The sequence below is a fragment of the Scyliorhinus torazame genome, chromosome 17 (genome assembly GCF_047496885.1).
Source record: "Scyliorhinus torazame isolate Kashiwa2021f chromosome 17, sScyTor2.1, whole genome shotgun sequence".
Lineage (NCBI taxonomy): Eukaryota > Metazoa > Chordata > Chondrichthyes > Carcharhiniformes > Scyliorhinidae > Scyliorhinus > Scyliorhinus torazame.
The window spans coordinates 73,642,274-74,129,860 of record NC_092723.1 but is presented as its reverse complement, the minus strand read 5'-3'; the positions used below and the strand labels follow the sequence as shown (position 1 = coordinate 74,129,860).

At 50.6% G+C, this 487,587-nt stretch overlaps 1 protein-coding gene and 1 long non-coding RNA gene across 4 annotated transcripts; both read right to left on the bottom strand.

Moving 5' to 3' along the window:
• Positions 1–6,679: 6,679 nt before the first annotated feature.
• LOC140393950 (bile acid receptor-like) lies at positions 6,680–327,888 on the bottom strand. Of its 3 annotated transcripts, none has more exons than XM_072480640.1 (12): positions 327,476–327,888; positions 277,982–278,158; positions 171,858–172,002; positions 126,104–126,466; positions 121,944–122,084; positions 101,677–101,816; positions 89,127–89,231; positions 57,200–57,299; positions 52,805–52,933; positions 24,214–24,342; positions 15,684–15,797; positions 6,680–8,032 (listed from the first exon to the last, which is right to left on the bottom strand). In XM_072480640.1, exons 3-12 carry the CDS (start codon positions 171,952–171,954, stop codon positions 7,794–7,796), a joined length of 1,557 nt encoding a protein of 518 aa, XP_072336741.1. In that variant the 5' UTR covers positions 171,955–172,002; positions 277,982–278,158; positions 327,476–327,888; the 3' UTR covers positions 6,680–7,793. The 3 variants fall into 3 exon arrangements, with proteins under 3 accessions (XP_072336741.1, XP_072336740.1, XP_072336739.1); XM_072480639.1 differs by lacking the exon at positions 277,982–278,158 and adding an exon at positions 172,116–172,278; XM_072480638.1 differs by lacking the exon at positions 277,982–278,158 and having other exon boundaries at positions 327,476–327,887.
• Positions 327,889–390,417: 62,529 nt separating this feature from the next.
• On the bottom strand, positions 390,418–438,675 carry LOC140393541 (uncharacterized). The gene is made up of 2 exons (XR_011935654.1): positions 438,413–438,675; positions 390,418–392,250 (listed from the first exon to the last, which is right to left on the bottom strand). It is a non-coding gene; the product is annotated as an uncharacterized lncRNA (long non-coding RNA).
• Positions 438,676–487,587: the final 48,912 nt, after the last annotated feature.

Sequence of the window (487,587 nt, the reverse complement as noted above, 5' to 3'; positions counted from 1 at the left end):
GTCATGGGAAGGCAGCTGTTGCTTAGAGTCTCAACGATGCAGGAGGATGATGACACCTTGCAGTGGGGAGTGCATAGATCCTCAAAGAACTCCTGAGAATGACTGGCTGATGGTAGCTGACTTATTCTCAGCGTCTTATCATGGCGGTGTCACGAGGAGAGTTTCAACACTCTAATCTAAGGTCATCCTTAGTGATCTGTGTCCTTGATGCTCAGTATCATTGGAGGCTAAGGTTACTTCCCAAATATTTTTACATTGTGACCCCACTTAGAAGGGTAGTTGCCTTGACCCCAGAGTGAAGTGAGCACAGCCGGAGTGGGGGCTGTGGCGGGGGACCAGTGATGCAGTGGTATATTTGTAATGTGGGGAGATAAAGCTGTGAGAATGAGGAGAGGAGATTTTTGTGTGTGTGTGTGTGGGGGGGGGGGGGGGGGGCAGGGTGGATTTGAGAGCAGAAGGATTAATCTGTGAGAGTGGGGCATGGGGGAAAATTGAGACAGGGATTGGGGAGAGCTGTGAGCCCACTGGGAGAGTTGGAGAACTGGCGGCAATATATTTCTTCATCTATCATTTTGCAGGTTCTGCTGCTGGCACCGATCAGACCTCAAAGCATACGTCATGTCCGTCAAAACAAGGCAAGAAAAGAATTGTCAAGTGGCCTCAGAACCAATGTCAGGATGGTCCCATCTGAATCTCTGCTCCACTGTTATCACTCCTGCTGTGGAGGAGAGAGGGTGCTCGTGAACCCAATTGCTCATCTTGAGGTCATCGACCCAGAGTTTGAGAATATCTGTCTTAAAGGTATCAATACGTTAGATGTGGGAGCTCAGGGACACGTCCACTGTCCCTGGCTCCTTCACGTGCAAGAAGTGTGTCCAGTTGCAGCTCCTGTTAGACCACTTGACAGCTCTGGAGCTGTGGATGGACTCACTTTGGAGCATCCGCGATGCTGAGGACGTCGTGGATAGCACGTTTAGCGAGTTGGTCACACCGCAGGTGAAAGTTACTGAGGGAGATAGAAAATGGGTGACCAAAAGACAGAGCAAAAGTAGGAAGGCAGTGCAGGTGTCCCCTGCGGTCATCTCCCTGCAAAACAGATATACCGCTTTGGATACTGTAGAGGGAGATGGCTCACCAGGGGAAGGCAGCAGCAGCCAGGTTCATGGCACCGTGGCTGGCTCTGCTGCGCAGCTGGACAGGAAGAAGAATGGCAGGGCTATAGTGATAGAGGACTCAATTGTAAGGGGAATAGACAGGTGGTTCCGCGGACGCAATCGGGACTCCAGGATGGTATGTTGCCTCCCTTGTGCAAGGGTCAAGGATGTCTCGGAGCGGCTGCAGGACATTCGGGGGGGGGGGGGGAAGGGGGGGGGTGAACAGCCAGCTGTCGTGGTGCATATAGGCACCAACAATATAGGTTAAAAAACGGGACGAGGTCCTACAAGCTGAATTCAGAGAGTTAGAAGTTAAACTAAGAAGTAGGACCTCAAAGGTAGTAATCTCAGGATTGCTACCAGTGCCATGGGCTAGTCAGAGTAGGAATGTCAGGATAGATAGGATTAATGCGTGGCTCGAGAGATGGTGCAAGAGGGAGGGATTCAAATTCCTGGGACATTGGAACCGGTTCTGGGGGAGGTGGGACAAGTACAAACCGTACGATCTGCACCTGTGTAAGTGTAAGGCAGAGAAGCCATAGTCAAAAATCAAAAAGGGCGACAGTACAAGGGACAGTGACTGAGGGGAGCTCAGTGAATAGGCCCAGTAATACTGAAAGGAATAAAACGGGAAGTAAAAAACATTAATGGTAAGCGACACAGCAGGTTGTTACATGAAGATATGGGTTCAACGACAAGGAAAATTAGGAGAAAAGTTAAGAGGAAATATAACTTAGGAGAGGTTACTGATCGAGGTATTAAAATTCAAAACAGAGGTAAAAAAGCCAACATTAATGTACTTTACCTGAATGCTCATAGTATTTGGAATAAGGTAAATGAGTTGATGGCGCAAATCATCGTGAATGACTATGATTCAGTGGCCATTACTGAAACATGGTTAAAGGATGGTTAACGACTGGGAGTTAAATATCCAAGGGTATCAAACTATTCAGAAGGACAGAGTGGATGGTAAGGGAGGTGGTGTAGCTCTGTTATGTAAGGATGACATCCGGGCAAAAATAAGGGATGACATCGGTGCTATGGAGGATAAGGTTGAATCCATTAGGGTGGAAATCAGGAATAGTATGCAAAAAAGTCATTGATAGGAATAGTCTATAGGCCACCAAATAGTAACATTATGGTGGGGCAGGCAATAAACAAAGAAATAACGGATGCATGTAGGAATGGTACAGCAGTTATCATGGGGGATTTGATTGATTCATGATCTCATAGTTAGGGATCCTCTCGGAAGGAGCGATCACAATATGGTGGAATTTAAAATACATATGGAGGGTGAGAAGGTAAAATCAAACACTAGTGTTTTGTGCTTAAACAAAGGAGATTACAATGGGATGAGAGAAGAACTAGCTAAGGTAGACTGGGAGCAAAGACGTTATGGTGAAACAGTTGAGGAACAGTGGAGAACCTTCCAAGCAATTTTTCACAATGCTCAGCAAAGGTTTATACCAACAAAAAGGAAGGACGGTAGAAAGATGGAAAATTGACCATGGATATCTAAGGAAATAAGGGAGAGTATCAAATTGAAGGAAAAAGCATACGAAGTGGCAAAGATTAGTGGGAGACCAGAGGAGGGGGCAACAGAAAGCTACTAAAAAAGCTATAAAGAAAAGTAAGATAGATTATGAGAGTAAACTTGCTCAGAATATAAAAACAGACAGTAAAAGTTTCTACAAATATATAAAACAAAAAAGAGTGGCTAAGGTAAATATTGGTCCTTTAGAGGATGAGAAGGGAGATTTAATAATGGGAGATGAGGAAATGGCTGAGGAACTGAACAGGTTTTTTGGGTCGGTCTTCACAGTGAAAGACACAAATAACATGCCAGTGACTGATGGAAATGAGGTTATGACAGGTGAGGACCTTGAGAGGATTGTTATCACTAAGGAGGTAGTGATGGGCAAGCTAATGGGGCTAAAGGTAGACAAGTCTCCTGGCCCTGATGGAATGCACCCAGAGTGCCAAAAGAGATGGCTAGGGAAATTGCAAATGCACTAGTGATAATTTACCAAAGTTCACTAGATTCTGGGGTGGTCCCGGTAGATTAGAAATTAGCAAACGTGACACCACTGTTTAAAAAAGGAGGTAGGCAGAAAATGAGTAATTATAGGCCAGTGAGCTTAACTTCAATAGTAGGGAAGATGCTGGAATCTATCATCGAGGAAGAAATAGCGAGGCATCTGGATGGAAATTGTCCCATTGGGCAGGCGCAGCATGGGTTCATAAAGGGCAGGTCGTGCCTAACTAATTTAGTGGATTTTTTTGAGGCCATTACCAGTGCGGTAGATAATGGGGAGCCAATGGATGTGGTGTATCTGGATTTCCAGAAAGCCTTTGACAAGGTGCAACACAAAAGGTTGCTGCATAAGATAAAGATGCATGGCATTAAGGGGAAAGTAGTAGCATGGATAGAGGATTGGTTAATTAAGAGAAGGCAAAGAGTGGGGATTAATGGATGTTTCTCTGGTTGGCAATCGGTAGCTCGTGGTGTCCCTCAGGGATCAGTGTTAGGCCTACAATTGTTCACAATTTACATAGATGATTTGGAGTTGGGGACCAAGGGCAATGTGTCCAAGTTTGCAGATGACACTAAGATGAGTGGTAAAGCAAAAAGTGCAGAGGATACTGGTAGTCTGCAGAGGGATTTGGATAGACTAAGTGAATGGGCTCGGGTCTGGCAGATGGAATACAATGTTGACAAATGTGAGGTTATCCATTTTGGTAGGAATAACAGCAAAAGGGATTATTATTTAAATGATAAAATATTAAAACATGCTGCTGTGCAGAGTGACCTGGGTGTGCTGGTGCATGAGTCGCAAAAAGTTGGTTTACAGGTGCAACAGGTGATTAAGAAGGCAAATGGAATTTTGTTCTTCATTGCTAGAGGGATGGAATTTAAGACTAGGAAGGTTATGCTGCAATTGTATAAGGTGTTAGTGAGGCTACACCTGGAGTATTGTGTTCAGTTTTGGTCTCCTTACTTGAGAAAGGTCATAATGGCACTGGAGGGTGTGCAGAGGAGATTCACTAGGTTAATCCCAGAGCTGAAGGGGTTGGATTACGAGGAGAGGTTGAGTAGACTGGGACTGTACTCGTTGAAATTTAGAAGAATGAGGGGGGATCTTATAGAAACAAATAAAAGTATGAAGGTAATAGATAGGATTGATGCGGGCAGGTTGTTTGCACTGGCGGGTGAAAGCAGAACTAGGGGACATAGCCTCCAAATAAGGGGAAGTAGATTTAGGACTGAGTTTAGGAGGAACTTCTTCACCCAAAGGGTTGTGAATCTATGGAAGTCCTTGCCCAGTGAAGCAGTAGAGGCTCCTTCATTAAATGTTTTTAAGATAAAGATAGTTTTTTGAAGAATAAAGGGATTAAGTGTTATGGTGTTCAAGCTTGAAAGTGGAGCTGAGTCCACAAAAGATCAGCCATGATCTCATTGAATGGCGGAGCAGGCTCGAGGGACCAGATGGCCTACTCCTGCTCCTAGTTCTTATGTTCTTATGACATAAAAAATGATGGACAAGTAAAGGCCCTTTGGTCCATCAAGCCTGTTTTCACACCATCGTGATATGTTGTGTTTCACTCCACTCCACTCCACAATGCAATTTTCTGGAGAAGTGAAAAATCAGATAATCCAGGTCAATTTTGGGAGAATAAATCTGGGAAATTCTTCTCCACCCATGTAGATAATCAAAACTGATCCAGGAAATCCCTCTGGCCCTGAATTCTCTGTGGGACCAACCTAATAGATGATCTCTGCTCCAGCCAGAAACACCCAGCATTTAATGAAAGGAAGTGCCATCCACCTCACAAGTGGCAGCCATTTCCAGATGTCTGCTATCCTTTGGAAAAAGAGTCACCTCCTGACATCGAACCTAGATCTGGCCTTATCCAACTTGCTCATTTACGATCTCCAAAGATTAGCACCACCAATCTTTTCAATTTTTCCGATTCGGTATACATACTCAATTGATTGCAGCACAGGATCTATGACATAATACTTTCTTACTAAACTGAGAAACAACCATGTTTCTTTCTCAGGATAAATGTTCAAACAGTTGGCATTATGGTTGAATTCTCCCTTCATTGTTCTTCATTAAAGTTATAAAATTGGTGCTGTAAAAAGTCAAAGGAGTTACTGATAATAATGTTGTCTTATAAATAAAGGGGATGGGGTGCACAGTGGTTAGCACCTGACAGTGCCAGGGACCCGGGTTTGTTTCCAACCTTGGGTGACTGTGTGGAATTTGTACGTTCTCCCCGGTCTGCATGGGTTTCCTCCGGGTGCTCCGGTTTCCTCCCACAGTCCAAAGATGTGCAGGGTAGGTTGGGTTACAGAGAGAGGGTGGGGGAATGGGCCCAGATAGGGTGCTCTTTCATAGGGTTGGTGCAGATGGGCTGAATGGTCTCCTCCAACTCTGCAGGGATTCTATGGATATATTATTCACAAAACTCAGTTCCTGTGTAGCAAATAGGAAACACACAGACAAACTAATATCTGATGAGTGCCTCTAATACTCTCTTCCTTTGCTTCAGATGGTGAGGAATTGTAGTATTTTGCTTTTTCTTTCACTTCCCCAATGTGTTCCTTCTTGTGTAACTAATCGTTTACACATGTAACAGTTGATTAATTTGAGTTGACTATTTAATTATACTCTGTAATATATTTGCCAATTTCTCAAAGAGTATTAAATATTAGGAATAATCATCAAGCAGGATATAAACAGTCGGGTAATTTTAACAAAAACACAAAATACTGGACAATCTCAGCAGGTCTGACTGCATCTGTGGAGAGAAAAGGTAGCTAACGTTTTGAATCTAGATGACTCTTTATCAGTCATCCAGACTCGAAACATTAGCTCCCCTTTCTCTCCACAGATGCTGTCAGACCTGAGATTGTCCAGTACTTTTTGTTTCAAATTCCATCATCTGCAGTAATTTGCTTTGACCTTCATGGGTAATTTTTATGCAGCCGGATATGAGTTTGAGAAGCAGGATATGGGGTGGATTCAAAAAGGTTGAGCTTTGATGTGCTGTTTAATCTTTCCCATTTCTTTCTTTCATTTTTATTTGATATTCCTCGCTGTTATACTCCAATACCTGATAAGGAATTTGCTTCCATACCTTCTTAGTGTTGCTGTTTAGTCAGCTGCCTCAAGTTACATGAAAAGAACTTGGTTTGACTACCTCACTCACTTGACTTTCTGTAGGGAACCAATACCACTTTACTTAGCAATTGTGCCATATTATGGTTGACAGGAGAAGTTGGTAAAACGGTGCGCCCTAACACATTGCAAAGCCACAACAGTATTCTAAATACATGAGGCAACATGGAATTGTTTCTGAACTTTTCAGCCATTCATTTTCAATAATCAATTTAGTAGTCCAGTGCTTTGTGCAAATGCTAGTTTGTACATTTGCTTTCCCCATCTAGAGAGTTCCTATTATCAGTTTTTTATTAAACAGAGGTGATGACTTTTAGTCAGAATATTCAGCGATATACATGTATTATATAATGGCTCATTTTATTCAGTGAATACACATAACACCACCAAATATTGTTCTAACATGATGATGTGAGAGTTTTAAGCTGTCAGGTAATCACAGGCATATACATAAGATCATTGTCTATCAGACACTTGTGATTTTGTGTATTTAACTAATATTTACAAATTGAGTTTTGACATTACATATAACATGGGTTACCCATGAAGAGTGTCACAATACAGTTCTGAAATACAGATTTAAACTTATCAGAAAGCATTAGAAACTATTGACAATTAAATGACCTTGTGGTGTCATGCCCAGCTATTCATTTAGTTTGTCTTACAGCATATTGTTATCATTTTAATATTTTCCTATTGAAAAATTTGCTCCAGGTGGAAGTCCCTAAAGCTCCTCACTCATAATAAATTCTACAAATGCCAATTAAAATTCACAAACAATGTATGGCATAATAGCTTCTTGAATATTCTTAATTTATTGCAGTTGAAGGTATGTTGCATTTTCATCTGTAAAACACTCGCATACAAATTTGCGAAAACAGATTGAAATGAATCTTTGGTGATTCTGTCATTTCATATATTTACTCTAATATTTTGTAGTATTTTATGTAAATTCATGTCCGTATTAAAAACAGATTATTTGGGAATTTAGGCGCATTTGGGGATGTGACTATCTAAAAAAAAAATGCTTTTGAGCTGGTGCTCAGCCTAAGCTTTCCCAGCAAACGCCTGGTCTTGTGTCAAGAATGTGAATTACAAACTGTCCTAATTACTGGCAGGCCAGTCTTACTCTGATTGAGAAAAAATGCTTTACAAAGTAAAAATATAATGGCAAAGCAATTGGTGACAAACCAAATAAGCGCTGTTGGTCAAAAAAGTAAACAAAAGTTACATATAAAAGCAAAAGCCTCAATTACTGTAATAACTAGACTCGTTATATTCAATAACTAGATGTACCTTCCATGTAATCTGACATAGTAGCTGCTAACTGATGAAAATGAAAGTGAAATCTTACATCAATAAGTTTTTGTGGTTTTGCACTACAAAAAATAAGCTTGGTTTGCAAGTTGAACTGACCAGTCCAAAAACACCTATCAAATTCTGTGATAATCCTTTACTGTACATCCCAAATTTCACAGAGCAAGGGTGTAAGTTTCTGATCCTTCATCTTCCATGACATCAACACTTCTGAATGGTTGTGGCTAAGGGTTCTAAGTTGAGTAAGGCGACCCAACAGCCGAGCAAAGCGTTGTGGACTCTCTGGATGATAGATCTTGGAGTACTTGTATAAAATCTCCAAAAGAGGCTCCTGTAGATTTTCTACATGGACTTTATTCTTTATATAGGGTCTATCTACAGAACAACAAAAATAACCATGAGATGTGAGCAAGCAAACCTGGCATACTGTAATTTGACTACAAATGTGAAAGAACATGGGGTTGTTTTTCATCTTTCAGCCAAGGTGTAATAGATTGCCTGGGTACAGCATGGAAAATAAAACCTAGTGGAATCACAGAATCACACAGTGTTGAAGAGGTCCTTTGGCCCTTAGAGTCTGCACTGACACATGAAAAACACCTGACCTACCTACCTAATCGCATTTGCCAGCACTTGGTCCATAACCTTGAATGTTATGATGTACCAAGTGCTCATCCAGGTACTTTTTAAAGGATGTGAGGCAAGCCGCTTCTACCATCCTCCCATGCAGTGCATTCCAGACCGTCACCACCCTCTGGGTAAAAAGATATTTTCTCAAATCTCCCCGAAACCTCCTGCCCTCAGCTTGAACTTGTGCCCCTCGTGACTGACCCTTCAACTAAGGGGAAGAGCTGCTCACTATCCACCCTGTCCAGGTGGATCTTATGATCCTTATGATCTTGTACACCTTAATCAGGTCACCTCTTAGTCTTCTCTGATCAATGAAAACAACCCAAGACTATTCAACCTCTCTTCATAACTTACATGTTCCATCCCAGGCAACATCCTAGTGAATCTCCTCTGCACCTCCTCCAGCACGATCACATCCCTCTTATAATATGGTGATCAGAATTGCACACAGTACTCCAGCTGTGGCCTCACCAGAGTTCTAGACAACTCCAACATGATCTCCTTGCCTCGATTGATAAAGGAAAGTGACCCTTATGCCTTTTTCACCATCCTATTAACCTGCCCTTCTGCCTTCAGAGAACTATGGACAAACACATCAAGGTCCCTTTGTGCCTCAGAACTTCCGAGTGTCAGGCCGTTCATTGATTACCCCCTTGTCAAATTACTCCTTTCAAAGTGCTTCACCTCACAATATTTGGGGTTAAATTCCATCTGCCATTTATCTGCCCGTTTGACCATCCCATCTATATCTTCCTGTAACCCAAGACACTCAACTTCACTGTTAACCACCTGGCCAATTTTTGTGTCATCCGCAATCTTACTGATCCTACCTCCCACAGTCACCCATGTAATATGCATGGAAGGTTTGCACATCCCGATTATTACCTACTATATTTTTCTTCCATTGAAGTGAATGGGAAAGAAGTCTAACTAATCCTATCAGTGTTGTATGAATCTTCTTTCTGTGCTCTGACTAGAAAATGCTGACTAACCAATAAAGTCAAACCTACTTTTTTGACCAAAATTTAATCAACTGACATAATATCCCCTTAGGTGGCTCGCTGTCATACTTTATCCTCTAATGCTTCTGTGGAGTACCTTGTGATGTTTCATTATGTTTAAGGCACTATATAAATAAAAGTTGTTGTTGGATAAGCTGAACTAAACTAAATACAATGTATAACTTTTCTATTAAAATTTTACAAGCAGAGCAATATCATGACAGACTATTTATGCAGATTCTGCCTATCACATATACAGATCCACTTAAACGGAAAGAACATAATTTCCCAGCTGAGAGATGTTGGGCGCGATTTAATGGCCGTGTTGCGCTTAAATGATAACGTGATGAGGTTGTTAAATTGTGGGAGAGGCCAAAATCGAGAACCACACCAGGCACCAATTGTTTGCGATCTAACTGACCCGCTCCTGTTGACGAAGTCCGGATCCCGCCGAAGCGTGGCAAGAAACCAATAAACACCAAGAAGGCATACAGCATGCTTGCCTTCATCGGACGGGGTATTGAGTACAGGAGTCGGCAGGTCATGTTACAGTTGTATAGGACTTTGGTTAGGCCACATTTGGAATACTGCGTGCAGTTCTGGTCGCCACATTACCAGAAGGATGTGGATGCTTTAAAGAGGGTGCAGAGGAGGTTCACCAGGAATGGAGGGTGCTAGCTATGAAGAAAGGTTGAGTAGATTAGGATTGTTTTCGTTGGAAAGATGGAGGTTGAGCGGGGTCCTGATTGAGGTCTACAAAATTATGAGAAGTCTGGACAGGGTGGATAGCAACAAGCTTTTTCCAAGAGTGGGGGTGTCAATTACAAGGGGTCACGATTTCAAGGTGAGAGGGGGAAAGTTTAAGGGAGAGGTGCGTGGAAAGTTTTTTACACAGAGGGTGGTGGGTGCCTGCAACACTTTGCCAGCAGAGGTGGTAGAGGTGGGCACGATAGCATCATTTAAGATGCATCTAGACAGATATATGAACGGGCGGGGAACAGAGGGAAGTAGATCCTTGGAAAATAGGTGACAGGTTTAGATAAAGGATCTGGATTGGCGCAGGCTGGGAGGGCCGAAGGGCCTGTTCCTGTGCTGTAATTTTCTTTGTTCTTTGTTCACCACTTAAGCACAATCTCCATGCAATTAATGGGTGTGATCCCTATCTACCCCTCCCCCTGCCACCTCCGCTGTGATCTAATGCAGGGCGCCATGGTAGCACAGTGTTAGCACTGTTGCTTCACAGCGCCAGGGTCCAAGGTTCGAGTCCCGGCTTGGGTCACTGTCTGCGGAGTCTGCGCGTTCATCCTGTGTCTGCGTAGGTTTCCTCCGGGTGCTCCGGTTTCCTCCCACTAGTCCCGAAAGACGTGCTGTTAGGTCATTTGGACATTCTGAATTCTCACTCTGTGTACTCGAACATGCGCCGGAATGTGGTGACTGGGGGCTTTTTACAGTAACCTCATTGTAGTGTTAATGTAAGCCTACTTATAACAATAAAGATAATTAAGAGAAAAGTTAAAATTTATTAATGGCCTCCCCAGCAAGTGGTCATGCAGGCACTAATTAGTACTCCTTTTTAAAAATGTGAAGCTGTCGGAAGGGCCGCTGCGGAGACCTGAAGAGGTGACTAGCCATTTTCGCTCAAAGACAAAGAGCCTGGGGCATTGGGGTTGCTGCCCCGATGCGCGGAGGTCGATGGGAGAGCCATGAGGGGGTGGGGGGGCAGCCACGGTCGGGGTTGGGCACCATCAGTGGGGGATGGGGGGGGGGGGTGTTTGCGGGGTGGGAGGGAGGGGTGGCCGCCCATTGCTTGGGCTGGGCTGGAGGGGGGTGGATGATGGGTGTTTCAGCGCCCACGGGATCGCCATGCCAACTCCTGGACCATGTGGCCCCATTCCGTCAGCAATCCCAGCCCCAGCCCGCCAGCCCCACAGACCACCCATAACCTCCACTGACCACGGAGGTCTCTGGCCACAACGGTTGCAGGCTATTGTTAATATGGAATTGGCATTCATAGTTAAACGAGCAGTTCACACATCCCAAGTGTATCCCCGTGGGTAGACGGCCATGTAACCTGTGGGGGTTATTAGCCAGCATCCTAAAAGGCGGTGATGCCTGGACAATGTGCCTGAACACTACGGGGTGCAACACCAAGGACGCAGCGCCCAACAATCCGAGCAACCAAAGCTAGGCCCCAGCACTGGGGACATTTTCACGACCAGGGGATGTGTGTGTGCACCGGGGAGGGGACCAGCGCCCGGTCCAGGTAACGTTACTTGTAGATGTCTGGGGTACATGTTCTGGGGTTCGGTGAGCAGGGGCCCCTGCTGTGGCCAGGGGCGCAAGGGCAGGGCATGCTAGGTGGGGGGTGGGAGGAGTAATGCGGAACTGGAGGGTCACGGGGTGGAAGACACCGCTGGTTGTCAGTCTCACACCCTCTCCCAATTCCTTACAGATATTAAACAGTGTGGACCCCGCAATAGCTGCCCTGGCAGTGCTGCTAACGGGCTCAGCGGCCAGATGGCAGTGAAGTTGGCAGCAGCACCATTGACAGAGGCTCGATGCAGCGGCCCATGTGCAGGGCCCTGCCTCACATCCTGCGGATCTGGCTGCCCAACAGGCCAGGGAGGAACCCAGATGGGGAGGCCCGTGATGGCTCAAGGTATACAGGCTTCGCTGGTCTTTTGAATAAATGATGGATAGTGTGTGCCACAGGAGGCTCTGCCGCAACAAGGGGACGGTGCAGCACCTGAGCCATGTGCTCGTGGGCTTGTCAGCACGTGGAGGAGGAGGAGACCCACTCCCAGTAGCCATCAAGATCACCGCAGCCCTGAATGTTTACTCCTCAGGATCATTCCAGGGCTCGAGCAGAGACTTGTGTGGCATCTCACAAGCTACATCCCACAAGTGCACCCGTAAAATCAGGGATGTCTTGTTTGCCCGGGCACAGTCTATATAAATTTTGACTCGGACCAAGCCCAACAAGATGCCCGGGCAGCAGGATTCTCCGCAATCAACGGGGTGCTCCAGGTCCAGTGGCTAATGGATGGCATGCATGTCGCCTCGTAATCACCAGGCCATATGAGAGTGCCCTACAATAACAGGAAGGGATTCCACTCCCTGAACATACAGCTCCTGTTCGACCATCACATGAAGATCATGCACCTAAGTGCATGCTTCCCAGGGAGTGTGCATGACAGCTACGTCCTGTGACAGTCGGACATCCCCACCCTCTTTGAGGACCACCCCAGGATGGCTGGTTGGCTCTTGGGGGGTAAAGGGTACCCACTGAGAACCTGGCTATTGAAGGCAGTATGGAGGCCTGTGTCCAAAGCGGAGACCTGATACAACAAGGCCCATGCGGCCATGCGGGCTGTTATTGAGTGGTACGTCGGACTCCTCAAAATATGGTTCCAATGCTGCGACTGCCTTGGTGGTGCACTGCAATACACCCCCCAGAGGATTGCCCACTTTGTGGTGGTCTGCTGTGTCCTCCACAACCTGGCACAGTAGGGCAACGTGCTGGAGGTGGAGGGGGAGGAATAAGTGGCCATGTCCGAGGAGAAGGGCGAGGATGAGGAAGCGCTGGACCAGGAGGGGCTGGAGGATGCACCCAGGGGGGATCCAAAGGACCAGCTAGATGCTGGAGGACAGGCGACAAGCTTGTCGGGCCAGGAAGGCCCTCATCGTGGCCCGCTTCACATAAGGCATGGCCTCGTCCATCATTTCCCCTCTCCCCAACTCCCCCCACCCCCATCCCTTAGCCTTCCCCCTCCCCCCACCATTCCCCAGCCCCCCCCCCCGTTCACCTTTCCCACCATTTCCCATCCTCCCAGGGGATGTGTAACATCATTCCAGGGTGATAGGTCTGTGTTAGCACTGTCAGCGAGTGAAGATAACCTGCTGAGAGCTGAGCGCTGGTGCTCCTCATTCAATGCCATAGTTTGACCCCTGCCTGCCTGATGAGTCCTTGCTCACACCCATCACCTACACGTGGTGTGCCAGGGTGGTGGGGAGGTGGTGAAGAGGCATCCAAGACCTTCATGTCCAGGGACTTCGGCATGGGATTGGTGCTCGGCCCACATTGCGAAAGAAGGTACCGGAGGCATCATATCGAGGTCAACAATTTTTAATAATTTACACGTGTCCCCAACTACCCCAATCCCTCGATGGTGCGGCCCCACTCTCCCGACCCCTCCCAGATCCTGCCCCCACCATTCCCTCCACAATGCAGCCAACCACCCCCCCCCCCCTTACCCCCCACCCCTAAAGCCCTCTCAATGATCCTTGACCTGCTTAGCCTCTCATGGTCTACCGCTGTGTTGAGATGTGTCCCCAGGATGCACATCAGAGATGGAGGCAGCCTGCCGCGCCTTTGATGCATCTGGCAGGTGTCTTCCGGGCGCGCTGGGGTTGGAGGGCTCCGAAGCCCTTGCCAACGGCACATGCCCCACTGTGCCACCCTGTTCCGGGTGTTGACTCTGAGATGCGCCGTTGTCATTGGGGTGGAGCTCAGGGAGCAGGTACGTCCTGTTGCCACTCCGTTGGGTGGCTCTGAGTTGGCACCCACCGCCCCTTCCTCCTGGTCAGTGCCCACAGGGCTCTGGGGTTCACCTTGGGATGAAGGTGCAGCTGGATCGAGCTCCGGCTGCCCCTGCGCCATCTGGCTCTATCAGCTCTGGTGGCTCCCCAATGTCTGCAGCACAGTGTCGACACCCTCAGCAATGCTCCTCAGTGACTTGGGCATTCTCTGGAGTGCGCCGGCAATAGCCAGCTGCCATTGGAACACTCTGCAGTGCCTTGGCTATGCCCACCTGAGACTGGGACTTGACCCGCAGCGCCTCATCAAGGTCCACCTGCTGCTGGGTCACGTCCTCTAGAGACTGGGACAAAGTTGAGGTGCTCAGCCATGGCCATCACCGGCTGAGCCACGACTTGGGTCAGCTCCACTCATGCTGCTCACTTTGTGCGTCAGGCTTTCCACTGCGGTCGCCACCCGAGCAGTGATGGCCTCGGTGCCACACATTGCTAGTGCCATCTCCCTTGCCTGTAGCCTCTGGAACTCTTCCAATCGGCTATGGATCTGCTGGAGTGTCGCTGGCGTCCCCCTCTGAACATCACGACTGCACCCTAGCGTCTGCATCAGCTCCAGGTAAACCTGCTCCAGAGGCTCAGCATCTGGCAGGGACCCAGCTGGGTCCTGGGATCCAGAAGACCTCCGACTGCTGTCTCGCCTGGGTGTTCAGCAACTGTGTGGTGCCACCAGAATGTGCCTCAGAAGCCTGTCCACTACCGTTATCCACCGAGGAGCGTGTCTCTGTGCTGGTGGAAGGTAGGGATGACAGCTGTGATGCATCAACAATGGCATCCTCAGAGCACTCTGGATGGGCCGTCGCCATCGGATGAGGATCCTGCGGGAGAGTAGACATGTGGTCAGTGGGAGGGATGGGTTATTGTGTATGGCATTAACAACTCATGTGTGACAGTTCATCTTGGTGGGGGCCATTCGATCCTCACCTCCGTGCCATACGTTGACCTCTACATTGGTGACAGATCTGTCCTCAGACACCCCCGCGACTGCTAGGACCCATTCATCATAGGGGGTGAGGACTTTGATATCCGGGACCCCGTCTGGGCCCTCTCTCATCTGTTGTGGGCCAACTTCTCCTGCGGGGCACAGAGGGGGCTGGACATGGGTGAGTTGGGGCATGGAATGGTGCTGGGTGGTGGTGGAGCTAGGTGCATTCTCGTAGGGTGGGATGTTGGGGGTCTGGTGCCAAGCCACCTGTTACGGCCCAGTGGAGGTCGTTGATCTTCTTATGGCACTGGGTGCCAGTCCTCCTGGCCACGCTCCCCGAGCTGACAGCCGATGCCACTCCCTCCCAGGCGGCATGGCTACCCTGTGGCTGACCCTCCAAGATCCTCTGGGGAACAGGGCATTCCGTCTGGCCTCGACCTCATCCAATTATCTGCCTAGGTCGGCACCCCCGAATCGTGGGTCTGGTCTTCTCAGAGGCATGTCTGTGAGCTGTGTGGGGTTGGCTGTTCAGGAATGGTTTGAGCCCTGCTCTCCCTTGTTAGCGGGGGGTTGGTGAGCGTGGTCCCAACAAATAAGCCAGCTGGGACCATCATTCGTGGCGAGAAGCCTGTGGGGCTTCATTAAGTGAATCAATTAATGTTTTATAGTGGTGACGGCCTCACTGGGCCGAGCATCGGGAAGCTCCCGGCCGTCACTGCTCGCTACTACACTTTGAAACTTTTTGGTTAAATCACACCCGTTAGTTCTGTACCATTTCAGCTTTATTTCATTGGAGCCAATCTCAAATAAAATGGGTGCTTGGTTGCATCAGATTCAGAATCATCGCTAATGTAACTTAATTAGTGATTTTTGTTTTTACCTGAAAAAAGAATTGTGGTTGCAGAAAGTAAGGCATATTCAGTGTCTGTCACATTCAGTTCCCCCATACTTCTGTAGAAATCGAACATTGGTGCTGTAAATTCTTCAGCTGTACCTGGTTATACAGAGAAACAATACTAAGCTCTCCAAATTCACTTTGCAATAAAACATATGTTGCATGATATCTGAATTGTGTTGGATACGTGTAAAAGTTTAGGAGATAGGATAAAAATACATTACATGAGCACTAAAAGGTGAAGCTATAGTGACACTTGATGAGTTCATTTACTTGCATAAATTGAAATGTCACTCCCTTCTCATGAAATAGTAGCCCAGTGTTGGAAAAATCAGGACGTGTGTAGTCTCATCTGGAATTTGCCGCATTTAACATAGCGAGATTTGGCGGGCATTTTCTGCTCTCGCTAGCAGCAGGAATCATGGCCGGGCGGGGGGGGGGGACAGGATTTGGCACGAGGCCACATCATTTTCCTGACATTGGGAAATTAGTTTGGAATCTTGTTCTCCTGACCATGTCATGGTGCCTTAAAGGAGAGTCCAGTGTCCCATGGAGATATGTCGCGAACCCCATTTATATCTCAGGAATTTTGTTCTCCCTCCAATTTAAGTACCACATCAGTGGAAATTTAGAACGTTCTGGTTCATGACTATACATAAGTGGCAAGGAAGCCTTTCCTGGGCTTTTAAGTTAGTTGACGTTGGTTTTGCCTTTTTTTGGACTGTTCTCGGGCCGGCTGCCGACCGAAGCCCAGCCCGTGGCACCTGACGGGATCTGGTTCACATGTTTCTGATTCCACCATTGGTGTGCCAATACCCAAACCTGCACTAAAGCTGCAAACATAATGCAGGCGAAGGAGAGTAGCAGGAGAGTCCCTCAACAGGGTTTGTGCCCTTCCCCGGAGACTCTATCCCTCTTTCAGCCTTCGCCAGCCTACTCTGCACTACCTCCACTCCACCCTTCCACCCCACCTTCTGGCTTCGAATGGGTTGAGCACATTTGAATGAGTTTAAAGACGCATTTAAATATGCAAGTCTGGTTCACGCCCAGCGGGGGTACTGCTACAATGTGGGCTTCATCATAAACTGAGGATAACAACTGAGCATTATTCTCATAGAGTTTCCTCACGATTATTAGAGTATCCCTTTATTCATCAATTGTGCTGACCTTAGACTCCACCCACCAGAAAAGACTCTCCACCCACTTTGATATGACTGCTGCTGGTGCACATATCCTTCCAAACATGCTCCACCACCGTCTATCCTCCCTCTATCACCTACTATCTTCTCCTCAATGCACTGACCTACCCAATGTAACCTTTACTCTGTCCTCTGTCACACTTGAACATCCACCTGTTACCCTGGACACCATCATCACCCACCTCCACATACATTTCCACTTGAGCCAACAAGACCCATTACCACCCATGCCCACCCTGACCCCTCCCATTTTCCATGGCACCCATTTTGTTCCCCTCCATGAATCACCTGATGTCACCTACACCTGCCAAACACAGACATTAAACCTCCCAGCCCACCACATCCCACTTCACCTTCTGACTGTCATTGTTCCCAGTACCCTGGGTTATCCCCCTGGACTCCACTATCGACACCACAGACCCTGCCCTCCAACACATTCATCCTCCTTTAATACTCTGTCCCCTTCCCTGGAGACTCTACCCCCTTTTCCAGCCTTCGCCAGCCTGCCCTGCACAGTTCCACTCCACCCTTCTACCCCACCTTTGCCTGCATATCGTTTCCAGCCTTGGTGAAGGTTTGTGTACTTGACTTCCTACACTATTTCAAAGAAGCTCAATGTACGTTTGAGGAGCAGCACCTCATATTACAATTAGGTGCATTACAGCCTCCCACACGTCAGAAGATAACCTCTGCCCATATTTTTTTCTGGTAGCAGTTGTAGGTAATGATTTTGCTTTTCCTCATTTTCACCTCCTCCAGACCTATCTTTTTTTATCATCACTTGTCCCATTACCATCTCCTGTGGTCTTACACCTTCATTCCTTTCGTCATTTTCTACAGCTTCCATCCCATTAAAGACCAACATTTCACTGCTTCAGTACTTGCCTAAAACCTATTAAACTTTGTCTGGTTCTGATGAAATATCAATGGCCTGAAATTTGGGTGGGTTTCTCCATCCAGCGACTCCAGAATCGTGAAACGCGAAACGCGTGAAGCGAAAATCATGGTCGGCACCTGGCGCCCATCAGAATGCCATGCTCCGGTGCCTTGATTGCGGCGTCAATGCATTCTATTCCGCACGTGCAGTAAACACCTTTGGCAATTCATTAGTAGGCCTGACCCGGTATTTTCTGGGGTTTCCGCAATGCTCCGCTTCTGCCAGGACGAATTACTTACAGCGAGTTTCACTTGTGGTTTTAAAAATCAGGAAACAGGCGCCGTGGCTGCTGAGGGACATGTTCCCAGAGGTGTGACCTTGGGCTTCCCGTCCTGTCGCTGGAAGTGGGGGGGTGAAGGGGGTTACCAGGGGATGGGCTGTGGGGTCAGGCTGACCACCCCCAGAACTGGGGTATCCAGGCATGGGCTGCTCACCAGGGACCGTGATTGTGCAGAGTGATGCCGGCCTTATGGGTGCTCCCACCCCATCACCCCCACACTCCACTTGCCCCGCCTTACGAACACCCCCCACCAACCATGCGCCGCCCACTGGCGGGCCATCACGTGGCCCACCCTAGGGCAACGTTCACAGGAAGCCCTACAGGAGGGCACCAGACGAGGCATTTGAGTGTATCGCTGGCATGGGTAGGGCCAGCCACCGGTACTCCTGCCGGTAGGGACGAGTGCCTGTCAGCAGAGACGGTTGCCAGGGCCAGATGCCCCTCGGGTGCGGGGCAGAGTGCTAGGGATAAAGGCTGGTAGTGGGCGTGGGAATGGGGGAGGGGCTGCAGTGCAGGCCAGGGCCACTGGGTAGCTGGTTGGACCTGGTTGGGCATGGGGGTACACACTATGCTAACATATCTGCCTTTCACCCCCTGCAAACAATGGCGATTGGAATCTAACCAGGAATGGAGGCCTTCATCCTAGCCGCCGCGGCCCTGGGGGATGCACTAAGGCTGTACAAGTAGGAGTTGCTCGGGGAGGACCCGAAAGCGGGTGGACCCTACAGCGGCGAAGCCTTTCCGAGAGGAACAGGAGCCAGATGGAGAGCTGGCTGCCTAACAGCTCGAGGAGAAAGAGGTGGGAAGGAGGTGGGAAGGAAGCTCCGCATGAGACCTCGTGTGTAGCGGCAGCGCCTGTCATTCGAGGACCTGCTGGACTGGGCATGCCATCGAAGACTCCGGCTCAGCAGGCACCATATGGCATTTACGTCGGATAATGGCACACCTGGAACTGCGGGGGTATGGGGGGGGGACACACCCACTCCCTGTGGCCGTCAATGTGACGGTTGCTCTGAACTCTGCGCCTCGGGGTCCTTCCAGGCGGCGAGTGTGGACTTGTCCGAGATTTCGCAGACTTCGGTGCACAAGTGCATCCAGGCCATCACTGAGGCCCTGTGTGCCCTTTCGGCACAATATATCAAATTAAATGTGGACCGAGCCCACCAGGATGCCCGGGCAGCCCGATTCGCCGTCATCATCGATTTGCCCTGGACCAAGGGGTGCTCGACGGGATGCATGTTGCCCTACGAGCACCGGCCCATGACAGGCCGCTTTTTACAAACCAAAAGGGGTTCCACTCAATGAACATGCAGCTGGTTGTGACCATGAATTGCACCTCATCCCCAGGCGGTACATCAGGAGTGGAGATGGCATGCTGTGATTACCACCCTTTGGCATGGCGGCCGTCCTCTGGAGCAACCGGGCCTGAATGGGCCTGGCGGTCACTCGGGTGTCCTAGGTGGCATGGTGCCAACCTGTTAACCTGTTCTGCCCACTGCCCATCAGATGCACCTGTGACAAGAGGGAGGTGACCGAGGCGCTGTGGTGTTCCGGCATCACGAGTCACCAACATGGGCCCCATCACCTCATCCTCCCTCAGGGTACCCGATGACCCGTGGGCTACTCCTTGTGAGGGGGGCTAACCCCTGGGGTTCCCCTGTCACCTGGCGCTGCCAGTCCAATGGTCCACTCCTGTCTTGACCAGGGTTTCAATGCTCATGACCATGGAGCACAGGCAGTGGGCCAACTTCCTCTGGGATGAGCAACATCACCCAGTGACTATGTTCCATCCCTCTGGGATTGGGCCACCTCCCTCTTGGACTGTGCCACATTCAGTGACTGTGCCTCCTCCCTCTGTGATCCTCTCATGTCGCCCAGTGCCCAGGCAATGTCGCCGATGCCCTCAGCCATGATCCATTGTGACTGGGCCAAGTTCTGGAACGCCGCTGCAATGTCCAGGTGGCTCTGGTACATAGCTGTCTGTGACAGGGCAACCCTGTCCTGTGACTTGGCTCCTGCCCAGACAGAGTGCCTCATGCCATAGACATCCTGACCCATGGCTGAAGGTTTTGCCCCCAAGGCCTCCACCGCTGACGCCACCCTTATGGTGTTGCTTTGCCAGCACTGCCTCGTGCCCCTGAAAGTGGTTGGACTCCTCCAAATGTACCTGCAGGCGTTGGATGGTTGCTGACAGCCCCTCATGTAGTCCCTGGCTCTGATTCTGCATCTCCACTATCAATGGGACCGCCCTTTCCAGAGGACCAAGACCCCTCTGGATGGCAGCTAGCCCCTGGGGTCAGGCTGTCCTCCGACCTGTTGTACCGCTGCACATATATTGTGTGCACCAGATAATGCCCCAGGAGCAACCCAACCTAGGTGAGTGTCTCTGGCTGCGGGTCGAGGGCTCCTGTTGCTGTCTGCGTCCTCTTCCTCGCCGCTCTCCACTTGGGGTTGTGGTTGTGCACAGGGGGCACCAGAAGGGCCTGCCTCATCACCAGCAGATCCTGTAAGACACAAGACATGATGCACAATTGGATCACAGCTTGGGGTGGTGGGAGGTAGTGCGGAGTGTGCGGTATGAGGGTGGCAGTGGTGGAGATGGGCTATCAGGGTGGTGGTGGTCAGGGTTTGGGTGTGGTGGTCAGGTGGTGGTGATGGAGTGGGGGTGTGAGGTAGTGGATGGGGTTGTGGTGGTGAAGAAGGGCTAGGGGTGGTGTGGGGGTGGTGTGCGGGGGGATGGTGGAGGGAGTGGTGTAGTGGGGTGTGTGGGTGATGGGGGTGATGTGAGGGTTGTGGTGCAGGGAGTGGTGTGAGGGTGGTGGTGGGGGGGTGGTGGGGTGGTGTGGGGGTTGTGGTGCAGGGAGTGGTGTGAGGGTAGTGGTGGAGGGGGTGTGTGGGGGTGGTGGGGGTGGTGTGGGGGTTGTGGTGCAGGGAGTAGTGTGAGGGTGGTGGTGGAGGGGGTGTGTGGGGTTGGTGGGGGCGGTGTGGGGGTTATGGTGCAGGGAGTACTGTGAGGGTGGTGGTGGAGGGGGGCTGTGGGGGTGATGTTAGGTGGTGGTGGTCCCCAGGGACTAGCTGCCGTCCAGACGGGTTTTAGGCTTCTGGTAAGGGCAGCCCCATCAATTGTGGAGATCAGTCGCAGAGCGAGGGACTACATGAGGGGGTGTCAGCAACCATCCAGCACCTGCAGATGCAGTTGGTGGAGTCTAACTTGCTGCAGGAGCAGGAGGAGGTACCGAATATGTGCGCCACCCAGGCCTGGGCAGCATCTGCAGTGGAGGCATTATGTGGCGAAGTTTTCTGGGGCACCCTGTGCGGGCGGTGGCCGAGGTCCAGGACAGGGCTGCGCTGTCACAGGCAGCCATGAACCAGGGCCACTTGGATATTTCAGCAGCTCTCCAGAGCATGGCCTAGTCACGGCGGCATTGCCCTGGTGCTGACTGATGTGGCACAGGCCCAGAGGGAGATGACGCAGTCACGAGCTGATGTAGAAGAGATCCAGAAGGTTGTGGCTGAGTCACAGCATGATGTGGCGCAGTCCCAGAGGGAGGTGGTCCACTCCCTGTGCACCATACTGCGTGTATCGGGACCATGGTCTGGGCGGGAGCAGGCCTCCAGGACTGGCAGCGCCAGGTGGCGGGGAGCCTCAGGAGTTTGTTCCGTTCACACCCCCATCCTATGGAGTAGGCGGGGGCCATCGGGCATCCTGAGGGAGGGGGAGGTGATGGGACCCATGTCGGTGACTCTCACCGGGGAGATGCTGGAACACCAGAGCACCTCAGACTTCCTCTTTCCTGCCCCTGGTGCATCTGATGAGCAGAGGGCAGAACAGGGTGGCTCCAAGCCACCTGCCACACCTGAGCAGCAGCCAGGCCCATCCAGCTGCGGTCACCCCAGAAGACGGCTGCCAAAGCAGATCCAGGTCATTGGGCGGGAATTGCAGCAGGCCGCCTCCACTCCAGATGTACCGCCTGGGAATTCGCCTCGATGTGAATAGGGCCCGTAAGGCCAGAAAGTTAGAACCAGTTAAGTTAGCACGGGTGCAGCACATAGGATAGCGATAGGGGTGGGGCACAAATATATGTTCACAGTTGCACAATAAACATCTGTTCACAACATTTCAACCTGCCTCAGTGCTCTATCAGAAGGGTGTGAGGGAAGGGCTGGGCAGGGCTGGCTACAGGGGGGGGACTGAGGGTGGGGGGAGAGATGGGCGGAGGTTGGGAGTGGGCGTGAGCCAGGGACCCCAGTTCAGCTATCGTCATCGCTCTGGTGCCCCACCCCCAAACCTCCCTCCCCCACCGCCACACCACCCGCCTCCTTCCCACCGCCACACCCCAAGGGTTCAGTGGGTCTGTGTGATGGAATGGCCAGTTCACATGCAGGGATCACCCAGGTGGACGGTGGAAAGTGCGACCGTGGGCAGGAGTCCAACATTGTCAAATGGTGCGGAGCACCAGAGCTCATCCCAGAGCAAGTCGTCATCATTCTCCAAACCATGGACCAGACCTGCTGTTACTGCCAACCGAGGGCCCGTGAGGCAGTTAGGAATCACGGAGGGGGCTGCAAGGGTGTGGGGGCGTGGGTGGTGCAGGGGGCTGTTCATGGGAGGGAGTGGGCCGAGAAGGTAGTGTGTGGGTGTGCCTCGAAGATGTCAGGAACTGCCGAGTGTGCCAGGATGTAGGCATCTGCACACTGCCTAGGTATCGGGTGCAGGCAAGCATGATGTGCATCTCATGGTCACACACCAGCTGCACGTCCATCGAGTGGAAGTACTTTTGAACTGTCATGTACCGGTGAAGACCGACCTGTTATGCGTCGGTGCTTATAGGGTGACATGCATCCTGTTGCTCACTCCCTGGACCTGGGGCATCTTATAATATAATAATATTTATTGTCACAAGTAGGCTTACATTAACACTGCAATGAAGTTACTGTGAAAAGCCCCTAGTCGCCACATTCCGGTGCCTGCTCGGTTCCACAGAGGGAAAATTCAGAATGTCCAAATTACCTAACAGCACGTCTTTTGGGACTTGTGGGAGAAAACCAGAGCACCCGGAGGAAACCCACGCAGACACGGAGAGAACGTGCAGAACTTGGCATTGACGGTGAACCCCGCTGCCCGGGCATCCTGGTGGATCGGTCCACATTGAATTTGATGTATCGTGCCAAGTGAGTATGTAGGGCCTTCGTGATGACAGGTATGCACCCCCGGCCATTCCTCCAGGCACTCCGACCTCCGCACCGTTGGCCCCCTCGGTGCCTGGCACCGTGGGGTTCTCTGGCCCTGGTGCCTGTCCCTGCTGCCTGTCCGTGTCTGGACACCCCGACCCCACGGCCCATCCCTTGGTCACTCTCCGACAACCCCCACTACCCCTCCCGGCCCCCTATCTCTCCCAGCAGGACCGGTTGTGTCTCCTCTCCCTCATCGGCCATGGCACCTGTTACCCGATTTTTGAAACCACAAGTGAAACTTGCCGTCAGTAACTCCCCCGACGGAGGTGGAGCATCGCGGAGGCCCCGGAGAATACCGGGTCAGGCCCGCTAATGATATGCAAACAGCATTTACTGTACGTGTGGAGTAGAACGCATTGATGCTGCTGTGTGCACCACATCATGGCATTTGGGCGCCCACCATGATTTTGGCTTCACGACCGATTCTCCGCCCAACGCCTTTCCCGATTTTGGTGTCAGCTGACGAGAATCCTGCCCTTAGTCATGAAATGGAGAAACACGCCCGTTATCTCTGTTCCTCTCTGCGTTGATGCTGTCAGATCTGCTGATTAATCCGCATCTTTATTGTTTTTATTCCAGCATCTCCAGTATTTTGCTTTTTAAAATTGATCGGGTGTGTCGTAATTAGGATTTCATTGCTGCGAATTCACATAATTCCTACCCTTTCATACTTGGAAACGTGTTATCTCTAATGCATTGAGAAAATTAAACTTATTTTCTTAAACTTATTGGTATTTTTCGCTCCCCAGTTAATATCCTAGGCCGACATAATTTGCCCTTTTAAAAATAAAAATAAAATCAGGTGTGTTGTAATTGCCTTGATCACAATTATTGCAACACAGTAATTGTATAGGAAGATGGTACCTAATGTATAGTTTGGAACTATAATCGAGACTTCATCCAGATGGGACTGCTCCATCATAACAGCTGGAATATGCTCTTCAAAACACTGGTTATGACAGCACCCAGAGAGTGTGGAATAATGATCAGCGTCTGTAAAACAAAGGAAAGAGTGAGTTCCAATCAGGTATAGCCTGATACCACAGACTGCAATCCATGGCGTGATTAAAGAACTTTCTGATTTACGTTTTGTATATCAATGAATATTTAAACATCTACAAAAGCAAAGCAATTCAGAAGAGGGGAAATTGAGTTATTTGATGTAAAATATTGATTGAACAAGACAACATAAAATATTGGTTACTTATTAATGTTGGGTGTGATTCTCCAGAAAGCTTTCTCAGTGTGTTAGTGAGGGGGAACTGCTGTGGTGATATGCATCGCTGTAAGTACACACGGGGTTAATGTAAATACATGTAGACTAGCTAGACACTAGAGGGAGCACCAGAGACATGACAGACAGACATTCAACCAATAGGTCAGTAAGGTAGGACATGACCAATGGACATTCACGATACACACAGAGGTGACACTACCACAGGAGGGCATTACACCAACCCATATAAAAGGACACAGCACACATGATCTTCCTCTTTCCAGTGGAGACACTCAGTGAGTACAGACACAGGGTTGATTGAACATCACACCCACCACGTGGATTGTAGCAGACTGGTTCATCAATCTGAGTAGCTATAGAAGGATTAACAGTACAGTTGAATCTAAGTAGGAGAATTGTGAATAGTTTAATAAACGTGTTAAAGCTATCTCGAAGTCTGAGCCTTCCTTTGTCAGAGTGCACATCAAGGAAGCAGCTTATGCTACATCAAGAGCATAACAAAACATGGTTCCAGTGAGTAACTGTTTAAATCTATATAGTTACAACTCAGCAAACAGTGATAACCAGCAACAACACCCAGGCAAGATGATCGCGATTCCGGTTCCACAGCGGCTCAGGTGCCACAGCAATCTCAGTGCAAACTGGCGTGCATTCAAGCAAAGGTTTGAGATCTTCCTGGTAGCAGCCGACCTACAAGATGTGGTCTTTGCTGAAAATACAGAGCTTCTGCTCCCCATCGCGGGTGCCAGAGCAGAAGAAATCTTCAAAACATTCAAGTTCTCCAAAGGGCAAAACAGGAGCGACTTCCAGGCAATCCTGGACAAATTCGAACAATACTGCGAGGAAAGCACAAACAAACCAATGGAAAACGGTAAGAGAGGCGCCAATACGCACCACGAGGCCGAGGTAACAAAGCAATGAATGACAATTTTGATCGGTGGCCATCTTGGAAAAGGTACCGCACATGTGCAGTTGAGAGAAATGCGCAAAGTAAAGGAACATCGATCTGCGCATGCGCAATCCATTCCTACGCTCTACGTCACAAGCGTCATGATGTCAGAGGTCCCGGACCACGTCCACTTAAAGGGGAAATGTCCCAAAACAAGAAAAAAAATGTTAAAGCCTCAAAACTAGATTCTTTCACCTGGAATGACAGCACCATGCCTGAACTTCGACCAGTAGCTGAAAGTAACCTCAGCAGAACCCTGCAACATGCAGTTAGCACCGCCCAAAGAGATGATACAGTCCTTGAAGACTATGACTCAGACCTTGAATTCTTCTTTGGACATCGTGAGCCCAATGCCAGCTCCGACACAAAATGTGATGATATGGTCCTAGAAGACTACGACTCAGAGGATGATTTTATCATTGGAGATGGCGACCCCAGTACCAAATCCGAACCGCAACAAGATGTGTTCTACAGTGAAGAATCCGACACAGACGCGGATGTGTTCTTCGGATTTGAGGATCTTCAGCCCAGCATATGTGACATCCCGACTCGTGAGTGCAGGATTATGCTGCGGCCTGACACCAAGAGACAGAGAGCGGTACAAGCCCACAGAGAGCGGGCTGCTGCCACACAGAGAGTGGTCCACGCACCGCGAAGGGTCCCCGACTCCACACTGAGAGTGGTCCACGCACCACAAAGGGCCTCAGCCTCTACACAAGAAGTGATGACAGTCTCCACAGCGAGACCAATGCACGATTCCACACAAGGAACGCTGCAAGACTCCACAGAGGGAGTGACACAAGCCTCCACAGCGAGCTCGTGGACAGCCTCTGCGATAGATGCAACGCAAGACTCCAGAGCGCAGTCTTGCATGAACAAGACCATGAGGGTCTAGCAACCTCCTCTGAGCAACCAGCAGCAGACGATGCAAGTCTGCCATGCTCAAGTGAACAACAGAAAGACTATGAGAGTCTGGCACGCTCAAGTGTACAGCAAGCAGACTATGACAGTCTACCAAACTCCAGTGAACAAGAAGAAAACTCTGACAGTCTACCCAGCTCAAGTGAACAACAAGAACACACTGAGGCTCTACCCACTGTATGTGCGACAAGTGACGACGGCATCCCACTTCCCATATAAGATGTGCAACGTGCCAGACCTCAGCTAGTGTGTACAGAGGCACTTGACAATCACAGTGAGACTACTCGTGACTCCGGTGACACTACATTACTTCAAACCTCATTCGCTCGAGCCTCTCCACAAGCAAATGCATTCCTGACTGTTTTGACTCCGGACTGGGAGCATCAAGAAACCTCAGAAGATGCAAGTGAACCTGAAATGATTCCGGATGGGGAGCATCAAGAAACCAAAACTGACTCAGGTGAAACAGACCAGACTCCAAATGGGGAGCATCGACAAGCCAAAACTGACTTAGGTGAAACAGACCAGACTCCAGACGGGGAGCATCGACGAGCCAAAGCTGATTCAGGTAAGCCGGACATGACTCCAGATGGGGAGCGCCGCGAACTCAGTGATGGCACGCTCAAGAAAACAGATGCCACAAAGCACGCTAACACGAGTAACTGTGTGAAGGACTCATATCATTCACAGAGTGTGGTCCTTGAGCGCAGCAAACTTGGCAACAAAATCAACCACAACAACATCAAAGACAATAGCAAGAAGTGTACCAAAGGTAACAGCGTTGACAACAAGCACGACAAAAACAACACCAATGGAACTACGACTGGTAAGACATGGTACAACTCTGCCCATGAGGGACACTGTTACTGCTCAGCTCAGTACAATGACATACCATGGCAGGACGATGCATCTTACCAATTCACGTTTGCTACACTACCAATAGGCAACATGGCTTTCAGGACAGATGCCAACAAGAATTGCTACCATAAGCATCGAAAAAAAAAGCAACTGACTCCAAATCAGTCAATGAAGTGATTTGAACACTTGAACACCTCCTGATGACCAACCAGCAGGACACTGATGGCGTTCACAAGGGAATGACAACATCACCATTGACACTTCCATACTAGACCATATAAATTCATGAACTATTGGACTCATAACTTTTATTTTGTATTGTCTTATCCTCAAAGTCATCACAACTATTATTTGGTCTTGTATACTATTGTATAGTCGTCACAGTCATCATAACCTGTACACAGTATCACTTATCTACCTGTTTTTGTTCAATTTTCTTTAACACTGTACAGAAAATATGTAACACGAAAAAAAGGGGGATGTGGTGATATGCATCGCTGTAAGTACACACGGGGTTAATGTAAATACATGTAGACTAGCTAGACACTAGAGGGAGCACCAGAGACATGACACACAGACATTCAACCAATAGGTCAGTAAGGTAGGACATGACCAATGGACATTCACGATACACACAGAGGTGACACTACCACAGGAGGGCATTACACCAACCCATATAAAAGGACACAGCACACATGATCTTCCTCTTTCCAGTGGAGACACTCAGTGAATACAGACACAGGGTTGATTGAACATCACACCCACAACGTGGATTGTAGCAGACTGGTTCGTCAATCTGAGTAGCTATAGAAGGATTAACAGTAGAGTTGAATCCAAGTAGGAGAATTGTTGATAGTTTAATAAACGTGTTAAAGCTATCTCCAAGTCTGAGCCTTCCTTTGTCAGAGTGCACATCAAGGAAGCAGCTTATGCTACGTCAAGAGCATAACAAAACAACTGCCACGAGCTTCCCAGTGCTAGATCCAATGAGGCCGGGAATGCTATTCAGTGTTAATTGGTCCACTTAACGAGGCCTCCCAGGCATCTCACCACAAATGAAAGCTCACTAGCTGATTGGCCAGCACCGCGCTCGCCAGCCCCCACTAACAAGGGAGCGCAGCACTTGCTCAATCAACCCCAACCAGCTTGCAACAATGGTGCCCAGGAGACCGGCCCCACGATTTGGGGATGCAGATCTGGGGAGCTCCTAGACTCAGTGCAGGCCATGTCAGGAGGGACGTCCTGTTCCCCCGAGGGTCCTGGAAGGTCAGTCACAGGACAGCCAGTGCTGCCTGGGGTGAGGTAGCGATGGCTGTGAGCGCCGCGAGTGTTACCAGGAGGACTGGCCTCCAGTGCCGGAAAGGGTCAATGACCTACACCAGGCAGCACGAGTGAATCAACACCAATCCCCCCCCCACCCCCTCTCTGAGATCTTTATGCCCCCACTCGCGCATCCAGCCCCCCCAACTCTCCATGCAACCTCCAACCCTTCCTCCTCCCCCTCTCCCTTCAACCTCCAACCCTCCCTCTGCCCCCCTCTCCCTTCAACTCTCCCAACCCTTCCTTCACATGCCCCCCTCCCACCACTGTGAACCACGTGTATGGCTAACGATGCCCTCTCTATGTCTCCTCAGGAATGTCACCCCATCGCCAGGAGAGGGCCCAGACTGGTGGTGAGGTGCCAGAGTTAAGAATCCTCACCTCCTTCGAGGAGCGAGCCCTGGAGGTGACTGGGGTGGCCGAGGACAGAGCGGTCACCAAAACAGAGGCCGACGGATGACGCATAGGTGAGGAACCACCAGGCTCCATCCGGAGGACCTGTCACACGTGAGTTGTCATTGCCTTACTGACTGACCCATCCCTCCCACTGACCACATGTCCATTCTCCAGCTGGGCCTCCAGCTGTTGGTGTCGGCCCTCCCGGGTGGTACCCTCTCCAGCCTCCCAGGAGATCACCTTGGAGGAGAGCTCCGAGAATGCTACTGTTATACTCGCGTCACAGCTGTCGCCCCCACTCTCCACCAGCACAGATACACACACCTCGGTGGGAAATGTTAGTGGTCAGGCTTCTGAGGCACAATCTGGTGAGCACCACACAGCTGCTGATGTACATCAGGTGGAGGCAGGAACCCCCAAGTGAGAGAGCAGTCGGAGGTCTGCTGGATTCCAGGACCCAGCTGGATCCCAGCCTGATACTGAGCCAATGGAAGAGGTATTCCCAGAGCTGATGGAGATGATAGGGAATGGTCAGGACATTCAGAGGGAGATGTCAGCGACAATCCAGCAGATCCATGGCCGATTAGAGGTGTCCCATGGGCGACGAGCGCAGGAGATGTCGTCGGCAATGCGTGGCATCGAGGCCATCAGTGCTAGGGAGGCGACCGCAGTGGAGTGCCTGGTGCATGGCGTCAGCACCATGAGTAAAGGTGCCCAAGGCATCGTGCAGTAGGCAATGGTCACAGCTGAGGGCCTCAACAGAATGTCCGCCTCGCTGGAGAATGTCACCCAGTACCAGGCTGACCTTGATGAAGTTTTGAGGGACATTACCACTCTCAGATGGAAATGGCCGAGGCACTACGGAGCTTGTCCCAGTCGCATGGTGTGCATTGCTGAGGCATTGCCGGGCATGTCCCAGTCACTGAGGAGCATCGCCGAGGGCGTCGGCACAATAGTGCAGACCATGGGGAGCTGCCAGGGTTGGCAGAGCCAGATGATGCAGGGGCAGCTGGGGCTCGAACCAGCTGCCCCTCCATCTCAAGGTGAATCCCAGGGCCCTATGGGTACTGACCGGGAGGAGGGGGCGCTGATCACCAACCCGGACCAAAGCCATGCAGTGGTGACCGCAGGTTCCACCACTCTGATGAGGCCGCATCTCACACTCAGCACCTGGAGCGGCTGTGCATGCCCCAGAGGACGTCCTCCAGGGGCATCAAAGGCCACGGGATGTGGTAAGCAGCTGGCTGGCTCCACCTCAGATGTGCATTTTGGGGACACACCTCGACGTAGCGGTAGAGCTATGAAGGCTAGGCTCACCGAGGATCTCTGAGGGCACATGGAGAGGGGTGAGGGTTGGGGGCGTCACCATCGGGAGAGTGGGGAATTTTTAAACACAACAAACATCCTTGTGCACAACCAGTATGATGCCTCTGTCACGTTCTTCCGCAATGTGTACCGACCTCCGAACCCTTGGCTCATCTCTTCAGGCATTCTCCCCATCCCCGGGCACACCACGTGCAGGTGAGCGAGCACTCAGCAGGCAGGCGGGAGTCAGACTATTGCATAGATTGAGAAGCACTGGTGCTCCGCTTTCTGCGGGTTATTATCACCCCGCTGCTTCGACACTGACCTGCTAACAGTGCCGACACAGTCCCAGCACCCTGGAGTGTTGCAACACAGATATTGGGAGGGTGGGAGATGGGGGTGATGGGTGGGTAAGGCAGGGATGATGGACCAAGCTATGCCCTAAGTAAATTGGGGGAGTATGAGGGCCTCGCTGGCCCTTGGGACTTGTCAGAACCTCGCTGTTGCTGCCTGTCCTGCAGCCTCCTGCTGGTCCGATGCTATCTCATCATCCTCCTCCTCCTGCTCGGTGGCCATATGTTCCTCATCACCAACCTACAGATCATCGCCCTGCTGCTGTGCGACCCCCCGGCGGTGTACTGGAGTGTACTGGAGCAGTCGAGGCATCGGAACTTTGAGGAGTCCGATGCACCGCTCAATGACAGTACGGGTGGCCACAAGGGTCTCGTTGTATCGGGTCTCCGCTTCGGACGCCGGCCCATTATTAGCTAGGTCCTCAGCAGGTACCCCTTATCCCCCACGTGCCAGTCGCCCATTCTGGGGTGGTCCTCGAAGTATGTAGCTGATGTTATGGGTCAGAGTTTAGAGAACCCCAAAGTGTAGCATGGAGTTCAACTGACCCACAACTTTTAATAGATTGTGGTGTGGGGAGCACACGGCGCACTCTACAGGTGTGATACAGCAGAAATGGACAAGTGTTTTTGAAAACAAAACAATGTTTATTCTGTCAACTCAAGTTAACCTTTTTAAAACAACCATTGAATATCTTAACACCCATTAATTCAAAGATAACCCGCAAAGATCACCCCCAAAAATCGTTTCAGCTGTCCTTTTAACATCAAAAAGACTTAACCAACCTTCAAACGTGAGCACATTAGGTTACATTCAATATATATACTGAGAAAGGGTTCAACCGTGCTGCTACTTTTGGTTACTTCAGCTACAGCCCCTTTGTTTTCTTCATGCAGCTCACTGGAAACACACAGACACACCCAAGCTGCTCTCTCAAACTGAAACTCAAAAAGCAGAAGTGAACTCAGCTCCCCCCACCCTCTGACATCACTTCAGTAATATGATCAGCTCCATTTCTTAAAGGTACATTGCTTAAACATCCATTCCTTAAAGGTACTCTCACATGACACTGTCATGGACACTCCCGGAGAATCGTGCACACACGTGCATGATCTTCATATGGTGGTCGCACATGAGCTGTATGTTCAGGGAGTGGAACCCCTTTCTGTAAACGTAGGGCACTTCCAGATGGCTCAGTGAGTACAGGGTAACATGCGTGCCATCCATTACCCCTGGGCCTGGGCTTCCTGGCGATGATGGAAATACCTGCTACCATGGCATTTTACTGAGCTTGGTCCATGTCAAAGTTAAAGTAGTGACCTGTCAGATACACCTGTGGGCTGTGGCCTACGAGATGCCACACATGTCTCCGCTGGAGCCCTGGAATGCTCCCGAGGCATAAACGTTCAGAGCTGCAGTTACCTTGACGGCCACCGGTTGCAGGTGTCCGCCTCCTCCATGTAGAGCCAAGTCCGCGAGGACGTGGCACAGGTGCAGCACCGTCTCCTTGTTGAGGTCGAGCCTCCTGTGGCACATTCTGTCCGTTGTCTGTTATAACAACCAGCAAAGCCTGTACACCCTCGACCGTCGCAGGACTCCATCTCTGGTTCCCCCCTGGCCTAATGGGGCGGCCGCTTCCCCATTGTGTGGGGCAGGGTCCGGCACATGGGCCGCCGCCTTGAGCATCTGCAGACACCGCTGCTGATGTCTCCAGTGTATGGCCGCCCGGCCTAGCAGCAGCACCACTGGGGCAAGTTCTGCTTGGTCCAAAATCCTTGCATAGTGTTCGATATCTGTAAGGCAATAGACTGACAAACAGTGTTGGCTCCCATCCCAGGACCCTTCATTCCCCATTGAAGCCCCACCCACCACCTGGAATGCTCCACGCACACCTGGCCACAGCGAGCTCCCCTCACTGGACTCTAGACCCGGTACCTTGGACACCCGCTTATAACGTCACCTGGACCAGGTGCTGGGCCCCTCCCTGTGGCACTCACCCACCCTCCAGCCGTGGACATGTCCCGGAGCTGTATCCCATTGCCTGTGTGTTCAGATGTTGGCTACTGCGTGTGTGGTGTTGCCTCCCACCGTGTCCAGGCAGTGTCCAGTCATCAAGGTGTGATTGGAAAGCTAAGCAATTACGCCCACATGCTACATGGCCCGCCCATCCCTGGGAATCCACTTGGGTTGTGTGAAGCGCTCACTTAACCACGATTGCCAATTTCCTATTAGCAATAGCCTTCAGCTGAACAGCCAGAGGCCTCAGCAGTCAGTGGGGCTTATGGGTGCTCAGTGGGGCAGACGGGCAGGGACATGATTTGCCCCAGGAATGGGTACACAGGATCCAGGGGTTGGCTTGGTGGTGTCGTGCACAGTTTCCCCCAGTTGTCCCCACCAGCGCCTCCCCCCACACTCCCATGGAGGCCCACCCCTGCAGAGTGTTCTGAACCCCCACTGATGTCCCCTCACTCCCCGCCGAGCACGAGGGAGGCAAGCCCATCTTTGCCTGTGAGCAAAGATGGCTACTCACCTCTTCGGTTCCCCACAGAAGCCCGTCCGTCAGGTTCACGTTTTTAAAAAAGAGTACGAATCGGCACTAGCGTGAGCACTTGCTGGGGAGGCCGATGAATGACGGGAGGCAGATGGATATGGGGTCACTCCCATTACTTGAATGGAAATAGGGCTTAAGTGGTGATAATTGGTACCTCGCCACACTACGGTGAGATCCCGATTTCATCTATGGGAGCAAACTGGTGCTTCACGCGGTTCTCGTTTTTGGCTCTCCCACTATTCACCGGCCTCACTTTGCTCGCCTCGAGCGAGAGTGCAACAAACCGGAGAATCGTGCCACCTATATATCAGTGAGTAGTCTGGTCAGGTGGCTTGGACTGAAAAGTAAGCAACATGTCATGAAGCAGAGGTCACTCCTGAGAAGGATGCAAAACAGTATGGGGCACACACTGTGGTTACATGACATGAGCAGTTGTGTTTTCCAGAGCTTTGGCTCTGCTCATCTTTTAATTCATCTTTTTAACCTTCTGCACAATTCTTATTTGTCTTTTCTTGAATTACATGTTTACTCTTTCCCAAGAATTTAGTCGGTGTTCCTGCACGATAGAGTCAAGTTAGAATGTTTAAATCTTAGCTTACTCGTGGCGGTTGGAAGAAGTTTGGGTGAGGCCCTACGTTTAGTGGCGGAGTTGCTTTTGGGCAGCTCCCACCCTGATGGTGTGGTGTGCATCATCATAGAATTTACAGTGCAGAAGGAGGCCATTCGGCCCATCGAGTCTGCACCGGCTCTTGGAAAGAGCACCCTACCCAAGGCCAACATCTCCACCCCATCCCCATAACCCAGTAACCCCACTCAATACTAAGGGCAATTTTGGACACTAAGGGCAATTTAGCATGGCCAATTCACCTAACCTGCACATCTTTGGACTGTGGGAGGAAACCGGAGCACCCGGAGGCAACCCACGCACACACGTGGAGGATGTGCAGACTCCGCACAGACAGTGACCCAAGCCGGAATCGAACCTGGGACCCTGGAGCTGTGAAGCAATTGTGCTGTCCACAATGCTACCATGCTGCATCGATGAATGATGGCTGCTAATGAAGATGTTGTTCTGGTTGAAGATCTCGCCTCTGAGGTACAGATTGTCAAGGCCCAATTCCTAAAGTTATGGGGTGATAGGGTTTGTTTGTCATTGCTGTGATCGAGGAAGGTCCCCCAGTTAGAGATAATCAGCCTCTTTCTTATATTTTTCTTTTAATTTGGATCAGAGCATCCATGCTTTTCTCTCTTCAGTAGCCCTACCCTTTTTTCCTGAGTGGTCCTGGTTGGCGGAGTGGGTTACCTGGTGTTGCGGCCCTTCGGGGGGTACCCTCTTCTCTAGGTTACCCTCTTTCAGTTGAGATCTAATGATATCTTTCTTAAGCTCGGGCCTTTTGTGTTCTGGGTCTTAGATTAATTTTCCCTCGGCTCTGGGTTCTCGGGTTTTTTATTCCTGTTATTTTTCTTTGAGGTATGGACAGGATTTGCCGCTTGCCGACGCTGAAAGCGTGAAACGCGATTGGGCAGAGAATAGCTTCCGACGGCAAAATCAGGGTGGCACCGGTTTGACGCCAAACCGGGATGCTCTGGCACCTCAAAAATGGCGTAAATGCATCGCTCGTCGCGTGGGGTGAAAGTACATTAGGCATGTTATTAGCGGGCCTGACACCCTATGCTCCGGGGCCTCCGCGATTCACCGCCTAGAATGGGCCGAGTTCCCGACGGCATCGTTCACTTGTGGGTTTAAATATCGTGAACCTGGCATTCTGGCTGTTGAGTGAGAGAGAGGAGATAGGGAATGGTGTGTAGTGACTGCGGGCTGCCGGCCAGGACACCGGCCGTGCTGGTTGCGGCGGGGGCGGGGGTGAGCCTGCCAGGGCCGGGGAGGGAGAGCGAGGGAGGGCAGGCCGAGCAGCCGGGGTGCCCCAATGGGACATGGGATTGGGGGTGGTGGGGGGGGGAAGAGTGCCCAGGCACTGACCGCCATTACGGCAGCCATCTTGCTGAGCACACATTGACCACCCACCCCAGCCCCTGGTTCAACACAGTGGCACCGGCCGTATTATGCACCCACCCCCGCATCTTCCGCCACCACCCCCCGGCCCCGAGCACCTCGCCCAACTGGCAGCCACCCACCAGGGACCACCCAGGGCCACACCCAAGGCAGCCCCCAGTAAAAGCATTGCTGGCCAACGTAACCCCTGGCAGCAGGGACGGGCGCCAAAACCGGGGGCTCCGACTGGGCTGGATACCGACGGGGCATGGGGTAGGGGACATCCGTGGGTGCAGCCCGCAGTGCCAACCGGGGCCACCGTGTAGCCCATGGAACTTGGCTGGGCATAGGAGTATATGCCATGTTAACATGTTACCTTTCCACCCCCTGCAGACATTGCTGGCTGTTGTGTTGCTGGCCGCAGCCCTGTGAGATATCCTGTGGCCATGTGAGCGAGGGCTGCCCAGACAGCAGGAGGACACTGCAGTAGCGGAGTGGGCAGCAGAGGAGCAGGTGGCGGTCGCACAGGCTGGAGGGACGGCCGCCCAACAGGCCGAGAGGGCGGAGGTCGATGGGGGCGCCGCATGAAGCCCCGCGTGTACCGGTGCGCATGTCATTCGAGGACCTGCCAGACTGGGCATGCTGTCGGAGACTGTGGTTGAGCAGAGGGTCAGTGCGACACAACTGCCAGATGATGGCATACCTGGCACCACAGGGGTTTGGGGACAACACCCGCTCCTGGTAACCATCAAGGTGACGGTCGTCCTGAACATTTATGCGACGGGGTCCTTCCAGGTGCAGAGTGGGGACCTGTCTTTGATCTCACAGACCTCGGTGCACAGGTGCATCCGCACCATCACGGGCGTCCTATGCGCCCAGGCGGATTAGTACATCCAGTTCCATATGGACGGAATCCACCAGGATGCCCGGGCAGTGGGGTTCGCTGCCATTGCTGGGATGCGCCGTGTCCAGGGGGTGATCGACAGAATGCATGTTACCCTACGGGCTCCGGCGGATAACAGGCCGCTCTACACCAACCAAAAGGGGTGTCACTCGATGAACATCCAGTTGGTCTGTGATCACCAGCTGCGCATCATGCACATCTGCGCCCGATAGCCGGGAAGTGTACATGACTCCTTCATCCTGACACACTCGGTGATCCCCGACATGTTTGACACTTAAAATAGCACAACACTATTTTATTAAGCTAGAAACTGTTGAACATACTTTAATTGTGGGTTAACACAATGTCAGAATAAACTAAAGACCTGTGCCTGGCCTAACCAGTCTATGCACTTAGCACACGGTGAAGATCTGTGCTGTAAGCTGTAAGCTCTGCCCTTCTGAGAGGCTGCATCCCGAATGAGCGGGAAAACTGATGCCCCATGTCTTTATAGTGAGTGTGCTCTAAGTGGTGATTGGCTGCGGTGTTGTGTGTGTTGATTGGTCTTGCTGTGTGTCCATCAGTGTGTGTGTCTGCACCATGATATACTGGTGTATATTAAGACATCCCCCTTTTATAAAAAAAATGTATGTTTGTGGCAATAAATAATGTGTGGTGATAATGTTCTTAACTCTGTGTGGGGTGCGAAGACTATATTTACAGGACTATGTACATGAGAACTAAGCTATTTACATGGGAAGGTGCCTGGTGCAGAGAAGGAGTATGCAACAAGAGTAACAAGATCAACACTATATACAAACCAGGGAAACGATCAAACAAAGCAACAAAACAATTCAGAGAGTCCATAAATTTGCAAAGTTCATAAATTTAGTCTCTGAGGTGGGCGACGAATTCTGGTTGACCGCCTCAAGGGTGGGTCGAGAGCCACCGGTTCAGGAGCGGGCTGGACTGTGTCAAAGTCAGGGGGAGGCAGAGTGACAGGGAGCTCTGCATAGTCCGTGGCAGGGTCAGCAGGAGGGCGAGGTGACACTGGAGGATCACGCGGCGAGCGTGGAACGCGGCGAAGGGCGCGTCGATTGCGGCGCTGAATAGAGCCATCTGGTAGACGAACCAGGAACGAGCGGGGGGCCACCTGCCGAAGGACAACAGCGGTTGCAGATCAGCCACCATCCGGAAAATGAACGGATGTTGTCATCTGCAGCCAGAGCAGGGAGATCAGCCGCACGGGAGTCATGAGCCGCCTTGTACTGTGCACGAGACAGCTGCATCCGGCAAAGCACCAGAACGTGGTTGAGGTCTGGGACATTGATGGACAGCACTGTCATCCTCAGGGTGCGACTCATGAGTAATTGGGCTGGCGACAGGCCAGTGGACAGTGGGGCGGAGCGATAGGCCAGCAAGGCAAGATAGACCCAGCATCGGCAGCCTTGCATAGGAGCCGTTTGACGATATGTACTCCCTTCTCTGCTTTGCCATTGGATTGGGGGTACAGGGGACTGGATGTCACATGGGCAAAATTGTACCGCCTGGCAAAGTTGGACCATTCTTGGCTGGCGAAGCAGGGCCCATTGTCCGACATGACCGTGAGCGGGATGCCGTGTCGAGCAAAGGTTTCTTTACATGCACGAATGACTGCAGATGAGGTGAGGTCGTGCAATCGTATCACCTCCGGGTAATTCGAAAAGTAGTCCATGATCAGGACATAGTCTCTACCCAGCGCGTGGAACAGGCCGATGCCCACTTTGGTCCATGGTGACGTGACCATCTCATGGGGCTGCAGGGTCTCGCGTGGTTGGGCCGGCTGGAAGCGCTGACAAGTGGGGCAGTTGAGCACTGTGTTGGCTATGTCCTCATTAATGCCGGGCCAGTACACTGCCTCTCGGGCCCGTTGGCGGCACTTTTCCACGCCAAGGTGACCCTCGTGTAGTTGTTCCAGGACAAGCTGGCGCATGCTATGCGGGATGACAATGCAGTCCAGTTTTAGAAGAACCCCGTCTACTACCGCCAGATCATCTCTGACGTTATAGAATTGAGGGCATTGGCCCTTGAGCCATCCATCCGTTAGGTGGCGCATGACACGCTGTAGCAAGCGGCTACATTTGGACGAGGCGTTCATCCGAGGCAGGTAGATTGGAGGCCGCGAATGCCACATGGGCGTCAACTTGGCAAACAATTCCCGCTGGGTCACATGGAGTGTTGACTGCCCTGGAGACAGCGTCAGCAATGATGAGGTCCTTGCTTGGGGTGTATACCTGCTCGAAGTCGTATTGCCGGAGCTTGAGAAGAATACGCTGGAGGCGAGGCGTCATGTCGTTCAAGTCTTTCTGTATTATATTGACCAGCGGGCGATGGTCGGTCTTGATGGTGAATTGAGGAAGTCCGTAGACATAATCGTGAAACTTAACAACACCGGTCAGAAGGCCCAGGCACTCCATTTCTATCTGCGCGTAGCACTGCTCCGTGGGAGTCATCGCACGTGACGCATATGCAATGGGTGCCCATGATGAGGGCTCATCACGTTGAAGGAGCACTGCCCCAATGCCGGATTGACTGGCATCGGTTGAAATTTTGGTCTCCTTTGCTGGATCAAAGAAAGCCAAGACTGGGCCATGGTCAGTTTTGCCTTGAGTTCCCTCCATTCGCGCTCGTGGGCAGGGAGCCATTGGAAGTCTGTCGTCTTCCTGACCAGGTTCCTGAGAGCCGTGGTATGAGAGGCGAGGTTAGGGATGAATTTCCCTAAAAAATTGACCATGCCCAGAAATCGGAGGACCTCTGGTGTTTTCATAGCTGTGATGGCATTACCTTGTCCACATCGGGCTGCACAGCCAATTGGGAGATGTAGTCCCCGAGGAACTTAAGTTCAGTCTGACCAAAAGAGCATTTGGCCCTGTTGCGGTGGAGGCATGCTCATGTATACGTCTGAATGCATTGGAGGCGACTAACATGCTCCTGCGGGGTGGTGGACCAAATGATTATGTCATCGACATAGATGAGAACACCTTCAATACCTTCCATCATTTGTTCCATAATCCTATGGAACACTTCTGATGCAGATATGATCCCAAATGGCATCCTGTTGTAACAATATCTTCCAAAGTGGGTGTTAAATGTGCAGAGTTTCCTGCTGGATTTATCGAGCTGGATTTGCTAGAATCCTTTCGAGGCGTCGAGTTTGGTAAAGAGCTTGGCGCGAGCCATCTCACATGTGAGCTCTTCGCGCTTGGGAATTGGATAGCGCTCTCTCATAATATTGCGATTTTGATCCTTGGGATCAATGCAAATTCTCAATTCGCCGGAAGGCTTTTTTACACATGCCATGGAACTGGCCCAGTCGGTCGGTTCTGTGACTTTGGAAATCACTCCTTGGTTCTGGAGGTCCTGCAGCTGCTGCTTGAGGCGGTCCTTAAGGGGTACTGGGACCCTGCGAGGTGCGTGCACCACAGACGTGGCATTCGGTTTTAATAAAATCTTGTAGGTGTACGGGAGCGAGCCCATGCCCTCGAAGATGTCGTGGTACTGGTTGATTATGACGTTGAGCTGCGCCCTGAAGTCAGTGTCCTGAAAGGCAGACACGTCAGCAGGAGAGAGAGAGTGAACTCTCTGAACTAGGTTCAACAGCTTGCATGCCTGTGCGCCAAGCAGGGAGGCTTTCGAGGAGCCCATGATTTCAAAGGGAAGGATGGCTTTGCGTGACCTGTGCGTCACTTCAAGTTGGCATGAGCCGCTGGCAGCAATGCCCTTGCCATTATAATCTAATAGCTGGCAGGCTGATGGCAGGATGGCTGGTTTGACACGAAGGCTTTGGAGGTCAGACCGCGCAATGAGATTGGCGGAGGCACCGGTGTCCAGGCGGAATCGTATTTGGGACCGGTTGACCGTAAGGGTGGCACACCACTCATCGTCCGGATCGATGCTGTATACCGATAGAGGCTAGATTCTTTGCTTCAGAGACATCCTGTTTTTTGTACTGATACCGACTCGAAAAGGCGCTTTCGGGTCCTTGGTGTCAATATCGGGTAGCAGGTCCGAATTGGGCTCGGTGACCATGGGTTGAATGGCCCGGACATTCCTGCGAGGCTGGCCAGAGCGATACGAATTGGCAGGCTGAGCTGATCTACATAAAGCGGCATAGTGGCCAAGTTTGCCACATCGCAGGCATCGTCGGGATTTGGCAGGACATTGCTGCTTTAAATGGGCGGAGCCACAGTTTCCACACATTGTAGCGTCAGTACGCACGCTGCGCCACCGCGCATGCGTGGCACGGCCGTACGTGGTGCACGCCTGCATAGTACGTTCGTCGACATCGTCGTCCCCTCGTTCGGTGCACACAAGCGCGCGGGTCCACGAAAAACATGCAAAATGGCCCCCTCATCCAGGCTGAGGCCCTGGAGTTGCTCGATTGCTTGGACCCGTTCTGCCTCGTGGGGACCTTGCTGCGCCATTTCAGTCGCTTGGATGTGGGAATACCGACCTGTGGCGTGTTCATGTAGCACGCAGGTCTCAATGGCAATCTCTAGGGTGAGCTGCTTTACCTTGAGGAGCTGCTGGCGTAGGGGGTCCGACTGAACACCGAAAACGATCTGGTCGCGTATCATGGAGTCGGAGGTGGGCCCGTAGCTACGGGACTGCGCAAGGATGCGGAGGTGGGTGAGAAAGGACTGGAAAGGTTCATCCTTACCCTGCAAACGCTGTTGGAATACATAGCGCTCGAAACTTTCATTCACCTCGATGTCGCAGTGACTGTCAAACTTATGGAGGACCATCTTGAATTTTGATTTACCTTCACCATCAGCAAAGATGAGAGAATTGAAAATGTGGATGGCATGGTCCCTGGCCGTGGCTAGGAAGAGAGCGATCTTCCTGGTGTCTGAGGCAGCTTCCCGGTCTGTGGCTTCAAGGTAGAGCTGGAAACGTTGTTTGAATATCTTCCAGTTGGTCCCTAGGTTACCAGTGATGTGGAGCGGCGGCGGTGGGCGGACGCTATCCATTCTGCAGGACGGCTGTATGCTGGTTGAAGGCAGATCACTTGCAAGTAGGTCTAAAAAGTTCTAACATCCCTCAACTACTGGTACCATGATGTGTTGGGTGCTCTGGATCCGTGGAACACATACAGGCTACCAACACTTAAAATAGTACAACACTATTTTATTAAGCTAGAAACTGTTCAACATACTTTCACTGTGGGTTAACACGATGTTAGATTAAACTAAAGACCTATGCCTGTCCTAACCAGTCTATGCACTCAGCACATGGTGAAGATCTGTGCTGTAAGCTGTAAGCTCTGTCCTCCTGAGAGGCTGCATCCCGAATGAGCGGGAAAACTGATATCCCCTGTCTTTATAGTGAGTGCACTCTAACTGGTGATTGGCTGCGGTGTTGTGTGTGTTGATTGATCTTGCTGTGTCCATCAGTGTGTGTGTCTGCACCATGATATACTGGTGTATATTATGACAGCACAGCAGAGGGGCAATGTGCTGGAGGAGGAGGATGAGGAGGAAGCGCAGGCCTCATCTGATGAGGAGGATGCGGGGGAGGGTGACGATGAGCAGGACATGGGGCCCAGGCAGGCACTGGAGGCCACACGACACCATCGCCAGGGCCAGCGTGCATGGGACGCTCTGATCGCAACACGGTTCACCAACTAGGAGGGGGGGGGGTGGGCGGTTGCTGGCCAGGGGCATGGATGCCACATCCCACACCCACACCAACTCACCTCCCACACCACCAAACAGCTCGCATGCACACCCTTCCTTTATACATATCTGCAGAGCTGGGAGCCCTGTGTTTGCAGTAACAGTGGGTCTGGTCCATGGGATGGAGGATGATGACAACCCGCTCTGTGATGAGCTCTGGTGCTCCACATCACATGACAATGTTGGACCCCTGCCCACAGTAGCACCTTCCACATGGGTGATCTCGGCTTGCGAGCTGGCCAGTCCATCGCACAGTCCCGTTGCATCTGTGATGGGTGTGCTGGGGACGATCAGGTCAGGTGTGGGTGAGGGAGGGTGGGAGGGATGGACCACCCATGGGGCCTGCACTGCCCCCCCCCCAGCCCCCCTCCTCCCCCCCCCTCCCCCCCCCACCCCCCAGCCCAGCCCAGCCCACCCACACACACAGCAGACAGAGCACTGGGGCAGGTTATAACAGTGGTTACAGATGTTTATTGTGCGGAAATATATACACAGTCTGTGCCCTAGCCCCATAACTCAGCTGTGCCCTGCATCCGTGCCAACTTAATTTAATTGATGTCTAACTTTCTGGCCTTATGGGCCCTAACACAATGGGATGAGAGAAGAACTAGCTAAGGTAAACTGGGAGCAAAGACTTTATGGTGAAACAGTTGAGGAACAGTGGAGAACCTTCCAAGTGATTTATCGCAGTGCTCAGCAAAGGTTTATACCAACAAAAAGGAAGGACGGTAGAAAGAGGGAACATCGACCGTGGATATCTAAGGAAATAAGGGAGAGTATCAAATTGAAGGAAAAAGCATACAAAGTAGCAAAGATTAGTGGGAGACTAGAGGACAGGGAAATCTTTAGGGGGCAACGAAAGCTACTAAAAAAGCTATAAAGAAGAGTAAGATAGATTATGAGAGTAAACTTGCTCTGAATATAAAAACAGATAGTAAAAGTTTCTACAAATATATAAAACAAAAAAGAGTGGCTAATGTAAATATTGGTCCTTTAGAGGATGAGAAGTGAGATTTAATAATGGGAGATGAGGAAATGGTTGAGGAACTAAACAGGTTTTTTGGGTCGGTAACAGTGGAAGACACGGATAACATGCCAGTGACTGTTTGAAATGAGGCTATGACAGGTGAGGACCTTGAGAGGATTGTTATCACTAAGGAGGTAGTGATGGGCAAGCTAATGGGGCTAAAGGTAGACAAGTCTCCTGACCCTGATGGAATGCATCCCAGAGTGCTAAAAGAGATGGCTAGGGAAATTGCAAGTGAACTAGTGATAATTTACTAAAATTCACTCGACTCTGGGGTGGTCCTGGCAGATTGGAAATTAACAAACGTGACACCACTGTTTAAAAAAGGAGGTAGGCAGAAAGTGGGTAATTATAGGCCAGTGAGCTTAACTTCGGTAGTAGGGAAGATGCTGGAATCTATCATCAAAGAAGAAATAGCGAGGCATCTGGATGGAAAGTGTCCCATTAGGCAGACGCAGCATGGGTTCATAAAGGGCAGGTCGTGCCTAACTAATTTAGTGGAATTTTTTGAGGATATTTCCAGTGTGGTAGATAACGGGGAGCCAATGGATGTGGTATATCTGGATTTCCAAAAAGCCTTTGACAAGGTGCCACACAGAAGATTGCTGCATAAGATAAAGATGCATGGCATTAAGGGGAAAGTAGTAGCATGGATAGAGGACTGGTTAATTAAGAGAAAGCAAAGAGTGGGGATTAATGGGTGTTTCTCTGGTTGGCAATCAGTAGCTAGTGGTGTCCCTCAGGGATCAGTGTTGGGCCCACAATTGTTCACAATTTACAAAGATGATTTGGAGTTGGGGACCAAGGGCAATGTGTCCAAGTTTGCAGACGACACTAAGATGAGTGGTAAAGCAAAAAGTGCAGAGGATACTGGAAGTCTGCAGAAGGATTTGGATAGGCTAAGTGAATGGGCTAGGGTCTGGCAGATGGAATACAATGTTGACAAATGTGAGGTTATCCATTTTGGTAGGAATAACAGCAAAAGGGATTAATATTTAAATGATAAAATATTAAAACATGCTGCTGTGCAGAGAGACCTGGGTGTGCTAGTGCATGAGTCGCAAAAAGTTGGTTTACAGGTGCAACAGGTGATTAAGAAGGAAAATGGAATTTTGTCCTTCATTGCTAGAGGGATGGAGTTTAAGACTAGGGAGTTTATGCTGCAATTGTATAAGGTGATAGTGAGGCTACACCTGGAGTATTGTGCTCAGTTTTGGTCTCCTTACTTGAGAAAGGACGTACTGGCACTGGTGGGTGTGCAGAGGAGATTCACTAGGTTAATCCCAGAGCTGAAGGGGTTGGATTATGAGGAGAGGTTAAGTAGACTGGGACTGTACTCGTTGGAATTTAGAAGGATGAGGGGGGATCTTATAGAAACATATAAAATTATGAAGGGAATAGATTGGATAGATGCGGGCAGGTTGTTTCCACTGGCGGGTGAAAGCAGAACTAGGGGGCATAGCCTCAAAATAAGGGGAAGTAGATTTAGGACTGAGTTTAGGAGGAACTTCTTCACCCAAAGGGTTGTGAATCTATGGAATTCCTTGACCAGTGAAGCAGTAGAGGCTCCTTCATTAAATGTTTTTAAGATAAAGATAGATAGTTTTTAGAAGAATAAAGGGATTAAGGGTTATGGTGTTCGGGCCGGAAAGTGGAGTTTTGTCCACAAAAGATCAGCCATGATCTCATTGGATTTGGATTTGGATTTGGATTTGTTTATTGTCACGTGTACCAAGGTACAGTGAAAAATATTTTTATGCGAGCAGCTCAACAGATCATTAAATACATGGGAAGAAAAGGGAATAAAAGAAAATACATAATAGGGCAACACAACATATACAATGTAACTACAAAAGCACTGGCATCGGATGAAGCATACAGGGTGTAGTGTTAATGTGGTCAGTCCATAAGAGGGTCATTTAGGAGTCTGGTGACAGTGGGGAAGAAGCTGTTTTCGAATCTGTTCATGCGTGTTCTCAGACTTCTGTATCTCCCGCCCAATGGAAGAAGTTGGAAGAGTGAGTAAGCCGGGTGGGAGGGATCTTTGATTATGCAGGCAGCGGGAGGTGTAGATGGAGGGACAGGCTCGAGGGGCCAGATGGCCTACTCCTGCTCCTAGTTCTTATGTTCTTATGTAACACTATGCCTAGGTGGTTCCCCAGATAGTACAGCAGGAGTGGAGGCGGCCTGCTGTGACTCCTGCCCTCCGACAAGGGTCCCTGTGGTCACACGTCTCCTGGGGCGACCCGGCCTGGATGGGCCCGGTCGCTGCTCGGGTGTCTATGGGTGGCGTGGTGCTGCCCTGTTCTGCCCGCTGCCAATCAGATGCACCAGACAGGAGTGGGGGAGGGAGGGTGGGGGTTGTCCGAGGTGCTGTGGTATTAAGGCACCTCCCCTGTGGGAGTCCTCGCCACGGGCCCCATCACCTCCTCCTCCCTCGGGGTGCCCGATGGCCCCCGGGCTACTTCATTGGGTGGGGGTGCACGCGGAGCTATCCCCTGAGACCCTCCCCGCCACCTGGCACTGCCAGTCCTTGAGGCTTGCTTTGGACTCGACCAGAGTCTGCACGTTCACGGCCGTGGAGCACAGGGAGTGGACCATTTCCATCTGGGACTGCACCAGATCATGCTGCAACTGTGCCACCATCCTGAGGGTTTGTGCCATATCAGCCAGTGGCTGGGCCACCTCCCTCTGTGTCTGTGCAAAGCTGGCCAGCACCTGGGCAAAGCCCGCTGACATTCTCAGCCATGAACTGCTGTGACTGGAGCATTCTGAGGAGCGCTGCTGCAATTTCCAGGTGGCTCTGGCACATGGCTGCCTGAGAACGGGCAGACCTGTCCTGGACCTCGGCCCCTGCCTACACAGAATGCCCCAGGCCCTGGACACTCTGACCCATAGCCGACACCTTTGCCCCCATTGCCTCCACTGTGATGCACTCATGATCGGTACCACACCCTGCTCCTGCACTCGCATGGACTCCTCCACCTCCGCCTGCAGATGCTTGATGCCCGCCGTCATTCCCTCTTGTAGTTCCTGGATCTCTGACTGCACCTGCACTGTGGCTGGGACAGGATGTTCCAGAAGCCCAGGACCTGTCTGGACGGCAGCTGGTTCCTGGGACCGGCCTTCCCTCCGACTGTCCGGCCCCTTGGCTGCTCCTATCCCCACCTGCTGTACCGGATGCGAGTGTGGAGCGCACCAGATAGTCTCCCTAGTTCCTCTTCATTAATGTGCCCAACCAAGTCTCTGGGATGCTGGAGGATGTTCGAGACAGCAGTGATGGAAAGTCGGTGTCCTCCTCCGACCCGAGCTCCGAGGTGTCCTGAGTCTCGGGCGGCGGGCTGGTGTTCAGGTTGCTTTCCCTGTCAGTGCTCGGCTGTCTGGGGGTTGAGGCACGATCAATTTGGCCGGAGACGAAGTTGAATTCAATCTGAGGCTTTATTAGTGTCTGAAGTGTGGCCTCCTACAGCAGCTGACGAAATGGCTGTGAGCTGGAGGCCACGCATATTTATAACCCATCTCCTGGGTGGAGCTAGCATGCAGGGGCCAGGTGAACCTGTCGTGCATGTTCTACCGTACAACCCTTAATATAGGAACACAGTGGTTTACCACATTCACCCCCTGTTAAAATTGAGTCCAAGCGGATGTGGTGGATAACTATATACAATTCGCAATCTTTAATATTTGCAGAACAGTGAAAAAGAAAATGTCTCTGGTCATCCGGTGGGCCGGTCAGAGGTTCAGCCGGTCCGGCGCCTTGATCGTCCTCTGGGATCGACAAAGTGGAGCCGGCGATGTTGGTGCTGTCGTGGTGGAAGTTGACTCCGGGAGCGTGCCAAAATTCTCTTCACCAACGGCGATGGGCAGGGGGAGGACGGACAGTCCTGGGGGGTGATGGGGGTGGCGGGGGAAGGGAGGGTGGCGCCGGGGGCGACGGGGGTGGTGTGGGGGCGGAACCTGCTGGTGCCAGGTCCCTGAGGGAGACGGTATCCTGGCGACCGTCGGAGAATGCCATGTAGGCGTACTGTGGATTTGCGTGGAGCAGGTGCACGCTTTCCACCAACGGGTCCCCCTTGTGGAGCCGCATGTGTTTACGGAGAAGCACGGTTCACGGAGCTGTGAGCCAGGTTGGGAGTGATACCCCGGATGTGGATTTGCTGGGGAAGGTAAAAAGACGTTCATGCGGTGTACTGTTAGTAGCAGTGCAAAGTAATGAGCGAATGGAATGTAGTGCATCAGGGAGGACCTCTTGCCAGTGGGAGGCCGGGAGATTTCTGGACCGTATGGCCAGCTGGACGGCCCTCCATACCATCCCATTCTCCCTTTCTACCTGTCCGTTTCCCCGGGGGTTGTAGCTCGTCGTTCTGCTAGAGGCGATACCCCTGCTGAGCAGGAACTGGCGTAGCTCATCACTCATGAATGAGGATCCCCTGTCACTGTGGATGTAGGCGGGGATGTAAGCCGAACAGAGTGAAGATAGAATTAAGGGCTTTAATGACGGTGACAGACGTCATGTCGGGGCATGGGATGGCGAAGGGAAAACGGGAGTATTCATCGATCACAGTGAGGAAATACGTGTGTCGGTCGGAGGAGGAGAGGGGGCCTTTGAAATCCACGCTGAGGCGTTCAAAGGGGCGGGAGGCCTTCACCAGGTGCGCGCGGTCCGGCCGGTAGAAGTGCAGTTTGCACTCCGCACAGACCTGGCAGTCCTTGGTGATCGTCCTTACTTCCTCGACGGAGTAGGGCAAATTTTGTGCCTTAATGAAGTGGTACAACCGAGTGACCCCTGGGTGACAAAGGCTGTCGTGCAGGGTCCGGAGTCGGTCTATCTGTGTGCTGGCACATGTACCTCGGGATAGGGCGTCTGGGGGCTCGTTGAGTTTGCCGGGGCGATACATAATCTCGTAGTTATAGGAGGAGAGCTCGATTCTCCACCGCAGGATTTTGTCATTTTTGATCTTGCCCCGCTGTGTGTTGTTGAACATGAAGGCTACCGACCGTTGGTCAGTGAGGAGAGTGAATCTCCTGCCGGCCAGGTAATGCCTCCAATGTCGCACAGCCTCAACGATAGCCTGGGCCTCCTTTTTGATGGATGAGTGCCGAATTTCGGAGGCATGGAGGGTGCGGGAAAAGAATGCCACGGGCCTGCCTGCCTGGTTGAGGGTGGCGGCAAGGGCGACGTCCGATGCGTCACTTTCTATTTGGAAAGGAAGTGTTTTGTCTACAGTGTGCATTCCAGCTTTGGCAATATCAGCTCTGATCCGGGCGAAGGCCTGTTGGGCCTCTGCCGTCAGGGGGAAATGAGTGGACTGTATGAATGGGCGGGCCATGCCCGCATAGTTTGGGACCCACTGAGCGTAATACGAGAAGAACCCCAGGCAGCGTTTGAGGGCCTTGGGGCAGTGGGGGAGGGGAAGCTCCATGAGGGGGCGCATGCGGTCGGGATCGGACCCCAGAACTCCATTCTGGACCACGTAGCCGAGGATGGCTAAGCGGTTTGTACGGAACACACACGACGCCTTGTTATACGTGAGGTTGAGGAGAGTGGCGGTGCGGAGAAATTTAGCGAGGTTGGCGTCGTGGTCCTGCTGATCATGGCCGCTGGTGGTCACATTGTCTAGGTACGGAAAAGTGGCCCGCAAGTCGTACCGGTCGACCATTTGGTCCATCTCCCTTTGGAAGACCGAAACCCCATTGCTGACGCCGAAAGGGATCCTAAGGAAGTGATATAGCCAGCTGTCTGCCTCGAAGGCGGTGAATGGCCAGTCCGATTTACGGATGGGGAGCTGGTGGTAAGCGGATTTCAGGTCCACTGTTGAGAAGACCCGGTACTGTGCAATCTGGTTAACCATGTCAGATATGCGTGGGAGGGAGTACGCGTCGAGCTGCGTGTACCTGTTGATGGTCTGGCTGTAGTTCACGACCATACGAGTTTTCTCCCCAGACTTAACCACTACCACTTGAGCTCTCCAGGGGCTGTTGCTGGCCTCGATGACTCCCTCCCGAAGCAACCGCTGGACCTCGGACCTGATGAAGGCCTTATCCTGGGTGCTGTACCGTCTGCTCCTGGTGGCGACGGGTTTGCAATCTGGAGTTAGATTGGCAAAGAGGGAAGGAGGATCGACCTTTAGAGTCACGAGGCCGCACACAATGGGGGGTGGTAAGGGTCCGCCGAATTTAAGGGTCAGGCTCTGGAGGTTGCACTGAAAATCCAGGCCAAGGATAAGTGCAGTGCAGAGGTTAGGGAGGACGTAGAGGTGAAAACCGCGAACTCTACGCCTTGGACTGTGAGCGTGACCGTGCAGTACCCCTGATCGCTACGCGATGGGATCTGGAGGCCAGGGCGATACTTTGATTGGTAGGGTGTACCATAAGGGAGCAGCGCCTTACCGTATTTGGTGGTACAAAGCTCTCGGTGCTCCCGGAGTCCAGTAGGCAGGAGGTCACGTGGCCGTTGACTTTCACGCTGGTGGATGCGTTGGTCAGATATGTGGTCTGGACTGGTCGATTACCAGAGATGCGAGTCGTGGTTGATCGTCGGGCAGTGAGGCGGCTGCCGCGTCGGGGTCCTGAAACGCCGTTGGTCTCCGTGTGCTGTGGGGTGAACAAGATGGCGGCGCCCGGATGTCCTGGGGGGTCACAAAATGGCGGCGCCCATGGAACGCACGTTGCGGGGTTGGAGCAAGATGGCGGCGCCCATTGCTCGCACATGGCCTTGGGAGGAGGGGAGGATAGCGGTGCCCATTGTCCGTGACCGGCGGTGGGTGGGGGCGACCGCTGCCGCTGAGCGGGCCTGGCACACCGCTGAGTAGTGGCCCTTCTTCCCGCAGGCCTTACAAAGGGCAGCGCGGGCCAGGCAGCGTTGGCAGAGGTGTCTTTGTTGGCCGCAAAAATAGCATCAGAGCCCCCCGGAGATCACTGGCTGGCGCGTAGCGCAGGCGTACTGGGTGGGTAGCGCCCCCGCTGGGGCGGCTGCCTGTGGGGCCCATGAAGCGTAGGAGGAGTGGGCCGCACGGTTGGGGGCGTAGGACTGTACATTGCGCAGGGTGACCGTCATGGAAAGCGCTTGTGTTTTAGTCTCGCGAGGACGCGCATGGCCCCTTCTAGGAGCCGCTGGCTGATAACATTGGACCCAATCCAAGTTGCAAAAGCGTCCCTCATAAGGAGATCTGAGTGCTCCTTAGCTGTAATGTCCTGGCAGTCACAGTCCCGAACTAGTGGGATCAGGGCCCTCCAGAAGACCTGGATTGACTCATCAGTTAGTTGAGTACGCGTTGCGAGCGCGTGTCTGGCGAAGAGCGTGTTCGTCTTCTGCTCATAACTCTCTTTGAGTCGAGTCATAGCGTCAGCGTAATTGGATGCATCCTGGATCAGCGGGAAGATTTTAGAGTTGAGTCTGGAGTACAAGATTTGAATCATCTGAGCCTCTGGAACAGGGGTCGGCGCCGCATTGATATACGCTTCAAAACAAGCTAGCCAGTGCTGAAAGGCCTTTCTGGCGTCGCTTGCGTGTGGATCTGTAGCCACCTGGGTTGGCCACTTCCCGACTTAAAATGGAGGTCCGCAAAGAATGCAGGGAAATTCAGCCAAGCCAGGAAAAACTAGCAAGTGCAAAGTCTCCTGTGTATTAGAACTTGCAGAAGCCCAGACAGCACTGAAACCAACAGCCATCTGCATACTAATGAGCGATCCCCGGGTACAATTGAAACATGCAAGGTGAATAAGGCCAAGCCAGACTCCTCGGCGCCAGCAGGAGCCAAGACAAAGGAAGGCCAATGGACACTCAGGGACCGCCCAACGATCAGGGAACAACTCCAGTATTGGAGAAATCGATCCAAGTGATTGGAATGTAGTCCACACATTTGTCATGGGGATCCGCAACTGAGCAGGGTCTCACTTGCTTGTCAGCCGCCGACCTCTACTTCGGCAACCCCCCTTTCCTCTAGGCCGCTGACCCCGTCCAGTGCTCTCTACTTGGGCATGGAAAGGGGCCGCAGGTCTGGTGGACCCCTCCGGTTTTCTCCTGCTCCCGGCGGTTGTGTGCAACCTTCTCCTGGGGGGGGGGGGGAAGGGGGGGGGCAAATCGCGAACACTATTAGACGTTCTACCGCATGCAGTAAAGGGCGATGAAGGCATCAGTGGCCAGGACACCCGGCCATTTTGGCTGACATGGGTGTTGGCATGTGGGGCTGGATGGGTGTTCGGCAGTTCCCCTGGGGGGGAGGGACCGGGTTTTCGGTGTGGGGGGTGGGGGTTAATACCAGGGGCGAACGGCCGGAGGATCCATTTTTACGCCAAAATCGGAGGCAGCACCCCCTCAAAAATGGCGTACTCGAGGAATACGCCGCATACAGTTCAGATGGCCTCAGGACGATGGGCCAACCTCACGACAGTGTGGCACACGTGTCCTTTCACTTTTCGTAAACCTGCCATGGCGGCTGTGGACTGTGTCCAGTGCCGCCACAGTCGGGGGGGAGGGAGCCATTCTGCTGGCATGAGGGGCTTCGGTGGGGGCTGGGGTGACTGGTGGGGGGTGGGGGGGGGGGGGGGGCGGGGGGGGGTGGTATGGGGGTGGCGAGGGATTTACAGGGGGGCAGGTTTTGGCAGGCCGGGTCCGCGCGGCCAGTGCCATGTTGTACATGCCCGGCCACGGATCCGGCCATTCTCCATCCGTATCTGCAGATAAAGCTGGTGGCTTTACGTGGTGCGGCTGCTAGCCCACCGGGCTTTTTGGTCGTAAGACCAGACGCTTCCTCCGGACATAGCCAGAAATTCGGAGAATCCAACCCTAAGTGTGAAGTTCATGAATTATGCACAGATGAGTGCAGTCTGGCATCTGATTTGTCAGGCCCCCATCAGCTAGTGGGTTCACAGGTCCAGGTGTCAACAGTAAACACCAGTCCGACACATTCATACATTTCTCTACATCCCACCTGTCCTCACAAGAGTTTCTAGTCCCACAGCACAGTGCTGTCCATAAAGATCAGCTCGGCACAGAGCTGAGGGCACGAGCCAGCCTGTCCCAGAGTGGAGTTCAGCGCAACAGGAGCGGTGCAGCGCTATGGCTGGTTGACTATGTTGCACTCGCCTCAAAGTCTCAAGCAAACTGAGGTTCGCTGTGCGCATGTCACTCTTTTCCAAACAGGTTTGACGCTGATGTGCTTTCCTGCTGGTGTGACACAAGATTGAAAGCCTGATGAGATTTCAGTAATAAGCTGTCTTAATGAGAATTCATGTGAGGGAAATGAATGCAAATAATAATAATATAATATAATAATCTTTATTATTGTCACAAGTAGGCTTACATTAACGCTGCAATGAAGTTCCTGTGAAAAGCCCCGAGTCGCCACAATCCGGCGCCTCTTCGGGTGCACAGAGGGAGGATTCAGACTGCCCAATTCACTTAACAAGCACGTCTTTCAGGACATTCACGGCACCAGGCAGTGGAACAACGGAACTGCCATAAACCTGTCATTGGGAGAATTGTAAACTTTTTACGCAGGCAGGCTACCGTTGAATTCTCCACCCCACCTCCTCCCCCTCCCCCTCCCCCCACCCCCGCCACCAAACCCGCTGAGGGCGGGATGGGAGAATTCCAGACAATGTGTATAATATCACAAAGCTTTGGATTGTCATTTGGAGAAGAAATCTCCTGAAAAAAGTGATTTGTTGATTAGGCAAGTACTTCTCTTCCCAAACTGTTTTCACGGATAGATTATTAACATGCAGTGGGTAGCAATCTCATCTGGGTTAGAAGGTTGTGGTTTCATGCCCTGTTCCAGGTACCAGAGCACAAAATCTATGCTGACTCCAACTAAACGTGAGTATCATTCTGCCAGGTGTACGTAAAATATCCCACGGCATTATTCAAAGAACAGCAGGGAGTTCTGTAGTCCCTAACCAATATCAGTAAAATAGATCATCTAATCATTGAATCTCCTGTTACTCACCCTGGGTAAATTGGTGGCTAATCTGTGTGAAGCGTTGGTTGTACAGCTGTGCAGACCTGAGGAACATTACTTCAACAGTGGAACCTTTTAGCAACGCAATCTGGTCTTCGTGGTCTAATGTCTGGAATCCTTAAACAATATGCAGACTACTGAATTTCCAGAGTATCATATTAAACCTCTTATTATAAATATGCATAAGAAATAGAAAGCAAATCATGAACAACAATGCCATAAATAACTGATTTGAAAAGTATTTGTGTTATCCAATGTTTAATATGTATTCAAATCTTTTTGCAATTATTTCTATATTTAAAGCGAAATAATATATTTTCTGTTCTCCACATATACAGAATACAAACCAAATTGGGGAGATGGTGGCATACTGTAACGTAAGTGGACTAGTAATCCCGAGACCCAGAGAAATGCTCTGTGGATATGAGTTCAAATTCCATCAAGTCAGCTGGCGGAATTTGAATTGGATTCATAAAATCTGGAATTGAAAGCTAGTCTCAGTAATGGTGACCAAGAAACTATCGTCAATTGTTGTAAAGACCCACCTGGTTCACTAAAGCTCTTTAGAAGTTATTCTGTCATCCTTACCTGGTCTGGTCCACTTACGACTCCAGATCCCCAGGCCCACAGCAATGTAGTGGACTCTTAACTGCCCTGTGAAATGCCCCAGCAAGCCATCTAGTTAGAGGACAATTAGGATGGGCAACAAATGCTGGACTTGACAATGATGCCCACCAAAAAATAATAACTAAAAAGAAAGGTTGTCTTATCCTATAAAACTGAGGAACATTCAGTTCTCCTCTTTTCATCCTCCCTTCTTTCATGTGACATGAAATCCCCAAATCCTTTACATTGTCAAGGAATTTGTTGGCAAGTTCCCTGAAGGCACAAACAGGGAGCTTATATGTAAATGAAGCAGCAGGCCTCAATAAGACATTCTAATTATTGTCCTTTACTTTCACAAGGTGTCATGTGAGAGTACCTTTAAGAAATGGGTGTTTATAAATGTGTGTGTATATAAGTATCTGGAGTGAGAGTACCTTTAAGAAATGGGTGTTTATTACTGCAGTGATGTCAGAGAGTGGGTGGAGTGGGCTGTCTGTCAGCTTTTTACTTTTGTTTTAGGCTGTTTGCTGCAGGGTGTGTTTTAATTTCGTTTTCAGAGCTGGATAGCTGCAGTCACAGCCAGAAGGTGTATGAATCTCTCTTTGTAATCTAAAGACTGTAAATCGATCCTGGTGATTTCAAACTAATAACAGTAGTGACTTTAACCTGATGTGCTTCTGGTAAAAGGTGTTTTAAGTCATATGGATGTTAAAAGGAAAGTTTAAAGGATTACTTAGTGTTGTAGTCTTTGGGGATGTATTTGAATTAATGTTTGCTAAGATGTTCACTGAATGTTTTAAAAGGTTAATTTGAGTTCATAGAATAAACAGTGTTTTGTTTTAAAAAAATACTTTTCCATTTCTGCTGTACCACACCTGCTGTACCACACTATTAAAAGTTGTGGGTCAGGTGAACTCCATGATACACTTTGGGGTTCTCTAAACCCTGGCCCATAACAAAGGTAGGTGACAAAATGCAGAGGAACCTAGGATAATTATATGATAGCCCTTGACCTGCCCTTTCTCCACTCAGAGGAACTGAGAAGGAGAAATAGCAAGATCAGGGAGGCCTAGAAAGATCCTCAATGGCGTTCCACTGAGGAAAAAAATATTTCTGATTTGCAATGATGGTTTTAGAATTGAAGTCTTATAATTAACCATCTTTTTTCTCATTTTTGAATTTTGTCGCTCCACTAGGCTCTCTCTGATGTAAGAATTAAACACAATTAGTGGCATTGTTGTTTCTGGTGTTGTTAGGGCAGCACGGTAGCATTGTGGATAGCACAATTGCTTCACAGTTCCAGGGTCCAGGTTCGATTCCGGCTTGGGTCACTGTCTGTGCGGAGTCTGCACGTTCTGCCCGTGTGTGCGTGGGTTTCCTCCGGGTGCTCCGGTTTCCTCCCACAGTCCAAAGATGTGCAGGTTAGGTGGATTGGCCATGATAAATTGCCCTTAATGTCCAAAATTGCCCTTAGTGTTGGGTGGGGTTACTGGGTTATGGGGATACGGTGGAGGTGTTGACCTTGGGTAGGGTGCTCTTTCCAAGAGCTGGTGCAGACTCGACGGGCCAAATGGTCTCCTTCTGCACTGTAAATTCTATGATCTATGTTCTATGATCTATGATCGATGGTGGGAAATACTGAGGGGAGCTCATCAGCTGCCTTGCTGGATTTTCTTGCCGTATTTTCAAACACTTTGATAAAAAAAGTTAAGAGGCAGGTCCCATTATGTCATGTTGGTGGAGCATGCATCCTGGGCTGTTTGAAAGGGCGCCAAAATCTAAAAAGTATAAATTTAAAAGGAGCGCCCCATGGACACAGATCCCCCCCCCCCCCCCCACACCTGCACAGACACTGAACCCCTCCCAGGGAACCCCCCCCCCCCAATGGAGGCCCCCACCTCCCCAGCACTGCCCCTTGGTACTTCTCCCTGGCAGTGCCCAGGCTGTGCTAGGGGGCAATGCTCAAGCACTGTCAGGGTGCTGCCAGGGGTAAAACCCTGTACCCCTCGGGGCCGTAATTATCTGTCCATCCCAGCACATTCTGTTTAGCTACTCCCCCGTTTTACAAAACCTGTTGTCAACCCTGCTAACACGACATCACGACGGCAGGGGGAAATTCACAACGTCGGGGTTGATACACTGGAGAGGTTTAATCGGGGGCTGGATTCTCTGAGCCTCCGCTCTGAATTCGCGAACCGCGTGGTGGCCGCTGCAGGCCGCTGCCATGCGCATGCGCAGACTTCCGACCGGAGGTGCAGGGCCCTGTATCCGCAGCCAGAGCTGTGGGAGGCACTCCGGGACCCTGCCCGCCCCTTGCAGGTAAGAGAATCACTCAGGACTTTCTTAAGGAAAGTCCAGAGTGACTCCCCAGCGTTTTAATGCTGGCATGGAGACATAACCCCATTATTGGAGAATCCCATCTGTCATGGCAGGAGCCCCATTACATCATTGTCGGGGCGGGGACAAGTCAACAGGAAAGCCCGCCGACATCAAAGCCGTTTTGGGACTCATGCTGGATTCTCTGCCCCCGTGCCATTCAGGCCTGCCGAAAATGGGGGTGGAAAATCCTCCTCCCAATGGGTGCAATTTTCCATTCTCTACACAGATTGTTGGCTGAAGAAAGAAAACTGGGCCGGCATTCTCTGAGCCTCTGCGCTGCAATGGCGTTCGGCGCGGGGCGGAGAATGGTCGTCGTCTGACCCGCGATCGGGTCCGACATCTGCCCGCTATTCTCCAGGGACTCAGTCCCCAGCTGCCCTTGTGAGGGGCAGGGGATCCATCACCGGGGTGGGCCTCCAAGACTGCCAGGCTCGCGATCGGGGGCCACCAATTGGCGGGTGCACACGATCTGGGGGGGGTGCTATATTGTCAGGGCCAGCCCTGCGGTATGGATCCGCCATGTTGCATGGGACTGCCACCGCAGGCAGCCGCCAAGTGCATGTGTGGACCCACGGCCAGAGGTGCAGGCACCCGTATTGGCAGCCGGAGCTCTCTGGGGCCCTGCTAGCCCCCTGCAAAACGGAGAATCACTCTGGCGTTTCTCCAGGAAAGTCCACAGTGATTCGTGACCGTTTTCCCACGGGCGTGGGGACATATCCACATTATCAGAGAATTCCGTCCCAGGTGTGCAGCTCGCAGGCTGCAAAGTCCACTTTTCCCGCCAGATAGCCCAGCACTCTGTGCAGAGAAAACCTGCAGGCATGGCCCCCACCATCAGGCTAGCGGGGTGGGGCTGGAAAACGCTGTGAGCTGGGAATCCCGAGATTGGTACAGCCAAGGGGTAGTGCCAGGGAGCTATGCCAGGGCACTGCCTGGGCCTGTCCCTCTCTCCCCGGGGGGGGCTATACTTACCAGTGTGCCCCTGGCACGTTCCCTTTGCCTGGCTCCTGTTTTGAAAAGCAGTTATAAATCTTGCCTACGTGATTGTGGGAGGCGGCAGGGAAGCTCACCGATTGTATTTAAAAGTATTGAAATGCGGTTCTAGCCCTTCTTGGGTGGGAACCTGTTTAATCAACAGGGGAGCGAGGAGAATTGGAAAGGAGATCTCTCTGGTGAGATTCTCATTTTCTAATTTTGTGATATTTTGCACCTGTGTTGCCGCTTGCGCTCACGGTAAATAATTAAAATGTGATTTTTTTTTTCTGTAAAATACATCAAGTGATATGTTTTTGACTGATCACTGCATTGCAATTTTATTGTTGAATTGATGAATTGTTGAAAGGTTATTTGCAGGTTGTGTTTCTGTAGTGTAATACAGAAAACTTGAACCCTTCTCACCTGGCAATCTTTTGGTAAACTCGACTAATACTTCAACGTGCAGTGTAGCATTTTCTGTGAGCCGGAGAAAATCCTCCATCGGGCTTGCAAGTTCCAGCAGCTGAGTGATAAAGATATAATGGTATCAGAAACTGCACACATTTCCTTTCAAAATATGTTGATTCTTCATTCCAGTCCCAGAAGATAAATGGAAATGTTTTTTCCCACAAACGTCACAATAACCAGTGCGAACTATATTAAATGCAGTACCAGCCTCGGAGACCTCGGGCGAGCGCCGTTCAGTACTGGTCCCCACAAATGGCACTCGTGGGATCACCCAGGGGATTGGAGGCCCCCAGCTACATGCCCTTTGGGCAGGGTGGTGTCCTGGCACTGCTGATGCCAACTGGGCACCCTGGCAGAAACTCTGAACTCTACTAAATTCCATGCTTTTACAAGCAAACCCTACACAGCATGCAGCCATGCCACCAAGGAGACTAGCTCCATGATTCAGAGATGCAGACCTGGGTAGACTTTTGGAAGCGGTGGAGTCAAGGGGCTCAGCGGGTTAGCCATAGAGTAGCCAATGCCATCTGGGAGGAAGTGGTAGCAGCCATCATCATGTGGAATGTCACAAGGAGGCACGCCGCACAGTGCTGCAAAAAGCTAAACAACATCCACCAGGCTGCATGGGTGAGTTGGCATCAGCCTCCGACATTGGTCCTGCCTGTCACCACTGTCCCCTTTCGTCCCTGATGACCATGTGCCTGGCGCTGCCCCCGCCCAGCACCATGTCGCGTCGCACCCCACCCATGCCCCATGCCCAGCAGTGGTGTCCATGCTTACCCCCTGTGGCTATCTAAAATGGCCACCCACAAAGGATAATGGGAATTGTGGTCAGGCTGGGACACAGACAAGACACAGCTCATGTATATTTTGCAAAAGCAAACCAGACCTATACAGAAACTTGCACCTGCTAGAGGTCAATCACAGATCTCCCCAGGACAAAGGGACTCAGATTGAAACATAACAGTATTCACAGACTTGGGAGCACCTATTCACCTTATTTGGGAGTGCATACGTGCCTTGAACAATAACAACCAGGACTCGCCCAGTTATCAAGGTATCTGCCCCTAATTGGCCAGAATCGATTAGGGTGATCGAAATCCTATCGATCCATTGGATCCCGAGTTGGGACCACCCAAAAGAGTGCGAAAGATTGGAAGATAAGAGGAACTGCGCAACCAATGCTCTGTCTCTTTTGGGATCGGCCTCTGCCCCACCAACTGCAACATATCGACCAGCCAAGTTCAAGGACCCACGATCGCTACCAGAAGGACGAAACTCAGCCCAGACGTACCTTTTTCTAAATAAATTTAGGGCACCCAATTAGTTTTTCAAATTAAGGGGCAATTTTGTGTGGTCAATCCACCTAACCTGCATATCTTTTGGGTTGTGGGGGTGAAACCCACACAGACACGGGGAGAACGTACAAACTCCACACGGGCAGTGACCCAGGGCCGGGATTCAAACCCAAGTCCTCAGCGCCATAGGCAGCAATGCTAACCAGTGTGCCACTGTGTTGCCCTTTGCCCAGACGTACCTGACAACTTCTACCCACCACACGTGGGGAACCAGATAAAGGCCTTACCTAAACTGTACAGAGCCGGTCACTTGAAAGTTAAGTAAAGGTCATTTAAGCTTTTAGATATAGTCTAATGTGTAGTCGCGTGTAAGGACATGGGGCAGCACGTTAGCACAAGTAGATAGCACTGTGGCTTCACAGGGCCAGGGTCCCAGCTTCGATTCCCCGCTGGGTCACTGTCTGTGCGGAGTTTGCACGTTCTCCTCGTGTCTGTGTGGGTTTCCTCTGGGTGCTCTGGTTTCCTCCCACAGTCCAAAGACAGGCAGGTTAGGTGGATTGGCCATGATAAATTGCCCTTTGTAAGCAAAAGAAAAAGGTTAGGCGAGGATATTGGGTTACGGGAATAGGGTGGAAGTGAGGGCTTAAATGGGTCGGTGCAGACTCGATGGGCCAAATGGCCTCCTTCTGCACTGTATGTTCTATGTTCTAGAACCAATCCAGGGGGAACACGGTGACACAGTGAGTAGCACTGCTGCCTCACAGCACCGAGGTCCCAGGTTCGATCTGGCTCTGGGTCACTGTCCGTATAGAGTTTGCACATTCTCCCCGTGTTTGCGTGGGTTTCACTCCCACAGCCCAAAGATGTGGAGGCTAGGTGGATTGACCACCTTAATTGGAAAAGATGAATTGGGTACTCTAAGTTTTTTTTTAAAGTATAGAACCAATCCTATGTTTGATAATAAACTATAATTGAACTAATACACTGGTTGTGTGGTCATTTGTCCAATACACGGAACGTACACGCATCTTGTGGTTAATATTAATAAAGATAGACGTCAGAGAGCAATACCCCGTGCCCCTTTCCGCCCCCATGCTGCCCCCCCCCCCCCCACTACACACACCCACACACACCCAGTGCATGAAGCTTTTGGGTCACAATGCCCTCTCAGTCCCTGCAGGAGAAGCTGGCCAATAACAGATGTGAGACAGGGCAGCACTGTGGCGCAGTGATTAGCACTGCTGCCTCATGGCACCAAGGTCCCAGGTTCGATCCCGGCTCTGGGTCACTGTCCGTGTGGAGTTTGGACATTCTCTCCGTGTTTGCTTTGGTTTCACCCTCACAGCCCAAAGATGTGCAGGCTAGGTGGATTGGCCACACTAAAAAAAAAAATTGCCCCTTAATTGGAAAATTAAATTGGGTACTCGAAATTTAAAACAAAAACAGATAGGAGAGGGCCCAGACAAGCAGCAGGGTGCTGGTCATCAAAGGAATGAGCTCTCGAGGTTGTGGAGGAGCCCAAGGTCAGATTGGTCGGGTGGAGATTGGCCTGCGCAACAGAGGTGAATAACCACCAGCCCCCACCCAGATGAACGGGCACATGTGAGTTGTTCATGCCAATATGTTGATCCTTCCCCCACTGACCACCTGTTCATTCTCCAACAGGATCTCCATTTGATGGTGCTGGCTCATCCGGGCTGTGGGACCCCCTCCCCATTGCCTCCCAAGAGAACACCTCAGAAGACAGCTCCGAGGATGCCACCACAATAGTCATGTCATGGCAGTCATCCCTACCTTCCATCAGTGCAGAATCACACACATCAGTGGGCAAAAACAGTGTTCAGGCTTCTGGGGCACATTCAGGTGAGCACCACACAGCTGCAGATGCACATCAAGTGCAGGTAGAAGGGCGCATGAGACAGCACCCGCAATGCGTGGCACTGAGGCCAACTGAAAGGGTGGCGACTGTACTGGAATGCCTGGTGCACAATGTCAGCGCCATGAGTGATGGTGTCCAAGGCATGGCTCAGTCAATGACAGCCATGACTGAACACCTCAGCAGCATGTCCCTGACACAGGTGAACCTTTCCGAGGAGCTGCCGAGCATGTCCCAGTCTCAGCTGGTCATTGCTGAGGCTCTGCGGAGCATTCCCAGATGCTGGGGGATGATTCCCAGTCTCAGGTGGACTTTGCCGGCGGTGCAGAGCATGTCCCAGTCTCACGTAGGCATTGCTGTGGTGCTCCAGAGCATGTCCCGGTTGTTGAAGGCCGTGTTCCAGAGGCAGGTGGACATCAGCGAGGTACTGCAGAGCATGGCCCGCTCAGAGGGGTATCGCTGAGGGCGTCAACACTATGTGCCGCCCAGGGCTGGCAGAGCCAGACAACGTAGGGGCATCCAGAGCTCAGTCCAGCTGCCCCTCCTTCCCGAGGTGACCCCCCAGAGTCCTACGAGCACTGACCGGGATGAGGAGGCACTGGCAGCCACCAGCACTTCCGAGTCCCCCTGCCCCCGACAACTGCGTGTCTCGGTGTCAGCATCCGGAACATGGTAGCAGCGCAGGGCATGTTCCGCCGACCAGTGGGCAGGGGCCCTCCATTCCAGGGCCCCCACTGGATGCCTGCCAGAGGCATAAAAGGCTAAGGGTCACGGTAAGCAGCAGGCTGCCTCCGCCTCTGATATGCGTCCTGGGGACACATGTAGTGGCAGAGCATGGAAGGCTAAACACATAGAGGATCACTGAGAGTGCACTAGGGTGGAGAAGGGGACTGGGGAAGGTGGGTGACTTCATGGATGCACTTATGGGCTGTTGGTTGGTATATGCCACACACATCCCCGCTCCACATCTGGAATGAACCCAAAGCATAAACGTTCAGGGCTGCTGTGAGCTTGTTGGCCACCGGGAGTGGGTATCCTCCTCCTCCTCAATGTGGTGCCAAGTCCACAAGGACATGACACAGATGCCGCACAGTCCCCTTGTTAAAGTAGAGCCTCCTGCAGAACATGTTGTCCGTCATCTGCTCGAAAGGCCAGCGATGCCTGTTCACCTTGGGCCGCAGCCGGCCTTCCCCTCTGGGTCCCTCGCTGGCCTGATGGGCGGCCGGGTACGCAGGGTGTGGGGCGGGGTGCTGTTCATGGGACTCAAGCTTCTGTTAATACTGTTGCTGTTGCTTTGTCCAACATTTGGCCACCTGGTCTACCACCAGCACCACGAGGGCAACTTCCGCAGGGTCCAAGATATCATCCATCTCATACAATATCTGTAAGGAATTGGAGAAGGTGAGAGACTAACAACCAGTGATGGTTATCACCCCGGGATTCTCCAGTCCTTCATGGCTCCCCCCTCCCTCCTTCCATCCTTCAGGGTAACATCCAACCCGCCCAGCCAACGTACCCCGGCTGCAGGGGGGGCCCCTAGGCACTGGTGCCCAGACCCTTTACCCTGGACATCTGCAGGTAACGTTACCTGGACTGGGCGCTGGTTTCCTGCCTGGTGCACACACCCACCTCTGGCCGTTCCCCAGTGCTGAGGCCCAGCCCCTTTGGACCATCCTCTGTGTGCGTGGATTTTGGCTGCTGCATGTGTGGTGTTGAGGACTTCCGTGTCAAGGCCAGTGTCCAGGCTTCACTGTCTGATTGGGATGCTAGAGAATAACTCCCACCTGCGACATGGCACGCCAACCCACAGGGATCCACTTGGGACCTGTAAAGTGCTCACTTTACCACGATTGCCAATTTCCTATTTGCAATAGCCTTCAGCTGCATGGCCAGAGGCTGCCACGGTCAGTGAAAGGTATGTGTGGTCGGTGGGACAGACAGGCAGGAGTTGGAATTGCCCCCGTTATGGTTACACATGATCCAGGGGATGGCACGGCGGACCAGCGGGCGCTGCAACATCCATCACCTCCCCAGCCCAGGGTGGAACCCCACCCTCCACCGATGGTGACCCACTCACCTCCTGACTGAGGCCGCCCTGATCTCGTCACCGAGAGAGGGTTGGTTTGATTGCAAACCGATTGATGCCCAGCGCGGTTCCCGATTTTGGCCTGCCCTGCTCATGCACAACGTGGCCGGAAAATTGCACCCATTGATTTGTTCTTTAGAATGATGGGGTGAAAACTCTTGTTATTGACCATTGTGCTAGGGATAGGTTGCGACTATTATTTAATATTTGTGATGAAGCCATCACAAAGGGCAGCACAGTAGCATGGTGGCTAGCACTGTTGCTTCACAGCACCAGGAACCCGGGTTCGATTCATGGTTGGGTCACTGTCTGTGCAGAGTCTGTACGTTCTCCCCATGTCTGCATGGATTTCCTCCTGGTGCCCCAGTTTCATCCCGAAATACGTGCTTGTTAGGTTAATTGGACATTCTAAATTCTCCCTCAGTGTATCCGAACAGGCGTCATGGTGTGGCGACTAGGGAATTTTCACAGTAACTTGATTGGATCATCAATTGGTTAATGTAAGTCTACTTGAGACACGAATAAAGATTATTATTACAAGCTAGGTGGATGGAATCTTCTTTCCTTTAGCTATTTATCTGGTGTGTTATCGTTCCGGTATTTCTCTGGAACCAAATCATCAACTTCTTCAGTTTCTTCTTCATCATTGTCTTTGTGCTCTTGTATCTCTTGTTGTTATACCATTGACTGTCTAGGTTGCAATTCTTGGGTGTCTGAAAATGGAAAGGTGCAAGGGAGGGTTGTGGCAAGGGGAGATGGGGGAAAGCAAGAAGTACATGCTCACACTCATACAAGAGCAATGTATAATGTATGCTGGAGATCTGACCTGAAATGTTAATTCTGTTTCCTTCTTCACAGATGCTGCCTGATCTGCTGAGGATCGCCAGCATTTTGTTTTTAGTGCACATTTATGCCCTCCACAGCTTGTAAATCAAAACAGATTATGGGATGGGAGATAAGTTGGATGCGAGAGGGATAATTAGGTATGAGGATAAAGTTATTTTAATGGTTTCAACCCCACTGCTAGTAACAGTTTCCAGAACGACCACCTCAATGGGGTAAGGGCATGCAGCTATGCCTGTCCCATACCATTGAGCTGCTGCTCTCTCTGGTTATGTGCCAGCTTGTCCTGCACGAGAGAGGTGCAGTGAGTGTGATGCAATGCACTTAGGTGATGTTGTTGTCTTGGTTGAATAGATGGCAGTGTGTAAGCTGTGAAATGTGGATGTGAGACTTGCAACAATTCTAAGAGTGTGAGGGTGAGGTGAAGCTCTGAATGTTAGATATGAGTCATAATACAGATTTTTGGGAGATGATGATGCGGATGTGGTGAATTGAGCAGTTTGTGAGACTAGTGATGAAATTGCTGGGATATGACGTTGAACATATATTCATTGACTATGACCACACATGTGAGATCATTGAATCTTTTACAATACTGAATCAAGTCCTCAGGGCTCGACATCAAGCATTGACTGCCACAGCTATCTGGTTCAACAGGAGGCCTTGGTGCAGGATCTGGAAAGAGAGTAATGTGATTTGTCCACAGGGGCCAGGAGGCCCTCCTGTCAAACTTTGTGATGGTCCCATTGTCTTTGCAAACTTTGAAGGGCGCCCTAGAAAGGACGTTTGATGAGGACTCGTCTACTGAGGTAGTATGGGCTGAGGTTAGAAACAGGAAAGGAGAGGTCACCCTGTTAGGAGTTTTCTATAGGCCTCCGAAAAGTTCCAGAGATGTAGAGGAAAGGATTGCAAAGATAATTCTGGACAGGAGTGAAAGCAACAGGGTAGTTGTTATGGGGGACTTTAACTTTCCAAATATTGACTGGAAACGCCGTAGTTCGAGTACTTTAGATGGGTCCGTTTTTGTCTAATGTGTGCAGGAGGGTTTCCTGACACAGTATGTAGATAGGCCAATGAGAGGCGATGCCATATTGGATTTGGTACTGGGTAATGAACCAGGACAGGTGTTAGATTTGGAGGTAGGTGAGCACTTTGGTGACACTGACCACAATTTGATTACGTTTACTTTAGCGATGGAAAGGGATAGGTATATACCGCAGGGCAAGAGTTATATCTGGGGGAAAGGCAATTATGATGCAATGAGGCAAGACTTAGGATGCATCGGATGGAGAGGAAAACTGCAGGGGATGGGCACAATGGAAATGTGGAGCTTGTTCAAGGAACAGCTACTGCGTGTCCTTGATAAGTATGTACCTGTCAGGCAGGGAGGAAGTGGTCAAGCAAGGGAACCGTGGTTTACTAAAGCAGTCAAAACACTTGTGAAGAGGAAGAAGGAGGCTTATGTAAAGATGAGACATGAAGGTTCAGTTAGGGCGCTCGAGAGTTACAAGTTAGCTAGAAAGGACCTAAAGAGAGAGCTAAGAAGAGCCAGGAGGGGACATGAGAAGTCTTTGGCAGGTAGGATCAAGGATAACCTTAAGGCTTTCTATAGATATGTCAGGGATAAAAGAGTGACTAGGGTAAGAGTAGGGCCAGTCAAGGACAGTAGTGGGAAGTTGTGCGTGGAGTCCGAGGAGATAGGAAAGGTGCTAAATGAACATTTTCTGTCAGTATTCACACAGGAAAAAGACAATATTGTCGAGGAGAATACTGAGATTCAGGCTACTAGACTAGTAGGGCTTGAGGTTCATAAGGAGGAGGTGTTAGCAATTCTGGAAAGTGTGAAAATAGATAAGTCCCCTGGGCTGGGTGGGATTTATCCTAGGATTCTCTGGGAAGCTAGGGAGGGGATTGCTGAGCCTTTGGCTTTGATCTTTAAGTCATCTTTGTCTACAGGAATAGTACCAGAAGACGGGAGGATAGCAAAATGTTGTCCCCTTGTTCAAAAAGGGGAGTAGAGACAACCCCGGTAACTATAGACCAGTGAGCCTTACTTCTGTTGTGGGCAAAATCTTGGAAAGGTTTATAAGAGATAGGATGTATAATCATCTGGAAAGGAATAATTTGATTAGAGATAGTTAACACGGTTTTGTGAAGGATAGGTTGTGCCTCACAAACCTTATTGAGTTCTTTGAGAAGGTGACCAAACAGGTGGATGAGGGTAAAGCAGTTGATGTGGTGTATATAGATTTCAGCAAAGCGTTTGATAAGGTTCCCCACGGTAGGCTACTGCAGAAAATACGGAGGCATGGGATTCAGGGTGATTTAGCAGTTTGGATCAGAAATTGGCTAGCCGGAACAAGACAAAGGATGGTGGTTGATGGGAAATGTTCAGCCTGGAGACCAGTTACTAGTGGTGTACCACAAGGATCTGTTTTGGGGCCACTGTTGTTTGTTATTTTTATAAATGACCTGGTGGAGGGCGTAGAAGGATGGGTGAGCAACTTTGCAGATGACACTAAAGGCGGTGGAGTTGTGGACAGTGCGGAAGGATGTTACAAGTTACAGAGGGACATAGATAAGCTGTAGCGCTGGGCTGAGAGATGGCAAATGGAGTTTAATGCAGAAAAGTGTGAGGTGATTCATTTGGAAGGAATAACAGGAAGACAGAGTACTGGGCTAATGGTAAGATTCTTGGCAGTGTGGATGAGCAGAGAGATCTCGGTGTCCATGTACATAGATCCGTGAAAGTTGCCACCCAGGTTGAAAGGGTTGTTAAGAAGGCGCATGGTGTGTTAGCTTTTATTGGTAGAGGGATTGTGTTTCAGAGCCATGAGGTCATGTTGCAGCTGTACATAACTCTGGTGCGGCCGCATTTGGAGTATTGTGTGCAATTCTGGTCGCCGCATTATAGGAAGGATGTGGAAGCATTGGAAAGGGTGCAGAGGAGATTTACCAGAATGTTGCCTGGTATGGAGGGAAGATCTTATGAGGAAAGGCTGAGGGACTTGAGGCTGTTTTCGTTAGAGAGAAGAAGGTTGAGAGGTGACTTAATTGAGGCATACAAGATGATCAGAGGATTGGATAGGGTGGACAGTGAGAGCCTTTTACCTCAGATGGTGATGTCTAGCATGAGGGGACATAGCTTTAAATTGAGGGGAGATAGATATAGGACAGATGTCAGAGGTAGTTTCTTTAGTCAGAGAGTAGTAAGGGCGTGGAATGCCTTGCCTGCAACAGTAGTGGACTCGCCAACACTAAGGGCATTCAAATGGTCATTGGATAGATATATGGACGATAAGGGAATAGTGTAGAAATGTTCTATGTTCTAGTCCCCTGTGGATAGGTGCCACCAATCCCCCGTTCCATTTCCTGCAGGATGGCCTCATGCAACATTGAAAAATCTGTGAGTTTGTGTCTGCCATGTTGTCCCATTCTTGTGAATTCTCCAGATCAAATCTGTAGACCGAGGTGTCAGATGGGAATGTGATGATGTAGCTTAAAAAAAGAGTGATGTGGCAGGAGTTCAGGAGTTACTCCCGCATGCACAGACAGAACACAAACGCTGGAGCAGCTGCTAAGCTTGTGAATAAACTATTTGTTGAAAATCCTTGCTGTCAGTGATAGAGGAACCCAACACATTTACATGGTGTCAGGAGTTCACAGTCAACTTTGCTGCATTGACTCACTTGTCTTTGATGAAAGCATTACAGATATTTGGGAAAAATTTGAGATGGAGTGGCATATTTACTGCAGTGCTACATTTTCTGACAAGTCAATAAAGGCATTTGCTTCTACTCTATTAAACCTGGCGGGCCCCAAGGCCATCAAAAAATTTGAGTTGTTTCTTTTCCAGATAGAGAAAAAAGAGGACCATGAAATAATCCTAACAAAATTCCAGAATATCTGCCTCCTGACAAAAAAACATAATTCTCGATAAACATGAGTTCAATTCAACAAACCAAAGAGCAGCTGAATCAATACAATCTTACACAGCCACCAAAGAAATGTGTGTTTGAAATGCTCACTAATGAACGAATTAGGGATCGAATAGTTTGTGGAGCTTCTGGGTGCGATCTTCCGGCCATGCTACGCCGGAAAAGCATCATGCTGCGGCGCAACGTGACCGGTGAAAGCCTGGAAACCCTGCTCCCGGGATCCATCTGGCCTGCAACGCCTCACGAGATTCAATACAATCTTGAGAGACATTGCAAGGAGAATCCCGTCCACAATGGGCGGGATCGCTTTTTGGTAAATCTGCATATTAGAGCGAGACAGTAAGCCTTACTCTAATGTGCAGATTTCCAAGGTACCTGAGGCTTTGGGATGCAATACCTTCGCCTTGGGGACCGGTTTAACACTGGTCCCCACTGGCATGTGAGAGTACCTTTAAGAAATGGGTGTTTATAAATGGGTGTGTATATAAATATCTGCAGTGAGTGTACCTTTAAGAAATGGGTGTTTATTACTGCATTGATGTCAGAGAGTGGGTGGAGCTGGGCTGTCTGTCAGCTTTTTATTCTCGCTTTAGGCTTTTTGCTGCAGGGTAGGTTTGGTTTCAATTTATTTTTGGAGAAGTTGCAATCACAGCAGGTTGTGTGTGAATCTCTGCAAGCTAATGAATGCCCATTTGTTGATTTCAACATGGTAACTGTTCTCAGTAGTGACGTTAGACCTGAGGTGTTTCTGTTAAAGGTTTTGTTATAAGTCTTATGGATGTTAAAAGGAAAGCTCAAGGATTACTTAGTGTTGTGTTCTTTGGGGGTTGTATTTAAATTGATGGTTGCTAAGATGTTCACTGTATGTTTTGAAAAAGGTTAATTTGAGTTCATAGAATAAACATTGTTTTGTTTTTAAAATACTTTTTCATTTCTGCTATACCAGACCTGTAGAGTGGGCCGTGTGCTGCCCATACCACAATCTATTAAAAGTTGTGGGTCAGGTGAACTCCATGATACACTTTGGGGTTCTCTAAACCCTGGCCCATAACAAATTGGGGGCTCGAGGGGGATAAATGTCTATCTAATGGATTAGCTTAGTGAACTTAAAGACAGTAAGGGGTGAGCATATTGTGGTTGATTTTCAGGTGCGGTATTATAGTTTAAGTAGGGAGTGTGTTGTGAATAATGGCTCTTTCAGAGGCTCTGAAGTTTTTGGGGGTGGAGACGGTCACACGCAGTACCTTACGGACAGAGACTAAAAGCAGACTGTCAGATTTGGCAAAAACGTGGGAGTTAACATTACCTGACAAAATGCTAAAAGTTGAGGTAATTATGGTGGTGGCTAAGCATTTAAAGTTGCCTGAGATACAGTCTGACTCATTAGAAATGGCAAAGATCCAGTTGCAGATTAAGCAACTTGAACATGAAAAAGAATTAAAGCAGATTGAATATGCAATGAGAGAAAAAGAAAAGGAGAGAGAGGAAAGAAACAAAGAAAGAGATAGAGAAGAAAAGGAAAGAGATAGAAAGGAAAGGGAAAAAGAGAGAGAGTTTGAACTTCAGAAAATGGCTATGAAACATAACAGTCAGTTAAAATTGGCAGACTTAAAGGGAAACGTACAGTTGGAGGATAGTGATGAGGAGAGTGAGAAAGAGCGTCATAGTCGAAGGCTTGGTGGGGATCTATTTAAATATATCCAAGCATTGCCAAGGTTTGACGAGAAGGAGGTGGAAGCCTTTTTCATTTCATTTGAGAAGGTAGCTAAACAAATGAAATGGCCACAGGACATATGGGTATTACTGATTCAAACAAAGCTGGTGGGTAGGGCTAGTGAAGTGTTTGCATCACTACCGGAGGAGGTATCTGGGACGTATGAGGAGGTGAAGGAATCCATCTTAAGTGCACATCAGCTAGTGCCTGAAGCTTACAGACAACGGTTTATAAATTTAAGGAAAGAATTTGGTCAAACATACATGGAGTTTGAAAGGCTCAAACAGAGTAATTTTGATAGGTGGATAAGCGCTTTGAAAATAGACCAAAAGTATGAACTTCTCAGAGACATTGGGCGCGATTCTCCAATCGATGGACAGAGTGTCTGCGCTGTCGTGAAAAATGGGCGGGGCAGTAGCGATTCTGGCCCACATAGGGGGCCAGCACGGCACTGGAGCGGTTCACACTGCTCCAGCTTTACTTCCTGGTGCGCACTGGGGTCAGCGCCAACCCACGCATGCACAGTGGCGACGCGCCAACCCGCGCATGCGCAGTGGCCTTACTGAACACTCCGGCCCCGACGCAACATGGTGAGGGGGTTCTGAGGCCGGACGTGCAACAAAGTAGGCCCGGGGGGGTGAGGCCGGCCCGCCAATCGGTGGGCCCGATCGCGGGCCAGACCCCATCGGAGGCACCCCCCCATGGACGAAGCCCCACTCCCCCTCACACAGGCCACCCTCGACTCTTCATGCAGAGTTCCCGCCAGCAGCGACCAGGTGTGGACGGCACCGGCAGGACTCTGCTTTTCCGCGCGCCCGATCGGTTCGTCCGGGCTGCAGAATCGGCGGCCCGGCCGCGTACAGTGGCCTGCGACCGGCGCCGCACCGGCGCAAATGGCGCCGAATCTCCGCACCTTAGGGAATCGCCACGCCGGCGTCGGGGCTGGGAGAATCGCGCCCATTATATTTTAGAGGAGTTTAAAAATTCAATTCTTGATGTAATGAGAACCCATGTGGAAGAACAGAGGGTTAAAACTGTGAGATTAGCAGCACAAATGGCAGATGATTATGAATTAGTTCATAAATCGAAGCTTGGTTTCCAACATCAGTTTCAGCCTGTGAGGGATAGAAACTGGGGACATGAGAAATACTCAAGTGGTAAAGGTAAAGGTGATCTGATGGGAGATAATAAGGAGAGTGTACCTCAGATTAAAAAAGAAATCCAGGAGGGTGGAAGAGTAATTAAAAGTTTAAAATGTTTTCATTGTAATGAACGAGGCCATGTAAAGTCACAGTGTTGGTGGTTGAAGAAAAGCACTGGGAAGGCTGATGTGGTAAAACAGGATAAGACAGTGGGGTATGTTAAAGTGGTAAAGGAAAGCCCAAGTAAAGCGAAGGAGGTGCAAAAGATTGTACAGCCTGCTCAAGAGGCGATTGATAAGAAGGTGCCAGATCTCTTTAAAGTATTTACTTGTGTGGTTAAAGTTTACTCATGTGTATCAGGAGGAGCAGGTAAAGAAATCACAATTTTATGTAGTTTGGGAAGAATATTGCCAGAAAAGGTGGTAATATGTGGAATTTATGGTGAGAGGAGTAGTGTTCCATTATATCAGGTAAGATTGGAAAGTCCAGTGAAGTGGTGAAGATATAATGGAACACTACTCCTAGAACTAGTTCTAGTTCTAGTTCTAGGAGTAGTGTTCCATTATATCAGGTAAGGTTGGAAAGTCCAGTGAAGAGTGGTGAAGTGGTAGTAGGAGTAATAGAGAAACTATCTTGTCCAGGAATACAGTTTATCTTGGATAATGATATAGCTGGATCACAGGTGGGAGTGATGCCTGCTGTGGTGGATAAGCCAGTGGAATACCAGACAACTGAAGTGTTGAAGGACGAATATCCTGGGATTTTTCCGGATTGTGTAGTAACAAGTTCGCAAAGAAACAGGTTAAGACAAGAGGAGAAATCAAAGAGTGAAGATTAAGTGGAAGTTCAATTGTCAGAAACGATTTGTGATCGGATGGTTAAAAAAGAACAAAAACAGTTGGAGGATGAGGCGGATATTTTTAGTTCAGGAAAATTGGCGGAGTTACAACAAAAAGATATAGAAATAAAATGGATGTATCAGAAAGCAGACACGGAAGATGAGTCTGAGTGTATTCCAGTGTTATTCCCGTAAAAGTGATGTCTTGATGAGAAAATGGAGACCTTTACATATGCAGGCGGATGACAAGTGGGCAGAAGTTCATCAAGTAGCAGTGCCGGTAGGGTATAGAAATGAGGTGTTGCGAGTTGCACATGAGGTACCAGTGGGAGGTCATTTGGGAATAAGGAAAACTCAAGCTAAAGTCCAAAAACATTGTTATTGGCCTGGACTACATCAAGATGTAGTTAAATTTTGTCAATCATGTCACACATGTCAAGTGATAGGGAAACCTCAAGCAGTGATAAAACCAGCACCCTTAATACCCATTCCAGCATTTGAGGAACCTTTTACAAGGGGTCTAATTGATTGCGTAGGACCGCTTCCTAAAACGAAAAGTGGGAATCAATATCTTTTGATTATAATGGATGTGTCTACAAGGTTTCCAGAGGCCATTCCAGTACATAAAATATTACAGCTAAAAAGATTGTGGAGGAGTTACTTAAATTCTTTACTAGATATGGACTACCCACAGAAATACAAACAAATCAAGGATCATATTTTACCTCAAGGTTATTCAAAGAAGTTATGGATAGCTTAGGAGTAAAACAATTTAAATCAACTGTGTACCATCCAGAATCGCAGGGAGCATTAGAAAGGTGGCATCAGACATTAAAGACAATGTTGAGGGCTTATTGTCACGATTATCCAGAGGATTGGTATAAACATTCATATTGTTTGCAATTAGGGATGCACCAAATGAGTCAACCAAATTCAGCCCTATTGAATTAATTTTCGGTCATGAGGTCAGAGGACCACTTAAATATTGAAGGAAAAATTGGTGAGTGAGAAATCGGAAATTACATTATTGGATTACGTGTCAAATTTTAGGGAACGATTAAATAGCGCAGGTGAATTGGCTAGACAACATTTAAAAGTTGCACAAAATGTGATGAAATGGGTAGCGGGCAAGAAATCCAAAGTTCGTAGTTTTGCCAGTTGAGATAAAGTTTTAGTATTGTTACCAGTGGTAGGTGAGCCTTTAAAAGCTAGGTTTTGTGGACCTTATCAGATTGAAAGGCAATTAAGTGAGGTGAATTATTTGACAAAAACACCAGATAGAAGGAAGACTCACCGGGTGTGTCATGTGAATATGCTTAAAAGGTACATTGAAAGGGAAGGAGAGAAAAAGTAGAAGGTTTTAATGATTCTAACTCAAAGTGACGAACCAAATCCAGATGACTGTGAATTTGACATACCTCAAATTAAATTGGAAAATGAAGATGTTCATGAACATTGGGATAAATTGTTGATTACCTTCCAGACGAAAAACGAACTGACCTGAAAGAGTTATTGATATCACATGGGCAAGTAGAGATAAATTGGGAAGTATTAAAATGGCTATACATGATGTAGATGTGGCAAATGCTGTTCCATTCAAACAACATCCATACAGACTTAACCCTTTAAAATTGGCACAGGTTAACAAAGAGATTGGGAGTATGCTTAAAAATGGCATAATTGAAGTGGGTTGCAGCCAATGGAGCTCACCCATAGTGATGGTACCAAAACTGGACTGTACCCAACGGTTATGTGTGGACTATAGAAAGGTTAATGCACTTACAAGAATGGGTTCTTATCCTATCCCGTGCTCGGAGGATTGCATTGAGAAGATGGGACAATCCGCTTTTATTTCCAAACTGGATTTACTTAAAGGTTACCGGCAGGTACCTTTATCCGAAAGGGCGAAGGAGATTTCTGCTTTGTGACTCCAGATGGTATATACCAATTCAAAGTTATGCCATTTGGCATTAAAAACACCCCAGCCACATTTCAACGGTTAACTAACAAAGTCGTTTCAGGATTACCCAATTGTGCGCAGACAATCTGATAATTTTCAACCAGACATGGAAAGAACATTTAAAACATCTGATGGAGTAATTCCATCGACTTCAGGAGGCGGGTTTGGTGATAAACCTAGCCAAAAGTGAATCTGGAAAAGCCCAAGTCACTTTCCTTGGCCATACAATCGGGCAGGGTCGAAAGGTCCCACGGGATGTGAAAACAAAAGCTATTGGGGAGTTTCCGATACTCTCGACACGACGGGAAAAATACGATTTCTTGGAATGAGTGGATTTTACCGGAAATAGCTGCTGCGAGAGAAAGATCTCTAAGTTACAAATAGCCAGTAGTATCTGTATGTTAAATGATCAGAAAAAAGTAGCAGAGATTTTAGGTGGGAAACAGAAGTATTCACAGTACAGAGGGCACACTGCTCCCATTGCAGTGCCCAGCACCCTCCAAACAGAACAGCTTGTTTTGCATATGGTAAAAGATGTAACAAATGTGGGAAATGGAATCACGTTGATAGGTGCTGCAGGTTGAAACCACAGCAGCTCCCCTCTGCCATCAGCAACATGGCAATGGATTGGTCCTCCATGAGTAGGAACGTCAGTAAAGTGAATAAATTGACGCTCAGCCAAAGCAGCGAAACTACAGAACCTCCAAAACTCTATTGCGAGAGCGTTGATACCATCACAGAAAAGGGTGCGATCTTCACCACCCTCAACATAATTTACCGTATTGCAGACTGAAGGTAAAGATTGATACTGGAGGAAAATGCAACACCTGTTGTGTTGGGTGCTCTGGATCCGTGGAACACATACAGGTCACCAACACTTGAAATAGTGCAACACTATTTTATTGAATCATTAACTGTTTCACATACTCTCACTGTGGGTTAACACGATACTAGCTTTAACTAAAGACCTTTGCCTTGTCCTAACCAGTCGATGCACTCAGCACATGGTGAATGTCTGTGCTGCAGGCTGTGAGCTCTGTCCTACTAGCTGGCTGCAGTTCGAATGAGCGGGAACTCTGATGCCCCCTGTCTTTATAGTGCGTGTGCTCTAACTGGTGATTGGCTGCGGTGTTGCGTGTGTTGATTGGTCGCACTGTGTGTCCATCACTGTGTGCCTGCACCATGATATACTGGTGTATATTATGACATCCCCTCCCTTTTATAAAAGAATATACATGTGTGGCAATAAATAGTGTATGGTGAGACTGTCCCTGACTACGTGTGTGCGAAAGACATATTTACAGGACTATGTACATGAGAACTAAGCTATTTACATGGGAAGGTGCCTGGTGCAGAAAAACAGTATGCAACAAGAATAACGAGATGAACATTATATACAAACCGTGTAAACGATCAAATGGAAGAACAGAACAATTCAGAAAGTCTATAAGTCGACAAAGTTCACAAATTAAGTCTCTGAGGTGGGCGACGAATTCTGGTTGACCGCCTCAAGGGTGGGTCGGGAACCGCCGGCTGAGGAGCGGGCTGGACTGCGTCAGAGTGAGGAGGATGCAGAGTGACCGGGATCTCTGCGTAGTCCATGGCAGGGTCAGCAAGAGAGCGAGGCGACAGTGGAGGATCACGTAGCGAGCGTGGAACGAGACGAAGGGCGCGTCGATTGCGGCGTAGAATGGAGCCATCCGGTAGACGAACCAGGAACGAGCGGGGGGGCCACCTGCTGAAGGACCACAGTGGTTGCAGACCAGCCACCATCCGGAAGATGGATGCGGACGTTGTCATCTGGAGTCAGAGCAGGGAGATCAGCTGCAAGGGAGTCATGAGCCGCCTTGTGCTGTGCATGAGACAGCTGCATCCGGCGAAGGACCGGAACGTGGGCGAGGTCTGGGACATGAATGGACATCCTCAGGGTGCGACCCATGAGCAACTGGGCTGGCGACAGGCCAGTGGACAGTGGGGCAGAGCAATAGGCCAACAAGGCGAGGTAGAAATCGGACCCAGCATCAGCAGCCTTGCAGAGGAGCTGTTTGACTATGTGGACGCCCTTCTCCGCATTGCCGTTGGATTGGGGGTACAGGGGACTGGATGTCACATGTGCAAAATTGTACAGCCTGGCAAAGTTGGACCATTCCTGGCTTGCGAAGCAGGGGCCATTGTCCGACATAACCGTGAGTGGGTTGCCGTGTCGAGCAAAGGTGTCCTTACAGGCACGAATGACTGCAGACGATGTGATATCGTGCAACCGTATCACCTCTGGGTAATTTGAAAAGTGGTCCACGATCAGGACATAGTCTCTACCCAGCGCGTGGAACAGGTTGATGCCCACCTTGGTCCAAGGTGACGTGACCAACTCATGGGGCTGCAGGGTCTCACATGGTTGGGCCGGCTGGAAGCGCTGACAAGTGGGGCAGTTGAGCACTGTGTTGGCTATGTCTTCATTAATGCCGGGCCAGTACACTACCCCACCGGTCAGAATGCCCAGGCACTCCTTTTCTACCTGCGTGTAGCGCTGTTCCATGGGGGTCATGGCGCGTGACGCATATGCAACGGGGGCGCATGATGAGGCCTCATCGCGTTGCAGGAGCACTGTCCCAATGCCGGATTGGCTGGCAGCGGTCGAAATTTTGGTCTCTTTTGCTGGATCAAAGAAAGCTAAGACCGGGGCCGTGGTAAGTTTGGTTTTGAGTTCTCTCCATTCGCGCTCGTGGGCAGGGAGCCATTGGAAGTCTATCGTCTTCCTGACCAGGTTCCTGAGAGCCGTGGTATGAGAGGCGAGGTTAGGGATGAACTTCCCTAAAAAGTTGACCACGCCCAGAAATCGGAGGACCGCCTTCTTGTCCTCTGGCGTTTTCATGGCTGTGATAGCAGCCACCTTGTCCGCATCCGGCCGCACACCCAACTGGGAGATGTGGTCCCCGAGGAACTTGAGTCTGATCAAAAGAGCATTTGGCCCTGTTGAGGCGTAGGCCCTGCTCACGTATGCGTTTGAATATGCGCTGGAGGCGACTGACATGCTCCTGCGGGGTGATGGACCAGATGATTATGTCGTCGACATAGACGCGAACACCTTCAATGCCTTCCATCATTTGTTCCATAATCCTATGGAACACTTCTGAAGCAGATATGATCCGAAACGGCATCCTGTTGTAACAATATCTGCCAAAGGGGGTATTGAATGTACAGTTTCCTGCTGGATTTGTCGAGCTGGATTTGCCAGAATCCTTTTGAGGCGTCGAGTTTGGTGAAGAGCTTGGCGCAAGCCATCTCGCATGTGATCTCTTCACGCTTGGGAATTGGATATTGCTTCCTCATGATATTGCGATTTAGATCCTTGGGATCAATGCAAATTCTCAATTCTCCGGAAGGCTTTTTTACACATACCATGGAACTGACCCAGTCGGTTGGTTCCGTGACTCTGGAAATCACTCCTTGGTCCTGGAGGTCCTGTAGCTGCTGCTTGAGGCGGTCCTTAAGGGATGCTGGGACCCTACGAGATGCGTGAACCACAGGCGTGGCATTCTGTTTCAATAAGATCTTGTAGGTATATGGGACGTGCCCATGCCTTCGAAGACGTCGTGGTGCTGGTTGATGATGGCATTGAGTTGCGCCCTGAAGTCAGTGCCCTGAAAGGCAGACGTGTTATCAGGAGAGAGAGAGTGAACTCTCTGAATTAGGTTCAACAGCTTGCATGCCTGCGTGCCAAGCAAGGAGGCTTTCGAGGAGCCCACGATTTCAAAAGGAAGGATGGCTTTGCGTGACCTGTGCGTCACTTCAAGTTTACACGAGCCGCTGGCAGCAATGGCATTGCATTGTAATCCAATAGCTGGCAGGCTCATGGAAGGATGGCTGGATTGACACAAAGCTTTGGAAGTCAGACCACGCAATGAGATTGGCGGAGGCACCAGTGGCTAGGCGGAATCGTATTTGGGACCGGTTGACTGTCAGGGTGGCACACCACTCATCGTCTGTATCGATGCTGTATACCGACCCCGACTCGAAAAGGCGCCTTCGGGTCCTCGGTGTCACTGCTGTGTGGGAGGTCCGCATCGGACTCGGTGACCGTGGGTTGAATTGCCCGGACATTCCTGCGAGGCTGGCTGAAGCGATATGAATTGGCAGGCTGAGCTGCTCGGCAGAAGGCAGCATAATGGCCAAGTTTGCCACATCTTAGGCATTATCGAGATTTGGCAGGGCATTGCCGTTTTAAATGGGCGGAGCCACAGTTGCCGCACGTCATAACGTCAGCTTGTTCGCTGCGCCACCGCGCATGTGCGTTGCGGTCGTTTGTGGTGCGCGCCTGCGCATTACGTTCTTCGACATCGCCGTCCCCTCGTTTGGTGCGCACAAACGCGGGAGTCCATGAAAAGCGCGCAAAATGGCCGCCCTCATCCAGGCTGAGGCCCTGGAGTTGCTCAATTGCTTAGACCCGTTCTGCCTCATGGGGACCTTGCTGCGCCATTTCAGCCGCTTGGATGTGGGAATACCGACTCGTAGCGTTTTCGTGTAAGACACAGGTCTCAATGGCAGTCGCTAAGGTGAGCTGCGTTACTTTGAGGAGCTGCTGTCGTAGGGGGTCCGACTGAACACCGTAAATGATCTGGTCGCGTATCATGGAGTCGGTGGTGGGCCCGTAGCTGCAAGACTGCGCAAGGATGCGGAGGTGCGTGAGAAAGTATTGGAAAGGTTCATCTTTATCCTGCAAATGCTGTTGGAACACGTAGCGCTCAAAACTTTCATTCACCTCTACGCTGCAGTGAGTGTCAAACTTGAGGAGGACGTCTTGAACTTTGTTTTATCTTCATCATCCGCAAAGGTGAGAGAATTGAAAATGTGGATGGCGTGGTCCCCGGCCGTGGAGAGGACGAGAGCAATCTTCCTGGTATCCGAGGCCTCAAGAAAGAGCTGGAAGCGCATTCTGAATATCTTCCAGTTGGCCCCTAGGTTGCCGGCGATGCTGAGCGGCGGCGGGCAGATGTTGTCCATGTTGCAGGATGACGGAATGCTGGCAGAAGGCAGATCACTTGCAGGTAGGTCTAAGGAGTGCTAATCTCCCTCAACTCCTGGTATCATGTTGTGTTGGGCGCTCTGGATCCGTGGAACACATACAGGTCACCAATACTTGAAATAGTGCAACACTATTTTATTGAATCATTAACTGTTTAACATACTTTCACTGTGGGTTAACACAATACTATAAGACCATAAGACATCGAGTCCACTCCACCATTCAATCATGGCTGATTTCAACTCCATTTACCCGCTCTCTCTCCATAGCCCTTAATTCCTCGAGAAATCAAGAATTTATCAACTTCTGTCTTAAAGACACTCAACGTCCCAACCTCCACTGCCCTCTGTGGCAATGAATTCCACAGACCCACCACTCTCTGGCTGAAGAAATTTCTCCTCATCTCTGTTCTAAAGTGACTCCCTTTTATTCTAAGGCTGTGCCCCCGGGTCCTAGTCTCCCCTGCTAATGGAAACAACTTCCCTACGTCCACCCTATCTTAGCCATTCATTATCTTGTAAATTTCTATTAGATCTCCCCTCAACCTCCAAAACTCCAATGAATATAATCCCAGGATCCTCAGACGTTCATCGTATGTTAGGCCTACCATTCCTGGGATCATCCGTGTGAATCTCCGCTGGACCCGCTCCAGTGCCAGTATGTCCTTCCTGAGGTGTGGGGCCCAAAATTGCCCACAGTATTCTAAATGGGGCCTAACTAGTGCTTTATAAAGCTTCAGAAGTACATCCCTGCTTTTATATTCCAAGCCTCTTGAGATAAATGACAACATTGCATTTGCTTTCTTAATTACGGACTCAACCTGCAAGTTTACCTTTAGAGAATCCTGGACTAGGACTCCCAAGTTCCCTTGCACTTCAGCATTATGAATTTTTTCACCGTTTAGAAAATAGTCCATGCCGCTATTCTTTTTTCCAAAGTGCAAGACCTCGCACTTGCCCACGTTGAATTTCATCAGCCATTTCTTGGACCACTCTCCTAAACTGTCTAAATCTTTCTGCAGCCTCCCAACCTCCTCCATACTACCTGCCCCATCACCGATCTTTGTATCATCGGCAAACTTAGCCAGAATGCCCCCAGTCCCGTCATCTAGATCGTTAATATATAAAGAGAATAGCTGTGGCCCCAACACTGAACCCTGCGGGACACCACTCGTCACCGGTTGCCTTTCCGAAAAAGAACCTTTTATCCCAACTCTCTGCCTTCTGCCTGACAGCCAATCGTCAATCCATGTTAGTACCTTGTCTCGAATACCATGGGCCCTTATTTTACTCAGCAGTCTCCCGTGAGGCACCTTATCAAAGGCCTTTTGGAAGTCAAGATAGATAACATCCATTGGCGCTCCTTGGTTTAACCTATTTGTTATCTCTTCAAAGAACTCTAACAGGTTTGTCAGGCACGACCTCCCCTTATTAATCCACGCTGACTTGTCCTAATCTGACCCTGCACTTCCAAGAATTTAGAAATCTCATCCTTAACCATGGATTCTAGAATCTTGCCAACAACCGAGGTTAGGCTAATTGGCCTATAATTTTCCATCTTTTTTCTTGTTCCCTTCTTGAACAGGGGGGTTTCAACAGCGATTTTCCAATCCTCTGGGACTTTCCCTGACTCCAGTGACTTTTGAAAGATCATAACTAACGCCTCCACTATTTCTTCAGCTATCTCCTTTAGAACTCTTGGATGTAGCCCATCTGAGCCCGGAGATTTATCAATTTTTAGACCTCTTAGTTTCTCTAGCACTTTCTCCTTTGTGATGGCTACCATATTCAACTCTGCCCCCTGACTCTCCTGAATTGTTGGGATATTACTCATGTCTTCTACTGTGAAGACTGACGCAAAGTACTTATTTAGTTCCTCAGCTATTTCCTTGTCTCCCATCACTAGATTACCAGCGTCATTTTGGAGCGGCCCAATGTCTACTTTTGCCTCCCGTTTGTTTTTAATGTATTTAAAGAAACTTTTACTATCATTCCTAATGTTACTGGCGAGCCTACCTTCATATTTGATCCTCTCTTTCCTTATTTCTCTCTTTGTTATCCTCTGTTTGTTTTTGTAGCCTTCCCAATCTTCTGACTTCCCACTACTCTTTGACACATTATAGGCTTTCTCCTTTGCTTTGATGAATTCCCTGACTTCCTTTGCCAGCCATGGCTGCCTAATCCCCCCTCTGATAACCTTTCTTTTCTTTGGGATGGACCTCTGTACTGTGTCCTCAATTACTCCCAGAAACTCCTGCCATTGTTGTTCTACTGTCTTTCCCACTAGGCTCTGCTCCCAGTCGATTTTCGTCAGTTCCTCCCTCATGCCCCTGTAGTTACCTTTATTTAACTGTAACACCTTTACATCTGATTCTACCTTCTTTCTTTCAAATTGCAGACTGAATTCTACCATATTATGATCACTGCCTCCTAAGTGTTCCCTTACTTTAAGATCTTTTATCAAGTCTGGCTCATTACATAACACTAAGTCCAGAATGGCCTGTTCCCTCGTGGGCTCCATCACAAGCTGTTCCAAAAAGCCCTCCTGTAAACATTCAATGAATTCCCTTTCTTTGGGCCCACTGGCAACATAATTTACCCAGTCCACCTGCATATTGAAGTCCCCCATGATCACTGTGACCTTGCCTTTCTGACATGCCCTTTCTATTTTGTGGTGCATTTTGTGCCCCTGGTCCTGGCCACTGTTAGGAGGCCTGTACATAACTCCCATTATGGTTTTGTGCCTTTGTGGTTCCTCAACTCTACCCACACAGACTCCACATCATCTGACCCTATGACGTTTAGTGCTATTGATTTAACTAAAGACCTTTGCCTTGTTAGGACAAAAAAAATTAAGGATAGGTTGGCACCCCTGATGGTGGGGATGTTGAGGAGGCGATAGGGAAGGGGGTGTTGCCGCAAACATTGGGGCAGGCATCGATTTCCCTGTTACTAAAAAAAGATAAGGATCCAACGGAGTGTGGGTCGTATCGGCCCATATCACTTCTGAATGTGGACGTAAAAGTGTTCGCGAAGGTGGATCAGACTGGGTTCGTGAAAGGGAGGCAGCTGTTTTCGAACATTAGGAGAGTTTTGAACGTTGTTATGGCACCGGCGGAAAGAAAGGAAACAGAGGTAGTTGTGGCATTGGACGCCGAGAAGGCGTTTGATCGGGTAGAATGGGGGTACCTGATGGCAGTGCTGGAGCGGTTTTGCATTGGACCAAGGTTTGTGAACTGGGTAAAGCTATTATATAAGGAACCGAAGGCGAGTGTCCGCACAAATAATATCAGTTTGAGATATTTCTCTCTCCACCGTGGGACGAGACAGGGATGTCCTATGTCCCCCCTGCTGTTTGCACTTGCGATTGAGCTGCTGGCCATCGCATTGAGAAGTTCGGGAGCATGGAAAGGAATATTGCGGGGGGGGATAGAGCATAGGGTGTCCTTATATGCCGACGACTTGCTGCTGTATGTGTCGGAGCCGAGTGCGTCGATAGGAGGAATATTGGAGCTACTGCGGGTATTTGGGTCTTTCTCGGGGTACAAGTTGAACCTGGACAAGAGTGAGTACTTTGTGGTGTCTCGGCCGGGGGTGGGGGCAGGGGTGGGGGGGCTGCCATTCCGTAGAGCAGGGACTCATTTTAGGTATCTGGGGGTGCAGGTTGCCTGGGAGTGGGGGAGGCTTCGCAGCTATAACATCACTAGTTTGGTGGGGAGAGTGAAAGCCGATCTGGCAAGGTGGGATGGCCTTCCTCTGTCACTGGCAGGTCGGGTACAGGCGGTTAAGATGAATGTGTTGCCACGATTCCTGTTTAGTTTTCAATGCCTACCGATTTTCCTGCCAAAGTCTTTTTTCAGGGAGATTGAGGGAAGGATTACCTCATTCATATGGGGAGGGAAGGTGGCCAGAGTGAGAAAGGTGCTGCTACAGAGGCAGGCAGGGGGTTTGGGTTTCCCGAACTTGTTGTACTACTACTGGGCGGCGAATGTGGAGAAAGTGCGGAGCTGGGTCAGAGGGGTGGATTCTCAGTGGGTCAGGATGGAGGAGAGTTTGTGCAGGGGGTCGGGGCTGAAGGCACTTGCAACAGCGCCGCTCCCGATAGCTCCGGGGAAATATTCAGGGAGTCCGGTAATAATAGCTTCATTGAAAATCTGGAGGCAGTTTCGCCAACACTTCGGGTTGAGTTTAGGGTCAAGGGAAATGCCGATTCGGGGGAACCAGAGATTTGAGCCAGGGAGGTGGGATGGAAATTTTCGGAAATGGGAAGAGAAAGGGATTAAGACGCTAAAAGATTTTTTTCTTCGGGGTCGGTTTGCAGGATTGAGGGAGCTGGAAACCAAGTATGGGCTAGAGCAGGGAGACGTGTTTAGGTACATGCAGGTTCGGGATTTTGCCAGGAAGGAGATACAGAGCTTCCCAGAGGAACCGGCCTCCACATTGCTGGAGGAGATGTTGACGACAAGGGGACTGGAGAAGGGGGCAGTGTCAGCGGTGTACGGAGCTATTCTGGAAGAGGATAAGGCACCACTGGAAGGGATCAAAGCAAAATGGGAGGAAGAGCTGGGAGAGGTTATAGAGGAGGGGGTCTGGTGTGAGGTGCTCCGGAGAGTGAATGCCTCCACCTCATGTGCGAGGTTGGGGCTGATACAGCTGAAGGTGGTTTCTAGAGTGCACCTCACGAGGGCGAGGATGAGCCGATTTTTTGAAGGAGTAGAGGATGTGTGTGAGCGTTGCGGTGGGGGGGGCCCGCGAATCACGTTCATATGTTTTGGTCCTGTCCAAAGCTAGGGGAGTACTGGAAGGAGATGTTTAGGGTAATTTCCAAGGTGGTGCGTGTGAAACTGGACCTGGGTCCCCAGGAAGCCATATTCGGGGTGTCGGACCAGCCAGGGTTGGAAACGGGAGTGGAGGCAGATATCATAGCCTTCGCCTCGTTGATCACCCAAAGGCGGATCCTGCTGGGATGGAGAGCAGCCTCTCCACCCAGTGCCCTGGCGTGGCGGGGGGACCTGTTAGAATACTTGAACCTTGAGAAGGTTAAGTTCGAACTGAGGGGAAGCTCGGAGGGGTTCTACAAGTCATGGGCACTATTTATTGTGCACTTTCAAGAACTGGATAACATCGAACATTAGTTGGGGGGGGTGGGTGGTGGGGGGGGAGGGGGGCTGTGTAGATTAAGGGTGACTACGGGTAATCCCTGATTCCTTTTTGTCATTTGTTTATGTAAACATGTAGGCTGAGGTTTGGGGATTGGTGGGCGGATGGGATTGTTGTTATTATGGGGATTGACATATCTTGCTGATTAATGTTTATTGTTGATGGGCGTAAATGTGGGAGAAAATGTGAAAAAGGAGGAGAATTAACAAAATAAAAAAATAATAAATAAAAAAAACGGGAGGCAAAAGTAGACATTGGGCCACTCCAAAATGATGCTGGTAATCTAGTGATGGGAGACAAGGAAATAGCTGAGGAACTAAATAAGTACTTTGCGTCAGTCTTCACAGTAGAAGACATGAGTAATATCCCAACAATTCAGGAGAGTCAGGGGGCAGAGTTGAATATGGTAGCCATCACAAAGGAGAAAGTGCTAGAGAAACTAAGAGGTCTAAAAATTGATAAATCTCCGGGCCCAGATGGGCTACATCCTAGAGTTCTAAAGGAGATAGCTGAAGAAATAGTGGAGGCGTTAGTTATGATCTTTCAAAAGTCACTGGAGTCAGAGAAAGTCCCAGAGGATTGGAAAATCGCTGTTGTAACCCCCCTGTTCAAGAAGGGAACAAGGAAAAAGATGGAAAATTATAGGCCAATTAGCCTAACCTCGGTTGTTGGCAAAATTCTAGAATCCATTGTCAAGGATGAGATTTCTAAATTCTTGGAAGTGCAGGGTTGGATTAGGACAAGTCAGCATGGATTTAGTAAGGGGAGGTTGTGCCTGACAAACCTGTTAGAGTTCTTTGAAGAGATAACTAATAGGTTATACCAAGGAGAGCCAATGGATGTTATCTATCTTGACTTCCAAAAGGCCTTTGATAAGGTGCCTCACGGGAGACTGCTGAGTAAAATAAGGGCCCATGGTATTCGAGGCAAGGTACTAACATGGATTGACAATTGGCTGTCAGGCAGAAGGCAGAGAGTTGGGATAAAAGGTTCTTTTTCGGAAAGGCAACCGGTGACGAGTGGTGTCCCGCAGGGTTCAGTGTTGGGGCCACAGCTGTTCTCTTTATATATTAACGATCTAGATGACGGGACTGGGGGCATTTTGGCTAAGTTTGCCGATGATACAAAGATAGGTGGAGGGGCAGGTAGTATGGAGGAGGTGGGGAGGCTGCAGAAAGATTTAGACAGTTTAGGAGAGTGGTCCAAGAAATGGCTGATGAAATTCAACGTGGGCAAGTGCGAGGTCTTGCACTTTGGAAAAAAGAATAGAGGCATGGACTATTTTCTAAACGGTGACAAAATTCATAATGCTGAAGTGCAAATGGACTTGGGAGTCCTCGTCCAGGATTCTCTAAAGGTAAACTTGCAGGTTGAGTCCGTAATTAAGAAAGCAAATGCAATGTTGTCATTTATCTCAAGAGGCTTGGAATATAAATGCAGGGATGTACTTCTGAAGCTTTATAAAGTATTAGTTAGGCCCCATTTAGAATACTGTGAGCAATTTTGGGCCCCATACCTCAGGAAGGACATACTGGCACTGGAGCGGGTCCAGCGGAGATTCACACGGATGATCCCAGGAATGGTAGGCCTAACATACGATGAACGTCTGAGGATCCTGGGATTATATTCATTGGAGTTTAGGAAGTTGAGGGGAGATCTAATAGAAACTTACAAGATAATGAATGGCTTAGATAGGGTGGACGTAGGGAAGTTGTTTCCATTAGCAGGGGAGACTAGGACCCGGGGGCACAGCCTTAGAATAAAAGGGAGTCACTTTAGAACAGAGATGAGGAGAAATTTCTTCAGCCAGAGAGTGGTGGGTCTGTGGAATTCATTGCCACAGAGGGCGGTGGAGGCCGGGACGTTGAGTGTCTTTAAGACAGAAGTTGATAAATTCTTGATTTCTCGAGGAATTAAGGTCTATGGAGAGAGAGCGGGTAAATGGAGTTGAAATCAGCCATGATTGAATGGTGGCGTGGACTCGATGGGCCGAATGGCCTTACTTCCACTCATGTCTTATGGTCTTATGCCATACAGGAGGAAATCACATGCAGACAATTGCATAACATCATCATGAGGGGATGGCCTGATTCCCCATGAGCTGCGTACATTCTTCACCATCAGAAATAAACTAACTATCCAGGATGCACTGATATTGTGTGGCCAGCAATTTGTCATCCTTACTGCTCTTCAGAGGTAATACGCCAAACAACTTCATCCTAATTTGGAAGCAACCAGAAACAGGGCCAAGGAATTATGTACTGACCCTCCATGTACACAGACATAGAAAGGGAAATTCCAGATCTAACACCATGCAATGTACTCAAGCCACATCAAGTAAAAGAATCGTTGCATTTATATGAGGTCCTGGACCTACCATGGTCATTCACAGCAGCTGACATCTTTAACTGGGATGGCAAACAACACCTTTATTCTCCAGTATCGGCACGCTGTCCGCCAACCGGCGCCAAAAACGGCGCAAATTAGTCCGGCATCGCGCCGCTCCAAAGGTGCAGAATCCTCCGCATCTTGGGGGGTCGAGCCCCAACCTTGAGGGGCTAGTCCCGCGCCGGACTGATTTCCGCCCCGCCAGCTGGTGGAAAAGGCCTTTGGTGCCCCGCCAGCTGACGCGGAAATGACATTGCCGGGTGGCGCATGCGCGGGAGCGTTAGCAGCCGCTCACGGCATCCCCGCGCATGCGCTGTGGAGGGAGTCTCTTCCGCCTCCGCCATGGTGGAGACCATGGTGAAGGCGGAAGGAAAAGAGTGCCCCCACGGCACAGGCCCGCCCACGGATCGGTGGGCACCGATCGCGGGCCAGGCCACCGTGGGGGCACCCCCCAGGGCCAGATCGCCCCGCGCCCCCCCCAGGACCCCGGAGCTTGTGCTGGGGGGTCGGAGAATCTCGCCCCTAGTCTTAATTAATTTGTATTCTGTGTGGTTTGAACTCGACTATCTGTCAAACATGAAGAGTAACACAGTCATCACCAAGTTCAAGAGATCACAGAACCACAGAATCCCAACAGTGCAGGAGGAGGCCATTTGGCCCATCGCGTCTGCATCAACCCTCCGAAAGAGCACCCTACCTAGATCCCTGCCCTATCCCCATTACCCTGTAACCCCAGGACACTAAGGGACAATTTAGGATGGCCAATCCATCTAACTTGCACATCTTTCCACTATGGGAGGAAACTGGAGCATCCGGAGGAAAACCACTCGACATGGAGAAAAAGTGCAAACTCCACACTGACGTTCACTCAAGGTCGGAATTGAACCCGGGTCTCTGGCACTCTGAAGTAGCAGTGCTAACCATTGTGCCATCTTGCCGCCCTGAAGCAACACATGATATCCACTAAATTTTGCAACTTTGCACGCACATCCGACTTTGAATATATCACAAACAGCTTTTCCAGACATACCAGGACAATGATTCCTATTGCTAAGGCTTTGCTGCAGTCAAACTTGAAACTAATATGAAGTTTCATGCAACACAGATTGGGAAGCAAAATGCACTATGATCGAGATGACCACAGACTCAACCTTCTAAAACCTGGTCAAATGGTCATCCAGATCGCATGTGGCCATGACTAATTGGCGGTGGTACAAGGTCATATCCCGCAATTGAACACTCGCGTGGTAGCGGCAGACAGCGGCCACTAGATATACATCCACCATCACCTCCTACAGGTATTAGAACCAGCACCAACAGATGACACAGCACTTCAGTCATCTGGCCTATGGCACAGACCACCGATACCAATGGACATGCAAACTAAACAAGGCCAATGCAATGAACCCTGCACCCACAGAACACGCTGACAAAATGTTCCAGATCGTCCATGTTCAGGACACCGGCCAAGAAAGACTAAACCACCAACTAGTGTAACCATAAGCTCAGGGCACCTGAGCAAACGAAACACAAGATTCCAAGACTTTATTATCACCTCACCTAGAACTGGCTTTCGATATTCAGCTTTCTAAAACAAAAAGGTGGGGGGACGGCGGGTGGCGGGCGGTGGAGGTGGTGAAGGAGCCACAGCGGGATATGTACCAGCTGCAACAACTTAATCCATGTCTCACTGTATACGTAAATAGTTATGTATTGTTAGCTTGTTTAACTTGTATGTTACACAAGGGTCTGTACATAGCTTCCTATTACGCACTGTTACATCTCATGACACTGGGTGTTCCAACTAAATAGCGAAGATATAGACTGAGTGGTCATGTGAGAATGTGATGACAAAGGAGGTCACGTGGTTGGAGCCAACCCCAGGAGTGCGTCAGAGCACAAGTGTTGAAGTAATTGCTAAGCTAGTGAACAAACTATTCTTTGTTCAAAGTCCTGCTGTCAGTGATTTGGGAACCCATCACATTTGCATGGTATCAGGAGTTGGCAGTGTGGCACAAGGACTTTGCTGCATCGACCCACTCGTCTTTGATGAAAACACTGCAGATAGCTGGGAAATATTTGAGAAGGAGTGGCGTATTTATTGTGGTGCTGCATTGTCTGACAAGGTGAAAAAGGTCCAGGTCTCTTAAACCTAGCAGGCTCAGAGGTCATCACAAAATTTGAGTCGTTTGAAGAAAAAGTACCCTGAAATTGATTCAGGAACTCAACACATTCACAAAATCACTTTTAGAATGACTCTAACACCTGCTCCTGCCACAATCTACCTCCTCTTTAAGTAGTCCAGGCTAGCTTTGACCCATGCTAGCCTTTCACAATTTTGCAACCCTCCTCAGGCATGCAGCCATTCATCAGTGCCTTACATTGGCTGCATAGTGCAATCAGTAAAATTAATTGGCAGCACGGGTTTGCCTGCTGCCTGCATCGGAAGCAATGGGTGTGACAATCCCGTATTGTGATCCCTCTGCTTACTTTCAGGTGCTGTCCAGACAAAAGCAAAATATAGTCAGACATAAGACTTCATTACATTTGGAAGTGTACATGTAAAAATGAAGACAAAAATGTATTTCACATTTAGATGGGACCGATTCAGCGAACTTAAAACTGTATCCGCTGTTGGACACATTTGGCGGGGTGTTTCTTGGCAGCTGCAGCACTGAGAATCATCCCATTATGCAATGGCACTTCACTGTTTTCTTTTGGCCTTGGGGAGTTTGTCTCTTAGGGTGATTTACTGTTGGCGAGTTGATGTTGCCATCAGAAGTGGTTGTCCGCAGATCAGGGCACCATTTTGATCGGCAGTCCGATCTCACAGCCCCTGCCTTCTCAGACACCCCTCTGCTTTCTGATCCCCCCTCAATGATGAAGCCCCTGGAGACCTATCTCACCCCCTATCCAATTGGCAAGCCCCACCCTGGTCCAACCCATGGCAATGCCAACCTTGGCACAGTGGCAGTGCCAGCCTGGCACGGTGACAGTGTCCATCACACCCTGGCAATGCCACCGGGCACCCTGTCAATACCAGGCTTCCACTGCCAGGTTGGCAGCGCCAGAGTGCCTGGGTGCCGAGGGAGTACCAAGGTGCCACCCTGCCCTGTCCCAGACCACCCGGAGAGTCACCAAATGCCTGCGAGACCCTCTGAGGTGCCGTTATGCTTCGTCCACATTTATGTGCATCAGTACTAAACAGCAATCTGCCATGGCCTCCCAGGCGCAGCCATTGAGTCACAGGCTCCGGGTGAATCCGGCGTCTGGGTATTTAAATGAGTCATTAGGCTCACTTAAAAATGCAGACCTGGATCTTGCCCAGCGACGGTGAGATCCAGATTGTGGCGGGTGGAGTGAGTCGAATGACTCACGATCGGCCTGGCGTCTGTACAGAGCCCGATTTGGGGCTCTCATGCGATTCATTTGTTGCACCCGGCTCCATGGTCTTTACACAGCCAAAGGCATGGCATAAAGGACTGCTGCTGGTCTAAGAGAAGAATCAGAGATAAATCTGAACCAAATTACTTTTGGTTCTTTTGAGACAAAGTTATGTATCTGTAACATTTAAATTGCAAAAAAATATTTGTTTTTCATGCATTTTCAATACATACAAATGTTCTTGCTGCTTCTTGGGGTATTCGGTACTTCTGATGAGCTTCCACAATGTAATCAAGGAGCTGTTGTTGTTCGGGAGTGAACTCTACTCTCTCCTGAATCTATACAAAAAAATAGAAAAATATTCAGATTGCTCCAGTTCAGTTTTGTCAGCCCTTATCTGAACTGGATATAATGCGGAGAAACATGAAGTTATGTTTGCTGTGCACATTTATGTGGTTTACCAGTACACTCTGCCAGGGTGGAACGGTAGCACAGTGGTTAGCAAAGTTGCTTCACAGTGCTAGGAACCCGGGTTCGACTCCCGGTTTGGGTCACTGTCTGTGAGGAGTCTGCACGTTCTCCCCGTGTCTGCGTGGGGTTCCTCCGGGCGCTCCGGGTTTCTCCCACAAGTCCTGAAAGATGTGCTTGTTAGGTGAATTGGACATTCTGAATTTTCCCTCTGTGTACACGAACAGGCGCCGGAATGTGGCGACTCGGGGATTTTCACAGTAACTTCATTGCAGTGTTAATGTATGCCTACTTGTGATACGAATAAATATTATTATTATTATGCCTTGAAGCACTGGTTTACTTATTCTGAGGGTTAGAATTCTTGTGTAGGCGACAGGAGATAAACACAAATCACAGTGATGCACAAGCAAAGAGATTCTCCTTTGAGAAGTCAAAGGAACCTCACCAGCTTTCTGGTGTCATTAGTCACATGATCATATGCATTTTTAAAGATTTGCCCTTTTAACATATACCAACAGATTTTCACTATATTGTTGATTATGGTGAGGCAATGTTTACGTAGAAATTATTTTAAGCTACTTGTTTTTATGTGTTGCAGTTGATGCAAGCCACATGGACCTCATTCTGTTTCAGAATGTCAATTTAGCAAAAGAGTACATGATCACAGTGACATACTCTAGCTGCGTAACCAGACAATTGATATGGAAAAACACCATGAAAAACACAAGTAAGAGGTGGACCAGGCAAAGGAAGAGCCAGTTGTGGTGAATGTATTCACCAGAATAAGTTGCCTGTAGAGTACTGTAATATGATCCCTTTTCCATGTAGTGTACCGGAACCCTGGTGGGCTCCGCCTCTGGCTCCGCCCCCCTCGGACGGTATATAGACCGGCCGCCTGGGGCGGCGCTCAGTTGTTACAGCGATCTCAGGCAGGCAAGTTCTTGTGTAATAAAGCCTATGTTCTCTCGCTCTCAGTGTCTAGCAGTGGATTAATGGCACATCAATTTATCTATGGAAGCCGCCCTGAAGCCTGATAAATTGAAACTCGACGCACGAGCAGCAGAAGCTAAGGAAATCTTCTCCCACTGGCTCTGCTGTTTTGAGGCCTACCTTGACTCCTCTGCAATGCCTCCCTCCGACGCCCTCAAGCTGCACCTCCTCCACCGCCCGGGTGAGCCACCGAATCCCGGGTACGATTCAGGACGCAGCCACGTATGACGCGGTGGTTGCGATTCTAAAGAGACAGTTCGTGAAGCCCGTGAACGAAGTGTTCGCGCGACAACTCCTCACTACCCGCCGACAACGTGCCGGGGAATCGCTGGATGAGTATCTGGAGAGCCTGCCCCTACTCGCCCGCAACTGCAACTACAAGGATGCGAAGGCCGACGAGCATATGAAGCTGATGATCCGGGACAGCTACGTGGCTGGGGTCCGGTCTAACTATATCCAGCAGCGGCTGCTAGAAAACGGGGCCACTAACCTACAGGACAGGGTAAAGCTAACCTCCTCGTTAGAGGTGGTCTACCAGAGCCTCAGCGCGTTCCCGGCAGCCACAGCTAACCCCTCATGGTCACCACAGACACAGCCTTCACCAGACCCGACTACGTCCCAGGCCTGTGCCACGCGACTGCCCCTTCAGCCCGGGGGACCGTCTTGCTACTTCTGTGGTCAGGGCCAACACCCCCGGCAACGTTGACCAGCCCGCCCCGCGACATGCAGCGACTGTGGCAAAAAAGGACATTTCGCCAGAGTCTATCTGGCCCGATCCAAAGCCCCGAAGTCGAAAGCGTACCAGGCCCAACCCACGGACTCACAGGCCCGCAGACCCCACAATGTGGCTGCGTGCCTGGCGGTACCGCCTCCTTCAGACACGTCATCCAACTCGTGCAGCTCATGGGGGGCGCCATCTTTAACTCAGCCTGACACGTGCGACCCGTGGGGACAGCCATATTGGCCGCCAACTTCAGCACCAACCGACACGTGCGACTGATGGGGGCGGCCATCTTGGTTGCCATGTCCGACCCAGCCCGACACATGCAACCCGAGGGAGCCGCCATCTTACGACCCCGAGACCTTCGACCACGCAGACTACCTGCAGCTCGGTGCAGTCACCCTTGACCAGTCGCGGCCAAAACATCTGAAGAACTCGATGAGGGCCGTCCGGGTCAATGGGCACGAGACCCCCTGTCTTTTAGACTCCAGGAGCACAGAGAACTTCGTCCACCCCGACACGGTAAGGAGCTGCTCCCTCCACATCTACCTCGCGTCCCAGACAATCTCCCTTGCTTCCGGATCACATTCAGTGCAGATCCGGGGGTACTGTGTTGTGAACCTCATGATACAGGGCGCTGAGTACGCCTGTTTTAAACTGTATGTCCGACGTCCAATGCAGTCACCGAAGCCTGACCCTAAAATTCGACGGACCCCTAGCCCCCTCACTGTATGTAGCCTCGCGACCCTTAAGATCACCCCCCCCCCCTTCCCTCTTCATGAACCTCACCCCCGACTGTAAGCCCGTCGCCACCAGGAGCAGGCGGTACAGTGCACAAGACATGATTTTTATCAAGTCGGAGGTCCAGCGACTCTTGAGGGAGGGGGTCATGGAGGCCAGCAACAGCCCCTGGAGAGCACACGTGGTGGTTGTCAGGACCGGGGAGAAGAATCGGATGGTAGTGGACTATAGCCAGACCATTAATCGGTTCACGCAACTTGATGCGTACCCCCTCCCCCGCATAGCGGAGATGGTAAACCAGATTGCACAGTACCGGGTGTTCTCCACAGTAGATCTGAAGTCTGCCTACCACCAGCTCCCGATCTGCCTGGAAGAGAACCACTACACTGCTTTTGAGGCAGCCGGCCAACTCTTCCACTTCCTCAGCGTCCCGTTCGACGTCACTAATGGGGTCTCGGTTTTCCAGAGAACGATGGACTGAATCGTGGACCAGTACGGGTTGCGGGCTACATACCTGTATGTGGACAATGTTACCATCTGCGGCCATGATCAGCAGGACCACGACGCCAACCTCCAGAGGTTCCTCCAGGCTGCCCAATCCCTCAACCTCACATATACCAAAGAGAAGTGCGTTTTCCGCACAACCCGGCTAGCCATCCTTGGCTATGTCGTGCAAAATGGGGTCCTAGGTCCCGACCCCGACTGCATACGCCCTCTCATAGAACTTCCCTTTCCCCACAGCCTCAAGGCCCTCAAATGCTGTCTGGAGCTCTTTTCCTACTACGCCCTGTTTTTGAAAACTCACCACTATTCTTAGAATTCCCCCTATACCAAAAAGGGCCGACATTCTAAATGATGATCATGGATTCTCACTCCCCGACTCCGATAAAGGCTTCAGTGGGTGCTATTCAGGTCAAACTATGTGTTCAAGCGATCCCCCGGTATTACCCATACATACACCGAAGATTTCATCTACTTACCACTTAGTAGCATCGATCCTGGGTCCCGCATTGCTAAGTAAGTAAAGTAGACTTTGGAATAACCACTATTTCAGGTTAAATTAAGTTTTTTTATTATTATATTATTTATTTTAAAAGCTGCAAATACTTTCTTTACAGAAAGGAAAAAGATCTTGCTTCTGGATCCTTCTGGTTGGTTGAAGGGACCTTCAGGCCCAACTTGACAATCAATTTTCTTTTTAAAATCTGGTGGTTGGTTGAAGGGACCTTCAGGCCCAACTTGACAATCAATTTTCTTTTGAAAATTTGGTCTTCTTTCGATGTATTCGCTGATGAGCTCGGTTGCTGTGTCCTATCTTTCCCATGTACAGAACTATGAGAGCTGATTCTGATGGCTGTCTCTGAGCTGACTCTGCCTATTCTTTAAATTCTAGTCTTCCTTAGATGTATTAGCTATTTTAGCTCGGCTGCTTTGCCCTGTCTCTTTCCCATGGCCGAGCTGATTGTAATCTGACTATGCTTCTCCCCTCTCTCCCTCTGAGTTCTGGTTCTGGTTCTGGCTGCTGTTCCCTTTCTTCGGGTTTATATATTGTTCTTCTTTTTTTTTTTTAAATAATTTTTATTAAGGTTTTCACAGAATATCAATAACAAAATGAAAAAGGAACCCAACAGGGTTAAATACAAAACACAGTCAAAAAACAACCCTCCATACCCCCCTCCCCCCGTACATAAATAATAAATTAACATCCCGACTTAACACAAAGCCAACATAGCAAATAGACCCCCCCCCCGCCCCCCGAGTTGCTGCTGCCATTGACCAATATCTACCGTTCTGCCAGGAAGTCTAAGAACGGTTGCAACCGCCTGAAGAACCCTTGTACCGACCATCTCAAGGCGGATTTCACCCTCTCCAACTTAATAAACCCCGCCATATTGTTGATCCAGGATTCCACACTTGGGGGCCTCGCGTCCTGCCACTGAAGAAGAATCCTCCGTCGGGCTACCAGGGACGCAAAGGCCAGAATACCAGCCTCTTTCGCCTCCTGCACTCCATGCTCCTCTGCCTCCCCAAATATTGCGAGCCCCCAGCCCGGTTTGACCCTGGATCCTACCACCTTCGACACCGTCCTCGCTATGCCTTTCCAAAATTCCTCCAGCGCTGTGCATGCCCAGAACATATGGGTGTGGTTTTCTGGGCTCCCTGAGCACCTAACACACCTGTCCTCACCCCCAAACAAATGGCTCATCCTTGTCCCGGTCATGTGTGCCCTGTGCAGCATCTTAAACTGTATGAGGCTGAGCCTCGCGCACGAAGATGAAGAGTTCACCCTCCCTAAGGCATCTGCCCACGTCCCGTCCTCGATCTCCACTCCCAACTCCTACTCCCATTTACCTTTCACCTCCACCACCGAGGCCTCCTCCTCCTCCTGCATCACCTGGTAAGTTTCCGAGATCTTCCCCACTCCCGCCCACACCCCCGAGAGCACCCTGTCGTGTACTGTGCGTGGCAGCAGCCGCGGGAATTCCACCACCTGCCGCCTGGCAAACGCCCTTACCTGTAGGTACCTGAAGGTGTTCCCCGGGGGGAGCCCATACTTCTCCTCCAGCTCACCCAAGCTCGCGAATTTCCCGTCCACAAACAGGTCTCCCAACCTTCATATCTCTGCCTTGTGTCACCCCGAAAACCCTTCATTAGACAAACCGGTGGCTCCCCCGTATTGGGGTCCACACCGAGGCCCCAACTTCCCCCCTGTGCCGCCTCCACTGCCCCCAGATTTGGAGGGCAGTCGCCACTACCGGGCTCGTGGTATACCTCCTTGGAGGGAGCGGCAGCGGCGCCGATGCCAGCGGCCCCAGACTCGTACCCACAAAGGACGCCGTCTCCAGCCTCTTCCATGCAGCCCCCTCCCACTCCATCACCCACTTGCGCACCATCGTTGCATTGGCGGCCCAGTAGTACCCACAGAAGTTGGGCAGCACCAGGCCCCCCCTATCTCTACTCCGCTCCAGGAACACCCTTCTCACCCTCGGAGTCCCTCGCGCCCACACAAACCCCATTATGCTCCTGTTGACCCGCCTAAAAAAGGCCTTCGGGATAAACACGGGGAGGCACTGGAACAGGAACAAAAACCTTGGGAGCACCGTCATTTTGACTGACTGCACCCTACCCGCCAAGGACAGCGGCAACACGTTCCACCTCTTGAACTCCTCCTCCATTTGCTCCACCAGCCTTGTGAAATTAAGCATATGTAGGGCCCCCCAGCTCCTGGCCACCTGGACCCCCAAATACCTGAAGCTCCTCTCCGCCCGTTTTAGTGGGAGCTTGCCAATCCCCCTCTCCTGGTCCCCTGGGTGAACCACGAACAGCTCGCTCTTCCCCATGTTGAGCTTGTACCCCGAGAAATCCCCGAATTCCCTGAGGATCCTCATTGCCTCCAGCATTCCCCCCACTGGGTCCGCCACATATAACAGCAAGTCGTCCGCCTAGAGCGAGACCCTATGCTCCTCCCCACCCCGCACCAACCCTCTCCAGTTCCTCAACTCCCTCAGTGCCATAGCCAGGGGTTCAATCGCCAGTGCGAAGAGCAGGGGGGACAGGGGAAACCCCTGCCTCGTCCCTCGGTGCAACCAAAAGTACTCAGACCTCCTCCTGTTCGTGGCCACACTCGCCATCGGGACCTCATACAACAGCCTGACCCACCTGCCAAACCCCTCCCCAAACCCAAACCTCTTCAGCATCTCCCACAGGTACCCCCACTCCACCCTATCGAAGGCTTTCTCAGCGTCCATCGCCACCACTATCTCCGCCTCCCCCTCCCCCGCCGGCATCATAATAACGTTCAGAAGCCTCCGCACATTCGCGTTCAACTGCCTCCCCTTCAGGAACCCCGTCTGGTCTTCGTGGATGACCTGCGGCACGCAATCCTCAATCCTCGTGGCTAAGACTTTCGCCAGCACCTTGGCATCTACATTTGGCAATGAAATCGGCCTGTAAGACCCACACTGCAGGGGATCCTTGTCCTGCTTCAGGATCAAGAAGATCCGTGCCCGGGATATCGTCGGGGGCAATGCCACCCCCCCCCCTCCTTTGCCTCATTAAAGGTCCTAACTAGCAACAGGCCCAACAGGTCCATATATTTTTTATAGAATTCGACCGGGAAACCGTCGGGCCCCGGTGCCTTCCCCGCCTGCATGCTCCCTATCCCTTTGGTCAGCTCCTCCAGCCCAATTGAGGCCCCCAATCCCTCCACCAGTCCCTCCTCCACCTTCGGAAACCTCAATTGGTCCAGAAAGCGGCCCATCGCTCCCTCCTCCGATAGGGGCTCGGACCAATACAATTCCTCATAAAAGTCCCTGAAGACCCCATTGATGCCAACCCCACTCCGCACCACACTCCCTCCCCTGTCCTTAACTTCCCCGATCTCCGTAGCTGCGTCCCGCTTCCGAAGCTGATGCGCCAGCATCCGGCTTGCCTTTTCCCAATACTCATAAATCGCCCCTGGGCCTTCCTCCACTGCACCTCCGCCTTCCTGGTGGTCACCAGGTCGAATTCGGCCTGGAGGCTGCGCCTCGTCCTCAACAGTCCTTCCTCAGGTACCTCCGCATACCTCCTGTCTACCCTGACCATCTCCCCAACCAGCCTCTCCCTCTCCCTCTGCTCCCTCCTCTCCTTGTGGGCCCTAATGGAGATCAGCTCTCCCCTAACCACCGCCTTCAGCGCCTCCTATACTATCCCCACTCGGACCTCCCCGTTATCGTTGGCCTCCAGGTACCTCTCTATGCTTCCTCGGATGCGCTCACTCACCTCCTCGTCCGCCAACAGCCCCACCTCCAAACGCCACAACGGGCGCTGGTCCCTCTCCTCCCCCAGCTCTAAGTCCACCCAATGCGGGGCGTGATCCGAAATGGCTATCGCCGAGTACTCAGTATCCTCTACTCTCGATATCAGCGCCCTGCTCAAAATAAAAAAGTCAATCCGGGAATAAGCCTTATGGACATGTGAGAAGAATGAAAATTCCCCAGCCCCCGGCCTTGCAAATCTCCAAGGGTCCACCCCTCCCACCTGGTCCATAAACCCCCTCAGCACCTTATCCGCCGCCGGCTTCCTACCCGTCCTAGACCTGGAGCGATCCAGTGCCGGATCCAACACCGTGTTAAAGTCTCCCCCCATTATCAGGCCCCCCACTTCCAAGTCTGGGATCTGACCTAACATGCTCCGCATAAAACCATCATCGTCCCAGTTCGGGGCATACACATTGACCAGTACCACCCTCTCTCCCTGCAACTTACCACTAACCATTACGTACCTACCGCCATTGTCTGCCACAATGCTCGATGCCTCGAACGATACCTTCTTTCCCACCAAGATCGCCACCCCTCGATTTTTGGCATCCAGCCCCGAATGGAACACCTGACCTACCCACCCTTTCCTCAATCTTATCTGGTCTGCCACCTTCAGGTGTGTCTCCTGGAGCATGACGACATCCGCCTTCAGCCCCTTCCGGTGCGCGAACACGTGGGCCCGCTTGACCGGCCCATTCAGTCCCCTTACATTCCAGGTTATCAGCCGGATCAGGGGGCTACCCGCCCCCCTCCCCCACCGACTAGCCATAACCCCTCCTCGGCCAGCCACGCGCCCGCACCCCACGCCCGGCCTGTTCCCCACGGCGGCAGATCCCCGTCTCGACCCCCCCCACTCGCTCCAGCTCCCCCTTGACCATAGCAGCAGCAACTCGATTCCCAAACCAGAAAGAAAAAAACAAGAGCAAAGGACCCTCCCTCAAAAGGTAACATATCAACCGCAATCCCCAAACACCCATCCCAACCCTCAAACTGTGTCCAACTTCTCGGCCTGAACAAAGGCCCACACCTCGTCCGGAGACTCAAAATAATGGTGCAGGTCCTTGTAGGTGACCCACAGTCACGCAGGCTGCAACATGCCAAACTTCACCCCCTTCCTGTGCAGCACCGCCTTCGCTCGATTGTACCCGGCCCTCCTCTTCGTCACTTCCGCACTCCAGTCCTGGTATATTCGAACCTCTGCGTTCTCCCACCTGCTGCTCCTCTCCTTCTTGGCCCACCTGAGCACACACTCCCGATCAGCGAACCGATGAAACCACACCAGCACCGCCCGCGGAGGCTCGTTAGCCTTGGGCCTCCTCGCCAGCACACTATGGGCCCCTTCCAGCTCCAGGGGCCCCTGGAAGGACCCCGCTCCCATCAGCGAGTTCAACATGGTGACCACATAGGCCCCACGTGCGGCCCCTCCAGCCCCTCCGGGAGGCCCGGAATCCGCAAGTTCTTCCGCCTCGACCGATTATCCATCTCCTCGAATCGCTCCTGCCATTTCTTGTGGAGCACCTTGTGCACCTCCACCTTTACCGCCAGGCCTAAGATCTCGCCCTCGTTGTCGGAGATCTTTTGTCGGGCCACCCCCTGGGCCGTCTATGTCTCCAGCAGCTTATCAATAGAAGCCTTCATCGGCTCAAGCAGGGCCGCTTTAATCTCTCGAAAGCAGCGGTGAATAACCTCCTGTTTCTCCTGCGTCCACTGCATCCACACTGCCTGGTCCCCGCCCACCGCCATTTTGTTCTTCTTCCCTCGCACCTTCTTCGGGTCCACCACCACTTTCTTAGTCGCCCCGCTCCTGGTAAAAGCCATATACTGTCGGGGAACTATTGTACTCTCCTTCCCACAACGGGAAACGTCGAAAAAATGCCATTGGGGGCCCTGAAAAGAGCCCCAAAGTCCGTTTTTTGCAGGAGCTGCCGAATCTGCGACTTAGCTCCACATAGCCGCAACCGGAAATCGTTTATATATTTTTCTAACAGTTATCTAGTTTTTATGACTTTATTGTAAAGTAACTCTTGATTTTCTTTGATTGTAAAAAGTATCTTTGATCTAAACATTCTAATACAACATAGATCTGATTACATTGTTTCCTTTGTGATGTTCAAAATGCTTTGACTTCAAGAGGTGTTACTTTTAATTCCTGTCATTTCTGTAGTTTTATTTTCCAATTGTGTCCTCAGCTCATAATTTTGATTTTGATTTTGGCTTTGAATTATGTTTCTCGTATACTGATAGTCTCCAGTTTTCTTTAATTTACCTGGTATTAGCAAAATTTCACACCTAGAACCTCATCCTTTCTTTTCCGGATCCTTACTAAGATAGTTACTTTCAATGAAGGTGTGAGCCATTGTTTTTGGTTTCATTCAAAATCCTGGTTGTCTTGTTTGCTAAGCCTGCTTGACCAAGGTTATCTGCATTTTACAATCCTGCTCTTTGCAGCTGCTGTTAACCCTTTGTGGGATCTTTCCCTGTATTCTCTCATGTTTCCCTCAGACCAGATATTGCCAGACTTCCATGTTTCAAATGACACATCTTTCCATATCTTCAATAACAGCCCAGTGGGTCCCCAACTATGCGAACAAAGCCTGCCCACTTATCAAAGCCACTATATTCCCCCTGACGGCTGAGGCCCGCGCGGCCTTCAGCCGCATCAAGGCAGATATTGCCAAAGCCGCGATGCACGCAGTGGATGAGTCCATCCCTTTCCAGGTAGAGAGCGATGCGTCAGACGTCGCCCTGGCCGCCACCCTCAACCAGGCGGGCAGGCCGGTAGCCTTCTTTTCTAGAACCCTCCACCCCTCCGAGATTCGCCACTCCTCTATTGAGAAGGAAGCGCAAGCCATTGTGGAAGCTGTGCCGCATTGGAGGCACCACCTAGCCGGTAGGAGGTTCACCCTCGTCACCGACCAACGGTTGGTTGCCTATATTTTTGACAAGCACAAGGGGGCAAAATAAAAAACGACAAAATCTTGAGGTGGAGAATCAAGCTCTCCACCTATACTTACGATATTAAGTATCGTCCTGGGGAGCTCAACGAGCCCCCAGATGCCCTGTCCCGTGGCACATGCGTCAGCGCGCAAGACGACCAAATTCGGGCTATCCACAATGACCTCTGTCACCCGGGGGTCACTCGGCTTATCCACTTTATTAAAGCCCGCAACTTGCCCTACTTCACGGCCATGACCAGGGATTGTCAAGTCTGCGCGGAGTGTAAGCCGCACTTCTACCGGCCAGACAAGACCCACCTGGTAAAGGCCTCCCGGCCCTTTGAGCGCCTCAGCATCGACTTCAAAGGGCCACTCCCTTCCACCAACCGTAATATATACTTCCTAATCATCGTTGACGAACACTTCCGCTTCCCCTTCGCTATCCCATGTCCCGACATGACCTTGGCCACTGTTATAAAGGCACTGCACAGCATCTTCACCCTGCTCGGTTTCCCTGCATACATCCACAGTGACCGGGGCACCTCATTCATGAACGATGAGCTGCGTCAGTACCTGCTCAGTAAGGGCATCGCCTCGAGCAGTGCTACGAGTTACAACCCGCAGGGAAACAGGCAGATGGAGAGGGAGAACGCGACGGTATGGAAGGCCGTCCTTCTTGCCCTCTGGTCTAGAAGTCTCCCGATTCCCCGCTGGCAGGAGGTCCTCCCTGACACGCTCCACTCCATTAGATCGCTCCTCTGCATAGCCACGAACGAGACTCCTCACAACCGTTTGTTTGTCTTCCCTAGGAAGTCCATCTCCCGGGTCTCGCTTCCATCCTGGCTGACAACTCCGGGACCTGTCCTTCTCCGGAAGCATACAAGGAGCCATAAGACTGGTCGAGAGGGTCCAGCTGCTGCACGCCAACCCCCAATACGCCTACGTCGTGCACCAAGACGGACGGCAAGATACGTCTCCCTCCGGGACCTGGCCCCTGCTGGATCCCATGCCAACGCGCCCACCCCCCTGCCTACCGCCACCCCCCCAACTCTTTACGCCTCCCGAGGCTCCTGTACTGTCCCGAGCCTACGCTGCCCCCATCCACCTCCCCCTTACCGCTATCCACCACCCCCTGCCGCCATCCACCTCCCCCCTGCCTACCCCACTCCTCAACCGTCGCCGACACGCCGGACCGAAGCTCCACTCAACACGCTCCCAGAGTCAACGACTACATTGGCAGTACCCGCCACACCGCCAGGGCTGAGGAGGTTGAATAGAACAGCCCGGCTCCAGACAGACTGAACATTTGATGACCCCACTTCACCCCTGCTGGACTTCATTTTTGTAACAGGGGGTGAATGTGGTGAATGTATTCACCAGAATAAGTTGTCTGTAGCGTACTGTAATATGATCCCTTTTCCATGTAGTGTACTGGAACCCTGGTGGGCTCCACCTCTGGCTCCGCCCCCCCCGGATGATATATAGACCTGCCGCCTGGGGGTGGCGCTCAGTTGTTACAGCGATCTCAGGCAGGCAAGTTCTTGTGTAATAAAGCCTATGTTCTCTCGCTCTCATCGTCTAGCAGTGGATTAATGGTACATCACCAGTGATACAGCGCATGAACAAAACAAGACTTCAAACAGATCACAGGGCAGTCAGGCTGCTCCTGGTTGTTGGAGAAACCTCATCCTGGAAACAACAATAGCAACACATAAGCAGCAACAATCTACATTTATAAAGCATGTTACAGTAGAAAAATGGTGCTAAGCACTTCATTAAGTTATAATTTAAAAATCCATTGTAAAGATGGAGGCCAAACTTACGATTCATTTAAGAATATATGCAAAAGGGTAATGGATCTGTACAATGTTTGAATTATGTCTTTCAAAGAGTCTCAGCGTACACTTTTGAGTTTTACACAACAGTATCGGACCCATGAGAAATGTGTGCAAATGTGATGAATGTACTCATGGATGGACAAAATAATGTGTAACTCCTCTAGTTCCTCTTGCTCAACAGAAAAAATATCTTACCAAGAAGCAATGTCCTTTCAAAATAGGGAATATCATGACAAGCAAGATATACACAGTGAGTTTTTCTCATACTAAACCCAAATCATTACCTTCCCAGCCTTGGTTGTAGATGAAACCTGTTTGCTGTCAACCCCATCTTCCTCCACTTTTATGCTACAGAAAAGGTCCATGACTTGCTTGGTGTTTTTCCGCAAACGTTTAGATTTACACTGGATTTCTGTCAGCAAACCTGGAAGAATATATTAGGTATTATAACATGCACTAATATAAAAATAAAAGATTTTGTAATGAAGACTAATCACTTTCTGTTTTCATTCTCTTATGGACAGCCAGCCTTCATTCGCTCAAGTCAGCATGATGCATGTGCCACATTAGCGGGTTCCTGGTATATCTTTCACCTGCTAGAGACTGGTAAGAACAAGGTAATTCTGAACTATGTGTTGCTTCAGAATTCTTATATGGTCCAATAAGAAGCAACAGGTCCCATCTCCAAGCACTGGCAGTGAGTAAACATGAGGCACTCTGTAACCTGCCTTCTTTTCTCCCTTACTCATCAACATGTACTGAGTTTGCTGAAGGGATGCAAATATCCTGTGGTCTGTCTGAAGTTATGTCTTGCTCATCCATGGTCACGTAGAAAAAAGATGCAGGAGGAGGCCAATCAGCCCTTTGAGCCTGCTCCGCCATTCATTATGAACATGGCTGATCAACAAGTTCAATTCCCTGATCCCACCTTCCCCCATGTCGCTTGATCCGTTTAGCCCCAAGATCCATATCTAATTCCTTTCTGAAATTACATAAAGATTTGGCCTCAGCTATTTTCTGAGGTTGCGAATTCCACAGATTCACCACTCTCTGGGTGAAGAAATTTATCCTCACCTCAGTCCTAAAGGTTCACCCCTTATGCTCAAACTATGGCCCCTACTTCTGGACTCCCCCACCATCAGGAACATTCTTTCTGAATCTACTGTGTCCAATCCTACTAGAATTTTATTATTTTCTATGAGATCCCCTCTCACTCTTCTAAACTCAAATGAATGTAATCGTAACCGACTTAGTCTCTCCTCATATGACAGTCCCGCTATCCAAGGGATCAGCCTGGTAAACCTTCGCCTCCATAGCAAAAACATCCTTCTCCAGATAGGGAGACCAAAACTATGTACAATACTCCAGATGTGGCCTCACCCAATGCCCTATACAATTTCAGTAAAACATCTCTATTTCTATACTCAAATCCACTCTCGATGAAGGCCAACATTCCATTGACCTGCTTTACTGCCTGCTGTACCTGCACGCTCACTTTCAGCGACTTGATGCACAAGGACACCAAGGTCTCGCTGAGTAGCCACCTCTCTCAATTTATACCCAATCAAATAATAATCTGCCTTCCTATTTTTGCTACCAAGGCGGATAATCTCACATTTATTCCACATTAAACTGCATCTGCCACGCATGTGCCCACTCACTCAGCTTGTCCAAATCCCACTGAAGCATCTCTGCATCCTCCTCACAGCTCCCCTCCCGCCCAACTTTGTATTGTTATGGGCCAGGGTTTAGAGAACCCCAAAGTGTATTATGGAGTTCACCTGACCCACAACTTTCAATAGATTGTGGTAGGGGGAGCACAAGGCCCACTCTACAGGTGTGGTATGGCAGAAATGGAAAAGTATTTTTTAAAGCCAAACAATGTTTATTCTATGAACTCAAGTTAACCTTTTTAAAACATACAGTGAACATCTTAGCAACCATAAATTCAAATACAACCCCCAAAAACTTCAGAGCCTCTGAAAGAGCCATTGTCCACAACACACTCCCCACTTAAACTAGAATACCACACCTGATAAGCAACCACAATGTGCTCACCCCTCACTGTCTTTACGTTCACAAAGCCAACCAATAGATAGACTTTTAACCTGGACGAGCCCCCAGTTTGTTATGGGCCAGGGTTTAGAGAACCCCAAAGTGTATCATGGAGTTCACCTGACCCACAACTTTTAATAGATTGTGGTATGGGGAGCACACGCCCCACTCTACAGGTGTAGTAGAGCAGAAATGGAAAAGTATTTTTTAAAGCAAAACAATTTATCCTATGAACTCAAGTTAACCTTTTTAAAACATACAGTGAACATCTTAGCAACCATCAATTCAAATACAACTCCCAAAGAATACAACACTAACTAATCCTTTACGCTTTCCTTTTAATATCCATAAGACTTAAAACACCTTTTAACAGAAGCACATCAGGTTAAAGTCACTACTGTTATTCGTTTGAAATCACCAGGATCGATTTACAGTCTTTAGATCACAGAGAGAGACTCTAATACACCTTCTGGCTGTGACTGCAGCTATCCAGCTCCGAAAACTAAAAACTAAAACACACCCTGCAGCAAACAGCCTAAAACGAAAGTAAAAAGATGACAGACAGCCCAGCTCCACCTACTCTCTGACATCACTGCAGTAATAAACACCCAATTCTTAAAGGTACTCTGACTACAGATACTTATATACACACCCATTTATAAACACACATTTCTCAAAGGTACTCTCACATGACACCTCCCCCCAAGAAAAAAAATAAACCATCAACTTCAAGATGGTTTTATTTTTCACCTTTTCACTATCCTTTAAGAAACGCACGCAGTAAATAGACGTTTTGTTTCAAAAAAAACAACACACGCAAACAGGTATAATAATATAGTCCATTTTTTTTGTTTTTCTTCCTCCAATTGAAATCCTTCTCGATTGACAGTCTCGTTGAACAAGAAGGTCTCTGCACGATCCGTCCATTTCGGCATTTCTCTTTAAAGTGAGATACTTTAGTTCAATCTGATCACAAAGTCCCTTGTAATTCTCCAACACAGGAGCTTTGGTTATCACAGCTTTCAGGCAGTCAACTGCCTGTTGCCACTCCGCTGTCCACTGGAATTTGTTACGCTTCTTCAGCAAGTCCATCAGTGGAGCAATCACGCGACAAAACCTTTGCACAAATGTTCGATCAAATCCATTCATGCCAAGAACTCTCATTATTTCCCTTCATCTTGAGGGTATCAGAAACTCCTCAATAACTATTGGTTTCACATCCCGTGTGACCATTCGACCCTGTCCGATTGTATGGTCAAGGGAAGTGACTTGGGCTTTTCCAAATTCACTTTTGGCTAGGTTTATCACCAAACCCGCCTCCTGAAGTCGATCGGAAAGCTCCATCAGATGTTTTAAATGTTCTTTCCATGTCTGGCTGAAAATTACCAGATCGTCGATGTGTACCGCACAATTGGATAATCCTGAGACGACTTTGTTAGTTAACCATTGAAATGTGGCTGGGGCGTTTTTCATGCCAAATGGCACAACTTTGAATTGGTTTATACCATCTGGAGTCACAAAAGCTGAAATCTCCTTCGCCAGTAACCTTAAATAAATCCAATTTAGAAATAAAAGCTGATTGTCCCACTTTCTTAATGCAATCCTCCAAACGTGGGACAGGATAAGAGTCCGTTCTTGTAAGTGCATTAACCTTTCTATAGTCCACAGACAACCGTTGGGTACCATCCGGTTTTGGTATCATCACTATGGGTGAGCTCCATTGGCTGCAACCCACTTCAATTATGCCATTTTTAAGCATTCTCTTAATCTCTTTGTTAACCTGTGCCAATTTTAAAGGGTTAAGTCTGTATGGATGTTGTTTGATTGGAACAGCATTTCCCACATCTACATCATGTGTAGCCATTTTAGTACTTCCCAATTTATCTCTACAAACTTGCCCATGTGATATCAATAACTCTTTCAGGTCAGTTTGTTTTTCCTCTGGAGGGTAACTCAACAATGTATCCCAATTATTAAGAACATCCTCGTTTTCCAATTTACAGTCATCTGGATTTGGTTCGTCACTTTGAGTTAGAATCATTAAAACATACTCCTTTTTCTTTCCACCCCTTTCAAAGGACCTTTTAAGCATATTCACATGACACACTCAGTGAGTTTTCCTTCTATCTGGTGTTTTTACCACATAATTCACCTCAATTAATTTCCTTCCAATCTGATAAGGTCCACAAAACCTTGCTTTTAAAGGTTCATCTGCCACTGGCAACAACACTAAAACTTTATCTCCACTGGCAAAACTACGAACTTTGGATTTCTTGTCCGCTACCCGTTTCATCACATTCTGTGCAACTTTAAAATGTTGTCTCGCCAATTCACCTGCTCTATTTGATCATTTCCTAAAATGTGACACGTAATCCAATTATGTAATTTCCGATTTCTCACTCACCAATTTTTCCTTAATCAATTTAAGTGGTCATCTTACTTCATGACTGAATTTGTTTGATTCATTAGATGCATCCCTAATTGCAAACAGTACGAATGGAATTCCTTTATCCCAATCCTCTGGATAATCTTGACAATACACCCTCAACATTGTCTTTAATGTCTGATGCCACCTTTCTAAAGCTCCCTGCGATTCTGGATGGTACGCAGTTAATTTAAATTGTTTTATTCCTAAGCTATCCATAACTTCTTTGAATAACCTTGAGGTAAAATTCGATCTTTGATCCAATTGCATTTCTGTGGTAGTCCATATCTAGTAAAGAATTTAAGTAACTCCTCCACAATCTTTTTAGCTGTAATATTACGTACTGGAACGGCCTCTGGGAACCTAGTAGACACATCCATTATAGTCAAAAGATATTGATTCCCACTTTTCGTTTCAGGAAGCGGTCCTACGCAATCAATTAGGACCCTTGTAAAAGGTTCCTCAAATGCTGGAATGGGTATTAAGGGTGCTGGTTTTATCACTGCTTGAGGTTTCCCTATCACTTGACATGTGTGACATGATTGACAAAATTTAACTACATCTTTATGTAGTCCAGGCCAATAAAAATGTTTCTGGATTTTAGCTTGAGTTTTTCTTATTCCCAAATGACCTCCCACTGGCACCTCATGTGCAACTCACAACATCTCCTTTCTAAACCCTACCGGCAATACTACTTGATGAACTTCTGCCCACTTTTCATCCGCCTGCATATGTAAAGGTCTCCATTTTCTCATCAAGACATCACTTTTACGGTAATAACACTCTGGTATACACTGAAATCCCTCTTCTGTGTATACTTTCTGATATATCCGTTTATTTCTATATCTTTTTGTTGTAACTCCGCCAATTTTCCTGAACTAAAAATATCCGCCTCATCCTCCACCTGTTCTTGGTTTTTTTCAAACACCTGATCAAAAATCGTTTCTGATAATTGCACTTCAACTTCATCTTCACTCTTTGATTTCTCCTCTTGTCTTAACCTGTGACTTGGCGACCTTGTTCCTACACAATCCGGAAAAATCCCAGGATATTCGTCCTTCAACACTTCAGTTGTCTGATTTTCCACTGGCTTATCAACCACAGTAGGCATCACTCCCACCTGCGATCCAGCGATATCATTCCCCAAGATAAACTGTATTCCTGGACAAGATAGTTTCTCTATTACTCCTCCTACCACATCACCACTCTTCACGGGACTTTCCAACCTTACCTTATATAATGGAACACTATTCCTCTCACCCTGAATTCCACATATTACCACTTTTTCTGGTAGCATTCTTCCCAAACTACATAAATCCTCATCTCTTACTGTTAAAGATTGACTAGCTCACGTATCTCTTAAAATTGTAACATCTTTACCTGCTCCTGCTGATACACATGAGTAAACTTTACCCACACAAGTAAATTATTTAAAGAGATCTGGCACCTTCTTACCAATCACCTCTTGATCAGGCTGCACAATCTTTTGCACCTCCTTTACTTGGGCTTTCCTTTACCACTTTAATAAACCCCACTGTGTTATCCTGTTTTACCACATCAGCCTTCCCAGTGCTTTTCTTCAATCACCAACACTGTGACTTTACATGGCCTAGTTTATTACAGTGAAAACATTTGAAACTTTTCATTTCTTTTCCACCCTCCTGGATTTCTTTTTAAATCTGAGGTACACTCTCCTTATTATCTCCCATCAGATCACCTTTACCTTTACCACTTGAGTAGTTCTCATGTCCCCAGTTTCTATCCCTCACAGGCTGAAACTGATGTCGGAAACCAAGCTTTGATTTATGAACTAATTCATAATCATCTGCCATTTCTAATCTCACAGTTTTAACCCTCTGTTCTTCCACATGAGTTCTCACTACATCAGGAATTGAATTTTTAAACTCCTCCAAAAGTATAATTTCTCTGAGAGCTTCATACGTTTGGTCTATTTTCAAAGCCCTTATCCACCTATCAAAATTACTCTGTTTGAGCCTTTCAAACTCCATGTATGTTTGACCAAATTCTTTCGTTAAATTTCTAAACCTTTGTCTGTAGGCTTCAGGCACTAGTTCATATGCATCTAAGATGGATTTTTTTCACCTCCTCATACGTCCCAGATACCTCCTCCGGTAGTTATGCAAACACTTCACAAGCCCTACCTACCAGCTTTGTTTGAATCAGTAATACCCACACGTCCTGTGGATATTTCATTTGTTTAGCTACCTTCTCAAATGAAATAAGAAGGCTTCTACCTCCTTCTCGTCAAACCTTGGCAATGTTTGGACATATTTAAATAGATTCCCACCAAGTCTTCGACTATGAAGCTCTTTTTCTCTATCCTCATCACTATCCACCAACTGTACGTTTCCCTTTACGTCTGCCAATTTTAACTGACTGTCATGTTTCATGGCCATTTTCTGAAGTTCAAACTCTCACTCTTTATCATTTTCCCTGATCTGTATCTCTCTTTCTCTTTCTTTTCGTTCTGCTTGGGCTATTCTTTCTGTTTTCCTTTCTTCTCTCTCTTTTTCCTCGCTCTCTCTTTTTCTTTCTTTTTCCTCTCTCTCTCTTTCGTATTCAAGCTGCTTTAATTCCTTTTCATGTTCCATTTGTTTAATTTGTAACTGAATTTTTCCCATTTCCAATGAGTCAAACTGTATCTCAGGCAACTTTAAATGCTTAGCCACCGCCATAATGACCTCATCTTTTCGCATTTTGTCAGGTAATGTTAACTGCAATGTTTTTGCCAAATCTAACAGTCTGCTTTTAGTCTCTGTCCTAGAGGTACTGCGTGTGACCGTCTCCACCCCCAAAAACTTCAGAGCCTCTGAAAGAGCCATTGTCCACAACACACTCCCCACTTAAATTAGAATACCACACCTGAAAAGCAACCACAATATGCTCACCGTCTTTACGTTCACAAAGCCAACCAATAGATAGACTTTTAACCTGGACGAGCCCCCAATTTGTTATGGGCCAGGGTCTAGAGAACCCTAAAGTGTATCATGGATACACTTGACCCAAGACTTTTGATAGATTGTGGTATGGGGAGCACACACCTCACTCTACAGGTGCGGTAGAGCAGAAATGGAAAAGTATTTTTTAAAGCAAAACAATTTATCCTATGAACTCAAGTTAACCTTTTTAAAACATACAGTGAACATCTTAGCAACCATCAATTCAAATACAACCCCCAAAGAATACAACACTAAGTAATCCTTTAAGTTTTCCTTTTAACATCCATAAGACTTAAAACACCTTTTACCAGAAGCATATCAGGTTAAAGTTACTACTGTTAATAGTTTTAAATCACCAGGATCGATTTACAATCTTTAGATTACAGAGAGAGACTCTATTACACGTTCTATCTGCGACTGCAGCTATCCAGCTCTGAAAACGAAACTAAAACACACCCTGCAGCAAACAGCCAAAAATGAAAGTAAAAAGCTGACAGATAGCCCAGCTCCACTCTCTGACATCACTGCAGTAATAAACACCCATTTCTTAAAGGTACTCTCACATGACAGTATCATCTGCAAATTTGGAGATAATATGTTTAGTTTCCTCGTCCAAATCATTGATATATAATGTGAACAGTTGGGGTCCTAACACAGATCCCTGCAGTACGCCACTAGACACTGCCTGCCAATCAGAAAAAGACCCATTCATTCCAACTTTGTGCTTCCTATCTGCTTGTGGTGATATGCATCACTGTAAATACACAAGGGGTTAATGCAAATACACTACAACTAAGTAAACACTAGAGGGAGCACCGGAGACGTCATGACATGCAGACATACAGCTAATGAACACATAGAATAGGACACGACCCATGGGCAGTCAAGACACCCAGAGGTGACACGACCACAAGGGGGCATTACACAACCCATATATAAGGACATAGCAAACATGCTCTGTCTCTTTCCACAGGCGACACTTAGAGAGTAAGACAGGGGCAGATCAGAAGCATCACACCCACCACGTGGCTTAGAGCAGACAGGTTAGTTAGACTGAGTTACTATAGCAAGATTAGCAGGAGAGTCAACCTCATAGAGAACTGTGCTAATGGTTCAATAAATTACATTGAACTTCCTTCAAAGTCTGGACTATCTTTTATTCAAAGCTGCATCGAGTTGCAGCCTGTGTTATCCCAGAGTACATAACACAACACTGCTAACCAGCTTTCTATCCATCTCAAGGCACCACCCAGAATCCAATGCACTTTAACTTTACATGTCAATCTGCCATGTGAGACATTGTCAAAAGCCTTCTGAAACCCTATCCACCAGTTCTCCCTGATCAAATCTACGAGTTACATCTTCAAAGAATTCTATTAGATTTTTCTCATTTTCATTTTCATTTAGATTAGTCATAAATCCATGCTGACTTTGTCTGATTACATCACTGCTTTCCAAATGCTATGCTATGAAATCCTTGATAATGGACTCGAGCAACTTCCCTACTACTGCCATTAGGCTCACTGGTCTATAGTTCCCTGTTTTCTCTTCTTCTCCTTTTTAAATAGCGGGGTTACATTCCAATCTGTAGGAACCATTCCAGAGCCCAAAGAATTTGGGAAATGACCACCAATGGATCTACTATTTCCAGGGCCACTTTCTTAAGTACTCTGGGATGAAGATTATCAGGCCCTGGAGATTTGTCCGCCTTCAATCCCATTATTTTCCCCAAACTATTTCTTTACTAATACTAATTTCCTTCAGCTCCTCACTAAAACTTGTGTTTCTTAGAACTTACGGTACATTATTCATGCCTTCCTTTGTGAAGGCAGAAGCAAAGTACGAATTTATTTCCTCAGCCATTTCTTTGGTCCTTGTTATGAATTCCCCTGTTTCTGACTATAAGGGGCCTACATTAGTTTTTAATCAATCTTTATGCAGTTTAAAGTCACCCATAATCACAGATGTTCCTCTGATTTCCTGTCCAATGCTATTCCCAACATTACCACTGTAGTTTGGTGGTCTGTATACCACCCCTATGAATGTTTTTTGCTCCTTGAAGTTTCTTAACTCGACCCAGACAGATTACACTTCATCTGTACTAATATCTTTCCTCAATGTTGGCTCAATATCTTCTTTAATCAACAATGCAACTCCACCAGCTTTTCCTTTCTGTCTGTCCTTCCTGAAAACTGAATAGCCCTCAATGTTTAGTTCGCATCGTTGGTCACTTTGGAGCCATGTCTCTGTAATTCTAACTACATCATAGCCCTTTACATCTATCTGTGCAGCTAATTCATCCATTTTATTTCAAATGGTCCACGCATTCAGGTACAAAACTTTAAGGCTAGTCCTTATAACATTCCTTGTCCAGTCCCTACTATTTTTTACAGTCACCATGCAGACCACTGGATAGAGGGTAACCAGGAGTGTCTCACATGGAAATTGTGTTTTAATGTTCACTTGCTGGCACTCACTTATCTATCCATGCCGTAAAGCATCATGAAACACTCAAAGGGCGGGATCCTCCGTTTCTGAGACGAGTGTTGATGCCGGTGCAGAATTTGTGGAGTTCCACGACAGCAAAACGGTCGCTGCACCTGGACCGATTCCGCTACTGTTAAGGGGCTTGCAACGACACCGCGTGGAACACAATCGATTCCAATGAGAAACGGTGAGATTTGTAGGTTTTGCGTTTGACACTCAGGAGGCAGACAAGATGGCAGCAAAACGCACGGCCCCAAGATTCACCGACGCTGAGCTGGAGACCTTCATGGTCGCGGTGGAGGAGAAGCAGATGACCCTGTACCCGGGCCCGGGAAGGAGACTGCCAGCCGCCGCCATCCGCTGTATCTGAGCGCATGTGGCAGAGGACAGACTGACCCCAGGGACTAGCTGCCATTCAGATAGGTTTCAGGCTTCTGGAACGGACAGTTCCATCTATAGTGGAGAAGCAATCGCAGAGCCAGGGACTACGTGATGGGTTGTCGGTGAGCATCCAGTACCTGCAGGTGCAGTTGGAGGGGTCCAACTGTATGCAGCAGCAGGAGGTGGTGCCGACCATGCGTGCCACCCAGGCCAACACCACAAGGGTGGTGTCCATGGTGGAGGCATTGGGGGCAACGGTTTTGGCTATGGATCAGCATGTCCAAGGCCTGGGACATTCTGTGCCATGTACAACCAGGACAGGGTTGCCGCCTCACAGGCAACCATGTGCTGGAGCCACCTGGAAATCGCAGCGGCACTCCTAGCATGGCCCAGTCACAACAGGCCATGGCTGGGAACATCGGCAACATTGCCCAGGCTCTGACCGATGTGGTGCAGACACAGAAGGGAGGAGGCCCAGTCACAGAGTGATATGGCAAAGTCCTAGACAGAGATGTCCACTCCCTGTGCGCCATGGCCGCGAACATGCAGATCCTGGTCGAGACCAGAGCGGGCCTCCAGGACTGGCAGCGCTAAGTGGTGGGAGAGCCTCAGGAGATATCGGGCACCCCCGAACCATGGAGTAGCCCAAGGGCCATCGGGCAGCCTGAGGGAGGAGGAGGTGATGGGGCCCCAACCGGTGACCCCCACAGGGGAGGTGCCGGAACACTGCAGCACCTCAGACTTCCACCAACCCCCCACCTCCTGTCCGTGGAGGGGGGGCTGAGGGGTGGGATCTGGTGTCCCTGCCACTGGCCAGAACCGCCCCCGCCCCCGCCCTCCGCACCCCCCAGTTGGTGAACCTGGAGGCGATCGGGGCTTCACATGCATGTTGGCCCTGGCGCACATATCGTGCGGCCTGCCTTGCCAGCCTGGGCCCCATGTCCTGCCCAACCTTGCCCTCCTCGCATCCTCCTCATCGGTCGAGACTTGGTGTTCCTCCTACTCGTCCAGTACGTCGCCCTTCTGCTGCCCCTTTGCTGCCGATGTTATGGAGTACACAGCAGGTAGCCACGATGTGGAGACTCTCTCAGCTTTAAGCTGGAGGCCCCCTCCAGAGGGGCTTCAGAAGACCAAAGCACCGCATGATCAGGGACCTGGTTTCTGTATGGGCATCGTTGCAGCGGAACTCTGCATCGGTTTAGCCTCCGGATTGGTTTCATCAGCCATGACCACAGCGGGTAACCCCTATCAGCCAGGAGCCAACCCCCCAGCCGCATGGGCAACTTGAACGTGTCAGGAATCGTCGAATGTGCCAGGATGAAGGCGTTGAGCACACTGCCCGGGTATTGGTTGCAGACGTGCATGATGCGCAGCTGATGGTCATATATCAGCTGCACACTCATCGAGTGGAACCCCTTTTGGTTTGTGTAGAGTGGCCTGCCATCTGCAGGTGCTTGTAGAGGGACATGCTTGATCACCTCCTGGTGTCGTGTGAGAGTACCTTTAAGAAATGGGTGTTTTTTATAGAATAACTGTAGTGGGTGTACCTTTAAGAAATGGGTGTTTATTACTGCAGTGGTGTCAGAGTGTGGGTGGAGCTGGGCTGTCTTCTTTTTAGTTCCACTTTGAGAAAAGCTTGGGTGTGTCTGTGTTTTCTTGGTTTTGTTTCAGTGTTGGAGCTGCAGTCAGCCACAGAATGTGTAATGTTGGTCTCTCTGCCATGTAAAGACTACCTCTTGATCATTTGGTGAATTCAGAGTTATAACTGTTTTCAGTAGTGAATTGAAACCTGGTGTGCTTCTGTTAAAAGTTTTTTAAAAGTCTTATGGATGTTAAAAGGAAAGTAAGGATTACTTAGTGTTGTATTCTTTGGGGGTTGTATTTGAATTAATGGTTGCTAAGATGTTCACTGTATGTTTTAAAAAAGTTAACTTGAGTTCATAGAATAAACATTGTTTTGCTTTAAAAAATACTTTTCCATTTCTGCTGTACCACACCTGTAGAGTGGGCCGTGTGCTCCCCATACCACAATCTAGTAAAATTTGTGGGTCAGGTGAACTCCATGATACACTTTGGCGTTCTCTAAACCCTGGCCCATAACACTGGACCTGGGGCATCCCGGCGATGGTGGCGAACCTCACTGCCCGGGCATCCTGGTTGGCTCGATCCACATTGAGGTGCATGTATTGGGCCACCTGGTCATATAGGGCTTCCCTGATGGTGCGTATGCACCTGTGCACCGAAGTCTGTGAAATCCCATACAGGCCCCCACTTGGCGCCTGGAAGGAGCCTGTCGCCTAAAGGTTCAGGGCGATCGTCACCTTAACGGCAACCGGGAGCTGGTGTCCTCCCTCATACACCCACGGTGCTAGGTGTGCCATGATCTGGCAGATATGTCACATTGTCTCTCTGCTCAGCTGGAGGCTTCGACAGCATGCCCATCCTGGCAGGTCCTTGAATGACAGGCGCTACTGGTACTCAAGAGCCCTCATTTTGCGCTCCATTGGCACCTCCTCCTCCTCGGCCTGTTGGGCAGCTAGCTCTCCATCTTGGGTGGCTGTCACCCGTCTCTCTGCAGCACACTCCACTGCTGCAACTTCCTCCTCCTCGAGCAGCTCCAACTCGTACAGCCGCAGGGCAACCCCCAGGGCTGCGGCATCTAGCAGGAAACCCACCATTGCTGGTTGAATTCCAATATCCATTGTCTGCATGGGGCAAAAGTCCGACATGTTAGCATGGTACGCATCCTCGTGCCCAACCAGGTCCACCAGGCTACTGGTGTCCCTGGTTGGCACTGCGGACTCTGCCCCCGCAAGTTCCCGCCCCACCCTCACCCCCTCACCCTGGCCCCATCGATGCTTGGCATGGGGGCCTCTGGCCCTGGCACCTGTCCCTGCTGCCAGAGGTACTGTCGACTGGCACTACCCTTCACATCTCCGTGGCCCCGCCAGGCACCCCTGTAGGGGCTACTGTGGGCGTTGCCCTGGGTGGGCATACCTGATGCGCCGGCAGGTGGCGGCCAGGTGGGGGGGTTATGACAGAGGGTAAGATGCGGTGGGGGGGGGGGGCACCACTATGGTAGCTGTCACTCTTCAGAACCAGGGGTCAAGGTGCGTGGTCAGTGGGGTGCGCAACAAGATGGCTGTCGTGCAAACCGCAGTCCAGGCAATGGCAGTCCGTGACTGGACACTATCCCAGTCCTATGGGGGGTCGTCCCAGCCACTCGACCTGTTCCCCCATCACCCCCCACTCCCCCAGCCCTTGTGTTATAATCTGCCTGCTTACCATTGGCTGGGGACTAATGACAATCCCACAATCCTGTGGGAGTATGAGCTTCCCCAATGAGGGGGGAGGAAAAAATCATTAGCAGACTCCCTGTATAAATAAAGCTGGCCAGTTTGGAACCAGCCAGGGAGGAGTGAGTAGCAAGCGAAGTTGCTGCTGTTATATATATATGTTATTGTAAATAAATGTTATTTCTTTGTATCCTTAAAACTCGTCCTGGATTCTTCGTGGCCCTCACAAAACTGGCGATGACGGTTAAAGTGAATAGCTGTCTACACTGCTGAAGCCACCTCCCTGGATATTTGTTGGATACAGGTTGGAAGTTGTTTTCTATTACACCATGCCTCTGTACGGATGTTTTTGATGCTGCTCTGGAAAACTGGAACCAGTACGCACAACGGATGCGTTACTATTTCCGGGCAAACAATATCACTGAAAACGAGCGCCAGGTGGTCATATTGCTCACCGCCTGCGGCCCGCATACGTTTGGGGTGATTAGGAGCCTTACGTACCCAGCTGCGCCGGACACCAAAACGTTTGATGAACTTGTGAACTTAGTGGGGCAACATTTTAACCCACCCCGTCCACGATAGTCCAACGTTACCGGTTTAATATCACTGAGAGGACCCCAGGAGAATCCCTTGCCTATTTTCTATCCAGGCTACGCAGGATTGCGGAGTACTGTGACTATGGTGAGACCTTGTCAGAAATGTTACGCGACCGTTTGGTTTGCGGTATTAACAATGCGGCCACCTAGAGAAAGTTGTTAGCTGAGCCAACATTGACTTTTCAACAGGCCATTCAAATAGTATTGTCCCAAGAGAGTGCAGAACGAGGAGTGCAGGAGCTACAGGGAATGGAGGTGCATGCCTTGGGGCGCAACCCCTTCCATCCGAAAACGTCCCCCCGCACTCCTGCGGTACCTTGGGCGAGTCGACGTCTGGATCGATGCCAGTGGCCGTCGGACATTCCTCCCCGAAGGGATCCTTCTCCAGAACCAATGGATGAGGAGTCATGTCCGTGTTAGACTTGTAGGCGCCGACCCCGTCGCGGACGCCGGTCCTGGGGGCACCAGAGGCGCCGTCGATCCGACCGAAACTGGGGCCAGCCCAGGGGCCATACCTTCCATGTGGATGAACCTGCGGCGACTACTCCTGAGGACTTGGAGACGGAGGACGACTGCCTGCAGCTACATTGTGTGGCAGCTCCCCGTGTGGCCCCCATTAAGGTGACGGTATTGTTCAATGGTCACCCGCTTGAGATGGAGTCGGACACTGGCGCAGCGGTCTCCGTGATCGCCCAGAGGACATTCGACCGCATCAAGCAGGGTATACAGACCCTTACATTAACCGACACACAGGCCAGGTTGGCCAACTACACAGGGGAACCATTGGACATTGCAGGAACTACGATGACCCCTGTTGTTTATGGACGCCAGGAGGGGCGTTTCCCACTTATCGTGGTGCGCGGCCATGGGCCCAGCCTGTTGGGTTGGGACTGGTTGCGCCATTTGCGGTTGCAGTGGCAGCTCATCCTCCAAACAGTTTCTGGAGGGTTGACTGAGGTGCTAGGATGATACCCAGATGTATTCCAGCCTGGTTTGGGGAAAATAAAAGGGGCGGTAGCCCGTATCCAAGTCGAACCAGGAGCCATGCCGCGCTATTTCCGGGCACGCCCGGTGCCTTACGCCTTGCTCGAGAAGGTAGAAGGGGAGCTCACTCATTTGGAGACTTTGGGTATTATCAGGCCCGTCCATTTTGCTGACTGGGCAGAACCAATTGTACCTGTAATGAAGCCAGATGCCACAGTTCACCTGTGCGGCGACTATAAACTTACAGTGAATACGGCTTCCCGACTTGACATATATCCAATGCCTCGCATAGAGGATCTCTACGCGAAGCTTGCAGGCGGACTCTCGTTCACAAAATTAGATATGAGTCACGCCTACCTGCAGTTGGAGCTGGACCCTGCCTCCCGACCATATGTAACGATTAATACACACTGGGGCCTATATGAATATACACGTTTGCCCTTTGGAGCATTCTCTGCCTGTGCTATTTTTACGGAAGGCATTTTGAGAGGTTTACCGCGTGTCGCTGTCTACTTAGATGACGTTTTGATCACAGGGACATCGGAGCAGGAACATTTGGAAAATTTGGAGGCTGTCCTTAGACGCTTTTCAGAGGCTGGAGTCCGTTTACGTCGCAGAAAGTGTGTCTTTCAGGCGAAGGAAGTAGTCTATCTATCTGGGTTATCGGGTGGAAAGCGAAGGTTTGCACCCCGTCGCAGAGAAGGTGCGCGCAATTCAACAGGCCCCCGCCCCGACTGACACTTCGCATCTTCGTTCTTTTCTCGGCCTCGTAAACTAATACGGGAAGTTCCACCCCAATCTGGCAACTACGCTGGCCACGTTGCACCTTCTGCTAAAGAAACATCACACCTGGGTTTGGGGTCAGCCGCAAGAAACCGCTTTCCGGCAGGTAAAACAATTGTCGTTGACGGGGTTACTAACCCACGATGATCCTGGAAAGCCTTTGCTCATCACATGTGATGCATCCCCGTATGGTACTGGGGCCGTCCTGTCCCACAAGATTGAAAACGGGGCCAAGCGGCCGATAGCTTTTGCCTCCCGCACATTAACTGCAGCGGAAAAAAAGTATGCGCAGATCGAGAAGGAGGGCCTGGCAGTGGTCTTTGCGGTGAAACGTTTCCACCAGTACGTGTATGGCCGCCACTTCACCATCGTGACTGATCAGAAGCTTCTGCTGGGACTTTTCAGAGAGGATAAGCCAATACCGCCCATTGCTTCTGCACGGATCCAGCGCTGGGCTTTGTTGCTCGCTGCATACGAGTATTCTCTGGAGCACAAACCAGGAACGCAGATAGCGAATGCCGACGCACTGAGCCTATTGCCTTTATCGAGCGGCCCCATGTCGACCCCCACGACCGGTGAGGTGGTTGCAACCCTAAATTGTATGGACACCTTGCCTGTCACGGCATCACAGATCCGTGAGTGGACCAAGGCGGAGCCAGTCCTGTCAAAGGTTCGGCACATAGTCCTGTATGGTGGGCAGCATAGACAGCTCCCAGGCGAGTTACGGCCATTTTCCTTCAAGCTGTCAGAATTTAGCGTGGAAGACTGCATCGTCTTGTGGGGGACGCGTGTGATTGTCCCGGAAAAAGGACAGCAGCTGATACTAAGAGACTTGCAGAATGGGCATCCAGGTGTGACCAAAATGAAAATGTTGGCCCGGAGTTATATCTGGTGGCCAGGCCTCGACACCGACATTGAGAAGGTGGCCAAAAACTGCTCCATTTGCCAGGAGCATCAGAAGCTTTCGCCGGCCGCGCCCCTACATCACTGGGAATGGCCAGGGCGGCCTTGGGCGCGCTTGCATGCAGATTTCACCGGCCCTTTTCAAGGATCCATGTTCCTTCTATTAATCGATGCCCAGTCTAAATGGCTAAAGGTGCATAAGATGGTAGGCACAACGTACTGCGCAACAATTGAGAAGATACGTTTGTCCTTCAGTACGCATGGCCTCCCCGAGGTGCTGGTCACGGATAACGGCACTTCATTCACAAGTGAGGAGTTTGCGAGGTTCATGATGATGAACGGCATACACCATATCCGCACTGCCCCTTACCACCCGACTTCAAATGGGTTGGCGGAGCGCGCAGTGCAGACATTCAAACAAGGCCTAATGAAGCAGTCTTCGGGGTCAATGGACACGAGACTGGCTTGCTTTTTGTTTTCGTACAGGACCATCCTCCATGCGGTGACTGGGGTAGCTCCCGCAGAACTCCTAATGGGCCGGAGTCTTCGCACCCGCCTTAGCATGGTTTTCCCGGACATTGGTGCAAAAGTACGCCGCACACAAGAACGGCAGGGGCAGGGTTTTTCTCGGCATCGGCCGATTCGGCAGTTTGTGCCCGGTGACCCAGTGTTCGTTCGGAATTTTGCTGGTTGTGTCAGTGGGTCCCTGGCGTAATCTTTCGCCAAACGGGCCCTATCTCTTACCAGGTGCAAGCCCAGCATCATCTCCAGCACAAACATGTAGACCACGTTCAGTCCAGAAGACTATCCCTTCCAAAGATTCCCTGCCCCCGGAGCTCATTTCTACAGCCACAGAGACCAGACACAATGGAAAGTAGTCCTCACAATCTTCCACTGGTGCCTCACTCAAAGCCTGCGCAGTTTGTTACAGGACCGCGTGGAGATAGAGACGCCGAGATGACAAAGGCAGCAGACTCTGACCCCGAGATGGAGACACAGGACGCATCAGAGGGGGAATCCTCGGTCCCACGGGCCGTGGATGTACAACCGTTATGCCGTTCATCACGGAAGCGCCGGTCTCCGTCTCGTTACACGCTGCCCGATCCAGCGCCTCGTGCAAATGGTGTCCAGCCTGCGGAAAAACAAGTCCAACACCCTCCTTCGCCAGGGTCTTCGGTAGATTCCTTGGACTTTGGGGGGGAGGAGGGATGTTATAACCTGCCTGCTTACCATTGGCTGGGGACTAATGACAATCCCACAATCCTGTGGGAATATGAGCTTCCCCAATGAGGGGGGCGGAGAAATCATTAGCAGACTCCCTGTATAAATAAAGCTGGCCAGTTTGGAACCAGCCAGGGAGGAGTGAGCAGCAGGCGTAGTTGCTGCTTCTGTTGTATATATATGTTATTGTAAATAAATGTTATTTCTTAGTATCCTTAGTATCCTTCTTCGTGGCCCTCACAAAACCTTGCAGGGCCCCCCCTACCCCAGCCAGCCCGGCCAGTGTCTGGCTCATCAGCCACGACTCCGGTTTCACGACGTTTGAAAGCACAAGTGAACTGCGCCGTCGGGATCTTGGCCCATCGGAGGCGAAGAATTGCGGAGGCCCTGGAGAATATTGGGTCGGGCCTGCTAATGACATGCAAATGGGTTTACTGAACGTGCGTTCCGGACCGTATTGACGGCGCTGTCGAGGTGACGAAGTATTGCGTCAGATTTGGCGTCAGATCGGCACCCGGGGTGATTTTGGTGTCAGAATCGATTCTCCGGCCAATCGTGGTTTGCGATTTTGGCGTCAGCCCATGGAGTATCCTGCCCACAGTATTTTTTTAAAATGCCTTCTTTTTCCTTCCAGAGAATTATTTTCCCCCTTTAACATCTCCCTTTTCTCCCAGGCCCTTGTTTCATTCTTTCCTCAAGTTCTCCTTCCCCCTCTCTACATTTTCTTCTGTGTTGTGTCTTTATTTTCTCTCCTGCTTAACTTATGATTTTTTCTACTTCTCTTTTCCCCCATCCTGAAATGATAGAATCATAGAATTCCGAAAGTGCAGAAGGAGCCATTCAGCCCTTCAAGTCTGCACCGACCCGCCGAAAGAACATCCGACCTAGGCCAATGCCCCATCCTGTCGTCTTGGGTGTTCTGCTGCACAAATGATCCAACACGGCTGTAGATGGTACAACTCTGTTTTATTGTCTAAACAACGGTTACAACTAACTGCTGGCTTGGGTACGTGCTTCACCAGCTAACCTGTGGACCCAGCCCTATCACTATCTTAGTGAGGCACTCAGCACATGGTCTATGTCTGAGTGGCATGCTGTGAGCTCTGTGCTCTGAGCTGTCTCCTGGTTGAATGAGCGGGAACTGTGGTGTTCCCTGTTTTATAGTGCGTGTGCTCTCACTGGTGATTGGCTGCGATGTTATCTGTGTGCTGGTTGATCCAACTGCCTACCCATCAGTGTGTGTGTGATTGCACCATGATATGCTGATGTGGATATCATGACACATCCCATCCCCGTAACCCAGCAACCCCACCTAACCTTTTGGACTCTAAGGGGCAATTTAACGTGGCCAATCCACCTAACCTGCACATCTTTGGACTGTGGGAGGAAACTAGAGTACTTGTCTTTATTAGGCAACATTCCCCCTCACCTTGACCCTCACCAAGGCTTCACCTTGTATTCCACGCCTTGTAAAACCTCAGACCCTTGTTGAGCTGGCAGCATGAGTCCTGCAGCTCAGTCCTTTCTAGATAAACACTGGTGTGTGGCACCAGGGGCAAGGAGACCCTTGTACTTCCCAGCCCCAGGTGCAGTACCGATCTGACTCAGTCACACAGGAGGGTCCATGGGTCCAGCAGCAAGATGCTGTCCATGAAGGCCAGCTCGGAATGGAGATGAAAGCAGGAACTCTGCCCAGCAGAGTGGTGAACAGGACAATGGCAGAAAGGTTGTTGCACTCAACCTGATGTGGTGCATGTCGGGTGAGTGGCAATATGGGGGTACGCAAGGAGTGAGGGGTGGAGGGGGGCAGAAGAATGAGGGTTAGGGGCCTTTACACTCATCTACAGAATTGTTGTTCCAGGTGTTCCAGTGAACAGAGACGTAAATTCTAACCGTTCACCTCTGAGTCCACCTTCAACCTACTTCTGCAGATGCGGCCCAACTGCCGCCCATCCTTGCCACTCCATGAGAGAGTACGTCCGGTCAAGTACTAGGATCGTAATGTTGGGAAATATCCTGACACGCGATTCTCTCCATGGAGATGAAAATGTGGCCCCACATGCCTGTCTTTGCCTCATATCACTGAATACACCTGGATAAAAAATATCTATCAATCTCAGATTTAAAAGTCACAATTATCTTAGCATCAACTGTCACTTCCACAAGAGAGTTTCAGATTCCTATCATACGTTATTTTAAAAGTGTACACTTCCGAAGGACCAGGCTCTTGTGTTTAAGACTGGAACACCTGGAACAACACTGTTTAAGATATGGCTCTCGTCCTGGACTCCCAACAGCAGAAATAGATTCTTTTAATTTTCCCTTGATGTCTTGAAAACTTTGATCAAATAATCCTTAATAATATCTAATGGGTGCCAGTGGAGTGTCAGGAAAATCAGCCATAATAGTTTAGTGAGGATTATCGACCTTGTTTTTCTGTCGTGATTAGTAATTACTTACATTCTGCCAGCATTCCCACTGCCTTGCATTTCTTCAGTCGACATTCCTGACATTTCCTCCTCATGTACATATCCATTTCACAATTCCCACCAGTCTTACATTTATACACAGCATTCTTGGTAATACTGCGGCGGAAGAATCCTGTTTGGAAAATGAGACAATTTCATATAAATTGTTAATTTCTTGTATAAGTCGACAAATCATTCTTTTTTTGAAAATGATGTGTAGTATTTCTTGTTTATTTCTGTTCTTGCATTCCTGATATCCTGAGGAAAATCAGTGAACAGAGTTGCAAGTTTCTATAAAGTTATTGCAAATAACAATGCAGGAGATTTTGATCTTAACTATGCCTTGTGAAAAGGCACAACATTTAGCCGCAATCTGTAAATAATAACAGCTTATTGTCACAACTAGGCTTCAATGAAAAGCCTCTAGTCACCACATTCCGGCGCCTGTTCGGGGAGGCCAGTACGGGAATTGAACCGTCACTGATGCCTTGTTCTGCATTACAAGCCAGCTGTTTAAGCCCACTGTACTAAACCAGCCCTTACGTAGGATCATATTAAAAGTGGATGGGCGAAATAATGTTGTTCCGTTGGCTACTTTATGCTGTTTTGACTTATGGGAGAGACTAGAACTGGGGACAATATAGGGGGTGGGATTCCCGCAGCCCACGCCGGGCCGGAGAATCGCCGGACCGGGCACAAATCACGTGACGACACCCCGACGCTGGTCTGCCGATTCTCCGGAGAGCGGAGAATCAGCGGCATTGGCGTCGGTGCGGGTCGAGCGCGCCGCCCCGCCGATTCTCCGCCCTGGATGGGCTGAGCGGCCGCAAAAAAAATCCAAGTCCCGCCGGTACCGTCCACCTGTGGTCTTACCCGTAGGGACCTCAGCGTGCATTCATCCGGGGGCGGCCTGGTGGGGGGGGGGGGGAGGGGGTCCGACCCCGGGGGGGGGGGCATCCGCTGTGGCCTGGCCCGCGATCGGGGCCTACTAATCGACAGGCCAACCTCTCGGACTGGGGGCCTCTTTTGCTCCGCGCCGACCCTTGTAACCCTACGCCATGTTGCGTTGCGGCTGGCGCGGAGAAGGGAGCCACTGCGCATGCGCGCATTGGTGCCGGTCGCAGTGTGCATGCGTAGACCCGCGGCGCCCATTTGACGCAACGGCGTTTACGACGGCTTCAACACTTAGCCTCAGGATCAGAGAATCCCGCCCAGGGTTTCCCATATAAGGTGGAGAGAGAGAAGAAATATTTTTTCTGCGAGCCGTGAGTCATTGGAAATCTCTTCTCCAGAGAACGATAGAGACAGAGTCATTGACTATTTTTAAGGCAGAGATAGATAGATTATTGACTAACAAGGGTCTTAAAGTTTTACGGGGGGGTGTGGAGTTGATGCCACAATCAGATCAACCATGGCCGGGATTCTCCCTTCTGGGGACTAAGCCCCCACGCCGGCGGGAAAACCAGCGCCAACGACTCCGGCGTCAACAGCCCCCCAAGGTGAGGAATTCTCACCTTTCTGGTGGGGCGAGGTGGACACCGGGGTGGTTGGTGCTGCTCCAGCCGGTGACGAAGGGCCGGAGCAAGTTTGCGCATGCGCGGAACGGCCTGCGTGATCTCGCGCATGCGTGGACCGGCCGGCGTATTTCCACGCATGCTCGGGTATTCTCTTCTCCCACCGGCCCCCAGGCAATATGGCGGAGCCCTACAGGCTCCAATCGCGGACCCTCCCATTTGCGTTTTTGCTGGGGGGGACTGGGACGCCATTTAAAAATGGCGTCCTGATCTCTTGTTACAATGGGGAGTCCTGCCGAGCGGAACTCTCCATTGTAAAAAAAGGGCCATGTGCAGCCTTGGCCGTGCATTCCTCGTTCAGGTGCCTTATTTAAAGCGAGTCACGTTGAATAGCCAAGTGTTTCGCGACACTGTGAGTATCGGTGAGGAATTGAACAAACGGATGTGATATAAAATAGTTAGTTCAAATATTAGTTACAGTAATGTAGATGTGGGCCAGTCTAATAGTAGTGAGTTCACAAAGCACAAAGGACAAAGGAATTCAGAAAGCATGGCAAGGAGGATGGGGAAAAGGAGGATGGGTAACAAGAGGCCCAGGGTTAAGGAATGCGAAGTGAGCCAATCAGGATGTATGGCCATGTCAGGAGGGGTATAGGATGACCTATAGGAATCTTGTATGTGAAACTTGATGCCATTTGAATGTATTTGCAGAGATCTCGTTGTCTCCGACCTCACTCAGTTCGGGAGACCCCAGGAGACAGCTTGTGTTCTGGATCTCGGTGAAGCGAGTCAGACTTGCAAGTTGGTTAAAATAAATAATACTATACCTACAAATCCATCTCGAGTTTTATTGAGGCCAGACTGACGGGTATAGAATTCAATATTGTCATCGGGACATACACGGCTATTTGCGCTCGCTAGGAGACTTTGTTCCCTTTTGGGAAAATCGCATCCTGGGTTTATTTCGATGTACAAAACCTCCACTCCCGGAAGGGTCTCCCTCCTTGACCTGCACCCAAGTCGGGGGTTTATACACTGCTGAGGTTTCACCTTGTTGAGGGAGAAACCCCGCCCCCCGTTACTGGGGAAGTTCATAGTCTGTGGCGCTCACGGGGAAATCTGATAGTCTTTGCACTGTGACCTCCACGGCAATTATAACAGCAAGCCTTTCTTTTATCTTATGAAGATAGAAAAGGAAGATAAACAGAAGGATGCCAGCTGCTCAGGCTGTTCTATACACACCAATGATTATCTCACCCACACTCAGAACAGAGGTACACATTCTTACTGTATCAGCGTGTTGGCAATTACGGATGTCACAATTTGTGAATATTGTAAAGCACATAAAGGATTAATGTAATGTTACTACTCTAGTCACTAGATGCTGCTATAGAGCAACCATATAAATATCACATGTCTCCTTGACTTCTGGGAGACAGATGAAGATAGATGGAGAGAGTGGAAGAGAGCAAGATAGAGTAGTTGTGAGATAGTTGAACTAATAGTGCAGATGTGTAGTGTAATCTTTACTTAACAAATTCCTTAGTAATATGTTTGAATCTAATTCAGTGTCGTGGAATAAATTAGCTTTGTGTATTGAACATAGCTTGCTGTTCTTTGTTAGCATTGCAACCTTCACCATCCTGAAAGAACTAAAACAAAGAACACAACAGTGGAGACTCCAGTTCTCCTGGGAACCTGTGTTGTCTGTAACCAATGAACAAAGCAGATGGCACTGGCTGCAGGCGGCAATTGTGTTAAACAGCAAACAGCACAATAATGTGTAACAAATGGGCGAACCTTAATCTCTCGGCCCATTTAATAAGGTTATTAAATTTAACTGTGTTTGGGTGCTGTTTCCTTTAATAGTTGTTACAGTTATAAAGCATCAATAAACATTTTATAGAGTGCAATTAAACTGTAAAACATAATTTTTATTATGTATGACTTTGTATATTTTTATATCTGAAAATCTTCAAACCTTATTGCTTTCAGCCTTTTCGGTCTAATTTGTACATACAATTGGACACACTTACAGTGATGAATACAAACATACTTTCTGGACCTGTAGTTATTGGAGTTTAGAAGAATGAGAGGTGACCTTATTGAGACATATAGGATTCTCAGGGGGCTTGACAAAGTAGTTGCCAAGAGGTTGTTTCCCCTTGTGGAAGGGTCTCGGAGCAGAGGATGAGAAAAATATCAGCCACGATAGAATGGCGGAACAGACTCGATAGAAGAGTGACCTAATTCTGCTCCTATGTCTTATGGTCTTATGGCATAATCAACGAGTAAGGAGTTGTCCATTTAAGACATAGGTGAAAAGGAATTTCTTCTCTCAGAGGGTAGTGAATCTGTGAAATTCTTTACTGTAGAGGCTGGGTTGTTAACTATGTTCAAGGCTGAGATCGGCAGAACTTTTAATCATTAGGGAATCAAGGGTTGTGGGGATAAGGCAGGAATGTGGAATTAAGGATATCTTATTGGATCAGTCATGATCTCATTGAATAATGGAGCAGACTCGATGGACCAAATAGCCTACTTCTGCTCCTATGTCTTATGGTCTTATGATCTCATGAATGATGAGTGAAGCAGTATGAAGATAAAGCATTGCGATGTAATAAAATGACACTCTTACCTTTGCATCCTTCACAGGTTAGTGCATTATAGTGATATCCTGAGGCTTTGTCCCCACACACCACACACAGCTCCTCCTCACCCTTTATTCGCAAAGATGAATGGTTGAGTCTAGATCTTTTCATCACAGGTATTCCTGCGTCAACATCACTGGGGCCCAGGTACTGTGGTTTGTTGAGCTCATATGAGTTAGGTGAATAATGTCCTTCTGGTGAATACTGTGGGTAATAACTGTGGGTAGAGTAGTGTGCTTGTGGCTGGGGTGTCGCCACTGTAGAGAATTGCATGCTGGGATACTGGCTGTATGGAGTCATCTGCAGATCCGGATCTTGAAGAGGATAGCTGATCTGATCTGTCAGAACCTCTGGATTTAAAAAAAACTAGAAATTATTGTTTAGCAATAAATCTGACCATAAACCTTTTAACATTTCCAATGAAATTATTCAACTACCTTAATTTTAAGGAATAAACGATTGATTAACTTGAAATGTTGCAGCAATGTAACGTTTTGACACTGTTTACTTTTAGAGACAACAGTCGACTGAGGGCATAATTCTCCCGTTTTGAGATTAAGTGCAGTGACAGGAGGCTCCAGCAGCGCCTTTGCCATTGTCCAAAGTGGTGGGATCCAGAGCCAGGTTTTGCACTTGAAACCTCATTAATTATATACAGGCAAGTTGCCCTCTGGGTCACCTGGCATCTGAAAGCTGATTCATCTGCCTGCAGTCAGCTGGCGGGTTCAAAGTTCCCAGCACTGTATTCAAATACCAGTCCTGCGTACACACATCATGCTGTCCAGCCCACCTGTCTTCACCAGACTGCACAGGATGTCAACAAGCCAGAGGGAGAATTCTAGCAGCCTCAAGAAGAGTTCTGTTCCTTGATTCAACCACCTTCACCCAGAGCCCATCACCTATGAGGTACTCATGCCTCACTGTATCTTAAAGTCTTTTTGCACCTACCTCCAATAAATGATGTGGTACTCCTTGGACCCCCTTGCAGGTATAGCGGGGTCCAGCTTCCCTCTCCTCAGACTTCGCTCTGCCTTTCATTGTTTGTCTTCTTCATCCATCTCCTTGCCCCTCTGCCTGACATTGGAACTTTTCGCCCCCTCCCACTTTTCACAGCCCTCCTTCCCCATTGCCCCCCATTGTCATTGTGAGGCTATGCCGCCCTATCCCGGCTAGACCTCGCACCTCACACCAGGTGGAACTTCTGACCTTTGTTGTGATGGCTGCATGAGTCCCACAGCACATTTCTGTCCAGATAGATACGTACGTGGAACCAGGTTGCAGGAAACCACTATATTCCCCAACCCCAGGCACAATACTGATCTAACTCAGTGACACAGGAGGGTACGATGCTGTCCATGAAGATCAGCTCGGCTTAGAGATGGAGGGCAGGAGCAAACCTGTCCCAGCAGAGTGGTGAACAGTGCATCAGGAGCAGCACAGCATTATGGCAGAATGGTTGCTGCACTCATCTCGAAGACTGTTGTGAACTGAGGACTGCCTTGTACATGCGACTCTTTAGTAATTGGGTTTTAGACTGGCGTATTTCCACACTGGCCTGATGCAAGATTGAAAGGCCGAACGGGCAGCTTTTAATGAGCATTCCTGAGATGCAAATGACATCCATACCACCAGCCAGGGGGAAGATTGACACCTGATTAACCCGCCATTGGGAGAATTGTAATGTGATTTAACGCCACCAGATTTGAGGCCTTCTGGCTCCCACTAGATTCTCCACTCCCACCCACCACTGAACATGCTGGCGGTGGGATGGGAGAATTCCACCCTTACCATCTACCATCCGCCAGTCTGAAAAACAACCATCCACCATGTCTCGCTATTTTCAGCCCTTCAGCCATTTGTTATCCAATTGACTCTGACTCTCCTATTCCAGGCACCTCAATTGTATTAATCAGCCTTTATTGTGAGACCTTGTTGAACACTTTTGTGCACATCCACCAAGTTCCCTTCATCAACATTCTCTCTTGTTACATCAAATAATGGTTTATGTTGGCACGAGGAGCAGTGCCCAGAAGCAATTTCCCCTCTCATGTCATGCAAATTTATGCATGGCAGGGAGCACAAGGGATTCCGTTCCGAATCCCGCAATTGGTCTGCCATTCTGAGCAGGCAGCCCGATAGCGAGGTCTGGTGGCTCCCCCACACAATGCAAATCCTGCCTCCCCCACTGCTGACAAGTAACGACATCCTCCCCCCCTCCCCCTCACCCCCCACCATGCGGAATGCTAGGTCACCCACCCCTCACTGCCTGCACGCATGAGGGTGAACCGTCGCCCCCCCACACATCATAGGACTACATGCATGTCAAACAGTGGAAGCAGTATGCTATAGTTGGAGATAAGTGATCCCACAATCAATGCAGTCCTGTAACATCCAGTTGTGAATAGTCTGGATAATTAAACAACTGCTGAGAGGAGGAGGCTGACAAACATCCCTATCTTCAATGATGGCAAAATCTAGAATGTTAGTGTAAGAGACAAGGCTGAAGCATTTGCAACCATGTCAGCCAGGATTGCAGAGTGGATGATTCATCTCAGCCTCCTCCTGAAGTCCCCACCATCACATATGCCAGTCGCAAGCCACTTTGATACATTCCACATAATATCGAGAATCAGCTGAAGGCACTGGATACTGCAGAGGCTCTGGGCTCTGACAACACCCCACATGTAGTGCTGAAGACGTGTGCTCCAGAATTAGCCTCACCCCTTGCCAAGTTGTTCCAGTACAGCTACAACGTTGACATGTACCCAGCAATTTGGAAAACTGCCGAGCTATGCCCTGTCCATAAAAAACGGGACGGTATTCTCCATAAGCGGGAACTCCTCTTCGCCGGCAGTGCACCCAATCCCGCAGATTTCCCAACGACATGGGATGGCCACAATGGGAAACCCCATTGGCCGGCTGTTGGGACGGAGGATTCTGCTGCCGGTGGGGGCGTGCCGCTCCAGGAAACAAGTCTGACGGAACGGAGAAGCACGCCCAGGGACCTCTCGCAGTTCCGTCGCATCTGTTCCAATGATGCTACTTTCCAAAACAATGCTGCTGACATGTCTTCATTCTTCCTTAATCGTGGTTTCCCACCCACTGTGGTCGACCGGGCTTTCAACTGTTTCCGACCCATCTCCTACACCTCTCTCACCCCTTCCCCTCAGTCCCAGAACCAGGATAGGGTCCCTCTTGTCCTCATTTTCCACCCCATCAGCCTCCGAATTTAAAGGATCATCCTCTGCCAATTCCACCAACTCCAGCACCACTGTCAGCATTTCATGGGGACCACTCCCTCTGGGATACCCTGGTCCACTCCTCCACCACCCCCAACAGCTCACGCTCTTCCCATGGCACCTTCCCATGCGACCTCAGAAGGCGGAACACATGCCCATTTACCTCCTCCGTGCTCACCATCCCTAAACACTCTTTTCAAGTAAGGCAACGCTTCACGTGCATCTCCTTCAATCTGGTCTATTACAATGTTTTACACTGGAGAGACTAAACGCAAACTGGGTGACCACTTTGCAAAACACCTTTGATCCATCCACAAGAAGGACCCAGAAATTCCTGTAACTTGCCATTTCAACCCACTGTCCTGCTCTAACGTCCGTCCTTGGCCTGCTACAATGTTCGATTGAAGGTCAGCGCAAACTGGAGTAACAGCATCTCATCTTCCGATTAGGCACGTTATAACCTTCCAGACTTAACATTGAGTTCAACAACTTCAGACTGTGAACTCTTTCCTCCACCTTCACCCAATTTTTATTTCTATCAATTTATTTTCATTTCTTCCATTGATCTGTTTTCCCCTTATTATTCTCCCCCCTCCCCCATCCAACTTGGGTCATCTGTTCCCTGTTCTTAGGTGCCATTTGACACATCGCTCACCTTTGTTCTGCCATTAACACATTCTAATCTTGGCGGCACGTGGCGCAGTGGTTAGCACTGGGACTACGGCGCTGAGGACCCGGGTTCGAATTCCAGCCATGGTCACTGTCCATGTGGAGTTTGCACATTCTCCACATGTCTGCATGGGTTTCACTCCCACAACCCAAAGATGTGCAGGTTAGGTGGATTGGCCATGGTAAATTGCCCCTTAATTGGAAACAAAATAATTGGGTACTCTAAATTTATATTAAAAGAAACACATTCTAATCTCTTTATGTGCCACTATCTGCACCCTTCTTAGCTTTAATCACCTCCTTTTGTCTCTCTGTCCACGACATCTTTGTCAATCTTACCTTTCATTGAGTCCCGTATCCAACCCCACTGCTCCATGCATGCCCACAATAGTATAAATCTGACCCTATTTCATAATAATAATCTTTATTGCCACAAGTAGGCTTACATTAACACTGCAATGAAGGTACTGTGAAAACCCCTAGTCACCACATTCTGCCGCTTGTTCGGTACACAGAGGGAGAATTCAGAATGTCCAAATTACCTAACAGCGGGACCGGGATTCTCCGACCCCGGGCCAGGTTGGAGAATCGGCGGGGCGGGGGGGGGGGGGCGCGAGAATCACGCGACGCTGCTCCGACGCTGGCCCACCGATTTCCCCCGGCGATTCTCCGGGCCTCGACGGCCCGTGTGCCCACCGGGTTCGGCCGAGTCCCGCCGGCGTAGGTTACGTATCGTCCTACCCGGCGGGACCTCGGAGTTCTGCCTGCGGAGGCCGTCCTGCTGGGGGGGGGGGTGGGAGGATCCGACCCCGGGGGGGGCCTACCGATCGGCGGGCGGGCTATTTCCATGGGGGGGCCTATGTTCCTCCGCGCCGGGCCCCTGTAGGGCTCCGCCATATTGCCCGGGGGCCGGCGCGGAGACAGGTACCCATGCGCATGCGCAAACTGCCGCCGCCCGTGGCGCGCCGGCTTTCGGGCGCCGGAGCTGCGGACACCACCCTAGGAAGGGGTAAATACCTGGACTTGGAGGCCACTTGACACTGGAGTGGCTCGTGCCGCTTTTCACACTGGCGTCTGAACTTGGCCACGGGATTGGAGAATCCCGGCCCACGTCTTTCAAGACTTGTGGGAGGAAACGGGAGCACCCGGAGGAAACCCACAGACACAGGGAGAATGTGCAGATTCTGCACAGGCAGTGACCCAAGCCAGGAGTCGAACCTGGGACCCTGGCGCTGTGAAGCAACAGTGTTAATCACTGTGCTACCGTGCCGCCCAGTTCTCTCCAGCTTTAATAGAGTCATCCAGACTCGAAACGTTCACTCCCTTCTCTCTCCACAGACCAGCTGAGATTGTCCAGTATTTTCTGCTATTATTTCTGCCAAAGTACTACTGGATTTAAAAGAACATGGCACGTGGAAGGATGATACACTGAAATGATTTCAAGGAAATTTATCTGAAACTGTTCTCTCTTAGCACTAACACTTTTTATATATAATGGATTACAAATTATGTTATGCAGCATAACCTAATTAAATTAGAACTGTCTTTTGCAACAATTTACGATTTTGTGGAAAGGTTCCAATGTTGCAGTATTTCCAGACATTTTAATGTTGCATTTAATTTTTATATTGAAATGTACAGAAATTTATCAATGAAATGCCAAAAGAAACAATTCTTTGTTAAAATATGAAAAGTATTCTTCTTGACCACACACACACAAAATACAATATTCTCCAGGGGAAAGTTGATAATTCACATTGAAACATGCTGTCAAGTAAACTAAATCAACTTTCCTCACTTTTGCCTTAGGCAATGGCCTTACTTGAGTGCAGAGCCCAGGGAGAAAAAAATGGAAGTTCTTATGAGGTCACAGATCTGAAACATTTGGCTGGATTCTCCGTTCCTGAGACTAAGTGTTGAAGGCGGGGCAGGATTCGTGGACAGCAAAACCGGCGCTGCACCTGGACCGGTTCAGCGACTGTCAAGGGGCTAGCACCGGCGCCACGTGGAACAAAATCGATTCCAATGAGAAAAGGTGTGGAGTTCGCCGGGTTCGCGATTGACACTCAAGAGGCTGACAAGCTGCAGCCGCAACACACTGCACTCTCCACACACACCACCCCAGCCAACAAGATGGCAGCAAGAGGTGCGGCCCCACGCTTTACGAACACCAAATTTAGACCCTCCTGGACGCCGTGGCGGAGAGGCGGGCCACCCTGTACCCCGGCCTGGGAAGGAGACTGCCAGTCGTCACTGTTCGCCGTGCCTAGGCGCAGGTGGCAGAGGCGGTAAGCTCTGTTGTGTTATGCTGCTTCGGATAACACAGGCTGCTACTTGATGCAGTCTTAACTAAAGGATGCTCCAGACACTGAAATTAATTCAACGTGTTTTATTGAACTATTAGCACAGTTTTCAATGAGTTTGACTCTCTGCTAATCTAACTGTAGCAACTCAGTCTAACTGTACCAGCTTGCTCTAAGCCACGTGCTGGGGTGTGATGCTGCTGATCAACCCTGTCTAACTCTCTAGATGTCTGTCTGTGGAAAGAGGCAGGGTATGAGTGCCTCATCCCTTTTATAGTGTTTATGTCATGCCCCTTTGTGATGATGCCACCTCTGAATGTCCTGTCTGCCCATTGGTTGTGTCCTATTCTGAGTGTTCATTGGTTGCATGTTTGCATACCGTGACATCTCCCCTTTTTCTTTTAAGATGTATATACATGTGAATGTGCTGTCTAATGTGACTGACTGAGGAATACAGAACAGAACGAACAAAACAAATGCTCATATGTCCAGTCTCTGAGGCTTGCGTCTGATCCTCGTCGACCATCGGAGAGGTGGTGGAGGGGATGACAGTGTCTTGACAGGCAAGTGGGAGGCACGACTGGTGGCCTCCTGGTTCGAGGTGTCTGGAGGTGGCAATTCGACATGTGGAAATGGAGGGGAAAGTGGTTGTGAGCAAGCAACTTTTCTCAGTGCCCTTCGATTCCTTCGCACAATGGAGCCATCAGCCATACGTATGACATAAGGGGCGAAATTCTCCCCCAACGGCGGGATGTCCGCCGACTGGCGCCAAAGACGGCGCCAATCAGACGGGCATCGCGCCGGCCCAAAGGTGCGGAATGCTCCGCATCTATGGCAGCCTAGACCCAACATTGAGGGACTAGGCCGACGCCGGAGGGATTTCCGCCCCGCCAGCTGGCGGAAATGGCATTTGTTGCCCCGCCAGCTGGCGCGGAAATGCGGCGCATGCACAGGAGCGTCAGCGGCCGCCGACAGTTTCCCGCGCATGCGCAGTGGGGAGAGTCTCTTCCGCCTCCGCCATGGTGGAGGCCGTGGCGGAGGCGGAAGGGAAAGAATGCCCCCACGGCACAGGCCCGCCCGCAGATCGGTGGGCCCCGATCGCGGGCCAGGCCACCGTGGGGGCACCCCCCCAGGGTCAGATCGCCCCGCACCCCCCCCCAGGACCCCGGAGCCCGCCCACGCCGCCTGGTCCCGCCGGTAAATACCAGGTTTGATTTACGCCGGCAGGACAGGCAATTTCTGGGCGGGACTTTGGCCCATCCGGGCCGGAGAATCCAGCGGGGGGTCCCGCCAACCGGCGCGGCCCGATTCCCGCCCCCGCCCAATCTCCGGTACCGGAGACTTCGGCGGGGGCGGGGGCGGGATTCACGGCGGCCAACGGCCATTCTCCGACCCGGCGGGGGGCCGGAGAATGACGCCCATGATCTGGGCGTTGTCTGTCGAACAACGACAGCTGGAGCGGACCACCGACCATCCGGTATCTTTATCCTGACTGTGTCTGCCGGAGATAGCACGTCCAGATAAGCAGCATGTGTGTCATAGCCCTGCTTCTGGCTGCTGCAAAGCTGCTGCACCTTCTGCAGCACCGGGAGGTGATCAAGGTTGGGCCGGTGTATGTCTGGTGCATCGTCCGCAGGTCCCTGGTCATCAGCAGTTGAGTTGGCGACATGCCAGTGGACAAGAGAGTCGCCCGGTACACAAGTAGTGCAAGGTGTACGTGGGAAGCGGAGTCCGAGGCTTTGCGGATGAGCTGCTTAACGATGTGCACACATTTTTTGACTTTGCCATTGGACTGCGGATAGTGCGGACTGGAGGTGACATGCCTGAAATTGTAGCTCTTGCCAAACGTGGACCATTCTCCGTGGACGCACGGGCCATTGTCGCTCATGACGGTGTTCGGGATGCCGTGCTGTGAGAATGTCTCTTTACTCGCTTTGATGACGGTCCGTGAGGTGAGGTCTGGCAGCTTCAGCACCTCAGGAAAGTTCGAAAAGTAATCGATGATTAAGATACAGTCGCGACCATTCGCGTGGAATAGGTCAATGCCAACCTTGGACCACGGAGAGGTCTCTAGGTCATGTGGTTGGAGCTTCTCCTTGCTCTGCGCTGATTGGAACCTCTGACAGGTTTCGCAGTTCAGGACCATGTCCGTGATGTCCTGGTTGACGCCGGGCCAGTAGACAGCTTGCCGGGCCCTGCTTCTGCACTTTTCTACGCCCAGGTGTCCCTCATGAATCTGCCGCAGCACCATGCTCTGGAGACGTAGTGGGATGACTATCCTGTCCAGCTTGAGCAGGATGCCGTCGATTAGTGTCAGGTCGTCCTGTAGAATTGAGGGCATTGCCCTTTCTGCCAGCCATTGCTGAGGTTGTGGATGACTCGCTGCAACAGGGGGTCTTTGGCCGTCCCTTCTCGGATGAGAACGATCTTCTCATCTGTTGCCGGGAAAGTGCTTGCACACAGTTGTACCTGCAATTCAATGTGCTGGATGATCGGCAGTGGTTCACTGGGTGAGTTGACGGAGTGGGACAATGCATCGGTGATGATGAGCTCTTTGCCAGGTATGTACACCAAATTGAAAACTTGGACGTCATTCTCCGACCCCCCGCCGGGTCGGAGAATGGCCGTTGGCCGCCGTGAATCCCGCCCCCGCCCCCGCCGAAGTCTCCGGTACCGGAGATTTCGGCGGGGGCGGGAATCGGGCTGCGCCGGTTGGCGGGACCCCCCCGCTCAATTCTCCGGCCCGTATGGGCCGAAGTCCCGCCCAGAAATTGCCTGTCCCGCCGGCGTAAATCAAAGCTGGTATTTACCGGCGGGACCAGGCGGCGTGGGTGGGCTCTGGGGTCCTGGGGGGGGGCGCGGGGCAATCTGACCCCGGGGGGTTCCCCCACGGTGGCCTGGCCCGCGATCGGGGCCCACCGATCCGCTGGCGGGCCTGTGCCATGGGGGCACTCTTTCCCTTCCGCCTCCGCCACGGCCTCCACCATGGCGGAGGCGGAAGAGACTCTCCCCACTGCGCATGCGCGGGAAACTGTCGGCGGCCACTGACGCTCCCGCGCATGTGCCGCATTTCCGCACCAGCTGGCGGGGCAACAAATGCCATTTCTGCCAGCTGGCGGGGCAACAGACGCCATTTCCGCCAGCTGGCGGGGCGGAAATCCCAGCTGGCAGAAATGGCGTTTGTTGCCATCCGGGCCGGAGAATTGAGCGGGGGGTCCCGCCAACCGGCGCAGCCCGATTCCCGCCCGCGCCCAATGTCCGGTACCGGAGACTTCGGCGGGTGCGGGGGTGGGGATTCTCGGCGGCCAACGGCCATTCTCCGACCCGGCGGGGGGTCGGAGAATGACGCCCCTGGTCTCAGTGGGTGTCATTGCCCGTGACGCGTATGCTACTGGTACCCAGGATGATGTGTCATCTCTTTGAAGCAACACTGCCCCAATGCCATCCTGACTCGCATCTGTGGATATCTTGGTCTCTCGGTCTGGGTCAAAGAATGCAAGGACGGGTGCACTGGTGAGCTTGGCTTTCAGCTCCAGTCACTCTGTTCGGTGCTCCGCCTTCCACTCAAAGGCGGTTGATTTTTTCACCAGGTTGCGTAGGGCCATGGTGTGTGTGGCCAAATTCGGGATGAACTTGCCAAGGAAATTGCCCATTCCCAGGAAGTGCAGTACTACCTTCTTGTCCTCGGGGGCTTTCATTGCCTCGATGGCTTTAATTTTGTCTGTGTCCGGGCGAACACCGTGTCGCGAAATCTGATCGCCCAGGAACTTCAGCGTGGATGTCCCAAAACAGCACTTGGACCTGTTTAGCTTGAGGCCATGCTCATATATGCGTCAGAATACTTTCTTGAGTTGCGACACATGTTCCTCTGGGGTTGTGGACCAGATTATGATATCATCAACGTAGAAACAAACCCCTTTTATTCACTTCATCGTCTGTTCCATGATGCGCTGGAAAATCTCTGATGCCGAGATGATGCCAAATGGCATTCGGTTGTAGCAGAATCTGCCAAAAGGCGTGTTGAAGGTGCAGAGCCTTCTGCTGGATTCTTCAAGTTGGATTTGCCAAAATCCTTAGGATTTCTTCCCTCTTGCGGATGGGGTAATGTTCCCGCATAATGGGCGAAATTCTCCGTTATCGGCGGAAACTCCGCCGATCGGCGCAAAAAACGGCGCAAATCCCACTTGCGTCACGTCATAAAAATGGGCCGATAGTCTGCGGCCCGAAATGGGCTAGCAGCGACGTAACGGGATCCGCGCTTACGCAGTGGTTCACGCCGTGCAGCGTCATAAGCGCTGCACGGCGTGACGGCTCATAAGGCTGATGAGAGGCCACTGACCGTACACGAGGAAAGGGCCCTGGAACTGGCTGGCGGACCTGAGGACCGGGAGGTTGCTGATGCAGAGGTCGGGGCCCCACGAGCAAGTGAGCCACCAACAGCTCCCCCCCACCCGACCGGAACACCCGACCGCAACACCCGACTTGATGGCTGGCCGTCGCTCAGCCCCGGGGTTCGAGTCACGCGATGTGGAGGCGCTCCTGGACGCGGTGGAGCAGAGGAGGGACGCCCTGTATCCCGGGCACGGCCGCAGAGTTGCCCCACGCCACAGCCGGCGTCTGTGGAGGGAGGTGGCAGAGGCCGTCACCGCTGTGGCCCTAACACCACGGACAGGCACCCAGTGCCACAAGAAGGTGAACGACCTCGTCAGAGCAGGCAGGGTGAGCCTCCCCCATATCCCCCATATCCCCCCTCCCCATATCCCCCATATCCCCCCTCCCCATATCCCCCATATCCCCCCTCCCCCATATCCCCCCTCCCCCATATCCCCCCTCCCCCATATCCCCCATATCCCCCCTCCCCCATATCCCCCCTCCCCCATATCCCCCATATCCCCCCTCCCCCATATCCCCCCTCCCCATATCCCCCATATTCCCCCCTCCCCATATCCCCCCTCCCCCATATCCCCCATATCCCCCCTCCCCCATATCCCCCCTCCCCCATATCCCCCCTCCCCCATATCCCCCCTCCCCCATATCCCCCATATCCCCCCTCCCCCATATCCCCCCCTCCCCCATATCCCCCCTCCCCCATATCCCCCCCTCCCCATATCTCCCTCCCCCATATCCCCCCTCCCCATATCCCCCCTCCCCCATATCCCCCCCTCCCCCATATCCCCCCCTCCCCCATATCCCCCATCCCCCATATCCCCAAGTGAATCCAGCCCTAACCTTAACCTCTGCAATGCACGCGCAACTGATGGCGTGCATTCATATACCTGCCTAACACTGTTGCCTTTTACCCCTGCCACCACCCCCCCCCCCCCACAGGAGAAGCGCGCACACAACAATAGGGAGCATGTGAGGACTGGAGGAGGGCCCGCTGATGAGAGGCCACTGACCGTACACGAGGAAAGGGCCCTGGAACTGGCTGGCGGACCTGAGGACCGGGAGGTTGCTGATGCAGAGGTCGGGGCCCCACGAGCAAGTGAGCCACCAACAGCCCGTCCCCATATCCCCCCTCCCCTATATCCCCCTCCCCCGTATCACCTGATCACTGCCTGATGTCTAACCATGCATGCTTCATTGTGTATCGCAGGACCAAACGTCCAGGCACCCATCCCCGCAGATGCAGACCGCCCGCAGGATGCCCCTTGGAGACCACAGGAGACGGAGAGACCCGCATCCTCCAGCATGCGATGCCCACAGGATGCCCCTCGGAGACCACGGGAGACGGAGAGACCCGCACCCTCCAGCATGCGACGCCCGTAGGATGCCCCTCGGAGACCACAGGAGACGGAGAGACCCGCACCCTCCAGCATGCGACGCCCGCAGGATGCCCCTCGGAGACCACGGGAGACGGAGAGACCTGCACCCTCCAGCATGCGACGCCCGCAGGATGCCCCTCGCACACCACGGGAGACGGAGAGACCTGGAGCAACAGGGAGACGACACCCCCGTCACGTGCGGGAGCGACCACCCAGCGATGAGGGGGGCAGCCACAGGCCCCCGTCACATCCGAGCCAGGACACCACTACCCAGGACACCACTATCCAGGACACCCCTACCCGGGACACCACTACCCAGGACACCCCTACCCGGGACAGCACTACCCGGGACAGCACTACCCGGGACAGCACTACCCAGGACACCCCTACCCGGGAAGACGAAATACCGGACAGTGACTCAGAGTGGATGGGTGGAGACGAACCCCCACCCCAAAGTGCCATGGACTCAGAGTGGGACGAAGAGCACGACACAACGCCACTGCTGTCACCAACACCCTCCACCATCGCAGAAACACTCACCAAGGTTGGGCACTTTAGTGATGAGGTGTCTGGTACACTCACTGGTGCGCACAACACAGCCGTCCCGGTACAGCAGGTGGAGGTAGGAGCAGCAGAGGGACCGGGCGGTCGGAGGTCAGCCCAGGCCAAGCGAACATCTGCCACCCAGATGGATCCCGGGTTCCTGCAGTTACCACACCCACACATAGATCCGATGCAACCACCGACACGGAGACGAGCGAATAGGGTGACGGGTGGCTTGCGGCGGCTGCGGTCGCAGGTGGAGGAGTCCACCCGCGTCCAGGAGCTGGGAGTGGTCCCGGTCATGCGTGCCACCCAGGCTGACACCGCACGGGTGGCGTCCGCGGTGGAGGCAATGGGTGCGACGGTGTCAGACATGGGGAACGGTTTGCGAGGCCTGGGGCCTTCCGTGCAGGCGGCGTCTGTGGCCCAGGAAATGGCTGCCCTCTCACAGGAGGCCATGAGCCAGTGCCAGCGCCAGATGGCAGAGGCGCTCAACGCCATAGCCCAGTCTCAGCAGGCCATGGCCCAGTCTCAGCAGGCCATGGCCCAGTCTCAGCAGGCCATAGCCCAGTCTCTGCAGGCCATGGCCCAGTCTCTGCAGGCCATGGCCCAGTCTCAGCAGGCCATCGCTGAGGGCATCGGCGCCAGTGGCCATGTGCGAGCTGGCGTCGCACTGTCGCAGACAGGGTTCGACAACCCCCTGGGCTCCATGGCTGCAAACCTGCAGACCCCTGTCGATACCAGCACGGGCCTCCAGGACTGGCAGCGCCAGATGTCGGGGGCGCGTCGGATGGCCAGTCCGTTCGCATCCCCCACCCATGTAGAGGCCTGGGGGCCATCGGGCACCCCGAGGGAGGAGGAGGTGGTGTGGTCCGTCCCGGCTCACTCTGTAGGGGAGGTCCCGGTACACCGCGACACCTCGGACTCCCCCCCTTCCGTCCCAGGTGCATTGGGTGGGCAACGGGCAGGACAGGCTGGCAGCTCGCCATCCCAGTCGCCCGGGCCGCAGCCTGGCCCATCTAGGCCAGGACGCCTCAGGAAACGGCCGCCAAAGGGATCCGGTGTCAGAGGGCAGGAATCACAGGAGTCCACCTCCAGTTCTGCTGTACCGTCTGGGGAACCACGTAGACGTAGTCAAAGGGCCCGTAAGGCCAAACAATTAGACACTGAGTAAGTTGGCACGGGTGCAGGGCACAGATGAGTTTTAGGGGCTAGGGCACGTGCATGAACTCCTTTGGTTATTAAAGTCAATGTTACACCTACCGAAGCTGCCTTTGTGCTCTGTCCAAAGTGTGCGGGCGTGTCATGTACGTTGAGCGCAAGTGTGTGTGTGACGGGTGGTCTTACCTCAGCCCCAGGTGAGTCTGCCCCCTTCCCCCTGGGCCGCCATCAACATCCCCCGGGCAGAGGACGGGACCGTGCGCTGCAGTGTCACAGCCGCATGCAGGGATGGTCCGGGTGGATGGTGGTACTGTGGCCATGGGTCAGACATAGTCCAACGATGTAGAGCCAGGAGCTCATCGGAGGCGGGTTGTCATCATCCTCCATGGCCTGCGATAGACACGCGTCCACCCGCAACTGGGTGAGCCCGGCCCGTTGTGCCGCCGGTGGATCGGCAATTGGGGGTGGGGGGGTGGTGTGCATGCGGGTGGGGTTGGGGAGGGGGGTGAGGGTGCTGGGTGGGTGGATGGGTGGGGGGTGTGGGTGGTCGGCTGTTGTCATGGTGTGCGGTCTGTGGCCATACTACCCGATTCCCACGCCCATCTAGTCAGTGAAGCGGGCGTCTATCAGTCTGTCCCGTGCCCGCTGGGCCAGCCGGTAACGGTGGACAGCCACCCGCCTGTGTCTACCCCGTCTGCCCTGACCATTGCCCCCATCCCCCTCATCTGGGGAGGACTGGGCCTCTTCCTGCTGCTCCTCCACTCCGCCCTCCTCTGCCTGCGGCACATCGCCCCTCTGCTGGGCTATGTTGTGCAGGACGCAGCACACCACAATGATGCGGCCGACCCTATCTGACCGATACTGGAGGGCGCCCCCAGAGAGGTCCAGGCACCTAAAACGCATCTTCAGCACGCCAAAGCACCTCTCGATCACTCCCCTTGTCGCTACATGGGCATCATTGTAGCGGTTCTCCGCCTCATTGCGTGGCCTCCGTATAGGCGTCATCAGCCACGATCGCAATGGGTAGCCCCTGTCGCCCAGCAACCAGCCCCTCAGCCGGGGATAGCGTCCCTCGTACATGCCGGGGATGGATGACCGCGACAACACGAATGAGTCGTGTACACTGCCTGGGTGACGGGCGCAGACGTGCAGGATCATCATGCGATGGTCGCAGACCACCTGTACGTTCATTGAATAGGTCCCCTTCCTATTAGTGAACATGGCCCTGTTCTCTGCAGGTGGCCGCACGGCGACGTGCATCCCATCAATCGCGCCCTGGACCATGGGGAACCCGGCAACGGCAGAGAAGCCCACGGCCCGGGCATCTTGGCTGGCCCGGTCCACGGGGAAGCGGATGTAGCGGTGCGCCATGGCATAAAGGGCCGTGTCACTGCCCGGATGCACCGATGTCTGCGATATGCCGGACAGGTCCCCACTCGGTGCCTGGAATGACCCCGTTGCATAAAAGTTCAGGGCCACCGTAACCTTGACGGACATGGGGAGAGGGTGTCCCCCGCCAGTGCCACGCAGTGACAGGTGTGCCAGCAGGTGGCAGATGTGTGCCACGGTTTCCCGGCTCATCCGGAGTCTCCTCCTGCATTCCCGGTCCGTGAGGTCCTGGTATGACTGCCGGGGCCGGTACACACGGGGCGCCCTCGGGTGCCTCCGTTGCCGTGGGGCCACGACGTCCTCCTCCCCCTCCTCGTCCTGTCGGTCAGGTGTCCCTCCAGCCTGAGCGGCTGCCGCCTGCCCCTCTGCGGCAGCCTGCGCCGCCTCTCTGGCACGCTCCTCCTCCTCCTCCTCCTCATCCAGGGCAACATAGACATGAGCGGCTGCCACCACGGCGGCCAACATCGCTGGATGGTCTGAAAACATGACGGCCTGGTGGGGGGGGAGGGGAACGACGACATGTCATCATTGCCCATATCCCCTCCTCCCCCCAGCCAGGTGGCATGGACCGCATGGGTCCAACTGTTGGAGGCTGGCACCTGGCCAGGTGGACCAACTCATTTGCCCTCCCATCACCCACCCCGGCACGGACCCCCTCCCCAACCCCCAACCTCCACCCCAGCACGGACCCCCCCCCCAACCTCCACCCCAGCACGGACCCCCTCCCCAACCTCCACCCCAGCACGGACCCCCCCCCCCAACCTCCACCCCGGCACGGACCCCCTCCCCAACCCCCAACCTCCACCCCAGCACGGACCCCCCCCCAACCTCCACCCCGGCACGGACCCCCTCCCCAACCTCCACCCCAGCACGGACCCCCCCCAACCTCCACCCCGGCACGGACCCCTTCCCCAACCCCCAACCTCCACCCCAGCACGGACCCCCCCCCCAACCTCCACCCCGGCACGGACCCCCTCCCCAACCTCCACCCCGGCACGGACCATCTCCCCAACCTCCACCCCAGCACGGACCCCCCCCCACCTCCACCCCGGCACGGACCCCCTCCCCAACCTCCACCCCAGCACGGACCCCCCCCAACCCCCAACCTCCACCCCAGCACGGACCCCCCCCAACCCCCAACCTCCACCCCGGCACGGACCCCCTCCCGGCACTCCCCCGGAGCCCAGCCTACTCTAACCACCCCCCCCCCCCCGCCGCACACACACACAAGCCGAGACACACCTCTCCTCACGCAATCAGTCTGCGGCCACGCCATTTCCTGCCCAGAGCCAACCCCCCAGGCCGTCACTCACCTCCTCGCTGGTCGGCGTGAGCCTGGAGCACCGGGTCACGCCGATGAAAAGGAGGTTTGATTGACGTCGACGTGAACGGTCATCACGTCGACGGGACTTCGGCCCATCCGGAAGGGAGAATATCGGCAGGCCGAAAATCGGCTGCCTTGCGCAGACCCGTGACATTCTCCGCGGCAGCGGCGCCATTAACGCCCCGCCGACTTTTCTCCCTTCGGAGACTTCGGCGGGGGCGGGGCTGCTTTCAATTCTGTGAAGCAGCGCTTGAGAAACTCCTACTGCTCTTGCGCCCACTGCATCAACGCTGCCTGGTCTCCACCCGCCGCCATCTTGGCTTTCCTCCCTCGCACTTTTCGCTGCACCAGAATTACTTTTTTGACCGCTGCACTCCTTGTCCAATCCATACAGTGCCGGGGAAATCGTACTGTCACCTTCCCACACTGGAAACCATCGAACAAATGCCGCTGGGGACCCTCAAAAGAGCCCAAAAGTCCGTTTCTGGCGGGAGCTGCCGAACGTGCGACTTAGCTCAGCATAGCCTTAAGCGGAAGTCCCTGATTAATTTCTAACCGCATGCTAACTTTTTTTGTTCACACACTCTTACGATCCTGGTTGATGTTATGACTGGACGGGAAGATGCCAGATGGAACCCTGGCTTAAAGGACCAAAAGGAGAGGTGGTGGTGTATTGTCATTGGATCAGAGACCTAGGGTATATCCATGGGGACCCTGGCTCGAATCCTGCCACAGAAGATAGTGAAATTTGCATTCAGTTAAAGTCTAGAAGTAAAGTTTAATGGTGATCATGAAACCATTGTCAATTGTTGTAAAAACCCATCTGGTTCACTAATGTCCTTTAGGAACGGAATCTACTGTCCTCACTGGATTTTACCTACATGTGACTCCAGACCCACAGTGATGGACAACAAATTCTGACCCAGCCAATGACCTCCACATCCCATGAATGAATTTTAAATAAACATTTTTTTAAATAAAACATGGAGGAACAGAGTCACAGGACTGAGAATTAGTTTTAATAACAAGAAATAAAAATTATTAAACATGAAAACATTGGATTATGATACAATATTCCTGAACTCCTGTTGCGTATTCATAGTATTTTGAGTTTTTCCTCACTTGCAGCCTTATAGCTGAACAGGGCCACTTTAAGAAAAGGATTATGTGATGTCATTGGCCCAACAAATTTAGAGCTGGGGGTGTTGCAGAACACAAAGGAAAACAGGTTCATCGCAGGTTGTGCCTTGCTTTGACGAGAAAGGAAGCAAGATAGTGCTAAAATTCCATGGCACGTTGTGCACACGCAGCTCCTTCCATGGAGAAAAATAGAACAAAGAACAAAGAAAAGTACAGCACAGGAACAGGCCCTTCGGCCCTCCAAGCCTGTGCCGACCATGCTGCCCGTCTAAACTAAAATCTTCTACACTTCCTGGGTCCGTATCCCTCTATTCCCATTCTATTCATGTGTTTGTCAAGATGCCCCTGAAATGTCACTATCGTCCCTGCTTCCACCACCTCCTCTGGTAGCGAGTTCCAGGCACCCACTACCCTCTGTGTAAAAAACTTGCCTTGTACATCTCCTCTAAACCTTGCCCCTCGCACCTTAAACCTATGCCCCCTAGTAATTGACCCCTCTACCCTGAGAAAAAGCCTCTGACTATCCACTCTCACTATGCCCCTCATAACTTTGTAGACCTCCGCTGTTCCAGTGAGAAAAAAACAAGTTTGTTCAACCGCTCCTCATAGCTAATGCCCGCCATACCAGGCAACATCCTGGTAAATCTCTTCTTCACCCTCTCTAAAGCCTCCACATCCTTCTGGTAGTGTGGCGACCAGAATTGAACACTATACTCCAAGTATGGCCTAACTCAGGTTCTACACAGCTGCAACATGACTTGCCAATTCTTATACTCAATGCCCCGGCCAATGAAGGCAAGCATGCCGTATGCCTTTTTGACAACCTTCTCCACCTGCGTTGCCCTTTTCAGGGACCTGTACACCTAGATCTCTCTGACTGTCAATACTCTTGAGGGTTCTACCATTCACTGTATATTCCCTACCTGCATTAGACCTTCCAAAATGCATTACCTCACATTTGTCCGGATTAAACTCCATCTGCCATCTCTCCGCCCAAGTCTCCAAACTATCTAAATCCGGCTGTATCCTCTGACAGTCCTCATCGCTATCGCAATTCCACCAACCTTTGTGTCGTCTGCAAACTTACTAATCAGACCAGTTACATTTTCCTCTAAATCATTTATATATACTACGAACAGCAAAGGTCCCAGCAATGACCCCTGCGGAACACCACTAGTCACAGCCCTCCAATCAGAAAAGCACCCTTCCACTGCTACTCGCTGCCTTCTATGACCTAGCCAGTTCTGTATCCATCTTGCCAGCTCACCCCTGATTCCGTGTGACTTCACCTTTTGTCCCAGTCTACCATGAGGGACCTTGTCAAAGGCCTTACTGAAGTCCATATAGACAACATCCACTGCCCTACCTGCATCAATCATCTTTGTGATCTCTTCGAAAAATTCTATCAAGTTAGTGAGACACAACCTCCCCTTCACAAAACCATGCTGTCTCTTGCTAATACGTCCATTTGCTTCCAAATGGGAGTAGATCCTGTCTCGAAGAATTCTCTCCAGTAATTTCCCTACCACTGACGTAAGGCTCACCGGCCTGTAGTTCCCTGGATTATCCTTGCTACCCTTCTTAAACAGAGGAACAACATTGGCTATTCTCCAGTCTTCCGGGGCATCACCTGAAGACAGTGAGGATCCAAAGATTTCTGTCAAGGCCTCAGCAATTTCTTCTCTAGCCTCCTTCAGTATTCTGGGGTAGATCTCACCAGGCCCTGGGGACTTATCTACCTTAATATTTTTCAAGACACCCAACACCTCGTCTGTGTGGATCTCAATGTGACCCAGGCTATCTACACACCGTTCTCCAGACTCAATATCCACCAATTCCTTCTTTTTGGTGAATACTGATGCAAAGTATTAATTTAGTATCTCGCCCATTTCCTCTGGCTCCACACATCGATTCCCTTGCCTGTCCTTCAGTGGGCCAACCCTTTCCCTGGCTACCCTCTTGCTTTTTATGTACGTGTAAAAAGCCTTGGGATTTTCCTTAACCCTATTTGCCAATGACTTTTCGTGACCCCTTTTAAGTTCCTTCCTACTTTCCTTATATTCCACACAGGCTTCATCTGTTCCCAGCATTCTAGCCCTGACAAATGCTTCCTTTTTCTTTTTGATGAGGCCTACAATATCTCTCGTTATCCAAGGTTCCCGAAATTTGCCGTATTTATCCTTCTTCCGCACAGGAACATGCCGGTCCTGAATTCCTTTCAACTGACATTTGAAAGCCTCCCACATGACAGATGTTGATTTACCCTCAAACATCCGCCCCCAATCTAGATTATTCAGTTCCCGCCTAATGTTGTTAAAATTAGCCTTCCCCCAATTTAGCACATTCACCCTAGGACCACTCTTATCCTTGTCCACCAGCACTTTAAAACTTACTGAATTGTAGTCACTGTTCCCGAAATGCTCCCCTACTGAAACTTCTACCACCTGGCCGGGCTCAATCCCCAATACCAGGTCCAGTACAGTCCCTTCCCTAGTTGGACTGTCTACATATTGTTTTAAGAAGCCCTCCTGGATGCTCCTTACAAATTCTGCCCTGTCCAAGCCCCTCGCACTAAGTGAGTCCCAGTCAATATTGGGGATGTTGAAGTCTCCCATCACAACAATCCTGTTGCTTTTACTCCTTTCCAAAATCTGTCTACCTATCAGCTCCTCTATCTCCCGTTGGCTGTTGGGAGGCCTGTAGTAAACCCCCAACATTGTGACTGCACCCTTCTTATTCCTGATCTCTACCCATATAGCCTCGCTGCCCTCTGAGGTGTCCTCCCGTAGTACAGATGTAATATTCCCCCTAACCAGTAGCGCAACTCCGCCACCCCTTTTACATCTCCCTCTATCCCGCCTGAAACACCTAAATCCTGGAACGTTTAGATGCCAATGGTGGGGGTCTTTGGCACCGTGGGACTGTTTGATGAGAATACAGAGAGATGGCGCACATATACCGAATTATTCAACTATGTTGTTCAAGCGAACAAGATAGCAGCAGATGTGAAATGTTTCAACAATCCTAAGCATGATGGGGGGCGGGGGGAGCAGAAAACATTTAGCCTCCTTAGGAGTCTGGTGCAGCTGGAAAATCCAGACACAAAAACATACAAAGAAAGTGGAAATGTAAAAATAGTCCACTGTATGTAAATAATTTTTTTCCAAAGGAAAGGGGAAGTGATGATATGCATAACGCAGTGATGTACATAATGTTATGCACTACCTCCAACCACTAGGTGGCATTGTAAACCCACCACGGGACCATGTGGCAGGGGAGTAGGTTGTGCTGAAGGATAGATGTATGTTGCAGTAGCACTACAATAGTTCATTAGTGTTTGTAGTTTATTGTTTTATTTATTCCAGTTGTCTTTGAGACAGTTGGTTAATAATAAATTATTTAAACGACATATTCTGTAGTTCATTATTTATTTCGGCCAGTCTACAGAACATGACATGGTATCAAGACTGATGATTTACTGAGAATTTGAAGATTCTGACCCCATGGTCAGCCGGTGAAGACAGAGATGGGCACTGAGGCAGCTGTCTCGCTGGTGCCAGAGACTGTTCATCAAGAAAAACTCTGATATCCTGCTCTGTAACCCTCGAGGTTATGTTAAAACCTACACTGGAGAAGTGGTTCTGTTGAGGGGCCGTATTGATGTAATAGTGCAATTAAATGGACAGACAGCAGATTTGTCCCTTGCACATAGTCAAAGGAATTATGCCCCACTTACAGGAAGAACTTGGTTGGAAAAGTTCATATTAAATTGGGCTGAGGTAAATCTCATGACAGATTCCGAATCAATCCTATCCAAAATTTTGAAGAAACATGCCATTGTCTTCAATGGTGAGCTTGAAAGCATGAAGGATGTCTCATTAAAGCTGAAGATGGGTGGCACAATGGTGCAACAGTTAGCACTGCTGCCTCACGGTAGCAAGGACCCAAGTTCGATCCTGGCCCCAGATCACTGTCCGTGTGGAGTTTGCACATTCTCCCCATGTCTGCATAGGTCTCATCCCCACAACATATAGATGTACAGGATAGGTAGATTGGCCGTGCTAAATTGCCCCTTAATTGGAAAAAAATAATTGACAGATTTTACTAATATTTAAAGGGCAGGGAATTTACAGCAAGACTAGTCAGCCTAATAGGTCTTTTGACAGTTCTTTTCACAATTCTCTTGATAATTCTTCTGACTGTTTCAATTAGTTTATGCACTTTTTATGCACATTCATGTCTTCTTTTAATATACCCAAATGACACTTTCCTTTGCCAAAAGTCATTTGATTGCTTTCAAAGATGCCCAAGGATCATATCCAAGATCATACAGAACCTCTCCAAAATGCTACTCTATCTCTTCAAAGAACTCCAACAGCTTCAGATCGTCTCCTATTAGATCTAAAGTGCAGATATCCAACGAGCCAAAATCAGATCAGACTGAATCCCACCTCCTTGAAGTAGTGTGAATCCCCTTGTTTAGTTCCTTCTGATGGTACTTGTAATAGTATGTCCGCTGTCATTGTTTTGCACATACTGTGATGGAATTATATCTGATCATTCTTAGTCCGGACCATCAGATTCTTATGGGGGGAGGGGGGGGTCATTATAATTTTTTCATATTCAGAAGGATTACTAGTGGGTTATGGTCTGTTTTGAAACATAATCTAATAACAAAGTCTCTTATTTTCACACGTCCACGTTATTACTGTCATGGGAATGTCCCTTTAGAAATGTTTTTGCCTTATCACATGGCTTCAGTGATGTCATTGTGTGTGTGGGTGGAGCTGGGCTGTGGCTCTGTGGGTTTTACATTCGTTTTGAGTTTGGACTGGTTTTGAACTGCACAATAGGAGAAAGTGTTTTCTCTATCTTCATTTTAAAAGCTGTTTCCAGACTACTTGGTAACTTAAAAGAGATACTTGCTTTCTGGAAGGAATTCAAACCTGCTGTTTGGAAAAGGGAACAAGAGTATCAATGACAAGTCTTGTAACAGTAAGAATGCCATGTGCTGGGCCACACCTTTGAAAGGGGTTTCTGGTATTACTTGGATTTTGTTATTGAATTGGAACAGTTAAGGGAAATTCATTAAGGGTTATAAATAGATTACTGTAGCTGTGTGGGGTCTTTATGTTTGCAGTTGATAACAATTCTTACTGTGTGTGTTTATACAAATGTTAACTAAATTCTTAGAATAAAGCTTGTTTTTTTGATTTAAAAAGAAAAATCTGCACAGACTGTATAGTTGATTGTTGGGAAGTATGTTTCCCTGGGTGTTCATTTGCTGTAACCTTTTTTGTACATGTTTGTGATAAAATATATTTTTTTTAAAAAGAATGGCTGGTCAGAATGGGAGTCCTTGAACCTGTTAAGGTGAGTAATTGGGCTACACCCATCATCCCATGATGAAAAAGACAGACCGGTATGAATTTGTAGTGATTTTAAAGTCACTATTAATCCTATACTGTATGTAGAGCAGTACCCTCTGCCCTTAATTGATGACTTATTCACTGGGTTGGCTGGAGACCACCACTTCAGTAAAATTTACCTCAGCCGAACACACCTTCAGGATTCACAAAGTTATTGATGATTGTGACAATTGAAAGGGTTATTTCAATACAAAAGATTACCATTTGGACTCACTTCACCCGAGCATTGTTCCAATGAGCTATGAACCAAATCTTAAACAGATTAAACAGACACCAGTGTACCTGGATGACAGCATGATTATTGGGGAGAATAAGGTGCGGTAGCACAATGGTTAGCTCTGTTGCTTCACAGCGCCAGAGTCCTGGGTTCAATTCCTGGCTTGGGTCACGGCCTGTTCTGCATGTTCTCCCCGTGTCTGCGTGGGTTCCTCCGGGTGCTCCGGTATCCTCCCACAGTCCAAAGATGTGCGGGTTAGGTTGATTGGTCATGCTAAATTGCCCCTTAGTGTCCAAAAGTTAGGTTCGGTTGTGGGGATGGGGTGGAGGTATGGGCTTAGATAGTGTGCTCTTTCAGGGGCCGGTGCAGACTCGATAGGCCAAATGGCCTCCTTCTGTACTGTAAATTCTATGACTCTATGTGGAAGAACATATCCACAACCTAAATGACACACTCCAGAGATTAGAAGATTATGCATTAAGAGTCTGAAAACACGAGACTTCCGGTGACAGCATGTGAAAGCAGGTTGCACAAAAGGTGGCTCCTGCAAATGTCCCGGGGCGGCACGGTAGCATAGTGTATAGCACTGTGGCTTCACAGCGCCAGGGTCCCAGGTTCCTTTTCCCGGTTTGGGTCACTGTCTGTGCCGAGTCTGCACGCTCTTCCCGTGTCTGCGTGGGTTTCTTCCGGGTGCTCCGGTTTCCTACCACAAGTCCCGAAAGACGTACTGTTAGGTAATTTGGACATTCTGAATTCTCACTCTGTGTACCCGAACAGGCTCCAGAATGTGGCGACTAGGGGATTTTCACAGGAACTTCGTTGCAGTGTTAATGTAAGCCTACTTGCGACAATAAAGATTATTATGATTATTATTATTATGATCCTTTGGGGAGATTTGGGGTTTTAATCCTGTAGATTGTTGTGATGTTTGGATAGGTTTACCGAGGAATGTCAAAATCCTTGTCGAAGAAGGCCCTGGAAAAAATCTGGGGGAGAAAATATGGCGGAGGTGGTCGCATCCATCATGCTCTAAACATTGGTTGGGGTGATGGCCCAGGAGTTGGAGAAGTTTGGCAGGCAGATGGATGGCCAATTCGAATCACAAGTGAAGGAGATTAAAGAGTCGTTTAAAGCCACCATCAAGGAGGTGTTCAGTCCGAAATAGTAGCAGCCGGATAAGACTGCCAAAGCTGTAAAGGAGCAAGGGTAGATTCTGGAGGATGTGGAGGAGGCTTTGTCGAGGCACGAAGGCCAGCCTGCCTTGTTGGAAGCTGAGATGCTGCTCATGTCGGATAGGAATAAGGACCTGAAGGCCAAACTGGAGGATCTGGAGAATAGGTCGAGGTGCATGAACCTAGAGTGATGGGCTTGCCTGAGGGGTCAGAGGGTGCAAGGCACTCTGGAATTAGACCGGGCGCATTGGGCCTTGCGGCAGAAGTCACGGCTGAACGAGCCACTACGGGCGGTGGTTGTCCAATTTTGCAGTTTCCAGAGGAAGGAGCGGGTCCTGCAGTGGGCCAAGAAGAGTCGTAACATTTCTTGGGATGGGCACTCGGTGAGCATCTACCAGGACATTGGCACCGACGTGCCGAAGTGGCGAAGCTGCTGGCGGCCTTTAATAAGGCGATGGCGATGCTGTAAAGAAGTGTGTGAGGTTCGGGGTGGTGCATCCAACGAGGCTGAAAGTCATGTTGGACTCAAGGGATCATTATTTTGACACACCGGAACAGGCTGAGGACTTCATCAAGGACAAAGGACCGGGACTGGTTTGAGGAGGGTTGGTGGTCTGTTTTTCCTGGTTGTGTAAGTTGGGTGGTGTGACTGTAAATATTGCAATATAGTGTGTTAGGTTTCTGCTCTACTTTTTTTTTTAGAGGATAGTGGGGGGATTTATTTCCTGGAGACTTGGGTAATGAGGGATGGTAGTGTAGGGGGATTGATACGGTGATTAGAGGGAAAGAGAAACATGGTGGGTATGCTGGGATTGGGACACAGGAGTAGGGAGTATGGGCCTGGGGGATTGGGTTGTAGGCCTTTGTGCTGGTTGTTTTTTGAGCAGGACCTTGGCGGGTGCAGGGGAGACACCTTGCTAGCACTAAAAGGTAGGCTAGTTATTGAGAGAGGTGTGGGGAGAGCTGAGACTTGTTGGGCTAGTTTGACGAGGATTGATGAATCTAAAAGGTTGTTTGGGGAGGGAGGGGGATAGCTGACGTGGCAGGCAGTCTGCGGCTTGGGAAGGAGGTGTGGGGGGGTGGATGCGGCAGGCAACTAGCAGTGACCAGGATTTTTTCGTTGTCTCAACTGTTGGGTGGGGCAGGCGGCCATCGTAGGTGGGATCTGGGGCCTTGTAAATGGTGGTAAAGGTGTGATGCATCACGGGGGTAATGGCTGATTTGAGGGTGAGATGCACCTGGAATGTGCATGGCCTGGGGGGACCTGTAAAGAGGGCGAGCGTTTTAGTTCATTTAAAGAGCTTGGGAGCTGATGTGGTGTTTTTACAAGAGACACACATGCAGGAACGGGATCAGACTAGGTTCTGGAAAGCCTGGGTGAGCCAGGTGTTTCCCTCGGGCTTTGGTAGTAGGGCCCGGCGGCTGGTGATTCTAATTAATAAGAGGGTTCAATTCTGGCCAGAGAGGGTCACAGCAAATCCGGTGGACGATATGTGATGGTGGTCGGGGCATTAGAGGGGAAGCAGTTGGTTCTAGTGATCCCAGAATTCGGACGATGTATCGTTTATGAAATGGCTGTTGGCTACGATGTTGGATTTGGACACCCACCAACTGATTTTGAGGGGTGATATGAACCGTATGTCGGACCTGAAGATCGATTGCTCCAAGCCAAAATCGTTGGTTCTGGCTGGGATGGTGAAGGTAATGTCTGTGTTTCTGGAGGAGATGGGAGGAATGGATCCATGGCAGTTTGCGCACCCTGGCAGGAAAGAGTTCTCGTTATTTTCTTCGGTACACAAAATGTATTCGAGGATTATTTTATTATGAGTCAGACTCTTCTTGCTGGAGTGAGGAAGGCTGAGCATTCGGCGGTGGGCATTTCAGACCGTGCCCCACATTGCGTGGACTTGTTGATGGAGGTCAGTCGGGAGTGCTGTAGGGGGTAGTGGTTAGAGATAGGGTTGCTATCGGACTTGGGGTTTGCGTGAACATTTTGAGGGTCATAAGGGAATATGTGGAAAAGAAAAGTTTTATTTGCTGGAGGATGAACGACGGAAGGCAGAGTTTCATAACTCTGGGGTCTGGAGGGTCTGGAGTTGTTGATGCAAACAACAGGGGAGACATCGGACATCACCCGATATAACCAAAATATCCCAAGCTCATTGTCTTAGTACAAATACTAGAGAACAGATTGCCATACAGCAACTGCACCCATGATACAAATCCAGGACCAAACCCAGCTTTTCAACACCAGAAAAATGTAAACCCACTCCACCTAGTCAAATGCTTCTCCGCGTCTGATGATGCAGTAACCTCTTGAATCGGCCCGGGGTCTGGAGTTTCCCCAAAGTGGAGGAAGAGTTATGAGAGGAGCTGGAGGTGCCATTGTACCTGGAGGAGTTTCAGGCAGCGTTGAAGCAGAAGCAGGCAAAGAAGGCACCTGGGCCGGATGGGTTCCTGGTGGATATCTATAAGAAGTTTTCGGATCAGTTGGATCCATTGTTGTTGGGCATGTTCAAGGGCTCCTTTGCACCAGGCATTCTTCCAGGGACACTGGGGCAGACGCCCATCTCACTGCTCCTGAAAAAGGTCAAGGACCCGACAGAGTGTGGGTTGTATCATCTGATCTCCCTGTTAAACATGGATGCCAACTTATTGGCCAAGGTATTGGCATTAAGCTTGGAGCCTTGCCTCCCGGTGTGATGTTGTATGAATTAAGTAAGGCATGATGGGAAAACTGGTCAACTATTCGGTACAATGTAAGAAAAGCTGACCTAAAGCATGTATAAGATCAGAGAACGTCAAGCTATTCCAAAATGCCTGACCTCTGTAAATTCTGATAAGGCTAACTCGTCATAACCCAGGGCGGTATGAATAAGATAAGATAAGGAATGGATGAGTCTCCTCCGACCTTTTCATGTTCTAGATAATGGTATGAGGGATGAGACAAATAGTCCGAGAAGATCAACTGCTCATGCTTGGTTTATGACATTGCTTCCGTTTCTACTTCCGATTGAATTCCTGACTAAGCTGTAGTCATGCAATCTTGATAATGATAATATATAAATACTGAACTGATTTTCTGTAAAAGCGCAGACTTGGGAAGGAATCAGCAGTGGTACTAACTGCTCTCTGACCTCAAGTTTCAGCCATTACTGCATGCAGTCGTTTTGTAAATAAAGCCTTGTTATTTTGCCATAACGAGCATTGTTGAATCTTTCTACTACCGTCCAGAAGCAGGAAAATATTGACTTCAACATTTGGCGCAAGCGAGCAGCTACCAATACCCTGAGTGAATTCCATGGGGGACTGAAGAAGTGATCGAGCCACGACCCGGAGGGAAGAGACGGATGCCGGCACAAGGTAAGATTCACCTTGGTCTCTCTCTCTCTCTCTCTCGGATCGTTGCTACGACCCTTCATCCCTGACAAGGGAAACTAACAGGTGACAGTACTCAAATCTAAATTGGACTGTGAGTAGAGTACTTAGGGTCAGGGACCCGATTGTGATTAGCCTTAGGTCAGGGACCTCTTGTTATGCAGGCTTAAGTTTGGGTCAGGGACCCTGTGATTTGCTTTGGTACCAGGGATTTTTTGTTGCCAGGGGTACAGTATACTGACGTTATGGGACAGAGTTTAGACAAGTCAGGGGGGCAATTACCCTCTATTTTTTATGTGTTCTGAGACCCCTTCTCAACAACGTACTTTCCGGAGATTATCTGCTGCGCCGAACAATAAATTGGGTAATGATATTTGGCTGCTGGGTGGCACTTAGAACTTTGATAATTGCATTGCTGCAGAGAAAGCTATTTGGGAAAGAAATGCCGGCTTCAAATGGAAATCTTTAATTTCAGAGTGGAAAAAACAGTCCACTAAACGCCACGAACAATCACTATTAATGAGTTGGAGAGATAACACCCGCAGAAGAGGGATTGATGAATGTGTGGACGGTAAATCAAAAAATTGGGAGACTTTAAAATTGGAATGTGAGCTTTGGGATAGGAAGCATCATGACACTAAACAACAAAGTGTCAATAAGAAATCTCCAACCAATAGGCAGGTAGGGCTAGCCCATCAGGTTAAACAAAAGGAGGATCCTCCCAGTTGCTCTGGCATGCCGCTGTTTCCCTTCTCAGGCGATACAGAAGAGGAGGAGGAGTTGACCCCGAGACCCCACCTTTATCCTGCACTCCCCGATCCTACAATTCCACCATCCCAAGTCCAGCCTCCCCTTATGGTCCCGCTGCCAATGAAATTCCTGCTGTCACTTCCCCCGTAGCAACACGCACTCGGTCACATACGCAAGCTGTGAATATGGAACAACCCTTCACCTCTGTCAATGGGGCTCTTCTTGATTTATCACTCCAACCTAAGGAGGAGGAAACTTTTCCGCCACCCCCCCCCGGCAAATGATCCCATTAGGAGTGTTATAAACCCCAACGCTGGTGATAATGGCAACCCATTCATTGAGGTGTGGCAGGCATTTAAACCTCAGGAACTATGTTTGATCATGGCCCAATGTCCCTCCTACAAAGAGGACCCAGAAGGGTTCACTGAGTTTTTGAGGAGAACTGCGACCATGTACGGTGCTACCGCACGTGATCAATATTCACTGATTTGTTCATTCCTTCCCCCAGAATTAGGGGAAAGATGTAAAAATGCATTAGGACTTCATGGGGACACGTGGACGGCCTTCAGCGCCGCACACCAAACGGAGGACGATCAGCATACTTTAATGTTCCCGACACTGAAACGGGCTCTCCGTAAACCCGTTGACATCGCCAACTCCTTGAATGTACCCCCACTTCTAAGGAAGATGGTCCAGAATTTTTTGACCGCTTTTGTGGCGTGTACACTCTTTACTCCGGGGACATTGCTTTCAATGCAGGAACACAGTCTCCCCAATTTAATGCACTATTAATGCAGGTTTTACCTGACCGTGCCTCATCCAGTATTAAAATTAAAAACATGGACTGGTCTGACAATTCTAAATCTCAAATAAACGAGCTGTTTCTTATTATTGGAGCAATGGCCGCAACCGTGAGACCTGTTACAAAGACACTTCGCCCAAAATTAAATCCAAATTCATCCAACGTCCCTCTCAAAGAAAACCTCCTAAAGGTCAGAACTCTCAGACAGATTCACGTTACTATCGCCCAGATTGCACGGACCCTCCTGAATTTGGTTACTGCTCACAGGCTCCTTACCCCTTCACTCCACGCACAGAGGATTTCGACAGCGCTCCTCCGCGTCGTCCTCCTGCCAAATATAATGTCACTTGCTTCAACTGTCAACGTACAGGCCACTATGCTAGGGATTGTCCAGCACCCGACGACAAGGTAGATTTCAACCCCGTCGGCAGACACCCTTCACTGCCTCTAACCCCTACTGACTAGCCCGATCGAACTTTCCGGTCCTCTCAAGAGACCACTCTGACGAGCCCACCGCTACGATTTACATAGAAGGCGTTCCCTTCCTGATTGACACCAGCGCGACTCATTCTACGCTAGACTGGACAATAATTCAGAAACATAGATTTCCCCTTTCTGATAAGCATGTGGAACTTGCTGGTTACATGGGGGAAGGTGCTGTTTATCCACTTACGAAGCCGCTTTCTGTTCAATTTGAGGGCCGGGAATGTTGCATCCCTTTCACGGTTACCCGCGTCCTCGGTGTCAACCTGGCCGGACGTGATTTGCTGTGTCCCCTGCAGGTGGAAATTGTTTGCCTTGATAATGGCATTACTATATCAGCTATCCCGCAAGCCCAGCTTCAAAATGTTCCCCTTTTCACTGCTCCACAGTGGTGGTCGGTTGATTTTGATCCCTCCCACTTTTCACCTCCCTTAGATATTCCCGATCCACATGTGACTCTTTGCTACGATCATACGGGATGCTCAACTGAATTGGAGAGCATTTACCAAGAGGCCCTTGTTCTTTACAATCCATTTCCTTTGTTGGCCTCGCTGAGGGAAAAGAAGGTTCTGTCTTTCTTGTTGCAGTACCCCACGGCCTCTGGCAACAGTCGGGACTCGGAGCTCCCCATGTTACTCTTAACGTCAATGAGGGCTTCAGTGCCAAATCCTTGGGATTTTTGGTAGCTTCGCCATGAGGACAAGCTGATCCTTTCTTTACTGGACGACAAACCTTTCCCGAAGGCACTTTAGAATTTTTTCCCCAACCATTTTGTCTCGCTGGTACATTGCACCACCATCGATCAGTCCAGACTCCGATTTCGGGAGTCCCCGCTGATTTATGGGCCGCTTCCAAACATGAAATTGGTCTCACTAATGTACCTCCCGTCGTTATTAAAGTCAAACCTGATATGCTCTTGCCCTCCATTTCACAGTACCCTTTACGCCTCGAGGCTGAAGAAGCCTCAGTCATGATTCAATCTTTCCTTCAACAGGGAATTTTGATACCATGTCAATCGCCCTGTAACACCCCAATTCTTCCAGTCCCTAAGATAGGAAAACCATCCGAATGGCGTTTGGTCCAAGACATCCGACGTATTAATCAGATAGTGGAACCCGGCTACAATCCTTAGTAATGTTCCATATGAAGCGACTGTTTTTACCCTTGTTGATTTACAACATGCCTTTTTTGCGATACCCCTCGCCCCTGAATCACAGTATTTGTTTGCCTTTATATTTAAGGGCAACCAGTACACTTGGACTAGGCTCCCACAGGGCTTCATTCATTCTCCGACCCTTTTCTGACAGGCACTGCACTCCCAGTTAGCTACATTATCACCCCCTGGTGGGTCCACCATTATCCAATATGTTGATGATTTACTCCTTGCCAGCCCTGACTTTGTCACTAACCAGCGTGACACCGTTTACCTGCTCATCCGTCTCCATTAGCCCCGTAACAGCCTCCCCGAACAGGCGCCGGAATGTGGCGACTAGGGGCTTATCACAATAACTTCATTTGAAGCCTACTCGTGACAATAAGCGATTTTCATTTTCATTTCATTTCATTTTATTCGTGGGGATATGTGATCCCACCCGCTAAAGTTCATAATGGCCAACGACAGGTCAAATTTTTGGGTGTCCTAATAAGTGCTACTGATCGCTCCCTTACTCAGGAACGTATTAATCCTATATTGCAGACCCCATTTCCTACATCGCCCAAGCAGGTGCGAGCCTTTTTAGGATTGGTGAACTTTTGCAGACAATGGATTCTGAATGTTACTGTCCATACTAAAGATTTAACTCCGTACTCCTCTCAAAATGCTCCTCTTAAGTTTGAACTTCCTGATTCAGCAAAACAATCTTTTGTTACTCTCAAAACGCCCTGGCTACCGCCCCAGCACTAGGATGACCTATGTATGACAGACCCTTTCAGTTGTACGTTAATGTTCTTGATGAATGTGCTGATGTGTTGGGTACTCTGCTACACAGATGAACCAACATGGTTGCGAATGGTACAACTCAGTTTTATTACTAACATTTATTTACAGTGGTAAACTGATTACTGAGGTTCGATCATAACCCTAGAATCTGTGGACCTATTCCTAATACTATCTTGGAGTGGCGCTCAGCACATGGTGGATGTCTGAGTGGCTTGCTGAGAGCTCTGTGCCCTGAGCTGTCTCCTGCTGGAATGCCCGGGAAGTGTCGTGTTCCCTGTTTTGTAGTGTGAATGCTCTTGCCTGTGATTGGCTGTGGTGTTGTGTGTGTGTTGATTGGTCCGTTGATCTGTCCATCAGTATGTATGTATGTTTGTATCATGATGTTTACCTGAATATCATGACATCCCCCCTTTTTTACAAGAACATGTGCCTATGTGGTTATAAATAGAGATGTGTACTGAGTGCAGCTGGATGTGTGTGGGTGCAATATCTACAACATGTACATGGGGCTAAACTATATACAAGGGGTGATGTCGGGTGCGACATAGCAACAAGGTTGTACCATAAACAAAGAAAGGGGAAATGTTGAACGACAAAACAAACTCCTGTAACGACAAGGAAGAACAGAAACATATTAACACAGTGGTATTATGAGTTCAAACAGGCTCATAAGTCCAGTCTAGTAGGTGGGTGATGAATTCGGGTTGACCGCCTCAAGGGTGGGTCTGGATCCACCGGCTGAGGAATGAACCTGGCCACGGGCGGCGACGGAAGAGGCATGGTGGCAGGAAGCTCCACAAAGTCGATATCAGGAACAACAGGAGGGCGTGGTGCCGGTGTAAGTTCCCGTAGCGAGCGTGGAAGTAGGCGAAGAGTCCAGCGATTGCGCCTACGAATGGATCCATCAGGCATGCGAACCAGGAACGAGCGGGGAGCCACGCGTCGGAGAACTTCGGCAGGTGCTGACCAGCCACCTTCTGGTAGGTGGATGCGGACGTTGTCTCCAGGCGCCAGGGCGGGAAGATCAATTGCCCGTGTGTCATATGGCATCTTCTGGCGAACGCGCTGCTGTTGCATTCTGTGTAGTACCGGAGCATGGTTGGTTGTGGGTACCAGAATGGATGGCACAGTGGTCCTGAGGGTGCGACCCATCAACAGCTGGGCTGGTGAGAGGCCAGTGGCTAGTGGGGCCGAGCGATAGGCCAGCAGGGCCAGGCAGAAATCCGATCCGGCAGCAGCAGCCTTGCAGAGGAGCCGCTTGACGATGTGAACGCCCTTCTCCGCCTTTCCATTGGACTGGGGGTGCAGAGGGCTGGACGTCACGTGTGTGAAGCCATACGAAACAGCAAAGGACGACCATTCCTGGCTGGCAAAACAGGGCCCATTGTCCGACATGACAGTAATCGGAATGCCGTGGCGAGTGAAGGTGTCTTTGCAGGCCCTTGTGACAGCGGACAATGTCAAATCGTGCAGGCGTATGACCTCTGGATAGTTTGAAAAGTAATCAATGACGATTACATAGTCCCTGCCGAGCGCGTGAAAAAGGTCCACACCCACCTTCGCCCAGGGGGACGTCACCAGCTCATGAGGCTGAAGCGTCTCAGGAGGTTGCGCCGGTTGTAACCTTTGGCAGGTGGGGCAGTTGAGCACCATATTGGCAATGTCATCACTGATGCCCGGCCAGTATACCGCCTCTCGGACCCTCCGTCTGCACTTCTCGACCCCCAGATGGCCTTCGTGTAGTTGGTCGAGGACCAGCTTATGCATGCTGTGCGGAATCACAATCCGGTCCAGCTTTAGGAGGACACCATCAATGACGGCCAAGTCGTCACGGACATTGTAGAACTGCGGGCATTGTCCTTTGAGCCACCCTCCCATCGTGTGGCGCATCACCCGTTGTAGAAGGGGGTCAGCCGCAGTCTCCCGGCGAATACGGGCCAGACTGGAGTCGTCAGCTGGCAGATTTGCCGATGTGAAGGCCACCTGCACTTCGACCTGACAGACGAACCCCGCCGAATCGGGCGGTGTGCTCACTGCTCTAGATAGGGCATCCGCAATGATAAGGTCCTTACCCGGGGTGTAGACCAGTTGGAAGTCATACCTCCTGAGTTTAAGTAGGATGCGCTGGAGGCGAGGGGTCATCTCGTTCAGGTCCTTATGTATGATGCTGACCAGGGGGCAATGGTCAGTCTCAACGGTAAACTGGGGGAGACCATACACGTAGTCTATTCCGGTCAGCAAACCCAGGCACTCCTTTTCGATCTGCGCGTAGCGCTGTTCTGTGGGGGTCATGGCCCGCGAGGTATAGGCGACCGGGGCCCATGAAGCAGTGTCATCCCGCTGTAGGAGTACCGCCACAATGCCGGACTGGCTGGCATCAGTCAAAATTTTAGTGTCACGAGATGTGCCGAAAAACGCCAATACTGGGGATGTGGTGAGCTTAACTTTGAGCTCCTCCCATTCCTTCTGGTGTGTGGGCAGCCACTGGAACTCCGTGGACTTCTTGACTAGGTGGCGCAGAGCCGTCGTGTGGGAGGCAAGGTTGGGAATGAACTTCCCCAGGAAGTTGACCATGCCTAGGAGAGGAGGATGGCGATCTTTCTGGTGTCCAAAGCGCTCTCCTTTTCGTTGGCTTCCAGGAAGAGCTGGAAGCGCTGTTTGAACAGCTTCCAATTGACACCGAGGTTTCCAGCGACTTGTATCGGCTGTGGCGTGCTGACGGTGTCCATGGCGCAGGATGGCAGATTCCGGAGGATTCGTAGGTAGGTCCCACAGTTATGCCTGGTACTATGATGTGTTGGGTACTCTGCTACACAGGCGAACCAACACGGTTGCGAATGGTACAACTCAGTTTTATTACTAACATTTATTTACAGTGGTAAACTGGTTACTGAGGTTCGATCATAACCCTAGAATCTGTGGATCTATTCCTAATAATATCTTGGAGTGGTACTCAGCACATGGTGGATGTCTGAGTGGCTTGCTGTGGGCTCTGTGCCCTGAGCTGTCTCCTGCTGGACTGCACGGGAATTGTCGTGTTCCCTGTTTTGTAGTGTGTATGCTCTTGCCTGTGATTGGCTGTGGTGTTGTGTGTGTGTTGATTGGTCCGTTGATCTGTCCATCAGTATGTATGTATGTTTGTATCATGATGTTTACCTGAATATCATGACATGTGCCACTGGTGTTCTTACACAAGAACACGGCGACTGGCGTTGCCCGGTCGCCTACTATTCTACAAAACTGGATCCTGTAGCTTGCGGTCTACCTCCCTGCACCCAAATTCTTACGGCTGTCCATTTGTTAGCACAGGCAGCCTCTAATCTGACCCTTCACCAGCCAGTACAAGTGCATACCTCGCACTGTATTGTGGCTCTCCTAACGCCTCAGCAAACCTAGCATCTGACTCAAGCCCGCTTGAGCCGCTATGAGGTTTCACTATTGCAAAACCCCTACCTCTCCTTTCATTACTGTTCTACCTTAAATCCTGCTGTGTTCCTCGAACAGCCCTCCGATAACCTTGCGGACCCGCCGTGCGATTGTTTGCTTCGCAATCACTTCCTTACCGCGCCTCGCCAGGATTTAACGGATCGGCTTATTGACAATCCAGGTCTATTTTTTTATGTTGATGGCAGTTCCTCCATTTCTCTCACTGGTATCTCACAGTCGGGATATGCCATTGTAACAGACACTGACGTTCGGGAAGCAACAGCCTTCCAGACCCCTGTCTCTGCACAAAAAGCCGAGCTATTCGCCCTTACTCGAGCATGTATTTTGGCCGCTGATAAAAGCGCAAACGTTTACACCGATTCTAGGTATGCCTTTGGCGTGACCCACGATTTTGGCCGCCTCTGGCAACAACGAGGCTTTCTCACCTCTACGGGAGCTCCCATTCAAAACGCTCTTTGGGTTAAAAATCTCCTCGATGCTATTCAGCTTCCTCATCAATTGGCAATTATTAAATGTGCTGGGCACACAAAGGGGGACACTCCTGTTCAATTAGGGAGTGCCCATGCTGATTCAGCTGCTACTGCAGTGGCTACATCAGCCTCTTTGATTGTTCCCAGTGGGGCTAATCAGGCTCTAAATCAGGTACCTGCATTAGGAACAAAGGGCATGCCAGAGATAACTGAGGTTCAAAATTTACAGAGGGATGCCTCTGATTCTGAGCGCGCACTGGGAAGTCAATGGGGTGTTCGCACTCCTTGACACGGGACCTCTGGCTTACGCCAGTTGGTCAAGTTTGTATTCCGAATACTTTATTGCCGGTACTTATTGATTGTTTGCATTCTTGTACCCATCTTGGCAAGGAGGGAATGGTACAGCTACTCCTGAAAACTTGGTGGCACCCAGATTTGAATATAGTAGCGCAAACGCGGCTGGATCGATGCGTCATTTGCATGAAACATAATAAGGGTAAAGGCATTAAATGCCCTCCAGGAACCAATCCCTTGCCAGATGGTCCTTTTGCCTGTATACAGCTTGATTTTATTGAATTACCAAAAGTACAGTGCTACAAATACTGTTTAGTAATAATCAATGTGTTTAGTAAATGGATTGAAGCCTTCCCCATCACGAATTGTACTGCACATACGGTGGTGAAGTTGTCGTTAACAGAAGTTATTCCTCGTTTCGGGGTAACCAAAATGGTGAGCTCAGACAATGGACCACATTTTGTAGCTCGGATCAATACTGAATTGTGCGAAGCACTCGTAATTAAACAGCAACTGCACTGCGCGTATCACCCACAGGCAGCAGGAATTGTGGAAAGAGCCAACGGGACATTAAAAGAAAAATTATCTAAATTAACTGAAGAAACTAGGTTAAATTGGTTAATTTAACTTGGCACTGTTTCACATGTGGGTGACTCCACATTCGCGGACCGGACTGTCAGCTGCAGAGATAGTCTATGGTCGGCCAATGAGGACTCCCTGGGATGCCCATGAAAAACCCCTGCAGGGAGTTGATCTCCATGTGATGGGAGAACAAATGCAAAACTATTTAAAGCAATTAACACTTTCTCTGAAGTTTCTCCACTCACAGGTGAAACAGGCACATGTCCCAGTGACGGCAGGGACAGCCATCCCTCGATATCCAGTGATCAAACCTGGAGACCATGTGCTGGTGAAAAACTGGGACAGAAAGAAACTAGGACAACGCTGGAGCGGACCTTTCCTCGTACTGCTGACGACACCGATTTCTGTCACAGGATGAAGATCTTCATTATAATTTTTGGACTCTCTGGACTATTTAGCCTTAATGGCCACTCGGTAGTAAAAAAACGAACTACACGAGAACTGCATTGCAATACCTATTTATATATGTCATATCTTTATGCTGAAAAATTGAATGTAAGCAAGTGTTGGGTTTGTACCCACATCCCCGTCCATTCGAGGGAAGGAATACCTCTCCAATCCCTCCCCTTTCATATCGCAGAGAGAGTTGAATGGATTTTACGACAAAATCAAACAGGGATCAGGGGAGATATGGAAATATGGAGATCTGCTGGCTATGACATGACTAAATTTTCAGCGTCGTATCAACCTGCTTATAATCATGCCTTGACTCCACCCTCCCTGACTGTCCACTCGTATAATGTTCAAGGTTCCATGTGTTTTAATAAATCAGGGAAAGGAAAGTTGATGGGGCAAAGTAGGTGCAACCTTACAGTTGACTGGCAAGGACCGGTACCAGGCAGATCCAACAAGGGCATGTTTAACTGTGATTGGTCCAGGGTATGGAATATAACCTCTAATAGTTGATGGGGACAGACATCCCCAATCCCCTGCATGACATTAGCTGATGATTTTACGGCCTATAATGGAACATATTTCATATGCGGCACTAAAGCATATCCGTGGCTCCCTATTGATTGGACGGGATCCTGTTACCTGGGATATGTTGTACCCCAAATGCGTCACCTACCCACCCTTAAGCACTCACCCTCACGAGCCAAAAGGACTATTTCTAAAACAGAACAGTTCTTTATGATGGCCTTTCCATTGTATGGAACGGGCAAGGCAGCCAATGAACTGATCCACATGGCCTCAGCATTGGAACAACTGGTGAACTTAACGGCAGCAGAAGCCAGAGAAACTGGACAGGCACAGGCTGAGGTATCAGCTGAGCTGGTGGCTGTCCGGACCGTGGAATTACAAAACCGACTGGCTTTGGATTATCTGTTAGCCTCGCAGGGAGGAACGTGCGCTATCATAGGTCAAGAGTGCTGTACTTATATTCCAGATGGCTCTGAAAATATCACTAACCTGGCCGACCATATTAAAAGACAGGCTGATCAAATTTAAGAGATTGGCAGTGATTTTCATGACTATAACCCGCCGGGTTGGCTGGGATGGTTGGGTCACGGATTATTTGATTGGATCTTTAAGGCCTTCATTCTACTACTACTAATGTTACTAGGGGTAGGATTGCTTAGTTGGTTGTGTAAATGCATTTTCAATCGAGTCATGGATATCCCTATTTAACTAGTTGTCATGATATGACAAAAGAAGGGAATGTGATGTTGTATGAATTAAGTAATGGCATGATGGGAAAACTGGTCAACTATTCGGTTCAATGTAAGAAAAACTGACTGTAGCGCACAAAGACTCCGTGAGACGAATAGAGTGAAGTCGATGAGGCTTTATTAAGCGTGTCTGTTCCCCCGCAGCTCGATAGTAAACTGGCCTGCGGGGGAAGACTCCGGCTTCTTATACTCCGCCTTCAGGGCGGAGCTAGAGGTCAACGGCCAACCAGGACCCGGGATCTGTCAGCCAATGACATTAGGGCTTCCAGTCCCACATGACCCCCAATACATACTACCACACTGACCTAAAGCATGAATAAGATCAGAGACGGTCAAGCTATTCCAAAATGCCTGACCTCTGTAAATTCTGATAAGGCTAACTCGTCATAACCCAGGGCGGTATGAATAAGACAAGATAAGGAATGGATGAGTCTCCTCCGACCTTTTAATGTTCTATCAAAGAACAAGATAGTGGTATGAGGGATGAGACAAATAGTCTGAGAAGATCAACAGCTCATGCTTGGTTTATGACATTGCTTCCGTTTCTACTTCCGATTGAATTCCTGACTAAGCTGTAGTCATGCAATCTTGATAATAATAATGTATAAATACTGAACTGATTTTCTGTAAAAGCGCGGACTTGGGAAGGAATCAGCAGTGGTACTAACTGCTCTCTGACCCCAAGTTTCAGCCATTACTGCATGCAGTCATTTTGTAAATAAAGCCTTGTTATTTTGCCATAACGAGCGTTGTTGAATCTTTCTATTACAGTCCAGAAGCAGGAAAATATTGACTTCAACACCGGAGGTAGTAGCGGAGAGTCAGACAGGGTTTGTGAGATGGCGGAGGCTGTTGTTGAATATGCGGCAGCTGCTGAATGTGGTTCTTAACCCTGCGGCCGGGCCGGTACAGGAGATCATTGCATCATCGGATGCGGAGAAAGCATTTGACCGGGTGGAGTGGGGGTACCTTTTTGTGGTGTTGGAGAAGTTTGGGTTTGTCCTGGGTTTGTGTCACGGGTGTGGTTGCTCTGTTTGCTACTGTTTGTACTGAGACCATGTGCTTGGGGTCTTTTGGTTGTATTGGGGTACAAGGCAGGGGTGTCCAATGTCACCCCTTTTGTTTGTAAGGGCTGGTTTAGCACACATGGCTAAATAGTTGGCTTTTAAAGCAGACCAAGGCAGGCCAGCAGCATGGTTCAATTCCCGTAACAGCCTCTCCGAACAGGCGCCAGAGTGTGGCGACTAGGGGCTTTTCACAGTAACTTCATTGAAGCCTACTTGTGACCATAAGCGATTTTCATTTCATCGGCAATCGAGCTGTTGGCCGTTTCATTGAGGGCCTCAAATGTGCAGAGTGGGATTGTTAGAGGTGGGGTGAAACATAGGGTGTTGTTATACATTGATGATTTGCTGCTGCATGTTAGGGACCTTGGGTCATGCATGGGAACATTTTGGGTATTTTGCAATGCTTTGGGCCTTCTCCAGTTACAAGTTGAACATAGAAAACAGTGAATATTTTGAGGTTGGTGCATCAGGGTGGGGAGCCAGATTTGTAGGGGGGGGGCCATTTCGGCTGGCGGGATCTAGATTTCAATCCCATGGATTCACGTGGCGAGGGACTGGGGGCAGCCTCAGAGGTTTAACTGTACAAGCCTGATGGGTAGAGTTAAGGCTGACTTGCAGAGGTGGAATATTCTCCCGTTACTGTTGGAAGGCCGGGTCCAATCGGTTAAGGTGAACAATTTTGCCGAGATTTCTATTTTTATTTCAGTGTCTGCTGGTGTTCCTGCCCAAGTCGTTTTTCCAAAAGTTTGAGCGGCTTATTTCCAGTTTTATTTGGGCGGGTAAGGCCCCAAGGATTCGGAGGGGGGTGCGTTGGAGGGAGAGCCAGGCAAGTGGTTTAGCGTTGCCAAATTTGCTGTATTATTGTTGGCCGGTTAACGTGGCGAAGGTGCTGGGTGGTGTGGGGACCCAGGGGTTCTCTGGGTTCAGTTGGAGTCGGTGTCATGTAGGGGGACAAGTTTGGGGGAATTGGTAAGAACGCCACTTATGTTGGTGCCGGCAAAGTACTCAACAAATCCAGTGGTGAAGGCCACGCTGAAAACTACCAGCATTTTAATGTGGTGGCAGCTTCAAGGCTGGCTCCCATTTGTGCTAACCACTTTTTTGAGCCGGCAAGGTTGGATGCCACATTTTGTGCATGGAGGCTGAAAGGGCTGGAGAAAGTGGGGGATTTATTTTAAGAGGGGAGGTTTGCCAGCTGGGAGGACCTGAAGGAGAAATTTGCGCCGTTGGGCTCGGGCATGTTTAGGTACCTCCACGTTCGGAGTTCCGTTAAGACGTTTATTTCGGTTTTGTCGGTGGTGCAGCCATCTTCCTTATTGGAGCAGAAATGGGTGGAGGAATTGGAGCCAATACTGGAGGAGGGGATGTGGAGTGAAGCGCTGCAGAAGGTGAATGATACATCGTAGTGTGCGAGACTGAACTTTATTCAGTTATTGCACATCACTAAGGCAAGTATGAGCCGTTTTTTTGAGGGACAGGAGGATTGGTGCGAGCACATCACACACACATGTTCGGGTCCTGTTCTTAGCTGGTGCGTTTCTGGAAGTGCTATTTTGATACCATGTTAGCGATCATAAATATTGAGCTAGAACCTTGACCCCTGGCGGTTATTTTTGGGGTTTCCGATTTCCAGAGCTGCAGATGGGTGTGGGGTCAGGTGCCTTCATCTTCACCTCGTTGGTGGCATTGAGGTGGATTCTCTTGGGCTGGAGGTTGGCAACACCGCCAAGTGCTTTGGCGTAGCCAGGGGATTTGATGGAGTTTTTGCACATCGAGAAGGTCAAATACACTGTGAGGGGGTCGATTGAAGGGTCATTCGGAGATGGTTATGTTCATGTTGTATTTCAGAGAATTGGTCACTGTCAGTTGTTGGGTGGGAGTTATTTGTATGTGGTTGGTCTATTATTAGAGGTATATTTTATAATTTTGTATAAAATGTTAAAAACTTAACAAAAACATTTTTTTTTAAAAGAGTCTGAAAAGACAATTGTGAATTTTTCAAATCTTGAATATCTGCATCATGACAGCAATGGCAAGGGACTGCATAAGTCACCTTCAAAAGGCACCTGCACCTAAAAATGTCAACCAACTTCTCAGGATTAATCAGTTACTATGGAAGGCTTTTCCCTAATCTGACGACTATTCAAAAACCCTTGCTCAATCTACTGCATCAAAATAAGAAGTGGAAATGAGAGGCGGGGTGGTGGTTAATGTGAAAGAGCATTTGTACAAGCCAAAGATGCTCTACTCCAGTCAGAAGTCCTGGGGCTGGATTCTCTACCCCGCCGCGCCACATTTCTGTTAAACCCCACCGGCGGGATGCTCCGTTATGCCACCTCGTCAATGGGGTTTCCCATTGTGGGGCAGCCCCACGCCGCCGGGAAATCCCCGGGCTGCCAGCAAAACGGAGCATCACGTCGGCGGAGAATCCAGCCCTGATTTACCCAAAACAAAGACCATGGGCAGAATTCTCCACTGGCGGAATTCTCCGTTACGCCAGAAGTGAACCCACGCCAGTGGGTTTCCTGGTGGTATAGATTGGCCGCAATGGGAAATCCCATTGGCAGTGGACGGAAATGGAGAATTCCGCTGCCGGTAAGGGCGCGCCATCGAGGAACATGTGGCTGGCGGACCGGAAAATCCCACCCCTTGACTTTAGCAGTATTATCAGAATCTCTAATATTATTTGGATCGGTTTGATCAACTGTATCAGTATTTCACAGTGAGTTTTTATTCACAGGAACAACTTTTGAACTGCGACATTCCATGCCATGTACCTTATTCTCAATTTCCTCCATTTTGCTTTGAGTTCACAAATCTCATGATGAAGTTCTCACAGTTCATTAGTTTTGCTTTTTAATTCTGCATTCTGATTTGGCAGAATCTCCTTTTCTTGTTCAAGGCAATTTCCACAATACTTTGTCAATACATCTAATGCTTGAAGTTTGCCAAATTTTAACTGAAGATTAATTTTTGCCAAGATTATCATTTAGGCGGTTCAAATCTGCAGTCAAATGTTTCACTTTTCCTGATTGATTTTCAGTTGTTCTCATCAAGTCTCTTTTTTTTCATTTTCAAGCTCCTCTTTTATATGGGCGAGTTGATTTTCTGAGTTAATCAGGTTTCCTTCAGTTGCTTGTTATCTGCAATAAATACCTCGGGTGGGATTCTCCACTCCCACGCCGAAGTGGCCGCGCCGTCGTGAACGCCGTTGAGGTTCACGACGGCGCAGAACGGCCCCGGTCCCGACCGATTCAGGCCCTGACAATGGGCCAGTATCAGGGCCGTGTCATCTACACGCGCCAGGCCTTGTCGCCCGCGTAAAAGCGGCGCCGCATAGATGACGCGGCCGGCGCCGCATAACCGACGTCATCCGCACATGCGCGGGTTGGCCGGCGCCAACCCGCGCATGCGTGGTTGCCGTCCTCTCTAAGTCCGCCCTGCAAGACGATAGGGGACTGATCTTGCGGGGCTGCGGAAGGAAGGAGGTCCTCCTTCAGAGAGGACGGCCCGACGATCGGTGGGCACCGATCGCAGGCCACCCCACATTCCAGGTGAAGCCCGGTGCAGGATCCCCCCTCGCCCCCCCCACAGGCCGCCCCCCCAGTGTTCACGCACCGCCCACGACTGCAGCGACCAGGTATGGACGCCGCCGGGGGGAACCCGCCGTTTTGGCCTGGCCACTCGGCCCATCCGGGCCTCAGAAAAGCGGGGGTGTCGGAGAATCGCCATTTTGGGTGTCTCCGGCGATTCTCCGGCCTGCGGCCCGCGAAACTCGACCAGGCCGTTCCCGCCGCTTGGGAGAATCGCGGGAGGGAGTCGGACCGGCGTCCCCGGAAATTTTGACAGCCCAGGCGATTCTCCCAACCGACGTGGGAGTGGAGAATCGCGCCCCTCATTTTTCTCCATAGTTGTTTTCAAAAGTTTGTTCAGATCATCCTGATTAACTTTCTGTTGCAATACAGGTGTCATCATGTTACTTTCTTGACAAGCCAAACCATTATTTAGGATGAAATCTATCCCTCCAATAGGTAATTTATGAATAATTTCCACTGTAACAATTGCATTTACAAAAGTACTTCTTAAATTGACTTTACACAAAGATAGGTTTATCCGTTCCATAAATATCCCTTATTAATACTTTTTCCTTCATAAAACCTCCTGGAATACAAATTGTATCATTGGTCACCATCAATGTCTGATCTGTTCCTGTATCTCTCAAAATTTTAGTTTGTTGACATTTTGTTCGACATAATGAGACATTAGGCTCATTTAAATATTCAGATATGGACCTTGCCCAGCGCCGGGCACGAGGTTGCTGAATTGTGCCCATGTGTTTCAATATTTCTGCCTGTACTCCTCAGGAACCAACTCAAACGCATTAAGGATAATTTTCTTGACGAAATCATAATCTCCAGATGCCTCTTCTACCAATGATGCATACACTTCACTAGCTCTACCTATCAGTTTACTTTCTAAAAGTAATGTCTACATTTCTTTTGGCCAATTCATTTGTTAGCTACCTTTTCAAAATCAATAAAAAATGATTCCACATCCTTTTGCTCAAATTTTGTAAGTCCTTGTATAATTTTAAACATTTCCCCGCTAGGTTCATGTCGAGAACTACTTCCTTCCTCCACCTGCTCTCTGTTTTAACTGCCAACATTTTAAGCTGAAACTCTCTCTTTCTACTTTTCTCTTTCTCCTCGTGCTAATCTTTGCACTTCCATTTTAAAATTGTCTGATTTAAAAGTTTCCTTTTGCAAAGTTCTCTCTTTTCCCTGCATTTCTAATTGTTTTTAGCTCATTCAATTTCCTCACTTTGCAAAATACTTGGTCCATCTGATAACCCTTGCAATTTTAAATAATCTGCTATGTTTTCCATAATGTCACCTTTCCTTACCCCTGCAGGTAAACCCAATTCCAATTTATCTGCCAATTCAGTTAGTCTATAAAGCATTTAGACAGTTATATGGGAAAGGTGGGTTTAGCGGGATATGGGCCAAATACAGGCAATTGGGAATAGCTTAGTGGTAAAAACTGGGTGGCATGGACAAGTCGGGCCGAAGGGCTTATTTTCATGCTGTAAACCTCTATGATTCTAACTGACCCTTGGTTACCTTCAATAAACCTGTCAAAGTTGCATCTTCCATTTTTAGAAAGTCTTTGCAATTTCCAATGCCATTTTGGATTCTAACTTGTACAATATACCTCCTCACAGTGGGCGTCATTCTCCAACCCCCCGCCGGGTCGGAGAATGGCCGTTGGCTGCCGTGAATCCCGCCCCCGCCCCCGCCGAAGTCTCCGGTACCGGAGATTGGGCGGGGGCGGGAATCGGGCCGCGCCGGTTGGCGGGACCCCCTGCTGGATTCTCCGGCCCGGATGGGCCGAAGTCCCGGCCAGGAATTGCCTGTCCCGCCGACGTAAATCAAACCTGGTATTTACCGGCGGGACCAGGCGGCGTGGGCGGGCTCCGGGGTCCTGGGGGGGGCACGGGGCGATCTGACCCCGGGGGGTGCCCCCACTGTGGCCTGGCCCACGCTCGGGGCCCACCGATCCGCGGGCGGGCCTGTGCCGTGGGGGCACTCTTTCCCTTCCGCCTCCGCTACGGCCTCCACCATGGCGGAGGCGGAAGAGACTCTCCTCACTGCGCATGCGCGGGAAACTGACAGCGGCCGCTGACGCTCCCGCGCATGCGCCGAGAAACTGACAGCGGCCGCTGACGCTCCCGCGCATGCGCCGCATTTCCGCGCCAGCTGGCGGGGCAACAAACGCCATTTCCGCCAGCTGGCGGGGCGGAAATCCCTCCGGCGTCGGCCTAGCCCCTCAATGTTGGGGCTCGGCCGCCAAAGATGCGGAGCATTCCGCACCTTTGGGCCGGCGCGATGCCCGTCTGATTGGCGCCGTCTTTGGCGCCAGTCGGCGGACATCCCGCCGTTGGGGAGAATTTCGCCCAGTATCTCCAATTCTTTTGATACTTCAGTATCCTGCTCATTCTTTTTAAGGATTTATAGATCCCACCATTTCACATTAAATGCCAAAACAAATGTTCAGCATCCAGTTGCTTGCTTCCCATGTTTCAAAATATCCCAACGAATTACTCTTAATCAGCTTCCAATAACCCTTTATTTGTCAGGCATCAAACTTTCTCCCGACTCTTTTAGGAATTTAGTGCTGGATTTTCCAGCCCTCCCATCGCTGGGATCTTCAGGTCCCACCAATACTCAATGGATTTTTGGTTGGCCTGTTGCATCCTTCATGGCAGGTCCTGCCACAGCAGGGCTGGAAACTCCTGGCCTAGTGTCTGCACAGTACCCAGCGAATTCTCACGCTAGAGCTTTGCCCAAAATGTTCATTAGAATTGCATTATAACAGAGATCCTATTACTGGACCTATTTGACATTTTTACCTTCCAATTGCAGCAAGACTGTGAAAGATCTATACATACCATAAAGCTGGGGTGGCTCTGCAAGGCAGTATCCATCTGAGAGAGCTAAGTGACTGTGAGCAGCCATGTTGGCCTCTGACCCTGTCCAGTGTTTCATTCATGGACTGTTTATTGTTCAGGATTTCAAAAAATTCCTTGATAGACCCTGTAAAAAGAGGAAAGCCAGTCATAACAAATTTAAATTATTCAAGATTGAAATGATACAACAATAAAAATGTGACTACTATTATGTACAATAGTATGTACATTGCATGATACCTATCAGGAGGTCTTGTGGCGCAGTAGGTAGTGTCCCTGCCTCTGAACCAGAAGCTTCCGATCCAAGACCCACCCCACGATTTGATGGCCAAGGATGGTGCTTTCATAAGGTGGCCAAACAAGTTGAGTGTCAATCTGCAAATCCTTCCAAACACGCCAGTGGCTGGTGGAAAGAATGGGAGAGACTCCTGGTCAGACACGCTTGATGAGGAGTGGCGCTCCTCAATCTATAAGCCCCGGTGACAGGTTAGCGAGCTGCTCCAGGAATTACTAACTATGGAAACAGACAAATGTCTGCCTTAGTACACCACTAGGTGCAGGAAGAGAATTGTAATTGGGAATAATACCTATCTTTAAAAAATCTATAGTATCCTCTTATTCTCTAGAATCTACAAATTAAAAAGTGACTTATAATAAGGCATACATTTCATTTGCACAAATTTCATGTATACTGTTATGGGCTAGGGTTTAGAGAACCCCAAAGTGTATCATGGAGTTCACCTGACCCACGACTTTTACTAGATTGTGGTATGGGGAGCACACGGACCACTCTACAGGTGTGGTACAGCAGAAATCGAAAAGTATTTTTTTAAGCAAAACAATGTTTATTTTATGAACTCAAGTTAACCTTTTTAAAACATACAGTGAACATCTTAGCAACCATTAATTCAAATACAACCCACAGAGAATACTACACTAAGGAATCCTTAAGCTTTCCTTTTAACATCCATAAGACTTAAAAAAAACTTTTAAGCACATCAGGTTGAAATTCATTACTGAGAACAGTTATCACTCTGAATTCACCAAATGGTCAAGAGATAGTCTTTACATGGCAGAGAGAACAACAGTACACCTGCTTTGGCTGGCTTCAGCTCCAACACTGAAACGAAACCAAAAAAACACAGACACACCCAAGCATTTTCTCAAAGTGAAACTAAAAGCTGACAGACAGCCCAGCTCCACCCACATTCTGACATCACTGCAGTAATAAACACCCATTTCTTAAAGGTACACCCACTACAGTTATTCTATAAAAAACACCCATTTCTTAAAGGTACTCTCACACGACACCTCCCCCCAAGAAAAAAAATAAACCATCAACTTCAAGATGGTTTCATTTTTCACCTTTTCACTACCCGTTAACAAATACACACAGTAAATATACATTTTTGTTTCAAAAATCCAACACACGCAAACAGGTATAATAATATAGTCCATTTTTGTTCTTCCTCCAACTGGAATCCTTCTCGATTGACAGTCTCTTTGGACACAAAGGTCTCTGCACGATCCATCCATTTCTCTACGCCTCGGCAAGTCTCTTTAAAGTCAGATACTTTAGTTCAATCTGATCACTGAGGCCCTTGTAATTCTCCAACACAGGAGTATTGGTTATCACAGCTTTCAGGCAGTCAAATGCCTGTTGAAACTCCGCTGTCTACTGAAATTTTCGACGTTTCTTCAGCAAGCCCATCAGTGGAGCAATCACGCTACAAAGCATTTGCACAAATGTTCGATCAAATCCACTCATGCCAAGAAATCGCATTATTTCCCTTCGTCTTGAGGGTATCCTCAAGGAAAGTGACTTGGGCTTTTCCAAATTCACTTTTGGCTAGGTTTAGCACCAAACCCGCCTTCTTAAGTTGATCAAATTACTCCATCAGATGTTTTAAATGTTCTTTCCATGTCTGGCTGAAAAGTACCAGATCGTTGATGTATACTGCGCAATTGAGTCATCCTGAAACAACTTTGTTCGTTAACTATTGAAATGTGGCTGGGGCGTTTTTCATGCCAAATGGCATAACTTTGAATTGGCATATATCATCTGGAGTCACAAAAGCTGAAATCTCCTTCGCCCTTTCCGATAAAGGTACCTGCCAGTATCTTTAATTAAATCCAATTTGCAAATAAAAACTGATTGTCCCACTTTCTCAATGCTATCCTCCAAACGTGGGATAGGATAAGAGTCCGTTCTTGTAACTGCATTAACCTTTCTATAGTCCACACACAACCATTGGGTACCATCTGGTTTAGGTACCATCACTATGGGTGAGCTCCATTGGCTGCAACCCACTTCAATTATGCGATTTTTAAGCATACTCTCAATCCCTTTGTTAACCTGTGCCAATTTTAAAGGGTTAAGTCTATATGGATGTTGTTGATTGGAACTGCATTTCCCACATCTACATCATGTATAGCCATTTTAGTACTTCCCAATTTATCTCTACAAACTTGCCCACGTGATATCAATAACTCTTTCAGGTCAGTTTGTTTTTCCTCTGGAAAGTAACTCAACAATTTATCCCAATTTTTAAGAACATCCTCGTTTTCCAATTTAATTTGAGGTATGTCAAATTCACAGTCATCTGGATTTGGTTCGTCACTTTGAGTTAGAATCATTAAAACCTCCTCCTTTTTCTCTTCTTCCCTTTCAAAGTATCTTACAAGCATATTCACATGACATATTCAGTGAGTTTTCCTTCTATCTGGTGTTTTTACCACATAATTCACTTCACTTAATTTTCTTTCAATCTGGTAAGGTCCACAAAACCTTGCTTTTAAAGGTTCACCTACCACTGGTAACAACACTAAAACTCTATCCCCACTGGCAAAACTACGAACTTTGGATTTCTTGTCCGCTACCCGCTTCATTACATTTTGTGCAACTTTCAAATGTTGTCTAGCCAATTCACCTGATCTATTTAAACATTCCCTGAAATTTGACACATAATTCAATAATGTAATTTCCGATTTCTCACTCACCAATTTTTCCTTAATCAATTTAAGTGGTCCTCTTGACCAAAAATTAGTTCAAAAGGACTAAATTTGGTTGACTCATTAGGTGCATCCCTAATTGCAAACAGTACAAATGGAATTCCTTTATCCCAATCCTCTGGATAATCTTGACAAAAAGCCCTTGTCATTGAAATTGTCTTTAATGTCTGATGCCACCTTTCTAACGCGCCCTGCGATTCTGGATTGTACACAGTTGATTTAAATTGTTTTATTCCTAAGTTATCCATAACTTCTTGGAATAACCGTGAGGTAAAATTCGATCCTTGATCCGATTGTATTTCTGTGGGTAGTCCATATCTGGTAAAGAATTTAAGTAACTCCTCCACAATCTTTTTGGCTGTCATATTACGCGCTGGAATGAAATGAAATGAAAATCGCTTATTGTCACGAGTAGGCTTCAAATGAAGTTACTGTGAAAAGCCCTTAGTCGCCACATTCCGGCGCCTGTTACGGGAATTGAACCGTGCTGCTGGCCTGCCTTGGTCTGCTTTCAAAGCCAGCAATTTAAGCCTGTGCTAAACAGCCCCTGTTTTTGTATTTTAGCTTGAGTTTTCCTTATTCCCAAATGACCTCCCACTGGTACCTCATGTGCTACTCGCAACACCTCCTTTCTTTACCCTACCGGCAATACTGCTTGATGAACTTCTGCCCACTTTTCACCCGCCTGCATATGCAAAGGTCTCCATTGTCTCATCAAGACATCACTTTTACGGCCATTACACTCTGGTATACACTCAGATTCCTCTTCCGTGTATGCTTTCTGATACATCCGTTTTATTTCTACATCTTTCTGTTGTAACTCCGCCAATTTTCCTGAACTAAAAATATCCACCTCATCCTCCATCTGTTCTTGAACTTTTTCAACCATCTGATCAAAATTTGTTTCTGATAATGGCACTTCAACTTCATCTTCACGCTTTGATTTCTCCTCTTGTCTTAACCTATGACTTTGCGACCTTGTTACTGCACAACCCGGAAAAATCCCAGGATATTCGTCCTTCAACACATCAGTTGTCTGAGTTTCCACTGGCTTCTCAACCACAGTAGGCATCACTCCCACCTGCAATCCAGCTTTATCATTAGATAAACTGTATTCTTGGACAAGATAGTTTCTCTATTACTCCTACTACCAATTCACCACTTTCACTGAACTTTCCAACCTTGCCTTATATAATGGATCACTGCTCCTCTCACACTGCATTCCACATATTCACACCTTTTCTGGCAATATTCTTCCCAAACTACATAACTCCTCAGCTCTTACCATTAAAGATTGACTAGTTCCCGTATCTCTTAAAATTGTGACTTCTTTACCTGCTCCTCCTGATACACATGAGTAAACTTTACCCACACAAGTAAATTCTTTAAAGACATCTGGCACCTTCTCATCAATCACCTCTTGATCAGGCTGTCTTTTGCACCACCTTCGCTTCACTTGGGCTTTCCTTTACCACTTTAACAAACCCCACTGTCTTATCCTGCTTTACCACATCAGCCTTCCCAGTGCTTTTCTTCAACTACCAACACTGTGACTTTACATGGCCTAGTTTATCACAGTGAAAACATTTGAAACTTTTCATTTCTTTTCCACCCTCCTGGATTTCTTTTTTAATCTGCGATACACTCTCCTTATTATCTCCCATCAGATCACCTTTGCCTCTACCACTTGAGTATTTCTCATGTCCCCAGTCTCTATCCCTCACAGGCTGAAACTGATGTTGGAAACCAAACTTTGATTGATGAACTAATTCATAATCACCTGCCATTTCTACTGCTAATCTCGCAGTTTTAACCCTCTGCTCTTCCACATGAGTTCTCACTACATCAGGAATTTAATTTTTAATGTCCTTCAAAAGTATCATTTCTCTGAGAGCTTCATACGTTTGGTCTATTTTCAAAACCCTTAACCACCTATCAAAATTACTCTGTTTGATCCTTTCAAACTCCATGTATGTTTGACCAAATTCTTTCCTTAAATTTCTAAACTTTTGTCTGTAAGCTTCAGGCACTAGTTCATATGCATCTAAGATGGATTTTTTCACCTCTCATACGTCTCAGATACCCCCTCCAGTAGTGATGCAAACACGTCACCAGCCCTACCTACCAACTTTGTTTGAATAAGTAATACCCACATGTCCTGTGGCCATTTCATTTGTTTAGCTACCTTCTCAAATGAAATGAAAAGGCTTCTACCGCCTTCTCGTCAAACCTCGGCAATGCTTGGACATATTTAAATTGATCCCCACAATGCCATCGACTTTGACGCTCTTTCTCACCCTCCTCATCACTATCCTCAAACTGTACATTTCCCTTTAAATCTGCTAATTTTAACTGACTGTCCTGTTTCATGGCCATTTTCCAAAGTTCAAACTCTCTCTCTCTTTCTTTTTCCTCTCTCTCTTTCTCTCTCTCTTTCTTTTTCCTCTCTCTCTCTTTCTTTTTCGTCTCTATCTATTTCGTATTCAAGTTTGCGGCGAGTGCAACAAAACCTTTCTGTTGCAGTGCCGCTCTTGATGCGCTGTACAGCACAACGCCAGGACAGACCAGTCCCTGCCCGCCATCCCAAATCTGAGCTAGCCTTAGATAAAAACAAATTACTGCGGATGCTGGAATCTGGGGCGTCATTCTCCGACCCCCCGCCGGGTCGAAGAATGGCCGTTGGTCGCCGTGAATCCCGCCCCCGCCGAAGTCTCCGGTACCGGAGATTGGGCGGGGGCGGGAATCGGGCTGCGCCGGTTGGCGGGACCCCCCGCTCAATTCTCCGGCCCGGATGGGCTGAAGTCCCGCCCAGAAATTGCCTGTCCCGCTGGCGTAAATCAAAGCTGGTCTTTACCGGTGGGACCAGGTGGCGTGGGCGGGCTCCGGGGTCCTGGGGGGGGCGCAGGGCGATCTGGCCCCGGGGGGTGCCCCCACGGTGGCCTGGCCCGCGATCGGGGCCCACCGATCCGTGGGCGGGCCTGTGCCTTGGGGGCACTCTTTCCCTTCCGCCTCCGCCACGGCCTCCACCATGGCGGAGGCGGAAGTGACTCTCCCCACTGCGCATGCACGGGAAACTGTCGGCGGCCGCTGACGCTCCCGCACATGCGCCGCATTTCCGCGCCAGCTGGCGGGGCGACAAACGCCATTTCCGCCAGCTGGCGGGGCGGAAATCCCTCCGGCGCCGGCCTAGCCCCTCAATGTCGGGGCTCGGCCCCCAAAGGTGCGGAGCATTCCGCACCTTTGGGACGGCGCGATGCCCGTCTGATTGGCGCTGTTTTGGTGCCAGTCGGCAGACATCGCGCCGTTGGAGAATTTCGCCCCTGAAACAAAAAGAAAATGCTGTAAAATCTCAGCAGATCTGGCAGCATCTGTAGGGAGAGAAAAGAGCTAACGTTTCTAGTTCGATTACTTTGTCAAAGCTAGCAGACAGAGAAAGTGGGAAATATTTATATTGTGGAGTGAGAATGAAAGATGAGTTATTGCCACAGAAACCCAGGGAAACTGGGTGCTAATGGCCACAGAAATGCAAGGGGAAAGAGTGCTAATGGCAGTCCCCAGAGAGAACAAAAGATTTGAGGTTTCACAGCTCCAGGGTCCCAGGTTCGATTCACGGCTTGGGTCACTGTCTGTGCGGAGTCTGTACGTTCTCCCTGTGTTTGCATGGGTTTCCTCCGGGTGCACCGGTTTCCTCGCACAGTCCAAAGATGTGTAGGTTAGATGAATTGGCTATGCTAAATTGCCCTTCGTGTCCAAAAAAGGTTAGTTAGGGTTATGGGGATAGGGTGGAGGTGTAGAGATAGGGTGGAGGTATGGGCTTAGGTAGGGTGCTCTTTCCAAGGGCCAGTGCAGACTCAATGGGCTGAATGGCCTCCTTCTGCACTGTAAATTCTATGATTCTATAATTCCACACGGACAATGTCCCAGAGCTGGGATCAAACCTGAGTCCTCAGCGCCACCATGCCGCCCAGAGTACTGTCAGCTATACCTGCTATGCACTGCGCCGCAGCTGTTATTGTGGACAAATGGAGGCTGGAGGCACAGGGCCAGCTCAAGGAGAACCCTGCAAGAGGAGCCTGCCCCAGAAGAGCATGGATCAGCTGATGAGGCTCAAGTGTCAGCTGTTCAACAGGCCAAGGAGGAGATGTGAAGAAGGTGCTGCATCAGGGCACGTGTATACCATTGGCACCAGTCCTTTGAAGAGCTGTGGGGCCGCTTGTGCTGCCAAAGACTTCAGCTCACCAGAGAGACCGTGTGTCACTTGTGCCAGGTAGTGGTGCGCTGGGTTTGGAGGAGGACATCCACTTCGGGTAGCCGTCAAAGTGACGGTCGCCCTGAACTCTGGATCCTGCTGCTGCGTACCCCTACCTAGCTTACTGATGAAGGGGGGAGTCGGTAGCTGTTGCATGTTTGTGCAAGGCACCTGGCCAAAGAGGACATGTGTTGGGGTTTGGTGAAGGGTGGAATGTAGAGGAAGATGCAGGCAGGTGAGGTTTGGTTGGCCTCTTGGGGAGTGCGGGGTGATGTAAGGAGTGACAGACAGGAGTGAAGCCAGAGGCACAGGTGGTGACTCAACCGAGCTGCCACAAGGAGGTCAGCCATCATTTTTCTTTTTTTGTTAAATATTTTTATTTAGGCATTTTGTATATACATTGAACATTGCCAAAACCAGAAATGAGAATAAACAGGAAACCTCATAACAAATAAATAAATAACACCCAATCGCCCCCACCCCCTCCCGCCACCCCGTTCCCTCAGTCATCATTTTTCTGCACTGGATTTCAGTCCTCCTGGTCAGCCTGGCAGCACTGGCCGACTCTGCCACATCCTCCCAGGCGCTGTTGATGACATCCAGCCTGGCAACACTAACCACCTCTGGCACCTCTTACCAGGCGCTGTTGACGACATCCAGCCTGGCAGCACTGACCGCCGCTGCCACTTTCCCCCAGCTTTAGTTTGCGGCCCACCCTGGGAAAGTTGGTGCCCCCCCCCTTCCTCCATAGTGTCCAGCATACTCTCCAGTTCACTCTCCATGAATCCCAGGGCAGGTCTTCATGGAGCCAACATCTTGGCTGGAGTGTTAGGGGATTGGCGTACTTATAAGAGCCCTTGGGACCTTCTACAGCCTACCCCACATGGGCAGGGCACCACCGGGCCCAAGCCCCAGTATGGTTAAAAATGCCAGCACGGTATCTTGGCACTGCCAGCCTGGCTCCCTTGTAGTGCCCCTGCCTGATTGGCAATGCCACCTGGACACCTTGGCAGGACCAGTTTGGCACTCAGGTTGCACTGCCAAGATGCAAGGCTGGCAGTGCCAGCTTGGCAGTGCCAAGATGTCCATGTGGCATCAGCAATGCTCGGGCACCATCCTGCCCAGTGGGCAACCACTTGGGGGCCTCTGATCCTCTGGGAGATCTCCCCCAAAGTATTGGGGATCAGCACTGAACGTCACTCATCCAAAGTGTCCGAGGCAAAGGGGTCAGAGCCCAGGGCCTCGGTAGCTGTCTCACTGTAATATGCAGATTTGCAAATACTGATCCCACCCACAATGGACTGGATTTAGTTTGGGAAGTCTTGCGAGATCCCATTAGACCTCATGAGACGAGCTGGTATATCCTGGAAGAGGGATCTCCCGGCATCCACCGGCCATGCTACACCCCTGTTCACCCGAATGTGGCATGGCTGGTAGATCGCACCCTTAGTCTCCCAATGGAGAATTCCGGCCCTGAGATACATTTTCAGTAACAGGGTAACATTTTAAGGGATACACAGCAGCATTCTTCAGAATTCCAGTGTAGTTTATATTGATCATGGGCATGATCCTCCGACCATGCTGCCCCAGAAATCATCTCGCTGCGACGTGACGTGGCTGATGAAAGCGGGAAACCCCACTCCCGGGATCAACCCGGCTCACAATGAGATTACGTTGAATCTCGCGAGACGTTGCAAGGGCAATCCCATCCACAATGGGCAGGATCACCTGTTAGTAAATCTGTATATTAGGGTGAGGCAGTGAGCCTCACTCTAATGTGCAGATTCCCAAGACACCTGAGACTCTGGGAATCAATTCCTTTGTCTTGGGGACCTCGGACGAGTGTTGTTTGGTACTGGTCCCCACAAACAGGGACCAGATGGAAAGGACTCATGGGGGTCTCCAAGAGGATCGGAAGCCTCCAGCTACATGTCCTTGGGCAGGGTGGTGGCTTGGCATAGCTGATTCCACCTGGGTATTCTGGGTGCCAACCCGGCACCGGAGATTCGGCGGGGGCGGGGATCGCGTCGCGCCGGTCAGCGCCCCCCCCCCCCCTCCTCCCCTGGCGATTCCCCGGCCTGCGATGGGCCGAAGTCCCGCTGCTGCTATGCCGGTCCTGCCGGCGTGAATTGAACGAGGTCCCTTACCGGCGGGGCCTGGTGGCGCGAGCGGACTCCGGGGTCCTGGGGGGTGATCTGGCCCCGGGGGGTGCCCCCATGGTGGACTGGCCCGCAATCAGTGCCCACCGATCCGCAGGCAGGCCTGTGCCGTGGGGGCACTCTTTTACTATGCGTCGGCTGTGTCGGTCTCCGCGATGGCCGACGCATAGATGACCCCCCCTGCGTATGCGCGGGGATGACGTCAACAGCCGCTGACGTTCCCGCGCCTGCGCGGACTCCCGCCAGCCGGCGGAGTCCCTGCGGCCCCGGCTGGTGTGGCGCCAAAGGCCTTCCACACCAGCCGGCGGGGCGCCAACCACTCCGGGGCGGGCCTACCCCCTAAAGGAGCGGGCTTGGCCCCGAAAGATGCAGAGGGATCCGCACCTTTGGGGCGTCCCGACGCCGAAGTGGTGCACGCCACTCCATCCCGCCGGGTGGGGGAGAATCCCGCCCCTGATATCTCCCAACAACGAGCGGAGCTCCCCATTGTAAAAAAAAGGGCTGTGTGCGGCCTCGGCATGTTTCCTGTTTAGGCCCCTTATTCAAAGCGAGTCATGTTGAATGGCCATGTGTTTCTTGGCACTACGAGTGCCAGGAAACACGCGGCTAAACGCGCTCGCTCCGGGACTCTGTTCCCTTTTGGGAAGCTCGTGCCCTATGTCTCTGGATTACCTTTTTCAGCACAAACATTGCTCCCTGCTCCCCTTGAACTGGCTAAGCCTGCACTTTCCAAGTTCACCCCCTTGGTCTATGGTTCATCAATTACATTTGCTGAACCATATGAGGCACCGGCTGTTCTTATCCTCACCCTGACACCTATACAGGTATAATTTCAACTTGTATGTGCAGAAATGACCAATCACCCACCAGTCATGGTACTTGGGAAAAAGCACTAGACAACATTAATTAATTCCTCAAGGATATAAAGAGCGTTCTCTCTGGGCTCTGCGTTCTTACTTCAGTGGCTCTGTTTATACTGCACAATCTCAGAGCGATAAACTTCCACTGTTCCAGTTCCGTGTGCTCAAACTGCTCTGTTGCTTTCTAAAGATACATTTTTTTGTTCTCATTATAGTGATAGATAGCTTTTCTGGGAATTGGTACAAACAAATCTATTTAGTTTCTCACCCACTATCTACATTCTCGGGTCAGGTATACAACAGGCCTTTCATTGTCCAACTTGAGAACACATATGTCCTATTGCAAAATTTATATTCCCCACACTAGCCATCTTTATTTTCTTTCTGTTTGAGAGCCAGTTTACTAGTTTTAAAATATATATATTTTATTACCAACATGTATCGAAACAGGTGACACCTAATAAACACCCTGGGAAACATACTTCCCAACAATCAACGATACAGTCTGTACAAATGTTTCCTCTTTTTCATCCTCCCCCTCCCCCCCACGTGCCGACCAGCCCCTCAAACACGGTCACAAACATCCCCCACCTTTTCTCAAATCCCCCCTCCAACCCCAGGAAGTTGTACAGGTCACCCAACCAAGCCGCTCCCCCAGTGGCGATGCCGACTGCCACTCCAGTAAAATTCGCCGCCGTGCTACCAGAGAGGCGAAGGCCACGACATCGGCCTTCCTCCTCTCCATGAGCTCCGGATTCTCTGAAACCCCAAATATTGCCACCTAAGGGTCCGGATCCTCCTCCTCCTCCACTATCCTGGCTAAGACTGCGAACACTCCCGCCCAGAAAATTCCCGATTTTTCACAACCCCAAAACATGTGTGTGTGATTCGCTGGCCCCGCCCACACCTCTCACACTCATCAGCTACCCTCTGAAAGAACCCACTCATTCTCGCCCGAGTCATATGCACCCTGTGCACCACCTTAAACTGTATCGGGCTCATCCTTGCACAAGAGAACGTCCTGTTTACCCTACGCAGTGCCTCACTCCATACTCCCCAATTGATCTCCCCTCCCAACTCCGCTTCCCATTTCTCCTTGATCTTCACCACCCGCTCACCTCCCTGCTCCCCCAGCCACTTGTATATATCCCCAATTCTTCCCTTCCCTTCCACATCCGAAAACAGCAGTGGTTCCAGCAGGGTGTATCCCGGCAACCTAGGGAATGCCCTCCAGACTTTTCACGCAAAGTCCCTGACCTGCAGATATCTGAACTCACTCCCCCTCGGCAGCTCCACCCTCTCCCTTAGCTCCGCCAGACTGGCAAACCCTTCCTCCAAATACAGATCCCTCACTTTATCAGCCCCACTTCCTTCCACCTCCTGTATACGCTATCCATCCCCCTCAGCTCAAATCCATGATTCTCGCACAGCGCCATTAGCACCGACATCCCTCCCACCCTAAAATGCCTCCTCAACTAATTCCATATCTTCCCAGTGGACTGTGCCACCGGGTTCACTGAATACCTATTCGGAGCCATTGGCAACGATGACATCACCATAGCCCTCAAACTAGATCCCTTACAAGATTCCTCCTTGATCCTAGCCCACTCTCCCCTTCTCCTTCCCTCCACCGCCGCACCTTGTCCACATTCACCGCCCAATAATAATGAAGCAAGTTCGGCAACGCCAACCCCCACTGCTGACTCTGTCTTTGTAGAAGGGTCCTCCCCACCCTCAGCACCTTCCCCGCCTATATGAAGTCTGAAATGATCGTGTCCACTTTCCGAACAAAGGCCTTTGGTATAAAGATCGGGAGAGCCTGAAAGATAAACAAGAACCTCGGCAGAATATTCATTTTCACCACTTGGACCCTCCCAGCAAGGTTAAGGGCAGTGTATCCCACCTCTTAAGATCCTCTCTGGCCTCCTCCACCAGTTTCATTAAGTTCCACTTATGGAGCCCTGTCCATTCCCTTGCTACCTGAACCCCCAAATACCAAAACCTATCTCTTGCTACCATAAATGGCATCCCCCCTAAATTAGCCCGCTGTCCCAGCTCATTCACCCAGAATATCTTGTTTTTCCCTACATTAGCTTGTGCCCCAAGAACCCTCCAAACCTCCCCAGGAGGCCCATAATCCTTCCCATACTCTCCAATGGATCCGAAACATACAGCAAGAGGTCATTGGTATAGAGCGACACCCGATGCTCCCTCTGTCCCCTCATAATCCCCCACCACTCTGCCGACCCCCTGAGACCATTGCCAACAGCTCTATGGCCAGGGCAAACGGCAATGGTGACAGCAGGCACCCCTGCCTCGTACCCCTGAGTAAGTCAAAGCTTTGTGAGCTCATATCATTCATCCTCACCCTCACCCTTGGTGCACATCCAACAACTTCACCCATGCCACAAATCTCGGCCCAAACCCAAACCTTCCCAAAACCTCGAATAAATACCGCCACTTCCACCCGATCAAATGCCTTCTCCGTGTCCATGGATATCACCACCTCTGGTACCAGAGCCCCCAACGGATTCATTACCATATTCAACAGCCGTTTTATATTATTCGCGAGCTGCCTGCCCTTCACGAAGCTTGTTTGATCTTCTGCAACCACCTCTGGGACACAATCCTCCCCGCCAACAATACTTTCACATCCATGTTCAATCGTGATATGGGCCTATATGACCCACATTCCACCGGGTCCTTACCCTTTTTTGGGATTAGTGTGATTACTGCTTGCGTCATCATCTCCGACAACTCCCCCTTCTCCAGTGTTTCATTAAACGCCCCCAACAGATGTGGTGCCAGGTCCAATGCAAATTCCTTATAAAATTCCACCGGGTACCCATTCGGCCCAGAGGCCTTCCCCGGCTTCATACCCCTGATACTATCCAGCACCTCCCTCAGCCCCAGGGGCTCCTCCAATGCCTGGCTCTTTGCTCCTCCACCTGGGGAAATTTCAGCTCGCCCAGAAACGACCCATGTCCCCCTCCTCTCCCCCCGGGTCCGCCTCGTACAGTCCCTCGTAGTACTTCCTAAACGCCTTGTTTATCTTCCCTGGCTCTGACACCACATCCCCAGACCCAGTCCGTATCTTCACTATTTCCCTGGACGCAGCCTGCCTCCGCAGCTGGTGCGCCAGCATGCGGCTCGCCTTCTCCCCATATTCATATTGCACCCCTCTTGCCCTACGCAGTTGCCCTACCGCCCTTCCCATTGTCAGCCTGTCAAACTGCCATTGCAACTTTTTCCTCCTCGCCAATCCCTCCACTGTGGGCACCCTCAAATTTTCCCTGTCCACCTCCACTATCTCAAACAAAGAACAAAGAACAAAGAAATGTACAGCACAGGAACAGGCCCTTCGGCCCTCCAAGCCCGTGCCGACCATGCTGCCCGACTAAACTACAATCTTCTACACTTCCTGGGTCCGTATCCTTCTATTCCCATCCTATACATATATTTGTCAAGATGCCCCTTAAATGTCCCTATCGTCCCTGCTTCCACTACCTCCTCCGGTAGCGAGTTCCAGGCACCCACTACCCTCTGCGTAAAAAACTTGCCTCGTACATCTACTCTAAACCTTGCCCCTCTCACCTTAAACCTATGCCCCCTAGTAATTGACCCCTCTACCCTGGGGAAAAGCCTCTGACTATCCACTCTGTCTATGCCCCTCATAATTTTGTATACCTCTATCAGGTCTCCCCTCAACCTCCTTCGTTCCAGTGAGAACAAACCGAGTTTATTCAATCGCTCCTCATAGCTAATGCCCTCCATACCAGGCAACATTCTGGTAAATCTCTTCTGCACCCTCTCTAAAGCCTCCACATCCTTCTGGTAGTGTGGCGACCAGAATTGAACACTATACTCCAAGTGTGGCCTAACTAAGGTTCTATACAGCTGCAACATGACTTGCCAATTCTTATTCTTATATTCTCGCTCATGAAATGGTCATGTTTCTCCCTCCTTTCCCTATCCGCACGAACCTTAAACAAAATAAATTCCCCCCGGATAACTGCCTTCAGTGCTTCCCAAAAAATGGCCGCCGACACCATCCCATTCTGATTCAACTCCACATACTCCATAATCGCCGCCTGCACCTTATCACAAAAACCCCCAACCGCCAACAGCACCGATTCAAACCTCCACGCTGACTGCTGCTCTCGTCCCGCTATAACATGAATCTCCAGCCAGTGGGGCGCATGGTCTGAGATAACTATCCCCGCATACTCTGCCCCCTCCACCCCACCAAAATCTCCTGACTCACTACAAAGTAATCAATCCTCAAATGCACCTCATAGATGTGTGAAAAGAAGGAATACTCCCTTCCCCCTGGGTTCTGAAAACGCCATGGATCCACCATACCCATCCTCTCCATAAGCCACCCCAGCTCCCTCGTCATTCGTACCCTACCCATCGACCTGGGGCTCGACCTATCACCCTCGGATCTAGGACACAGTTAAAATCTTCTCGCATGATCAACTGGTGTGTGGCCAAGTCGGGGATTGCTGCCAGCAACCCCTTCTTAAAACCCACATCATCCCAATTTGGGGCATACACATTTAGTTTAGCAGTTTTTGAGAGTAAGTGTGGTGATGGCAGGATCCTGACCGGGGGGCAGTGACGAAGAAATCACAATTCCCATACAGGATGTGCAGGATCACAGCGAGACTGACGTATCTCAGCTCGTCTGCACAGAAGCACTCAATAATCAGAGGACGGCCACCCATGAGTCCAGAGAGACCACGTCAATTGAAATCCTGAAGATTTTGACTCCAGAAAAAGAGCACCACGACCCACAACAAAATGAAATCATGAAGATTTTGACTCCAGAAAAGGAGCACAAAGAGATCACAGATGATTCAAATGAACCTGAAATGACTCCAAAAGAGGAGCACCAAGAACTCAATAATAATTCAAGTGAACCTGAAATGACTCTAGAAGAGGAGTACCAAGTAAGCAAAGAAGAGGAATCGAATCCACTACAAATGACTGATGTCACCAACATCAATGTAACATCAGATCATTCTCACAATTCTCAAGAAGAAAAGCTCAATGTAGCAGATACCACAAAGGACACTGACACCAATAACTGTGACAATGACTCAAATAATCCACATGGCACACTCATTGAGCACAACAAGAACAACAAAAACCACAAGAAGCACAGCAGAAACAAGAACGACAACAAAAACAACATGCAGCGCAACAAGAACGACAAAAACAACAAGAAGCATTCCAGAAATAACAAGCACGACAAGGAAAAGAACAAGAATAAAAGCGAAAACAACGAAAACAGAATCAACAAGCGTGACAAAAAGAACAACAAGAATGACAACAACAAGAACGCCAACGAAAACAACAAAGACAGAAACGACAGAAACAACAACAATGAAACAACGACCTGTACAACATGGTACAACTCTGCACGTGAAGGACAATGCCACAGCACACTGCGAAACAATGACAAGACTACAAACATGCCATGGCATGATAAAGAATCTCACAAATTCACATGTGCTCCAGAACAAACAAGCAAAACAGCTTTCACGAACGATGACATACAGAATCAATACCACAAACACAGGAAAAAGTCGAGGTCAGACAACAGTACGACACAGAATCGTTACCCGCAATCAAATGGACCAGGGGAAAAAGGTGTCCACATCATTAAACGACACATCAGCAAAGCAGCCGAGTCACGTTCCGACATCATCTTGCTCTGTTATCGTACCGAGCAACCTCATTGAGCTCAGGACTGTCGCCAGCGCAAATGCTCTTCAGCAGAGACATCCGGACAACCCTGCCGGCAAAGCAATTCCGAGACCCTGGCAACGCACCGGTTCTCGATGACATGTGGGCACTATGCTCCAAACAAAAACTATACTACGATCAACATGCGATCCCACTCAAGCCACTGACAATAGGTGACCGCGTCAGAATCAGAGACCCAGAATGCGGATTGTCTGAGTCAGCCACAGTGATCAGGCAGGAGGCACCGCGGTCCTACATTGTCAAATCGTCTGCGGGAGTACTTTTTTGCCGTAACCGCCGGAATCTATTAGAGATTTGACCTACAACGCCAGTATTTCCCACATTGGACTTGACCGAGTCCATTTGTCCACAGGACGTTCTTCACCACACAACGCCAGACAGTATTCTTGATAACATCAAGCCATCATCCCTATTACCACCGTTAAGACGCTCCAGCAGAAGCTATAAGGCACCCGACCGCTAGATTTGTGACAACATTTCAACACACGCACAAGACGAATATGGACATTTCTCACGATGGACTCACAACACAGTCATTTGTTTCTGTATTACTTTTATCATTTTCACAGTGTGCAAATTTGCATATTCTCACCACTTGTTATGTACAGTTTTCTTGAGGCCAGTCTAGAAAACATGTCCAATAAAAGGGGGGGGCAGGATGTAGTGATTTGTACATCTGTACATACATCTGCACATACACCAGGGACTGCAGACAGCTACAGCATCACTAGAGGGCATCAGAGAGGGGTATAAAGGGTCCAGCCCAAGGTAGGATCCGCCTCTTTCAGAACCACAGGGCTACTGAGCAGCAGCACACAGAGACAGCTCAGCATAGGCAGCTTACCTTAACTTCACTGGTCATACCTCTTGACTGTATTATATCTAGTTAAGCTCTGGAAACAGAACAAACCTACTGAATAAAGTATTTGTGTTAACTGGAAGTCTACAATCTTTATTCAGACTTAGAAAATAACATAATGTGTTGTTTTTTCTTTGCTATGTTGTGTGTTTAAAATGTTAAAATATCATAAAACTGAATTAAAATATTTTCAAAAGAAAAGAATGGCAAATCCCACGGCGGATTCTGTGCTTGGTATCTCATTAATTATACACAATGAGTTCCCTCCAAACCACCTCTCTGGTCGGCAGCTGTTTAGTCTGCCGCCCTCAGCTGATGGGTTCAAATGTCCTGACGCCATTTTTATAAATACACACTCATATCACTCTTTCCAGCCCACCTGTCTTCATCAGACCATGCAGGATGTTAGAAACCAATTGGAGCTCTACCCACTGCACCTGGAGTCTTTGTACATCTCCTTCCAGTAAACAATGTGGTATCTTTTTGGCCCCCTTGTCTGTGAACTTTTTATGCAGCCTTGTCAGGGTCTGGCTTCCCTCCCCTTGGTCCTCCCTTTGCCTTCTTTGTTTTCCTTTTTCATCCACCTCCTGGCCCATCTGCCAGCCATCGTGAGCCTTGACCCTCCCTCCTCCTTGCACAGTCCTCCTTTCACATTACTTCCTTTGTCTTTATCAGGCCATTCCCACCCCCAGTCTCACCTTGCGTTCCACGTCCATTCGCACTTTGGACCTATGTTGCGGTGGCCACATTAGTCCCACAGCAGAGTCCCACAGCACAGTCCTGTCCAGATAAACACTGGTATGTGGAACCAGGGGAGGAGACCCCTGTACTCCCCAACCCAGGTTCAGTACTGATCCGAGAAAGTGACACAGGAGGGTTCACATGTCCAGCATCAAGATGCTGTCCAGTAAGGATAGCTCAGTAAGAAAATGCTGGAAAATCTCAGGAGGTCTGGCAGCATCTGTAGGGAGAGAAAAGAGCCCACGTTTCGGGTCCAGGTGACCCTTTGTCAAAGCTGCCAGACCTCCTGAGATTTTCCAGCAATTTCTTTTTGGTTTCAGATTCCAGCATCCGCAGTAATTTGCTTTTATCTAAGGCTAGCTCAGTATTGGGATGGCGAGCAGGGACTGGTCTGTCACGGCAGTGTGATGTACAGCGCATCAAGAGCAGCACTGCGAGTGAAAGGTTTTGTTGCACTCACCGCAAAGTCTCTTGCAAACTGAGGACTGCCTTGTTCATATGACAGTTGAGTTTCAGTCCGATAATTCCCCGCTGGCATGACACAAGGGGCGGGATTCTCCGACCTCCCGCTGGGACGAAGAAACGCCGGGGGGCGGCGTACATCCCGCCCCGCCACCAGCTGCCGAATTCTCTGCCACCGTTTTTTGGGTGGGGGCGGGGATCACGGGGCGCCGGTCGGGGGCCGTTGGCAGTGGCGATTCTCCGGGCGAGCGCCCGCCCGTTTTCGGCCAGTCCTGCCGGCGTGGATTAGACATGGTCCATACCGGCAGGACCTGGCTCTGAGGGCGGCCTGCGGAGTCCTCGGGGAGGGGGGCGGGGGGATCCGGCCCCGAGGGTGGGGGGGGGGGGGCCCATGGTGGCCTGGCCCGCGATCAGGGCCCACCAATCTACGGGCAGGCATGTGCCGTGGGGGCACTCTTTCCCTCCGCTCCAGCCTCTGTAAAGCTCCGCCATGGCAGGCGCGGAGAAGAAACCCCCTGCACATGCGCAGGGACCACGCCAGCGGTTCTGCGCATGCGCCAGAACAGGCCTTGCATTGTCCAACTTGGGAACACAGACGTGCAAGTGTTTATTCGGTAATCTTAATCGTGATCTTTGTTTGAATACAAGAGGATGTGCATGTGTGAAAATACTCTACAAACCTCCGAAGGAATGTCCAGCTGAGAGACAGAGGGAGCAAAATTGGACAGAGCCCAAAAGTCATTGTGACAATTGCAGCCTGGAATGAACCCATGCTCATTGTTTCTGATGCAAGCAGCACACAGACCACATGCTGGCTGCTAATTGGATTGCTGAATGCTGGTTTAGCACAGTGGGCTAAACAACTGGCTTGTAATGCAGAACAAGGCAGCAGCGCGGATTCAATTCCCATACCGGCCTCCCTGAACAGCTGCCGGAATGTGGCGACTAGGGGCTTTTCACGGTAACTTCATTGAAGCCTACTTGTGACAATAAGCAATTATTATTATTATAATTGAAATGATAGCAATTTGTATCCAGTGATAGAGGCTGCATTCCTGAGCAGGGGTGCAAAGGTTCAGAGGGGTTAACAGGAATTAAACATGCACAACCTAAAGCCAGCCAGCACCTCCTGGAGGGGAAATGCATTGCAGCTAAAGCAGGTGCTGGAAGTTATGGGGTGGAATTCTCCCAAAAAGTGTAAAGGTAGCCTCCAGCAGGAAACACTGTGTGATTCCCATCGGGTAGTTGGGCCCGATTCAGATCGTGATCCACCTACACTTAGAATTTTTTTTGTGAGGGAGGGAGCTTTGCAACGGCAGAGAGGCAGGACCTAGATATGCAGGCGTCCCAATCACAAGATGCACCCTCACCCCCAGCCCCCCATCAGCATCGGGACTTCAGTGCCCCTTCCATCCACAACGCAGCGCCCTACCCCAAGAAGTGTGAGGTCATGCATTTTGACAGGGAGAATATGGAGACACAAGATAAACTAATGGGTACAATCCCTCAGGGGTTGCAGGAGCAGAGGGATCTGGGTATATCTGTAGATCACTGTAGGTGGCAGGACAGGTGGAAAGAGCAGTTAAAAAGCATATAGTATTCTGGGCTTTATTAATAGGGGGAGAGTACAAGAGCAAGGAGGTTGTGTTGAACTTGTACAAGACACTGGTTAGGCCTGAGCTGGAATATTGTGCACAGTTATGGGCGTCACAATATAGGAAGGATGTGAACACATCGGAGAGAGTGCAGAAGAGGTTTACAAGAATGGTTACAGGGATGGAAAACTTCAGTTATGAGGATAGATTGGAGAGGTTGGGACTGTTCTCCCTGGAGACAAGAAGCCTAAGAGCAGATCTAATAGATGTTCAAAATATTGAAGGGGCTGGACAGAATAGATATGGAGTCACTGTTCCCACTCGTAAAAGGATCAATGACGAAAGCCACAGATTTAAAGTGATTTGCAAAAGAAGCAAATGTGAAGTGAGAAAAAACTTTTCACACCAGGGGCGAAATTCTCCGTTATCGGCGCAAAGTCCGCCGATCGGCGCCAAAAACGGCGCAAATCTGACTTTCATCACGCCGCCCAAAACGTCTCAAAGTCTCCGGCCCGGAATGGGCTAGCAGCGACGTGACGGGATCCGCGCTTGCTCACGTGCTTCACGCCATACACGCCGCACGGCGTGATGGCTCATCAGGACGCGCTGCTCCCCCCCACCCGACCGGAAAACCCGACCGGATGGCCGCCCGCCACTCAGCCCCGAGATTCCAGTCACGGGATGTGGAGGCGCTCCTGGATGCAGTGGAGCAGAGGAGGGAGGCCCTGTATCCCGGACACGGCCGCAGAGTTGCCCCACGCCACAGCTGGCGTCTGTGGAGGGAGGTGGCAGAGGCCGTCACCGCTGTGGCCCTGACACCACGGACAGGCACCCAGTGCCACAAGAAGGTGAACAACCTCGTCAGAGCAGCCAGGGTGAGCCTCACCCCCCTGCCCGATATCCATATCCCCCATATCCCCCCTCCCCCATATCCCCCATATCCCCCCTCCCCATATCCCCCATATCCCCCCTCCCCCATATCCCCCATATCCCCCCTCCCCCATATCCCCCCTCCCCCATATCCCCCATATCCCACCCTCCCCCATATCCCCCATATCCCCCCTCCCCCATATTCCCCATATCCCCCCTCCCCATATCCCCCCTCCCCTATATCCCCCCTCCCCATATCCCCCATATCCCCCCTCCCCCATATCCCCCATATCCCCTCCCCCATATTCCCCCTCCCCCATATCCCCCATATCCCCCATATCCCCCTCCCCCATATCCCCCATATCCTCCCTCCCCCATATCCCCCCATATCCCCCATATCTCCCCTCCCCCATATCCCCCCTCCCCCATATCCCCCATATCCCACCCTCCCCCATATCCCCCATATCCCCCCTCCCCCATATCCGCCTTCCCCCATTTCCCCAAGTGAATCCAGCCCTAACCTTAACCTCTGCAATACACGCGCAACCGATGGCGTGCATTCATATACCTGTCTAACACTGTTGCCTTTTACCCCTTCCACCACCGCCCCCCCCCACCACAGGAGAAATGTGCACACAACACCAGAGAGCATGTGAGGACTGGAGGAGGCCCCGCTGATGAGAGGCCACTGACCAAACACGAGGAAAGGGCCCTGGAACTGGCTGGCGGACCTGAGGACCGGGAGGTTGCTGATGCAGAGGTCGGGGGCGTACTAGCAAGTGAGCCACCGACAGCCCGTCCCCATATCCCCCCTCCCCTATATCCCCCTCCCCCATATCACCTGATCACTGCCTGCGTGTCTAACCATGCATGCTTCATTGTGTATCGCAGGAGCAAACGTCGAGGCACCCATCCCCGCAGATGCAGACCGCCCGGATGATGCCCCTCGGAGACCACGAAAGACGGAGAGACCCGGACCCTCCGGCATGCGACGCACTACCCAGGACACCACTACCCAGGACACCCCTACCCGGGACAGCACTACCCAGGAAAACGAAATACCGGACAGTGACACAGAGTGGATGGGTGGAGACGAACCCCCACCCCAAAGTGCCATGGACTCAGAGTGGGACGAAGAGAATGACACAACGCCACTGCTGCCACCAACACCCTCCACCATCGCAGAAACACTCACCTCGGTTGGGCACTTTAGTGATGAGGCGTCTGCTACACTCACTGGTGTGCACAACACAGCCGTCCCGGTACAGCAGGTGGAGGTAGGAGCAGCAGAGGGGCCGGGCGGTCGGAGGGCAGCCCAGCCCAAGCGAACATCTGCCGCCCAGATGGATCCCGGGTTCCTGGAGTTACCACACCCACCCATAAATCCGATGCAACCACCGACCCGGAGACGAGCGAAGAGGGTGACGGCCGGGTTGCGGCGGCTGCAGTCGCAGGTGGAGGAGTCCACCCGCGGTCCAGGAGCTGGGAGTGGTGCCGGTCATGCATGCCACACAGGCCGACACCGCACGGGTGGCGTCCGCGGTGGAGGCAATGGGTGCGACGGTGTCAGACATGGGGAACGGTTTGCGAGGCCTGGGGCTTTCCGTGCAGGCGGCGTCTGTGGCCCAGGAAATGGCTGCCCTCTCACAGGAGGCCATGAGCCAGTGCCAGCGCCAGATGGCAGAGGCGCTCAACGCCATGGCCCAGTCCCAGCAGTCCATAGCCCAGTCTCTGCAGGCCATGGCCCAGTCTCAGCAGGCCATGGCTCAGTCTCAGCAGGCCATCGCTGAGGGCATCGGCGCCATTGGCCATGCGCGAGCCGGCGTCGCACAGACACAGACAGGGTTTGCCAATCCCCTGAGCTCCATGGCTGCAAACCTGCAGACCCCTGTCGATAGGGCAGCACGGTAGCATAGTGGATAGCACAATTGCTTCACAGCTCCAGGGTCCCAGGTTCGATTCCGGCTTGGGTCACTGTCTGTGCGGAGTCTGCACATCCTCCCCGTGTGTGCGTGGGTTTCCTCCGGGTGCTCCGGTTTCCTCCCACAGTCCAAAGATGTGCAGGTTAGGTGGATTGGCCATGATAAATTGCCCTTAGTGTCCAAAATTACCCTTAGTGTTGGGTGGGGTTACTGGGTTATGGGGATAGGGTGGAGGTGTTGACCTTGGGTAGGGTGCTCTTTCCAAGAGCCGGTGCAGACTCGATGGGCCGAATGGCCTCCTTCTGCACTGTAAATTCTATGATAATCTATGATGATAATCTATGATACCAGCACGGGCCTCCAGGACTGACAGCGCCAGATGTTGGGGGGGCGTCGGATGGCCAGTCCGTTCGCATCCCCCACCCATGTAGAGGCTTGGGGGCCATCGGGCACCCCGAGGGAGGAGGAGGTGCTGTGGTCCGTCCCGGCTCCCCCTGTAGGGGAGGTCCCGGAACACCGCGACACCTCGGACTCCCCCCCCTTCTGTCCCAGGTGCATCGGGTGGGCAACGGGCAGGACAGGCTGGCAGCTCGCCATCCCAGTCGCCTGGGCCGCAGCCTGGCCCATCTAGGCCAGGACGCCCCAGGAAACGGCCGCCAAAGGGATCCCGTGTCAGAGGGCAGGAATCACAGGAGTCACCTCCAGTTCTGCTGTACCGTCTGGGGAACCACGTAGACGTAGTCAAAGGGCCCGTAAGGCCAAACAATTAGACACTGAGTAAGTTGGCATGGGTGCAGGGCACAGATGAGTTTTAGGGGTTAGGGCACGTGCATGAACTCCTTTGGTTATTAAAGTCAATGTTACACCTACAGAAGCTGCCTTTGTGCTCTGTCCAAAGCGTGCGGGGGTGTCATGTATGTTGAGCGCAAGTGTGTGTGTGTGAGGGGTGGTCTTACCTCAGCCCCAGGTGAGTCTGCCCCCTTCCCCCTGGGCCGCCATCAACATCCCCCCGGGCAGAGGACCGAACCGTGCATTGCAGTGTCACAGCCGCATGCAGGGATGGTTCGGGTGGATGGTGGTACTGTGGCCATGGGTCAGACATAGTCCAACGATGTGGAGCCAGGAGCTCATCGCAGGGCGGGTTGTCATCATCCCCCATGGCTTGCGATAGACATGCATCCATCGGTAACTGTGTGAGCCCGGCCGTTGTGCCGCAGGTGGATCGGCAATGGGGGGGTGGTGTGCATGCGGGTGGGGTGGGTGGGGTTGGGGAGGGGGGTGAGGGTGCTGGGTGGGTGGATGGGTGGGGGGTGTGGGTGGTCGGCTGTTGCCATGGTGTACAGTCTGTGGCCATACTACCCGATTCCCACGCCCATCTAGTCAGTGAAGCGGGCGGCTATCAGCCTGTCCCGTACCCGCTGGCCCAGCCCGTCTGCCCTGACCATTGCCCCCATCCCCCTCATCTGGGGAGGACTGCGCCTCTTCCTGCTGCTCCTCCACTCCGCCCTCCTCTGCCTGCGGCACATCGCCCCTCTGCTGGGCTATATTGTGCAGGACGCAGCACACCACAATGATGCGGCCGACCCTATCTGACCGATCCTGGAGGGCGCCCCCAGAGCGGTCCAGGCACCTGAAACGCATCTTCAGCATGCCAAAGCACCTCTCTATCACTCCCCTTGTCACTACATGGGCATCATTGTAGCGGTTCTCCGCCTCATTACGTGGCCTCCGTACAGGCGTCATCAGCCACGAACGCAATGGGTAGCCCTGTCGCCCAGCAACCAGCCCCTCAGCCGGGGATGGCGTCCCTCGTACATGCCGGTGATGGATGACCGTGACAACATGTATGAGTCGTGTACACTGCCCGGGTAACGGGCGCAGACGTGAAGGATCATCATGCGGTGGTCGCAGAACACCTGTATGTTCATCGAATAGGTCCCCTTCCTATTGGTGAACACGGCCCTGTTATCTGCAGGTGGCCGCACGGCGACGTGCATCCCATCAATCGTGCCCTGGACCATGGGGAACCCGGCCACGGCAGAGAAGTCCACAGCCCGGGCATCTTGGCTGGCCCGGTCCACAGGGTAGCGGATGTAGCGGTGCGCCATGGCATATAGGGCGTCTGTCACTGCCCGGATGCACCGGTGCACCGATGTCTGCGATATGCCGGACAGGTCCCCACTCGGTGCCTGGAATGACCGTGGAATAAAAGTTCAGGGCCACCGTAACCTTGACGGACACGTGGAGAGGGTGTCCCCCGCCAGTGCCACGCGGTGACAGGTGTGCCAGCAGGTGGCAGATGTGTGCCACGGTTTCCCGCCTCATCCGGAGTCTCCTCCTGCATTCCCGGTCCGTGAGGTCCTTGTATGACTGCCGGGGCCGGTGCACACGGGGCGCCCTCGGGTGCCTCCGTTGCCGTGGGGCCGCGACGTCCTCCTCCCCCTCCTCGTCCTGTCGGTCAGGTGTCCCTCCAGCCTGGTCGGCTGCCGCCTGCCCCTTCTGCGGCAGCCTGCGCCGCCTCTCTGGCACGCTCCTCCTCCTCCTCCTCCTCATCCAGGGCAACATAGACATTAGCGGCTGCCGCCACGGCGGCCAACATCGCTGGCTGATCGGAAAACATGACGGCCTGGTTGGGGTGGGGGGGGGGTGGGGAACGACGACATGTCATCATTGCCCATACCCCCTCCTCCCCCCAGCCAGGTGGCATGGACCGCATGTGTCCAACTGTTGGAGGCTGGCACCTGGCCAGGTGGACCAACTCACTTGCCCTGGCACCCCCCCTCACTGGCACGGACCCCCCTCCCCCTCCCCGGCACGGACTCCCCCATCCCCCTCCCCGGCACGGAACCCCCCATCCCCCTCCCCGGCACGGACCCCCCCATCCCACTCCCCGGCACGGACCCCCCCAACCTCCTCCCCGGCACGGACCCCATCCTCCCCGGCACGGACCCCGTCCCCCCATCCCCCTCCCCGGCACGGACCCCCCCATCCTCCTCCCCGGCACGGACCCCATCCTCCTCCCCGGTATGGACCCCCCCATCCCCCCTCCCCGGCACGGACCACCCCATCCCCCCTCCCCGGCACTCATCCTCCCGTCCCCGGCACTCAACCCCCCTCCCGGCACTCCCCCGGAGCCCAGCCCACTCTAACCACCCCCCCCCCCCCCCCCCCCGCCGCACACACACACAAAACCCTAGACACACCTCTCCCCCACACATTCAGACTGCGGCCATGCCATTGCCTGCCCAGCGGCCAACCCCCCAGGCCGTCACCCACCTCCACGCTGGTCGGCGTAAACCTTGAGCACAGGTTGACGCCGATTAAAAGGAGGTTTGATTTACGCCGACGTGACCCGTCATCATGTCGACGGGACTTCGGCCCATCCGGACGGGAGAATATCGGCAGGCCCAAAATCGATTGCCTTGCGCCCACCCGTGCCATTCTCCGAGGCCTGCGGCGCCATTGACGCCCCACCGACTTTTCTCCCTTCGGAGACTTCAGCGGGCGGCGGGGGCGGAATTCACGGCGGCCAACGGCCATTCTCCGACCCGCTGGGGGGTCGAAGAATGACCCCCAAAGAGTGTTTCAGGTCTGAAATTCACTGCCTGGAAGTAACATAAAAACTGGGAGTTGAAGGGAGCCATTCAGCCCTTTGAGCCTACTCCACCATTCATGGCTGATCATCCAACCCAATAGCCTAATCCTGCTTTCCACCATATCCTTTGAACCCGTTCGCCCTAACTGCTTCGTGAAAACATGTGTTTTGGCCTCAACGACCTCCTGTGGTGACGAATTCCACAGGCTGATCACTGTCTGGGTGAAGACATTTCTCCTCACCTCTGTTCTAAATGGTCCACTCTGTATCCTCAGACTGTGATCCCTGGTTCTGGACACACCCACCATTGGGAACATCTGCCCTGCATCTACCCTGTCTAGTCCTGTTAGAATATTATAGATTTCTATGAGATCCCTCTCACTCTTCCAAACTCCAATGAATACAATCCTAACCGATTCAATCTATCCTCATATGGTCAGTCCCACCATCCCAGAAGTCAGTCTGGTAAACCTTCGCAGCACTCCCTCTATAGCAAGAACATACTTCCTCAGATAAGGAGACCATAACTGCACACAATATTCCAGGTATGGCCTCACCAAGGATGTGTATATTGCAAGACATTCCTGCTCCTGTACTCGAATCCTCTCACTATGAAGGCCAACATACCATTTGCCTTCTTTACCGCCTGCTGTACCTGCATGCTTACTATCAGTGGCTGGTGTACAAGGACAACCAGGTCATATTGCATGTTTCCCTCTCCTAATTTATGGCCATTCAGATAATAGTCTGCCTTCTTGTTTTCTCTTTCGAAGTGCATTTCTCCAAATTATACTGCATCTGCCTTTCATTTGGCCATTCACTCAACTTGTCCAAATCATATTGAAGGAACCCTGCATCCTCCTTACAGTTCACTCTCCCACCTCCTTACAGTTCACCCTCCCACCCAACTTGGTGTCAAGTGTGGTGGAGGGTGGCTCAAATGAGGCATTTAAGTGGGCATTAGATGATTATTTGAATAGGAACAAAGCGCAAGGATTTGGGGAAAAGGCAGATGAATGGTACTAAGTAATAATGCTCATTTGAAGAGCTGGTGCTGACACGATTCTGTGATTCTATTTTTAATTTTTTATCAAGTTTTATTTGTTCTCAAGATGTCCTGCACCTTTGCATTTTTCATGACAAGGTTAAGTTCCAGCACATCAAAATTTGATTCTAGTCTAGTTTGTGTGCATAACCAATTGAGCTGTCTGACAAGACTCCTCAAATGGTCCACATATTCCATGGTAGCAGCCACATCTTTCTGTCCAGAACTGGTACATCTAAATTATGATGGAGCTGACATTATCCAAGTAAGATTGTTTTTGTAAAATTACACCTGACTCACCTTGCTAAATTGCCCAACTCACACATTTAAAGGCCCAGAAGCCTGACTGCCAATTTTTAATTCCTTCCTAATTTGATTAATGACATTTTCTTTAGTCATTTGTGTCCTGAGTCAATCAGCTCATTAGTTTTAAAAACAAGAAAGAAAACATTTATTAAACATGAAAAGTTGTATTATTATACAATACTCCTTTACCACTTTTGTGAGGGCCACGAAGAATCCAGCACGAGTTTCAAGGATACAAAGAAATAACATTTATTTACAATAACATATATACACAACCGCAGCAGCAACTTCACTTGCTGCTTACTCCTTCCTGCTGGTTCCAAACTGGCCAGCTTTATTTATACAGGGAGTCTGCTAATGATTTCTCCATCCCCCTCATTGGGGAAGCTCATACTCCCACAGGATTGTGGGATTGTCATTAGTCCCCAGCCAATGGTAAGCAGGCAGGTTATAACAATCACCCCCCCCCCCCCGCAACCTTAGCTGAACAGTTGCACACAGATTTAAAGATTAACATGAATTACAAAGTACATCTTATGCTATAATGGTTTGATTAACACAAAATCCCTATTAAGCACACAAGATAAATATGGTCAAACACACGCTCCACTTTGAACACAAGTTAGTGTCTACGGATTCCTCTTCAGAATCTCCTCAGTTGATGATCATATGAGAGTTTCCAGACTCCACTCCCCAAATCCTCACTCATAATAATGCTTTCCCTTAGTTGTTTGCATTCTGAAATCTAGTCCCGGTTTAACAAATGAAACTTTCAAACAAAGTTACTGCTCCACTTTTAACAGCGTATACAGTCCAGGATTTCACACCATCCCCTTTAGGATTTCTTTGCTTGGACTGCTATTTAAACTGCTCATAATTGCTTCAAATCTCAATTCCCAGGCGATATTAAATGACATCACATGTTTCATCTACCTCTGAAGTCTGCTGTTCCACTTTAAATCTAGTTATTGTGATTGTCTCTTCAACTCAGAACACTTTGTATACTCTTCCTTTAATTTTTTTTAATACCTTGGTCTTAGTTCACTTAACTTCAGACTTCTTAGATATTCATTTTGTCCCAATTCCCTGGTTATCTCAACTGTATCCTGTTCCTTAGAAAGCCTGCATCTTTGCAACTCCCTTGTCCTGTCCAGCTTCTTAAGGCAGAGTGAGAGCTACTCACTTCTCAGTGACCTGTCCACAACTTCCTTGGTTTCCAGTTAAAACTAGAAACAAAGAAGTGGGGCGAAATTCTCCGTAATCGGTGCGATGTCCGCCGACCAGCGCCAAAAACGGCGCAAATCAGTCCGGCATCGCGCCGCCCCAAAGGTGCGGAATCCTCCGCATCTTGGGGGGCCGATCCCTAACCTTGAGGGGCTAGGCCCGCGCCGGACTGATTTCCGTCCCGCCAGCTGGCGGGAAAGTCCTTTGGTGCCCCGCCAGCTGGTGCGGAAATTACATTGCCGGGCGGCGCATGCGCGGGAGCGTTAGCGGCTGCTCACGGCATCCCCGCGCATGCGCAGTGGAGGGGTCTCTTCTGCCTCCGCCATGGTGGAGGCCATGGCGAAGGTGGAAGGAAAAGAGTGCCCCCACGGCACAGGCCCGCCCGCGGATCGGTGGGCCCCGATTGAGGGCCAGGCCACCGTGGGGGCACTCCTCGGGGCCAGATCGCCCCGCGCTCCCCCCAGGACCCCGGAGCCCGCCCGCGCCGCCTTGTCCCGCCGGTAAGAGAGGCGGTTTAATCCACGCCGGCGGGACAGGCATTCCAGCAGCGGGACTTCGGCCGATCCGGGCCGGAGAATCGCTGGGGGGGGGGGGCCGCCAACCGGTACGCCGCAATTCCTGCCCCCGCTGAATCTCCGGTGCCGGAGAATTCGGCAACTGGTGGGGGCGGGATTCACGCCCCTGGTGCTAAGTAATGCCCCTGCTACTACTATTTATTCTTCACATTGTAGCTCTATCTAAGCACAATAGAAACACAATTGGAACTTAATCAACCCCAACACATACAAACACCTGTGTCCAGCATGAATCGAACTATATGTTTTACTCCTCTAACTATAAGTTTTACTCCTCCAGGCACAGAAGTATTAAATTAAATCCACTTAAAACTATACCTTATTTCCAATATTTACCACTACAAGTATAAATCCCTTAAAACTACCTATGTTTTCATAACACTCTGAAATCTGTACTTGAAAAGCTATGTTTTCTTACTCTCCACTCTTGTAGTCCCTGCTGCCAATTTGTCGCCATCATCTGTCCCTCATCTTGGGCATTTAGCTAATTTTTTATTTGCCCCGAGATGTCCTTGCTTGTTCCACTATCATGACCTCCCTCCAATTGTCTAATCCTTCTGGCCAGTACAGCACCCAAGAACCTACTTTTGATTACCAATCCCTGCATGAGATTCCTTTCCGTGTTCTTCATGATCAGTACGTGTATCAGTATTTATTTCTTCAGCTCAGATCCAGCCTGATCAGCTCTAAGTTGTAGAATGCATGGGTATGCAAAGTACAGGGCACCTCTTTCTCATCACCTTCACCCATGTTCTCAGAGTTTGACTCATCCCACTAATCGAAGAATGTGCATTTATTGTCTGATTGCATGTTGTATTATGAGAGGTTTCCCGTCACTCTAATAACTTTTCCCGGACTTCTCCATTCCCTGCGCCCTTCTCTCTTATAATAAACCAGGTCACCAGAACAACAATCTCTTAAAGATGATCTTATACGATATCTTAAAGCTCGTCTAATTTTTTCCTAATGCTCCAGCTTTAATAAATGCTTATCTGCCAGCATGTAGTACGTTTAAATGAGTGACAAAACTAGAGCTACTTGTCATTGCTTGCCATGGCTTGACGATCATCATAAAGTACTGAAGACAATTTTGGATTCTAGCCGAATGCTAATTGGTATGGGCTGTGGCCCTCAATCATCTCTGAGGAACGTTTTGCATGTACTGCCTATGCCAGTGCCATTTCTAAATTGCAGCTTGGCTGAATTACTTTGGCACAAGCCATTGCTGACCTTTCTGCAGCGGTGTGCATCACGATAATATTTAAATTCTCACACATGTCCCTAAACACTTCATTCGCAAAGTCACCTCTGTTATCTGTTAGAAATTTTGTTGGTAACTCAAGACCTGGTTGACCCACTTTTCCATGTCTTTATACACTATTACCTGTCTGTCCTTGTTGTTTATTACTGCAGAGATGCTGAACCTGGCAGCCATATCTACAAAATGAACAGACAGATATTTCAATCCTTATCTCAAATCTTCAGGTCCATGGCTACCATTTGGTTAAATTCCCAGGCTAATGGGACACTTGAAATCGGTGATGTCTTTCAATATTTAGTACATTTATGGCATTGAGATTCTACAAGGAATTCATATCCACACCTCTGGCATCCTTTAGAAGTAGCTTTGACTTTTGTGACGAAAGATGGACAAATTGTTTATTCAGTTTCCACTTAGTCCTCTTCTTGTTAGCCAGAATCTTATCTCCAGAGGTCAATAATACTTCTTGAACTTCTTGAAGAGAAACTCCCTCTTGTTTCCTCAATAGAATACAATAATGCTCGGATCCAATGAACTGCTTTACTAAAAATAAATGCTTTGTTATTTTCCTTGTCCATCTTTTCATTGGGGACTTACTGACCAATAACAGTATGTCACTCTGAACCACATCAGTGCTGATGAGATGGGGCATCCCTGCAATTTCACATGGGAGGACTACTCTCTTTTAAGATTTCTCAGATTAAGGTTCCTGAATCAAAATCAGGTAATGTTTTCGTATTGATTCTCTTTTTATCTGCTTTGTCAAGGATTTCCAAACAACAGTTTTGACAATCAGTCCCACACACTGTTCAGGTACAGCCACTATCCAGTACAGCACAATTTAATGAATCAGCAACTAAACTACTGAGAGGCTGACTTGCGTTTTCTGTCACTAATACAATACTTTCTTGCTGTTCACCCTTGTCATCTTCATCAGAACCATCTGTTTCATGAGTTGCTTAAAATATTTGACTCCAAACTTTTGGACAATTCCTTACAGAGTGATACATAAGTCACACTGGAAACACCTAGGGCGGGTTTCTCCATGAATAGGCGCGATGGCCCGAACCCGGCGGCAAAAATGGCGCGAATGACTCCGGCGTCGGACCCCCCGGAACGTCGTGAATTCTCCTGATGGGAATGGGCTAGCAGCGGCGTGACGTCATTCGTGACGGCGTCACCCATCATGGACGTGCGCGCCGTTGCACCACAAAAAACAGCCCCCTCCCCCAGAGACCCGGCAAAATGGCCTCCCGCCGCGCAGCACCGAGGTTCCAGGAGCGGGACATCGAGGCGCTCCTGGACCCAGTGGAGCAGAGGAGGGAGACCCTGTACCCCGGACACGGCCGCAGGGTCGCACCACGCCTCAGCCGGCGCCTGTGGAGGGAGGTGACAGAGGCCGTCAGCGCCGTGGCTGTAACACCAAGGACAGGCATCCAGTGTCACAAGAAGGTCAATGACCTTGTCAGGGCAGCCAGGGTGAGTACCCCCCTACCCCCACCCCCGATGGGCGGCACAGCCCTAGGTGCAACCGACATGGCTGCACCCACCCATGCAGGCTGCAGTGGCAGGATGGGTTGTCTCTGCCAACATACACACAACCACTGGTCCACATGTATATGGCTGCCTAACACTGTTGCCCTTTATCCCTGCCACACTCCCGCCCCCCACAGGAGAAGCGCGCTCACAACAACCGGAAACGTGAGAGGACTGGAAGGGGTCCACCCGAACTACGACCACTCACCATTCATGAGGAGAGGGCCTTGAACCTTGCAGACAGACCCGAGGACTGAGAGGTTGCAGATGCAGAGGTCGGGGGTACACCACCAAGTGAGACCCCCACTGCCTGCCCCCATTTCCCTCTTCCCCCATATCCCCGCTCTCCCCTTGCCCATATCCCCTTTCCCCCATATCCCCCCTTCCCCCATATACCCCCTTCCCCTATCCCCCTTCCCCCTTCCCCCATATCCCCCCTTTCCCCATATCCCCCCTTCCCCCATATCCCCCTTCCCCCATATACCCCTTCCCCCATATCCCCCCTTCCCCCATAGCCCCCTCCTCCATATCCCCCTTCCCCATATCCCCCTTCCACCCTATCCCCCCTTCCCCCATATCCCCCTTCCACCCTCCCCCATTTCCCCCCTTCCCCCATATCCCCCCTTCCCCCATATCCCCCTCCTCCATATCCCCCCTTCCCCCATATCCCCCTGCCACCCTATTCCCCCTTCCCCCATATTCCCTTTCCCCATCTCCCCTTCCCCCATATCCCCCTCCCCTATCCCCCTTCCCCCCTACCCCCATATCCCCCCTTCCCCCATATCCCCCTTCCCCCATATCCACCCTTCCCCCATATCCCCGCTTCCCCATATCCCCCCTTCCCCCATATCCCCCCTTCCATATTCCCCCTTCCCCCATATCCCCTTTCCCCCATCCCTCCTTCCCCACCCCCCCTTCCAATGGGCGGATTCTCCGAAATGGAGGCAGAGTGTTCGCGCCGTCGTGAATGCCGTCAAGGTTCGCGCCTGCGCAAAACAGCCCCTATCCCGACCGATTCAGGGCCTGATAATAGGCTAGGAGCGGCGCCGTGTCATTTACACACGCCAGGCCTTGGCGCCGCATAAAGGTGGCGCCGCATACATGACGCGACCGGTGCCGCATAACTGGCGTCACCCGCGCATGCGTGGTTGTCGTCCTCTCCGAGTCCGCCCAGCAAGAAGATGTCAGACGGATCTTGCGGGGCTGCGGAAGAAAGGTGGTCCTCCTGCAGAGAGGGCGGCACGATGATCGGTGGGCACCGATCGCGGGCCGGACCCCATTTGAGGGCCCCCCCCCGGTGCAGGTTCCCCCCCCCCGCAGGCCGCCCCCCCCCCCAGCGTTCCCGCGCTGTTCCCACCGGCAGCGACAAGGTGTGGACGGCACCGGGGGGGAACCCGCCGTTTTGGCCTGGCCGCTCGGCCCATCCGGGCCTGAGAATAGCAAGGGAGCCGGAGAATCGCCATTTTGGGTGTCTCGGGCGATTCTCCGGCCTGTGTCGCGCGGAACTTGAATGGGCCGTTCTCGCCACTTAGGAGAATCACGGGAGGGCGTCGGATCGGCGTCATGGGAAAATTCGGCAACCCAGGCGATTCTCCCAACTGGCGCGGGAGCGGAGAATTCCGCCCCCTATATCTCCCCTTTCCCCATATCCCCCCTTCCCCCATATCCCCCCTTTCCCATATCTCCCTTCCCCCATATCCCCCCTTTCCCCATATCCCCCCTTTACCCATATCCCCCCTTTCCCCATATCCCCCCTTCCCCCATATCCCCCTGCCCCCATATCCCCCCTTCCCCCATATCCCCCCTCCCCTATATCCCCCCTTCCTCCTATCCCCATCTGCTTGTCTAACCATGCATGCTGTATTGTGTATTGCAGGATCAAATGTCGACCCACCCGACCCCAGGATGCCGACCGTCCCCAGGGCGGCCACGAGCCAGGGACAGACCCGACCCATCTTGCATACAACGCCCCCAGGACGTTCCAGGATGGCAAGAGCCATGGACAGACCCGGCCCATCAGGCATACGACGCCCCCAGGACGTTCCTGGACGGCCATGAGCCTGTTGCAGACCCGACCCATCAGGCATACGACGGCGCCCCCATCTAGTGCGAGTGCGGCGACGCCGGCGGGCCACACCCAGAGCCGAGGAGGGCAGCCACAGCAACAGGTCCCTGTCTCAGCCGACTCAAGACACTGACGCACGGGACACAAGCACCCAGGAGACCCACATACAGGACAAACCCACCCAGGACACATCCACCCAGGGCACCGACACCCAGGACATTGGCGCCCAGGACACTGACGCCCAGGACACTGACGCTCAGGACACCGACACCCAGGACACCGGCGCCCAGGACACCGACGCCCAGGAAACCGACGCCCAGGACACTGACGCCCGGGACACTGACGCCCAGGACACCGACGCCCAGGACACCGACGCCCAGGGCACTGACGCTCAGGACACTGACGCACAGGACACTGACACCCAGGACACCGACGCCCAGGGCACTGACGCTCAGGACACTGACGCACAGGACACTGACGCCCAGGACACTGACGCCCAGGACACTGACGCTCAGGACACTGACGCACAGGACACTGACGCCCAGGACACTGACGCCCAGGATACTGACGCTCAGGGCACTGACGCCCAGGACACCGATGCACAGGGCACTGACGCTCAGGACACTGATGCCCAGGACACCGACGCCCAGGACACTGACGCTCAGGACACTGATGCCCAGGACACTGACGCCCAGGACACTGACGCCCAGGACACCGACGCCCAGGACACTGACGCCCAGGACACTGACGCCCGGGACACTGACGCTCAGGACACTGACGCCGAGGACACCGATGCACAGGGCATATGCCGCCCAGGACACTGACGCTCAGGACACTGACGCACAGGGCACTGACGCCCAGGACACTGGCGCTCAGGACACTGATGCCCAGGACACCGATGCACAGGACACTGACGCCCAGGACACCGATGCACAGGGCACTGATGCCCAGGACACTGATGCCCAGGACACTGACGCCCAGGACACTGATGCCCAGGACACTGACGCCCAGGACACCGATGCACAGGGCACTGATGCCCAGGACACTGATGCCCAGGACACTGATGCCCAGGACACCGACGCCCAGGACACTGATGCTCAGGACACTGACGCACAAGGCACTGACGCCCAGGACACTGATGCCCAGGACACCGATGCACAGGGCACTGGCGCCCAGGACACTGACGCACACGACACCCACACATAGGGGATGGATGGACAAGATTCACCACTCCAGGGGACCCCGGACCTGGTCGGATGAGGAGCACGACATTACGCCACTGCTAGCTCCTACACCCTCCACCATCGCAGAGATACTCACCTCGGTTGGGCACTTTCGCGATGAGACATCTGGGACACTAACTGGTGGGCACAACACAGCCGTCCCGGTACAGCAGGTGGAGGTAGGAGCAGCCGAGGGGCCGGGCGGTCGGAGGGCAGCCCGGCGCAGGCAACCTTCTGCCGCCTAGATGGGTTCCTGGAGTTACCACACCCACCCATAGACCCGGTGCAGTCACGGACCAAGGGACGATCAAAGGGGGTGACGGCCGGCTTGCAGCAGCTGCAGACGAAGGTGGAGGAGTCCACCCGCACGCAGGTACAGGGAGTGGTGCCGGTCATACGTGCCACCCAGGCCGAAACCGCAAGGGTGGCGTCCGCAGTGGAGGCAATGGGTGCGACAGTGTCAGACATGGGTCGCAGTATGCAAGGCCTGGGGCTTTCCGTGCAGGCGGCCTTCGTGGCCCAGGACATGGCTGCCCTCTCACAGGCAGCCATGACCCAGAGCCAGCAGCAGATCACAGAGGCGCTCAACGGCGTGGCCCTGTCCCAGCAGGCAATGGGCCAGTCTCTGCAGGCCATCGCTGAGGGCATCAACGCCATTGCCCAGGTGCTGGCCAGCGTCGTCCAGACACAGACAGGGAGGGCCAACTCCCTGAGCTTTATGTCTGCAAACTTGCAGACCCTTGTTGATACCAGGGCGGGCCTCCAGGACTGACAGCGGCAGGTGTTGGGGGGGTGTCGGGTGCTCGGTTCGTTCGCATCCCCGACCCATGTAGGGGCCCGGGGGCCATCGGGCACCCCGAGGGAGGAGGAGGTGCTTGGGCCCGTTCTGTGTCCCCCTGTAGGGGAGGTCCTGGAACACCGCAACACCTCGGACTCCCCCCCTTCTGTCCCAGCCGCATCTGGTGGGCAACGGGCAGGACAGGCTGGCAGCTCGCCATCCCATGTCGCCCGAGCCGCATCTAGGCCCATCTAGGCCGGACCCCCCCCCCCCCAGGAAACGGCCACCAAAGGGGTCCCTAGTCACAGGGCAGGAATCACAGGAGTCCACCTCCAGTTCTGCTGTACCGTCTGAGGAACCACCTAGACATAGTCATAGGGCCCATAAGGCCAAAAAATTAGACATTGAGTAAGTTGACATGGGTGCAGGACACAGATCAGTTATAGGGGCTAGGGCACGTGTATGAACTGTTTGTTGTTAAAATCACTTTCACACCGACAGAAGCTGCCTTTGTGCTGTGTCCGATGCGTGCGGGGATGTGGTGTGAGGTGAGCGCCAGTGTGTGTGTGAGGGGTGATAGAACGTTGTCCTCAGGTGAGTGTGCCGCCCCCTCCCCCCGAGTCGCCCTCGCCATCCCCCCCGGGCAGACAACGGGACCGTGCGCTGCGGTGTCACGGCCGCATGCAGGGACGGTCCGGGTGGAGGGTGGTACTGTGGCCATGGGTCAGATATTGTCCAACGATGTAGAGCCCAGAGCTCATCACAGAGCGGCTTGTCATCATCCTCCATGGTCTGCAATAGACACGCTTCCACCGGCGACCTTGTGAGCCCGGCCCGTTGTGCCGCAGGTGGATGTGCAATGGAGGGGTGGTGTGCATGCGGGTGAGGTGAGGGTGGTTGGTGTTGGGTGGGTGGGGTGAGGGTCATTGGTGTTGGGTGGGCGGGGTGAGGGTGGTTGGTGTTGGGTGGGCGGGGTGAGGGTGGTTGGTGTTGGGTGGGTGGGGTGAGGGTGGTTGGTGTTGGGTGGGTGGGGTGAGGGTGGTTGGTGTTGGGTGGGCGGGGTGAGGGTGGTTGGTGTTGGGTGGGCGGGGTGAGGGTGATTGGTGTTGGGTGGGTGGGGTGAGGGTGGTTGGTGTTGGGTGGGTGGGGTGAGGGTGATTGGTGTTGGGTGGGTGGGGTGAGGTTGGTTGGTGTTGGGTGGGCAGGGTGAGGGTGGTTGGTGTTGGGTGGGTGGGGTGAGGGTGATTGGTGTTGGGTGGGCGGGGTGAGGGTGGTTGGTGGGTGGGTGGGGTGAGGGTGGTTGGTGTTGGGTGGGTGGGGTGAGGGTGATTGGTGTTGGGTGGGTGGGGTGAGGTTGGTTGGTGTTGGGTGGGCAGGGTGAGGGTGGTTGGTGTTGGGTGGGTGGGGTGTGGGTGATTGGTGTTGGGTGGGCGGGGTGAGGGTGGTTGGTGGGTGGGTGGGGTGAGGGTGATTGGTGTTGGGTGGGCGGGGTGAGGGTGGTTGGTGTTGGGTGGGTGGGGTGAGGGCGGTAGGCTGGTGCCGTAGTGTGCAGTCTGTGCCCATACTCGGCGATTCCCACACCCCCTAGTCCGTGAACCGGGCGGCTATCAGCCTGTCCCGTGCCCGCTGGCCCAGCCGGTAACGGTGTGCAGCCTCCCGTCCACGTCCACCCCTTCTGTCCTGACCATTGCCCACATCCTCCTCATCTGGGGAGGCCTGCGCCTCGTCTTGCTGTTCCTCCCCTTCCCCCTCCTCTGCCTGCAGCACATCGCCCCTCTGCTGGGCGATGTTGTGCAGGACGCAGCAGAACACAACGATGCGGCCGACCCTATCTGACGGGTACTGGAGGGCCCCTCCAGAGCAGTCCAGGCACCTGAAGCGCATCTTCTGCAGCCCAAAGCACCTCTCTATCACACCCCTGGTCGCTGCATGGACATCGTTGTAGCGGCTCGCCGCGTCAGTCTGTGGCCTCCGTATAGGCATCATCAGCCACGACCGCAACGGGTGTGGTGGTATGTATTAGGGGTAATACGGTACACCATGAATGCCGAGGAGCTATTGGAGGACAGATGCTGGGTCCCGATTGGATCTGCCGCCTACTGGGCTCCACCCAGATAGGCAGGGTATAAGAACCCGGTTTACTCCCCGCAGCTGCATTCTGTGACTGAGCTGCTGGGGAACAAGTCTGAACAAGTCTGCTCAATAAAGCCTCGATTGAAGTTCTCTACGTCTCACCTCGTGTGTGATCGATGGTGCTTCAACGGGTAACCCCTGTCGCCCAGCAACCAGCCCCTCAGCCGAGGGGGGGGCGTCCCTCGAACATGGTGGGGATGAAAGATTGCGTCAATACGAATGAGTCATGTACACTGCCCAGGTGCCAGCGCAGACGTGCAGGATCCTCATGCAGTGGGCACAGACCACCTGCACATTCATGGAATAGGTCCCCTTCCTATTCGTGAACACGGCCCTGTTATCCGCAGGTGGCCGCACGGCGACGTGCATCCCATCGATCGCCCCCTGGACCATGGGCATCCTGTCCACGGCAGCGAAGCCCGCTGCCCGGGCATCCTGGCTGGCCCAGTGCACAGGGAACTGGATGTAGTGGTCCGCAATGGCAATAGGGCATCTGTCACTGCCCGGTTGCACTGGTGCACCGATGCCTGCGAGATGCCGGACAAGTCCCCACTCGGCGCCTGGAATGACCCCGTGGCATAGAGGTTCAGGGCCACCGTACCCTTGACGGCCACGGAGAGAGGGTGTCCTTCCCCAGTGCCATGCGGTGCCAGGTATGCCATCAGGTGGCAGATGTGTGCCACGGTTTCCCGGGTCATCCGGAGTCTCCTCCTGCATGCCCGACCGTGAGGTCCTGGTACGACGAGTGGGGCCCGTACACACGGGGCCTCATGGGCACACCACCACCACCTCCTCTTCCTCTTCCTCCTCCTCCTCGTCCTGTCGGACGGGCGGCCCTCCAGCCTTGGTGGCTGCCACCTGCCTCCCTGCAGCACGCTCCTCTGCGGCAGCCTCCGCTGCCTCCCTGGCACGTTCCTGCTCCAGCTCCCAGGGCAACATGTAGAAGTGCGGCTCCCGCCACGGCGGCCAACATCGCTGGGTGATGACCAAACATAACGGTCTGCAGGGGGTGGGGATGGGGGTGGAGGGGATAGACGACATGTCACCATTGCCCATACCCCCCCCCCCCGCAGCCAGGTGCCATGGGCTGCGTGGTGGCGACTGTTGCCGGCTGGCACATGGCCAGGCGGACACCGCCCCCCTCCCCGACATGCACCATCCCCAAACCCTCCACTCTCCTCCCCGTCACGAATCCTCCCCAACCCCCCCCCCCTCTCCACCCCGGCACGCACCCTCCCCAACCCCCCCCCGCCCCGGCACGCCCCTTCATTCTATCCGGTCCCTGCTGTGCACCACCACGAACCAAACGCCTCACGAGTGCCTCCTTGTCTTCCCTAGGAAATCCGCTTCTGGAACGTCACTTCCGACCTGGCTGGCAGCCCCGGGACCCATCCTGCTCCGGAAGCATGTGCGGGCGCACAAATCAGACCAACTGGTGGAAAAGGTACATCTACTCCACGCCAACCCGCAGTACGCCTACGTGGCGTTCCCAGGCGGCCGACAGGACACGGTCTCTCTGCGGGAACTGGCACCCGCCGGAGCTCCCCACACCCCCCCAACACCAATCATCACCCCCCTCACTCCCGCCGGTGCACCCCACAGCCACCCCCTTCCCGGGGGGATCGGTATTCCTCCCAGGCCCGCCCAGGAGTAAGGAAACAGAGAGGGACAGTGCGATGCTCCCAGAGTCGACCGGACCCGAGCCAGCGCCACCACCAGGAAGCACAATCTAATAATTTGAACACAAGTACAGACTCCAGAATTTCTAGATCGAATGTCTTTCGTCTTTTATATAACCTCTCAAAATCCATGCCATATTCTTCTTATATTTGACAAATATTGACAATCGCTCATCGGCTTCCAACAAGGCATCTTTGTTTTATATTCTGTCCATAAATTGTAGTAGAATCAACAATTCCCCTTCGGTATCTCAGTCAGTTCCAACAATACTTTATTTCTAATTGTACTTTTTCCTTGTAAAGACAAGGCCAACCTGAGATCTTGCTTCCTCTTTTAAAAAAATATTTTTATTCAGTTTTTAATATTTTAACATGTAATATTTTAACATTTAATATTTTAAGTTTTTAATACTTTCATCCATAAAACAAAACAACACCAAGCAGAAAGAACAACAGAAACCCCCTCCCCCACCCTACCAACCAATACATATATGATTCAAAAAATAACCCCCCCCCCGCTTTATCAGCTGATGGTGACCAGGGGCGAAATTCTCCCCCAACGGCGCGATATCCGCCGACTGGCGCCAAAAACGGTGCCAATCAGACGGGCATCGCGCCGGCCCAAAGGTGCGGAATGCTCCGCATCTTTGGGGGCCGAGCCCCAACATTGAGGGGCTAGGCCGACGCCGGAGGGATTTCCGCCCCGCCAGCTGGCGGAAATGGCGTTTGTTGCCCCGCCAGCTGGCGGAAATGGCGTTTGTTGCCCCGCCAGCTGGCACGGAAATGCGGCGCATGCGCGTGAGCGTCAGCGGCCGCCGACAGTTTCCCGCGCATGCGCAGTGGAGGGAGTCTCTTCCACCTCCGCCATGGTGGAGACCGTGGCGAAGGCGGAAGGGAAAGAGTGCCACCACGGCACAGGCCCGCCCGCGGATCGGTGGGCCCCGATCGTGGGCCAGGCCACCGTGGGGGCACCCCCCGGGGTGAGATCGCCCTGCGCCCCCCCCAGGACCCCGGAGCCCGCCCACGCCGCCTAGTCCCGCCGGTAAATACCAGCTTTGATTTACGCCGGCGGGACAGGCAATTTCTGGGCGGGACTTCGCATCCGGGCCGGAGAATTGAGCGGGGGGTCCCGCCAACCGACGCGGCCCGATTCCCGCCCCCGCCCAATCTCCGGTACCGGAGACTTCGGCGGGGGCGGGGGCGGGATTCACGGCGGCCAACGGCCATTCTCCGACCCGGCGGCCAACGGCCATTCTCCGACAACAGCTACTGTGCTGTTAAAGAGGCAGGGTCACTATCACAGACTACGTTAAAGGGTCAGTGTCACTATCAAAGACTCCTGTTAAAGAGGCAGTGTCACTATCACAGACTACGTTAAAGGGTCAGTGTCACTATCAAAGACTCCTGTTAAAGGGGTAGTGTCACTATCACAGACTACATTAAAGGGTCAGTGTCACTATCAAAGACTCCTGTTAAAGGGGTAGTGTCACTATCACAGACTCAGTTAAAGGGTCAGTGTCACTATCTGAGACTCCTGTTAAAGGGGCAATGTCCCTATCACAGACTCCTGTTAAAGGGGCAGTCTCACTATCACAGGCTTTTCTTAAAGGGGCAGCGTCACTATCACAGGCTCATGTTAAAGGGACAGAAACTCTATCACAATTCCGAAAAGATTGGTGAGTCATCGTTGTTTTTGATCCTGCAGCATGACTCAGTTATTTCACCTTACAAGTCAGCAGGAGTTTTACTTTTCTAGAAATAGGAATTGCTTTCTGTTTTCTTTACCTGCCCACCTAAAAAGATCAAGGTCAATCCTTTGCTACCCTGTTTTATAGGTAAGTAACCATTTACCAAACTAGGCAGCAGAAGACAACCTCTTGATTCACGTCTATTTTATTGTGATATTACAGTGCTATATAATACTGGTTTCCACTCTTCCTTTTGAATTCTCTACCTGCCCACAAGCGTCCCCAACAGGAGGAAACCCCAACTCTTAAGTACACGATTCAATGAACATCACCTGCTCTCAACTTACACTGAAACACATCCTGGTTCAGTCTTAAAACACGGTAGCACAAGTGGATAGCACCGTGGTTTCACAGTGCCAGGGTCCCAGGTTCGATTCCCCGCTGGGTCACTGTCTGTGCGAAGTCTGCACGTTCTCCCCGTGTCTGCGTGGGTTTCCTCTGGGTGCTCCGGTTTCCTCCCACAGTCCAAAGACGTGCAGGTTAGGTGGATTGGCCATGATAAATTGCCCTTAGTGACCAAAAAGGTTAGGAGGGTTATTGGGTTATGGGGATAGGGTGGAAGTGAGGGTTTAAGTGGGTTGGTGCAGACTCAATGGGCTGAATGGCCTCTTTCTGCATTGTATGTTCTATGTTCTATATAAAGGGACCTGAATTTCTAACATTGTCATTATCTACCAATTTTCCCCAATGTTACCCCTTTGCATTCATCAGTTTTTACTCCTGTCCAGTTACTGCTCATTGTTTATTATCTGGCTGCCTCCCTGCTACCAATTACCCCTATGTTCATCTGTTTTTTGTTTGTTTCCACAACTTTGACTATTATCTGCCAGAAATCAATAAACATTGATTCCCCTTTAAAAATTACACAGCTGATGGGATATGGGCCTTGACTAATGGAAAGAGGTGTCAATGGTCAGGAATTACTGGGCAGATTGGAGGCAGTGGGAGTTCCCTGGCAAGTCCATGGTTACCAGTGGTCAGATATATTTTATTATTAAGAAAAAGAGCAAATTTCATAACATAGAACACTCTCAAAGTTAAAGGAGATAAATCAAGAAGCAAAGACAACAATTCAGGTTTCTATAACTTCATTCATATTAACTGGACCTCAAAGTGTGTTCACAGTCAAATATTAACTTGTCACATAAGGTCCCTATTGTTCTGTAGCAAAGCCCAGCAGCTAATAGATTTAAAATAAGATGCCAGCAATAAGATAAACAACCACATTTTTGTGTTTTTGTTGAGGCAAAGTTTAAAGCAGTCACAGCGAGATCTTCCTGCTCTTCTCAAAATTCTACTGTAGTTCCATTCACATCTTAGCGAAAAGATAGCACCGTCAACAACGCAGCAGCCTCTCAGCGCTGTACTGAAACATCATGGGCAGGTTTTATATTCAAAAACTGGAATGAGGTTTAAGTTCTCAGCCTTCTAGCCTTGTAAAGGAGAATGTCACCAACGAGTCAAACTGATAGACTATTATGTCAAGAGGTAAATCAGTTCTGGGTGAAACCAACCCCAGATTTGGATCTGATACTATTACATGATTTGAATATCAATGCTATTTATACTCATCAAAGTTGGGATTCGAATATTATTTCAACCTTCATTGTGTCTTAATGAAAGGGGTTTATTCAGTGAATCACTGTTCCTAACATTACTCACGGGAAGTAATGGAGTTAATTTACTGAAAGTCACTGACATTTTTTTTCATATTCCAGGTTCTGAGGAATAAATGTCTGAGCTTTTATTTTTTGATCTTTAGTGCACTGCAGGAATGAAGCAATCTGTTCAAAGGCACATTTCAGATTCTGTTTCTTTTTACTAAATATATAACAAGCATTGCCAAATGTTTGAGGCTTGAAAACTCTGTTTTATAACAGTCCAGAGCAACTCAACGTCTTGCCAAATCTTGGGAACAATTTTGGAAAACAACATCCCATGCCCAAAGGGACACTCGGTATACATTCAACCCAATATTCTGTGAGTTTTTTTTTAAGCGATTCCTAATAGCTACCTAAAACAGTCAGTATGTCCCTTAAATTGTCTGTTTCTGCTAAACTGTATATCGTAGCTAATCTGGCTCTGCTCAGGATTCTTAAGTGGTCAGTGCGACCGAAGCTAAAAAAATATGCTGCTTTAGAGCTAGAGAGAGCAGGATTCGATAATTATCCCTGACTCGATAGTAACAGTAAACCGATTAACCCCCATTGCCATTCCACACCCCTTTCCCACGACTTACCTGCAGGCTGTTGCCATTTAGGCAGTCAGCTTGATATTTGTTTTATTTCTTTTCCTCAAAAAGATATGCTGCCTGTGGAGATTTTATGGCCTCACTCAAATAATGATAATGAGGCCCGACACCCGATCCAGGGGCCTCCCACATGGACCATTCAGTGCAGTCCATGTGTAGCACCCATTTCCCACATGAATCAATCCTAAAGGAATATCTAACTATAATTGTAAAATAAAGGGTAAACATCAGGAGCACCTTATACTGACATAACTGTAATGCAATGTCACATGATTCGGTAACTGAGATCTAGGGCGAAAATCTCCGGTATCGGCGCGATGTCCGCCGACTGGCACCCAAAACGGCACAAATCAGTCGGGCATCGCGCCGCCCCAAAGGTGCGGAATGCTCCGCATCTTGGGGGGCCGAGCCCCAACCTTAAGGAGCTAGGCCCGCGCCGGACGAATTTCCGCCCCGCCAGCTGGCGGAAAAGGCCTTTGGTGCCCCGCCAGCTGGCGCGGAAATGACATCTCCGGGCGGCGCATGCGTGGGAGCGTTAGTGGCCGCTGACGGCATTCCCGCGCATGCGCAGTGGAGGGAGTCTCTTCCGTCTCCGCCATGGTGGAGACCGTGGCGAAGGCAGAAGGGAAAGAGTGCCCCCATGGCACAGGCCCGCCCACGGAGCGGTGGGCCCCGATCGCGGGCCAGGCCACCATGGGGGCACCCCCCGGGGCCAGATCGCTCCGCGCCTCCCCCCAGGACCCCAGAGCCCGCCCGCGCCGCCTTGTCCCGCCGGTAAGGTAGGTGGTTTAATCTCCGCCAGCGGGACAGGCATTTTAGCAGCGGGACTTCGGCCCATCCGGCCCAGAGAATCGCGGGGGGGGGCCCGCCAACCGGCGCGGCGTGATTCCCGCCCCCGCCGAATATCCGGTGCCGGAGAATTCGGCAACCGGCGGGGGCGGGATTCACGCCAGCCCCCGGCAATTCTCCGACCCGGCGGGGGGTCGGAGAATCTTGCACCTAGTGTGTAACAAACTATATAACCTTGCAGAGAGTTACTGAGATGTGTATAGATCTGTAAAGAAAAGGAATGATTTTTATGAATAACAGACTATGGTCGTATTTTTAGGAAACCAGGCAAACCCGAAAGAAACCTCATCTAAATCCTGAATCCAAGACAGTGTTATGATATCCCTTGGAAAAGAATAAAAAAGGGTGTCAGCAGACTGTAGACCTGAAAGACCTACACATCCTTGGAAAAAATAAAAATAAGAAGAATGATTGAAGATTCACCTGGAATGGTGCAGTGTGGGTGCAACAGGTGCAAGATGGCACACAGACCAGGAGTTCAGACTGCAGTGAGCACAGATCACAATCTATAAGCTGAACTATTAAAGCATAAACAGATCTCAAGCTTCAGGAAAGCATGGAGCCTACACTGGCACTCCTAAAACCCTTCTGAAGTGCTGAAGGTCCGCAACAGGTTCAACACTGGGACAATTGGAGAAAGAGATTTTCCAGGCACAGAACAACTTCAGGGGCAAAATTCTCCCCAAACGGCGCGATGTCCGCTGACTGGCACCCAAAACGGCGCCAATCAGACGGGCATCGCGCCGCCCCAAAGGTGCGGATGCTCCGCATCTTTGGGGGCCGAGCCCCAACATTGAGGGGCTAGGCCGGCGCCGGAGGGATTTCCGCCCCGCCAGCTGGCGGAAACGGCCTTTGGTGCCCCGCCAGCTGGTGCGGAAATGACATGTCGGGGCGGCGCATGCGCGGGAGCGTCAGCGGCCGCTGACAGTTTCCCGCGCATGCGCAGTGGGGAGAGTCTCTTCGGCGGGACTTCGGCCCATCCGGGCCGGAGAATCCAGCGGGGGGGCCCGCCAACCGGCGCGGCCCGATTCCCACCCCCACCGAATATCCGGTACCGGAGACTTCGGCAACCGGTGGGGGCGGGATTCACGGCGGCCAATGGCCATTCTCCGACCCGCTGGGGGGTCGGAGAATGACGCCCCAGGTTTGTATAAGAAGAAACAAAAGGATCAGGGGCGAGATTCTCCAACCCCCCGCCGGGTCGGAGAATCGCCGGGGGCTGGCGTGAATCCCGCCACCGCTGGTTGCCGAAGTCTCCGGCACCGGATATTCGGCGGGGGCGGGAATCGCGCCACGCCGGTTGGCGGGCCCCCCCGTGCGATTCTCTGGCCCAGATGGGCCGAAGTCCCGCCGCTAAAATGCCTGTCCCGCCGGCGTAAATTAAACCACCTACCTTACCGGCGGGACAAGGCGGCGCGGGCGGGCTCCGGGTTCCTGGGGGGGGGGTGCGGGGCGATCTGGCCCCGGGAGGTGCCCCCACGGTGGCCTGGCCCGCGATCGGGGCCCACCGATCCGCGGGCGGGCCTGTGCCGTGGGGGCACTCTTTTCCTTCCGCCTTCGCCACGGTCTCCACCATGGCGGAGGCGGAAGAGACTCCCTCCACTGCGCATGCGCGGGGATGCCGTCAGCGGCCGCTGACGCTCCCGTGCATGCGCCGCCCGGAGATGTCATTTCCGCGCCAGCTGGCGGGGCACCAAAGGCCTTTTCCGCCAGCTGGCGGGGCGGAAATTCGTCTGCCGCCGACCTAGCCCCTCAAGGTTGGGGCTCGGCCCCCAAAGATGCGGAGCATTCCGCACCTTTGGGGCGGCGCGATGCCCGTCTTATTTGCGCTGTTTTGGGCGCCAGTCGGCGGACATTGCGCCGTTTCCGGAGAATTTCGCCCCAGGTCAGTGCTTTACTCTACGCAGTAGGAGCTATTGCAGGTGACTTAATAGTGAGACAGGTGAGGCTTCAAACTTATACAATACAGTCCTCCAGGCATTCAGGGTGGGGGTTTCTCAGCCCTGGGCCGGGCCAGAGAATCCCCGCGACCGGGCCACACCGCCCCGACGCCGGCATGCGATTCTCCACAGAGCGGAGAATCGGCGCTGGCATGGTTGGCGCAGCGTCGGTCGCTCTACGTGGCCGGCCCGCCGATTCTCGGCCCGGGATGGGCCGAGCGGCCGTCGTGGAAACGTTGAGTCCCACTGCCGCCGTCCACACCTGCTCTCAGCCGGCAGGAACTCAGAGTGGAAGGGTCGGGTGGCGGCCTGTGGAGGGGGAGGGGTGCTCCAACCCCGGGGGGATGCTCCGACCCCGGGGGGGGCGGCCTCCGATGTGGCCTGGCCCGCGATCGGGGCCCACCGATTGGCGGGCCGGCCTCTGTGGCTGGGGGACTCATTTCCAATGCGCCGGCCCCTGTAGTCCTGCGCCATGTTGCGTCGGGGCCGGCGCGTTGAAGGAAGCCACTGCGCATGTGCCCGTTGGCGCCGGCGCCACTGCGCATGCACGGATTTAGCGGCACCCAGTTCACACCAGGATCGGCAGCTGGAGCGGCATGAACCGCTCCAGCGCCATGCTGGCCCCCTGTCGGGGCCAGAATTAGTCCTGGGAGTGGCACATTCACACCGTCGTAAAATGCGAAGGCGTTTACGCCGGTGTGGACACTCTGCTGCGGGATGAGAGAACCCCACCCTCAGTTCCTACTTCGGTGTTCAAAATAATTTAATCATCAAATGAACAAAAATATTAGGAAACAAAACCGGGTGAATGCGTGAATCCATTTATAAATGGCCTGTAAAGACAAGCAGAAAATTGTAACTACAGGATTCTCAGAGATTAATTAAAACATGATTGCATCACAGTTGGGGTCGCAGATGAAATTCTATCAGATCTCTTGCAAATGAAGGAAGATTTAACTCTCATAAAGGCAGTAAAGATCGTGCCGTGCCACAGACCGAGCTTAGGAAGCTAAACAAAGTTGATGTTCATGGAGAAAATGATATCCCTTGGAAAAGAATAAATGAGACCATTTAAATGTCAGAGAAAAAAGAGAAAGCACATTGAAGCAAAAACCCACAAACTGGGGGAAAGAGCACCGAACATAATCTTGAAACGCTCCATGTGGGGGGAAAGCTCTACACAAATTGGAAGAATATCCAGCAGGGGGAGCTGAGTGCCACAACTGTGGAAAGTTAAAATGTCCTAAAACAGAAAGAAAGAGAAAATAACAAGGCCAGGTCAAATCCAAGAAATGGAAGAGCTGCTGAGAAAATAAATAACCTTCCTAGGAGAAGTTAACAAAATAGAAAATAATTAGTGGAGCATTAAATTAGAAGTTGTTGGTCATTCATTCTAGATATTGGGGCAGGTATTTTAGTCTTAACCAATGAGGTAAAGTAGCTTAAAATATCACGATACAGCTATTTTCCGTTCAGTTACCATGGGCGGGATTCTCCAATAATGGGGCTATGTCCCCACTCCAGCCTCAAAACGCAGGTGTTTCAGTCTGGACTTTTTAACGAAGTTCAGAGTGATTCTCCTACCTGCAGGGGGCTAGCAGGGCCCCGGAGTGCTGCTCGCAGCTCTGGCTGCGGATACGGGGCCCTGCACTTCCGGTCGGGAGTCTGCACACAGCAGCGGCCTGCGGTCGCCGCCCCGTGCAACATGGCGGACTCGCACCGCGGACAATGATGAACGAAATAGGATCCCACCCATCGATCGCGCTCGCCCACGGATCAGTGCCACCCGACCGCTTGCCTGGCCGCCTGTGAGGCCCCCTCCGATGAAGGATCCCCCCCGCCCCGCCCCCCATCAGGGCAGCCGCGGATTGAATCCGTAGCCGCCACTGGCCGTTCCCGACAGGCAAAACGTGGTTAGAACCGCACCGTCGAGAACCCGGCCAGTTTTCCTGGGAGAATCGCCGCGGGGGCCTCTGTCAATGGCCCCCTACCCGCACTGTGTAGACCGCACGCACGCGATTCTCGGTGATTCTCCGGGGACCGGAAATTGGATGGAGCAGCGTCGGACTGGATTTTGTCGTTGACGTCCATTCTCCGTCCCCGCACCGATCGCGATTTCGGCACAGAGGCTCAGAAAATCAAACCCACTGTTCTGGTGGGACTACATTGAAAGTAAAGTAAAGCACTTTAAGATACAAGGGTAAAGAAATGATTAAAATCCCTTTTTAAAATTTCTTCTTTGTCTCTTTAAAATTTCGAGTATCCAATTATTTTTTTCCAATTAAGGGGCAATTTAGCATGGCCAATTCATCTATCCTGCACATCTTTGGGTTTGTGGGCGTGAGACCTACGCAGACCTGGGGAGAATGTGCAAACTCCACTTGGACAGTGACCCGGGGCCGGGAATTGGACCCGGGTCCGCAGCACCGTGAGGCAGCAGTGCTAACCATGCCGGCCCCCTTATTGAAATCCTGCAAGTTATACAGAACCAGGATTTGTATTATTAAGCAGGAAAGCATGCCTGAAGTTGAGGCTGATTAACGAGATTGATGAAATTCCTGACGATCAGTCCATTAATGTATTCAGAAAGGAATCTACATTCCTATTTTCAGGCTTAGGAAAGCTGAAAATAGAATATCATGCAACCCAGATGACAAGCCTATACATTTCTTTACAGTGAGGAAGGTCCCTCCCCCACCCTTAGAATAAGTCAAGAGCATATTGAGCACATGTTGCAAAAATGCATCATCTCTCTAGCAACCATCCTGACAAAATCGTGTTCTGGAATGGTTACAGTACCAAAACCTAATGGTTTGATTAAAATCTGTCTGGATTTGATTCAATTAAACAACTCAGTAGAGTGTCTGATCCACCTGATGGTATCAGTGGATTAAAGTCTCGCTAAATTAGCAAAAGCTTCCTCTTCACAGCGCTGGATGTAAATGGTGGCTTTTTGCAGTTCCCGCTGGACAAAGAATCCAGATTGTTAATATATTTTACCACCACATTTGGTCATTATTGCTTTAACAGGTTGTCATTCGGAACTGCATTTGCACCTGAGATATTCCAAAGAATGATGTTGTAGACCCTCGAAAACATGGGAGGAGTAACATGTCACATGGTCAACATTCTCGCACAAGGTTCATCAAGGGGCGAACATAACTGTTGAGCACAGTCTTCAAAGTTCAACAAGAAGCAGGTTTACATCAAACAGCATGTGAATTTGCAAAGTCTATGATATCATTCTCAGGGCACATTGTGCAAGGTTCAGGAATTACTGCTGATATGTAGAAAAGCAAGGTGATTAGCGAGTTCCCACAATTCTGAACCATCTCAGAATTACAAACATTCCATGGGATGGTAAATTAAGCAAAAAACTTCCTGTCAAACTATCAATGAGCCATTAGGACAGCTTTTAAAAAAAATAATTCATGGGATTATTGCTCACTAGGCCAGCATTTATTGCCCATCATAATTGCCCTTGAGTAGGTGATGGTGAGCTGCCTTCTTGAACTGTTGCAGTCCTTGTGGTGTTAGGGAGGGAGTTCCAGGATTTTGACCCAGCAACAATAAAGGAAAGGAACGGCGATATATTTCCAAGTTAGGACAGCAAATGGCTTGAAGGGAAACTTCCAGGTTGTGGTATCCCATGTGTCTGCTGCCCATGTCCTTCTAGATGGCAGTGGTTGTGGATTTGGAAGGCATTGTCAAAGGAGTTTTGATGAGTTCTTGCAGTACATCTTGCAGGTGGCACACATGGCTACCAGCGTGCGTCGCTGTTTGTGGAAGGGGTACCAATCAAGTGGGCTTACTTTGTCCTAGGTAGTATCAATTTTATTGGGTGTTGTTGAGGCTCTATTCTCCCAGTTTACCCTCCACCCAGTTTACCCTCTGCCTAGTTTACCCTCCGTCCAGTTTATCCAGCACCCAGTTTATCCTCCACCCTATGCCCATTATACACCCTGCCCAGTTTACCCTCTGTGGAGTTTACGCTCCACCCAGTTTAAACTGCCCGCTATACACTCTGCATGGTCAACACTCTGCCTGGTTTGTATAATATCCTATTCAAACTCTGCCTGGCAGTATCAGAGGGGCACATGAGCAATGGGCTAACCCCTTTGACCCACCTTGGGGTCTGCTGTGCCAGGACTGCGCTTGTCAATACTTGCACCAAAGTTCACACAGTGGCTGTGGGGGCCGGAATATGACAGGGAGTTGGTGGCGGGGTGGGGGTGGGGGGGGTGGGGGGGGGTGGGGTGGGGGGGTGGTGCGGGGGGGATTCTGGTTTCCAGCCTGTTAATCGCATTCTAATGAATGCATATCAGCTCTTTGCATGTTGCTGGAGGGAGCTCGCTATGGCTGGCATGGCAGGACCGGGGATGGGGGTGGGTCTGCCGCCTCACGTCGATCCCGTTTTTGGGTTGACACAGGATTCTCTACTCAATCGGGATTCCCGATCTTGCAGCGGGGAACGGAGAATCCTAGCCATAATTATCCAAAAACAATGAGAATTATATCATATGAAATATCTATCTGCTGGAGTTCCTCTTCCCCCATTATATAATTCATCAAATTGAATCAAATCTGATTTTGGAAGTAATTATCACACTAGTTTAACCACCTTCTGGGCTGGATTTTCCGTTTCTGAGTCTAAGTTCTGTTGCCAACGGAGGATCCGTGGAGTTCCACATCAGAAAAATCGGGCCACATCCGCACCGATTCTGCTACCAGTGAGGGGCTAGCACCGGCGCCATGTGCAACACCCACAGAATACACGGAAAATGGTGCGGGATTCACCCGTGATGGTACGCCGTGCGTACACTATTCACCCTCCCCCCCACACACCAATCGCGCCGAAAACATTGCACCGGTTGTACTGGACCACGTTCCTGTCTACCCCGACCCCATAGCCCACCTCCTGGCTGCTCCCCCCAACCCTGGCAGAAGCCCCCCGACCAGTGGCACGACAGTCGGTGAAGTATGGCGGTGCTGGGCACTGTTCGTACGCCGTCTCTCTCCGCAGCCACCACGCGGGTTCACGACTGTTGAGAGCACCCATTGGGAACTTGGCCCATTGGAGACGGAGCATCGCGGATGGTGGTCCCGCGAATGAGATGTGACGTGGTTGCAACTACGTGCGGCGTGCGTCGCAATGACGCTGTTTTCGAGGGGGCACAACATCACAATTTGGCGTCAAACCGGAGCCTGCCGGAGAATCCCGCCCTCTGTTTTTCAGTTCCCCTCTATTTCTGGCAGGAGTTTTGAAGGTGTTGGGGATGGGAGGTGACTGTTCTTTTTGAACAATGGGTAATGCTGCCATCATCAGGAGCATTTTAGTCCACACAGTGTAAACTGTACTGTTTCCCAGTTAATGACTCTTTCCATTAGTAATAACTCAACCGCCTCACTCTGTCAGTTTCTGTAACAACTCTCATCCAAATTCATCCTGTAAGTTACATTTCGAAAATTGACAGAAAGAAAATTAATCAATGTGAAAAACTAATCACCAGAAACAGAAAAAAGTTCCTTATTAAAGACTGAAATTTAAGGAATTGTTGATTGTCACGCCTCTTTTTAAAAAATATTTTCTAATTATCGGTTGTCCTCATCGGAAGGATTCCTAATGGCTGTCCTCTCAATAAATGGGGGCCTTTGGATATGCATGTTGCTTACAAGGCTGTCCTTGCTTTTGTAGCCATCTGGATGGCCACTTACAAGGGGAAACATGGCCACTTGCTAAGAATCACGGGAAATATGGCCAATGCAGGATCCAGACAAACTCAGAGCTTAAGTGTATATTTGCCACTAGATAACCAGACACAATCGAAACCCCCAGCCGATTTGTATTCTAATGGCCCATTTCCCCAGCACAAAAGACTTGTACTAAGGTATCAGATACAGATCCCGACTCATCGGCGCCACTCCCTTCACCCAGGAAGCCCAAACAGCCAAGGTCAATGACCGCTCAGGACACGCCCAGCCATCAAGGTACCCACCCCTTTATTGGCTACAATCAAAGGCAGTAATCGAAGCCTGCCGAATTATTGGGTCCAAAGCTAAGGACCGCCCAAAAGAGCGCGAAACTCCCGAAGGATAAAAAGAGACACTGCCATGTGTTCAGTCTCTTTTGGCCCCAGCGCACCAGCACTCTCTTGGCCCCAGCCTGTGCCCAAAACCAATGGCAGCACCACGACCAGAAGCAAGTTCAAGACAACGGTCGCTACCAGACGGATGAGCCCAGCAGAAACAAAGTCATTTCTACAGACCCAGCCACGCAAGATCCGAACAAAGGCCTTGTTCCTCTGCCAAAGCCGGGTGCCTGAAGTTAAGTACAGGTTGTTGTAGTGTTAGGTGTAATTTAGCTTGTAGTGTTTTATGTTGCTTGTCAAAGTAATTCTTGTGTAAATAAACTATCTTTGAACTTGAACTTACTAACTGGTTCTTGGGTCTTTGATCGATATCCAGCTAAACCTTGTGGTGGTATCATCTGATACCTGGTGACTCTGAAAACAATACCATCATTACTAACTGTCATATTAGTATCCAGTTAAAAAGAGCAACATTATTGGTGTTTCCGGTGCAAATTGGCAACACTTTCCTTGAGAAAGTGGTGATGGGTCTTCCGATTTGAAAGGGCCTGAGCTTGAGAGTCCTCTCTAAAAAAAGATCCTAATTCTAAATTCTATTCTATAATTATATTTTGCTTGTATATTGGCTCTTTAAAAGGGATTTTGATGGCAATGCTCTCTCTTCAAATTCAGTTCAGAATTGAAGATGATGCAATGCACACAATCTCAATTCAGAGAAATGATGAGAATACATGGACCTTAACCACAGAGCCTTTGATCGTCATGGTAACTCATCAGATTCCAGAACTCAGGAAGCTAAAGTTGTTTTTTCCATCTTTCCGAACTCCAGAACTCGGTGACAAAATGTATTTCTATCAAAACTGAAATTCTCAAGATGCAAGATTTTGAGGCTGGTGAGCAATCGACGCTCAGAATCCTGAGAGTCAGTGCGTAATGCATTACTGCAAACATTCAATGGCAATACCATCGTGGATTCTCCCGCTATCAATATTCTGGGAGATACCGTTGACTAGGAACTGAACTGGATTTGTAAATACTGTGGCTACAAGAACAGGCCGGAGTCTGGGAATTCTGTGGAGAGTGACTCACCTCCTGACTCCCCAAAGCCTGTCCACAATCAGCAAGGTATATTCCTTGATGGAATACTCTTTACTTGCCTGGATGAGCGCAGCTCCAAAAACATTCAAGAAGCTCAACACCATCCAGGACAAAACAGCCTACTTGATTGGTACCCCATCCATCACTTTCAACACCCACTCCCTCCACCAGTGAAGCACAATTAGAGCAGTGTGTACCGATGCACTGAAGCAATTCACCAAGGCTCCTTCGACAGCACCTTCCTAACTCACAACTCTTTTTCCCAGAAAGACAAGGGCAGCATATGCATGTGATCACTACCCTCCAAGCCATACACCATCCTGACTTGGAAATATATCACCGTTCCTTCACTGTTGCTGGGGCAAAGTCCTGGAACTCCCTTCCTAACAACACTGTGGGTGTATCTAAATCACATGGATTTCAGCGGTTCAAGAAGGTGTCTGACCACCACCTTCTCAAGGGCAATTAGGGATGGGAAGTAAATAGAACATAGAACATACAGTGCAGAAGGAGGCCATTCGGCCCATCGAGTCTGCACCGACCCACTTAAGCTCTCACTTCCACCCTATCCCCATAACCCAATAACCCCTCCTAACCTTTTTGGACACTAAGGGCAATTTAACATGGCCAATCCATCTAACCTGCACGTCTTTGGACTGTGGGAGGAAACCGGAGCACCTGGAGGAAACCCACACAGACACGGGGAGAACGTGCAGACTCCGCACAGATAGTGACCCAGCGGGGAATTGAACCTGGGACCCTGGTGCTGTGAATCCACGGTGCTAACCACTGTGCTCCCGTGCTGCCCTAGCTGCTGGTCTTGCCAGCGATACACATCCTGGGCGAAATTCTCCCCCAACGGCGCGATGTCCGCCGACTGGCGCCCAAAACGGCGCCAATCAGACGGGCATCGCGCCGCATCTTTGGGGGCCGAGCCCCAACATTGAGGGGCTAGGCCGGCGCCGGAGGGATTTCCGCCCCGCCAGCTGGCGGAAATGGCGTTTGTTGCCCCGCCAGCTGGCGGAAATGGCGTTTGTTGCCCCGCCAGCTGGCGCGGAAATGCGGCGCATGCGCGGGAGCGTCAGCGGCCGCTGACAGTTTCCCACGCATGCGCAGTGGGGAGAGTCTCTTCCGCCTCCGCCATGGTGGAGGCCGTGGCGGAGGCGGAAGGGAAAGGGTACCCCCATGGCATAGGCCCGCCCGCGGATCGGTGGGCCCCGATCGTGGGCCAGGCCACCGTGGGGGCACCCCCCGGGGTCAGATCACCCCGCGCCCCCGCCCAGGACCCCGGAGCCCACCCACGTCGCCTGGTCCCGCCGGTCAATACCGGGATTGACAGCGGCCAACGGCCATTCTCCGACCCGGCGGGGGGTCGGAGAATGACACCCCCTGTGAGAGAATAATATAAAAATGGAATGTGTAGCACAATAATTAACATCCAAACTAGCATAGACTGGATAGTGGGGCAGAATTGGAGAGGGTGGAATCATGGTCAGAAACTACAGTAGCAGGAAAGCCATGTTGGAGAGCTAGAGGGCACGATCTAATGGTCGCGTTGTGCCCAACGTGGGGCGAGAAGCAGCTGGTCAATCTTGCGCAAAGCGTCTCGATCTGGATTCTGCACACAATGAGCTATCCAGATTAGGCAAATTTGTATATTAAAGTGTGCAGTAAGCGTCACTTTAATATGCACTCGCTGGAGTTACCCAAGGCACGGGATCTAATCCCAGTGACCCCGAGCGAGTGTCGGTTAGTATCAGCGTTCACCGTGGACAAATACGGCGATGTGGGCGGAAAGTACCATAAGACCATGGAAATGCCCCTGATTCCCTCCATCCCTTGCTAGTGATGTAAGAAAAGTAGGAACCTCATATAAATTTATTTTAATCAATTAACATAAGCCTAAAGGGCTTCAACACCATATGCACCCCCAGATATGGATTTCCCCTGTTTACAAATGGTATTAAAAATGTGAAGTAGTCAAGGGGAACCTGCCAGGGGCACAAATTAGTATAGCCCCTGGGGGGGGAGGGGGAGGGGGAGGAGGAGGGACAAGCCCCGGCACTGCCCCTCTCACCCTGGCAGTGCCAACTGGATAGGGCCCAGACAGTACCCATGCACTGCCAGGGTGGCACAGCCAGGGTGGTGCTGCCGGGATCTTTCGGGAGCTCCGTGGGTGGGGGATGTTCCCCTTATGTCTGTGTATGTGTGTGTGTGTGTGTGTGTTGGGGGGGGGGGGGGGGTATGTCCTAGCGTTCGGGAGAGGGGGTTTCATTTTCTGTATCTGTGATGGGGGGGGGGGGGAGATTTGTTTTAATCCTTTAAAAATGCACCCCAATCTCTGTGGAGGCTCTGGTGCCGGCCCTATCAGGCCCCGCCCTGCCAACGTGACGATGAGAACCAGGCCCCCAGATTTTCAGTCCGCAGAGTGCCAGGGAATCTGGAGATAAAACTGGGCTGTGTAGCTGGAGAGGCTTTCCCGCCCCAGCCAGCACTCTGTGCACCAAGTGCCCAATTTCACTCAATTAAGTCACTCGCTGCAAATTTGGAAGGTGAGTTTGCCCACTTTTTAAAAATTCCTTCCTCTGATTATTGGCTTTACTCTGATCAGCTGCATCTCTCAACAGTCTGGTTAAGATCTAGATGTTGCCATTTGAACTCCTAGAGCAAATACTCGTCTGACCTATTTATCATTTCCTGCATGTGTACGAATCACACATTGTAAGAAAACTATTCAGTCTCCATTTTTTAAAGTTACCTTACACTAGAGGGGGTGCATATCGTGGGGAAGCCCTTTAGGCTTATGTTAATCGATTAAAATAAATTTAAATGAGGTTCCTGCTTTTCTTACATCATGAGCAAGGGATGGAGAGAATCAGAAGCATTTCCATGGTCTTAAGGTACTTTCCGCCCACTTCAAAGACAGATTCCATGGGAGCAACTCTCAGGCCTCCCCATGGCATATTTCCCCTGAAAATGAAATGAAAATCACTTATTGTCACAAGTAGGCTTCAATGAAGTTACTGTGAAAAGCCCCTAGTCGCCACATTCCGGCGCCTGTTCGGGGAGGCTGGTACGGGAATTGAACCGTGCTGCTGGCCTGCTTTAAAAGCCAGCGATTTAGCCCAGTATGCTAAACCAGCTAAAACTGGCTGTAGGCGGCACGCCACAGTCTCTGGGATTACTGTTTGGGCGCGATTGATTCTTCAGAAAGAGTTTGAAGTGTGGTAGCGAGCGGGGAATGCAGCGAGCTTCCCGGTGCTCAGCCTGGTGAGGCCGGCAACACTATTCAATGTTAATTGGTCCACTTAATGAGACCCCACGGGCTTCACCGTAAATGAAGGCCTGCAATCCGATTTGTCAGGACCGCGTCCACCAGCCCCCCCTCCCCCGCTAACAAGGTCGGCCAGCATTTAAAGAGCAGTTGCATAGCCATCCCCACTCAGCTCGCAGCCATGGCACCAAGATGACCGGCCCCAAGATTCAGGGATGTAGACTTGGCGAGGCCGCTCGATGCGGTGGAGGCAGGAGGGATATCCTGTTCCCCCGAGGGTCCTGGAGGGTGAGCCACAGTGCAGCCAGTGCCGACTGGGATGAGGTGGTGGTGGCCGTGAGCTTGGGGGATGTGACCTGGAGGATTGACCTCCAGTGTCGTAAGTAGGTAGGGCAACGACCTACACCGGGTGAGTTGACACCAATGCCCCCAAACCCCCCAGAAACCTTCCCGCTCCCACGCTAACATCCACCCCCAACCCTCCATGCAGCTCTCAACACTCCCTTTACCCCCCTCACCCTTTAACCCCCTCAACCCTTCCTTCACACACACACCCTCCCCCCCATCACTGTGAACCACACATGCAGCTAACAATGCCCTCTGTGTGTCTCCGCAGGAGAAGCTGTCATTGGTGGAGGGGTGCCGGACATACGAATCCTCACCACCTTTGGGGAACGGGCCCTGCAGGTGACTGGGGTGGCCGAGTGCAGAGCGGTCACCAATTCGAAGGTTGCAGGTAGTCGCAGAGGTGAGGAACCACCAGGAGGACCTGTCACACGTCAGAGTTATTATCGCCTTACTGACTGACCCATCCCTTCCACTGACCACAAGTCCATTCTCCCACAGGTCCTCCATTCGATGACACCGGCCCATCCCGGGTGTCCCCCTCTTCAGCCTCCCAGGAGAACACCTTGGAGGAGAGCTCCGAGGATGCCACGATCAACACATCACAGCTGTCATCCCCACCCTCCACCAGTGCAGATACACACACCTCGGTGGGAAACATTGGTCAGGCTTCTGGGGCACAACCTCTTGAGCACCACATAGCTTTTTTAAAAATAAATTTAGAGTACCCAATTAATTTTTTCCAATTAAGGGGCAATTTAGCGTGGCCAATCCACCTACTCTGCACACATTTGGGTTGTGGGGGCGAAACCCACGCATACACGGGGAGAATGTGCAAACTCCACACGGACAGTGACCCAGAGCCAGGATTGAACCTGGGACCTCGGCGCCGTGAGGCAGCAGGGCTAACCCACTGCACCACCGTGCTGCCCGAGCACCACATAGCTACGGATCCCAGGCCCAACTGGGTCCCAGCCAGATGCTGAGCCTCTGTAACATGGTTACCCAGAGCTGATGGAGATGTTAGGGTGCATCCGGGATATTCAGCGACACTCCAACAGGTGATTAGCCGATTGGAAGAGTCCCAGAGGCTATGGGTGCAGGAGATGTCTCCGGCAATGTGCGGCACCGAGGCCAACACTGCTAGAGTGGCGACCGCAGTAGAGAGCCTGGCACACAATGTAGCACCATCTATGGTGTCCATGGCATGGCAAAGTTGGTGATGGCCATGGCTGAGGGTCTCGGCAGAATTTCCGACTCGCTGGGAGATGTCACCCAGTACCAGGCTGACCTCGATGAGGTGCTGTGGGATATGTCCCGCTCTCGGCCGAGACGCTGCGGAGCTTGTCCCAGTCACAGGTGGGCATTGCCAAGGTGCTGCAGAGCATGTGCCAGTCACTGAGGAACATCTCCGAGGGCTTTGGCACAATGATGCAGACATCGGGGAGATGATGCATGGGCAGCCGGGGCTCGAACCAGCTGCCCCTCCATCCCGAGGTGAACCCCAAGGCCCTATGGGCACCAATCGGGAGGCGAGGGTCGTTATGTTACAATGTTGTAATATATATATTCCTCTTTTTGTCTAGCCGATATGTTGAAATATAGCTGTAGTCCTCCAGTGATGATGAAGTAATTTAATGAGTAATATAAAATAACCTCGTGAGTTCTTTTTACTTAATACTAAACTAGTAAACAAACAAATAACTGAAGACTATTAAATAAGATAAAGATAATTACTGATATCCATTAACTTCTTCTCTCTAGCTCTGTACTCTCTGCACTCCAGGCACACACTCCTCTAGGAAAGAGCGGGAAAACATTTATCTAGGTCCTGATAGTGTGGCCATCTAGTGTTCAGTTGCCTGTACTAGCTTAACATAGTCTGATCATAGAACATACAGTGCAGAAGGAGGCCATTCAGCCCATCGAATCTGCATCGACCCACTTAAGCCCTCACTTCCACCCTATCCCCGTAACCCAATAACCCCTCCTCACCTTTTTTTTTGGACACTCAGGGCAATTTAGCATGGCCAATCCACCTAACCTGCATATCTTTGGACTGTGGTAGGAGACCGGAGCATCCAGAACAAACCCACACAGACACGGGGAGAACGTGCAGACTCCACACAGCCAGCGACCCAAGCCGGGAATCGAACCTGGGACCCTGGCGCTGTGAAGCAACTGTGCTAACCACTGTGCTACCGTGCTGCCCAGTAATATCATGTATTACTACATACAGAGATGACTACAGCCTCCTTTTAAAAAATGTTTTCTTGTGTATACATAAGAAAATTTACTTGAGAAATAGTGGTTTGCACAGTAAGCAAACACTAGAATTTTTTTTTTTTTTAAATATTTTATTGAAAGTTTTTGGCCAACCATCACAGTACATTGTGTATCCTTTACACAGTAATATCACAATATAAATAACAATGGCCAGTTTTATAAACAAGAAATAAATAATATATAAACAAAAACAAAAACAAAACTAAATGGCAACTGCCTTGTCCCAGATAAATATTCTCCAAAAATATGTTTTAACAGTCCAATATACAATTATCTATAACAACAACCTATACATATTATACTTATATACTTATATCTTAACATCCCTGAGAATCTCTCTAGTTCCTCGCCCCCCCCTCCCCCCCTCCCCCCACCCTCCCCCCCCCCCCCCCCCCCCCACCCCTGGGTTGCTGCTGCTGTCTTCTTCTTTTCCATTCCCTCTATCTTTCTGTGAGGTAGTCGACGAACGGTTGCCACCGCCTGGTGAACCCTTGAGCCGATCCCCTTAGGACAAACTTAATCCGTTCCAGCTTTATAAACCCTGCCATATCATTTATCCAGGTCTCCACACCCGGGGGCTTGGCTTCCTTCCACATCAACAATATCCTGCGCCGGGCTACTAGGGACGCAAAGGCCAAAACATCAGCCTCTTTCGCCTCCTGCACTCCCGGCTCTTCTGCAACCCCGAATATAGCCAACCCCCAGCTTGGTTCGACCTGGACCCCCACCACCTTCGAAAGCACCTTTGTCACCCCCACCCAAAACCCCTGTAGTGCCGGACATGACCAGAACATGTGGGTGTGATTCGCTGGGCTTCTCGAGCATCTCGCACACCTATCCTCTACTCCAAAAAATTTACTGAGCCGTGCTCCAGTCATATGCGCCCTGTGTAACACCTTAAATTGTATCAGGCTTAGCCTGGCACACGAGGACGATGAGTTTACCCTACTTAGGACGTCAGCCCACAGCCCATCCTCAATCTCCTCCCCAGCTCTTCTTCCCATTTCCCTTTCAGCTCATCTACCATAATCTCCCCCTCGTCCCTCATTTCCCTATATATGTCTGATACCTTACCGTCCCCCACCCATGTCTTTGAGATCACTCTGTCCTGCACCTCCTGCGTCGGGAGCTGCGGGAATTCCCTCACCTGTTGCCTCGCAAAAGCCCTCAGTTGCATATACCGGAATGCATTCCCTTGGGGCAACCCATATTTTTCGGTCAGTGCTCCCAGACTTGCAAACGTCCCATCTACAAACAGATCTCTCAATTGTGTTACTCCTGCTCTTTGCCATGTTCCAAATCCCCCATCCATTCTCCCCGGAGCAAACCTATGGTTATTTCTTATCGGGGACCACACCGAGGCTCCTGTCTTTCCCCTATGCCGTCTCCATTGCCCCCAAATTTTCAGAGTAGCCACCACCACCGGGCTTGTGGTGTATTTCTTCGGTGAGAACGGCAACGGCGCCGTCACCATGGCTTGTAGGCAAGTCCCCCTACAGGACGCCTTCTCCAATCTCTTCCACGCCACTCCCTCCTCTTCTCCCATCCACTTACATACCATTGAGATGTTGGCGGCCCAGGAGTACTCACTCAGGCTCGGTAGCGCCAGCCCCCCTCTATCCCTACTACGCTGCAAAAATCCCTTCCTCACTCTCGGGGTCTTCCCGGCCCACACAAAACTCATGATACTCTTCTCAATCCTTTTGAAAAAAGCCTTCGTGATCACCACCGGGAGGCACTGAAACACAAAGAGGAATCTCGGGAGGACCACCATTTTAACCGCTTGTACCCTCCCTGCCAGTGACAGGGATACCATGTCCCATCTCTTGAAGTCTTCCTCCATCTGTTCCACCAACCGCGTTAAATTTAACCTATGCAATGTACCCCAACTCCTGGCTATCTGGATCCCCAAGTAGCGAAAGTCCCTTGTTACCTTCCTCAGCGGTAAGTCCTCTATTTCTCTGCTCTGCTTTTCTGGAGGCACCACAAACAGCTCACTTTTCCCCATGTTCAGCTTATATCCTGAAAATTCTCCAAACTCCCCAAGTATCCGCATTATCTCTGTCATCCCCTCCACCGGGTCCGCCATATACACCAATAAATCGTCCGCGTAAAGAGATACCCGGTGTTCCTCTCCTCCCCTGAGTACTCCCCTCCACTTCCTGGAACCCCTCAATGCTATTGCCAGGGGCTCAATCGCCAGTGCAAACAGTAACGGGGACAGAGGACATCCCTGCCTCGTCCCTCTATGGAGCCGAAAATACGCAGACCCCCGTCCATTCGTGACCACGCTCGCCATCGGGGCCCTATACAGCAGCTGTACCCATCTAATATACTCATCTCCAAAGCCAAATCTCCTCAACACCTCCAACAAATAATCCCACTCCACTATATCAAATGCTTTCTCGGCATCCATCGCCACCACTATCTCCGCTTCCCCCTCTGGTGGGGGCATCATCATTACCCCTAGCAGCCTCCGTATATTCGTATTCAGCTGTCTCCCCTTCACAAACCCAGTTTGGTCTTCATGGACTACCCCCGGGACACAATCCTCTATCCTCATTACCATTACCTTGGCCAGAATCTTAGCGTCTACATTTAGGAGGGAAATAGGTCTATAGGACCCGCATTGCAGCGGGTCTTTTTCCTTCTTTAGGAGAAACGATATCGTTGCCTCCGACATAGTCGGGGGCAGCTGTCCCCTTTCCTTCGCCTCATTAAAGGTTCTCATCAGTATCGGGGCAAGCAAGTCCACATATTTCCTATAAAATTCGACTGGAAATCCATCCGGTCCCGGTGCCTTCCCCGCCTGCATACTCCTAATTCCTTTCACTACTTCCTCTACCTCGATCTGTGCTCCCAGTCCCACCCTCTCCTGCTCCTCCACCTTAGGAAATTCCAGCCGGTCCAGGAAGCACATCATTCTCTCCTTCCCATCCGGGGGCCGAGCTTCGTATAATCTTTTATAGAATGCCTTGAACACTCCATTCACTCTCTCCACTCCCCGCTCTATCTCTCCTCCCTCATCCCTCACTCCCCCTATTTCCCTCGCTGCTCCCCTTTTCCTCAATTGATGGGCCAGCAACCTGCTCGCCTTCTCCCCATATTCGTACTGTACACCCTGTGCCTTCCTCCACTGTGCTTCTGCAGTACCCGTTGTCAGCAAGTCAAATTCTATGTGTAGCCTTTGCCTTTCCCTGTACAGTCCCTCCTCCGGTGCCTCCGCATATTGCCTGTCCACCCTCAGAAGTTCTTGCAGCAACCGCTCCCGTTCCCTACTCTCCTGCTTTCCTTTATGTGCCCTTATTGATATCAGCTCCCCTCTAACCACTGCCTTCAGCGCCTCCCAGACCACTCCCACCTGGACCTCCCCGTTATCATTGAGTTCCAAGTATTTTTCAATGCACCCCCTCACCCTTAGACACACCCCTTCATCTGCCATTAGTCCCATGTCCATTCTCCAGGGTGGACGCCCTTCTGTTTCCTCCCCTATCTCCAAGTCTACCCAATGTGGAGCGTGATCCGAAATGGCTATAGCCGTATACTCCGTCCCCCTCACCTTCGGGATCAACGCCCTTCCCAAAACAAAAAAGTCAATTCGCGAATAAACTTTGTGGACATAGGAGAAAAACGAAAACTCCTTACTCCTAGGTCTGCTAAATCTCCACGGGTCTACTCCTCCCATCTGCTCCATAAAATCTTTAAGCACCTTGGCTGCAGCCGGCCTCCTTCCAGTCCTGGATCTCGACCTGTCCAGCCCTGGCTCCAGCACCGTATTAAAATCTCCCCCCATTACCAACTTTCCCACCTCTAGGTCCGGGATTCGTCCTAGCATGCGCCTCATAAAATTGGCATCATCCCAGTTCGGGGCATATACATTTACCAAGACCACCGCCTCCCCCTGTAATTTGCCACTCACCATCACGTATCTGCCCCCGCTATCCGCCACTATGGTCTTTGCCTCAAACATAACCCGCTTCCCCACTAATATAGCCACCCCCCTGTTTTTCGCATCTAGCCCCGAATGAAACACCTGCCCCACCCATCCTTTGCGTAGTCTAACCTGGTCTATAAGTTTCAAGTGCGTCTCTTGTAACATAACCACGTCTGCCTTAAGTTTCTTAAGGTGTGCGAGTACTCGTGCCCTCTTTATCAGCCCGTTCAGCCCTCTCACATTCCACGTGATCAACCGGGTTGGGGGGCTTTTTACCCCCCCCCCCCCCCCCCCCCCCCCCCCGTGTCGATTAGCCATCCCCTTTTTCCAGCTCCTCACCCGGTTCCCACGCAGCTGTGTCCCCCCCCAGGCGGCACCCCCCCGCCCACCCCACCCCATTCCGGCTCCCCCCTCTCCCCAGCAGCAGCAACCCAGTAACGCCCCCCTCCCACCCCGCCCGCTAGATTCCCCACTAGCGTAGTTACACCCCCCATGTTGCTCCCAGAAGTCAGCAAACTCTGGCCGACCTCGGCTTCCCCCCGTGACCTCGGCTCGCACCGTGCGACGCCCCCTCCTTCCTGCTTCCCTATTCCCGCCATGATTATCATAGCACGGGAGCAAAGCCCGCGCTTCCCTTTTGGCCCCGCCCCCCATGGCCAACGCCCCATCTCCTCCACCTCCCTTCCTCCCTCCACCACCACCTGTGGAAGAGAGAAAAGTTACCGCATCGCAGGATTAATAACTTAAAACTCATCTTTCCCCCCCTTTTTCCCCCCTCTTCGCCCCCCATACTCGCCCCACCACTTTGTTTCAAACGTTCTTTTTTAGTAACCCGCTTATTCCAGTTTTTCTTCCACAATAAAAGTCCACGCCTCATCCGCCGTCTCAAAGTAGTGGTGCCTCCCTTGATATGTGACCCACAGTCTTGCCGGTTGCAGCATTCCAAATTTTATCTTCTTTTTGTGAAGCACCGCCTTGGCCCGATTAAAGCTCGCCCTCCTTCTCGCCACCTCCGCACTCCAGTCTTGATAAACGCGGATCACCGCGTTCTCCCATTTACTGCTCCGAGTTTTCTTTGCCCATCTAAGGACCATCTCTTTGTCCTTAAAACGGAGAAATCTCACCACTATGGCTCTAGGAATTTCTCCTGCTCTCGGTCCTCGCGCCATCACTCGGTATGCTCCCTCCACCTCCAGCGGACCCGCCGAGGCCTCCGCTCCCATTAACGAGTGCAGCATCGTGCTCACATATACCCCGACGTCTGTTCCTTCTGCACCTTCAGGAAGACCAAGAATCCTTAAATTATTCCTCCTCGCGTTATTCTCCAGCACCTCCAATCTTTCCACACATCGTTTATGGTGTGCCTCGTGCATCTCCGTCTTCACCACCAGGCCCTGTATATCGTCCTCCTTCTCGGCAGCCTTTGCCTTCACGACCCGAAGCTCCCGCTCCTTGGTCTTTTGCTCATCCTTTAGCCCTTCGATCGCCTGTAATATCGGGGCCAACAGCCCCTTCTTCATCTCCTTTTTAAGCTCTTTCACGCAGCGTTTCAAAAACTCGTGTTGTTCAGGGCCCCATATTAAACTGCCACCTTCTGACGCCATCTTGGTTTTTGCTTGCCTTCTTTGCCGCTGCTCTAAAGGATCCACCGCAATCCGGCCACTTTCCTCTCCTTTTTCCATCCGTATCCAGGGGGGCTTCCCTTCTGGTTTACCGCACAGTGCTTTTAGCCGTTAAAATTGCCGTTGGGGCTCTTATTAAGAGCCCAAAAGTCCGTTCCACCGGGAGCTGCCGAAATGTGCGGCTTAGCTGGTCATCGCCGCACCCGGAAGTCGCAAACACTAGAATTGTGTTAAAGTTCATAGATTAAGTCGATTTTGCTTTCTTCTCCTTCTTGTAGATCTTCTTAATTTCAATGGCGAGGAAGAAGTTTTAATGTTCTTGATCAGTGATGAAGTATAATGTTGTTGTTATTCAACATTTCTTAAAACAGATTGATGTAAATCAAGATCAGGAAAAACTGTGTGTGAACCTTTACTTGAAGAAGATCACGACGATTTCTTCTGATTAACACATCATCTGATGTTTTTACCAGATATGATCTCGGTGAAACCTGTCTAAGAACTAGAGCAGTGTCCAACCAACCTCCTTCAGGAAGTCTGATGCAAACATTATCATCTACTTCAAGAGATTTCAGATTCTTGGCATGTTGATCACAGTACTGTTTCTGTTTCTGACATTGATGATGCAGTCTTTTCACAACATTATGTTGATCAGGATCAGGAATATGTCGCTGAGGTAGTGTTGGTCTGATGTTCCTGTTAAACAACACCTGCGCTGGAGATAATCCTGTGGTCAGAGGTGATGACCTGTAAGTTAACAAGGCTAAGTAGAAGTCAGATTGTGAGTCTCTGGCTTTACTTAATAACCGCTTAATTATATGAACGCCTTTCTCAATCTTCCTGTTAGATTGGGGAAAATGAGGGCTTGAGGTGATATGTCTAAAATTGTACATTGTGGCAAATTCAGTCTATTCCCAACTGTTAAAACACAGGCCATTATCAGACATTATGGATTGAGGTATACCATGTCTAGCAAAGATGTCTTTTGCATGCCTTAATAACAATTGTGGATGTGACATCATTCAGTTTCATGACTTCTGGAAAATTTGAATAATAGGCCATGACAAAAATGTAATCTCGGCCATATGAATGAAAGAGGTCGATACCTACTTTCACCCATGGTGATAATGTAATATCATGTTGCTGCAATTTTTCCTTGCACTGTTGACTTTGGTGTTTCTGGCAGGTGGAACTGGAAGTAATCATGTTTGTAATGTCTTGATTAATACCTGGCCAATAAATCGATTGCCTGGCTCTGTGTTTACATTTTTCTATGCCGAGATGACCTTTGTGAAGTCTAGTTAACGTTTCTGGCTTCATACTGTAGCCATCTGGGATGGCCACTTCCCGATTACAAAATGGACACTTTGCAAAGGTTGCAGGGAAAATGGACAATACTGAGAAAACAAGCAGGTTCAGGGTTTGTCTGCATATTGGAGCCGCAGCTCCCAGACAAGACTAAAACTGCAAACCCATTAGCATACTAATGGCCCATCTCCAGGAACAAAAGAGTAACATTTGAGTAACCGAGTAAGGCAGACACCCCAGCGCCAGAGGAGACCGAAAACAAAGCAGGCCAACGGCCACCTAGGACACACCCAGCCATCAGGGCACCCACCCCTTTATTGGATGAGATCAATATGAATGATCAAGAAACGGCCCAATTGATTGGGGCCAAGTTCAAGGCCCGCCCAAAAGAGCACGAAGCCCCTTTGGGTATAAGAAGGAGCCCCCAAAAGAGAATCATTCTCTTGGCTCCGGCTCTCACCGAGGAGAGACCTGCCCAACAGCTGCACCAGAACAAGTAAGTCCAAGGTCAACACTACCAGACAGACGACCTTAGCTGTTCCCCTTCACCACTTCGACCCCAGCAGCCTCAGAACCGAACAACGGCCATTGTTCCTCTGACTGAGTGGGTGCCCGAAGCTAAGTATAGGCTTTAGCAGTAGTGATAGTTTAGTCTGTAATATTTGTGCATGAGTATATTTAACTGTGTGTGTAAATAAATAAGAATTTGACTTTGAACTAACTAACTGGTGTATCGAGTCTTTGATCAGTATTCGGTTTGAACCTTGTGACGGTATTGAAAGATACCTGGCGACTCTAGTGCAAAACATAATTATAATTAAGGAAGTCGACCATATTGTCCGCCATATTCAGAGCCAAACAAAGAGAGAAACAAACAGCAACATTTACTGGCGACTCTGGTGGGACTCGACCTAGAAGTGGCACAGTCACTCCGAGAGAACCCAAATTTGAATTGGAATCCAATTGGAAACAGAAAAACCACAAGTGTAAGAACGATACTGATCAAACCTCTGAGATACAGAAGTGTGTTAATGCATGCGTACTAACAGGGATATAAGGTAAACCTGAGAGATTTTGTTGCGTAAAACTGTCGGGAGTTTTGTAGGCTGGAAAATAGCGTAAGCCATACCCGTGTTTACAACATCACTTTATCACCCCCTGTTCCAAATTCAGTAGAGAACCCATAGATAGAGAGAAAATGGAAATGAAGGCAATGGAACACCTTATGAACCCCCAAGAATTTGAGGTCGCAGCGACCAGTAGAGTAGGACAGTGTCCCGTATATGAAGAAGAGATCAGAAAATATCTCTGAGGGAAAGGATGGCCCCTTTGGAGTGAATTCTGCGCCTATGACAAAACAGGTCCCGGGAGTATAGGACATACTTGGTGGAAGGACCTGTCAGAGATTCATAAGAAGAGCTTGGGGAAAGCTCGCAAGCCGATGGCAATCGTGTCCTGCTTGGTACAATTGCGAGGCACAGAGGAGGTCGTTAGGACGCTCCGTTGAGAGATTGAGGAGAGAGACAGAAATAGTGAGGGAGATGTGAGCGAATTTGAGAAGGAGAATAAGGATTTAAGAGAACAGTTAGCAGCGAGGGACAGAGAGGTGGATGATGCCAAGGGGGCACACCAGTCTTGTCTCGCCCATTTGAGCAGTTTTCAGACCCAGTACGAGAAGGCCTACCAGGACATGCAACGTGTGGTCTTGGTAAGATAAGAAACCGAGCAACAGGTAGAGCAATTGCAGAAACAGGGCAATGATTTAAAAGCAGCCCTACGAGCGCTCCACACTTCCACGACGGAACAAAGGCAGAGCTCCGTAGATCACGCAAAGTGCCGGAAGCAAATTGCAGAATTGCAATCTCTGCTTTCTGTCCAGAATGGGTTTCAAAGTACGTTTGGACCCCAGTTAGACCAGGAAAATGGCCCCGATTGGCAGGAGTTAAATGAAACTGCCCACAGATACGTACATGGGACATGTACGCAAGGAAAGTCACAAAAAAGGAAATCACCCCAACCCTCGACTGAACAGGCAAAACACACCCCCATGAACCCTGTAACCACACACCGCAGGGCCGCAGCAGAAGGAAACGCAGATTTCCTATACACTACCCCAATTACGGGATGCGTGTGGAAACATTACACCGTTCCTTCCCACATCAGACCCCACCTGTTTTTCGCTAGAGTTAAACAGCAGGCTACCATGTACAGCCTGGACGAAAAGGAGCAAGTGAAGCTCACAGTTTTAAGCCTTGACCCTTCAATCGTGGCAGCCCTTCCCGACCCACAGAATGTAGGAGGAGGCACACTCCAAGAAATGCATACAGCGATCCTGGATACGATCAGCAACAACAGAGGAGACCCCGTAGAAGGACTAAACAAGTGTAGGCTAAAGAAAACAGAGCACCCCACAGCGTTTGCTGGACGCTTGTGGATACATTTCACAGCAGTTTTCGGAGAATTAGCCCGCGCCCATTTGTCCGCGGATCACATGGCCAAATGGACTCGAATCCTAGTCTCTCATGCGACAGAGGCAGGACAGAGAGCTTGCGCAACTTACGACCCCTCAGACGAGGCCCACAACGAGAAATGGGTTTTGAAGAGATTGTCCCGCACTTGGGAACAATCCGTCCAAAACTGCATTTGCAAAACCAGAGGAAGAGCAGGCAGACATGAATCCAGTTGGAACGCACCAGAACCCCGCATGGGTAAATGAGGGCAGGAACAGCCCACCACAACCAAAATCCCAGGAATGCTACAACTGTGGACAATTAGGACACTATGCACGAGAGTGTCAAGCCCCCCAGAAGCAGCAGAGAAACCAACAGGCACCCTAAATAAGAATAGGGCAAAGCCAATCCATAGCGTTAGCGCCCATTCAGAAAATGCAGACATGAACGGCACCGACTGACGGTGTTCGGGCTCCCCAACTTGGATCTGCGACACCCTTTGGGACAAGTCCGGTAGACCGGTCGTAGCAGGCAAAGTCCGGGGACACCGCGTAGAATTTCTTTGGGACACAGGAGGGTCCAGCACCACACTCAATTCCTCCATGATGTTTCAGCGAGACACTTGGCCCACAACAGACACCATCACACTCAGCGGCTTTACAGGTCATTTACAACAAGGACACTTCACAGCCCCTGTAGCGATACAAATAAGGAACATAACGACTAAACACCCCATAGTTTTGATCGATCTACCCCAGGCAGCTGAACACATCCTCGGAATCGATTTTATGAGCTCCCACAACCTCTCTTTTGATCTGGTTAATAAATGTGTATGGAGAATGGCAAAGGCAGCACGAGCCCCTGCCACGCTCACAGTTGGAACCTATGAAAACAGAATTAGCTCAGTAGGAGACTTCTGGTTCGACCCTTGAGCCATTAGTCAGAATAAAGAAGTTAGGGAAGTTCTGCAGCAACACAAAGCAGCATTTGCATAGCACAAGCACGACTGTGGCAAAATAGCTGGCTTGGTGAACATTACAGGTCCCGACCCCAGACCCCAAAAGCAGTACGGTTTTCCCCAAGAAGCAGAGGGTGAAATCTCAAAGGTAACAGAGAGTCTGCTTGATCAAGGCGTACCCAGATCAGTAGCCTCCATGAACAACGCATCGATTTGGCCCATCAGGAAACCCGATGGATCATGGTGACTGACCATTGATTACCGGGAACTGAACAAAGTAACCCCAGTAGCAGCCCCAACTGTAGCCATGAGTCCCAAGACCATGCTCAAACAGGGACTCCAGTCAGAATTCCTTTCGGTTTTGGACATTAGCAACGGCTTTTGGTCCATTCCATTGGATAAAGCGTGCCAATACAAATTCGCATTCACATTACAGGGACAACAATATACGTCGACATGCCTTCCACAAGGCTTCCACAACTCCCCCTCCATTTTCCACTGACAGTTAGCAAAATTTTCCCGCCCCGATTGTCTGGTCCAGTATGTAGATGACTTGCTACTACAGACAGACACAAAGGGAGAGCACATTTCGCTTCTCGCTGAATTCCTAGAACTCCTAAAACAGATTGGATGTAAAATCAACCCCAAGAAGGCCCAGATTTCGCAGGAAAAAGTGATTTACTTGGGTACAGTAATCACTCATGGTAAACGCGAGATCGAGCAAAAGAGAATTGATTCGATCGTCAAATTGCCCCTTCTCCATAATGTCTCAGCTCTCCGGTTATTTCTAGGACTGGTTGGTTACTGCAGAAATCATATTGACGGTTTTGCCACAAAAGCAGCGCCCCTATCCGACCTTCTCAAGAAACAGGCACCTGGGAATGGCTTCCACAGCACACGGATGCCGTGGATGCTTTAAAAAGAGCCCTCAGCACAGCCCCCGCATTACAGGTCCCAGATCCACTTTCCCCATACGCAATCTAAGTTGCAAGCACCGACCGAACCCTTTCGGCCGTACTCCTCCAGGAACGCCATGACCAATGACGCCCCGTGGCATACGCCTCACGCGTGTTAGATCCTGTCAAGCAAGGATTTTCTGTCTGCGAAAGGCACCTGCTTGCAGTTTTTTGGGCAGTACAGTACTTCGCCTACATTACATGACTCAACCCCATCACCATTCTCACAGAACACACACCGACACAGCTATTATTAGACGGTCGACTTAAAGATGGCACAGTCAGCCAAATCCGCGCAGCCCGTTGGACCCTTCTTTTACAGGGCCGGGACATTACAGTTAAAAGAACCAAGACCCACACTTTCCTAGCCGATAATTTGCAGTATGCAGGCACCCCACATGAGTGTGAGATCATCACCACAAAACACAACACAGGCCCATTTATACCTAAGTCAGCTCCCAGGAAAGCAGGAAATACACCCCAGAGACCCCAGCCCACAGACACGTGCGCACTCCTGAAAATTTATGTGGATGGCTCCTCCACAGTTTTGAATGGAAAGAGAATCACCGGTTGCGGCATTTATGCAGAGGACGCGCAGGGACGCGCCCTTGACGAGATTTCATTAAAGTTGCCAGGACATCTCGGCTCGCAGGCAGCAGAACTGTCAGCCATAGCTTACATTGTAGACCACACCGACTCATTTCCGACCCCAGCAGTCATATATTCGGACAGTTTATATGTCTGTAATAATTTAACGGAATTCCTACTCCTGTGGGAAACTAGAGGATTCATTTCCGCAGACGGAAAGTCCCTACCCTCAGCCCCATTACTCCGTCATATCCTAGAGACAGCTAAAAATAGGAAATATGGTATAATTAAGGTTCGCAGTCATCACCATTCTGTTCCAAGCATGGTTACTTTTGGAACCCCCCGAGAGCACCCCAGTACACGCAGTTCAGGTCTCACAGACCAACATTCAGGATCTAGCAAAGGCCCAGAAGGAAGATGAAAAACTCAGGGAAGTTTTAAAAGGAACCTTCCCAGCCCCGTATGACAAGTTTAAGAACACAATCACCAGACATGACGGTGTGATTTTGAAAGAAGGCATTTATGTAGTTCCCAGCCAGGACAGGAACCAGATTATTTGTCAGTTCCATGACAATCATGGACACCAAGGCATTGAACCCATCCTAACCCACCTCAGACTGCTCTGCTGGTGGCCTGATTTAAAAACAGATGTTACTCACTACATTGAAAATTGCTTGATCTGTGCCTAGAACAATCCGGACAGATATGCAAGAAAGGCTCAGCTTAGTCACACCCGCCCTGTTAATGGCCCCTGGACGAATTTGCAGATAGATAGGACCCCTACCCCCCTGCAGAAATGGTTATAAATATGTGTTGGTGGTCATCGACACCTTCACAAAATGGGTGGAAGCCTTTCCATCCAGAACGAATACGGCCAAGACAACAGCTAAAATTCTAACACAGCACATCTTTACAAGATGGGTCTCCCACGCAGTATAGAGTTCGATCAAGGCTCCCAGTCTACAGGACGAGTGATGAAGAACGTCCTCACAATTTTCGGAATTAGGCAGAAGTTCCACATGGCCTACAACCCCCAGTCAAGCGGCATTGTAGAGAGGATGAACAGAACTCTAAAAGCCACTCTCAGGAAAATGGTGCAACAGAACAACAGCACCTGGGACTCAGTTCTCCCATTTGCTTTGATGTTCTTACGCAACATGGTATCCACGTCCACAGGATACACCTCCCACACCCTCATGACCGGACGCCCCATGAAAGGAACAGAGTATTTATTAGGACTGGATTTGGCCAGCCCCGCAGTCACCACCCTCATGCATGAAAATGCTGTACAGCAGCTTATTGAGAACATAAAGGCAGCCCAACTCGCAGCAGCTGTGAGACTTGGGACCAGGAGGAAACAAAGCAAAGCTTGTTTCGATCAAATGGTACACGCCACCGAGTTTGTAGTAGGGCAGCAAGTGACGCTTTCCCTATACAACCCCAGTTCATTCCTTTCCCCCAAATTTTCCAGACCGTACTCCATTTCGGAAAAAGTCAGCCCCTCTGTATACAAGATCACCTATCCCAATGGCAAGTCTGCGTGGTTTCACATAAACCAGCCTAAGGCTTATGGCTCACAGAACAACCATGCACACCACATCTCGCTCGCAGCAGCAGACGAGCACGCCCCTCCCACAGATGACGCATTCCTACCCTCCCCCAGTCAGTCCAGTCCGTCCTCAGACACAACTTCAACTCCACCCCCAGAGGCACGACACCGCCTCTCCCTTCCTTCAACCAGCAGCGACAGCGACAGTGATAGCAATAGCAATGACGACAGCCACAGCACACCACGTTATGATTATACCCCTGCACCAAGCCCCACTCCCAGCGAATCCGAGCATAATTCCAGTGACCCCTTCAAAATTACGTACATCAAAGCCCATGACCCAGACCCACCGCCCGACGATTACGGATTAAAACCCAGTAGCTCCAACCTCGACACACGATTCTGGCACCGAGACAATTCGTTTAGGCTCATCCGGAATGATGAGATGGACCCCAATTCGCCCCAAGCAGCTTTAGCCAAACTACTCCAGTCAAGAGTATGGCAGCCGGGAGAAGATGATGGCATAGAGTCTGACTCCCACCAAACGAATCCCTTTGCGACCCTGTTCGCTACTGAACAATGAGGTGTCCAGATGATGGCAAAAAGGAACCGATGGTGAGATATGGTGTCCTTTCTGATGGAACCTGCAGCATGTTTGTTGTATGTTTGTTCATTTAATGTACATGTTAAATGTTGTTTGTGAATTTACAAGTTTCCATGGACCCACGCCACCACCCTTTTGATGCCCAATGGCTGTTAATGGAACAAGTTTGTCACCAGACAACTGTTCAGAGGAATAGTTTGTCGACAGACACCACTCATAGCTACTCTTCTGATTCAATCACAAGAGGCAGCCCCCACGACGACCACATTCTTACCCGTTCTTGCCGGTCGCTCAGGCAGTGGAGAAACGGCACTGGTCCCCGCCGTGCCTGAGGACCCCCCTCTGGTCAGCTACGCTCGGGTAGAGCACAAACGGCACTGATCACTGTCCTACCCGGAGATTCCACCCATTTCTTGCCCGCGGCCCATACGCATTCCATTTTGGCACTTTCAGTTCAAAATTCTTTTGTTTGTTTCTGGCGATCCTTAGGTTGCTTCCGTATGCTATTTACATCCTCAAACACTAGGATGGTAGATCGCACAGGCTGCGAGACGGCTCGCACTGTGTCAGTATTTTTCTCGGATGTCTTGTCCAAATATTCGGTTTAATTTTTTTTAAATGAGGGCGTCACAGATGGTGACCAATCATAATGGGTAATTGGCAACAAAGGACAGACAGACAGACATAGGAGATCTTAAGCAAGATAATAACAGATATTATGCTTGTGTCCACAGAACTCCAGAACCTCAGGAACCCCAGAGGAAGAAAAAGAAGAAGACAGAAAGACGGAAAGATGAAGACAACCTTCACGGTTTTCACCTGGATCACAGTGGGATCCCTTCAGTTGTGCGCGGACGCTACCCCCCTGACCCCTACCACACAGGCCGTGAATGATTCCGACTCCTGCCTTACACTGTACCCCAAGATAGTTACCCTGAGATAGTTACCCCCGAGACAGTTACCGACACCCCGACCTGGTGTGACAAGTTTATCACCTGGTATTCACTATCTTACATAGTCGAATCACTCTTAATACTGGCAATACTCTGCAGTGTTGTGCATACACTTAGACTCAGGAAATGGTGAAGGAGAGCCTCCTGCTCTCGCACCCCTATACTCGTTTAGGTCCCCGATTTTCGGACTCCAACAAACCCGCCAACCTCTTTAAGTGAATTAAAGTGCATCCGTTTTTTTTTCTTTATGTGTGTGTTGTTCGTTCAATAAAGAAATGTAAACCTCTGTGCTTGACTGCCAAGCCAGAAACCTGTGTTGCTGTTATTTGTACAGTTTAAAGTGTTGTAGATTATTTTTGATTGTTTGAGTGAGGATAGTTTATTGAGGATAGTTAGAGGGTCCAGTTTTTTTATTTTGTAATGCATGCCTGAATGTCATAGCGCCCCGTAGAGTTTTGTAATGATGTATGTATGTAAAATGATTTTAGGTAAAAAAATTGCGATTCATAGGATAGGGCAGTGTAGAGCCCGTGAAGTGCTTATGGGTGCCCCGCTTGGTCAGAGAATGAAGACGACGCGGTGATATGATCCTTCACGCTTCGCATTGAGGATCACAAGGAGGGAGTGTAGCCATCTGGGATGGCCACTTCCCGATTACAAAATGGACACTTTGCAAAGATTGCAGGGAAAATGGACAATACTGAGAAAACAAGCAGGTTCAGGGTTTGTCTGCATATTGGAGCCGCAGCTCCCAGACAAGACCAAAACTGCAGGCCCATTAGCATACTAATGGCCCATCTCCGGGAACAAAAGAGTAACATTTGAGTAATCGATACCAAGGCAGACACCCCGACGCCAGAGGAGACCGAAAACAAAGCAGGCCAACGGCCACCTAGGACACGCCCAGCCATCAGTGCACCCACCCCTTTATTGGATGAGATCAATATGAATGATCAAGAAATGGCCCAATTGATTGGGGCCAAGTTCAAGGCCCGCCCAAAAGAGCGCGAAGCCCCTTTGGGTATAAGAAGGAGCCCCCAAGAGTGAATCGTTCTCTTCGCTCCGGCTCTCGCCGAGGAGAGACCTGCCCAACAACTGCACCAGAACAAGTAAGTCCAAGGTCAACGCTACCAGACAGACGACCTTAGCTGTTCCCCTTCATCACTTCGACCCCAGCAGCCTCAGAACCGAACAACGGCCATTGTTCCTCTGACTGATTGGGCGCCGGTAGCTAAGTATAGGCTTTAGCAGTAGTGATAGTTTTGTCTGTAGTATTTGTGCATGAGTATATTTAACTGTGTGTGTAAATAAATAAGCATTTGACTTTGAACTAACTAACTGGTATATTGAGTCTTTGATCAGTATTCGGTTTGAACCTTGTGGCGGTATCGAGAGATACCTGGCGACTCTAGAGCAAAACGTAATTAGAATTAAGGAAGTCGACCATATTGACCGCCATATTCAGAGCCAAATAAAGAGAGAAACAAATAGCAACAATACTCTCTGGAATGACAATTTTGACATGTCGCCGTAGAATACCATCTAATATCGTCAGTTCAGAGTGTATACTCTGGTACTGTGGACAGTGACTTTTGGTCATCCATTCTGCAAGTGATGGATTATTCTGGTCAAAGTGGCATTCTTCTGTGTCTCCTCATGTATTTGTTGAAATTTGTGATCGGACGCAGGAAGTAATCCTTTTTACAATTGTAGATGAGCATCAATGTCATTTATTGATTCTGGTGGTGTGATCTCTGTGTCAACTGACCTGGACAGAGTGTCAGCTATGATCGACTCTTTACTTGGAGTATAGATCAGCTTAAAATCATGGGCGGGATTCTCCCGTACACGGTGGGGCGTGGGGTCCCGGCGGGACGGAGTGGCGTGAACCACTCCAGCGTCGGGCCGCCCCAAAGGTGCGGAGTCCTCCACACCTTCAGGGGCTAGGCCCGCCCCGGATTGGTTTGCGTCCCGCCGGCCAGCATGGAAGGCCTTTGGCACCATGCCAGCCGAGGGCGAAGGGACTCTGCCGTCCGGCGCAGGTCCACACATGCGCGGGAGCGCCAGCGGCTGCTGACGTCATCCCCGCGCATGCGCAGGGGGGGTTCATCTTCGCGCCGGCCATCACGGAGGCTTACACAGCCGGCGCGTAGGAATACAGTGCCCCCACGGCACAGGCCCACCACAATCATGGGCCAGACCACCGTGGGGGCACCCCCCGGGGCCAGATCACCTCGCGTCCCCCCCAGGGACCCTGGAGCCCGTCCGCGCCACCAGGTCCCGCCGGTAAGGGACCAACTCCAATTTACGCTGGCGGGACCTGCATAGAACGGGCGGGACTTCGGCCCGTCGCGGGCTGGAGAATCGCCGGGGGGGAGCACGCCGACCGGCGCGGCGTGATTCCCGCCCCGCCAAATCTCCGGCGCCAGAGAATTCGGCAGCCGGCGGGGGCGGGATTCATGCCGTCCCCTGGCGATTCTCCGACCCAGCAGAGAATCATATCTCCGCAGTTTCATCATAAGTCGTTGCAGTCTGGGTGTCATGTCATTAAGATTCTTATCAATAATTTTGACAAGGGGATGATGGTCTGTGTCCACAGTAAACTTTGGTAAGCCGTACACAGAATCATGAAATTTGGTTATTCCAGTAACAAGTCCAAGACAGTCTTTCTCGATCTGAGCGTACCTACACTCAGTTGAGGTCATTGATCTTGAGGCACAGGCTATGGGAACCCAGTTATTGTGGTGGACGTCCTGTTGTAGCAAAACAGCACCAATGCTATTCTGACTGGCATCAGTCGACGTTTTAGAGGGTTTAGTTGGATCAAAAAATGTCAAGCTTGGAGCCTGGATCAGCTGGAGTTTCAAATCTAACCATTCTTCATTGTGACGCTGAGTCCATTCAAAATCAGTCTTTTTCTTGATTAACCGACGTAATGCAGTAGTTCTAGTAGAAAGATATAATCTGAATTTCCCCAGGAAGTTCACAAATCCTAGAAAACTCAAAACAGTCTTCTTATCTTTTGGTTGTTGCATTGTTTTGATGGCTTCAATTTTGTCATCGTCAGGTGTGATACCATGAGCTGATATGTTGTCACCAAGAGTTTTTCGAGATGAGGTGGCAAACATGCACTTCAATTGGTTGAGTTTTAAACCATACTAATTTATCCTTTTGAAGACTTTTCTGAGTCGAATCATGTGCTCTTCTGCTGTCGTAGACCAGATGATTATGTCATCAACATAAACACAAACACCTTCAATGTTCTCTGTCATTTGCTCCATTATACGATGAAATATTTCTGATACAGAAATAATACCGAAGGGCATTCTATTGAAACAATACCTCCCAAAAGGTGTATTGAACGTGCAGAGGAGCTTGCTGTAACCACCAAGCTGCACCTGCCAAAATCCTTGAGATGCATCTAATTTAGTGAATATTTTGGCATTGGCCATTTCTGAGGTGATTTCTTCTCTTTCAGGTATCGGGTAATGCTCTCGCCGAATATTTCTGTTGAGATCTTTAGGATCCATGCATATCCTTATGTCACCAAATCTTTTTTTAACACAGACCAGGGAACAACCCAATCTGTTGGTTGCGTCAACTTTGATATAATCCCTTTAGCTTGTAGTCTTGAGAGTTCAGCTTTCAGTTGTTCGCTGAGAGATGCTGGTACTCGTCTCGGAGGATGTATTACTGGTTTGACATTTTGTTTCAGAAGAATTGTATATTGATATGGCAGTGTGCCCATGCCATGAAAAACATCAGGGTATTCTTTTAATAATTGCTGGATGTCATCTTGTATTGTAGATGTCTCAGAAGTATCCAGGAAGATTCTCTGAATTAGCTGTAAATCTTTACATGCCTGAGCATCCAATAGCGAAGACCGGTGATCATCCACTATTTCAAACCTTAACCTTTTGTGAATGTCCCTGTTGCTGGCATTGAGATAACACGAGCCATGCAAAATAATTTGATTGCCATTGTAATCTTTCAATGAGCATTCTGCAAGAACTATGTCATAGTCACCTGTGATAGTAGACAAGTCTTTGGAATTGAGAAGATTTGCTGAAGAGCATGTATCTAATTTGAAAGTTATCGGACAATTATTGATACATACTGTAGTCATCCACTCATTGCTAACGATGTTGACTTGTTGATTTATTGTTGCTTGAAGAGTTTTCTTCGTTGTGTGAAGAGCTTTCTTTGGTGCTTGAAGGTCTGTCTTTTTTGCTTGAAGATCTGTCTTCACTGATGCTTCAATCACTCCAACAAAGAAGGTATTTTCCAAGGAGAAAATGTCATCATCTTGGGAAAAATCTTCTGGTGAATTGACTCTTTCATCTGTTTCAACTGCTCTCATGTTGTAATTCTTCTTGTGTGTAGGAGGGAGATACTTTGCTGCAGACTGGCATTGAGAAGCATAATGATTCATCTTGGAAATTTCAAACAGCGTTTTCCAAAAGCTGGGCAGTTTCCCTTTATATGGACGTTGCCACATCTATGACACGTCATCACACTGTCGCCGTGACGCATCATTGACGTTCGCGCATGGGCAGACCTCTTTTGCGGCGTCTCCCATTTCTGTGCGAGGTGGGCATGTCTTGAGTTGGAAAATGTATGCGCAAGACAGCTGCCATCTCGAACGTGCTTCTCTGCTGCCTGGGACACCATTTTTATTTTCTCAGCCTCGTGGTGGACTTTTGCACATTTTTCTTTTGGATAAAACTCAAAGTATTGACTTTTACTTTGTTCACTGGAGATGCATTTTACAATAGCAATTTTCAACGTAAGATCATTTTGACGTAATAAGGCTTCTCTTAAAGATTCATCTGTTATACCATAGATGATTTGATCTCTCACTAGAGAGTCATGCAGATCATCATAATTACAGGTCTGAGCTAGGTGTTTTAGATCAGTTATGAAGTTGTTAACAGATTCTCCAACTTTTTGCACTCGCTTATGAAATCGGAATCGCTCTAAAATTTTGGTAGTTTACATTCTGCAGTGATCATCGAATTTGGCGCTTATATGTTCAAATTTGGTTTTATCTTCGCCCGCAGCAAAAATAAATGAGTTATAGATTTCAATTGCCTGCTGTCCTGCAAGGGTCAGAAGCAAAGCGATTTGTCCAGCCTCTGAAGCAGTATTCAGATCACTAGCTTCCAGACAAAGTTGGAATTATTGCTTAAACAGTCTCCAATTAAGATTAAGGCGACCAGTTGTCTTCAGATGGCTGGGAGCATGCACTTGATCCATCGAAAATCCATCCATCGTTGAGGATTCAGTTTCTGCGGTGACTTCACCGATCGAATAATCGGCATCGGAACTTTATCTTCTTTGTTTGAATTTACTTACTAGTCTTTCTTAAAGCTTTTTAAACCTGATACCATGTTATATTACGATGTTGTAATATATATATTACTCTTTTTGTCTAGCCGATTTGTTGAAATATAACCATAGTCTTCCAGTGATGATAAAAGTAATTTAATGAGTAATATAAAATAATCTTGTGAGTTCTTTTTACCTAATACTAAACTACGAAACAAACAAATAACTGAAGCTCAAACTGTTCAATAAGATAAAGATAATTACTGATATCTATTAACTTCTTCTCTCTCGCCCTGTACTCTCTGCACTCCAGACACACACTCCTCAAGGAAAGAGCGGGAAAACATTTATATAGCTCCTGATAGTGTGGCCATCTAGTGTTCAGTTGCCTGTACTAGCTTAACATAGTCTGATCATGTATTATTACATACAGAGATCACTACAAGGGTGCTGGGTGCCAACCCAGACTGTCCCATGGAATGGGGATGGTGGCCAGCAGCTCCCCTGATGAGGCTGCGTCTCATAGCCAGCACCCGAGACAGGGTGGCACGGCTGTGCATCTACTGCCGACAAGTGCGCTGGGGCCCTCCGCACGAAGAGCTACAAGGGCCGGCGCGGAGTAAAAGGGGCCCCCACCAGGAGAGGCCAGCCTACCGATTGGTAGGCCCCGATCGCGGGCCAGGCCGCGGTGGAGGCCCCCCCGGGGGTCAGACCCCCCCCCCCCCCCCCCACCAGGCCGCCCCCGACAGGATGGACGTCGAGGTCCCGCCGGGTAAGACCACATGTGAACGGCGCCGGCGGGACTCGGGCTTTCTTGGCAGCCACTCGGCCCATCCGGGCGGAGAATCGCCGGGGTGGGGCCGCGAAGAGCGGCCTCCGACCGGCACCGCAACGACCACGCCGGCGCCAATGGCTTGTTGAATAGCGCTGCAGGCTAAGCGTGCCGTTCAACAAACTTAACTTGAAGCCTCTTAATCGCGCCCTAGAAAACAAATGAGAAAAGTCTGCCCCTAAACGAAGATTATTGATTGTGAGTACAACCCCCATTGTTCTTCTACACACTTCTGGAAGTTTCTGACCCTTCCTTGTGCACAGCTCGATGGACACTAGCCACCTTCTTGATCTCAAACAATTGATCACCGATGAGCCTCAACAATGGATATGGCTTTCAATCACAAGGGAAATCACAGCCGAGGCTGGTCTTATCCATATCTGACTGTCACATGTGCTCTCTCCAGCAGAAGTTACTGAGAAGTGATTTTCTCGCTCTCACTCTTTGATTTTGAATAGTACTGGAAGATGGAATCTCAAGCATTCTTGGGTAAATGATCAATTTCTGAGCATACCTGCCAGATTCTTAGCGTTTGGTACTAATCAAGATTAAGATCTCAACAGGATTATCATAATCATTGCAGTTAGTTCTTGAGATTTCTGTGGCATCCTGGAATAGTTCAGCTGATTGACCTCTGTTTGTTGCGCAATTGGATTGTGTGGTGTTGGGCAGTAATGTTGCTGTGATCTGCCTGGATCCAGATACTGTGGAAAATGGCTCAGTCACCACAATAATGAGTTTGTTTGGAACCATCTTTGCTCAGTGGTAAAACTCAGCGGGGGGGGGGGGGGGGGGGGGGGGGGGGGTTTCCAGTCCCTATCTAACCATCCCTCTCCCGGGAGCAGGTTCCGGAATCTGCCCAAACGTGGCGAGAAGATCATTGACACCAATTAAGAGCGATCTCCAGCTCATTATGAAGTCCAATGTAGCGGTCTCCCAACCCTAACTGGCTCCCCAGCGAGAAGTTTTGCGGGTGCCGTTTAGTGCTCCTTTTTAAAAACGTGAAGCTGGTGTAATGGTGGCTGTGGGGAACTGTGGAGGTGAGTATCCATTTCCATTCCCCGGCATGCAGCCCAGAGGCATTGGAGCTGCTGCCACAGTGCTTGTGATGGGGGGTGGGGGTCAGGGTAGCGGGCCATCAGGGGAGGGATGGGCCTGATTGGGGACTGGGCGTCATTGGTCAGGGGTCACCCCTGGGCTGGAGGGAGTGAGGGGCGTTGCGTCTGCAGAGCCTACAAGCCATTCTCCAATATATTTTTTTAATAAATGGTTTTTATTGGGTTTTTGAATAAAGTATATTTACCGTTATGTACACAGGATAAGAGACATATATATACACGTATATAGAAGATATATATAAACACACCCAAACATACCAAAGAAAAGAAAATAGTAAATACTTTTTAAAAAATACAATAAAAATTAAAATAGGATAACTGGTAGGGTATTGTGCACCAGCTCAACAGCAGCACCTGGCAAAATTATTTACCTTCTGGCTCTCATTTCCCTGCCTCCCCCCCCCCCCCCCCCACCCCCTTCCCCCTCCCCCCACCTCCCTGGTTCTCTTCTCTTGTTCCATGTCTCTTCCCCCTCCCCCCCACCTTCCCCCCCTCCTGTGATTCGCCTTTCTTCCCTCGTAGGTTTAGCTGCACCACCTCCCCCCCCCCCCCCCCCCCCCCCGGTCTCTCTCTCCCTCTCATGCTTTGGCGACTTTCCCCTGATTCTTGGCTACCTGGCTATTCTTCCTCTTGTTCGTTGGCCACAAACAGGTCCCGGAACAATTGGGTGAATAGCTCCCACGTTCTGTGGAAGCCGTCGTCTGACCCTCGGATGGTGAATTTGATTTTCTCCATTTGGAGAGATTCTGAGACGTCGGACAGCCAGTCTGCAGCTTTGGGTGGTGCTGCTGACTGCCAGCCGAACAGGATTCTACGGCGGGCGATCAGGGAGGCAAAGGCATCTGCCCTCCTCCCCAGGAATAGATCTGGCTGGTCCGAAACCCAACATGGCATCTCCAGGAGCAGGGAATGAGGAGAATAAAAACGAAAGACAGGAGGAACGGCAGAAACGGAGGTGAACGCGAGACGGCAGCGAGATCCGTCCAGGAGAAGCAAGCGACAACACCAAACCCATTTGAGTATTGCCCACTGTAATTGTTTCTCCGGCACCCAAATGTATATCTACCTCCCCAGTCTCCACCCCCCTCTCCCCCCCACCAACAGTCGCCATTCTCCAATATTGTGGATACCCTATCAGAGGCAACTACAATTGCTGTCTGTCTGTTCTACCAAACACTTCCAGGACAGATGTTACTGGATATATGCTGAAGGTCACTTTAACTCCCTTTGACTGTGAGCAGCCTCTGGCTGACAGCTGAAGGCTTTTGCTAATAAGGAATTGGCCTTGTTAGTTGTGAGAGCACGTCACAGCAGCAGGTTGTGTTTGCTGCTTGCTCCTTGATGCACAATCAATTACACAAAGATGAGAGAAGGATGTAATCGATGCTTTATTACACTGAGATGTGTGGCCTCCTACAGCAGTTGACAAAATGGCTGCTGTACTGGGAGACATGGAGGATGCGGGAAAAGAATGCCACGGGCCTGCCTGCCTGGTTGAGGGTGGCAGCCAGAGCGACATCTGATGCATCGCTCTCGACTTGGAAGGGGAGCGTCTCGTCGACTGCGTGCATCGCGGCCTCGGCGATGTCGGCCTTGATACGGTTAAAGGCCTGGTGAGCCTCGGCCATCAGAGGAAAGACAGTGGATTGAATGAGTGGGTGGGCCTTGTCCGCATAGTTTGGGACCCACTGGGCGTAATACGAAAAGAACCCCAGGCAACATTTGAGGGCCTTGGGGCAGTGGGGGAGGGGGAGTTCCATGAGGGGGTGCATGCGATCGGGGTCAGGCCCCAGAACTCCGTTCTGGACCACATAGCCGAGGATGGCTGAGCGGTTCGTGCTTTACATGCACTTGTCCTTGTTATACGTGAGGTTGAGGAGAGTAGAGAAATTTGGCAAGGTTGGTGTCATGGTCCTGCTGATCGTGGCTGCAGATGGTGACGTTGTCCAGGTACGGGAAAGTGGCCCGCAGCCCGTACCGGTCAACTATACGATTCATCTCCCGTTGGAAGACCGAGACCCCGTTTGTGACGCCGAAGGGAACTCTAAGAAAGTGGTAAAGGCCGTCTGCCTCGAACGCAATGTATGGGCAGTCCGCCTTACGGATGGGGAGCTGGTGGTAGGCAGATTTCAGGTCTACTGTTGAGAAGACCCGGTACTGTGCAATCTGATTGACCATATCAGATATGCGTGGGAGGGGGTACGCGTCGAGCTGCGTGTACCGATTGATGGTCTGACTGTAGTCAACGACCATCCTGTTTTTCTCACCAGTTTTGACCACTTCCACTTGGGTTCTCCAGAGGCTGTTGCTGGCCTCGATGATGCCTTCCCGAAGCAGCCGGTGGACTTTAGACCTGATGAAGGTTCTGTTCTGGGCGCTGTACCGTCTGCTCCTGGCGGCGACGGGTTTGCAATCCGGGGTTAGGTTTGCAAAAAGGGAAGGTGGGTCGACCTTAAGGGTCGCGAGGCCACATACAGTCAGGGGTGGTAGGGGCCCGTTGAATTTCAGGGTTAGGCTCTGGAGGTTGCACTGGAAGTCCAGGCCGAGTAGCAGGGCAGCGTAGAGGTTGGGGAGGACATAGAGGTGGAACCGCTGAACTCCACGCCCTGGACAGTGAGAGTGGTGATGCAGTACCCCCGGATTGCCACGGAGTGGAACCCGGAGGCCAGGGAGATTCTCTGGTTAGTGGGGTGTACCGCGAGGGAGCACCGCCTTAGCGTATCGGGGTGAATGAAGCTCTCAGTGCTCCCAGAGTCCAGCAAGCAGGAGGTCTTGTGCCTGTTGACCTTCACTTTAGTTGAAGCAGTCGCAAGGTTGGGTGGTCGAGACTGGTCATAGATTATCATAGAATTTACAGTGCAGAAGGAGGCCATTCGGCCCATTGTGTCTGCACCGGCTCTTGGAAAGAGCACCCTACCCAAGGTCAACACCTCCACCCTATCCCCATAACCCACTAACCCCACCCAGCACTAAGGGCAATTTTGGACACTAAGGGCAATTTATCACGGCCAATCCACCTAACCTGCACATCTTTGGACTGGGGGAGGAAACCGGAGCACCCGGAGGAAACCCACGCACACACGGGGAGGATGCATAGACTCTGCACAGACAGTGACCCAAGCTGGAATCGAACCTGGGACCCTGGAGCTGTGAAGCAATTGTGCTATCCACAATGCTACCGTGCTGCCCATCAATCGTGACCGAGGCGAGACGCGGCTGGTCGTTGGCGGTTGCAGGCGATGAGCGGCCGGATGAGGTGGTCGACGGGCATGGGTCCTGAGTCGGGTAAGATGGCGGCGCCCACGGGCCGCACATGTCATGGGGAAAGCAAGATGGCGGCGTTCATTGGTCCTGGGAGGAACAAGATGGCGGCGCCCACGGTCCGCACGTGCTGTGAGTCGAGCAAGATGGCGGCGTCCACTGGCCGCACGTGGTCCTAGGAGGGGAAGATGATGGCGCCCACTGGCCGCACGTGGGGGGTGCCGGGACAATAGCGCCGATTGAGCGGGCCTGGCACACTGCAGCGAAATGTCCCTTTTTGCCAAAGGCCTTGCAGAGGGCGCTCCACGCCGGGCAGCGCTGTTGGGGGGGTTTTGACTGCCCTCAGAAGTAGCATTTGGGCCCCCCGGGGTTGGTTGGCTGCCGCGCGGCACAGACGTGGGATTGGCTGAGGGCGGTCGCTGATGGGGTCCACAATGGGGCGGCCGTCTGCGGAGTCCCCGATGCACGGGGGGGTGGGCCGCGTGGTTGGGGGCATAGGCCTGAATGTTGCGTGATGCGACCGTAAGTGAAAACGCAAGTTTTTTGGTCAGCGCGAGGTCAAGCGTGGCCCCCTCTAAGAGGTGCTGGCGGATGTAGTCAGACCCTATGCCCGTAACAAATGCGTCTCTCATTCGCAAATTCGAGTGTTCCGTGGCCGAAATGGCCTGACAGTCACAGTCTCTAACTAGGGGGAGCAGGGCGCGCCAGAAACCTTCCACCGACTCACCGGGAAGTTGACGCCGCTTGGAGAGGAGGCGCCTGGCGTAGAGTGTGTAAGTCCACTGAGCGTAGTTTTCCTTCAGTAGTGCCATGGCCTCTGTGGTAAACCACTGTGTTCTTATATTGAGGGTTGTATGGGAGAACCTGCACTATAGGTTCACCTGGGCCCCTGCATGCTAGCTCCGCCCAGGAGCCGGGTTATAAATATGCGTGGCCTCCAGCTCGCAGCCATTTCGTCAGCTGCTGTGGGAGGCCACACATCTGATACTAATAAAGCCTCAGTTTGGATTCAACTTCGTCTCCAGTCAAATTGATCGTGCCTCAGCCTCTGCGTAGGTCGGCGCGTCCTGGACAAGTGGAAAGACGTTGGAGCTCAGCCGCGTGTAAAGGATCTGGAGCTTCTGTGCTGCTGGAATTTCGTCTGGTGCAGACCCGATGTACGCTTCAAAACAGGCTAGCCAATGTTCAAAGTCCTTTTTGGCGTTGTCTGCTTGCGGATGCAGCTGCAGGCGATCCGGCTTGATGCGGAGGTCCATCTTCTGAAAAAACTCAGTGTAATAAATTGATGCACGATCAATTACACTAGGCTGAGAGAAGGATGTAATCGAGGCTTTATTACACTGAGATGTATGGCCTCCTACAGCAGCTGACGAAACGGCTGCTGTACTGGGAGCACACATATTTATACTCCGCCTACTGGGCGGTGCCAGCAGGCAGGGATCTACCCCCCGTACCTGTAATACAGGGGCCTTACTGTAAAGCACCCATATCAACATCCTATATACATCAGTGGTGACTACCACACTCCTGCTGGTGGCTGCAATACCTGGAGGCTGCTGTTGCTGTTTCCTCCCTTTTCTGTAGCCGGAAATAAGGACAATTTTTTCTAAGATGCCGTGGTGCTAGGACACCGAGCTCGGGAGACGTATGAGTCCAGGTGGCAATCCGGTTTGAAGCAAGAAGTCACGACGGGACCTGGTGCACGACATTTATCCAAATGGGCCACCTGATGACATTGTTGAAGAAATGCTTTTGCAGATTGCTGCTGCTTTTGCTGATGCTGTGGTGTGTGCTGCATGTAACTGGCACATCACCGCAGGTTAATGGAAGCCAAGGATGTCCAACTGCACCTTGAGCACCAGTGAAATATGTGGATGTCAGGATTTGGTTCTGGTGAGGTTGGGCCGAGTGGGACGGCCTGCACAGCTGCGGCTCCTGGACGGAGAATGGCACTGATACGTGGAACAAGTAACACACTGATGGAAAGATTATTTCTATGATAAAGTTATGGACATGATAACATATTCTCAGGCTTATCCACCGTTTCTGTTGATAAACCTGTGAGGAGTGACGCCGTGTGTTTGATTTTTTTTTAATGAGCTGATATCGCTTTGTATTGGTACCAAAATGGAATGGTGATGTTTCCTTGCTGTTTAATGGTTCGTGCGATATGCGGAATGTTACATAGTTGATTTTCAAATCTTTGTTACTGTTGGCCGTTTAATAAACAAAATATTCCCAAGTGCATTCTTGTGGGTACGCGTGCCATGTCTCAGACGAGTGTTATTGCCTATCAGTCCAACCAAACGGTGAGGCCTCAACATTTTTCCTGAACCCTGGAGACGTCAGCACCACAGGGGCAGCCCCAGCAATCAAATACCCAAGAGCAGGGCTTCAGTACTGGGGATAGCCCCACGGCCAAAGTATGAATGTGTGGATTGGTGGAGGGTTCCTGAGCTCGGTTTCCCTAATATTCCCGGCAGTGGTCTGTGGTCTCAGGGCTCCTGCTGTGGCTGCAGGTGAGTGCATAGATTGAGGTTCTCCAACACAACTGGTTCGGTGGATGACAGTCTGAGAGAAGGCGGGACATGTAAGGGCGGGGAGGCTTGGGGGATGTGTAGGTCACGGGGTGAAAGCCCTAACTGACTGTCAGTCTCTCTCCTTCTCCAATTCCTTACAGATACCACGATGGATGCTGTTGTTGACCCCGCAGTAGCAGCCCAGCGGCCAGACACCGGAGAATGCCATGGCAGCGTCGACACGGGCTGGAGGCGGCACCCCATGTGCAGGGGGTCACCGCACAACCTGCAGGCAGGCCGCCCATCATGCTGAGGAGGGTTCCAAACGGGGACGTAGGGGACGGCCTAAGCTGTACAGGCATTGTTGGTCTTTCGAGGAGGCGATGCAGGAGGCTCCATCTCAACAAGGAGACAGTGCGACAGCTGTGCCATGTCCTACGGCCTTGCCACCCCGTGGAGGAGGAGGCTGCCTGCTCCCGTGAAGGTCACCACAGCCCTGAGCTTTTACGCTACCAGATTATTCAAGGGTTTGAGCGGAGACAGGGGGTAATTGAGGAACGCATATCACCTTGCGTGCATCAGGGCAACAGGGAGTGCCCTTCAGTAACAGGAAGGGGTTCCACTCCCTGAATGTTGCACGCTTTCCAGGGAGCGTGCATGACAGCTATATCCTGGGGCAGTCAGAGATAGCCAGCATCTTTGAGGACCACCGAACAATGGTGGGTTGGATTTTGGGGGATAAGGGGTACATGCTGAGGTCCTGGCTGATGACGCCAGTGTGGAGACCGGAGACTGATGCGGAGACCCGATATAACGAGGCCCCTTTTGCCACCCAGGCCATCATTGAGCAGTGCATTGGACTGCTGAAAGTGCGGATCCAATGCCTGGACCACTCTGGTGGTGTCTTGTAGCACACTCCCCCAGAAGGTCTCCTGCTTTGTGGTGGTCTGCTGTGCGATCCACTACCTGGCACAGTAGCTGGGCAACATGCTGGAGGAGGAGGAGAAGGGACAAGTGCCATTATCTGAGGAGGATGAAGAGGGGCCAGACCAGGAGGGGCTGGAGGATGACCCTGGGGATGACCTGCAAGCGGAGATGGAGGTTGGAGGACAGGCTGTGGCAAAGGTCCAGCATGCCCAGAGAGCCAGGGAGATCCTCATCCTTGCCCGCTTTTCATGGGTCGAGGTCTTGTCCATCATCTCATTCCCTTCCCCCCTCCCCTCCCCCCAACTCCCCCTATTCACCTCCTCCAAATGACAATCCCCACTCCCATCCTTCCCATCCATTCCCTGATCCTCCCACACAGACCCCCTCCCCGACTACCCTGTACCACCCTCCCAGGGTCTGTGTAACATCACCCCCGGGTGACAGGGCTTTGTCGGCACTGTCAGTGGGTCAATACTGTCAGTAGGTCATATACAAGGCAGGAGAATGATGATAACCCGCTGTGAGCTAAGCTCTGGTTCCCCTCAGTTTATGCCATTGTCTGACCCCCGTCTTTCTGCTGGCAGAATGCTCACACACGTCACCTGAACGGGGTCCGCACCGCGGCTCTTGATCTTGGACCACTGTACCTGGAGGAGGGGGGCGGGCAGGGGATGGGGGTAGTGGAGGGCAACAGGGGGTGGGGTGCAGGTAGGCCCACTGTGCAGATTAATGTGACAGAGGCTTCACATGTACTAGGTGTTAGATGTTTAATGGTGAACATTTGAAACTTCCATTGTCCCTCGCTACAGGTAGTGCCCCCAGGCCTAGTGTCCCCCAGTGCCCACTCAGTGCTCCTCACTCTGCATAATCTTCTGTGCTCTGCCCCCATGTCTAGCAGTGTCCCCAGGATGCACCTCAGAGGTGGAGGCAGCCTGCTGCTTTCTACGCCTTGTGGCCTTTGATGCCCTCGGCGGTTGTCCTCTGGAGGGCCACACTTCCCGGTGCCACTGGCATCGCTTTGCCATCCTGTTCAGCCCTTTGACCTTGAGATGTACCGGTGTCAGGAAGGGGTGATTCGGGTGAGTGGAGAATGCCGTCGTCTCCCGGATGGAAGGCACCGGGTCGGCCTCCAGTGCTCCTTGCTAGCGGGGAGCTGCCGTGTGCGAGTCTGGCCGGAGAACCAGTATCTGTGTGAAGCTTGAGGGGGTTCATTTTCAGGACTAAGGTGCCATTAAATACAGGCCATGATTTCGCTGGCACGGTCACTGGGGCACACCCAGGACGTTGCACCCGAAATGACGCTTAGAGTTTTCCCCATTAAATTGCACTCCATGAGTTTCAGCCCCACTATAACAAGTTGCCTAATCTGGTTATTTGTTAGCTATCACTCTCAAATGTTGGTGTCTGCCCTAAATATGATTTAATTCTTTATAATTCCACAATATGTGTGTTTGACACTTAACACACTTCAGGTTCGCTTTGCAATCCATTCAGTTGAAAAATATCAGTCAAGGGTGGTACGATGGCCAGAGGTTAGCACTGTTGTCTCACAGTGCTAAGCACCCGGGCTCAATTGCGACCTTGGGTGACTGTGGAGTGTGGTGAATGTATTATGGCAACCATTCACCACTGTATTACATTACATTACATTGTACTATGTTGATGCCCTTGTGGGCTCCACCTATGGACCATTGTATTACATTACATTACATTGTATCATGTTGGTGCCCTTGCGGGCTCTGCCTCTGGCTCCGCCCCCTCGGGCGAGGTATATAGATCTGCAGCCTGTAGGCGGCACTCAGTACCGAGCAGTCGCAGGCCGGCACAGTTCTAGCTGATTAAAACAACTGTTCACTTCAACTCTCCGTCTCGTGTGAATTGATGGTCGCATCATGGAGTTTGCACATTTTCCCCGTGTCAGCGTGGGTTTCTTCTGGGTGCTCCGGTTTCCTCCCACAGTCTTAAAATGTGAAGTTGGGTTGGCCATTCTAAAATTGTCCCTTAGTGTGCAGAGATGTGCAGGTTAAGTGGAGTTATGGCACCTTGAGAGGGTTGATTGAGGGATTCTATTGAAGGTGGCGACCGTTTATAGTGTACTTCAAAGAACTGGTCACTGCTAGAGATTAAGGGGGAAGGGGGATTTATCTATTTACAGGGAGTAGTTCAGGTGGGATAGGCGGGGCGGGGGGGGGGGAAGCAAGGGGGTGAGAGCCTTTGTAAAAAGTGGTTGTTTATGTAATCTTGTTAAAAAATGTTGTTATGGTTCACGTCTTTTATATTCTTTTGTATGAAATGTCAAAAATGTAATAAAAATAATTTCCAAAAAACAATATTGCCATTCCTCACTGTGAACAGATTCAATCCCAGAAATGCCAACAACATTGTGGAACACCGTCAACAGGAGAACTGCAGTGGCTCAAAGAGAAGGTCCACATTCACCCTCTAAAGACAATGAAGGACAATAAATGTAGCCCTCCCTCCAGCCCACAAATCCTGAGAATCAATGGAAAGAGAAATTACATCTTGTCTACCTTTGAAGTGGATATCAAAATCTCATTTCTTTGAAGGCCAGTGAATTCTTTTGGTTAGTATTTAACTTTCAACATTACTGAAACAGGTAATCTATCCATTCACTTCATTGCTTTTTATAGGACCTTGCTATGCACACACTAGCTACCACTTGTGCCTACAAAACAAAATGACTACATTGCAAAAGTAATCCATTGTATCTTAAGAACTTGGAATGTTCTGAATGTGTGAATGATGGTTTATAAATGTCTTGATCATACCTATCTCTTCCATTAATACTGTTTGGGATGCTAAACAACAACAACTTGCATTAATATAGCACCTCTAATTATGTAAAATGTCCGAAGGTGTTTCACAGCAGAGATTATTAGCCTCCAATCATTGTCACCAATGCTCCAACCTCCCCCCAACCACTGTTTATCACTGCCTGGCACTTCCACTCTGATGACTGCTGACAACTCCAACATCTGCCCAATCACCATCCCCTTCTCCCAGCTACCATTACCTCCCCCCACCCAAATCACTGCTGCCTCCCAAACTGATACCAAACAGAAACTGCTGGAAAATCTCAGCAGGTCTGGCAGCATCTGTCGGGAGAGAAAAGAGCTGACGTTTTGAGTCCAGGTGACCCTTTGTCAAACTGATTCCTTCCCCCCGGATCCGCGTCACTTTTTTTTCTCACTCACTTGAACACCAGCCGTGCCTTGATTCCCCATTATGTTTCACCAACGAACTGTCTGTTGCTTTAATAGCTCACTGGCTCCATGGAAATGAGGCCCAAAGTCTAAGTCACGGGAACCTTCTGCCTCACCATTCAGATGCAGGGATTGCACCCTACTTGCCCAAAAATGGGCAAATCCAAATTTCCCACCCAATGACAATTACTGGAATACTTTTCACAAAGACTAACATGAAATAATTACTTTTCATACGTAACTCCAGAGAGTGAACATTGGCAGTTTAACCACAGGGCTTGATTCTGACCTCGCTTCCTATTCATACTCACACTGTGCAGCAAGAATGAGAAGAAGTCTGCCGGATTTTTCCTTGTATAACACTGGGTCAGAGGGGTAAACTGCAAGACTGTCAAACTAATTTAAATAAGGAAATGCAATGATTGGATTTGAACTTTATGACTGTTTTCATTGTGGTGTCCTCCAGGGATAAAATGTCCAGTAAAGCCAAAATCTTTTCAATGGCAAATCACAGTTAAAGACCCCACTCCCAACTGAAGCTTGACCAGAGAAATAATGATATTTCCCACACTCTGTTTCTCAAGTATGTTGGGCTGAGATAACCGGGATTTGACTTGTTTCTTCGGAGAAGATTCCCTCGGGATTTTCTGGTTTGCAATTCAGAACATTTTGTTTACAAAGTGGTCATATTGGATTATCAAAGATGGCAATGGAAATGAGGGCCTGTTAGATGTTTAAAATAAATATGTTTTGGAATAGTTTGTGATGAATGAAGGAAATTTTTATTTGTATTGTATAATGTGCCTGTTGCAGTAATGTTATTAAAATAACTTAGGTTAAGGTGTCAGATTATGTGTTGCTAAAGCTGTGTTTAAGGGGTTAACAACAAGGCAGGCTGTGATGCCACTCTTGGGTGGGGCTGGGTCTGTCTTTGGTTTTACTTTTAGAGTTCTGCTCTGGATTCTGAGGTAGTGTTGTGTTTCTCAGTCTGACTTCTGAAAGCTTCTCTCCAAAGAGTTTGTGAATAAACCCCCGTCCCAGTTAAGGGATCATGCCAAAATCACACCAAATCCAATTGACAGTAAGACCATGACATATTATCTATTGGTCTCATTAGTACAAAACCAGCAAGTGGCAAGTGTTTGTCACAGGCCCAGAGGTAGCATTCCAGTGATAGTGGAGTATCAAAATCAGCTGGCAGGGATACCAGAAAAGACTGTAAGGTGAGTTTAAGGAGTGGAGAAGAAGGGACAGTTCTAATCGCAGCAATCTGGAGTTTTAATGCAGATCTGCGAGGAGCACTCCCTCGCCTCCTGGTTCCATATTCAGTTAAATATTTTCTAATGTTGACCATTTGGTTGTGGCTGCGTTTCAATCAGGTAATGCTCAATGTAGCAGGTCCAAGGTTTGTTGTGTTCAGGATGAACCAATTTCAGGTTTAGATCATAAAGAAGGTATTAGGCCTCTCTAATAATCTTCACAGGACCCACGGGGATGGCCCAATTGATCTCCCCATGGGGCTCATGGATGTGAGCTTCCCCACTGATGGGCAGAAACCTATCAGTTGGGGCTCACTGAATCAACCCCTAAAAGCCGGCTTGCATTGGGACTGGCATGATCGGTAGTTCTGGTTAGGACCTATGTGCTGTACGCAGCATTGCAGCCTTTCCTTTTGATTGTAAATAAACCTCCCTTTGAATCACCTCGGATCTACTGAGCTTTAGTTTTTTTTAAAATATATTTTATTAAAGTTTTCAAACACAATTTTTTCCCTTACAAATCAAAAAAAAAAGGTAACATGATAACTGCAAAATAACATTGTCTAACTAACATGGTAAACTAACCAAATAACACAAAGTAATACTCCCCCCCCCCCCCCCCCCGCCCCCTCTCCCCCTCCAGAAAACCCAAACAATTTAAACTAACCAAATAACACAAAGTAACACTCCCCTCCAATACCCCTCCAGTGCCGGACACAACCAAAACATATGTGTGTGGTTCGCCGGGCTTCCCCCGCACCTCCCACACTTGTCCTCCACTCCGAAGAACCTGCTCAACCTTGCTCCCGTTATGTGTGCTCTATGCAGCACCTTAAATTGGATCAGGCTAAGCCTGGCACACGAGGAAGAGGAATTTACCCTGCTTAGGGCATCAGCCCACAAACCCTCCTCAATCTCCTCCCCGAGCTCTTCTTCCCATTTTCCCTTCAGTTCGTCCACCAGCTCCTCCCCCTCTTCTCTCATCTCCCGGTATATCTCTGACACTTTGACCTCCCCGACCCACACCCCCGAAAGCACCCTGTCCTTGATCCCTTGTGTCGGGAGCAGCGGAAATTCCCTCACCAGTTGTTTCGTGAACGCTCTCACCTGCATATATCTAAAGAAATTTCCCCGGGGCAGCTCATACTTTTCCTCAAGCGCTCCCAAGCTCGCAAACGTCCCGTCTATAAATAAATCTCCCACTCTCCTGATTCCTACCCGGTGCCAGCTCTGGAATCCTCCGTCCAGCCTTCCTGGGGCAAACCTATGGTTGTTCCTGATCGGGGACCACACCGAGGCTCCCATCACACCCCTCTGTCGCCTCCATTGCCCCCAGATACTTAATGTTGCTGCCACCACTGGGTTTGTGGTAAATTCTTTTGGGGAGAGCGGTAGTGGCGCCGTCACCAGCGCTTTTAAACTCGTCCCTTTGCAGGACTTCATCTCTAACCTTTTCCTCGCCACTCCCTCTCCCTCGATCATCCATTTACGAATCATTGCCACGTTGGTGGCCCAGTAGTAGTCGCCCAAATTCGGCAACGCCAGTCCCCCTCTGTCTCTGCTATGTTGTAGAAACCCCCTCCTTACCCTCGGGGCCTTCCCTGCCCACACGAAGCTCGTGATGCTCCTATCTATTTTTTTAAAGAAAGCCTTAGTGATCAGTATAGGGAGACATTGGAACACAAATAGGAACCTCGGGAGGACCATCATCTTAATTGCCTGCACTCTGCCCGCCAGTGACATCGGCTGCATGTCCCACCTTTTGAAATCCTCTTCCATTTGTTCCACCAACTGTGGAATTGAGTCTGTGTAAGGTTCCCCAGCTCCTGGCTATCTGAATCCCCAGGTATCGGAAGTTTTGTTCCACTCTCCTTAGCGGTAGGCCATCTATCCCTCTACTCTGGTCCCCAGGGTGTATTACGAAAAGCTCACTCTTTCCCATGTTAAGCCTATATCCCGAGAAATCTCCAAACTCCCTCAATATCTGCATGACCCCTGTCATCCCCCCCACTGGGTCCGTCACATACAGCAGTAGGTCATCCGCGTAGAGTGACACTCGGTGTTCCTCTCCCCCTCTAACCACCCTCTCCATTTTCTGGAGTCTCTCAGCGCTATGGCCAGTGGTTCAATTGCCAGCGCGAACAGTAATGGGGACAGCGGACATCCCTGTCTTGTTCTCCTGTGTAGTCGAAAATACTCCGACCTTTGCCGGCCTGTGACCACACTTGCCGTTGGGGCCCCATAGAGGAGTTTAACCCAGCTGACAAACCCGTCTCCGAACCCGAACCTCCTCAGCACCTCCCATAGATACTCCCACTCCACCCTATCAAATGCCTTCTCTGCATCCATTGCCACCACTATCTCTGCCTCCCCCTCTGCTGGGGGCATCATTATCACCCCTAATAGCCGTCACACGTTGACATTTAGTTGTCTCCCCTTTACGAACCCTGTCTGTTCTTCGTGCACCACCCCCGGGACACAATCCTCTATCCTCGTTGCCAGCACCTTTGCTAGTAACTTGACGTCCACATTTAGCAGTGAGATAGGCCTATAGGACCCGCACTGCAGCGGATCTTTATCCCGCTTCAAGATTAGCGATATCGTCGCCTCCGACATTGTCGGGGGTCGGGTCCCCCCTTCTCTGGCCTCGTTAAAGGTCCTTACCAGCAGCGGGGCCAACAAGTCCACATATTTTCTATAAAATTCCACCGGGAACCCATCTGGTCCTGGGCCCTTCCCTGCCTGCATGTTCCCCAGCCCCTTGGTAACCTCGTCCACCCTAATCGGCGCCCCCAGGCCTTCCACCTCCTGCTCCTCCACCCTCGGGAACCTTAATTGGTCCAAAAACTGCCGCATCCCCTCTTTTCCCTCCGGGGGTTGGGACCTATATAGTCTCTCGTAGAAGGTCTTAAACACCTCGTTTATCGTCCCTGCTCTCCGCACCGTGGCTCCCATTTCATCCCTAATTCCCCCTATCTCCCTCGCCGCTGTCCTTTTTCGCAGCTGATGGGCCAACAGGCGACTCGCCTTTTCCCCATATTCATATCTCATCCCCTGTGCCTTCCTCCACTGTGCCTCCGCCCTCCTTGTGGTCAACAGGTCGAACTCTGTCTGGAGTCGTCGCCTCTCCCTGTATAGTCCTTCATCCGAGGCCTCCGCATATTTTTTATCTACCCTCAGAATCTCCCCCAGTAGTCTTTCCCTTTCCTTGGGATCCACGGATCCACTCCCCCCATTTGGTCCATAAACCCCCTAAGCACCTTGGCCGCTGCCGGCCTTCTTCCGGTCCTAGATCTAGATCTATCTAACCCTGGGTCCAACACGGTGTTGAAGTCCCCCCCCATTATCAGGTTTCCTACCTCCAGGTCCGGGATACGTCCCAGCATCCGCTTCATAAATCCCGCATCATCCCAATTCGGGGCATATACGTTAACCAACACGACCTCCATTCCCTGCAGTCTGCCACTCACCATCACATATCTGCCTCCGCTGTCTGCTACAATGTTCCTAGCCTCGAATGACACCCGTTTCCCCACCAGTATGGCCACCCCTCTGTTCTTTGCATCCAGCCCTGAGTGCAACACCTGTCCCACCCATCCTTTCCTTAACCTAACTTGGTCCGCCACCTTCAGGTGCGTCTCCTGAAGCATGGCCACGTCTGCCCTCAGTCCTTTCAGGTGCGCGAACACTCGGGCCCTCTTAATCGGCCCATTTAGGCCTCTCACGTTTCACGTGATCAGCCGAACTGGGGGGCTGCCTGCCCCCCTCCCCTGTCGACTAGCCATCACCCTCTCTGGGCCAGTCCCACGTCCCGGTTCCGCGCACCCACCCGTTTCCCCAGGCGGCGCATTCCCGTCCCGACCACCTTTTCTTTTACCAATTCCTCTTCGATCTCTGCAGCAGCAACCCAGTTATCCCCCCCCCCTCCTCCGCTAGATCTCCATCTAGCATGGTTACTCCCCCCATATTGCTTCCGAAAGTCAGCTGACTTCAACTGACCCCGGCTTCTCCCGCCCTCTCCTTGACCCCCCCCGTGTGGGGAACTTCCATCTACCTTGCGCCTATCTTCCCGCCATCATCTTTCTGGCGCGGGAACAAGAACAATAAGCCCCGTGTTCTCTAGAGCCGTCCCGCCCCTCTATGGCGCAGCTCCCTCTGTCGCCCCACTCCCATTCCCCCTCCCCGCCTATGTCTCTTCTTCCCCCCCACCGGCGCCCACATTTCTCAGTGTCCCCCCCCCCCCTCCCCAATTTACACCTCTATACATCAGCATTGTCGTTTCCCCTCCAACATCAGTCCCTCAGTTCTGATCCAGTTTCTCGTTTTTAATGAAGGTCCATGCTTCTTCCGCCTTTTCGAAGTAGTGATGCCTCTCCTGGTGCGTGACCCACAGTCGCGCCGGCTGCAACATCCCGAACTTCACCTTCTTCTTGTGTAGCACCTCCTTGGCTCGATTAAAACTCGCCCTCCTTCTCGCCACCTCCGCACTCCAATCCTGGTACACCCGTACCACCGCATTCTCCCATCTACTACTCCGTACCTTCTTGGCCCATCTCAGAACCACCTCTCTGTCATTGAAGCGATGAAATCGCACGATCGTCGCCCTAGGTGGTTCTCCCGCCTTTGGTCTCCTCGCAGGAACCCGGTGGGCCCCTTCCACTTCCAAGGGGCCCGAGGGGGCCTCAGCTCCCATTAGCGAGCGTAGCATCGTGCTCACGTAAGCCCCGCCGTCCGCTCCTTCCACTCCCTCGGGGAGACCCAGGATCCGAAGGTTCTTTCTCCGTGATCTGTTTTCTAGGACTTCAATCCTTTCAATGCACTTTTTGTGGAGCGCCTCGTGCGTCTGCATTTTGACCTCCAGGCCCAGGATCTCGTCCTCGTTGTCCGTCACCTTCTGCTCCACCACGCGTAGCTCCGTCTCCTGGGTCCTTTGTGTCTCCTTAAGCCCCTCAATTGCTTGAAGCATCGGGGCCAGCACCTCCTTCTTAAGCAGCTCCACACACCGTCTCAAAAATTCATCTTGGTCCGGCCCCCATGTTGCCTGGGCTTTCTCTGCCGCCATCTTGCTCCTTTTTCCATCTTCCCCTGTCCTCGAGGATTCTTCACGATCTGGCCGCCGCCGCCGATATTCTTCTTTTTCGTTGGGGAGGGGGGGGACTCCCTGTTGTCTCACCCCACGCCGGGTTTCGTCCCGAAAAAATTCCCCGTTGGGGCTCTTAAAAGAGCCCGAAGGTCCGTTCGAGCTGGAGCCGCCGAAACGTGCGGCTTAGCTGGTCATTGCCGCAACCGGAAGTCTACTGAGCTTTTGTAACCACTTATTAGTGTGCTCAAGAGGGGCAATGCATGATTTAAGCAGCTGTGAGGAAGTCTTTGCAGAACTCGAAGCAATATAACACTGGACCTGTTGTGACACTAATCCTTCTGTTCAGAGGTTGGCCCCATTTTTGCAGATCTTAAGCTAAGACACAGTAAGAAGTCTTACAACACCAGGTGAAAGTCCAACAGGTTTGTTTTCCAATCACGAGCTTTCGGAGCACAGTTCCTTCTTCAGGTGAATGAAGAGGTGGGTTCTAGAAACACATATATAAACAAAGCCAATGATGCAAGATGATACTTTGAATGCGAGTGTTTGCATGTTAAGACAGCATGGCAAGGAACCATGCAAGGAGTCACCTTCAACATGAGGCATGTTGCATTGTTGATGCTGAATGTTAGCACCTGCTGAGAAGGTTTACTTGAAACATTTGAAATATGTGGTGTTCAATCTTCAGGCACTCAATCCGAGAAAAATAGGAAAAATTTGCAGACGACACAAAAATAGGTGGGACAGTAAGTTGCAATGAGGAAATAAGAACCTTACAAATGGATATAGATGGGTTCGGAGAGTGGGCCAAAATGTGGCAGATGGCGTTTAATGTGGATAAGTGTGAGGTCATGCATTTTGGTTGAAAAAATGGAAAGGCAACTTATTATCTGAATGGGACGAGACTTTGGGGTGCTCTGATGCAGAGGGATCTGGGTATCCTCGTGCATAGGTCACAGAAAAGCAGGTGCAGCTGAAAATAAGGAAAGCAAATGGAATGTTGGCATTCATAGCAAAAGGAATTGAGTATAAAGGTAAGGAAGTGTTGTTGCAACTATACAAGGCATTGGTAAGACCGCACCTGGAGTATTGTGCACAGTTTTGGTCCCCTTATTTGAGGAAAGACTTGGTGGCATTGGAGGAAGTTTCAAAGAGGTTCACTGGATTGATTCCAGAGATGAGGGGCTTGATTCTCCGATTCAGCCAACGCCGGTGTGGGAACTGTGGTGTTTTATGGTGCCAAAATCGGCGCCGAACCCCCACCTATTCCGGGATCGGTGAGGGGCCAGCAGCTGTGCCGGAGAATGGCCGGTTCCGTGGCCGCGCATGTACACGGTAATGACCGGCAGTAGTCGAGCCGTACAACATGGCGCCAGCCAAGCGTGGACACGACCTGCCTGATAGTGCCCCTCCGGACCCCCCTTCACCACCCCTGGACCACCCTCCACCAGTCCCCCAGCCGTCGCTGAAGCCCCCTTTTGTGAGGGCCACGAAGAATCCAGCATGAGTTTTAAGGATACAAAGTAATAACATTTATTTACTATAACATATATACATAACAGTAGCAGTAACTTCCCCTGCTACATACTCCTTCCTGCTGGTTCCTGAACTGGCCAGCTTTATTTATACTAGGAGTTTACTAGTGGTTTCTCCGCCCCCCTCATTGGGGAAGCTCATACTCCCACAGGGTTGTGGGATAGTCATTAGTCCCCAGCCAATGGTAAGTAGGCAGGTTATAACACCCCCCCCCCCCCCCCCCCGGCCAGCGGCACGGCTCCCCCCCCCCCCCCGACTGTGGCGGTGCTGGACACAGTCTGCAGCCGCCACGCGAGGTCCCCGAAAACTGAGAGCACATGTGTCCCGCGCCGTCGGAAACCCGGAGCATCGGGGGAGGGCCTTCAGATAACATCCCTGTGGTGAATGGGCGCGATTCTCCACTCCCACGCCGGTTGGGAGAATCGCCTGGGCTGCCGAAATTTCCGGGGACGCCGGTCCGACGCCCTCCCGCGATTCTCCCGAGCGGCGGGAACGGGCCAGTCGCGTTTCATGGGCCGCAGGCCAGAGAATCGCCGGAGATACCCAAAATGGCGATTCTCTGGCACCCCCGCGAATCTGAGGCCCGGATGGGCCGAGCGGCCAGGCCAAAATGGCGGGTTCCCCCCAGCGCCGTCCACACCTGGTCGCTACAGTCGTGGGCGGTGCGTGAACGCTGGGGGGGGCGGCCTGTGGGGGGCGAGGGGGGATCCTGCACCGGGGGGTACCTTAAATGTGGGGTGGCCCGCGATCGGTGCCCACCGATCGTCGGGCCGTCCTCTCTGAAGGAGGACCTCCTTCCTTCCGCCGCCCCGCAAGATCCGTCCCCCATCTTCTTGCGGGGCGGATATGGACAGGACGGCAACCACGCATGCGCAGGTTGGCGCCGGCCAACCCGCGCATGCGCGGATGCCGTCGGTTATGCGGCGCCGGCCGCGTCATCTATTCGGCGCCGCTTTTACGCGGGCGACAAGGCCTCGCGCGGGTAGATGGCGCGGCCCCGATACTGGCCCATTGTCAGGGCCTGAATCGGTCGCGACCGGGGCCGTTCCGCGCCGTCGTGAACCTCGACGGAGTTCACGATGGCGCGGCCACTTCGGCGTGGGGGTGGAGAATCGCGCCTAATGTATTTCTGCTACCATTCACCATTGTATTACAGTACATTACATTGTATTATGTTGGTGCCCTTGTGGGCTCCGCCTATGGCTCCGCCCCCTCGGGGGAGGTATATAGATCTGCAGCCTGTAGGTGGCACTCAGTACAGAGCAGTCGCGGGCAGACATAGTTCTAGCTGATTAAAACCACTGTTCACTTCAACTCTCCGTCTCATGTGAATTGATGGTCGCATCAATCCCCGTTTTGGAGGGGCCGGAGCATCTGAAAACAGCCGTCCCCGGTTCAATTGTAAAAAGGGATTCTACGCCCGATTGCCGATTACAAAATCTGCATCGGCAAGTGGAGAATCCCGCCTGAGGAGTTGTCGTATGAGGAGAGATTGAACAGTTTAGGCCTATACTCTCTAGAGTTTCGAAGAATGAGCGGAGTTCTAATTGAGATATATAAGATGATAAAAGGTTTGAATAAATTAGATGTGGAGCTGATGTTTCCTCTTGTGGGCATTCTAAAACAAGAGTTCATAATCTTAGAATAAGAGGTAGCAAATTTAAAACAGATTTGAGGAGAAACTATTTCTCCCAAAGGGTTGTGAATCTGTGGAATTTGCAACCCCGGAGTGCGGTGAATGCAGGGACAGTGAGTAAATTTAAGGAGGAGTTGGACAGATTTTTAATTGGTAATGGGTTGAAGGGTTATGGAGAACGGGCAGGACGGTGGAATTGAGGCCAGGATGGGATTGAAGGTGTTGAGGCTCGGGAGGCTAAATTGCCTATTCCTGCTCCTAAGTTATGTGTTCTTGGGAGGAGATGCAGATTTTGCAATCCAGCCAATGGTGTGTGGCATTGTAGGTCGGTAGCAGATGAGGAACATATCAGCCATAATAAAATGGCGGAGCTGACTTGAAGGACCGAAAGGCCTAATTATGCTCCTATATCTTATGAACTTATCAGGTCCCATCAGACATCAATGACCTCACTGCTAAAATGTAGATCATATTTTGCTGTCTTCTTCGGTATTAGAGCAAAGCGACAACTCCTTTGCACCATTTTCCAGATGGAAAATTGGTGCAGTGAGGCACGTTTCACTCCTCCTTCTGGATTCAAGTCTATTAAAATAGCACGCACCACTTTACACATGCAAATGAACATAAGATAAATTACTTTATTTGAAATTAATCATTTTTGGTCTGTTAAATTCATTTACTTCAGGCATGGGGATTGGTTTTCATCGGCTGTACAATGAGATGGTGCCTCACACATGGTTTGTTTCACATAAACTGAAAAAGGGAATTTTGGAGCATTGATAAGAAGTCTTCATTGTTTACCTTTCCCCATATCCTGTCTACGTTGTGTGCTTAACCTTCAGCAACTATTTCGCAATATAACTATAGTTATAGTTTTAGAATCCTCTCCTACCATTCAGTTGCCTGTTAATCTTTAAACAATCTCCGGATGTACTTTTCCCCTCTTCTGGGTAAGGGGCATTAACACTACAACTGGAACTTTTCCTTGTTGCCTATTGTCAGGTCGCAGCACTCCCAAATCAAGTTTAGTACTTGGTATGCACAGAGTAAAGCTCCCATTTTCTCCCTGATTAATGTTCTAACCTCAGAATAGCAGTCAGTACAGAAGAAGTGACATTTTCCATTTCCCGCACCAGTTATTCTTCCCATCTCCCTGAATGAGATGATCAATTTAGCCACAACCTGCGCAAGATTATAACAGGTGTGTAAAGTGGGAAAATCAAAAGAACTAAATTGAGGCTGTCAAAAGCTCACCAGGGGCCTTTGCATGAATCAGACAGATTCTGCTATATTGGTCTGAAGCCATGTCCCATCGTGAACAAGCTATGCTGTCCTGCTATTTATTTGTCTGATTTATATCTCCTCCTATTTGTCCTAGTTTTTATCAGCATTTCATTAACAGAATTGGACACAAAGTTGAATTGCCTGTTATTGCAAAATACAAAGGAATAACATGGTGTTGAGTGATTATGGATATCTTGAGGTAGTTTTGCGCTGTGTCAGGGGGAAAGGGTCAGCTACACAGAGATTTTGGAATGGTTCCAAACAGTTTCTGAAAGTAGAGCTGTTTGTTTACAAAAATGTTTTTTCCTATATGTTTTAAGAAATAACACCGGAGTCCCATTAACTTTATCTTGTGTTACGGATGCCTGGTTAGCACCAAACACTGGTTAAGAGACTGGACCAGAGCCAGAACTTTTTTAAGTTTTAAGATGGTGCTGAAAGATCGATTAATTCCAGGAGTGATAATATGAGAAATAGAGCTTGGTTATTTTCTAAACAAACTGTATTAAAACAAAAGAAAGGAAAACAATATCTAAACTTTTAAACTTCAATCCTAACAATAGCAGATGACATGTGGGGCATGATTTAATGGAAACACTTCTATGTGTCATTTGTGGCTGGTTTTGCTGGGAGTTTCCCACTGGCTCTGCCAACGAGTTCCCCGCCGCAATCTAACAACACTATGGGCGCGATTCAATGGCCTCATTGTGCTTGAAAAAGAGCTAGGAGAGGGGGTCTCTGCTGGGGGCGTGGACCCGCACGTGGCCCTGTCATGCCAACCCCTGGATCGTGTGTACCCATTCCGGGCGAACGCTGGTGCCCACCTGTCTACCCACCGACAACCCATAACTGCCACTGACCACGGAGGCCTCTGGCCATGCGGCTGCAGGCTGTTGCTAATAGGGAATTGGCAATCGTGGTTAAGTGAGCACCTCACACATCCTAAGTGATTTCCCGTGGGTGGGCATACCAGTTTGGCGGGGGGAGGATAAAAGGGGGAATGGAATGTCCTGGGGTGGAAGATATTACTGTTTGTCAGTTTCGCACCCTCTCCCAATTCCTTACAGATATTGAACAGCATGGACGATATTTTGGACCACACTGAACTTGAACTGTTGGCAGGCTGGGCACCGAAGACTGGCAGCAGCAGCAGCAGTGTCAGCCCATGTGCAGGGCCCCTCCCCACACCCTGAGAATCCTGCTGCCCATCAGGCCAATGTGACACCCAGATGTGGGAGGCCCACGACGACCCAGAGTGTACAAGCGTTGCTGGTCTTTCGCGTAAATGATAGACAGCGCGTGCTGCAGAGGCTCCGCCTCAACAAGCAGCTGGTGTGGCACCTGTGCCATGACCTCACGGACTTGGCACCACCTGGAGGAGGAGGACAGCTGCTCTTGGTGGCTGTCAAGGTCACCGCAGCCCTGAACGTTTACGGCTCAAGATCACTCCAGGATTCGAACGAGGACCTGTGTGGCATCTCGCAGGCTACAGCCCACAGGTGCATCTGGCAGGACATGGAGGTCCTGTTTGCCTGGGCAGAAATTTATATGAACATTGACAGGGACCAAGCCCAACAAGATGCCCGGACTGCAGGTTTCTTCGCTATCTTTGGGATGTCCCAGACCCAGAGGTTAATAGACTGCACGCATGTCACCTTGTGCTCACTGGGCCATCTGGGACTGTCCTACGTCAACAGACGAGGGTTCCAGTCCCTGAACATCCAGCTCGTGCGCGACCACCACCTTAGGATCATGTACGTATGTGCACGCTTCCCAGGGAGTGTGCATGACAGCTACATCCTGGGGCAGTCAGACATCCCCGGCCTCTTCAAGGACCATCCCAGGATGGCTGGCTGGTTCTTGGGGGATAAGGGCTTAGTACCGCTTAGGAGTTGGCTAATGATGCCAGTACGGAGGCCGGTGACCGATGTGGAGACCCGGCTCAACGAGGTCCTTGGGGCCACCTGGTCTGTCAATGAACAGTGCACCAGTCTGTTCAAAATGCAGTTCCGATGCCTCGACAGCTCTGGTGGTGCCCTGCAGTACACCGCCCAGTTTGTGGTGGTCTGCTGTGTCCTCCACAACCTGGCACAGCAGCGGGGTGACGCTCTGGAGGTGGAGGAGGAGGAACATATGGCCACCTCTGAGGAGGAGATCGAGAACGATGAGGAGGTGCCAGACCAACAAGGGCTGGAGGATGATGCCGGGGAGGAACCGGAGGACCAGCCGAAGGTTGGAGGACAGGTGGCCCACATTGATGGCCCACATTGGCCCACAAGACTGCCCACATTGCAGGAGAAAGTGCAAGAAAGTCTTGAGATCCTTATGAATCGACAATGAAAACCATTACAGACTGAAAGCAAAGACCTCACCCAACTGAAGGCTAAAACTAAAAACAAACTGGAAGATGTCCATCTGAAAGAGAGGGCCGAATTCTCCGTTCTAGCAACTAAGTGCTGGCGCCAACGGAGAATCCGCAGGTGGTTCACGACAGGAAAATCGGTGTGAACGCCTCAACGATTCCAGTACCGGTGAGAGGCTAGCAACAGCGCGCATAAACCACCGCGGTTCGCGCAGAAAATGGCTGGAGAATGGCCGGGTCCCGGGCCACGCGTGTGCAGGGCTGGCGGCCTGCTCCGGACGCACCAGAAATGGTGGCGCCATCCATGTCTGAACCCGAACCCGCCCACCCCGACCCCACAGCCCACACCCTATCCACCCCCCACCACTTCCCCCAGCCCTAGCAGAAGCCCCCGGCCAGTGGCATGGATCCCAGATGAGTGTGGCGGCGCTGGACACCGGCTGAGACCAGACGTGGCACATGCCATCGGGAACTCGGCCCATCGGGAGCGGGGCCTCGAGGGTGGACCGACCGATGACGCACCATTGGCCTTGCAACTGCACGCGGCATGTGTCTCCCTGACGCCAGTAGCCAGCGGCAGGATCTTCTGGACTCGCCATTGTCAATGGGGTTTCTTGTTGAACGCACCCCTCGCCACCCCAAAACCTGCAGCAGAGGTGCACCGTCAGCGGGACCATAAGTTCCCACCAGCGTAAACGGCCAGAAAATCCCACCAGCCTTCTCATTACTAAAGGTATTTCTGCTGCTGTGATCATCACTATGATGTTCATATTTTTTCACATACTTTTAAATTCATCATTGGTAAATTCCCCCCACTTTTGTAAGTTAGGAATTTAGCCAGTGCTCCCAGTGCAGTTCCTATCTATTTTCCATTAACCTGTCCTAATTATATTTTGGTCTTTACTATATCTTATATATATTACATGGATTACTATATATTAGTGTTGACAGAGTGCATCTAGTTACCACGTCCACAAAATGTAAGAGAAAAATGTATTTGTCCTTATCCCATACCTTCTAATCCATGGCTACAGTCTCATTAAAGTCTCTTGCTCACGGGAGACTCACGATCGGATGTGATTGTGTCTTCTTATTTTTTTTACACACATATCGCATTTCTCACTGATCTCTTCTATAAGTTTAGCATATTCATCAGCCATTACCACGGCATCCTTTAGGAGAATTTTCAACCTATGACAAAATGGATGGGAAACTGCCAATGAAGTTTTAAAACTATTTTCTTTTTTTCCTTTAAACTCTTACGCCTGATGTGATAAACGCTAACATTGTGCTTTAAAATGTTAGATCTTGTTAAGGACGGATAATGATGTCTCGATTGTGTAAACTCATTTACTCATTTCCTAAAAACAATTGCCTTATCAAGTTCCGTATCTAATTTCATTTGATGATTACTCAATAATAAGGGTACTTCACTGGACATTGATAAAATGATTTACTCGGAATCACCACTCTCTAGTGATTTTGATGTGTCATCGTCCCCGGGCGTGAAGTTAGTAAAATTTTTATATCCCTTAACTTTACTTCCATCTTCACTATTTAGAGAATGTGGTAAACCACTGTCGCACCTATATTAGGTGATGTAAGGTAGGACCTGTACTATAGGTTTGCCGGTAGTCCCTGCCTGATGGCTCCACCCAGTAGGTGGAGTATAAATATGTGTGTCCTCCATTCAGCAGCCATTTCGCCAGCTGCTGTGGGAGGCCACACTTCTTAGAGCAATAAAGCCTCAGTTGTATCCAACACTAGTCTTTGTTCAATTGATTGTGCATCAATTTATTGCTCTAAGATTTTCGAAAAGATGGACCTCTGTATCAAGCCAGATCGCCTGCAGCTGGATCCGTAATCAAGCGACGCCAAAAAGGACTTTAATCACTGGCTAGCTTGCTTCGAGGCGTACATCAACTCAGCGACCACCCCTGTACCGGAGGCTCAGAAGATACAGATCCTGTACTCAAGGTTGAGCTCCAACGTGTTTCCGCTGATCCAGGACGCCCCGAACTACATCGACGCCCAGGGCGCTTCTCAAAGAAAACAACGCACAGAAAACGAACACGCTCTTCGCCAGGCACGTATTCGCCACTCGCTCTCAACTCCCTGGTGAGTCCATAGAAGAATTCTGGCGGGCCCTAATCCCACTCGTCTGGAACTGTGACTGTCAGGCTGTTACCGCCACTGAACATTCCAACCTCCTTATGCGGGACACGTTCGTTACGGGGATTGGGTCGGACCTCATATGCCAAAGACTGTTAGAAGGGGCCACGCTCGATCTAGCTGTGACAAAGAAGCTATCGCTCGCTATGATGGTCGCCTCGCGCAACAGTCAGGCCTACCCCCCCAGCCACGCAGCCCACCCCTCCTACGCATCGTGGACCCCACAGACGGCCGCCCCAGCGGGGACCTTACCCAGCCAGTACGCCTGCGCCACACGCCAGCCCGCGCACCCCGGGGGTCCCCGATGTTACCTCTGTGGCCAGGTCCGCGCAGTCGCCGCTATCTACATCATCACTCCCCTAGTCTACACACAATGGGCGCCTCCATCTTCATCTCCCCGGACCACGCATGGCCTGTGGCCGCCGCCATCTTCCCCCCTCAGTCCACGTGCGGCCCATGGGCGCCGCCATCTTGTCCAACCCCCGCAACGTGCGGCCCATGGGCGCCGCCCTGGCCTCCGGATCCCATTCCGTCGCGATCCGGGGGTACTGTACGGTCACCCTCATGGTAAAGGGCGCAGAATTTAGCGGCTTCCGCCTCTACGTCCTCCCTAACCTCTGCGCTGCTCTACTACAAGGCCTGGACAAAGAACAAAGAACAAAGAAATGTACAGCACAGGAACAGGCCCTTCGGCCCTCCAAGCCCGTGCCGACCATGCTGCCCGACTAAACTACAATCTTCTACACTTCCTGGGTCCGTATCCTTCTATTCCCATCCTATTAATATATTTGTCAAGATGCCCCTTAAATGTCCCTATCGTCCCTGCTTCCACTACCTCCTCCGGTAGCGAGTTCCAGGCACCCACTACCCTCTGCGTAAAAAACTTGCCTCGTACATCTACTCTAAACCTTGCCCCTCTCACCTTAAACCTATGCCCCCTAGTAATTGACCCCTCTACCCTGGGGAAAAGCCTCTGACTAGCCACTCTGTCTATGCCCCTCATAATTTTGTATACCTCTATCAGGTCTCCCCTCAACCTCCTTCGTTCCAGTGAGAACAAACCGAGTTTATTCAATCGCTCCTCATAGCTAATGCCCTCCATACCAGGCAACATTCTGGTAAATCTCTTCTGCACCCTCTCTAAAGCCTCCACATCCTTCTGGTAGTGTGGCGACCAGAATTGAACACTATACTCCAAGTGTGGCCTAACTAAGGTTCTATACAGCTGCAACATGACTTGCCAATTCTTATACTCAATGCCCCGGCCAATGAAGGCAAGCATGCCGTATGCCTTCTTGACTACCTTCTCCACCTGTGTTGCCCCTTTCAATGACCTGTGGACCTGTACTCCTAGATCTCTTTGACTTTCAATACTCTTGAGGGTTCTACCATTCACTGTATATTCCCTACCTGCATTAGACCTTCCAAAATGCATTACCTCACATTTGTCCGGATTAAACTCCATCTGCCATCTCTCCGCCCAAGTCTCCAGACAATCTAAATCCTGCTGTATCCTCCGACAGTCCTCATCGCTATCCGCAATTCCACCAACCTTTGTGTCGTCTGCAAACTTACTAATCAGACCAGTTACATTTTCCTCCAAATCATTTATATATACTACAAAGAGCAAAGGTCCCAGCACTGATCCCTGTGGAACACCACTGGTCACAGCCCTCCAATTAGAAAAGCATCCCTCCATTGCTACTCTCTGCCTTCTATGGCCTAGCCAGTTCTGTATCCACCTTGCCAGCTCACCCCTGATCCCGTGTGACTTCACCTTTTGTACTAGTCTACCATGAGGGACCTTGTCAAAGGCCTTACTGAAGTCCATATAGACAACATCTACTGCCCTACCTGCATCAATCATCTTAGTGACCTCCTCGAAAAACTCTATCAAGTTAGTGAGACACGACCTCCCCTTCACAAAACCGTGCTGCCTCTCACTAATACGTCCATTTGCTTCCAAATGGGAGTAGATCCTGTCTCGAAGAATGCTCTCCAGTAATTTCCCTACCACTGAAGTAAGGCTCACCGGCCTGTAGTTCCCGGGATTATCCTTGCTACCCTTCTTAAACAGAGGAACAACATTGGCTATTCTCCAGTCCTCCGGGACATCCCCTGAAGACAGCGAGGATCCAAAGATTTCTGTCAAGGCCTCAGCAATTTCCTCTCCAGCCTCCTTCAGTATTCTGGGGTAGATCCCATCAGGCCCTGGGGACTTATCTACCTTAATATTTTTTAAGACACCCAACACCTCGTCTTTTTGGATCACAATGTGACCCAGGCTACCTACACCCCCTTCTCCAGACTCAACATCTACCAATTCCTTCTCTTTGGTGAATACTGATGCAAAGTATTCATTTAGTACCTCGCCCATTTACTCTGGCTCCACACATAGATTCCCTTGCCGATCCTTCAGTGGGCCAACCCTTTCCCTGGCTACCCTCTTGCTTTTTATGTACGTGTAAAAAGCCTTGGGATTTTCCTTAACCCTATTTGCCAATGACTTTTTGTGACCCCTTCTAGCCCTCCTGACTCCTTGCTTAAGTTCCTTCCTACTTTCCTTATATTCCACGCAGGCTTCGTCTGTTCCCAGCCTTTTAGCCCTGACAAATGCCTCCTTTTTCTTTTTGACGAGGCCTACAATATCACTCGTCATCCAAGGTTCCCGAAAATTGCCGTATTTATCTTTCTTCCTCACAGGAACATGCCAGTCCTGTATTCCTTTCAACTGCCACTTGAAAGCCTCCCACATGTCAGATGTTGATTTGCCCTCAAACATCCGCCCCCAATCTATGTTCTTCAGTTCCCGCCTAATATTGTTATAATTAGCCTTCCCCCAATTTAGCACATTCATCCTCGGACCACTCTTATCCTTGTCCACCAGTACTTTAAAACTTACTGAATTGTGGTCACTGTTACCGAAATGCTCCCCTACTGAAACATCTACCACCTGGCCGGGCTCATTCCCCAATACCAGGTCCAGTACCGCCCCTTCCCTAGTTGGACTGTCTACATATTGTTTTAAGAAGCCCTCCTGGATGCTCCTTACAAACTCCGCCCCGTCTAAGCCCCTGGCACTAAGTGAGTCCCAGTCAATATTGGGGAAGTTGAAGTCTCCCATCACCACAACCCTGTTGTTTTTACTCTTTTCCAAAATCTGTCTACCTATCTGCTCCTCTATCTCCCGCTGGCTGTTGGGAGGCCTGTAGTATACCCCCAACATTGTGACTGCACCCTTCTTATTCCTGATCTCTACCCATATAGCCTCACTGCCCTCTGAGGTGTCCTCTCGCAGTACAGCTGTGATATTCTCCCGAACAAGTAGCGCAACTCCGCCTCCCCTTTTACATCCCCCTCTATCCCGCCTGAAACATCTAAATCCTGGAACGTTTAGCTGCCAATCCTGCCCTTCCCTCAACCAGGTCTCTGTAATGGCAACAACATCATAGTTCCAAGTACTAATCCAAGCTCTAAGTTCATCTGCCTTACCCGTAATGCTCCTTGCATTAAAACATATGCACTTCAGGCCACCAGACCCGCTGTGTTCAGCAACTTCTCCCCGTCTGCTCTGCCTCAGAGCCACACTGTCCCTATTCCCTAGTTCTCCCTCAATGCTCTCACCTTCTGACCTATTGCTCCCGTGCCCACCCCCCTGCCATACTAGTTTAAACCCTCCCGTGTGACACTAGCAAACCTCGCGGCCAGGATATTTATGCCTCTCCGGTTTAGATGCAACTCGTCCTTCTTATACAGGTCACACCTGCCCCGGAAGAGCTCCCAGTGGTCCAGATAATGGAAACCCTCCCTCCTACACCAGCTGTTTAGCCACGTGTTTATCTGGGGACTTCCCATGCAATCTCCAGAGCCTAACCCTCAAATTCGGCGGGCCCCTACCACCCCTCACTGTGTGCGGCCTCGTGACCCTAAAGGTCGATCCGCCTTCTCTCTTCGCAAATCTAACCCCCGATTGCAAACCCATCACCACCAGGAGCAGACGGTACAGCACCCAGGACAGGACCTTCATCAGGCCCGAGGTCCAGCGGCTGCTTCGGGAAGGCATCATCGGGGCCAGCAACAGTCCCTGGAGAGCCCAAGTGGTAGTCGTTAAAACTGGGGAGAAACACCGAATGGTTATGGACTACAGCCAGACCATCAATCGGTACACGCAGCACGACGTGTACCCCCTCCCACGCATATCTGATATGGTCAATCAGATTGCACAGTACCGGGTCTTCTCAACAGTAGACCTCAAATCCGCCTACCACCAGCTCCCCATTCGTAAATCGGACCGTCCATACACTGCTTTCGAGGCGGACGGTCATCTCTATCACTTCCTCAGGGTTCCCTTTGGCGTCACTAACGGGGTCTCGGTCTTCCAAAGGGTGATGGACCGAATGGTCGACCGGTAATGTTTGCAGGCCACCTTCCCGTACCTAGACAACGTCACCATCTGCGGCCATGACCAGCAGGACCACGATGCCAATCTTGCCAAATTTCTCCACACCGCCACTCTCCTCAACCTCACCTACAACAAGGAGAAGTGCGTGTTTAGCACGACCCGCTTGGCTATGTGGTCCAGAACGGAGTTCTGGGGCCGGATCCCGACCGCATGCGCCCCCTCATGGTGCTCCTCCTTCCCCACTGCCCCCAGGGCCCTCAAACGCTGTCTGGGGTTCTTCTCATACTTCACCCAGTGGGTCCCAGACTATGCGGATAAGGCCCGCCCACTCATACAGTCGACACACTTTCCCCTGGCGGCCGAGGCACAGCAGGCCTTCGCCCGTATCAGAGCCGATATCGCCAAGGCCGGGCTGCACGCAGTAGACGAGACACTGCCCTTTCAAGTAGAGAGCGACGCGTCGGACGTCGCCCTAGCCGCCACCCTCAACCAGGCAGGCAGACCCGTGGCATTCTTCTCCCGCACACTTCATGCCTCAGAAATTCGGCACTGATCCGTCGAAAAAGAGGCCCAAGCTATTGTTGAAGCTGTGCGGCATTGGAGGCATTACCTGGCTGGCAGGAGATTCACCCTCCTCACTGACCAATGGTCGGTAGGCTTCATGTTCAATAACACACAGCGGTGCAAGATCAAAAACGATAAAATCTTGAGGTGGAGGGTTGAGCTCTCCACCTATAATTACGAGATTCTGTATCGCCCCGGCAAACTCAACGAGCCCCCAGATACCCTATCCCGAGGTACATGTGCCAGCGTACAAGTAGACTGACTCCGCCGGAGGCCCTGCATGACAGCCTTTGTCAGCCGGGAGTCACACGGTTGTACCATTTTGTCAAGGCTCGCAATCTACCCTACTCCGTCGAGGAAGTACGGACAATCACCAGGGACTACCAGGTCTGTGCAGAGTGCAAGCCGCACTTCTACCGGCCGGACCGTGCGCGCCTGCTGAAGGCCTCCCGCCCCTTTGAACGCCTCAGCGTGGATTTCAAAGGGCCCCTCCCCTCCACCGACTGAAACACGTATATTCTCAGTGTGGTCGATGAGTACTCCAGAGTCCCCTTCGCCATTCCATGCCCCGATATGACGTCTGCCACTGTCATCAAAGCCCTAAACACTATCTTCGCTCTGTTCGGTTTCCCCGCCTACATCCACAGTGACAGGGGATCCTCATTCATGAGTGATGAGCTGCGTCAGTTCCTGCTCAGCAGGGGTATCACCTCCAGCAGGACGACCAGCTATAACCCCCGGGGAAACAGGCAGGTAGAGAGGGAGAACGGAACGGTGTGGAGGGCCGTCCAACTGGCCCTACGGTCCAGGAACCTCCCAGCCTCTCGCTGGCAGGAGGTCCTTCCTGATGCAGTCCACTCCATTCGGTCACTGCTGTGCACCGCCACTAACAACGCACCCCATGAACGTCTCTTTGCCTTCCCCAGGAAGTCCACATCCGGGGTGTCGCTCCCGACTTGACTCGCGGCTCCAGGACCAGTCCTGCTCCGTAGGCACGTCCGACTCCACAAGGCGGACCCATTGGTGGAGAGTGTGCAATTGCTCCATGCAAACTCCCAGTATGCCTATAGGGCATACCCCGACGGCCGCCAGGATACTGCCTCCCTCAGGGACCTGGCACCAGCAGGTTCCACACACACAAACCCCTCCGGCCCGGCGCCACCCTCCCCTCCCCCGGCGCTCCCAGCATTAACCCCACCAGTACCATCCGTCCTTCCCCTGCCCACGCCCGAGGATGAAGAGGATTTCGGCACGCTCCCGGAGTCACCGAACATCAGGCCAGCATCGACATCGCCGCCACCACTACGTCGCTCCCAGCGGAACATCGAGGCACCGGACCGGTTAAACCTCTAACTGGTCCGCCGGACTTCAAAATACATTTTTTTTCTGCTCAAATACTGTAAATATAGATTCATTGCTGTATATAGTTCTCCACCACCTCCGCCGGGCTCAATTTTAACAGCGGGTGAATGTGGTAAACCACTGTTGCACCTGTATTCGGTGATGTAAGGTAGGACCTGTACTACAGGTTCGCCGGGAGTCCCTGCCTGCTGGCTCCGCCCAGTAGGCAGAGTATAAATATGCACGTCCTCCATTCAGCAGCCATTTCGCCAGTTGCTGTGGGAGGCCACACATCTTAGAGCAATAAAGCCTCAGTTGTATCCAACTCTAGTCTTTGTTCAATTGATCGTGAATCAGAGAACAAAGGTAACACTTCAGTCATAGAATTTACAGTGCAGAAGGAGGCCATTCGGCCCATCGAGCCTGCACAAGCCCCTGGAAAGAGCACCTCCACCCTATCCCCGGAACCCAGTAACCCCACCTAACCTTTTTGGAAACTAAGGACAATTTAGCCAATCCACCTAACCTGCACATCTTTGGACTGTGGGAGGAAACCGGAGCACCCGTAGGAAACCCACACACACACGGGGAGATTGTGCAGACTCCGCACAGACAGTGACCCAAGCTGGGAATGGAACCTGGGACCCTGGAGCTGTGAAGCAACCGTGTTAACCACTATGCTACTGTGCCCCCCTGCTAACACGTGTCAACACACTGCACATACTGTGGACGTGTCTAATACAACACAATTGAATGAGTCCCCAACCCAGAACACCCATTACTGGACTAAAGATTCTGGTGACTAGTACAATTCCTTCTGACTGATCAGCCCCCCTTTCCATCCTTCAGAGTCATGAGTCAGGGGTGGCACGGTAGCATAGTGGTTAACATGATTCTATGAGTCGTTTATAAAATCTGGTTATTCCGTTTCATCACATAATGATCTGAAGTACCTGCTTACCATTCCCCAGTAATTCCAGGGTTTGTTCTCCTGTTAGACTTACCCAATTCCTGTGTCTGTTGGAGCTACCAAAAGGATCTCTATTCTTATTTCTTATGATGTTTGTTCTTCTTCCATATCCCCATATCTAAATGGTCTTGAAGTATTGTCAGCATCAAATCCTCCATCTTCTGCGTTACCGCCGACTGTTCTATTGGTGCCATGAAAGTGACTGGAAATGAACGTTTTCTCTGAAAACCTCAGACATCTGTCCCAAAAGCTGTTTTTGATAATTCAGTCAAGACCAGGAGCCTATCCAAGTTCAATACTTCAGCACAATCCAATAATATGAAAGCAAGTGCTGAATTATGGATCTCCAAATTGAATTTCTGTAATCTTGTACATAGGCCGGGATTCTCCGTCCGTGCACGGCAGCAGGATTTTCCTTTGGTTCACGCAGCGGGAATCTCCAGCCGTTCACGGCGGCAGGATTCTTCTTCTGTTTACGATGGCGGGATTCTCCGTCCGTTCACGCAGTGGGATTCTCCGACCATTCACACTGATGGGATTCCCTGTCCGTTCACGCAGTGGGATTCTCCGTCCGTTCACGCAGTGGGATTCTCCGTCCGTTCATGCAGCAGGATTCTCCGACCATTCACACTGATGGGATTCCCTGTCCGTTCACACTGATGGGATTCCCTGTCCGTTCACGCAGTGAGATTCTCTGTCCGTTCACGCAGTGGGATTCTCCGTCCGTTCATGCAGCGGGATTCTCCAACCATTCACACTGATGTGATTCCTGTCCGTTCACGCAGCGGGATTCTCCGACCGTCCACACTGGTGGGATTCTCCATCCGTTCATGCCGACTGGATTCTCACAGTTATTGATGCACATCAGGGGCGTCATTCTCCGCCGGCGGGAGTCTCCGTTTTGCCGGCGCCCGGGGGTTTCCCGACGGCATGGGGCTGCCCCACAATGGGAAACCCCATTGACCGGCCGGTGTAACGGAGACTCCCGCCGGCAGGTCGGGGCAGAAATGTGGCGGGGCGGGATGGAGAATTTCGCTCCGGGTGGAGGTAGGAACGCCCAGGTGAGACAGCAGTCAGAGGTCTGCTGGATCCCAGATGGATCCTAGTCAGATGCTGAGCTTCTAAACAAGGTTTACCTGGAACTGGTCAATAGGGCGCGGCTTTGATAATTCAGAAGGAGGTTTCACTCCAGTAGGTCCATAGCCGATTGGACGTTTCCCAGAAGCTACTGATACTGCAGATGGTGCTGGCAATACATGGCAGCGAGGCAAATGCTGCTAGGACAGTGACTGCAGCGGAGAGCCTTGTGCACATCAGCAGCATGAGTGGAGACGTCCAAAGCGTTGCTCAGTCAGTGATGGCCATGGTTGAGTGCCTCAACAGCATGCCCCTGTCGCTGGGGGACGTGCCCCAGTCCCAGGTGGACCTTAATGAGGCGCCACCAGTCTCAGGTGGGAATTACCGAGGTACTCTAGAACATGTCCCGGTCCCTAGGAGGTGTCCCAGTTGCAGGTGGACATTGCCAGGGCACTTCACAGCATGTCACAGTCACTGACAGGCATCGCCAAGGGCGTTGACACCATGCTGCAGACATTGGCTACCAAGGCTGGCAGAGCCAGGTGACGGAGGTATAGCGGGGGCTCGTTCCAGCTGCCACTCTGTCTCGAAGTGAAACCCAGGGCCCTATGATTGGGAGAACGGGATGTTGATGACAACCTGGAACCACCTTACGGAATGGCGACTGTGGCCATCAGCTCCCCCGAATTCCACCCCCCTGACAACGGCACATTTCGGAGTCAGCGCCCCGGAACAGGGTGGCACGGTGGGGCATGTGCCGCTGGCAAGTGGCCAGAGCCCCCCGAGACTGCCAGCCAGGGACATCAAAGTCCACGGAATGTGGTAGGCAGCAGGTTGCCTCCACCCTGATGTACATCCTGGGGACACACCTTGACACAGCAGTAGAGCACAGAAGGCTAAGCAGGTCGAGGATCAGTGAGAGGGCACTGGGGAAGAGGGGGTAAGGGGGTAGGGTTCTGCGAGGGTGGAGGGGGGGAGGGGTTGGGAGGGTGAAGAGGGTGGCACCATTGGGGGCTAGGGGCAGTTGGGGACACATATGCACATGATTAAAAACTTTGCACCCGAGAAATATGATACCTCTGGCACTTTCTTCCACAATGCCGGCCAACCACAAATCCCCTACCCAGGCACACCACTTACAGGTGATGGGTGTGAGCTAGCACTCAGCAGACTGGCAGGAGTCAGACTTTGGCATAGATTGAGGAGCACCAGCGCTGAGTTCTAAGCAGGTTATCATCACACCCCTGCCTTCGGCAGAGGTGACAGTCACTGAGGAGCATTGCCAAGGGCATTGATACCATGCTGCAGTTTCTCGGTGGGTGCTTCATACCCTCCAAGAGCCATCCGGCCATTCTGGGGTGGTCCTCAAAGAGGCCAGGAATGTCCAAGTGCCCCAGGTTATAGCTGTCGTGCACACCCCCAGGGTGTGAATGACTTCAGGTGGTGGTTGCACATAAGCTGTACATTCCTATTGATGTTGGGTATTCCTTTACGGCCTGGTCCGCGCAAGGCGACATGCATGCCATCTATTACCCCTTGGACCCAGGACATCGCGGCGGTGGTGGCGGAGAATCCTGCTGCACAGGCATCTTGTTGTGCATGTCAAAGTTGTAATTCACCGACTGACCACTAGGAGTCTCACTAGTATATAAGTGAATGTGAAGTCAGGTGACCTCGGACTGGCTGGAGGACGTTGAAGAGAGAGGTTGCTTGCCATGATTTTACTGTTTTTCATCTGTTGCCTTGTATATAGTTTACCCATTCTTAATGTTATTAAATCGTTGCTAGCTTCAGCTACACATGTCCTTGTAATAAATCAGGCCATTCAACAAGAACATTACATCCTCCTCCTCCAAGTGGTGCCAAGTCCGCGAGAGCATGGCACAGGTGCTGCACCATCTCCTTGTTGAGGCAAAGCCTCCTGCAGCACATGCTGTCCATCATTTGTTTGAAAGCCCAGCGATACCAGTAGAGTTTGGGCAGTCATTGGTCCCCCCCTCTGGGTCCCTTCCTGGCCTGATGGGTGGCTGGGTCCTCAGGGTGTGGGGCGGGGTTCGGCACATGGGCTGCTGCCTCGAGCCTCTGTCGACACTGCTGCCTTTGACTTATAGAACATAGAACATGGAAAATACAGCACAGAACAGGCCCTTCGGCCCACGATGTTATGCCGCACCTTTGTCCTAGATTAATCATAGATTATCATTGAATTTACAGTGCAGAAGGAGGCCATTCGGCCCTTTGAGTCTGCACCGGCTCTTGGAAAGAGCACCCTACCCAAGCTCAACACCTCCACCCAACACCAAGGGCAATTTTGGACACTAAAGGCAATTTATCATGGCCAATCCACCTAACCTGCACATCTTTGGACTGTGGGAGGAAACCGGAGCACCCGGACGAAACCCACGCAGACACGGGAGGATGTGCAGAGTCCGCACAGACAGTGATCCAAGCCGGAATCGAACCTGGGACCCTGGAGCTGTGAAGCAATTGTGCTATCCACAATGCTACCGTGCTGCCCTTAAGAACAAATAAATCTACACTATATCATTTTACCGTAATCCATGTACCTATCCAATAGCTGCTTGAAGGTCCCTAATGTTTCCGACTCAACTACTTCCACAGGCAGTGCATTCTATGCCCCCACTACTCTCTGGGTAAAGAACCTACCTCTGAAATTCCTCCTATATCTTCCACCTTTCACTTAAATTTATGTCCCCTTGTAATGGTTTGTTCCACCCGGAGAAAAAGTCTCTGACTGTCTACTCTATCTATTCCCCTGATCATCTTATAAACCTCTATCAAGTCGCCCCTCATCCTTCTCCGTTCTAATGAGAAAAGGCCTAGCACCCTCAACCTTTCCTCGTAAGACCTACTCTCCATTCCAGGCAACATCCTGGTAAATCTCCTTTGCACCTTTTCCAAAGCTTCCACATACTTCCTAAAATGAGGCGACCAGAACTGTACACAGTACTCCAAATGTGGCCTTACCAAAGTTTTGTACAGCTGCATCATCACCTCACGGCTCTTAAATTCAATCCCTCTGTTAATGAACGCGAGCACACCATAGGCCTTCTTCACAGCTCTATCCACTTGAGTGGCAACTTTCAAAGATGTATGAACATAGACCCCAAGATCTCTCTGCTCCTCCACATTGCCAAGAACTCTACCATTAACCCTGTATCCGCATTCATATTTGTCCTTCCAAAATGGACAACCTCACACTTTTCAGGGTTAAACTCCATCTGCCACTTCTCAGCCCAGCTCTGCATCCTATCTATGTCTCTTTGCAGCCGACAACAGCCCTCCTCACTATCCACAACTCCACCAATCTTCGTATCGTCTGCAAATTTACTGACCCACCCTTCAACTCCCTCATCGAAGTCATTAATGAAAATCACAAACAGCAGAGGACTCAGAACTGATCCCTGCGGTACGCCACTGGTAACTGGGATCCAGGCTGAATATTTGCCATCCACCACCACTCTCTGACTTCTATCGGTTAGCCAGTTCGTTATCAAACTGGCCAATATTCCCACTATCCCATGCCTCCTTACTTTCTGCAGAAGCCTACCATGGGGAACCTTATCAAATGCCTTACTAAAATCCATGTACACTACATCCACTGCTTTACCTTCATCGACATGCTTGGTCACCTCCTCAAAGAATTCAATAAGACTTGTAAGGCAAGACCTACCCCTCACAAATCCGTGCTGACTATCCCTAATCAAGCAGTGCCTTTCCAGATGCTCAGAAATCCTATCCTTCAGTACCCTTTCCATTACTTTGCCTACCACCAAAGTAAGACTAACTGGCCTGTAATTCCCAGGGTTATCCCTAGTCCCTTTTTTGAACAGGGGCACGACATTCGCCATTCTCCAATCCCCTGGTACCACCCCTGTTGACAGTGAGGACGAAAAGATCATTGCCAACGGCTCTGCAATTTCATCTCTTGCTTCCCATAGAATCCTTGGATATATCCCGTCAGGCCCGGGGGACTTGTCTATCCTCAAGTTTTTCAAAATGCCCAACACATCTTCCTTCCTAACAAGTATTTCCTCGAGCTTACCAATCTGTTTCACACTGTCCTCTCCAACAATACCGCCCCTCTCATTTGTAAATACAGAAGAAAAGTACTCGTTCAAGACCTCTCCTATCTCTTCAGACTCAATACACAATCTCCCGCTACTGTCCTTGATCGGACCTACCCTCGCTCTAGTCATTCTCGTATTTCTCACATATGTGTAAAAGGCCTTGGGGTTTTCCTTGATCCTACCCGCCAAAGATTGTTCATGCCCTCTCTTAGCTCTCCTAATCCCTTTCTTCAGTTCCCTCCTGGCTATCTTGTATCCCTCCAACGCCCTGTCTGAACCTTGTTTCCTCAGCCTTACATAAGTCTCCTTTTTCCTCTTAACAAGACATTCAACCTCTCTTGTCAACCATGGTTCCCTCACTCGACCATCTCTTCCCTGCCTGACAGGGACATACATATCAAGGATATGTAGTACCTGTTCCTTGAACAAGTTCCACATTTCACTTGTGTCCTTCCCTGACAGCCTATGTTCCCAACTTATGCACTTCAATTCTTGTCTGACAACATCGGATTTACCCTTCCCCCAATTGTAAACCTTGCCCTGTTGCACCTATCCCTCTCCATTACTAAAGTGAAAGTCACAGAATTGTGGTCACTATCTCCAAAATGCTCCCCCACTAACAAATCTATCACTTGCCCTGGTTCATTACCAAGTACTAAATCCAATATTGCTCCTCCTCTGGTCGGACAATCTACATACTGTGTTAGAAAAGCTTCCTGGACACACTGCACAAACACCACCCCATCCAAACTATTTGATCTAAAGAGTTTCCACTCAATATTTGGGACGTTAAAGTCACCCATGACTACTACCCTGTGACTTCTGCACCTTTCCAAAATCTGTTTCCCAATCTGTTTCTCCACATCTCTGCTACTATTGGGGGGCCTATAGAAAACTCCTAACAAGGTGACTGCTCCTTTCCTATTTCTGACTTCAACCCATACTACCTCAGTAGGGTGCTACTCCTCGAACTGCCTTTCTGCAGCTGTTATACGATCTCTAATTAACAATGCCACCCCCCACCTCTTTTACCACCCTCCCTAATCTTATTGAAACATCCAAAACCAGGGACCTCCAACAACCATTTCTGCCCCTCTTCTATCCAAGTTTCCGTGATGGCCACCACATCGTAGTCCCAAGTACCGATCCATGCCTTAAGTTCACCCACCTTATTCCTGATGCTTCTTGCGTTGAAGTATACACACTTCAACCCATCTCTGTGCCTGCAAGTACTCTCCTTTGTCAGTGTTCCCTTCCCCACTGCCTCATTACACGCTTTGGCGTCCTGAATATCGGCTACCTTAGTTGCTGGACTACAAATCCGGTTCCCATTCCCCTGCCAAATTAGTTTAAACCCTCCCGAAGAGTACTAGAAAACCTCCCTCCCAGGATATTGGTGCCCCTATGGTTCAGATGCAACCCATCCTGCTTGTACAGGTCCCACCTTCCCCAGAATGCGCTCCAATTATCCAAATACCTGAAGCCCTCCCTCCTACACCATTCCTGCAGCCACGTGTTCAGCTGCACTCTCTCCCTATTCCTAGCCTCACTATCACGTGGCACCGGCAACAAACCAGAGATGACAACTCTGTCTGTCCTGGCTTTTAACTTCCAGCCTAACTCCCTAAACTTGTTTATTACCTCCACACCCCTTTTCCTACCTATGTCGTTGGTACCAATGTGCACCACGACTTCTGGCTGCTCCCCCTCCCCCTTAAGGATCCTGAAGACACGATCCAAGACATCCCTGGCCCTGGCACCCGGGAGGCAACATACCTTCTGGGAGTCTCGCTCGCGACCACAGAATCTCCAATCTATTCCCCTAACCATTGAATCTCCTACAACTATTGCTTTTCTATTCTCCCCCCTTCCCTTCTGAGCCCCAGAGCCAGACTCAGTGCCAGAGACCTGGCCGCTAGGGCCTTCCCCCAGTAGGTCATCCCCCCAACAGCATCCAAAACGGTATACTTGTTTTGAAGGGGAACGGCCACGAGGGATCCCTGCACTGTCTGCCTGTTTGTTTTTTTCCCCCTGACTGTAACCCAGCTATTCTTGTCCTGTACCTTGGGTGTGGTTACCTCCCTGTAACTCTTCTCAATCACCCCCTCTGCCTCCCAGATGATCCGAAGTTCATCCAGCTTCAGCTCCAGTTCCCTAACACGGTCTTTGAGGAGCTGAAGTTGGGTGCACTTCCCGCAGGTATAGTCAGCGGGGACACCGGTGGTATCCCTCACCACCCACATCCTACAGGAGGAGCATGCAACTGGCCTTGCATCCATCCCCTCTTACCTGACAGAATATAGCTGCCCTGTGGACTAACTAGATCTCCGCCCTCAGACTCTGCTCCCAGTCAGCTACACTTTCTGTAAACTCCCAGCTCCCTTCACGCTCTTTGAGGAAATGTAGGAAATGAAATGAAAGGAGCACCTTACTCCCTCCTCACCTAACTCCCTCGGTCACCAAACTCTTACTATCGCACTCAAATGCACCAAATTCAGCACTCACTGCAAACAAAGTCTGCACTGTAGGGGATCACTTTTATACTGTGAATCTAGCCTCTGAAAACTGGCCTAATCCAATTAACTAATTAACAAGCTCCAGCTGCAAGTGCCTACAAGTAGAAGCTTGTTTAAAGCTGATTGAAAATTCACCTTCTTCTAAACCAAACAGCAACTTTTAAGTTAATTAACTAAATAAAAGAAAGACTAAACTTGAGATTAAAATGAAGCCTTATACTCCCTCGGTCACCAAACTCCTACTATAGCACTCAAATGCACCAAATTCAGTACTCAGTGCAAAAAAAAAGCGAGGGCAACCTTCATGGGGTCCAAGATCTCATCCATCCTGTGTAATACCTGTAAGGAATTAGAGAGCGTGAGAGCCTGGCGACCAATCCACGCACCCCCAGCCATAGCGGCACACCTAGTCACGGACCCCACACTCTGTACCTCAGACACCCACACGTAATGTTATCTGGACCAGGCGCTGGTCCCCTCCCCCATGCACACACCCACCCTCTGGTCACGAAGATGCCCCTGGTGCTGGGGCCCAGCACCTATGTGTTCGGATGTTGGCTGCGGTATCCGTGGTGTCGCCTCCCACAGTGTTCAGGCACAGTGTCCATGCATCAAGGTCTAATTGGGATGCTCGGCAATAGCCCCCACATGCTACAAGGCCCGCCCACCCATGGTAATCTAATGAAATGCTCACTTAACGATTGCCAATTTCCTATCAGCCGCATGGCCAGAGGCCTCAATGATTAGTGGGAGTTATGGGTGGTCAATGGGACAGGCCAGCTGGGCCTGGGGTTGCCTCCGTAATGGGCACACATGACCCAGGGGTGGTACGGCGGACCCATGGGTGCTGAGACACGCACACCCCAGCCGAGGGGCACCCCGCCCAACAATGGCAGCCCACCCTGACCGAGGCTGTCCCCCATGGGGGCTCCCCCCCACTCCGGCCTGAGTACCGGGCCGGCAACCCCAGTGCCCCAGGCTCATTGCCGGTGAGCGAAGATGGCTACTCACCTCCTCGGGTTCCTGCAGCAGCCCTTCCGCCAGCTTCACTTTTTAAAAAGGAGTTGTAATCAGCGCCCGCGTGACCACTTGCTAGGGAGGCGATTAGATTATGGGAGGCCGTTAGTTAGATAGGAGGTCGGCCCTGTTAATTGCATGGAAATTGGCCTGAAGTGATGATTATTGGTTTCTTGTCACACCACAGCAGGATCCTGATTTTGCCAACGGGAGCAGGCTGGTTAGATCGCAAACCGATTATCATCCGGCACGGTTATTGATTTTGGCCTCTCCTGCGATCTAACAGCCTTGTTGCTCTCTCACTCAAGTGCAACATGTATATTAAATCGCGCCATACTGTTCTTACAGGCTACCTGTACATGTTACATGTTGTACATGTTCTAGGGATCCCACACAATGAAGAAATCATCTTCTTTTATCCAGTGGTGAATGTTTTCTCAATCCCTGTCATGTGAGAGGACCTTTAAGAAATGGGTGTTTATCAGTGTGGGTGGAGCTGGGCTGTCTGTCAGCTTTTTACTTTCGTTTTAGGCTGTTTGCTGCAGGATGTGTTTTAGTTTAATTTTCAGTGTTGGAGCTGAAGCCAGACAAAGCAGGCGTACTGCTGTTCTCTCTGCCATGAAAAGATTATCTCTTGATCATTTGGTGAATTCAGAATTATAAATGATCTCATTAGTGAATGTAAACCTAATGTGCTTCTGTTAAAAGTTGTTTCTTTTGTCTTCTGGATGTTGTTTGGGAAGTTCTTAAGGATTACTTAGTGTTGTATTCTTTGGGGGTTGTATTTGAATTGATGGTTGCTAAGATGTTCACTGTATGTTTTAAAAAGGTTAACTTGAGTTCATAGAATAAACATTGTTTTGCTTTAAAAAATACTTTTTGATTTCTGCTGTACCACACCTGTAGAGTGGGGCGTGTGCTCACCATACCACAATCTATTAAAAGTTGTGGGTCAGGTGAACTCCATGATACACTTTGGGGTTCCCTAAACCCAAGCCCATAACAAATTGGGGACTCTTCCGGGTTAAAAGTCTATATATTGGATTGGCTTTGTGAACTTAAAGACAGTGAGGGGTGAGCATATTGTGGTTGCTTTTCAGGTGTGGTATTCTAGTTTAAGTGGGGAGTGTGTTGTGGACAATGGCTCTTTCAGAGGCTCTGACGTTTTTGGGGGTGGAGACGGTCACATGCAGTACCTTACGGACAGAGACTAAAAGCAGACTGTTAGATTTGGCAAAAACATTGCAGTTAATATTACCTGACAAAATGCGAAAAGATGATGTAATTATGGCGGGGGGTAAGCATTTAAAGTTGCCTGAGATACAGTTTGACACATTGGAAATGGCAAAAATTCAGTTACAAATTAAACAAATGGAACATAAGAAAGAATTAAAGCAGCTTGAATACAAAAGAGAGAGAAAAGAAAGAGAGAGAGAGGAAAAAGAAAAGGAGAGAAAAGAAAGGAGAAAAGAAAGAATAGCCCTAGCAGAACAAAAAGAAAGAGAAAGGGCAATACAGATCAGGGAAAAGGATAAAGAGGGAGAGCTTGAACTTCAGAAAATGGTCATGAAACATGAGAGTCAGTTAAAATTGGCAGACGTAAAGGGAAACGTATGGTTGGATGATAGTGATGAGGATAGTGAGAAAGAGCATCAAAGTCGAAGGATTGGTGGAGATCTATTTAAATATGTCCAAGCATTGCAAAGGTTTGACGAGAAGGATGTGGAAGCCTTTTTCATTTCATTTGAGAAGGTGGCTAAACAAATGAAATGGCCACAGGACATGTGGGTATTACTGATTCGAACAAAGCTGATAGGTAGGGCTAGTGAAGTGTTTGCATCACTACTGGAGGAGTTATCTGGGACATAAGAGGAGGTGAAAAAATCCATCTTAGGTGCATATGAACTAGTGCCTGAAGCCTACAGACAAAGGTTTAGAAATTTAAGGAACGAATTTGGTCAAACATACATAGAGATTGAAAGGCCTAAACAGAGTAATTTTGATAGGTGGATAAGGGCTTTGAAAATAGACCAAACGTATGAAGCTCTCAGAGAAATGTTGCTTTTGGAGGAGTTTAAAAATTCAATTCCTGATGTAGTGAGAACTTATGTGGAAGAGCAGAGGGTTAAAACTGCGAGGTTAGCAGCAGAAATGGCAGATGATTATGAATTAGTTCATAAATCAAAGCTTGGTTTCTGACATCAGTTTCAGCCAATGAGGGATAGAAACTGGGGACATGAGAAATTCTCAAGTGGTAAAAGTAAAGGTGATCTGTTGGGAGTTAATAAGGAGAGTGTACCTCAGATTAAACAAGAAATCCAGGAGGGTGGAAGAGACATGAAAAGTTTCAAATGTTTTCACTGTAATGAACTAGGCCATGTAAAATCACAGTGTTGGTGGTTGAAGAAAAGCACTGGGAAGGCTGATGTGGTAAAACAGGATAAGACAGTGGGGTTTGTGAAAGTGGTCAAGGAAAGCCCAAGTGAAGCGAAGGAGGTGCAAAAGATTGTACAGCCTGATCAAGAGGTGATTGATAAGAAGGTTGAGAGTAGTGAGGTCATGAGTAAGGTTTTAAAGTTGCAGGAGTGTACCGGCAGGCAGGAAGGTGGTTTAAAGTGTGTCTTCTTCAATGCCAGGAGTATCCGGAATAAGGTGGGTGAACTTGCGGCATGGGTTGGTACCTGGGACTTCGATGTTGTGGCCATTTCGGAGACATAGATAGAGCAGGGACAGGAATGGTTGTTGCAGGTGGCGGGGCTTAGATATTTCAGTAAGCTCAGGGAAGGTGATAAAAGAGGGGGAAGGGTGGCATTGTTAGTCAAGGACAGTATTACGGTGGCAGAAAGGACGTTTGATGAGGACTCGTCGATTGAGGTAGTATGGGCTGAGGTTAGAAACAGGAAAGAAGAGGTCACCCTGATAGGGGTTTTCTATAGGCCTCCGAAAAGTTCCAGAGATGTAGAGGAAAGGATTGCAAAGATGATTCTGGATAGGAGCGAAAGCAACAGGGTAGTTATTATGGGGGACTTTAACTTTCCAAATATTGACTGGAAACGCTATAGTTCGAGTACTTTAGATGGGTCCGTTTTTGTCCAATGTGTGCAGGAGGGTTTCCTGACACAGTATGTAGATAGACCAACGAGAGGCGAGGCCGTATTGGATTTGGTACTGGGTAATGAACCAGGACAGGTGTTAGATTTGGAGGTAGGTGAGCACTTTGGTGATAGTGACCACAATTCGATTACGTTTACTTTAGTGATGGAAAGGGATAGGTATATACCGCAGGGCAAGAGTTATATCTGGGGGAAGGCAATTATGATGCGATGAGGCAAGACTTAGGATGCATCAGATGGAGAGGAAAACTGCAGGGGATGGGCACAATGGAAATGTGGAGCTTGTTCAAGGAACAGCTACTGCGTGTCCTTGATAAGTCTGTACCTGTCAGGCAGGGAGGAAGTGGTCGATCAAGGGAACCGCGGTTTACTAAAGCAGTCAAAACACTTGTGAAGAGGAAGAAGGAGGCTTATGTAAAGATGAGACATGAAGGTTCAGTTAGGGCGCTCGAGAGTCACAAGTTAGCTAGAAAGGACCTAAAGAGAGAGCTAAGAAGAGCCAGGAGGGGACATGAGAAGTCTTTGGCAGGTAGGATCAAGGATAACCTTAAGGCTTTCTATAGATATGTCAGGAATAAAAGAGTGACTAGGGTAAGAGTAGGGCCAGTCAAGGACAGTAGTGGGAAGTTGTGCGTGGAGTCCGAGGAGATAGGAAAGGTGCTAAATGAATATTTTTCGTCAGTATTCACACAGGAAAAAGACAATGCTGTCGAGGAGAATACTGAGATCCAGGCTACTAGATTAGAAGGGCTTGAGGTTCATAAGGAGGAGGTGTTAATAATTCTGGAAAGGGCGAAAATAGATAAGTCCCCTGGGCCGGATGGGATTTATCCTAGGATTCTCTGGGAAGCTAGGGAGGAGATTGCTGAGCCTTTGGCTTTGATCTTTAAGTCATCTTTGTCAACAGGAATAGTGCCAGAAGACTGGAGGATAGCAAATGTTGTCCCCTTGTTCAAGAAGGAGAGTAGAGACAACCCCGGTAATTATAGACCAGTGAGCCTTACTTCTGTTGTGGGCAAAATCTTGGAAAGGTTTATAAAAGATAGGGCGTATAATCATCTGGAAAGGAATAATTTGATTAGACATAGTCAACACGGTTTCGTGAAGGGTAGGTCGTGCCTCACAAACCTTATTGAGTTCTTTGAGAAGGTGACCAAACAGGAGGATGAGGGTAAAGCAGTTGATGTGGTGTATATGGATTTCAGTAAAGCGTTTGATAAGGTTCCCCACGGTAAGCTACTGCAGAAAATACGGAAGCATGGGATTCAGGGAGATTTAGCAGTTTGGATCAGAAATTGGCTAGCTGGAAGAAGACAAAGGGTGGTGGTTGATGGGAAGTGTTCAGACTGGAGTCCAGTTACTAGTGGTGCACCACAAGGATCTGTTTTGGGGCCACTGCTGTTTGTCATTTTTATAAATGACCTGGAGGAGGGCGTAGAAGGATGGGTGAGTAAATTTGCAGATGACACTAAAGTCTCTGGAGTTGTGGACAGTGCGGAAGGATGTTACAAGTTACAGAGGGACATAGATAAGCTGCAGTGCTCGGCTGAGAGGTGGCAAATGGAGTTTAATGCAGAAAAGTGTGAGGTGATTCATTTTGGAAGGAATAACAGGAAGACAGAGTACTGGGCTAATGGTAAGATTCTTGGCAGTGTGGATGAGCAGAGAGATCTCGGTGTCCATGTACATAGATCCCTGAAAGTTGCCACTCAGGTTGAGAGGGTTGTTAAGAAGGTGTACGGTGTGTTAGCTTTTATTGGTAGAGGGGTTGAGTTTCGGAGCCATGAGGTCATGTTGCAGCTGTACAAAACTCTGGTGCGGCCGCATTTGGAGTATTGCGTGCAATTCTGGTCGCCGCATTATAGTAAGGATGTGGAAGCATTGGAAAGGGTGCAGAGGAGATTTACCAGAATGTTGCCTGGTATGGAGGGAAGATCTTATGAGGAAAGGCTGAGGGACTTGAGGCTGTTTTCATTAGAGAGAAGAAGGTTAAGAGGTGACTTAATTGAGGCATACAAGATGACCAGAGGATTGGATAGGGTGGACAGTGAGAGCCTTTTTCCTCGGATGGTGATGTCTAGCATGAGGGGACATAGCTTTAAATTGAGGGGTGATAGATATAAGGCAGATGTCAGAGGTAGGTTCTTTACTCAGAGAGTAGTAAGGGTGTGGAATGCTCTGTCTGCAACAGTAGTGGACTCGCCAACACTAAGGGTATTCAAATGGTCATTGGATAGACATATGGACGATAAGGGAATAGTGTAGATGGGCTTTAGAGTGGTTTCACAGGTCGGAGCAACATCGAGGGCCGAAGGTCCTGTACTGCGCTGTAATGTTCTATGTTCTAGGTGCCAGATGTCTTTAAAGAATCTACTTGTGTGGGTAAAGTTTACTCATGTGTATCAGGAGGAGCAGGTAAAGAAGTCACAATTTTAAGAGATACGGGAGCTAGTCAATCTTTAATGATAAGAGATGAGGACTTATGTAGTTTGGGAAGAATATTGCCAGAAAAGGTGGTGATATGTGGAATTCTGTGTGAGAAGAATAGTGTTCCATTATATAAGGCAAGGTTGGAAAGTCCAGTGAAGAGTGGTGAAGTGGTAGTAGGAGTAATAGAGAAACTATCTTGTCCAGGTATACAGTTTATCTTGGGTAATGATATAGCTGGATCGCAGGTGGGAGTGATGCCTACTGTGGTTGATATGTCAGTGGAAAATCAGACAACTGACGTGTTGAAGGACAAATATCCTCGGATTTTTCCGGATTGTGTAGTAACAAGGTCGCAAATTTACAGGTTAAGACAAGAGGAGAAATCAGAGAGTGAAGATAAAGGTGAAGTGCAATTATGAGAAACGGTTTTTGATCAGATGGTTGGAAAAGAACAGGATGAGGCGGATATTTTTAGTTATGGAAAATTGGTGGAGTTACAACAGAAAGATGTAGAAATAAAACGGATGTATCAGAAAGCATATACGGAAGAGGAATCTGAGTGGATACCAGAGTGTTATTAACGTATAAGTGATGTCTTGATGAGAAAATGGAGACCTTTACGTCTGCAGGCGGATGAAAAGTGGGCAGAAGGTCATCAAGTAGTATTGCCGGTAGGGTATAGAAAGGAGGTGTTGCGAGTTGCACATGAGGTACCAGTGGGAGGTCATTTGGAAATAAGGAAAACTCAAGCTAAAATACAAAAACATTTTTATTGGCCTGGACTACATAAAGATGTAGTTACATTTTGTCAATCATGTCACACATGTCTGGTGATAGGGAAACCTCAAGCAGTGATAAAACCAGCACCCTTAATACCCATTCCAGCATTTAAAGAACCTTTTACACGGGTCCTAATTGATTGCGTAGGACTGCTTCCTAAAACGAAAAGTGGGAATCAATATCTCTTGACGATAATGGATGTGTCTACTAGGTTTCCAGAGGCCATTGCAATACATAATATTACAGCGGGAAAAAGATTGTGAAGTAGATACTTAAATTCTTTACTAGATATGGACTACCCACAGAAATACAATCGGATCAAGGATCAAATTTTACCTCAAGGTTATTCAAATAAGTTATGGATAGCTTAGCCGCAGCCACCACCGGCCGTCCCCGACGGCCAACAGGTGGTTAGAACCACGCCATCGGGAACTCAGCCAGTTTTCCTCGGGGAATCGCCGGGGGGCTCTGTCAATGGCCCCCGACCGCGCCGAGTAAACGCCCATTCTCCGTCCCCGCGCCGATCGCGAATTTGGCGAGGAGGCTAGGAGAATCCAGCCCAGTGTGTGCTGCACACATATAAAAGTCAAAGACAATGAGGGGATTCAGATTTTACTTTGTGTCTAACATGCATTTACAAGGACCAGACACAGTAAAGGTCACTGCCAGCTTTTATTCAGCATGTGGTATATACTCATACACACAGACTATGAAGGGACAGCTTTTGCCAGTGTGTGCTGTCCACATGCAGGAATCAGACAATGAGGAAACTGAGTTTTTATCCAGTGTGTGCTGTACGAACAAAGGAACTGTGAAGATTCATACATAGTGCAGACAATTGTTGTCCAGTGTGTAATGTTCAGGAGCTAACGTGGAAGAGTATTATTTTCGTTCAAGATGAACTATTCTTTTTCATGCTGTGTAAACCACATTTTGTTAAATTAGCTTTCTTCAGAACTTCTGACCTATTGCGTTTGTAATGTTTACTGATCCTGTTACTCTTTAATTTTTTTATCGTGCTTTTGGATCAAATTCCAATTTCCCTTCAAGGGTAACAATTTCCAACATAGTTCACTACAGATTTTTCACAGTGACTTTTGAAACCGTTTTATTAAATTATTATTTTTCCATGTTGTCAGATTACTGGATCGGTTATTTTGTTCATTATTAATTACATTATGTGTTATTTTCATTGGCGAGGAGAAGCAACAATAATTCTCAGTCCGTGAACAAATTTGTTTTTTTGTTCTTGTTAATGTTTATGTTGACACTGTTTGCATTCTCTCACTCAATCTTGGGATGCTTGCTAGTTTCTTGAATTTCTAATCCAGTATTATAGAAATGGAATGCTGCTGTCCGAGTAACAATGCACAGAATCTAACAGCTGTCAGGCACAGGGTGGATCAATGATGCCTTACATTGCTTGTTATCTTAGTTTTAAATATGAATGTAAATGATGGTACGCCATGTGTCGCCCTTTACACATTAGCAAGTTGAGGTATTAGCCAGGGCTCAGTAAATAACACTCTCACCTCTGAGCTAGAAGATTGCAGATTCAAGTCTTGTGTATGTAATCTAGGCTGAGGCACCAGTGCAGGACTGAGGGAGAGCTTAACTATTGCAGATGCTTCCAGATAAGAGTTTAAGCCAAGGCACCATCAGTCCTCTCAGATGGATGTAAAAGATTCTAAGGCATTATCATGAAGAAGAATTGAGTAATTCGCCCCAATGTCCCAGCCAATAGTCGATAGTAATGGCCTCCTAGTAATGGATGGTGCATGACAGCTCCATCCTGGGACACTCTGAGGTCCCTGACATCTTCAAGGGCCATCCCAGGATGATGGGTTGACTCTTGGGGTAAATGGGGTGCCTGCAGAGATACTGGCTGAAGATGCCAGTGCAAAGGCCAGAGACCCAATATAACGAGGAGCATGTTGCCACCCGTGCTGTCATTGAGTATTACATCGGATTGCTCAAAAAGCGGTTCTGATGTTTGGGTGCCCTGGTGGTGCCCTGCAGTACACGCCCCAGAGGGTCTTCCGCTTTGTGGTGGTCTGTTGTGCCCTCCACAACCTGGCACAGCAGCAGGGCGACTTGTTGGAGGAAGAGGAGGAAACTTTCTGCCTCGTCTGAGGAGGAGGAGCCAGACCAGGAGGGGATGATGAACGAGCCTGGGAGGAGCCAGAGAGTGGAGGACAGGTGGCGGCGAGGGTCCAACATACGCAGAGGACCAGGGAGGCCCTCATCCTGATCCGTTTCTCATAGGATGAGGCTTTGTCTGACAGCTCACCCCCTTCGCCCCCGCAATCTCCTCCTTCCACCCTCATTCCAGTCTTTCCACTCTCCCCCGACTACACTGTCCCAACCACCAAGGGCCTGTGTAACATCAGCCAGGGTGATGGGCATGTGTCAGCGGGTCAATATACAAAGCAGGAAAGTGCTGATCACTTGCTGTGAGTTAAGCTCTGGTGCTCCTCAGCTTATGCCAAAGTCTGACTGCTGTCCTTCTGCTGACAGTGCGCTCACACCCATCCTCTGAATGCGGTCTGCATCAGGGACGTTTGATCTTAGACCATTGTGCCCGGGGGACGGGGGGGACGGGGGGGGAGGCGGGGGGGTGGGGATGGGGGGGGGGGGGGAGCAGAGGGTAACAGGGGGTTGGAGTGCAGTCAGGCCCGCTGTGATGATTAATGTGACAGAGACTTCACATGTATCAGGTGTAACATTTTTAAATAGTGAATGTTGGACATTTCCATTCCCCCTAGCTACAGATACAGCCCCCCCCCCCCCCCCCCCCCCCCACCCACCGAGTGCCCACTCAGTGATCCTCAATATTCTTGATCTTACATGGCCTACTGCTATGTCTAGGTGGGTCCCCAGGATGCACATCAGAGGTGGAGGCAGCTTGCTGATTTCCGCGAATGGTGGACGTCCTCTGGAGGGCATGGAGCTGGAGGGCACTGGCCATCTGACCGATGTCACTGGCATTGCCATGCCAACTGTCAGGAGGGGGGATTTGGATGAACTGGACACCGCCGTCGACTGCTTGGTGGTAGGCCCCGAGTTGGGCTCCAGCTTCCTTCTCCTTGACGATGCCTGCAAGGCCCTGGGGGTCTCCATGGAGAGGCAGCTGGAGTGAGGCCTCTGAGTCATCTGGCTCTGCCAGCCATGCGCCTCCCTCTTGTCTGCACCATGGTGTCGACACCCTTGGCGATATTCCTTAGTAATTGGGCCAATGTCTGCGGTGCCCCAGCAATGTCCACCCGGGGCTGGGACACATCCCTTAGTGACTGGAACATAGATGCTCGGCATCTGACTGGGATTCAGCAGAGTCCTGGGATCCAGCAGACCTCCGGCTGCTGACTTCCTTGGATGTTCCTGCCTCCATCTGATGTGCATCAGCCACTGTGTGGTACTCGCCCGATTGTGCCCCAGAAGCTTGTCCACTAATGTCACCCATCAAGGTGTATTTCTCTGCGCTGGTGGAAGGTGGAGGTGATATCTGTGATGCCTCGATGATGGTCTCCTTGGAGCTCTCCTCCGAGGTGGTCTCTTGGGTGATGAGGGGGGGGGGATTGCTCCTGAGGGTCTGGCCCCATCAGACAGAGATCCTGCGAGATAATGGATATGTGGTCAGTGAGAGGGAAGGATCATTTTGTGTGATATGAACAACTCACTTGAGACAGGTCATCTGGGTGGAGGGGCAGTGGATCGTCACCTCTGTGGTGCAGGCCAACCTCACTGTCGGTGACTGTAGTCTTCTCGGGTAACCCTGCAATCTACAAGGCCCATTCCTCAAAGGGCATTATAGACTCGGATCCTTGGGTCTCAACACCCCCATCGTGGCCCTTTCCTGCTTATTGTGGGCTATGTTCTCCTGCACGGGCAAAGAGAGGGCTTTGTGAGCCATGTGCTTGACAGACACTGCGACTGGACATGAAGGGATTGTGCTGGCGGGTGCCCGGAGATGCTGAGGAACATGCCAGTGATTTGTGGGTACGGGGAGAGGGAATTAGGATTTTGAGGAGTGGCAGAGGGATGGCAGAGGAACTGATGCCTGGAGAGAGGCGGTAACTTAGCCTTGCAGCTCGGTGGAGGTCATGGGTCTGCTTCCTACATTGGACGCTGGTCCTCCTGGTCATGCTGCCAGGACTGACAGCCGCAGCTACTGCCTCCCAGGTGGTATTGGCGAACCTGCTACTGGTCCTCTGACCCCCTCGAGGGAACATGGGGCTGGATTCTCCATTATTGAGACTGTTACCACGCTGCCGTCAAAACTGTGGGGTTTTACTCCTGAAAATCCTGCAAAAAGTTAAACGAATTCATAGCTCTGCAGGGGGCTAGCAGGGATCCGGAGTGAATCTCGCAGCTATTGCTGCAGACACGGGTCCCTGCACTTCCGGGTCAGAGGCCGTGCAATCGCACTGCGGCGGCCTCCAGCGGCCGCGCCATGGTCCATGGCTGACTCGGACCGCGGAGGTAGACCACAAAGAAGACCACCGATCGGCCACGCGCCAACCCTCAAACCCTGCACATTAATTCCCCGGCCGCCTATATGGCTTCCCGTGGTCTCCGATCGGTCTGCCCTCGACCGCCACGCGAGTATCCCAACTGGCAATAGCAGGTTAGTTCCACGCCATCGGGAACTTGGCCGGTCGGGGGCGGAGAATGTCGGAGCGGGCCTCTAGCAATAGCCCGCGGCGGCGCGGTGTACTCCCCGGTGAAGCCAATCTTTGGTGCCCGGAGAATCGCAGAACCGATGGCGGTCCGATTACGCCGTCAAACTGGATTCTCCGCCACGATGCCAGCCGCGATTTCAGCGTCGGAGTACGGCGAATCCAGCTCATGATGTCCCATCTCGCATCCAGAGCGTCCAGAAACCTGGCCAGATCGGCATCCCCAAAGCGAGGAGCAGATCTGCGCGCTGTCATTCTTGTATGTTGACTGGGAGTCAGTGTTGAGAGAGCATTTAAAAGTAGTTCCCCCTTGTTAGTGGTGAGAAGCTGAGCAGAAGTGTTTTCAGTTTGGTCCTAAAAGGTTTCTCTCTTGTCATGAGAATGTCGCTTTAAGAAATGTTTGGCTGCTCATATTACTGCAGTGATGTCAGAGTGTGTGTGGAGCTGGGCTGTCTGTCAGCTTTTTACTTTTGTTTTAGGCTGTTTGCTGCAGGGTGTGTTTTAGTTTTGTTTTCAGTATTGGAGCTGAAGCCAGACAGAGCAGGTGTACTGTTGATCTCTCTGCCATGAAAAGACTATCTCTTGATCATTTGGTGAATTCAGAATTATAAATGTTCTCAGTAGTGAATGTAAACCTAATGTGCTTCTGTTAAAAGGTGTTTCTTTTGACTTCTGGATGTTGTTTGGGAAGTTCTTAAGGATTGCTTAGTGTTGTATTCTTTGGGGGTTGTATTTGAATTGATGGTTGCTAAGATGTTCACTGTATGTTTTAAAAAGGTTAACTTGAGTTCATAGAATAAACATTGTTTTGCTTTATAAAATACCTTTTGAATTCTGCTGTACCACACCTATAGAGTGGGCCGTGTGCTCCCCATACCACAATCTATTAAAAGTTGTGGGTCAGGTGAACTCCATGATACACTTTGAGGTTCTCTAAACCCTGGCCCATAACACTCTCCAAGGTCTCTGCACCAAGATAAGCAAGTAAAACCTAGTTGTTAACTTTATACATAAGTGGTATTTGAAATATATGGGGCTGCTTAGTTGGAATATAGAGGCAGGTTTCTGGAAGCAAGTTAAGGGGCTGGATTCTCCACCTGCGAGATGCTACATTTTGCCGGAAGCCGAGGGATTCCTCGACGGCATTGGGCTGCCCCACAATGGGCAACCCCATTGGCTAGCCGGCGTAATGGAGCATCCCGCCGGCAGGGTAAAACAGAAATGTGGTGCAGCGAGGTGGAGATTCCAGCCCAAGATGTTGTACTGCTAACTGTGAAGCTATTTCTTTGTTGCAAATTAAAGTTTGTTTGAATATAGAAGCTGTCTAGGTCAGCATTATCACTCCTGTGGTGCAGTAACATTTTCTCACTGTTTTACCAAATGCAAATAGTTCGGTTCTAGTCTGTGACCGTCACCAAAATTGGAGTTCTGGTCCTGACCTAAACGGACTGTGGAGGCGTATCTGAGAGTTCTCAGGTTGCTCCCAAGAATTCTGCACAAAGCACCCAAATAGAACCTATATGTATTGAGAGCACACAAAGATCCTGTCATCATCCTGAGAAAGGATACTTCACAAAAAGTGAAAATGGCAATGTTATGAAGTGTTTCCCAAGGAGGAAGAAAGTAAATGATGCTAACTGTCCCCTAAGTGTGATTTTGTCTTTTGGCTGTCCTCAGAGGCACAGTGTGTCATTCTGATTTCATACATGGATTGAGAGTTTCTGTTGAACCACTGGGGTTGAAGGTGCTCACTCACTAAAATAACCGATCCCTAGGACTTGAGATAGGGTCAGCAAGAGAACATAGCAGCAGCAGAGCTAATGCCCCTCCTTCATTTCAGTAGCACCACTGCAGGATTTGTACCTGCTCATTAATTTAATCTACTCCAATAATGCAAATATTACAAAGCATTTTATTTTGGATTTCACCATTCACTCTTCTTCAGCACTTTTCCCTGAAACCGCAACCTTTTGGACCTCAGGCAAATCCGTAAGGAGCTAATAAGAAGTGACCAACAAAAGGATATTGTCAAAAATTGTACAATATGAAGTATTGATACAGACAATGACCATGTGTACTGAGGATTCCGACCGATGAAGGATTTCTAATTTTACAAACAGAATGCAGTGTGTCAAGGTGCAGCTTGTGGAGGACTAGCCTCTTATCTGACACAGTAAATGTTTATTTTACACCAAAGTGACTCATCATAATCTCACTGCAAAGATCAGACACTGCTTATCAACTGGAGAAAAACTGAAGCAAGCAAAGTCCACGTAGAAAGCAGTTTTAGCTTTTCTTTAGGGGATTGTTGTTTGGTATTGTGCTATGTGCATACACTAAACCTGTTGGAATGTGGGTAAGACAAGCAATAGTTGCATTTAGCCTTCCCAAATGCTAATTAAGGTATCTTTTATTGGTAAACGAGGCACATATGTATTAATGTCAAGTAAATTACGAGAGCCAGAAATGGGGCATGGCATGGGAAAGTTCCAAAATATGAAGCAGAGTAAATTTTGGAAAAGTGTTGGGGTCTTGGAGAGGGTGCAAAGCAAATTTACTGGAGTGGCTAGGCTGAGTGAGGCTTCAATAATGAAGAGAAACTAGAGATGCTGGCTTAGTTCACTTTGGAGTGGAAAAGGGGAAGGGGAGATTTCATAGACATGTTGAGGATCATGAATAGTTTTGCGATAGTAATTAAGGAGAAACTGTTCCCAGGGACTGAAGGATCAGTAAACAGAAAACACAGAATTAGATTCATTTGCAAAGGAAACAGAGATGAGTAACTGACCTGAAATGTACTGCCTGGTAGAAGGTGAGGCACGGGGATGGGTGGAGTGGGGGGAGGTTGCGAAGGGCGGTGTCATGGGCGGATTGGTGGAAGGTGAGGTTGGGGGTTCGGGGTAAGCGATACTAAAAACAACTGGAGTAGTAACTTTCTTTTTTTTAGAAAATATTTTATTGAGGCATTTATAATTTTAACAATTTTAAACATCAATTTTCAACAAAACCAAAAACACAACAATATAACCAACAAACCCCCTGGAAACAAACCCCAGCCAACATGGCTTATTGCATCAGTAACTTTCAAAATGTAATTGGATAGATATTTGTGGGTGGAAGGAATTTACAGAAAGGACAAGGGAGTGGCATAAATTTGGTGCGCCAAATAGTTGACTAAGACTGTACCATTCTATGATTGACAGTATTAATGGAATAACTCTCCTTTTGTCACTATCAAGCAGTATCCAAAGGTATCTAATGGCGGTGATGGAGGTTTTGTCTGCTGGCAGCATGAGCCCCACTTTGGTCCTAAAAGAGCCCCACTTTTTAGGAATTAACACCAAATTCGCCAGCAGCAAGTCTGCCCCGGTACCAAGGACTCTTGGTGCAGAGTTCATCCGCCAAGAGCTGCCAGCCAATCAGAGGCCACAGCTCGTCATTGCTTAGCAGCTCCACTGGCGGCTACGACCAGCTCGATACCCAGTCGACACTCAGGATCACTGATGGAACCAAATACAGGTGAGTTATGGCAGGAGGGGAGTTGTGAGGTGGGGGGAGCAGAGTCGATAGCAGAGGCAGGGGTGTGTCTCTCAGCAGCTCTCCCCTTCATGATGCCAGACCCCTCAATCAAATGCTGTGCCTTTGAACGAGAGAGCACCATCCCTCCCCACTCTTCCCTCACCCAACCCCCAGTGCCTGCAGTCAACCCCGATTGGGTTTGCCTTCAGGTTTTTTGCACAGCAAGTCACCCACCCAATGCTGGCAGGATGAGGCCCTTAAATTGGCATTCATTGCCCATTGAAGGATCTCAATTGGTAGCGAGGCAAGAAAACCATCCATGAGCCATCCAGCCACAGGCTTCATTGGGGCCGTGGGGGGAAGCTGTCGGAGTCCTCTCCTGCCACGCTTCTGTCTGTTTAAATACCCCCCTCAGCCATGGAAACCTGGCACGAGGGAGGACTTTAAATTTCATACATGAATGTACTTGTGGAGTTGTCTTTATAGGCTTCAGTATTAGTATGCCTAAAAACCTTATATTCCCAGTGACTGATAATAACTGATGCACATGACTTTCTAGTCTTTTGCTGAAATGTTTCCTTCCCTACTGGATTATGAGGGATCAGAGTTCCTCTAAATAATTCCCAGAGTCCATTCAATCCACAATCTCAGAGCAGCACCACACACATGTACACTCTATACAAAGTGTGACTTTTCCATTTCCCACACCGTTCATCAGTACTTCGCCTCCATGCAATGTTCATTAATTAATGGAAATTGTGCCAAACTAAAGAGTCGTTTTGTTCTGGGGACTCATTCCCATCCTCTGGGGACTTTAATAAGGCTTATATAAACTTCTTTAAGATATAGAGCAGCTGTTGACTCGAGAATGGCCACAATTTCACTTTGCTTTCATTATTTATGGGTATATTTGTAGAATAATTCACTGTAATGAGAGCCCTATGGACAAAATGATGCAAAAAACAAAAATGCTAACTGAACATTAAATGATAGAATAACATAAAAATGCCCCACAAAGTGGGCTGAAGTATCATACACAGCAACAATAATTGCAATAAACATAGATTGTTCTGCTGAGTATTATAATATATTTTTTAAAGTTGCAATTGTATATCACCTTAACACAAAAAAATCCCATAATTCTCACATTCTCTGATTAGCTTTGAAATAGAATGGCTGCTATATATGTAAACACAGTGGAAATGCTACTTTCAACATGATTTCCCAAAGCAAAAAAGTTGAATGAACAGTTATACTGTTTTATAATGTTTTATAAATTTACTTATTCGAGGTGATGCAGTACATAAAAACTTTGACCTTTATCCCAGGTTCCGGTTTCAAGTTAAATCCACATACGAATGGATTTAAAGTCTTTCTCTGGCTTTTTCATTACAAGTGTTCTGCCTAAAATGAACTCGAGCCATCTCAATTCAGTCACTTGTCTGCACGGAACAAAGCTACGCTGAATGGCACAAATGGAGCAATGTCATGGGCTCGTGGTGTTTAGGGGATGTGATGATGTGGAGGTATTGTTAATGGACTAGTAATCCAAAGACCAGGGTCCGATTCCACCCTGGCAGGTGGTGGAAGTTGAATTCAATTTTTAAAAATCTGGAATCAAAACTAATGGCGACCACTCATGCCCTTTAGGGAAGGAAATCTGCTGTCTTTACCTGGTCCGGCTTACATGTAATGTGACTCCACAGCAATGTGGTTGACTCTTAACTGCTTTTTTTTTTAATAAACATTTTATTGAGGTATTTTTTGGCATTGTAACAGCAGCAATATAAACAATGTACATAAAAATATGTACCGTGGGCAGCACGGTAGCATTGTGGATAGCACAATTGCTTCACAGCTCCAGGGTCCCAGGTTCGATTCCGGCTTGGGTCACTGTCTGTGTGCAGTCTGCACATCCTCCCCGTGCGTGCGTGGATTTCCTCCGGGTGCTCCGGTTTCCTCCCACAGTCCAAAGATGTGCAGGTAAGATGGATTGACCATGATAAATTGTCCTTAGTGTCCAAAATTGCCCTTAGTGTTGGGTGGGGTTGCTCGGTTATGGGGATGGGGTGGAGGTGTTGACCTTGGGTAGGGTGCTCTTTCCAAGAGCCGGTGCAGACTCGATGGGCCGGGTGGCCTCCTTCTGCACTGTAAATTCTATGATAATCTATGAAATATAAACATAGTGCAAATACCGCCTCCCTCCCCCACAGGTCCCACCATTACTTACTTCTGCTGACGACTAATTCTCTGCGAATAAGTTAATGAATGGTTGCCACCTCCGGGCGAACCCTAACAATGACCCTCACATGGCGAACTTAATTTTCTCCAGGCAGAGAAAGCCAGCCATGTCCGATAGCCAGGTCTCCGGCTTCGAGGGCTTTGAGTCCCTCCATGCTAGTAATATTCGCCTCTGGACTACCAGGGAAGCAAAGGACAGAACGTCTGCCTCTTTCTCCTCCTGGATTCCCGGATCCTGCGACACCCCGAAAATCGCCACCTCTGGACTCAATGCCACCCTTGTATTTAATACCTTGGACATGACGTCCGCAAACTCCTGCCAAAATCACCTAAGCTTTGGACATGTCCAAAACATGTGGACATGGTTCGCCGGTCCTCCCGCACATCTTGCAAACCTGTCCTCCACCCCAAAGAATCTGCTCATCCGGGCCACTGTCATGTGGGCCCGGTGCTCGACCTTGAATTGAATCATGCTGAGCCTGGCACAGGTCGCGGTCGCGTTGACTCTACTCAACGCATCCGCCCAAAGGCCCTCCTCTATCTCTCCCCCCAGCTCCTCCTCCCACTTTTGCTTCAGCTCCTCGGTCTGCGTCTCCTCTGATCCCATAAGCTCCTTATAAATGTCAGAAACGTTCCCCTCTCCTATCCATCCTCTAGAAACCACCCTATCCTGAATGCCCCTTAGCGGCAGGAGTGGGAAGGTTGGTACCTGTCTCCGCAAAAAGTCCCGCACCTGCAGATATCAAAATTTGTTTCCCCCTGCCAATGCAAACTTCTCCAGAGCCCTCATGCTTGGAAAGCTCCCCCCTATAAACAAGTACCCCATCCTCTCAATCCCCGCTCTCCGCCAAATTCGGAACCCCCCCGTCCATCCTCCCCGGGGCAAACTGGTGATTATCGCAGATTCAGTACCAGACCGATGCTCCCACTACTCCCACATGTCTCCTTCACTGCCCCCAGACTCTCAAGGCCGCCACCACCACAGGGCTGGTGGAGTACTGCGCCAGCTGGAACGGCAGAGACGCAGTTACCAGCACCCCCAGACTTGCGCCCCTGCAAGAAGCTGCCTCTATACGCACCCATGCCGACCCCCCCCCCCCCCCCCCCCACTAGCCACTTCCTAACCCATGGCTTTATTAGCCGCCCAGTAATAATTGCTAAAGTTCAGCAGTGCCAACCCGCTCTCCCCCCGACTCCGCTCAAGCATTACCCTCCTCACTCGCGGGGACTTGCCCCCCCCCATACAAAGCCCGCTATAACTTTATTGACCCGCTTAAAAAAGGACCGCGGGATGAAGATGGGGAGACATTAAAAAACAAACAGGAATCTCGGGAGGACCGTCATTTACACCGTTTGAACTCTGCCCGCCAGAGACAACGGGAGCGCATCCCATCTCCGGAAATCCTCCTTCATCTGATCCACCAACCGGGCCAAGTTCAATTTATGTAGCCGGTCCCAATCCCGCGCCACTTGGATACCTAAGTACCTGAAACTGTCCCCTACCATTCTAAACGGCAGTTCCCCCAGTCGCCTCTCCTGACCCCTCGCCTGGACCACAAACATTTCGCTCTTCCCCACATTAGACTCTTAACTGCTTTCTGAAGTGTGTCAAACCATGACAAAGTCAATAAAAAGGATGGACCACCCAGCACCCACTGAGGCACTGGAAATGACAAAGGCAAACCCAACCCTCTTGGCCCTGCAAAGTCCTCCTTGCTAACATCATACCTTACAAATAATGTCCTGTACTGCACCATCATCATCATTCCTGGGTGTATGTGGCGGCACTATGGTACACAGTTGGGAGGGAGTTGCATCAACTCTAGACATTATATGGCATCAGGTCAACATGGGCAAGGAAACCTCCTGCTGATTACCACATGCTGCACCCCCTACCCCCTCAGCTGATGAATCAGTACTCCTCCATGTTGGGCACGTCTTGGAGGAAGAATCGAGGGTCGCAAAGGTGCAGAATGTACTCAATGGAATTCAGTGTTCTTCACCAAGCATGACTCAGTTGCACCACGACTGAGCTGGTCAAGTCCTAAAGGACAGAGATGCTCGACAAGGGCCAGGATTCTCCAGACGTTCGTGCCGGCGGGATTATTTGGACCCACTGGCAGTACGTTCCTACCGTGGGTTCCCCAGCAGCGCAGTTGGCTTCAATGGGAATTCCCATTGACAGCAGTGGGATCTGAGAATCTCACTGCCAGTGAATGGCATGCTACCTCCCGCCAACGGGAAACACGTGGCTGGGAGGCCGGAGAACCTTGCCAATGGTCTGCGGCAAGTGGTGAGGGAACTTACTTGACTTCATCCTCACCAACCTGCCTGTTGCAGATGTATCTGTCAATGACAGCATCGGTAGGAGTGGCCACTGTACAGTCCTCGTGGAGACAATGTCCCGTCTTCACATTGAGGATACCCTCCATTGTGTTGTGTGGCACTACCACCCTGCTAAATGGGATAGACTTCAAACAGATCTAGCAACTCAAGACTGGGCATCCATGAGGCGCTGTGGGCCATCAGCAGCAGCAGAATTGTATTCAACCACAATCTGCAACCTCATGGCCCGGCATAGCCCCCAATCTACCATTATCACCCAGCCAGGGAATCAACCCTGGTTCAATGAAGAGTGCAGGAGGGCATACCAAGAACAACACCAGGCATATCTAAAAATGAGGTGTCAACCTGGTGAAGCTACAACACAGGACTACTTGCCTGCCAATAGGCATAAGCAGAAAATGATAGACAGAGCTAAGTGATCCCACAACCAACAGATAAGATCTAAGTCCTGCCACATCCAGCCATGAATGATGGTGGCCAATTGAACAACTCATTGGAGGAGGAGGCTCCACAAATATCACCATCCTCAATGATGGAGGAGCCCAGCACTTCTGTGCCAAAGCTAAGGCTGAGGTATTCACAACAATCTTCAGCCAGCAGTGTGAATGGATGATCCATCTCAGTCTCCTCCAGAAGTTCCCAGCATGAAATGTGTCAGACTTCAACCAATTCGATTCACTCCACGTGATATCAAGAAATAACTGAAGGCACTGGATGTTGCAAAGGCTATGGGCCTTTTCCTATATTCCGATAACATTGAAACATAAAAAATAGGAGCAGGAGGAGACTATTAGACCCTTCGGGCCTTCCCCACCATTCATAATGATCATGACTAATCATCCAACTCAATATCCTAATCCCACTTTCCACCCATATCCCTTGATCCCCTTCGCCCTAAGTGTTATTCTAATTGCTTTTTGAAAACAGACAATGTTTTTGCCTCAATTACTTCCTGTGGTGGCGAATTCCACAGGCCGACCACACTCTGGGTGAAGACATTTCTCCTCATCTCTGTCCTAAATGGTCTTTCCCGTATCCTCAGCCTGTGACCCCTGCTTCTGGACACACCCACCATCGGGAACATCCCTCCTGCATCTACTCTGTGTAGCCCTGTTAGAGGACTGAAGACCAGTCTGGAGTCTTGTGCTCCAGAACTTGCCGCACCTCTAGCCAAGTTATTCCAGTACAGCTTCAACACTGGCATCTACCCAGCAATGTGGAAAATTGTCCTGGTATGTTCTGCACACAAAAAATGGGACAACCAATTACCGCACCATCAGCCTCCTCTCAATCAGCAGTAAGGTGATGGAAGGGATCATCAACGGTGCTATCAAGTGGCACTTTCTTAGCAGTAACCGGTTGACTGATGTTCAATTTGGGTTCCGCCAGAAACAGACAGCTCCTGACCTCATTACTGCCTTGGTTCAAACATGGACAAAAGAGCTGAACTCCAGAGGTTAGGTGAGATTGCCCTTGACATCATGGCAGCATTCGACCGAGTATGGCATCAAGGAGCCCTCGCAAAACTGGAGTCAATGAGAGTCGGGAAACCTCTCTGCTAGTTGGAGTCATACCTGGCACAAAGGAAGATGGTTTGTGGAGGTCAACCATCTCAGCTCCTGGACATCACTGCAGGAGTTCCTCAAGGTGTTCTAGGCCCACCCATCTTCAGCTGCTCATCAATAATCTTCCTTCAATCGCTGTCTGATGTGGGGATGTTCACTGATGACTGCACAATAGAACATATTCAGCACCATTCGCGACTCCTCAGATACTGAAGCAGTGCATGTACAAATGTAGCAAGACCTGGATAATATCCAAGCTTGGGCTGACAAGTGACAAGTTACATTCATGCCACACAAGTGCCAGGCAATGACCATCTCTGACAAGGCAGAATCTAACCATCTTTGCTTGACATTTAATGGCATTATCATCACTGAATCCCCAACTATCAACATCCTCGGAGTTACGATTGACCATAAAGTGAACTGGACCAGCCGTAAAAATGCTGTAGCTACAAGAGCAGGTCAGAGGCTAGGAATGCTGTGGCGAGTGAGTAACTCATCTCCTGTCTCCTCAAAGCCTGTCCACCATCTACAAGACACAGGTCGGGGAGAGTAATGGAATACTCTCCACTTGCCTGGATGAGTGCAGCTCCAACAACACTCAAGAATCGTGACATCATCCAGGACAAAGCAGCCCACTTGATTGCTACCTTTTCTACAAACATTCACTCCTTCCATGAATGATGCACAGTAGCAACAGTGTGGACCATCTGCATGATGCACCAAGGCTTCTTAGGCTTCTTAGACAGCTTCTTCCAAACCCACAACCATTACCATCTAGAAGGACAAGAGCAGCAGATGCATGAGAACACCACCACCTGGAGGTTCCCCTCCAAGTCACTTACCATCTTGATTTTGAAATATATCGCTGTTCCTTCACCGCCACTGGGTCAAAACCCTGGCATTCCCTCCCTAACAGCACTGTGGGTAAACCTACATGACATGGATTACAGCGACTCAAGAAGGCAACTCGCCACCACCTTCGCAAGGGCAATTAGGGATGGGCAATGAATGCTGGCCCATATCCCCTGGTGTGTATAAAGGAAAAATGTCAAATAGATGCAGTAAGTCTTTTTTCTGACGTTGAAGATGTTGTACATTTTTGCAGAATGGCTTTGGGAATTTTGTGCATCTGATGATACTATACCTAATTTTGGGTGTGCACCTACCTCCTTCCTGAGATGTATAAACAGGACTTCCCTGGTGGATCCTCCTTGTCTCATAGAACTGATTTTTTTCCTTACGCTGCTCCCTGTATCCAGCCTCTTTTCATCTGCGTCTGTAACACTTGTCACACTCTCCGAAACCTTACATTTTCCAATTTCACCATGGATGTCCAATCTCTCTACACCCCCACCATGGAATCATAGATGAGTACGGCACAGAAGGAGGTTATTTGGCTTGTTGTGACCATGTTGGCCTACTGCAAGAATCACAGAATTGTAACAACATAGAAGGAGGCCATTTGTCCCGTCGTGTCTGCACCAGCTCTCCAAACAAAAATGAGCATCATGACTTAATGCCAATCCCCTCTCTTTTTTCTGTACCCCTGCACATTGTTTCTATTCAAATAACCATCTAATGCCCTCTTGAACCTGCCCGTATTGAACCTGCTTCTATCACACTTCCGGGCAGCATTATCCAGACACGAACCACTCACTGTGAAAATGATTTTTCTCACATCACAATGACTTCTTTTGCAAATCACTTTAAATCTGTGCTTCTCGTTCTCAATTTTCTTGAAATGTACCCCACCTTTTCCCTGTAGCCCAGCAATTTATTTTTTCAGATATTGATCCAATTCCTGAATGAAAGCCATGATTGAATCTACCTCCAGCACAGTCTCAGGTGGTGCATTCCAGATCCTAACCTTGAGAGGATTGTTATCACCAAGGAGGTAGGATGGGAAGGCTTATGGGGCTAAAGGTAGACAAGTCTCCTGGACCTGGTGGAATGCATCCCATAGTGCTAAAAGAGATGGCTAGGGAAATTGCAAATGCACTAGTGATAATTTACCAAAATTCACTAGACTCTGGGGTGGTCCCGGCAGATTGGAAATTAGCAAACGTGACACCACTGTTTCAAAAAGGAGGTAGGCAGAAAGTGGGTAATTATAGGCCAGTGAGCTTAACTTCGGTAGTAGGGAAGATGCTGGAATCTATCATCAAGGAAGAAATAGCGAGGCATCTGGATGGAAATTGTCCCATTGGACAGACGCAGCATGGGTTCATAAAGGGCAGATCGTGCCTAACTAATTTAGTGGAATTTTTTGAGGACATTAACAGTGCGGTAGATAACGGGGAGCCAATGGATGTGGTATATCTGGATTTCCAGAAAGCCTTTGACAAGGTGCCACACAAAAGGTTGTTGCATAAGATAAAGATGCATGGCATTAAGGGGAAAGTAGTAGCATGGATAGAGGATTGGTTAATTAATAGAAAGCAAAGAGTGGGGATTAATGGGTGTTTCTCTGGTTGGCAATCAGTAGCTAGTGGTGTCCCTCAGGGATCAGTGTTGGGCCCACAACTGTTCACAATTTACATAGATGATTTGGAGTTGGGGACCAAGGGCAATGTGTCCAAGTTTGCAGACGACACTAAGATAAGTGGTAAAGCAAAAAGTGCAGAGGATACTGGAAGTCTGCAGAGGGATTTGGATAGGCTAAGTGAATGGGCTAGGGTCTGGCAGATGGAATACAATGTTGACAAATGTGAGGTTATCCATTTTGGTAGGAATAACAGCAAAAGGGATTATTATTTAAATGATAAAATATTAAAACATGCTGCTGTGCAGAGAGACCTGGGTGTGCTAGTGCATGAGCCGCAAAAAATTGGTTTTCAGGTGCAACAGGTGATTAAGAAGGCAAATGGAATTTTGTCCTTCATTGCTAGAGGGATGGAGTTTAAGACTAGGGAGGTTCTGCTGCAATTGTATAAGATGTTAGTGAGGCCACACCTGGAGTATTGTGTTCAGTTTTGGTCTCCTTACTTGAGAAAGGACGTACTGGTGCTGGAGGGTGTGCAGAGGAGATTCACTAGGTTAATCCCAGAGCTGAAGGGGTTGGATTACGAGGAGAGGTTGAGTAGACTGGGACTGCACTCGTTGGAATTTAGAAGGATGAGGGGGGATCTTATAGAAACATATAAGATTATGAAGGGAATAGATAGGATAGATGCGGGCAGGTTGTTTCCACTGGCGGGTGAAAGCAGAACTAGGGGTCATAGCCTCAAAATAAGGGGAAGTAGATTTAGGACTGAGTTTAGGAGGAACTTCTTCACCCAAAGGGTTGTGAATCTATGGAATTCCTTGCCCAGTGAAGCAGTAGAGGCTCCTTCATTTAATGTTTTTAAGATAAAGATAGATAGTTTTTTGAAGAATAAAGGGATTAAGGGTTATGGTGTTCGGGCCGGAAAGTGGAGCTGAGTCCACAAAAGATCAGCCATGATCTCATTGAATGGTGGAGCAGGCTCGAGGGGCCAGATGGCCTACTCCTGCTCCTAGTTCTTATGTTCTTATGTTGTGCCACTGCTCATTTTGCAAGGACGTCCTAAGGATTCTCCACTTCTTCCTTGAATTGAAGTCCAACCAGCCCCAAACAACACTGTCCTCCTCAACCTGATTGAACTTGTTTCATAGAAACATAGAATCTAGGTGCAGGGACAGGCCATTCAGTCCTTCGAGTCTGCTCCGTCATTCAATATCATCATGGGCGATCCTCTATCTCAATGCCTCTTGATGTCATTAAAATCTAAAACATTATCTATCTCTTTCTTGAATACATTCAGTAACTTGGCCTCCACAGCCTTTTGTGGTAGACAATTCCACAGGTTCACTAACCTGTGAGTGAAGAAATGTTTCCAAATCTCCGTCCTAAGTGGTCTACTTCATATCCTGAGGTGTGTCCCCTGATTCTCCAGGGAAAACATCCTCCCTGCATCTAGTCTTTCCAGCCTTGTTAGGATTTTCTACATTTCAATCAGATCCCCTTTCATCCTTCTGAATGCCAGTGAATACAGGCCCAGTTGAACCAATCTCTCCTCATAGGACAGTCGCGCCAACCCCGGTATCAGCCTAGTGAACCTCCGTTGCACTCCCTCTATGGCAAATATATCTTTTCTGAGGGATGGAGCTTATTGAACAACTTCTCCTTTGACTTCATCAACTTTCTCCAAATTAAAGATGTCACTATGGAAACACTAACCATGAATGCTTTTTCATGGGATTCATGGAACACTCTTTGCTCCTGTCCTATCCAGCCTCTCCCTCACCTCTTTTCCTAATATGTTGATGACTGTATCGGTGCTACTTCCCAACCTCTGAACTGGAATGTTTCACCACTTTAAATCCAATTTCCATCCTTCCTTAGCACTCACATGGTCTATCTCCCACTCTTCTCTCCCATTCCCCAACTTTTCCATCTCTATTCCTGGTGATAAGTTACAGACCAATATGGACAGAAATTTCCCCCCAAAATACTAAGTGTGTGATTTTACAAAAGAAAAACAAAGTCCCGTTTTGGGTGCATGTATCTGCAGCGCCAATATCGACCCCACTCTCTAGCGGGACTCTGCCAGGGTTATTTTGGCCACTGCGGGGATCACCCGCTGAGGCAGCATAATTTCCTGCACTGACAAACTCAGTATCATTTTAAAATGCCGCCTCAATCTCTCGACTCCCCCTCGGCATCTTCACCACGGCTTCCAGAACCCCCCATTGCCCCAATTTACCACTTAGGGGGTCATCAAGACCACCCCTCGCCCCACATCTTAAGGATAGGGCAGCCCCTGGCCAGATCCCTGGCTCGGGCAACTTGGCACCTGGGCACCTTGGCAATGATAGCTTAGCACCCTGGTAGTGCCCCTACCAGCCTAGCAGTGCCAGGGGCCACTGGCAGGGTGCCTGGGTGACAGTTCCAAGGTGCCATGCTGGCAGTACCAAGGGGCGGGAGTGCCAGGGTGCCATCCTACCCAGAACCCGACCACCTGGGGGTCTCCAATGGCTTGGAAGATCTCCCCCCCAGGTGCCGTTACACCTGGTCTACGTTGGTATGTGCCAGTGCTAAATGGCGCCATGGCAAGGTTCACCAGTCGATGCCATTAGTTCCCAGGCCTTTGGAGAAACTGCCGAAAACATATTTAAATGAGCCTAATGGTTCATTTAAATATGTTAATCTGGATCTCACCCAGCAAGGGCGAGATCCAGATCGCGAGGTGTTCCGAGCATCGCGAATCTCGCAACAGGTCTCTCACAAGATTAAACGGCCTCATCGCATCAACAAGTTGGGCGCAACAAGGCCATTAAACTGTGCCCTAAGTATCATTTCAGACGGGAAAATCAATGTGCATCGTGCCGGCTGTTCTGGCGTGATTCCCATCGCGATCTTCCCACACTTTGTCATTTATTTGGATCCAGGGATGATTTGCTCCGAAGGCGTGATAGAATCATAGAATCATAGAAGTTTACAGCATGGAAACAGGCCCTTCGGCCCAACCAGTCCATGCCGCCGATGCTTGGGACCCGAAGATGCCAGCAAGGCCAGACCCTTGAAGATCGGGGCAGCCTTTAAAAATGGCACCCCGATCTCAGAATAATCCTATAGCCCCCACCTCACACCGGCAAAGACCCAGCCCCACTTCTTTCTGGCAAGACCACCCACCAACCCCTGTCATCCGGCCTCTGCCCCCCCCCCAAGTCAGGGACATCCCCTACGGAGTCGACAAAGGCCCCCCTCTTCAGGATCCCTCTTCAGGCCCCTCCCCTTGGCAGTGCCAATCTGTTGGCATGCCAGGATACCAGGGCACTGTCCAACTATAAAGGACTATAAAGGCATTTGAGTCCCGTCAAATGAGCTCTTCAGAGTTAATGGACCATGGAGTGCTTTTAAACAAACAAAACTAAGCCCTCCTTTGATATAGCCTTCAGCTGTCAATCAAGAGGCTTGTAAAAATCATGGGGTGTGAAATTCAATATCAACAACCAAGTACAAAGGGATAATAAAAGGCATATTGCAACATTGAAATCACAGACCCTATTGAAACTTCAAGATGAATGAAATGCTTCTCCAAGGAACAAGCTACAGAATAGCTCTGTTGTGCGAGAGATTTTAGGACAGAAGGCTGCAGCTCTGCTTTACCCAGTTATTGGGTATGACCAGAAGGCTGTAAATGCAAAATTGAAAGATGAGGCAGTGTTCTTTGAGATTATGTTGAGACACTTTTGAACAGTGTAGGAGGCCAGAGATGTCAGAGTGGAAGAGAATTAAAATGGCAGGCAATCCACATTTCAAAGTTATGATAGCGGACTGATGGTCTCCCCAGTGTAGAGTAAACCACAACCTAAATAGAAAATACGGTGTAATAAATTGGAACAAATATAAGTACATCACTGTTATACTAGGAAGGAGCTTTTGAGGCCTTGAGTGTGTGTGTGTGTAGTGTGTGTGTGAGAGAGAGATGGGGAGGGTTGTAAAAGAACTGGTATTGCATCTCTTGCACTTGCATGGGAGTGTGCTGTGGTAAGAGGCAGGTGAAAACTAGAATAATAGAATAGAGTCCTTACAGGAGGCAAGGCTGAATGAAATGTATTTCACTTACCTGCCACCCTGCCCTTACCACCCTACCCACCTACCACCCTAACCACCTTGAGCCCAACCAATTGCCAAGCTATCCACTTGCCACCTCAGATGCTGCAGACTTGTGATGGAGCTCTCGAATGGACACTGCACTCCTCATTTCTGAAGCGGCTGGTCTTCGAAGACCGAGCAAGAAATGCGGAGCAGCATCTGGAATTCCAGCGGTGGTTGCAGCTGTGTGGAAGGTTAGGGCCTGGGTCATTATCTTGTATTGTTGTTTGTGGGGCTTTATTGCACAAATAATGGTTTCCACATTTCCTACATTACAATGAGCATAATTCATAAAGTACTTCACTGGTTATAAAGTGCTTTGGGAAGTCCTAGTGAACAGCACCTTATAAATATGTCTTTCTTTACTGAGATAAATCAATGCATGTTTATGTTTTTGTCACTGATATACTGCTGAAATCTGATATTAGTCCATGAACTTGACCTGGGCACAGTGAAAGGGAACTGTCAGATACCAATGGTAGAATTTAAACAACTGAGTTATCACACACACAATATAACACACCACCTGTTCTTGCCCCATCCTGTGCCAATTGAGATTGGAGTTACTGTATATTTTATATTAAGCACAATGTGCTTTACATGGAAACAATAATTGCCACACTCTGTGCATTATACAATGCAGATCCCACCCTACATACTGTGAGCTATATACCCTTTTATTATATATAACATACTTTGCATGGTCTATGTTTAATGCTGCATGCTTTACATTATATATTACATACTGCAAGTTGTGCTGCTCATTTTTATGCTATTTGCTATTTAAAGTTGTTGTTCAGTGTAGAGGCGACAGAGTAATCACAATCACCCCCCCCCCCCCGCCCCCCCCCACCCCCCGCCTGCAACCCCCTTCGTGATACATACTGAAAGGGGGGGGCCCTGGGTTGCCAGTAACACCAGGTCTGGTCCTAACATATAAGAAGGCCATTCGGCAGACCATGCTTGTGCATGCTATCTAATTAATCTTATTCCCCTGCTCTTTTCCATTGCTCTGAATGATGTCCCTTCAAATATTTATTCAATTTTCTGAAGAATGTTACAATTCAATCTGCTTCTACCACCCTTCCAAGCAATGTAGTTCATAGCTTGCCGCTGTAAAAGTTTCTGGTCGCTGACCTTTCTGTTTTACTCATTCAATCAAAGCCATTCATGATTTTGAACACTTCTATCAAGTCTCTCCTAATCCTCCCTACTCGGAGGAGAGCAACCCAAATATCACCTATCTCTTCCTAGTACTGAAGTCCCTCATCCCGGATACTATTCTAGTAAGGGCGAAATTCCTCTGTCCCGCCCACAGCAGGTCTGGTGGCGGGCAGGTGCAGAGTATCTAGTGGGAGCCAAAAAGTCGGAAACCAGCCAGAATAAAACCACTTTGCAGTCCTCCCAATGGCGGGTTATTGGCGGGTCGGTCTTCCCACTGCCTGGCATTTGTATCAGTAATGCTCACTAAAACAGCTGCCTGCCGGCATCTCGTCATGCCTTCCAATCTTGTGACAGAACAGCATGAAATTATGTTGGTCTAAAACCCAATTGCTAAAGAGTGGAAGGGTGGCATGCAGAAGGTGATCCTCAGTCTGCAAGAGACTTTGAGGTGAGTGCAACAACATTTCTGCCATAGTGCTGCACTGCTCTTGGTGCTTTGTTCACCACTCTGCTGGGGAAGTCCAGTTCCTGCCTCCATCTCTATGCCGAACTGATCTTCATGGACAGCACCGTGCTGCTGGACCCAAGGACAGTCTTACATCACCGAGTCGGATCAGTGCTGTGCCTGAGAATGGGGAGTACATGGGTCTCCTTCTTACAGCACCACACACCAGTGTCTATCTGGACAGGACTGCGCTGCGACTCGTGCAGCCACCATAACAGAGGTCCGAAGTTCGACCGGGGAGGAGGCTGGGATGAGGCTGGGGCAGGAATGGCCTGACAAAGGAAGGGGGAAAATGTGGATGGAGGGCTGTGCAATTGTGGTGGGAGGGAGGGAGGGCGGGAGGGATGATAGCTGGCAGAGGGACAAGGAGGTGGATGAAGAAGAAAAACAATTAAAGGCACAAGGAAGACCAAGGGGAAGGCAGCTGGACCCCGACAAGGCTACATAATAAGCTCACAAACAACGGGGTAAAGGGATACCACATCCTGTACTGGAAGGGGATGGATGAAAACTCCAGATGAGGTGGTTAGAGTTCCAAATGGAGCCTAGGCACCTCGCTGGTGATGGGCTCAGGGGGAAGGTGGTTCAACTGAGGGACAGACCTCCTTGAGGCTGCTAGCCTTTATCCTCTGCATTTCTGATATCCGACATGGTCTTGTGAAGACAGCTGGGCTGGAGAGGCTGACGTGAATGTGTTGGACTGATATTTAAATATGACGCCAGGAAATTGGAGCCCACCAGCTGAGTGTGGGCGGTCGAATCAGCTGCCAGCCTGCAAGAGAATCGGAGGGAAACTCACACATGCATAATTAATGAGGTTTCAAAACAGAATCTGGCACGGGATTGCATCATCCTGGCCAGCGGGAAAGATGTCGTCCCTCACTACACTTAGCCTCAAAACAGAGGATTCCGCCCTAACTCTTTTCCAGATCCTCTTTAAGGACATAACATCCTTCCTGAAGAATGGTTCCCCCAAATGAACACAAAATTCCAGCTGTGGTGCAACCAGGATTTATTAAGGTTTAGCATAACCACCTTGCTATTCTCTATGAATAAGGTCAAGGATCCCAATGCTTCCATTAATAGTCTTTTCCACTTGTCTGCTACTTTAAATAACTTGTGTACATCCCCTTAAAATTATATCATTTAGTTAAGTTGCCTCTTCTCATTCTTCCTACCAAAATGCATCGCTTCACACTTTTTTTGCATTAAAATTAATCTTCCATGTCTCTCCCCATTTTAGCAGTCTATCTCTGTCAATTGCCCAGCATTGCCAGAGAGCACTGTTGGGGGGGACTTCCGTTGGGGACATTAGAGGTGGGGGTTCCCAAGTCCGTTGGCGGATGGGTTCCTTGGGTGAGGGGTGGATCCTGTGTCCGTGGTGGGTGGGGCAGTTTTCCTGGGGGAGTGGGTGATCCTGAGTCCGTGGGGGAGCGGGAATTCCCGAATCCATGGGGGGAGGTCTGTGGGGCATTTGTGTTTCTTGTTTTATTTTTCTTCTTTTCAGATCGGGGCTGACCGGATCTGTCAGGGGCCAAGGTTGCTGGTGGGGTGGGCTCATCCAGAGCCCGCTCCTCCAGCATGACATCGTGGGACCCACCTCCAGGATTTTTGGACATGTTGGCAGTGCAGCCGATGAGCTACACACCACTATTCCCGCCTGACTTGACCCATTGTCAAAATATATAGAACATTTCACCCTTTATCTCAAACACAACTGTCACTCAACAGAATGCAATGGCCTATCAACAACTCTTGGCTCTCTATTTGGTCCAAATCTTGAACATGCTTCTCATACTTGGGGAGATTCTTCCAGTACTTCTTTCACACTCCTAATTAGGTGGAATAAAAAAACCTCCCAACTCTAATATGTCTCTTCCTTTCCATTGCACACTTTCTTGTATATGTGTTGATAAATCTTCGGTCAGTCCTTTGTTCCTCTTCCGACTGAAGTCTACATCACTTTATTACTCTTCCTCCTCGCTGCACTCTCATTGTTGTAAACCTGAGGCAAATCCTAGCATTTCCCAAGACCGGAGAATTCTGATCCATCAAATCTAGCCCGTCTTTCCTTCTTCCCACATTCAATAAAGACTTTAAAAATCAACTACCAGGTTACCACTTGTCATTTACTCATTCCACTGGTTTCAGCCTTGGTGGATTCCTGTACTGTGGGCTTTGGCCCTCGATCAAGATTTCTCAATAACTAAACAAAGCTTCATTTGTTGTGTTAGATAGTAGTTTTTACTGTGCCCATGACTTATCCTGCATTACAATAAACATAAAAAACTCATAGCTTTTGAGGGTACTTCATCAGCCATTGGGTTTAGAGGTGTTCTTTCACAAGTACTCTGCAAACTATGGCTGCCTTTCACATCAATAGCACAGCAGCAACTGTGTGGCACTGTTTATTTAATCATATCAAATAATTGTTTGAACCTTATCATGGTTTCTAAATTCACTGTGGGATGATCTAGGTTTCTTGATAGCCATTAGGTATATTCTCTCTCCTCTTGAGTACTTAGCTAGCATTGTGCAGTGGAAATATCCTATATTGTCAGAGAATAAGAAACTTTACAAATTAATGTCGGCACTTTAGAAATTTTAATTCAACTCGTTAGATATGTAGCTTATACTCTTTGAAGTAGCGGTTTGTGAAACTCTTTAAGCTAAAATGAATAACTCTTTTCAGATTACAATTAGAGAAATTAAATATAGATTGATTTACAACCACCTGACTTGACTGTTAGAAAGGTGAGCAGAAGCTTTATGTACTCATTTGACTTCTCTGCTCTGGATTAATGTGCTTTAAAATAGGGGACAGAAGAATGATTGGTGAACATTTCTCTTCCAATATCACCAGTAGCAAATTCAAGTCAAATTACAAACTGACTGGTCTTTTAGGACCGTGACGCTATTCCTTTGTTAACTATCCATATCCATGTTAATGCATTGTTAAAGACAGAATTGCATTTAACTAGTGCCTTTTACCACCTCCGGCAATCCAAAAGCACTAATTGAGAACTTTTTTTGAATCATGGTCATCACTGTAATGTTGGGAATGTTGTCCTATCCAACGAATATGTAATCAACTAATAAAACATTATGAGCAGGCAAACTGAATATGCTAAATGGCCTTGTTACATGAGCATTTTCATCAGATTATTATTATCCTATGTCATTGGCTGAATAATACATAACTTCAATTAATTCCATTGTTAATTGTTTGCTCACACGTCCCATAAATTAGTTACCTTTAGTTTCAGAAGTTCAGTGAGTTAACTAAGCTTGATATTTTTGTAATAGTATCCACAATTTAAACTATATTAAATAATTCATCAAAACTTAATTAAAATCCAAAGTGCAAATAAAGATATAGATTTTTAATTCTGCTTACCAGTATTTGGTGGAGCACAGGACGTTTCTGCCTGCTGAGCTGTTACATGAGGATTCAATGATCTCTGAGCGTCACTGAAGTCCAGCTGGAGCGAGCAAGGCCTTTTTTGCCTATTTATCAGAGGCTCTTTGCAAACACTCTGGCTCCAGACATTCTGCAGAACAGCACTAGTGGCCTATCTCGCTAACTAGCTTCCCACACAGCCCCCCTCCTGGGTCAGAGAAAGGGCAGCCCCTAGTGAGAATAAATCAAACAGAACTGGCTCATCATTGCTGTCCAGAAGCAGGTCACAGAGATCTCCAAATTATGTTTATCTTCTAATACCCTGTTTTCAAATCTTCACTTTTTTTTAATCCAACTCATTTAGGTAAAGACAGGCAAGCAGTGCACTAGAAGAAAACTATTTTTCTATTCATTATATAATGTCAGTGCCAAACATCAAATCCCAGCCAAAAATTTGAACAAATCCCAATTTGGTCAGTTTGAGTAAAAGATGTAATTCTCGGAATGTTTGAGGACATTAGGGGATGTCACAATCCAGAGTTCACGGTCAAACTCGGTGTTTCCACATCTCTGACCATGGTACTCAAATCTGGAGTTTTTAACGGGGTGCCCAGCCTGATTTGAAGCTTTGGCAGCTGCCTGTCACAACACCGTGTTGTTGCACTGACATAAAATTAACTGGTCAGAGCTTTGAGTGGAAAAATATCAACATATCTGAGATAGATCAATTCAGGAGTGGAATACAAGAGAAGTTTGCTTGCTTCCCAGTTGCTACCCAGGCGGTAGCAATTTCCAGAATAGTTGCTGCACTGATAAAAATTGGATTCAGTTTTTTCTGTTTTATCAGCCTGTAACAAAGCCAGTAAGGCTCTCTCTCTTAACAAGATTGGCAGGTTAAGGTACATTTGAAACACCTATGCTCTATTGAAATGATGGATAGCCTCAATCAGGATCCATATGAAATATGGCAGTGAAATGTAATAGTGGAAAGGACATCACTAAGTACAGTACACCCAAGCATGGTTCCAGGGCCGAGAAATTTCAGTTTGAGGATAGATTGGAGTGGTTGGGACTGTTCTCCTTGAAGAGAAGAAGGATAAGAGAAGATCTGATAGAGATGTTCAAAATCATGAGAGGGCTGGACAGATTAGATAAGGAGGACGCGATCTGCCGGCCACCTTGCGCTCGAGTGAGAGCACAACACGGCCGGTAGATCCCGGGAGAGGCCTCCCAAGGGCTTCCCGGGAGCCTTCACTTCTTGCGGGATCTGCCCAAGCCCCGCGAGGCGTCCGATTCGATGACCAAACTGCGCGTGCCTAAGTAGGGTTTAAACTCCAACCCTCATGGTCCTTCAGTTGGCAACGCACCATCCCCCAGCACAAGACCACACCCTGGCACCCACCTGCGCACCCCACCCATGCCCAGCAGCAGTGCCTATGCATGTTGCCTTATATAGCCCCCATCCTGCCCCCACTATGTGACCGCCCGCTGGGGAGCTGCTTAAATCACAGGAGGTCGTTAGATAGGAGATTCTTCCCATTAATCGGATGGAGATTGGCCTTAATTGGCGATCATTGGTTTCTCGCCATGCCGAGATCCTGATCTCGCTAACAGGAGCAGCCCGGTTAGATCGGAAGCTATCGGCGCCTGGTGCACTTCCCGATTTCGAACACTCCCTCAATCTAACCGGCACACTTGAATTTGCGCCCAGCATGGTGCGTTTGTAGATCGTGCCCGTTATGTATTGTAACCAATGCCCTTCTGTACAGTGTTTCATTTGATATGTGCTGACATTACCAGAGACACTTGGGAGATTTCCCTCTTTCACCTAGGACTGTGAGCAAGCAACACCTCTGTAATAAACTCTGACATTTGGCTAAGTAACCTACGATGTGGCAACCTTGTTATCCTGTCTGTACTGTGAAGTAACAGCAAAACCCATTAAAACCTAACAGTAAAAGACAAAGCTGACAATGAGAATGTTTTTACAGTAAAATAGTCAGAAGAAATAAGTAAGACTTGGACCTCGAGTCAAAGATCAATTTTCAGGAGACCACTCCACTATTGCTTGAAGTGCAGTAAATCTGCCCTTTGCAAACGGGTTTTTGCCATTGTTAAGGATGTACATTAATTTTAGTATTGATAGACAGCACTCTGGACCGTCCTTTAATTTTTTTTGTACTCGACCATGACCCACGAGCACTCGGGGAGTCAGAGAGGGGAAATGAAAATAAATTTCAGCAAGCGCATCAATTAAAACAATCGGTGGGCTCAAGACCTCCGAGAAAATGTGCAAAGTAAAGAAATGAAGGGGTAGGGTGTAAAAAATGAGTTACTAATGGAAGCTGGAGACTCTTTTCCAGCCGCACACCTTCGTACGTGGCGGACTGTAGCATTGGATCTTAAAATCAGAGAGGGAGAGAAAGAGACCTGGGCCGGAATTCTCCGTCCATTGGAATTCTATTTTCTTGCTGGCAGCACATCCCCACCAGCGGGTTTCCCGGCGGCATGGAGTGGCTTCAATGGGAAATTCCATTGACAAGCAGCGGGAAGATGGAATCCCACCACCAGTGAATGGCGTGCCGCTGAGAAACACAAGGCTGGGGGAATTGGAGAAAAGCAACTGGTCAAAAGGAAAAATAACATGATCGTAACCAAAATCAAGTAGCATTGCAGCTAAAATTGTCAGATTTTAAACAGATCAATGTTTGCCAAAAAGATTTCTTAAAGCACAGTACAACCAAGAAAAGAACATTATAAAGGTCAAAATTACTAATATGAAATGAAATGAAAATCGCTTATTGTCACAAGTAGGCTTCAAATGAACTTACTGTGAAAAGCCCCTAGTCGCCACATTCCGGCGCCTGTTCGGGGAGGCTGTTATGGGAATTGAACCGTGCTGCTGGCCTGCCGTGGTCTGCTTTCAAAGTCAGCGGTTTAGCCCTGTGCTAAACAGCACAAATTAAATTGGAAGAGAAAGATATTAGAGGGGAAGAAAAGTTAAAGAAAGTAATACAACTTAAGAACTGGTAACTGCGATGGTGGGAAAAGGTGGCACAATGAAACCATTTAATGAGAATGTGAAATCCTGGAGTTCCTCTGAGGAAAGATGCTGCAAACAGGATAGCAGATGAAATTAAAGTAGTAACTTCCTTGAGTAGAATTATATGGAAAACGTTCACCCTATTTCAGAGTCTTGTCCATCCTACAAAGCCTGATACAAACACCTACGAGTAATTAACAAAGACCCTTGAGAACACTTGTCTCCCAAACCATTAATCATATAGCAGAGAGATTCAGATTTCACCAATGAGGTCAAGAAGAGGGTGAAAATATTCCATAATTTGTAGCTGTACTATGGAGACCAGCCAAGGATTGTGAGTTTGGATCGACCCTTGAGGACACTCAGCAAGGCAGACGAACACGAACAGTGTGTAGTGTTATGGGCCAGGGTATCGAAAACTCCAAAGTATATCATGGAGTTCACCTGAGCTACAACTGTTTATCGACTTTGGTTTCGATGAGCACAGGGGCCTGCCTTTCAGGTGTTATTCAACAGAGGCCTTAAGCACTTTTAAAACATTTTTATAAATTTAGAGTATCCAATTATTTTATTTTTCCAATTAATGGATAATTTAGTGTGGCCAATTCACCTACCCTGCACATTTTTGGGTCGTGGGCGTGAGACCGACGCAGCACGGGGAAAATGTGCAAACTCCACATGGACAATGACCCTGGGCCGAGATCGAACCTGGGATCCCAGCGCCATGAGGCAGCAATGCCAACCACTGCGCGACCATGTTGCCCACGCCCTTAAGCACTTTTAATCAAAAACAAACTTTATTCTACGAATTTAGTTAAAATTTTTATAAACACACACAGTAAGCATTCTTATCAACTACAAACATAAATACCCCACACACCTACAGTAATCTATGTATCACCCTTAATAAATTCCCCCCTTTAACTGTTCCAATTTAATAACAGGATCCCATAAAACCAACAAACGGCACTCTTACTATCTTTAAGACTTGGTATGATTACATCTGTTTCCTTTCTAAAACAGCAAGTTTGAATTCCTTCCAGAAAACAGTTATCACTTTTAAATTATCAAGTAATCTGGAAACAGCTTTTAAACTGAAGTTAGAGAGACACTTCTTTCCGGTGCAATACAAAACCAGGTCAAACTCAAAGCGAAAGTAAACTCAGAGCCACAGCCAGCTCCCAAATTAAAAACAAAAGTAAAAAAACTCAGAGCCACAGCCCAGTTCTACCCACACAATGACATCACTGAAGTCATGTGATAAGACAAAAACATTTCTTAAAGGGACACTCCCATGACAGTAAATTGAGAAATGAAACAATCCAGAGACGATTTCTGATAGAAAGCTCTCTAACACTCAAACTTGTTGTAGAAGTAGCAGTGTCTATAGAATTGACAACAAAAGACGCTTCCTAAATTGGAGCTGGCACCAATATAAACAAGATGAATTCTGAGAAAAGAACATCTCTCAATGTGCACGCATGCTTTGGGTGAGCCAGGTGAGACATTCTCCACAGGAATGTTGGTGTGAAGAAAACAAATGTGGCAAGAAAGGGAACATAACAAAGGTGTGCTGGGACAGACAAAATTCTCAAACCTCGTAGATGGGTAAACACAAGAATGCACCCAAATTCACAAATAGAGTCTGCATTATAACGAAGACAAGGTGAATTCCCAGGAAGACACGATGTCTGTGGAGATCAAAGAACAAAAAATTATTATCAATGCAAGATGATACACAGAGATTTGGGGTCTATCTGAAACTAAATGGGAACTAAATTAAAATGATATAGATACGGGAGCCACTGTATCTCTTATCTCTGGAAAATTAAATCAACAAAGGCTCAAGAGCAGTCTTAAAACAATCTGATATAACCTTGAGAATTTACACGAAAGAGGTGGTTCCAGTGAAGGGTTCCAGCGAAGGTGCAAGTTGAAGTGAACAATCAATTTGAAAAATTGTCACTGTCCTGGATTTGCCAAGTTACAGCAGTAACAAAAATTTAACAAAGCAAAATAGTATGCCATCTGCCCAGCAACAGGTGGAAATCTGCCTCGTGACAGCAGTAGCCAGTTTTCAAAAGGCTGGATGAGATGTGTCTTTCACAGTAATGAGACAGAATCAAATTGGAACAAAGGTATAGTTGTCAGGCCCCTCAGAGGCGAGGCAGGTCAGTTAAAACTTAACACCTCAGAAGCAGATAAGCCAATTTCTAGCTAGCAGCCAGGAGACCAAGTTTTACTTCTAACAACCTCTAAGTCTTCGTGCCAAGATTTGCGGAAAATCTTTGTTACGGTCATTTTAATATCTTTGCTCGACCAGGACAAGACGCTTTCCAGACTTGAGTATCCTCCCTGTAATGTGTGGTAACTATCAGCTGTTTTTTGAGTGATAGATCTATTTAATTTGAATATTGTTTGGAGGAAAGGGAAAGCTTTAAGGTGTTCAGCGATCATAGATATATTTCGGATCAAGAGGTACATTCTTCATAAACTGTGTGTTGAGAGCAGTGTTTTTCAAAGTTTTTTTCCCAGGTGTTATGGGCGAGGCGTTTTCAGAACCCCAGAATGTATCATGGCGTTGAACCAACCTCTCCCTTTAATGGATTTGTTGCTTTTCCTAGCACACAGCTTTTTCCTTAGGTGTGGGATTACAATTATGGACACGTGGGTTTTTAAACACAAAACACTGTTTATTCCATGAACTCAACTTAACATCTTAAATAAACATTGGATCTCTTAACACCCCTTACTTCAAAGATAACTCAGAAAATATTGCAACAGTAAATAATTCCTTAAAATGTTCCTTCAAACTTCCAAGAGACTTAACACCTTTGAAAAAAATCACATCAGGCTAACGGTTTGGGATTAAGTTTAAATCACCCCAATGATCCAGAGATGGTCTTTTATGGCAGACATCACAGCATATCCAGCTCACTGCAAAACACAGACACGCACAAGCTCTTTTCAAACTGAAACTAAAAACCTGCAGCTCTCTGGAAACACACAGGCACAAACCAGCTCTTTTACAAAGACTGCAAAACTAAACTGCAAAATGGCTGACCTGACCTCAGCTCCACCCACTCTCTGACATCACTGTTTTCTTAAAGGTACATTGCTTAAACATCCATGTCTTAAAGGTACCCTCACATTGCACCTCCCCCCAAGAAAATAAAATAGACCATCAACTTCAAGATGGTTTCATTTTTCACTTTTGCACCATCCACTAAGAAATGCACAACTGTTCAATCAAAGCCATTCATGCTAAGAACTCGCATTATTTCTCTTCGTCTTGAGGATAACGGAAACTCCTCAAGGAAAGTGATTCGGGCTTCTCCAAATTCATTTACGGCTAGGTTCATCACCAAACCCACCTCCTGAAGTTGATCGAAGAACTCCATACAATGTTTTAAATGTTCTTTCCATATCTGGACGTTGGAAATAAAAGCAGATTGTCCCACTTTCTCCATGCAATCCTTCAATGGTGGGACAGGATAAGAGTCCATTCTTGTAACTGCATTCACCTTTCTATAGTCCACACACAACCGTTGGGTACTGTCTGGTTTAGGTACCATCACTATGGGTGAGCTCCATTGGCTGCAACCCACTTCAATTATGCCATTCTCCAGCATACTCTCAATCTCTCTGTTAACCTGTGCCAATTTTAAAGGGTAAGTCTATATGGATGTTGTTTGATCGGAACAGCATTTCCCACACCTACATCAGCCATTTTAGTACTTCCCAATTTTCCTCTACAAACTTGCCCATGTGATATCAATAACTCTTTCAGGTCAGTTTGTTTTTCCTCTGGAAGGTAACTTAACAATTCATCCCAATTTTTAAGAACATTCTCATTTTCCTATTTAATTTGAGGTATGTCAAATTCACAGTCATCTGGATTTGGTTCGTCACTGAGTTAGAATCATTAAAACCTCCTTTTTCTCTCCTTCCCTTTCAAAGTACCTTTTAAGCATATTCACATGACACACTCGGTGAGTCTTCCTTCTATCTGGTGTTTTTACCACATAATTCACCTCACTTAATTTCCTTTCAATCTGATACGGTCCACAAAACCTAGCTTTTAAAGGCTCCCCTACCACTGGTAACAACACTAAAACTTTATCCCCACTGGCAAAACTACGAACTTTGGATTTCTTGGCCGCTACCCGTTTCATCACATTTTGTGCAACTTTCAAATGTTGTCTGGCCAATTCACCTGCTCTATTTAATCGTTCCCTAAAATTTAACACATAATCCAATAGTGTAATTTCTGATTTCTCACCCACCAATTTTTCCTTAATCAATTTAAGTGGTCCTGTTACCTCATGACCAAAAATTAGTTCAAAAGGACTAAATTTGGTAGACTCATTAGGTGCATCCCTAATTGCAAACAATATGAATGGGATTCCTTTATCCCAATCCTCTGGATAATCTTGACAAAATGCCCTCAACATTGTCCTTAATGTCTGATGCCACCTTTCTAATGCTCCCCATGATTCTGGATGGTACACAGTTGATTTAAATTGTTTTATTCCTGAGCTATCCATAACTTCTTTGAATAACTTTGAAGTAAAATTTGTTCCTTGATCCGATTGAATTTCTGTGGGTAGTCCATATCGAGTAAAGAATTGAAGTAACTCCTCCACAATCTTTTTAGCTGTAATATTACGTACTGGAATGGCCTCTGGAAACTGAGTAGACACATCCATTACAGTCAAAAGATATTGATTCCCACTTTTTGTTTTAGGAAGCGGTCCTACACAATCGATTAGGACCCTTGTAAAAGGTTCCTCAAATGCGGGAATGGGTATTAAGGTCGCTGGTTTTATCACTGCTTGAGGTTTCCCTATCACTTGACATGTGTGACATGAATGACAAAATGTAACTACATCTTTATGTAGTCCAGGCCAATAAAAATGTTTCTGGATTTTAGCTTGAGTTTTCCTTATTCCCAAATGACCTCCCACTGGTACCTCATGGGTAACTCGCAACACCTCCTTTCTATACCCTACCGGCAATACAACTTGATGAACTTCTGCCCACTTTTCATCCGCCTGCATATGTACATGTCTCCATTTTCTCATCAAGACATAATTTTTACGGTAATAACACTCTGGTATATTCTCAGATTCCTCTTCCGTATATGCTTTCTGATATATCCATTTTATTTCCAAATCTTTCTGTTGGAACTCCGCCAATTTTCCTTAACTAAAAATATCCGCCTCATCCTCCACCTGTTCTTGTTCTTTTCCAACCATCTGATCAAAAATCGTTTCTGATAATTGCACTTCAATTTCATCTTCACTCTTTGATTCCTCCTCTTGTCTTAACCTGTGACTTTGCGACCTTGTTACTACACAATCCGGAAAAATCCCAGGATATTCGTCCTTCAACACTTCAGTTGTCTGATTTTCCACTGGCTTACCACCACAGTAGGCATCACTCCCACCTGCGATCCAGCTATATCATTACCCAAGATAAACTGTATTCCTGGACAAGATAGTTTATCTATTACTCCTACTACCACTTCGCTACTCTTCACTGGACTTTCCAACATTACCTTATATAATGGAACGCCATTCCTCTCACCCTGAATTCCACATATCACCACCTTTTCTGGCAACATTCTTCCCAAACTACATAATTCCTCATCTCTTACCATTAAAGATTGACTAGCCCCTGTATCTCTTAAAATTGTGACTTCTTTACCTGCCCCTCCTGATACACATGAGTAAACTTTACCCACACAAGTAAATTCTTTAAATACATCTGGCACCTTCTTAACAATTACTTCTTGAACAGGCTGTACAATTATTTGCACCTCCTTCGCTTCCCTTGGGCTTCCCTTTACCACTCTAACAAACCCCACTGTCTTATCCTGTTTTACCACATCAGCCTTCCCAGTGCTTTTCTTTAACCACCAACACAGTGACTTTACATGGCCTAGTTTATTACAGTGAAAACACTTGAAACTTTTCATTTCTTTTCCACCATCGTGGATTTCTTTTTTAATCTGAGGTACACTCTCTTTATTGTCTCCCATCAGATCAACTTTACCTTTACCACTTGAGTGTTTCTCATGTCCCCAGTTTCTATCCCTCACCGGCTGAAACTGATGTTGGAAACCAATCTTTGATTTATGAACTAATTCATAACCATCTGCTATTTCCACTGCTAATCTCGCAAGTTTTAACCCTCTGTTCTTCCACATGAGTTCTCACTACTTCAGGAATTGAATTTTTAAACTCCTCCAAAAGTATAATTTCTCTGAGAGCTTCATACGTTTGGTCTATTTTCAAAACCCTTATCCACCTATCCAAATTACTCTGTTTGAGCCTTTCAAACTCCATGTATGGTTGACCAAATTCTTTCCTTAAATTTCTGCACCTTTGTCTGTAAGCTTCAGGCACTAGCTCATATGCACTTAAGATGGATTTCTTCACCCCCTCATACGTTCCAGATACCTTCTCCGGTAGTGATGCAAACACTTCACTCGCTCTATCTACCAGCTTTGTTTGAATCAGTAACACCCACATGTCCTGTGGCCATTGCATTTGTTTAGCTACCTTCTCAAATAAAATGAAAAAGGTTTCCACTTCCTTCTCGTCAAACCTTGGCAATGCTTGGACATATTTAAATAGATTCCCACCAAGCCTTCGACGATGACGCTCTTTCTCACTATCCTCATCACTATCATCCAACTGTACATTTCCCTTTACGTCTGCCATTTTTAACTGATTGTCATGATTCATGGCCATTTTCTGAAGTTCAAACTCCCTCTCTTTATCTTTTTCCCTGATCTGTATCTCCCTTTCTTTTTCTTTTTGTTCTGCTAGGGCTATTCTTTCTTTTCTCCTTTCTTCTCTCTCCTTTTCTTTTTCCTCTCTCTCTCTCTTTCTCTTTCTTTTTCCTCTCTCTCATTCTCGTACACAAGCCACTTTAATTCTTTCTCATGTTCCATTTGTTTAATTTGCAACTGAATTTTTGCCTTTTCCAATGAGTCAAACTCTATCTCAGGCAACTTTAAATGCTTAACCACCACCATAATTACCTCACCTTTTCGCATTTTGTCAGGTAATGCTAACTGCAATGTTCTTGCCAAATCTAACAGTCTGCTTTTCGTTTCTGTCCGTAAAGTACTACGTGTGACATTCTCCACCCCCAAAAACTTCTGAGCCTTTGAAAGAGCCATTGTTCACAACACTCTCCCCATTAAACTAAAGTACCACACCGGAAAAGCAACAATCCTTCACTGTTTTTAAGTTCACAAAAGCCAATCCAATAGATAGACATTTATCCCCCTCGAGCCCCCAATTGTTATGGGCGAGGCGTTTTCAGAACCCCAAAATGTATCATTGCGTTCAACCAACCTCTCCCTTTTCTTGGATTTGTTGCTTTTCCGAGCACACGGCTTTTTCCCTGGGTGTGGGATTACAATTATGGACAAGTGGGTTTTTAAACACTAAACACTGTTTATTCCATGAACGCAACTGAACATCTTAAATAAACATTGGATCTCTTAACACCCCTTACTTCAAAGATAACTCAGAAAATATTGCAACAGTAAATAATTCCTTAAAATGTTCCTTCAAACTTCCAAGAGACTTAACACCATTAAAGAAAATCACATCAGGTTAAAGGTTTTACTATGATGAGTTTAAATCACCCAAATGATCCAGAGATGGTCTTTTATGGCAGACATCACAGCAAATCCAGCTCACTGCAAAACACAGACACTCACAAGCTCTTTTCAAACTGAAACTAAAAACCTGCAGCTCTCTGGAAATACACAGACACAAACCAGTTCTTTTTCAAAATCTGCAAAACTAAACTGCAAAATGGCTGACCTGACCTCAGCTCCACGCACTCTCTGACATCACTGTTTTCTTAAAGGTACATTGCTTAAACATCCATGTCTTAAAGGTACCCTCACATGACACGGGACCCACTTTTACCAACCAGCCAACCTTCAGGACCCATGCCGGCAGACCTTCGCGACCCACACCGGCTGACCTCTGCGACCCACCATTTTTACTTCCCTTTAATGTGACGGATAAGCCTGCTTGGTCCTCACGATCTCACTTGCTTTGTAATTCAATGTTGCATTTCTGCTAAGGACTTCAGCTGACGTTTTACGTTCTTGCTGCATCCTTTGAAAGAGGTTTGTCCTCCAACCCGCCATGCTTAGTCTTCAAATGCCTTTGAGGTTTTGAGGGTTTTATCTTTCAGTTGCCAGTACCTCCCTGCATATTATACACATGGCCTTTTCACCCTGATTTTCATTGGTAAAATTAGCAATGCAATACCTCAAGAAATCATCTTTATACTGGTTTGTTCCCAAATTCAGTTTCTTGTTAATGGGTTGTTCACCAGAGGCCCTGGACCTCTAGAGCTTTGGATACAGCTCACACCAGCACTGCTTTGTCCTGCTGTGGACTCTCCTGAGAAGCTCTTTCTCGCCGATGTGAGATCCTGGCCTGTTTGTGTCTCTGGCCTTCTCTTTCTTCTTACAAAATGATCCATCTTCAGTTCTTCACAAAGCCCTGTTGCTTGGTTTTGGCAGGTACAAAATGGAGGAATCTCTCCTTTGTGATTTTGCTCCCAAAGCACAGACCTACAGAAGCGTGACATCAGTGTTTGTTCGGGGCGCATGACCTGCCCTCTGCCGCTTCTGGCAGGAAGACTCAAGCATTCGCAATTAAAGGCCGGATATGGCCGGCATTCTGAAAAGCTGGTCATGGCCATTGGGCGCTTCTCCCGCGCTCGGGAATGCCACGACTGCTCGCTCTCCGACCTTCCCGACACCCGCCCATAACCCACCCATGGGTCGTGACCCTGAGTTTGAAAAAACCTGGCGTAGAGTAATTTATATACTTAGCATAGTAGCATAGTCTTAGTGTAGTACAGTTCTGTTCATGTTTACTTGTCTTTTATTTCATTTAATAAATAGTCTTTAATAATTGTTACATGATGACTGGGCTGCTTATTCTCATTGGGGTTTCACTTGACCTCTCACACCATTCAAAAAATAAATCTATACACCCCCACGAACCAATATTAACCAATACCCTCACAGATAATATCAGTCTGGTTCGTGACACCATTACATGTGGTGAAAGGACATTTTCCTGCACTTCTCAGAAGAGTGTGGTGAAAAAAATCAAACTATATTGGCAAGTTGTGAGCCAACTGGTTGATGGAAAGAACACAATACAGAAACCCTTAGAAATGTACAAGAAGCTGTCCGGTGGTGGCGATGTGCTGAGCGGGCGCACATCAGATGGCTCTCCTCCAAATCAGACCCAACACAGTCAATTTACCGGAGATTTCAACCTAAAAAGCCCACTAAAACCTACCCGTATACAAAGGATACAGGAGAAGAATATGCCTCAAACAACAGAGCGAGCAACGGCGAGATATCAGAAGTAGCAGCGAAGGAAAGGGGCAGGAACAGCGGGCGAGCAGGCAGGCGGCCCCATGAGGCAAGGCGGAGACCCAGGCGAACCAGGAGGAAAGGTCGGTGAACCGAACATTGGAGCAGGAGCACGATCCCCAACCCCCGCACAGGGGGACAAATCGAGGAATGTACTAAAAAAGGAACTGAACTCCATGAAAGAAGCAATCAGAATGGAACTCCACATGGTGATGCAGGATTTGATTTGATTTGATTTATTATTGTCACATGTATTGTTATACAGTGAAAAGTATTGTTTCTTGCATGCTGTACAAACAATGCATACCGTACATAGGGAAGGAAGGAGGGATTGCAGAATATAATATTACAGTTATAGCAAGGTGTGGAGAAAGGAGGCGATGTTGGAGGCGACAAACACCATGCAACGCACTATAGAAGGCTGGGGACGAAAGGTGGAGGCACAGGAAAGAACGATCCTGGACCTGGAGAAAGCAGCTAAAGACCATAGCGACAGGACTGCAGCTCTGGAAAACAAAGTGAGAAGATTGGTGGCGGCCCAGGGAAGCCTAAAAGCGAAAGTGGAGGACCAGGAAAACAGGTCCAGATGGCAATACATCCGAATAGTGGGTCTGCCAGAGGGGATAGAAGGAAGAGATCCAACGGGCTACATCGCCTAAATGTTGGGCAAGCTAGTGGGGAGGGAGGACTTTCCAAACCCCCCAGAAATGGTCAGGGCACACAGGTCGCTTCGGCCCAGGCCCAAAATCGGGGAGCAGCCAAGGGCGATAATCGCGAAGCTTCACCGGTTCCAAGACCGAGAAAAGATCTTCAGGTGGGCCCGTCTGACGAAATCATGCTCATGGGAATAACATAGAATAAGGGTGTACCAAAGCATTGGAGCAGACCTGGCAAAAAAGAGGGCCGAATTTAATAGAGCGAAATCGGCGCTCTATAAAAGTGAGGTACGGTTCGGAATGCTATTCCTGGCCAGACTCTGGGTGACATTTAAGTGCATAGAATTTTACCTCAATACCCCGGAGAAGGCTGATGAGTTAAAACGAACAACCTAGTGGGAGAGCAATCGCGGCAGCGATGAAAGCGGCAGGGGCAGAAGAGGAAAGAAATGGAGAGCGGAGGTCAGACCGCATACAGAGACAATAATAATACGAATATGTTCATATGTTTTTTACGCGGGATTGTGCTGCCTCGTTTTCGGGCTCGTCTTGTCCCTCAATGCGATGAGGGGCAGCAGGGCAAGGGGACCGAGGATAAGGAAAGCAGGCAAGGGGCGGGATAAGGGGTGGAAGGGGGTGGGTAAAACAGGGCCAGAGCTAGAGACGGGAAACATGCTCTTCAGGGGTTGTGGACCATAGGATGATGTTGTCCACATACACACGAACCCTTTCAATGCCTTCCATCATCTGCTCCATGATGCGATGGAATATCTCCGATGCCGAGATGATGCCAAATGGCATGCGATTGTAGCAGGAACTGCCAAAAGGCATGTTGAAGGTGCAGAGCCTTCTGCTTGGCTCTTCCAGCTGGATTTGCCAAAATACCTGTGATGCATCCAATTTGGTGAAGAAGCGTGCGTGTGCCATCTCATTCGTGAGTTCCTCCCGCTTTGGGATGGGGTAGTGTTCCCGCATGATATTCTTAGTGAGATCCTTGGGATCAATGGAGATGCGCAGGTCCCCCGAAGGCTTCCTTACGCACACCATCGAGCTGACCCAGTCAGTCGGTTCGGTGACCTTGGATGTGATGCCTTTTTGCTGAAGATCCTTGAGCTGTGCCTTCAGGAGCTCTCTCAGTGGAGCAGGGACTCATCGTGGTGCGTGGACCACTGGCTTGACATCAGGTCGTAGCAGAATCTTGTATCGATATGGCAGCGTGCCCATCCCGTCTGGATACAGGGCGAGGATGTCGTCGATGCCGGCCTGAAGATCCACATGGGAGGATGTCGTGGTGTAAACTCTTTGAATGAGGTTCAGTTGCTTGCGGCGTACGCACCTTGTAGGGACGCCCTGTCTGGCTTGATAATTTCAAAGCACAACCGTGCTTGTGTGTGTCGGTTGGATACATGCAGATGGCAGGATCCCAGTGCCGTGATGGCATTCCCGTTGTAATCCAGGAGCTTGCAGGCAGCTGGAAGAACCGTGGGGGGCTTCTTGATTCGTCTGAAATCTGCCTGTGAGAGGAGGTTGGCAGAGGCACCTGTATCCAGCTTGAACTGGATGGGGCAGTGGTTGACCTTCATCACTGCTCGCCATTCATCCTCGGAATCCACAGCTAGGATTGATTGGACTTGCGATGTGTCTGATGTGGCATATTCACACGTTGCAATAATGCCCACACGATAGGCATTGTCCAGGCATTCATCACCTGGATCTGTTGCACTGCCGGGATCAGAATCCTGTAGGCGTTGTTACACACTCCGAATGCGCTGTCGTCGGAATTGGGGCACTGGCTCCTGACTGGTGATGCAGATCTGCACAGGGCTGCATCGTGGCCTGGCTTCCCGCAGTTTAAACAGGTCTGCCTCTTGCAGGGCAGTGTTTCCTTAAATGGGCGGTGCCACAGTTCGAACACATCATGACGTCGGCGTCCTGACGTTCTCAGACGTCTACACCTGCGCAGTGCGGGTTTCGGCTGCTTTGTTTTCCCGTTTGCATCGCGAATGCGTCGGGCCCCGGGAAGAGCGCGCGAAATGGCCGCTTTCGTCAATGTTGAGGCGCTGCATCCGGAAGATGGCCTGCACACTCTCTGCCTCGTGGGAGGCTACTCTATCATTTTCCGCCGTTTTGTACTGGGAATAGCGATTTGTAGCGTGCTCATGCACTGTGCATGTTTCAACCGCGACTGGCAGGGTCATATGCTTGATCTTCAGTAACTTCTCTCTCAGAGGATCAGAGTGAACTCCAAAAATGATTTGGTCTCTGATCATGGAGTCAGTGATATCACCGAAGTTGCAGGATTGTGCTAGCAATCTAAGGTTAGTTAAAAATGAGGTGAAGGATTCGTCTTTACCTTGCAGTCGCTGCTTGAATATGTAGCGCTCGAAGATTTTGTTGGTGTCCACCTCACAGTGGCTGTCAAACTTGTCCAGGATGGTCTGAAACTTTGTCTTGTCCTGGTTTTCGGCGAAGTGAAAGGAGTTGAATATTTCCAGGGTGTGATCACCCCATGTGGTGAGGAAAAGAGCTATCTTCCGTGCATCAGACGCACCATTGAGGTCTGATGCTTCGACGTAGAGTTGAAATTTCTGCTTGAATGTCCGCCAGTTGGCACTGAGATTGCCGGAGGTCCTGAGCTGGTGAGGAGCCGGAATCTTTTCCATTGTGCCGGTATACATTCGCTGGTCGTCACGGATCTTACTGAATTGAACTAACTAGATTGAACAGATTCCTGGTATCATGTTGTGTTATGTAATTTGGAATAGCACAAGCTGCCACTTGATGCAGTTTTGAGTAAAAGATGCTTCAGACTTTGAAGTGATTTCAATGTGTTTTATTGAACTATTAGCACAGTTCTCAATGAGTTCGACTCTCTGCTAATCTAAATGTAGTAACTCAGTCTAACTGAACCAGCCTTGCTCTAAGCCACGTGCTGGGGTGTGATGCTGAGGATAAACCCTGTCTCACCCTGTAGATGTTGGTCTGTGGAAAGAGGCCTGTGAGTGCCTCATCCCTTTTATAGTGAGATACCACCCCTGAGTGTCCTGACTGCTCATTGGTCGTGTCCTATTCTATGTGTTCATTAGCTACATGTTTGCATATCATGACGGAGGGGAGAATACAGGGGTGGGACAGAGGGACAGGGGTAAAGGGGGGATTAGGGGACGGGGGCAAGCGCAGGACAGAAAAGGGAAAAAAGGAAGGATAAGGACAAGAAACGGAACAGGTGCAGGCTTCGGCAGGCATGGAGCGGGGCGAGGAACTATGATGGCGCTGCAAGTAGCCACTCAGGAAGGCCCCTGGTCAGAGGGAGAACCCGGAGTGCAGGGGCGCATCCACGTCGCGTACACATAGTTAGCGGCCATGTTGGGTGACCCCTGGACAAAGGGAAGCCCCGAAGTGCAGTGGCCCGACCTCATGGTGAGAGTGGCGACAGTGGCCATTTTGGATGGCCCCCTAACAAAGGGAAATCCCGGAGTGTAGGGGCTCGTCCACTAGGTAAGTATGGGTGATCCCGCAGTACCGGGGGGTCAGAAACCCCCCACCAGGATTGTAATCAACAGCAACTCTGTACAGTTGGCAATATTATTTTTAACAATATTTGTTTGTTGGGGGGGGGGGGGGAACTGGGGAGGTACATATACATTTGGATGCCGGAGAAACCCGTACATTAATTATGTCCAATACAGAGGGGGCAATACGCGAATGGATCCGGTGTTGGTGTTGTTACTTGCAACGCAAGAGGACTTAACGACCCAGTGAAAAGATCCAGAGTCTTCGCCCACTTAAGAAGCCTACAGGCCGCCATAATCTACCTTGCAAGAGACGCACCTGAGGGAGATGGACCGACTGCTGGTAAAGAAGGGCTGGGTGGGACAGACGTACCATTCATGGACCCATGGAGGTTCCTACACCCAGGAAAAAAGTATTTTCATACTTCTCACAAGTGCACAATGTGTACATGCGTATCGACTTCTTTGCAGTGGGGAAATCGGTGCTTCCGGGGAACAAGGGAGGGGATCACTCCACGATCGGTATCTCCGACCACGCTCCACATTACATGGATGTGAGGTTGGAGACGGGCTGTGCCCAGCGCCCCACATGGAGGCTGGACACGGACCTCCTGTCCAACAAGGCCTTCTGCCAAAAACATCACGGGCCATAGGCGATTACGTTAGTCACAACCAAAACGGGGGGGGGGGTCTCACTCTCCACGTTTTGGGGGGCACTGAAGGCCGTGATTAGAGGAGAGATCATAGCCTACAAGGCAAGTAGAGATAGGGAAGAGAGGGTGGCCAGGCAGCAGCTAGTGGACTCCATTCTGGAAGTCGACAGAAAGTACTCCGAGGCCCCGACCGTAGAGCTACTGGCGGAGAGAAAAAAAGCTGCAAATGGACTTTAACCTGCTCTCCACCAGGAAGGCCGTACTCCGCCAGACACAGGAGACCGTCTACGAACATGGAGACAAGGCTGGCCGCCTATTGGCTCACTAGCTGAGAAAGCAGGCAGCCACAAGGGAAATAGCGCAGGTAAAGAATAGCTGAGGCAGACTGGTAACAGAACCAAAAGAGGTCAATCAGGCATTTGAGACCTTTTACCGGGTGCTGTACACCTCCGAGCCCCTGACGGGGATGCACGAATGAAATAGTTCTTCGACGGACTGGAACTACCAGTTTTGGGCGAAGACAGACAAGGGGAGCTGGAAGCACTCATAGATCTGGGGGAAATCATGGAGAGCATCAGCTCCATGCAGGCAGGGAAGGCACTGGGATCCGACGGGTTCCCGGCAGACTTCAATACAAAATGCGCCAGCCCTGGCCCCACCTTAGGGACATGTGCACGGACTTGCTGGCAAGGGGCACTCTGCCACCAATGCCAGCACAGGCCACAATCTCACTTATACCAAAAAAGGATAAAGACCTGACGGAATGAGATCATATAGATCCACTTAGCTGTTGAATGTTGATGCAAAAATACCCGCAAAGGTCCTGGCCAAAAGGCTGGAGTGGTGCGTACCGGAGGTGGTCGCAGAGGACCAAACAGGCTTTGTCAAGGGTAGGCAACTCACTGCGAACATCAGGTGGCAGCGGAATGTAGTAATGGCCCCCTCCCCCTCGCGGAGAGACCACCAGAGGTGATCGTCTCCCTGGATGCAGAAAAGGCCTTCGACAGATTCGACTGGAAGTACCTCCTCGAGATACTGAAACAGATTCACCGCCTGGGTGAGACTCCTGTACAAAGCTCCCAAGCGAGCGTTCGAACTAACACCACCAGCTCTGAATACTTCCAGCTACAGAGAGGAACAAGGCAGGGCTACCTGCTGTCCCCACTTTTGTTGGCGCCAGCGATCGAACCCCTGGCGATAACCCAGCGGGACCTGAAAAGCTGGAAGGGCATCCGGAGAGGAGACAGCGAGTTTCACTCTATCTGGATGACCTGCTCCTTTATGTCTCGAAGACACAGGAGGGACTGAAGGCAATATTGCAGATCCTGAAAGAGTTTGGAACCTTTTCGGGCTACAAACGTAACCTGGGCAACAGTGAGGCATTCCTAGTGAACCCAACTTGGGGACGGGCAGAGCTGGAGGGGCTCCTGTTTAAAATGACCCAGAACAGATTACGTTACCTGGGGATCCAGAGACTGGACACAGATCCACAAATGGAACCTGACCAGCCTGGTGGAGGAAGTAAAAAAAGGACCTACAGAGGTGGGGCTCACTCCCATTCTCCCTGGCAGGGAGAGTGCAGACGATCAAGATGAACGTGCTTTCCAGGTACCTCTTCCTATTTAGATTCATACCTATCTTCATCCCCAAGGCCTTTCTCCATAATGTAGATGGTCTAATGGCGTTTGTGTGGGGGAATAAGAACCCGGGAATTCCCAAACCGACCATGCAAAGAAGGAAAATCAAAGGTTTGCTTGGCTTTACCAAATCTACAATACTACCATTGGACAGCAACGGCATAGGGAGTGAGGGGATTGGTACACAAACCTGACTCAGAGTGGGTACAGATGGAGGAGGCCTCCTGTAAAGGAATGACTTTCCGGGCTCTGGCTATAGCAGCATTCCCACCCCCCTCAACAAGATACACAATCCCAGTGGTAGCGGCTATGCTGAGAACGTGGGCCCAACTGAGACAGAACTTCGGGCTAACTAAGATGTGCTCCATGGCCCCCATCTGTGGCTAACACAAATGCCCCCCAGCCATGCTAGACACCACCTTCAAAAGATGGAGACGAGACAGGGGCACACTGGCGGTCAGGGACTTTTACGTAGGGCGTCACTGGACGAACTGACGAAGAAGTGGAGACTACCGAAAGGACAGGAAATGAGGCACCTGCAAATAAAACACTTCCTATGCAAGGGGACCATAGGGTACCCCAGGGCTCCAGAAACCACATTATTAGAGGACCTGATAGGCACAATCAGCAAAGAAGGGGGACTATGTGGGAAAATATACGGACGGTTACTGGACAGCGTTCGAACACCACTGGATGAGACCAGACGAAATGGGAGGACGAACTAGGGACAGAGGTGGGGTGGGGGTTCTAGAGTGAAGCACTGAGCAGGGCCAACTCCACCTCTTCCTGCGGAAGGCTCAGCCTAATGTGGTATGCAGAAGCACACCTGACCAGAACCCGATAGAGCCGGTTCTTCCCGGAGGTGGAGGACAAATGTGAACGGTGCCAGAGGGGCCCGGCCAACCACACCCACATGTTTTGGGCTTGTCCCAAACTTGCTGGGTCCTGGACAGCCTTCTCCGAGACAATATCCAAGGATGTGGGGTTGAGGGTGAAGCTATGCCCAATTGTGGCAATCTTCAGGGTATTGGAGCAACCAGAACTACACGTGGGGAAGTGGGCCAATGCCCTTGCTTTTTAAAAAATATATATTTTATTGAAAATTTTTGGTCAACCATCACAGTACATTGTGTATCCTTTACACAATAATATAACAGTATAAATAACAATGACCTGTTTTATAAACAAAGAATAAATAATATATAACAAAAACGAAAACTAAAACTAAATGGCAACTGCCTTGTCTCAGATAAACACTCTCCAAAAATATGATTTAACAGTCCAATATACAATTATTTATAGCAACGACCTATACATATTGTACGTTTATATTAACAACCCTGAGAGTCCTTCTGGTCCCCCCCCCCCCCCCCCCCCCCGGGCTGCTGCTGCTGCTGCCTTCTTTTCCATTCCCTCTATCTTTCTGTGAGGTATTCGACGAACGGTTGCCACTGCCTGGTGGACCCTTGAGCCGATCCCCTTAGGACAAACTTAATCCGTTCCAGCTTTATAAACCCTGTCATGTCATTTATCCAAGTCTCCACCCCCGGGGGCTTGGCTTCCTTCCACATCAACAGTATCCTGCGCCGGGCTACTAGGGACTCAAAGGCCAAAACATCGGTCTCTCTCGCCTCCTGCACTCCCGGCTCTTGTGCAACCCCAAATATAGCCAACCCCCAGCTTGGTTCGACCTGGACCCCCACTACTTTCGAAAGCACCTTTGTCACCCCCACCCAGAACCCCTGTGGTGCCGGACATGACCAGAACATGTGGGTGTGATTCGCTGGGCTTCTCGAGCATCTCGCACACCTATCCTCTACCCCCAAAAATTTACTGAGCCGTGCTCCAGTCATATGCGCCCTGTGTAACACCTTAAATTGAATCAGGCTTAGCCTGGTACACGAGGACGATGAGTTTACCCTACTTAGGGCATCCGCCCACAGCCCCTCCTCAATCTCCTCCCCCAGCTCTTCTTCCCATTTCCCTTTCAGCTCATCTACCATAATCTCCCCCTCGTCCCTCATTTCCCTATATATATCTGACACCTTACCGTCCCCCACCCATGTCTTTGAGATCACTCTGTCCTGCACCTCATGCGTCGGGAGCTGCGGGAATTCCCTCACCTGTTGCCTCGCAAAATCCCTCAGTTGCATATACCGGAATGCATTCCCTTGGGGCAACCCATATTTCTTGGTCAGCGCTCCCAGACTTGCGAACTTCCCATCCACAAACAGATCTTTCAGTTGCGTTACTCCTGCTCTTTGCCATATTCCAAATCCCCCATCCATTCTCCCCGGGGCAAACCTATGGTTATTTCTTATCGGGGACCCCACCAAGGCTCCCGTCTTTCCCCTATGCCGTCTCCACTGTCCCCAAATTTTCAAAGTCGCCACCACCACCGGGCTTGTGGTGTATTTCTTCGGTGAGAACGGCAATGGGGCCGTCACCATAGCTTGTAGGCTAGTCCCCCTACAGGACGCCCTCTCCAATCTCTTCCACGCCGCTCCCTCCTCTTCTCCCATCCACTTACTCACCATTGAGATATTGGCGGCCCAGTAGTACTCACTTAGGCTCGGTAGTGCCAGCCCCCCCCTATCCCTACTACGCTGTAAGAATCCCTTCCTCACTCTCGGGGTCTTCCCGGCCCACACAAAACTCATGATACTCTTTTCGATCCTTTTGAAAAAAGCCTTCGTGATCACCACCGGGAGGCACTGAAACACAAAGAGGAATCTCGGGAGGACTACCATTTTAACCGCCTAAACCCTCCCTGCCAGTGACAGGGATACCATGTCCCATCTCTTGAAGTCCTCCTCCATTTGTTCCACCAATCGCGTTAAATTTAACCTATGCAATGTACCCCAATTCTTGGCTAACTGGATCCCCAAGTAACGAAAGTCCCTTGTTACCTTCCTCAGCCGAAAGTCCTCTATTTCTCTGCTCTGCTCCCCTGGATGCACCACAAACAACTCACTTTTCCCCATGTTCAGTTTATATCCTGAGAATTCTCCAAACTCCCGAAGTGTCCGCATTATCTCTGGCATCCCCTCCGCCTGGTCCTCTATATATAACAACAAATCATCCGCATACAGAGATACCCGGTGTTCTTCTCCTCCTCTAAGTACTCCCCTCCACGTCTTGGAACCCCTCAATGCTATTGCCAGGGGCTCAATCGCCAGTGCAAACAATAATGGGGACAGAGGGCATCCCTGCCTTGTCCCTCTATGGAGCCGAAAGTATGCAGATCCCCGTCCATTCGTGACCACACTCGCCACTGGGGCCCTATACAACAGCTGCACCCATCCAACATACTCATCTCCAAAACCAAATCTCCTCAGCACCTCCCACAAATAATCCCACTCCACTCTATCAAATGCTTTCTCGGCATCCATCGCCACCACTATCTCCGCTTCCCCCTCTGGTGGGGGCATCATCATTACCCCTAGCAGCCTCCGTATATTCGTATTCAGCTGTCTCCCCTTCACAAATCCAGTTTGGTCCTCATGGACCACCCTCGGGACACAATCCTCTATCCTCATTGCCATTACCTTGGCCAGAATCTTAGCGTCTACATTTAGGAGGGAAATAGGTCTATAGGACCCGCATTGCAGCGGGTCCTTTTCCTTCTTTAGGAGAAGCGATATCGTTGCCTCAGACATAGTCGGGGGCAGCTGTCCCCTTTCCTTTGCCTCATTAAAGGTCCTCATCAGTAGCGGGGCGAGCAAGTCCACATATTTCCTGTAAAATTCAACTGGGAATCCATCCGGTCCCGGAGCCTTCCCCGCCTACATGCTCCTAATTCCTTTCACTACTTCCTCTATTTCAATCTGTGCTCCCTGTCCCACCCTTTCCTGCTCCTCCACCTTGAGAAATTCCAGCCGGTCCAGAAAGCCCATCATTCTCTCCCTCCCATCCGGGGGTTGAGCTTCGTATAATTTTTTATAAAATGCCTTGAACACTCCATTCACTCTCTCCGCTCCCCGCTCCATCTCTCCTTCCTCATCCCTCACTCCCCCTATTTCCCTTGCTGCTCCCCTTTTCCTCAATTGGTGGGCCAGCAACCTGCTCGCCTTCTCCCCATATTCGTACTGTACACCCTGTGCCTTCCTCCACTGTGCCTCTGCAGTACCCGTTGCCAGCAAGTCAAATTCTACGTGTAGCCTTTGCCTTTCCCTGTACAGTCCCTCTTCCGGTGCCTCCGCATATTGCCTGTCCACCCTCAGAAGTTCTTGCAGCAACCGCTCCCGTTCCCTACTCTCCTGCTTTCCTTTATGTGCCCTTATTGATATCAGCTCCCCTCTAACCACTGTCTTCAGCGCCTCCCAGACCACTCCCACCTGGACCTCCCCATTATCATTGAGTTCCAAGTACTTTTCAATGCACCCCCTCACCCTTAGACACACCCCCTCATCTGCCATTAGTCCCATGTCCATTCTCCAGGGTGGGCGCCCTTCTGTTTCCTCCCCTATCTCCAAGTCCACCCAATGTGGAGCGTGATCCGAAATGGCTATAGCCGTATACTCCGTTCCCCTCACCTTCGGGATCAACGCCCTTCCCAAAACAAAAAAGTCTATTCGCGAATAGACTTTGTGGACATAGGAGAAAAACGAAAACTCCTTACTCCTAGGTCTGCTAAATCTCCACGGGTCTACTCCTCCCATCTACTCCATAAAATCTTTAAGCACCTTGGCTGCTATGGCCTCCTTCCAGTCCTGGACCTCGACCTGTCCAGCCCTGGTTCCAACACCGTATTGAAATCTCCCCCCCATTACCAACTTTCCCACCTCTAGGTCCGGGATGCGTCCTAGCATACGCCTCATAAAATTGGCATCATCCCAGTTCGGGGCATATACGTTTACCAAAACCACCGTCTCCCCCTGTAGTTTGCCACTCACCATCACGTATCTGCCCCCGCTATCCGCCACTATAGTCTTTGCCTCAAACATTACCCGCTTCCCCACTAATATAGCCACCCCCCTGTTTTTCGCATCTAGCCCCGAATGGAACACCTGCCCCACCCATCCTTTGCGTAGTCTCATCTGGTCTATCAGTTTCAAGTGCGTTTCCTGTAACATAACCACATCTGCCTTAAGTTTCTTAAGGTGTGCGAGTACTCGTGCCCTCTTTATCGGCCCGTTCAGCCCTCTCACGTTCCACGTGATCAGCCGGGTTGGGGGGCTTTTTACCCCCCCCTTGTCGATTAGCCATCCCCTTTTTCCAGCTCCTCACCCGGTTCCCACGCAGCTGTGTGCTTTCGCTTCCCTAATCGCACGCCGGAGAATCCTGCTCGGCTGGCGATCATCAGCACCACCCACAGCTGCCGACTGGCTTGCTGACCTCTCAGAATTTCTCCACCTGGAGAAGATTAAGTACGCCATCCTAGGGTCGGAGAAATACTTCCTCGATACATGGGGGCAGTTCATCGGCCTGTTCCAAAACCTGTTCAAGGCCAGCAACGAGGAGTAAGGTAGGAAAACTGGAGAGAGAGGAAGAAAAAGAGGAAACACAAGGGGAAAACAAAGATAGAGGGGGAACCAAAGGAATGCGCAACCCGGGGGGAGGGAGTGGGGGAGGAGGAGGAAGAGAAAAGGCTGTAAAGTCACAAAAAGGGAATGACAGGGGTGGGGGGCGTACCCCCCTCCCCGACCTCAAAGCAAACACAGCCGAAGTCGATGGGGGTTGGGGGGGGGGGAAGAAAATGGAAGGGGGGAGGGAAAGAGTGAGGACATAAGGAGGGATAGGAGGGCAGGAGTGGGGGGAGGGGCGGAAAGGATCACAGGCCGAGCCAGAGGGCAACGAAATGTACATAAAGTATATTAAGGGGAGGACAGGATAAACCTTTCTGTATAATAAAATAAATTAAGGCGATAAACATGTATTTCACTGTTTCTAAATGTGGAAAATGTTAATTAAAAGAATTTTAAAGAAAAGAAAAGAACAAGAAGATTTTCTAAAACATTTTCGGGGAAATGACTGGAGTCGCACCCTAAATGCTTAAAGGCAAGAACTGCGCCAGATGCTGTCAAACCAAAAGTCAAAGTGGAACTTGGCAAATTGATCATAGTTGGAGTGATCGAAAGTATGACAATGAGCAATTGGGCAACGGAATTGTTCCTGTTAGCAAGCCAGATGACTCAGTGAGAATCTGTGGTGACTTTAAAATGACGATAAATGCCATGATGTGTGCTGACCAGTATCCATTACCATTATTGGAGGACCTATTTGCTGGATTGTCAGGTGGACAACAGTTCAGTAAGATAGATTTGTCCCCAGTGTACCTCTAGATTAAGGTAGCAGCTGAGTCACAGCATCTTCTAACTATTAGAACACACAAAGGACTGTTCAGGTACAAACGCCTACCATTCGGAATAATGTCTGCACAGGCCCTATTCCAAAAGTCCGAGGCCAAAACCTTAATGGCCTCAATATTGTTCAATGTTATTTGGGTGACATTTTAATTACCAGCAGGACTCAACAGGAGCTCCTAAAGAATTTAGAAAAAGCATTGGCGCGTCTTGAAAGACAATGGGCTGGATTCTCCAAAATGAGACTACGTCCCCACGTCGGTGTAAAAACAGTGGTTTTACTCCCGAAATTCCTGGAAAAAACTTTAATGAATTCTTAGTCCTGCAGGGGGCTAGCAGGGACCCGGTGAGAACCTTGCAGCTTTGCCTGCAGATATGAGCCTCCACACTTCCGGGACAGAGGCCACGCAAGCGCGTGGCGGCGACCTCCAGCGGCCGTGCTGTGCTCCATGGCGGACTCGGATCGCGGAGCAAGACCGAAGAAAGAGACTCCTGGATCGACCGTGCGCCCAAGCCTCAGCCCCTGCACATTTAATCCCGGCCGCCTATAAGCCCCCCTGGTCTCCGTTCCGCCTGCACCCGACCAGAGCGGCTGCAGACTGAGTCCGCAGCTGCCACATGAGCATCCCGACCGGCAATAGTGGTTAGTTCCACGCCGCCGGGAACTCGGCCGGTCGGGAACGGAGGATTGATGAGTGGGCCTCTGGCAATGGGCCCCCGGCGGCACGCCGTGCTCCACAGTGACGCCGATTTTTGGTGCCCGGAGAATCGCCGGACCGCACCAGGCCCAATCACCGCGTCAAACTGGATTCTCCTCCCGGTGCCGGCCGTGATTACGGCGTCGGCTGCGGAGATTCTAGCCCAACCTTTGTGTCAAGAGAGAGAAATGTAAATTTTTCCAATCTACAATAAGCTATCTTGGCCACATAATTGTTAAGGACGGGCTCCACAAGGAACCAAAGAATATGATTATGTTTTAGACGTGCCAAGACCGCAGAATATATCACAACTGAGATTTTTGGGGGGACTGAACAATTACTCTGGAAAATGTATCCCAAGTCTTGTTACCATATTAAAACCGCTTATTATGAGAAAATTTGAAAAAAGACTGCGACCCGGCATATACAGAAGCCAGAAATGTACAAAAGAAATCGGAAGTTTCGACCAATAGCTTTCACTTCGAGAACATTGACAAGCGTTGAATAGAATTATGCTCAATTGGAAAAAGAAGCCTTGAGTTTAATCTTTGGAATCAAACAATTTCATCACTACTGGTATGGAAGACATTGTCATAATATACACCAGTATATTATGGTGCAGACACACACACACTGATGGACATGCAGTGGGACCAATCAGCATGCACAACACCGCAGCCAATCACCAGTGAGAGCACACGCACTATAAAAACAGGGGACAGGAGAGTTCCTGCTCATTCTAGTAGCAGCCAGCTCGGAGCACAGAGCTCACAGCCTGCAACACAGACATTCACCATGTGCTGAGTGCATCACCTGGTTAGGACTAGGCAAGGGTCAACAGTTAAAGGTGGTATTGCATTTACCCACAGTTCAAGTATGTTAATATAGTTAACCTTATAATAAAATAGAGTTGCACCACTTCCAGTGTTGGTGACCTGTTTGTGATACAGAACATCCAACACATCATGGTACAAGGAGTGGTTGCATACTAGCAATTCTGAGACCCACCTGCAACTAATCAGCATTCCAGCATCCTGAAGTATGGAGAACATCAACCCGCCGCCGCCGCTACGCATCGCCGGAAATCTCAGGGTCAATTGGAAGATTTTTAAACAGCGCTTCCAGCTCTTCCTTGAAGCCACGGACAGGGAGAACGCCTCGGACACCAGGAAGATTGCTCTGCTCCTCTCCACGGCCGGGCAACACACCATCCACATCTTCAACTCCCTCGCATTCGCAGACTACGAGGACAAGACAAAGTACAAGACGGTTCTCCTCAAATTCGATACCCACTTCAGCATAGAGGTCAATGAAAGCTTCGAAAGATACCTGTTCCAGCAGCGCTTGCAGGTTAAGGACGAGCCTTTCCAATCCTTTTTAACACACCTCCGCATCCTTGCGCAATCCTGCGGCTACGGGCCCACCTCCGACTTCATGATACGCGACCAGATCGTATTTGGTGTTCTGTCGGACCCCCTGCGTCAGCAGCTCCTCAAAATTAAGCAACTCACCCGAGCGACTGCCATCAAGACCTGTGTCCTGCATGAAAATGCCACCAGCCGGTACTCCCACATACAGGCGGCTGCAAGGCCCCACGAGGCGGAACGGGTCCAAACAATTGAACACCTCCAAGGCTGCAGCCTGGATGAGGGCGGCCATTTCGCGCGCTTTTCGTGGCCTCCCGCGCTTGTACGCGCCAAACGAGGGGACGGTGACGTGGAGGAACGTGGTGCGCAGGCGCGCACCATGCAGGACTGCACCGCGCATGCGCGGTGGTTCAACGAGCGTACTGATGTCACGACGTGCGGCAACTGTGGCTCCGCCCATTTAAAGCGGCAATGTCCTGCAAAATCGCGACAATGCCTACGATGTGGAAGACTTGGCCACTATGCTGCCTGCTGTCGAGCAGCTCAGCCTGCCAATTCGAATCGCTTCAGCCAGCCTCGCAGGAACGTTCGTGCAATTCAATCCACATCCACCGAGTCCGATTCCGACTTCCCGCAGAGCAGTGACACTTAGGACCTGAGGGAGCCTTTTCGAGTCGCTGTTATAACAAAGAACAGGCTCTCCCCCAATCAAAACCATCAGCCGCTGTCGGTGCACAGCATTGATCCAGACGACGAGTGGTGTGCCACCCTGACGGTCAACCAGAATTTGTAGCCCACCTCAGAGACTTGACTTATGAGTTTTACAATGTTGGACTCTTTGATCTGTTCTGTTATCCTATTTCATCGTTCCAGTAGTTTGTATTTAATCTTCATTTCGTTGTTGGTGTGACACCCTATTTCTCTGCACCAGGCACCTTCCCGTGTAAATAGATTAGCCTCATGTACATAGTCATGTAAATAACACGCACAAAAATAAACATAGTCAGGTACATTCACTACACAATATTTATTGTCACGCAGGCACATGTTCTTTATATAAACGGGGGGATGTCATAATATACACCAGTATATCATGGTGCAGACACACACACACACTGATAGACATGCAGTGGGACCAATCAGCATACACAACACCGCAGCCAATCACCAGTGAGAGCACACTCACTATAAAGACAGGGGACAGGAGAGTTCCCATCTCATTCTAGTAGCAGCCAGCTCGGAGCACAGAGCTCACAGCCTGCAACACAGACATTCACCATGTGCTGAGTGCATCACCTGGTTAGGACTAGGCAAGGGTCAACGGTTAAAGCTGGTATTACATTTACCCACAGTTCAAGTATGTTAATATAGTTAACCTTATAATAAAATAGAGTTGCACCACTTCCAGTGTTGGTGACCTGTTTGTGATCCAGAACACCCAACACATCAGACATTTTATCTTGTTAACAGACCACAAGCCTTTGGCAACGATTTTTAGTCCATACAAAGGAATACCTTCTCTAGCTACAAGTCGTTTGCAGAGATGGTCCCTCATCTTATCAGCGTATAATTACGAGATTAAATACAGAAGATTGGAGCAACACCTGAATGCCGATCCCAAATCACATTTACCAATGTGGGACAAAGCTGAATCACAGGTGAACTATGTAAACTGTGTGTACTTTTTCCAAGTTAATAGTGTACCTATATAGCACAAAACAGGGAACTTATATGGGGGAATCAGGGTTATCATTCCTCCATGTTTGTAGAGTTGTGTACTGGATCAACTTCACAAAGGCCATCCAGGAGTTGTACATACGAAGGAGCTCATAAGGAGTTATTTCTGGTGGTGGGGACTAGACATTCAGATTGAAGAAAGAGTAGGTCAATGTCAGTCAAAACTGATATACAACACATAAAAACTCTGTGTTATAACCCCAGTGGAGGTCCTGGGGTCAGGACAATACTGTTTCCCATGACCCTTCCGGAATATGAACTTCCCCTTTTAGGGGGCAGGGCTTCCTTAAACAGGAGAGCCCCAGCTTGTATAAAAACCCTGGCCTGGGTGCTGGTTGGGGAAGGAGGGGAGTGGATGAGTTTTGGAATTGGTATTGTAATAAACTTTGTTTTTGCATTTCTACTATCGTATATGCGGTCTGCTTACTACGGATTCAACACTGTGACTAATCATCTTTCCACAAATGGATTGGTGGAGAGGTTGGTACAGTCATTCAAGAATGCCAACAAAGACTCCAACGACAAAGACCGTTGTCTTTTTTAAAATATTCATTTATAGGATGTTTGCGTCGCTGGTTGGGCCAGCATTTATTGCCCATTCCTAATTGTCTTTCAGGACGTGATGGTGAGTCGCCTTCTTGAACCGGTGCAGCCCTTGAGCTGTAGGTACACTCACTGCGCTGTTAGGGAGGGTGTTCCAGGATGTTACCCCAGCAACAGTGAAGGAGCGGCGATATATTTCCAAGTCAAGGTAGTGAGTGACTTGGAGGGCAACCTCTAAGAGATGGGGTTCGCAGGTATGAGCTGCTCTTGTCCGTTTAGTGGTCATGGGTTTGGAAGGTGCTGTCTAAGGAATCTTGGTGAGTTCTGCAGTGCACCTTGTAGGTGATACACACGGCTGCCACTGTTCATCGGTGGTGGTGTTTGAATGTTTGTGGAAGGGGGAGCAATCAAACGGGCTGCTTTGTCCTGGATTCATAGATTATCATAGAATTTACAGTGCAGATGGTGTCAAGCTTCTTATTTTTTCCAAACATTTTATTAAGGCATTTATGGTTTTATAACAATAAAAGATACAAATAAAAATGTAAACATAGTTCAATGCGTAACACATCCCTCCATCTCCCACTGCTCCCGCCTAATCTAGCCAAAAAAACAACCTAACTCCCCCTACCCATTAACCCCCTCCTCCCTTATTGAATCTGCTGACAGTTTTGTTTTCCCCGAAGAAGTCGGTAAACGGCTGCTACCTCTGAACAAACCCTAATGTTGATCCTCTCAGGGTGAACTTAATTTTTTCAAGTCTGAGAAGCCCAGCCATGTCGCTAGCCCATACCCCTGATTTCGAGGGCTTCGAGTCTCTCCACGCTAGTAATATCCGTCTCCGGGCTACTAAGGAGGCAAAGGCCAAACGTCGGCCTCTCTCACCCTCTGGACCCCCGGGTCTCCCGACACTCCAAAAATCGCCACCTCTGGACTCGGCGCCACCCTAGTTTTTAGTACCCTGGACATGACATCTGCAAATCTCTGCCAGAATCCCCTAAGCTTCGGGCATGCCCAAAACATATGGACATGGTTTGCGGGCCCTCCTGCACACCTCACACACTTGTTCTCCACCCCAAAAAACCTGCTCATCCGGGCCACCGTCATGTGTGCCCGGTGAACCACGTTGAATTGTATCAGGCTGAGCCTGGCACATGATGAGGACGGGCTGACTCTGATCAGAGTATCCTCCCACAGACCCAACTCTAACTCCCCTCCCAGCTCATCTTCCCATTTACATTTTATCTCACCTATCTTGGTTTCCTCCCACTCCATAAGTTTTTTAAAGATTTCCGATACCTTCCCCTCCCCCAGCCCCGTTCTAGAAACCACCTTGTCCTGTATCCCCTGCCGCGGTAGAAGCGGAAAGGTCGAAACCTGCCTTCACACAAAATCCCTCACCTGCAAATATTGAAACCGATTCCCTCCCGGCACTTCAAACTCCTCCTCCCAATCCTCCAAACAGGGAAAGCTCCCATCAATAAATAGATACCCCAGCCTCTCAATCCCTGCTCTCTGCCACCTCCGAAACTCCCCATCCATCCTCCCAGGGACGAACCAGTGATAACCACAAATTGGAGCCCACACCGACACTCCCTCTACTCCCATATGCTTCCGCCTCTGCCCCCAAACTTTCAGGGCCGCCACTACCACTGGGCTGGTGGAGTACCGGGCTGGCGGGAACGGCAGAGGAGCCGTTACAAATGCCCCCAAACTTATGCCCTTACATGAGGCCGCCTCCACCCACTTCCACAACGATACCTCCCCCACTACCCACTTCCTAATCACGGCTATATTTGCCGCCCAGTAGTTCGACAATGCCAGCCCTCCCCTGCCTTGGCTCTGTTCCAACAGTACTTTCTTTACCCGCCCACACAAACCTAGATATCACCCTATTCACCCGCTTAAAAAAGGCCTTTGGTATAAAAATATGGAGGTACTGGAAAACAAACAAAAATCTTGGGAGGACCGTAATTTTTACGGTCTGTATCCTCCCCACCAGTGACAACAGGAGCATGTCCCACCTCCGAATGTCCTCCTTCATTTGTTCAACTAAATGGGCTAGATTTAATTTATGTAGCTGCTCCCAACCCCGTGCCACCTGAATAGCCGAGTAGCGAAAACTCCCTCCCACCACTTTAAATGCAACTCCCCCAGTCTCCTCTCCTGCCCCCTCGCCTGAAAACCTCACTCTTACTCATATTCAATTTATACCTCGAGAACTGGCCAAATTCCCCTAAAATCCGCAGAATCTCTCCCATCCTCCCTAACGGGTCAGAAATATATAGCAGTAGGTCGTCTCCATATAATGAGACCCTGTGTTCCACCCGCCCTGGACCAGCCCCTTCCAGTCCTTTGACGCTCTCAGTGCCATCGCCAATGGCTCTATAGCCAAGGCAAACAGCAGCGGAGAGAGGGGACACCCTTGCCTTGTCCCCCGGTGCAGTCTAAAGTAGTCTGAACTCACCCGGTTCGCCCTCACACTCGCCACCGAACCCAGTCAATAAAGCCCTGCCCAAACCCAAAGGATCCCAGGACCTCCCACAAATAATTCCATTCCACCCAGTCAAAGGCCTTCACTGCGTCCATAGCGACCACCACCTCTGTCTCCCCCCCCCCCCCTTCGGAGGGCATCATGATCACATTCAGGAGCCTTCTAACATTGGCCGCTAGCTGCCTGTCTTTTGCAAAACCCGCCTGGTCTTCCTCTATCACCCCCATAACACAATCCTCTATCCTCGCAGCCAAAATTGTGGCCAGCAATTTGGCATCGACATTCAGTAGGGAGATTGGTCTGTTTGACCCACATTGCTTTGGGTCCTTCTCCCACTTCAGGATCAATGAGGTCAACGCCTGTGACATTGTCGGGGGAAGAACACCTCACTCCCTTGCCTCATTAAATGCCCTCACCAGCAGCGGGCCCAACATCCCAGAAAATGTCTTGTAAAATTCCACTGGGTAGCCGTCCAGTCACAGGGCTTTACCCGACTGCATGGCCTTCAATCCCTCTACTACTTCTACAATCCCGATCGGGGCTCCCAACCCCTCCACCAATGCTTCCTCCACCTTTGGAAACTCCAACCCCTCCAAAAACTAACTCATCCCCTCCACCCCAGCGGGGGGCTCCGACTCAGACAGCCGACTGGAAAAATTCCTTGAACACCCCATTCACTCCCGCTGGGTCCAAGATCGTGTTCCCCCCTCTGTCCTTCACTCTTCCTATCTCCCTGGCCGCCTCCCTTTTCCTTAGCTGGTGTGCTAGCATCCTACTGGCCTTGTCACCATACTCATAGACCGCCCCCCCCCTCATCTTCCTCAACTGCCCCACTGCCTTCCCTGTGGATCAGACCAAACTCCATCTGCAGCATCTGCGGCTCCTTCAACAGTCTCGCCTCCGGGGCTTCAGAATACCTTCTGTCCACCTGGAGTATTTCCCAAACCAACCTATCCATCTCTGCCCGCTCCACCTTCTCCCTATGAGCCTGTATCAAAATTAGCTCCCCCTTAACCACTGCCTTCAGCGCTTCCCATGCCATTGCTGTCGAAACTCCCCCCGTATAATTTATCTCCAAATAATTCTGGATGGCCTCCCTCACCTGCCCGCAAACCCCCTCATCCACTAACAGTCCTACATTCAATCTCCTTGGTCACCCGTAATTTACTCGCTCCCAAGTTCAATGTCCTCCATCACCTGCCAGTTCCCTGTCCTTAACAAAGTTCATCGCCCCATCCGACGATCCAAAATAAAGTTCTTCACCCTCAAAAGTGACCCACAAATGAGCTGGGTACAGCATGCCGAACTTCACCCCCTTCTTGAAGTGGGCCTTTTTAACTTTGTTGCAGCTCGCCCTTCTTTTGGCGAGTTCCGCACCCAAGTCTTGGTAAATGCGCAGCTCGTTATTTTCCCATTTAAGCTCCTCGTTTGCCTGGCCTACCTCAAGATCTGTTCCTTATTCAGGAACCGGTACATTCGTACCACCATCGCCCTCGGCGGCTCATTCATCCGCGGCTTCCTCACAAGTGCTCTGTGCGCCCTGTCCACATACAAGGGTCGAATAAACGCACCTCCCCCAGCAGCTTCTCGAACATAGCGCCACATATGCCTCTGCATCCGATACCTCGATGCCCTCCAGGAGGCCAACGATCCTCAGGTTCTGCCTGCTCAACCTGTTCTCCAGACCCTCCACCTTCTCCTGCAGCCTTTTCTGGTGGCTCCTCATCAGATCCATCTCCATTGCCATCGCGGTTAGCTGGTCCTCATGCTCAGCCACCGCCTCTTCCACCTTCTGGATCGCCGGGCCCTGGGCTTCCAATCTTTGCTCCACCCGATCAATCCCCGTCTTAATCGGGTCCAGGTACTCTTGTCTTTGCTTGGCAAAGCTATCCTGAAGGAATTACTCCAGCTGCTCCGTTGACCACTGGGTTGGCAATCCTCCGCCATGTTTTCCTGTGCTGCAGATTCCACTCCCTCTTTTGCCCAACAATCTCTCCTTTGCAGACCACTTCTGGTCCATGACTCCATAAACTGGTGGGGGATTCTTCTCCTCTACCTCACCCGTCTCCAATGTTACCGATCAAATCCCCCATAAGTCAGGGAAAAAGGTCCCAAAGGTCCACCACGAGCGGGTGCTACCTAATAAGCGACCTCTCACTCCATGGCCGGAAGTCTTTGGTGTCAAGCTTCTTGAGTGTTGTTGGAGCTGCCCTCATCCAGGCAATTGGAGAGTATTCCATTACTCTCCTGACTTGTGCGTTGTAGATGGTGGACAGGCTTTGGGGGGGGTCAGGAAGTGAGTTACTCACCATAGGATTCCTAGCCTTTGATCTGCCTTGGTAGCCACAGTACTAATATGATCAGTCCAGTTCAGTTTCTGATCAATGGTAACCCCCAGGGTGTTGATTGTGGGGGATACAGCGATAGTAATGCCATTGGATATCAAGGGTGGTGGTTAGATGCTCTCTTGTAGGAGATGGTCATTGCCTGGCACTTGTGTGGTATGAATGTAACTTGCCTTTTGTCAGCCCAAACCTGGATATTGTCCAGCTCTTGCTGCATTTGGACATGGACTGCTTCATTATTTGAGGAGTCACGAATGGCGCTGAACATTGTGCAGTCACCTGCAAACATCTCCACTTCTGACCTTATGATGGAAGGGAGGTCAATGATGAAGCAGCTGAAGGTAGTTGGGCCTAGGACACTGACTTGAGGAACTCCTACAGTGATGTCCTGGAGCTGAGATGATTGACCTCCAACCACCACAACCATCTTCCTTTGTGCCAGGTATGACTCCAACCAATGGAGAGTTTTCCCCCTGATTTCCACCAACTCCAGTTCAGCTCGGGCACCTTGATGCCATACTTTGTCAAATGCTGCCTTGATGTCGACAGTCACTCTCACCTCACTTCTGGCATTCAGTTATCTTGTCCATGTTTGAACCAAGGCTGTAATGAGGTCAGGAGCTGAGTGACCCTGGCGGAACTCAAACTGAATGTCCATGAGCAGGTTATTGCTGAGTAAGTGCCGCTTGATAGCACTGTTGATGACTCCTTCCTTCACTTTGCTGATGGAGAATAAACTGATAGGGTGGTAATTGGCTGGGTTGCATTTGTCCTGTTTCTTGTGTACAGGACATACCTGGGCAATTTTCCACAGTGCTGGAAGATGCCAGAGTTGTAGCTGCACTGGAACAGATTGGCTAAGGATGTGGCAAGTTCTGGAGCACAAGTCTTCAATACTATTGCTGGAATATTGTCAGGGCCCATAGTCTTTGCAGTATCCAGTGCCTTCAGCTGTTTCTTGATTTCACATGGAGTGAATTGTATTGGCTGAAGACTGACATCTGTAATGCTGGGGACCTCTGGAGGAGACCGAGATGAATCATCCACTTGGCACTTCTGGTTGAAGATTGTTGCGAATGCCTCAGCCTTGCCTTTTGCACATATATGCTGGGATCCTCCATTATTGAGGATGGGGGTATTTGTGGAGCTTCATCCTCCAGTTAGTTGTTTAGTTGTCCACCACCATTCACGGCTGGATCTGGCAGGACTGCAGAGCTTAGATCTGATGCGTTTGTTGTGGAATCGCTTAGCTCTGTCTGTTGCTCGCTGCTTATGCTGTTTTGCACACAAGTAGTCCTGTTTGTAGCTTCACCAGGTTGACACCACATTTAAAAAAAAAAACATTTTATTAAGGCATTTATGGTTTTATAATAAGAATAGACACAAGTACAGATATAAACATGGTTCAACGTGTAACACACCCCTCCATCTCCCACAGTTCTCGCCTAAGCTAGACTGACATAATCTAACTCCTTCCGCTCTACCTCCCCCACCTGCTCCCTAATGCCCCCCCCCCCATATTGAATCTGCTGACGGTTCAATTTATCACCTCATTTTCCGATGCCTGATGTTGCTCCTGGCATGCTCTCCTGCACTCTTCATTCACCTGAGGAAGGAGCAGCGCTCTGAAAGCTAGTGACATCGAAACAAACCTGTTGGACTTTAACCTGGTGTTGTAAGACTTCTTACTGCACTCTTCATTGACCAGTGTTGATTCCCTGGTTTGGTGGTAATGGTAGAGTGGGGGGATATGCTGGCCATGATGTTGCAGATTGTGGTTGAATACAATTCTGCTGCTGCCAATGGCCCACAGCGCCTCATGGATGCCCAGTCTTGAGTTACTAGATGTATTCAAAGTCCATCCCATTTAGCTTGGTGGTAGAGCCACACAACACGATGGAGGGTCTCCTCAATGTGAAGACAGGACTTTGTTTCCACAAGGACTGTGCGGTAGTCACTTCTACCGATACTGTCATGGACAGTAGGCAGATTGGTGAGGATGAGGTCAAGTATAATTTTCCCTCTTGCTGGTTCTCTCACCACCTCCTGCAGTCCCAGTTGAGCAACTATACCCTTTTGGACCCGGCCAGCTCGGTCTGCGGTGGTACTATGGAGCCACTCTTGGTGATGGACGTTGAAGTCCCCCACCCAGACCATATTCTGCGCCCTTGCCACCCTCAGTGCTTCCTCCAAGTGGTGTTCAACATGGATGAGTATTGATTCATCAGCTGATGGTGGCCAATATGTGGTAATCAGCAGGGGGTTTCCTTGCCCATGTTTAACCTGAAGCCATGAGACTTCATGGGCTCCAGAGTCGATGTTGAGGACTCCCAGGGAAATTCCCTCCCGATTGTAGACGACTGTTCCACCACCTCTGCTGGCTCTGTCCTTCGGCTGAGACAGGACATACACAGGAATGGTGATAGTTGTGTCTGGGACATTTTCTGTAAGGTATGATTCTGTGAGTATGGCTATGTCAACCTGTTGCTTAACTAGTGTGTGAGACAGCTCTGTGACAGGCTATGATAGTGAACCAGTTCCTAATGTCCTGTAGAAACACTGCCCATGTGACAACCCAAAACTTGCCGGCAATCTAGTTTCTAAAATGGAAGCTGTGAATAAAGTTTAAATTGTTCTTACTGCCTGACTCTTCTACCATTGTAGAGCGACAACAACAAAAAACAACTAACTCACTTTGAACGGATGAAGTGCATTATCTCACACTTTCCCACATTCAACTCCATTTGCCAGGATTTTGCCCAGTCACCCAATCTATCTATATACCATTGCAGAATCACAATATCCTCGTCACAACATGCCCTTCCACCTATTTCTGTATCAATGGCAAACTTGGAAAACTTATATTCTGTTCCTTCGCCCAGGTCATTAATGTAAATAATAAGCAATTGTGGACCAAGAACTGATCCCTGCGGTTCTCCACCAGTTACATCTTTCCACTCTGAAAAGGACCCATTTATTCCAACTCTCTGTTTACTATGTGATAGCCAGTTTTCAATCCACAGTCACACACTTCCTCCAATTCCATGGGCTTTTACTTTATGCACCAGCCTCGTCAAATGCCTTTTGGAAATCAAAATACACAACATCTACAGGTTCCCCTCTATCTACTCTCCCTGTTACATCCTCAAAGAATTCAAGCAAAATTTGTCAAACATGATTTTCCTTTCATAAAACCATGTTGACTAGGTTTGATTATGTTCAGGTTTCCTAAATGATTAGTTATTTCCTCTTTGATTATTGACTCCAGCATCTTGCCAATAATAGATGTTAAACTAACTGGCCTATAGTTTCCTGCCTTCTGACTTTCTCCCTTTTTGGCTGTTTTCCAATCTTCTGCTTCCCTCCTGGAATTTAGCGAGTTTTGTAAAATATCACCAATAGGTGCACTACCTCTGCAGCCACTTCCAGTAAAGCCCTAGTGTGCAATTCATCGGGTTCTGGTGACTTGTCCACTTTGAGTTTCTCTAATAATGGATGTGGAGTCTTTGGAGAAGTACAGAAGAGGTTGACCAGGATGTTGCCTGGTATGGAGGGCATTAGCTATGAGGAGAGGTTGGATAAACTTGGTTTGTTCTCACTGGAACGACGGAGGTTGAGGGGCGACCTGATAGAAATCTACAAAATTATGAGGGGTGTGGACAAAATGGATAGTCAGAAGTTTTTTTCCCAGGGTGGAAGAGTCAATTACTGGGGGAAATAGGTTTAAGTTGCGAGGGGCAAAGTTTAGAGGCGATGTGCGAGGGGAATGTTTTACACAGAGGGTAGTGGGTGCCTGGAACTCGCTGCCGGAAGAGGCGGTGGAAGCAGGTGCTGTAGTGACGTTTAAGGGGCGCCTTGACAAATACATGAATAGGATGGGAATAGAAGGATATGGGCCCTGGAAGTGGAGAAGGTTTTAGGTTTGACTGACAGCATGGTTGGCGCAGGCCTGGAGGGCCGAAGGGCCTGTTCCGTGCTGTACTTTTCTTTGTTCTTTGTTCTTTGTACTTTATCCCATCTCTCTGAAACAAGTTTTCAATTCCTCTCTGGCAACGGGAGAAGTGCCAGAAGACTGGAGAACAGTTAAAGTTGTTCTACTTTTCAGGAAATATGGAGGAGGCAAACCAGGAAATTACAGACTGGTGAGTCTCACGTCAGTGGTAGGGAAACTATTGGAGAAAATTTTGAAGGGGAGAATTAATCTCAACCTGGAAAGGCATGGGTTGATTCGGGATAGTCAGCATGTCTTTGTCAGAGGGAGGTCATCCCTAACAAATTTGATAGAATTTTTTGATAAAGCGACTAAGTGTGTGGATGAAGGAAGTGCAGCTGATGTAGTTTATAAGGATTTTAGCAAAGCCTTGGAGACTGATTAAGAAAGTTGAAGCACATGAAATTCAAGAAACCTTGGTAAGGTGGATCCAAAACTGGCTTAGTAATAGGACACAAAGTGTGGTGGTAGAAGGCTGTTTGAGTAACTGGGCGTCGGTGTCCAGTAGCATACCACAAGGATCAGTGCCGGGTCCCTGATTGTTTGTTCTATATATAAATAATATCGGTGAGAACATGGGGGAATGATAAGTAAATTTGCAGACAACGCCAATATTGGTCGGGTGGTTAACTAGGACGAAGAGGGTTGTAGATTACAAGAAGATATCGATGGCAGTGGCACGGTGGGACAGTGGTTAGCACTGCTGCCTCACAGTGCCAGGGAGCCGGGTTCATTTCTGGCCTTGGGCGGCTGTCTGTATGGAGTTTGCATGTTCTCCCTGTGTCTGCATGGGTTTCCTCCGGGTGCTCCGGTTTCTTCCCACAGTCCAAAGATGTGTAGGTTAGGTTGATTGACCATGTTAAAATTGCTCCTTAGTGTCCAGGGATCTGTAGGTTAAGTGAGGATAAGGCGGGCAGCGGGCCTAAGTGGGGTGCTCTTTCAGAGGGCCGGTCCTACCTGTTGTTTGCTCTCGAGACTCAGACTGGTCACTAACCTGCACTCCTACCTTTAACTTTAACTTCCTAATTTTCCAAGCAACTGAACCCTCACCCCCACCCTTTAGCTTAAAGTCCACTCTACTTCACGAGTTTACAGTCCATAAAAACACTGGTTCCAGCATGGCTCAGATGTTGGCTATCCCAATGGTACAGCCTCCACATTCCCCAATACTGATGCCAATGTCCCACGAACCAATACCCACTTCTCCCACACTGTTATTTGAGCCACATATTAATTTCTCTAATTTTCCGTACCCATTGCCAATTTGCACATGGCTCAGGTAACAATCCAGGTATTATAACCTTGGTTTGTGATCAGTTTCTGCCATCATGAACAAATGGCAAATACAAGCCAAATACTTACCCACAAAAAAAGTGAGTGTGAGAGAATTGTTATGAACACCTGGTCAGCTCTTAGCAGTGGTTAAGGTATTGGACCAGAGTCGCAATGTTTTAAAGTTTTAATGTAGTGTGGAAAGACTGATTTGTTCCAGGAGCGATAACATAAGAAATAGGGCTTGGTTATTTTGTAAACAAACTTTATTTAAACAAAAGAAAGACAATATTTAAACTTTTAAACTTCAATCCTAACAATAACTGATTACACGTAGTTTCTTAACTTTAACACATGAATTCCCATTTAACAGGACTTTAAATGAACATGCTGCTCTCATTCCACTTACACAGTTAGGCAAAGGTGACTTCCATTTATGAAGCAATTAATCTTCTGTCAGGGAAGTTCTTTCAGAACCCTTTTTCAAAACCTGCCTCGGTGGCAACTTTCATGAGCTCTCTTGGTCACTTTTCAAAACCTTCCCCAGTACCTGTTCAAAACAGGAATCTTTCTTTCTCTCTCTCTGAGCTCTGCCCAGCCCCTCAAACAAAGGTTCTTTCCTGGGGTTTCCAGACTTGAACCCATGATTGTTACCTTGGCTGTTTGATTGCCCACTCCCGTGGATACAAAATAATAGAGCCATGCTATTGATATGTAACTAACCTGCCATGGACAAAGAGGCCATCAGACTCTGCAATGGTTTATGGCTGGTCAGACAGGAGTGACTCAAAGGACAATGGATCTGAGGCATCCTGTGGATTCCCACTAACGAGTTTAAGTCTGACTGGGACAATGTAACTCAGGCCAGGTATGGGCGTATCCCTCCGACTCTGTGCTAGAAGTTATTTCCTTCAGTCTGTTTAACCCTTAAATTTCCTAATATTTCTTTGATCCCATTTCTGGACCCAACTTCTTAATATGCCCTCTCGTAACAGAACCAATCTCCGAGGACCATTCTTACACAATTCTCTCTGTATATTAAGTCTGATGATTGTGAATTAAAGCTAGAAACACATGTATCAGGGATGAAATTGACATTGTAGTTACTGAGAACTAGCAAAGATTAGACTGGAGTTTTAATGGAAACAACATGGGCTGGAATTGTGAAACGTGATTGGGCGTAGAATCGATTTTGATGCCGAAATTATGGCTGGCACCGGTTTCATGCCAAATCGCAATTTCCGGTGCCCCGACAGCGGCATAAATGCATTCCAGAATTCACATACAGTAAACGGCGTTGACATATCATTAGTGGGCCTGACCCGGTATTCTCCGGGGCCTCCGTGATTCTCCGCCTCTATTGGGGCAAATTCCCAAAGGTGAGGTTCACTTGGGCTTTCAAAAGTTGTGAAACAGGCACCGTGACTGATGAGGGAGAGAGAGGGGGTATGGAAAGTGTCCAACATCACCATAGTTTGCTGACAGTTGTGCCGCTGGCTGGAGGGTTTCTGCCAGGGCCGGGGGGGAGTAGCGGGGAGTGGCATGGAGGTGGGCTGTGGGGACGACGTGGACGGGCATGAAATTCCATTGCCGCAGCCTGCAAGGCAACCATGCAGCTGCGCACACCGCTGACTGCCCGCTGTGAACCTAGGGCCACAGGCCATATGGGTGTCCCCCGTGCCCCCCCCCCCCACAGGGCAACCCCCCCCTCAACCAACACATCAGCAGGATGGATGCGCTCCAGCGCAACCAGTGCCACCTTGTTGGCTGGAATGGTGTGTGGGGGGAGTGAGATTTCATTTCATAGAATTTACAGTGCAGAAGGAGGCCATTCGGCCCATCGAGTCTGCACTGGCTCTTGGAAAGGTCAACACCTCCACCCAATCCCCATAACCCAGTAACCCCACCCAACACTAAGGGCAATTTTGGATATTAAGGGCAATTTATCATGGCCAATCCACCTAACCTGCACATCTTTGGACTGTGGGAGGAAACCGGAGCACCCGGAGAAACTGTTCTACGTATTGCCAGTGCTAGCCCCTCAGTGGTCGCTGAATCGGCCCAGGTGCGGTAGCAGTTTTGCTGTCATGGAAGTCCATGAATCCTGCCCTGGCGTCAATACTTAGGGCTAGATTCTCATTACCCGCCCGCCGCAAGAACGCCATGAGTGATGCAGCGACAATGTAAAAATCCATTAACCTTGGGCGGTATTTTGCGGTCGCTGGGCGAACGCTGCCGGAGAAGCCCGCCCTTAGGCTCAGGAACAGAGAACACAGCTGCATAGATTTCAGGTTGTTTAATCCTTGCTCCAGGAATCCTGGTTAGTCACAGTATTAATATGGCGAGTCCAATTCAGTTTCTGGTCAATGGTAACCCCCAGGATGTTGATAGTGGGGGATTCAGCAATTGTAATGCTATTGAATGTCAAGGGGCGATGGTTAAATTCTTTTTTGTTGGAGATGATCATTGCCTGGCACTTGTGTTACTTTCCACTTGTCAGCCCAAGCTTGGGCATTGGCCAGGTCTTGCTGCATTTGGATATGGACTGCTTCATTACCTGACGAATCACGAATAGTGCTGGACATTATGCAGTTATTCATGAACATCCCTATTTCTAACGTTATTGTTATAACCTGCCTGTTTACCATTAGCTGGGGACCAATGACAATCCCACAATCCTGTGGGAGCATGAGCTTCCCCAATGAGGGGGGCGGAGAAATCATTTGCAGACTCCCTGTATAAATAAAGCTGGCCAGTTTGGAACCAGCAGGAAGGAGTAAGCAGCAAGTAAGGTTGCTGCTGTTGTGTGTATATATGTTATTGTAAATAAATGTTATTTCTTCGTATCCTTGAAACTCGTGCTGGATTCTTCGTGGCCCTCACAAAACTGGCGACGAGGGTTAAAGTGAATAGCTGTCTACACTGCTGAAGCCACCTCCCTGGATTTTTGTTGGATACAGGTTGGAAGTTGTTTTCTATTACACCATGCCTCTGTACGGACGTTTGGATGTTTTTGATGCTGCGCTGGAAAGCTGGAACCAGTATGCACAACGGATGCATTACTATTTCCGGGCAAACAACATCACCGAAAACGAGCACCAGGTGGTCATATTGCTCACCGCCTGCAGCCCGCATACATTTGGGGTGATTAGGAGCCTTACGTACCCAGCTGCGCCGGACACCAAAACGTTTGAGGAACTTGTGAATATAGTGGGGCAGCATTTTAACCCAACCCTGTCCACGATAGTCCAACGTTACTGGTTTAATACCGCTGAGAGGACCCCAGGAGAATCCCTTGCTGACTTTCTATCCAGGCTACGCAGGATTGCGGAGTACTGTGACAATGGTGAGACCTTGTCAGAAATGTTACGCGACCGTTTGGTTTGCAGTATTAACAATGCGGCCACCCAGAGAAAGTTGTTAGCTCGGCCAACATTGACTTTTCAACAGGCCATTCAAATAGTATTGTCCCGAGAGAGCGCAGACGATGAGTGCAGGAGATACAGGGAATGGATGTGCATGCCTTGTGGCGCAACCCTTTCCGTCCGAAAATGTCCCCCCGTACTCCTGCGGTACCTTGGGCGAGACGATGTCCGGATCGACGCCAGTGGCCATCGGACATTCCTCCCCGAAGGGAGCCTTCTCCAGAACCAATGGATGAGGAGCCATGTCCGTGTCAGACTTGTAGGCGCCGGCCCCGTCGTGACGCCAGTCCTGGGGGCGCCAGAGGCGCCGTCGTTCTGACCGAAACTGGGACCAGCCCAGGGGCCGTACCTTCCATGTGGATCAACCTGCGGCGACTATTCCTGAGGACGTGGAGACGGAGGACAACTGCCTGCAGCTGTATTGTGTGGCAGCTCCCCGTGTGGCCCCATTAAGGTGACAGTACGGGTCAATGGTCACCTGCTTGAGATGGAGTTGGACACTGGCGCAGCGGTCTCTGTGATTGCCCAGAGGACATTCGACCGCATCAAGCAGGGTATACAGACCCTTACATTAACCGACACACAGGCCAGGTTGGCCACCTACACGGGGGAACCATTGGACATTGCAGGAACTATGATGACCCCTGTTGTTTATGGGCGCCAGGAGGGGCGTTTCCCACTTATCGTGGTGCACGGTCATGGGCCCAGCCTGTTGGGTCGAGACTGGTTGCGCCATTTGCGCTTGGAGTGGCAGCACATCCTCCAATAGTTTCTGGAGGGTTGACTGAGGTGCTAGGACGATACCCAGAAATATTCCAGCCCGGTTTGGGGAAAATAAAAGGGGCCGTAGCCCGTATCCAAGTCAAACCAGGAGCCACGCTGCGCTATTTCTGGGCGCGTCCGGTGCCTTACGCCTTGCTCGAGAAGGTAGAAGGGGAGCGCACTCGTTTGGAAACTTTGGATATTATCAGGCCCATCCGTTTCGCTGACTGGGCAGCACCAATTGTACCTGTAATGAAGCCAGATACCACAGTTCGCTTGTACGGCGACTATAAACTTACAGTGAATATGGCTTCCCGACTCGACCGATACCCAATGCCTCGCATAGAGGATCTCTACGCAAAGCTTGCAGGTGGACTCTCGTTCACAAAATTAGATATGAGTCACGCCTGCCTACAGTTGGAGCTGGACCCTGCCTCCCGACCATATGTAACGATTAATACACACCGGGGCCTGTATGAATATACACGTTTGCCCTTTGAAGTATCCTCTGCCTGCGCTATTTTCCAATGCGTTATGGAGGGCATTTTGAGAGGTTTACCGCGTGTCGCTTCTACTTAGATGACGTTTTGATCACAGGGATGTCGGAGCAGGAACATTTGGAAAATCTGGAGGCTGTCCTTAGACGCTTTTCGGAGGCTGGAGTCCGTTTGCGTCGCACAAAGTGCATCTTTCAGATGAATGAAGTAGTCTACCTAGGTTATCGGGTGGACCGCGAAGGTTTGCACCCCATCGCAGAGAAGGTGCGCGCAATTCAACAGGTCCCCGCCCCGACTGACACTTCGCATCTTCGTTCTTTTCTCGGCCTCGTAAACTATTATGGGAAGTTCCTCCCCAATCTGGCAACTACGCTGGCCCCGTTGCATCTTCTGCGAAAGAAAAATCACACCAGGGGTTAGGGTCAGCCGCAAGAAACCGCTTTCCGGCGGGTAAAACAACAATTGTCGTTGTCTGGGTTACTAACCCACTATGATCCTGGAAAGCCTTTGCTCGTCACATGTGATGCATCCCCGTATGATATTGGGGCCGTCCTGTCCCACAAGATGGAGAACGGGGCCGAGCGGCTGATAGCTTTCGCCTCCCGCACATTGACTGCAGCGGAAAAAAAAGTACGCGCAGATCGAGACGGAGGGCCTGGCAGTGGTCTTTGCGGTGAAACGTTTCCACCAGTACGTGTATGGCCGCCACTTCACTATCGTGACTGATCATAAGCCTCTGCTGGGACTTTTCAGAGAGTATAAGCCAATACCGCCCATTGCTTCCGCACGGATCCAGCGCTGGGCTTTGTTGCTCGCTGCCTACGAGTATTCTCTGGAACATAAACCAGGAACACAGATAGCGAATGCCGACGCACTGAGCCGATTGCCTTTATCGACCGGCCCCATGTCGACCCCCACGACCGGTGAGGTGGTTGCAACCCTAAATTTTATGGACACCTTGCCTGTCACGGCATCACAGATCCGTGAGTGGAACCAGACGAAGCCAGTCCTGTCAAAGGTTTGGCACATAGTCCTGTGTGGTGGGCAGCATAGACAGCTCCCAGGCGAGTTGCGGGCATTTTCCTCCAAGCTGTCAGAATTCAGCGTGGAAGACGGCATCCTCTTGTGGGGGACGCGTGTGATTGTCCAGGAAAAAGGACAGCAGCTGATACTAAGAGACTTGCACAATGGACATCCAGGTGTGACCAAAATGAAAATGTTGGCCCGGAGTTATGTTTGGTGGCCAGGCCTTGACGCCGAACTTGAGAAGGTAGCCCAAAACTGCTCCATTTGTCAGGAGCATCAGAAGCTTCCGCCGGCCGCGCCCCTACATCACTGGGAATGGCCAGGGCGGCCTTGGGCGTGCTTGCATGTGGATTTCGCCGGCCCTTTTCAAGGATCCATGTTCCTTTTATTAATCGATGCCCAGTCTAAATGGCTAGAGGTGGATAAGATGCAGGGGACAACGTCCTGCACAACAATTGAGAAGATGTGTTTGTCCTTTAGTACACATGGCCTCCCCAAGGTGCTGGTCACGGATAACGGCACTCTATTCACCAGTGAGGAGTTTGCGAGGTTCATGAAGATGAACGGCATACGCCATATCTGCACTGCCCCTTACCACCCGGCTTCAAATGGGTTGGCCGAGTTGCAGTGCAGACATTCAAACGAGGCCTAAAGAAGCAGTCTTCCGGGTCAATGGACATGAGACTGGCTCGCTTTTTGTTTTCGTATAGGACCACCCCCCATGTGGTGACTGGGGTAGCTCCCGCAGAACTCCTAATGGGCGGGAGACTTCGCACCCACCTTAGTATGGTTTTCCCGGACATTGGCGCAAAGGTACGATGCACACAAGAACGGCAGGGACAGGGTTTTTCTCGGCATCGGCCGATTCAGCAGTTTGCGCCCGGTGACCCAGTGTTCGTTCGCAATTTTGCTGGTGGTGCCCAGTGGGTCCCTGGCGTAATCTTTCGCCAAGCGGGCCCTATATCTTACCAGATGCAAGCCCAGGGTCGTCTCCAGCGCAAACATGTAGACCACGTTCAGTCCAGAAGACTATCCATTCCAAAGATTCCCTGCCCCCGGAGCTCATTTCTACAGCCGCAGTGACCAGAGACAATGGAAACTAGTCCTCACAATCTTCCTCACTCAAAGCCTGCGCAGGTCGTTACAGAACTGCGCGGAGATAGAGAATCCGAGATGACAGAGGCAGCAGACTCTGACTCCGAGATGGAGACACAGGACGCATCAGAGGGGGAATCCTTACAACCGTTACGCCGTTCATCACGGAAACGCCGGTCTCCGTCTCATTACACACCGCCCGATCCAGCGCCTCGTGCAAATGGTGTCCGGCTTGCGGCAAAACGAGTCCGACGCCCTCCTTCGCCAGGGTCTTCGGTAGATTCCTTGGACTTTGGGGGGGAGGGATGTTATAACCTGCCTGCTTACCATTGGCTGGGGACTAATGACAATCCCACAATCCTGTGGGAGTATGAGCTTCCCCAATGAGGGGGGCGGAGAAATCATTAGCAGACTCCCTGTATAAATAAAGCTGGCCAGTTTGGAACCAGCAGGAAGGAGTAAGCAGCAAGCGAGCTTGCTGCTGGTGTGTATAAATATGTTATTATAAATAAATGTTATTTCTTCGTATCCTTGAAACTCGTGCTGGATTCTTCGTGGCCCTCACAAAAGTTATGTTGGAAGAAAGGTCATTGATGAAGCAGCTGACGATGGTTGGGCCTAGGACACTACCCAGAGGAACTCCTTCAGTGATGTCCTGGGAATGAGGTGACTGACCTCCAACAACCACAACCATCTTCCTTTGTGTCAGGTATGACTCCAGCGGAGTGTTGTCCCTGGATTCCCATTGACTCCAGTTTTGCTAGAGCTCCTTGATACCACACTTGGACAAATGCTGCCTTGATGTCAAGGGCAGTCACTCTCATCTCACCTCTGCGGTTCAGCTCTGTCTATGTTTGAACCATGGCTGTAATGAGGTCAGGGGCTGAGTGGTCTGGTGTAACCCAAATTGAGCATCAGTAAGCAGGTTATTGCTGAGTAAGTGCCAGCTGGTAGCACTATTGATGACCTCTTTCATCACAACTGCTGATCGATAGACTGATGGGGTGGTAACTGGCGGGGTTGAATTTTCCCTGCTTTTTGTGTACAGCAGGCATTGTCAAACTCGGGGGCGCGACCCGTGGGTGGGTCACGGGCTGGTGTCAGGAGGGTCGCGGAGCCGTCCGTTGCTGCGCTCCCGATCACGCAAATCTGCGCGCAACAGCCGCAGCAGCCGGCTATTAATAACGACGTCTGCAAGCGGCCTTCAAAATGGCCACAAACATGTTAAAAAAATGTGGCCGCACTGCGCATGCGTGCCGGATCATCGGCACGCATGCACACCGATGATCTGGCACGCATGCGCAGTGCGGCCGCTTTTTTAAAAAATGGTCGCAGCTTTATGTTTTACACGTTCGGGGGGGGGGGTTTATTCATTTATTTTATTCATTTAATTTTTATTTTTTTCATTTATTTTATTCATTTTATTTTTATTTTTTCTTACAAGTTCAGAGGGGTCTTATTTGATAGAATTTTACAGGAAAAAAAATGCAGAACTTTGGACAAATGGCGACTCCATACTTTCCGACACCGGAAGGCTTCACCTTCATCCAACAGGTTCCATTGGAGGAGCGTGTATGAGGGCCAAAGGGACCCAAAACCATTTCCTCCATTTTTGTCAGCAGCAAATAAGATAAGAGAAAATGGTGGGCCGCGAAGGTCGGCCGGCGTGGGTCGCAAAGGTCGGCCGGCGTGGGTCGCAAAGGTCGGCCGGCGTGAGTCGTGAAGGTCGGCCGGGTTGGGTCCCGAAGGTTGGCTGGTTGGTAAAAATGGGTCCCCGGAAAAAAAGTTTGAAGAACACTGGTGTACAGGACATACCTGGACAATTCTCCACATTGCTACGTTGATGTATTGTGCGTTTTGTCTGACTTTCTGTACTTTGCAAGGCAGTGCATTGTGGGATCAGAGGATCCATGTTTTCTTATCAGTTGGACTGCTACAGTAATAAAAAACGCTTGCAATATCAATCGGCTCCTGTGACTACTTGTGTATCGATTGATCTTGAAAGCTACCAAGATTAAAAGCATAACAGCTACCCTGGGAACTCCTGCAGCAATATCCTAGGGCTGAGATGATTGAAAGCAGGATACTCAAATCCAGTGGGTGTAGGTTCTCCCAAAACCTCCTCCACCCCCCGCCCCACATTATAGCAGTAGCCCACAAAACCCCCCCAACTGTGTAGAGCTTACGTTGTATAGATGGCTGCATTCATGCAAAGTGGGTTCATGTTGCAGCCCGTCAGATTGTTGATCAGCCTGCAAATCTTTCCCATACTTTTAGCCGCTTAACAAGAGAGGAATATGAAACTACAAAAACAACAACTATAATATTTAGTGTTATGGACCAGGTTTAGAGCGTCTCAAAGTGTATCATGGAGTTCACCTGACCCACAACTTTGAATAGATTGTGGTTATGGGGAGCACACGGCCCTACTCTGCAGGTGTGATGCAACAGAAATCTAAAGTACTTTTAAATTAAAACACTGTTTATTTATGAAACCAGTTAACACTTTATAAACCCACAGGAAACATTTTAATGACTATCAACGCCAATAAATCCCCAAAGGATACAGTACTCTCTAAGTAACTCTTAATCTTTCCTGGCAACATCCATAAGACAAAAATAACCCTCAAGAAAGACATTAGATTTAACTTCATTACTGAGAACAGTTACCACTTTGAAATCACCAAATGAACATTCATAAGCTTGCAGAGATTCACACACATCTTGCTGTGATTGCAGCTTTTCCAAATCTAAAACGAAACTATACACACCCTGTAGCAAACAGCCTAAAGCGAAAGTAAAAGCAGACAGACAGCCCAGCTCAACCCACACTCTAACATCACTGATAAACACCCATTTCTTCAAGGTACGTCCACTACAAATATTTTTATACACACCCATTTCTTAAAGGTGCTCTCACATGACATTAGTTTTTTTTTAATTGCTGGAAAAACTCAGCAGCTCAGGCAGCATCTGAGGAGAGAGAAACAGAGTTAACATTTCAAGTCTGTACGACTTTTCTGCAGAGCTACAATGTAACTACAATATTTACTGGTGCTTAATGCAGGAGCTTGTGTGTTTATGAGGAACCTTAATATACTACATCAACACAGAATTGAATAGCTAAGCTTCACATGTGACTTGGGTTCCCTGTCAGTCCCACAGATGCTGATTTCCTTGACCTCTGTAGAAATATCCAGGAGCTCCTGCCTCAATGGCACTTTGGGTGGATCTACACCACAGGGGCTACCGTAGTTCAAGAAATCCCCTCACCAACACCTGCTCAGGGGCAGTTAGGAATGGGTAGTAAATGCTTGATATATCAGTGACACTTATAGGAAAAAACCAATCCAGAATCCAGATGAGGAACTCCAATTTCCATGCTCCAGGTCAATTTGGAATGGAGTTTAAACCTTGCTCTGTACCACAACCCTCTGATTCCACTGGAAGACGTCCTTATTGTAAATGATTGCATTGCACTGACTTTAACTGCAATTTGCCTCATGGATGGTGGCACTTTAGCCCTTGCTGAAGTATCAGAGTCTATCTATACTTCTCACCAGCTGAAAACAAAAGTTCCACTTGGTAGGTGATAAAACTAGGCTGACAGAGACTTTTTATTCCCAAGTCAAACCAAGTTATTTCTGCATCCAATGATCCTCTCAACCACTCCTTCACCTCCACTTTAGATGCCTATCCTTCCAGAATATCTTCCGTTTTCTCCTATTCCAGTTATTCCCCCTGCTATGAATACCCCCACTCCTGTCACCACCTTCATTCCCTTAAGTGTCCCATACTGGAGAACATCTGATCAGTAAGTAATGTAACCAATCCACAAAGCACATCAAAAGTTTCACTGTCAGCTGTGAAACCTTCCACTACTGCAGAGTTATCTTGGAGAGCAGAGAGAAGAGCTGACTTCTTTTCTTTTGTGTGCGGCACGGTAACAGAGTGGTTAGAACAGTTGCTTCACAGCTTCAGCGTCCCAGGTTCGATTCCCGGCTTGGGTCACTGTCTGTGCGGAGTCTGCAAGTTCTCCCCGTGTCTGCGTGGGTTTCCTCCGGGTGCTCCGGTTTCCTCCCACAGTCCAAAGATGTGCAGGTTAGGTGGATTGGCCATGCTAAATTGTCCTTAGTTTGTTGGGTTACTGGTTTACGGGGATAGGGTGGAGGTGAGAGCTTAAGTGGGGTGCTCTTTCCAAGAGCCGGTGCAGACCCGATGGGCCAAATGGCCTCCTTCTGCACTGCAAATTCTATGATCTATGATCTTTTCTACTACAAGCCATCTACTTAAATATCGCTTCTGTGTTCCACCATCCTCACCTGCAAAAACAGATGCAAGCTGCTCATGGGCTTTCTTGTGTCATACCAGAGCAGGCATGAAGATATTCCAATTTTTAAAAAAGTATTCCTTTTAAAGTTTTACAATATTCTCTCATGGGGTATGGACATTGTTGGCTAGGACAGGATTTATTGCCCATCTTTAATTGTCCTTGAGAAGGATCCTGATGAACTGTAAGATGGCTGCCAAAGGAGTCACCTGAATTTTGTGACTTCAACAGCCTAGCAAACTTTCTGGAACGTTCCAAGTTGGCAGGGCTCTCCTTTGAATGGACGGTTCCACGCATCACAGTTCTGTGCAATTTCACACCTGCTATTGTCAAGGCTTATTCCAAAACACAACAATAATAAACTCCCAGACGCTTTGATTCTGAGGCCAGGATGTCACTTGGCTGGGGCGGGCGTGGGCCCGACCCAGAAGTGCGTTAATTCATGCGAGAAGACGTCCAGAGTGCACCCCAACGTCATCTTGCATGCATGTAATTTCAAGGTGAGAGTGGCCCTGAACTTCTCAAGCTCTGGTGCATTTCAGAGCTCAGTGGGAGGTCTGTGCAGCATCTCCCAATTAGCCATGCACAAATGTGTCAAGCTAATGGCTGATGTCATCTTCAAGACACATCCACATATTTATCAAGTACCGGCCAGACGGGGGCAACCAGGCGGAGAGAGCACAAGAATTCGTAACATGGGCTGGATTTGCTATAGATTGCACATGTGGCCATCAGCATGTCAGCAGAAGAGCCGGGAGCTTTCATCAGCAGGAAGGGATACTTGATGACTGTGCAGATTGCCTGTGATTGCAGGACACAGGTTCTGCAAGTCTACCCCCATTCTCCAGGGAGCTCACAGGATTCATACATTTTGCGGCACTCCCAGGTACCAAGGCTGTCCCTAACTCCTGTAAGATTGGCTGGATGGCTCCTGGGTGGCGGGGGCTCTACATTGAAGAGGTGGCTGATGATCCCACTCTGTCACCCCAAAACAGCGACAAAGGGAGAGATACAACAGGAGTCATTCATCCACAAGAGTGGTGGTGGAGAGGACCATCAGGCTGCTGAAGATGTGCTTCTGATGCCTTGACCGATTTGAGAGATCATTGCAATATCCTCCAGAGCGTGTCTTGCTCATAGTTGTCGTGTTCTGCGCCCTGTATAATCTGACAAGGGGAAACAGTGGAGGCTGAGGAGAGCGAGGCTGGACCACAGGCCAGGGAGGATGACTCCAGAGATAGGTCAGATGATGAACCTCAGGATGCACAGGGTGAGGACATCAAGGTGAACAATAAGAACATTCACGAGGGGGGCATACATTAATCCCCAGTGAACCTTCAGATGGGCATCCAAGGCATGGAGTCTGACTCAATCCAATGATAATGTCTCATTCGTAATAAAACTTCCTTCAGAGCCCAACCCAGAAAGTCCATTGCATACATGCCTGGGCAATATCTGGCCAATGTACAAAACATCCAGCCAACTCAGCTATTGAACTGAGGAAAATGTTTGTGATTTCATAAATTAACATAAAAAGATCATACAAACATTCCAAACCTAACAGAAACCTCAAAGTAATAACCGCAAAATAATATCACCCGTGACACGCCCCTGTTATGCTTCAGGTGACTTAAACTAACACCTGTGCGTGCTGCGTCTTGGTGCCCCCATCCTCCCTGTCCCCTCGCTGGAGCAGCACTGGAGGCAGTCTGCTGTCTTTGCTGCCCTGGTAGCTGTGATGACCTTGGCAGGCTTTCTCTGGCCAACGGTGCCTGAGAGGGTGGTGACTCTCGTGAAGAGACTGCTTCAGGGACAGGTCAGGAGTTCCAGCTGGAAAGAAGTGTCCAGTCCCATGGCAGGCCACTCCTCAGGTGTTATGGCGTCATCAAATGCAGTGGCGACTGGAGGAGCTCCTTCCCTCGTCCGATGCATTTGCATTCCCCGGCTCTCCATTAATGGACGGGCACCTAACAGAGGGTCAAGGTGCCACATCCTTCTCTCACAGTGGCAGTGACCTCTGGATGTCACAGCTGGTTTGCAGGCTTGCAGGTCTGAGCACGACCGCTGGAACTGCTGATCTGTCCCTGAAGCAGTCTCTCCACAAGAGTCACCACCCTCTCAATGGAAGAGGACATGCGCTCAGTGCAGAGGGTCAACGCAGTGCTCATGTTCCGCATGGACATAATGGAAGCCATGGCATGCAGGCCCTAATAAATTTCTACCATGTCTCCCCGTGCATTCCGCTGGACATACAGCACCGAAAACCTGATGGACATCACCAGAGGCTCACTACCTGCTGCGGACTCAGCACAGTTCTGGTGTCCAGCAGTGCTCCCACTGCCAGTGCCCTGAGACCTCTCTGCCTCTGCCACGTCCTCAAGGAGGTGTGAAATGCCCACTACTTGTAGAGGCGACAACCTAATGCCCACCGACGTGTGAGTATCTGCTCTAGTGCCTGGTTCCAAAAGACTAGGGGTTGCAGGTGCAGAAACAATGTCTTCCTGGGTGCCCAATGGGCGTTCTCGGGGTGGCCTGCAGTTGGCTCACCTGTGGAAGGAAGGCACAGCATCAGTGAATTCATTTTTTTTTCACATTTTTAAAAATAAATTTAGAGTACCCAATTCTTTTATTTCCAATTAAGGAGCAACTTAGTGTGCCCAATCCACCTACCTTCACATCTTTGGGTGTGGGGGTGAGACCCACGTAGACACAGGGAGAACGTGCAAACTCCACACAGACAGTGACCTGGGGCCGGGATCGAACCCGGGGCCTCAGCGCCGTGAGGCATCAGTGCTGACCACTGCGCCACTGTGCCGCCCCATATCAGTGAATTCAATCATCACCATCACTATATATGCTCGGTGGCTGAGATAACAGAGAGTTGTGGCATCTGCATTGGAGCTTCAATGGACACTCTGGCTGGGACAGCTCACTTTCTGATAAAAGGGTCCAGGAACTCTCCCGTACCTGTGGCACACGCACCCTCCGGACCTGCACTCTTACCTTCACCCCAGTCCCCATCTCACCAGGACTGGAGTAGCGAGCTGGCTGTGGCACTCCAATTCCAGGACATCACTCTCAGTCCTAGTCAGGGCCAGCAGACCAGAGAGTCCCCAATCATTTCAAATGCACACTGCATTATTGTAACTTCTCTTTTCCTAACAGGGGACAATAGAAAGGCTCATTAGTGTTCCATCTTCCTTGAGGTCAATTCCAGATGCCCCCTCCCGCACCCTAAGACCATAAGGCCATGGCTCATAACTTCCTGGTTCCCCAGCACCCGAGTCCCCAGGCGACCCACCACACCACCAACCCTCCCAGTCTTATCCGCCCCTCCCCCCCCCCCCCCCCCCATCCTTCGGCCCAACTCGATCCACCACCCCCCTCCAGTCCAACCTGACCCCAACTCCCACCCCTCCAGTCCCACCCGACCTCCCCGCCCCTCCGATCCGACCAATTACCGTTGAAAATTACCTTCTCCCTTAATATTGTCCCTATTAACATCTCATTTATAGTGACCCCCGGCGATTCTCTGACCTGTGATGGGCCGAAGTCCCGCTGCTGTAATGCCGGTCCTGCTTGCGTAACCGTTGGTGATAGAAATTGTTTTCTCTTCTCATTGTCCTTTCTTTCAAACTGTAGTAACAGCCCCCTCCTCAAAACTCACTTTCAACCTCTCTGACTTTGCAACTAGCACCTCATCTCCAATCTCCCCTTTCTGTTAAAAATCTCAGATGTGCAATGGCCTCTGCAAACTATGGCCACCTGTCTCACAAACAATGTTTCAATCCCTTCAGTCAATATTCCATCCCTGACACACAACCAGAAAAACTCCGTAAAAACTGGTTAGGCCACAGCTAGAGTATTGTGTGAAGTTCTGGAGTCCTCATTATAGGAGGGATGTGATAGCACTGCAAAGGGTGCAGAGATTTACCAGGCTGCTACCAGGGCTGGAGACTTTTAGCTATGAAGAGAGATTGGATACACTGGAGTTGTTTTCCTTGGAGCATAGGAGACTGATGGAGGACATGAGTAAGATGTGTAAAATTATGAGGGGCATAGATAGATTGGACATGAAGAAACTTTCCCTGTGGAGGAATCAATGATCAGGGAGCACAGATTTAAGGTAAGAGGCAGGAGGTTTAGAGGGGATGTGAGGAAAAACCTTTTCACCGAGAGGCTGGTGGGAGTCTGGAACTCACTGCCTGAAAGGGGGTGGAGGCAGAGATCCTCGTAACATTTAAGAAGTATTTGGATCTGCACTTGTGATGCCAAGGCATACAGGGCTATGTGCCAGCTGCTGGAAAATGGGATCAGAATAGTTAGATCAGTGTTCTGCAAACTTTTTTTCCGGGGACCCATTTTTACCAACCGGCCAACCTTCGGGACCCAACCTGGTCGACCTTCGCGACCCACGCCGGCCGACCTGCGCGACCCACCATTTTCTCTTACCTTGGTTGCTGCTGACAAAAATGGAGGAAATGGTTTTGGGTCCCTTTGGCCCTCGTGCACACTTCTCCAATGGAACCTGTTGGATGAAGGTGAAGCCTTCCGGTGTCGGAAAGTATGGAGTCTCCATCTGTCCAAAGTTCTGCATTTATTTCCTGTAAAATGTTATCAAATAAATCCCACCCGAACTTGTAAAAAAAAATGAATAAAACAAATGAAAAAAATAAAAATTAAATGAATAAAATAAATGAATAAAACCCCCCCGAACTTGTAAAACAAAAAGCTGCGACTGTTTAAAAAAAAGCGGCCGCACTGCGCTTGCGTGCCCGATCATCGGCGCGCATGCGCATAGTTTTTGCGCATGCGCGCTGATGATCTGGCACGCATGCGCAGTGCGGCTGCATTTTATTTACATGTTCATGGCCATTTTGAAGGCCGCTTGCAGCTGGCGTTATTAACAGCCAGCTGCTGCGGCTGTTGCCTGCAGATTTGCGCGATCGGGAGCACCGCAACGGACAGCTCCCTGACCCTCCTGACACCCGCCCGCGACCCACCTGCGGGTCGTGCCCCCGAGTTTGACAATTGCCACATTTACAGTAGGTAAAAAAGGCAACATTACTTGAAAGAAATTTCAAGACAAGCTGTCTGATTGGACAGAGGCAGTAGGGAGATTTGAGTGGGTGGCATTGGCAGACATGTGGAACCAGGGGCGAAATTCTCCCCCAACGGCACGATGTCCGCCGACTGGCGCCAAAAACGGCGCCAGACGGGCATCGCGCCGGCCCAAAGGTGCGGAATGCTCCGCATCTTTGGGGGCCGAGCCCCAACATTGAGGGGCTAGGCTGGCGCCGGAGGGATTTCCGCCCCGCCAGCTGGCGGAAATGGCGTTTGTTGCTCCGCCAGCTGGCGGAAATGGCGTTTGTTGCCCCGCCAGCTGGCGCGGAAATGCGGTGCATGCGCGGGAGCATCAGCGGCCGCCGACAGTTTCCCAATCATGCGCAGTGGGGAGAGTCTCTTCCGCCTCCGCCATGGTGGAGGAATCCGCCTTTGTTCTGTTTTCATTGTTTTCTTCCTTATGCCCTGCTGGGCTTTTGTTTCTTCTTTTTGTATTTTGGATGTGTACTAACTAGGTTTTTCCAATAAAACTCAATCTCAAACTACCACACAGGTCCCCCGTATCTTATTTGAAAATAAGAGATCCTACGCCGAGTGACCACACAAACTCTGCCATGTGTCAATGCTGGAGGACACCAGAATAAATGCTGGGATTGCTAGCCGTGAAGTTGTGGGGCTGTGAGACAATGGGACTGAAAAACAGAAGTTAATACTGAAAGCTGACATCTTGAGGATCCTATTGGATCCAGCACGAGACAAGTGATCTGCAGGGGGAATCTAGCAGCAAGTCTCACTAACAGATTTTGATGCATCCCTCTTTTTGAGTGCTCAACATTGACCTGAGGATAATGAGGTTTTGAGGGATAAGAGGAATTCCTCCTACTCTCATGAGCATGAATACATTGAGCCTGAAACCTTCGGTAACACTAACTGACTCCTGACCACTGGAGAGAAACACAGGAAACCCCAGGTCAGCTGAGGAGGATGGAAAGCTGACATAACACATTTTGTGCCACACTTTCTCGTTGTTGGGAACTGAACATTTACTGAGCATAATGAAAAGGACAATTCGCAAAGTACTGCTTGGAATAATGGCTAAATTATCTGAGATTCCATAATTTCTGAAAGGCCATGCAAAGGCTAAAAAAATCAGATGTAGATCCATGCCTCAGAAATTCCCATTAGAAATGTCTTGACATTTTAAGATGCCCAAAAGTGCCCTTTCACATTCTATGCACAAACGTCACTATCAGACATCAATACATATTTGAGAAATATTTAAATTAGATCCCCCAATTTTATTGCTGAGCTTAATATTTCCTTAGTGTCAAATTTTGTTTGACAACTATACTGTGAAGTCCTTTGGTACATTTTATTACCTGAAAAACATTACATAAATACAATTTGTACTTGTCAAACTATCATACACGTAATGGGTTGGATTTTCATCCTTGAGGTGCGTAATGGGAATCAAGCAAATTCCTGGCTCCGTCTGCCTGCCTCGTGAGAAAGTGCCAGAAAAAACAGCTTTTCATTGTGGGTTGGGGAGAGGGGTTTGGGAGGGGGAGGCGGGATGTGTGCTTCAGTTGGGCCAGCTGACCCGGGAAGCAGTTAGGAGTTAACCACAGAGGCTGCCGGGTGCTGAGGCAGGAAGCCTCAGTATCCCAGTTATAATGGCAAAATTGACCCTTCACGCCCCCACCCCCTACACCGCCACTCACACCCTGCCTATGGCCTCATGCCACCTTGCCACGCTATGGCAGTTGCGTGCAAAGCAATAAGCCTTATAGTGACAATAGGATTAGTGAATAAAAGCTTTAAAATGTCATTCATTAATAACTTTTCACTTACTAAAAAAAGCTCCTTTTTGCTAGAGGCCAATATGTGTCAATCATTCAGACCCTTTAAAGTATCAATAGCTGAAACAGCAAGCAATTGAAACCTCTTTAATGTGAAGATAAATATTTTGCAACTGACAGCAGCAGTCAGAGAGCCAGAGCTATCAATCAAGCGATATTTTTCCTGAATACACTATAAGGCATGAATGGGAGTCCAGGCATCCATTGGTGTGCTGAAATAGCTGAGCTCCAGCGAAAACATTGCTTTGACAGTGTGTAGTGGATGAATAGGCATAGAAGTGCTCTTGTTTGGCATGGAGAGAATGAGGAACTATTGCAGGTGGATGGGAGTAGGAAGCAGTAGGAAGACCTTTTGAGTTTCCCTTTTAAAAGCTTCCCCCATGCAGACAATAGTTTATGATACCTTTTTTTCATTCATTCATGGGAGGTGGGCATTGCTGGCATTTATTGCCCATCCCTAATTGCCCTTGAGAAGGTGGTGGTGATCTGCCTTCTTGAACTGCTGCAGCCCATATGCTCTCCGAAGGAGTCCCACGAGTCAGTCTGCTAGTGGGACATGTTGTTCGGGAAGGAGTTCCAGGATTTTAACACAGCGACAGTGAAGAAGCAGTGGTATATTTTGCAGTCATAATGGTGTGCGGTTTGGAAGAAAACATCCAGTTGGTGGTGTTCCACTGTATATGCTGCCCTTGACCTTCTAAACGGTGGAGGTCATGGGTTTGGAATGTACTGACTAAGGATTTCTTGGTGAGTTCATGCAGTGCATAGAATGATAGAACACCTACATTGCAGAAAGAGGCCATTCAGCCCATCGAGTCGACACAGACTCTCTGAAAGAGCATCCTATCTAGGCTCACTCCCCCGCCCTATCCTGTAACCCCACAACCCCACCGTATGGCATGGTGGAACAGTGGTTAGCACTGCTGCCTCACAGCTCCAGGGACCCGGGTTCAATTCTAGCTAGGTTGTCCATCATTGCTCTAGAGTAAGGACTAGTGAGTTAATAAGTCGGCTCAGAATAAGGGAGAAAGTAATAAAGTCTAAATCAAGGTTAATGTGCAATAATGTGAATGAACCGAGTATGGTAAATAAGATTGATGAGTTACAGACTTGACTCAAAGAAAGGCAGGACTGGGTGTTAAATATTCCTGGATACAGGGTGTTCAGGACAGATAGGGAAGAAAGAAAAGGGGGAGGGGTGGCAGCATCGATTAAGGAGAGCATTGCAGTGCTGGAGAAAGAGGATGTTTCAGAGAGCCAAGGACAGAATTTATTTGGCTGGTGCTAAGGAACAAAAGATGTTACAATTACCTTGTTCGGTGTAGTCTATAGGTCACCAACCAGTGGGAAGGATTTAGAGGAACAAATTTCAAACATATTACAGAGAGGTACAAAAGATATAGGGCTGGATTCTCCGCCAGCGGGATGCTCCATTTGGCCGGCAGCCCAGGGGTTTCCCGACGGCATGGGGCTGCCCCACAATGGGAAACCCAATTGACCGGCCGGCGTAACGGAGCATCCTGCTGGCGGGATGAAATAGAAATGTGGCGCGGCAGGGCAGAGAATCCAGCCCATAGATTACTTATAATGGGGATAATAATTACTCAAACAGAGACTGGGATTGTAGCAATATATGAACCCAGGTTCAATTCCGATCTCAGGTGACTGTCTCTGTGAAGTTTACACTTTCTCCCCGTGTCTACGTGGGTTTCCTCCGGGTGCTGCGGGTTTCCCCCCACAGTCCAAAGATGTGCAGTTTAGCTGGATTGGTCATGATAAATTGCCCCTTAGTGTCCAAAAAAAGGTTAGGTCGGGTTTCTGGGTTATGGGGATAGGGTGGAGGCGTGGGCTTAGGTTGGGTGCTATTTCCAAGGGCCGGTGCAGACTTGATGCACCGAATGACCTCCTTGTGCACTGTAAATTCTATGATTCTATGATAAAGGGCAGAGAGGGGCAAGAGTGCCTAAAGTATGTCCAGGAAAATGTTCTTTAATGGTATGTTTCTGCTACAGTGAGGAAGGAGGCACTGTTCAATCTGGTTCTTGGAAATGTGGTGCGCCAAATGGATCAAATGTCAGTGGGAGAACAATTAGAGCTCAGCGATCATTGTACAGCAAGAGTTAGGCTGACTATGGAGAAGGAAAATGAACAATCCAGAGTAAGAAACATCAAGTGGAGAAAAGCCAGTTTCAGTAGGGTAAAAGTGGATCTCGACTGAATAAGTTGGAATCAAAGTTTGGCAGGAAAAACGGTAACTGATCAATGAGCTACTGTAAAGAAGAGATGATTTGAGCACAGTCAAGGTACATCCCCTTGAAATGGAAAGGTAGGGCAACAATCCCAGAGCTCTCTGGATCATAGAGGAGATGGAAATTAAGATAAAGAAGAAAGAAAATGTACTTATGACAGGTAGAAAATACAATTGAAAACCAAACTGAATACAGAAGATTCAGAGGAGCGGTGAGGAAGCAAATGGGAAAAGCAAAGAGGGATTATGAAAAGAGACTGGCAGCTAACACAACAGAGAATCTCAAATAGTAAAAGAGTGGTAGAAGCAGGAGTAAGGCCAATTGGGGACCAAAAAGTGAATTTCCCCATGGAGCCAAATAGCATACCTGAGGTACTAAGTGCATCTGTCTTTACAAAGGAAGAAGATGTTACCCAAGCCATGGTAAAAGATTAGGTAATTCAGACAATATCTGGGTTTAAAGTCAAAAAGCAGGAGATATTGGATAGGTTATCTGTATTTAAAGTTGATAAGGCACAGGAATCATGAGATGCATCCAATGATACTGAGGGAAGTGAGAATGCAAATTGCAGAGACACTGGCCACAATTTCCCAGTCTCCCTTAGACTCAGGAATGGTCCTAGAGGACTGGAGAATTGTAAACATTACACTCATGTTAAAAACAGAGTGTACAGGTAATCCCAGCAACTAAAGGCCAGTCAGTTTAACTTTGGCGCTGCGGAAACTTCTACAAAATGGTAATTCTGGACAAAAGTAACAATTATTTGGACAAATGTGGGTTAATTAAAGAAAGCCTGCATGGATTTCTGAAGAGAAATTCATGGGCTGGAATTTCTGTTCTGGAGATATGTGTTCCCGCCAGTGGAGACTTGTTCCTGATCTCCGCTGGCGTTAGGAGCGGTGTCCAGGTGTGATTCTCTCTCCTTTTCCATGCAAATGTATACATCAACGAGAGCTCACCAGGCTCCATCAGAATACCAGTATAGGGCCGCCATCTCGTAATACAAATCCTGCCCCCCTCCTTTCCCTCGGCTGATAAATCAGGGTGTCCTTCTCCCACCCACCACGGAAGAAGCAGGTCACCTCCTCACAGCATGCACCCATGAGGGTGTCCTGACCCCCCCACATGATCCCACCAGCCCCTATAAGATCCTCAGCCCCCAATCAGACCCCCCAGCCCCATCAGAGATTGCCAACAGAAACACCATCAGACCCCCTATCAGAGATGCCCTAACAGAGAACACCATCAGAGACCCCCAGCTGTCACCCCTGCCAGAAAGCTGAAGCAGTAGAGTGAAAAATCGCTACATTTCACTTCCTCGTATTCATAGCAGAAAGCACTTAATTGCTTTTGATGTGTGAGGAACTGTCAATCATAGCAAGAGTGTTTATAAACAATGTGGTTAACATCAAAGCAGGGTACTTGAGATGCATTCAAGGGTGAAGTGAATGATAGATCATCAATCCAGCAAGCACCTGTCTCTGGAATAATAAAACTGTAATTTGCATTTCAAAGATTGTCAAGGGATTTGAATCCCTTTAAAGTGTACTTGGCTTTTGAAGAAGCCTCTGACACTTGTAACAGCTACTGATTTGCATATTTTTGTCTGAACCTGCAGATTTTACAGAAGGGAAAGTGAAAAATGCAGTGATTTTTCATTCTACTGCCTGGACAGCTCCGCAGGGGTTTCTGATAGAGCTCTCTGGTGGGGTCTCTGCTGGGGGTCTCTGATCGGTGTCTCTGACTGGGGTCTTTGTTCGGGGGGTCTCTGATGGGATTTTCTGTTGGACGTCTTCAATGGGGGACTCTAATGTGGGTCGTCAATGGGATCTCTGATGGTGGTTTCTGATAGGGGGTTTGTTTGTTGGTCTGATGGGGGGGCTGGGGACAGGATTTTCATTGTGTGAGGGAGGGGGCCTTTTGATGGACTTTTGGGGAGCACCTCAGTTATGCACTGACACCCTTGATCCACCGTGGGGTCTACCGCATCAGGGCCATGCTTGAGTAAACGTGCACCAAATCCCGCCGGAAGGATTTCCCACTGTGGGGGTCGGTGCATAACAGAAGGCGGAGACTCGTGCTTCCAGCCCATTAAGCAGATACAAATGGGTGCAATTCCACCGGTGCGGGGTATGTAGCTTGCTGCCGCCTCTGGCAGGGGACAAGAGCATCAAAAGGTGCCAATCCCATTTTCGGCTGACGCTCTATTCTCCACCCAGTTCGGGAAACCTGCTGCTGCCGTCAGGCAATGGAGAATCCACCCCCATGTTTGACTAACCTGCTGGAGGTTTTGAGGAGGTAACAGAGAGGGTTGATGAGGGCAATGTAGTTGATGTAGTGAACATGGGCTGCCAAAAGGCATTTGATACAGTGCTGCACAACAGATTTGTGAGCAAAGTTATAGTTCATGGGATAAAAGGGACAGTAGCAATATGGATACAGAATTTGTTGAGTGACAGGAGTTCAACAGATGTTTTTGCAGCAAGTGGTCAGGGCTGGGACTGATTGAGAGTGTGGTGAAGGCGGGTTCAATCCAAGCCTTCAAAAGGGAATGAGACTGTTATCTGAAAATGAAGAATGTGCAGGGTTATGGGGAGAAAGCAATGCAATGGCACGAGATGAGTTGCTCGTTTGGAAAGCTGGGGCAGACACAATGGGCCAAATGGCCTCCTTCTCCGCCACAACAACTGTGCGATTCTGTGAAATGCTGAAGGACAATTAGGGATGGGCCTAGTCCCAAACTCCGTGAAAGAATTTTTAAAAAATACATGCAGCTAGACAATAAAAGCAAAATACTGCAGGTGCTGGAAATCTGAAATAATAACAGAAAATGCTGTAAAGACTCAGTAGTTCTGGTAGCAGCTGTGGAGCGATGTTGAATGAAAGAGCGGCTACAGTTATGGAGATGTTGGCAATGAAACATGAACAGATTTTACAATACATGGAACAGGTGAACGAATAACCTTTACTGGAGTGTATTGAACAGGGGTTGAAACTGCCACAAACAAAAGTCATTCAGCAACATAGCTGTTAGCTTTTAACCTGAGTATACACTGGGTATTAACAGGAATTGACTGAAGTATACAGAGCTGTTTAGTATCACAGTGTATGAATCAGCACTTTTCAGCTCCTGTAAATTGCTTAAGTACTGAGACTGAGAAATACCTGAGTACATCCCAGTAAGCTGCTGGTTTTTACGTTGAAAATGTTTTTATATTGTGATAGAGAGATGTTCCTCTGGCTTGCAAAGGGTTAAATCAGAAATGTAGTTCTCAGGAATTTGGCTGTGGACTTCCTGCCCCAACCTCATTATTAATGTGGCAATGTCCTCGGTGCTATAGTTAATGGTTTATATCAATACATTTCAACTACAATACCGTCAACTCTGTATCTGTAACTCTATCCATGGACACCCCTTCAGCCATAACATGCCACTAATATTCAGAATTTCAGATATCATTAATCTGTGCCTGAAACACTAAATGATGGGGAGTAAGGATTAAAAGGTGCTTTGAGTTAGGTTTTGCCAGCTGTACAGATATTTCAGTAATTGATTACTGCAAATGAAACCCGCCACTTGTAGCTAATGTGTGCTGTTTTAATATTAGCTCATAGGGGGTGGGGAATAATGAGCATAATCAGATCTAACAGGTGATTTTTAATCATTTTATTTTAAAATAGACGTATGAGCTTTTGCTGAGAATTAAGTCTGGGCGGTTCTCAAGGTACTGAAGATTCAGCAGCTACACGGGCCAAAGACCTTTCAGAAAGACATTTCAGATCAATTATGTGTGCAAAATGTTAAGATCGATGGTTTAAAGATGTTTTGTGCATGTTTTATGAACGTTCCTCCCCCACACCAAAATCTGTTCAAACCGATAAATCTGCATCAAAAATATCACGACAGGAGAGTAGCTTAGAAAGGTTAAGAGAAGGTTTGTAGAAAGTGTGCGAGGCAACATAAAGGGGAATAGTAAAGAATTTGATGCATGGAAATTAAAATAGTTAACAATATCGTAGAATCAGTGCGAGATGAAGGAAGAAAACGGTTTAGACACTGAAGAATAACAAAGGTACCCGGATTTTGATAGAAATAATACATGAAGTTGAGATAACATTGGATTGAATAAGAAAAACACTAAAAGCTGATGGAATCGGGATGTATTCTAGATTGCTGATATAAGGTAAAGAGGAAATAGCAAGTGCTAGGTCCACACTCTTTTGGGGGCGTGGAGCGGACTGGGGATTGTTGTGCCGAAGGGCCACAGACGCAGGCTTGTCTTCGGTGCTGACCTCCAGGGAGGATCAGTCTCCTCAACAGACTCCGAATCTTCATCATTGAGTGGGACGACCCTCGAGTCTCATATAGGCTGAGTCCCCTTGCCGGAGGTAGTCGCAACGGGCATCTGCTAAATGTTTCTCCGCTGGAGTGGGTTCCATGCTTCTCAGGTGGTCCAGGTGTTTTATCATGGCCTTCCGTTGGACATTGACTTTGTAAGAAACCAGACCAGTCTTTTCCAGCATGACTCCCAAGATCCACTGGAAGCCATCTCGAATGTCCCGCACTTAGATGGCGTCTCCTGTTCTAAAGGGCCTTTCAGGTCTTTTGGTATCATAATTCCTTTTTTTAGGTCTCCTGCTTTGACTCCACCTTCCTCCCCAAGTTGGGATATAGCAGGCTGAGCCTGGTATGCAGTTGTCGTCCCATTAACAATGCCACTGCTGTGGACCTCTGGTGATGGGGATGTGCTGAGCAGTCACACATCAGGCGGTTCTCCTCTGAAAGACAAGAAAATAGGCACTTTTAGCCGGAATTAGCCCACAAAAACCAGACTAAAACATCCCCTCACCCTCAACAATACCAGGATACAGAGATGCTGGGAAGCAGCAGCTCCAGAAGCCGCAAAGACACCAGAAACGGCGGCAAAGGACAGAAGCGATGAGCGAGCGGTCAATGGACCCAGAAGGCGACAAGGCGAGGGGGCCCACAGTCATTCCCGAGAGAGGGAGATCAGCGAACCGTAAAACAAGCTTCCTCCTCCCCCCCTGACCCCCCCCCCCCACCGCCCCACCGCGCCCCCCACCCCCACCCCCCCCCCCCCCCCCCCACTCCCTGCTAGAGGATGGATGGAAGACGTTACTCACGAGGCAACTGAAAGAGATGAAGGAGGAGATAAAGAGAGAATTCAAGGCGGCGGCCAAGGTGGCAGGGACAGAAGCAGCTGACCACCATGCAGGTGGGCCTCGACAAACTGGGGAAAAGACTAGCGGCCCAGGGAAACATGATAAAGGAACTGGGGAAAGCCTCAACGGACCAGAACAACCTAATCGTCGCCCTGGAGGTCAAAATAAAGAGGTTGGTGGCAACTCAGGATAATCTGAAGAGGAAGGTGGAGGACCAAGAAAATGGGTTGAGACACCAGGGGCGAAATTCTCCCCCAACGGCGCGATGTCCGCCGACTGGCGCCAAAAACGGCGCCAATCAGACGGGCATCGCGCCGGCCCAAAGGTGCGGAATGCTCCGCATCTTTGGGGGCCGAGCCCCAACATTGAGGGGCTAGGCCGGCGCCGGAGGGATTTCTGCCCCGCCAGCTGGCGGAAATGGCGTTTGTTGCCCCGCCAGCTGGCGCGGAAATGCGGCGCATGCGCGGGAGTGTCAGCGGCCGCTGAAAGTTTCCCGCGCATGCGCAGTGGGGAGAGTCTCTTCCGCCTCCGCCATGGTGGAGGTCGTGGCGGAAGGGAAAGAGTGCCCCCACGGCACAGGCCCGCCCGTGGATCGGTGGGCCCCGATCGCGGGCCAGGCCACCGTGGGGGCACCCCCCGAGGTCAGATCGCCCCGCACCCCCCCCAGGACCCCGGAGCCCGCCCACGCCGCCTGGTCCCGCCGGTAAATACCAGCTTTGATTTACGCCGGCAGGACAGGCAATTTCTGGGCGGGACTTCGGCCCATTCGGGCCGGAGAATTGAGCGGGGGGTCCTGCCAACCGGCGTGGCCCGATTCCCGCCCCCGCCCAATCTCCGGTACCGGAGACTTTGGCGGGGGCGGGGGCGGGATTCACGGCGGCCAACGGCCATTCTCCGACCCGGCGGGGGGGTAGGAGAATGACGCCCCAGAACATCAGGATGGTGGGCATACCAGAAGGAACCGGGGGCAGGGACCCAACCGACTACGTGGTTCAGATGCTGGAGAACCTAGTGAGGAGAGACAGTTTCCCACCTCGGCCCACTCCCCTGCAAACCGGTAACCTCACTTAATCTTTGGACACTAAGGTGCAATTTATCCTGGCCAATCCACCCAACCTGCACATTTTTGGACTGGGATTAAACCGGAGCACCTGGAGGAAACCCACACCGGCACTGGGAGAACGTGCTGACTCTGCACAGACAGTGACCCAAGGTCGAAATTGAATGCGGATCCCTCGTGCTGTGATGCAGCAATGCTAATCACTGTGCGAACATGCCTCCCAAATCTTTGCCTTTGCTCTCTTTATTCTACCAAAGCCTTCTAGGAATACCTCAGGGTATTTGCCAATTACCTCATACAGTCCACTAGTTCCTAGTTTAAAAGTTTGTAGCCAGTCCAGATGGATCCGCTGGAGCCAGTCTGTGCCCAAAGGACTGGGTCCTTATCCTTGTACAACTATGAATGGGAGTCAGGCCATCAGCTTCCCATAGGTAACCGGGTTCATTGTGCACCTCATAATCTTCAATGGTTCCCTGTATATGTGGCCAACCTGGCTCTGGTGTCTCACAGGCCATGGGGCAAGATGTCCATCCGGAGACGCTGGAAGATCTATTCCCCAACGATGGAGACGGCACTCCTATATCCACCTCTATTTCTAGGGAATGGCCGTTGACCAAGAGTGTTATATTTACCGGTGCAACCTTAGGGGTGATGATGCAGTGATAGACCCGAAGTGACTTTGGCTTCAGTCCTGGGTATACTGTTGATTCTGGCAGCCTTGACTGAGTTGTCTCCTTTGGTCACACTTACAGCAGCCTTGCAGCTGACACTTGTAGTCCTCCAGGGAGGCTTCCCTGTTAATTCTGGGGTTAACCGGCCGTCATTTGAAATGCTAGAATGTCCTGGCTGAATGTTGAGTTGGTGTTGGGTGAGGCACATGGGAATGCTGGCTTTTCTGTAAGAGGGTCCATTGAATCATAGAATCCATAGAATCCCGACAGTGAAGAAGGAGGCCATCTGGTCCATCAAGTCTGCACCGACCCTCCGAAAGAGCACTCTATCTAGGTCCACTCCCCTGCCCTATACACGTACCCCCTCGCATTGATCATGTAACCCTTTGGACACAAAGGGGCAATTTAGCATGGCCAATCCACCTAATCTTCACATCCTTGAATCCTCCCCACCCCCAGCCTGAAAACGCTTCTGTCCATCATCCCTTGGAGATGTTGGGCCTCTTTCTCAGTGTTCGTCAAGGATAATGCTAATTCTATAGCTCTTTTGAGGTCTAGGGTGTGTTCTGTCAACATTTTTTTTGTACCACGACATTATTGATCCCACAGACTAGCCAGCCGAGTAGCATCTCAAACAGGGATGGACCAAACTCGCAGTTATCGGCCAGCTTCCTTAATCTAGCCAGGAATTCTGTCATGGGCTTCCCAGAGGTCCTCCCAGCAGTGCGAATTGGTAATGTTGGAGGATGATGGAAGGCTTTAGGTCGTAATGGTTCTTTACTAGATCCACAAGCTCATTCCACATTTTAGTGTCAGGGGCTGCAGGTTAAGTCAAACTCTTAATAAGCTAAACTTCGGGGACCAGCATGCTGTCAAATGGATTATTTTATGTCTGTCATCCCCTTCTATGCCATTGGTGCGGAAGAAGTAGCGCATGCGTTGGGCATACTGGGGCCAGTCCTTCGCCTCAGTATCATAAGGCTCGTGCTTCCCAAACGAGGACATTTCTGGGGTGGGGGGGGTTTGCTTTGTTTCTTATTGGAGTTTTTGTCAGGGAGTTTCAAAAAGGCTGCTGAGATTCCCATGGTTGATCCTCATCGCCAATGCAATAATTCCAGGAGATGTGGAGTGAAAGGCCAAACTGATTTATTTTAAACTGAAAATAATGCCGCTCTCACGGCACACCAAACAAATGTCCCTATTGGACTATTAGGAACTGCCGGTCTGGGAGCTACATTTATAGATACAGCTAACAGGGCCCAGCTGGGTGGGCCTCCACCCGCTCACCACAGGAACTGCTATTCTACGAAGCCCAAGGGGAGATCAATCAGTGATCCCCTGGTCATGGTGACAGTATCACAATCTGCTGTCTGTATTGCTTAAATGTTCTGAGAGGGCTGTATTAATCTGCTGACTGTATCATGGGGTGGCTGTGGCTGCAGGTCACATGGGGTGAGGTGTGATGAGAGTCAAGGAGCTGGGCCTAATGGGCTGGGTGGATGAGACGTCAAAACAAAAGGCAACACGGTGCCCTGTCTGGGGGTGGGGAGGTGAGGGATGGGGGTGCGGGGATATAGAGGTGCGGGTGACAAAAGCTCCGGTGTGGCTGTCCTGGGGTTAAGTGTTGAGGCACGATAGCAATGAAATTTCTGAATAATGCAGTGTGAGTAAAAACGGTATCTATTAGCTTTGCCTCTCCCTGAAGCAGTAATCAGCTGTGTCCTTTAACATTCCAGGGACCCATGCTCGTCAAACTAATTAGCCGTCAAGAGTTCACCCTTTACAATGTATGCTGCCCACAGGTTCAAATTCAAGGAATGGGATGAATACTCAGGGCTAAAGGCTTGGGTACACGGGATTGAGAGGCACTGAGCTCACTTATCTGCCGGACCCCAATGCCTGCCAGCCAGGATCCATTAGCCCTCAAGGCAGACATCACCATCCAGTTGATCCTGCCACTTATGGATGTGCAGGTATATAAGCCTCCTGTCAGAATCTCCAAGGAGGTAGCGAATAAGGATGGGAGAACCAGGAGAGAGGCAAAAAATGACTCTGAATGGGGGAAGGTATAGTCTGGGGCCAGTCAAGCTATGGAGATGTGAGGGCACCTGAGTGAGCGGTTGCTGCTGGATAAGGTGTGGTACTTGGCTGCTTCCATGTCAGGGCGGCCAAAGTGTGAGGATAGGTACTGATCTTATCCGTCTGAGACACCAACATCTCTCCCTCACTCTCTCTTTCTTATCCCGCGAAGGTCACTGAGCGATATCGGTTTTGATCCAGTGGAGCTGGCTATCCTTCTTATCACTACACTGAAGGAGCAGACTCCAGCAACAACGAGTGATCTACCCAAGGAAGACCCATCGGCAGGAGGCCAGGAAACCTCAAGGCAGGCTCAGGGGCTGGAGGCTGCATCAGCCAATAAAGGGAATACGAAGATGCAGAAGAAGACCAAGGGCATACAGGACCCGAGTGTCCTTCATGGAGCTGTCAGACAACATGTGCCATAGGAGACTCTACATGTGTAGGGAAACTGTGCAGTACCTGCACCACATCCTAGAAGACTTGGCGTCATGTGGATGGAGGGCACCGTTCCCTGTGGCCGTGAAGGTCATGGCAGCCCACAATTTTTATACAGCGGGGTCGTTCCAGGGTTGCATGGGTGACCTGTGTGACATCTCGTGGCATCCGCTCATAAGTGCATTCTATAACCTCACGGATGCACACTGGGCAGCGTCTTTGGACTTTATTCATTATCCTTGGGCAGTCGCAGATCCCTGACATTTTTGAGGGTCACCCCAGACTGCAGGGATGTCTTGCACGGGACAAGGGATACTCACTGAGGTCTTGCCTGATGATGCCAGTGCAGAGGTCAGAGATCACAGCAGAAGGCAGATACAACGAGACTCACAGTGCCATCCAGTCTGTGATAGAGCAGTGCATCGACCTCCAGAGGTTGTGCTTCTGCTGCCTCGACAGGTCTGGTGGGGCCCTCCAGTACAGCCCCCCTAGGGTCTCCCAAATTGTGATGGTTTGTTGTGCCTTTTGCACCTCAGGATAATTCGAGAAATAGTCGATAATCAATACGTAGTCGTGACCATTCGCATGAAAGAGGTCGATGCCAACCTTGGACCAGGGAGAGGTCACTATGTCATGCTGTTGGAGCGTCTCCTTGCTCTGCACTGGCTGGAACCGCTGACAGATAGCACAGTTCAGGACCATGTTCGTGATGTCCTGGCTGATGCCGGGCCAGTAGACAGCTTGCCGGTCTCTGCGTCTGCACTTCTCGATGCCCAGGTGTCCCTCATGAATCTGGCGCAGCACCAAGCTCTGGAGACTGAGCGGACTGACCATCCTGTCCAGCTTGAGGAGGATACCATCAATCACCATCAGGTCATCCTTCACATTGTAAAATTGTGGGCACTGTCCTTTCTGCCAGCCATTGGTGAGGTTGTGGATGACGCGCTGCAAGAGGGGGTCTTTGGCTGTCTCATCACGGATGAGAACTACCTTCTCATCTGTCATCGGGAGAGTGCTAGCACACAGCTGCACCTGCGATTCGATGTGCTGGATGATCTCCAGCGGCTCACTGGGCAAGGTGACGGAGCGGGACAATGCATCAGTGATGATTAGCTCCTTGCCAGGTGTGTACACCAAGTTGAAGTCATACCTAAGTTTAAGCAGGATTCTCTGCAACCGTGTCTTGTCGTTCAGGTCCTTGTGGATGATGTGGACAAGAGGCCTACGATCTGTCTTGACAGTGAATGTCGGCAGGCCGTAGACATAATCATGAAATTTGAGGATGCTGGTGAGAAGACCCAAGCACTCCTTCTCAACCTGAACATATATGGTTTCAGTGGGCGTCATCGCCCTTGATGCGTAGGCTACTGGTGCCCAGGATGATGTGTCATCTCATTGAAGCAACACCGCACCGATGCCATCCTGACTGGCATCTGTGGATATTTTTGTCTCCCGGTCCAGGTTGAAGAATGCCAGGACTGATGCAGTGGTGAGCTTGGCTTTCAGTTCCAGCCACACTGTCTGGTGTGCCGCCTTCCACTCAAAGGCAGTTGACTTTTTCACCAGGTTGCGTAGGGCCGTGGTGTGTGTAGCCATGTTTGGAATGAACTTGCCCAGAAAATTGACCATATCCAAGAAGCGCAGCACCGCCTTTTTGTCCTCAGGGACCTTCATTGCCTCGATGGCCTTGATTTTGTCTGTGTCCGGGCACACACCGTGCTGTGAGATCTGCTCGCCTGGGAACTTGAGCGCCGATGTGCCAAAACAACATTTGGACCTGTTTAACTTTAGCCCGTTGGCATGTACACGGCGGAATACCTTCTAGAGACGGGACACATGTTCTTCAGGGGTCATGGACCATATGATGATGTCGTCCACGTACACACGAACCCCTTCAATGCCTTCCATCATCTGCTCCATGATGCGATGGAATATCTCCGATGCCGAGATGATGCCAAATGGCATGCGATTGTAGCAGTATCAGCCAAAAGGCATGTTGAAGGTGCAGAGCCTTCTGCTTGGCTCTTCCAGCTGGATTTGCCAAAATCCCTGTGATGCATCCAATTTGGTGACGAAGCGCGCGTGTGCCATCTCACTCGTGAGTTCCTCCCGCTTCGGGGTAGGGTAGTGTTCCCGCATGATATTCTTATTGAGATCCTTGGGATCAATGCAGATGCGCAGGTTCCCTGAAGGCTTCTTTACGCACACCATCGAGCTGACCCAGTCAGTCGGTTCGGTGATCTTGGACATGATGCCTTTTTGCTGAAGATCCTTGAGCTGTGCCTTCAGGCGCTCTCTCAGTGGAGCAGGGACACATCGTGGTGCGTGGACCACTGGCTTGGCATCAAGTTGTATCAGAATCTTGTATCTATATGGCAGCATGCCCATCCCATTGAACACATCTGGATACTGGGCGAGGATGTCGTTGATGCCGGCCTGAAGATCCACGTGGGAGGATGTCGTGGTGTAAACCCATTGAATGAAGTTCAGCTGCTTGCAGGCGTGCGCACCTAGTAGGGGTGTCCTGTCCGGCTTAACAATTTCAAAGCGTAACCGTGCTTGTGTGTGTCGGTTGGATACGTGCAGGTGGCAGGATCCCAGTGCCGTGATGGCAATCCCATTGTAATCCAGGAGCTTGCAGGCAGCTGGAAGGACCTAGGGGGGCTTCATAATGCCTGTGAGAGGAGGTTGGCAGAGGCACCTGTGTCCAGCTTGAACTGGATGGGGTAGTGCTTGACATTCATCACTGATCACCATTCGTCCTCGGAATCCACAGCTAGGATTGACTGGACTTGCGATGAGCCTGGTGTGGCATATTCACACGGATCCGTTGCACTGCCGGGATCAGAATCCTGTAGGCGTTGCTGCACACTCCGGATGCGCTGTCGTCGGAATTGGGAGCGCTGGCTCCTGACTGGTGATGCAGATCTGCACAGGGCTGCATCGTGGCCTGGCTTCTCGCAGTTTAAACAGCATCTGCCTCTTACAGGGCAGTGTTTCTTTAAATGGGCGGTGCCACAGTTCGAACACGTCATGACGTCGACGTCCTGATGCTCTGTGCGTCGTTACACCTGCGCAGTGTGGGTTTTGCCGCTTCGTTATCCCGTTCGCATCGCGCATGCGTCGGGCCCCGGGAAGAGTGTGCTAAATGGCCGCTTTCGTCAATGTTGAGGCGCTGCATCCGGGAGATGGCCTGCACGCTCTCCGCCTTGTGGGAGGCTAGTTTATCATTTTCTGCCATGTTGTACTGGGAATAGCGATTTTCAGCGTGCTCATGCACTGTGCATGTTTCAATCGCGATTGGCAGGGTCATATGCTTGATCTTCAGTAACTGCTCTCTCAGAGGATCAGAGTGAACTCCAAAAACGATTTGGTCTCTGATCATGGAGTCAGTGATATCACCGAAGTTGCAGGATTGCGCTAGCTGTCTAAGGTTAGTTAAATAAGAGTTGAAGGATTGGTCTTTACCTTGCAGTCGCTGCTTGAATATGTAGCGCTCGAAGATTTTGTTGGTGTCCACCTCACAGTGGCTGTCAAACTTGTCCAGGATGGTCTGAAACTTTGTCTTGTCCTGGTCTTCGGCGAAGTGAAAGGAGTTGAATATTTCCAGGGTGTGATCATCCCATGTGGTGAGGAAAAGAGCTATCTTCCATTCATCAGACGCACCATTGAGGTTTGATCTTCGACGTAAAGCTGAAATTTCTGCTTGAATGTCCGCCAGTTGGCATGGAGATTGCCGGAGGTCCTGAGCTGGTGAGGAGCCGGAATCTTTTCCATTGTGCCGGTATACATTCGCTGGTCATCACGGATCTTGCTGAGTTGAACTAACTAGATTGAACAGATTCCTGGTATCATGTTGTGTTATGTAATTTGGAATAACACAAGCTGCCACTTGATGCAGTTTTGAGTAAAAGATGCTCCAGACTTTGAAGCGAGTTCAATGTGTTTTATTGAACTAGTAGCACAGTTCTCAATGAGTTCGACTCTCTGCTAATCTAAATGTAGTAACTCAGTCTAACTGAACCAGCCTTGCTCTAAGCCACGTGCTGGGGTGTGATGCTGAGGATACACCCTGTCTCACTCTGTAGACGTTGGTCTGTGGAAAGAGGCGGGGTGTGAGTGCCTGTGGTAGTATGTATTGGGGGTCATGTGGGACTGGAAGCCCTATTGTCATTGGCTGACAGATCCCGGGTCCTGGTTGGCCGTTGACCTCTAGCTCCGCCCTGAAGGCGGAGTATAAGAAGCCGGAGTCTTCCCCCGCAGGCCAGTTTACTATCGAGCTGCGGGGGAACAGACACGCTTAATAAAGCCTCATCGACTTCACTCTATTCGTCTCACGGACTCTTTGTGCGCTACAATTTATTAAGCGTGTCTAAAAAGGACTATGGAGCTCAGGATCATTCCGGAATGCCTGAGGATCAGCCCCCACGCAGTGAACGCGGCAGCAGCCTTCAAGCACTGGCAGGCTTGCTTCGAGGCCTACCTCAGAACGACCACCGGCCGGGTCACAGAACACCCCCAGATCCGCCCACTCACTTCCTCACCCGCCAACAAACCCACCTCCAGGCGCCACAGTGGGCGCTGGTCCCTCTTCTCCCTTAGCTCGAGCTCCACCCAGTGTGCGACATGGTCTGAGATGGCTATGGCTGAATACTCCGTGTCCTCCACCCTCGGGATCAGCGCCCTGCTCAAAACGAAGAAGTCAATCGGGAGTAGGCTTTATGGACGGGGGAAAAGAAAGAGAATTCCCTGGCCCTGGCCTAACAAACCTCCATGGGTCCACTCCTCCCATCTGGTCCATAAACCCCCTCAACATCTTGGTCGCCGCCGGCCTCTTACCCGTCATGGATCTAGAGTGGTCCAATGCTGGATCTAATACTGTATTAAAGTCCCCCCCGCATTATCAAGCTCCCAGCCTCCAGGTCCGGAATCCGGCCCAACATGCGGAGCATAAATCCGGCATCGTCCCAATTCAGGGCATATACATTCACCAAGACCACCCGCACCCCGTGCAGCTTACCACTCACCATCACGTACCTACCTCCATTGTCTGCCACGATGCTCAGCGCCTCAAATGACACCCGCTTCCCCACCAAAATCGCCACCCCTCGATTCTTTGCGTCCAACCCCGAGTGGAAAACCTGCCCTACCCACCCCTTTCTCAGCCTAACCTGATCTGCCACCCTCAAATGCATCTCCTGGAGCATAACCACATCTGCCTTCAGTCCCTTCAGGTGCGCGAACACACGGGCCCTCTTGACCGGCCCATTCAGGCCTCTCACATTCCAAGTTATCAGTTGGATCAGGGGGCTGCCCCCCCCTCCCCCCCGCAAATTAGCCATCTCCCTTTCTAGCCCAGCCACGTGCCCGCGCCTCCCGCACTCTCTGTTCCCCCCAGCGGCAGACCCCCGCCCCGACTCTCTCGTCAGGCTCCAGCTCCCCTTTAGCCAATGCAGCAGCAACCCAGTCCCCCTCCCCCTTCCCCCCAGCTAGGTCCCCCCCCAGCTGCGTTGCTCTCCCCATAGCACTCCCGTAAGTCAGCTGACTCCTGCTGACCCCGGCCGCTCCCGCCACTCCATCGACCCCCCCAGTGTGAGAATCTCCCCCCCTCCTGTCCATCAGCGGGCGCTCCTCTCCAGCACCGCCCTTCCCCCCTGACCCCGCCCCCTTCCTTCCCTAGCGCGGGGGAAAAAAACACCCTTTCCACCAAGCCGGCTCCGCCTCCTCTGGCGCAGCTCCCTTTCGCGGCCTGATCCCAGCTCCCCCACGTCGGGCCTCCCCTCTCCCCTCCCCCCCAATTTTAGTCTCCAAAATTGCCCTTAGTGTTTGGTGGGGTTACTGGGTTAAGGGAATAGGGTGGAGGTGTGGACCTTGGGTAGGGTGCTCTTTCCAAGAGCTGGCCTCCTTCTGCACTGTAAATTCTGTGTAAACGTGTTCAGCATCGTGACCACGTATGCTCCAACATCCGACCCCTCCACTCCCTCCGGGAGACCCAGAATCCGCACGTTCTTCCTCCTCGACCAGTTCTCCACCCCTCTTCCAACCACCGACGCCCACACTCTCACCAAACCCCCACTACGAACCATTTCACCCTACCCCACCCAGCACCCAAAAAAACCCAGTACCAAACAGAACAGAACATCCCCCCCCAAAACACAACAATCACATCAATCCCCTCTCGACATCCCCTCGCAACCGACCCTCAATCCAACGTTTCGGCCTGGATAAAGGTCCACGCCTCCTCTGGCGCCTCGAAGTAGTGGTGCCGGTCCTTGAAAGTGACCCACAGTCGCGCCGGCTGCAACAGTCCAAATTTCACCCCCTTCCGATACAGAGCCGCATTAGCCCGATTGTACCCGGCCCGCTTCTTGGCCACCTCCGCACTCCAGTCCTGGTATATTCAGACCTCTGCATTCTCCCACCTGCTGCTCTGCTCCTTCTTTGCCCTCCGTAGGACACACTCCCTGTCCACGAAGCGGTGGACCCGCACCAGCACCGCCCGCGGCGGCTCGTTGGGCTTGGGCCTCCTCGTCAGGACGCGGTGGGCCCCCTCTAGCTCCAGGGGCCCCGGGAAGGCCCCCGCGCCCATCAACGTAAAGGGCAACACGGTAGCACAAGTGGTTAGCACTGTGGCTTCACAGCGCCAGGGTCCCAGGTTCGATTCCCTGCTGGGTCACTGTCTGTGCGGAGTCTGCACGTTCTCCCAGTGTCTGCGTGGGTTTCCTCCGGGTGCTCCGGTTTCCGCCCACAGTCCAAAGGTTAGGTGGATTGGCCATGCTAAATTGCCCTTAGTCACCAAAATTGCCCTTAGTGTTTGGTGGGGTTACTGGGTTAAGGGAATAGGGTGGAGGTGTGGACCTTGGGTAGGGTGCTCTTTCCAAGAGCTGGCCTCCTTCTGCAGTGTAAATTCTGTGTAAACGTGTTCAGCATCGTGACCACGTATGCTCCAACATCCGACCCCTCCACTCCCTCCGGGAGACCCAGAATCCGCACGTTCATCCTCCTCGACCAGTTCTCCATGTCCTCGAACTTCTCCTGCCATTTCTTATGCATCGCCTCGTGCGCCTCTACCTTCACAGCCAGGCCCAAGATCTCGTCCTCGTTCTCCGAGGCCTTTTGCCGCACCTCCCGGATCGCCGCCCCTTGGGCCTTCTGGGTCTCGAACAGCTTGTCCATCGAAGCCTTCATCGGCTCCAACAGCTCTGCCTTCAATTCCGTGAAGCAGCGCTGGAGAAACTCCTGCTGTTCCTGTGATCACTGCGCCCACGCTGCCTGGTCTCCACCCGCCGCCATCTTGATTTTCCTCCCTCGCACTTTTCGCTGCTCCAAAACTACTTTTTTCACCGCTCCACTCCTGGTCCAATCCACACAGTGCTGGGTGAATGTTACTATCACCTTCCTATACTGGGAACCGTCGAACAAATGCCGCTGGGACCCTAAAAGTCCGTTTCTGTTGGGAGCTGCCGAATGTGCGACTTAGCTCCGCATAGCCGCAACCGGAAGTCTTTGCCATGCAGTCGTGTGTGTACAGCGAGTATAGTAGGGGGCTAAGTATGCAGCCTTGCGGGTCTCCGGTATTGAGGACTATTGTGGAGTAGGTGTTGTTGTTTATTCTTACTGATTGTTGTCTGTGGGTCAGAAAGTCGAGGATCTAGTTGCAGAGTGGGGAGCCAAGTCCTCGGTTTTGGAGCTTTGATATGAGCTTGGCTGGGATTATAGTGCTGTAGTCAATAAATAGGAGTCTGATGTAGGAGTCCTTGTTGTCGAGATGCTCTAGGGATGAGTGTAGGGCCAGAGAGATGGCGTCTGCTGTGGACCAGTTGCAGCAGTATGCGAATTGCCGTGGATCAAGGCGTGCTGGGAGTATGGAGATGATGCACTTCATGACCAACCTCTTGAAGCACTTAATTACAACTGAAGTCAGGGCCACCGGACGGTAGTCATTGAGGCGCATTGCCTGGATCTTCTTTGGCACCGGTATGATGGTCATCAAGTAATCAAGCAACCTGTGGGAGAACTTAATGTTGTGTGCTCAAACAATGTGGAAGAAGTCAAGATAGCCCCCATCACAATTGTGCTGATAGTCAACGGCTATTCACTAAAAATGGAGGTGTACATGGGGAAGTCAGCTACTGTTATAAACTAACATATGTACTGGGGTTCAACCCCTAAATTTGCTGAACACTATAGCAGAATTAGCTATATATACCAGAGAGGCTATAAAGTCGGAGGTTACAAAGGCTATATAGTCGGAACAATGACAATCCCTGTGAGTCACAGACAGCGCAACTTTCATTGATGGCGGTGTCAGGTAAGGGACCGAGCTTGGTGGGACATGATTGGCTCTGGGATAAAATATTGAACTGGCTGGAGATTGTTAAGATTTAAGGAGGTGGCCTAAATGAGGTCTTAATGAAGTATGAAGAAATATTCCAAGAATAACTTGTAAAGATTAAAGGATTAAAAACTAGGATCCACATAGATCTGAAGCTACAACATTTTAGGGCAAGCCTTCTGTGTTAGCGTCAAAAGTTGAAAAAGAATTACGGCGATTGGAAGACCTGGGCATCATCAAACTCGTACAATTTGCTGAGTGGGCCGTACCCATCCATACCAGTAGTTAAACCCAACAAGACAATCAGAATTTGAGGAGACTATAAGTTAACGGTGAATCAAGCTGTGATGTTGGACAGGTACCCCATACCCAAAATAGAGAACCTGTATGCAAAGCTGGCTGGGGGCCTGACATATACTAAGTTGCACATGAGCCACGCCTACCAACAAATGGAACTGGATGTCACCATTAACACCCACAAACGACTGTATCAATATCCACATTTACCCTTTGTGGTTTCGTCAGTTTTGTGCCATCTTCCTGCGGACTATGGAGAGCTTACTGCAAGGGTTGCCGAAAGTTATTGTTTATTTAGATAATGTCATGGTTACAGGGTCCACTGAGGAGAAACATCTGGAAAATCTGGATGAAGTTTTAAAGAGGTTTCAGGAAGCAGGAGTGCGCAGGAAGAGAGAAACGTGCAGGCGAATGAGGTGGCTCATCTTGGCTACAGGATGGGTGCTCAAGCATTACATTCAATGGAAGATAAAGTGAGAGCCATTAAAGAAGCACTAGCCCCTAAGAAAAATCTCAGAGCTAAGGGGCTAGATGCTCCTACAATGGGGCTATGTCCCCATGCCGGTGTAAAAACGCTGGTGTTTCACTCTGGAGTTTCCTATAAAAAAGATCAGCCATTCACTCACCTGCCAGGGGGTAAGCAGGGACCCAGAGTGATTCACGCAGCTTTAGCTGCGGATACGGGCCACTGCACTCCGGTTTTGAGTTCGCGTATGCGCACGCCGGTGGACTCCAGTGGCCGCGTCAAGCGCAATGGCGGACTCAGACCACAGAGGCAGATGAGAAATCTAGGCCCCCCCGACCGGCCGCGCGCCCAAAGATCTGGCCGGTCCAATTTATCCCCCGGCCGCCTATAAGGCCCTCCGGTGTCCGATCCCCCCACCCCTACCTCAGGGTGGCCGCGGACTGAGCCCGCAGCCGCCACGCGAGCTTACCGAACGGCGATAGATGGTTAGAACCACGCTGTCGGGAACTCAGCCAGCTGGGAGCGGAGGATCGCTGATTTTCGGGTCCCGGAGAATCGCCGGACCGGCGCCAGGCCCGATTTCAACGTGAAATTGGATTCTCGCCCTCGTGCCAAACGCAATTTTGGCGCGGGGCTGCGGAGAATCCAGCCCAAGGTCTTTCCTGGTGTCATTTGAGAGTCCTTTAAGAAAGGTTTGGTCATACCACATGACTTGTAGCATGGCTTCAGAAGCTGGACTGTGGCTGTAAGGTGAGAGGGGGTTTAGTGTTTGGGTTTCAGTTTCGGTTTGCTGCTTTGGACTGCAGAAGAGAAGCAGTGTCTCCCTGTTTTCATTTTCAAGCTGTTCCAGGGAATTGAAGCACATTGGGTGTGCCTTGGTAACTTTAAAGCTAGAGTTGCTTTCCAGAAGGAATTTTGAATCTGCTGTTTGGAGGCTGGAGCAGAATCTCAGGGAAAGGACCAGTCCCATTCAAGTGAGATTACAGTGTGCTGGGCCACGCTCTTGAAAGGGGTTTTGGTTTTATTGGGTTTTGTATTGAATTGGAACAGCTACTAAGGGGGATTCATTAAGAGTTATATACATAGATTACTGTAGCTGTTGTGTTTTCTTTATATTTGTAATTGATAACAAATTCTTGCTGTGTTTTATGTATGTTAACTACATTCTTATAATAAACTTTGTTTTGATAAAAGCACCGAGGAAGTGCCAAATTCAACATAAAAGTTATTGGTCATGTGAACTTCATAAAACACTCTGGAGTTTCTAAGCCCTGGCCCATAACATTGGGAATGGTTATCTACTACGGACGGTTCCTCCCTCACCTATCGGCGTTGCAAGCTCCGTTAGATGTGCTGTTGATGAAGTGCCAAAAATGGTACTGGAAATATCCACAAAAAGAAGCTTCCAATCAAGTGAAGCAAGTGTTTAAATCTTCAAGTTTGTTAGTACATTGTGATTCAAAGAAAGAAATTGTGCTTACGTGAGATGCATCACTGGAGTTGGGTTGTATTATTCAATGTAATGGAAGATGGGTCTGAGATACCCATTGGATGTGGGTCAAGAACTTTATCTGATGCGGAACAGGGATATTCACAGATAGAAAACGGAGGCTTGGCCATCAATTATGGCATTAAGAAATTTCACCAATATGTATGCAACTACAACATAAGCTGCTTTTAGGGCTTTTCAAAGAAGACAAGGCATTACTCCCAATAGCCTAAATTCAGTGGTGGGTGTTGTTCCGAGCAGCCTACGAGTGCCTGTCACAGAACAGCAAGTCAAATACTGGACGAACAGGGACCCTTTGTTGTCAAAGATCAAGTACATGATATTGCAAGGTTGATAAAATGTGAAAGCTTCTGAAGAGATGAAAACGTATGAGCTCAGAAGGGATGAGATTAGTTGCGAGGCTGGTGTCATCCTTTGAGGATCTAAGGTGGTCATCCCATTTGCAAATAAATTGTTATAAGTCATTATACATAATGACTGGTGGGCACCAATCCTTCCTTTACTACACCTGTGACTCACACTTCATAAGTTGGCAAGAGCAAATAGTGGCTGCAAGATGAGCAGTGGAGCATTCAGGTCTGAGGGAAGACTGCTTTCCAAGCTCTGATGAGCTGAATGAAGATGGGGTGAATATGAGATACTTTGAGCAGCAGTAGACAATGAGAGATGCACTGACAGGCCTTCCAAGCATCTACGACAATAGAGAAGTCCACTTCAAGCATGAGTGGGCTGATGTTTCAGGGCAATGTGACAATATCTTCCTAAGTGGACACGGTAGTACAGTGGTTGGCACTGCTGCTTCACAGCACCAGGGTCCCATGTTCGATTGCCGCTTGGGCCCCTGTCTGTGCGGAGTCTGCATGTTCTCCCAGTGTCTGTGTGGGTTTCCTCCCGGGGCTCCGATTTCCACCCACAAGTCCAGAAAGGCATGCTGTTAGGTGAATTGGACATTCTGAATTCTCTCTCAGTGTACCCGAACAGGCGGCGGAGTCTGGCGACTAGGGGATTTTCACAGCAACTTCATTTCAGTGTTAATGTAAGCCTATTTGTGACAATAAAGATTATTTATAAAGATTATTTATTTATGAATGGTTAATGCCATGGATATCGACACTCATATTAAATGATTATATACACGCCTTTACCACGACCAAATAGATAATGATTGACAACGTGTCTGCCACCCAAAAGGATGGCAGATAACTTAGCCAACACCTTACAGAATACCCACACACCCCAGACAATACCCACACACACCCAGGCAATACCCACATCCCCCCAGACAATACCTCCAACCCCCTGGATAATAACCACACACACACACCCACACACCCCCAGACAATACCCACACACTCCCAGACAATACCCACACACCCCCAGACAATACCCACACACTCCCAGACAATACCCACATCCCCCCAGACAATACCCACACACTCCCGGACAATACCCACACACCCTCAGACAATACCCACACACCCCAAGACAATACCCACACACCCTCAGAAAATACCCACACACCCCCAGACAATACCCACACACTCCCAGACAATACCCACACACCTGCAGACAATACCCACACCCCCCCAGACAATACCCACACACCCCCAGACAATACCTACACACTCCCAGACAATATCCACACACTCCCAGACAATATCTCCAACCCCCTGGATAATAACCACACACACACAGACACCCCCAGACAATACTCACACACTCCCAGACAATACCCACAGACTCCCAGACAATACCCACACATCCCCAGACAATACCCACACATCCCCAGACAATACCCACACACTCCCAGACAATACCCATACACCCCCAGAAAATACCCACACACTCCGAGACAATATCCACACACCACCAGACAATACCCACACATCCCCAGACAATACCCACACACTCCCAGACAATACCCATACACCCCCAGACAATACCCACACACCCCCAGACAATACCCACACATTCCCAGACAATACCTCCAACCCCCTGGATAATAACCACACACACACGCAGACACCCCCAGACAATACTCACACACTCGCAGACAATACCCACACACCCTCAGACAATACCCACACAACCCAGACAATAAATTCAACCCCCTGGATAATAACCACACACACACCCATACACCTCCAGACAATACTCACACACTCCCAGACAATACTCACACACTCCCAGACAGTACCCACACACCCTAAGACAATACCCACACACTCCCAGACAATACATCCCCCCAGACAATACCCACACACCCTAAGACAATACCCACACACTCCCAGGAAATACCCACACACTCCCAGACAAACCCACACACCCCCAGACAATACCCACACACTCCCAGACAATACCCACACACCCCCAGACAATATCCACACACTCTCAGTCAATACCAACACACCCTCAGACAATACCCCCACACTCGCAGACAATACCCACACACCCTCAGACAATACCCCCACACTCCCAGGCAATACCCACACACCCCCAGACAATACCCACACACTCCCAGACAATACCCACACACCCTCAGACAATACCCCCACACTCCCAGACAATACCCACACACCCCCAGACAATACCCACACGCCCCCAGACAATACCCACAATTCCCAGACAATACCCATACACCCCCAGAAAATACCCACACAATCCGAGACAATACCCACACACCACCAGACAATACCCACACATCCCCAGACAATACCCACACACTCCCAGACAATACCCATACACCCCCAGACAATACCCACACACTCCCAGACAATACCCACACAGACCCAGACAATACCCACACATCCCCAGACAATACCCACACACCCCCAGACAATACCCACACACCCCCAGACAATACCCATACACTCCCAGACAATAATCACACACCCCCAGACAATACCTCCAACCCCCTGGATAATAACCACACCCACACACCCCCAGACAATACTCACACACTCCCAGACAATACCCACACACCCCCAGATAATACCTCCAACCCCCTGGATATTAACCACACCCACACACCCCCAGACAACACCCACACACACCCAGACAATACCCACACACTCCGAGACAATACCCACACACCCCCAGACAATACCCACACACCCCCAGACAATATCCACACACCCCCAGACAATACTCACACACTCCCAGACAATACCCACACACACCCAGACAATACCCACACACTCCCGGACAATACCCACACATCCTCAGACAATACTCACACACTCCCAGACAATACCTCCAACCCCCTGGATAAAACCCACACACACACCCATACACCCCCAGACAATACTCACACACTCCCAGACAATACCCACACACCCCCAGACAATACCTCCAACCCCCTGGATAATAACCACACACCCCCCCCCCACACCCCCAGACAATACTCACACACTCCCAGACAATACCCACACCCCCCCAGACAATACCCACACACTCCCAGACAACACCCATACACCCCCAGACAATACCCATACCCCCCAGACAATACCCACACATTCCCAGATAACACCCATACACCCCCCGACAATACCCACACACTCCCAGACAATACCCACACATTCCCCAGACAATACCCATACATCCCCAGACAATACCCACACCCCCCCAGACAATACCCACACATCCCCAGACAATACCCACACACTCCCAGACAACACCCATACACCCCCCGACAATACCCACGCACTCCCAGACAATACCCACACCCCCCCCAGACAATACCCATACATCCCCAGACAATACTCACACACTCCCAGACAATACCCACACACTCCCAGACAATACCTCCAACCCCCTGGATAAAACGCACACACACACCCATACACCCCCAGGCAATACTCACACACTCCCAGACAATACCCACACAACCCCAGACAATACCCACACACCCCCAGACAATACCCACACATCCTCAGACAATACCCACACACCCCCAGACAATACCCACAGCCCCCCAGACAATACCCACACCCCCCAGACAATACCCACACACCCCCAGAAAATACCCACACACCCTCAGACAATACCCATACACTCCCAGACAATACCTACACACCCTCAGACAATACCCACACACCCTCAGACAATACCCACACACTCCCAGACAATACCTCCAACCCCCTGGATAATAACCATACACACACCCAGACACCCCCAGACAATACTCACACACTCCCAGACAATACTCACACACACCCAGTCAATACCCACACACCCCAGACAATAACTTCAACCCCCTGGATAATAACCACACACACACCTATACACCTCCAGACAATACTCACACACGCCCAGACAATACTCACACACTACCAGACAGTACCCACACACCCTAAGACAATACCCACACACTCCCAGACAATACCCACAACCCCAGGAAATACCCACACACTCCCAGACAAACCCACACACCCCCAGACAATATCCACACACTCTCAGACAATACCCACACACCCTCAGACAACACCCACACACTCCCGGACAATACCCACACACTCCCGGACAATACCCACACACCCTCAGACAACACCCACACACTCCCAGACAATACCCACACACCCTCGGACAATACCCCCACACTCCCAGACCATACCCACACACCCCCAGACAATACCCACACGCTCCCAGGCAATACCCATACACCCCCCGACAATACCCACGCACTCCCAGACAATACCCACACCCCCCCCAGACAATACCCATACATCCCCAGACAATACTCACACACTCCCAGACAATACCCACACACTCCCAGACAATACCTCCAACCCCCTGGATAAAGCGCACACATACACCCATACACCCCCAGACAATACTCACACACTCCCAGACAATACCCACACACCCCCAGGCAATACCTCCAACACCCTGGATAATAACCACACACACCCACACACCCACAGACAATACTCACACACTCCCAGACAATACCCACACACCCCCAGACAATACCCACACACCCCCAGACAATACCCACACATCCTCAGACAATACCCACACACCCCCAGACAATACCCACAGCCCCCCAGACAATACCCACACCCCCCAGACAATACCCACACCCCCCCAGAAAATACCCACACACCCTCAGACAATACCCATACACTCCCAGACAATAACTACACACCCTCAGACAATACCCACACACCCTCAGACAATACCCACACACTCCCAGACAATACCTCCAACCCCCTGGATAATAACCACACACACACCCAGACACCCCCAGACAATACTCACACACTCCCAGACAATACTCACACACACCCAGTCAATATCCACACACCCTCAGACAATACCCACACACCCCAGACAATAACTTCAACCCCCTGGATAATAACCACACACACACCCATACACCTCCAGACAATACTCACACCCCCCCAGACAATACTCACACACTACCAGACAGTACCCACAATCCCAGGAAATACCCACACACTCCCAGACAAACCCACACACCCCCAGACAACACCCACACACTCCCAGACAATACCCACACACCCCCAGACAATATCCACACACTCTCAGACAATACCCACACACCCTCAGACAACACCCACACACTCCCAGACAATACCCACACACCCTCGGACAATACCCCCACACTCCCAGACCATACCCACACACCCCCAGACAATACCCACACGCTCCCAGGCAATACCCATACACCCCCAGAAAATACCCACACACTCGGAGACAATACACACACACCCCCAGACAATACCCACACATCCCCAGACAATACCCACACACTCCCAGACAGTACCCATACACCCCCAGACAATACCCACACACTCCCAGACAATACCCACACACACCCAGACAATACCGACACATCCCCAGACAATACCCACACTGCCCCCAGACAATACGAACACACCACCAGGCAATACCCACACACCCCCAGACAATACCTCCAACCCCCTGGATAATACCCACACACACACCCATACATCCCCAGACAATACTCACACATTCCCAGACTATACCCACACACCCCCAGACAATACCTCCAACCCCCTGGATAATAACCACACCCACACACCCCCAGACAATACTCACACACTCCCAGGCAATACCCACACACCCCCAGAGAATACCTCCAACCCCCTGGATAATAACCACACCCACACACCGCCAGACAACACCCACACACACCCACACAATACCCACATACTCCCAGACAATACCCACACACTCCCGGACAATACCCACACATCCTCAGACAATACCCACACACCCCCAGACAATATCCACACACCCCCAGACAATAGCCACACACCCCCAGACAATACTCACACACTCCCAGACAATACCCACACACACCCAGACAATACCCACACACCCCCAGACAATACCCACACACTCCCGGACAATACCCACACATCCTCAGACAATACCCACACACTCCCAGACAATACCTCCAACCCCCTGGATAAAACCCACACACACCCATACACCCCCAGACAATACTCACACACTCCCAGACAATACCCACACACCCCCAGACAATACCTCCAACCCTCTGGATAATAACCACACACACACACCCACACAACCCCGGACAATACTCACACACTCCCAGACAATACCCACACACCCCCAGACAATACCTCCAACCCCCTGGATAATAACCACACACACACACCCACACAACCCCGGACAATACTCACACACTCCCAGACAATACCCACACACCCCCAGACAATACCTCCAACCCCCAGGATAATAACCACACACACACACCCACACAACCCCGGACAATACTCACACACTCCCAGACAATACCCACACACCCCCAGACAATACCTCCAACCCCCTGGATAATAACCACACACACACACCCACACATCCTCAAACAATACCCACACACCCCCAGACAATACCCACACACCCCCAGACAATACCCACACACCCCCAGACAATACCCACCCACCCCCCCAGACAATACCCACACACCCTCAGACAATACCCACACACTCCCAGACAATACCTACACACCCTAAGACAATACCCACACACCCTCAGACAATACCCACACACTCCCAGACAATACCTCCAACCCCCTGGATAATAACCACACACACACCCAGACACCCCCAGACAATACCCACAAACCCCAGACAATAACTTCAACACCCTGGATAATAACCACACACACACCCATACACCTCCAGACAATGCTCACACACTCCCAGACAGTACCCACACACCCTAAGACAATACCCACACACCCCCAGACAATACCCCCCACCAGACAATACCCACACACTCCCAGATAATACCCACAATCCCAGACATTACCCACACACCACCAGACAATACCCACACATCCCCAGACAATACCCACATACTCCCAGACAATACCCATACACCCTCAGACAATACCCACACACTCCCAGACAATACCCACACACTCCCAGACAATACACGCACACACACAGACAATACCCACACTCCCCCCAGACAATACCCACACACCGCCAGACAATATCCACACATCCCCAGACAATACTCACACACTCCCAGACAATACCCACACACACCCAGACAATACCCACACACTCCCGGGCAATACCCACACATCCTCAGACAATACCCACACACCCGCAGACAATACCCACACCCCCCCAGACAATACCCACACACCCCCAGACAATACCCACACAACCCCAGACAATACGCACACACCCTCAGACAATACCCACACACTCCCAGTCAATACCTACACCCCCCCAGACAATACCCACACACCCCCAGTCAATACCCACACACCCCCAATCAATACCCACACACCCCCAGACAATACCCACACACCCTCAGACAATACCCACACACTCCCAGACAATACCCACACACTCCCAGACAATACCTCCAACCCCCTGGATAATAACCACACACACACCCAGACACCCCTAGACAATACTCACACACCCTCAGACAATACCCACACACTCCCAGACAATACCTCCAACCCCCTGGATAATAACCACACACACAGCCAGACACCCCCAGACAATACTCACACACTCCCAGACAATACTCACACACCCCCAGACAATACCCACACACCCCTAGACAATACACCCCCCCCCAGACAATACCCACACACACCCAGACAATATCCACACACCCTCAGACAATACCCACACACTCCCCGACAATACCTACACACCCTCAGACAATACCCACGCACCCTCAGGCAATACCCACACACCCTGAGACAATACCCACACACACCCAGACAATACCCACACACCCTAAGACAATACCCACACACTCCCAGACAATACCCACACACCCTCAGACAATACCCACACACTCCCAGACAATATCCACACACTCCCAGACAATACCCACACACCCTAAGATAATACCCACACACCCCCACACAATACCCACACACCCTCAGACAATACCCACACACTCCCAGAAAATTCCCACACATTCCCAGACAATACCCACATACCCCTAGACAATACCCACACACCCCCAGACAATATCCACACACTCCCCGACAATACCCACACACCCCCAGACAATACCCACACACCCCCAGACAATACCCACACACCCCCAGACAATACCTTAAACCCCCTGGATAATAACCACACACACACCCAGACACCCCTAGACAATACTCACACACCCTCAGACCATACCCACACACTCCCAGACAATACCTCCAACCCCCTGGATAATAAACACACACACACCCAGACACCCCCAGACAATACTCACACACTCCCAGACAATACTCACACACCCCTAGACAATACCCACACACCCCTAGACAATACACCCCCCCCAGACAATACCCACACACCCCCAGACAATACCCACACACCCTCAGACAATACCCACACACCCCCAGACAATACCTACACACCCTCAGACAATACCCACGCACCCTCAGGCAATACCCACACACTCCCAGACAATACCTCCAACCCCCTGGATAAAAAACACACACACACCCATACACCCCCAGACAATACTCACACACTCCCAGACAATATCCATGCACCCTAAGACAATACCCACACACTCCCAGACAATTCCCACACACCCTGAGACAATACCCACACACACCCAGACAATACCCACACACCCGAAGACAATACCCACACACTCCCAGACAATACCCACACACCCTCAGACAATACCCACACACTCCCAGACAATATCCACACACTCCCAGACAATACCCACACGCCCCCAGACAATACCCACAATTCCCAGACAATACCCATAAACCCCCAGAAAATACCCACACACTCCGAGACAATACCCAAACACCACCAGACAATACCCACACATCCCCATACAATACCCACACACTCCCAGACAATACCCGTACACCCCCAGACAATACCCACACACTCCCAGACAATACCCACACACACCCAGACAATACCCACACATCCCCAGACAATACCCACACACCCCCAGACAATACCCACACACCCCCAGACAATACCCACACACCCCCAGACAATACCTCCAACCCCCTGGATAATAACCACACCCACACTCCCCCAGACAATACTCACACACTCCCAGACAATACCCACACACCCCCAGATAATACCTCCAACCCCCTGGATATTAACCACACCCACACACCCCCAGACAACACCCACACACACCCATACAATACCCACACACTCCCAGACAATACCCACACATCCTCAGACAATACCCACACCCCCCAGACAATACCCACACACCCCCAGACAATACCCACACACCCCCAGACAATACCCACACACCCCCAGACAATACCCACACACCCCCAGACAATACTCACACACTCCCAGACAATACCCACACACACACCCAGACAATACCCACACACTCCCGGACAATAGCCACACATCCTCAGACAATACCCACACACTCCCAGACAATACCTCCAACCCCCTGGATAAAACCCACACACACACCCATACACCCCCAGACAATTCTCACACACTCCCAGACAATACCCACACACCCCCAGACAATACCTCCAACCCCCTGGATAATAACCACACACACCCCCCCACACACCCCCAGACAATACTCACACACTCCCAGACAATACTCACACATTCCCCAGACAATACCCATACATCCCCAGACAATACCCACACACCCCCAGACAATACCCCCACATCCCCAGACAATACCCACACACTCCCAGACAACACCCATACACCCCCCGACAATAACCACGCACTCCCAGACAATACCCACACCCCCCCCAGACAATACCCATACATCCACAGACAATACTCACACACTCCCAGACAATACCCACACACTCCCAGACAATACCTCCAACCCCCTGGATAAAACGCACACACACACCCATACACCCCCATACAATACCCACACACTCCCAGACAATACCCGTACACCCCCAGACAATACCCACACACTCCCAGACAATACCCACACACACCCAGACAATACCCACACATCCCCAGACAATACCCACACACCCCCAGACAATACCCACACACCCCCAGACAATACCCACACACCCCCAGACAATACCTCCAACCCCCTGGATAATAACCACACCCACACTCCCCCAGACAATACTCACACACTCCCAGACAATACCCACACACCCCCAGATAATACCTCCAACCCCCTGGATATTAACCACACCCACACACCCCCAGACAACACCCACACACACCCATACAATACCCACACACTCCCAGACAATACCCACACATCCTCAGACAATACCCACACCCCCCAGACAATACCCACACACCCCCAGACAATACCCACACACCCCCAGACAATACCCACACACCCCCAGACAATACCCACACACCCCCAGACAATACTCACACACTCCCAGACAATACCCACACACACACAGACAATACCCACACACTTCCGGACAATAGCCACACATCCTCAGACAATACCCACACACTCCCAGACAATACCTCCAACCCCCTGGATAAAACCCACACACACACCCATACACCCCCAGACAATACTCACACACTCCCAGACAATACCCACACACCCCCAGACAATACCTCCAACCCCCTGGATAATAACCACACACACCCCCCCACACACCCCCAGACAATACTCACACACTCCCAGACAATACCCACACATTCCCCAGACAATACCCATACATCCCCAGACAATACCCACACACCCCCAGACAATACCCCCACATCCCCAGACAATACCCACACACTCCCAGACAACACCCATACACCCCCCGACAATACCCACGCACTCCCAGACAACACCCACACCCCCCCCAGACAATACCCATACATCCCCAGACAATACTCACACACTCCCAGACAATACCCACACACTCCCAGACAGTACCTCCAACCCCCTGGATAAAACGCACACACACACCCATACACCCCCAGGCAATACTCACACACTCCCAGACAATACCCACACACCCCCAGACAATACCTCCAACACCCTGGATAATAACCACACACACACACCCACACACCCACAGACAATACTCACACACTCTCAGACAATACCCACACACCCCCAGACAATACCCACACACCCCCAGACAATATCCACACATCCTCAGACAATACCCACACACCCCCAGACAATACCCACAGCCCCCCAGACAATACCCACACCCCCCAGACAATACCCACACCCCCCAGACAATACCCACACCCCCCAGACAATACCCACACCCCCCCAGAAAATACCCACAGACCCTCAGACAATACCCATACACTCCCAGACAATACCTACACACCCTCAGACAATACCCACACACCCTCAGACAATACCCACACACTCCCAGACAATACCTCCAACCCCCTGGATAATAACCACACACACACCCAGACACCCCCAGACAATACTCACACACTCCCAGACAATACTCACACACACCCAGTCAATACCCACACACCCTCAGACAATACCCACACACCCCAGACAATAACTTCAACCCCCTGGATAATAACCACACAAACACCCATACACCTCCAGACAATACTCACACACCCCCAGACAATACTCACACACTCCCAGACAGTACGCACACACCCTAAGACAATACCCACACACTCCCAGACAATACCCACAATCCCAGGAAATACCCACACACTCCCAGACAAACACACACACCCCCAGACAACACCCACACACTCCCAGACAATACCCACACACCCACAGACAATATCCACACACTCTCAGACAATACCCACACACCCTCAGACAACACCCACACGCTCCCAGACAATACCCACACACCCTCGGACAATACCCCCACACTCCCAGACCATACCCACACACCCCCAGACAATACCCACACGCTCCCAGGCAATACCCATACACCCCCAGAAAATACCCACACACTCCGAGACAATACCCACACACCCCCAGACAATACCCACACATCCCCAGACAATACCCACACACTCCCAGACAGTACCCATACACCCCCAGACAATACCCACACACTCCCAGACAATACCCACACACACCCAGACAATACCGACACATCCCCAGACAATACCCACACTGCCCCCAGACAATACGAACACACCACCAGGCAATACCCACACACCCCCAGACAATACCTCCAACCCCATGGATAATACCCACACACACACCCATACATCCCCAGACAATACTCACACACTCCCAGACTATACCAACACACCCCCAGACAATACCTCCAACCCCCTGGATAATAACCACACCCACACACCCCCAGACAATACTCACACACTCCCAGACAATACCCACACACCCCCAGAGAATACCTCCAACCCCCTGGATAATAACCACCCCCACACACCCCCAGACAACACCCACACACACCCACACAATACCCACATACTCCCAGACAATACCCACACACTCCCGGACAATATCCACACATCCTCAGACAATACCCACACACCCCCAGACAATATCCACACACCCCCAGACAATACCCACACCCCCCAAGACAATACTCACACACTCCCAGACAATACCCACACACACCCAGACAATACCCACACACCCCCAGACAATACCCACACACTCCCGGACAATACCCACACATCCTCAGACAATACCCACACACTCCCAGACAATACCTCCAACCCCCTGGATAAAACCCACACACACCCATACACCCCCAGACAATACTCACACACTCCCAGACAATACCCACACGCCCCCAGACAATACCTCCAACCCCCTGGATAATAACCACACACACACACCCACACAACCCCGGACAATACTCACACACTCCCATACAATACCCACACACCCCCAGACAATACCTCCAACCCCCTGGATAATAACCACACACACACACCCACACAACCCCGGACAATACTCACACACTCCCAGACAATACCCACACACCCCCAGACAATACCTCCAACCCCCTGGATAATAACCACACACACACACCCACACAACCCCGGACAATACTCACACACTCCCAGACAATACCCACACACCCCCAGACAATACCTCCAACCCCCTGGATAATAACCACACCCACACATCCTCAAACAATACCCACACACCCCCAGACAATACCCACACACCCCCAGACAATACCCACACACCCCCAGACAATACCCACCCACCCCCCCAGACAATACCCACACACCCTCAGACAATACCCACACACTCCTAGACAATACCTACACACCCTAAGACAATACCCACACACCCACAGATAATACCCACACACTCCCAGACAATACCTCTAACCCCCTGGATAATAACCACACACACACCCAGACACCCCCAGACAATACCCACACACCCCAGACAATAACTTCAACACCCTGGATAATAACCACACACACACCCATACACCTCCAGACAATACTCACACACTCCCAGACAGTACCCACACACCCTAAGACAATACCCACACACCCCCAGACAATACCCCCCACCAGACAATACCCACACACTCCCAGACAATACCCACAATCCCAGACAATACCCACACACTCCCAGACAATTCCCACACACCCTGAGACAATACCCACACACACCCAGACAATACCCACACACCCGAAGACAATACCCACACACTCCCAGACAATACCCACACACCCTCAGACAATACCCACACACTCCCAGACAATATCCACACACTCCCAGACAATACCCACACGCCCCCAGACAATACCCACAATTCCCAGACAATACCCATAAACCCCCAGAAAATACCCACACACTCCGAGACAATACCCACACACCACCAGACAATACCCACACATCCCCATACAATACCCACACACTCCCAGACAATACCCGTACACCCCCAGACAATACCCACACACTCCCAGACAATACCCACACACACCCAGACAATACCCACACATCCCCAGACAATACCCACACACCCCCAGACAATACCCACACACCCCCAGACAATACCCACACACTCCCAGACAATAACCACACACCCCCAGACAATACCTCCAACCCCCTGGATAATAACCACACCCACACTCCCCCAGACAATACTCACACACTCCCAGACAATACCCACACACCCCCAGATAATACCTCCAACCCCCTGGATATTAACCACACCCACACACCCCCAGACAACACCCACACACACCCATACAATACCCACACACTCCCAGACAATACCCACACATCCTCAGACAATACCCACACCCCCCAGACAATACCCACACACCCCCAGACAATACCCACACACCCCCAGACAATACCCACACACCCCCAGACAATACCCACACACCCCCAGACAATACTCACACACTCCCAGACAATACCCACACACACCCAGACAATACCCACACACTCCCGGACAATAGCCACACATCCTCAGACAATACCCACACACTCCCAGACAATACCTCCAACCCCCTGGATAAAACCCACACACACACCCATACACCCCCAGACAATACTCACACACTCCCAGACAATACCCACACACCCCCAGACAATACCTCCATCCCCCTGGATAATAACCACACACACCCCCCCACACACCCCCAGACAATACTCACACACTCCCAGACAATACCCACACATTCCCCAGACAATACCCATACATCCCCAGACAATACCCACACCCCCCCAGACAATACCCACACATCCCCAGACAATACCCACACACTCCCAGACAACACCCATACACCCCCCGACAATACCCACGCACTCCCAGACAATACCCACACCCCCCCCAGACAATACCCATACATCCCCAGACAATACTCACACACTCCCAGACAATACCCACACACTCCCAGACAATACCTCCAACCCCCTGGATAAAACGCACACACACACCCATACACCCCCAGACAATACTCACACACTCCCAGACAATACCCACACACCCCCAGACAATACCTCCAACACCCTGGATAATAACCACACACACACACCCACACACCCACAGACAATACTCACACACTCTCAGACAATACCCACACACCCCTAGACAATACCCACACACCCCCAGACAATACCCACACATCCTCAGACAATACCCACACACCCCCAGACAATACCCACAGCCCCCCAGACAATACCCACACCCCCCAGACAATACCCACACCCCCCAGACAATACCCACACCCCCCCAGAAAATACCCACAGACCCTCAGACAATACCCATACACTCCCAGACAATACCTACACACCCTCAGACAATACACACACACCCTCAGACAATACCCACACACTCCCAGACACTACCTCCAACCCCCTGGATAATAACCACACACACACCCAGACACCCCCAGACAATACTCACACACTCCCAGACAATACTCACACACACCCAGTCAATACCCACACACCCTCAGACAATACCCACACACCCCAGACAATAACTTCAACCCCCTGGATAATAACCACACACACACCCATACACCTCCAGACAATACTCACACACCCCCAGACAATACTCACACACTCCCAGACAGTACGCACACACCCTAAGACAATACCCACACATTCCCAGACAATACCCACAATCCCAGGAAATACCCACACACTCCCAGACAAACACACACACCCCCAGACAACACCCACACACTCCCAGACAATACCCACACACCCACAGACAATACCCACACACCCCCAGACAATACTCACACACTCCCAGACAATACCCACACACACCCAGACAATACCCACACACTCCCGGACAATAGCCACACATCCTCAGACAATACCCACACACTCCCAGACAATACCTCCAACCCCCTGGATAAAACCCACACACACACCCATACACCCCCAGACAATACTCACACACTCCCAGACAATACCCACACACCCCCAGACAATACCTCCATCCCCCTGGATAATAACCACACACACCCCCCCACACACCCCCAGACAATACTCACACACTCCCAGACAATACCCACACATTCCCCAGACAATACCCATACATCCCCAGACAATACCCACACCCCCCCAGACAATACCCACACATCCCCAGACAATACCCACACACTCCCAGACAACACCCATACACCCCCCGACAATACCCACGCACTCCAAGACAATACCCACACCCCCCCCAGACAATACCCATACATCCCCAGACAATACTCACACACTCCCAGACAATACCCACACACTCCCAGACAATACCTCCAACCCCCTGGATAAAACGCACACACACACCCATACACCCCCAGACAATACTCACACACTCCCAGACAATACCCACACACCCCCAGACAATACCTCCAACACCCTGGATAATAACCACACACACACACCCACACACCCACAGACAATACTCACACACTCTCAGACAATACCCACACACCCCTAGACAATACCCACACACCCCCAGACAATACCCACACATCCTCAGACAATACCCACACACCCCCAGACAATACCCACAGCCCCCCAGACAATACCCACACCCCCCAGACAATACCCACACCCCCCAGACAATACCCACACCCCCCCAGAAAATACCCACAGACCCTCAGACAATACCCATACACTCCCAGACAATACCTACACACCCTCAGACAATACACACACACCCTCAGACAATACCCACACACTCCCAGACACTACCTCCAACCCCCTGGATAATAACCACACACACACCCAGACACCCCCAGACAATACTCACACACTCCCAGACAATACTCACACACACCCAGTCAATACCCACACACCCTCAGACAATACCCACACACCCCAGACAATAACTTCAACCCCCTGGATAATAACCACACACACACCCATACACCTCCAGACAATACTCACACACCCCCAGACAATACTCACACACTCCCAGACAGTACGCACACACCCTAAGACAATACCCACACATTCCCAGACAATACCCACAATCCCAGGAAATACCCACACACTCCCAGACAAACACACACACCCCCAGACAACACCCACACACTCCCAGACAATACCCACACACCCACAGACAATATCCACACACTCTCAGACAATACCCACACACCCTCAGACAACACCCACACGCTCCCAGACAATACCCACACACCCTCGGACAATACCCCCACACTCCCAGACCATACCCACACACCCCCAGACAATACCCACACGCTCCCAGGCAATACCCATACACCCCCAGAAAATACCCACACACTCCGAGACAATACCCACACACCCCCAGACAATACCCACACATCCCCAGACAATACCCACACACTCCCAGACAGTACCCATACACCCCCAGACAATACCCACACACTCCCAGACAATACCCACACACACCCAGACAATACCGACACATCCCCAGACAATACCCACACTGCCCCCAGACAATACGAACACACCACCAGGCAATACCCACACACCCCCAGACAATACCTCCAACCCCCTGGATAATACCCACACACACACCCATACATCCCCAGACAATACTCACACACTCCCAGACTATACCCACACACCCCCAGACAATACCTCCAACCCCCTGGATAATAACCACACCCACACACCCCCAGACAATACTCACACACTCCCAGACAATACCCACACCCCCCCCAGAGAATACCTCCAACCCCCTGGATAATAACCACCCCCACACACCCGCAGACAACACCCACACACACCCACACAATACCCACATACTCCCAGACAATACCCACACACTCCTGGACAATATCCACACATCCTCAGACAATACCCACACACCCCCAGACAATATCCACACACCCCCAGACAATACCCACACCCCCCAAGACAATACTCACACACTCCCAGACAATACCCACACACACCCAGACAATACCCACACACCCCCAGACAATACCCACACACTCCCGGACAATACCTCCAACCCCCTGGATAAAACCCACACACACCCATACACCCCCAGACAATACTCACACACTCCCAGACAATACCCACACGCCCCCAGACAATACCTCCAACCCCCTGGATAATAACCACACACACACACCCACACAACCCCGGACAATACTCACACACTCCCATACAATACCCACACACCCCCAGACAATACCTCCAACCCCCTGGATAATAACCACACACACACACCCACACAACCCCGGACAATACTCACACACTCCCAGACAATACCCACACACCCCCAGACAATACCTCCAACCCCCTGGATAATAACCACACACACACACCCACACAACCCCGGACAATACTCACACACTCCCAGACAATACCCACACACCCCCAGACAATACCTCCAACCCCCTGGATAATAACCACACCCACACATCCTCAAACAATACCCACACACCCCCAGACAATACCCACACCCCCCCAGACAATACCCACACACCCCCAGACAATACCCACCCACCCCCCCAGACAATACCCACACACCCTCAGACAATACCCACACACTCCTAGACAATACCTACACACCCTAAGACAATACCCACACACCCACAGATAATACCCACACACTCCCAGACAATACCTCTAACCCCCTGGATAATAACCACACACACACCCAGACACCCCCAGACAATATCCACACACCCCAGACAATAACTTCAACACCCTGGATAATAACCACACACACACCCATACACCTCCAGACAATACTCACACACTCCCAGACAGTACCCACACACCCTAAGACAATACCCACACACCCCCAGACAATACCCCCCACCAGACAATACCCACACACTCCCAGATAATACCCACAATCCCAGACAATACCCACACACTCCGAGGCAATATGCACACACCACCAGACAATACCCACACATCCCCAGACAATACCCACATACTCCCAGACAATACCCATACACCCTCAGACAATACCCACACATTCCCAGACAATACCCACACACTCCCAGACAATACCCACACACAGACACTACCCACACACCCCCAGACAATACCCACACACCCCCAGACAATACCCACACATCCCCAGACAATACCCACACACTCCCAGACAATACCCATACACCCCCAGACAATACCGACACACCCCCAGACAATACTCACACACTCCCAGACAATACCCACACACACCCAGACAATACCCACACACTCCCGGGCAATACCCACACATCCTCAGACAATACCCACACACCCCCAGACAATACCCACACCCCCCCAGACAATACCCACACACCCCCAGACAATACCCACACACCCCCAGACAATACCCACACACCCCTAGACAATACACCCCCCCCCAGACAATACCCACACACCCCCAGACAATACCCACACACCCTCAGACAATACCCACACACCCCTAGACAATACACCCCCCCCCCAGACAAGACCCACACACCCCCAGACAATACCCACACACCCTCAGACAATACCCACACACCCTCAGACAATACACCCCCCCCCCCCAGACAATACCCACACACCCCCAGACAATACCCACACACCCTCAGACAATACCCACACACTCCCAGACAATACCTCCAACCTCCTGGATAAAAAACACACACACACCCATACACCCCCAGACAATACTCACACACTCCCAGACAATATCCACGCACCCTAAGACAATACCCACACACTCCCAGAAAATTCCCACACACTCCCAGACAATACCCACACACCCCTAGACAATACCCACACACCCCCAGACAATATCCACACACTCCCCGACAATACCCACACACCCCCAGACAATACCCACACACCCCCAGACAATACCCACACACCCCCAGACAATACCCACACACCCTCAGACAATACCCACACACTCCCAGACAATACCCACACACTCCCAGACAATACCTCCAACCCCCTGGATAATAACCACACACACACCCAGACACCCCTAGACAATACTCACACACCCTCAGACAATACCCACACACTCCCAGACAATACCTCCAACCCCCTGGATAATAACCACACACACACCCAGACACCCCCAGACAATACTCACACACTCCCAGACAATACTCACACACCCCCAGACAATACCCACACACCCCTAGACAATACACCCCCCCCCCAGACAATACCCACACACCCCCAGACAATACCCACACACCCTCAGACAATACCCACACACCCTCAGACAATACCCACACACTCCCAGACAATACCTACACACCCTCAGACAATACCCACGCACCCTCATACAATACCCACACACTCCCAGACAATACCTCCAACCCCCTGGATAAAAAACACACACACACACATACACCCCCAGACAATACTCACACACTCCCAGACAATATCCACGCACCCTAAGACAATACCCACACACTCCCAGACAATTCCCACACACCCTGAGACAATACCCACACACACCCAGACAATACCCACACACCCTAAGACAATACCCACACACACCCAGACAATACCCACACACCCTAAGACAATACCCACACACTCCCAGACAATACCCACACACCCTCAGACAATACCCACACACTCCCAGACAATATCCACACACTCCCAGACAATACCTACACGCCCCCAGACAATACCCACAATTCCCAGACAATACCCATACACCCCCAGAAAATACCCACACACTCCGAGACAATACCCACACACCACCAGACAATACTCACACATCCCCAGACAATACCCACACACTCCCAGACAATACCCATACACCCCCAGACAATACCCACACACTCCCAGACAATACCCACACACTCCCAGACAATACCCACACATCCCCAGACAATACCCACACACCCCCAGACAATACCCACACACCCCCAGACAATACCCACAGACTCCCAGACAATAACCACACACCCCCAGACAATACCTCCAACCCCCTGGATAATAACCACACCCACACACCCCGAGACAATACTCACACACTCCCAGACAATACCAACACACCCCCAGATAATACCTCCAACCCCCTGGATATTAACCACACCCACACACCCCCAGACAACACCCACACACACCCAGACAATACCCACACACTCCCAGACAATACCCACACATCCTCAGACAATACCCACACCTCCAGACAATATCCACACACCCCCAGACAATACCCACACACCCCCAGACAATACCCACACACCCCCAGACAATACTCACACACTCCCAGACAATACCCACACACACCCAGACAATACCCACACACTCCCAGACAATACCCACACATCCTCAGACAATACCCACACACTCCCAGACAATACCTCCAACCCCCTGGATAAAACCCACACACACACCCGTACACCCCCAGACAATACTCACACACTCCCAGACAATACCCACACACCCCCAGACAATACCTCCAACCCCCTGGGTAATAACCACACACACCCCCCCCACACACCCCCAGACAATACTCACACACTCCCAGACAATACCCACACACCCCCAGACAATACCCACACACTCCCAGACAACACCCATACACCCCCAGACAATACCCACACACCCCCAGACAATACCCACACATTCCCAGATAACACCCATACACCCCCCGACAATACCCACACACTCCCAGACAATACCCACACATTCCCCAGACAATACCCGTACATCCCCAGACAATACCCACACCCCCCCCAGACAATACCCACACATCCCCAGACAATACCCACACACTCCCAGACAACACCCATACACCCCCCGACAATACCCACGCACTCCCAGACAATACCCACACCCCCCCAGACAATACCCATACATCCCCAGACAATACTCACACACTCCCAGACAATACCCACACACTCCCAGACAATACCTCCAACCCCCTGGATAAAACGCACACACACACCCATACACCCACAGACAATACTCACACACTCCCAGACAATACCCACACACCCCCAGACAATACCCACACCCCCCCAGACAATACCCACACATCCTCAGACAATACCCACACACCCCCAGACAATACCCACAGCCCCCCAGACAATACCCACACCCCCCAGACAATACCCACACCCCCCCAGAAAATACTCACACACCCTCAGACAATACCCATACACTCCCAGACAATACCTACACACCCTCAGACAATACCCACACACCCTCAGACAATACCCACACACTCCCAGACAATAACTCCAACCCCCTGGATAATAACCACACACACACCCAGACACCCCCAGACAATACCCACACCCCCCCAGAAAATACCCACACACCCTCAGACAATACCCATACACTCCCAGTCAATACCCACACACCCTCAGACAATACCCACACACCCCGGACAATAACTTCAACCCCCTGGATATTAACCACACACACACCCATACACCTCCAGACAATACTCACACACCCCCAGACAATACTCACACACTCCCAGACAGTACCCACACACCCTAAGACAATACCCACACACTCCCAGACAATACCCACAATCCCAGGAAATACCCACACACTCCCAGACAAACCCACACACCCCCAGACAACACCCACACACTCCCAGACAATACCCACACACCCCCAGACAATATCCACACACTCTCAGACAATACCCACACACCCTCAGACAACACCCACACACTCCCAGACAATACCCACACACCCTCGGACAATACCCCCACACTCCCAGACCATACCCACACACCCCCAGACAATACCCACATGCTCCCAGGCAATACCCATACACCCCCAGAAAATACCCACACACTCCGAGACAATACCCACACACCCCCAGACAATACCCACACATCCCCAGACAATACCCACACACTCCCAGACAGTACCCATACACCCCCAGACAATACCCACACACTCCCAGACAATACCCACACACACCCAGACAATACCGACACATCCCCAGACAATACCCACACTGCCCCCAGACAATACGAACACACCACCAGGCAATACCCACACACCCCCAGATAATACCTCCAACCCCCTGGATAATACCCACACACACACCCATACATCCCCAGACAATACTCACACACTCCCAGACTATACCCACACACCCCCAGACAATACCTCCAACCCACTGGATAATAACCACACCCACACACCCCCAGACAATACTCACACATTCCCAGACAATACCCACACACCCCCAGAGAATACCTCCAACCCCCTGGATAATAACCACACCCACACACCCCCAGACAACACCCACACACACCCACACAATACCCACATACTCCCAGACAATACCCACACACTCCCGGACAATACCCACACATCCTCAGACAATACCCACACACCCCCAGGCAATATCCACACACCCCCAGACAATACCCACACACCCCCAGACAATACTCACACACTCCCAGACAATACCCACACACACCCAGACAATACCCACACACCCCCAGACAATACCCACACACTCCCGGACAATACCCACACATCCTCAGACAATACCCACACACTCCCAGACAATACCTCCAACCCACTGGATAAAACCCACACACACCCATACACCCCCAGACAATACTCACACACTCCCAGACAATACCCACACACCCCCAGACAATACCTCCAACCCCCTGGATAATAACCACACACACACACCCACACAAACCCCGGACAATACTCACACACTCCCAGACAATACCCACACACCCCCAGACAATACCTCCAACCCCCTGGATAATAACCACACACACACACCCACACAACCCCGGACAATACTCACACACTCCCAGACAATACCCACACACCCCCAGACAATACCTCCAACCCCCTGGATAATAACCACACACACACACCCACACAACCCCGGACAATACTCACACACCCCCAGACAATACCCACACACCCCCAGACAATACCCACACACCCCCAGACAACACCCACCCACCCCCCCAGACAATACCCACACACCCTCAGACAATACCCACACACTCCCAGACAATACCTACACACCCTAAGACAATACCCACACACCCTCAGACAATACCCACACACTCCCAGACAATACCTCCAACCCCCTGGATAATAACCACACACACACCCAGACACCCCCAGACAATACCCACACACCCCAGACAATAACTTCATCACCCTGGATAATAACCACACACACACCCATACACCTCCAGACAATACTCACACACTCCCAGACTGTACCCACACACCCTAAGACAATACCCACACCCCCCCAGACAATACCCCCCACCAGACAATACCCACACACTCCCAGATAATACCCACAATCCCAGACAATACCCACAACTCCGAGACAATATCCACACACCACCAGACAATACCCACACATCCCCAGACAATACCCACATACTCACAGACAATACCCATACACCCTCAGACAATACCCACACACTCCCTGACAATACCCACACACTCCCAGACAATACCCGCACACACACAGACAATACCCACACACCCCCAGACAATACCCACACACCCCCAGACAATACCCACACATCCCCAGACAATACCCACACACTCCCAGACAATACCCATACACCCCCAGACAATACCGACACACCCCCAGACAATACTCACACACTCCCAGACAATACCCACACACACCCAGACAATACCCACACACTCCCGGGCAATACCCACACATCCTCAGACAATACCCACACACCCCCAGACAATACCCACACCCCTCCAGACAATACCCACACACCCCCAGACAATAACCACACACCCCCAGACAATACACACACACCCTCAGACAATACCCACCCCCCCCCAGACAATACCCAGACACCCCCAGACAATACTCACACACCCCCAGACAATACCCACACACCCCCAGACAATACCCACACACCCCCAGACAATACCCACACACCCTCAGACAATACCCACACACTCCCAGACAATACCCACACACTCCCTGACAATACCTCCAACCCCCTGGATAATAACCACACACACACCCAGACACCCCTAGACAATACTCACACACCCTCAGACAATACCCACACACTCCCAGACAATACCTCCAACCCCCTGGATAACAACCACACACACACCCAGACACCCCCAGACAATACTCACACACTCCCAGACAATACTCACACACCCCCAGACAATACCCACGCACCCCTAGACAATACACCCCCCCCAGACAATACCCACACACCCCCAGACAATACCCACACACCCTCAGACAATACCCACACACTCCTAGACAATACCTACACACCCTCAGACAATACCCACGCACCCTCAGGCAATACCCACACACTCCCAGACAATACCTCCAACCCCCTGGATAAAAAACACACACACACCCATACACCCCCAGACAATACTCACACACTCCCAGACAATATCCACGCACCCTAAGACAATACCCACACACTCCCAGACAATTCCCACACACCCTGAGACAATACCCACACACACCCAGACAATACCCACACACCCTCAGACAATACCCACACACTCCCAGACAATACCCACACACCCTCAGACAATACCCACACACTCCCAGACAATATCCACACACTCCCAGACAATACCCACACACCCTAAGATAATACCCACACACCCCCAGACAATACCCACACACCCTCAGACAATACCCACACACTCCCAGAAAATTCCCACACACTCCCAGACAATACCCACACACCCCGAGACAATACCCACACACCCCCAGACAATATCCACACACTCCCCGACAATACCCACACACCCCCAGACAATACCCACTCACCCCCAGACAATACCCACACACCCTCAGACAATACCCACACACTCCCAGACAATACCCACACACTCCCAGACAATACCTCCAACCCCCTGGATAATAACCACACACACACCCAGACACCCCTAGACAATACTCACACACCCTCAGACAATACCCACACACTCCCAGACAATACCTCCAACCCCCTGGATAATAACCACACACACACCCAGACACCCCCAGACAATACTCACACACTCCCAGACAATACTCACACACCCCCAGACAATACCCACACACCCCTAGACAATACACCCCCCCAGACAATGCCCACACACCCCCAGACAATACCCACACACCCCCAGACAATACGCACACACCCTCAGACAATACCTACACACCCTCAGACAATACCCACTCACCCTCAGGCAATACCCACACACTCCCAGACAATACCTCCAACCCCCTGGATAAAAAACACACACACACCCATACACCCCCAGACAATACTCACACACTCCCAGACAATATCCACGCACCCTAAGACAATACCCACACACTCCCAGACAATTCCCACACACCCTGAGACAATACCCACACACACCCAGACAATACCCACACACCCTAAGACAATACCCACACACTCCCAGACAATACCCACACACCCTCAGACAATACCCACACACTCCCAGACAATATCCACACACTCCCAGACAATACCCACACACCCTAAGATAATACCCACACCCCCCCAGACAATACCCACACACCCTCAGACAATACCCACACACTCCCAGAAAATTCCCACACACTCCCAGACAATACCCACACACCCCCAGACAATATCCACACACTCCCAGACAATACCCACACACACTCAGACAATACCCACACACCCTCAGACAACACCCACACACTCCCAGACAATACCCACACACCCTCAGGCAATACTCACACACCCTCAGACAATACCCACACACTCCCACACAATACCCACATGCTCCCAGACAATACGCACACACTCCCAGACAATACCCACACATCCCAGACAATGCCCGCACTCATCCAGGCAACACTCACACACCCCAGGCAATACCCAGACATGCCCCCAGACAACACCTACAGACAATACCCAGGCGCACCCCAGACAATACTCACACACCCCAGACACCCTGTGCTGGGATATTACTATGCTGGGTTAATTCTGTGCTGTGTTCGTACTGCACTGGGATAGGACTGTTATGGATTAGTACTGTGCTATGTTAATACTATGCTGGGTAATACTTCACTGGGTTAGTACTGTGCTGGATTAATACTGCACTGGGTTAGTCCTGAGCTGTGTTAGTACTGCACTGGGTTAATACTGTGCTGGGTTAGCACTGCGTTTGATTAGTACTGTGCTGGGTTAATACTGTGCAGGGTTAATACAATGCTGTGTTCATACAATGCTGTGTTAATACTGCTCTGGGTTAATACTGTGCTGCCTTAGTCCTGTGCTGGGGTAGTATTGCACTGCATTAGTACGGCACTGGGTTAATATCGCACTGAGCTAGTACTGTGCTGTATTAATACTGTGCTGGGTTAGTACTGCACTAGGAAATTATGTACTGGATTAGTACTATGCTGGGTTAATACTGCACTGAGTTTTTAAAAATAAATTTAGAGTGCCCAGTTCATTTTTTCCAATTAAGGGGCAATTTAGCGTGTTTAATCCACCTACCTTGCACATCTTTGGGTTGTGGGGGCGCAACCCACACAAACACGGAGAGTGACCCAGAGCCGGGATTGAACCTAGGACCTCGGCGCCGTGAGACTGCAGTGCCACCTCTGCGCCACCGTGCTGCCCTCATACTGCACTGAGTTAGTACTGCACTGGGTTAATACTGCGCTGGGTTAATACTTTGCTGGATTAATACTGCACTGGCTTAGTACTGCACTAGGTTAATACTGCACTAGTTTAGTACTGCGGTGTGCTATTACTGCACTGGGTTGTACTATGCTGGGTAAATACTGCGTTGTGTTAATACTGCGCTGGGTTAGTACTGTGCTGGGTTAAACTGTACTGGATTAATACTGTGCCGGGTCATTACTGCACTGGCTTAGTTCTGAGCTGGATTAGTACTGTGCTGGGTTAAACTGTACTGGGTTAGTACTGCGCTGGGTTAATACTATGCTGGACCAATACTGCACTGGGTTAGTACTCTACTGAATTAGTACTGCACTTAGTTAGTACTGCACTGGGTTAATACCGTGTAGAGATAATACAATGCTGAGTTAATACTGTGCTGGATTAGGACTGCACTAGGCTAGTACTGCAATGAGTTAGGACTGCATTGGGTTAGTACCGTGCTGGGTTAATACTGTGCAGTGATAATGCAATGTTGGATTAATATTATGCTGGATTAGTACTGCACTGTGCTAGTACTGCAATGAGTTAGTACTGCATTGGGTTAGTACTGCACTGGGTTAATACTGTGCTGGGTTAATACTGTGCTGGGGTGGCTATGTGCTGGGTTAGTACTGCGCTGGGTTAACACTGCACTGGGTAGTATTGTGCTTGGTTAATACTGCGCTGTGTTTGGTCTCCACTGGGTTCGTACTGCACTGGATTAATTCTGTGCTGCGTTAGGACTGCACTGGGTTAATACTGCACTGGGTCAGTGCAGCACTGGGTTAGTACTGTGGTGGGTTACTACTGCATTGGGCTACTACTGTGCTGGGTTAGTACAGTGCTGGGTAAAACTATGCTGGGTTAGTTCTGAGAAGGGTTAATGCTGCACTGGGTTAGTATGTGTTGGGTTAATACTGTGCTGAGGCAATACTGTACGTGATTAGTACTGCGCTGGGTTAATACTGCACAGGGGTAATACAATGCTGGGTTAATAAATACAATGTTGTGTTAGTACATGCTGGGCTAGTAATGCACTGAGTTAGTACGCACTGGGTTTGTACTGCGCTGGGTTAATACTGTGCTATGTTAGTACTGTGATGGGTTAGTTCTATGCTGAGTTAATACAGTGCTGGGTTTAATACTGCGCTGGATTAGATCTGCATTGGGTTAATGCTGCACTGGGATAGTACTGCACTGGGTTTACACTACGCTGCATTGATACTGCACTGGGTTAGTACTGGCTTAGCACTGCACTGGGTTAATACTGCACTATGTTACTACTGCGCTAGGTTAGATATACACTGGGTAAGTACTGTGCTGGGTTAATACTGCACTGTGTTAGCACACGGAGGGTGGTGAGCATCTGAAACGGGTTGCCAGAGGCAGCGGTAGAGGCGGGTACAATTTTTTTTTTTTTTTTTTAATTTAAATTTAGAATACCCAATTAATTTTTACCAATTAAGGGGCAATTTAGCATGGTCAATCCACCTACCCTGCACATCTTTGGGTTGTGGGGGCGAAACCCATGCAACCAAAGGGAGAATGTGCAAACTCCACACGGACAGTGACCCAGAGCCGGAATCGAACCTGGGACCTCGGCGCAGTGAGGCAGCAGGTCTAACCACTGCACCACTATGCCGCCGTTGGCAGGTACAATTTTGTCCTTTAAAAGGCAGTTAGACAGTTGCACGGGCAGGGTGGGTATAGAGGGAAATGGGCCAAATGCAGGCAAGTGGGACTAGCTTAGTGATAGAAACTGGGTGGCATGGACAAGCTGGGCTGATGGGCCTGTTTCCATGCTGTAAACATCTATGACTCCACTGCGCTGGGTTAGTATTGCACTGGGTTAATACAGCACTGGGTTAGTACTGCACTGGGTTAATACAGCGCTGGGTCAGTACTGCACTGGGTTAATACAGCGCTGGGTCAGTACTGCACTGGGTTAATACAGCGCTGGTCAGTACTGCACTGGGTTAATACAGCGCTGGGTCAGTACTGCACTGGGTTAATACAGCACTGGGTTAGTACTGCACTGGGTTAATACAGCGCTGGTCAGTACTGCACTGGGTTAATACAGCGCTGGGTCAGTACTGCACTGGGTTAATACAGCGCTGGGTTAGTACTGCACTGGGTTAATACAGTGCTGGGTTAGTACTGCACTGGGTTAATACAGCGCTGGGTCAGTACTGCACTGGGTTAATACAGCGCTGGTCAGTACTGCACTGGGTTAATACAGCACTGGGTTAGTACTGCACTGGGTTAATACAGCGCTGGTCAGTACTGCACTGGGTTAATACAGCGCTGGGTCAGTACTGCACTGGGTTAATACAGCGCTGGGTTAGTACTGCACTGGGTTAATACAGTGCTGGGTTAGTACTGCACTGGGTTAATACAGCGCTGGGTCAGTACTGCACTGGATTAATACAGCGCTGGTCAGTACTGCACTGGGTTAATACAGCACTGGGTTAGTACTGCACTGGGTTAATACAGCGCTGGTCAGTACTGCACTGGGTTAATACAGCGCTGGGTTAGGACTGCACTGGGTTAATACAGCGCTGGGTCAGTACTGCACTGGGTTAATACAGCGCTGGGTCAGTACTGCACTGGGTTAATACAGCGCTGGGTTAGTACTTCACTGGGTTAATACAGCGCTGTGTTAGTACTGCACTGGGTTAATACAGCGCTGGGTCAGTACTGCACTGGGTTAATACAGCGCTGGGTTAGTACTTCACTGGGTTAATACAGCACTGGGTTAGTACTATGCTGAGAATATTTCAGCAGGTAATAAATTGTGTCATTTTAAGAAAATCATCCTGTGCAATGTACGTGAGTTGGAATTGACAATGAGACATACACGGGTCACACAAACAAAACAGAAATTGGTCAATTTTTACCTTATAAATCAAGAGGTGTTCATTGAATGGTGACTCACTAACCTTGAACCATTGCCTTTGTCTGGGGCCGGTAGAATCACTCTTGTACATTGACAAAAATTTTGGACCCCCAGATAGACAATGTTTATGAAAAAACACTCAAAACAAGCATTAAATTCCATTAAGTTTAAATATTAGCCCTTTCCATTGTGTCAATGTCTAAACATGCAGGTAAAGGATTAACAGTAATTTCTCGATATAATTAATCCATGATCGTTCACTCTTAATGAAGAACTCCCTCCACCATCAGCACTTTTCTTCTATTAGGGTATGTTACTTTCCAATAGACCACATAACCTCGTTTTTCTGAATTTACCCCCCACACAAATATTATAGCCCACCCCCTCCCCCCCTCCTGGCTCTGCATTGTCACACAACATCTGATCTGACAAGCAATGCTGTGCCTGCTGCAAGACCCTTGTGACAGAATAGGCACTTCTTGTCACCTCGACTCAGTTCTGTGGTGGGGAGATGTCAGGTTCGTACTCAACATCTTCTAACACAGCACAACTGATGCTGGGACCTCAGTGTGATAGACAATGGAATTTATTCCCTGGCTACTGACTCCATGACAAACTGTGTCGAGGTCACAGAGGACAGCATACTCATCAATGTAACCAGTTTTAAATTAATCAATGGGATTATGATTCAAGATGAACCATTTTTTACTATTTCTCATCATTCGCTTCAATGGGCTGAATTCTCCATTCTGGAGACTAAGTGTTGACGCCGTCGTGGAAACGGTGGACATTCACAACGGAGTGATTCACAGACTGCAAAGGGGCTAGCACGGGCGTATTGTGAAACTCCACACTCTGGGCGGGATTCTCCACTCCCGCGCCAAAGTGCCCACGCCGTCGTGAACGCCGTCGAGGTTCACGACAGCGCGAAACGGCCCCTATCCCGACTGACTCAGGGCCCGATAATGGGCTAGGAGCGGGGCCGCGTCATCTACACGCGCCAGGCCTTGTCGCCGCGTAAAGGCGGCGCCGCATACATGACGCGGCCGGCGCCGCATAACTGGCGTCACCCGCGCTTGCGTGTTTGTCGTCCTCTCCGAGTCCGCCCCGCAAGAAGATGGCGGACGAAGGAAGGAGGTCCTCCTGCAGAGAGGACGGCCCGACGATCGGTGTGCACTGATCGCGGGCCATCATACATTTGAGGTACCCCCCGGTGCAGGATCCCCCCCCCAGCGTTCCCGCGCTGTTCCCGACGGCAGCGGCCAGGTGTGGACGGCGCCGGGGGAATCCGCCGTTTAGGCCTGGCCGCTCGGCCCATCCAGGCCTGAGAATAGCGGGGGTGCCGGAGAATCGCCATTTTGGGTGTCTCCGGCGATTCTCCGGCCTGCGGCCCGTGGAACTTGACGGGGCCGTTCCCGCCGCTTGGGAGAATCGCGGAAGGGCGTCGAACCTGCGTCCCGGGAAATTTTGGCGGCCCAGGCGGTTCTCCCAACCGGCGCGAGAGTGGAGAACCTCGCCCTCTGTTCATGGACCGGCGGCCGGTTCGCCGGTTGCGTGATTGACACCCCGCCACGGCAGCATATAAACCAGTCTCCCCCGCGCACACACAACGTCGCAGCCAACATGGCCACAAGGAGGGCAGCGGCGTGCTTCCGGAACGCCGAACTGGAGACCCTCCTTGACCCCGGGCCGGGACGGAGGTCAGCAGGCGCTATCATTCACCGTGCCTGGGTGGAGGTGGGAGACACCGTCAGTGCCGTCAGGGTGGTGGCCCGGACTGCAGACCAGAGCAGAAAAAAATTGCACAACCCCCCTCAGGGTGGCCAGGGTGAGTACCCAGCGCTCTGCCCCAGGCACTAACCCCCCCTACCCCGCACACACTTGTGACCCGCCCCCCCCCAAGGTGGACGGTCGGACCCCCACCCTGACCCACATGGTGCACCTATGCCAGTCGCAATGGCCGGGTGCCCTGGCCACTGATGCCAACAGGCACCCAACCCTTGGGTTTGATCCCCCCCACCCTCTCGCCCCCCTGCTAGTGCAAGGTCCCTGAGGGAGACAGTATCCTGGCGGCCGTCGGGGAACGCCACGTACGCATACTGAGGGTTTGCGTGGAGCAAGTGCACCCTCTCCACCAACGGGTCCACCTTGTGGAGCCGGACGTGCTTACGGAAAAGCACGGTTCCTGGAGCTGCGAGCCAAGTCAGGAGCGACACCCTGGATATGGACTTCCTGGGGAAGGCAAAAAGACGTTCATGGGGTGCATTGTTATTAGCAGTGTAGAGTAATGAGCAAATGGACTGGAGTGCATCAGGGAGGACCTCCTGCCAGTGGGAGGCCGGGAGGTTTCTGGCCCGTAGGGCCAGCTGGACGGGCCTCCATACCGTCCCATTCTCCCTTTCTACCTGTCCGTTTCCCCGGGGGTTATAGCTGGTCGTTCTGCTGGAGGCGATACCCCTGCTGAGCAGGAACTGATGCAGCTCATCGCTCATGAATGAGGATCCCCTGTCACTGTGGATGTAGGCGGGGAAACCGAACAGAGTGAAGATTGTGTTGAGGGCTTTAATGACGGTGGCAGATGTCATGTCGGGGCATGGGATGGCAAAGAGGAATCTGGAATATTCGTCGATCAGACTGAGAAAATATGTGTGACGGTCGGTGGAGGGGAGGGGGCCTTTGAAGTCCACGCTGAGGCGTTCAAAGGGGTGGGAGGTCTTCACCAGGCCCGCGGGGTCCGGCCGGTATAAATGCGGCTTGCACTCCGCACAGACCTGGCAGTCCTTGGTTATCGTCCTTACTTCCTCGACGGAGCAGATTTTGTGACTTAATGAAGTGGTACAACCGTGTGACTCCTGGGTGACAAAGGCTGTCGTGCAGGGCCCGGAGTCGGTCTACCTGTGCGCTGGCACATGTACCTCGGGATAGGGCATCTGGAGGTTCGTTGAGTTTGCCGGGGCGATACATAATCTCGTAATCTCGTAGGTGGAGAGCTTGATTCTCCACCGCAAGATTTTATCATTTTTGATCTTGCCCCGCTGTGTGTTGTTGAACATGAAGGCTACCGACCATTGGACAGTGAGGAGAGTGAATCTCCTGCCGGACAGCTTCAATGATAGCTTGGGCCACCTTTTCGACGGATGAGTGCCGAATTTCTGAGGCATGAAGAGTGCAGGAAAAGAATGCCACGGGCCTGCCTGCCTGATTGAGGGTGGTGGCAAGGGCGACGTCTGATGGGTCGCTTTCTACTTGGAAGGGCAGTGCCTCATCTAGAACTCCGTTCTGGACCACATAGCCGAGGATGGCTAAGCGGTTCGTGCTGATCACGCACCTCTACTTGTTGTAAGTGAGGTTTAGGAGAGTAGCGGTGTGGAGAAATTTAGAAAGGTTGGGGTTGTGGTCCTGCTGATCATGGCCGCAGATGGTGACATTGTCTAGGTACGGAAAGGTAGCCCGGAACCCGTACCGGTCGACCATTCAGTCCATCTCCCTTTGGAAGACCGAGACCCCGTTAGTGACGCCGAAGGGGGCCCTAAGGAAGTGGTATCGGCGGCCGTCTGCCTCGAAGGCGGTGTATGGACGGTCCGATTTACGGATGGGGAGCTGGTGGTAGGCAGATTTCAGGTCTACCGTTGAGAAGACCCGGTACTGCGCAATCTGGTTAATCATGTCAGATATGCGTGGGAGGGGATACGCACCGAGCTGTGTGTTGATGGTCTGGCTGTAGTCCACGACCATTCAGTGTTTCTCCCCAGTTTTAACTACTACCACTTGAGCTCTCCAGGGGCTGTTGCTGGCCTCGATGATGCCTTCCCGAAGCAGCCGCTGGACTTCGGACCTGATGAAGGTCTTGTCCTGGGTGCTGTACCGTTAGTCCCTGGTGGCGACGGGTTTGCAATCTGGAGTTAGATTTGCAAAGAGGGAAGGTGGGTCGACCTTTAGGGTCGCGAGGCCGCACACAGTAAGGGGTGGTAAGGGCCTGCCGAATTTCAGCGTTAGGTTCTGGAGGTAGCACTGGAAGTCCAGACGAGGATTAGTGCAGCGCAGAGGTTTGGGAGGACGTAGAGGCGGAAGCCGCTGAATTCTACGCCCTGGACCGTGAGCGTGACTGTACAGTACCCCTGGATCGCTACGCAATGGGATCCGGAGGCCAGGGAGATTTTTTGGTTGGCGGGGTGTATCGTGAGGGAGCAGCGCCTTACCGTATCTGGGTGTATGAAGCTTTTGGTGCTCCCGGAGTCCAGCAGGCAGGAGGTTACATGTCGACTTTCACGCTGGTGGATGCGTTGGTCAGGTTATGCGGACGAGACTGGACGATTGACATGGAGGCGAGTCGTGGTTGATCGTCGGGTGATGGGGCGGCTGGTGAGCCCGGGTCCTGGAACGCGCTGATGGTGCCCATGTGCTGAGGGGTCGACAAGATGGCGGCGCCCGAAGATCTTGAGGGTTACAAAATGGCGGAGTCCATGGAACGCACGTTGCGGGGGTGGAACAAGATGGCGGCGCCCATGAAACGCACATGTTGCGCGGAGGGGAAGATGGTGGCGCCCACTGGCCGCGCGTGGTCTGGGGGGGGGGTTGGCGGCACCCATTGTCCGTGACCGAGGGGGGTGGGGGCGATAGCGGCTACTGAACGGGCCTGGCAAACCACGGCGAAGTGGCACTCCTTCCCGCAGGCTTTACAAAGGGCAGCGCAGGCTGGGCAGCGTTGGTGGGGGTGCTTCTGTTGGCAGCAAAAGTAGCACGGGGTCCCCCAGGGGTTGCTGGCTGGCGTGCAGCGCAGGCGTATTGGGTGGGCCGCGCCCCCGCTGGGGCGGCTGCCTGTGGGGTCCACGAAGCGTAGGAGGGGTGGGCTGGGGGTGTAGGACTGGACGTTGCGCAGGGCGACCGTCATGGAGAGCGCTAGCGTTTTATTCTCTGCGAGGTCAGGCGTGGCCCCTTCTAGGAGTCGCTGATGTATGAGATCTGACCCAATTCCAGTCACAAAAGCGTCCCGCGCAAGGAGATCTGAGTGTTCCGTGGCCGTAACGGCCTGACAGTCACAGTCCCGGACTAGTGGGATTAGGGCCCGCCAGAAGTCTTCTATGGACTCACCAGGGAGTTGAGAGCGAGTGGCGATTGCGTGCCTGGCGAAGAGCGTGTTCGGTTTCTGTGCGTAGTCGTCCATGAGTAGAGTCATGGCTTTGGCGTAGTTCGGCACGTCCTGGATTAACGGAAAGTCTTTGGAGCTCAACCTGGAATATAAAATCTGAATCTTCTGAGCCTCCGGACCCGGGGTTGGTGCTGCTTCGAAGCAAGCTAGCCAGTGCTGGAAGTCCTTTCTGTCGTCGCTTGAGTGCGGATCCAGCTGCAGGCGATCCGGTTTCATACGGAGATCCATCCTTAGAAACTGATAGCAATAATTTGAGGCACGATCAATTGGACAAAAGACGATAGTTGAATCCAACTGAGGTTTTATTGCGATCAGATGTGTGGCCTCCCACAGCAGCTGGCGAAATGGCTGCTGGCTGGAGGACACGCATATTTATATCCCGCCTCCTGGGCGGAGCCAGCAGGCAGGGACTCCCGGCGAACCTGTAGTACAGATCCTACCGTACATCACCTAATACTAGTGCAACAGTGGTTTACCACACACCACACAGACGTTCCGGTACAGCAGGTGGAGGTAGGAGCAGCCGAGAACCCGGAGGGACGGAGGGCAGCTCGGCCCCAGCAACCAGTTCCCACCCAGATGAGTCCCGGGCTTCTGGAACATCCATTTCCACCCATAGTGCAGGTGCAGGTCGAGACCCAGGGACTAGAGGAGGAGATGACAGCTGGTTTCCAGCACCTGCAGATGCAGAGGAGCCCATCCGCGTGCAGGAACAGGGAGTGATGCCGGTCATGTGTGCCACCCAGGCTGAAACCGCAAAAGTGGCATCTGCGGTGGAGCCAATGGGAGTAACGGTGTCGGACATGGGTCAACGTGTGCAAGGCCTGTGGCATTCTGTGTAGGCGGGTGCCAAGGCTCAGGACAGCGCTGCCCATTCACAGGCAACCATGTGCCAGAGCCACCTGGAGGTTGCAGAAGGGCTCCTCAGCGTGGCCCAGTCACAGCAGGCCATGGCGGAGAGCATCGGCAGCATTGGCCAGGTGATGGCCCAATCACAGCAGGCCATTGCTGAGAGCATTGCCGACATTGCCCAAGTGCTGGCCTGCGTCGCAAAGACACACAGGGAGGTGGTCCAGCCCCAGAGGGAGGTGGCCCACTCCCTGTGCTCCATTGCTGCAAACGTTCAGACCCATGTCGATATCAGAGCGGGCATCCAGGACTGGCAGCGCCAGGTGTTGAGGGTGGCCTCGAGGGTGGCTCCGCTCGCACCCCCGTCCTATGGAGAAGCCCAGGGGCCATTGGGCACCCCGAGGGAAGAGTGGGTGCTGGGGCCCGTGCCGGTGACTCCTGCAGAGGAGGTCTTGGTACACCGCAGACTCCCCTCCCTCCTGTCCCTGGTGCATCTGGTGGGCAACGGACAGAACAGGGCGGCAACACGCCACCTGGGATGCCCGAGGAGCAGCCGAGCCCATCCAGGCCGGGCCACCCCAGGAGACGTGCGCCAACGGGGACTCTCGTCGCAGGGCAGGAGTCACAGCAGGCGGCCTCCACTCCTGCTGTACCGTCTGGGGAATCACCTGGGCATAGTGTTAGGGTCCGTAAGGCCAGAAAGCTAGACACCAGTTAAGTTGGCATGGGTGCAGGACACAGCTTACATGTAGGGGCTAGGGCACAGACTGTGCCCCCCTCCCCCCCCCCGAACGCCTCCATCACTCCGTCCCCTGCGATTCGACAGGGCCATGTGATGGACTGGCCAGCTCGCATGCAGGGATCACCCAGGTGGAAGGTGCACTGTGGGCATGAGTCAGACATTTTCTAACGATGTTGAGCATGGAGTTGATCGCAGAGCGGGCTGTCATCATCCTCCATGCCGTGGACCAGACCCGCTGTCACTGCCAACCCAGTGCCTCCATCTCGTTGTGTGGCAAGTATATAAAACAGAGGGGAGTGCAGGCGGGTGGTTTGGTGGTGTAGGGGGTGAGGGTGGTCGGTGGTGTGGGAGGTGAGGGTGGTTGGTGTGTGGGAGGTGAGGGTGGTCGGTGGTGTGGGGGGTGAGGGTGGTTGGTGTGGGGGGTGAGGGTGGTTGGTGTGTGGAGGTGAGGGTGGTTGGTGTGGGAGGTGAGGGTGGTTGGTGTGGGGGGTGAGGGTGGTTGGTGTGTGGGAGGTGAGGGTGGTTGGTGTGTGGAGGTGAGGGTGGTCGGTGGTGTGGGGAGTGAGGGTGGTTGGTGTGGGGGGTGAGGGTGGTCGGTGGAGTGGGAGGTGAGGGTGGTTGGTGTGCGGAGGTGAGGGTGGTCGGTGCTGTGGGGGGTGAGGGTGGTCGGTGGTATGGGGGGTGAGAGTGGTTGGTGTGGGGGGTGAGGGTGGTTGGTGTGGGGGTGAGGGTGGTTGGTGTGGGGGTGAGGGTGGTTGGTGTGGGGGGTGAGGATGGTTGGTGTGTGGAGGTGAGGGTGGTTGGTGTGGGAGGTGAGGGTGTTTGGTGGTGTGGGGGTGAGGGTGTTTGGTGGTGTGGGGGTGAGGGTGGTCGGTGGTGTGGGGGTGAGGGTGGTCGGTGGTGTGGGAGGTTGGTGGTGTGGGGGTGAGGGTGGTCGGTGGTGTGCGGTGGTGAGGGTGGTTGGTGGTGTGGGGGTGAGGGTGGTTGGTGTGTGGAGGTGAGGGTGGTTGGTGTGTGGAGGTGAGGGTGGTTGGTGTGTGGTGGTGAGGGTGGTCGGTGGTGTGGGGGTGAGGGTGGTTGGTGTGTGGGGGGTGAGGGTGGTCGGTGGTGTGGGGGTGAGGGTGGTCGGTGGTGTGCGGAGGTGAGGGTGGTCGGTGGTGTGGGGGGTGAGGGTGGTCGGTGGTGTGGGGGGTGAGGGTGGTTGGTGTGTGGGAGGTGAGGGTGGTTGGTGAGCGGAGATGTGGGTGGTCGGTGGTGTGGGGGGTGAGGGTGGTCGGTGGTGTGGGGGGTGAGGGTGGTCGGTGGTGTGGGGGGTGAGGGTGGTCGGTGGTGTGGGGGGTGAGGGTGGTTGGTGTGTGGGAGGTGAGGGTGGTTGGTGTGCGGAGATGAGGGTGGTCGGTGGTGTGGGGGGTGAGGGTGGTCGGTGGTGTGGGGGGTGAGGGTGGTCGGTGGTGTGGGGGGTGAGGGTGGTCGGTGGTGTGGGGGGTGAGGGCGGTTGGTGTGCGGAGGTGAGGGTGGTTGGTGTGTGGTGGTGAGGGTGGTCGGTGGTGTGGGGGTGAGGGTGGTTGGTGTGTGGGGGGTGAGGGTGGTCGGTGGTGTGGGGGTGAGGGTGGTCGGTGGTGTGGGAGGTTGGTGGTGTGGGGGTGAGGGTGGTCGGTGGTGTGCGGTGGTGAGGGTGGTTGGTGGTGTGGGGGTGAGGGTGGTTGGTGTGTGGAGGTGAGGGTGGTTGGTGTGTGGAGGTGAGGGTGGTTGGTGTGTGGTGGTGAGGGTGGTCGGTGGTGTGGGGGTGAGGGTGGTTGGTGTGTGGGGGGTGAGGGTGGTCGGTGGTGTGGGGGTGAGGGTGGTCGGTGGTGTGCGGAGGTGAGGGTGGTCGGTGGTGTGGGGGGTGAGGGTGGTCGGTGGTGTGGGGGGTGAGGGTGGTTGGTGTGTGGGAGGTGAGGGTGGTTGGTGAGCGGAGATGTGGGTGGTCGGTGGTGTGGGGGGTGAGGGTGGTCGGTGGTGTGGGGGGTGAGGGTGGTCGGTGGTGTGGGGGGTGAGGGTGGTCGGTGGTGTGGGGGGTGAGGGTGGTTGGTGTGCGGAGATGATGGTGGTCGGTGGTGTGGGGGGTGAGGGTGGTCGGTGGTGTGGGGGGTGAGGGTGGTCGGTGGTGTGGGGGGTGAGGGTGGTCGGTGGTGTGGGGGGTGAGGGTGGTTGGTGTGCGGAGGTGAGGGTGGTCGGTGGTGTGGGGGTGAGGGTGGTCGGTGGTGTGGGGGGTGAGGGTGGTCGGTGGTGTGGGGAGTGAGGGTGGTTGGTGTGCGGAGGTGAGGGTGGTCGGTGGTGTGGGGGTGAGGGTGGTTGGTGTGTGGGAGGTGAGGGTGGTTGGTGTGTGGGGGGTGAGGGTGGTTGGTGTGCGGAGGTGAGGGTGGTCGGTGCTGTGGGGGGTGAGGGTGGTTGGTGTGTGGGGGATGAGGGTGGTTGGTGTGCGGAGATGAGGGTGGTCGGTGGTGTGGGGGGTGAGGGTGGTTGGTGTGTGGGGGTGAGGGTGGTTGGTGTGTGGGGGTGAGGGTGGTTGGTGTGTGGGGGTGAGGGTGGTTGGTGTGTGGGGGGTGAGGGTGTTCGGTGGTGTGGGGGTGAGGGTGGTCGGTGTGTGGGGGGTGAGGGTGTTTGGTGGTGTGGGGGTGAGGGTTGGTTGGTGTGTGGGGGGTGAGGGTGTTTGGTGTGGGGGTGAGGGTGGTCGGTGGTGTGGGGGTGAGGGTGGTCGGTGGTGTGGGAGGTGTGGGTGGTCGGTGGTGGGGGAGGTGAGGCTGGTCGGTGGTGTGGGGGTGAGGCTGGTCGGTGGTATGGGGGGTGAGGCCGGTAGGTGGTATGGGGGTGAGGGTGGTTGGTGTGTGGGGGTGAGGGTGTTTGGTGTGTGGGGGGTGAGGGTGTTTGGTTGTGTGGGGGTGAGGGTGGTCGGTGGTGTGGGGGTGAGGGTGGTTGGTGTGTGGGAGGTGAGGGTGTTTGGTGGTGTAGGAGTGAAGGTCTTTGGTGTGTGGGGGTGAGGGTGTTGGGTGTGTGGGGGTGAGGGTGTTTGGTGGTGTGGGGGGTGAGGGTGGTTGGTGTATGGGGGGTGAGGGTGGTTGGTGTGTGGGAGGTGAGGGTGGTTGGTGTGGGGGTGAGGGTGTATGGTGGTGTGGGATGTGAGTGTGTTTGCTGGTGTGTGGGTGAGGGTGGTCGGTGGTGTGGGAGGTGAGGGTGGTCGGTGGTGTGGGGGGTGAGGATGGTTGGTGGTGTGGGGGGTGAGGGTGGTTGGTGGTGTGGGAGGTGTGGGTGGTTGGTTGTGTGGGGATGAGGCTGGTCGGTGGTGTGGGGGGTGAGGGTGGTTGGTGGTGTGGGAGGTGTGGGTGGTTGGTTGTGTGGGGATGAGGCTGGTCGGTGGTGTGGGGGGTGAGGGTGGTTGGTGGTGTGGGAGGTGAGGGTGGTTGGTGTGTGGGGGTGAGGGTGCTCGGTGGTGTGGGGGTGAGGGTGTTTGGTGTGTGGGATATGAGTGTGTTTGGTGGTGTGTGGGTGAGGGTGGTCGGTGGTGTGGGGGTGAGGCTGGTCGGTGTGTGGGGGTGAGGCTGGTCGGTGGTGTGGGGGTGAGGGTGGTTGGTGTGTGGGGGTGAGGGTGTTTGGTGGTGTGGGGGTGAGGCTGGTCGGTGTGTGGGGGTGAGGCTGGTCGGTGGTGTGGGGGTGAGGGTGGTTGGTGTGTGGGGGTGAGGGTGTTTGGTGGTGAGGGGGTGAGGGTGGTTGGTGTGTGTGAGGTGAGTGTCGTTGGTGTGTGGGGGGTGGGGGTGGTTGGTGTGTGGGGGTGAGGCTGGTCGGTGGTGTGGGGGGTGAGGGTGGTTGGTGTGTGGGGGTGAGGGTGTTTGGTGGTGTGGGGGTGAGGGTGGTTGGTGTGTGGAGGTGAGGGTGGTTGGTGTGTGGGGGTGAGGGTGGTTGGTGTGTGGGGGTGAGGGTGGTTGGTGTGTGGGGGTGAGGCTGGTCGGTGGTGTGGGAGGTGAGGGTGGTTGGTGTGTGGGGGTGAGGGTGGTTGGTGTGTGGAGGTGAGGGTGGTTGGTGTGTGGGGGTGAGGGTGGTTGGTGTGTGGAGGTGAGGGTGGTTGGTGTGTGGGGGTGAGGGTGTTTGGTGGTGTGGGGGTGAGGGTGGTCGGTGGAGTGTGGGGGTGAGGCTGATCGGTGGTGTGGGGGTTGAGAGTGGTTGGTGTGTGGGGGTGAGGGTGGTTGGTGTGTGGAGGTGAGGGTGGTCGGTGGTGTGGGGGCTGAGGGTGGTTGGTGTGTGGGGGTGAGGGTGTTTGGTGTGTGGGAGGTGAGTGTGTTTGGTGGTGCGGGGGTGAGGGTTGTCGGTGGTTGGGGGTGAGGGTGTTTGGTGGTATGGGGGTGAGGGTGGTTGGTGTGTGGGGGGTGAGGGTGTTTGGTGTGGGGGTGAGGGTGGTCGGTGGTGTGGGGGTGAGGGTGGTCGGTGGTGTGGGAGGTGTGGGTGGTCAGTGGTGGGGGAGGTGAGGCTGGTCGGTGGTGTGGGGGTGAGGCTGGTCGGTGGTATGGGGGGTGAGGCTGGTCGGTGGTATGGGGGTGAGGGTGGTTGGTGTGTGGGGGTGAGGGTGTTTGGTGTGTGGGGGGTGAGGGTGTTTGGTTGTGTGGGGGTGAGGGTGGTCGGTGGTGTGGGGGTGAGGGTGGTTGGTGTGTGGGAGGTGAGGGTGTTTGGTGGTGTAGGAGTGAAGGTCTTTGGTGTGTGGGGGTGAGGGTGTTGGGTGTGTGGGGGTGAGGGTGTTTGGTGGTGTGGGGGGTGAGGGTGGTTGGTGTATGGGGGGTGAGGGTGGTTGGTGTGTGGGAGGTGAGGGTGGTTGGTGTGGGGGTGAGGGTGTATGGTGGTGTGGGATGTGAGTGTGTTTGCTGGTGTGTGGGTGAGGGTGGTCGGTGGTGTGGGAGGTGAGGGTGGTCGGTGGTGTGGGGGGTGAGGATGGTTGGTGGTGTGGGGGGTGAGGGTGGTTGGTGGTGTGGGAGGTGTGGGTGGTTGGTTGTGTGGGGATGAGGCTGGTCGGTGGTGTGGGGGGTGAGGGTGGTTGGTGGTGTGGGAGGTGTGGGTGGTTGGTTGTGTGGGGATGAGGCTGGTCGGTGGTGTGGGGGGTGAGGGTGGTTGGTGGTGTGGGAGGTGAGGGTGGTTGGTGTGTGGGGGTGAGGGTGCTCGGTGGTGTGGGGGTGAGGGTGTTTGGTGTGTGGGATATGAGTGTGTTTGGTGGTGTGTGGGTGAGGGTGGTCGGTGGTGTGGGGGTGAGGCTGGTCGGTGTGTGGGGGTGAGGCTGGTCGGTGGTGTGGGGGTGAGGGTGGTTGGTGTGTGGGGGTGAGGGTGTTTGGTGGTGTGGGGGTGAGGCTGGTCGGTGTGTGGGGGTGAGGCTGGTCGGTGGTGTGGGGGTGAGGGTGGTTGGTGTGTGGGGGTGAGGGTGTTTGGTGGTGAGGGGGTGAGGGTGGTTGGTGTGTGTGAGGTGAGTGTCGTTGGTGTGTGGGGGGTGGGGGTGGTTGGTGTGTGGGGGTGAGGCTGGTCAGTGGTGTGGGGGGTGAGGGTGGTTGGTGTGTGGGGGTGAGGGTGTTTGGTGGTGTGGGGGTGAGGGTGGTTGGTGTGTGGAGGTGAGGGTGGTTGGTGTGTGGGGGTGAGGGTGGTTGGTGTGTGGGGGTGAGGGTGGTTGGTGTGTGGGGGTGAGGCTGGTCGGTGGTGTGGGAGGTGAGGGTGGTTGGTGTGTGGGGGTGAGGGTGGTTGGTGTGTGGAGGTGAGGGTGGTTGGTGTGTGGGGGTGAGGGTGGTTGGTGTGTGGAGGTGAGGGTGGTTGGTGTGTGGGGGTGAGGGTGTTTGGTGGTGTGGGGGTGAGGGTGGTCGGTGGAGTGTGGGGGTGAGGCTGATCGGTGGTGTGGGGGTTGAGAGTGGTTGGTGTGTGGGGGTGAGGGTGGTTGGTGTGTGGAGGTGAGGGTGGTCGGTGGTGTGGGGGCTGAGGGTGGTTGGTGTGTGGGGGTGAGGGTGTTTGGTGTGTGGGAGGTGAGTGTGTTTGGTGGTGCGGGGGTGAGGGTTGTCGGTGGTTGGGGGTGAGGGTGTTTGGTGGTATGGGGGTGAGGGTGGTTGGTGTGTGGGAGGTGAGTGTGTTTGGTGGTGTGGGGGTGAGGGTGGTTGGTGGTGTGGGGGTGAGGGTGGTTGGTGTGTGGGGGTGAGGGTGGTCGGTGGTGTGGGGGGTGAGGGTGTTTGGTGGTGTGGGGGTGAGGGTGGTTGGTGTGTGGGAGTGAGGGTGTTTGGTGGTGTGGGGGTGAGGGTGGTTGGTGTGTGGGAGTGAGGGTGGTTGGTGTGTGGGGGTGAGGGTGTTTGGTGGTGTGGGGGTGAGGGTGGTTGGTGTGTGGGGGTGAGGGTGGTTGGTGTGTGGGGGTGAGGGTGTTTGGCGGTTTGGGGGTGAGGGTGGTTGGTGTGTGGGGGTGAGGGTGTTTGGTTGTGTGGGGGGTGAGAGTGTTTGGTGGTGTGGTGGTGAGGGTGGTTGGTGTGTGGGGGTGAGGGTGTTTGGTTGTGATGGGGGTGAGGGTGTTTGGTGGTGTGGGGGTGAGGGTGGTTGGTGTGTGGGGGTGAGGGTGGTTGGTGGTGTGGGGGTGAGGGTGGTTGGTGTGTGGGGGTGAGGGTGTTTGGTGTGTGGGGGGTGAGGGTGTTTGGTTGTGTGGGGGTGAGGGTGGTCGGTGGTGTGGGGGGTGAGGGTGGTTGGTGTGTGGGAGGTGAGGGTGTTTGGTGGTGTAGGAGTGAGGGTTTTTGGTGTGTGGGGGTGAGGGTGTTTGGTGTGTGGGGGTGAGGGTGGTCGGTGGTGTGGGGGTGAGGGTGGTCGGTGGTGTGGGAGGTGAGGGTGGTCGGTGGTGTGGGAGGTGAGGGTGGTCGGTGGTGTGGGGGTGAGGGTGGTCGGTGGTGTGGGAGGTGAGGGTGGTCGGTGGTGTGGGAGGTGAGGGTGGTCGGTGGTGTGGGAGGTGAGGGTGGTCGGTGGTATGGGGGGTGAGGGTGGTCGGTGGTGTGGGAGGTGAGGGTGGTCGGTGGTGTGGGGGGTGAGGGTGGTCGGTGGTGTGGGGGTGAGGGTGTTTGGTGGTGTGGGGGTGAGGGTGGTCGGTGGTGTGGGAGGTGAGGGTGGTCGGTGGTGTGGGGGTGAGGGTGGTCGGTGGTGTGGGAGGTGAGGGTGGTCGGTGGTGGGGAAGGTGAGGCTGGTCGGTGGTGTGGGGGTGAGGCTGGTCGGTGGTGTGGGGGTGAGGGTGGTCGGTGGTGTGGGGGGTGAGGGTGGTTGGTGGTGTGGGGGTGAGGGTGGTCGGTGGTGTGGGAGGTGAGGGTGGTCGGTGGTGTGGGGGTGAGGGTGGTCGGTGGTGTGGGAGGTGAGGGTGGTTGGTGGTGTTGGTGGTGAGGGTGGTTGGTGGTGTGGGAGGTGCGGGTGGTTGGTGGTGTGGGAGGTGAGGGTGGTCGGTGGTGGTGGAGGTGAGGGTGGTTGGTGGTGTGGGGGTGAGGGTGTTTGGTGGTGTGGGGGTGAGGGTGGTCGGTGGTGTGGGTGTGAGGGTGGTCGGTGGTGTGGGAGGTGAGGGTGGTTGGTGGTGTGGGGGTGAGGGTGTTTGATGGTGTGGGAGGTGAGGGTGGTCGGTGGTGTGGGGGTGAGGGTGGTCGGTGGTATGGGGGGTGAGGGTGGTCGGTGGTATGGGGGGTGAGGGTGGTCGGTGGTGTGGGGGGTGAGGGTGGTTGGTGGTGAGGGTGGTCGGTGGTGTGGGAGGTGAGGGTGGTCGGTGGTGTGGGGGTGAGGGTGGTCGGTTGTGAAGGGGTGAGGGTGGTTGGTGGTGTGGGGTGAGGGTGGTTGGTGGTGTGGGGGTGAGGGTGTTTGGTGGTGTGGGGGTGAGGGTGGTTGGTTGTGTGGGGGTGAGGGTGGTCGGTGGTGTGGGGGGTGAGGGTGGTCGGTGGTGTGGGAGGTTGGTGGTGTGGGAGATGAGGGTGGTTGGTGGTGTGGGGGTGAGTGTGGTCGGTTGTGAAGGGGTGAGGGTGTTTGGTGTTAAGGGGGTGCGGTATTGTGGTGTATGTGCCCTTGGCGAGCAAACCCCCCCTAGTTGGTGAAACGTGTCTCGATTAATGTGTCCCGTGCGCGCTGGCCCTGGCGGTCCCGTTGTGTGGCCTCCTGTGCCTGGCCAGCCCCATGTCCCGCTCATTGTCCCCCTCCCCCTAGTCTGACGAGGCCTGCCCTCCCTCCTCATCTTCCTCCAGCACATTGCCCCTTTGCTGGGCCATATTGTGGACGACGCAGCAGACCACAATGATGCAGCCGACCCTCCTGGCGTCGTACTGGAGTGCGCTTCCAGAGCAGTCCAAGCACCTGAAGCGCATCTCCAGCACCCCAAAGCACCTCTCAACCACAATCCTGGTCGCACAATGGGCATCATTGTAGCGGGTCTCCACATCGGTCTGTGGCCTCCGTATAGACGTCATCAGCCCCGACCGCAAAGGGTAACCCCTGTTGCCCAGCTACCAGCCCCATAGCCCGGTGGGGGGCGGGGGGGGGGGGGGGGGGGGCGGGGGGGGGAATTCTCTCGAACATGTCGGGGATCACAGATTGTGTCAAAACAATCAAGTCATGTACACTGACCGGGTATCGGGCGCAGACGTGCAGGATCCTCATCTGGTGGTCATGGAGTGGTACCCCTTATGTTTGTTGAACAGCGGCCTGTTATCCCCTGGACCCGGGGCATCCCGGCAATGGCAGCAAAGCCCACTGCTCGGGCATCCTGGTGGACGTGGCCCACAGGGTACTGGATGTACCGGTCCGCAAGGGCATTCAGGGCGTCTGTAACGGCGCAGATGCACCTGTGCACCAATACCTGTGAAATCCCAGACAGGTCCCCACTCGGCGACTGGAATGACCCTGTCACATAGAAGTTTAGGGCCACTGTCACCCTGACAGCCACCGGGAGCTGGTGTCCTCCCCCATTCCGATACGGTGCCAGGTGTGCCATCATGTGGCAGATGTGTCTGACTGTCTCCTTCTGCATGCCCGGTCCAGAAACTCCTCAAAGCCATGTGGTCACGATATACGCTTGCCCTCATCTGGCACCTCATTGGCACCATCACCACCTCTTCCTCCTACTCTTCGTCCTGTTGGGCGGGCGGCCCTCCAGCCTGAGCGGCTGGCACCTGCCCCTCTGCAGCCCGCTCCTCTGCTGCAGCCTCCGCCTCTTCTCTGAGCGGTCCCCGCTCTTGCTGCCACAGGGCTGCGTGCAGGTCAACGGCCGCCACCGCGGCGGCCAACATCGCTGGTTGCTGACCAAACATGATTATTTGCAGGGGGGTGAGGGGAAAACATGTTAGAGTTCTGCAGCTGGCCACCCCCACACCCCATACTGCAAAGCAGCCCCTAGCCACGGATTGCCTGGGTGCCTCTCTTTAATGTGTTTGTAAACATTGGGGTTTCAACATTTAAAGTCACTCATCCGTGAAGGGAGATAAATGAATCAAGGCTGCACCTGGCTTGTGGAAGCTGTCAATCACAGCCCACTACTAGAAAGGAATGAATTCTTGCAGCTAATGGATCTGCATGGTTGAAACACAGATCACAGCTGTTCTCTTTTTGAGGAATGGACACGTGGAGCCTCCAGATAAGTGTCACAGTTGTAATTTTGCTCATTGCCCCTGTCTGAATTGCTCTCTAGCTTCCAGACAGGGGTCTCTTTTCTGGAGGTGGGGGGGTGGGGGGTCTGGTGGGAGGGTTTCCTCTAGTCAGGGGATCCCTATGGGGTCCGTTTAGTAAGGGAGTCCCTGTGGGGATGGGGTTCCTTTAGTTAAGGGGTTTCTCTGTTGGGTCCCTCTAGTTAGGGGGTCCCTGTGGGCAGTCCCTTTAGATATGGGTCTCCGTGGGGTTGTCCCTCCAGTTAGGGTCCCTGTGAGGGCTTTCTTCAGTTAGGGGGTCTCGGGTGTCCCTTTTGTCATGTGGGAGTACCCTTAAGAAATGGGTGTTTATAAATGGGTGTGTATATAAATATCTGTAGTGAGAGTACCTTTAAGAAATGGGTGTTTACTACTGCAGTGGTGTCAGAGAGTGGGTGGAGCTGGGCTGTCTGTCAGCTTTTTACTTTCGTTTTAGGCTGTTTGCTGTAGGGTGTGTTTTTGTCTTGTGGATGTTGTTTGGGAAATTATTAAGGATTATTTAGTGTTGTAGTCTTTGGGGGTTGTATTTAAATTAATGGTTGCTAAGATGTTCACTGTATGTTTTAAAAGGTTAACTTGAGTTCATAGAATAAACATTCTTTTGCTTTAAAAATACTTTTCCATTTCTGCTGTACCACACCTGTAGAGTGGGCCGTGTGCTCTCCATAGCACAATCTATTAAAATTTGTGGGTCAGGTGAATTCCATGATACACTTTGGGGTTCTCTAAATCCTGGCCCATATCAAATTGGGGGCTCGTCCAGAATAAAAGTCTATCTATTGGATTGGCTTAGTGAATGTAAAGACAGTGTGGGGTGAGCATATTGTGGTTGCTTATCAGGTGTGGTATTCTAGTTTAAGTAGGGAGTGTGTTGTGGACAATGGCTTTTTCAGAGGCTCAGCAGTTTTTTGGGGTGGAGATGGTCACACGCAATACCACACCTGTAGAGTAGGCCGTGTGAACCCCATACCACAATCTATTAAAAGTTGTGGGTCAGGTGAACTCCATGATACACTTTGGGGTTCTCTAAACCCTGGCTCATAACACTTTAGTTAGGGGATCTCCGTGTGGGGGGGGGGGGGAGTTCTTTCAGTTAGGGGATTCTGGGGGTGCGGTCTCCCTAATCATGGAGTCCCGGACGAGGGGTCTTCATATTCATGGGGTCTCTGAGGGGAGTCTCCCTCTTCCTATTCGGGGGGGGGGGGCGGGGGCGGGGGCGGGGGGGCGGGGGCGGTGAGAGGGGGATCTGGTAGAGGAGGGCTGGGCAGGTAACGCATTGTGGGGGGGAGTGTGGGGGGGGGGGGAGTGTGGGGGGGAGAGGGTGGCCCTCAGATGAACATTGGGGGAAACTCCCCTCAAGGGTTACCCCCTTAGTCCTCTTTGGGTTCCACCACATCAGGGCCACTCTGGTAAATATCATAAGTGATCTGCGACACATGATTCCAGGCCCAGGGGACCAGGGAATCACAGAGGGCCGGAGAATAGGGTGCCAGGCCCGCTAAACGGATGCAAATGGGTCATGACGACCTATTTCCATTCATTTACATCTTCCCTCTGGCGCGCGGTCGGGAATCTCGAACCTGGCATCAGTGACGGGGGGCGGGGGCGGGGGGGAGCGAGGTTGGAGCATTGCGTTCTGATTGGTGTCCGGCACTGATCCAGATTTTCCCCCGATACCCGGTTCTCTGTCCCATCAGGAAATGTGCTTCGGTGTGTGACGTGGAATGCAACCCCATGTCTTTTGAAGCCACCTTTCCCTACAAGATCGGCAAATTGTAAATTCTGATTATCGATGTGTAATTCTATTGCTTTTCAAGTATTGAAAAATCAGTCTCAATATTATTGGAGGGTGCATTTGGATAAGCAATAATAAACAATTGTTCAATTTATTGATTTCAAAGATGAAAAAGGAACTCATTGATAGATAGTGCTCCAAGTGGTGTAACACTTTTTTATTCTTTGTATTGTATGGAACACCTCAAACGTCAGTGAAAATATAGCTCAAATATTTCCAAAATGAAACACTGGAAAATAATAGGAACTTATCCCACTCGGCTGATAGAATTCGCTGTTATTCTGTTCATCTTAGAAAGCTCATTCCACAATGGATCCAGCAAGGGTTCAACTCCCAACACACTTTCAGCACTTTACATGGTTCCCAATTCCCTTTGTGCACCTTCCCTCCTCAACACCTCCCACCCCAACCATCTTCAACATGAGGAATTTCAGGATTCAAACCATACCAATCATGAGATGATTAAGTGATTAAATGAGTCATACAGACCAGCTAAGTCCCAATTCAAACCCAGTCTACTAATCTCAGTCAGGATGACAGTGGTCCAGCTCCCTTGGGTAAAGGAGGAAGAGCTGAGGAGGGTTTTCTCTTCTGTTTGATATTGTGACTCGTGTAAATAGGTATGAGTGCTGACAGGAAATGAGCCCTACAGGAACTGGAAGAGCTGTCACAGGCACTCATGTAAGCGATAATCATAGAATTTACAGTGCAGAAGGAGGCCATTCGGCCCATCGAGTCTGCACCAGCTCTTGGAAAGAGCACCCCACCCAAGGTCAACACCTCCACCCTATCCCCATAACCCAGTAACCCCACCCAACACTAAGGGCAATTTTGGACACTAAGGGCAATTTATCATGGCCAATCCACCTAACCTGCACATCTTTGGACTGTGGGAGGAAACCGGAGCACCCGGAGGAAACCCACGCACACACGGGGAAGATGTGCAGCCTCCACACAGACAGTGACCCAAGCCGGGATCGAACCTGGGACCCTGGAGCTGTGAAGCAATTGTGCTAACCACTATGCTACCATGCTGCCCACAATAAGAAGGGTTCTTGGGTGTTTCTCCTAGTTGGGAGAATGGGAAAAGCCTCTTCTGGTCCCACAAGAAAATCACAAATATAAGCACACATGCCTTTTTGGGCCTCTTTCCACCCTGACTCCCCTTTTCACTCAGTTGGCCTCGCAGGAAAGAGAGAGCAGCTGCCCTCACCACAACGCCACCTCTGGGTGAAAGGCCAGCTTGGTCCCAATGACGGCTTCCCACAGGTGTTCCACCCACCAGCTAAGGGGAACTGGTTAAAATTGGAACCCGCGGGAAGCCCATGGTTGCCAACCCTTCCAGGTTGGCCTGGTGTTTCCAGGGATTGAATCTCCAGGACATTGCTGTGCGAAACTCGGGAGAAAAATCATAGGGACATTAAAAAAGTTTTTTTTGATGTTTTGCTGGAACATTTCTCCTTCCCATGTCTAAAAATATTTAAAATTAAGGAATAAAAGGCTCTTTGGCTGATGGGCAAGCATCATCCAATTCATCAATGAGTTTACTTTTCCAATTGGTGTAGGAAGGCCGTATGTCACAAGGATGGACATGTTGGCCGACTAATGGCTGGAGTGTGAGGACAAGTCATGGGATGAAAGCTCCAGGAATACATTAAATCATAGTTGGCAACCCAAGGGAAGACAGCAGTTAGGTTTCAAAGGTGATTTTAATTGTCTACTGGCTCGGTTTCCGCTATGGCCAGCATTAAAATTGGCTCTCTGTTTTACAGAGTAACAAGATAACAAAGCATTTTCCCTTTGCTTTCAATAGAATTTCTGGTCTTCGCACAAAAAGTACTTACAAATTTTAAATTTTCCTGGATTGTCTAGTATTTAACACCATGTACAATAAGTGTTGTCAATACTCCTGCCTAGTCTTTGGCGACATCAGGGCAGCAATCCAAAAAGAGGAGATTTTCAAAGGGGAGGTAGCAGGGCGGTGGGCTAGCTGAGAGTAGGATTGCGTGGAAGGAAGGCTGCTGGGTTCCTGCTGAGAAATTTGGTTGGGTTTGAGGTTTGAGTGGTCAGCACATATAGATTTATTTTCTGTAGGTTCCCACCTGAACGTAAGTCTGATCGACAAGCTTGGGTAGCATTTCTGAGCAGGGAGGGAACTTGTAGCTTCCACTGGGAGTGTGGTTGGGGTGGAGGGGGGTCCAATTTATTTTTTTAAATGTTTTTATTCAAGGCATTTCACAAATATACACAGAGTAACAGAAGAACAACACACCAACCCATTGAACAACCCACCTCCCCCATTTTTACCCCCTTACTCTCCTCAAAAAACCTTCCCGCCTGCTGATCCCTCAATTCTTCTTGAAGAAATCAATGAACGGTTTCCACCTCCGGGCAAACCCCTCTACCGACCCCCGCACAGCGAACATAACCTTCTCCAACCTAGGAATTCTGCCAGTTCACTCACCCACATCCCGCTTTCGGTGGCTCCGAGTCCCACCAACTCAAAAAAATCCATCTCCGGGCTAGCAGGTAGGCAAAGGCAAATACATCGGCCTTTCACCCCCACTCCCCAACCCCCGGACTCCTGGGTATTCCGACACACCAAATATCGCCACCTCTAGTCTCGGAACCACCCCCACACCCAGCACCTTGGACATCACGCCCGAGAACCCCCTCAATCTTGGACACGCCCAGAACTTGTGGACATGATTCGCAGGTACCCCCTGCATACTGCCCACACCTATCCTCATGTGGACCTATGCACCACTTTCAACTCAATCAGGCTTAACCTCACACACAACGAGAATGCATTCACCCTTTGCAAGGTGCACTCCGCCCACGTCCCGGCCCCCACCTCCCCTCACAGCTCCTCTTCCCATTTTCACTTCATATCCTCCACCGGAGTGTTATGGGCCAAGGTTTAGAGAACCCCAAAGTGTATCATGGAGTTCACCTGACCCACAACTTTTAATAGATTGTGGTATGGGGAGCACACGGCCCACTCTACAGGTGTGGAACAGCAGAAATGGAAAAGTATTTTTTAAAGCAAAACAATGTTTATTCTATGATCTCAAGTTAACTTTTTTAAAACATACAGTGAACATCTTAGCAGCCATTAATTCAAATACAACCCCCAAAGACTACAACACTAAGTAAACCTTTAAGCTTTCCTTTATAACATCCATAAGACTTAAAAACAAAACCTTTATCAGAAGCACATCAGGTTAAAGTCACTACTGAAAACATTTATAATTCTGAATTCACCAAATGATCAAGAGATAGTCTTTTGATGGCAGAGAGAACAATAGTACACCTGCTTGGTCTGGCTTCAACTCCAACATTGAAAACGAAACTAAAACACACCCTGCAGCCTGCTCAAAAACGAAAGTAAAAAGCTGACAGACAGCCCAGCTCCACCCACTCTCTGACATCACTGCAGTAGTAAACACCCATTTCTTAAAGGTACTCTCACTACAGATATTTATATACACACCCATTTATAATCACCCATTTCTTAAAGGTACTCTCACATGACAGGAATGCCCTCCCTTTCCATCAATTCCTTAGAAATATCCAAGATCTCCGTAATCCCCCCAATGCTTCCCATTGGGTCTGAAAACTATAATAACAAGTCATGTGCATACAGCGAAATCCTACGCTCAGCACCTCCCCGATCAATCCCTCAACACCCTAAGTGCTATTGCCAAGGCTCTATTGCCAAGGCGAAAAGCAACGGGGAGAGTGAGCACCCCTGTCTTGTCCCACGATGGAGCCTAAAGTACCCCAAACTCACTCAGTTCGTCCGAACGCTTGCCACACTTATACAGCAGCTGGACCCAATCCAGAAATCCCCATCCAAATTGAAACGCCCCACCAACTCAAACAATAATAATCACTTATTATCACAAGTAGGCTTCAATGAGGTTACCGTGAAAAGCCCCTGGTCGCCTCATTCCGGCGCCTGTTCGGGGAGGCTGGAACAGGAATTGAACCCATGCTGCTGCTCTTGTTCTGCATTACAAGCCAGCTGTCTTAGCCCACTGTGCTAAAGCAGCCGCTAAACAAATATGCCCACTCCACCCGATCAAAAGCTCTCTCCGCGTCCATCGCCACCACTACCTCTACCTCCTGCCACTCCGAGAGTATAATAATCACATTAAGTAGCCTCCGCACATTCACCGACAACTGCCTTTCCTTCACAAAAACCATCTAATCCCATCTATTACCCCGAACACAATGTCCTCAAATCACGATGCAAGCAGCTTCGCCAATAGCATGGCACCATCATTCAGTAACGATATTGGGCGGTACGACCCATACTGCTCCGGGTCCTTCTCCTTCTTCAAAATCAGGGAGATGGAAGCCTGAGACAATGTACGTGGGTGTTCCCCCCTCTCCCTCATTATAGGTTCTCACCAGCAGTGGCACCAGCTCCGCCACAAACATTTTATAAAACTCCACTGGGAACCCGCAAGGCCCGGGGGGCCTTCCCTGCCTGAATCACACCCATGCCATCCATCACTTCCCTCAACCCAAGCGAGATCCCCAGGCCCTGAACCCACCCCTCCACCTTGGGAAACTCCAACCCACCCAGGAACCGCCACATCCCCTCGTCCCCCTTAAAAGGCCTCAAATGTCCCATTCACCTCCTCCGGGTCCATCGCCACCTTACCTCTCTTGTCCCTCACTCGACCAATCTCCCTCGCCGATCCTTGCTTCCTCAACTGATGGGCCAGCATCCTACTCGTCTTCTCTCCGTACTCATATACTGCCCCTTTGACCCTCCACACTGCCCACCGCCTTCCCCGTAGACACTATCCCAAACTCCATCTGGAGCCTCTGCCTCTTGTTCAGCAACCCCTCCTCCAGCGCCACCGAGTACCTCCTGTCCACCCACAAAATCTCATCTATCAGCCTTGCCTTCTCCCTGTGCATCCGAATCGAAATAAACTTCTCTCTAACTACAGCCTTGAGGGCCTACCATAGCGTGGTGGCTGTGACCTCCCCGTGTCGTTCAACTCCTCAGAGCCCTGAATGGCAGCCCGCACCCACTCGCACACTCACTTATCCGCCAACAGCCCACATCTAGCCTCCACTGCGGCCGTTGGGCCTCCCCTGAACCACCAGCAAATCCACCCAATGCAGCATGTGGTCAGAAACCACAATCGCTGAATACTCCGAGTCGGCCACCCCCACCAGCGCCTTGTCCATCACGATAAAATCATTCTGGGAATACACCCGGTGCACATGGGAGAAGTATGAAAACCCCTTCGGCCTCCCAAACCTCCACGGGGCCACCCCGCCATGTGCTCCATGAAACCCCTCAACTCGCTCGCCACTGCCGACACCCTCGTCAACTTCGGACTTGACCAGTCCAGGCTCGGGTCCAGGACAGTATAGAAATCACCCCCCATAATCAACCGATGCGTGTCCAGGTCCGGAATCTTCTCCAACACCCGGCTCTTAAAATCCACGTCGTACCAATTCAGGTCATAAACGTTTATGAGCAGTAATGGCTCCCACTGGCCATCACATACCTACCCCCCGGACCGGTCTCTTATTAACCAACACTGCCACCCCCCTCATCCTAATATCCAGCCCCGAGTAAAACACCTGCCCCACTCATCCCTGATTCCCCAACCTCAGGTGTGTCTCCTGTAAAAACACTACGTTTGCCTTCAGACTCCTCAAATGCGTGAACGCAGGAGACTGTTTAACCGGTCAATTCAGCCCTCTCACATTCCATGTGACCAACCTGGTTAGGCGACTTCCTACCCCTCTCCCCTGCTGACCAGCCATACCCCTTTTTGAGCCAGTCCCAGGCGCGCATCGCGCACCGTTCCAGGCACGCCCTCAGCAGTCTAACATCATCTCTCCCTTCCCAACTCTGCCACATCAACCACGCCCATGTTAGCAATCCTACCCCCCTACACCCTCAAATAAAGAACCAACCCCATCTCCCCCCATGCCTTCCTCTTGGCAACCCCCCACTTCACTCCCGTTAACTCGCCCACCCAGCTAACATGGTGGCCCCATCCAAGGCCTTTGACTTCCACTCGCCCCTCCAGCCCACTCCTCCCCACCCAATCCTCCCAACCACCAAAAATCAAAGAGAAACAAAAGTCACACTCACCATCACTACTCCCCCATCGAAACCCTCCCCAAAATACCCACCCTATACACTTTATAAAGCTCCTCTCCAAGGTTTAATGTCCTCACATTCCTCCCAGTCCATGGTCCCACATAAAGTCCATCGCCTCCTCTGGCGAGTCAAAATAAAGCTCCTGTTTCCAATGTGTCTCCCATAAGGAGGTAGAGTACAAAACCCCAAATTTCACCACCTTCGTAAAGAGGGCAGCCTTTATCCGGTTGAACCAGCCCTCCTCTTCACAACTCCACGCCCAGGTCCTGGTAGACCTGTTTCCCAGGTGCATTTCCTGGCCTGCCTTGCCCATTACAAGATCTTTTCTTTTTCCAAGAATCAATGCAGGCACACCACCATTGCCCCCAGAGGCTCCTCCACCTGCGGCCTCCTCAGCACCCTGTGCGCCTGAGCCACATCGAGAGGCCGGTCGAAGGCTCCCTCCCCCATCAACTTCTCCATCATGTTCGATAACATACTTGGCGGCCTCCGCTCCCTCAATGCTCTCAGGCAACCTGACGATCCTCAGGTTTTGTCTCCTGGAGCAGATCTTCAGGTCGTCTAACCTTTCTCAGCCTCTTCTGGCTGTCCAGAACCATCTCCAATGAGGCCATCCACTCCTTTTGCTCCCCCACCGCCTCCTCTACCTTCTGAATCGCTAGGCCCTGAGCCTCCATCCTCTGCTCCACACTCTCATCACAGTCCTGAGCAGCACGCCCACCTTTACCAGGTCTTCCCAAGCCTCTTTCCTCTGCTGCTGGAATGTTCCGATCAAAAACTCCACCAGCTGCTCCTTCGACCAATGGGAGGGCAGCGCTTCCCTCCACCATCTTCATCTGTGGTGCACCACACTACTTGATCACTACTCATAATCTGATCCATACACCGACCTCACCAGAGGAGTATTACATTTCCGGGGCACTCACACACCTTTTGCCCTCAAAAGACCCCCTTACGGGTGGAGAAGGACCAACAAAATCCACCTTGAGCGGGACCACCAAATGTGCAACCACTCACTCCATGGTCGCAACCGGAAGTTGTCTTAGGGAGTCCAATTTCTAATCCAATATGAGGATCTGGTCACATGTGGTCTGATCACGGAGAGGTACAAATCCCATTGTCTGGGGGTGGGGGGGGGGGGGGGGGGGGGTTGTGCTATTTCTATTGGATTAGATTCTGATGGAAGGGAACGTCCAGGAATGTCTGTTCCTCTTGTCCCACAAACAGTGCTGGAAGGTGTCTATCATCTCCCCAAATTTGTCCTGGTCTTATTTCAGGTTTCCTGCACCTGGAAAATGAACCAGGACAGGATTACCCTGTGGAGTAGGTTAAATCAGGGGCTACCAAACGCACAAAACATTTTAATTGGTATACTATTCCTGGGAGCAGGTCAGTTGCCCAATGCTGTTGAAATAAGAAATGGTCAGTTTGGAGGTACCTTGAGATTCAATTTGAAATGTTTAAAGTTTAACAACTCACCGGACCTCTGTGTTGGGGCTGGATTCAAGTCACAGGATACCACAGTAGTCAAATCACTGGCGTAAAGTTGTTTTAGTTCATTTCTTTGTATTTACAGTTTGAAACGCTGTACAATGATTATGTGGGTTCAGCTGCGGAATTACTCTTCGCAATCTACAGTGAAAAATACGAATGAATATTTCAAACTGGTAGTCAAAGACTTCAATTAGAGTTTTCAAAACCCAAATTGGATCATTGAGTTATGTACCTTCCAATTTTTGTCAAAGATGGAGACATGGGATGGATGGCAGTTTTCGGGGCCTTTGAGCGATGTTGTTGGTGCTAAATCCTTTGTGTGCATCCACTTTTCTCAGCAGCGATGGTTAATGCTGGATTGAAGGAGAAACGAGACGTATCTCAGGCTTGCTTGCTAATTTGCACCGAAGCTCATTCTTGATTTCTCTTCCATTACACTGAGCTGAATAAAAAGGAAACCCTGTGAGGTAGCTTTTGGAAATGCAGAAGCTATCTTTAGTGTGATTTATAAGCCGCTCTAAAACAGAACCCCCTGCAGTTTCCGGAGGTCCCGGGTTTAGACAGAAACTATTCTTTTCCATAAACTTCCCTTGATGTGAATTTTTACAAATGAGCAAACTAGGTGGTTTACATTCCATTAATGAGGGAGATAGCAGCTAATTACAGCGGCATTGTAAACAATTGGAAACCAGATCATGGCCAGTAACAGTCAATTATCAGGAGAAGAACCATCTGGATACAAAGCAACATCTTTCAGACTCACTAATGGACTGGTCAGTGGCAGCCCATTCTATAATATTGGCTAATTTCAGTTCCCTGTTACTTAAGGATATTTCTGCAAATTACAAATTATTTAAGATGTTTGTGCCATGTTAAGACATGATAATTGATCTAACCAGTCTTTTGTTTTAATGCTCTCTATAATATTTATGATTGCACCTTGACTATCTGGCTTGCTAATAGTTGAGGATTGTATGAGGACTGTAACATTATTTCTGCTGTAGATCTTTAATATTAGAAAACGAGAAGCAGGCAGGCAACCAAGGTGCGATAGTGAGATGATGCCATGAACCGACACATTGCATTCCCATTGCAAATAAATATGGAGGGTGGGTTTATTTTCCTGCTCTAGTCTGGCAATTCAAATTGGTGCTGACAAATTTAGTTGGGTGCACTGAAGTAGAATATATGCATAGCATGGATGTTAAAACTTAGAGCACAGACTGTGAAGGTTTACATAAATAAAGGTAAACAGCGATTAGTACTGCAGTGTTGCTGAGTGACAAACGGCCCAAATCAACAGGAAATAACGGGAAATACAAAGAGAGTGGACATTTCAGGGCTCCAGACTACAAATCTTCTTTGTTTTTTTACGGGAAATCAGTGATAATGAGGGATCTGCCCACAAGGCCTTGTCCCTGAAAATCTATGGGCCTTGGATCCCATAACTATTGAGATTCACCTGCTGGTGATCTCTGAAAGTGACTTTTGTAAGGGCCCCGAAGAATCCAGCACGAGTTTTAAGGATACAAAATAATAACGTTTATTTACTATAACAATATATACATAACAGTAGCAGTAACTTCCCTTGCTACCTTCTCCTTCCTCCTGGTTCCTGGACTGGCCAGCTTATTTATAGTAGGAGTTTCTCCGCCCCCCTCATTGGGGAAGTTCATACTCCCATAGGATTGTGGGATAGTCATTAGTCTCCAGCCAATCGTCAGTAGGCAGGTTATAACATCCCTCCCTCCCAAAGTCCAAGGAATCCACCGTAGGCCCTGGCGAAGGAAGGCGTCGAACTCGTTTGGCCGCAGGCCGGACGCCATTGGCACGCGGCGCTGGATCAGGCGGCGTATAACGAGACGGAGACCGGCGCTTCCGTGATGAACGGCGCGGTTGTACATCCACGGCCTGTGGACCCGAGGATTCCCCCTCTGATTCATCCTGTGTCTCCATCTCGGAGTCAGAGTCTGCTGCCTCCGTCATGTCAGCGTCTCTGTCCCCATTCGGTCCCGTAACGACCTGCGCAGGCTTCGAGTGAGGCACCAGTGGAAGATTTGGAGGACTACCTTCCCTCGTTTCTGGTCTTTGCCGCTGTTGAACTGAGCTCCGGGGGCGGGGAATCTTTTGCGGGGATGATCTTCTGGACCGGATGTGGTCTACATGTTTTCGCTGGAGACGACCCTGGGCTTGCACTTGGTACGATATAGGGCCCGTTTGGCGAAAGATTACACCAGGAACCCATTGGGCACCACCAGTAAAATTCCGCACGAATACTGGGTCACCGGGCGCAAACTGTCAAATCGGACGATGCCGAGACAATCCCGGTCCCTGCCGTTCTTGTGTGCGGCGTACTTTTGCGCCAATGTCCGGGAAGACCATACTAAGGCGGGTGCGAAGTCTCCGGCCCATTAGGAGTTCTGCGGGAGCTACCCCAGTCACTGTATGGGGGGTGGTCCTGTACGTAAACAAAAACCGAGCAAGTCTCGTGTCCATTGATCCGGAAGACTGCTTCTTTAGGCCTCTTTTGAATGTTTGCACTGCACGCTCTGCCAACCCATTTGAAACCGGGTGGTAAGGGGCAGTGCGGATATGGCGGATGCCGTTCATCTTTGTAAACCTAGCAAATTCCTCACTCGTGAATGGAGTGCCATTATCCGTGACCAGCACCTCGGGGAGGCCATGCGTGCTAAATGATAAACGCATTTTTTCAATTGTTGCGCAGGACGTTGTCCCCTGCATCTTATGCACCTCCAGCCATTTGGACTGGGCGTCAATTAGTAGAAGGAACATGGATCCCTGAAAAGGGCCTGCGAAATCTGCATGTAAGCGTGCCCAAGGCCGCCCTGGCCATTCCCAGTGATGTAGAGGCGCGGCCGGCGGAAGCTTCTGATGCTCCTGGCAAATGGAGCAGTTTTGGGCCACCTTCTCAATGTCGGTGTCGAGGCCTGGCCACCAGACATAACTCCGGGCCAACATTTTCATCTTGGTCACGCCCGGATGCCCATTGTGCAAGTCTGATAATATCAGCTCCTGGCCTTTTTCCGGGACAATCACACGCGTCCCCCACAAGAGGATGCCGTCTTCCACGCTGAACTCTGACAGCTTGGAGGAAAATGCCCACAACTCGCCTGGGAGCTGTCTATGCTGCCCACCATACAGGACTATGTGCCGAACCTTTGACAGGACTGGCTCCGTCTGGGTCCACTCACGGATCTGTGATGCCGTGACAGGCAAGGTGTCCATAAAATTTAGGGTTGCGACCACCTCACCGGTCGTGGGGGTCGACATGGGGCCGGTCGATAAAGGCAATCGGCTCAGTGCGTCGGCATTTGCTATCTGCGTACCTGGTTTGTGCTCCAGAGAATACTCATATGCAGCAAGCAACAAAGCCCAGCGCTGGATCCATGCAGAAGCAATGGGCGGTATTGGCTTATCCTCTCTGAAGAGTCCCAGCAGGGGCTTATGATCAGTCACGATAGTGAAATGGCGGCCGTACACATACTGGTGGAAGCGTTTCACCGCGAAAACCACTGCCAAGCCCTCCTTCTCGATCTGCGCGTACTTCCTCTCCGCTGCAGTCAATGTGCGGGAGGCGAAAGCTATCGGTCGCTCGGCCCCGTTCTCCATCTTGTGGGACAGGACAGCCCCAATACCATACGGGGATGCATCACATGTGACGAGCAAAGGCTTTCCCGGATCATAGTGGGTTAGTAACCCAGACGACGACAATTGTTGCTTTACCCGCCGGAAAGCAGTTTCTTGTGGCTGACCCCAAACCCAGGTGTGATTTTTCTTTAGCAGCAGGTGTAAGGGGGCCAGCATAGTTGCCAGATTGGGGAGGAACTTCCCGTAATAGTTTACGAGACCGAGAAAAGAACGAAGATGCGAAGTGTCAGTCGGGGTGGGGGCATGTTGAATTGCACGCACCTTCTCTGCGACGGGGTGCAGACCCTCGCGGTCCACCCGATAACCTAGGTAGACTACTTCTTTTGCCTGAAATACGCACTTTGTGTGACGTAAACGGACTCCAGCCTCCGAAAGGCGTTTAAGGACAGCCTCCAGATTTTCCAAATTTTCCAAATGCTCTTGCTCCGACGTCCCTGTAATCAACAAGTCATCTAGGTAGACAGCCACACGTGGTAAACCTCTCAAAATGCCCTCCATAACACGTTGAAAAATTGCGCAGGCAGAGGATACTCCAAAGGGCAACCGTGTATATTCATACAGGCCCCGGTGTGTGTTAATTGTTACATATGATCGGGAGGCAGGGTCCAGCTCCAACTGCAGGTAGGCGTGACTCATATCTAATTTTGTGAATGAGAGTCCGCCTGCATGTTTTGCGTAGAGATCCTCTATGCGAGGCATTGGGTATCGGTCGAGTCGGGAAACTGTATTCACTGTAAGTTTATAGTCGCCACACAAGCGAACTGTGGCATCTGGCTTCATTACTGGTACAATTGGTGCTGCCCAGTCAGCAAAACGGACGGGCCTGATAATACCCAAACTCTCCAAACGATTGAGCTCCCAGTCTACCTTCTCGAGCAAAGCGTAAGGCACTGGGAGTGCCCGGAAATAGCACGGCGTGGCTCCTGGTTCAACTTGGATACGGGCTACGGCCCCTTTTATTTTTCCCAGACCAGGCTGGAATACCTCTGGGTATCGTCCTAGCACCTCAGTCAACCCTCCAGAAACTGTTTGGAGGATGTGCTGCCATTGCAACCGCAAATGGCGCAACCAGTCCCGACCCAACAGGCTGGGCCCATGGCCACGCACTACGATAAGTGGGAAACGCCCCTCCTGGCGTCCATAGACAACAGGGGTCATTGTAGTTCCTGCACTGTCCAGTGGTTCCCCCGTGTAGGTGGCCAACCTGGCCTGTGAGTCAGTTAGTGTAAGGGTCTGTATACCCTGCTTGATGCGGTCGAATGTCCTCTGGGCGATCACGGAGACCGCTGCGCCAGTATCCAACTCCATCTCCAGCGGGTGGCCATTGACCCGTACTGTCACCTGAATGGGGGCCACACGGGGAGCTGCCACACAATGCAGCTGCAGGCAGTCGTCCTCCGTCTCCGCGTCCTCAGGAGTGGTCGCCGCAGGTTCATCCACATGGAAGGTACGGCCTCTGGGCTGGTCCCAGTTATGGCCCCTGGGCTGGTCCCAGTTTCGGTCGGAACGACGGCGCCTCTGGCGTCCCCAGGACCGCCGTCCGCGACGGGGTCGGCGCCTACAAGTCTGACACAGACATGGCTCCTCATCCATTGGCTCTGGAGAAGGCTCCCTTCGGGGAGGAATGTCCGATGGCCACTGACGTCGGTCTGGTCGTTGCCTCACCCAAGGTACAGCAGGAGTGCGGGGGGACATTTTTGGGCGGAAAGGGTTGCGCCCCAAGGCATGCACTTCCATTCCCTGTAGCTCCTGTACTCCTCGCTCTGCGCTCTCTCGGGACAAGACTATTTGTATTGCCTGTTGAAAAGTCAATGTTGGCTCCGCTAACAACTTTCTCTGGGTGGCCGCATTGTTAATACCGCAAACCAAACGGTCGCGTAACATTTCTGACAAGGTCTCACCATAGTCACAGTATTCCGCAATCCCGCGTAGCCTGGATAAAAAAATCGGCAAGGGATTCTCCAGGCGTCCTCTCAGCGGTATTAAACCGGTAACGCTGGACTATCGTGGACGGGGTTGGGTTAAAGTGTTGCCCCACTATATTCACAAGTTCGTCAAACGTTTTGGTGTCCGGCGCAGCTGGGTACGTAAGGCTCCTAATCACCCCAAACGTATGCGGCCCGCAGGCAGTGAGCACTATGACCACCTGGCGCTCGTTTTCAGTGATATTGTTTGCCCGGAAATAGTAACGCATCCGTTGCGTGTACTGGTTCCAGCTTTCCAGCGCAGCATCAAAAACATCCAAACGTCCATACAGAGGCATGGTGTAATAGAAAACAACTTCCAACCTGTATCCAACAAAAATCCAGGGAGGTGGCTTCAGCAGTGTAGACAGCTATTCACTTTAACCCTCGTCGCCAATTTTGTGAGGGCCACGAAGAATCCAGCACGAGTTTTAAGGATACAAAATAATAACATTTATTTACTATAACAATATATACGTAACAGTAGCAGTAACTTCCCTTGCTACCTTCTCCTTCCTCCTGGTTCCTGGACTGGCCAGCTTATTTATAGTAGGAGTTTCTCCGCCCCCCTCATTGGGGAAGTTCATACTCCCATAGGATTGTGGGATAGTCATTAGTCCCCAGCCAATCGTCAGTAGGCAGGTTATAACAGTGACCCTGCCAGATCCATGGAGTTCAGAGAAGATGGCTTACTTTACTTGAGACAGGTGAGTTTCTTTGTCACTTAGGCTGGCTGACATCGCGGAGAGACTTGGGTTTTAAGGGGCAGGAGAATTTTTAGCCATAAAAGAAATAAGCTTCCCACCTATCCCTTAAGACTGTTGTTGCATCATGTTATTGTTATTACAATAGAACTAAAACTTAATTAGAAAAAGCTTTTAATCTATTTGAGGACTAAGCCAGATGACCGTCAAGACCTGCTGGCAGACCACACAACTTGAGTTACAAATATGAAGCTTGTAAGACTGCAATGTTTAGGTGCTGGGATAAAATGGCAGGATGAAGTGGATCATGTGACCTGTGCTTAATCCTGCACGATGTTCACTCCTGCAGGAACATCTGTGCCAACTATGGATTTGTTAGCTTAGGGTCCATGGGGGTGGGTGGGTGCATGGGTTGGCACAACTTGGCATGGGGGCTAAAAAGAGGCCATGGGAGCTGGTGGGACATGGATTAGCATGAGTTGGTATTGTTGGAATAGGGGTTATACGGACCTATGGAGTGGGTGGTTGGCATGGATTGGCATGCATGAACATATGGCGTGGGTGGAGTATGTCAGGGATGATACTAGAGGTCCTAATCATCAAGGAAACAATGAGGATGAAGACCCAGAGAACTAAGGTCGGCCTTTTAAACAGCACACCTGGTCACCCGGGAGCTCCTGTGGTTTCCTCCAACCTGCATTTGGTGGTGGCAGGCCCGACTCCATCCTGAATTCGCCCCCTGGATCAAAGGTCCCACCATTCAGGGCACTTTTTTCTGAGGTGGGTTGGGGGATTCCTGACTCTGTACAGCCTTGGCCACCTTGGGAATGAAAATCCAGCATGGAGCGACGATTCACTTCCGGTGGCGGTGATGTGCTGAGCGGATGCACATCAGGTGGCTCACCTCCCAACTAAAACCAAAAGAGTTAATTTTCAGAGAGTTCTGGCTCAAAAAGCCATCCAAACCTTTCCCAAACTTATCCAGGACAAAGACCAACAGTGGTGAAGAGAATGCCGACAAACGGTAGCTCGAAGAGCTGACGAAAAGGCAGGAGCGGCGGAAAGGGGCACGAACAACGGGCGGGCGGACCCACGAGACAAGGAGGAAGCCCCGACTACCCAAGAGCGGGGAAGACGGCCGACCAATGCGAACGGCGGCCTCTCCCTCCCCACCAGGGGACGGATGGGAAATCTTTTAAAAAAGGAACTGGCGCCCATGAGGCAGACGATTAAAACGGAATTCCAAGTGGTGGTGAAGGAGGTTGTGGCGGAGGTGATGGCCTCCCTCCAGTGCACGATAAACAGCGGAGAGAGTGAGGGGATGGGTACACGAACCCAAGTCAGAGTGGGTGCGGATGAATGCGGCCTCCTGCAGTGGAACGACCCTCCGGGCCCACGCCATGGTAGTACTCCCCTCCCCCCCCCCCCCCCCCCCCGGACAAAATACACATCCAGCCCAGTGGGAATTGCCACACTGAAAACATGGAGCCAATTGAGGCAACACTTTGGACTATAAGACATAGGAGCGGAAGTAAGGCCATTCGGCCCATCGAGTCCACTCCACCATTCAATCATGGCTGATTTCAACTCCATTTACCCGCTCTCTTTCCATAGCCCTTAATTCCTCGAGAAATCAAGAATTTATCAACTTCTGTCTTAAAGACACGCAACGTCCCGGCCTCCACCGCCCTCTGTGGCAATGAATTCCACAGACCCACCACTCTCTGGCTGAAGAAATTTCTCCTCATCTCTGTTCTAAAGTGACTCCCTTTTATTCTAAGGCTGTGCCCCCGGGTCCTAGTCTCCCCTGCTAATGGAAAAAACTTCCATACATCCACCCTATCTAAGCCATTCATTATCTTGTAAGTTTCTATTAGATCTCCCCTCAACCTCCTAAACTCCAATGAATATAATCCCAGGATCTTCAGACGTTCATCGTATGTTAGGCCTACCATTCCTGGGATCATCCATGTGAATCTCCGCTGGACCCGCTCCAGTGCCAGTATGTCCTTCCTGAGGTGTGGGGCCCAAAATTGCTCACAGTATTGACTGACCAACATGTGCCCCAAAGGCCCCCATCTGCGGAAACCACAAGTTCCCACCAGCCATGCTCAACACCACCTTTAAAAAATGGAGACAGGACGGGGGGCTTCGACATAGGAAACAGACTAGCGACGCTGAACGAACTGACGGAGAAATGGGAATTACCGACAGGACAAGAAATGAGGCACTTACAAATAAAACACTTCCTCCACAAAGAGACAGTAGGATACCCCAGGGCTCCAGAGACCACACTATTAAAGGACCTGATGAATACGGACAGTAAAGAAGGGTCTGTGGGAAAATATATGGACAGCGACTGGACAGGGCACGAACGCCACCAGACCAGACCAGATGAAAATGGGAGGACGAACTGGGGACAGAAATGGGTTACGGACACTGGAGCGAAGCAGTGAACAGGGCTGCGATTCTCTACTCCGGCGACAGAGTGCAGGAGCCGGCGGGAAAACGAGCGCGTTTTACCTTGCTGCTTGCGCCCGTTCCGAGACAGCATTCTCCGGCCTACAAGGGGGCTAACAGGGGCGTGGCGGGAAGCGCGGAGGCACGGCGACGGAGCGGCGTCGGAGACCTGGCGCCACGTAAATGATGCAGAGCCGCAGCGCACAACAGGTGACCCAAGCGTACAGGCCGCTGATGGGGGACCATGGCGCCACGCTCTCCGCTCAGCCCTCTCCGCTCAGCCCTCTCCCCTCAACCCTTTCCCCTTAGTCCTTTCCCCTCAGCCCTCTCTGCTCAGCCCCTTCCCCTCAGCCCTTTCCCCTCAGCCCTCTCTGCTCAGCCCCTTCCCCTTAGTCCTTTCCCCTCAGCCCTCTCTGCTCAGCCCTCTCCCCTCAGCCCTTTCCCCTTAGTCCTTTCCCCTCAGCCCTCTCCCCTCAGCCCCTTCCCCTCAGCCCTTTCCCCTTAGTCCTTTCCCCTCAGCCCTCTCCCCTCAGCCCCTTCCCCTCAGCCCTTTCCCCTTAGTCCTTTCCCCTCAGCCCCTTCCCCTCAGCCCTTTCCCCTTAGTCCTTTCCCCTCAGCACTTGCCCCTCAGCCCTTTCCCCTCAGCCCTTTCCCCTTAGTCCTTTCCCCTCAGCCCTTTCCCCTCAGCCCTTTCCCCTTAGTCCTTTCCCCTCAGACCTCTCCACTCAGCCCCCTCCCCTCAGCCCTTTCCCCTTAGTCCTTTCCCCTCAGCACTTGCCCCTCAGCCCTTTCCCCTCAGCCCTTTCCCCTCACCACATACCGCGAACCACACCCTCCTGCGCCTGCCTAACCATGATGGTGTATTGTGTGTTGCAGGGCCACACGGTGACGGACCTGGAGCACCTGGCAGACACCGCCCGCATCCAGCACCTGGACGACCAGCCCACAGGGACTCTAGCAGCGACAGGGAGGGCAGCTCCAACAACAGACTCCCGAACCAGTCCAGTGACGACACAACGACACAGGACACCAGCACAGAGGGGACAGACAGACATGAAAGTGATGCGTTATGTACTCTGGGATAACACAGGCTGCAACTGGATGCAGCTTTGACCAAAAGATACTCCAGACCTTGAAGTTAGTTCAATCTGATTTATTGAACCAGTAGCACAGTTAGCACAGTTCTCTATGAGTTTGACTCTCTGCTAACCTAAGTGTGGTTACTCTGTCTGACTGAACCAGACTAGCTCTTAGCCACGTGCTGGAGGTGTGATACTGTACATACACCCTGACTCACTCTGTAGATGTTCATCAGTGGAAAGAGGCGGAGTGTGAGTGCCTCGTGCCTTTTATGGCGAGGTACCACCCCTGAGTGTCCTGCCTGCTCATTGGTCATGTCCTGTTATCTGTGTTCATTAGCTGCCTGTCTGTGTATCATTATGTGCATGTTTGCATATCATGACAGAAAGGACACAACACAACACCAACACGGAGGGGACGGACAGACAGGAAACGGCACCCCAGGGGACCCCCGACCACAGGTCCGATGAAGACACTGAGGTTGCGTCACAGCTATCTCCTCCACCCCCCGCCATCGCAGAGACACTCACCTCGGTTGGCCATGTTAGTGGTGAGGCTTCTGGGACACTAACTGGTGCGCCCCACACAGCCGCTCCGGTACAGCAGGTGGAGGAAGGAGCAGCCGCAGCCAAGGGTCAGGGCAGTGGGAGGGCAGCCCAGCCCCGGCAAACACCTGTCGCCCAGACGGGTCCCGGGTCCCTGGAGTTCCCCCGCCACCCATAGACCGGATGTAGACGGGGACCCAGGGGCGTGAGAAGGTGACGGCCAGCTTCCAGCACCTGCAGACGCAAGTGCAGGAGTGCATCCGCATCCAGGAGCAGGAAACGGTGCCGGTCATGAGTGCCACAGAGGCCAACACCGCACGGGTGGCGTCCGCGGTGGAGACAATTGTGGCGACGGTGTCGGGCATTGGTCTGAGCCTGCAGGGCCTGGGGCTATCCGGGCATGCGGCTTCTGTGACACGGGTCAGGGCTGCCATCGCACGGGAAACCATGGGCCAGAGCCAATTGAACATCGCAGAGGCGCTCAACAACCTCGCCCAGTCGCAGCAGGCCACGACCCAGTCCCAGCAGGCCACGGCCCAGTCCCAGCAGGCCACGGCACAGTCCCAGCAGGCCACGGCCCAGTCTCTACAAGCCATCGCTGACAGCATCAGCGCCATTGGCCGGGTGATGGACGGCGTTGTACAGAGCCAGACACGAATGGCACACTCCCTGAGCTCCATGGCCGTGAACGTCCAGACCCTGGTCGATACCAGCGCGGGCCTCCAGGACTGGCAGCGCCAGGTGATGCCGCTGCCCCAGGTGCTGGATCCGCCTACACCCCCATCCCATGGAGAACCCTAGGGGGGGAGGAGGTTCTGGGGCCCGTCCCGGGTCCCCCTGCAGGGGGGTCCCGGAACCCCCTGCCACTTCTGCTCCCCCACCGCCCCTGGTGCACCTGGTGGGCAGCGGGCAGAACAGGGTGGCACCACGCCATCCCAATTGCCCGAGATGCGGCCTGGCCCATCCAGGCCGAGCCGCCCCAGGAAGCGGCCGCCGACGGGGACCCCAGTCACAGGGCAGGAATAACAGGAGTCCACCTCCAGTTCTGCTGTGTCATATGGGGGAACACCTAGACGTAGTCATAGGGCCCATAAGGCCAGAAAGGTAGACATGGATGAGTGAGTTGACACGGGTGCAGCGCACAGATTAGTTAGATGGGCTAGGGCACAGGCATAGGACGTCCATTATTAACACATTACACACCTATGTGAGCTTCCTCTGTATTCTGTCCAATGCGTGCGGGGGTGGGGCGGGGACTGTGTCCCAGTGTGTGTGAGGGGTTCTGCGATAGAGATTGGGCTCCGGTGCATGTGACCTGCGGCCCACCCACCCCAGCCCCCCCCCCCCCACGGTTCCCCCACGCCAGCCCGCCCCCGGCCATGAGATGCAGTATCAGGGCTGTGTGCAGAGTCCACCCAGGTGGAGGGTCTTGATGTGGCCATGAGTCAGACATTGTTGAACGATGTATGGCTCGGAGCCCATCGCAGAGCAGGCTGTCATCATCCTCCATGCCTTGTGGCAGACCCGCGTACACTATCAACCGTGCCCCCATCCCGTTGTGCCACAGGTGGATGTGGCATTGAGGTGTGGTGTGCATGCGGGTGTTGTGGTGGTGGGGGCGTTGGGGGACGTGAGGGTGTTGTGGTGGGGGTGGGGGGGTGGGAGGTGAGGGTGGATGTCCGTTGGGGAGGTGCCGAACCCGCTGCCTGTGCCCATACCCATCACTACTGCCGCCCACCGTGGTCGCCGAAACAGGCAGCTACCAGCGCCTCCCGGGCCTGCTGGCCCAGCCGGCAGCACCGGGCATCCCCCATGTCCCATGCATCAGCTCCCCCCTCACCTCATCTGGGGAGGAGTTCCCCTCATCCTGACCGTCCTCCTCCTCCTCCAACACATCGCCCCTCTGTTGTGCAGGTCGCAGCAGACCACGAACATGGGGGGGGGGGGGGTCCCTCGAACATGGCAGGGATGAACGATTGGGCCAGAATAAAGGAGTCATGCACACTGCCAGGGTACCTGGCGCAGACGTGCAGGATTGTGTCCCCTTCCTGTTTAGGCACATGGTCCTTTCCTCCGAGGTGGGCCGCATGGCGATGTGCACTCCATCGATCGCCCCCTGCACCATGGGCATCTGGGCAACAGAGACGAACCCCGCTGCGCAGGCATCCTGGTGGGCGCGGTCCGGAGGGAACTGTATGTACCGGTCCGCGACGTCACGCAGGGCGTCGGTGACGGCCCGGACGCACCTGTGCACTGATGGCTGGGAGATGCCAGACAGGTCCCCACCCGGCGACTGGAACGACCCCGTCGCGAAAACGTTGAGGGCAACCGTCACCTTGATGGCCACCGGGATGGCAACCAACGCGTGGTGCCAGGTGTGCCATCAGGTGGCAGATGTGGACTATGGTCTCGCGGCTCATCCGCAATCTCCTCCTGCACGTCCTGTTCGGGAGGTCCTTGAAGGACATGCGGGGCCGGTACACACGGTGTTGCATTTGACGCCTCCGTGGCCGTGGCACACCCTCCACCTCCTCCTCCTCCTCCCCCTCGGCATCCCCATGCTGTGGCTCCCGCACGGCGTGGTGCCCCTCCTGCACCTCTCGGGCGTGCGGCACTGCGGCCTGGACGGCTTGCAGTGTCCCACTGCAGCCCGCTGCTCTACAGCAGGCTCCACCACCTCCCTCTCACGCCCGTACCCAGCTCCCACTGGGCCTCATGCAGAGTAGCAGCCCCAGTTACGGTGGCCAACAACGCTGGAAATGGCTGAACATTGTACGATCTGTAGGGGGTGGGAGTAGACAGGGTTTCAGCATTGGTATAACCCTCTCTGCGACCAGGTGCCATGGGCAGCATGGTAGGCCCGGTTGCCAGCACGCGCCCCACCCCCACCCCCTCGGTGCCCTGGCACCTGTCGGCCGTCCCTCCTGCCAGGGCCACCGTCCGCTGGCACTGCCCTCACGTGGGGGCTGCCGTGTGTGCCGCCCTGGAGCCACCCGACGATGGATACCGCCGGTCTGGTGGGGAGGGGGGGCATTCTGGCACACGTCAGGACGGCCGGGCCCTGTGGGCCGCAACGGTGGACGGGCTGGGTGGACGACCGCGTGTCCGCCGTCATGGCGAGCCGTGGCCCCCGCAGCCTTCCGCGCCCCCATTGCCCCCCACCCCCACCCTCACCCCCGGCAGCGGATATGTGGGGCCACAGCCTATCGACTGCATCAGCTCCTGGTAAACCTGGCCCAGAGGCTCAGCATCTGACTGAGACCCAGCTGGTTCCTGGGATCCAGCAGACTTGCAAATGCTGCCCCTCCTGGATGTTCCTGCCTCTACCTGATGTGCATCAGCAACTATGTGGTGCCTACCAGAATGTGCCGATGAAGCCTGTCCACTACTTCCGCCCACTGAGTTGTGTGTCTTTGCGCTGGTGGAGAGTGGGGATGACAGCTGTGATCCCTCAACAGTGGCAATCCCAGAAGGGCTGGCAATGCCAGCTGCAGATCCTGTGGGAGAATGGACTCGTGGGTAGGACCGTCATTCTGGCATGAACAACTGACGTGTGACAGGTCATCTGGGTGGAGGCCTCACCAGTGACACTATCAGCTAGCCCACTCCGCAGTATCACCAACTGCCTCCAAGCCCTGACAGCCCATTGCAACACTGCACCATCCATCCATCCTGCCCCAGACAGGTTGTCACAACCTATGTGTCACATCCAGGACCCACATCACTTGCAGCTACACTCCCAGCAGACACACACTTCCCTGCCTCACCCCTATCTGTAGGACCTGCCCACACACAAGCCTCTAAGCATGGATGCAATTGGTGGGACACTTTGACCCTCTCTACCGCACAACCAGGTGCCACCCTGCTGGTGGGATAACACACCCAATGAGGGCACCAACGGTAGACTCCACTGAGAAAACGGGACAGGGGCTGCAGAGCCTATCGCTGACATAGGTTGCAGCAGCCATTAGTACCCCTGTTGACAGGGAAGGGTGGTGAGGATAGAGGCTCTCTGGTGTCACTCACTGCTGGAGACAGGGATGCAGTGTGGAGGGTGCTGAAGGGTGGGGATGAGTTTGGGAGTAAAATATGGAAGGTGGAGCTGAAGTACAACTCAGGATCACCATGTAGCCTGTTGGATCTGGATGTGCAAGGGAATACTCTGCTTTTTTTAGATAGAAACTTAGGGTACCCGATTCTTTTTTTTCCAAGTGAAGGATAATTTATTTTGGCCAATCCACCTAACCTGTACATCTTTGGGTTCTGGGGGTGAGACCCACGCAGGCACGGGGAGAATGTGCACACTCCAAATGGACAGTAACTCGACGCTGGGATCAAACCCGGGCACACAGCGCAATGAGGCAGCAGTGCTAACCACTGCGCCACCATGCCGCCCCTGGGAGTAATCATCGTGCTAACGTTTCTTCTTCCCGACGCCCTCAGCCGTTGCGGACGCATGGGGACTGGAGGCACGGGGCAGCTTGGGGAGTATCCTTCACAAGAGGAGTCTGCCCCAGAAAAGCAGGGGCCAGCGGGTGAGGCTCCAGTGCCGGCCGTCCAACAGGCCAAAGGAGGCGTGCCATCAGGCCACATATAAGGCATAAGCGCCTCTTGTTCGAGGAGATAACAGACCACATGTGCCACCAAAGACTTTGACTAACCAGGGAGACCGTGCGCCTCCTGCTCCAGATGATGGCACACCTGGCACCATGGCAGTATGGAGGCGGAAACCTGTTCTTGGAGGCCATCAGGGTTAAGGTGGCCCTACATATTTATGCCTCTGGATCTTTCCAGGGATGAGCAGGGACCTGTCTGGGTTCTCTCAGACATCCGTACACAGGTGAATCCGAGCTGTGATGGATGCCCTACGTGTCGGGGCAGTGGACTACATAAACTTTAATCTGGACCAGGCTCACCAGGATGCCTGGGCAGCAGAATTTGCTGCCATCGCTGGCATGCCCCAGGTGCAGGGGGTGATCAATGGGACACATGTCCCCCTACATGCACCGGCTCATCAGGGAGTGCCCTTCATCAATCGGAAGGACTTCCATTCACTGAACGTGCAGTTGATGTGTCACCACCAGCTGTACATCCTGTATGTCTGCGCCCGATATCCAGGTATCACGCTTACGTCCTGACGCACTCGTCGGTTCCTGGTGAGGTGCTCCCTTGGGTGAGGGGTTGCCTCTTGGGCAACAAGGGTTACCCGCTGAGGTCATGGCTAATGACGCCTGTCCAGAAGTCCCAGACAGACACGGAGAACCACAATAACGATGCCCATGCAGCAACCAGAGGCGTCATTGAGTGATGCATCGGGGTGCTAAAGATGCATTTCCGATGCCTGAACTGCTCTGGTGGGGCTCTCCAATATAGCCCCAGGAGGGTCTCTAACATCGTGCTGGCCTGCTGCATCCTGCACACAGCGCAAAGCAGAGGGGGGACGAGGATGGCCAGACGAATCGGGCATGGAGCCTGGGTTGGCATAGCAGGCCACCCGGCGTGTGTTCCAGGGCCACCGCACACAGGACAACCTCATCACCTCCAGATTTGCCAACTAAGAGGCCTGGCCACCAGCAGCCCAGCATCCTTTCCCACCTCTCCAAACCCTCCTCCTCACCCTTCCATGGCAGCTGACATCTTCCCTGCCTCTCCCCCCTTCACTCCAATCCACCACCCCAGTTCCCCCTCCCTACCCTGAGGGTCCCAACAGCATCACTACAGGGTGTTGGCCCTGGGCAGACAGCATCAGCGGGTCTTCAGGATCATTTTGCACTGACCATCCAGGTGGGATGGGGGGAGGGGGCGATGCGGTTATGGAGATGGTGTGCAGCAGTGATGGGTCACTCACTGGGTAAGCTGTCCTAATAAAAGGTGGCCTCATGCTTCTGGCCCCGTTCCTGTCGCCTCTGAGGGTGACGCCAGGTGGAATGTCCAACTGTCCTGGGGGGCCTGCCCTGTGCCATCCTCCAACACACACATCCCACACCACCAACCTCCCACAGCCCCCCACCGGGCACATCCTCTGCACCCAGCCCAGCTCATCCCTCTCACCCCTCAGACAGAGGATTGAGGCAAGTCGGAATGTTGGTGAAAAGGTGTTTAATTGTGACTCTATACAATTGTTCCTGGCCCCTATCTCTAAACCATGTGCAGCACCATGACAACTTAACTGGCGTCTAACTTCCTTATTTTACGTGACCTCCTGCTCTTTGTAGGTATGACCCTCAACAGCACGTCAGAGGTGGAGGCGGTCTGCTGCATATCTCGTCCTCGAACCTGAGATGTCTTTGGCGACCGTCCACTGGAGGACCTGAACCTGGATGGGTCCGGCCGACTTTTGGGTGTCCCAGGTGACAAGGTGTCACCCTATTCTGCTCGCTGTCCATCAGATGCGCCAGTATCAGCTGGGAGGATTCAGAAGCGCTGAGGTGTTCCAGCGCCTCCTCTGTGAGAGACACTGGCACGGGCCCCATCACTTCCTCCTCCCTTGGGGTTGCTCAATGATCCCCGGGCTACTCCCTGGGGTGGAGTGAACTCTGGAGGCACCACCGTCACCTGGCACTGCCAGTCCTGGAGGCCCGCTCTCGTCTCAACCAGGGTCTTGATACCCTCCACCATGGAGCACTGAGAGTGGACCACGCCCCTCAGTGTCATGTGAGTGTACCTTTAAGAAATGGGTGTTTATCAAATAACTGCAGTGATGTCATTGTATGGGTGGAGCTGGGTTGTGTCTCTGGCTTTTACTTTCGTTTTGAGCTGGAAGCTGTTTGTGGCTTTGGGTTTTACTTTGGTTTTAGGCAGTTGAAAGCTGAATTCAGGCAAGGAAGGTTAATTTTGTCTCTCTCTCTCTGTACGTTAAAAGTTTTATAATTTCAAAGTGATAACTGTCTTGTGTAAAGAATTTATATCTACTGCTTTGTTAAAAAGGGTATTTGGCTGATGGATGTTATTCGGAAAGTTATTAAGGGTTACATATAGAGTACTGTATCTGTGGCGGGTACTTGTGTTGGTAGTTGATAAAATGTTTGCTGTGTGTTTATAAAATGTCAACTGAATTCATAAAATAAACATTGTTTTATTTAAAAATACTTAAGATCTCTATTGCATAACACCTGGAAAGAAGGCCCCTGTGCTCCTCATAACCAAAATCTATAAGCAGTTGTAGGTCAGGTAAACTCCAAGATATACTTTGGAGTTTTCTAAACCCTGGCCCATAACACTCAGCGAGTGAGTCATGCCCCTTTGTGCCTCAGCCATGACCCTTTGTGACTGGGTCAAGCTCTGGAGCACCGCAGCAATATCCATGTGGGCCCGGTACATGGCTACCTGTAACTGGACTCCCCTGTCCTGAGCCTCAGCCATTGACCGCAAAGATTTCCCCAAAGCCTTGGACGTCTTGACCCATGGTTGTGACATTCACCGCGGATGCCACCCATTCAGTGTTGGCCCGGATACCAGGCATTGGGCACTGTCAGCACGGTCTCTTGCACCTGAAGGTGGTTGGACTCCTCCAGCTGCCACCCCCACCTGTAAATCCTGGCACTGCGTCTGCATTGCCACCAGTGATGGGATCATACTTTCCAGAAGCGCGATACCTGTCTGGACTACAACTGGTTCCGGGGATCAGGCAGCCCTCCGACTGTCCTTTCACTCGGGCGTCCCTACCTCTATCTGATGTGCCGCAGTATGTGTGTCGTGCGCATTAGATGGTGATCCAGGAACCTCTTCACTAAAATGACCCGCTGAGGTGATAGTCGTTGCAATGGTGGAGGGTACAGGTGAATGCAATGCCGGGAGGGTGGTGTCGTCCCTGGACTGATCCTCCGGGGTGTGCTGGGGTAGTGGCTGGAGGCGAGGTAGCCCAGACGGGCCACCTGGTCTAATGGTAATCCTGCAAGACAAAGACAATACACATGGTGAGATCTTGGGAAGGAGTGTGCTGGGGGACAGGGGTGACTCACTTGCTATAGGGACATCATTTTGCATTAGGAGCTCAGAGAGAGCCCTCTCATGCACTTCCCCGGATAATGCAATCACCCTCTGCTCGGCAGGGTTGAGAGCCTGAAGCACCTGAATTCCCCCTCCCGTCTATTCCAGTTCCCTTCTGTTATGGGCCATCTTTTCCTAGGTCCACTGAATGGATATGGTGAGACACATGGAAGTGAGTTACATGGGGTGGGGTGTCTGTAGTTGGTGGCATGTGTGTGAAAGGCACCTGGCCAAAAAGAACAATACAAGGTTGGTGTTTGGTGCAGGATGGGATGTGAGGGAGATGTGGGCAGGTGGGGTTTTGATTGGCCTCTTTGGGAGTGGTGGTGTGATGTGAGGAGTGAGGGACAGGAGTGATGCCGAGGGAACTGAGGTGATGACTCAGCTGAGCTGCCCTAACTGACCGCTGCACTGACCACTTCGGCCACCTCCGCCCAGGCCCAGTTAACGATCGCGGGTAGTAGCCTCCTGCCCACCCTGGGGAAGAGAGTGCCCCGCCTTTCCTCCACCACATCCAAATTTTTCACCAGCTGTGTATCCGCGAAGCGTGGTGCTACTCTCCGTGGAGTCTGGGAGTGGAGTGCTCATAAGCAACTCCAGTTTGTCAAGCTCGCCAGTGCCAATTCTGGCCCCAATGAACCTGACGCTGGCGAGAAGAGGTGCAGAGGAGGTTCACCAGGATGTTGCCTGGTATGGAGGGTGCTAGCTATGAAGAAAGGTTGAGTAGATTAGGATTGTTTTCGTTGGAAAGACGGAGGTTGAGGGGGGACCTGATTGAGGTCTTCAAAATTATGAGAGGTATGGACAGGGTGGATAGCAACAAGCTTTTTCCAAGAGTTGAGGTGTCAATTACAAGGGGTCACGATTTCAAGGTGAGAGGGGGAAAGTTTCAGGGAGATGTGCGTGGAAAGTTTTTTACGCAGAGGGTGGTGGGTGCCTGGAACGCTTTGCCAGCGGAGGTGGTAGAGGTGGGCACAATAGCATCATTTGAGATGCATCTAGACAGATCTATGAACGGGCGGAGAACAGAGGGAAGTAGATCCTTGGAAAGTAGGCGACAGGTTTAGATAAAGGATCTGGATCGGCGCAGGCTGTGAGGGCCGAAGGGCCTGTTCCTGTGCTGTAATTTTCTTTGTTCTTTGTTTGAGAATGAGAATTTCTCTAGATTCACTTGGGCAGAGTGCTGGCCCATTAGTATGTCCTGAATTTCTCTGGAAATAGCGCCGCCGATGGGAAATCGAACCGCAGGCAATTCGGTCCTGGTGTCAACACTTCTCCCAAACGGAGAATTTCGCCCCTTATCATGTGATCCTTCCAGACAGTCACTGGAAATTCACATATCTTTCAAAATGTTATCAATCTCTCTGGGGATTTTGACACTGGCAAGTCAGTCTGTCTGTCTATATCCATTAGACCAGCCTCCCAGTGCTCCAACAAGCATGGGTCGCATAACAGGGTCAAGAACACTACAAGTTTGTCCAGAAAAATGGACTGGGCAACCAACGATAGAGGGCAATGGCCAGAGCGCGGGCTGCAGGAATTAGAGAGGGGCAGGGGAGGCCACAGGCAGCGGTGCGGAGGGAGAGGGGGGAGAGGGGAGAAAGGTAGACGCAGGTTAAATAGGGGAACCCGAATGTTAGGAGAGCTGCTACACTAGCGAGCAGGCTGGCATACAGAAGTACAGCAAAGGGATAGTAACCATAAGACCATAAAACATGGAGCAGAATTAGGCCATTCGGATCATCGAGTCTGCTCCGCAATTCAATCTGGCTGATATTTTTCTCATCCCCATTCTCCTGTCTTCTCCCCATAACCCCTGATACCGTTATTAATCAAGAACCTATCTTTCTCTGTCTTAAAGACACAGCCTTCTGCAGCAAAGAGTTCCACAGATTCACCACCCTCGGGCTGAAGAAATTCCTCCTCATCTCTGCTTTAAAGGATCGTCCCTTTAGTCTGAGATTGTGTCCTCTGTTTCTGGACCAAAGTCGACCTCGGACACTTGCAACGGCTACAACGACGGTCCTCATCAACGGCCACGAGACGTCGTGCCTGATTGACTCTGGGAGCACGGAAAGCTTTGTTCACCCCAACACGGTAAGGCGCTGTTCACTTGTAACCCACCCTGTAAACCAAAGGATCTCCCTGGCCTCCGGGTCACACTCGGTGGAGAAACAGGGGTTCTGCCTAGCAAACCTCACTGTCCAAGGTAGGGAATTCAACAATTTCCGCCTGTACGTCCTGCCGCACCTCTGCGCGGCTACCCTCCTGGGGCTGGATTTCCAATGCCATTTGCAAAGCCTGACTTTTAAATTCGGCGGCCCTATACCTCCCCTTACTGTCTGCGGCCTCGCGACCCTTAAGGTCGACCCGCCTTCCCTGTTTGCGAACCTCATCCCGGATTGCAAACCCGTCGCCACCAGGAGCAGACGGTACAGTGCCCAGGACCGGACCTTCATCAGGTCCGAGGTCCAAAGGCTGCTGGGGGAAGGTGTCATCGAAGCAAGCAACAGTCCCTGAAGAGCTCAGGTAGTGGTGGTAAAGACCGGGGAGAAGCATAGGATGGTCATCGACTACAGCCAGACCATCAACAGGTTTACGCAGCTGGATGCGTACCCTCTCCCTCGTATAGCCGACCTGGTAAACAGGATTGCACAATACAAGGTTTTCTCCACGGTGGACTTCAAGTCCGCCTACCACCAGCTACCCCTCCGCACTAGTGACCGCAAGTACACTGCGTTCGAAGCAGATGGGCGGCTCTATCAATTTTTAAGGGTTCCCTTTGGTGTCACTAATGGGGTCCCGGTCTTCCAGCAAGAGATGGACCGAATGGTTGACCGGTACGGCTTATGCGCAACATTCCTGTATCTGGATAACGTCACCATTTGCGGCCATGACCAACAGGACCACGACACCAACCTCTGCAAATTCCTCCAGACCTCGAAAATCCTTAATCTGACCTACAATAAGGATAAATGCATGTTTAGCACTGACCGTCTAGCCATTCTAGGCTACGTAGTGCGAAGTGGAGTCATAGGCCCCGACCCTGAGCGCATGCGCCCCCTTATGGAATTCCCCCTCCCTCACTGCCCCAAGGCTCTGAAGCGCTGCCTCGGGTTTTTCAGCTATTACACACAGTGGGTCCCCAATTACGCAGTCAAAGCCCGACCCCTGATCCAGTCCACAACCTTCCCCCTGTCGACGGAGGCCGGCCAGGCCTTCAGCCGCATCAAGGCAGACATTGCTAAGGCCACGATGCGCGCCATCGACGAGTCCCTCCCCTTCCAGGTCGAGAGCGATGCGTCCGACGTAGCTCCGGGGACAACCCTCAACCAAGCGGGCAGGCCCGTGGCTTTCCTCTCCCGTACCCTCCATGCTTCCGAAATTCGCCATTCCTCGGTCGAAAAGGAGGCCCAGGCCATAGTAGAAGCTGTTCGACACTGGAGGCATTATCTGGCCGGCAGGAGATTCACTCTCCTCACGGACCATCGGTCGGTTGCCTTCATGTTCGATAATGCACAGCGGGGCAAGATTAAGAACGACAAGATCTTGCGGTGGAGGATAGAACTCTCCACCTTCAATTACGAGATCTTGTACCGTCCGGGGAAGCTAAACGAGCCTCCTGATGCCCTGTCCCGCGGCACATGTGCCACCGCACAAATGGACCACCTCCGATCCCTCCACGAGGACCTCTGCCACCCGGGGGTCATTTTATCAAGGCCCGCAACCTGCCCCACTCCATCGAGGAGGTCAGGACAGTCACCAGGGACTACCAAATCTGCGCGGAGTGCAAACCGCACTTCTACCGGCCAGAGAGGGCGCACCTGATAAAGGCTTCCCGTCCCTTTGAACGCCTCAGCATGGACTTCAAAGGCCCCTCCCCTCCACCAACCGCAACACGTACTTCCTTAACGTGATTGACGAATACTCCCGGTTCCCATTCGCCATCCCTTGCCCAGACATGACCACCACCACCATCATCAAGGCCCTCCAGGGTATCTTTACACTGTTCAGTTTCCCCGCATATATACACAGCGATAGGGGGTCCACCTTTATGAGCAACAAACTGCGTCAGTTCCTGCTCAGCAAGGGCATCGCCTCGAGCAGGACGACAAGTTACAACCCCCGGGGAAACGGACAGGTGGAGAGGGAGAACGGAACGGTCTGGAAGACTGTTCTACTGGCCCTACGGTCCAGGGATCTCCCAGTCTCCCGCTGGCAGGAAGTCCTCCCGGTGGCCCTCCACGCCATCCGGTCGCTGCTCTGTACAACCACAAATCAGACACCTCACGAACGTCTCCTTGTTTTCCCCAGGAAGTCCTCCTCCGGGACCTCAATCCCAACCTGGCTAGCGACACCTGGACCCATACTGCTTCAGAAACATGTGAGAGCGCACAAGTTGGACCCGTTGGTCGAGAGGGTCCACCTGCTGCACGCCAACCCCCAGTACGCCTACGTAGCATTCCCTGACGGCCGGCAGGACACAGTCTCCCTTCGGGACCTGGCGCCCGCTGGAGCCCCACGTGCACCCGCACCATTGCCCCCACCCCCACCCTCCCCACAGCACCTAACTGGAGGGTCAGTACTCCCGCCGCTCCTGCCTAGGCCTGACCACACACCGACGCCCCCTACAGGCGCTTTCCCCCCCTGTCCACCTTTTGCCCCAACAGCGCCGCCTAGGGGTGACGAAGCTGCCAGGGAGGACGAAATCACGCTCCCGGAGTCACAACCGCCGGGACCCCCATCAGAATCACCACCGAGGCCCAGGCGCTCCAGTAGGACGACCAGGCCACCCGATCGACTGATTGCTGCACTATGAACACTTTGTAAATACCCTCAACATCACGGTACCTCCATACCTGGTCACATCATGCGAAAGGCGACTATTAACGCTGGCCACCACCCCCACCGGGCTCTTTTTTTAACAGGGGGTGAATGTGGTAGTACCAGGTATTGCGGTAC

What these genes read in the sequence shown, in the direction of transcription:
- LOC140393950 (XM_072480640.1), bottom strand. Translation starts at nt 171,954, where the DNA reads ATGAAACACTGGACAGGGTCAGAGGCCAACATGGCTGCTCACAGTCAC. An exon ending in CTACAACCAAGGCTGGGAAG is followed by an intron (nt 89,232 to 101,676) that starts GTAATGATTTGG and finishes TTTTTTGTATAG; the next exon opens with ATTCAGGAGAGAGTAGAGTT. An exon ending in AGTTCCAAACTATACATTAG is followed by an intron (nt 15,798 to 24,213) that starts GTACCATCTTCC and finishes CTGTATAACCAG; the next exon opens with GTACAGCTGAAGAATTTACA.